The sequence below is a fragment of the Tyto alba genome, unplaced genomic scaffold, assembly GCF_018691265.1.
Source record: "Tyto alba isolate M040663 unplaced genomic scaffold, T.alba_DEE_v4.0 Super-Scaffold_41, whole genome shotgun sequence".
Classification (NCBI taxonomy): Eukaryota; Metazoa; Chordata; class Aves; order Strigiformes; family Tytonidae; genus Tyto; species Tyto alba.
Window position 1 is genome coordinate 3,550,954 of NW_024881317.1, and position 504,573 is coordinate 4,055,526.

The 504,573-nt window shown below is 46.2% G+C and overlaps 15 protein-coding genes across 29 annotated transcripts; 7 read left to right on the forward strand and 8 right to left on the reverse strand.

The window, feature by feature from the left end:
• Positions 1–806: 806 nt before the first annotated feature.
• SLC51B (solute carrier family 51 subunit beta) lies at positions 807–4,529 on the forward strand. The gene is made up of 4 exons (XM_032994193.2): positions 807–1,148; positions 1,490–1,633; positions 2,485–2,575; positions 3,357–4,529. The coding sequence occupies exons 1-4, from the start codon at positions 833–835 to the stop codon at positions 3,574–3,576; spliced, it is 771 nt and encodes a 256-aa protein (XP_032850084.2). The 5' UTR covers positions 807–832; the 3' UTR covers positions 3,577–4,529.
• Positions 3,961–9,013, reverse strand: RASL12 (RAS like family 12). Of its 3 annotated transcripts, none has more exons than XM_042804354.1 (6): positions 8,944–9,013; positions 8,005–8,121; positions 7,819–7,875; positions 6,556–6,629; positions 6,271–6,461; positions 3,961–5,392 (listed from the first exon to the last, which is right to left on the reverse strand). In XM_042804354.1, exons 2-6 carry the CDS (start codon positions 8,111–8,113, stop codon positions 5,008–5,010), a joined length of 816 nt encoding a protein of 271 aa, XP_042660288.1. In that variant the 5' UTR covers positions 8,114–8,121; positions 8,944–9,013; the 3' UTR covers positions 3,961–5,007. The 3 variants fall into 3 exon arrangements, with proteins under 3 accessions (XP_042660288.1, XP_042660289.1, XP_032850086.2); XM_042804355.1 differs by lacking the exon at positions 8,944–9,013 and adding an exon at positions 8,403–8,625; XM_032994195.2 differs by lacking the exon at positions 8,944–9,013 and having other exon boundaries at positions 8,005–8,396.
• Positions 9,014–10,448: 1,435 nt separating this feature from the next.
• Positions 10,449–12,488, forward strand: KBTBD13 (kelch repeat and BTB domain containing 13). Its single transcript, XM_032994202.2, has one exon. It carries the CDS (start codon positions 10,479–10,481, stop codon positions 11,859–11,861), a length of 1,383 nt encoding a protein of 460 aa, XP_032850093.1. The 5' UTR covers positions 10,449–10,478; the 3' UTR covers positions 11,862–12,488.
• Positions 12,489–14,813: 2,325 nt separating this feature from the next.
• Positions 14,814–29,189, reverse strand: UBAP1L (ubiquitin associated protein 1 like). 2 transcript variants are annotated; one of them, XM_032994295.2, is made up of 7 exons: positions 28,371–29,189; positions 25,784–25,985; positions 22,649–23,395; positions 22,376–22,456; positions 21,187–21,396; positions 16,966–17,067; positions 14,814–15,981 (listed from the first exon to the last, which is right to left on the reverse strand). In XM_032994295.2, the coding sequence occupies exons 2-7, from the start codon at positions 25,913–25,915 to the stop codon at positions 15,847–15,849; spliced, it is 1,407 nt and encodes a 468-aa protein (XP_032850186.2). In that variant the 5' UTR covers positions 25,916–25,985; positions 28,371–29,189; the 3' UTR covers positions 14,814–15,846. The 2 variants fall into 2 exon arrangements, with proteins under 2 accessions (XP_032850186.2, XP_032850187.2); XM_032994296.2 differs by lacking the exon at positions 22,376–22,456 and having other exon boundaries at positions 25,784–25,938.
• An 85-nt stretch (positions 29,190–29,274) lies between these two features.
• PDCD7 (programmed cell death 7) lies at positions 29,275–33,760 on the reverse strand. Its single transcript, XM_032994196.2, has 5 exons — positions 32,965–33,760; positions 31,888–32,026; positions 31,313–31,549; positions 30,617–30,704; positions 29,275–30,221 (listed from the first exon to the last, which is right to left on the reverse strand). Exons 1-5 carry the CDS (start codon positions 33,712–33,714, stop codon positions 30,104–30,106), a joined length of 1,332 nt encoding a protein of 443 aa, XP_032850087.2. The 5' UTR covers positions 33,715–33,760; the 3' UTR covers positions 29,275–30,103.
• Positions 33,761–33,918: 158 nt separating this feature from the next.
• CLPX (caseinolytic mitochondrial matrix peptidase chaperone subunit X) lies at positions 33,919–58,103 on the reverse strand. 2 transcript variants are annotated; one of them, XM_032994280.2, is made up of 14 exons: positions 57,928–58,103; positions 53,579–53,739; positions 51,951–52,068; positions 46,794–46,948; positions 43,882–44,041; positions 42,646–42,687; positions 41,368–41,544; positions 40,348–40,512; positions 39,914–40,002; positions 39,177–39,341; positions 37,868–38,167; positions 37,288–37,380; positions 36,935–37,041; positions 33,919–35,803 (listed from the first exon to the last, which is right to left on the reverse strand). In XM_032994280.2, the coding sequence occupies exons 1-14, from the start codon at positions 57,995–57,997 to the stop codon at positions 35,713–35,715; spliced, it is 1,893 nt and encodes a 630-aa protein (XP_032850171.2). In that variant the 5' UTR covers positions 57,998–58,103; the 3' UTR covers positions 33,919–35,712. The 2 variants fall into 2 exon arrangements, with proteins under 2 accessions (XP_032850171.2, XP_032850174.2); XM_032994283.2 differs by lacking the exon at positions 42,646–42,687 and having other exon boundaries at positions 57,928–58,095.
• Positions 58,104–59,241: 1,138 nt separating this feature from the next.
• Positions 59,242–71,288, forward strand: SPG21 (SPG21 abhydrolase domain containing, maspardin). Of its 2 annotated transcripts, none has more exons than XM_032994306.1 (9): positions 59,242–59,368; positions 62,723–62,816; positions 66,710–66,871; positions 67,710–67,790; positions 68,401–68,546; positions 69,080–69,188; positions 69,666–69,773; positions 70,176–70,316; positions 70,642–71,288. In XM_032994306.1, exons 2-9 carry the CDS (start codon positions 62,754–62,756, stop codon positions 70,762–70,764), a joined length of 933 nt encoding a protein of 310 aa, XP_032850197.1. In that variant the 5' UTR covers positions 59,242–59,368; positions 62,723–62,753; the 3' UTR covers positions 70,765–71,288. The 2 variants fall into 2 exon arrangements, with proteins under 2 accessions (XP_032850197.1, XP_042660063.1); XM_042804129.1 differs by lacking the exon at positions 59,242–59,368 and adding an exon at positions 60,089–60,184.
• Positions 71,289–71,396: 108 nt separating this feature from the next.
• On the reverse strand, positions 71,397–85,659 carry ANKDD1A (ankyrin repeat and death domain containing 1A). 5 transcript variants are annotated; one of them, XM_042804127.1, is made up of 16 exons: positions 85,452–85,658; positions 84,710–84,820; positions 82,978–83,081; positions 82,197–82,295; positions 81,486–81,584; positions 80,919–81,023; positions 79,961–80,059; positions 79,441–79,539; positions 78,195–78,293; positions 77,747–77,845; positions 77,413–77,511; positions 76,362–76,460; positions 74,900–74,995; positions 73,545–73,746; positions 72,617–72,748; positions 71,397–72,383 (listed from the first exon to the last, which is right to left on the reverse strand). In XM_042804127.1, exons 2-16 carry the CDS (start codon positions 84,714–84,716, stop codon positions 72,322–72,324), a joined length of 1,500 nt encoding a protein of 499 aa, XP_042660061.1. In that variant the 5' UTR covers positions 84,717–84,820; positions 85,452–85,658; the 3' UTR covers positions 71,397–72,321. The 5 variants fall into 5 exon arrangements, with proteins under 5 accessions (XP_042660061.1, XP_042660059.1, XP_042660058.1 ...); XM_042804125.1 differs by lacking the exon at positions 84,710–84,820 and having other exon boundaries at positions 77,747–77,842; positions 85,452–85,659; XM_042804124.1 differs by lacking the exon at positions 84,710–84,820 and having other exon boundaries at positions 85,452–85,657.
• Positions 85,660–99,754: 14,095 nt separating this feature from the next.
• Positions 99,755–128,928, reverse strand: PLEKHO2 (pleckstrin homology domain containing O2). Of its 2 annotated transcripts, XM_032994318.2 has the most exons (6): positions 128,646–128,928; positions 123,360–123,512; positions 116,563–116,679; positions 109,339–109,443; positions 106,987–107,085; positions 99,755–104,493 (listed from the first exon to the last, which is right to left on the reverse strand). In XM_032994318.2, the coding sequence occupies exons 1-6, from the start codon at positions 128,652–128,654 to the stop codon at positions 103,261–103,263; spliced, it is 1,716 nt and encodes a 571-aa protein (XP_032850209.2). In that variant the 5' UTR covers positions 128,655–128,928; the 3' UTR covers positions 99,755–103,260. The 2 variants fall into 2 exon arrangements, with proteins under 2 accessions (XP_032850209.2, XP_032850211.2); XM_032994320.2 differs by lacking the exon at positions 109,339–109,443.
• Positions 128,929–150,777: 21,849 nt separating this feature from the next.
• On the forward strand, positions 150,778–188,088 carry PCSK6 (proprotein convertase subtilisin/kexin type 6). The gene is made up of 21 exons (XM_042804263.1): positions 150,778–150,964; positions 157,864–157,968; positions 162,366–162,476; positions 163,124–163,267; positions 163,856–163,932; positions 164,636–164,724; positions 167,989–168,161; positions 172,077–172,289; positions 173,761–173,861; positions 175,445–175,548; positions 176,035–176,152; positions 177,222–177,410; positions 177,650–177,786; positions 179,802–179,981; positions 180,583–180,685; positions 181,260–181,456; positions 181,894–181,981; positions 183,296–183,387; positions 184,667–184,796; positions 185,834–185,946; positions 186,394–188,088. The coding sequence occupies exons 2-21, from the start codon at positions 157,957–157,959 to the stop codon at positions 186,489–186,491; spliced, it is 2,469 nt and encodes an 822-aa protein (XP_042660197.1). The 5' UTR covers positions 150,778–150,964; positions 157,864–157,956; the 3' UTR covers positions 186,492–188,088.
• Positions 188,089–193,361: 5,273 nt separating this feature from the next.
• Positions 193,362–199,231, forward strand: SNRPA1 (small nuclear ribonucleoprotein polypeptide A'). Its single transcript, XM_042804104.1, has 9 exons — positions 193,362–193,521; positions 194,078–194,225; positions 194,744–194,822; positions 195,199–195,245; positions 195,947–196,049; positions 196,584–196,663; positions 197,936–198,011; positions 198,419–198,512; positions 199,042–199,231. The coding sequence occupies exons 1-9, from the start codon at positions 193,440–193,442 to the stop codon at positions 199,098–199,100; spliced, it is 768 nt and encodes a 255-aa protein (XP_042660038.1). The 5' UTR covers positions 193,362–193,439; the 3' UTR covers positions 199,101–199,231.
• A 1-nt stretch (position 199,232) lies between these two features.
• Positions 199,233–206,034, forward strand: SELENOS (selenoprotein S). 2 transcript variants are annotated; one of them, XM_032994316.2, is made up of 6 exons: positions 199,233–199,392; positions 199,729–199,863; positions 201,444–201,550; positions 202,950–203,039; positions 203,143–203,221; positions 205,216–206,034. In XM_032994316.2, the coding sequence occupies exons 1-6, from the start codon at positions 199,341–199,343 to the stop codon at positions 205,293–205,295; spliced, it is 543 nt and encodes a 180-aa protein (XP_032850207.1). In that variant the 5' UTR covers positions 199,233–199,340; the 3' UTR covers positions 205,296–206,034. The 2 variants fall into 2 exon arrangements, with proteins under 2 accessions (XP_032850207.1, XP_042660039.1); XM_042804105.1 differs by lacking the exon at positions 199,233–199,392 and adding an exon at positions 199,442–199,580.
• A 9,425-nt stretch (positions 206,035–215,459) lies between these two features.
• Positions 215,460–298,036, forward strand: CHSY1 (chondroitin sulfate synthase 1). Its single transcript, XM_042804136.1, has 3 exons — positions 215,460–215,779; positions 225,383–225,878; positions 291,497–298,036. Exons 1-3 carry the CDS (start codon positions 215,499–215,501, stop codon positions 293,087–293,089), a joined length of 2,370 nt encoding a protein of 789 aa, XP_042660070.1. The 5' UTR covers positions 215,460–215,498; the 3' UTR covers positions 293,090–298,036.
• A 5,724-nt stretch (positions 298,037–303,760) lies between these two features.
• LRRK1 (leucine rich repeat kinase 1) lies at positions 303,761–386,097 on the reverse strand. Of its 4 annotated transcripts, XM_042804189.1 has the most exons (35): positions 385,848–386,097; positions 382,053–382,268; positions 362,970–363,133; positions 361,937–362,108; positions 359,446–359,625; positions 358,674–358,822; positions 349,991–350,217; positions 349,328–349,455; positions 349,009–349,063; positions 348,900–348,942; positions 348,057–348,194; positions 344,324–344,436; positions 343,116–343,192; positions 339,682–339,811; positions 339,034–339,146; positions 337,953–338,167; positions 335,731–335,895; positions 333,487–333,659; positions 331,363–331,483; positions 330,949–331,108; positions 330,017–330,293; positions 326,834–327,005; positions 325,234–325,397; positions 323,840–323,979; positions 322,026–322,275; positions 320,429–320,595; positions 319,119–319,316; positions 318,171–318,448; positions 317,785–317,979; positions 316,802–316,953; positions 315,039–315,156; positions 313,590–313,706; positions 307,743–308,578; positions 307,057–307,158; positions 303,761–305,186 (listed from the first exon to the last, which is right to left on the reverse strand). In XM_042804189.1, the coding sequence occupies exons 2-35, from the start codon at positions 382,117–382,119 to the stop codon at positions 305,009–305,011; spliced, it is 5,934 nt and encodes a 1,977-aa protein (XP_042660123.1). In that variant the 5' UTR covers positions 382,120–382,268; positions 385,848–386,097; the 3' UTR covers positions 303,761–305,008. The 4 variants fall into 4 exon arrangements, with proteins under 4 accessions (XP_042660123.1, XP_042660122.1, XP_032850190.2 ...); XM_042804188.1 differs by having other exon boundaries at positions 348,900–349,063; XM_032994299.2 differs by lacking the exons at positions 382,053–382,268; positions 385,848–386,097 and adding an exon at positions 381,081–381,192 and having other exon boundaries at positions 348,900–349,063.
• A 2,373-nt stretch (positions 386,098–388,470) lies between these two features.
• ALDH1A3 (aldehyde dehydrogenase 1 family member A3) lies at positions 388,471–425,639 on the reverse strand. The gene is made up of 13 exons (XM_032994341.2): positions 425,508–425,639; positions 421,839–421,943; positions 415,797–415,937; positions 413,378–413,507; positions 411,656–411,717; positions 408,796–408,924; positions 406,267–406,380; positions 403,088–403,190; positions 401,860–402,044; positions 396,281–396,445; positions 393,893–394,050; positions 392,647–392,721; positions 388,471–391,222 (listed from the first exon to the last, which is right to left on the reverse strand). The coding sequence occupies exons 1-13, from the start codon at positions 425,604–425,606 to the stop codon at positions 391,150–391,152; spliced, it is 1,539 nt and encodes a 512-aa protein (XP_032850232.2). The 5' UTR covers positions 425,607–425,639; the 3' UTR covers positions 388,471–391,149.
• Between the last annotated feature and the right edge of the window lie 78,934 nt (positions 425,640–504,573).

Here is a 504,573-nt window from a genome sequence, read left to right on the forward strand (position 1 = left end):
AGCTGCGCACTGAAGAAACGCCGGTGAAGGCGTGATCCATCCCAGCTGCACAGCCAAATATGAAGTTCTTCTGGATAATCCCATTTTTCCTGCTGCAAGGTAGAGCCTTGGCTTGGAGGATAGCGGTGTGGGTAAAGTAGGTCACACGTGCAGCGGCCGCGTCTCTTCACAGGCTCTCACCCACACCAGGCTCAGCAGGGGTTATAACAAGACATTTTCTGCAGGGCAGATTCACAGGGGCTGGATGTACATGTGCAAGAGTTTGTTGTATGATCTGACAAACGTCTCACTGGCTGTGGGCTAACACATACAGATAGTATTATGGCAAAGGCATGCATTAAATACCTTAACTTTCTGGAAATAGGCTTTCTTCCTCTCCATGGGCCCTTTTCCTTCAGTATTCACCAGCAGCAGCCCGGCTGAACCATGGAGGAAGTTGCATCCACAGCGCAGTTGTAATCTCTTTGACACCAAGGAAGACACTTGACTCACGGAGATAGGATTTTTTTTTAAACCCAGTATCAATGTCTGTCGGGACTTTCTGCACCTCTTCCGTGCAGAGGGATGTTCCAGCTGACACTTTAAGGTTAGACAGCCAAACTGGAAAGACCTGAGCCAGACTGGAGGTGGTTTGCCTCTTGGAATGCCTTTTGCCCTACACTGATTTCCCAGTTCCAGAATTGGGTGTCATTCCCACCTGCCCCGTCCACTCTGTGTGCGTATATGTCCTGCGCTTAGGGGACGACCACACTCACATACTGGTTTCTTTGCAGACACCGAAGCTTTTCTGATGAAAAATGCTAAAGTCAAGCTGTGTTTACAAGCCAGCCCGATGAATGGGAATTTATTGCTGGAGGACTGTGATCCAGAGTCAGATTTCCAGGACTGGTCTTGGCAAGGCGATTCTTTGATGAATCACGGCGCGCGGAGCTGCCTCTCCGCGGCGGGAGCTGACGGAGTGCAGACAAGTCTCTGTGGCAGCACGGGCTACACGAGCTGGGACTGCTCGAATTCGCTCCTCTCTCCTCTGGGCAGCAGCCAGGGCTACCTGGTGGCAAACAGGAAAGGAGTCGCTCTCAGTAACGTGAGAGGCCTCAAGGCCCTGTGGCAAGATGTTGCAGGCAGGAGCGTGTGTGAGGAGAAAGCCGGTAAGTGCTGCACTCCTGGGGACCAGTGGTACGGCCATACCTACGTACACACACACACACACACACACACACACACACACGCTGCTCGGGAACGTGGAAAGGCACAGTCAGCGCCCTGGGGTCTTTCCAACCCTGGGTCCCCCACTATAATGGGGGGTGCAGTGGGAACTAGAAACGCTCTCCACTTCTCAGTGCCTGAGGTAAGGCTCTGCCCTCACGGCTGTGTTCTACCTGCTTGGAGAGACTTGCTGGGCTGCCCTGGGAGCCCAGGGGAAGGCTGTTTCCAGCCTGAAGTGTTGTGGCAAGCGACTGTTGCATCTCTCTGCTCTTTTCCTCCACAGCCGAGGCAGAGCAAGATGGGTACTTCGCTGCAGCCCTTGCCAGCACACACGTGTATGACCACACAGCAGGCAACGCGACCCTTGCGCTGGGTATAAATCAAGAAGAGCTGGAGGAGCTGCTCTGGTTCTTCCGCAGAGAAGACCGTAAGTCCCATTGACGTTCCTGGGTTGAGAGTTGAAATAGAGATACACAGTCCTTGGCTGCTAACCCTCCTGCTGAGGGAATTACCCAAGGAGGTGATTTACTCCAGGTATACAGACCCTCAGTCTGACCTCCAGAAGAAGCAGGTTGTGGATAAAGACAGGCATGAGGCTTTGCTGAGATAGAGTGGAACTTCCCAGAGAGGGGTTCAGCCTCTTTCCAGGCACACGGCCTGCCAAGAGAGCAAAGGTCTGGGATGACCAGTGGTGTTGGTAGGGTGGAGGGAGCAGATTGATAGAAGCAGGTCAGTGCCCCGAGGATCAACTTCAAAGCCACAAAAATCAAGGACGGAGCATCTGCTGCCGTCGGCGCTGCACATCCCGGCCGGTGTTGGAAGGCAAAATCCACCTGCCTGAGTGTGGCAGTGGCGAGGAAGGCTGCAGGGCAGAGGGACACTGCTAGCAGTGCTCCTGCTGAGATGCTGCAGCTCTCAGCCCTGCTCCTGCCTCAGGCACAGCCTCTCCCAGCTCTCGGGCAAGGTTGAAAAGCCAGATGTGTGGCAGATGTGGTCAGCGTGAGAGAGACGGAGCCCGAGGCAGGGGGAGCTGGGAGCGGCAGAAAGCGGTTTTGTAAGTCTCTTGCCCAGGGAGGGAGAGTTGCCTGAGGTTATCCCCAAAAATGTAACCTGGGTGCTCTGTTCTGGGTGCTGAGCTGGACACCAGCACCTCTGCTCTCATCCTGCAGCCAAGCCATGGCACTCTGAGCCTGGGTATCCTCAGAAAACGCCTGGCTGGGCTCTGCGGGTCACACTGCTCTGTGCATGCTGACGCTGCCTCTCTGCGCTTTCCTCCAGAGTCAACGTGGAATTATTCCATCCTTGTGCTTTCCTTTGTGGCCATGATTTTGGGTCTTCTCCTTCTGGCCATTAATATTGTGCGAAACAGGTGAGACGACAGGAGAATTTGAGTATCTTGGTGTGTGTGAACCGTCCCCCCCAGGCAGACAGACATGGGTTTCAAGCCCTGAGTGATGGGACGAGCAAAGACAAACTCCCTTTGAACCATGCTTCCTTGTAAAACCTTGCCTGGCTCCCTGCTCTCCTCGTGTGTCCCTCGGAATGAGCCACTCCACTCCTCCAAGCCCTGGATCCTCCCTAATACGTCTGCAACAGCCCTGCCCAGTGCACAGGGCTGTTGGGAGGGAGGTGACGTGGAATCTGTGGTGTGAGGTGCTCTCCCATCAGTACAGGGGCTCTGCAGCAGGGCTCCCCAGCCTTTTCCCGCCTGCGTTCCCACAGGGTTCCTCGGGGCAGTACTGCTGCACAGCAACCCTGCAGCCGAGGAGCAACTCACTGGTTTCTACAGCAAAAAAAAACTTGCATCTGGGTCAGAGCTTTCATCCTAAAATGAGAGAAAAAGAGCTAATGTTACGAGTGTGCCGTGCTCGCAGTTTAAGGGTGGCTTGCTGGGTGTTACTGCCTCGCTTTGGGCCATGTGTGCTCTGCATTCTCCGAGGGGAACCCCGCAGCTGGGTGTACTCAAACACTTCAGACCACTTGGGTGACACGGTGCAGCTGCCGGGGTTTGCCCGTCAGCAGCTCGTGTGTTCCCAGGGCCAAGGTGTGAAGCGATGGATGTGACCAGCCCCAAAGGTAGCTGCTTGCCCCCAGATGCAGCCTGGGCTCTCTGCTTCACTCCACGGTTCCTTTTTACGCCTTCCCTGCAGGAAAAGGAAGATCCACATGTGCATAGAAGCCGTGCAAACCGCGCAGCAGGCTGAGCTGGAAGCCAAGCAAGCCCTGATGCCAGTGCAGGAACACAGCCCCGCCGAGCCGAGCAAGCAGGAGCTGGTGCCGCAGGATCAGAGATCAGGAGAAGTTGTGGTCCAGTGGAAGGACGGCACCGTCACGTCTCTGTACACAGAGAGCCCCGAGGATGCCATATAACAGCACCTGAAGTCAAACCGTTTAGGCCCTAAGGAATGTATCAGAATGTCTCAATTCATAGTGGTGGAAGTTTAAAAAATGCAGTTTAGCCTGCGGAAACAATTAAAAGGAAAAAAAAAAAAAAAACCACCAACCAAACAAAAAAGCAGCAGAGCTGCACCAGCAAAAGCAGCTCTGGACTTGCAAAGCCCTGCCTGCCCCGGTCGGTACCCACCGCGCTCAGCCGCCTCCAACCTCCTCGCCCGCCCCCGCTTTGCCCCTTCCCTCGGATGCCGCCGGCCCTCGCCGCAAACGGGGGGAGCCAAACGGGAGTGGGAGGCTGGAGGCTCTTCCTGCAGACCGTCACCTCCCGCCAGGAAAACAGCCACGCTGAAGCGGAGGCGCTTTTGTGCTTTTCAGAAATTGTCTTTATTAAAATACTTTCCAAAGTCGTTGATCAAAATCCCATATTGAATATCTCTCTCTCACAGTAAGGTCATATATATATATATATATATATATGTGTACAAATATACACATGGATATTTTACTCTGCAGAGTAACTGCAACTCCAAGGAGAAGCAAACCATTTAACCTGATCCAGCAAATGAAACTGAACGCGCGGCCCTTGGCCCTGGCTTGGGCACGGGTAGAGCCTGTTCTGCTTCAGGATTCACTGCACGCCCGTCACTGGGCACTTGTAGAAACCGTGAAATAATTTAAGAGATTTTTGGAAATACATCAGTCTTTTAAACAAAGGCTTTTCAGAGCGTGTCCTCGTCAGCGAAGCATCACTCCTCGCAAAGCCTTTGAAAAGGAACACTATAGTGTAAAAAGTTGATTAAAAAAACAGCTGTTTTGGTATGACTTAGTTCAATGCATGGGAATCGGTTTCAGGACACCTGAGGCCTTTAGTCAGCTGAAACAATATCTGCACCTTTCTTGTTCAGATTAAAAAAAAAAAAAATTAAAAATTCCTCTTACTTATTGCTTGGTCAGGGGACCCGTGAGACAAATGAGTCTTGATTAATGATTAATTCCCCCTTCCTGGGCTCCCCTCACGGTGCGCCAGGCGCCCAGCCCAGCTGGGGGGCCCTGGGGTGGTGCCAGCGGCTCCGGCTGCTCCGGGAACCACCCGGATCCGCAGGGAAAACCAGGCTGGGCCCTGGTGCCGGCGGCAGGCCGGGGCGCTCGGCTGGGGAGGGGGACAACAGCCGGGGTGGGGGGCGAGGCAGAGCGATGCCACAGCCGATTTCGGACTCTCGGCACCCCGTCCGCTCGCCAAACCGTCACCGCGGGCTTCGCCCCGGCATGGAGACCGGGGCCACCGTCCGCCAGCGCCCGCTGTGGTGTCCGTGAGTCCGTCACGGATGGTCCCAGCCCTCGCGGAGCCGGGAGAACGGGGGGTCTCCCGCCGCCCCCTCACCCCTCCACAGCCCTCGGGGCTGCATCCTAAAATATCTTGAAGCCTTTCAGCAAGGTGAGCGTAGGAGCTTTCCTCTTGCTCTGAGCCCGCGAGGACTTGACGGTGACCAGCTTGGCCTGGGCCACCGAGGGGATCTCCTTGTAGTTAACGGTGGAGAGGGTGTTGTAGGTGCAGCTGGCCAAGCCGTGGCGGGTGGGCAGGGTGACCGGCGTGGCCACCGGCGGGCAGGGACGCTCCTCGGTGATGAAGAGCGGCCGGACAGGGAGGCTCCGCTCCGCCTGGCGCCGCACCTCCCGCACGGCTTCGTGGAAGACGCGCTGCACCCCCGCGAAGTCCTGGCACGCCGACACCTCGTAGAAGAGGCACCCGAACCTGCTCGCCAGGGACATCCCTTCGGTGGCGGGCACCTGCCTGGCGAGAGCGGGAGGGGCCGGGTGCAGCATCCCTCAGGAGCGCTGCCACCACCCGAAAAGGGGAGCGAGGGGTGCAGGCGGGGAGCAACGGACCCCACACCCCGTGCCCGCTTCTCGGTGAGCACCAGGGCAGCACCCGCCCGTCCCCTGTCCTGGGACAAGCAGGGGACGTGGTTCCGAAAGGGTTTTTGCCTTTCCCGAAATCCCGGAGTAACCGGCTGCGTGAGTCCCTGGGGGATCATGCAACCCCCACCCGGGACGCCGGGGGCTGGATGCGATGGCATCACGCTGGGAAGTGGCTGGGGGAGACAGGGCAGGTCCTCACCATGGGGAGGGAGAAGCCTCCTGCCAGAATCCATGCTGGGAGCGTGGGCGGGGGGGGTTCAGGACTGCGTGGGAGGGAGGGGGGATGGTTCAGCAGTGGATGTGACTCAAGGACCCATGGGACCAAGGCTCAGCACAGCCTTAGAGCGGCACAAAAGGCCAGAAGAACACACCGGGGACATCCAGTCCTGGCAGCGGGGACGGGGCGAGGAAGGGCTCCAGGGAAAGGGCAGAGCCAGAGGGGGGCAAGGAGCTGGAGCGGGCTCGAGCCCTGCCCGGGGACAGTGACGCTGTCGTGCCACACAGCCAAAAAACATCCGGCTGAAAATACCAACAGGCTCAAAATAAGCACATCCCCCTGCCCGGGCAGGACAGCAGGAACCTCAGAAGTGTGGGAGGATGTGGCAAATACCAACGGAGGTGGAAATAACCACCAAAAAAAAAAAAAAAAAAAATCAGATTTGCGGTTCGCATCGCAGCTGGAGGGATGGGGAAGGGAATCTGTGAGCTCCCCCTCACCGGGAAAAGACAGCCTTGCCCCGCACCCAGTACCTGTACTGCTCCATGTCCAGCTTGTTGCCCAGCAGGAGCACGGGGCAGCGGCGCCGGCAGCCCCTCGCGTGCAGGGCGAGGACCTCCAGGTAACGCTGGCAGCCCTCGAAGCTCTTGGTGTCGTCGATGCTGTAGACGACGAGGAAGGCGCTGGCCCAGCACAGGTAGCGCTCGCAGTTCCCGGGGCCGTCCTGGGGGGCAAGAGGAGCGGCTGAGCCGTGGTCCAGCCGTGGTCCAGCCACGTCACGCCGGGCGTTTGGCACCAGCGGTGCCCCGGTGCCTCACCTGGTCGGCCGTGTCCATCACCTTCAGCAGCACAGGCTGCTGATCCACCAGCTCCTCCGAGGCGTAAGTGTCCTCTGCAAAGAGAAGGGTGGGGGGTGAGGATGAGTTGGGGTGTCCCGTCTTCTCCAAAGCCAAGCAGAGCCCTGGATGCTTGGGACACCGTGGAAAAATCTCAGCCCCTGATGAGGAGCATCCTCCACTGACGCCTCCCACCTCGCTCCTTCCTGAGACAACATGATTTGGGGGGGCTGACGGAGATGCTGCTGGGCAGGCTTGGCTGAGAGCAGTTATTTCTCCCTCTGTGCTGCAAGCGTGGGCTCCCGTGGGAGAAGAAGGGAGGGGAAGGCGCCCGGCGCAGCCATCGCTGCACCCAGGGCTCAGCCCTTATCTAAATGCCATGACCTGGCGAGATAAACCGAGCTAAGGGCTTGACAGCGGAGCTGTTTCCCAATAAATCAGGCAAAAGGAGCACCCCTTTCTTTTTGGAAGGAGGGCAGGCAGGGAGAACCATCGAGCCGTTCCCCTGGGAGAACGATGCCTTTTCCTGGCCGGGTCCTAACAGATGCATTTTGGAAAGATTTTGACGTGGGAAGATGAAACCACATTCCCAAAAAAGATCCGAGGAGGAAAGGATTTATCCTTCTTTCCTAAGAGTCGCTGAGTTATTAGGGGCTGGAGCTGGTTCCTGGACAAGGTCCATATCTCCCTAATGTCCCCGATAAATCATTTATGGTTCTTCCCCGCGCCCTGGAGTCAGGCCTAGGAAAATAGTTATTAATTACTCAAACGAGTGGAAAAAAAAGAAAATGCCCAGAACCGCTTGTTGCAAAGCGCAGCCCCCGGAGCCGCCTGCTCTGTGGCCCCCGCTCACTCCCCCAGCCCTTCCCCTGCCTGACACCCCCAGGAGCGAGCAGGAGACACAAGATGCTCCCCAAGGACCCCCAATAATTCCAAATTCAGTTTCGCTGGGGCGATGCGATGAGTGGATGTTCCCCCACGGGACATGCCCGCGGAGAGAGCGCTGCTTTCACCTCTGTTTTTACAGGCGGGTCTGGGTCAAATCCAGCCCTTCCGTTGTTTTTCATGTAATTTTGGGTGGTTTGGTTTTGTTTTGTTTTTGTTTTTTTGTTTTTTTTGTTTTTTTTTCTTAAATGCCATATTCGTGGGAAACGCGGGAGACGGGAAGGATGCTCCGTGGGAGCTTGTAGGGGGACAACTGGGGTTGGGGAGGGGGGGGAACCACCCAGGGTGAAAGTGTCTTACCCAAGTTCGGATCATATTCACTTATGAACCTCTTGGTTAGAAACTTCACGGTCAGAGCTGCAGGAGGTGAAAGAGGTGGGTGAGGCAGGCGTGTGTGTGTGTGTTCCCCCAGCCCCAAACCCCCCCACCCCCCCCCCACCTCCCCGATGCCCGGCCATCCCCGTGGTGGCGGGGCACCCCGCTCACCTGACTTGCCGGCCCCTCGGCACCCCAGGATGGCCACGTTGCACTCGGCGAGGGGGCTCTGGGGCGGCCGCTCGCCGCCGGCTCGGGGTTTGCCGAACATCGAGGACATCCTCGGTCCTGCGGGAGAGAGCGGGGGGGGACGTGGGGCACCCACTGCCATGCCGGGTGGGGACCTTCTCAACCGCCTGGCTCGTGGGGTGCCCCAGCCTTGGGGGGAAAAGGGGGCTCAGCGGCACCGGGGAGGGGGAATCCGCTCTCCTCCATCCTCACCCTGGAGCCAGGGTGGCCGGCATCACCACCCGAGCAAAGAGAGGGACCCCGCTACACGCACACACATTCCTTCATCCCTCCACCCACCCTTCGCACCCCAGAAAGAGAAGAGAAACGCAGCCTCCCACCTTAAAACCCGCCGCCGGAGGAGAAGTGGGGCTCGCCGGGGTGCGCGGGGGCCGATGCCGGGGTTGGGGGCCCCTGCACCGCCGGGGCTGCCGATGAATGAGGCAGGAGGAGGCGAGCGCGGCTCCCACCGCTCGGGTCCCAGCCAAACTCCTTGTAAGGAAAGCTGCCGCGCCGGCGCCGGGCTGGACACGCTGCCCCGGCCACCCCGAGGACGGTCCCCGCAGCGGGGCACACGCCAGGCCTCCCCCACACCCCCCCCCCCCACACCCCCAACCCCAAACTCCTGAGGCTTCAGGCTGTGACCCCCCCAGCCCCAAAACCCGCCATGCCTCCTCTCAGCGGCCACCTCGCCGTGTCCCCAGCAAGCAAAAAGCAGCTCCCGCTCCCCTGGCTGAGGCCGGTGCACTCATGACACCTCCCGCAGGCAGGAGCGGTGCTGCCTGTCCAGCCACCAAAAAAAAAAAAAAAAATAAAAGCGCCTTTTTCCACCCAAAAGGCATGATCCCGAGGGGGAAAGGGGAGCACGGAGAGAGTACTCACCACTGCCCGCACCAAGCCATCAGCCAGCACCCAGCGGGCTCCGAGCCCGAGTAGGTGGTGGAGGCTGAAGTCAGCGTTGTCATGGCGATCGCAGCCATTTGGGATGGGGCTCAGCGCCCGGGACCGGCAGGATACGGCCCCTGGGCCGGCCCCGAGGGGTTTCTAGGGGGGGGCCGTAGCCAGGGTTGGGGGGTGAAGGCTGCTCTGTGGCCACGCGGGGCTGCTGCGCCGTTGGGATTATTGCCCGTTAATGCAGGCAGGTTATTTTTAAACCCTCTCAAAATAGTCTGGGAGTGTGGAAGTCCCTGCAAGCCCCGGGGATGGGGAGGATGGGGATCGCTCCGCTGTGAGACCCAGAGCCCCTCTGGGGACCCCCGGCTCCCAGACCCCTTTGGACACAGGTCAAGGGTGCTTTAAAAACAATCAGAGCTAAATGTGGTATTTTAAGCTGGGTACCCAAAAGACCCAATGACAGTAACACAGCTCAAAGCTCTCGCCTTCTCCCCTAAACTCAGATTTTGGGGGGGAACCTGCTGGAGCCACGATCCTGGGGCAATGGCTTTGCTGTCACATGGTGCCCCCGGACCTCCCGGCTGCTGGGATGAGGGGCTAAGGAGGGAGGAAAAAACCATCCCTTCAGCAGGGTGGGCTGCTCACCTTAAATTACACATCAAAATGAAACACTGGCTTTTCTTCACCATCAACCACACCATGGGCTGCAGGGGGGTTGCCTCTGCCCGTAGCCGGGTGTTATGGGCAGTGGGCTGAGCCCTGGGGATAGAGGGGGCTTTTTTGGTGAGAAAGGGTTGCTGCAATTCATTTTCCTTGCTGCGGGATCCCAATGTGAAGCTGGTTTACGGCTCCTTGCACCCAGGATGGATGTTGCCCGGGTTGCTCAATGCCTCCTCCCTCGGGAGGGTTGCAGAGGAACCGGCCCCATAAAGGTCTCTCTCTGTCCGCGGCCACGCTCAGGGGGGAACAAGCCCCTTTCCCACAGCTGGGCTGGATGGCACTGTGATTTTATGACGCTGGTTACCTCCCTGTGGCCATAAACCCCACATTTTAAGGGAAAAAAAAAAAGAGAAATACAACAATATGCTCATCCCAGCCATGCCCCCCGCCCTGAGGTGGGGACCGTCCCTTTAGGGCATCGCAAGGACGATGCCTGAGAGTGGGGAGAGCAAAACCCAGTTCCCCCGGGGCGGCCGGGCACCCTCCGTGGGACGAGCCGTGATGGAGCCGGGCACCTCTGCCGTGACCCCACGCCGGCCGGTGATGCCGGGGCCCTGCCTGGGTTTCGGGTGGGCAGCTGAGCTCGGCGGATGCCTTTGAAAGGCCCCGGTCACGAGCTCGTCTATCTTTAGCTGAAGGTATTTATATTCCAAGGCAGCGGCGTGGAGGCCGCCGGGCAGAGCAGCAAAGGCATCAAAGGGTGGTGGAGGCAGGAGGGGGGCTGCGCCGGGGCACGGCACGGAGGAGCATCGGGCGCTGCCCTCCCCAACCCACCCTAAGAGCTGCTGAGCCCCTGGGCGAGGATGACCCCCGAGGAGGAAGGCTCCCAGGCAGAGCCCCTGGAACGGGTGTGTATCCGGGTGGAGGGGCAGTCGTTCTGGGTGGAGAAGACCTTGCTGGTGGAGAGCAGTGAGTACTTCCGTGCCCTGTTCCGCTCGGGCATGAGGGAGAGCACGCAGGAGGAGATCGGGCTGGGGGAGCTGCGGGCGGGCGGGTTCCTCGCCATGCTGCGGGTGCTGGCGGGCGAGAGGCCGGTCCTCAGCAGCGAGGAGACCTTCCAGGCGGTCGAGTGTGCCGCCTTCCTGCAGGTGAAGCCCTTGGCCAAGTACCTGATCCACTCCATCAACTCCGACAACTGCATCCTGCTGTACCAAGCCGCCGCCATATTCGGTCTCCTGGACCTCTTCCACTGCGCCGCGCTTTACATCAGGGACAGCTACGCCGAGCTGAAGGAGTACCTGGACTGCCTCTCCACCGACCTGCTGGCCTATGTGGAGACCCTCCTGCCCAGCACCTTCGTGGCAGTGGGAGCCCACACACCCACCTTCGAGTTCCTGGAGGACCTCTCCAGGACCATCTGCTACCTGGATGAGGAGACCAACACGTGGAGGACCCTCTCCTGCCTGCCGCTGGGCGCCAGCACGTTCCTAGCCGGCATGGCGACCATGGATAATAAGATCTACATTGTGGGCGGCGTCTACGGGGCCAGCAAGCAGGTAGTGGAGAGCAGCTTCTGCTACGACGCCGATGCCAACGCCTGGAGCGAGTTCCCCAGCCCCCATCAGCTGCGCTACGATGTCAGGCTGGTGGGCCACGAGGGCTACCTCTACGCCATCGGCGGGGAGTACGAGAAGATCTCGCTGAAGTCCGTGGAAAGGTACGACGTGGCCTCCGGCACCTGGACGTTTGTCTCCGACCTGCCGCAGCCGAGCGCGGCGGCACCCTGCACCCAAGCCATGGGGAAGATCTTCGTTTGCTTGTGGAAGCCACTGGACACCACCGTCATCTATGAGTACGAGACCCGGCGAGACGCGTGGCTTCCCGTCACTGAGCTCAAGAGGCACCAGAGCTACGGGCACTGCATGGTGGCCCACCGCGACAACCTCTACGTCATGCGCAACGGCCCCTCGGATGACTTCTTGCGTTGTGTCATTGACTGTTTCAACCTGACCTCACGGCAGTGGAGCGCCCTGCCCGGGCAGTTCCTCAACAGCAAAGGAGCCCTCTTCACCGCCGTCATCAAGGGTGACACCGTCTACACCGTCAACAAGATGCTGACGCTCCTCTACTCCGTGGAAGAGGAGACCTGGAGGTTCAAGAAGGAGCGGGCAGGTTTCCCGCGCAGTGGTTCCCTGCAGACCTTCCTCCTGCGGCTGCCGAGACGTGACCACGATGTTGCGACGTAGGTGGCCCCCCCCATCCCACGTCAGGCGGCTCTCCTCGCACGTGGCCTCGGTTCCGCACCCACCGCTCCTCTCCTCCCCCACGGAGCCGTGCTCAGGTCCAGGGACGTGTCACATTGGACCTTGGAGGTGACACTAGACCTGCCAGAGGGAAGGGGGGCTGCAGGCAGCTGCTGCCAGCGCCGCATGGGCTGTGCACCAAGTCCTACCAGACGCGGGCTCACGAGCCAACCGCGTGCGGGGCTTCGTGGCTTCTGCAGAGGCCAGATGCCAGAGAGATGCAGACACGGGTTTTATTTATTCTGACTGCACTCTGAAGGTGCGCAGCATCCCACCTCCTCTGCTCCAGTGGGAAATCATTCATTATATCCCAGAATTAAAAGGAAAGCTCTAACAAAATCTGTGGTTTTCATTACTCTTTGTTTTTTGGGGGGGGGAGGGTGTGTGGGGTGTGTCCCCCCTTCTGACAGAAAATACCTCCGAACGGGGATCCATGTCAAGGCTCACTCCTACCCACTGAATGCTTTTTCAGCTGCAGCTCTGTTTCAGAGCCGTATGTGGGAGCGCGGTTCCCACGCAGCCCTGCTCTCCCCAGGGAGATCTCCACGGCCGCTCCGGCCGCAGCGGGGTCCTGGGAGGAAGAGGGGAGCTGGGGGTGTGAAGGAAAGCATCTCCTGGGCACCGGGTACTTAATGCACCAAGGGGTTTCTGGGACCCATTTGACACCCTGCCCCGTGCCAGCTATCGTCTCCTCCAGGTTTGTCTGCCAAGCCCCAGCACAGACCTAACGGGGTGGCAAGTGCTGGCACTCGTCGGAGACTCATTTGAGCCAAGACCGGGTCTTTTGAGGACATGGCAAACCTTGGAAATACAGAGGGTGCAAAAAGAGAAGGAAGGGAGAGAGCACCACCACTGCATGGTGATGCCAGGCTTGCGGAGATCTTCTCCACTAGCAGAGCTCTGTAACCAGAGGAGCTGTTCTCATGAGATACCACCCCCTGGTATTGAAGGTTGAGAGCCCTCAACACCAGCTCTGGGGGTGGTTGGAGAAGGCAGAGCTGCCCTCCATGTCCGCAGCGCTGCTGGGAGACCCACGGGGACCAGGACAGCAGCAAACCCAGCCCGTGGCTCAGCTGGTTCCCGTCCATGGAGCTGGCTTTGGGCTGCCCGTGCCATCCAGGCCGAGGCAGAGCGGAAGGGAATACCAGCTGGGATGCTTCAAATATCTCCGTGGCTGACCCTCGCCAAGTTCCCAGCATTTTCAAAACACTTACCGCATTTGAGGGAAAAAAAAACAAAAAAAAAAAAAAAACAAAAAGAAAAAAAATAAAACAAAAAAATAAAACCCCAAATACCACACGACACAACCACAAAACAAAACAAACGAGAAAACCCCAGCTTGCATCCATGTCCAGATTGAAACCCGCTTGATGCGCCTTGTCCCCATTTGCCCTCTGCCATCGGGCCAGGCCACCATCCCGCTGTCACCCCCAGGATGGGGACCGCAGCTGGGGGATGTACAGGTCTGACGGTGGCTCGGGGGAGGCAGGGGACGCTGGTGGACGTCACCCAGCTCTACACCGTGCTGCAGCATTAGCTGAGCAGCACTACTGTCCTCGAGCGGATCGTTAGCAGCGAGGCCATCAAATCAAACCCTTGCTCCCTTCCTAGACGAAGCCAATTAACATTTCACATTGTCTTCTCCTAACCGAAAGCAGCACATGGAAGCAGGCTGCTTTAAAACTGCTCTAAGTTGAACAAACAGCTCAAACCCTCCATTAAAATAAAGTTAAAATAATTCTGTTACTAAAATATTTATGACGGGCTCCTGTGGCTAAGCCGGGACAGCTGAACTTGGCAGGCTCTCCCCTTCCCTCCAGCTGACACCACTCGGCGGTACAACCTCTCCCCCCACCTTCACACGATGTTTTTTTGACAGTTCAGGGTGTTACAAAGGTATTTGCCGACAAAATACAGAAGGTTTTAAGATTTTAAGTGCAGCACCTGTGGGAAAGAGCAGGTCTTAGTAGGCACTGTTGACTATGGCATGGATGATCCCAAGAGAGGAGCAATTTGTTGCATCCATCAATCCAGACCATTATATGGAAAATAACAAGATAATTTTAGGTGCACAGCGAGGAAAAAAGATACAGTTCTTACCTCGGCAAGCAGGGGGAAAAACTGATGAGCCAGGACTAAGCAAATCTCTAACGAGAGCAAGAGGCTGCTCAGCCTTTGCACAGTGAGTGGGCACGATGCTGCAAATGTGCTTCGCTCCACCAGAACCTAGCCCTCAGCGTTACTGGCACCAGCACAGCCCCGTTATCTTCCCCTTTCAATCTTCATGGTGTTTACTCCGCCAAAGATTACAGTGCGAGGCGAAGCGATCTATCTAATCACAGTTTAACCTTTTGCAAGTTTCTTTTTTAAGGCGACATCATCTTGGCAAGGATGAACGTAACGAAAAGCTGTCTGTAGAATGGACTTGCCTTATAAGGGCTGTATCAAAAATAAAAGCTTGTATAACCAAGGGAAAGCTGGAGGAAAAACAGGGCTGGGAGCTCCAAGAAGAGCCTGTGTGCTCCCCACAGATATCTCCCTTGGCCATAACAAGGTGCCACACTTTCCTTTTCAATGCCATTAAAGAGGAGCAGGTATAAAGCATCCTTGAGTATGGATGGGCCAAGTCCCCCCAAGCTTGGACACCAAGTGTCCTTGCTGCATCCAGGCGAGGATGAAGACCACCATGGAGGACTGTACACTCCTGATGCTGTTTGGAACCTACCTAGAGATCTGGGGAGAAGGGACACGGTGTTTTAACTCGATGGCAGTATGTTCGGATGGGAGATTGTTTGGAAGGATACAATGGAAAAATGGTGCTAATGCCACTAATTAAGGATTTTTCTCTGCTAGGTTGTGCCAGTTGGCATTTCCACAGGAAAAGACACAAATACATTTCAGAAGAACCTCTCCAACCATCTTTACTTTAAGAAATTACATCTGTATCTAATTCACAGGAAAAGAATATATTTTTATGTGAAAACACTGTCCGCTGTTCCAGTGCCAAGCCAAGAGACGCATCCCGTAAGGTGATCTGAATCTCCCATTCTCTGTCCTTCAGTTACATGCAAAAATTCCCCTGGGCATCCAGATTTTCCTGATCCTGACACTGATGCTTAGCTTCACTTGGAGCCACTGTCTCCACAGTTTAGGGAAGCATCCCCTGAATTTTCCTGATTTGGGCAGAACACAAGGACAGCCGAGCTGTTCCCTGTCTCCGTGTTGCAATTTCATTAAATTCCCTGAGCATAAACCCTTGCATAAGCCATTTGTCATTGCACTGGAAAAACTTCATATATTTCTAAAGCAAGGACAGCCTGTTTTCCTTCCTTACCCTCACTGAATTGTGTATTTTACTCAAGTTTCTGGTTTAAAAGGAGACACTAATGTGATCAGACTGAATTTCAATGACAATATTCAACCATGACTAAGTCAGCTGAGACTCTTCCCAAGCAAGGACCAACAAACGTTTCTGCAGGAGCCTTCAGTTTTTATGAAAACAACCTCTTCTGTTGATTTATATAATCTTTGAAGATGCCACACTTGATTGTAGTTGAAAACATGACACCCATCACCCCAGGTGGAGGGAGAAAACTGTGGTTTGGGTTTTGCAAAATCTAAGCTGAAGGCGGTTTGGATCTTACTGCATCTAGTCTAAACAGCTGATCAAGGGTGGAGATGTGTGGGTGAAGAGATAAATGCTCCTGCTATAAAGCCTTTGCCTTAGTGCGGTGACAAACATGCTTATGATGGATGGATCTCCATAAAATGAGACACCAAGCCAGTGCTTTGAAGGTCTGTGCCCGGTGAGCCGCGCTGCTCGGGGTGGGGATGGAGCGGCCGAAGGGTACGCGTGTGCCCACCCACCCGGGTCCTTCAGAGGTCTGGTCTGGAGAGGGGAAGCTGTGACTGGGGTCCAGGATGCTGGTCACTGGGCTTTCATCACGAGCTCTTCCAGCGCCTTCTCCCTCTGATTCCCACAAAGCAAAAGAACTTCTTTGATTTCATTTTGCTGAAAACCCATATCGTTAAACTGAGCTAACAAGTGCAAGAATTCAGCTGCCTGGAGGAAGAAGGAAGAGAAAGGACTGATGTTATCATGGGGTTTTAAGGACGGATTTATCGTAGCATTGCAGCAGAAGCAGTGTTGGGTGACGAGGCTGCAGCCAGATGACCTGGCCGGGTTGTATTACTGCTGAAGGGCACTCTGACAGCAGAGCAAGGACACTCATACCACTGTTAGCATTTAGAAGTGTGCCTTTACATCAACTTTTTAAATAAGAAATATTTATTTAAGTCAGCCTCTCGCTTCACTTATTCCTTATTAAGTTTACTATGAATTCCATGCAAGTGTTTGTCCGCGTTACAGAGACCAGGGAAAGGCAGTGAGTGCAAACTGGAATTAATTTGTCCTGCTTCCCCTCCTGCTCAGGCTGGGCCCCAGCACCACAACATCTCCTGGAGCCGTGTCCTCAGTAAATAACCCCCTGCCTGACACCGAGACCCAGGTGCCCTCCCGCTGCCACGGCCCAAACGAGCCGTGAGCCGGAATCCTACGTGCCATCAGCATCACGTCAAACACTCTCAGCCCAAATTTCAAGCAGTTCTACCCTCCCAGGCTCTTTGTTATCCCCAGGAGGAGACTGATGATGGAGACCAATGCCCAGCGTGCCATCATGGTTCTTTTCCCTGGGGGGGTGAATGCAAAGGGGGAGATGGGGGGGAGGTAGCGAGCGCGGGTGCTGGTGGGCTCGGGGTGGGGGATTCCCCGTGCAGTGGCTGAGCGAGCATCGTGCTTGCACGGCCCGGGGAGAGGATGGATGGAGAAAAGCCACGGAGTGGGTGTCCTTCCCCAGGGGGTCCTTATGGTGATGCTGCCCTGGGGGGTCTGCTGCGACTGCGGGGCGCGCTGGTGGCAGGGCAAAGGGTCTGACCTGCCGGGAGCTGCGCGAGGGGCGGCAGAGGAGGAGGGGAGCATGCAGCCCGCTGGAAACGCGAGCCCGGAGGATGCAGCACAAAGGGCTGGGCTGTGCCATCCTGCTCTGACCTTTTTCTCTGAGTACTGGAACATTTCCATGGCCTCCTCCACCTGCCCTTCCTCGTAGCCCTGCTTCAGCAGCCGGTCACAGGCACCCAGGTAGCTCAGGAACTGCAGAGGAAGACAATCAGGGTTAATCCAACCTCGCGGACGTGGGGAGCGAGTGCATTCAGGAGCCCACCTGGCCACCTCCCAGGGACACACTCATGGGCAGAACCTGGGCCACAACCATCCTGCCAGTTCCCATCTGATGCTCAGCCAGGGCGGTTCTGTCTGTCAGCAGGACTCTCACTGGGAGAAGACAACATCCCCGTCCCCCCAACTCTCCCAGGGCAGGAACAGGAACAAGGCGGGGGGAGGATGAGGAGCAAACCAAATATCTAAACCATCTGAGATACGAAGCGATGGCCTCCAGGCTGCGGGGTGAAGCAGAGCCTGTCCCGGTGAGATGTCCACCCTCGGGTGACCTAGCATCCCTTTGATGTGCCAGGGTTTGGGCCTTCGCTCCAGGGTCCAAGCACAAAAGCCACCCCAGGGGAGACCCGTGTGCTATCACTGCTGAAAGTAAACAGTTATTTTTGGCTTTCCTCATTGTTCTTGGAGTGCTGACAGCACTATTCCCAGCGGTATCTTTTAAATACCACGAGAATCATTCACTGTCCAAAAACATATGGGACAGACAATAATAAATGAGCTATACAATAGCAGGGGGAATAAAACCATCCCACAGGTCTCCCTGAAGCTGTGCCATCTTCATCCAAGGAGAAGCTGATTCATATCTCCCCAGATCCACCAGCATGCAGACCTCCACCCTCCCCAGCACCGCTGTAGCCAAGGAGAAGGATTGAGTAAAAAGCTATAGAACACGTGAAAAAGCTGAAAAAGTCCCTCAAATGTTGAGTTGATCTAGTTTGGCTCAGCAGCAGAGTAAGGATTTTAAGAAATGTCAGCTTTAAGGAGCAGCTTATTAACCCAAAAATGAGATAGTCACTCGTCATTGGCATTCGTAACTTGTTTTTATTTTCCTTGTTACTTTACTAACTAAAAACCCCAGATCGTTGCTGTATGTTCCTGCCCTGTTGCAGCAGGGACAGCTGCTCACGGCAGAACACAGACAGTCCTGGCAGCCTGTTCAAGCCCAGCATGAAACCGGTGCTGCTGTCAACTCAGTGATTTTTATCATTAAAAAAATAATATATATATATCCTCAAGACTAAACAAAAACAGGTTTTTAAATACTATGATCTGCTAACCTCCTGGGTCCAGAACCAGCCCCACTGCTCACTGAGGAGGAGGAGGAGGTGCCACTGCCTTCCTGAAACTCCTTTTCCCCTTGTAGCTCTCAAGGAGGCTCCTTATAACGCTCAGGCGTGAAGTTCCTCCAGCACAGGCACCTCTGTAGAGTTTGGCTTTACCCACTGCACGGCCAGCCCAATAACCTCATCACAGGCTGCTCATGTGGGAAGAGACCTCCAGGCTCTCGTAGATCAGTAACCTGCTGATCTGTCTCTTCCCTCATTTGCTGCTACTTGATGTTATGTGCAGCAATTCAGCTTTTCACATCAAAGATGAGCATGTGCAGTGATGTGCAGGAAATCACCCCTCCGGTGGGATTTTCCGTCTCCCCATACCACCCATCAGAACGGCCCATCCCCATGAGGTCCCTGCTTCAGGTGCTCCAACAACTGGCTGCTTAGGAAGAGCAAAGCCTTACCACCAACCGTTTCACCAACACACCTGGACCACAAACTACCTGCTGCCAGCACGGAAAAAACCATGATCAAACACCACCAAAGACCCCAGTGATGATTTAATCGTGGAGGAATGGGGTAAACATCCCCCCAGTCTTGCAGCAGGGTTCAAGCCGGGGATGCGGAAACTCAGTGGACACTACCCCTTGGGCACTGAGCTTCTAAGGACAGAGGCTTTCTGGGGGGACAGGGAGACCCCAGCCAGCACCACGGCGGACATCCCTGCTCAATTCACTGCTGCAAGCACCACCACCAAGGACACAACTTCTAAAAGCGTCAGAGAGCCTCGGGGAGCCACTGCCGGTGGAGATGGCTGATGCCAGGCTTGTAGGAAGCACTGAAGATGTAGGTCATTGCTTGGGGTGAGACAGCAGGTTCTTTTGGAGGGGGCAAAGGGCAGGAGCATGTTGTGGAAACACAGCTGAGCATGGATTTTGCTGTATTATGGACTTCTCAAGAGTCCAACAGTCCACAGGAAGAAGGTTCCCACCGGCGCAAGGCCAGGAGGTGGCTGGCACAGTGGGTTGTGTCCCGTGGTGAATGCCCTGCTCTGAACCCCGTGCTCACGGCTGTTTGGGGAGAGGGATGCTGATCAGCTGCAGCCATTTGTCACTTCTTGGCTCCGTGGATCAACGATGCATTTTTGATTGATCAACGATCATTAATCAAGATGCAACGATGCATTTTCAGTTTAGCCCCTGCCCATGACATCCTAGGTGATGAACCTCTGGCGCATTGGCGCAACTAACCCTGCTTGAGCCTTTTAGAGAGGTTCTTCCACCAAAATTAAGAAGGGATCACCTCTTTAAGGCAGTAGACTTGCCTTCTCCACCAGGGTGGGCCCCGTCAGTTTGACATGACACTGCAAAGAAATTGAGCAATTTTTGGCTACCATCTGGTACTACAATCAATCTTCACGGCTGAAGCTGTCATCGTCACACACTGAAACCCCACGTGACACCAACAAGCAATGAAGAGCGCCCACAGCTCTTGTTTTTAACTTGATTTGAAACATATTTTCCAGGAAGGTTTTGTCTAATGTGGTAGTTTAGTACTTGTAAGAGAGGCATGAAGGGCTATGCCTTACATGTTATCTTGGCTGTATTGCGCATAAATGGGAAAAATGGGAACTTCTGTTGAAGAAGGCACAGGACATAAGGCAGACCTTGTATTTGGGTGCATTAAGCACCTCTCCTAGAGGATGGGAGTCCCTGTGTCTACACAGAAGGGAGCAGACTGTACTCATTTCCATCCTTAATAAAATGCGCTGCTCCTTCATATTGAGACAGCAGTTGCTCCAAGACACCCTTGCACACAAAGAATCAGGGCTGGGCTCTGCCCATCTCCCTCTGCCGAGATGAAACCTTTATGAATTGAAGAAATAAAGCTTCCCTTCCCGTCTCAGCTTGCAGCGACAATTGCCTGAAACACCAGCGAGGGTCTGGGGAGGCTGGTCCAGCCAGGGCTGACTCAGGAGGGAGCCAGAAGCTGCGTGATGACTCAGCTGCAGAGCAGCCTCGTGCACTGACCAGATGGGTAAGAGCTGGCCCCCGCAGCACAGGCAGCTCCCTGGGAGCACGGGAAGGAGACTGGCAGCTGACCAGGGGGCTGCCTGCTCACACTTCTGCCCAGGGTCTGCTCTGGCACAATAGCCCAGTGGACATCCCTTTTGCTAAGCTGCGATCAAGCCTCTTCTCTCTCTGCAAGAGCTACTTGGATAATTCAGCCCTATTAAATCCTCTGCTGGGATGGGCAGGTCCAGCCCCAAGCTTGCCACGCCAGAGGGTCAGAGACAGCAGCATCCCTCATGGCACGGATGCTTGGAGCTCACCTGGACCCCCGAGGGTTCGTCTGGACAAGCAGAGACCTTGGGAATTGGGATAAAGGACAGCAAGCTGTGATGTACTCAGATACCAGGGGTAAAAAGAGCTTGTATGCTAATTACTTGAAATGAATTCCAGGTTATTATGGAGGGTTCGTCAGGAAAAGAGCTCTGAGACCCAGCAGCAATGCTTGCATAGAGTCCCTGGTTGCTCCAAGACAGGGAAGTTGTGTTTTGGAGAGAGCCCAGACAAATCTCCAAGGTATTCGTACAGTCCCGCTCTGACAGGATGAGCCATGGCAATACTCATATGAATCTAACAGCCAGGAAAAAATGATGTGCAAAAAGTTTCCATATACGGGGGCAAAATTTGTACTTCAAAAGGACACCATGCTCCATACAACAGATTGAACAGATAACGTTACCCAGCCGTTATTACTTGCTGAAAAGCTGAGGGCGACTCATTGCTATTTCATTACAGCAAAAGTGCAAACGTGTGATCTCATGCAAAACCCTGTCAACTGAGGTCTGATACCAAAGTGGGAAAGCCAAGGCCATCAGAAGTCCACCCCAAGCAAGACAGCCATCCCTTTCTCCATCAAAATCAAGTTTTTCTTTACCAAAAGCTTTTCGCGGTGCCGTGCCAGTTCCACCAACCTGACTTAAGCTTTGCCTTCCAGTCTTCTGGAGGGTGAGGATGGCTTTGTGGATGGGGTAGCCCAAGGCTATAACAGGCTCGATGAGGTCTCGCTCCTCTTGGCTCAGCGCCGAGAGCAGGTCAGCTGCCGAATCCGACTGGGATCTGTAGGAATCGAGAGGTTGCGCAGGCGTGGAGGCAGGGGGGAGGCAGGCGTAGGGGCTGAGGGACTGCAAGAGAAAAAAAAAAGCCGATGGTCTTCTCGCTCCAGCTCATGACATGACATAAAACCACCCAGGCTGAAGCAATGCTTTTAAACGCTCGCAGGTACTTTGCTCTCTCCAGAAGAGGAAAATTCCCATACATGCAACAAACCCCCTTGGGCATCAAAGGAGACTGGACTTAATTAAATCCAGGCTCAGCTATAGATACAGATCAGAGAAAACAGCACTCAGGAGGGTTCATGGGGCAAAGCGAGCAAAAGCAGCTTCCTTTCCCTGGGAATCCTGGTCATCCCTCCAGCAATAAATACCATGCTTGGCCCCAACCAGCCAAGCAAGAGGCAGCGCTGCCTTCGGACAGGTGATGCAGCAGCCTGGGCAGGAAGATGCTCCCCTGATGCCCTGTTTATGCCCGTGACATTTATCAGATATATTTAGGTTTCTGTTACAAAGCCATCTCCAGAAATGACCTTGCACATGCATGCTCTTGCCTGAGGTTGAGGCTTTAGCATTCAGCGTGACGCTCATGTAACAGCAGCTGAGCAGGGTGGGCGATGTACAAATACACACGGGCTTTTTACTCTTTCTTAATTAACCTACGTCTAATGCAACTACATATAAATAACCTGGCGTTTCATGTCTCTGATAGTGTTAGCTGTGGGTTTTCAGTAATTCATCTCCTAAATGCCTCAAGTAGCTAGATGAGATATAATTTCTTAAAAAACATGGTGCAATTCAGCTTTAAGGTGACAAAGCAATATTTACACCATCATTTCACATCACTGTCTCTATCACTAAATGATGTGTATTTCTAATAGGACTGTGAAGTCCAAAGTTTCCTAGGAAAGACATGATAGCTGTAAGGAGGCATTTCCCCATAAACCCCATTTATATCTGTTAGAGGGGGAAAAATGAAGAGGAAAGAGGGGAAAAAAACTTATTTCACTTTTTTTTTTTTAGTGTTTTAATTGAAAATCAAATAAGATACCTTGTTTGTTGGGAAAAACGAAGATGTTTTGGTTAGGACAGAGCAAGTAAATGTGCTCCCAGAAAGCTTGTCTTTATATCCCTGCAAAAAAACCCCCCTTCCTTCACTTCTTATGAAAACTCGCTAGCAATTTCTCATGGGTTCAGTGTTCCCAAAGCCCCATTTCGGTTCCATTTCGCTGGCCAGACCTCAGCAAACGGGACCAATTTGATTTCCTCCCCCTCCCTCCGGTCTCAGCAACAAGCAGAGGGCTACCAGAAGAAAACATCTCACCGGCACCGTAGGCTTGTGCCGCTTGATGGGGGGGATCGGCGCGGCCGGAGGAGCTGGCACTAAGGTCCCCAGGTGGGACACGTCCGGGGCTGGCCCGTACTTGACACTGCGGCTGGTGCGGAGGCGTGGGGGGAGCAGCCGTGGCACCGGGACCCCTCTCCTCTCCACGGTGGTTCTGTTCAAAGGATGCACCAAAGCAGCCAGCTTCCTCCTGGCCGCTTCCAGCTCGTTCTTCATGTTGTTAAATAACACCATGGATCTTCTCTGCTTGCTCAGGTTCGGGCTGGCTGTGTTGCGGCCACCATTATCTGGTGAGGGCTCCAGCAAGCCAGGCGATGTCTTTGGTCGGGCCTGGTAAAAGCCGGGACGCAGAGCCATACCTCTCACAGTGTTTCTCCTCCTGGAAACCTTTTCATCCCTCTCATTCTCTTCCCAGGAGGTCGAGGAATACTCATCATCCTCCGAGTAGTCGTCCTCCTCCGAGTGTCGGGTCTCGCTCTCGGTGTCGGACAAGGTGCCTCTGCCCCTGGGGTGCCCGTAGCTGCCGTCGGCAGCGCTCATGCTGATGCAGCGCCGCACCGTCCCGTCCCGCGGTCTCCCCCCGTAGCTGTCAGCAGGGTCCACCAGCAGCAGCCAGCACGGCGGAGCCGTGGGGATGACTTCGGAGGTGACCCAATGCCGGGAGGTTTGCTGCTGAGAGGCCACCTCGACCCAGTAAAGCACTCTTCTTTCCAGCGAGAAGTCGTGCTGTGGAAGAGGGAGAAGGAGCTGGTGAGGGCATCTGAAACCAGACCACGCGGCGCAGGGAAAACCACGCGCTTCAGGAGGGCACCTGGAGGGCTGTGTCCTTCCCATATTTGCTCCTATTTCCCCGAGCATCAGGGCTGGCTGTGGGCACTAGAGCTGTAGGATTGGGCAGTGCCAGCCCCATCCCTACAGGGAATCTCCAAATTTATAGCTGAAAAAAAAAAAAATCTGTCTACAAAGTTATTACTGCTTTGAGTTGTATTTACCGTTCTTCTGATAGGTGTTTTATGCTCGGAGATGGTTTTGTGTCAGTTTGGCTGCTGTGGAAGGGGACAGCACCCATCAGTGGCACCCATCAGAGCCACCTCAGGCACGGGGGCTTGGGAGCCACCGAGGGGGGAGGTGCCATCTTGGACAGAGGGAGGACTGGCTACGGCATCTCCAGTGGCACTGGGGGCTCTGCCAGTTCCAGAACAGAGTTGTCATTTCCACGTAGTCCAGCTTAAAATATAAGACTGAAATCCAAGGGTTTTCCTGGAACAAACAAGCCTTGCCCGTCCCAGAGCTCTCCAAACAAGGTCTCCTCCGGACGGGCAGGCAAGTACATTCACAGCCCAGGAATGCTGTTTTTACTGCTCCCTGCCACTTGTCAGCTGTGGACCCAAACCAGCCTCCCCGAGGAAAACACCACCACGTGCCTCGACAAAGAACAGCCCGGACCACCAGCGCAATCGCTTGGTCTCAGCGAGGAGCTCTGATGTGTCCCCAGTCAGGGAGAAACCTGGGGCTGGGGGTTTCCCGGGACAGGATGAGGTGATGGACCACCTCAGCTGGTCCACGGGGATGCAGACTATCACCTGCCTTTACACAGGTGGCAAAAAACGTGTGCATTAAAATTTCCTTCAAAGAGATTAATGAAAATGAACAACCCGGCGACTCTTCATGTTAACCACATCCTGTGGATTTGGGGTGTGTCATTTGGGGGGGATGGATAAGCAAAGCTGAGCTAGCCAAAAGCCAGATGTGGGGTTTGCTGCTGGTTCACCCATCACCAGGAGGGAGCAGAGGCTGTTTGGGATCGCCCAGATGGCCTTCCCCCATGAAGTGCACTGACCCCATCTACAGGTGAGACTACTTAAGGCTGAATGCGCAAAGTATTTCTGTAATCATCTTCAGCTGGAGCTGTGCTAGCACTGCCTGTAAACCCGGAGAGCCAACTCCATGCCTTCAGTGCCAACATATGAGGAAAGGCTTCCTACCCCCTTCCAGAGCACAGCCAGTTCCTTCAAATTCTTGTGCTGGGGTTTAAAACTGGGGACAAAGCTGTTATAGCAGTAGGTGTATATTCAAAACCAGTTAAGGACTGAGCAATGTGCAAGATCACAAAGTGCCACAGGATATTTTTAATATATATATACACATATTATATCTCTATCTGTTACCAGCTGTCCTGGTTTCAGCTGGGATAGTTAATTTTCTTCCTAGTAGCTGGTACAGTGCTGTGTTCTGGATTTAATGTGAGAATAATGCTGATAACACACTGATGGTTTAGTTGTTGCCCAGTAGCACTTATCCTAAATTAACGATTTTTTCCTGTGCTCTGCCAGCGAGCAGGTGCCCAAGGAGCTGGGAAGGAGCGTGGCCAGGAGAGCTGGCCCCAACTAGCCAAAGGGATATTCCATACCATAGAACATCATGCTCAGTACAGAAACTGGGGGAGTTGGCTAGGAAGGGGGGATCGCTGCTCAGGGCCTGGCTGGGCATTCATCAGTGGGTGGTGAGCAATTGCCTTGTGCATCACTTGTTTCTTCTTGGATTTTATTTCTCTCTCTCTTTTTGCCATATTAATTTTCATTATTATATTTTGGTTTAGTCGTTAAACTGTTCTTATCTCAACCTACAAGTTCTACCTTTTTTTTTTTTTTTTTTCCAGTTCTCCTCCCCATCCCACTGCGGGGGGAAGGAGTAAGTGAGCAGCTGAGTGGAACTTAATTGCCAGCTGGGGTTAAACCACAACATCAGCACAGGTAGTGTTGTCTGCTTACATCTCTCTTATTAATAAATATTATTAATAAATGAGACGGTGATGATTCCAGAGTATAAAACAATCCCAGAGCAGAGCCTGAAGCGTGTACTCCTATACAAGAAAGACCCAACCCTCCTGCTTGGACTGGATTAAAAAAATCCAACCCCAAACCAACCCCTTCCTTGCTCCCAACCCACCCACCACAAGTCGTCCTCACCTCCTCCCACTCCCGCAAACCAGCCAGTTAAGAGGATCAATTAGGAGGAGATGTTTCCCTTCCCTTCCTTCACAAGAAAAGGCAAACACCACTGACATCCCTTTGAGCATCCCCCCAGCAGCGAATCCGGGCGCAGACAGCTCACCATGGTGCTCATGAGGATGTCGGTGCAGTCGGGGAGCTCGATGGCTGGGGCGGTGATTAAAGTGTTTTCTCCCCCTGAGTCCCCATCGAGGCTCGTGGCTGTTCGGAAGGGAACTTCATCCAGGTAGCTCATTGCTGCTGCCGCCTGATTTCTTGCTGCCGGAGGAAGGGATGAAACAAAACCGTAAAAGGCACCTATTCAGCTGGAAGGAGAGAGAGATGAGCTATTTCAAGTGACACTGGTAAAAGGAACGCAGCCCTTAGAGATGCTGCCAGCCGAGTGAAAAACGCTCTGTGCAATGCCCAGATTTGCACACTCATAATTACCGATAGCGGGAAGATTTGTCTGAACTAACCTTTGCTATAACCTTGAGCCAACAGGACCTGACCGAGCTTACAGCTTCACTTGGCAGAGGTCCTGAGTGTTTTTCTCCCACTGCTGCTTTCCATCCCCTTCCCCGCCTCCCCCTCTCCCTCTGCTGCCCGTCACACGCTCCCTTTCCCAAGCTGGGGACACACCGAGCACTTTTCCCGGTCACAGAGGCAGCCAAGGCGGCCGCCTCACAGGTCTCCTCTCTCTGGGTGACCCGAGAGCACCCACGGAGCTCACGCATGTGGCCACGTGCTGCTAAGCTGTCACACAGAGCAGCCCGGGGGAGCCGGGGCGAGGGCATCCCCTCTAGTGCTGCAGCAGCTTACCAACAGCCAGACAAGGTGCATCAGGCAAGCTTCGGTGTTAGAGAGACGTTGAACAAGCCGTTTGAAGGCCAGATTAGCTTTTAAGAACCATCCATTCATTTTAAGTGCAGTGATGTTTTTAGATCAAGAACAGCAGGGGAGAGAAAAATCTCTGACGAACTGGGAGTGGTGGCATGGCAAATACTACTGCAATAGCATAGCCATCAGCTCTGAATAAACATCTCGATTTAATACAAAGCCACTACTTGCTGCATGAAGCCTCGAGTCCCCAGCTTCTTGTGTGCAAAATAATTTCCTTTATACGTTGTCAACTGGCAAGAGCCAATGGTCAGTCTTCCACCGAGTTCTGCAGCCTGGGCCCGTTCATCCCAAAGTCCTCAGCAGTCATCCTCAAGACAAGCAGTAACTGCTTGGTGTGACATCCCTAAGTGCTTTTACCAATTCTTTTTTTTTTTTTTTTTTTTTTCCTTTAAAAATAAATGGCTTCTATGACAATGAGGATAAACACTCCACAACAAGAAAATAAGCAGATGAATGTACACAGGGAAGAAAAAGCTGCCGGTTCGATGTAAAACTAAGGGTCGATAATGGGAAATGGCATTCAAGGTTGGTTGCTATGTTAGCAAAGGACTAATGAGCTGCCTCTAAACCACAAAGAAAGAGCGACACGCACAATCACTTGGTTCAGCTCAGTTGCTCTTCACAGAATTACAAGTTGTTGCTCGCCTGCTTACGCCAGGAGCCTTTAATACCCGGGGCTGTGGCGCAGGCAGAGCTTTGCGGCTCCGGCACATGTACTGCTGCTCACACGCGACACACGCAACGTGTGGGGAGCCTACACGGAGCCGGGCCATCTGCTCCCCGGCCTAAGAGAGGTCAGCCTAAGTTACAATTCACGTCAGCGCTGACAAAGACAACACGTGGAAACATCTGTAAGCGAAGCCACCTTCCCCCCAGCTTTCTCCAGCTCCTCCGCATGGCCGTGCAGCTTCTGCCTGCAAGAGGGACAGACCCTCCTTGCTGCTTACGCTGTAAATCGGCTCTTCCCGAAAGCTGCGAGCTACAAAGGTGCAAAGGAAAAAGAGCATCTCGTGGTCTGTCCCCTGGAACGGCTTTACTTGGGTTTAAATGCCTCTTTAAGGGATAGGTAGTGAGTATGTCTGAAGCCATGATGAAGAAAATACTGTATTACACTGCATGAATACTGAGGAAGGCTCCCACAAGTGTTAATTCCCAAAGCCACTATTTAGAAAAAAAGTACGTTGGGGTGAGGAGCGATGACAACAGAAATGCTACACAACAAGAATAAAAGAGGGTCAGCTGTAAACACCGACTTACACCAGAAAGCAAATTCTACAAGGGTTCTGACCTCATCTGCCTCAGGCCAGCCCTGCCGGCTTTCTCACCAGAGATACCGTCTGGCGAACGGACAAACTCCTATCAGGAAGAGGATGTCCCTGAAAAGCATGAGAAACCCAAACCACACTGGAAGCAGGGAAGGAATAGGATGCAAATGAGTCTTGGAAACTCAGAGCCAACCCCTCTTTTCTTCTGGGCTACGGTAACTTTTAAAAAGTTAAAAATATTAGGAAATACTATAGTTGCATAAATCTGAATCTTAAATCTGAATACACGAGGGTTTTTTTAAGAATTAATACACTGTCTCCATGTATTATATGAGTTAAGATTTTAAACATTCCTCTTCCATCTGTGGCTTTAACATCTTCCTCACTAAAAATATAAAACATTTTAATGCAGACGTCACTAGACAAGAGCAAATATGTAGAACAAACCACAGAATGCTTGAGGGATTGAGATATACCTAAATGTACATCATCTGCTGGCATTTTCAAGTCCTATTTTTATTAACAATATGAAGTTAGCCTTACCGTCAGAAAAAATCATGGAGCTCTTCCCACAGGGCAGGGAGAACAGGGTTGCTTCTACGCTGCCTGTTATCAGTTCTTTAAATTATTGCTGTGTCAGACAAGCATTTGACAGCTTTATTATCTTATCTTAAGCAGTTAGCCAGTCCCATCAGACGGGCTGATGGCATAAGGAGCCTAATGATTTAAGCAGAGCAACCTCCGGTCACTAAGCTCCCTGAACTGAAAGCGTTCTTTCTGCAATTGTTTTTACACTATTTGAACTTTTGCTTTTTCATCAGGTAAGACTCGCCAGGATCTGATCCAGCCATAGGTCTTGGAGCAACGAGATGGGATGGCATGTATGGACATGCAAATCGGAACCTCTCCCTCCAAAGGACTTCACAGTAATCTATATTTTGGGGTGAGCAAGAACTACAAACTTCTGCACCCAAATTAATTCTATCAAGAATTACTTGTTTGTATGTTCTTACAGAAATCAACACAAAGCTTTAACCAATAAACTACCAGCGTTACATACAGGGCCCAAGTGTTGAATTTAGGCAAATACGTGTTGCCTCCTCCATGAATTACATGATGTTGCCATACGAAGAGTTAAGGAATTAGAGAGATTAAATCCATTCCCACATCTGAGGGCTAAGCAAGAGTAATGACTGCAGTTCTGGGAAGATGCCTCAACAATCTGCGTAGACCAGCAAAGCCCCAATCCCATATGGCCCACGGCTGTTGCAAGCAAACTGTCCAGAACATGGAAGGCTTTGAAATCAGATGCCTCCTTGTAGGAGGGAGAAGTTCCTTCACATACACCTTTTGCCAGCAATTTTCTCCGCACTGGAGTCATCTCTGATGCCAAATACTAAACCAAATCTCTCTCTCGAAGTAAAAACACTTCAAACAAAAAAAAAAATTCAATTTTTCTCTATTTATTCTGTACGAAAAACAACTTACAAAATAGAGCTGCGTTTCTTAATCAGGTATTATATACATGATCTGTCCCTATACAAAAATAGTTAAATAGGTAAGAACAATTACAGTAGGTTAGACTTCAGATTTTACTGTATTTTTTCTAACAGGCTTACTCATCGAATTTATTATATATATTCGCATGGCTGTCTGAACTATTTCACCACAAGTGGGAATTTTTTCCATGTTGTGGTACCAGTTTTAGTCCACAAAAGTAAAATGTCAACAGCTGCTTTAATCAGCCTTGAAAAACCCTGTCTTGTTTGTACTCTGGCATTTGTTTAAACTTGTAATAGGTTCATTTCTACACACAAAAGTACAGGAACTATTTTGACAGTGATGCTTGACATGCTTCATTTCAGAAGAAAAACATGTTTACTAATGATGTCTTCTTTTTTTAAAAAACTTCTTTATTTCTGGAGATTTCATCATCTGGATTTAGGCTTATAAAGATAAAAGCCACTAAAAATAGGATGTTAATACTGGCACAAATACCCTTGTCAGCAATGTTTCTTTATTAAGATGGAGATTTCTTAACAAAAACTTGCAAAGGGATTGTAATTCCATACCACGAGAGGCCTAGCAGCTTTGGGCTTGCTCAGGTATTCCCCTGCAGAGTCAGACAGCAAAAACAGTCCTTACATTTTTCTTCAGGACATTCCAGTGCCTGGCTACCGAAACAGAGGATAAGACTTTCTCTTTGGACCTTCTCATATTTACACATGCAATTATAATGAAACATTCCTCCAACATTAAAATAATTTATGGCTAAATTATCTGACAGCAGTGGCCCAAGTGTCATTTGTGGGGAGACTCGGAAGAACCCATCCTGGAGGGATGCAGCTTCCTTCAGGGTGATCAGCTGGCACCAAGTACTGATCCCATTCATGCCTTTAACAGAGAAAGCACTGTCTGAGAGGAGAGCCGGGATGAGTTTGGTAATAAGATTTATTATATACCCACACAGGTATTTTTCCATACTGATCAATACACAAAACACTATAAATTGTACTCTGAAACTTGGTTTTCAAAACACAAATGTGCAAACTGCACGTATTATTCTATTAAATGGAATGGTTATGCATGGAAGTGCACTCTGCCTCACACAAGCATCTGTTATATACAACTCTATCAAGTGAGAAGCTTGATCCTTAGCGGGAAAAAAAAGCAGGACAATTCATTGCATAACCATGTTTGGAAGTCAGCGAACCAAAAGGGACCATAATTTTACAGTCTCAACAAACAACACTTATCATCTCTGATAATAAAAGACTGTTTGGTTTTACCTGATCTGGATTAGAGCTGCTACAGAATGCTCAGCTTGTAAGTAATACTCTCTGAAGGGCTGCAAGAGGTGGGCTAGAGGAAATTCATCTGTTAAAACACATAGATATCATTCAATAAACCAGAAAGACCTTTGATTCTAGTAACTCTCAGAAGTCTCAAATTTACCAACTTGTTTGCTGCTCCCCAGTTGTAATCTGAAACCACTTCCCTATGTAGGATATAAAGGACTATTTTGCACATCTCCTCATCCTTACCAGAGCTGTCAGAGGCAAGTCAAGATTAACAAAACTTTTCCTGCCTCCATCCTCTGAACAAGGGGAACATATGGACACTGAATCTTTACAGATTACCTGAGTCACACTTACCAAATCACCCGACTAAGGCATCTGTTGGGTGCTGGAAGTCTTCAATCTATTCTGTTTATTCTCACTTCAGCTTAATCTACAACCTCTTCTTGCAAAACATTATGAAATTGGCTTGAGATATACTACAGTCTACACTGAAGAGCTAAACAGTTCTTACATCACATGTGTTAATAGCACACTATATTTATCTCATCTTTTCCTCAGACCATAAATTACTCCAGCGGATGATTTCTTTCTCAACTATTTTTGAATTTGCATTTTAAACTCAGTGTCTATGAGAAGGGGGTGTGGTGTGGAAAAACACTGTGAAGTATGGCATGCAGAATTTACCTGGCTCCCCAAACAGCTTGGAATCAATTTCGAGTTTCTGCTGCAGTAGTTTTTCCCTTTCCTTTCTCTGTTTCTTTTCCATTTCTCTCTTCCTTTCTTCCTCTTGTTCTCCCTCCAACATAACTCTTAATGCTCTCTCCTCAGCTTCATACAGCTCTGTGCGATTTTTGAGCAATGTTTTGAGGCTCTCCACCTGATTCTCAAATGCTTCGTCTGCTGAGGGAGGTGGACAAACACCTGAACAGAAAGAGAATTAATCTTACATTTTCAAATTTAGAAGGGGCTCTGCTATCAGACTTGAGAGCGGAGCTGGCAAAATCTCACAGGAACATGAGTTTAACCTTTCTAACAACTATCTTACTGGAATAATTGTATCAGGAAAGAGCTTGAACATGTAGGAATGCAACCACTGTATTCAGCATTTAATAGCTATTATTGCATAACAATGTAAATAAAATCACCAACAAAGAAACCGCTTTTTCAAGATGTGCCTTGCTAGTCAGCACAGGGCACGCATATCACCTTATTTCCTGTGTGCACAATTTAAAAAGTTTAGTAAAAATCTTGTAATTAACCTTTCCTGCCAGCAGCCTCTTTTCTCAGTTTCCGAAGCTTTTCTAACGCGCGCAGGATGTCCACCATCCTCTTTGTGTCTGCTTGTTTTTTCCGTACTTCAGATAAGACACTGTCCGCAGCAGCCTTAAGTTCTCGTTCCTATAAAAGAAAGAAAAAGCCCGAGACGTTATGTGTGAAATATCCCACACAGACAAGAATGAAATGGTACTGTCAAAAAGATCAGTGAAGCTGCGGAGAGCAGAATAACTTCCTAGTAACACAGCCATATCAAGATAAGCCAACCATCCAACCATGCCTTTTTATGAAAAAGCCAAAACATGACAGACATCAGGAAACAAAAAAACCAGAATGCTGAGCAACTCAAACTTGGGCCAAACGGCTATAGAATTCACAACGCCTGATAATCTTTTAGGATAAACATTAACATCAAACACAAACCATTCCAATTCTAAAGCTCAGCAATTAAACACCATTAACGTGCCACAGTCTGAGCACAAACCCTTTCACAACAGTTGCTCTGTACCATCCCAGCAGCAGACCTAGCACCAGCAGAACGGCAGCTCTTTAGCCAACAGCCAACACAAAGGTGCCTCCAGCACTTCCCTGCAAGCCTAATTTGAGGGGGTTTGTTGCTTTGAAGCCATTTTATGTCCCAGTGAGACCAAAAAGTTTGCAAACAACAAGTTTTACAAGGACAAAACCAGCTTATAGTTACTGAAATGGCGCTGAGCACCACAGGGTAGCTGTGAGCAGCGTGGGGCAGGCTGACAGCTCAGGACTGAAGAGGAAGACCTCCCCACACAACTGAGAGTTCAGAAATCACTTCAACCCCAACTGTCAAGGCCAAGCAGAGATGCCCACGAAGGCTTTTAAGGGTGGAGCAAGGCTGCAGGCCTCCGACATGGCATGCCTCCAAGCAAGCCGAACCCGTGCAGCACCCAGGTGGCACCTGCTGACCTGCCGGGGCCAAAGCCAGGTGCTGGGCTGGGTCTCCCCCAGCTCCACACGCTGCCCTGAACCCCAGAGGAATGCACAGGAGCCCCCGGGAGCCTGCGGCAGACAGCCTCAGGCCGTACCCGGTTTTTCTCCTCCACCTCCTGGATGCACTTGGCCCTCCACTGGTCGATCTTCGCCTCCCGCTCGGCGGCCCGGGCAACCTCCTCCTCCTTGGCCGCTTTAGCTTCTTGCTTCCTCCGCTGCAGGCGCAGCCTCCTCTTCCTCACCCTCTCGGCCTTCCTCCGCAGCTCCTCCCGGTAGCCGGGCTCCCTCAGGGGCCGCACGACCTCTCGCAGCTCCCTTCGTGCTGCCTCGGCCTCCTCCCGCGCCTGGGCCCAACCCGCCTCGTCCCCCTCGGCCTCCTGCCGCCGCAGGGCCCGGCAGAGCTGGGTCAGCCGCGCCACCCGCCCCAGGGCCTCCACCGCCAGCTGCCGGGCGCTGCTGGGGCTGGCGGCGGGGCGAGGCGGCGGGGAGGGGGGAGCGGCCCGGCGGCGGCTCAGGAACTGCGAAAGCCAGAGCTCGTCCTGCTGCCGCTGCGCCGCCGCCGCCTCCTCCTCAGCCAAAGGCCGCGGCGGGAACGGCGGAGCCGCCGGGAAGTACGGGCCGCCGCCCGGCGGGAAGCGCGGCCCCGCCTCGCCCTCAGGTCCGGCCGGCGGCGGCGGTAACGGCGGTAGGAGGAAGGGCGGGGGAGCCGCGGCCGCGAAGGGCCCTGGGCGGGCGGCGGGCCCGGGGAAAGGGGTGGCGGGCGGCGGGAAGAGCCCCGCCGGCGGCGGGAAGGGCCGGAACGGCGGCGGCGGGAAGCGGCCGCTGAAGGGCGGCGGCCCCGCCATGTTGCCGGCCTGCGGACCGTCGCCCGCGCCGCACCGCCCCCTGGCGGCCGGGAGGAGCGGCCCCGCCCCTTCCCGCCTGAAGTGAATCACCTCACAGCCCCCCGGGAAAAACAAAACAACAACAACAACAACACCTCCAAAAGCTCCGAATACCTACAGAATTTAAAATTTCTAGGGGCGACATCAGGGATGACAACTCTCCGCTGCTTGAATATTCGCTTTGTTTTATTCAAACGCCAGAGGTGAAGTACAAACTGTAGTTACACAGCATTTTTGTGTGTCCTTAAAAACAGTTCTTGGTTACATAATTCCGAACAACTTTCAAAACTAAGTTGTTGAACAATTTCGCCTAAAATGTTGTGTTTTTTTTTTCAATGCATTTAAAAAAGGATTTGAATTAAAGGATTAAGAAGTAAAAGCAGTTATATTCTTTTTCACTCTACAAAAAGGAAAGTGAGGATGCAGTTACAGATAGTTCACCACAGATTCCGATTTCGAGGAGACTAAGATTCTCCCAGAAATATCCTCAACTCCCAGCGCAGCTTTTTCTGAACCGTTAGTGGGTCATTTAACCTGAAAAAAATGAAATCCTAAGGGAAGTATCTGTTGCATCTGGCTACAACTGTGTATCACACTGCTTCTATGTACGAACACAAGTATTACATAAAATTTATATGACAAAAATTAACAACAAAAAAAGGGTCAACACATCTGCAGTATCTTTTCCTGTCCTAACACACCCACTAGACTGAAACGAATTATGAATGTTTTATTTAAATAGCGTGAATTAAAATTTTAGGAAAAAGGGTCAGTAAAACTTAAGTCCACGTATCAGCGAGGGACAAAACAAAAGTTGTAAGCAACAATTTTAATTCCTGAAACAAACTAAAAACATACAGGTCCTTTAGTGTTTTTACAAAGACTTTCCTAAAGGATCAAATTAATTTTGGTGTAGAACAGAAGAGGGAGGATTGCTTTGCCATGAGACTAAAAATCAAAGACAAAAACCACAAGATGCAATACTAACATTTGAGCATATAACTTAAAAAGCACTGTGTCATGTGAACAATCACTACTGACAACATCAAAAATATTATACATTTACTTTTTTCGTCTCTTAACATTATAAGATAGGTTGGGCAAATACCTGGCACCAAAAAACTGATGCATGATAGTTCCAATACGTTAAACAAAATGTACTATATTAGAACATTAATATTTAAAAATTTATGTCGACTTCTCGTCCAAATTCAGATGGCTTACTGCTTCCCAGAAATCTTCTTTACCTCTCTGGAAAAATTAGCAAATTACTGACTTCATTTTCTTTCACAGTATTCAAGGTGACTGAAACTTACTCCTAATGGAGAGGTGAAGGAAAAGATATTATTTGATATTGCATTCAAAATTACTGTAACAAACTAGTGTCACATTTTTGCAAAATTTCCCAGCAGTGTCATAAAGTGTGTCCCAGTTGTTCCAAAATCCCATTGCAAGGTCTTCTTCCCCCCCAGTGTAACAAGTCACTCCAGCACCCACCAGGTTTCAAACACCAGCAGATATCTAACACTGACCTGAACATAACCCCTTGTGAGCCATATGAGGAGCTAATAGTTTATTCACCCCCTACTAATTATTAATCTTGATTTCCCATTTGTAGAGTAACATTATTGTAAAATCTAGCTATTGGCAGCACCCACATTGCCATTTTAGTTTCTAGAAAAAGCAGTCCAGGTGCTGCTATACTTCCTATACATTTTAATTGAACAAGTGTAATATACAATTCATATCTGAACATTATGCCATCCAAGTCCACACAATGTCCATCAAATATATCAACGTGATGTTGCAATAAAATACAAGATCTGATTTATCTAATAAAGTTCCTCATCACATATTGTATCCGAGAGAAATCCAATGCCTTTAGTACAGACTGAAGCCAGAGGCAATCACAAGGAAATAACCAAGTGCGCTTTATGCAGCCGTGCGTTCTGACAGTATTTAATGGTTTGCAGCATCTGCTTGTCGAGGCCAGCCTTCTTCCTCAACGCCAGAGTCATATTCTTCTTCAGATGAATCTTTAGTGGGAGCCCTATAATTAAAACGAACTGATCAGATACTTTAGAAATTGAGGAAAAGAATGGAGACAGTTTCCATAGCTTCTTGTAAACATGCTACCTGCAAAGTGCCCCAGTGGCAAATGTTCTGACAAGCACCCATCTGCTAAATGACCTGGTCTGAAAATAATGCTGTGCAGATTTACACCACTACCAGAATGCAGTCTCATTACTGAAAATCAAAAGGCTACTGAATTCAGTTATGTCGTTTGATTTAATCAGTAAACATAGTATTTCCAGCAAACATGAATGCTGGTGCTCCACAAAACCCCTTAAAGCAACCATCAGTGTAAGGATACTTTCCACTCCAACTACCCTCCTTAAGACACCAAGTGTGCTGAGCCAACCTTCAGCACAGACACAGGTGAATACAAAGCATGTACCTCAGTGGAGAAAGTCACTCAAAGAAGCTGTCAGGAGTAGAAACCAAGCCAGAGTTCCTAAATTTCAGACCTGTGTTTTTAACCTGACCCATTCCCTCCCAGCTCCATCCCTGCTTCACTAAATTTTTTTTTTTTTTTTAATCCAGATTTGTCCAGTGCTTTCAGTGTTCCACCATAGCATACAACCTTTACAACATTAAATTGATTATTTTAACAGGAGTTCAGCAAATCAACAGATGTGCCTTTGTGGCTCTCCCCTGTTGAAAGAGCAAAGGTAAACAAAACCGCAGCAGCCTGGAGCTTGCATTAAAAAAAAAAAAAAAACAAAACAAAAACACACACCTCCATGGTAGAAAGGAAGGAAGAAGTTCTGTTTCAGAAATTTCAGTGCAGTCACAATTAAATTTCAGATTTTTACTGTCAACTTACAATGCGTATAGTTTACTGCAATTTCTACAGGTATATAGACACACACAAAAGGCTTAAAGTAACTTCATATATAAGTTTATTTTTAAATTTCTATTTAAAAACTAAAGCAATACAAACCCAAAGTCTCTAGGACAGAATAGGCACTAATTCAGCTGTGTACAATATACAGAGAATTGGGTCCTTCCCAGGCTGTGTGCATGGTTTTGTGTTTATACACTTGTTTTTATAGCAAACATCAGAATACCTGTCTAGCTGTATTACTCATCTGTTCTGATACTTCCGTTATGGCTTTACCTAATGTATCCTGGCTCTTTTTTGCCTTCTACAACATCTTTGTCAACTTCCACACATACAATGTCAGAATTGGGCACTTCAAACATGGGCTCCAGCAACAGCTTCTCCTACAAGAAAACAGAGGGGAAAAAAATATTTCTGTATGCCCTCTTCTATGTAACAATATGGTTAGCAAGTGACTGCCAGAGCTAGATGGCTTTTTTGGAAGAAGCCTGAAACCCCATGGTTTTATATGGATACAGTAAGTCTAAGACCCAGAAATAAGTCAGGTTTTGACTGAAAATTGTCATGATTAGATCTGTACACACCAACGTAGGTAGATTCATTTACTCAATGAGACATAAATTACTCACCATTATAGATCGAAGACCTCTTGCACCAGTTTTTCTGTCCAGGGCCAGTCTGGCTATAGCCTTCAATGCATCTTCAGTTACATTTAATTCACACTACATAGAGAAAAATGGTAAGACTAGTTAATTATTTAAATTATAAATCAGTGTGTTGAGTGCAACAGTGCAAGTGTTACTGAAAATAACAGTAGCTATTTACTTGTTACAGACCAGAACATTTAATATTGAAGCTATATACATAAAGGTTCAGCTACACTATATATTTGACTAACATTACCAGTATTGACTATGTCCCTTTATGTGCAACTACAAGTACCTCTACAGTACATGAGGCGGCTGTCAATGTCTGTTAGGCAAGGTCACGGATTTTCATTTGAAGGTCAATGCGAAGAGCAGTTCAACTACTTCCAGATTATTTGCCCCACAAGGACAGTTATCCAATCTAAACCAGTCAAGTTTTAACAGGTTAAGTTACTTTTTTTGCAAAGCGGGGAGAAGTGGTTTCAATTGGTATTTTAGATCGCTTTAACACTGTATTTATACGCAAAAATAATGAAGAGTCATCAAAAAAAAATATTCCAACCTTATCCATGCTGAATAGTGCCTGGTATTGAGGAACCACAGCATTCCGTGGCTCAGTAAGAATCCGTACAAGGGTTTTCTCATCTAGGCTGTGCAGAGGAACCACAACGGGCAAACGTCCCACAAACTCAGGAATCATGCCAAACTCAATGAGATCTCTGGCTTCCACATGACGCAGCAAGCGATCCTTTTCTTCAATATCTTCGTGTGGATCAGACTCTCCACTTATATTTGCAAGATCAGCTGCTGCTGCAGCCCTTCTGCCTTTTCCCATATTAGATGGTGTCCCAAATCCTAGATACTGCAGAACAAAGATGTTATGCTTACAGAACTGTAATAGTTAAGTTTTCCTTATGTAACTAAATTATGTTCCATGCACATTAAAAAAAAAAAAAAAAAAAATCAAATGACTGATTGCATTATTACATATTAATTCAAGCTCAGGAAATTATTTATAGTAAAATTAGACCCCTTGCACACAGTTTCTTATAACATTTAATTCCCTCAGTAAAGTATCAATACATCATCCTAAGAGCAAGTTTTTCTTAAGATAAAAAAGTTAGCAACACATCCTGACAAGTTTACAAATACCAGTGACACTAAAAGGAGCTCCTCAAAAGTGAAGCAAATGCATACCAGAATGCTTGCATGAAAAGCTACATGAATTATTGTAAACAGTAATTTGAATTTCAGTCAATCCCCTGTTAGAATTAGGGTGCACATTTTTTCAGAAAGCTGCAGAACTCTGTCCCTAGACATTAATACACAAAACAGTAAATTGCATGACTAGGTATTTTAAGATGATGATAGCTTTTAGCACCATTTGCTCAAACTAAGTACCAACAGTAAACCTTTGGATATCAGTAGAAAAAACCCTTTTCCTCAGTTTCATACTTGGTACATTGCAACTGAAAGAAATGCTATTATAATTGCTAGAACTGTTTCACATATTGTTTTTAAGAAACATAGGACATGACAATAATGTAAAAAGTTTACAACTTAAGTATGGATAGCAAGTCCTCTACCAACTGCTTTCAACCTTTTTTCCCCCTCTCTTTCCTATTTGTATATGCTAAAAAGTTTTCTGTGGAAGCAGATAACCACTGCAAGCTACTTAAGCCTATTAACAATAGGCTTGTTCTTTGCTACCTTTCTTAGCCTTGACTTCAGGTTCCCAGATAACAGATCGAAAACCACTGCTCTACAAACAAACTTAGTGGGTTTATAAATACAGGAAGACCTTTACAAGTCAGTAGTGTGAAAAGTAATTAAGATAATTCTTCAGTTCCAATACAGCCCGATGCACTCACTTTTTCATTTTTCCTCCTGCTGATAATTCTGTCGAGACCATTAAAAGCACCAGAAGCTACAAAGAGGATGTTTGTTGTGTCAACCTGCACCGTTTCTCCACGTAGTTTACGAGAATTCTTTTCTGGAACGTTTACTATTGTGCCTTCTAGCAATTTTAACAAGCCCTAAGGATGAAAGAATAAGCAACATAAAATTCCACTGTGTAGCATCACACAAGGCAGCACACCATACTGTACTTACTTTGTACAGTATGTAATTTATTTGTAAATACAGATGTATTTACATTTTTTAATTCCTCATGCCTTTATAGTAAGTGTCTAAAGAAATCAGTTTTCCATACGAGACAATCCCCTTCAAAGATAGACAAAAATCTCCCTTTTATGTGACTCCCATGTACATTATGAGCTGCACTTAGTAACGAGTTGCTTTAACAGTTTTGTCAAAATGGAAAATGTTATCTATTCTTGGCTATGTCATGCAACTTGCCATCTGAATGCTGCAAAGACTTTTTCTAATTAAAATGTTTCTATGAAGCAGTCTCAAGATGCTTTTCAGATTTTTTTTTTTTGAATGAAGAAAGTAAAGAGGAAAGACGAGGGTTTCAAAGGTTAGTAATTAAGGAACTGAAGAACTATGACTCTCTGCACTCCCAAGCTACTTGACATATGATAGGAGGATAAATAGACCTGATGGGCTGTTTGCTTATGAAGTAAAATCACTCCGCAGAAGTACTCACTTGTTGAACACCTTCTCCTCCAACATCCCGTAACTGATGAATACCAGGAACGCTGCCAATCTTATCTACTTCATCCAGAAAAACAATTCCTGCAGTTACAGAAAACAGATGTAAGGAAGACCTTGCTTCTCTTAAAAAGCAGAAATTTAGACACATGGAAGATCGTAATTTAAGACAGCAGCAGCCTCTTCTACTTTCATACTGTAGATTGCAAACATGTATGCACCCTTGTCCAACTATGGACAAGAACAAAAACCGCAAGATATGCTTAGAGGTATTTTCAGGTTTCTTATTTCTGATTTAAAGTGTTAAAATTCAGGTACATGCCAGAGGAATATAAATTACAGAAATACTTATGGTCTCAAAGTTTAGAGCACCGAGGTGAAATTAACACAGTTTATGAATGAACTTCAAGAAACATTGTAAAAGTTTACCTTGCTGAGCTTTCTCTACATTGTAGTTGGCATCTTGCAGGAGTTTTGCAATGACAGATTCGATGTCCTCACCAACATAGCCAGCTTGAGTCAAGGTGGTACAATCACAGATAGCAAAAGGTACATCTAGGCATTTAGCTAGAGTCTGAGCCAGCAAGGTTTTACCTGATAAAATAAAAACTGTATAGCTTCCATACATTTCTTTAAAGCACACAAACCAAATATTTACCACAGGATCATCATTACCATCATTAGACATTCTGAATGATGCCAACATGTTTATTTATATAATAATATTTCCCAAGGAAGTCAGTTTTTATAAACAATGTTTATGTTGGCAAGCTATATTTCTGAGTTAAACTAATGCTACACATTTGAGGCAGCTTGAAATGCATATAGTATCAGAAATAAAATACCACACAGTGTAAGAACCAAAATACATGTACCTGCATAGATTAAAAATTAAATAAACCAGTAGTCCTTTGCAGACACTCAGGGTGCAGTGCAAAGTCTAATTGCTCCTGCTTTGAAGTTGGGGAAAAACAAAATTTAGTGAATGTTCTCCTAAACAGTCTGCAAAATGCATATCACTTCAGCACAAGACACTCCCACTCCTTATAAACACACAAATATAATTTCTCTTTTAAGCTTCCCTGTAACTGATCTGTCCCAGAGGTGAAACAACACTAACCACAGCACCTCAACTTGCCATCTAAAGCAGAGAAATGTTAAATTTGTCTTATTTCAGCTTATTGAAACTCGCATTTTTTAATCAGTTAGTAAATAATATAGGCATTACAAAAAAAAAAAAAAGAAAAAAAAGAAAACCACATGACCAGACCTCCCTTTTTTTCAAGGCCATTTAGTTCAGCTCTTTATCATGGCATGAAAGCCAATAACCCAGTTTGGAATTCACAGTTTAGTTTCTTCTACACCAAATTGGAATAATCACAAAAGAGGAAAATCACTTATCAATTCTAAGAAAAATCTGACAGCTATAAAAAACATGCAGCTGTATACCTGATCCAGTTGGTCCAAGCAGCAAAATATTACTTTTTTCAAGTTTTATGTCATCATTGGGTGAATCTAGTACTTCTCCTCCCCGTTTTTCCTGAGGTATCTGCTGGTTCATTTGTTGCTGCATTGATGCTCCTAAAGCATTACCGTGTGGGCTGATTCCAGCAATCTGCAGTAGTTCTGAACAGAACAAAAATAGTACTTTTTGAGCACTGACAAGGTCCACCATTACCTTAAATACACAGTAAAACCTTGATACTTCTGTTTTGTTCTGCAAACCTGTAATTCTATCTGTACAGAAGTTTACAGATAGGACTGCAACAGAAATATGGCACAATTATTACAAAAACGTGAGTTCCAATGGTATTTTTGCACAAGCACAATTTGTATAAAGGAAAAGAATTTCCAGTGGTACAGTGAATTATCTAAAAATATTCCTCTATATTAAAAACAAGGTAAATTTTCAGTCTTTACAGATTGACTCATTTTAACTGTATTTTTTTATTTTTAGCACCTGAGGAAAAATAAACCCAAACTGTTGATTTCTATGATGAGAAAGTACAAGAGCTAGTATACTACAACAATTACAAAAGCAACACACAGGTAATCTCAAGACTTAAAAAACGTGTCTTAGATCAGTTGTTACAGGTTTTGTCTCTACACACGGATATAGAGATTGAGCTGGATTTTAAGAAAACTGGTTTGAAGAGGTATAACTGAGATTACAAACTGACCTACACTAGACCATGGAAGAGGTTCAACAGACAGTGAGAGTTCCAGTGAACTGAAAACAAACATGACTGACCTCACTTAGATTAAGAGGAAGAAAAAAAATGGCATTCTGAGGTTCAAGGTGACCATGCCTTTTAAGAGTACAAATACCCTACGAAAACCAGTTGCCTAACTTCCCTTATTACCTACCCCCCATCGTATCTTGTGTGGCATTATTAATATAATCAGACCTCAGTTCTAAATTAAACATAAATCTCAATTTCCACTTGTTCTATAGAGGACAACTCTAAGGTGAGATAACTGTTTAACCAACTTCATAAAAGATATCTTTAAATTTTACTTGCTTTCCACCTAGAACTAGATGAAGAGTCAGATCCTTGTAACCTCTGTTAAAAATATGCTCAATGCCATCAATTAAATTTACTTACAGAAGAAAAGCAAACAGGATTTTACTCAGCATTTTAAACTAGTGGCCACTGAAGACTATTCTACATTAACATCAAAAGAGTAGATATTACAGAGGAGGACATGAGGAGAGAGTTCACTTACTTGTAAATCTGTACTCATCCTCCCGTCTTCTGATTTCTAATTCTAAGAGAGAGGATGAAAATAGTAATAAAAAGTAAGTTTATAAAAGCTTATAAATTCTCCACCTCTTGCCCTCTTCTGAATACATCTCATCACAGTGTATGAAAGTATTTCTAACAAGAAATGCCCATACAAATTACTTTTCATCACTGTTAAAATTAATCCAAAACCCAACTTGCATGCTTTTAAAATGACAGCAAGCTTTCCATTGCTTAAAACAGTAAGTCTATTACCTCTGATTAGATTTTAATTTTAAAGCCACTTATAACAGGGAAAAAAAGATGTTGTAACATAACTTTGTTTTGACAAGGCTTCCTTAAACTCTCACATTTATATCTACTATTTCAAAGTACTATCCATTATAAATGTTCAGTGCCAGTCCCTCTGGGTATGCACCATTTTATCTTCCCGTGGAGGGTCAGGAACTTCTCTGCGCCAGGTACACAAGTGCTCTCCTACCATTACCAAAAAAGTGCTACTAATGTTTCCCCCTCAGTTAAAATACTTCTTTACATAAATTCAACAAACAAAGAAGATTCTGTTTGCCTGGTGTACTATTTATTGCAAGGCAGAACAAAACACCTTAAAAAAAAAAAAAATCAAGGTACACTTTGAATCAGACAGTAACTTAATCCTACTTCTAAAAATACAGTAGATCAACATAGCTACACACTTACTCAGTAGCAAAAGTACTGCCAAGAGTAACTCCATCTACACCTACAACTCTTGCTAGATATGGAACAATACTATGGTGATCAACAAATGCTGCCAACAGCAGCCAGTGAGTCTAGAAAGCTAGCTATTCTTCAAATTTACTGTGCAAAATACTGTCGTCATGATCTGCATTGTTGCTTGCAGATTAAACAGCAGATTTACTGTTAAGCAGTAAATGAGTCTAGAAAGAGAAATTTAGGAGGCTCACTTTATAAAGTTAAATACCTAATAACACGTGTCTGTAAAAACTGCTAAGCATGTAATATAGCAGGCAATACCCATGACATCATAAGCCTTCTGGATCACTTTTAAATAAATCAGAAGTTTACATACAGTGAAAATTAAATTTAATAGCAATTCTTTTAGTTCATTCCAATTACAGAACTTCTGGTGTTGAGGTAAAACCTTTCTCAAATTTCTTAAGTTGAAGACCTGAAATGGTAAACTTTATTTGGCCAGAAAAATACTAAACATCATACAAACCTCTTGGTGTTAAAGAAGTCTGCTTTTCAACTTCTGCTTGCTGTCTCAGGTTAGCCGGGATATTATTGTAGATTCTCTTGTAATGATTGTACACAGCAACTGAAAGCACCTTCTTGGCAAAACACTGACCAACAACATATTTGTCGAGGTAGTTATAAATCTGAAAAATAACTCAATTTTAGTAACACTTCTAAACCACCGTGCAGTAAAAAAAAATTTTAAAAATAGCATATTGTGACAAAGATGGCCTGTGGTCTAAATCAAGCATTACAGAACTGAGAAACAGAAACCCAACATCTAAAATACAAAATATATACTTGTTGATAAGTTTACTTAAAAACGTGGCACTTACACAATCATACTGTGTCTGCAGTTCTCACCTACTACTATCTAAAGCCATTATAATTTTCACCCAAATCTGTAAAAGGAAGAGAAATTTCAAGAATACTTAATTTCTTAAGAGGCCTACTCAGGAGCCATGTGCAGTTTCAGAAACCATTACAGTCCAGCAGAACCTGAGAAACACAGTAAGCTCTCACTATTTGAGAGGGAAACCAAATGACTTAAGATGGGTCATGGCCACAAGCTAATCAGCCACAGTTCTTGCCCAGAAACTGTCCAAATAAAAGGTTCTGCAACTACAGAAGGAAGCTGCTAACATTAGGGTACAGAATATGAGGCCATAGCAGGAATTAAAAGATACTATGGTTGGTGGAGGTTGAGGTTAGCCTCAGGGTCACAAAGAGTAAATGAAGGTACTGGACTTCAGTCACAAGACAAAGGCAGAGGAAAACAAGCCCAACTACTTTTATTGTATTTACCTGGCCAAGCTCAAAGAAAAAGGAAGGGTGGAAGCAAGGACAGGTAGCCTGGGAGGAATACAGAGCAACTGTCTGAGCAGCCAGGGATCACGTTAGGAAGGCCAAAGCTCCAATAAAATTAATCTGGCCAGGTATGTCAAAGGCAACAAGAAAAGCTTCTATAGGCAAGTTGGTGATAAAAGGAAGACTAGGGAAACTGTGGTCCCTCTCCAGAAGGAAATAGGAGACCTGGTTACCCAGGTATGGAGAAGGCTGAGGTACTCAACGACTTTTTTGCCTCAGTCTTCACCTGCAAGTGCTCCAGCCATACCACCCACAGAGCATAAAGAAAAGTCAAAGACTGGAATAACGAAGAACTGCCCACTGTAGATCAGCTTCGAGACCGTCTAAAGAACCTGAAGGTGCACAAGTCCATGGGACCTGATGAGATTCATCTACCAGTCCTGAGGTAACTGGTGAATGAAGTGGCTAAGCCACTATCCACCATGTTTGTGAAGTCATGGCAGTCCAGTGAAGTTCCCGCTGACTGGAAAAGGGGAAACATAACCCTCACTTTTGAAAAAGGAAAAAAAGGAAGACCTGGGGAACTACAGGCCAGTCAGACTCACCTCTATGCCCAGCAAGATCATGGAGAAGATCCTCCTGGAAACTATGTGAGAGCACATGGTAAACAGAGGTGGTTGGTGACAGCCAACATGTATTCACTAAGGACAAATCATGCCTGACAAATCTGATGGCCTTCTATAACAGGGTTACAGCGTTGGTGGGTAAGGGAAGAGCAACTGACATCATCTACCTGAACTTGCGCAAAGCTTTAGACACTGTCTCACATGACATCCTTGTCTCTAAGTTGGAGAGATGCGGATTTGATGGATGGACCGTTCAGTGTATAGGGAATTGGTTCGATGGTCGCACTCAGAGTTGAGGTCAATGGCTTCATGTCCAAGTGAAGACCACTGATGAGTAGCATTCCTCAGGGGTTGGTATTGTGATGCTGGTGACATGGACAGTGGGATCGAGTGCACCCTCAGCAAGTTTGCAGATGACGCCAAGCTGTGTGTGTGGTGACATGCTGGAGGGAAGGGATGTCTGCCATCCAGAGGGACTGGGACAGGCTGGAGAGGTAGGCCCGTGTGAAGGCCATGAAGTTCAACAAGGCCAAGTGCAAGGTCCTGCCCATGGGTCAGGGCAATCCCAAACACAAATCCAGGCTGGGCGAGGAGTGTATGGAGATCAGCCCTGCAGAGAAGGACTTGGGGAGCTTGGTGAGTAGAAAACTGACTGTGAGCCAGCAATGTGCGCTCACAGCCCAGAAAGTCAACCGTGCCCTGGGCTGCACCAAGAGAAGTGTGGGCAGAAGGTCAAAGGAGAGGATTCTCCCCCTCTACTCTGCTCTGGTGAGATCCCCCTGCAGTGCTGGGTCCAGCTCGGGGGGCCCCCAACATCAGAAGGACATGCACCTGCTCAAGTGGGGCCAGAGGAGACCACAAAGATGATCAGGTGGTTGAAACACCTCCTCTGTGAGGCCAGGCTGAGAGTTGAGGTTGTTCAGCCTGGAGAAGGCTTCGGGGAGACCGCAGAGCAGCATTCCAGTGCTTAAAGTGGGGTAAGGATGGTGAGGGACTCTTTATCAGGGAGTGTAGTGATAGGACAAGGGGTAATGGTTTTAAACTGAAAAAGGGTAGATTTAGATTAGATATAATGAAGAAATTCTTCACTGTGAGGGTGGTGAGGCACTGGCACAGGGTGCCCAGAGAAGCTGTGGCTGCCCCCTCCCTAGAAGGGTTCAAGGCCAGGTTGGACAGGGCTGGGAGCACCCTGGGCTGGGGGAAGGGGACCCTGCCCAGGGCAGGGGGGTTGGAACTAGATGGTCTTTGAGGTCCCTTCCAACCCAAACCATTCTATGATTCTACTTGTCCCCTTTATCAGTTGTCTTCTGGGTCACATAGCTCTCAAAATCTTAATCTTGAGCTAATCTTGTTTGTTGCTCTGTCACAGTAGACTCATTACACACCTGATGCAGATTAAGAACTAAAGCATTTCACCATGCTGTAATACAAGGAAACACTGAGGTGAAATTAAGAACCATACCTTTTTTGGCGGAGGTGGTGGTTTCTGCTGGAATGCCAATTTCACAGCTTCTGCTGCTGACTCGGGCTCTTTAATGATGCTCTTTTTTGTGTCTGCCTCTGACAGTACAACAAAAAAATGGTGACACTTTTCACACTTCACAAAACGGGTAGAAGCTGCAGAAAAAGTAAAATAAAATGGTAAGAGGAATTGCTTAGATAGCATTCATTTAACTGCCTGCGTTCATCACACACAGGAGAAGCACCTGTAAGACAGCACAACCACCTCTGTGTTTACACAACACTTCCCCTTCGCTCACCTTAGAAGCTTTAAAAGCAATTATCAGACAATGAAATTTGACTGAAAGGGAATGTAATTTGCCCAAAAAGCCACAACGCAGAGCAAACAAGGGATTAAAAAGCAAAAATCTATTTCATACTTATTCAGTAGCACTACGCTCGGAAGAGGAAACTTGGCATCTCAGAGCAATGCAAAATTAATGAAGGCTTCTAACTAGGCAGAAATTGTTCCAAACTCTCAAACTAGCGGGCAAAAAAAACCAACCCAAATGTGGTTAGAGACAGACTATAAAGTGCAGGGAAGCAATCTCAAAGACAGCATGCAGCAGGCACAGGTAAGGAGAGCTGTGGCAGCTTCTGGTTTCTGCACCCCATTGGCAGTGGGACTCTACAGAGCATGCGCCAGTCACCTAAGCCCAGGACACAGAGCACAGTGGGGTCACACAAAGGGCTCATCCCAACAAGAGGCAGCTGTGGTATGCAACAGATGATCAGGACTTGGATGTTTTGCAAGATCTTTTGCTTATTTATTTTTCCTGTCAAGCGTAGAACAAATGTCTTTCAAATTCCAAAAGCCAAACCCTCCTACTGCTGACTTTGTAAACTGTCTCAAGAAATCATGTTATCTGCAAAGGCTGGTTTCAAAAGCCTGCAAACCAGAACTTGTATTACTTATTTTTCTTCTTTTGGAAAAGCAAAGTTGAAATAATCAAAATAGACAGTAGAGAAGAATAAACTTGTAATTCAAAATAGATCTTTTCTGGCCATATTACTATGCTACTAAACACCAATTATGTGCCACAGAACTGATTTAAAGTAAATATATTAGTAAATGTTTTACATTAAAAGCAAAGTAAATGTAACTAGACAACCACATGAAAAACTTAATTGTCAAAACTTCTGAAGTCATAAAAAGTTTGTAGAAAATGGTTTGAGTGCTGTGGTACCAGCTGATTTTAATAACAGCCTCTACCAATAAACAAGCTGCTTATTTATAACTTGTTGTTGCCTCCCCTAGAGCTGGCATCAGCAAAAGAGGAGCAGGTGGTTGTGGGGTTTTTTTAATATTAAACACACCTGGACTGAATAAGTAAAATCAACAGATTATTTTAAGAATGCAGCACATAATACTGTGACCATCACAGCTTTATTAACTCTACTCCAAAGAAAATTTGTGTAACAGCTGTGAAGTTCTCCTGGCAACCTTCCAAATTACTGTTTTCAGCCTAATGGGAACATGATGGAGAACCACTTGCATGCACCCACCCCTCTTACATAGCTATTAATTAGCAACAATATTGTAGGGAAAAAAACCCTAAACTTTCTCCCAACACTCACTCAAAACACCTCCAATATTCTTAATGACTACAGTGCCATGAGGCTGTTTGTCCTTCCTTATGCAATGCTAATAGCTTTATTAGGAATGGTTAAAAAAATAGAAAATAAAGAGCAGGCTATAAAAATAGTACTGTGCAACTTTAAAACATGATTCACTGAAAAAAATTATTGTGCAGAGTACACTTTTATCAATTACTCCAAGTAGCACAGAGGAAGGTTATTAGATATCTTCCTAATTTTCAGCAAGACCAACGGGGTCTGCAGTTACAGGGGAACTTTGTCATGTGGGGTGCCTTGGGGAAGAGACTCAGTTATCAAAACACAGCTGCAGAACTAGCCAGTTTATCGTCTACACAGCAATCTGGAAAAAAAAGTATCAATATTAGTTTTAACAGAACAAAAACATTTGAGAAGTTTGCTCTGAAATGGAAGAAAACCAAGTTTAAGTACAGCTATCTCCCTAAAACTGAGCATTCAAAATTACAAGAACTTTGCTATTCTTAAATACTGGCATGTTTTTATATGTTCTTTCAACAAACACATAAAATCACAGCAAAGAGTCTTCACGTCAAAATATCTCACTGTCATTAAGATGTCTGCAAATATTTACAGTGTAATAAAATGAAAGTCAAGTGTTGTTTTTGATTCAGGCAACATTACCACAGAGGCTGCACTTTGCAAAGAGATTTCTAAAGTCCATAGGAGCTGACCTTGCCAAAAAGGCTGGGTTTTTACAATACATACAGGAAGCCAAAACAATTGGAGGATTTATCTTAACAACACTTGTTCAGTTGAGATAATGGGCTACTATTAAACTGCTATAAGGTACAAAGACGGCAGGAGAAAGAGAGCAGGGAAGCTTCTTGCCTATTTAATACGTACAGTAGCAGGGAAGTCTTGCTTTGGAGGATGGGAGCCAACCTGATGGCATCAGGTGGAGAGAGGAAAAGCTGCACCTAGATAAGGCTTCGTATGTCAATCAGCTTCATAGCTATTGGATTTCACTCTACACCTGAGGCTTACATCTTACTTTGCTGATCAGAAAACTCTCCTTAGAGTCACACAACCCAAAACAATATAGGAACTGCTGAGAAAGTGTGTCAAAGGAAAGTTCCTTTTGGTTTGCATCATATTCTTCCTTAATTGTTAATTACTGGAAAACCATTGCCAAGCAAATCCTTGTGCAAGATTTCTGGATTCAAAGTAAAGTCCCATGAAAAACAAACTCCACTGGACAACCAGTCTGTCACACTGACACTCAATGGCAATCAATTTACAAATAAGTGTGGCTTTTATTCAGTATTTAGTTTCCCTACTTCTCTCAAAATGACTGAAAAATCTAATATTTAAAAACTGAAACAAATGCTAATTGCTTATTTTCCTTTGGCTTTAGATATTTACTTAAGGCTCTGCAGTTCAGCAACTCCAACCAGAATTGAACAAATTCATCACTTTTCCTGACTAAGCAACATCAAAGGCTTCTCTGAAAAAAGTTACAGTATGTATAATACAACCTGCAACTCATTCAATTTGGGCAGAACGAGACAGATAAAATTTTTTTATTAGTGTTTAGTTTATTTTTAAAAATTGTTTCTAAGATAATTAGAACTTAGCTCTTACATTTTCCAGCCACTTTATGTTCTACAGTTTGGCTGGGAAGCAGTGTGCTCCAATTAACAGACTAAACAAGAAAGACATGGGTCAGAAAAATCTTGACCATGACTCACAAGAATTTGAGAAATTAGAGCAATTAAAATTAAACCAAATATCGTAAGTTACCAATTAACAGAAAAGTGACAACTGCTGTTCTCAAGATGAACAAAAAAGTCTGCTCTACTCCATTGTCTGGTGATGGTGTGCCTAGTTTGAACTAGACTTCACTTAATGGCTATAAAATCCTAAAGGCTCAGAGTAAAATACACAAGGATGAGAAAAGTAGATACATCCAATTATTCACAAGCAAACTTTCTCATATTTTGACTTTCAAGCTTCTGACAAATGGACCAGCTGTAACACTGCTTTTGCAAGCACAAAGCGGGTTTCTAGTCCCAAGCTGTTTACAGTACCTGTGCCATTCTGATGTGGCAGTTCCAGGGCGGTATCACTACTTGTGACTCTAAGATTGCATGTACATTTTCTCCCATGATGTTAGTATGAACAAATCCTCTTCCTAAGAAAGTTTTCAAGCACACTTAAAGATTCCTAGCGACACTGACAATACACTAAATCACATCTCTGCTTTCCAGGGATATAGTGGTTGTTCTCCTCTGGGGCAATGCTTGCGTGACATTTCCAGATAAAAGGACAAACTTCAGTAACAAGAGGAGCCAAAACACCAGTGAAGCAAGAGTTTCAAAATGACCCTGTCTACTCATGAATCACGTGGTAAGAAGGTAAATGAGGTTAAAAATCCTTCCACTGTTTTCAACCACACCTAGTCTAGGTCAAAATACTGAACACCATGCAAGACTGTATTTCTAGTTCCATCAACTAGTGCCAGATTTTTAAAAAAACCTTGTTGCCTATAGTTTCAAACAAACAAAAAGATTATTATTTCTGGAAAAAAACCCAGTAGCTAAGGACTGATTGTTTTATCTAACATATATTGTTATTATAGAATTGTCTTGTGATTCGTGATATTTGATAATTTTTATTAAATATTATTTGTTGATACTCATATAAAATACTAGCACATCCACTCATTATTTTCACCAACTGCAATGTTAACAACTGTTGAACAGGTTTATGCTGACCTTGTCTTAAGCTTCTTAGTGCACAAGTCTGATTAGGACTTGATACTTCCTCCTTGAGCCCCATCAACTAACAAGGGGTATTTGCTTTCTGACAACTGTTTTTTAGGCTGGTCTCATTAGCACTGAAACATGGAGAAATGTCTTCAAGTCTGATAGAACCTAAAGCAGAACTGGCATTAGTTTGGACTGTACTTCAAAAAAAGAAGCTACTGCTGCTGTGTACCAGGCATCTGACACATTCTGAATTTTCTACTTGGACTTTCCAGCCTCCTATTTGGAACGTATTATGGCTCTGACTTTCCATAGAAGACCATTCTAGTAAGCCATCTGTCTTATACCAATTCCTCTGCTGGATAAGTACTTTGGTTATAGTACACACAGGATTAAAGTTTTATCATTTAGTAAACAAAGGGCAGACATTACAAACATACATATATAAGCATATAAATATATAATGGACAGAAAGAAGTATCAGTGGTTAAAATAGTATTGTTTATGTGAGCACCTCTTGCACTGTACAAAAGGTAACAAACTAGTTTAAAACTGTATATTCACAGTTGCGGCTTGAATTCCACTACCCTATTCTGCTCCACCACATTACAGGAAGTTACACAAATGTACCCACAGAGACAATACACACTTACACCAACATGGTCAAACTAAGCACAACAAAATTTTTGACATTCTACAATTAGGTAGGCTAAAATTTAGCTATCAGGGCCATTCTAGATCACAAATGTAGTGACATCTGTGTCTAATTAAAAAAGAAATTATTCATTAAAACTTACACACAAAAGTCTCCACGTGTGTGCACAAGTCACCACACTTCGGGCAGCGCAGCTGGTTCCCTCCTTTTCCAGAGCTTCCAGAGCTTGACTTTTTACCACCCCCCTCACCGACAGACTTCTAAAAAAGATTTCCAGACAATTAGCCCCAAACAATGGAGCTATTACACTAGACATTTAGCACTGTATTTATGGAATCCGGTAATGTGAATATTTCAATAGCAGAAAGACAGAATAAATATTGTCAGGATTTTTTAAAGGCTTTGGAAACTTAGAACAACACAAGTATTTTTAAATACACACACATCTACATTTCCCAGGTCTGCCAATTTTGGCATGTCCATGGAAGAGGCATCCCATATCTACATTAGAACTGCTTGACTGGCACTAGAGCAGTAGCAAGTCAAACTGTGTCCAGAATGTTTTAATGGTGTATTTCAATGTAATTTAGTCTAACCTCAGAAAAGAAAACAAATCATACTTATAGAGAGAGTAATTTCATTATTGCAACTGTGTTGATTCTAAGGGTTCCTGAAGCCACAACTCTTCTCACGTTCTTGACAGATGTAGCTATGCGGGCAGATGGCTGTAGGGTAGATATGGCCTATAAAACAAGCACCTCAGAAATTGCTTGGAAATACTTTACTTTTTACTTCTAAGGTAGAGCTCCCTGACAGAGACCTACCTGTCTTTATCCATGTTATCCCGCTTAGTAGTGTTCAAGGTTAATATTTTTTAAATCTGTATCCATTCTATGCCTTCATACTTTGATTAATAATAAAAACTATTATATTTTAGGAAACAGTGAAGATCTCTCTTCCCTTTCCTAAGGCGATGCCCCATTTTTTTTTAAATCTTGCTTGCCTACACAATTCTCCTCGCAACTCTTCTCAAAAAAAAAGAAAGACTATTAAAATTTTCTATCTTCCTTCTTTATTTTCTTAAAAAAGTTTAATCTGAACCTTCAGAACACACCTGTGTCATCTGGACAGTTCCTCAGATGTCACAAAACACCCTACTAAGACACAGTTATTGCCTGTGAACTCTCAAAATCTTAATTGCTGACTAAAGCGCAGTTTTATTCTCAGGTAATCATTTATCTGAAGAAGCTGTTTATTAACTATAATTACAGAGAAAGACTAGGATGAAAATAGATTACAATTTACTAACAAGAATAAAACTAGTCTCCTCAAAAACTTGTCTTCTTTAATACAACTACCAAAACCGTGCTAAAAACAAAAACATTTTTAAATGTACTTACTTTAAAAAGCCTACTAGGGAGTAGCAGGCTTTTGAAGGAGAATAGTTCTGATTAATACTCTTTCCTGAGATCCTGAAACCTGTTGAGGATTTATCACATTCTACAAAGTTTTCAAGTGTCCCTTTATGCTAGGTAAAAAGATGTAAAAAACTGGGAAAAGCACTGTGGGATGTTTATAAGGTTTGTCTGCTAACAAATTCACACTACAATTTGTTTTTTCTTCAATGTCAGTTGTAGCAACTTGAAGGAAATGTCAAGAGTTAGCAAAAATTTCAAGGAGATTCTAATTTTAAGTAAGGAAAACATCTACTAAAAACATTTAAGAAACATTTTTTATAAACTATTGAAAAACCTAATGGATGGAGATTACCTTGCTTCCATCTCCAGAACCATCCTTGCTTGCACCATCCTTTGAAGCAAAATACGCTGGTGTTTCTGAAAAGTTTCTAAGAGGAATTCGCCTTAAGGAACAAGTTTCAAAAGTCCCAAGTCTTCCTAAAACAGGGATGCGTGTACGACCACAAGTAATACCTAAAAAAAAAAAAAAAAACCAACATGATAATTAAGCATTAAAATAGTCTAGTTCTAATCCCAATGCTACCAAACCCAAGAATATATTTACATTAAATGGAGCTCAAAGGTTTCGGCAACAGAACTCAACTCTGAACATCCAAATTTCAGTTAACCAAAGTAAATTCTCTTCACCACCTTAATGTTCACGTCATTAAAAGCTGCCCGGATTGTCCAAGATGACCCAAAAGTAATTCCAGGCCCTCTAACATCAGAGAGTCCCACTGTGTGATGAAACAGGGAACATCCCAGTTATGAAACTGATCCTCAGAATGATAAATACAATCGACATCCAGCACTTACTGTGAAAGACTTCAACCCCTGAAGTAAGAGAGCTTTGTAGTGTCTCCTCATTATGCAAAAATTACCAAAGTGTCTCAGACTCACGACTGCATGTCTGGATTTGGCTTTTACTTGTGAACTCTACTAAAAACTAGTTTCCAGGAATCTGAGGTACCACTTGACAAAAAAAATTGTCCTAGTGAAAACTAAAAGGTAGTGTCATATTTGGCACGTGCTGGCAGACAGGCACAAGTAAATTCAGCGTAATCTTAATTCTGTTGTAATAGCTTATTGTCAACATGAAAAAAACCTCACTGAGAAACTAAGCAGCCTTTTCCTCCTCTTGCAACAGCAGATAGGATTACATTTCATGACTAGGTATGATGTGAATCAACATATGTCACACTTGTGATTTCAACATCTCTCAACATAAACAAGAGCCTGGAACCCATCTCATATCTCTCTCATCTGAAGTGGAAAATTTCTCACTTGCTCCCTGGATTTGATAAGAACTCTATGACTTACTGACAGAAGAGCTATATAGCAACTATGACAATCAAAAACTTGCTGATAATACATGGCTTTACTGCTAGACAGATGAGAGAATTCCATAGAAAATTCCAAAATCTCTTCTAAAAATTAATAAAAACAGTAAGAATTGCAAGAGGAGTATAGTTCATTTGCTCTGAAAGAGGTAACAATGACAACTAAGACCTGGGATCTTAGTTGAAAGGGGACATTTAAGAAAATCCACCCTGCTACTACAACAGGAAAGCAGAAAAAAAGAAAAAAAAAATAGCATTACAGACAAGCCTAAATTTACCAGGAAAACTGTCGCAGGTTTATACAAAGCCACAACCAAGAAGATGGTGTCAAATTAGATCTGAAGTCGCTTTATTAATTTAAATGCTGCTTAAGATTACTTAACTTGAAGATGACTTGCAGTTACTTTTAACATGACTAAAGATGTCATCTTTTTAAAAAATCTGTAATAGCAATACTTCTGTCTCTTAACATGAGGGAGGAATAATGAACAATGTGCTTTCCAATTTTAAATTCCTCTGCTGAATGCCACTGCAACACAGCAACATACTTTAGATTACATAGGATAAACTATGAAAATATCATAGTAAACTAAAAAATATTGGCTTATTTTCACACACAGTTGTGTTCCTTCATCTGAATCTGCAGAGAACTCTGAAGAGTACGTGTGCCAAGTTCACTGGTCAGGAGAGAATAAGCGTGGTCAGCGTTTATAGTGCAATAGCTGTTCTGCATTAATTCCCTATCTTGCTGGCTTATTCCTTTGCTGAGATTTGCTTTACCACTTTGAAAAGGCAAAGTAGAAAAGACCCCTTAACAAAATAAATAAACCAAACCACCTCAACTCCCCTGAACAAAACCCAAAGTTACACAACTTTCCTGTAATATAGGGAGATTTAGTCTGCATAGAAAGTATGAAGCACTAATACAGAAACTCAAATATTTCACCACTAAGCACTGCACTTGGACTAAAAATCGCTGTTTTTAATTCAGAGTGCCCCTGGGACACAGATAATGCACTGAAAATTGTATTGGCTGAACTGTGAAACTATACACAGTGTCAAGTACTGAGCTGGTAAGTGCTACGTTACTGACTGTGCCCATCTATGATCAGAAACACTGCGGCTGTGGGGCTTCACCTCCAGCATTTGACAGGACACAGACAGCAGATGAAGGTTGGCCAGCAGCACTACAGCCACACTATAACACTTCTGTTGCTGTTAAATCCACTCTCACAGAAGTCTCAGCTGGCCAGCCTTTTGGGACCATTAAACTCACCCTGCTACACGTGCTGATCTCTAGAGGGTGTAGATAGGCTAAGCCAGGAAAAATTAAAAAAAAAAAAAAAAAAAAAAAAAAAATCACACTGTTGCTACATTAGTTTGTGGTAAAACATGGAAAGCCTTGTCCCTGTGCTTAGCATGAGGTCCAAATGTTTTTTGTTTTTTTTTTGACAAAATATCATTGCACAATTAAAGAATGGAGCAGTAAGACAGTTACCACAACTACTTTCTTGAATATAAATAAGCCAAGAGGCAGATTTGGGGGAGAAATCAACATTGCAGCTCAATGCCTGGCAACTTCCACTGAATGATCCAGATACCAATAAATGTTCAAATATGCAACAGCTGGCTAGCGCAGCAGTGTTGGCTCACATATAACTGGCAGTCAGGGCATGGGTCGGTTTTTGAAACGGTAAATCTGAAGGACATGCACCTAACGTAAGAATGTTGGTAGCAGCTATGGCATCTATCCAAGGTGTTCAGGTTAGCGCATTATGAAAGAACGGGAGGCGCCTTTACACCTTATTAACCTTTAATTGATACTTGAGGAAAGAAATACTGACTTTTGAGCCAAGCTTCAAATATCTTGGCAGAACCTATTGCCCAAGGAAGTGACAGGGAGATTGTGACGAAAGAAGTCTCCTCTCTGTCCCACGTAACACCTGATTGACCTGACTGATCCATGCACTCCGAATACTCTTAAGTTTATACCTATTGGGAACAGCAAACAAAGTACCTGGCAGCAAATATAATCTCTTACAACAAAAATGCACCAAAATAATATAAAAGAACTTTCACGAAAAGCTGATGCATAATCTTATTACTCTGTAACTGTGTTTTAGTCTCATTTGCTCTTTTACATATCTATTTTTAATATTAGTTCAGACAAAAAAATACAAGTTTAAAACCAGATAATCCTGAAGTCAATTCAAAACGTTACTTGGTTTAAAGTTAATTGTTTCAGTGGGTTTGCATGAGGCCAGACAGGCTGGAATTGAAAGTACTGGTTTAAGCCTTTCAGCAAAAGTGACGTCAAAGATGTAAATGTAAAGTCAACTGAGTTAGTTAACTTCTCGAAGGTAATAAATCATCTCAGACTTGTCAGGCTATCGCTGAGGGTACCATCGTTCAAAACCCTGTTGCAAATGTGGCAGCAGTGGAGATTTTCAGCACCATTTGGGAGCGATCTGCCTTTCCCTAAAAGCAGCACATAGTATGTCAGCTCTCACTACCCACAAGAACACCATGAAAAAGGATAAAAGTAGTAAAAACCTAACAGCCACCCTCTGCTTAAACTTCCAGTAAGTGGCTTGCATTCTCACCCTTCTACCAAGCTGGAAAGAATTACTTTTTGCTAACTAAGCCCAAGTCTTTATGAGAAATATTTCAACTTTAGGCTGCAAAAAAAGGTAGGTTTTTAATTAGTCAGCTAATTAAACTCACGAGCACTGCTAGGTAACAAACACTGGATGGCTGCTGCTGAAAATCATTTGCCTTGAAATAAACTCTATTCTCGCATTACATTTCCCAAAAGATATTTCAATGTGGGCTCATTTTTCCAGAACTTCGCACCATGTAATACTGCCCTTAACCCTGACACGCCACCGGCCGTCCACTCACACCACCCAGGGTGACACTAGGAAAAGATTAATAGAATGAAGAAAAAAAAAAAAAAAAAAACAAAAAAAAAAAAACATAAAATAAGAGGGCGAAGCAGACAGCCGTTGCCCAAGCGAAGCCCTTATCGCCGCGCTGCAGCACGAACTCCCCCGGGCTTGCTGGTCTCCCGGCCACAGGCAACGCCTGGCAGAGCGGCTGCTCCCCGCTGACACGGCTCCGGCGGGGTCCCCGCGCCAGGGAGCCCTCAGCAGCGGCGGTGCTGTGGGGGTGCGGTGCGCTGACAGCCGGCGGGACCGGGGCTCCCCCTCAGGGAAGCGGAAGGGACCGCCGCACTCCGGCCCCGTGAGGGGGCTGAGGGCCAGGCCCAGCCCGTCCCCCCCCCTCCCCGTCAGGCCGGGCCGCAGCGAGGACGGCGGTTTACCTCTCCGCGCAGAGGGCAGCGTAGAGCCCAAGAGGCGGCCGGCGGCGGCACAGCTGTGGCAGGCGGACATGTTGCGGCGGCGGGCCCGGCCCGCTCCCTCCCCCCCCCCCCCGCCGCCGCCGCCGACTAGGCCTCGCTGCCGGCGGTGCTGCGCGCCCCACCCGCACCGTAAACACACCCCCCCACACACACACACCCTTCCTCTCCCGGCGCCGCCGCCTCAGTGACGCCGGCGCGCTAGCGTCACCGCGCACACCGCCGCGGACTACCGCTCCCAGGGGGCAGCGCGCGCGGCGCCCCGGCCGCCACAGCGCTAGGGAGCGTGCGTGGCCTCATGAGAGATGTAGTCCTGAAAGCTGGGGGGGGAAATGGAGGGCGAGGGTCCCCTCCCGCCGCGTTGCATCATGGGAAATGTAGTCCTGGCAGCGCGGCGCTTTGGGACTCCCTCCGCCTCCCCGGCATTTTTTCGGGCCATTCCTGCGTTTTAATCCCGCTTCCTAAATACGACACGATCCCTTGAATCCCGGGAACACTTTTTTTTTTTTTTTTTAAAAAAAAAAGCCTTTCGCGAAAAATCGAACCGCAGCTGAAACCTTTTACGCAAAAGGAAGCTCAGAGATTTGCCTGCAAATGTTTATGTACAAAAGGGACGCAGCACTATCACAACTGCTAATTTATAATACATAACTCAGTTTTCAGCATAGCCTTGAATTTAGCTTTTTTTTTAAAATAAACTTTGTTTGAATAGACCCAGCTGATTCAAAGATCCAGATTTCATATTGGAGGAGCAAGCCCTGCACAACACCCAGATCAAGGGAGCTGGACAAAACTTAATGTATTAAAAGTAAGACCCCGATTTGAACACATGCCGTTTCACTCACCAGTGCTTTCAATAAAATCACTCGGGATTTCTCACATATATCAAAAAAAAAAAAAACGCTCTCCCCCGCTGGATGGCAGTGGTAGGTCATAGTGATTCCTGCGCCAAGCCAAGCAGCGGCAGAAAGGGGGAAAAAAAAAAAAAAAAAACACCAGAGAGCTACCGTTTCTCTTTTTTTTTTTTTTTTTTTCTAGGTTAAAACCCAATTTCGCAGCAAAACCGCCTGTTACTCAGACGCTCCCGCCTGAGGGGAGCTAATGGCGGCCGCGGTCCCTCACAGCGCGGCCGGCCAATCACCGCCCCGCCGCGCGGCACGTGACCCGCGCCCCGGTAGCCATGGCGCCGACACCGCTCCTTCCCTCTTCCGCCTCGGCAGCCATGGCGGCCGAGCTGCCTTCTGCCCCGCCCGCGCGCCTCTCTGCCGTCACGTGGCCGGGCGCGGGCGCGCAGTACCCGGAAGTGAGCGGCTGGCGGCGGGTTCCCCCGCACCCCCAGGTTTTGGCTGCGCTGAGGGGAGCAGGAGAGCGGCGGCCCCGCCGTCCCCGGGGCTCTGCTGAGCCGGTGAGGGGGTCACCGCCTGTGGAGACAGGCCTGCGCTTTTTCTTCGGGCCGCGGAGGGGGCTCTGAGCATCGGGGTGGGCCCTGAGGGCCCGGGGAGAGGAGAGCGCTGAGGGGCCGGGTACCGCCTGAGGAGATAGAGGGGGGTGTCTCAAGTTCTGGGGCAGTATTACCCCTGAACGAGGCTGTGCTTCACGGGTCAGGGGGCTGCGAGGAGGCGGCGGGCCGGAGGGGGGGTATCCCGCCCCCTGAGGGGCCTCGGGCTGGGGGTGATGGGAGGTGGCTCGGGACTCGGCCCTGGAGGGAGCCCAAAGCCCAGCCCTACTCTGGGGGTTCATCCCCAAGCTGGGCTGTGAGGAGGAGAGCCTGGTCTGGGGGTGCTGAGTGGGGTTTTGCCCCCCCCCTTCTCCCTGTAAAGCCGGGGGAGCCTGTTGTGGTTGAGGAGGAGGCATGGATCAGGGACTGGGGTTGGTGGTGCTGGGGAAGGCGCCTGCTGCTCTGTCCCAGTTCCCTGTAACTTTTTCTCCATTGCCTGCATTCGGCGTTCATAAAGACTCCGTAGCCCTGGCATGTCTGCCCTGCATCTCTTGGCATTTGCCTGCAGCCCCCATCAGCTCTGGGTGCTGGCGGTGCTGGTTCAGGTGTCTTGGCCCGTGGGAGTGGGCACTACATGGCCGGCACGGTGGGAGAGCAGCTGCACAGTGGCCCTGGCTCGTGTAGATGCGGCACAGGGAGAGGAGCGAGTCACTGCTCGTCTGATCCGCTCTCCTCTGCCAGAGGTTTCTTATCTAGTGGCAGGATCAAAGTCATTCTAAATCGGTGTCGCTAGTGTAGCGGGGGGGGGGGGGGGGGGGGGGGGGGGGGGGGGGGGGAATAACTCACAAGGAGAATGTTATCAAGTGCTCCGAACACATCCCTAGGTGATTCTTCCTTTGGAGGAATTGTTTTCAAGTGGTTAGAGTCCTTCAGGTTGTTTGGTTTTACTGAAAATGAGACTCCGGTCTTTAGAGGCTGGGTCGTGAATGGCATAGGGTTCTTTGTTTGTGATTTGAGTTACCTTTGGTGCCTGCTTCCCTGTTTTGAGTTCATGGTTCAGCTTTTCTGTGTCTGGGAGAGCGCGTAGTTGTTGACATGAATATTTGTGTGTGCAAATTTAATGCTGCATTTCTGTGCCAAGGGAAAAAAAAACATCAGTAATAGGACATTGACTTCAGCAAAAACTTCTGTAATCAAAGAACAACTGTTTATTCTTGCTTTAAAAGAGGGACAGTCCTTAGGAGTGGTGGTCACAGATGCACCTTTGCAAGAAAGATGCTGGGGGAAATCAGCCCAGGTCTTGGTGGCCAACAGTTTGCTTCTACAAGTAGTATTAGGTGACTTTGTCTAGGTGAACTGAAAAGCTCAAAATTTAGTTTTCAGGGGGACTCTTAACTTGCTTTGGTGCAAGCTGAGACACTCTGACAGGACCAGGGTCATGTGCATCATACCCTTTCTTTACCTGGTCTAACAATAGACAGCTTTGTGCTCCCGAGTGACATGCCAGCCCACAAAAATTAGCTTAACGGTGCTTTAAGACTGAAGTGGCAGAAAAAGAGAGGTGATCACAGCAGGAAGAGATTCCTGACCCTCTGTGGCAACTGGAATTATTAGCAGAAAGTCTTTGTTTTCTGCACGTCTGTGTTTGTGCAGCGCCTAGCATAGTGAGGCCCTCACCATGACTTGTGTTTCTTGGCCCTGCTGTGATATAATACTCAAAACATGTTGTTTTGAGATATTTGATGTAATTTATTTCTGCCTTAATTTTGTCACACCACTGTTTGCTGAGTAGCTTTTTGCAAGCTAGTTGATGCGTGGTTATGGAAAGGAATTAGTAGTCTGAACTGCTGTTTCCTTTCTCTCATGAGCAGTTGTCCCCCGTAGTCCAGTAACGCATCTTTGTGCCTGCTGTGCTTTGCATGTTGTCAGAATAGATGTTTATCTCTGCTGCCAGACTATGATGAAGAGCAGAACAGTTGATGCAAGCACCAAAGCTAAGCTACACAAAATTGAAACAATGGCCACACAGCTGAATTTCCTACCCAAAATGCTTGTTGGACATGAGAGCTGTATCATGCTTTGTGGGAGATGTGTGTTGTCTTGCAATTTAGAAAGTATTTTCCCTTTTTAAATTCATGTTTTCTATATTTGGAAAATACCAAATGAAGAGTGAAAGATGAGGAAATTGTGATAACTGTTAATCCAGCTGTAACCCAATATGCTAGTTAAGCCTGCACACTGGCTGCTTTCTTGCAGGGAGAAATGGAGTGACTCACAGAACATACCAAGGTCTTATTTTATGAAGAATTAAGAAACAAAATCTATTGATTTATACTTGGCAACTGTTAAGTAACAAGAGCAAAAGTTGCTTTGTTTTATTATGCTCAGTGCTGTGTGTGAATGCATGAAAATAATCTCCTGAGGCAGTTGGCTTTCAGGTTAAAGCTATTGAGTCTGCAAGCTTCAAAACTGTTTGATACCATCTGTTGTATAAATGGGAGCTAATGGTCTCTCACTGCTTTAAAAAAAAAAAAATATATATATATATATATAAGTCTAGAAGTTACCTAAGTGTTTATTACTAATTAATGAAGTATTATAAGACACTCCTTATGTATCCTAGGACATTCTGACTTCGGAGTGAATTAATTGCCTTCCTGTGTGGACCCAGCTCTGAATCATATTGTTCTGTATTAATTGGTGTGCTTTGAAGAGATCTTTTGGTAATTCCTGACAAGAGTCAGCTTCTGTGGGGATCGAATTGAAACTTCAGGGCTCTTCTGTAAATTAAGCCTCAGATCAGCTGATTCCCAACGCGCTTTGGGACTCCTTTGGGTCAGTTATACTGAGATGGAAGAATGTGGTCTGAATACTTAGGCAGTAGGTTCATGAAGTAATGCAAGTTTATTGTCTGAACTGAAGAGTGAAATGTATGAATATTTATTAGATATAAATTTGGAGTGCTTTATAAATTAAAAACAAACCGAAAACGTGCTTTAGCTTTTTAAGCCACTTACAGCCTGCAACACTTTTGTCTTTCTCTACAACTGTTACACGGGAATGCTGTTACAAAAGCATCATCATATCCTAATCAGGCTGGTACTGTAAGGCAGTCAGGTGACTGCCTCTTGGAAGAATAATTAAATGGTTTGTGATGAAAACTGAGGATAAGTAAACTTGGCGTGAGTCAGAGGTGGTACAATCAACTGATAAGACCAAATTCGCCCTGTAAATGCTTTATGTACACGGCACAGCTTTTGAGTGTTGCCTGCGGTAAAGCTGTTGTATTGATTTCTAACTTTGTCTCTCTTGTTTTTTCAGGCTGGCCTAAACTGAGTTTTTTCTAAACATCATGGGAGAGATTAAAGTCTCTCCTGACTACAACTGGTTCAGAAGCACAGTTCCTCTTAAAAAGGTATGTACAGCTGTAATCAACTGGTGGGTGAAATGTCTCCTCTTGCTTTGTAGTCGGGAGACTAAGCTGTTTGGTTAACACAGAGCAGTCGTGGCTGCGCTAGTGACCTGGCTCATCTCCTGAATTGTTGTCCCACACGTCCCATGAATTCACGAAAGCACACTCTGAATTTTCACATGCTTCTCGGAGGTCCCTTCCACGTGTGGCAGTGGGGAGCAGAGGCTCGTGGTTGTGAGCCACACGGCAGCAGTGCCAGAGGAGGCCGTGCTGAGGAAATAGCATGTGCTGGGGACCACACGCACGGCCTCTCACGGAGCTGCCTGCGTGTGCTGCGCCGCACCAAGGCAGGGCAGCTGTCCCTGCTGTCAGAGCCACCTCGGCAGTTACTCCCCACTGTCCTCAGGCTGAAGCAGAGCATCTGAAGGCAACGTCTTGGCAGTCGGGCTGCACGCAGGGTTCTTGAGAGTGGGAAGACGCCTTAACCACAGTGGAAAAAAAACAAATGGTTTCTTCTGCTGCGTGCCCTTTAGATGTCTTTTGTTAATCACATCATCCAACCACTTTCCCCTCTGGCTTGGATTCCTCCACTTCCTTTCGCTGAACCCAAGGAGAGTGTTTGAGGTGTGCAGTGCTCCAGCTTTGCCTCTCTCTGTGCCGAGCTGCAGAGGGCATGGAGTGCAGTACTAATATGCCGCTTCTGACCTGGGCTAGCACTCCCGCCTACCCGTGCAGATCAGGCTTGCTGAGGCTGTGGCTACAGACTGACCTGCAGCAGCAGCCCAGACTCCTGCCAGGCTGAAGGACAGTCTTGCCTTTACACCTCAGCCTGCTGCTTCTGCACTCATGGTCACTCGTGTAACTGTACAAGCCGAGCAAAGTCAGTGACCTGTCTAGCTTGGGGGTGTATTATAGTTTGGTTTTGGGCTAAGCTGACTTCCAGCTGTTTCAGTTCTCTAATCTGGATGGCTGCGTGGGCTGCAGGAACACGGGGATGGTGCTGGCAGCAGAGGTTAGAGCAGCATTACTTCTTTCAACAGGAAATTGTCTGCAGTTGGGGCAATTGAAAGGGACTGTGTCCCCGAACCTAAGGAATGATGCTTAAATGTGCCTTGCATTATTTCCACTGAGTGGTGTCTAGCTTTCTCTAAGAAAGTACCATCACGGAAGGGCTGTAGGATTTTCTGTTCAGGGTTTCTCATTAATCTTTGCCAGTTTGTGTCCTCTGTAAGTAGGAAAGATCCATTGCTGTTGACTATGCATGCTTTGTTTAGGCTCTGGTTGTCCAGCTTTTAGTTTCTGGCCAGTACCAGATCTACTGGGTCTATTTGTGCTGTGCCGTTGCCTCCAGGCAATGCCTCACTGGGTCAGCAAAGCCGGGAGGCAGTATTACAGCAGAAAGACATGTGAGTGCTCCGAGGCGGTGCTTTATGGGATGCAGTGTGGTAAATGAAAGGAGGTGGAGGTTGTGGTTATGACGGAATGCACATTCCTGCTGCCGTGGGGACTGTGTGACGCTGCAGCTCGCTGCCAGGGGCCACTGCCTTCAGCTGCTGCTGACTGCTCAGGATTTCCTAAATGGGGACACATGTAAACTGAAGCTGCTGTTGACCTGATGACCTTCGGACTAGGGAATACCATACCCTCTTGAGTGATTCAGTCTATTAAAGTGATGCCACAGTGATGAACGTGGGGTATGAAGAAGACAGAAATAAACAAACCAGTCCTGACTTCTGGATGGAGAAGGAGGGGAAAAAAAGCACAATTTGAAGATGTAATTAATCTCCGAAGAAGTATTTAGGAATACATTTGCTTGGATTATCCCCCCAGAAGGATAGACAAAGCGTGTGCAGTACAGAGGAAGGAACGGCCAACCGTCAGTACTGCTGGGAAGCACACATTGCTGTTGTCAGATCGACCTAAGGAAACAGAACTAGAGCAATTTGTTTGAAAACAGGCTGAGCTGTTCCTCCTGATGGGAGCAGGAAATTCACAGCTCCATTGCCCTTCCTGCTGTAGGAAGTACAGCACAGGAAATAACGTTTTTAAACAGTCTTTAGCTTTGCCTGTGAGCCTCCATTTGCATACACCACTTGCTGTCTTAGATAAGTCCTTCCTAAAAGCCTTCAGCAGGGGACATCCTGGCTCTGCTAAACTCAGGGGGGAAGTTCTGCCCCTTGTTTCAGTGCAGCGTAAATTTTATCCTTTGTGTAAACTGTAGGTGATCTTGATGGATCAATCGCAACAAGAAGGTGGCTGGTGACCTGTCAAATCAGCAGTTAACCACGGTGCTGTCTGCCTACACAGCACTTTGCCTTGTTTGGGAGCTGGAGTTAGACTATCTGGTATGTGACTAGAAATCAAATAAAACAGTTGTCTAAACCCACTGATTCATTGTCTGGGCTTGAGGAAAGCAATGTTATCTCTCAGCCTCAGCTTTCTTGACATGAACCAACTTTAGTTTTGTGACTTCGCAGAGTATGGTTTGGTTTTGGAAATATTCCTAAAGGTAAATTTTGTAGTAGCCACTGACAGCAACCCTGAATGGATCCAAAATTTTCTGCTGTTATTCCATCAGTAACAGAAGCTTGGAGCTCTGGAGTTGTGTGCAAAGGGTTGTTTTGGGGGGAGTGCTGGGAGGGTTTTTGTACAAGGTTTATTTTTAAATGGTTTCAGTGGTCTGGAAGCTCTGGTATGCAATTTTTTTTTTTTTTTTTTTTTTTATGGAGACTTTACAAAACAACAGTATCACGTGATTTCTCACACGCTCCCACAGCCTGAAACACTGGCTTTATTACAAGCAGATTTGTTAGTCAAGCAAATCTGATTTGTGATACGCTGTTCTCTGATTCCCTGAGACACTTAACTGCTGTGATGGAAAAGCAAATTGTGCTTGTATATTGCTGTTCAAAAAGCTATAAAATCTTGATACAGAGGAGATGAATTCCCACTGTGTGACGCAGGCTTTCTCCAGAAGTTTGTCCTTGTTGACCTGGTATGAGCTGCATGCTTTTGCTGGGTTGTGGAGTGTTGAAAGAGCATCCTAAATATACAAAACAGTTTGCTGGTTGAACAGGCCCTGTAAAAATAAGTCAGGCTCCAGCACTGCTAGAAAAGACGTCCTTTATCTAATTCTTATACTTTTAAAGGTACTAATTGTGCTAGGACCTCTAGCTTCTGCCCCAAGATGGGCACTGTAGGAGGAACTGCAAGTTAAGGATAGCAGCTCATGTGTGAATAATCTGCTTTGGCCAGCCACGTGTCTCAGGTGCTCCTGAGATGCTGCCAGATGATAGAAGCATTTTTTTTTTTTTCCAGGTCAGCTTTGCAGTGCTGCTTTGGGAGTTGTGTGTGTCTCTTTTTCTGGCAGCTGGCTATAACTGTTTCAGATCAATGATTTGTGGTGGTAGCTGCTTAATTCAGTAGGCTTGCACACACCCAGACCTATAACATCTTTTGTCCAGTGAATGCAGATGTTGATGCTTGTTGAAAAAGCTGCCCCCAGGGGCAGAGCTGCCTCTTCCAGCCTACAGCTGGTACCTTGAACTGACTTCTGGGTCTCTCCTGGGCGGTGGCGTGGTGGCCCCTTTCCCAAGGTGCGGTGTTCATTATCCAGCTTATGTCAGGACACACAAAGCATTTGGTCTGACAGTGCATGGCCGCAGTTCTGCTCCAGCTGTATCCACACAAACACTGTAATTCCAGTTATTAAGCAGCCTTAGAAAAGAGAGCTATTGTGAAGAAGAGTCAAAGATGGTCTTATTATTCAAAGGGGTCTTGAGTATTATAATATTTACTAGATGACAGAAATTTTGTAGAAGCAGTCCTGGAAGCTGACTGAAGAACCTCATTTGTCTTGTGTGTTTCTTCTCCCTTCTGTGCCTCTCTTTTTCCAGATAATCGTAGACGATGACGACAGTAAGGTCTGGTCGCTGTATGATGCAGGCCCTAGGAGCATTCGGTGCCCACTCATATTTCTCCCTCCTGTAAGTGGAACTGCAGATGTGTTTTTCCAGCAAATTTTGGCACTGACTGGATGGGGCTACAGAGTTATTGCTGTGAGTATTCTCAGTCCTGTTAGCGGATGTGTGCTTGCTGCTTTAGTCAGAGGTTGGGTAATGAACTTCTTAGTTTTGACTAAGGGAATCCACCAAAAACCTGATGCTGAGTTGCACTCCAGGGTATGTAGCATGCAGATCCAGGCTGAAATCTGCTGGATGTTCACAGCAGCATTTACCCAAAGCCTTGTGTGTACATGTTGTTAACTTCTCGGTCAGTTTTTAACCTTGTGGTCCCTGGACACTGCATCTTTGCCTTTGGCTGGATCTTTGTTAGCCATTTGGGTTAGTTTGTGTTGTCCTTAGGGGGACGGTGGATAACCTGGTTCTTAGTCTGCCTGGCTGCAAGTGGAAAGTCACTCCTTAAAATCCTACTTGGTTTGTAGCTTCTCAGCTCCTGAGCTGAACTGAAATGACTGACTTCTACAACAATATTTCTGCTAAAGAGCATGGCTTTAGGAGTACTGCTGTTTTTCTAGCATCAGTTAATGATTTCTGTACCTGCCAACTGTACTTGCTCTGGAATCGCCAAAAAATCATTCCAGCCTCTCCTCCCCCTGATTACAGAATGAAGTAATGCTGCCCTTTCCCCAGCAAACTTGCTCTGCCTGCTTTCAGTTGTGTATTCTTGTGCAAGTGAGGGGGAGGTGTTCACACGCTCTGGCTGGAGGGACCTTGTTGAGGAGCGTGAGCCTAGTGGTACAGGAGAAGAAGGTTGCTGTCTTGAAACCTTTTAATGTGAGAATTAGTGTGACTTTCAAGCAGACAGCTGACAGGCACTGATCCGAAACCAGCTTTTTCTACCTTCATATATATATATTTTTTTTTTTTTTTTTAGTTGCAGTATCCAGTGTACTGGGATCACCTTGAGTTCTGTGATGGATTCCGAAAACTGTTAGACCACCTTCAGCTGGATAAAGTGAGTGCTCCGAGATGGGGAAATGGATATATAGTTGCAATGAAACCCTAATGTTTGAAAGAGTCTCATTTAAGAGCAAGTGTGTAAAATATGACACCAAACCGTAGCCTATAAATACGGACGCTATGTTGCAATTTTACTTTTGAAACAAGTTTATTTTTGAAGGTGAATACCCTTGAAAATTGTCATACTTGGTCTGAATTCAACTGCTGTTCTAGGCTTATTAAACTACAGTTTTTCAAGAGATTGTGTAAAAGTTATTCTTCCTAACTCATGTAGTATGGAATACCACAATAAAGTATCGTGGATTGGGATAGCTATTGAGGACAAAGTGAAATGTTTGATTTTTTTTTTAATTTTTTTTTTTTTTTTCCTCAATGAGCAAACAGAGATTTGAACCATGACCTGGGAACACTTTCTTTTTTAGTATTTATTGTGTTTCTATCACATACAAAACCAAAAGCTGAATAGGAGAGTGTGATTCTTTTGAAAAATGGGTTATGAGGACAGGGTAGAACTTGAATGACTTATTTTTGTAATGAAACATTGTGCTTAGAGGTCACTTGTGAAATAAGTGTACCATGATCTGGTTTTTTTTCCTTTGAATTAGGTTCACCTTTTTGGAGCTTCTCTGGGAGGCTTTCTGGCTCAAAAATTTGCTGAATACACACACAAATCTCCCAGAGTTCAATCTCTGATCCTATGTAATTCCTTTAGTGACACTTCTATCTTCAATCAGACGTGGACAGCAAACAGGTAAGGAAGACTGAGACAAGCAACCAGATTTATGGTGTTAATTTTTCTGCAATGAAATATCACACTGATCTGGTTGGATGTGTGTCTAACCTGTTTCCATCCTCAGTGAGGGAGGTGTGGGATAGGGTATTTGATTTTTTTATTTTTTTTTTTTTAAGCCACACCACAAGGAAAATGCAAATTTTCACAATTGGGAGTGTGGAATTTGACAGATGAGTTGTCCTGTGATCCTCTGTGGATGTGTGGTCAGATTTAAGAACTCTGCCTGCTTTCTAACAAAAGCCTTTAGAGTGAGAAAAGTGTTATTCACCATGTTTCAAATACACTCTTGCAATGTAAGACCAACAGCTTCCCAGAGCATTTCAAGCACCTAGCTGCAAGGTTCTCCATCTCTGTGCTCTTGAAGCTTCTTCAGGATTTCATTTGAAATTAAAGCACAAAGTCTGTGCAAGGAGAGGGAATGCTTACAACAAAGCATCTTAATGTTGGAGTCCTGGGTGCTTGAAGATTGTTACATCTTGTTTCTATTTTAGCTTTTGGCTGATGCCTGCTTTTATGCTGAAAAAAATTGTCCTTGGGAATTTTGCATCTGGTCCTCTAGATCCTGAAATGGCCGATGGGATTGATTTCATGGTGGACAGGGTAGGTAGCTGTGTGCTCTAACGGCTGTGATGTCAATCTCTGTAGCAGATTTATTTGCCAGGAAGTTGTAGATATTTCTGCTGCTTTCTTCATTTACTTACCCAGAAGGGAGGAGTAAGGAATGGATCCTCGGCAGGTGCCGACTGTCACAGCCCCAGCGATTTAACTGGTGCTGTGACTCTACCTCACAGTTCTATATATGCAGATCAGAAGAGAGGAAGCTCAGAAACTGAGGTGGAAGAGGAGAAAGTGCTGGGATATGTCTGTAGGCCACATGCTCTGGAGGCAGGAGCAGCTAATGGAACATGTTTTAAGCATTTGTCTCATGCAGAGAGATACTAAATTGGAACTATAATCTAGATTTGAAGTGCAGTCATGTTCCCCTTAAGGAGCTGACTTCTCTGGCTGTATTGTTAATATTGCATTAACTTCCTGCAGTGAAATATGTTGTTAATCAGTGTTTCTCTCTACTGAAAGCTGGAGAGTCTAGGCCAGAGTGAGCTCGCTTCAAGACTTACCCTCAACTGCCAGAACTCATATGTAGAACCTCATAAAATTCGAGACATCCCTGTAACCATTATGGATGTAAGTTAATCTCAACCTCATCCTTTTTTTTTTTTTTTTTTTTTTTTTTTAAGTTTCCTCCCCTTGGCACGTGGGGGCCTGGATATTCTGTTAGCAACTTAATAAATATTTGCAGCACTAACTTCATATTTTGCTAAGCCTTCTACTGACTGGGCAACACCGTGACTCTTCTGTGTTACATTATGAATTGGATATTCTGTGCAATAACTCAGCCATATGTTTACGTATCACAGCGTTAGCTTTCTAGCTGTCGATGCCCAACGCCTTTGCTTGTCTTCTGTTTCATTAACCCTGTTCCACAGAGAAGCTGAGAATTGCTTCTAGGAGCAGCATATATCCAGTCTGGTTTAATACACAAAATCTGGTTAGATTCAGAACTAACTGCTGTGACTTGTTATGTAGGTGTTTGACCAAAGTGCGCTTTCGACCGAAGCAAAAGAAGAAATGTATAAACTTTATCCCAATGCCAGAAGAGCTCATCTCAAAACAGGAGGCAACTTCCCATATCTCTGCAGGAGCGCTGAGGTCAACCTATATATTCAAGTGAGTCTTGGGATTCAAACCCAATCTACTAACACGTGCAGCCAGAACAGCAGTACAAAACTCTTTTTCTGTGCTTGTTTAACTTGCCTGAGCTCCGTTTGCTCTGGCTCCCAGATCGCCAGTACAGAAGGGCAAGGCTGGAAGCAGCTAGGCTCAGGGAGGGCTGGCTTTGGGGATTTGGCTGTATCCTCCGTCCTTTCTCTGAACTCTTGTACTCGAGTGCCATGATTTCATCCTCACAAAAATTACTCGGAAGGAATCCTTCTCTTTTACCAAAACCTCGTGCTTCTATACCTGTTTCAGTGTTATTTTCCGTGTCCAACAGATCCATTTACTGCAGTTCCACGGCACCCGGTATGCAGCCATCGATCCCTCCATGGTCAGTGCAGAAGAGCTGGAAGTCCAAAAGATCAGTCTTCACACCAGCCATGAGCAAGAAGAGCAGTAGGTTTTGGTGAGAATGAGCAATCAGTTGGTTTGGTGGTCTTCCTGTGTACAATCAACTGTTCCCACTCTGCCTTTTTCCCTGCGTTAGCCGATTATCACTGTGTGATTCCAACAGGATCAATAGTCAGTGAACTACCCGCGGACAGAAACCTCCAGCAGTGTAATGGGATAGATCTGTTTAATTTTTAGTCTTCGAATTCAAGGAAGCATCTTTGAAGACTACAGTTTTAAAAACAAAGACACTTTTGCTACCAAAGTCTTCACTATCATGTTCTTAAGCAGAACAGTATTTCTTTTTATATTTTTCACTCAGCTGTATATATTGCCACATGCAGATCATGTACTTATATGCTGACATATATTTTTGTTGAATATTTGGTTTAAAAGATGTTTAAGTGCCAATATTGCCATCACTTATTTGCTTCATACATTGTGTTGATAGTTTCTATTTGGAATAAAGCATTTGAATTTTTAACTTTGCTGCTGTTTAAAAATGGTTTTCAATAAAACTTCAATTTCTGCAAATGTTTCTTGTTTTGACTACATGAGACCAGCTGTGTAGCTTACCACAGTCCTGGTTTGCTTCTATAGTCAGCTCTTGAAATTTAAGAAAACCAGCACCTTCTACTTGAATTCACCTCAAGCATGGAACAGCTTTAATTACAAGGTTGCACTGGTGTAGCTCTAAGTAAGAATTATGTAGTATTTTTTTTAATAAAGAATGACTAAGACATAACTTGCAAATTTAAGGGTAAAATCTGGATATTGAAATACAGATGTTATGTTCCCCTTGAAACACCATAAAAAATGAATACAAAGTATTACATGATAAATGGGTATTTAAGAAAACTGTATGTCCTTGTCAGAAATGGAGATAACCAATGCCCCTTCTCATCTTATGCTTTTCAAGGTGTTACCTAGGGATTCAAGACATTACCTATTTGATTTATAAACAGCACCTGTATGTTAATGTACACTTATAAACAATCTCTGTGAACATTATTCTCTAAAACTTTTTGTAAAGACTTGAAACATTAAAGATCACAACCTTTAAAGTTCCAAAAGGACCAAGTGGTAGCCTTGACTTTCTTAAATTCCCACTCTAATAGGGAAGTTATAAATGCAGCTAAGACACATGTGATAGCCAACCCCCCCGAACAAGGTAAGTAACAAAGGCTTTCCCCTCAAAAACTTTAAAAACCAACAATTAAAAATTTATATACAAAAATGTGATGTAAACAAGTTACAGCAAAATAGTGTGGTATTTCCTGATCCTCACACTCTGAGAACTGAGGCTCGCTCACTGAACTCCTACTATAGTACCCAGACCAGATGCAGTAGCTGATAAAAATCTCCCTTCTGTGTAAAGAGGCATTTTAGACCGTTAGTGTTTGCTGATACCCTTGTCGTTTCAGGCCAGGAAGGAAGCAGCGGCGATATCAGCTGTTCAGGACAAGCCCTGAACTTGCAGCTGCCTTCTGATCCGTTTTTCTGGGCAGGTGTTTCTCCGGTAGCTCTAAGACAAGCTGAGGCTGTGGCAGCTGGTGCCCTCCCGGGGTTACATTGCTACGCACTTTCGTGGAGAGGCAGAGTCTGCGTTTGCTTTTTTCCGAATGCTTTCTGTAAAAGAGAGAACGTTCTGCTGCACAGAAAGTATAAAGCTGTGGCAGGATGTGTTCATTTATCAAAAGAAAAGGAAGAAATGACATGTAATGGTAGCAAAGGGGTGGTGAAGGGTGGCTTCCAGCTTGTGTGAATTGGCTTCACTGGAATTTTCCTCTGTGTGCATTGTGTAAACCGCAGGGTTCAAGTGGTGCTCCCTGTGCATTATTTGAAGGAAAACAAAGCGTTACCTGCTAAATCTCTTCTTCCGATTCCCACAAGGCCTTCGTACAATCCCTTGATTGGATTTTCTCCTGCCGTGATCACGCCATGGAGCCAGATAAGCAACATTCTGTGGCCGTGCTCCCTGTAGCTTTTAGTGCCTGGCAAGATCAAACCACAACTGAAATCCTGCACTTGTCAGGCCCGGCCCTGACCAGAGCGAATTTCTGAATTGGTGGGTTTGGACACCCGTCCCTCCTCTTTGGATTTTACTAGGATGCTCTAAAATAGTTTAGCTTAATTCTTGGTTGTGGTGTGATTGCTAGATTAACGTGAAACTTAATGGAGTGGGCCACGGATGAGCTTGGGCTTGTCGGACAACCTTTCATGGCAACACAGAATTTCTGCTTTCAGAGCGTGGCTTAGCCCCTTGCTGGCATCGTGCAGCCTACAGGAGCCCTTACAGTAACCAAACCAGCAGTGAGCTGTTCCTGAAACTCAGAACCTCCTAACATATCTCTTAAATTCTAAATGGGACTTCACTGCCTTCTTGGTTCAGCTCCTTAAAAGAAAAAACAAAAAAACAAAACAAAACAAACAAAAACAAAAAAAAAAACAACCAACCAACCAAACAAAAAAACAACCCAGTAAGTTTCTTCTGCCCTAAAGAACAAGAATTTTTGATTAAATTTCTGTAGCAAGGAGTAACGTGTCTGGCAGTACCTCAAAAGCAGTGAGGAATGGACCACTAACTCCCATGCTTGTGTGCTTTACTCCTAGAGAAATTCCAGCATGTAGATACCTCCACATTATTTAAATACAGGATTTTTAACCTCATTTTTTGGTTGTTTCAAATAAACCAGCTGATTTTCTTCATGCTTTGCTATTACTGCAGACTTATCTCCTAGAAACACAGTCCAAGTAAAGCAAGGAAAATACCTGGGCAGTGGTTTATACCTGTCCATTGCTGCTCAATGGCCCTAATGTGGGCATCAGTGAATTTCCAGTAGTGTGCCAGCTTCTTCCATTCACCAGGTTTGAGGTATTTCGTAGCTAATCTCCAAACCACTGAGCGAATATGCTGCGTTTCCAGCCTGTGATCTTGCTTAAAGGTCAAGTGCTTTGCCACCCAGGAGTCAGAGTCGCTGTTCAGATTGTCCTGCAAAGTCAAGGCAGGGGTTTCAGCTGGGATGCTGCAGATGCACCCGTCCTTCTGCAGCCTCCCACACCCTCAGCTCTGCAGGTGACTGTGAGTTCCTTCTAGCACAGCACATTTGTTTTTTTAAATTCTCGTTTCACTCTGTTCTAATCATGCATGTTAACTGTTAATAGCAGCTTTGCTGTGGAAGCCCATGATGATCACAATTTGCATTTCTACAGTGCCTTTTATCTGGGGCTTGTATGCAGAATCATTTAATTAAATCTCCTAGCTCTCCTGCAACATAGGCTCATGCTTGCCTCCTTTACATGCCAGAGTGCAAAAAGGCTAAATGACTTGCCCTAGGGCTGTGCAGGAAGCCCGTGCAAGGGCCTGATACACACAGCATTACTCCAGAAGCTGTGCCTGGCATGCCCTCCTCTCCTTCTGTTTCTTTCTCGGCTAAAGCACCGTCTTTCCTGGTATGGGAGGATGCCCAAAGTCTTATGAAGATGCAAGGGATGTGGGGTTTGGTTGTGCTTTCAGCACACCCTCTGCTCAGATCGGGGTAAGCAGGGTTTCAGATGGGGGACTGGGGCTGAGCCGCTGCGCCTTGCACAGAGGGGCATGGGAGGAGGGAGCGTGCTGGGCCACACTGGGAAACACAGGAGGAACAGCCCCAGCTGTGCAGTTTGAGAGAGGAGTTGGTTGTATGACTCCAACAAGAACTGATCACTCTGCTCACAAGACGTGTTTCCCTTCCCCTGTTGAAAAAATTCGCACGTCCCATTTGGTGACCTGGGGCCAAGCATTCTTCCTGCTCAGTGCTTCAGTTTCTCCTTCTGGGAAAAGGAACTAACGCTATCCCCGTCCCCTCTACAGGGCTTTGGGAACAGCTGCCAAAGGAACTTTGCAAACCCCTGTTCCCTTCCACGCAGCCTGGGGTTTTTAACAACAGAGGCTTTTTTAAATAAGGAAAGCCTAGCCTTAAGTAGATGATGTTGGCATGGTGAGGACTTTTGCTTTCCTTAAGCAAGGTGATGAAAGTAGAGGTGAGGCTGTCACAGGATGTCCTGTATTTCTTTTCCTTTTGACAGCTGGTAGAGTCTCAACGGAGAGCATAAAGCTACATGTGCCCTGGAAAGCGCAGGGGATGGTGGTGCAAGCTGCTCACCTTTTCCCATTTGTAAAACCGATCGGCTTTGATAATCATGTCTGCCAAGTTGACGTGATTGCCTCGGGCGGCGACATCCAGAGATGTTTTCCCTTGCTGAAATCAGAAGGGCAAAAATGAGCTGAAACACGCCTCGCACGCTTAGGAGAGACAATCTCCATGCCCACCCGGCGCTCTGTAGTACAGGCCTCCAGAGCAATGCACCCAGCCAGGATGAAGGACCCCGATTCTCCACCTGCAAACACCTCAGATGTGAGCCAGCTTTGGGCAACGGCGTGCAGGGCACCGGGAATCATTTTCTAGGCTCTGCAGCATCTCCTCTGTTGCCACAGTGGATCTGCCTGTTTGGCAGGAGCGGCTGGCAGAGCATCCCCTAAGCTGCAGTGCGATGGCTGGGTGCTGTCAGGCTCCCAGCACCACGGTCAAAGGACCAGCTCAGCACTACAATCCAAGGCATTTTATAGCCTTTTGCACAGCGGGTTTGCTGAGACACGATACTGAAGTGATTTATACAACCTCATTCATTTTATAGGCTCCACATACGCATGATTAGAAACAGTTTCCTAGGACAAACACAAGGCTGATGGGCCTATGAAACTGTAACTACGCTCCTTACACAAACACAATTTTGGATTGGGCAGGGAGGGGATTTGCATTCATATCTAAAAGCATACAGCAGAAAGGAGCAAGATTTTAAAGTTGCATGAAGGAAAGTGAGCCAGCCCAGCCATCAGGCACGCCAGCGAGAACGGTTCTAGCCTCAGATGTGAGCAGAAACCCAATTTCACACAGAAAAGTGTGAATGTGTTCCCTGCACGGAGTCTCACTGCGGTTCCACAGGCTGCTGGAAGGTGGCAAACATTACCTGCAGCTGCAGGCTGTTTCAGCCAGGTGGCTTTGAGTCTGTATGTGCTTTAACCCACTGCTAATGGCAGACACAATTTTAATCTCTGCCCAAGCCCACTTCAGCATTTTCTGGGCACATGCCACACTTTCAGGCTGCATGCAACTTACCTGATTCCTCCTGAACTCCTTTTGTTGATTTAACTAGAGGGCAAAAGCCCTGGACACTGGTGCCAGATCTATACCAACCAGATACTTTTAACCTATTAAAACATTTGTACTGTAATCCTTGAAGTGTATTATTTATCATTATTCAATAAGATCTTCGATATTAATGTGCATGATAGCACAAATAGAAGGAACTAGTACAACCTTGAGTAGAAAAAGTTTGCTCATTTTGTGAATTGTTTTTTACCTTCCTAAAGAACCAATCACTTCTTCCCTGAAAACACATAAAAATAACCTACTCAGCAGTGTTTCAAGGCCTTACCTCTGGAAATATCCAGATTTTAATATTATTACTAGGCTTCCTTGAAAATTATAAAAAACAGTGGCAAAGACCATCCATATTTTTCCTCCATACCCCCCTATAATCTCTTCAACCCATGGAGACATTTACCTTGTCTGTTAGCTTCAGATTAACTCCTGCAATGAGAATCATCTCAGCAATGTCCTGCCTGCCATGCTCTGCAGCGATGTGCAGTGACGTCTGCTGCCTCTGCAGAAGGAGGGTGAAAGGACTAAATTTCAGAAAGCAACAAGTGTGAGACTGGAAGGATAGGACAGAACAATACCAGGAGGAAGCGCTGTAAGAACAGTCAGCTGTGCCCTCCCCTCCCCTCCATCTCTTTTTAAACTGAGGGTCAAACACCCTCCTACCTCAAACTGGAGTTGGGTTCCTCAGGCTGAGCAGAACTGGTCTGCCCCTCTCCCAGCACCAGCACTAGGAAGCCTCCCTGACAACATATCAGCCTAAAGAAGGAACCTCTTCAGTTCCATAAAGCTGCCTAGGGTCACTTATAGAACTATATTATTTCCTGTTACTTCTATAACAATTTCTATAGGCAGATAGTTTGGCTAGGGAGGAAAGGACCCGTGCCAACTCTTCCCAGGACACAGGGCTGGGTTAATGTGTATGCATTGTAAACTGTATGCACCTTGAGACTGTTTAATAGAAACAACTAAAATCAAACACAAAATGTGGCAATTTTATGGCGTCATCAGGAAAGAACATCCTTACAAGAATGAACATTAACCAAAAAATTACAAACAAGCTACATAAAGCTCTTCATTCACAAAATTACAATTTGGTGAGACAACCAGCTACCTCCAGGTTTGCTTCCCATTCTCAGATTCACAAACATTTTGCAGAATATCTTCCAGCCTGAAATTTCTCCCAGATGCTTCCAGCAGGGAGGAGAGAGCCTGACTGTGCAATGTTGCCGTGCACAGGTCGCAGGGACATAGCACAGCCAACGTGTCGAATGCCATCAAGCAATTACCTCACTGCAACACTCAGAATCATTTCACAGGTTTCATATTTCCTAAACTGTGCTTCCAGGTTTTCCCCATTTTAAAGCACTCCTCTTTAATTCTGTCCCCAAGGTGATCAAATCCCCCATGAAACCGGTTCACATTTCAAAGACAAAGAACAGGAGCTGCAGTCTTACATTATCTGGAATGTCAAGGTCACACTCTGCGTCGATGAAGAGCTTCACCATGGCTGGGAAGTTCTGCAGTACCGCAATGTGTGTCGCTGATGCATTTTGCTGTGGAAAGAAGACCCTGCACTTAGGAAGAGCTTAGCTCACGGCACTGAAAGGACTATGCTGTGCCCAGCACATCTTATTCTAATACAGCTGCCAGCCTGGACTTGGGATACACTCCCATAAGCACAGACCCCACAGCACCACTGGTCCTTACAGAACTGCTCTGTGCTCTTGACCGGCTCCACAAACTGTCTTTGCCTTTTTGTGAGAGATGAGAGCATTGAGCAGGACTTACATGATTAACAGCATCTGTGTGGATTCCTGCGTCCATGAGGATCCTGGCTATCTCCTCATAGCCGTGCAGTGCTGCGTAATGAAGGCAGTTCATCTTCTTCTGAGAGGCACGTCAGAAGAGATGGGTATTAGTCAGGGTTTCTTCTCAGAGGCTGCAGTTGTTACAGACTGTCCACAGAGATCTCTCTGCTTCCCCCCTGCAAGAGTCCCACACCCCCATACTGACAAATTCAGAGGTTGTCTCCACAGCCAAACCGGTCCCAGGGAGCTTCACCCACCCCTTTTGTACAAAGCCACGTGCAGTTTCCTCTGGACGTCCTGCGCTATTTCTGAAGTGCTGAGCTCTACACAGCCTCACCCAGTAATGGGTGCCCTCCCTGGGAGGCAAAAATCTAGGCAAAAATCCACAAAGTAGTGACTGAAAATGGAATCACCTCCGTGGAACTCACCTGGGTTTGGGCGTTGACATCAGCGCCAGCTTCCACAAGCAGCTTCACACAGTCGCTGTGACCCCCCTCAGCAGCCAGGTGCAGAGCTGTAAGTCCTTCCTGGACAAGGCAAAAAAAGAGACAAGCAGCATTTCTGTAGACAAGGCCAAGACAGAGCAGTGGAATGAGCAAGCCTCTACCCCGTCTTCTGAATCCATGACATGTTAAAATCCTAGTTTAGAGGGCCAGGGATCATCCAATTGATGGTTAGGGAAATAAAGGACGCAATTATCTGCCACTGACATATCAAAGAACTGCTCTGTCCTTATACGACTGGAAACAGCTGACCATGGGCCACAAGACAGACATCGTGCTCACCACCTTTTCTGCCCTTCAGCCCATTAGCAAACAAAAAAGAATTTCACATGGACAATGATGACAAACCATTTTCCTGGAGTAGCCCAGAGACAGCCACAGGCAGAACTGGAAACCCATGGCCCTCAACCACTGATTCTCCCTTCCGAGGGCTGCAGCTCGTTTCTTTACAAGAAAACAGAAACAAGCAGAATTCCTAAGTGATTTAATCTGGTTTTATTATTGCTCTTTGCACAAAGGGCAGCTCATCTAGGGGAAGACAAATGCTACCAGTTACCACAGAAGGTGGTTTCCCCTTTCTTTCAGATCTTAATCACAATCAAATACACTTTTCAAAGACAGTAACCAAATAAGACTAAAAAAACTGCTGATAAACTTAATTGGGAGTGTGCCCTGGAATAAATAACAGCGTTACTAAGCCAATATTTGCTACCTAAATCATTAACTGTGTTCCAGCCACATGATTTTCCAAAGCAGGTCTGTCAAAGAGAGATCTCAAGCAGAAGGTCCATATGTTCAGTGACTAAATCGATACTATAAAGCACAGAGAGGTTTAGCTTAAAACACACTCAATAATCATTTAGGCACTTGAATGTAGAAGGGTCAGGGAGAAAAATGGAGACTAAATGGAGTGATAAGGTAGGTCAGCAGATACAGCAGGAAGAAAAGCCAATACTTTAGAACAGAATATTGGTCCAAGGATGTTGCCTTTCACTCATACTCTGCAAGCGTGACCTGCATTTACACACGTATGCTTTAGATAAAACCAGCTATCTTCTAGACCTCTCCTGTCAATACTGACTACTCAGCCTCATGACTGTGGCAGGGGAGTATTTCTAGGGAGGGAAAGGGCGAAACTGATGTGGTTTTTATTTCATTTAAATGTACTTACTAAATTCTTTTCATCAAGGTCCACTCCAACATCTATCATCTTCTGCAGCACAGAGAGGTGTCCATTTTTAGCAGCTAAATGCAGCGCTGTATTTCCTTCCTGAAAATAAACATCACATCATACATATATGTATCACAGGACTGAGCGTTCATACACCACAACCTTTCACAAAGTATATCCAGTGTGACTGAAAAGGAGGTTATAACTAGTAGCACGAGTCTGAAATAGTCTTCTAATAGGTGCAGCAGGGAGGGAAGAAACCCAGCTACCTTAAACCGGAGCATGGTCCACCAGGCTCGCTGCACGTCCTGTCTGAAAAGTCCTGGAGAGAAATCCAACATGGACTGAGGTACAAATGGCTTGCAAGTGGACAGGGAACAGAAGCCCTGAGATACCACAGCCATAGTTACAACTGCTGACAACTTGTCTGCATGAGCCTTATTTGGTACCCTGTTCCCTGACTTTCACATCCTCTAACCCTTGGACTTTACTTCCCTTGCGTGTGGTTTTATGCCCTTACCTTGTCTTTGGCACTGTGAGAACAACCCAGTCGAATTAGAAACTTCACCACCTCCAGCCACCCATACTCTGCAGCCAAGTGAAACGCTGTCCTGTCCATCTTTGAAAGGAAACAAAGAAATACAGTCCAAGACAGGCTCAGAAAGCACAAGATTAGATCATGTACTGCACGCAATGTAACAATGCCTTGGGTGATAACCCAGTCCACTGGGGGAAAAAGCACTGCACTTCAAAATCAGTTATCTTACGTATTTTGGTGTTAACATTTACTCTGCTTTACATTTGGGATGACCCTAACAAAACAAGGTGAACAGAACTACCCACTGGGGCTAACAACTGCAAGCACTTTGATCTCATCAAACACTGGAAAAGAGATCTTTTCAGTGTTTATTTCATATAAATAGAGGATAATAAATAGTTCACTAAAAGCAACTAAGGATAAAAAAAATGGAATTAATGTGTAAGACCCCAGTTATCAAGTGAGTCAGAACCCCTTTGGGGGAAAGGCAGGTCTCTTGTTGCTTCATGTAACTCCTAAGCACCAGAGTGGGGATCGCTCTTGAAACCCACGATGGCCATGGAGTGGACAAGAATGTGCACTGGCTCCTGTGTGTTCTTATGCTGCCTTGAGGAGCAGATCAGCCAATGCTGGAACGTGCTAGGAGAGGGTTACCCTTGGTTATTACTTACTTACAATATACTCTGGAGCATCAGCTGCAAGAAAGGAGGACACTGAAATTGCAGAATTTATTCTGCAAAAGGCTGCATTGGGAAGCCCTGGCTGCCAAAGCTTGACCAGAGCCAGAATCCCCATCATCCCTAAGCCCCACTCTGCAGGAGGACTTCTGGGAGCATCATCTGATTTGGAGTCTCTTCTCAAGACCAAGGGCAATATTCCTGCTAAACTCAACAGAGAAAGACCAAACCACATAAAACAAAGCAGTGAAGAGCCTTCCTACCTTGTCTGTCTTATCCACACACATGTCCTCCAGGTCCTCCATGATGAACTCCATCACCTGGATGTGTCCCCTCTGAGCCGCACAGTGGAGCAGGTTCCTGCCATTCTGGAGAGGAAGTAAAGGACTGTTCACTTAAAAAGTCCAAAACTGTGGGACAGTCTCTTTTAACAACCTGTTCCTGCTAGCAAAGACCCATTCCATGCCTCCCTGCACATCTCGGCTAAACCAGCTTGTGCTGCAGACAGCAAATTATCACTGAAATATTAATGCTCCTTTTCCCAACCAAGTTCTATTTTAAAATACACAGATTGTTGATTCACTAAACCCATTTCCCATTTCTGTGACACCTTCCACATCACTGCTGCTCAAACGTGAGCTGAGAAAGCTGTGTATATCTCTATGGCTACAATTATTATACCAGTTTTAGGAGTAAGGCAGAAGTGCAGATACCAGTCCCCATAGCATAGGCTGTCGCACACGATTACCTTAGCTCACAGGTAAACCCCTCACTCTCCCCCCTGTCACTGTTAACAGCCACGTGATGGACCCACGTAGGGAGACTCTCACCCTGTTGACACAGTTAATCTTGGCCCCAGCATTGACGAGGATCTGCAGGACATGGAGGTGGCCAAACCAGGCAGACAGGAGAAGCGCATTCATTCCAAACTGGGCAGAAGAGAAGAGAGACACTTACAGCTAAACTGCAGCCACCACTGTCCCCACCCTGCAGGGAAGTTGTCCCTCTAGCTTCATGAAGCTTCCCAAATACTTTTGTTTCTCTCTGGTTTTTTTTAGCCCCACTTTCTTCAACTGCCATTATTCCTGCCACAAACAGTCGCAGCAGCTGAGCAGAGACCTGACTCTTGACTGCCACCTCCTAGTCAATGGTGTGTATAAGCCCGGCTTTAGAGAGGAGAGAACTTGCTGGCTCTCACTGTCTTCCCACAAGCCCCAACAACATGATCAGAACAAGCCAAGCATCCCCATGCTATACAGAAAATCTCACAGATTCTACCAGCCTGCTTCCCAGTCACTGTGCATGCAAGGAAAAGGCGAAAAGACAGAGTGCATATACACTGGAAAACAAGGCTTGCTCTAGAAAGGCACAGCGCCTGCCTCAGCAGGAAGGCCACAGCTTCCCAAGCACTGCGATGCCTTGTGCCACCCAACCAGGACAAAGGTGCTGTCTCTAACTGCCAGCCCAGCACCCAGTCCCCGGCGGTCCCCCAACACAGAACACATCTGCAGGACATGCAAGAGAGAGATTTGCCTTCATACACTGTCTCTCTCATCCACTGGGACGTCGTGATCCAGGAGCAGTCGCACAGCATCCACATTCCCTGCTCCAGCGGCCCAGTGCAGGGCAGTGCGGCCTGTCTAGAAGGGAAGGAATGAGAGAGGGAAGGCCGATGTATGCAGAGGGCACGTGTATCCACCAGCCTTCCTGAAGGCCAAAATCTCCTTTGTCATCCATGGAGCCAGAATTTATCACACTGTGCAGGGTCTTCTTTGGCCTATATAGCCCTCTGTCTCTTTGCTCTTGTCAGACAGGCAGGTGCCAGTCACCTTCTACTCAGAAACTTCAGTTTAGTTTATAGTGGCTGGACAATAATGACAGCACAGGAATGAGAAACATCACTGACTATGGATGGACAGATTAAAATAGAGAGGGTGATGCAATCCTGTATCTCCAGGAACCTACTGGTCAACAAGAGACCTGCACCAGGAACTGAGTTAGTTCCACAGCCTTGGCATACAGATAGCGAAATCAAAGCCTTCCATTGCAGCTGTGTGTATCTGGCACACAGGTTCCAAGGGGAACCATAAATTATCACCCTCCCTCAGGACTTGCAACTTTCCAGTCTGGCCAGGATGGTAGTGTTGTGGGTTTCAGTGTGATGTGAAACTGCTCAGCTGTCACAGGTCCTATTTAGCACTGAGTGGTGTATTTTCAAGCTCTGACCAATTGAGCAGCTGATGAGAAGTGTTAAGGAGCTGCAGTTGTGAAACACACCCTCAGCACTTATTGTAGCTCAGAGGTGAAAAACTCAGGACTTACATTGGTTTTGGCTTTGATGTCAACCCCTCTCCTGATGAGCTCTTCCATCCTGGCTGTGTCATTACGCTTTGCTGCATTATGGAACTCCTTCTCTGAATGAAGCACTACAGCAGAGACAGAAAAATAGGCATTAAAACAGTACTGGCAAGGAGCAGCATGCCCCAACAAACCTCCCCCTTTATCTCACTGGCCCCGGTGGCTGCAAGGATGACTGCAGAAAGATTCTTCTGACAAGAATCCTGGCCCTACGGGGCATGTTTGCTAGATTCATCCTCTCCCACTATCTCCCCTTCCGTGAGTACCCCTGTGCCACATCAGTGCTCTTCCAGTCCTACCAGGTTCTTTTCCATTTCAGTGTCTTTCTCTGCATGGGATTACTCCAGCTGCAAAACCTTTTGCTCCATCAGGTCCATGTCCTCTGGGCACCCTTCAATGCCCAGAGCTGATGTGAGGGCTCAGGTAGATGACACAGATACTTTCTTCCATCCCTCCACTTACATCCCACTGCTCTACAAGGAGGCCTTCACACATGATCCTGCTGTGCCCCTTCGGGCAACCTGAATCAGCCAAGCAGCACAAAATTGCTAGCCAGGCCTGTGATTAGCGTTGCATCTCTTAATAGACCGTGGCAGTTCTGGGCATAATTTACCACAACTGTCAGTATTTGTCCTGCACAGTCAGGCACAGCTTAAGGGTGTTTACTTTCCATGCTGGGCCTTGCCCCAGCAATCTTCTCCTTGACAGAACAAACCTTCCTGCCAAGAAATGAGAGCAAGGCTGTGACTCTGGCCCAGCCGCAGCCCCACAGGGAGGCTCTCAAGGTTTTTGGCAAGGCTGGTGTCAGTTTTGGTTGCACTCAGTCTCTGCCCTAGTGCTTTTGGGAAATTCTTTCAAGAGGTGCTTGAGGCAGACCCTCAGCTTGTCACATCCCATTGGAGAGCTGGCTTAGAGGCTCTGCTCTCTTCTATGTTTCTGCAGATCTCGGGCAGCAGTTTGAGGGTAGCAGAGCCTCAATGCAACTTCAGTTTGCATCAACGTATCGACTAGATACTAACCGCATGCCATACAAGAGGCCTCAAAACATACCGTTGTTCCCATTCCACCACACTGAGAAGATAAACAGGAGATTGCTGTCTAAATAGCACTACCCCATTTCTCTCTGGAGGGCACAGAAGGCACCTCTACTGTGGACTCTTAGGGCAGCAGAGGTATAATCTCGTCGTCCAGTTTCTGTTCTTCTTAACTTCAAACAAAAATCTTTAGCTCAAGAAAAACATGAATAAGGTAAATTTTAATACCAGATAGGATCATTCAAGAGTGTTGGACTCACTGCTACAATGAAGACAGCAGGATCTGGACACTGATTTCTACAGGAACAGGATTTTCTGTACTCTATATTGAGAGCCTGTTCTCATCTGGTCAAGTGTGTTAATGGGACTGCATTTCCATACCACACGGACCCTCCATTTGAGAGGAAGTATCAGAAGAACTTGGGAAAAACCTGTGGAGTTCATGTTAATTTTTAACACATATTTCCTCCTTGCAAATGTTTATCTCCATTCAGTGGAGTAAATTCTATGTTTCAGTTAAGCAAATACTGCTGTCCCTGCTCTCCAGATGACAGAAATGTGTTCTTACATTTTATGATCGCACAAAGCATCATTTTCAAGATGCCAAACTGCCCCTTGACTTATTTATTCATTTCTCTACCCGTGAAGATGCAGTAACAAACCTTGCATTGCCAAGGCTGTAGAAGCCTCAATTTATCTATTTTCAGCAACACATGGGAAACAATTTGGCAGTCTGAGTTTCCTACTTGGTGTCCACACTGGTGAAGTTAGCCCTGTAAATGTAAATGCACCCCTCGTCATGGCATGCACCCATCCAACAGCAGCATTTCAGGAGATATTTAGCAGTTTTCTTTTGAGCTCAGGTTCTGGGCTATTTAATACCTTACGGTACTGAATATCAACTCATTTATCCCAAAGAGTGTGGGAAACAATTTAAACGATTTACAGTCAGTGCAATGCACCAGTTCACAGGCAGTTTATTATGCAAGAGGTTTTAAAACGCAGCAAAGGAGAAGAAAGGCGTGCACAGAAACGCGCTGAAACTGTCTGGGGGCTCTACCTGAGGCTGCAAGACACAAAGACAACCCAGTTGCGGCCGGGGACGGGTCGATAAAAGGGACCAAAACGCCGAAGTGGGGGGCAATGACGTTCTATGCAGCATCTTAGGGATACAGTGTGCTTAGGGGCAAAAGCAGTCTCGATTCCCGCGTAGGTTATACACCTACTCTGGTTTTTAAACGCCTTGTTATCCTTTAAAGCATCTCGGCCGTGCCCCTGAGCTCCCCACCCCGGGGCCGGGGGAGGCCAGCGCCGCGCCCGTCCTCTCCCGCCCCACAAATCCCCCCCTCACGGCGCGGCTCCCGCCGCCCCTCCGGGGCAGCCCCCGCCTCGCCCCCCACTCACGGGTGTCACCCTCCGGTGCCAGGTCGTCCCCCATTGCCGCCGGCCCCGCCGCCGCCGCCTCAGGGCGGGCTTCCAGGCGCGGCCCCGCCGCCTCAGGGCGGGAAGGCAGGCGCGGCCTCGCCGCCTCACGGGCGGGATGGTTGCTGCGGCCGCGCCGCCGCAGAGCGCCTCTTTAACTGTTATTTAAAGGAAAATAAAATAAAATAAATCCTCTTTCGGGCAAACACGGTGTTTTCGGGACGTTTTGGGATGACTCTTAGGGGGAAAATCCAGCTACCGCCATTGCAGTCAGGGGTCTGCAAGGCTGTTACTCAGGCTGGTGCCACCCTTTACCTCAGTGTGGCTCTGCTAAGTGCTGTTACTCAGAGGCTGTGGGGGGGTTAATTCTGTTTCTAAACCGATTTCGGAGGAGATGGATTTCTATTCTGTGGGAAATACAAGGTGAGTCGTTGTTGTTTTTTCCCTGAAAGCAGGGTTTGGGGTTTGGCATTTCCAGGGGATGAGGTGCTCTCATCTATCACACAGCTGGCCCAGGCATAGCAGCAGGTGCAGGATGGGTTGGAAGTGCTATTCACTCAGAGTTTTAGTTAATTCTCCAGTTTCAGCATCTGGGACTGGTTTTGTCTTTTATTTTCTTTTTCATTTTGATAGTATGAGGAGGAAGGAACCAGTCAGTGGCTGAGCTGAGGTTGGGGGGAGATTCATGTGTTTCAGGGAGGTCTGAGGTAGGCAGAAAAAAAAAAAAGGTCCAAAACAGCCAAAAAAATTACAAAACTGGGTGCTTGGTCCTGTCAGTGTTGTCTGTCTCTAGGCTTGAGAGGTGTTGCTACCTTTTCACAGGGGATTAGGTAGCAGCTCTCTTGGCAGCAAATCTTTCCTGGAGCTCCATGGAGACCCCTCTTTCTGCCACAGCCATTTCAGTTAAGCCTGTGCAAAGTCTCTGGTGAGGGTTCTGCCACCCCCCACCTCCCCAGCTTACTCCCCGTATTGAATCTGTCAGGATTAGCATGGTACACAACTATTCCCTACTTCTTGCATTTTCTCACCTTTCCTGTGTTTGCTTGCAGTCAGTCTTGCCATGGATATGGGGTGACATGTTGAGTAACACCTGGGGTTGATTGAGTAGATGTTGTTTGTCGGCCTTCAAATACATGGGAAGGTGATGGCAAGGAGAAAAGAACAACCTGTTCTGCAAACCCAGGATCAGAAGGACTGGGAAGCATGAGCTTAAATCTTTGTAGGTAGGACTTTGGTTTCTCCTGTGTCTGGCTTCCCAGTGGCCGAGACAGCAAAGGGGAATTGCCTGCAGTATGTGGGGGTTTATTTGCTGCTGGTCACAGGACAGAGGGGTGACCTTGCAAGAACCCTTCCAGCACCTCTACTCTGATTTCTCAACTTAGTCCTTGCAGCATCAGCTTTGCATTCTCTCCCTGTACCATGCTGGCCTACAGACCTGGGTCAGACTCGGTCCTTGTCATGGTCTCCTCTCTGCTCCTCAGCAGGACTGTCCCCCTGCCCTCTGGCCTTGCTGTACCATCGCTTTGGATGCGAGCACACTCTGATCCCGGCGACCACATGAGGGTGCCAGTGCTGTTCACCTGCCACGGTTTGCTGAAGTGAGCAGTGAACTCCAGGGTGTAGTCGGGACTGTTCCCTGGGCTCAGTTTTGAGGGACACCCCTGTTCCAGGGACCCTTGTGCGGGGTCTGTGCTGCACCCGCGAGAGAGAGTGGGGTGTGTGCGTCTGGTGGGAGATGAGGGGAGGCAGGCAGCATCCCGGGAGGATGTGGGGATGCAGAGACCCTCTGCTGCTTCAGAAACGTCCTCTCTGTCAGCACATCTACACCAGAGGTATCTTCAGCACAGGGAGCAGCAGAGCTGGGTGGTGGTTTCCATCTCATCGAAGCCAACTGCCGAGGGTCTCCGTAGCCAAGCGCTGATGCAGTTGACCTGGGGGCAGGCCTGCCTGGCTGTGAAATGGGGAGGTAGACCCTAAGCTCTTGAGCAACAACAGATTGTGTCGGGGTCTGCAGCTAGCTGCTGGTCTCAGAGCTTTGGATTTGTGTTTTGTTTTCCTTTTATTCAAATTGAATTTAAAAAAAGACACCCTCTCTGATAGGAAAAGCAAACATAAGGTCTGTCTGGATAAAGGGGAAGCCCTTCTTTTGTACAATAGCTCAGCGGGTAGAGCATCCTCCCCAAGGAAGGGGGAAAGCTAGGTTTGATCCTTGCTTCTGCTGGAGGGGAGATGCAAACCCTGGTCTCCACAAGACCCCAGAGAGTACTGTAAACAGCAGGCTGCAAGCAAGTCTGGTGCAGAGACTTTTTCTTGCTCTTTCCTGTTATTTTAAATAATTAATGATTTGATGGAGCAGGGAGTGGAGAAGGCAGGTGTCCCGTCTCCCTGGAGAGCAGTCTGTGCACCGGGCGAGACAGTCGTGCTCTCTCTCAATGAATATTTAAGTGTCTTTAGACAAATTGGAATGGAGCCAGCAGGAATGACTGAAAAGGACTGAGCCCTTCCCACTGGGTACCCTAGTGCCTGGGGGCTGTGGAAACAGTCCTCAATAGGGCAGAGAATAATCCCAGTTTGTCCAGACGTACCATGCACCGAAGCCTTGGGTGGGACCTCTGGCTCTTGATAGTCTTTTGTTATGCTGTAAGAGATCCTTGGACCAAGAGGTGTCCGGAATTAACCTGCCACTGTTAATGTCATTGTCTGCATCTCTTCCAGAGCTTGAATCAGCCAGGACTGACCACCTACGGCTCTTCTGCTGCTTAATGCTGACCTTGGAAGAGAAGTAGCGCAGATGCACTGCAAGTTCACATCTGTTTGTGGATCTGGGTGTTTCCAGCAGGCAGAAAAAAAAGCAATGCAGGCAGTTCCTTCTGTCCTTACTAAATAGGTATGTGTTCAGGGGTGGAAGAGACAAAGACTTTCTGCTGATACTAAGTACAAAATGCTTCAAGGATTTATTAACGACGCTGAACACTCACCTAGCAATCCATTTATTAGCTAACAGACCTAAAAGAGCTTTTGGATTTTTCCACTAATGTTGTAGCATAATGAATGACAGAGGGAGGTGGTAATTTGAGCTCTTTTTGCAATATATTGCATATATTGACCCCATCTGCAGAAAGGTGTTAAAGTCTTCGACTTTATTTCACTTGAAGAATAATTCTAGCTAAGCCAGCTACGTGCTTCTTCTCACTTAGAAGTGAAGCTCTCTGACATAGCATTTTGTGCTCTTACTTTGCATGCACAATTTTTATGTGTTAGTTTAGGATAATCATTATTTTCAATCTCCATTGAAAAATCATGAGTCAGGCTGCTTAAATCCATGCCATTTTAAAATGTGCCTCTTGTTTGCTCCCTGGTTTAGTTGTATACACTGATTTTAAAGTCAGTCAGATTTGCAGCTAGCCATGTAACACAGCCCACAAACCAGCATGTGTTTATGCAGAAACAGTTGCTTACTCAAAGGTTTAGCAAATTGGACTGTAATTTATAATCTTCCTTTGGAAGCAAAACTGGAAGGTGACTCCTCCTGCCTGCAGCTGCTTGTAGTCCAGGAAGCCAAGCACTGCTTCCCTGGAGCTGCCCACAGTGGGGGAACCTGGCTGGGGGAACAGTCCTCATCCCTGGAGGACTGTCTTCTCTGGCATATGCTGCCACAGTTAGGAAATTGAATATTGCGTAGGAGAGGGGATGACCACGTTCCTCTTTCAGTGCTGATGGACTCTTTTTACATGACCAGGTGTCAAACAGCACCATGTGCTGAGATAGCAACCATGGGCTCTGCGTGGCAGCACCTGAACTAGATCCTTTGGGCACTGTGGTACACGGCTGTCACTGATGCCGCATAGAATTGTATGTTTGTGTTGCTTTACGTCCCAGCTGTGGGTATGAAAGAGTTTAACCTTCCCAGCTCTGTGTCATGGTTTGCAAACTTCACTTTCAGATCTGTCCCATTAGAATGGAATACACGTTACAGCTCTGGCTACATAGCTTCATGTGTGGCTCCATCTTATTTATTTTTTGTCTGGGCTATGCTTTTAGTTGTCCTGTAGACTAGGTTATTTTTGGTGCTTCTTTGATAACTCTGTTGCTGTGACATGCTGCGGAGCCAAAACTCCTCTGGGAACATCCCAGCAATGCACACAAACATCAGTCCTGTAGCTTCTAACAGTCAACATATGAAGCTTTCAGAAAACCCTGGACACCTAACGGGACTCCACAAACCCCCTCTGGAAGCCTGAGAAGGGATCTAGCACTTTCCTCAAAGGCTGTATTCATCTCCTTGCAAGGCTTCCACAGAGGAACAGCTTGTTAGAGGGACCTGTGGAGCTTGGAAGCTTTGCCAATAATAATTCAGGCCCAATTCTGAAGTCAAATATTTAGTTAAACAGAGACTGTCTGATGACTGGATTAAACACAGACGGCATCTGAGTGAGCTCAACACTTCAGGTTTCTGTCAGTGTCCATTTCACGAGCCAGTAATTCCATTTTTCCTGTCTTTCTCCTGTCCAGACTCTGCTCATCCTGTGTAGTGTTTCAGACAATGCAGAATGAGATGTTTCAGCAGGGCTGTTGCTCCTAGATCAGGAAGCAGCCTGTATCACAAAGTGATGTTCTCTGTTTTAGGGTTAGGAGTAATCCAGTATTATGGGTTTGGGAGGAAATCACACTTCAGAGAAATCAAGTTGTGTTTGTTTGTTCTTAAGGAAGAGTCTCAAGGAAGCCAGGAAATGTCAGAGATGGTGGGTGAGTGAGTCTTGCCTGGAAAGATGCTGCTGCATGGGATTGACACAGATAGGTCAATTCATGTTAACAGCAAATGGAAGTTTCAGCTGGTAATTTTGAACTTCCCTATCCTGTCAGTCTCACTTCCCAAAGCCGGTAGGCCTTTAAATCCCTTGAAAAGATAAATGTAGCTTTGACAATGAAGCTTACACTCAGTTAGCACTGTGGCCGGGGATGTTCCTGACAATCAGGTCACTCCTATTGATCCCTGACCTTTGCATAGAGCTTGTTGACACAAGTTCATTACATCTTCCAACTCAGTATATTCTCCTTCCATCTATGAGGAACTGGGCTGACATCTATCCTGCAGGAATACATGAGAAGCAAAAATCCACCTGCTAAGTCACATTTGTATCTGAATTATCGTTTATCAAACTACAGAATGGCAGGGTGAAATCTGTTATTTCTGTGATGCTTTGCTGAAGGAGATCTATATGAGCCCATTGTGTTCCAACACTCTTAATGCACAAGTCCCAGATTTGACTAGTAGCTGGGAGATTACTGGTGTGACAGCCTCTATCTCACAGTGAAGATCAGGTCACGGTGGTCATCCTGGCCTTGCTCTGAACTGTACGACTTACTGGTGGCTGGTCTTTCAAAACCAGGAATATAGACTAGTATGCTCTTAAAACATCTTCTAAGTGAAGGAAAGCAAGTGTAGCAGGGAAGGATCAAAAGGGCAGAAAATCTTCCTTCTGGAATTTGAGAAGAGAAATGACATGATGGAGCTGAGGTCCTGACCCTCCATCGTTTGAACGCAATGGTTAGCTGAGCAAGTGTTTGGTTATGGGAGGTGGGAATGGCTGCATCTATAAACCAAACCATAATCGGGCACTGAATCCTAATCCCCTTGCTGACACGCCTGCAGGCAATGTTTTTATTCTCTCCTTCTAGCATGTGTAAAAAGAGGGAGGATCCTCTGCTTCCTGGGCCCCTGAGGACTGGTCTGGCTCCTGAAAGCAATCTCTTCCCTGCCATTTTCAGGACAAAAGGGCAGCTGAAATGTAGGATTTTATAACCGTAAACCTGAAGTACTGAAACCTACTGCCAGAGCAGCTCTGAGCTGCGTTTACTGTAGGACTCAATGCAAAATTTGAAGCAAAACAAAAAATCTTGGGTTTGAGCACTTAATAAAAGCAAAGTGGAAGCAAACTGTGATGCCACCAATCCCTTCTTCCCTGACTCCATGGTAAACCATGGTGTGCAACAGGAGCAGGAAAGCACACTTAGGAGGCAGCAGTGCAGCTTTGGAATCATTTCGTTTCTCTCTCTCAGCAATTTTCTTCCAGAGCCTGAACATCTGTCTGCCTTCAGCCACATGCAAGTGCACCAAAAGAGTTTTGTTCCAAGCCTAATGAGGAATTTCACGGTCTTGGAATTGGAGGCAGGGGGAGGGGGCTGGGCCAGCAGCCGGGCTCATGTGCTCTCCAAGGAGCTCTGCTGATGTCAAATCGCAGCCTGCTGACTTCTATTTTATTGCAGCCCACCAGGCTTCCCTTTAAAGTCTGCTGCTATCATTGCTGGTGATCAGTGCAGGAACAGCTTCTACATGAGCCGCTGCATTCCAGAGGCTTCCTCACTTCTGGGCACAACAAGCAACATGGAAAATAATGACATCAGTGGAGAGGAGGTGGGGGAGCTCAGCTGGGCATCAGCTCCACTTTGTGGAGAGAGCACACGTGAATGCAGAAAGCACTTTGCCAGTGCTGCTTCTGGCTCGTAGATGGAGGGATGAGGGGACAAGCAATCCCGGGCAGATGTGTAATCCCATTGCTTGAGTGCCTAGCTGCTGATGCCGAGATGTGGTGATGCACGTGGTCTGAGAACAGATATAGAATGAGCTGATTCAAATCATAGCTGGTCTCAGCAGCGTTTAAAAAGCACAACCCCCAGCTTTCTCTTTGAGAAAGACAGGGTTATCTGTAGAGAGACATAATTTGTACAGAGCACAGGAAACAGAAGGCAGATGCTGTCATATGTTTACCATGTTTCCACCACAGGGTCTTCCTTTGGGACAGGCTTGCAGATCCCAGGCCCCAGAGCAGGACTTGCACAGCTCCATGGATGCACTGTGCTGAGTTTATCTAGAGCAGAAGAATATACAGAGCTCTTCTTCCACCTGCCCAGGTTCTCCTAGTCTGAAGAGGAAGTTTATATTCACTCGCTGTGACTCAGCTATACAGCCTGACTCATTTTCATGCTGTTACTCATAGAAAGGGAAAGCCAAATGGCAACCAGTCTGTGCCTGTAGCCACCTGTAATTCTCCACCTTTCTGCTGTTAATCTCTGGATGAGTTTCTGTTTATCGGCACTAATGCACTTACCCTGCTGAAGCTTTTAATACTTCTCTCTACAGAGAAAGACTGATTAGAAAATAACGTTTTCTACCCCTAAAGCTAAGAGGAAGTGTACTGAATCTCCATGGCTGCTTGTGGAGTTCCTGAAATGGGACTATTTCAAGTAGACACTTCAGAGAGGTAGCAACAGGATGGGACCAGATGGAGCAACCACCAGGCAGAGCTGGGAATGGCTGCAGAGTTACTGCAGCTCCTGAGCTGACCTCTGTGGTCTGTAGGGAGTTGCTGGTGGTCTGTCTCTTAAAGGTTCTCAGTGCCAGGAGATCCTGCTTCCAGCAACGATGGCTTGTTGGTGACCAGAAATCTGTCTCACCAGCTCTCTGGGCTTCTGTCCCATGCCTTGACTCCCCACTGTAATATAAGACGTATAGCTGCATGGGGTTCAGGAGGCTGCTAGTCTTCAGAGAAAGGGATGCTGTTTTACTTTGTGTAAACCTGTGTTGCACTGCCAGCTCAGGAGTCTCTGCTCACTTGAGGCCTGGCTGTTGCTCGCTCGTGCATATTTTGTCCACTTATCAGGGTGCAGGGAAACACTGGGTCCTGGTTCCTCCTCTTGCAGCACGATGGGTGGGTTATTCTGTGTGAGAGACCGCAGGAGCATGAGTCAGATTTGAAAACCTCACCCAAGATCTGCATAGGGAGGCTTTAGCTGTGAGGTGGGAACTGGTGCCTGCCACTACGGCTGGGCCAAACCCAGCCTTTCCCATTTCAGCCTCATTCCTTGTAAAAACCACAGTGCAGGCCTTCCTGCACTGCACAGGAGGGCATAGTGCAAAGCTCCAGGTGGGTGGGCTGTCCAGAGGACAAGGAGGTATCTTGGGCCTGGAGCAGGGGCTGTGTTAGTTAGGCAGTTTCCTCTGTGTTATGGGAATCTGAGGTTCAAGTCACTCGTCTAAGTCTTCCAGAGGGGAGCTTGGCCATAAACCTGGCTTTCCCTTCTCAGCAGCCTGCTGCTGGGTGAGAGGCTACCCTAGGGTTCTGCTCTCTCATCATTCTCCTTGATTCCATCTAAAGAGCTTTGATCAGAATCGTTCCATAGACTCTTAAATGAAAAGCTGGGGTTTCAGTTATGTTCTGGTGGAAAAATATTTAATTGGAAAAATTCCTGCGTGGCCTTGGTATGCTTTCAGCTGGCATCCTGCCTGCCCCTCTCTGAAAATATTGCTGATGTTGAGTGCAAGTGCTTCTTGTGAGGCTGGTTGAAATCCCTCACTTTTAGGTTTCTTTCGGTAGAAGTTGGCCTCTTGTCACATGGCCCTGAAGTGACCTTCTGGAGCTGCCTGCGTGTCCTGCTGCCCTTCATGGCAGAGCATGGCTGAGAGAGGCCGGGGTTCCTGCAGCATCTAAGGAGCAGCCACTGCCCTGCTGCTCCTAGCTCTCTGCTGTTAAAACTCACCACCACCCCCAGCTCTGGCAGCGATGTTTGCAAAAAGCTCTGCGGGCAGTGGAAGCAAGCTGGTTTCATCATGACAATGTAGTTATCCTTTTAAGGGAAAATTCCCTCTGGGAGCCAACCCTCAATTACCTCCTGCTCCAGTGCCTTCTTGCTGGAGATGGCTTGTAACACAGCTGAGTTACAGTCACAGTGACTCAGTCGAGCACCTAGCTGCTCTAAAAAAAAAATAATAATTGCACTCTGTTGTCCTCCATTGTTTGCTGAATCTAGAAATTGGGGTCAAAAGGCTGGCTCCCCTCATTAGTGCATTTGGACAGAAACAACCTGTGGACATTGCATTTTCAAACCCAGATGCTATTCCCATGGTATTAATGGAGTTGTATGCAGATACCGTGTTCTCCCCTAAAGGAGCTTGTTGCAATATTTGGGAGCTCTGGGTAGTACAAAGCTGGTGATTATTAGCTGATGCAAGTGTCTGCTAAATGCCAGGAAACTGGGGTAGGCAGTGGCTGCATTTCAATTTGCTGTTATTCACTGTGTTGAATGGGAGGGATCCTCCAAGGGTCCTGATTTGGAGGCAGAAAAATTCATTTTATTCTACTGACATGTCTCATAGTCCACAGGGGTAATGTCTAACTGGGACGGGGCTGCTGTGGAGGTTGCCCTCTGCCTCAGTGAGCAGAGCAGGAGCATGCAGAGCTGTAGAGAACAGCCTGTGCTCTTTCTGTTCTATAGGAATGGTGGCTTTGGCTGCAGGCCCCCAAATTTACATCTCTTGTGTTTAACGCTGAAAATACTTTAATTCCAAACGAGCTGCTTACCAGAAGAACATGACACTCTGGTATGCAAACTTGTCACAGGAATGAGGCCAGACTCCTTAAAGAAGTTATAGGGACTGCTTCTTTTGACATCTGTAAGTTTACTGTGATTGAGATTTTCTCTCTGGGCAATGACAGATTTATTTAAAAAAACAACCCTATACCTATGCAGCTACTGTTGCCTTGAGCCAAAACAAATGGACCACAGTCCCTGGGCTGACTGGATCATCTGAGAATTCAACGATGCTCCTTGGAGGAGCAGAGGAGCCAGACTGGATCCCTGTGCCCCATTTTGAATTAAATGCACAGAAATCTGAATCTGGCCTCCTAAATTGGACTGAAAGAGCTTTCCCTTCTTCTCAGCTTTCCCAAGGGTTTAAATTCTCTTCCCCTATCTAGAGCAAGGAAAAACAATTGAAAAACTAAAACTTCTGCAAGCAGGCAGGAAGCAATCACAGGAGCTCCATCAAAATATGTAATATCATACTTTTAAAAACTCTTAGAGTAAATTACTTTAAAAATTGTAAATTAACTGAAGTGTTGAAATTGTGTTTTCATGCTGCAGAGCAAAACTGTCCCCTTTTGAAATGTCAACTTTTCTAAGCTTTTTTTGTACATTTTTTAAAACCAGGACACTTTTCCACATCTATAGTCCTCTGTTAACAGTTTTGGGTTGCTGTTTTGCCCTGAAAATGTTTTGCCAGAAAATGTCTCACCAGCAATTCCCGTGAAGACCTGATTCCACCCTTGGAGTGGGTGGTTTTGAACCCGCCTGGATAGAAAAGCAGAAGTGGCTGAGAGAAATCCTGTCATTTGAATACATAACTATTATTTGAACTGATGACCTTTCAGAAGTTCATTAGATCTTGGCAGTCGAAAACAAGTGGAATTTATTTGCCTTGCTCAGGAAATTTAACCCATGCTGTTGAAAATTCAGAATCGGTCCAGAGAAAGAGCTGATCAGTCTCTGTTGCTTGGACAGGAAGGTTATCCACGTGCTGGGGACTGGCAGTGGACAACGTAGGTTCAAATCTATATCTAGATCTCCTGTGATCTCCGATATGACATCTGACCATGTTTTTTCCTTTGAGCTTAATTTCCCCTTCACCAGTGCTTCTTGCAAAGATGTACAATACATGAAGAACTGGGCAGTGCTTTGCTGTCATGGTGATGTGGTCTAAACAAACCCAGAGTATTTTGCCAGTATTTCAAAATTGACTTCTTGTTGCGAATGAAATAGCCAAGGAACTTGCAGTTTTGTTTGCACAGATCCTCGCCCAGTTAGTCATGCTGGCTTGAATATCTGTTAGACTTTTAGAGATCTTCTAGTGTTTTATCCATTTCAGTGATAAGTGTCCCAGTGTGCAGTGATGTGCTAGATAACTTGCATCTAAAACTAATTATCATTTCTCCTTTAAGAAGCGTTTCTTTTTGTGCAAGGTAGGTTTCTCTGGAAGGAAAAAACAATTTTCCTCCAAAACTACTTGAGTTTTTTTGGGTGGGAGGGAAAAATATTAATATAGTTAAAAACTTTACCAAGCATCTGAAACTACTTAGAGACCAAGCAGGAATTAAATGTTTCAATAAGGGGTAAGGGAAAGCCAGTAACCAGCTTTCAAATATCGTAGTTTCTGGGTATGACCCTGCTGTGTAGTTCTGAGGGGAAGGAGAGTTTGGATCTGTTTGAATTGCATATATGCCACATCCTTACCCATGAACAGCAGATAGTACTTAGCACTGCCTCCCCTGGTTTTGCCCTCTTCCTACCTCTGACCTCTTCTCTTACAGTCTCTGCTCCAGATGGCTTTGTTTTTTTCCCCCAGAACATCTCCAAAATACTTCAAGTTCTTATTTAAATTAACAATATGGTAGATTTAACAGCTATCTGTAGTATTTGCACAGTATGTCTTATCCACTTATGGGCTAGGAGTAATAGTTCTTTAACTGTCCAAAGAAAGCAGGACTTGGAGGTCCATCCCTATCCCTGCTAAGGGTTAGAAAAGTCAACAAAGGACAAATTCTCAGAATTGGCTTTTTTTGCTTGTTTGTTTGCTGTTTTTAGGAGCACTTAATCTGGTCATCTAATGTTCAGGTCATCTAATGTTTGCTGCAAAATGTCACTACTGCATCAATTAAAAATAAAAGTATCTGCTGCAGAAGAATAGGTTTGGAGCACAACTATTCAATGCTCTGTGCCTTTGTCTTCATTCTGCAGGGTGAGAAGCTCCACTGTCTCTCCTGGATGCACTACAAGGCAGAATTCATTCATGGCCACAAAACACCATCAGGTCTTTGTACTGGAAGATGCCATAAAAGAACCACCAGTAGTGTTGTTAGTCAAAGAAATTGAGGTAGTTCTAGCTTGGGTTCCCAGCATTTTGATTGCGTTCATTCATTTATTTTGAGCAAATAATTTTAAAATTAATTTCCTGATTTTGAAAAATGCCTTCATTCCAGAGAGTGAACTTATCCCCCATGGGGATGTAGAAATTGGCTTGTGAATCCAACAGGGGTGAGGAATAAGGAGGTTTTCTTGGCAGTGGCACAACTAAAACTTATGGACAGCTTCTATCAACACAGCACCGAGCTTTCTACGAATCAGTTGTTCTGGCAAAGAAGGGGCATTTCCCAAAGAGGGGAAAGTGGGGAGAGATGAGAACTGAAATCTGGAGCAGAAGAGAAGGATGCTGGGGAGAGCAGGCCAGACCGAGGAGGTGTGATCAGGGTCTGCGGGGAGTTTCTAGGGCACCACGTTTATTATCCCACAGCTCCCTAGCGAGAGGGAAACAGAGTTAAAAACCTGAATAGACTGTGGAGTTTATTGGCCCTGAGTCTGGTTGTTGAGGCTTCTGCCATTATCCTGCTGAAACCATAAGGCTGGGAGGAACCCCAGGCAACAGTTTCATCCACCCTTCCGTACGGAAGAGGGTGAGAGGTACCCAACTTCCCTGCATATCTGCTCTTAAGAAATCCCAGTGATGGAGGACCCCCTGGGGATCCCATTCTAGAATACATCCACCCTGGGCCTGGAAGACTTTTCTAAATAGAAGTCTTCTATCTTTTTTTTGCTGCAAATTAAGCCAACTTTATTTTTTTTTCCCTTTACCTGGTCAATGTGATAAGCTGTTGACAGCCATCCCTCCTGTAATAACTTCTTACAAATGGCATTTTGCTGTATTCCAGTTTTCTTTTTTATTTTTTTTTTCCTACAGGTGTGAATACATGTGCTCCGCGTATCAGCTTTAGTAAAGATGCACTAAGGTAGGATTCCTTCACCATTTCCTCATCTGTTGTGTTATCCAACCTTTGAACTGACAAGCAGGATAGCTCAGGCAGAAGGGACTAAGGTTGCACGGCAGGAGCTGCAAAAGCTAAGCTTCCAGCTGCTCTCTGGAGTGAAGCTGGTGGGACTGGGTCTCTGATACTCAGGAGGAGATGGAAAATACATGTCTTAAAGTACCTCACATTGATCTCAGACAGAAGGATTGCTGCTGAGAATGAAATCGTTAATGCTTTGTAACATCACGTCAGCGGTTGTCACAAGAATATTGTGGGTTGCTTAGCCGTGAGGTAAGGCGCTAGAACACAGTGACTAAGTTTCCTGGAATAAATTAAGCATTGGCTTTCTGAAGTATGTGAACTTGCATAGCATAACAAAACAGGGATCTCCATTCTCTAAACACAGTGGATATCTTCTCTGCCTGCAAATTTTCTAACTCTTAAACTGGAAAGGGGAAATCTTGGAGAGCTTCACTGTTGATGACTCATATTTAAGATAAAACACACATTTTTTAATAGCAAGAATAATTAGTCATCAGAGTAGACTAGCCAATGATGTAGTAAATCTTTTGGCACTGTGGGACTGGAAGAGCTCTTTCTGCGCTTTTTCAGTTGCAAATTATTGAGTTCTGTGGGATCACTGGACAGAACCTAGGACCTGCATTTTCTATTTCAGATTACACTATAAGCCAGTCTCTTTGAACCCGTAACCCATGACTATCAATTGAAATAAAAGCAGTCAGACAAATGTTTCATATGCCAATCCTATGTATGTTTTCTTTTGCATTTTTTAAAATCTTGTTTCACATAGTGCTAGACACTTCCCTTCTTTACCAGCATCAATTTAAGGCCAAAATGTGATATGTTGTCTGTTTTCTTAGTGTAAGAGGAAGACAGTGCATTTCTCTACAGTGTATCTGTAGACATCAACCCTGTGTCTTGGAGATTCTTTTGAGGAGCCCCCTTCCCAGCAAGGGGTTAGAGGGTTTCCTAAGCACATTTTTTTACCCAGATAAAACCAAACTTGTGCAATAGGATGGCACATATGCTTGCGCTCTTTTCCCTCCTTCCTCATAAATTTTTGAACCTACTGATCTTTTTATACCCAGTTTTCACAGAAGGGAAGCAGTCACTACGATACCAGCTTCTTATCTTCCTGTAGCTTACTGGCATCTGGGCAGAGGAATGAGGCTCTGGTGTTGCTCACCACCAAGGGGACAACTGCTGAGTGAACTCAACATTTTGTAGACACCAGGGAATCCACATGAAGATGTTAAGGGCAGCCCAGGCAGCACTGCTGGAGACTGCACTTGGTGAGGTCTCCAGCAACGAGGATGCTTCCCACTTCTTTCCAGAAGGAGCAGGAGCAGATCCTGGCCTTGGCCGTGCTTTCTGGCCAGGGCAGCCAAGCTGGCAGGCAGGGATGGCTCTGGAACTGCACTGTGTGCAGCAGCAGCTCCAGCTCTGTGCCAGCCACAGCCCCCAACGCTTCTCCTTCCTCCGGGTTTGTGGTTAGCACAGCATCGAGCTCACCCCAGCCTGACCACACAGCCTGTGCAGTGAGCCCTCCTCCAGAGCAAAGCCTCCATGTGCTGTTCCCGGTGGCTCTTCTTTGCTCCTGTTTAGGACAAAGGGCTCTTAAACAGCTGATATTTAAAAGGAGATTTTATTGCCAAATCTCAAAGCTTTTTACAAGCAGGAGACAAAGTGCTGTCTTTCCATGGGCTGCAGTAGCTGCTTTTCAGATAGTCATCCACATTTGCTTGCTTGCAAACTCACTTCCTTCCTGTCACAGACATGTACGCTGGTGGCACAGCCCAAAACACAGACTCACACCCCAACACTCCATGCCCAGAGGGTTTTCAGGCACAAAAAATCCCAGCCTTAGTGCCGCCAGAAATTAGATGTAAGTTTAAATGTAAGTTTAAAGGAAGATTTAAAGAAAAGTGCATGGTGGCAGGATGTACACTGAAGATGAGAGTTGCTGTATGAGGTCAGAGCAGACCAGGATCCTGTCTCTGACTGGCCAACGCTGCCATTTTCAGCAGAGCATGTAAAAACACCCCAGAAGGCAGTTTCCAACCCTAGGCTGGGCCTGGCTCATGACCAGAATGAGAAGAACAAGTGGGAAAACTGAGGAAGGAACACGATGCGTTTTTTCCTGCAAAGTCCAGGTGAATTAGGCTTATGGCCGGGCTAGACGTTTTAGGATGAACTGCTAACCCTATTAGAAAAAATAGTTAAAACCAAAGAGTCTCTAACATAGCATTTTCAGCAGTAGAGTTACTGGTTGCTACAGTTATTCCACTTAAGTTATACCTATTTACAAGACATAATATAAATCTGGTAAGTTCTGTTAGTACAGCAAATACAGTAACTAGCTATAGCTTGTAAAATTATTTAACTTGCCCATTTCCTAACAGGATAGGGTTTTTTATCTGTTAAGATTCCTACTGATGGGTATTCAGTAAAATGTCAGACATTTATTTAGAATATTCGGTGTAATATAAAAATATACAGTAAATATAAGCACATCCTGTAGGTTTGGCTGTAACAGCTAGGGATGTCTGGATGTTTTCATCAGCACTTTGCCAGATAGGTATCCACAGAACACACTACCACAAGAAAACACCTATGAGAGCAAAAGCCTTTGTATATAAATTAGGGGACTGAGCTATCCCATCAACTGTTTTCATTCTCCTGGGTTTTCAGTTCCAGGCTTTGATTTGCCCATGCTGGAGTCTAAGACTGGCTTCAGCATTGAGACATGAACCTGTACCCAGGGTTTGCCCTGGTGTGTGTATATTCCTGTTAGTGTGAACTGTTTTTTTCCCCATTTAATTCATCTCCTGTTACAGAACTGCATCTTGCAAAAAGCCTTCCTGCTCTCTGAAGCTGATGTCCCTCGACTTCCAGTGCACACCAGGTTCTGACAGCTCACATTCATACCACACAGTGTTCGGTAAACAAAAGTGCACATGCAGAAAAATACATTTAGATAGCAGATAGGCACTGAATATTGTCTGTGTTATTAGCCCTTGTCCTAAGTACGTCTGGAAAGGCAAATAAGACCCAGGGTTCACATTGAATCTACAGCAGCAAATGACACAGATTCAGAGCGTGCTCCAGGCTGTGTGCCTGGGAGTGGGCTTAGGACGTAGGAAACTTTTTGTCTCAAAGCAAAGCTTTTTGGCACCTGAGCCCTGAGTGTTTGACTTTGTAGAACTTTCTACATGAGAGAATAACAAGTGAATTCCCATGCGATGTCTATGGCTGTCTTGGGAGTGGGACAGACCACTGAAACCAAGGCTGATTTAATCAAGAGGCAGAAGGATCAATTCTAGTCACTGTCTTGCTGGCCCTGGGTGGTGAAAACCAGGATATTTGTAAGCCCAAAGCTGATATTTCTGTGCTCAGACCTGAAGTGCCCACTGCCTAGCCTAAGAGGCTCAGATGAAGCTTTACTGGGCTGCTGCTATGGGGGGGGGGGGGGGTTGCAGCTCATTGGGAACCTAGGAAATTATAAAAGAAAGAACAGAAGAAAAATAAATGGGTGAGCTGAGATCAGTGCTGGCAAACAAGAAAGAACCTCTTAGGTGGCATGTCACTCCTTAAAGCCAGACTGGGAAACCAGATTGCCCTTTTCCATGCTTCCAGAGTCTGGCTCAAGCAAAGGAGAAGCCCTCTGGGCTGTCACACGATTCTCCTTAGAGCAACTATAGAGAATAGGGGAGGGGACCCAGCTCAGGTATGGGGCTATACAGCAGCGGTGCAAAGACATGATTTTATCACAGCCGTAATCACTAAAGACTGTGGGAACTGTGGTTGCTTTCAGTAGGTGGGCAGGGAAGCTGTGGGAATTGTGCCAGAGCATTCTGCAATGCCTTCCTCAGACCCTTCTGCAGCGATGCGTTTTTATTTTAATACACTTAAGCCACTGGGACCAGCCCCAAAGTTGTGCGTGCAAAATGCCTTTCCCTCCATGTACTCCAATTACAGACGTCTGTGCCAAACCATGGCTCTCAGGCTAGCCAGGACACAGCAGGTAGAGACATGTTAAATAGGAAGAGGGATCTCATCCAGACCCGCTGCCTGTGTGCATGCTCCTGTCAGTTAACATCCCAAGACAACACAGAGAGCGAGCCTACAGCTAAGGGAACACACATCCCTAAAACTTTTAGCAGCAGCTCTCCTAGGAAGCTCCAGGAGATCTCCTGGACACAAGTTGTCCAAAACACCTGGTTATTTATTCCCAACCGTGATGAGGGGATTCAGTGCTACCGGATAGGTATGGTCCTCAATAATAAACGTGTTGTGATGCTAGAAGACACTCCTTCAAAAGCCAAGTGTAATCTCTTTGCCTGAATTTCCCTGTTAATGAAACAGAAACAATTAATACTTGCCTGGCAATGATGCACCGAGACTTGCGTTCACTTACGCAGTGCTTAGCACACCTAAAGCTCTGCACAGCCAGACTCAGAAAAGTGCCTGCGTACAGCTGCTCCAGATCTGAGGACATTACTTGTAGTCAGGAGTTGGCCAGTTTTGTTGATCTCTGTGTGAGGTCACTTTTCAACCGTGGATATGGTTTTGTGAGTATCTTTGGAGAAGATTAAACCATTTATCTTTACATTCCTAGATGTCACTGGGCCAGGTGGTCTGGGAAACCTTGCCAGCAAGTGAACAAACACTGACTACATTTATCCTTAAATGATTTAACTGGGAAAACCAGATAGGTGCCAGTGCAATCTGGTATCTGCTTGTCTGTAAATACAGATAGAAGATAGACAGAGGCTTTTGCTAGCATAGCCATTCTGCTCCTTTCAGAAGTCTGGCTTGCTTTGATTACCAGTAATTTTTAAGGCCTGATCCATTGAAAGGACTTTGGACAGAGTCCTTACAGAGCATTCACATTTTTGAAACCGTTCAATGTCCTGTAACCTTCTGCTGTGCTAAGAGGATTAAGAACTGGACTGGTATGTACAGCATGAAGAAAGAGAGAAAGATGCTATAACTGAAAGCTCAATTCTGTCCCATAAATGTGGTGTGTGCACAGCAAAACACCACCTTTTAAACACTGGCCTAGCAATTGTACAAATCATAAATGGCAAATGTTTAGCTTTGATTTTGAGAAAGAAGTCTCTTTGAAGAGTATGTCAGGGAGCACTTCTCCTATAAAGAGTCACTAGATCCTTTTGCTTTTCTTTCTGTTTCTGTGTTGCTTCTTTTTTCAGTTCTCCAAGACCTTTAATTTCTTGCAGAACTTGTGTAGCTTGCCGAAGTTGTTCTACTGCCTCATTGAGCAATGTCTCTGCCATCACTGGGGGTCCATTCCCCTCCTGGGCCTGTTCCAACCCTTCACGTAAAACCTTTTGCAGAAGTTTTTCTGCCTTTTCCCTTTCATTAGCAACTTTCTCCTCCATTTTAGCTAAGCATTGATGGGAATCCTTCGAGAAACCTTGGCTTGGAAGTACTCTCTGTGTATTTTTGAAATCAGACAACAAGTCTCCCAGAGAAGAACTGCGAAGTTTGAGACCTGAAGTGCTTTCTACGGAATCTTTCTTCTCAGTAGTTGCTTTTACACTCTCATGGCCTGTTTCTGTAGCTAAGGAAGTCTCTTCTGCTGAAGTTTGCTCTTCCTTCTCAGCAGAGACTCTCCCATTTCCTTCTTCAGTTTCAACTGTTGGGGATGCGAGCTCTGCTACCTCGCTGGCTTCAATCCCGTTCACCGGGGGCTTGGAGCTGCCAGACTCCAGGTCTTCACAGCCCCCATCTTCCAGGTCACCGTGGCTGGAGTTCATTGTGGCTAGCATTTTTTCTGACAGAATCTTAGGAGGAACAGGAGGCTTTGTAACCTCTGCAGCAGCAATCTCAGGAAGGTTGTCTTTGCTACTATCTCCTGATGATTTCAAGTCTTCTGTGTTTTGAGGCTCATGGACTGGTTGGTCCCAAGATACTTTTAGCTTGTCTGACACACTCTTGGGAAGAGGAATTGGAGCTTTAGCTACGCCCTTGTTGCTGACCTCGGTGAGGTTCTCTCTGTTCTCCTCACTCGGTGCTTGGGATCCTTCCACATTCTCCTCTGGACTTACAGAGTCCTCTTCCTTGGCATTTACATTGTCCTTTGATGCTGTGCCTTCCTTAAGCTTCTTATCTGGAGGCAACGGAGGAGACAGAGGTTTTTTATGTTCCTGGTCAGGAACAGTGTTCTCTGCATCTTGGTTTTCTTTTGTGCCAGTGGGTTTTGTGGGTGGCATAGGTGGCTTTGGAGTTTCTTTCTGAGGTGGCGCATTGTCACTTCTGCTGATAGTGGAATCAAAGCTTGGTGGTCCGTTGTCTACTATATCCAGATCTAGTCGCAGGATACCATCTGATGTAGACTTGGCAGCCTGAAACACAAGAGAGGACTTTTTCAATATCTATTCCATCGTTAATCCTGTGCTCCATCCTTTAACTTCAAGTTAAAGTGCAAGACCCTGACAACCAGCATGGCAAGCAAGGGGTTGCTGCTTCACACATCCACCCCATTTATACTTAGATCTGTCAAAACTGCAAGGAGAATCTGAGTGATAACAAAAACGGTGCTCTTAAGAGCAGCTTTTTCTATAGCTCAAGAGCAATGTATGGAACGTGCGCTTGTTCTGTGCAGCATCACCCTGTGCTTGCTACCCTCTAACAGCAGTAGCCAGCTCTACCAGTGTTAAACTAATAAGTGAAATCCAATGTGATCTGCTATGCTGAAATTTAATGAACTGTGGTAACCACAAATACCAAACATTTCACCCAACAAAGAAGAAAGTCGTGTCAAATCACGGACACTGCAGCAAATCTTGACTGTACCGAGTGAAGCATTTCCATCCCCTTGAATAGCCCTGCTTTTTCCCCAGACCAACACGTTCTGTGAATGTCAAGAGTGTTTTGCTGCCAAGTTATTTTCTGCCTGATAGTTCAGCAACTTGCATGAGAATATCAAAGCCAATAACCATAAGCAGTCAAGAATTAGGACAAAAGTACATAACTTATTTTAATACTTCCTTTGAGAAGAACGTCTCAAAGCCTGTTCCACAATAACCTTATTTCTTGGTTTTCCTGTCAGTGCTAAGCAGTCAGCTCTGCCATATTTTAATTCTTTATCCTGTGGTAGCTGGGTCCCTCTACTCCCTTCATTTCCAACGTGCCTACCCAAAGCACACCTGCTTTCTGCTTTTGGGACTGTCATATTTTTACATGAACACATAAAACAAGTTGATCTTCAGATCACTTGGCCAGGGATACTATTGTAATACCGTTGCCTCCTGCTTGCTTCCCCCAACCTGATGTCAACCCTGTCTTACCGGGGCCAAGCCTCAACTGGTTAAACCTCCTTCAAACCACAGGCCGTGTGCAAATCACTCTAGTAGAGGGGGGGTTCCTAAAAAGTATAGACTTAGGAAAGACATTGCAGCGTGTAAGCTCAGTGCCCCAGAGGGACAAAAGTGGTGATAGTTCCTGTGTGAGGGAACCCAAAACCACACGAAGGTGTAGCTGCAGCCAGGGCCAGACTCCTGCAGTGAAGAGAATTTACTTAAGTCTCTCTTTGCCTTTCCAGCCCATCAGAGAGACAGAGGCAAGCTACATCCTGGCAGCTTGGCCCTGACCCGTCCTCACCTGGCCTGCTTTGACACTGAAAATCATTGTTCATCCCATTTCCTTCACGATACTGCAGCCAGCAGCCGTGATACACATCTTTCTGCAGGCTCTATCCCCTCCCTTTCCTCTCGTTCTTGCTTCTGAATTTGTAAGCTAGTTTCCCCTGAATTTGGCTGAAGGTGAGAGGCCTTACGGATATTAATGTTGGAGATATCTCATAAAAATAGTGATCTGAGTAGGGGAGAGAGATCTTTTTAGTGCCTAGGGAAGGACGTCCTACCTTACCAAACCCATATTAGGCAACAGAGAATCCACACTTCATCGCTGCTGTGACTTTTGTCATGTTTTCTTCTGTGGTTTTCTGGAGGAGTGGATGGGAATCTATGATTCATTTCCATGCGTTTCTCTGGAAGACACACTCTCCCTCCATTTCTATGCAAAGTAAAAAGTCTTGGGGCATCTCATTTTCTGCATGAGGGTCATCTGAGCGCTGTGCAGACACATAAGTCAAAGACTTGGAAGTTTGAAGAAAGAAGGTTTGATTTAAAAACCTTCCTTGGTTGAGATTAATGCTCTGCTAAAATATCAATCTGTCTGTGGAAACTTTTTCATAAATCACAGGAATCAAACATTAGTAAGAACCTCTCCCATGGAAACGAAATGCAGGTTTATTTTGTGATAGTTTTTCTTTCTTTCTTTCTTTCTTTTTTTTTTTTTTTTTTAAGTGACAGACCCAGAAAATCAGTTTAGACAGGCTAGTCCATAAAACTGCCTGGGAGAATAATGTATTCTGCTTCAGACCTAAGGAAGGGCTTGTAAGCTTGAAAGCCTGTCTGCTTTTTCCAGTTAGCTTAATAAAAAATACAGCTTCTTCCCCCAGCTCGTGCAGTTCTTCTACCTTTAGACCACTATGACTACAAAATCATCACTTCTCGGAAAATAAATATAGCAGCTTCAGTCTCTTCTGATTAAAGTGAAACTATAATGGCTCTCACCAGACATTGAAGAAGCTCCTGAGTTATGGAAAGCTAAATATACCATAACGTGTTGCAGCAGCTACAGATCTATGGGAACCTGGAGCTTCATCAGAGAGGTGCTGGTGCAGTTTCTCCTGGAGGAAGCTGTTGCCCTTGTCAGCTTTCTCTGGGCTGTCTATACTTGGGGTTTTCCCTGGGGTTTTGTACCTAAGTGGAGGGACCAGCTCTTGGTGATCCCAGCTGGGGAGGTGGGTCACCCCATGGGGGTGCACTCACCTCCTTTAGGTGACTTCTTGTGGGTGGCCTGCGTCCGTGGGTCATTTTCACTCTGTCCCGAGTTACATGGTCCAAGGAAAGGCTCTCGTCTACTTTCACCTTTAAAAGGGGGAAGAGGAGGGAAAGAAAAAAGGAAGAGGGTCATTAATTTCTCAAGATATGTCTGCAAAGTTCTCATTGTCACACATGAAGGGATGCAGCATTTGGATGACTATTTCACCACTACAGTCCTTGCCTCAGAGCCTGCCTGTAAAACCCTGCAAGTACATGATGGATATTTAAGGTATCAGTCCTATATAGAGCCATGTTTATCTAACAGACACTCCAAAGCAAAGCATCCAACCTTCAGAAGTCTGTGATGGCTAACCTCCCCTCTACCTAAGGGGCAGGGAGGGAAGGACACAAGGCATCTTTGTTGTCCTCGTTGCAGTCCGGTCTTGGACCGGCTCCTACATGTGGCAGAGCACAGCACCAGAATTGCTGTTGCCATCTTAGAGGTGAAAGCTCATTAATAACTGTGACCTGACTGTGAACTGTATCAGCAGCACTTCCTTACAGACCTTCCCTTCTACAGCTCCAATGACTGCAGGATGCTGAAGAGAAGGTGTGAGCAGTGACCTGGATTAATTGCAACTCTAGCTGAATTAACAAATTTATTTCCTGGAATCAGATGAGAAATCTGTTGCCTCCTGCACGTGGAGAGAGTGATCCCAGCCCCCTGGCAGGTATTTCTCTGTGCTGGCTCTGTGACCACCCACCCACCCACCCACGCTGCGATGGCTGAGGGCTGGAGTCTGCTTCACACAGAGGGGGTGCTGAAACGTCAGCATGTCCTTGGGTTGCTGGCCTTTGTACCACAAATTTGTACAATAAGAAAGCTGGCGAGAGTGAAATAGGGATTTAAAGGGAAAAATGGGTCCCAATCCTTGGCTGATATGGCAGAGTGGTTTTACAGCTCTTTCAGCGGAGAACAGCTAATCCAAGCCAGCTGAGGGCTTGACCCGTTAGCTTGTGCCTGGCTTGTGCGGAAACACTTTAAATCGGAGGTCTGATCCTTACTGGAATGAATGAGAATTAGAGGCTGGCTCCCTCTGAGAACCTGAATCCTTGTAAGGAGGATAACCCCAGGCCACAGGGCAGGGAGGTGACCTGAGATGCCACCTTGCTGTGCTGCCAAGGGGGTGTGCAGAGTTCACCGCCCACCGGTGAGCCACGTGCTGGGCCCCTCCAGGCAGGTACAGCATGAAGAGAGAAAGAAAGAAAGATCCAAGCAAAGCCCAAGCTCTCAGAATTTACATCTCTAGCACTGTATCTGCAGCACTTAGCCCTTTTCCCAAAACTTTTACTCCTTGCTTTGGTTTCTTTTGCTAAACAGATCTTGCCAATTGCTTTGTTCCCTTGTTACTCTGCCTACTTCTTGTGTCATTCACATGATGGTGGTTTTGTGCATTTCCTTTCCGTTACTGAAACAACTGCAGAATAGATGCTGCTCCTTTGCTTTTGTTCAGGGCCGATTTACCAACTAACAGGGATCAGGGCAAGGTTAGTCAGGCTCTAGGATGTGCAATTTTCATCCTTCACGCTGTGCAGCAGAATGGGAGGAGCATTTGAGAGTGCAGGTGTGCTGGGGCCAGCTGAGAGGCTGGCAGGTTTGGCCAGGGCCATGGAGTAACTTTCCACCAGACTTCTCTCCAGACTGCAGGCGGAATAGCTGATGGACTGAGTCACTTCAAATTTTTCCAGCCTTGAAGACTGGGCTATGTCCTAACCAAATACCTCCATTTCCAGGCTGCTTGGTGCTGAGGATCACAGCAGCATGGGGAAGACGAGTCTCCCAGGCTGCAGCCCCAGCTTTATACAGCTCAGCGTGGCAGCTGCTTCTCTGCATCGGGAGAGGGGAACACCCCTGCATTCACTGGTCCCAAACCCACTGAAGCCACCAGACCATCTCCCTCTGACTTTGGTGAGCTCTTGTGCCCCATGCACCTCTGGATGAGATGTTAGCAGCACAGACCATCCCTCCGGCACACCGCCTACTCAGCCAGCTGCCTTGCCTCCCTGCATCTAACCCCGGCCAGGAGAGAGGGAAAGGCAGCAAGACGTACGATGGTGCAAAGGGCTCTCTACATGTTCTGCCTTCTTGGGCTGGGAACTGAAGTGGCTAAAAACTCCCAGCCCACAGAGATGAGATCTGGTTTGCCTTGAATACCATCTTTCTCTTTCTTTTGACCAAGGCTGACATGCAGGAAGGACAGGGAGCACGGAGGCTCAGGCAAGTTCTGCTTTTAGTTAAAAAAGCAGTGGATGAGAACTAACACAGAAATACAGGAGTTTGAAAACTGTTTCTCTTACCTCATCAAATATTTTGTTTTTGCCTCTATTGATCCCTTCATTAAGAGCTTTTATCCATGATTCCTTTTCTTCCAAAGTTGGAGCTTGAAATTTGATATCATGAACCTGCAGGAGCAGAGAAACAATTTTGCCTAAGCATTCCTTGTCAGGACCAGAGGTAGCTCTCTGCTCGCTGTGTATCACTTCAGTTTCTGTATAACATCCAGTTCCAGCCTGTGTTTAAAGAACAGATTCCTTTGTGCTTTGTCAAATACTTCACTTCGTAGCTCCCATGAACAGGATTTTGTTATGCTGAACAGCTTGTTGCTCTAGTTTTATTTTTGCAACTAGTAACTAAAGTAGTAAGAAAGTAAGAGTTTCTTCCTTCTGCAAAACACTCAGAATAGCTCTTGGAGCAACAGTGAGTTGTACACCGATTGGTCACACTGTGTACAGTGGATGAGACTGAAAGTCTAAGACATTTTATTCTGGTTCAGATGCAATAAAGTACTTTATCTCCAACTTCCCCCAGTCTGAAAGCAATGGGAAGGCTGCGTGCAGCAGGCTCTGCCTGCTTCCCTGTTCCTGCGGCTCTGCAGAACAGAACTGAGATGGGAATCTGGGGCTCTGACCTTGGCTGCACTAACCCCAACTCAGCTGAGCATGGGCGTGATGAAGGATAAAGGCAAAATAAGGGAAAAAATTAGCCATATCTTTTTCTGCTTGCAAATGAAGAAATACCGCAGTGAATGCTACAGTCATACACTTTCTGGGGTTTGAACAGCTGTCCTAAGAAGAAGGGAAGAGCTGGCCATACAAGAGGGAGCTGTCAAGAAGCATGGCACAAATAAGGAGGGAGCAATGGGTGACTGTATGGCCTGCCCTCCCTTCGGCCAGCTCTCCCCTTCCTCCAGGGCAGTCCCATGACAGTGCTCAGTGTTCCCAGTCTCTTCTTGACTGCAGCAGGAACAGTAGGCAGGGTGTTACTTATTTCACTGCTCTGTTCTCTGAGGACCTCACCAGTATTATGTAGCTTTGCCCCAACGTACACTTCAGGTGAGAGTAAAATCTTCACCTTACAATGGCTGTATGGCAGTGGCTGCATGGCAGACCCGCTTGGATCCAAATCGCTCCATGCAGTGCCCTAATCCGCACTGCACAAGCACACAGAAATACTCTTGCGCTAAAAAATATCATCAAAGTTGCAAAATCAAACACTTAAAATTTAGACAATCCCAATGTTACCATGGCAGTCCTAACTCAGCCTGCTGTGCATGTTCCTCCTAGCACCGTCCCTAGTGACAGGGGCGGCACTCCTTACTGAGCTATCCCATGTGTGTTTTATCCTCGTGGGTCAATATGTCTTGTTGATTGCACTCTGCTCAGGCCCTGCCCTGAAAACAGATTTACTGATTCTTCCAACAATCTTTTCTTTGCTGCTTATCACTACAATACCTGGGGGCTTCACAAATTACTTTTCAGAGCTACTGAAATTTTCCACCTCTTACAGGTGAGGAAGTGAGCTACAGAGAGGCTCATTTAAAACACATGCTAGTGGGGTCTGGTTTGGAATAGCTTTTTTGGGTATTTAACATCTTATAGGTACTCTGAACCTTCCCATTGCCTTCAAGAGCAGTTGTAGTCCCAGCCTTTTTGTAAATGAGGCCCCACATGCTGAAATCACAGCAGTGTCTATATAAAACTGGGACTATCTAAAATGAGGGTGACAAAGCTAATGGTGACTGCCAGTCCAATGGTCTTAGCAGCTCCCTGGTTTGTTTATGGCACAACAAAGCAGCAATTGTTTTGGGTCTCAGCAACTTCTGAAGGTACCATCAGCAATTCTGCAGAACAAAAAGCCTGATCACTTTACAACCATTCCTCCTGTTTAGCTAGAAAAGGACTGCCCTTCCCTTCTGCATTTATTCCTCCCTTCAGTGCCATGGTTTTACATCTGCAGGTCACAACAACAAAGTGTGAGCCCCTCACAACCAGCATGGCAAACAGAGAGTTAAGAAGCAATTTGGGGAAAGATTATTTATTCGATTAGTTTGCACGTAAGGTGACAGAACCACATGTCTTCCTGAGAGCTCAGAGGAGAGGTTAGGGCCTGAACCACAGCCCTCTGGAAAAAGAGCCTTTTGTTTGGGGTGCAGAAGGGCCACACTAACCAGAGAACCTAAGGGAAGGCAAGACTCCAAAACAGAGTGACAGCCAGATCTTGTTTTAGTCCAAGCAGGCCTGTTTTTATGTGTTCTTAAAAACTTTTTTTGTTTGGAAACAATTTTGTCCCAAAGCTTTGTGATTATGAAAGCTTATGAGAAAGCTCTACTTGTGAGCAGCTGAGCTGCTGCACCGCCTGGCAAAGACCTGGCAGCCTGCACCAGGGTTTAGAAATCTCTGTACATGTTGTTCAAGGGAAGGATTCCTGCCTCACTTCAAGCTTCCTCTTCTAATACCACTTTCTGTGTCTCATTCTTGACAAAAGCCTCCGGCCTCCCAGAGCTGAGACTGTGACTAAGCACTGGTGTCAGCAACCCTGCGGCAGGGCAGAGCGGAGCCTCGGGGGGGATGGTTCATCATTAATGAGAAGCTGAGATGTCCCTCCGGCACGCAACCCTCTGCTGCAGGGTGTAACGCTGACCCAACGCAGACAGAACGGATGGCGAGGGAAAAAGAATTGTGGAAAGATGCTCCCAAGGCATCAGCAGAAAGAGCCCTCCAGTTTCCCAAAGGGCCGGGCGAGGGAGGACAAGCAGCACTCTGTGTGGGACCCTGCTGCGACGGGGCAGCGTGGGCAGTGCCAGACTCATGCTGCTGCAGCCCTGCTCCCTGCTTGCATGAGTCCCTGGGGCTGTGACACAGAGAGGCAGCCTCGAGGCTTGCAGCAGGTTCCTCCCAGTATGCCCAGTTATCTTTCTTTGAAAAGTTTTTTCTCCTTTTTAGAACAATACCCACAGATACCACGGAAGTGTCAGGCTGTTGGGGCTTTGAGGTGGTGCTTGGGATGCTGCCAGCCAGTCTTTTTGTTGCCTTGCAGTCTGTTGTCTGTCCGCATCCATCTGTGGCTTGTGTCCTTGGCCATGGCACTGGGGAGAGGAGGCTAACCCAAAGTGGGGTGGATGCTGTCTATAAAGCAGACGGCTGCAGAGAAGAGGCAGGAAGGAGCTGGAGGAGTTGGTCTCAGTCCTACCTGCCACTGGGGATTTGTACACTAGCCTGAGACCCCCCAGGTCCTCTACAAACAAGGAAAAAAGGAACTTATGTTGTCTGCATATTTCCTCATTTGAATATTCATGGATATCAGAGGATGCACCCTGAAGATGGATACTCCCCACAAAACATTAAGGAGGGTCGGTTTTCCAGCAGCAATTTAAAGTAGAGAGTCAGTGATGCCAATATAAGAGGGCAGCAGGCAGGGTAACACATTTGCTCTCCCTCTTGCTAAGCCAGCTGAGACTGAGTCATGCCATAAACAACAGGCTGGTGTGCCAGGAAAAGCTGTCGTGGCTAAACCCAATGTGATAGTGACCATTGTAAGCCATGAATACAGACTACGCAATTTACTGTCAGTTAACTGGGAGCACAGCAAGGCCAGTCAGCTCCTGCTGAATCACTGGCTAGATGTCTTGCAACAAGAGGCTCATACACGGGTCGCCGTCTGTGACAGCAGCGACCACAGTCTCCTCGATTGCTCCATGTCTTCTCAGAGACATCAGTCTCTGCAAGCAGTGACAGTCTTATGGCTATGCTGGCCCTGCTTTCCAGGAAAGAGAAGTGTTGCTGGGGTCAGTCTGTTGTACCTGCACTAAATGATTTAACAGACAAGCTCTGGAGAACTGTATAGCTGCAATTTAAGACCTTTGCCAACACTAGCTCTTTGCTGAGCAATTCTGCTAGCTGCTGCTGATCTGCAGAGGAGGTGGGTGACAGAAACCTGTGTTTGCTCCTCAGCTGTCTCTCTGCAAAGCCAAGTGTTGGCTTCAGTTCAGTGTGGCTGGGCTCAACTGGGCTGTGAACTGCTGGTGAACTGCTGGTTTAGACCTGGGAATGTGTTCGCTTCTTCTGACTTTTGGTATGGGGTGGTCACCTCCAGCAGAAGCCAGAGCAGAGCTGGGTCAGTAACATTTTAAACTAACAAGAGTGCGTCAGAGTCTATCTGCCAGATGTGAGGTCATCTCTTGCCTTCTTCTACATGACTTTGTCAGGTTAGATCATGGAGAGAAAAGTGGAAGCCAAGGGACTGTCAGTTAGGGGATTCTTGTGGTTTTCTGCAGCTGAACCAAGAGCTACCTCATCCCTGGGAATAAAGCAGCATCTCTGCCAAACTGGCAGACCCCAGGAACAGAGTCCTTCATGCACGGGACAAACGTTCCTCACTGCAATCTACTGCAGCTTCCAGGCTGGGCTCCTGGTGAAGGCAGCTGCAGGTACCTTCAAAGTTGACTAAGGGAAAAATAAGCAATGGAAGTTTCCATCCCTGACCACAGGTGCAGAGTTTGTGCCTGGCTGTGCTAGGAAATGTCGTGTGGGGAGCTGCGGTCCTTGCTCGTGGACTCTTTCCCTTACTGCCACCCTCTTTCTTCCCATTCTTAAAACTTCCCTGCAGCTGAAGGCTTTCAGACCCGCTGAATACCAGACTTGTACCAATCTCTGTAGTCTCTAGGCAGTTTACACCAAGCATCATTTCCACTGCTTTTTGCACCGTGAGTACATTTTAAAGTCTCCAGGCCAAGGCTGCTGCCCTTCCTTACAAACTCAGCTCTCTGCATCCAACAATTTTCATTTAATTGCTGCGGATGGAATGAAGTATTTGAGATTTCTAAGCAGAAGGGGTCTTTTGCACACTTCCAGCAGCACTTTGTTTCAGCTCCACAGCACTGCAGGCATGTGACATGCTCATATTGTCACAGCTTAACAAAAACGTCATCCTTGTGAACAGGGCAAGCAGAATCTGGGGTACATCCATCAAACAAACACCAGTGCTTAGCAAGGCAACTTATATATTTGGGTGCAACTCTAGCTGCAGGGTAGCTTTAACTGACTGATTCATGTCTTCTGCTCTTCACAAATATCCCAAACAAGATTTAAACCGGGATTCCCCTGCAGCTAAACTGGGCTCCCTGTTGAAAACAGGGAAACTCCTATTTGTGCACTGGAACAGAAATGGCCTTCCCTAGCTTGTTCATAATTCCCACAAACTCACTGGATTTCTGCATTCCTCAGCATTGTGCTCAGGAGAGGGGGCAAAAGAAAACCTAGCAAGATCTGGCAAGGTTTGGCAAGGCAGCTCACAGGGTGATTTTAAACTGTGGATGGCAGCAAGCCTCCCAAATGGAAAATGTTTAGCTGATATATATCGCCACAGCTGCGATTTCAAAACAGAAGAAGGACAGTTGTGTACATTGGCCTCCTAATTGAAGCCTGTTCTAACATCTGCCAAAGTATGTTGTGTGTCAACACCCTCACCAGATTCCCAGCCAAAAGGAGGGTGGGAGGGGAGCTACAAACAGGGAACTTTTCATTTATAAAAGCCCTTCCTTTCACCAAAAGAGCCTCATAAAAAATAGCCTCTATCTAGGTCGCCATTTAATCAGTGGCATGAAAAACAGGGGAGCTGTAAACTTGCCAGCATGCCAAAAGGATGAAGTTACCCTTTTGGGGCACAGTTTGGGCATATCTTTCTCTTAGCAAGAAATTAAAGGTTTAGGAACAGGTCTACACACCCTGTGTTGATTCATGCAGCAGTGCAGAGATATATGCAGCTATTACACGCTTCTCCCTACGTAATATACTTGCAGATAATAATTCCTACTGCGTCGCCCATCTCTGAGCACAAAGGCTTTTATTCACCTCCCTGGAATAGGTGTGCACTTGCAGTTATTGAGGCACCCTCTAGAAAACACACCAAGCCTGCCAGGGTTAGCCACTTTTGATCTAAAATTGACATTATTTCTGATTAATCAAGTTACAAAACAAATGCAAATTTCCAGGCTACCATCCAGGCAAACTTCCAGGCTGCCAGGGTGCAAATTTCCAGGCTACCATCACTTTGGTGCATGGTGCTTAATATCACTTTTCTCCCATACACAGACTGCGCCTACTTGCAAAATAAACACCATTCACCTTCTCTTTCCACCCCCACCCTGGTCCATGGGAGTGTTTTGGGGCAGGACAGTCCTTGTTTTGTTGTTTTGAATGAAGTTTAGCACAATGATGCTCTGAACTCAGCTGGGGTCTTATACGAATAAATACTAAGTGACTAGAGTGAAAGAATAAGCAACAATGACAACAAGGACTAAACAACCTCCATTTATTTAAACAAAACAGAGATGGGGGAATGCAGATAAGTTGGTATTTTTGCCTGTTCACATTCTTATGGAAATGAATATGTTTTGTCCCTGAAAACCTCTCAGATTTGCATGGGAAGATGTAGTAAGATCTTTTAGGCCAATAAATCACATTGAAATTAAAAGTAAGTCAAGGTGTGATGCCTCAAAACAACAACAGAAGCATCCTAGCCCATAAAGATGCTAAAATGGATAGTGCGTGAGTAGGAACTAAGGAGAACTTCCAAAGATGCGTGGTGATGATGGACCTATGTAGGAAGTAAGGCAAGAGTGTCTTTGCATACAGTCAGTGCTCATTTGGATGTATAGCTTCTTTGCAACACCAGCCTGGTTGTTAGGTTCTGGATCTAACCAGACACTGAGCAGGAAGCTAAAGATACTGAGTTTCACGAACTCTGCAAAATAAATCTTTTCTCCTAGGAACTGTCTGGCTGCAAGTAACTTTGCACTGGACTTTCTCAAATCAATGGTTCCAGCTCCAGGAACTGTCTCAGTACATGGATTGGGATCACTGATTTCACTGGAACTCGGGCAAAGCTGCAGCGTGTACAGCTGGGACAGGGACGCTTCCTGGCCCAGAGCACATGGGAAGAACCACAGGGGATGGTCATTCTCCACTGCTAAGGGAGTACTGGAAGAAAGAAAATGATAAGGCAGTAAAAATATCAAGAGGAAAGAGTTGTGTTGCAAGAAGACTCTTTCCTCATGACAAGAAGAAAGTCTCCAAGACAGCAGCGTTCCTCCCTACACACTGCAGGCCATTCACAGCTATAGGTCATTTCTCCCAGCTGCCAAAGAGCTAAATCTCAGAGCCTTTCATCTGCTCTGGGCATAGCTGCCTGAGAACTCATTTTGGAGTTAGCAGACTTGAGGGTGATGAGAAAGACCATCCTACCTTCTTACCCGGGGAGCGGATTAAAATGAAACGGTTTTTCTTTTTTAGTAGCGCACGCAGTTCCTGGCACTTGTCATAACTCTCCAGTTCCACTGTTTCTATGCACTTCTGTTCATCCTGCAGAGAGGGAATGAAACATTATTATGAATAGGAGGCACTGAAATCAATCATATACCATCAAACTCTGCATGTCTTCCCCTCGCATCTGTCTAAAAGCTCTTCTGCCTTAAAAATAACCTGCATGCAGACAGCAAGCCCCCATAAATCAGGCTGGCATCTCACTAAGAAAACACCCTAGTCTTTAAGCTACAGGCTGATTTGTGGCTAGTGGTCCACAGTGGCTGAGCAAATTACACGTTGTGGACGGTAACACCAGCTTCTGCCATCTCTGTTGGCCTCATCCAGGGATCTGCAACCAGAAGCGACACTACCTCCTCCCCACAGTGAACACAGGAGATGTTTTTCTGCTTTTTCACAGGGAAGACGACACAAGCACCACGATGGTTCAAGCAGCCCCCGCAGGAAGCCCGAGACAGAGTGGAGATAAGAGGGGAGCCCTGCTGCCGTGCTGAGCTGGGGCAGGCTGGTCCTCATGTCAAAAAGGTCAGCAGGAGCCACGTGCGAGTGGGACACATTCCTCTTGCTGCCACGCTCCGAGCTGTCAAAATGCTTAGGATTGGAAATATGGTCCCATACATCCAGCAAAACTGTCAGGGCCAGCATCTCAGCAGGGAATATTTATCTCTGGTGTATCTCCACTGATGACTGCCGGCCGCGATCTTGGCTCATTTCTCCCAGTAACATAACTAAAATTCCACACGTGGTGCGTGGCGCAGTTCAGCTGCGGAGCACCATCCCTAATAGGAATCACAGCGTAACGTTGGGCAGATAATATTCTTCATGTCTGAGTAGCCCAGAAGAGACCAAAGCTCCCTTTTGCTAGGCATTACACAAATAAGCAGTGAGAATCGCAGAGCAGTTCTTGCCGGTAAAGTGCTACAGTCAGCACGCCTCATGAACCTCTCTGTTACCACCCTGAATTAAAATCACTGGCCTTGACCACCCTCAGCTCAGGCTCCGCTCGCAAGGCAGCTCCTCGTACCCATATGAGTTTGTATTTAGCAATTCCTGTAGCAGAGAGGGGGTGTGGGATGAGGAAATGTGTCGTAGCCAGGAAGCTGCTGCGTGGCTGGAGGCAGGGAATGGAGAGTTCAGAGGGAAGTGGGCTGCGGGGAATTTCCTCCCTTTACCACTTGACATTTAAGTCACTGTGCAGAGCTGAGGCTGCGCTTAGGTTTTTTTAACGCTCCTATCTGGGGATGGGGGCCCGGCAGAGTCAATGCCGGTATGCAGAGCAAGTTCTGAGCCATTGAGGGATGTCTGGATCTAATTTAGGTTTATTATTTTAATGACATTACTGTTTATTTCATTTAACACTGAGTAGGTGAACATGACCAGAGAACTGGGAAAATGTATACTAGGAGGAGGAGGAGATTAATCCAGCCCAAACCTAAAACCTAGCAGATAAAATCCTGCTGACGTTACTGAGCCCTTTGAAGGCACAAGGCTCCTGCTGCAATCCTGGTATCGCAATGTCACTGCAAGAGGACAGGGATGGAAATAATAACCCCTCAGCGGCCAACAAATGACAGAGAAGGGTGAGGTCAGGAATACATGCCTCGGGGATGGGTGATCTCATCCTGGCCTTTGGTGGACGACCGCCCACATCACAGCACTGCCGCACGGTCGGCGCGGTTACCAACACCGACCTGAAAGTTTGCTGGGCTCAGGACGTAGGCGGCTTGGCAGCGCTCTGACCAGAGACCAGCATGAAGACTCCTGCTCACCCTCCCTGCTCTCAAGAGCAGCTCTGTCCCCAGCAGAGCCCAGTGGCTCCGTGTCACCCTCCTTGTCCACGTCATCCTCCTTGCCTCTTGGAGGGGAACCTTCCCTCTGATCCCATGCAAGCCGTTCTCCACGTCCTAAGAACAGTGGAGCACAGAGCTGGGGGACAAGAAGGACTTGGCAGGGCAGAGAGCTGTGATTTTGCTGTGAGATCACCTCTTGCCATCCCTCTGCCCCTCTCCTCCCTGGGGAGGCTCTGGGGACTCTGGCCTGGCCAGGGAACAAGGACAATGAGGACGGGGACATGCAGGACCCTGCCTCCCAGGGGCACTGGCTTGACTGTGCGAACTATGGCTCCTTCATCTCAAAGACCTGAATTTCTCAAGTAAGTTATCCTCTTCAGGGAAGGCGGGGAAGAAAGCAGCTGGAGAAATAGGAAAACTCCACATCTGAGAGTAAAGGAAAAGCATCTGAGTTCAGGGAGTGCCAGAATGGGCTTTTGTCTCTGCTTTACCCTTGGCAAGCAGCCATCCCCTCTCTGTGAGCCTACCTGGGTCACAAAGAGATCCTTTATGTTTGTCCTGCACCACTAAGATAAAGACCAAAAGACATGACCCTGCCGCAGGTCTCCAGGTCCCTTCAACCTCCTGGGACCTGGAGGATACTCAGCATCACACAGAGACAAGATCGCTTCCAAGTCCTGCCCTGACACACGGGTGTCAGGCACGTGTTCTGGACAACCTCCCACTCCGTTTGGTCTCTAGTGTCCTGAAGAAATTAGAGCAAGCCTTCTACATCCTCCTGAGACCCAAAGGTTGGGTCCTCACTCAGTGGTCGCAGCTCCCCACAGCACACAACTCGCAGGGTTGTCCCACGGTGCCACACTTGATCAAGGCAGGGAATTACCTTCAGGCCACCGTTCTCTTTTCCTCCACAGATTTTAGGGCTTGTTTTTTAAATTCCTTTTGTGCTTGCTGTAAGGGCCCATCGACAAGACACTTAAAATCCTGGTACAGAAACCCCTACATTCATGATTTAATGCAGAAAAACAATTCCACGGAGCAGATGTTGTGACTTAAACATGTATGTGTCTGTAAGCTTGGCCTGTAAGAAGAAAATTACTAAACACCTAAACATACTAATGCATGTGCTTAACCAAAGAATCACACTTGGCAAACAATTTCCTTAGTGAAAAGTTGGCAAAACGGGGAAAAAAGACCCACTGAAATCTTTATCTATTTGAAGGTATAATTTCCAGCAGAGACCTCTTCACTGACACACATCTATAGGCTGTGACTCTCCATTCAATGTACAATGTCTAGGCTGCCTGAAATAATGATTTACTTCTCTATCTGAGGATCTCAAAGCATTTTAATAAATCACTTTCAGGTATACATTGCTATCACTTTGCCCGGGGCAAAATGCAGATGTTAACTGCATGACTATTAAACACTAGAGTAGATCCTCTGGTCTCTAGAAGACTGTCTAGTAGGTTTTTTCCCTGTCAAAATAAACTTTAAAACCCCCTCAAAACAACAAAATAACAACTCTAACCACTAGGTGCACTGTTTAGGGGAAAAAACCCAAACCCAAGACTGATGCTCTCTAATCCATAGAGTGATGATACTGATCCGTGTAGTCTCTCTGCATGGGATTGCCTGTTCTTCAGATGCTCTCTGTAGTTTTGTAAGGCTTAATTTTTGTTCTGGCAAGAATACGCAGAGACAAGAAGACAAGAAACCTTGTTCGAAGACAACCTGCTTGGTTCTGCATGGGCCTGCACACAACCTGCTTTCCTTGAAATATCCAAGTAGTTTCTCAGGATCTGAGCACCCCAGAACTTATGTATTTGCATCGGTGCCTCCCTTCCTGACATTTGGGTATGTAATATCATACAAACATCTTGCTTAACTGAGTCTTCATTTATGTGAGGGTACAGATGTAGGGTGCTGTAGATGGAGGCGCAGCAGATAACAAGAAATCCATCTCCCTTCATTTCACATCCGCTGAAAGAAACCTGAAGCCCGGTGGGATGACTTTCACCCGGCATCTGCTCCAGGTAATACAATACCATTTGCAATTTGCCTTCAGGAGGTAGCTCTGCTTTAAACCAAACCAAAAGCCTGACTAACAGATGCAATATGGGAGACACAGTCCCAGGGCAGGTCAGGAGCACATTCCAGGAGGTTGCTATTGATAATGATAAATACAGTATTTGCATTCTGCTCGGACTGTGCTTTCCAGTGACATGGTACAACGTTATTGCCTGCATCTTGTGATGGCCATCCCCTCTGCTCTTGCTCTGGTTTTGCACATACAAACCTCAGCTACAAGTATATGCAATTGCATAAAGAAGCATGCCTGCATATGAAACAACTGCTAAAGGCAATATTAGCACCTCTTCATGAAGGGCTCAAACACATGAGGGACTGATAAAAGCAAAACCTTCCAAGTCACTAGCTCATTTCCTGGAAATCTGATGGGCTCAGACCAGTTGAAACAGCCTCTAAACCTGCCCTCCCACATGGAAGCTGACCTCGCTCCCATTTAACCCATGTAGGTCTAACTTAGGATATATACGGAAAGATGGTTGTATTTCTGTTACCTGAGGCTTTATCTCCTGTCTTTTTCAAGGGCCCGCGTTCCGCAAGCACCGAACAATCCCATTTTAAAATGTTTCAGCCTGAGGATGGTCTGGCATGCTGTGTCTGTCTCCAGGGTCACACAAAGCAGGGCAGGTACGTGGAGAAGCCCAGGTGGGGAAAATGGCAGCTGCAGCTCCAGAAATAAAAGCCACCATAGCAAGCTCTGCCACAGACTCTCCCTTGACACTGGGCAAGGCCCTTCTCATCTCAAAACCTCAGTTCCTCAACTGTAAGACGGAGACAGCAATACTGCCCTAACTCACTTTAAAGGAAGATAAATACAGTAATAAACATGAACTGTCTCAATTCTGTGGCAACAGGACCCCTCCTGAGTGCAGAAAATTGCCATTTCCTTTAGTTGCCCTGTAGTAAGTCTGCACAATAACATGCTATCCTATTGTGCTACCAGATAATTTTGTAGCAATTTCCTCTCCTAAGACATTCGACTTCACTGTAAGCCAGTTTAATAGCCTATAGATATTAACATGATCCCTTATTTACAATAATGGGACCTTGCAGCTACTGTAGCTTACAGATGCAATTTATTACAGGATGTTACCACAATCGGCAGGCTACCAGAAAACATTATGCCTGGTTGTTACAAATGCCATTTTCCTTGTTGAGATAATAAAATAACCCTTTAAATGATTGGGATTTTTCCTTCTTCTGAATGTCTGTGAAAATTAATCTTACTTTAAAAGCCTCCTTTTCCCTTGTGGTAATGAGAGCCTCCATATATTTTTTTTTTAAAAAGGCATGCCCTGTACAAAAACCTACGTCATGTTTATAGATTTTGAATCTGTGAGTTCCTGAAGCTTCAGCTGGAGTCAACAGGTATCTGGGGCACTGGGAAGCATTCTGGAGAGAGCCCACCATTTGCAGGACCAGGCTGCATCTCCCTGCGTAAGAGAAACCCCCACCTCTTTGCCTGACTTCCAAGCTGCTCATCACCTGACATTGACTTCTCATTTCATTATTCTTGTGCTCTTCATGACATTTCAAAACTAAGAACAAACGCCTCCAGAAAGCTTTGGGATTCAGGAAGAGCAGAAGCATATGGAAGGAGGTAATACCCTTTAATGTAAACTGTTTATAGCAAGTCTTCTTTATTAGGCAATAGTATGTTTTTTAAAAAAGAGAACCAAACTCATTTGTCAGTCCTGTTGTTCCTGAAACCATCGAAGCAATGCAGCTGCTGTAACATTTCCCCATTCTTCTTCCCTTGACACTGCACATGAAGCTTTATGTGGTTTTGGCTTTATATCATCCTGATGCCCACAAATAACCCAGACCCCCTGTCTCAGACACTGCACAGGCACGTGGTCCTTGTGCAGACCACGTGGTGAGAAATGCTCCTCCATCCTGATGCACACACAAACTTCTAGCCACCATATACCAGCAAGACTTAGACTTACCCACCCCCAATCTCAAACTTCCCATGGTTGTAGCTTGTGCTCTGCACTGTAATTTCTAACTTTTGGGGCAAACTCTGCTCTTGCAGAAGCCACTTTCAGACCAGGAACTAAGGGCCTGACTCAGGAAAGAGCCACCTTTGCAACCCAGCAAGACCAGCCCTGCACTTTTCATTCTTCTCACATGAAGATGCAGGACAGATTTGGCTTGGCTTTTATTTCTCATTTGACTGGAAACAGCTCTAAATGAGGCCATGAACTTAAGGCACGCAGTCTATCTGGGGAAGTCCAGGAGAAGGCTCCCTGGGGTCCTTCTCTCAGTACTGGCTCAAGTAAAAGAAAAAGATGAGCCAAATCCAGACTCTGTCCCTGCTCCCTGCTTAAGGAGGACAGCAAGCCCTCACAATCTCACCATGCGTCCATCAGTGGCTAAACGAAACCCTGAAGAGTCTGGCTAGCAACAATTTGAGCTGCTTGAGGGGTGCCAAACAGCTGCAGGGTTGCCTGCCATTCCCTCAAGCGGCAGGTGGGAAGTCAGCCTGCTACAATCCAGTTTTATCCTTTAAAACGCCAAAAAACCTCATAGCACATATCCTGCTTCCGCCAAAGCTTTGCACTGTTCACCTTCTCACAGGACGTCCTGCCCGCCCCCCCCCCCCCCCCTTTTTTTTTTGGCAATGGCACTGTCAAAATATTTGTTGGCTAAAATATTTATGATATATAATATACTCTAAAATGCAGCTGTCTCTTCTTTATAGCATTTACACTTCCTAGAGATACCTGGAGAAGCTCTTTTGAAAGGAATAGGCTGGAGGGAAGAATGAAAAATGCAGGAATGTGTATCACCAAGGGCCTGATCCTGCCCCTCATTCAAGGCCGTTGGCTGTGACCATACCTCATCCTCATAGACCACGAGCTGTGTTTTCCGTAGCTGGATGTAACGATCCTTCCACAATCCCAGGAGTCCCCCGCTGCTTTTCTTAATCCAGCCGTATTTCTCTGCAGTTGGAGCAGACTTTGGTTTCTCTGAGACCTCCTCCTTTGTATCCTGCGAGTAGAGAAGGGAGAAGGATTTACACCAAAAGCACTTTCCACCCATGTAATGAAGGTCACCAGAAGGCCTGCCCAGACAAGCACCCACCACACGTGGTCCCTCCCCACCACATCACAAGGGAAAAAACTGGCACCTTCCAGAGGAAAACTCAACCAGCTCCCACCCCAGAGCTGTCACAGGACTGAGGATTGGGCATGGACCCTGGCCCACCCTGGGGACACTGTTGGGATGACAGCAAGTCCACCTTGCTCCTCTGCTCCCCTCTCTGTGGAGGTACTCCCTGTGCACCAAGTGCTCCTTGAAAACGAGCACCCTCCTCTCTGCTTTGCTCTTCCAGCTCTCTGATGAATCCCAGCAGGACAGATCTTGCTGGCATCAGTAGCAACACTCATATTATAGCCCACGGCTACTTCTGCAAGCTTCTCCTCTAGGTCTCTACGTTTGGTCATTGCTCCCAAGCCAACTCCTGTGGGCAAATCCACAGCATGAGGACCAGAACTTCATCACATCTGCACTAAAATGTTCCCAACAGGCTCCTGTTTGGTTTGTAGCCAGAGGGAAGGACCAGCAGACAAGGCAGCACCAAAAGTGGTTGTTTTTTTTTTTTTTTTTGGTCCTGCCTTTAGCTCCTTGTTTGTCAGAACCTGCTCTCTCCCACCCACAGCAGCATGGGGAGCCCCAGCATCCTGCACTGGGAGGCTGCTGGTTTTCCAAGCCTGTTTTTTACCAGGTGATGCATAACTTCCCTGCTTTGCAAAAACCATCAGAAATATCCAATATCAGTATTCTCATCAAATGGAGACAGGAAACCTAAGAGGGGGACTGGGGGCAGTCCGGCTTATTAGCTGACTGCCTTCACCAGCAGGCTGGGTTACAGATGAGAGTTTTCCTCCTCTCCAGTGCACTGGAAGAGCCTTTGCAAAGGCAGGTTCCCTGTTCCCTCTCCCTTGGAACGCCCTGCTGTTCCAAACACCCCATGGACCCCTCAATAAGCTTCTTTTCCCAGAACAAGGTGAGGGGAATCCCTTACTGAGCCAAATCCCCTTACATAAACACCTTGCCAACCTTGTGACTTGTAAGGAGAGGCCAACCCCAAATCCTCCACCCTCCTCCTAGGAACCCCACTGTCCCCCCAGACTTGGTTTCCTCCATGTCCCCATGTGTAATAGCACCAACCCTACTGCAAAAAGGCACCGCGTTTGCACGAAAAGAGGATGCATGACAAAGGCAAAGCCCCAACCATCCCCAAATGGCCCTTGCTAGCTGCTGAATGAAACCTTTTCTCATTAGAAAAAAACCCCAAGCAAAACAAACCGGAGCGGCTGGAGCTCAGACATCATGTTTCATAACATGAGGAAATCCCACGTGCATGGACAAGAGTCAAGAGCTGGACACTCCCATGGCCGGGACAGAGTGAGTGTGTACAGAGGAGCTCTAAAAATTTGAAGGAGAGCCTTGCTAACAAATCTGCTTTCATTCACCAGAGCCCCAACAAACATGCCCTCAGACAGCAGCTTCAATCGGGGTAAGCTGTTACTCTAGAGGGAACTCACACCCATAAAAAGAGGAAAAAACAGATGAAATACCCCATGCACCCACAGTTATTCTGATCCCCGCTAAGGTCAGGAAGAGGCTTGGCTTTGCAGGTACACTTAGGTACAGACTGGGAACAAGAAACTCAAATAAATTTCAACTAAAAGAAAATCAAGCGGAAACCTGTAACATCCTTGGCGCCCTTTGTAGAAATTATTTCAATTGTACCAAGCCGCATTTGAAATGGCCACAATACAGGATGACAGAGCATGAAAAAGTTTTCCGGGAAACGAGGGGGGACTGCGTGGGGTTTTTTTTAAACTTGAATTTTTAAGTTACCAGGAAGTTGTATTCAGTTGTGATCTACGACTTCAGCGAACATCAATTGCTGCACAAATATAGACCTGCTGGTTTCCTGATCGAGCACCCTTTTGATGTCATTTTTAGATAATTAGGCACGGACTTCAACCTCCCTCATAGCAGTTTTGAATGGATGTAGCTGTAGGAAGAGTTTATTTGAGTGACTCCAGAACAACAGCTGCCAAAATGTTTTTACTCCTTAAGTTGGGTTTTGGTTTTGTTTGTGTTTTTTTTTTTTTGCTTTGCAGATGAATTTTTGCTGTTCTCTTTCCCTACCTAGCAGAAAGACTCTTTGCAATCGCACGGCAAATATGTCTATCCATGGCCTCTCCTAGTGCTCTGCAGAGTGAAAACTACCCTGTCACCTCTGGTTTTTATAGAAAAGTGCTGAGTCTTGACAGAGAGTACTTAATATCTCCCTCTGAAAAAACAACCTGCCCCAGTAACTGTTTTTGCTGGATTTGGGGCTCACGCCTGCACTTCTGCACAAGGCAGAGCTCGTCTGGCAGCCTGTGCTGCCCGCTCGGCTGCCTGCTCCCCGTGGGCTTGCCAGCTCTCCAGCCTTTCGGGGACGGTACTTCCCCTCCGGGGCATGGCAGGGTGGTCTTGCAGCTCACCCTCTCCCCAGACCACTCAGGAGCCCTGTAAGGAGCCACGCATGGGGTTCCCTTCACACCGGGTAGGACTTCGCGGCTGTGCCGGCAACCGGGAGCATCTGCAGAGAAGGTCCGTGACTCCGAGCCCCGAGCTGAGCGGGCCGGGAGAGGGAAGGCGAGATGAGATGGAGAGTGCTGGTCTCAGCAGATGACAGCAGCCACGAGCAAAGGGCTCTGCCCCCCGCACTGCACAGGAGTCACCTGAGCCCGGTGCTGCCTTCCCCTCGTTCCCGCTCCAAGACAGATGCAACGGGTACGATCCTGCGCTCTGTGGGTGCTGGGGGGGCGGCTGAGCTGCCCGGGCTCTGGGTCAGCAGCTCCCCCCTCGCACGCACACACAGCACATCGCAAGATGGGGGTGCAGTTGCTGTAATCCCTTGCCTGCAGGTTAAGGGTGTAAAAAAACCAGATGATGCAACTTGACCGTTTGCTCCTGCGAAAGGAAGAAGTCTCGGAGATGGTGCCTGACATTTTTGCGGATTATTTTTACACCATCCCTGCCCCGAATTGGTGAGGGGAGGAGGTTGGCCAGGGAAGGGCACTGAAAACGGGGCTTCGTGTCCGTCCTGCACTCGCTGCCTGCGATTTCACAGTTAACACTGGAGCATGGCATAAAGAGATGAGTTGCTGTTGTTAATTCAGCTTTATGTGGGTATTTCTTCTGCAAGAAATACTCAGATACCCTTTCCAGGATGTTCTTGAGCTGGATTCATCCCTAACGCTGATGTAAATCCATGAGAAACTCACTGGCATCAGCCAAGTAAACCAGCATAAATGAAGGAAGAACTGAGTTATCCCATCGCTGGCTCATGCCAAAGGCATCACTCCCAAAACCAATCCACACAAGTCATTTTTGCAATTTATATCATGGTAGCATTAGAAGTGAAACATGAGTTTCACTCTTCCAGCATGGTTTACACTCATGTTTTACAGCTCAGCAGAGATGCCAAATTAGGGGGACAGGATTGTTTTTTTATTTAACAGTGAGGCAGTTATTTCTCCCCTCCCCTGCCCCTGTATTTTAAGGGCTCACAAACATATATATTTTTCAGGTCTTCCAACAACAACAAAAAACAACCAACAGCTGAACTGCAATAGTGCTTTTACAAACTACATATAGTAGCACAGAAGTGTCTCTCCCAGTTACAGTAACTTCATTTAAAGCAAGCAGCTCATTTATCGCACACTTCTCTCTAGCAAGGCACAGATGACTGACTCCCAAGAGACAACCTGTGCCTCCAGACCTCCGCTCTTTTTCTCCCTTTCCATGTTATCTTCCAAGCCTGGCTGTCAGCACTTCCACTTCTCCCTGACCCACAAGAGCAAAAAACCATCTTACTGGAAATACACTGCTCAGATCCACATGAAACTTGGGGAACTGCATCTGACGCCCCCTCCCACAAGTGATTACTGGAGGATTCATTTACTGTTGATGAAGAGTGGCCGGTGAGCCGGGGGGTTGACACCAGAGTGGATGTGAAGCCCCTTTGGCTGGCGGCTGTCAGCTGGAAGCAGTTTTTCTGCTCTGGATTAATTTCATGGATGCCAGGGGATAATAACAACTCTGTCGCTACCAACCTGGGCTGCTTTGCCATCTCCCCGCTGTTTTAAAAAAGCTCTCATCCTTGCCACAAAATGTTGGGAGCTGAAATAAGGGGGATGGTGTGGGGGAGAGACAAGCCACAGCTACCAGCATCGCAAGTCCCCCGGCAGTCCACCCTACCAGGAGCTTTCTTTGTGCATGAGCTGCAAAACCTTATTTAAGGAAAGGAGGCAGGAATAATTGCGTGGCCAGATGAAGGGAGAGAGCGACCTGTTTAACTTGCTAACAAATTTGTGGCATCTTAATCAATCCACACAAGGATGGTTTATTGGGGTGTGATCCCATGGACGTGAAAACCTACATGTGAAGGGAAAGCACTGCTGCCTTTCTCTGAGTTAAACCCGTCCCAGGCAGAGACGGAGGAGGAGGACAGACTTGGGGAAGGCTGCTAGGTATGTGGACATGGCCAAGCTTGTGGTCTGACCGGGGCCCAGCTCCAGTACGGAAGTACAACACCCCAGCAAGAGTCAGCACAAGGTGGCCTGAGCAAGCGTGGCATTTGAACAAGCCCGACTCTGCCAGCACTCGTCCTCTGGCAGCGCCAACATTTGCCCATCAGCCTCACCCGAACGGGTAGAAAGTTTCAAACCCGAAGAGCTCTGGGGATGCTTTGTCCCAGCGACTGCCGGCAGCTCCAACCCGCCCGGGCGAGCGGGGAAAGCAACGGAGGGGGGGGGGATGCTTGGGAGGAGGGACCCCCATCCTCTGAGGTCTCCCCTTCTGCTCCCCGTCCTACCCCCCGCTGCCGGACCCGGGCGGAGCGGGGTCGGGAACATCCCAACGCCGGAGGAGACCCTCCCCCGAAAAAAGCTTAAAGTAGCCAGTGCAGTTCTCTGCCCCCCCTTCCCGGCCGGCAGCGGCAGCGAGGGGCTCCTGTCCCGCCGCGGGGGTCCCGTTCGGCCCCATCCCGGGGGGCTTCTCCCCTCCCCGCCCCCTCCCAACCCCCCCCCGCGGTTCGGTCCCGGTGGGACTCACTTGCTCCATGGCGGGCCGGGGCCGGTCGCTCCTCACCGCCCCGCTGCACCGCTCGGCTCCGGGCGGGCGGGCATGCCGAGCCGAGCCGAGCTTAACCGAGCCGAGCTTAACCGAGCCGAGCCGGGCTCCTCGGCTTTCGCCTCCGCACCAACTTCTCCGGGAGGAGCAGCAGCAGCGGCGGCGGCGGCGGCGGCAGCGCCGGGTTTCCGGCGGCTCCGGCGAAGCGAGCGAGGAGGCGGGGATGCCCCCGCCGCCGGCCCCGGTCCCGCCGCCGCCTGGCCCGGCCCCGCCGCCGCCTGGCCCGGCCCCCCCCCCCCCCCGCCTGGCCCGGCCCCGGCCCCGGCCCCTCCCGCCGCGGCCGTGGGGCTGGGAGCTCCCGGTGACGGGCTGGGGTTGGAGGGGAAGGGGGGGAGGGTGGGATTGAGCCCGAGGGAGGTGGGGGGGGGGGGGTGGTCTGTGGGATGAACGGGGTCCCTGGGGAACGGAGAGTTACCGCAGGGTGGGACAGGGACCGTGGGGCGGGACAAGGACCTTGGGGTGGGAGAGGTCCCCAGGCTCAGGCAGGGTCCCCTGGACCAGATCAGGGTCCCCGGGGCTCAGGCCATAGGACACTGTCCCTGGAATCGAAGGGTCCCCAGGGTCAGGCAGGGTCCTGTAGACCAAATAGGGTCCCCAGGGGTCAAGCCACAGGACAGTGTCCCTGGAATCGGAGGGTCCCCAGGGCCAAGCAGCATCCCTGGGGTCAGACAAAGTCCAGGGTGGGACAGTGTCCCCGGGACTGGGGTCAGGTAGGGCCCCAGGAGTAGCAGGACAGGGTGCAGAGTGGTGGGGGATGCTGTCTTGGCATTCTGGGCATCACGAAGCCCGTCTGGAGCAACGCCCGGGGCTCGGGTCCACGTGGCAGCGTGACTCCCTCGGCCACAGCCGTGGCTGCTGGCAGTGGGGTGGTCTCAGGACAGCGGGTTTTGGCAGAGGGGTGTTGCGGTTCATTAGCCCAAGGGAAACAGCTGGGGAATGGTCTTTGGTGGCAGAACTGGTTAATGCAACTAGTCACGCTCGGAGCTATTGTTCTCCACTGGTATTCAGCTTTGCAGACTTCTGCTTCTATTTCAGGCCTGCTGGAGGGCTCATGTACCCAACAGCCTGCCTGGTTTTTCTTCTAATTATTTCAGTCAGTCTAAAAAAAGATTACCTCCCTCTGCAAACCTTGCCTCCATTGTTCTCAGCAGAGAAGACAAGAAGGAAAGGAGAAGAAAAGTCTCAACACCCATTACCTCCAGGTTAAATGCTCTTCTGCATAGGCATGTCAAGTGCTGGGAGGAAAAACAAGCGAAAGCTTTCACTAACCAGAGGTGGAAGAGATACCGGGAGCATCCATCAGGGCTGGCTGCCCCCTGCCCGCAGGGCCAGGGGTTAATGGAGGAGCTGGGAATCACCCTGGGACACACCAGGATTCGAAATGAGAAATCCTGGTGCTGTCAAGGCGTGCTGACAGGGAAATGATTGCCATGTCAGCAGAAAGACATCCCGCACGGGGTGGGGGAGGAAGCCACTAATAGATGTGCTGTGATGAATCGGGGTTTTGACAAGAGGCCGAGGCGCCGAACGCACTCGAGAAGGCGAAGGGAGGACAGACGAGGTCTAACTGGCTGTTACTGGTGTGAGTGGGGAGAGGACAGCATGGGGAGGGGGGGATGTATCTATCACAGCCACCTCCACAAGGCATTGCCCAGGTGCTGCGCTCGCCCTCCCTCTCCTCTCGCCCGCAAGGTTTTGGGGCAGGACCCCCCTGTTTGTTCTACTTGCACAGGGCTGCAAGAGCAGCAGGGGCTGAGCCAGGACTGGAGCTCCTAAGAGCAACTACTACGTGAAAATAATTATTAGCAATAATTAGCAAAAACACACTGATGGCATCTCCTTCGTATCAGCTTAGCTCTGGGTTTGGCAAAGGCTCTGGTCTCACCGAGATGATCCGCTTGTTGTGTAAACACATTTTGTGGCTTCCCCTGCTCCTCCTCTGTGGCTGAGAGCCAAATTGGGCAAAGAAAAGGGTGCTACAAGTACTGGCAATGTCACAGAGGGGCCTGGCCAGTGGCCAGGGTGTTGTAAGCATTCTTCAGATTTCTCTTTTACCTGGCACAACAGGCACCTCTGGAAGATTTGACCAGAAAATCATGGCTGGCCATCACCATTCAGAGCTGTCGCCAAGCCAGGGTTAGCTCTCTGCTGCCTAACACCAGGTGGGAGCTGGTTTAAAAACATATTTTCTTTTTTAAATTTTCCAAGCCATCAAAATGGGGCTTTGGGTGGGGAGTGAGAGCATCCCAGCTCACCCACAGCCTTCTCCAGTGGGTGCGTGAGAACAAGACAGGGTGTGTGCCAAGCTCAGTTTCACGACGATGCCAGACATCACAAAATGAACTATTGAAAAAGGTGATATTTTAGCCAGGCTTTTAAAATGACCAAGAAAGCATCCAAAGTAGCAGAAATGTTGTTCATTAATCTCTGTTTTCCCAGCAGGGCTGGGGGAGTTGAGGGGAAACCTCTGCCTTTACAGATAAGGTGTGGGCTGTGGTTCCGACTCTCCTGGAAAATTTTAATGGGTGAAAGAGTGAAGAATATTTTTAGCATGCCATCAACACGCATGTGAGGATGTGTGTGCTGTGAGAGCATGCGATGTGGAGGCCGCATCCCTGTGATTTATTGGCTGTCCTCACCCTTACAGGCAGATCTGGAGAGACCCACCGTGATCCCGCCGGCAGGAACACAGGAGCAGCTGCTGCGGGGGGACCTGTTGTCTGCAAGAGGATGCTCATTGCACGAGAACATGGACACTGGTCCAAAAATGCTGCGGGGAGAGGTGTCAGGCACAAATCTGCAGCTGGTGTCGGGCTGCCCCTTTGGTGTGGGACGCGCTGCCAGACCGTTGTCTTCTTCGTTGATAAGCGGTGGTGCAACGCTGCTCCAGCAAAGTGAAACGGAATCACGAGTGACACTGAAGAGGTCGGACTGGTGAGTCACAAAACCAAGGAAGCTTGTTTGCAAGAGGACGCGTGAGTCCTCCTGCTCTGCAACTCAAAGGCCGTGTTTGGGGTCTTGCAAAACTTGGGGGGCAGGACGCAGAGGAGGACGGCAGTGCCAGGGGTTGGGAGCTCTGGCTGCAGAGACGTAGCTGCCCCGAAGCTCCTTGGGGCTGAGTTGAGAGTAGGATGGGTGGAGAGGAATCCCCCCTGCCCTTCCAGATGTGGGCAAACCTGTCTCTCCAGCCTGGAGAGCTCGGGGTCACCCTCATGTCTACCTGCCGTCCTTTCCCTGCTCCAGGAAGGAAACTCCAGCTCCTCTATCCAGCCCGAGTCAGCCACTCCACCTGCTCCCACCTTGGTTTCCCTCCACCTCAAATGGCAATAACCCATCTCTGGGGCACCGTGAAACCACGTTCATTAGCACCTGGCTTCGTTAAATGCTTTGAGCAGGGCTGGAAGAGCAGAGGCTCGTTGTTGTAATTGCCCTGTTATCTGCTGAGCAGCAGGGAGGAAGAGGAGCAGGACATACCGGTGAGGCTGGGAGCCAGTGCTGGGCTCAGGGTGGTTGCAGGGCTCCTGCCCTCACCTAGAGAAATCCTCAGCCCCTTCACATGCACTGCCAATAAACATGGATGTTCTTAATTTCATCTGTCCAGTTGGGGCTAAAATAGAGGCCCAGAGAAAGCGCTGGGTGTGACTGGATGTCCAAGGGTAGGGCTGAATTCCAGCTCTTAATGCTAAGTAGAGCCCATGGCACCTTCTCCTCATGGCTGCAGCATGTTTGTGGGGATAAACCACTTTCCAGGTGGAGTGCAGTCCTCTAAACTACCTGCGCTAGACAAGAAATGGGGACATGGCCCCATCCTCAGGTGATGCACAGGGAATTGGCAGCAGCAAAGGCTGGAGGTGGGAGACTGCAGTTGTGGGGCTGGCATGGAAGAAGGGTTCTCTTCACCTCCCCATCTGCTTGCTGGGCTTAAATCGTATGTTTTATGGACAAGCCACGTGAAAGGATGGTGTTTCCAGTCACATTCCTTGCTGCAGTGGAGCAGCCTGAGTTAGCATGCCTGGTTTGGGGTTTGGCCAGTAGCTCCTGACCTGCCGCGGTCCTGGTTTTACCTGTTTTCCTCTGGGCTGATACCAGTCCAAGCTTCTGCCCAAATCAAACCTGGGCTTTCCAGTCACTCATGCTCCATATTTTAGTTATATGCTTGAAAGAAAAGACCTAGCTATCTGCCAGAGCCATCAGCCTGTGAGCACTTGAAAGAGCTCATGTGCTCTCTTTGCTGATCTTGATTTTGTAAGGAAAAGAAGCCCTTGCTGCGGAGGACGTCTGGATGTGCCACCACAGGCCAGCAACCTCAGCCTGGGCTCATAGCAGGGACAAGCCGATCCAAAACTGTGGGTGAGGAGGTCACTCACTGGGGCAAAATGGGGGAGATGGATGGTTTAAATTATCTTAAAGCCAGCAGTGAGTTGGCATAACGTGGCCAAGCCCTGTGGCATGATGGCAAGTGGGCAATGAGCGATTCTGCTTTGTGTTTTCTTCATTTCTGTTTTAACTGGCTGTTGGCAGTAAGCTCTGCCAAAAGGCAGCGGATGTGGGCTGGAAGAGGTGCCTGGTGATGCTGGAACATCGCTGCCAGTGTCATCAGCTGATGGCCATGTCCGTGCGCGGGTGGGACGGGTGGGAAGGGGTGAAGCTCCTGGTGGGCAAGGGCTCAGGGCGGCTCTCCTGCTCCATTGCTTCATGGGGTGAAGGGGAGCAGCTGGAATAGGAGGTGGTTTGGAAAAGCTATCCCATTTCATGCTGCTTTTAATCCCCAGGTCTTTCAAAGTCAGGGATATGCCCCACATCCTGCAGACTAAACCCAATCTCTGTGTAAAGGGGCCTGAAGCAGCTTCCCATGCCCCTCACCACATCGCCCCATGCCTGGGGAAGTTGCCCCTGGGCTTTCCCAACAGCTCTGCACCATTCCTGACCTTCACCGATGCCTGCAGCTGTGACAAAAAAATGCCAAAAATAACCCCCCCTTTCACCGCTGCTCCGGCAGGAAGGTGGGTTATAAACACACTGACTGTTTGTTAGTGTTAGTGCTTGTCAGGCTCTCAAGCTGGGCTGAGTTTGGGGGGATTGCTTCCTGCGTCCCAGCCCTGATCTTCCGCTGGCTCCCTGCTCCATCTAGCCAGGGGAGTTCCCCAAAACACTTCTGCCCTGAGCACACTGCTTTGAGGTGGGAAGGCTACAGCCCTAGAGGTGCTGGGGGGATTTTTCTGGGTGAGCTTGAGGTAAGGCAGCATCTCTGGGTGCATCACAGCCACCAGCTTTGCACTGTGCAATACATGCAGCCAGCGGGGTCCTCCTGGAGGTGCTGGGAGATATATATATATATATATGTATATATATATGTGTGTGTGCCATAATACCTTCAGAACCTGGTTTTGTTTTGCTATGGCAAGAAACAAACCCTCAGATAGGTGTAATCTGGCACCAGCAGCACTGATGACCCCAGGTACTGTGATGCTGCGGGACACGCTATTAGTCGGGGCCATCCCTGGCCATCCCAACTCTGCCATCCCTACCTGCCACCCTGCCTGATTCCCGGGTCCAAATCCTGCTCCCAGTGGTGCTCAGCACCACCTCTGAGGTTGGCAGGTGCCCTCCGTGCACGCTGGCAGCAGAGCAGGCGGGGACACGCCACCCGTCCCTGAGCACGCAGGGACCCACAGGATTTGGGGACTGTATGAATTGCACGGCGATTGACCACAGAGGTTGTCTGAAACAATGTTCTTTGTCATTTGGACGAGCACGTGGGGAGCACAGGGAAGCAGCAGAAAGGGGTTAAATCAATACTTATGTTTAAATCAATATTCGGATTTATGCTCCTGTCCTAGAAATGCCGCCCTCCTTTGCCCCCAGTTTGAGGGCACAGACCTCAGTGCCTGAGTCTGAGTCACCATTTCTGTTGTGAATGTGGATTTAGGCTGGCGTGCTGCAGGATTTGGGCTGATTATTTTTTTGGGGGGGGGGGGGGGGGGAAGGAAAAATGAAGCAACAACCTGACCATGGCTGTGGCCCATTGGCTGGTGAGACCAGCTCCCTGAATTTGGGTGTAAAAGGGAATCTTGGCAGTTCCTCCTCACTGCTCACGTGATTTGGGGGTCACAAGATGCTCTTTTATGGCCTCCTCTCTCGCTCCTGCCTTTCCCAGCACTGCTTCAGCCCAAGTTTTAATCCTGGCTCCTTAGTTCCTGGCCTTGGATGTTCGGGTGCAGCCACGAGTGGCCAGTGACCAGCTCTGGGCCACCTCCCTGCCTTATCCCTTCTGTCAGGTCCTCTTCCCTCCATCCCTGGTCCCTGCCTCCATCCCTAGTCCCTGCTTCTTGCCCTCAACTCACCTTGGTCCTACCAGCTCCTCATGCCCAGGCAGGAGTCTCCAGCTGAACCCCCTCCTTCCCATCAGCTGCCATGGGGGTCCTAGTCCTCTGCCCCATGACAAGAAGAAAGCACAATGGTTGACCTCCCACTGCCACATTTTTTTTGGGGGGTGGGGTGGGTGGGTGGTGGTGGTGGTGTCCAAAATCACGTTTTCTGGTGAGCTGACTGCATGCTTCCAAAATCTCACCCAGGTTGAGCAGAGGTGGGTGTGTGGTGGGGCACGTCAAGGTGCCTGCGGTGACAGGGTGGCTTCACCCGAGCAGCATTGGTTGCTGGATGTGGCCCTGGCTGGTGCTTTCATCAGGTTTTGAGCTTCACAGGGCTGGGGCTGCTCAGCCCGGACAGCTCTGCATGGTTGTAGCTGCTGGTATGGTATTTTCTTAGATCCTCATGGAAGGAAAGTAAAATCCCTTCTGATGCATGTGGTTTGGGTGTGCAAGACCAAGGCTGGGAGCGAAGATGCTTGCTGGTATCTCAAGGGGGAAAGCACAGGAAAAGGGAAGAGTTATTTAAGCTGAAAGACAATGTTGACACCAGAACAAGACTAAAAGTGGACAAGAATAAATGGAGACTGGAGATTAGGAGAGCTCTAATCCTCTGCAGGTGCTGCCACGGCTTCTCAGGAAGCACAGTGGGGATGGAAAACGGTGAGCTTTGGGGAGTTTGATCCCAGATGCTGGGATGCACTGAGCTCACTGACCTGACGGGTCCGTGTTCCCTCCCTGGGGACACCCAGGCACAGGAGGGAGCTGGTGTCTCTGAGCTCTCTGCAGCAGGGTGGGGAGAGAGCAGAACTGCTGCCCCGGGGCTGGAGAGATGCTTTCAGCAGCTCATGTGAGGTTTTGGGGCTGGAGCTGGACTCTTGGGTCCAACCCCCGTTCAGTCTAAGGTTCACCCCTCACCTTTGGGGGGACTGTCTCACAAAGTGGGCAACTCTCCATCCCTGCAGCCCTCAGGCCTCTCTTACTCCTTCCTCAGGGAACTCTACATGGCCAATATTGGCCAAGAAACCTTCTCATCTCTAAAACCTCCCTGCCACAGAGGCATGCAGTGCTGCTGGCACATGCTTAACTGCAGTTTCCCGATGTACCCTTGCAGGTCACCCCTGTGCATGGGCTTCAGAATTGTCAAATGGATGGAACTGCTCTACTTGTGTAAATTTATGTTTGAAGATTGTTCTCACATAAGATAGATTTTGGGGTCACTTGAAAGGTGCATGGTCAAGCAGGGAGACCCCACCTTGTGCCACTCCATGTGGAGTCAGCTGAGGCCACCAATGCAAAAATCCTGCATGCTGGAAGCCTAATACAGAAACACAGAGGCCCTTCCACGGCTACCATCCAAATGCTGTTGTTTAAGCTGCTGTGTGTCAAGAAAAAACTCACGGGAAGTCTCTGTGGCAAAAAATATTTTCACACAAGCCACTCAAAGCCTCAATGGCCCTTGGCCTGCGCTGCCTTCAGTGCTCTTGCAAAAATACCAAAGGAAGTAAATGTTTCAATTTCGAAATGCAAATACTTTGTGGTCGTTGTATTTTTTTTTCTCATTCTACAGTTATATGCAATCCGAGCCACAGCTCTGGCTTTGGGTTGCTTAATTGTAGCTGGACCACTAAGTCAGTGTGTCGGTTCCAAGGGGAGAATGGGCTCAGGCACTGATGCCCCAGGTCTGAGAAATTTGCAGTAATAAATCAGGGCAAATGTATCTCAAAGGCAGTAGCAGATCCAAGGTGATGCTTGAGGATTGTCCGGCTGCTGCATCCTGCCCAGTTGATGGTGATGATGATGGTGCATGGATTTAGCTGGAAATTGATGCTGGTACATGAATTTGGCAGTGATGTGGTTGGTTTTGCATGGATGGATTTGCAGGGAGTGTCGTGGGACGCTCGTTTGGCTCAGGTTTGGTTTTGTCTTGTAGCTGAGTGCATGGAATGGCTTGGGAAGGCCGCGTGCTGCAGGATGAAAAAAGGGATTTTTCATTTTGTGGCGGATCTGGAAGATACAAGGGGGAGGGAAGGGGGAAAAAATCAATACAGATTAAACTGAAACAACTTGATTAAAAAAAAAAAAACAAACATGCTGGTTTTAGATCACTCCAGAATAGTCAGTTTGACAAGAAATGTAAAGTTTTTGATTGCAGATCAATTAGCTGCTTTCTATAACTTTTTAAAAAAACAAAAAAACAAAAAAACAAACGACCATTTCCAAAAAAAAAAAAAAAAAAAAAAAAAGAAAAAAGGTCAAACCTCATAATTCCTGAAAAAGCTTCAAGAACAGAGGCTGGGTATTTCTAAGGCGCTTTGTTTTCGGAACCCCAAAAGAAATGTTTTGACATTTCCACTCCAACTTCTTTTTTAGCCTCCAAATATTTTCCAAATTTGCCTGAAATCAGTAACTAGCTTTGAAAACTAGTGAGCGGGAAACCCACGTCTTGCTGCTGGGGAAAGGCTGTGGCAGGGGAGCCCAGCATCCCCAGTGAGTGCATGGAGAGGCAACCTGCAGGTTTATTATCCAGGGAAATGTGGGACGTGGGCGCCATCTGCCCCTCCGTGCCTTGTCAGAACCACCCCCGGGTTTCCCTGAGGATGCTGATGGCCAGGAGCATCTTCGGTCCCTACTGCCAGGGCTTGGGTCCCTGCAGGAGAGGGCTGGGAAAATCCTCTGGCTCCTGGATCCGGGCTTTGGGATGATGGTCTCCCTGAAGATGACGGACGCGAGCTGAGCCTTGGCGTGAGCAGGGAGGGCTGTGCTCTGATTTTGGTGATGACTCAGAGGGTAGGATTGGATCGAGTGGATTCTGGAGAGATTTACAGCAAGTGCAGATCTGCATTTCACATGAGGGACTTAGCCCGTTTGCTTGTTGTGTCCAAGACAGGTTTCCAAGGTATTGCCTGTGGCTGAGCAGCCAAGGCGAAGCGGGGAGTGTTTCACACTCCCCTGTGATGGGGTTTTCCTCCTGCCACATGTTCATCCCTCCTTAACCCCGTGGCAAGGCGGCACCAGGACCACGAGAGCTTTGCACCCCTCTCCCAGCGCTGCTGCCACCTCCCAGCCAGGCTGGGAGCTTGCCCACCAACTGCCCAGTTTGCAGCCACGCTGGCGTCCCACCTCAGCGATAATCCAGCGCAGACACATGGATGAAACAAGCTGTGGGACTGGGAGAAGGTCTGGCTGAGAAGCACCCGTGGGGAATATTTCCTTTCTGAAATTGCAAAATGTAATTAATGCTGGTAATAAACGTGGAAACTTGTTAGCTCTGCGGTGGGGCTGGGCTCTCCCCGGCTAACGGCAGCCTGGGTGCTGCAGTCTGTTCCGAATGAGGGCCGGTGGGGTGGGACAAGCCCAATGCCTGCCTTTGTTCCATGGTTTTGATGATGAGGAGGGTGGCACAGTGGTCAGGATCACCTCAGAGGGTCCTGTTACCACCAAATATAAAGCAAATCCCCTTCACCTCCCTCTGGGGAAGCACCTCGGTCCCAGGAGATACCAGTGAAGCGACACCAAAGGGCCCACGTTTGCCCCAGTCAGTCCCAAAATACCCACCAAGCCCACGGTGCAGGGAGCTGAAGAACAGGGCCCTCAGGCAGGATCAGGCCCATAGGAGCCATCAGCTGGCTCTGGCTGTTTCTCAGGGAAAAGTCTGCAATGTGCTTGTATACAACTCCTCCAAGTTGTAAACGTTGCATATTGCTTTCTGTTCTATGTAAAGTTGGGCTTTTTTAATTTTTTTTCTCCCTTTTTCAGGTGGTTTATGGGCATTGGCTGCCCTCCAAGGTACGGGCTCAGGCACACCAGCTTGGTAAGTCAAGTGGCATTTGCCAATGCCTTTCTGCAGCCTGGATGAGGCTCTCACTGCCCAGAAGAAAGGATTATTTTCCTTTTTTTATGGTGTTTCTCCCTGGGACCCCTTTGGGTGTATGAATCCCTCCCAATGCTGTTTGGGGCTGAGCTCTGCGTGGCACCGACCGACCCAAAACCTGGGCATCATTCCACTCTGGCAAGGCTCCTTGGGAGGGCAAATGATACCATTCAGCAGGACAAAACACCAAAATTTCCAATACTTTTTAACCCCCCCAGCTGCCTGCAGGACCTGGGTGCTGCAGCATTCATCAACGCTTGGCTGAGCCCAGCTGAGCACCTGGTGCTGGCCCCGCACTGGTCCTTGGCGGGGATGTGCTGGGGGTGCTTTTACCTGCAAGGGCAGGTTGGGGGGGCTCAGCACACCCCCCCTGGGTTGTGCCTGTGCTCTTCCTTGGCCTTGGAGTGGGTGTAGAGGGAAATTCTACCCTGGCTTGGGGCATTTATGTACAAGCCTGAGAGGGGCAAGGAGAGGGGCTCAGGCTTTCTGACAGCCACAGCCTTTGCAATAATGCCCATCTCATCAGTCTGGTGTGCTACTGGGTCACTTGCTGCCTCCAGCACGCCTTCCACTCTGCCTCCAGCATCCCTGCCACGCCGCTGCCCGCATCCCGAGCCTCGTCCCTCCCCGGCACCCTTCCCCTTCAGCCCCTTTCAGCCCAGCCCATCAGTCCTCTGCAGCCCTGAGACCCCACAGCTCCCCAGGGAGAGCTGCCTGCCGCAGCCCTGCCTGCAGCCTGCGCCCTGGCCTTCCTCCTGGCCTTCCTCCCCGGCGCAGCCCGGCTGTGTAATGCCATCCCCACCTAGTGCCGGCCCGGCGCACAGGCTGCCTCGGTGGGTGTCGGGGTGCAGGCAGGGCTGCAACCACACCCCCACCCCACCCCCCCTCCAGGGCTCCCCGGGATCAGGGTGCTGTCATACATCCTCGATCCCCTCGGCTGCACCCGGACACCCATGGCACAGCCCTGGGAGAGGGGGGAATTTTCCTGCGCTGGTCCCGAGGGATGCTCCGGGGTAAATGAACGGTGGGAGCAAATGTGCTGAGGCAGCCCCCACAATGCTCCTGAGGATGGGTACAGGCAGGGGCCACCACATCTCCTGGGGTTGTTTGCCTCTCCATGCCCCATCCCGCAGCTCTGGAAAAACGGATGCCCCCCTCTCCGGCACTGGAGCTGGGGACAAGGGACAGTGCCATGTCCCGTCCCTGCTCACCAAGCTCATCCCAGCACCGGAGCTGGACACCCTCGGGCACCCCTCTGGGGATGGTTCTGCACATTGCAGGTTTGGGGTCCATACCCTTGTGGCATTTCCCAAGGATATGTCCCCATGGACCCCACATGTCTCAGTCCCTGGAGAGCATCTCCTCCCTTGCCCCCCCTAGACTCAGTAAGCACCAGTTGTAGTTGTCTAGGGCACAGTATGAGGCCAGGAAAAGCCTTCAGTGATGCCCTCCCCATACAAAGTCTCCCCTTACCCGCCCTCCAGCCCATCAGGGACTCCAAGAGCTACAATGTCTTTTAATTTTTCTTCCTTTCCCTCCCCCTGTTGCTCCCCAGAGCCATGTGCAGCTTCGCGCCCGCCACGTGCGGCTGTGCCCAGGCGCTGTGTGAAGCCCACCCCACCCTGGGGCTGGCTGAGCCACCCAGAGCATCTGGAGGCACCCACTCCTCGCTTGGGACAAGGTGGTGAGCAACCATCCCCTGCTCACCCACTCCCTGGGCTCGCAACATCCTCCATCCAGAATAATTTCAGTTGAATGGAGCCTCTGCAGGTCCCTGCATCCAGTCCTCAGAGGGAAGTGGCTCTTTGCACTGAAATTTTCCCAAATTTGGCTCTTCCTTGTCCTTTTCTAGCTTTTCTCTGGCTCCACCACCCCCAGGCTATTGCATGGGCTCTTTCCTCAGCTCCCTCGGGTGCTGCGGAGGGATGTGGGGGCTCCTGGGGCTTCCCCATGGCACAGTGGGTGCTTGGTGGGGGATGTTCTACATGGGGGGTATGCTCCCCCTTGCCCACAGGCTGCTGAGGGCACCACGGCCAGCCGTGCCCCTCCGACCAGTGCTGGCCAGTACAATGTGATCTGCTGCTTCCAATGACAAACTGGGCTGGCAGCAGGTTGGTGGCCATGACTCGTGTCCCACTGGCCTTGAAAACCTCCTCCCTCTCATCCCGGCCGCAGCAGAAGTTTCAGAGCTTGTTGGAGACACCAGAACAAAAGCAACTGCAAGGAAAGACCCTTTGGATTAATGTTTCAAAGGGGGTTTTGAGGGTTTTATTTGTGTTGTTTAACTTCAGACACCAATTACCACTGTGGAGGAAGCTCATGTTGGGTAGAGACGGCAAAGTGCCCTCTCCGAATGGAGCTGGAAAGTTGCAAACTTGCTCAGAAATCTGTGAAAACCACAGGAAAGCATAGGAAATATGGACTGCAGCATGGGAGAGGAGGCAGAAAGAAAGGAAGATTAAGGGGCTATGTGGCCTCCTTCATATTTCCTGATGAAACAAGGAAAAAAGCCAACACTGCCCCTATTTTGTGTTGGAAAACCCCTTGCAGCTCAGCCCTGAAAGCGGGATTCAGCAGCTCGGCCTAACCCAAACGTTTCCTCTGCTGCCTGAAAGAAAATGTTGGAACAGAGCAAGCTTAAAGCCTGCTGAAGAGGCCCATTTATTTGGGAGCTGAAAGAAAATATTGGGATAATATTTGGAAAAGCCTGTGAATGGGCATGGCCCAGCATGTGCCGGGCAGCAGCAACCTGCCGAGCTGAGGGGGGAGAAGCCACCCTCTGTGTATGGCTAATTTTCCCCTTTTCCCTCATTTCCTTCCCATTTCCTTCCCAGCTCTGAAAGGTTTTGCCGAACCTGGGTAGGTCCTTGGGATGTGTTTCCCCCAGGAGAGTGGCAGTGATGAAAAAAAAGGGGATTTTTCATGGGCAGGGTGGGCAGAAACCCTGCCTGGTCCGGGCATCCCAGGAGGATGGCGGGCAGGAAAAGATTTTTTTCTTTCCCCTGGTTAACAACTGAGACTGATCTGCAGGATTTGCTTAATCAGATATCACTTAAAACCAGGTGATTTCTGCCTAATTGGTCAGTAATAAGCATTTAATTGGCAAAGCGGCAATGGAGCTGTAGCCCCCCTTCCTGAAGCCATTAGCAGCATCTATTTTAACACTTGGAGCCTGGCTGAGATTCAATAAATGTTTTTTGGTTTTTTTCCCCTCCATTTAAAAACATTAATGTGTGTTCAAAATTCAGCTGGACATCTCACTTGGGTTTGAAGCATAATTATGTTTGATGAGGACTAATAAGCAGCTTTCAAAATGAGATCAGGTTAGCGTCTCTCCTGCTGTCTCCTGCGGGGAAGCCGATATTCCCCACCAGTAGCTGAAGCTGATTTTTATGGGACTAATCCTGACACATCTGGGGCTCTGTAAAAATCCTGCTTTGCCTTTGACTGCTTTTTCTTAAGGGTCTTTTTTTCCACCTGGGATGGGTCTTTATTGCTGCAGAGTTCTGTTTCTTGAAGGTGTTGGGGTGCCTTTGCAGGATGCAAGTAGTGATTTGCTAAAAATAGGTGAGTTTGCCCCCAATTTTCCAGCCTTGTTGGGAAAGAAAAGAAACCGTGGGTTTTTTTAAACGTGCAAAAAGGAAACTTGGAATCTTCAGCCCCAAACTGACCCCAAGACTCAGGACCCGGGTGTTGGTTTGAAGCCCAGCTGCAGGTTGAAGCAGATGCTGCTGGCACGGTCCCCACCACAGATGGTGGTTGGTGGTTGATGGTTGATGGTTGAACTGGTGCTGAGGTCGGCTCTGCTTTAGCACCAGTGCCTGCCTAGGTGGAGCTGCTTCTCTTCAGCATCGCGTCCGGACAGAAAGCGCTGGATCTGGTCTCATCGCCCAAACAACCTCCTGGCTGCAGCTTCTGAGCAGAGCTCAGGCAAAAGAAAACCCACCCAAGCTGTGGGTTTGTGTTTGTTTTCCACTCTCCCCCTTTGAAATACCATGCCAAAGGTAAGCTCTCTTGGAGATTAGGCTTTGGCAAGGCTTGTTACGCTGCCGAAACCTCCAGGAACGCCCTCGGTGAGCCCTGAGCACTCCCTGCTGCTGGGATGGGAGGGTGATTGCTGGCCCCGGCTTGCTGAGGGATGCGGGGACACGGGTGGCACTAACCCACAGGACACCCCCTTCTCTGCCAAAAACTGTCCTTTCCCCAGGGAGAGGCAGCAGAGCCCCTCCGCAGCCCCGCAGGGTTGCTCCCGCCCATCGCTCCCGCAGCTGCTGCCCGCTGGGCTCTGAACCCCCCGAATTCCCAACTGGGGTCAAAATGCCCCCAAAAGTCAAGATGGTGAAGAAGAAAAACCCCTCCTGGTCCCCTCCTGTCCTGGCACTGCCAGACACGGCTCTGGGGTTTGGTGGGGAGGCTTAATGGCCACCAGATGAAATGGGGGCGGGAAACACCTCAAATTGGGAGTGCTTGGTGCTTGGGCAGCTCTTCTGCATTTATTTCCAAGGTATTTTGCAGCAATTAAAGAGCTTCAGGTAAATAGCCAAACCCCAGAGCCTGGCAAAGGTGCCAGCCACTCTGCAGCCAGGACAGACCCAGCCACTGACTCCGGGCTGACCATGTTACAGCCCTAAATAGCTGCTTTTTGGGGACAGGTGGGTCACAACAAACTTTATTTTTCTGGAAACAGCAAGCACATTGTGCAAGGCAGGCTTTCCAAGGATGCTCCCCACACCCTTTTCAGGAAATACCATGCAGCTCTCCTTCGTGCAATGCCAATTTTTTTTTTTAATTGGCATAAATGATAGCCTCAGCAAGGACACGCCATATTTTCCCTGGGCTGTCAGATTTTATTTTGAAATCGTTGCTGGTTTGATCTTTACATCTCTCCACCCCCAAGCTCGTCTCTCTCCCTGCATGTTCCTGCTCCTGGTGCTTGCTCCAGTGCAATGGGGTTTGCTGGGAAGTGAAAATACAGTGGGGGGGGTCTCATCTGTTCTGGTCACTGCTGGGTCCTTGGGAACATCACCCGACCTGGGGATGAAGTAAAAGAGTTGTATGTGATTTGATGAAGACGTCACAGTGAGCAGACAGCAGCCATCCCTGCTCAGTGACCCCGCAGCCCTCAGAGGAACCCAATTTTTGAGCCCAATTTCAGTCCTGGAGCTGCCATCCTAACAGTAACGGCCGAGCTTCCCTCGGGGGGGACCCAAAATATCCTCCCCCCGCCGTGATGACATGGCCCCAGCGTGGCACCAGTGTAACCGGCTTTTCCAAGACCTGTTATTCCAGGGGTGGGGTTGGGTTGGCCCGGGTTTATTTTATTACCAGCTCCCTCTTGGCTCCGATGCTTTTCCCGGTGCTCTCGGATGAAGCGGGATGGCAGCAGGGAGCAGGAGAGGAGGAAGGATTCCTGCCCCACGTGTGGGCAGTGTCACGCGGGATGGGTGTGACCAGGACGTACCCTCAGGGTCCCTTCCCTGCCCCAGCACCCTCTCCTTGGGGATAAGCCCTCCCGCACCCCAAGTATCCCAAAACACCGTGGGCGGGGAGGGGATTTGGAGCCACAACCGCCCCCAGTGCAGCTCCACAGGGATGCAGCCAGAGCTGGAGCATCTCCCCATCCCACCACCCCTTGCTTGGGCATTTCCTTCCTTGCCCTAATTTCTAAAATAACAGTAAACTCCAAAACTATTTGAGATGGGTGAAAAAGTCTGGTTTTGTTCCTTTTTAATTCAAGACTAAGCACACAGGCAATTTTTTTAACTTCTTGATTTTCCTCCCCCGCCGTGAATGTCTGTGCTGGGCCCAGCAGTTCCCAGAACTCCCTTTCACTGCTGAGCTTCAATTGTTTCTAAACTTCCAGATCCATCTTTTGGATATTTTTACAGGCCTGAGTCCATCATGGGCCCTTTCTTTTTATTTTTCATTACTAGTATTTTTACCACAATGACATTTTGACTAGTCTGGGAAATCTTCTTGCCCACTGCACTGGTCCCTGACAATCAAAATTTAATCTTTCCGGAGAGGAAGACTGTATCAGATAGGACAAAAAAAGAGAAAAAAAAAATCCAGATTTCTCTGAAATTGCAGAAAAGCAGAGCAGAAGGAGCCTGCGGGAAATCTCCAACCCAACCTGGAGCCGTGCAGCGACTGCGCAAGCCCTGACCATTGCCGGACAGATGTTGGTTTAATTACAGTGAAAACCTCCAGCGCTGGGGATGCTCTGCTCTCCGTACCCCGAATGCATCATCGCAGTCGGGCGGCCTCTCTAATCTCCGAATTTAAATCCCTTTTGCTGCTGGGAGAAATGCTGGATGGTAGAAAACCATTAGCACATCCCTCCTTGCTCATCCCCATGGTTTTGAACTCTTCCAGCCAGGCAAGAGCTCTTTTTTTCTTCATAATTCTCCCCATTTCTCATCAAGAAGTGCCAGGGATCAGAAATTGCTCGAATGAGTGTTTCAGGCACTTTGAAATGAGTTTCCCTGTGCCTGGGTTAGTGTGGCTGGGGCTGGGTGCTGGCACAGAGCTGCCGCTCGTCCCCCACCTCCGCGGACCTTCCTCCACCACATCCCCTCCTTCATCTCCATCACATCTGACGTCACCTCTTTGGTCTGAAAACAGCTTAATCCAGATTTAGGAAGGAAAGGAAAAAAAGGCAAGGGTAATATTTTTCGATCAAGCAGAAACGTCCCAGGAGTTCACCCTGGGGTTTCCCGGCTGCAAAGCCAGTGGCAGCGGTGGTGGCGTTGCCAGCGCCCATGTGCTGCCGTGACACGCCGGCCGTGGGGATTCCACTCTACAGCAGCTCCAAATCTTATTTTCCACAGGCAAGCTTCACGGGCAGCTCACTCGCATGAAGGATTTTACCATTAATACTACCAAAACCAAACCATCTGGTCACTAGCGAGTGTGGGGTTAACACCTAAAAGGACAAGCAGGGAGAAAAAAAAAAAAAAAAAGAGATTTTTGTGAAAGGTGTGAATATAAATGAAAAAACGCTGATTTCTCCTTCTGATTTACAAGTCCCTGGATGGGAGCAGTGGTGGCAGCCGGGAGCCCCGTGCTTTGCCATCACCACAGCCACTGCCGGGAGCAAGCCGGGGCCACTGCGGGAGGATGATGGAGGCACCAGACTGGTTTGAAGGCCGGTGTTAATGAACTGGTGTTAACGGGCTGGTGTTAATGGGCACCATGATGGTGAGGGATGGGATTAGGCGACGCTGGAGCTGCGCAGGGGTTGGAGCCGGAGTTGGCCGGGCGTTGTTCCGTGTGGGCTTTCACTGGAGAGTGAAGAGTCAAGCTGCAGAGTAACTCCCCCGTGCAGACAAGATTGTGAACCACGTCGTTTTAATTATGCCGGTGCGTATTTCACTCATTTGGTTAAGCCTGGGAGCTACAGAAAGAGCTATTTCCAGGTGTGCTTGTTTAATTACCATGTGCCCTTTATTAACCATCACACGCAGCCGTGTGGCTGGTGTTTGTCAGGCTCTGCAGCCGGGGCAGGTTTGCAGCCACCGGCATCGCGATGGCCCCGCTCACGCCTCTGCACGTCCCTGGGACACGCACATGGACTCCGCTCGGGTCAGATAAATGGGTTTTAACCTGATTTTTGCTGTAATCTCTGCATCGGCAGGCCCTCATCACGCAGATGATAAAACCCAGCTCCCGCAGCTGGGGCCCTGCGGGGTGTCACCAGGCAGCTCCTGCCGGCCACGCTGGGGGGCCAGCCGGCCCGTGCCCCTGAGCCAAGTGGCCACCCCATCCCGGCACCCCCCGGGCACCTCTGGGCCATGTGTGTTTGCAAAACAGCTTTTGTTTGCTTAACTTCTTGCACTCCAGCACGCAGAGGCACAGCTCCCGCTGCCCCGCTCCCTCTGCTTGCCCCGCGGCCGCAGGCAGGGACGGGGTGACGGTCCCTCTGCCCAGGGCGGGCAGCCCAGCACCAGCCCTGCCATCCCACCCCCGCAAAAAATAGCAGCTTTCGGGTGCTTTATTTGCACTTTCCTTTTCTGAACTTGCCTTAAAAAGACGCAGAAGGGCTCAGTTTTCAAAGAAACAGCATTTAAATGACGTTCTGCCCTGCTCGTCCGGCTCTTGGCTGTAGTCTCTGCTGTATGAAGCAACAAGCATGCATGGTACGTGGCGGGATTTTAACTGTAATTCATGGACAGATATAAAAATGCCAAATTTATTATAAATTTTATTTGGCAGGGTTTGAACGTTACTGGTTCAGCAGCGCCTCTTTCTGTGCTGCCTTTGCAGCAGCTTCTGTTCAACTGCTCGGCTCGCAAAATTTATTGCCGTTGTCCGTGACTTGCAGTAATTCTCCATGTTTTCAAATAATCCCAGGAAGAGTTAAAACAGAGCCTCTGCCTTAGTCTACATTCATTACAAAGCATGTGGGGGCAAAGTCTGTTTTTCCTGACACCCCTGGTAAATCCTGTGGGCTCGGCCAGGAAAATTGCCATCCAGGACATAAGGGGATACACTTTGAATTTCAAAATCATGCCAGCGAGAGTGGGGCAGGAGCGGTGTGGGGACTGGGGGCCACCAAAACATGGGTCCCAGTGTCACAGTCGGCGCTTGGGCAAGGCTCTTACCCCCCTCAGCTGCTATTTCAGGCTGAGCCAGGCACTGCCGGATCCATGACAGGGCACAAGGTCTTACTGGTACCGGTCACTATCCCCCTGGGCTGATACATCAGGAGTCACGTCAATAGTCTCGGGATGGAAGGTTTGGGATGCAGGATGCTGCTGGGTTTTGTTGCCCATGGGGCCATTGCAGTGGGATGCAGAGCACTCCCAGGCATGGATTTGGCCTGGCCCTGCTGGGATTTGCCCATTTTTCACCACCTAATGCAGAGGCAATAGGGTTTTGGGTGCCCCTCAGGCAACCCCTTTCCCATCTTCTCTCTCTTTACCATCAGAAAGCTTTTCCCATCATCAAACCCTAAGCTCTCCCTGCTGCTGCTGGAGCCTATTCCTCCTTATCTGATCCCTGCGGCAGTATCTCTTCCCTCCTTTGCAGTCCCTGCTGACAGCGGGCAGTCCCCCAGACCTCCCCCAGCCAAGCAGGGTGGATGTTGTGAGACCGAAGGGATGGGGTTTGTTTCATCTGTTCTCACCCTTCTTCTGGCTCTGCCCCGCTCTCTTGATGTGCATCCCACACGTAGCACCCACCAGCCCTGCTCATCCATCTCACACACCTTAACCAACGGGAAACTTGAGGAAAAGCCCATAAACCAGGTGGGAAACAAGGACCGGATTTGCAGAGTGCTTATACTAAGGGAAACCATCCTTCACTGGTTAATCAGAAAGAAATGGCCACGCACAAACCCATCGCTTCTGCCTGGGCAGCACGTTGGGGCAGCCCTGCAAGGATGCACGGGATGATGAGCCTTAACACGAGCATGTGGCTCCAGTGTCCCCACATGCCGTGACCAATATTTACAGTGATTTCCACAGTCAACAGCTTATGGTGGGCGCAGAGAGTCACCAAACTCCCCTCTGCCTGTGGCGGCAAATTGTCCCATCCCTGGTGCAAGCGCAACGCGCTCCGTTTGCACACAGAAACCCTCCCAATCCCCATTCTGATGATATTTCTCACTGCACGGGATGCGCCTGGCACAGGGGCTCGCCTCTGTCTGCCCCTCTCCATGTATTTGCTTCTTGCAAATGGGCCAGAGCCAGCCCAGCGCGGGAGCTGCCGGAGGATTTTGGCCCTGTCTGATGCAGAACAGACTCCCCGTAAATTTCCCTTGGTTTAATCTCGCCGCTGAGCTGGGGGTGGGGGCTTCCCTATGAACTCAGGTTGTTACTAACTCACCTGCCTGCTGGCAGGGCTGGTACAAACCGATGGTGATGAGACCGTGATTTTCGCTTCCAGCTCCGGTGGTGGAATGCAGGATGCACTCGGTGCCTCCCTCCATCCACCTAATGTACCCTCCCTGCTGCTGGAATAACTTTTCTGATGCCCCCTTCCACAGGGGCGGCTCCTAGGTGGGTTTTGCAAAGCTATTTGGGGCTTGGGAAAGCATTTGCATTCAGATGGGGCTGGGGGCAGGTGCAAGGACACCTTGTCAGCCCTTCGGTTGTGACAGCCGGGGCTTGTGCCCCAAATACCTCTCAAATCTCTTTAGGGCCTGGAAAATAGATGACACCCACTCCCGGAATCACAGTCGCCCCGAGGCCATCCCAGCCTGTGGTTGGAGCAGCAGTGCCTGGCAGAGCTCATCGGCTCATCGCTGGGGCCCTGCAAGCCCCCGGGGCTGCGCGGGGGCATTTCTGAAGCTCCCACGGGATGCAGGTGAAGCTCTGATGGGATGTGAGTGAAACACTGCTGGGTTTGGGGCAGTTGTCAGCTTTCTGCCTGCCTCTGCCTGCGCTGGCAGGGAGGGCTGTGGAACAGAGCATCATTGACCCGCTCTTGAGCCCATCCTTTGTATGCGCCGCTGCCTTCTCCCTAACAAAGCCTATTTTCTCGTGTCCCACAAGCTTTGTGCCGTCCCCCGAATGACGTCCGTGGGAGGCAAAGACAGTGCTCCAGACCTTCTGCCCATCCCCACGGCTCCCCGTGATTCTCCTCGTGCCCACCACGACCAGGATTGCCCGGAGACCCCTGCCCCAAAATCCTCACCATCATCCAGCCCCTCCTGGGCTTTCCCTTCAGACTCGACAACCCCCCCCCCCCCAGGAGCTCCTGCCCTGGCCTGGGGGTGCAAGAGGGATGCCCGGGGGTATGGGGGTGGTGGGGAGGGGGTGCAGGGGAGATGCCCAGGAGATATGGGGAGGGAGGGATGGGAAAGGGGGGAGGTGGAGTGGGATATGCCTGTGGGGGGTAGTGCAGAGGGATGGGGGGCATGCCTGAGGGAATGTAGGGGGAAATCGGGGGTATGGGGGGTGGGGGGTGGGGGTGGGGGGTGGTGGTATGCAGGCAGGATGCCCGAGGATCAGTGCCAGGGGGTTGCAGAGGTGGGGGAGGTTCAGGTTGGCTACCCAGGGGCGTGCAGGGGTCTACCTGGGAAGTGGAGTAGGGGGATGGCTGAGGGGATGTGGGGGATCTGTCTGGGGGGGTGCAGGGGGCTGCTGGGGAGCGGAGCTGGGAGAATGCATAGGAGGCTGCCTAGGGGGGTGCAGGGGGGGGGAATGCCCGTGGGGATGCGGGGCCACAAGGGACGATGCAGGGGGAAATCCAGAGGGCAGTGCTGGGGCATGCAGGGAGGATGCAGGGGGGTACAAGGGGGTGTCTGGGGACATGGAAGAGGATACGGTGGGGGGGGTGGTTCTGGGGAGCAGCACTGGGACATGCAGGGGGAATGCAGGGGGGTTTCTGGGGAGCTGCACCGCGGCATGTAGGGGGGGTACAGGAGGTTGTCCGGAGATGTGCGGGGGGGAGGGGGGGGGAATGCAGGGGGACGCAGGAGGTTGTCCAGGGACCTGCAAGGAGTTGTCTGGGGAGCTGCACGCAGGGAAGGGGGGGGGCTGCGGAGGTGTACAGGGAGGGGGGGGGGGCGTTCCAGGGAGCAGTATCGGGCACGCAGGGGGGGGCTGCAGGGGTCGCGGGGGATGCCCAGCAGCCTCCCCATCCCACCCCCCCCCCCCCCCCCCCCCGGGGCGCCCGTTTTCCCGGCCTGCCCTCACCCCCCCCCCCCCCCTCCACCTCCACCCCCCCTCTTCTCCTTTTTCCTCAGAGCATCCCCCCGCCCCCGCCGGGCTCCGGGGCCGCTTTAAAAGGCGCAGCTCCCCGCTCCGCCCAGCTCGGCACCGCGGAGCCGCACCATGCCCGCCGCAGCCGGCCCCGGCCCGGGGAGCGCGGCCGCCCCGCCGCCCCCCCCCCGCCCCTGCCTGCTGCTCCTGGCGCTGGTGCTGAGCGGGAGCGGGGCCGCCGCCGAGCCCCCCCGCACCGTCTATACCAACCACTGGGCCGTGAGGGTGCGGGGGGGGCCCGCCGAGGCCGCCCGCCTCGCTGCCGCCTACGGGTATATCAGCCTAGGGCAGGTAAGGGGCAGGGGGGTGGGCGGGGGGTGGGCGATCCTGGAGCCGTCGGGGGTCGTCGGAGTGGGGAGGTGAGGGGGGGGGGGTCCCCGGGAGTTGTTGGGGCTCCCGGGAGTGGGAGTTGCAGGGGGACTTGCAGCGGGAGTCTGCGGGGGGGGTCTGGGGTTGCAGAGGAGGTGGGGGGTCCCGGCACCGGGAGTGTGCGGGGGGGGGTCCTGGCATCGGAGAAGAGATGGGGGTCTCGGCACCGGGAGTGTGCGGGGGGGGGGGGTCCTGGCATCGGAGAAGAGATGGGGGTCTCGGCACCGGGAGTGTGCGGGGGGGGGTCCCGGCATCGGAGAAGAGATGGGGGGTCCCGGCACCGGGAGTGTGCGGCGGAGGTCCCGGCACCGGAGAAGAGATGGGGGGTCCCGGCACCGGGAGTGTGCGGGGGGGGGTCCTGGCACCGGAGAAGAGATGGGGGGTCCCGGCACCGGGAATGTGCGGGGGGGGGTGTCCCGGCACCGGAGAAGAGATGGGGGGTCCCGGCACCGGGAGTGTGCGGCGGGGGTCCTGGCACCGGAGAAGAGATGGGGGGTCCCGGCACCGGGAGTCTGCGGGGGGGTCCTGGCACCGGAGAGAAGCCAGGGGCTCCGGCACCGGGAGTGTGCGGGGTGGGGGGGAGGGTCCCGGCACTGGGAGTCTCGGCACCGGGAGGGAAGTTGCCGGGGGTCTCGTACTGAGGGTCCCCGCTTCGGGAAGCGGCCGGGGGGGGTCCCGCGGTGATGCCAGAGGTGCCAGGACGGGGTGATGGGCCCCTCCAGCCCCCCCCCCCCCGTAGCGGTCGGGCTGGGGACGATGCAGCTATGCTGGCGGGGGCAGCCCCGGCCCCGCTCCCCACCACCCCCTCCACCACCCCCCTCCCCCGGTTTTTTGGGGTGCCCTCGCCCCGCACAGCCCACTCCCACACCTCCTGGGGGATTGCACAAGTATCTCCCATCCCCGAAAGTTACATTTGTGGATTTAACAAACTTTGGACTCTCTGGCCCGGGTTTATCGGTGATTTTTGGGAACACGAAGAACTTTTGCTTTCAATCCCTCGCAGTACACCGATGGCTTAACGGCGACTTTCAGCATAGCAGCTCTTTTTCCTCTCAATTTCTTCATCCTCTCTGCAAACCCAGATGTGGGCTGATGTCCTCCGAGTTTCCTCCGGAGTTTATCTCCTCCCGTGCCGCCCGGCTGCTCAGAGCTTTTCTGGCTGGGTGGCACTTCAGGTTGTCTTCCTGCCCAAGGTGTCTCCTGGACTATAAATTATAACCTTGCTTTATATTGCAACCCTGCTTTTAAGTATAATTAAAGTCACGGGGTGCTGCATAAACAAATTGTTGGGGGGAGGGGGCTGAATCAGGTTCACTGTCTCCTGCACCGGTTTCTGTGACCTCCCGTGGGGGATAATCCGTCACGTCCCACGCTCTGTTTCCTACCTGCCGTGCTCAGCTCTTGTCCCACCAAGGGAAAAAATCACTTATATTATTCAAATGCCTCTATCACAGCGCTGGGTGACTGGAGTTGTGCAAACCAAAGGGCTTTTTGGTGTTTATCCCTGTTCAGCCAGAGAGTATCTTGATTGAGCTTCCCACCCTCCCAATTTGCATCAACCTAACGTCAGCTCCTGGTTTGGGGTTTTGCTGTGTCCTTTTCCTGCCGGAGCATCTGCTCCTGCTTTCCAGAGCTCATCTCGGTGACGCTGGAGGCATTTGGCCCATGGGCACAGTGTGGCCCTGCCGGAGCATCCATCCCTCCCCCCTGAGCCCTTTCCCCGGGGCTGCCGGGTGCAGGCTGGAGAGCAAGGGAAATATTTCTGTGGTTGCATCAGGGTGTTCCTGGCTCCCGCCTTTCCCGCGGATGCTGGGAGCTCACGCACCGCTGGGGCTTCCCCAGCTGCTCTCAGTGCTCTGCCTTCAGCTCTCCGCCTCCCCCGAGCCCCTCGGGCTTCTCCCATGGGAGCTTGTCCAGGGCTAAACCCCCAGGAACAGCTTTCTCTGCGTGTGGGTGACGTTTGCTGCGTTGTGCTTGGGGTTCGTGGTGTGCGGAGCGCCGTGAGGGCCCGGGTGGCCCCAGCTTCATCCTCTGCTTGAGGAGCTGCCGTGGGCTGTGCCCTCTGAGGGGGCCTGATCCTGCTCAAAACCTGCTGGAAAACCCTGTTAAGGGCATATTACCCAGCCCTGGGGAGACGTTCAGGTGGAGGCAAGTGGTGGACTCCAGCGTGGTGAAGGAGGAGGAAGGGTGACAGTCACGGAGTGACCCAGCTGGGTGCAAGGAAGGCTCAGCCCTGCGTTGGTGGCTGGTGACCTCTTTTCCTCTGAGATGCAATCCCGGGGGCTCCTGGCATTCTCCTGGCTGGGAAAGGCATCGCTGGGATTTGCACACACAGGTATCTGCCCCACATCCGAGCTTGTCCCCCTGTCTTCCCGTGCCCAACCCATTCACCAAGACACCCTTAAAACCCTTCTGGGTCACGGCAGAGCTATATTTCCCATGGGAAACCATTTGCGTCAACTTCTGTTTAAGGGAAGGAAACAATTAAACAAAAGGAAAAAGCTTTTACACCCCCAAACGCCTGCTCATTCCTCCCCGGCCAGCCTTTGTTCGGCGTGCTGTGCCGGGGCGAGCCGGGACAGGCCCTGGCCGAGGGCTGTGCGGTGCTGGTGCCCTGGGCAGCACCTCCGCCGCCGTCCCTGGGGTGGTGACAAGCCTGTTCCTATCCAGGCAACAGGATTTATATGATTTTTTTTTTTTTTTTTTTTTTTTCCTTGGTGTGGTGTCCCAACACTAAATTTTGGGAGGGCTTGCATGTCCTCAGCGGCCTCACTTGCAGTGCAGGAGGCAGACAGGACTTGTTTTGGGCTGGAATTGGAGCTTTCGTGCATTTCTGTCATCTGGGGGGATGCTGGAGTGATGGGTGTCCTCACATCCCCGGCCTCAGTGCTTACTGGGCTGAATCTGGCTGTGACCATCTGAGAATGACATTCCTGGAGGCAGGAACTCAGCAGCTGGAGCTGTTGTCCCCAGTGGGGACTGGTGGTGTCTCCAGGAGGGGAGCAGGCACGGCCTCCCCGGCCAGATCCATCCTCCTGGACCACACCAGCGCCGATGTAGCTGTGTTTTGCAGAAATGGGCTGGTTTGGGCAAGATACCGGAGGACTTCGCTGTGATGGGGAGGGAAGAAACAGGCTCAGCAGTGTCCCAACTGGCTCTAGCGCTGCTCTCAGTGGTGTCCAGCTCTCTAAAGCTCTCCTTTGCCCTGTCTCATTAGCTACAGGCGACCTTGAACCTGCTTGAAATACTAATGGCTGTTAATGAGGCAGGGCAGGCGCTGGGCTCGTCTCCACCTGGCAGTGCATCAGGAGAGCCGGGTGCTGCTGCAGGAGCATCTCCGGGGTGCCTCTCCCTGCCCTGGTGCTAACTTGTGGGGGGCTCACGGGTGGCACCAAGATTTGGGGGAGAAGGGGAAAGGGGGATAGAAAAGGAGATCAGGAGATGGCCAAACCCCTTGCAACCATGCCTCTTTTAAATGCTATTAAGGACCATATTTGTAGAGTAATTCATGTTGGCCAGGACCTCTGGAGGTGTCTGGTCCAACCCCCTAGTTAACTTTGAGGCTAAATCAGGCTGTGCAGAACCTTAGCTGGGTGAGATTCAAAGCTCTTCAAGGATGGAGATCCCACCACCTCCCCAGGCCCGTGTGTCACCACTCTACACAGAGAATTACTCTCTTTATACCCAATTAGGATTTCTCCTCTTGCAACTTGTTGCTTCTCATCCTTTTGCCGTGCATCTCCACATCTCTCTAACTGCCTGGTTCCTGTAGGGGCCATGAGTAGCTCCTTCAGCTTCAAATTCTTCCCTGTGTGGCTGGATGACATTGGCAGGTGTGTGTTTTTGGAAGCAGAGCCATTGACACCCTCAGCGTAGTGACGATAACGTTGCAGGATGCAAAACAGGTTCATGTTGCTTCTGGCTTGCTCCACCTACAGCCCAGGTGAGCCAGGCAGCACCAGCCAGGGGTTCCTCTGCCTCGATTAACAGGGGAGAATAAAACCACCTCATTTTTGTTGAGCTACAAATTCAAGTTACCTCAAAAAAAATCTTAAGTTTCCTCTGAGACTTCATCCCAAAACTGCAACTCAGTTGGGAAAATTAAAATCGACCCTTGTGGGATTGACCTGCCCTGCACGTTCTTGGCAGAAATTAGATGTTGAAAAAAATCAAGGCTGATAGTTGTAAACACGTTTGGGGAGGGAAGGAGCGTGTCTGGAGCTGCTTGGTGTGGACTCCTGGGCTTCGAGTGGGTGGGCTTTGTAACCACAGCTGGTGGCAACCTGGGCTATCTCCTCTGCAGTGGAACTGGGGCCTTTCTGCAGGGGCAGCTATCTTCTTCTGGCTGGTCAGGAGCTGATGGGTGTGATGGCTCGTCTAGGTAGCCAGGAAGGATCAGCCCTTGGTGAAGTCCTGCTACGTGACTCTTGGGTGCTCCCCTGGGTTTTCCAGCGTCCCCAACGCTGTGGCCACAGGGCTGTGGCATCGCTGGTGCTGTACACAGGAGAAAACCCAACTCTCTTGGGTGTCTCCAGTACTCCCATCCCCAGGGGTTGGATTGCAGAGCCCTCACTACCTGACTGATCTTAAGGAGGAGAACAAAGACTTTTCCATTAAAAAAAATGGCATTTTTGAATTTTTCAGAACAACTTAGGCAGGCAGGGGCCTCTGAAAGTCACTGGGTTCATCCTCTGCTCGGAGAAGAGCTGGCTTTCAATTTAGCCCCAACATGAGATAGTTTTTCTTATTCTTTCCTTCCCTAAATCCCAGGAGGACAAGGAACCTGGGACACAAGGTAGTTTTCCTGCTGCTCTGGCCACATATTCCCAGATCCTGGGATGGGGTCATCTCCTTCCTCATCCTCTTGCTGATTTGCATTGCGTGGTAATTTCACATTTATTTCTGAAAAGCTCTGTGCCCACTCTGGTTGAGAACAGAAGCGCTTCTTCAGCTGATGCTTGTTTATAGAGCGTGATCCTGTTACAATGAGTGCCGGAGGGACCGGAGATGAGAATAAACTGAATATTATAAACCTGCAAACTACAGGCTGAGCCGGCGGATGCGAAGCTGAACCACACGGGCTGTGGGATTGGCATTTCCAGGCAGAGTGAGCAAGAGGCAGGGTGGCCTCACGCAAGGTTTCCCTAAAATATGGGGAGGTTGGAGCATCCCCATTCCCTTTCCTAAGTACAAGTGGATTTGAGGAATGGGTTTTAAAAGCCAAATGCAGATTGCAATGAGCAACCGCTTTGCATATAGATGTTAAAGAAAATGCCCAGCTATGTGCTAATGCAAAGAAAAATGCAGTGGGGGGTGGAAGGGAGGATTTAAATGAACTTGAGTGGAAACAAATTACAGAAATCACACTAACGGCAGTAAAATCGGTGAAATGACATTCTGGCATAAAAGGCAGAGCAAAACTAATTAAATATTTAATGCTCGTAAGAGGCACTGGCACATCTCAAGGTATTAAGTGTGATAAAGATGGAAGTAGTTGTCATCATCTGCTTCAGCATCTGGTCCGGACAAACCTGTTTGTTCCTCACTGTCCCATTGCAGCCAGCTCTGGTCTGGCCTCGGGGATGTCACCCTGGCCCCTGGGTCATGCGTGGCCCTGGGGATGTCACACTGGGCTAGCAGCATGGCTTGCCATGGTCCTGTGAGCCAGGCCCGGGGACAGCCATGGGCTCCCTGCAGCATCCAGCTCCTGGCCATGGGACAGGGTTTTTTTGGGGAAAGAAAACTGACCGCAGGGAGAAGGGAATTTATAGCAGAGACCAAATTTGTTCCAAAATGGTGTGACCTGGGAGCGGCGTGCCAGTGAGTGCAGCTTTTGGGTCATTCCCGTCCCTACGGCTGTGAATCCCAGTGGGACACTTGCCACAGGGCGCCTGGCTGGGATTGCCCAGCTCATTGCATGGCCCTGGGATTTTATCTATGCTTTTGGGATGGAAAAAGGAGTCGTGGTGTCTCCAGCTGCTGGAATGAGAAGGCTAGAGGCAGTGCAGCCACCCTGGGGCTTGGCAGGGTGGTGTGGCTGGTTCATTTTTCCCACAAATGCAGGATATTTCAGCTCTGTGCAAGGAAAAAAAGGGCAAAAACTTGTAAAAGAGGAGCATGGGGCTTCCCCGAGGTGAAGGGAGTGAGTGGGGCTGCCTTTTCCAGCTTGCCTTTGCTCCCTGGCTGCACTTACTGCTGGGGAGGGACTGTAGTCTGGGGCATGTGTTCTACACCCTTTGGGAGGGGTGGTTGGTTTGCTTGGAGATCCTGGCTTTTTGACTCCTCCTGCTGCCGTCCCTGAGTCCAGGCGAAGCACATTTATATCCCACGCTTCCCGGGAGCATCTCAGGGCTAGCAGGGGTCGCATTCACCTCTCCTTATGGGGCTGTTCTTGCTGCCAGGGCGAAGCCGGAGCGTCGGGTGGGGAAAGGCAGCACGATGAGGCACAGCTCCCCCGGCTCCGCTGCAGCTGCTGAGCTCATTTTTAGGTCATTATTTCTGCTTGGGAGCTGATGGAAGACAGTTTGAAAAGATGCATTTAATGGGTGAAAATTCATAAAAATGTTTTCCGGGCTCTGTTGTGTCGGTGCAGCATCCGGCCACCAGTGCTGTTTGCCACGGCGGTGGCACTGGGGTTAGTGCCAGCATCCTGCATCCTTCCCCAAACCCCGGCTTTGCCAGGGAGCTTTGGGTTTGTGGTGGGATGCACAGCTGCACAGACGCACAAAGGGATGCAGCCAGCACCAAAATGGGGGGAAACCACGGGAAAACATATTTTTAATTTTTTTTTTTTTTTTTTTTTTTTAAATCTGTTTTTGCAGATTGGGAGCTTGGAAAACTACTACCACTTTCACCACAGCAAGACGTTTAAGCGCTCAACGCTCAGCAGCCGGGGACCACACAACTTCCTCCGCATGGACCCCAAGGTAGGGGGCCGGGCAGCCTGGGGTCCCCCAGCTTCTGCAGGGGCTGGTGGGATGGGGGTCCCTGCTTCCCTCAAAGGAGCCTGTTGGCTTGGTCTGGGTTAAGCGTGAACCCAAGCATCTTGCGATGACATGTTATCCTTGAACCGCAGCCCTGTGCATGCACGGGGTGACTCATTGGACATGAGTACGTAGATCGGTGATGAAAAATACTTAGAAGTGACTAAACGCTAACATCTGTCTGAAAGCCAGGAGGAAGAAAAGGGGGGAAAAAAAGCCTTCCAGGATAGAAAGGCTGTTGCATGCTTGGGGTGTTGATCCAGTTGCCACAACACTTTCTGCCTCAATGGTTGCTATGTGTGAAATCCTTGGCAATAGCTCTGCATTGCTTTTTCCTAGAGCAAGCATCCAAAGGGATTTTCGGCGCAGCTGAATTGACAAAAGTAATGGGGGGGGGGAGTGGGGGGGGTGGGAAGAAGGCGAAGAGGGACAGGCAGGACCTGGGTGAGCTGGGCTTGGGGTGGCAGAGAAGGGCTGTGGCTCTGCCCTGGCTTTCCTCTTCCCTCCGCTCCACCCAGCACCCAAGCCCTGGGAGATGCTACTTCTGCAGAGCAGGGGAAGGGTTAATGTGTGGGGAGGGTCTGTTTTGTGGGGAGAAATAAAGGCAGAAAAAGCCATTGCAGTGAAGGTACCCGTGCTGCAGGAAGCTGCTGGTGCTTGCACTGATGCCTGGCCACCCTCGGGATGCTCTTCCCCGAGACATTTCCAACCCACTTGGTACAAAACGGCCCATCTGCATCTCTCCAGACCCCCACAGCAACCCCACTTTTCCCAGCCAGCTGGCTTTCCAGGGAGATTTGCTGTTAAATGTTTGGACAGGGTCTGTAGCCCATTTCTGAGGAGGCACAGGGGTGGCTGCGTTGCTGGTGGGGGAAACCTCATCATGGAGGGGAGTGTGGGTGCCCTAGTAGTGTGCTGGACTCTAATTAAAGCTGTTTGCCCTTGGGGAAGTGTACAGGCATCCCAGCAAATGACAGATTCAGCTCTGCAATTGAAATACCTCCATTTAAATGAGTCTAGTTACAATGCAAACCAAATCAATTGGCTTTTAGTCTTATTAACATTTACCTTACCTTGTTCTATGGACTGCAAGCTACAGCAATTAGCTGCTGTTCTCTTAATCCTTCATTATCAGTCAGAGTTCAAGACCTCTTGGCAGTGTTGGCTCTCCCCATCTCTCATGCACGTTTGCAAATCGTTTTGGGAGTGTCCTGGCATTTGGATGGCACTGGTTTAACATGCGCAATGCAGGAAATGCTGGAATAGCAAAGATGGAAACAAATCTTGCAGAAATCCTGAAGAACCAGCAAGTCCAATCATTTGCAGATGTTGGGTGGTTTGTGCCTTCCAGGGGCTATTGTTCCAGTGCCATTATTTATGGGTTTGTTCTGCCTCAGGGGTTTGCTCTGCCGCAGGTCCCAGCAAGAGGACCATGGCCAAGGTCTCCATCCTGATGATGTGGGTGGCTGGGGAGGGGGAGACCAGGGTCCTGATCCCCACACAACCATGCTGCTGCTGAGCCCCCCTCTTGCCCCACAAGACACCCACAGCCTGTGTCTGCTCCGTTTGGGGCTGATATGAGCCAAGAGACATGGCTGGTGATGGAAAGGGAGGAGAGATGTAGCAAATCCAGCAATTTTGGGGACAGGTCGTGGTGGTGAGAGTAAGAGGCATAGAGGGGCAGTGGGATGCAGAGCAGGGTCACGCCGTGCTGTGCCACCCCTCTTAGGGGCTGCACTTGCAGCTCTCATCACCGTAAACTTTCCTGGCTCACTGAGATGCTCCTGTTGGTCCTCACAGTGCTTGAGCCTTCAGCCTCACTGCTCCAGTCTCTTAATCCTCATCGCAGGATGTCACAGCCTCAGCCCCTGTGCCTCTGGCTGCGCACCATAGCAAAATCAACCCCACCTAAATTATTTCTGCTGTGCTTTATGGCAAACACATGCTGGAGCCATCTTGATTGTCCTGGATATCTGCTTTAATTCCTGCACATCCACCGGAATAAGTCAAGCTATTGCTTTTCCGGAGTTGCATCCTTGCCTGTGCTGGTTGTTGTGTTTGGTGGAGCTGCCCTGGGTGGCTGGATCTGGGCATCACCCACTGAAAATCTCAAAGTAAGGGGGGAAATGAAAAGTTGTCCTTCTGTTTCCAGCAAGGGTGAAGGGTTTGGCTCAGTGATACCTGTCCCTCCTTGCAGGGTCCTTTGGTGCCACTCAGGGTCACCTCATTATTGCTACTTAGGGTTTGCAAGGATAGAGCTGGGACCCCCCAGACTCAGGACTGTGTTGTAACAGTTTTGGCAAAAGTAGCAGAAAGAGTTTTTTGTTGTTGTTTTTTTTTTTGTTTGTTTTTTTTGTTTTTTTTTTTTTTTTTTAATTTCCGAGAAGCTTTTCCCCCACCCCGGATGAGTGATGGAAGTTGATCCAAGTTTCACAAGTGGTGGGAGCCATTGCAGGGATGCCCCAGGCTCCTTCCTGCTTGCCCGTTGTCTTCCCACGCCAGCCGCATCGATTTAGCAAGCCCCCCTTGAAATCAATGCCATTAAACTGCTGATTTCTCTGTGTTCACACAAGACTTCTCCATCGACTCCCGGCTGGCAGTGCTGGGGTCGATCAGGAGCGTGTTTAAAGTGAAGATGTTCCCGTGAGGCACCGCAGCTCCTGGCAAAACCCCATGAAATCCCACATCTTCCCGTCATTCCTGTATCCAGCAAAGCCGCAGGGAAAGACGATAGCTGTGGCTCGGGCAGCAAGACCCATGGTAACGCTGCCAAGGAGTGCTGCTTCAAGGAGAACAGTTGGGTACTTGGGCCATATCCTCTATTTAATGCATTTATTTTTTTCTTAATTAGTCCATTAAGTTATATTTTTGCTTCCAACGCTTAAATCCATTGTTGTATAAGCAAAGCAGCATGCTGTTGTCAGCCAAGGCAGTGTGGAAACTCATTTTTTTTCTATGAAATATATATATTTTCTTCCTTTCAAGAGTTTTTTTCTTTAAAATATATATGTTTAAAAACCAACCTCTAGGCTGGAAACTTGTCAGGTTTCTGATATGCACAGTTCCCCATTCACCTCCATCCAAGTCAGAGAGCTATAAACCACACAAGAAAAGCTTGGTTCAGCTGACAGTTTCACATAAATGAGCCCAACAAAAACTTGCATTTTCGATTTTTATTCTTTTCATTACCAAACTTAGTCACAAGAATAGAGACATCCCCATGAGCCAGCTTTGCGGTTCCCCAAAGATTCCAAGCCTTTGGGAAGAAAGTGTCTGGTGAGGAGGGATGTGCTACTGAGCCCTCCCAGCTCCTCGGGTGGTGCCTCCCTTCTCCCCACAGCATGAGCATGTGTAAAGATTCAGTTTATAAATTATTTTTACAACCTATTTTCAATAAACCTGGGTTTCATCTCCATGCTGAAGGCAGGGGAGCCCTTTCTGCGGGCAATAAGGGGTCCTGGGGGGGGGGAAACGCTTGCCAGTGATGGGATGTGGCTGCTTCCAAACTGGCACCTTAGGCAGCTCCCGCTGCAGTGGTGTGGGCAAACACTGGCGTTTCCCAATCCCGGCCTTTTCCAGCTCATTTTCCGTTTGATCTCTTTGCATGTCATGCCCCGCTGAAAAGCAAACAAGTGTCAGAGCGGTCAGCCCTGAGGCCACCTCGCCTGCAGCCGGTAGCAAAAACACCTCTGTGGAGCCAGCCACGTCCCCTGAGACCCACCACGGCCGTGTGCGGTCATCCCGTGTTTTGGGGAAACTTGTGTTGTGCTTGGGTAAAACCCCAATTTTATTATTTTATCAGGAGCGGAGTAGCTTGAAGGATGAGGAGCTCTGGAGCCAGGTGATGAAGTCTCTGGGCTGAGCTGCCACTGCTGCCTCCCAGCTGGGGGGAAGAATCAGCCCCAAAATTAAGCCAAACACCTGAGTCTTCTCCAACACTTTGACTAAACACTGAAATATGTAGTTTGTCTCCAGTGAGACTTCAGCGCGTGCTTCAGTGCTTCGTTAAGCCAGGAGGGTTTAGGCATGCTCTTGGAGGCGACGTTATTTATGCTCTAGAGTTTTGCTGCATGGGGAGAGGAATCTCATCCCTGGCTCGGAGACCACAAAGAGCTGAGCTTGCCCTGTCTGTCTGTCCATCCTTCCTCTCTCCCCCAAAGTGGAGCTCCTCTCTCTGCAGCAGCTCTGGCCGAGCAGATGGGGGTTTGCCTGAGTGCGGGGTGATGCTGGGATGAGTCCAGGATGCGGTCTGCACCGTTTCTGCACCCTGCATCCCGTTTCAGGGGGTGACGCCGGGCTCTGTGCCCGCGGGTGATGCTGACCCACGGCTCTGCTTGCAGGTGGACTGGCTGCAGCAGCAGGAGGTGAAGCGACGGGTGAAGAGGCAGGTCCGAGGAGAACCACACGCCCTGCCCTTCAACGACCCAGTGTGGCCCAACATGTGGTACCTGGTGGGTATCTCCCCGCTGCCACCCCGCAGGGAGCCCGCTGCTTTACTGGAGGGGTTAATTTATTTTTAATCAAATGTGTCATCAATCTTTGCTCAGCACGGTCAGTAATGAAACACCTTAATATCAGCAAATGTGCTTGGCAGCAGGATCTTAAAATTGAAAATTAATACACGGGAGAGTCTAGTTTGAAGTGTTTCACCATCATTAGCAGCCCCTCCTTATGGTCTGCACAGCGAAAGCTTGGGAGCAGCACAGCTGCAGCGCTGATGCATTTTACCCATCCAAGAGCTGCAACCATCTATTTACAATATAATTTTTCTCCTGCCTGCCTCATTGATCTGTATTTGACAGGGAAATTCATTGAAAATTAAGCACAGAAAGGAAATGAGCCCTTCAAAACTGAAGAGCCCACAGTATTTGAAATGGAAGAGGAAAAGAATAATAGGGAGATAGCATTGCCTGGATTAACTGCTGCTGGATAGCTTTGATCAGTGGAGTAAAGTTATAACAAATCTAAGAGTTATATGGCAGGGAGTGGGATGTAAACATATTTTCTGGTTGATTAAATGGGCTCCCAGCCTGTCTGCTCACTTAGATGGGCTGAAATGGGCTTGCAGCCCTTTTGCAGCTGTGTTTCCCCCCCATAGCACTGCGGCGATAAAAGCAGTCGCTGCAGGTCAGAGATGAATATCCTGGCAGCCTGGCAGAGGGGCTACACCGGCAAAAACGTGGTGGTCACCATCCTCGATGACGGCATAGAGAGAAACCACCCCGACCTCCTGCAAAATTATGTGAGCTGGGGGATGGATGGGCTGGGGATGGATGGGCTGGGGCTGGTCCTCGTGGTGAATTGATTTATGGAGAATTTGAGCGTATAAACAGCTTAAGTCTGTGCATTGGCAGATTAGAAGAAAAAATTTTTTCTTTAAAAAGCTCAGGATGTTTGTAAGAAGGAAACAAGGTTTTTAGACAAGAGGGTTTGGGGGAAACTCCCTTTGCAGCTGCCTGGGAAGCAGCCGCCTCCCTCCAGCTCGCCAGGGCAGAGCCAAAAACCCGCATGGACCTGCTCAGCCCCAGCTCAAACCCCAAACAGCCACGGGGTGGGGTGGGGGGGACGGACCCAGCAGGATTTGGGATTCAGAGAAGCTGTCTCTGAAGTAGCAGGATCTTTCCCCTGGAGAACACGCGAGGCTGCTGCCCAAAGCTATTTATCCTGAGCAAATAGTCAGAAACTAAGGGGAAAATGGCATTTTCTGCCCGGCTCGGTTCTGTCGGCCGCTGCATCAGGGGCAGGTGAAGCAGGACCCCGCCACTGCCCAGGCTGCTTTGCCCCAGGCTGTGCTGGTAAGCCGAATCTAATGGTGGCAACATGTTTTCAGGACCCTCTTGCAAGCTACGACGTCAACGGGAACGACCATGACCCGACTCCACGCTATGATGCCAGCAATGAGAATAAGTACGTGATGCTAATTACCACAGGGGTGGGGGGGGTCCCCGGGGCTGGGGGCCCCTCCTGGGGTGTCTTCCAGGTCTGTGGCTTCTCCCCAGCACTGCAGAGGGTGCTGCGTTACAGGCTTTGGACGGAGTCGTTGCATTTAATGCCAACCTGGCCTGTGGCAACCACACTAATTGCTAACGAACCCTCAAGCCATTGAACAACACCGGGGAGGGGGAGTTCTTTCTTGTGGTCAGGGATTAAACCATGTGAGTCGGGCTGGGTGGTTTAAATGTCAAAACTCAGATGCTCTTTCTGGGCTTCAGTAGATGCGGGATGGGCACGTGGTGGCACGTGTGGGAAGGAAACGGGGATGCACAGAGCAGATTGCATGTAGGTGCGAAAAGCAAAGAGCAGGTTGTATTGAGGTGCAAGATGCAAAGAGCAAATTGCATCTAAGTGTGAGATGCAAAGAGCAAATTGCATCTAGGTGTAAGATGCAAAGAGCAAATTGCATCTAGGTGCAAAATGCAGACAGCAAATTGTTTTCTGCTTTAGCTTCCTACATCCCCCAGCCCTTGCTGTGAGTTTTGGATAAGGGCTCTCCAGCTCTTGGGGTGCTTTCTTCCACGGCTGCAGTCCCGGGGCTGGTTTCTGGGTGGAGAGTGGCTGGAGGGATCCTTTGCCGAGGGGCATCAGCTCACGGTGGGATTTCTCTTTGCAGGCACGGCACTCGCTGCGCGGGGGAAGTGGCGGCGGCGGCGAACAACTCGTACTGCATCGTGGGCATTGCCTACAACGCGCGCATCGGAGGTGAGGCTGGCAGCTCCCCTGCCCGTCACCGGCCCCCCGGGGGACCGCGGCCACCCTGGCCCTGCCAATGGGCTCCCGGGGCAGGTGGTGGGATGCTGTTCCCCCAAATATTGCCAGGAGAGAGTCTCCTTGGCGCCCCAGCTGCAGGGAGCCCTGGGGAGGCTTGGGGGGAGGATGGGTGACGTGGGGTGCAAGGGACTCCCTCTCCATATATTTTGGGGTGAAAGCCTTCTGCATGGGCTGCATCTTTGCTGTGAGGATGCATGTGGATTGAGGATGTGGCGGTTTCACCCCAAAAGTTCACAGCTGCTCTCGGGGGGGGTGGGGGGGTGGGCTGTCCTTCTTGGGGTGGCTGCATTTGCTATGGTCGGTGGCGCCAGTTTAGCTTCAGAGCTGAAATTGCTCGTTTGTGAGGTTAATGTCTGCAGATGAGCTGCTTGGGGGTGGACCTGGGAGGACCCCCAAAATACCTTTGTGGGGAAAGCACCAGGGAGGTGGGGGGCTGGGGCTGTGTGGGGTGGGAGGAGCTTTTCCTGGTCCCTCAAATAACATGGTGCGCGGGAAGCAAATGAATCTTTATCACTAAATGAGAGCCTGATGGTAATTAGCATCACAGAGCTCATGTGCATTAGCTGGAGGCTGGTTTGAGCTGGGGCTGGCCTGGCCAGCCCTGGCTAGTATGGCGACTGCTGGGGTGATGGGGGTGGGAGCGTGGTGTCCCGTCTGCGTGGCTGGTGAGATCATGTAGGGGAAAAATACCTGGAGCTGGGTCCTCACCCAGGTTTTTAGCTCCATCCCCGGCAGGGCTGGAATGGGAGAGGGGCTTTTGCTGCGACCCCTCCCACCACCCCATGCTGGGAGAAGGGAGAAGTCACCATCGGGATTATGGACCCAGGCACCCACGGGTGGATTCAGGGCTTAATTCCTTCTCTTGGCTTGTTCACCCTGCCGGTGCAAGGAGCAGCTTTTGTTAGGGTTGTGTCTGCATGGGAGTGGTGCCTGCAGGGAGACCTGCTCCTGGCCAGGGTCCCACATGCTGGGAAAATCCTCTGATGGAAGAAATAGCCCTGGGGAGGGCAAATGGAAGTGGTGACAGGGGCTGTAAAGGGTGTGGCACGTCCCCATGTCCCATCCTGTCCCATCCCCTCTGCCCCCCACATGAGGGATGCCTTCTTGCTTCTTAGAGGCTTCTTGCCTCTAAAAAACCCATCTCCAAGTATGAACCAAGCAGCAGCAGAGCAAGGCAAAGCTCCTGGTGGGCTTTAAGACAGTTTTGCACCCTGCAGGATCAGGCCATTGCCTTTATGTTCCTTTTCAAGCCCACTTCTCCACAGCAGCCATGGAGATGAGCTTACATGTTGACTTTATAACGACCGATGGGTCTCATTTTAATTTGCTTCCTTTAACGGGTGCCTTGCCTTGAGGGTGCCTGGGGGGGTGTTGAGCGAGACAAGGCACCTGGCAGAGGGCTGGGGGCCGTGGGCATCCCACAGCGTGAACAGGCAAAGGGGAAAAATAAAGTCTGTAGCCATATCAAGTTTGGGATCATGGAGGAAAATACGCTATAGCTGCAGTGAGAGTGATTTTAGATGGATTACGCAAATAAAGCAGCGATTAATGAGCATGAGTTGTTGGGGAAGCCTATTTGTCACACTCTGAGAGCTACCATCTAATTTTACTGGCTGCTCTTCAGCGCTCTTGCGTTGCTTTTCATTTGCTCCGGGCAAAATACATTGCTGCTCAAGAAACAGAAAGGGCTCCTGCCATTCCTCCTCCTCCTTTCCTCTCTCCTCGAATGCTCGCTTCGGAGGCCGGTGCTGCTCCCTTTAGAGCTCCCAGAGCTCATTTATTTTGCAGCATCCTTACCTGCTCCCTCCTTCCCCCATTTTTTTATCCAGGGGGTTCCTGCATCGTGGGTGGTTGTCTCTGTGGTGGCTTTGGGTTGAATTTGGTCTGACTCTGGGTTGGCTTTGGGCTGTTTTGGGCCAACTTCGGGCTGACTTTGAGCTAAATTTGGGTTGGCTTTGGGTTGACTTTGAGATGACTTTGAACTAACCTTGGGCTGACTTTGAGCTCACTGATGAACGTGCCCGCGTTTAGCAAGAGCAAAAAAACATCCCTTGGATGGTTTTGCTCGCTGTGCTGCAGCTGAGCGCAGCTTGGACACTAGGCTCAGCTTTTTGCCCCTTTTCCTTGTGTTTTCTTGTTAACATGATAAAGAGAGGAAGTTTTTGGGAACCGCTCTGCTCCCTCGTTTTATATTTCTAAGCTTGTTTTTGGCTGGTGTGGGACAGCATCGAAAGGAGATATTTGAGTTGACTGGTGTCCAGAGCACAGCTGCAGCTGTAAGGACATCTGCCTGCATTTGTTTGCTTTAAGAAAAAATACATGTGGAAGGGGAAATGCATTTTTATCAAACAGACTCTCTCTGGCTGGCAAAATACGCTGCTGAAATTTTCAGCATCTCTTTTCCTTCAAGGGCTGTTTTTGGGCAGCCCGGAGTAGGAAATCCGGCAGGGGAAGGGTGATGGGGAGTGGTGGGGGTTATAACCCTCATATTGCAGCAGTTTGAGGCTGGGGATGTGCAGCTTTCCTGGTGAGAGCTGGTGGGCTCTGTCTGCAAACCACTGTGGTCGGAGCCTGCCAGCATTCCCAGCTGGAAGAGAGCGAGGTTATCCCAGGCAGCGTCATCATCCCACCATGGGTTGGGGTCCTGGCTCTGATTTTGGCCATGCAAACCACAGCCTGGGGCTTCTCCCCATCCCGGGCACCGCTGGCATCAGTCGGGCAGCAACAGGGTTTGGGGACGGTTACGGTCGTCCCCACTCATGGGGAGAGGCTTCGTCCTACCAGTGTGCCTGAAGCTGGGGGGGTGTTGAGTGTTCAGGAAACACCAATATATTCCAGATGGAGAAATGAGTTAGCTAATTAATTAAAGGGGGGGGGGGGCAGAGAAAGGTTTTTAGTGGGGGGATTTTGCTAGCGGGAAACACAGCATCGCTCCCACTGCCCCATCTGCGCCGATGGAGGGGAAGCGAGTCTTAATCCCCCCCTTTCCATCTCTTGTCATGAAGCCGCAACACAGCAAACTTTCCAAAATAGCTCCCCAGCATCCCGCTGCCGGGCTCGTTAGCGCGCGGGGCCACGGGTTGAAGCTATTCCAGGCGCGCCTGAGCCGTGCCGTTAACAAAGCCCTTTGATTGCAATCCTCGCACTTTCATCCAAGCCATTAAGCCCTAATGTCTGATGTTTTTGTGCTTTTAGGCATTCGTATGTTAGATGGCGATGTAACAGATGTTGTTGAAGCGAAGTCGCTTGGCATCAGACCCGATTACATTGACATTTACAGCGCGAGCTGGGGGCCAGATGATGATGGGAAGACAGTTGATGGACCTGGTCTATTGGCCAAACAGGCTTTTGAGCATGGCATTAAAAAGGTGTGGATCCCCGCAGCACCCAGACGTGCTCGCCCTCCTCCTCCTGCCCCATGGGGAACGCGTGCCGGGGCCGTGGCCGGCCCGGGGTCTGGCGCGGGGACGGGCGGCTCGGCCCCCCGAGGCGATGCCAACGCTAGGGATGGGGTGGGGTGGTGAGGGGGGGGTGTGAATCACCTCTAATTTTTCCTAGTTTTCCCCGGCGTCCCTAAGAGCTCCGGTGGATTTTGCAGCTGCGGGAGGTGCCCGGCGATGGCGCGGCCCCGGTGGGACCCCTCGGCACAGCCGGCCCCGGTGGGAGCAGCCGGCAGCGCCGGCCGCCGGGCAGAGCTCCGGCAGAGCAGGCAGGCCCCAGGTTGAGTTGCGAAGCTCTGCCGGGCTGAGAAACCCAAAGCGGTTCTCGAGGGGGTGACTTTGCACCTCAAAATGTGCCCCCCACCCCCCAGGCGCTGGCGCGGAGGGAAGCGACCACCCCCCCCTCAGCATCTCCCTCCCCTCTCCTTCACCTTCCCCAGGCCCCCAGTATCCTGTCCTGGGGGTCTCCATCACATTAAGCATTTCCCTGGTTTTCCACCTGGAATGAGTGGCTGTGTTACGACTGCGGGGGGGGGGGGGGGGGGGGGAACACGTGGGTGCCGCCACAGGCTCCAGCCACGGAGGCACAGGAAAAATTCAGATTATTGTCCTTGAAGTCCTCCAACAAGAGGGTTCAGCCGGCATCATGCATGATTGACAGCTGTCAATCCCCACTGGGGACGCCCTTGGCCTTCTCGTGCCTCTTCTCTTTTTGGGCGCTTTTAAAAAATGCCCAATATTGGCTAAAAGCGTCGGGAAAAAGACCTTTCTTGGCAGCTCGGCGGGTGCCGCGGGTAAGTGTTGTGGCGGCTCGGGGCTCTGCACGGGTGTCCCCTGGGTGCTTTGGCCAATTTGGGGTTGGGGTTTTGCCGCCAGCAGCCCCAGGCTGGGCTTTGAAACCCCCCCAGCTTCGCTCCCTGCCTCCACTCCTGCCTCTGCTGCCTCTTCTCACAGCACGTTGGGGCTCGGGGCAGCCGCGGGCTGGGGCGACGCAGCCTGCCTGTTATCTAAAAATAGGGTGGAGTGTTTTTCCCACTATTTACTTGATTTCCTGCCGGGGCGGTGAGCCTGCCGAGGAATCCATTGAAGTGCCGGGGAGTTCACGCCGTGTAAATACAGGGGAACAAGCTGCTTTTTAGACCTTATTTTTCCACGCGGGAGCAAATGGGCAGCAGCAGGGTACTGGCCCAGCACAGCTCTGCTGTTTCGGGACGCTTGTTTCTGTCTCCCAGGGGACATCAGGCCCTGCCACCCCTGTACCTGTCCCCCCACTGCCACCCGTGTTTGCGACACATCCTATCCTGCAGGCACAGCTCTTAATTGCCAACCTCTTCTTAAATAATGAGGAAAGCTGCAAGCAGATATTTAGCCGCCACCTTTAGCCCAAGCAAACAGCTGTAACCGAGTTATAAATCCTTAAAATTGAGTTTTTAATGGAAACATTAAAATAACCTTTATCTATTAGCGATAGGACTGTGTTGGGGTAATTTATCATCTTGTTTCTCGCTCTTCCAGCCACACCTTATTAGTTCCCAAGCTAACGAGGGGATATTTATCCTGGGCTCTCAGGGAGTACTGCTGGGCAAACCCCCACCCGACCGATGCGCTGCTGGGGGGAGCGGGATCATCCCCAGCCTGGGCCAGGGAGGGAGTCCCTGGTTTAAATGATGCCCGCATCCAGGTTTTATAGAGGCCAGGAGCCCCTTGCCAGGATGGTGTTGGCTTAGGAGGATGGCAAATAAAGAAGTTGGGTGTGTTTGGGGTTTGCTCGTGAAAATCTTGGTAGTTGCTTGTTTCAGAGCAAAAAGGAAAGAGTGTTTTTTTTCCAATCTGAATGAGTTGCAATACGCGGTGAGCTCTCACTCCGCCGGGAAACGCTCTCAGGTGTTAGATGTGCGTTGCTGTAGTGTCATTTATGTGCCTGTTTGTGTCCTCGTGCAGCCGTGCTGGCTCCAAACCCACTTTCCTCCAGTGTAGCCGTGCCCAGGCATCCCAAGGAGGTGGGTTTGGACCAGGACCGAGCAGCCTTTCTCGGCACCTGCGGCTGCGGTGCTCAAGCTGTGGGATGCAGGGGAGGTCTGGGCTCCCCGTATACTGATCCCAGATGAAATCTCTGCTATGTCTCTGCACGCCTTCAGCAATCGGTGCCTGGTTTTGTTCCTCTGATTAGTGATTTAGGAAAGCCTGGGTTGCTTGCAGCAGGGCTGGTCCTTGGAGATGGGTGGACTTTTGTGTTGGAGAGCTAGACAGTCACTGCCTGTGCCGCGCACGTGGGCTGGGATGCTGCTGCCTTGGACATCCAGGAAACCCTGGAAAGTGGGACTGGAGGTGCCAGCAGCAGACTTACTGGGCTGGCGAGCTGGTTTGAGCTCTCCGTGACGTGAGGCAGGGCAGTAATTCCATTTGCAATTGCACTTTTTCTTGCAGAGGTCCAGACAGCTCTATTAAATCTTTGCTAGGGAAATACCCACCCAGTTTGGCTGGGAGGCAGCCTAGATAATGAAAACTTTCATAAAGTAAGGAAAGAGCCTGACTTAGCCTGTGTATCCAGAGGCAGGGTCAGCTCAGAGAGCCTCTGCCCCAGGAGGAGGGCGCGACAGGTAATAAACCATCCCTCTCCCCCCAGCACTTAGAACCCACAATAAATCCTAGTGAATTCCTCCAGAGCAAAGCTGTTTTATTATTATTATTATTATTATTATTATCATTATTTTTTGTGGAGGAAGCCGCCGCAGAGCAGTGGGAGGGAGGTAAACACCAGATCTGCCCAGGCGAGTGCCGAAATCTCTCCGTGGCAGGAGTAGCCGTGGGGAGGATGGGGCTGTTCCGCCGCCGCCGTGCGCTTCCATCGCCTGCCAAGCCCAGCAGCACGCCGCCCTCCCCGGAGAGCCCTGCCTTACGGGGCAGGGAAGTGAACCAGCCGCTTCATTTCCTGCCCCAAACCCCTCCTTGGGTCACCAAAAATCCTCCCCTGGGGACCGTGGCACCCTATTTGTGAAACCCCCAGGGGGTTTGGGTGGGGGGAGTGTGGGCACCCTGGGTGCCCTGGCAGCGGGTTGGATGGAGGATGGAGAGGTTCGCCCCCGCGCCGTCGGCTTTGTTAGGGGCCCCTCGTTGGCACCGCGGCCGCCGCTGCCGGGCGGGATTTTCCCCCAGCTCCGGGGAGGTCCGGGCAGCTGGCGCACCCCTCTCACCCCCCCTTCCCCCCCCCCCCCCAAATCCCAGTGGGCTCCCACAGCTGTACCCGGTGGAGACAGCTCCATCAGATGTTCCTGCCAAGCAATGGGGAGGGAAGAAAAGGCTGGGATTCAAAAATAAAAAGAAAAAAAACAAACAAAAGGAACCTGAAAGATAGGCCGGGGGAAGGTTTCTGGTGGTTTGAGTGGGCTCAGAAGGGGGTTTGCAGGCTCAGGGAGAAGGAGCCGTGGGTTTTGAGGGGTTCCCTGCCAGTCCCTCCTGCAGGGCCATCCTTGCACCCCAGGAAGCGCTGTGCCGGGTGTCACTGCCTGGTCCAGGGACTCTGAGCACCCCAGATATTTTCCCCCAGGAGAGCCCACAGAAGCGGCCAAAATCCTCATCGCTGGAGTCTCTCCATCCTCACAGGGAATCGCTGCCTGTAAAACTGGGGCTGGCTGAGCTGAGGGGCACGTTTGCAGGGGCTGATCCAGGCAGGACACGTCCCATCTTCCCACCCTAACCAAACCCTACGTCCAGACCCCAAAATCGAGCTTACCGACGGCATCCCAGCGCTGGGGATGAGCGGTCCCTTCCTCCCCGTGCCCAGATGGCCTCTCATCCCGGACAAACGGCTCCCCTCACCCCCTGTCCCCTCTCTGCCCGCAGGGCCGCAGGGGTTTGGGGTCCATTTTCGTCTGGGCATCAGGGAACGGCGGCAGAGAGGGCGACTACTGCTCCTGCGACGGCTACACCAACAGCATCTACACCATCTCCATCAGCAGCACCACTGAGAACGGCTACAAGCCCTGGTACCTGGAGGAGTGTGCCTCCACCCTCGCCACCACCTACAGCAGCGGGGCTTTTTATGAGCGGAAAATTGTAAGTTTCATCCCGATGTCAAGTGGGACAGCATCCCCTGGATGTTTCCTGCGCGGCTGGGCTGGATGCTGGCTTGGTTGTAAGAGCCGGGCGTTGCCCTTAGCCCTGCAGTGGGTTTTGCTCATGGCTTTTTGTGGTGGAGCCAAAATTGCTCTGGTCCTTGGGAAGAGCTCGGGGATGTGGTGTTTTCCCTGGTAAATGGGTGAAGGGGCTGGAGGTTTGCAAAAATACCTGTGCAAATATTTACCTGTCCCACAAAATGCCTGCTTGCTGTCCTGCTCTTATAAAAAGGGAATTTTGAGGATTTTTAGCATGAGACAGAGAAAAAAGAGGGAGGATGGAGGTGTTTGGCAGGGATGTGGCAACACCAAATGGAGAGCAGAGACTTTTTGGAGCCCAGGATTTGCCTGAAAGCATGTGCATGTGTGGATCAGTCTAGTTTTCCCTGCTGTGCAGGCTATATTTGCCCCCTCCCAACAACTTCTGTGGTCTCATCACAGCAAAGCATTTTGTTACCAACATCCCCGTGCATCATTGAAACGTTGGGCAGTAAAACGTAATTCACCAGCATGGTGCCTTACCTGAGCGGGGAGGGAGTTTTCCACCCAAATTATTTTTTAGACAAAAAATGTGAGTTTTTTACAAGTCTTTTTTTTTTATTATTTTATTTATTTATTTATTTAGGACTGATTTGTTTGGCCCCTAAAGGATTAATTTCCAGACAGAAAACAGAATCCAAGTGCCGTTTTCATGGCACTTGGGAATGTTTGCATGGCTGAGGCCAACACCAGTTCAGTGCTGCTGGAGCACTGCTGGGCAAAAAAGCAGCTTCCAGAGGCATATCAGGGAACAATTGGGTGGCACGTGTCCTTCCCACTAAAAATATGATCCGATCAACTCAAAATCCATGAGCCTTTTAAAAACGTAACTGACTGAGCATCTTTTTGCCTCTGAGCTTTTGCTACCCAAGCATTGTGCTCTGCCCTGAAATGAAGAAGCTGGAAATGGCTTCTTTTTCCCTTTTTGTTATTCCCCCCCTGCAAACGGGAATCCTTGCCTGATGCCAGGAGCTGGAGCTTTTAGAGAAAGTGTTTGATATGGCACAGCTCAACACGCACCCCTGGGTGCATACCTATGCCAGCCCTGCCCTGCTCGCACCAGTCCATCCGCGGCTTTTTCTCCAGCTGACCCACAGCAAAATTGACTCGTTTCCCCCTTTCAAATAATTTTTGCAGCTTTGAGCAAAGGAAAATGTAAGCAGGGGTGTTTTCTCATGTGCCAGAGGTATCTGCAGCCCATTTTGGGGGGCTTTGGCCACCCCGATTGCATGGGAGCCATGGCAGGGGTTGGGTACCCGTCGGCTCTGCTCCCCTCTGGCAGCATCCCAAGCAAACTTGGGGTGCTCGATGGGGTAGCACTCACACCGGGAGCATCTCTGGCTGCGTGGGGGCTGCAGCTCCTCTCTTCACAGGTCACCACGGACCTCCGGCACCGCTGCACGGACGGCCACACCGGCACCTCCGTGTCTGCCCCCATGGTCGCAGGCATCATCGCCTTGGCTTTGGAGGCAAAGTAAGTGTAACCTCACCACTGGCTAGCAGGGCAAATGTTTCCACATTTAGTACCTGGCGAGTAAAACCAGAAAGAAAAAAAGATGTTGTTTTTTTTTTCCTCTGGAGCAACTCAAAATGGGGTAAAGTTATTCTGAATTGCTCCTTTTTGGCAAGGTTTGATACAGCGTTGTTGTTTTGCATCTAATCTTCCTGCAGGTGTTTTATTGATCTAATTCTTCACTTGTTGCCATCTGTTGAAAAGTTGGGGTTGGTGAGATAAGTCAGGCTTTTCATTTGGTGCATTGAAACCGCTGACAGCCAGCTCCAACAGGAGTTTTATAAACACTTCCTGGAAAAATAATGTCAGAAAACATCACAGAAAATGGAAAATGTCTGTAGAAGTGATGGTTTTAAGCAAGTATTTAATTTCTGGGGGAAAAGGACTACTTTTGCATAATGTCAAAACCCACATGGCGTCACTGGCAGAGACACACTCCCCAGTTCAAACGAGCTGGTCTTTGCCTCTTGTCCCCATCCCAGTCCCATCACGGACGCCAGCCCAGGAGCAGTCCCACGTTGCACCATGAAGCATCTTCTCATGAGCTTCTCACTATTATCATTATTTTTATGGGGTGGAAATAAAAATAAGGCTGCAAATAAGCCGCAGGGCAGCGCTGCGCTCACATCCGGGGACAGCAATTGTGGTGTGTCAGCTCCAGCCCCTCTCCTCTGGTTTAATCCCAGCGCCTGGGTTGGGTGAGCATGTTTCCAGAGATGCCGTTTTCATTACAAATATATTAAGAGCTTTAGATGTAATTTTTGAATTGTTTAGCGGAGGCATAAAACGCAACATTAAGTACCAGAGCTTGGTGCTCAGGCACTCCATTATGACGAGAAGGAATAAATTGAATTTCTTTTCTTAAATGTTGCTTGAGAGCAATATAAATCCCAGCTTGAGATGCTGAAGAACTGGCTGTAAGAAAAGCGTGGAAAATTCTTCAGCAGTATCCCTGGGCTGGGGTCTTGGCAGGGGGGAGGCTCAAAAGCACACAGTGCTCAGTGTCCAGCACCCTCAACACACAAACCTCACACAGACCCAGCCTGGGGAACGTTTTGGAAACACTTTGGGTTTAATTTTTTCTGTTAAATGAGCAACACAGCTTTTTTTTTTCCCAGCAAGTTTTGGTGTTATTCCTATAAAGGGAAGGTTTGCTCAGCATTGTGTACCAGCGAGCTGCTGAGTCCGGTACCCTGCCTCAGGATGTGTTTTGTTCCTGGTCTCCTACAAGAAAATATGGAAAACCTTCCTGATTCGCTTCAGTTATAACCCAGAGCACGAGAGCGAAGTACCTTTGGCCAGGAATAAATCCTGCAATGCCCGTGGGCATGTGGCATCCCTCCCTGGAGCAACCCCCTCTGTTGGGTCACCCCAAGTGATGGCCAACCTCCAGGCAGGGCATCAGCATTTAATCATTGATTCATGCTGTTTTGGAGCAGGAAAGAGGTTTGGGTGGGGTCTTTTGTTAAGCAAAGGGATGTCCCTGCTGCTGCTGGGGAGACTGGGAGCAGCAGAGCTATCCCATGGGCCGCATGTTGTTGCAGCCCCCTGCTCACCTGGAGGGATGTCCAACATCTGCTGGTCAAAACCTCGCGGCCAGTGCACCTGCGAGCAGCCGACTGGAAGACCAACGGCGCGGGGCATAAAGGTGAGGGGCCGCAGGGGTGGAGGTGGTGTGGTGAAAATGGCCACAAAAGGGAAAACAAAGGTCCCCAGAACTTCGCTGGTTGAAACGTTCATCCTGGATGTCTGCTCTCTCAGCTGACTTGGGGTACTCCTACCATCAGGCTGTTGAGCAGAGGGAGGAGAGGGCAGTAATTTGTGGGGCAAGACGCTTGGAAATCTTGCTTGGTGGAGGTTTAGAAGTCTGGCTTGGTGGAGGCTCTCCTGAGATGCTGCATTGACTGCTCCTTTCGGTGGGCTGCTCCTGTCAGTGGGTTTTCCATGGTTCCAACGCAGATCCGGGGTGTAACTTGGGCAGGATGATGAGTTCCATGTCTTGGAGCACCTTGTGTCCAACAGGATCAACTCCGTGCCTTCCTTGATGGGTGGAGGATGCTCCATCAAGCTGCAAGGAGGAGCTGCTGGCCCTTGCCTGGAAGGCAGTGAGTTTCTGAGTCTTCTCTCTTTCCAGTTAGCCATCTATATGGCTTCGGTCTGGTGGATGCAGATGCTATCGTGGTGGAAGCCAAGAAGTGGAAGGCAGTCCCTCCCCAACACGTCTGTGTGGGAAGCCTGGACAGGGTGCCCAAGTGAGTTTCGTGGGGTGGGGGGGCTCTCCTGGGGGGCACAGCTCTATGGAAGGAGGTTTGATGGAACCAGCTCTTGCAGTGCAAAGGCTCAGCTGCTGTCCCAGTATTTGGAAAGGGAAATTAGGAGTTGGGGTGTCCAGGACAAGCCCATGTGCAGGTGAGGTGTTCATCCATTTTACGGTCAGAGCAACCCACTCCGTCACCCTGAGGTCTGTTTATTGACCCAAAAGTACCCACCCATGGTCTGTGCCTGCAGCTCAGCTCAAAGGGGGCCCTGTGGGGCCTCTCTGGAGTCAGATTTGACAGCAGGTGATTTATTTTTGCCCTTTCAGTGCCTTTGCTTCCCAGGCGGGTGATCAGCAGGGAATTTTTGAGGGTTGATGCTGAAAAGACCAAAACCAACCGGCCCACTGGGTCCTACATGAGCAGTGACTTGTTGGCCTCTCCTCCCTCTTCCACCAAACACCTTGTCTCGATGGAAGACACCAAAAACTGGTGCTTTGTTGCAAGAGTTCCCAAATTTCCAGTGCCTGGGGTCACTTTGAATTTGGCTTCAGGTTCAAACCAGTTTAGGTTCACATCTCATCCTTGGTGGGTTTGTCCCTGCTGGGTTAAAGGGTGGGATCAAGGATCTGACCAAATGGGCCCTCTTGGTTTACCATTGCCTGGGTGTAGAGCAAGTTGAGTTGTTCATCAGAAAAGCAGTCCCTTCAGAAAGACTTGCATATGCAAAGCAGGAATGAATTTGGAGCCAAGTGTGTTCATGAAACTATTTATCTGATACAGACACTAATTACAACCCAAAGAGGAGCGTTGTGCCGATAATTATAATAAAGCAGCACCCTTGCAGCCCATAAGGCATAGATCTTAGAGGCAGTTCAAACCCATCTCGTTACCATCAGGCAATTCAGCAAATTCCCATGCTAGGACACTGTGTTGCAATGGAGGATGAGATAATTTTTGCCGTGAAGCAGTAGGAGACCGGGTTCGACTCTAACTGGGTGCCTGTGCTGCTGGGAACCGGGGAGCGCTGCCGTCCCCAACGTGACGCTCTGCCCGTCCCCGGCAGGTACATCCGTGCGGACCACGTGCTGCGTGCCAGCACCCTCAGCAGCGCCTGCGCCGAGCACCGCGACCAGCACGTGCTCTACCTGGAGCACGTCGTGGTGCGGCTCAGCATCTCGCACCCGCGCCGGGGTGATCTCCAGATCAGCCTCGTCTCTCCGGCGGGGACCAGGTCGCAGCTCCTCGCCAGGCGGTAAGGGTGGCCTGAGCCAGCACATGCCTGGACCGGGCAGAAATCCTCATTTAGGGGGTTGCTGCAAGTTTGCTTGGGTTTTCTGGGGAGACCAGGGGCTTGGGTCTCAGCTGCAGGAGGGCTCCGTGCAAGGGTGCATGTGTGGAAGGATCCCTAAAATCCTTATTTACCTGCCTACTTTTCTGATTAAATAAGACATTCAAAGTCATGCTTCTTGACGCACGGCATTACCGTTGCAGGGTGTTCGACCACTCCAATGAGGGGTTCAAGGGCTGGGAGTTCATGACCGTCCACTGCTGGGGGGAGCGGGCGGCGGGGGAGTGGACCCTGGAGATCCACGACACGCCATCCCAAGTGCGCAACCCTGCGGTGCAAGGTAAGGGTCGCCCAGCAGCCCCGTCCCCCAGCGCCCGCCGGTCCCCCTCGCCCCCAAAGCTCTTTGCAGGCTGCTTCGCTCGGCTGTGACTTTTGCTGCAGGTTTTATGGTCTTCAACAAAAACTGTATTGCGCAAATTTTTCAAAAATGGGAATAAAACTTCAGCCCTGAGCGCAAGAAGCTGCCGGTCTGGGTGAGCCGGGAGCGGGTTTTCTCCCACCAGCAAACTCGTTGCAACCAAGAGCCAGGTTTCCAAAATTAAACCGTAATGAGTCCAAACGAGGAAACCCGAGAGCTGTAATTGTTGTTTGTTTGTTTTGCTTCGCTGCTGGGACATCTGGCGCGTGGGCTGGTTGTGCAACGGCGCAAGGGGACGATGCCCCTCGGGCTGCGGACGGATGGACATCCTCCCCGGGCTGCCACCATGCTGGCAGGGGGTGGCTGGGCTCAGCCTGGCCCCCTGTGTGTCCCCAACCCCGCTGGGTCCCCCCCTCTCCGGCTTGGCTGCCTGCTCCCTGACCCCTTCCCAGCAAAGGAGCCGGACTGGCGGGATGTGGGCCCCACTGGGAAGGGGGCAGCCGCCTCGCCGGCTGACGACAGCGGGGCATGAAGCACCCTGCCTGGGGCTGGCATGCGTTGCGGGGGTGTTAAAATCCACACGCTCATTGATAGGAAGCCAGGAGTATATTAAAAACCTCTCCCACGCGACTTTCTGGCGGGAGGCGCACGTGGGGGTTCATTGTGCAGAAAGTGTTTCTGTTTGCTGCCTTCGCCCGGAATCTTTTGAACTCGGAGAGCAGCAGCAAAGCGCCCACGGAGCTGCTTTCCCCCCCTGTATTTACAGTTTGCGGCGGGTGCTTCTGAGCCCCTCATGGGCGTCAGGGCTCGGCTTTACTCAGCTTTGCAAAACAAAGTGAAAACGAGTGCGTTAAGTCACCCCCCCCTCAAAGGGTCTGCACTGGGTTTGGAGCAGAAGGGGCAAAGCGGGTGGAAAAAGAGGGACGATGCTCTCAGCCCGTGGCAGAAACAGGTGTTAAATGTTAATTTAAGACCATTAAATTAAACCAATTAAATTGGTTAATTTAATACTAATTAAATAGTATGGGTGTCCTGTCACTGATACTGCTGCATCCCCAGCATCAGCCCCATGCAGCCCAAGCTTTCCTCACATGGGACATTTTAGATTGAAAGCAAATTTAATTCTTTCAGCGAAGGCGTGAGTCTGAGCTCTTCCCCGACTGATGCCACCCAAGCTCGCCCCTTCGCAGGCTCCACACCGGCGCTGCTCTCTTGCAGCAGGCAGGTCCTTTCAGCTCTTTTGGAGATCCAAGGGTTTTGGGTGTTGGAAATTTTAAGTCCTTCCTGGAAAAGCAGGCATTCGTAGTTAAAGCCAAGCATGCTGCAGGCGTGAAGCGACTTGCACTGATGGGGAATTGAAAGAAAAACAGCTCAGGAAAGAAGCAGGAGAGTTTTTTGGACCCCCTCCCCGTAGAAGCGTGGGTTGGGGAGGACCCTGGCGTGGGTGTAAGGCCATGGGGGGTCCCCAGCCCCCAGGTGCAGCACAGGCTCTGGTGGTCCCCGCAGTGTTTTGGGGGACACCGAGCTCAGACCTCTGACATGTCTGATAGGGGGACGGCTGGAACAACAGCAGCAAGAAATAATCCAGCATGTGCCAGGCAACTTATAGGCAGAAATAATCCTCTATTATGGAGCTTTTTAAAGTTAATGGTTCTCTCCGCACGTTGGGCATGAAGGCTATGATGATGCTATGGTTCATCAGACAAGTTATAGAATAAAAAATCCCTTGTAGGTGCCTTGAATGGCTGCATTTGTGCAGGCTGGGAGCTCAGGGGCTCATGAACATTTCTGGGTATTTGTTGTTTGCTTCTGCATTGCCATGCCAGTGGCGAAGCTCTGATGGTCCAGTCCATCCTCCTCCTGCTTCCCCCAAAGCTGGGTCCCCAGGGAGGAGCAGAACGGAGAATGGGATGGATGATGTTGTACCTGCCCCACAGGGAAACTGAAGGAGTGGAGCCTCCTCTTCTACGGGACAGCTGAGCACCCCTACACCACGCTGGGCAGCCCCCAGTCCCGCGGGAGGATGCTGGAGGTGCCGGCATCGGAGATGGAGCCGTCAAGAGCCGCCCTCTTGCAGAGCCAGGTGGAGGTGGCAGAGGAGGAGGAGGAGTACGCGGGTAAGTGCCAGCTGAGCCACCACCTTGTCCCCCCCAAAGTACCCAGGAAAATGCAAACCTGGATAAACTGGGGGAGCTATGAGGCCCAATCCTGCCCAGGGCCAAGGCGGGCTGGGAGGAGCAGTGCCTGTGGCCGGCGCGGGGCAGCAGGATGGTGAAATTAGAAGGTAGCAAAACGCCCCGTCCCAGTGCTCCCGCCACAAATTGGTGGTGCAGCTGTCTGAGGAGTAAAAAAAGCTCCTCTGCCCACCTTCCACCCCAGCGTGGGCACGGGTGGGTGTCCCTGCCTGTCCCTGAGGAGCGGGTCCAGCCCCTCTTTTGAAGCTGCTCCTGCACCGGGGTGTTCAGTCAGAGGATGGCTGGGTGGGATTCATGCCGGGGAGGATGAGCTGGAGGAGAGGCGAGCACCCGGAGCCATGCAGCTCCATAGGATAGATAGAATAAGATATATAAGATGGATATAGGATAAGATAGGCAGAGGGTCCCCAGCCCCTTCCCTGCATCTGTCAGTCCATGGAGGGTGCGCTCAGAGCATCCTGGCAGTGGGGTTTGGGGGAGGCTCAGCCTCTCCCCCCCGCTCAGCCGGCATCTCCCTCCTCAGGTCCGTGTCACCCCGAGTGCGGCGACCAGGGCTGTGACGGCCCCAACGCCGACCAGTGCTTGAACTGCATCCACTACAGCCTGGGCAGCATGAAAACCGGCAGGTGAGAGGTTGTGGGGTGTCCCCGCGGGGTCCCTGGGTGGTGGCAGCACCTTTCCATGGGGCTCCCACCACGGCATGGGTTATAGATGGAAGAAGCATGTAAGAGAGAAAATGGAGGGAGGAGGAAGCGTGGGGATCTCTGTCCTGGATTAGGGTACAAAGGCGTGGGGGGACACAGAGCTGGAGAGCCCTGAAGGACCTTGGCCATGTAATCATGCTGGGGAAGAAGCATTGCTTCACTGGCTGGGGTCACCCATGCCTGAGGAACAGCTGATTGAGGTGCAAAATCACTTCTAAAATTAAGGTTTCCACTCCTCAATCTCTTGGGCTGGCATGGGGAAAGTCTACCCATTGTTGGAATTGCTGGCCAAGAGACTCCCCAGCTCTTTATTACAGAGCCATGACATTCAGGACACCCTAAATCTTAAGAATAAGAAGGAAATGAGCCCAAATCACCATCAAGGCTGGGGGACACCCCGAATGCTGCGGGCCGGGGGACGGCGGCGGGTGCCTGACTGCTGGAAGGTGGCCGGCTGTTGGCACCAAATCCCGGGTGCTCTCGGTTCCTTCCCCAGGATGTGTGTGAGCTCCTGCCCCGCCGGGTTTTTCGGTGACAAAGGTGCCCGGAGGTGCCGCCGGTGCTACAAGGGCTGCGAGCGCTGCGTCGGGAGGGGACCGACCCAGTGCACGGCGTGCAAGCGGAGCCTCTACCATCACCAGGAGATGAGCACCTGCGTGGTGCTGTGTCCACCCGGGTTTTACGCCGAGGAACGTAAGGATGTTTATCACTCGCAAGCTGTAGCATGAGAATATGAAGGGGCTGCTTCTAGTTTAAGTGCTATGGGTGGAGAAAACACCTCAAATTTTGCGTATTAGCTTTGAATTTCCCCCTTCAATCTGCTTTGCGCAGTGAAGGGAAGAGGAAAACCTCTGGGTGTTCAGAAGGTGGTACAAAGCAGAGGCACTCAGCTCAGCTCTTAATTAGAAGATTAATTAATGATCTTAGCTGCTTACAAAGTGTATTTCTTCTCAGCAAGCAATGACAGATAAGGTCATTTGCAATAGCAGAGACCTTTTGGGGTGGGGGGGACGTGCCTCTCCTCCCTGGGGAGCTGGTGCTGGGGTGCAGTGGGGCTTTATGGCTCTGACTGCTGCTTGCAAATCACTGTCCAGATTTTATTGTCCCTGCCTTGCTTTGTTTTTTGAAAGGTCAGAAACGCTGTCTGAAATGTCATCAAAGCTGTAAAAAATGTGTCGGCGAAGCAGACAAATGTACTGCATGCAAAGATGGATTCAGGTAAAACACCAGCACAGCGGGAGTTTATACCTGCAGCATTAGTACCTGTGGTTTAAATTTGGGAAAACTGATGGGAAATTAGAGAGTGAATTAGTTAAAGACCCAAGATCCTGCTTCCATGGTACTACAGCTGTGGCATGGAGCTGGGAATTTAAAGGTGGTGCTTTGCGTCCCTTTCTTAGTTGAAAAGCATGATTTAAATTTAATTTCCTTTTCTCCAGCTCTTGCCAGTGTGGTGGGTAAGTGCTGTGCTGCGGGCTCAGAAGTGCTCGTCCGAATTTGGTGACCTGTGACCAGAGCAGCTCCCGGTGCCACAGAATCTCAAATGGGGTGGGGGGTGGGGGGGGGAAAAGCAATGAAAACATTTACCCTGCATGTTGCAAAGCCCATGTTTCCTCCCAAGTCTCAGAGAGCTCTGTCAGAGCTGTCCCAGCCAAATGGGGTGCTTGGTTTTGCTCAACTGGCAGAGCCAGTACCAGGGTGAGCTGCTTCAAGCAGACTGAAAATGCTCCCTGCAAGTGCAGGAACCCTTCCCTTGTCTTCATCCATGCAGAAAAGTTTTATCCGATGTACTTTTCGAGCGGGGCTCGTGTAGGATAGCGGTCTTCCAGCAGTGTGGGTGCAGGTGGGGCAGCCCCTTGCTGCTGGCCCCGGGGCTCCCGTGGGATGCAGAGCCCAGCCATGACAGCGAGCAGCTTCGGCACTGGGGACGAGAGGTTTTCCAGCCCCAAGCTCACATGGAAGTACAACCCCGTAGCGCTTTGCTTCGCTCAGGTGCTGTAAGCGGGCCAAAGCCACAGTGTCGCAGCGGGGCTTTCTCAGACAAGGAAACTGCTGCTGCCAAAAGATTATCTACTCCTTCAGAAAAGCAAAAGTGGAGGCACTTGTCAGACATAATCCGCACGGCGCTTGCTTTTTATTGTCCAATATCCTTTTAAGCTGGGACTTCAAATCATCCCTGCCATGGTGAAGCAGCACCGGCCCAGCCACGGCACTGAACCAATTTCCTTTTATTCTGGAAAGCCTCATGGTGCAAAAGGTCTTTGGGAGAGACTGGCTGGCTGCCCACAGGAAAAAAAAAAAAAAAACAATTTTATTTCCTCCTGGATGCTTAATTAAGGAACCTGCAGCCACCCTTTTGGTCCAGGCAGGACTTTAATTTCTCCTGAAGCTCTGGGTGGCTTTCCAACACCTCCTGCGCTGCGGGCTGAGGCTGCTGTAGGGCACTGGGGGATGCGGAGATGGGAACGGGCTGTGTTGAGTCCCCAGAGCCTGTAGCTTTTGGAGCAAACATCCTCTCTGCTTTCTCGGCAGCTTGGCAGGAGAGAGCTGTGTGCCGGAGTGCCAGCCCACCATGTACCTCAGCCGGGAGCCCCGGCGGTGCGAGACCTGCTCCGCCAGCACAGGTACGTCCTTCTCCCCACGGCATCCCCGTGCAAAACCCCAAAACCCTTGTGCATCAAGAGCCAATGCCCACCATACCCACCCTGAGCCAAGGCAGAGTGTGCCGGAGGGTGAAGCAATCCCAGCTCTCCAGCACATCCCGTGAGGTGCTGGGAATATGTTCATATTGGAAAGGATTTTAGGGAGTTTTTACATTTTTATTAGAGCCATTCTTTATTTCGTGATCCCTCTGAAGCCAGGTGCTTTGGTTTAATAAGGTTGCGGGGGAGGCCGTAAAACCCTCTCGGAGTGATGGAAGATGGCTTTGCAGCATATAAAAATGTCAGGCAGCCGAGGCACATTATCCTGGCCGCCCCGTGGGGCCGGGCTGGCCGCTGCTGGCTTCCCCCTGCTGCCTGAAGTTGCTCGACGTTCCCTTTAAATCCTGTTTTTTTCACTTCTTGAAAGTCCAATTATTTTCCATTGTTAATGTTTGCGTCTGCCCTCAAAATCATCATATATCTGGTGATAATATGATCTCTAGACAATTTGTGTTCAGTGGCATGAATCTCATCTATCATACATGGGCAATTTCCTAAGACTAAATCCAAAATATTTATTGATCTTGTTGGCAAGCGTGGAAGGGAACGGGCTCTTAATCCCTTAAGAAAATTACTTCCCTTCTAATTCTTATTCCAGTCAGTGTAAATGTACTTCACCACAATTATTTTTCAAGCCTTTTCTCGTCTCCTTTTCCTGCATAACCATTTCTCAAGCTTGGTGTGTGGAAGGCCTCTAATAATTCCACCCCCATCACTGAGGTTTGCTGTCCAGCCGCAGCGTGCCAGCGTCAGAATGGGGCCCTCTGCTTTCCCCGCTCCTCTCCCGAGCCCTTCCCTCCTCCAGCTCCTCCGCAGCCCAATTTATCATCTCTTTTTCCACACCTTACTCAGCATAGGGTGGGAAAGCCAAATTGGTGCATGCTTGGGAGCGGTAGCTGATGCCCTGAAGGGGATTTTGTTGTGCTGTCCCCCGCTGAACCCCTGTGGCCAGCTCTTGGCTCTGCAGAGAGGGAGGGTGCTGCATCCTGGCTGGATTTTTGGGGACGGAAGCTGGGTTTTTTGGGGTGGGAGCCAAGCAGCCACGCAGGACCGTGGTGGCACAACAAGCAGCTTGTTCACCCCCAGGCGTGAGTGGGGCAGAGCTGAGCCAGTGCCCCCCATCTGACACAGGGTTGCGGCCACGCTGGCACTGTCTCCGAAATCACCCACGTGCCATCTGCCCTCTCCCCTGTCCCCGCAGGGCCGGGCGAGGAGGACTGTGCACCCTGTGCCCCCGAGGCCCCCGCACCCCACTGGCGCTGCGTCCCCGCTTGCCGTGAGGGTTTCTACCCCGCTGACAGCCACGGGCTGCCCAACAAAGTCTGCAAGAGGTACGGTACCACCCCGATCGCGACCCGAGCAAAGCCGGGACCGATGGGGGAGCACTGGCAGCGATGATGAAAAAAATAATTATGCTGAAAACAGCTCACAGCTGGAGCTGTTTACTTGGGAAATTAAAACAGGGATGAGGGAGCCAGGGCAGCTGTGGGGCTGGACCCCACACGCCCCTGCCCTATAGATTTAAGAGCAGTGAAGCTGCACGCTCCTCTGCCAAGCCAGCCAGCCAAGATATCTTTGGGCTACGGTGGAAGGGGCTCAGCCCCAGCCCCAGGCTCTTTGGAGGAGGTGTGGGTGGAACAGTAATGTTTAGGCAAATATTCTTAGCTTTCAATCAAACCTGCTCCATTCGCCCCGTGGCCGTGTTGGAGGAGCGTCTGCCCCTCCTTGGCCCAGCACGGGGGCTGCGTGCAGGAGACACGGGGAGATGCCGGGAGGCAGCAATTTGCTCCCACTCTCCCGAACTCTGTGCTTTAAGTGGGGAGTGGGAGTGGATCCAGCCTCATTAAAGCGAACATGAAAGGGAAGGATTAAAGGTGACTTGGGAACACACAACACAGTCCCTGCCTACCGTGGGTTTCATTCACCCGTGCTGGCTTTCCAGCGGGGAGGAACAAGGGACCAGTGTTGCTCCCCAGGGATTTTGGTCTCCACAAGCCCCTGTCCTCGGGCAGGAGGCACAGCTGCTAGGCTCCTTTCCCTGAGCAAACTGATGGGAGCTGCACAGGTTCCCCCTCCCAACCCTTTTTCCAACTGGGATTGCTGGGAGGAGAGGTGTGTGTCCCTCTGAGCCTTTCCAGCAGGCGAGCGCTTTTGGGATGTCACTAGCTGTCACTGGGCATCAAGCTGGCACCACCGAGCCCATTTTTGTCCTGGGCTTTGATAACTTTTCAAGCTTCAGCTTCACCATTTCCCACATCCTCCGGTTGGGTCTGGATGTCGCAGTGCCAGCCGACATGTTTTCTGGCCAAAGCCCATCTTGGATGGCCGGGGTCGGGATGTCAGACCACGGCATGGTCTCTGCCCCCAGGTGCGATGACCACTGCTCAGCCTGCGAGGGCTCCAGTGGAAACTGCCTCAAGTGTAAAGAAGGTTTCAGCCTCCTCGGCGGTTCCTGTGTAACAAATGAAACCTGTACCAACGGTAAGTAGTTGTGGTAGAACCGCTGGCACCATAGTGCTTCTCCGGTAGCAAAAATGAGGGGGTTTGGGGGATTCCCTTCACAATGTAAAGCCGAAAGTGCTGGAGCTCCTGGGCTTGCTGGGGCACGGCTGCAGGGAGCTGGGCCCCGGCTGTGGTGGGCAAGCAGGTTACCTGGCAGAGCTGCTGGCCATCTGCCTGTTGCTCAAACACATCCAAGCATTTGTATTTTGTTACAGTTTAGTCTTGGGGCTAATTCTCCCACTCGCTGCAAAGCTGCTTTATCCCTTCATTAAAACCACGTGAAAGATGCCCTTAAAAAGTGACTCCTTTTCAATTCTCTCTCCTCCAACACTGGAGGGAATTGCACTGCCTGTTCCATGCAATGTTTGTTTATTTGAAATGTTAATCTGCTCTCATTTTCTCTTGTTCCTTGCCTCGGCCTCCCAGCTGACAAGACGTTCTGTGAGATGGTGAAATCAAACAAGCTCTGTGAAAAGAAGCTGTTTGTGCAGTTCTGCTGTCAGACGTGTCTTATGGCCGGGTAAAGTTCAGCGGCTGCATCCATCCAGGACTTCCACCAACTGCCAGCCCAGTTTTGCCAAATGTTTAGGACAAAAGTTTATTTTTTCAGCTTTGGGAGAGTTTACATGGTGCTGTCAAGCATTCGCTCGTAAGTTTGATAGCTTTAATATCACTGTCAGCACGTTTCTATAGCAATGTTAAGCAGAGATTGGATCATACCCTGAATGATCAAGTCCTAAAAGGCAGCAGACAAGCGGTGATATTAATACTCTCAAACACTCCTCGTGAGCAGGGACCGATGCATGATCCGTGTACGCACGCTTGGTTCTTCGCAGAAATCCTACTGATCTGCCCGCTCCAAGTGGCTGGCAGGAGCCCTCGCTGCAAGGGTGCAGGACTTCACATATCTGCGAAGAAAGAGCCGTTTCTGGCTCAATTTTTGGTACCCTTTTCTGCTAGGGGACAGCTGATATAAACCTGCATTGCAAACGGCCGGTGCCGTGCTCTGTACATACATGAAACGATGAATTAGGTGGTTCCCGGAGCGGTGCCCTGAAGCCCGCTCTGGCACTCCTGTTCAGATTTGGTCGGTAGTTGTTTTTTTTCTCTGGCCGTGGCAATAACTGGAGATTTGAGGACCAAAGCAAGAGCTGATCCACGTGGCTCTGCAGACGTGTCAGCCCAGCGAGGCTGGCAGGGCTTTGCCTGCAGGTAACTGCGGGCAGGCAAAACCCGTGTGCCTACAGGGAGTCTTGGGGACTCAGGGGGGGTTTGTCCACACGGACCAGCCTGTGGGGTCACAGCCTTACCACGAAATGTATTTCCCCCCTGGAACTACTAGTAAGTTGCTGATTAATTCAGTTGTGGAATGAGATCCTTCCTCTAAACGAGATGGTGTCCCAATTAATCTCTTCTGGCATTTTGCGTTACGATCCTTCCCCTGTTTCCCTGGGTATACCCTCTCACAAAATCCTCCTATTCACGGCAGTGATTTTTTCTTGGGCATCTGTTTCCAAAAGAGACATTCCAGGGATCCAGCCAGGAAACTCTTAATTCTACAAAACCCTTCCCTGAAACAAACCTTTTCATGCTCTCTCTTAATAGTAAGTCATGTGGTGTTTATATAATTGTGTTTAAAATATCCTTGGCTATGTTGTTTTACAGATTTTTAAAAAATAACTTATACAATCCTTGTTTTTTCTCTGTGGACTATTTTTTATATGGGAGCGGGGAATCTTTTTGTGTCTTACGTCCTTCTTCTTTTCTCCTCTCTGACCTTGCAGAGCCGCTCTTTGCACCAGACGTATGTAAACACCTTTTCCTACGCTGCATGTTCTGATTTTCATTGTTAATAGTTTTAACGAGTTAAACCTTTTGCCAATGAAATTCACAGTATGAATTGTCACCAGTTCCTGACAGAGCTGGGATAATCCCTGCTCAGTTTCGGTTGCAACGACACGTGCCCTGCCTGGGCTTGCCCGCTGGAGCTTACCTCAGCCAGGCGAAGAGGGGAGAGCCACACCGTCGCCGGTCCTCACCTGCCTGGACCAAACCCAAGGGAAGATGGAGCTTTGGTGAACTGACCTTTAAGTTAATAAACTATTGATCTCCCCCCCCCGAGAAATGAATCTGTGCTTTTTCCAAACTCATGCAGCTGCCAGCCCAATCAGAGGCAGGGCAGGGCAGCGATGCACCGCGGCGTCTTTATTTTGCTGGACAAAGCAGCTGTGCTGGCTGGAGTTCCTGATCAGCCCAGAGCACCTGCGGGAGAAACAGCTTAGGAACACGTGAGCTGCATCTGCTAAAACCTCTCTTTTGTTCTCATAAAGGTCTTTTGCCTTCTGAGGAAACTCATATCCTGAATACCTGCCCTGTGCCAGGCTGGGCTGGCATCCCTGGTGCGCCCGGGGCTCCCTGGCTGGGATTTGGGGCTGCGCTCAGGCAGGGCTGTGTGTATTCTCCGGTTGTGGGGGATCCCGGATGAGCTGGCAGGAGGGCTCGCTCCCCTTTCCCACTGGTACAAGGAGCATCCTGCAGCAGGCAGCAGCTGGGACCCGCAGGGCTGCCTTCCCCCTTTGGCTGGCCGGGGAAGGAGAGGAGCCGCTGGCGCGTTGGGGAGCGGAGGGAGCTGCGGAGCCTGTTGTTTGTCATGTTGGTTTTGCAGTGTTTAACCGTGGGCCACGTGCCCAGGGTAGTGCCTGGATATCTGGAACTGAGCTTTTTAAGTCTGAAAAAAGGAAAAGAACGGAGCCCTCCCATGAGGGAAGATTCTCAGAGCTGTGTTGCTGTGGGCTTCTGTGTCTTACAGGTCTTTATCATCTGATAAATGTGAATTAATCAGACAATTCATCACATACGGGGATTCCTTCTGTTGTTCCAGGATTCCCCTTTCAGTCTCGGGCCAAACCAGAGGTCAAGACTGGGGTGAAATGCTCCTGGCTTCTGCCCCTTCAGTTGTAAAATAACAAACTTTCATTTCTGTTGCTGTGTCACACAGTCAAAAACTGGGAGCTGCGAATCAGGAGTACTGCATCAGCTCTGCCTTTCAGTTCTCCCTTTCAGTTCTCTGGCTCACAGCGGCCTGCCTCTAAATACTGCTCACTGGTATATTTAGATGTACTGAAATGCTTAAAAAAAAAAAAAAAAAAATGTTTACCCTTACATCCTTGGCATAACTTAAAATACACACTGGGTGAAGCAATGCAATTTAAGATGACCAATCCCCAGCGGTCCCAGCTTTATCCTGCTTTCTGCTGCCCTCCAGCCTGCCAGGGAAAGAGAAACAAATTCTACACGTCAAGTTTGTGCAACAACATCAGCTTCCAGCATTTCCCAGGGCACTAACTCCCTCAGAAATCATTCTTGGAAAGTAATAAAATTCAGATTATTCATCCAAGCTATTGCAATGCTTGCTTGGAGCTATTAAAGTCTCTCTGACACTGGTATGCTCAGAGGATCAAAGTGGCGGTGTCTTCAAGATAAATGCATATTTAGGCAATTTATTAAAGCCTGCTTCTCTATTGTCTTTTGGCACCAAAGCCAAATCTATAATAGCTGTTTTCTGGAAAATCTTCTTAGTGCAGCCTGACTCCTCGTTTGCTGTTTGGCTGTGAGGTTGCATCCACGGCCATCTGCCATTTCGTAGTTGGCAGGTGGGGAACACACATCTTAAAAATTGTTGCTTTGACTTTCCATTACAAAGAAATGGCTTTTAAGAGCTTGTGTATAGCATCTGAGACCAAGAATCTGTCTGCTCTCAATTACAATTCTATTACGGCTGTAGAGCTGAGGCGTACAGCTGTATTGTGCTAAGGGAGAAAGGCCTGTGTTTTATTTGGCCTTGTCAGAGTCAGGACCTGCTTTCCAGGAGGCTGAAGAGGGTCTCCTTTTAACAACTGCCTGAAATGACTAAAGAGTCTGTTGTCTTTACCACCACATGATTCCTGAGTCACATACAACAGCGTTGCTAATTCTTCATTTTTGCTTATGACAGCTTGATCTCTTTTTCTTGCGCTCTCCTAGCTGCTTTTAAACAAATGCAGATGTTATAAAAACCTGACTACGTGCTTTCATATACAGCTTCGGTGAAGGTGTTTTTGAAGTAGGGAGCACAGGAGCTGCCTGACCCCAGCTGACGCCTCCACAGGGATCACCAGCCAGAACAGAGCCAGCTCTGACGCTGTAGTCCTGGGGAACGAGCCAGGCGTCACTCTCAGGGTGATGCTGCTAGATGCTCCCAAAAGAAAAGTATGAACCATCACTGTGTGGTGCCAAGCGTGGCTGCAGCATGTAACCTATTATCACATCCTCTGGGTTCACAGAAATGTCACAGCTCACAAAAAAATCCTTCCCTCGATAGCAGTGGACTCAGAAATCATTCCGCCTCATCTCGCTCAGGGGGACTTGAGGACTGGGGAAGTATTTCTCCAGGGCTGAATAAGCGGTGGCTTAGTGACATACAGCGGGATTGGGTATGTGGGGGCAGTTAACTGTTTCCCTTTGTGTGCCACCTTCAGGCCACGTCACCCGCACCGTGGCCCCCGGCCGAGCCCTGCCAGCGGGGACACCCACCTCGGCCGCAGCAGCCCAGCACCGACGCCGGGTAGCGCACCAGCCTCGGACCTAGTGACCTGCTTCACGTTGAAGTGGAGTTGCCCAGCCAGATACAGCCATCTCAGCTCCCTCAGAGCTTCCAAATTCCTAAAGCAGGTAAGAGGGGCTGTAGTGACACTTGGAAGTGCATTTTCACAGAATCGTAGAATCATAGAACAGTTTGGGTTGGAAGGGACCTCAAAGACCATCTAGTTCCAACCCCCCTGCCCCGGGCAGGGCCCTCTTCCCCCAGCCCAGGGTGCTCCCAGCCCCGTCCAACCTGGCCTTGAACCCTTCCAGGGAGGGGGCAGCCACAGCTTCTCTGGGCACCCTGGGCCAGCGCCTCACCACCTGCAGAGGGAAGAATTTCTTCCTTCTATCTAATCTAAATCTACCCTCCTTCAGTTTAAAGCCATTACCCCATATCCTATCACTACATGCCCTTGTAAATAGTCCCTATCCACCTTTCCTGTAGCCCCTTTTAAGCACTGGCAGGCCACTACAAGGTCTCCCTGGAGACTTCTCTTCTCCAGGCTGAACCCCCCCAACTCTCTCAGCCTGGCCTCCCAGGGGAGCTGCTCCAGCCCCCCAAGCATCTTCGTGGCCTCCTCTGGACTCACTCCAGAAGCTCCGTGTCCTTCTGCTGTTGGGGGCCCCTGAGCTGGACCCAGCACTGCAGGGGGGTCTCATGATAGTGGAGTAGAGCAGGAGAATCTCCTCCCTCGACCTGCTGCCCACACTTCTCTTAATGCAGCCCAGTTGGATTTCTGGGCTGCAAGTACACATTGCTGGGTCATATCGAGCTTCTCGTCAACCAGCACCCCCAAATCCTTCTCTGCGGGGCTGCCCTCAATCCATTCTCTGCCCATTTGTGCTTGGGATTGCCCTGACCCATGTGCAGGACCTTGCAGTTGGCCTTGTTGAACTCCATGAGGTTCGCACGGTCCTCCCTCTCCAGCCTGTCCAGGTCCCTCTGGATGGCATCCCTTCCCTCCAGCGTGTCAACACAGCTTGCTGGTGTAGCTCGCTGCAGCCCGTGGTGTGCCCTCAGCCCATCACAGCCTCTCTCAGACCAGGAACGCACATGGAAGTGCCAGAGCAACTGTCTCAAACTCTGCAGGAGGAAGGTGTTTATGGGTAACCCTATGTCAAGGAGCAAAGGCTGAGCTGCTGCTTGGAGAAAAAGTACCACGAGTGCTGTATTGGTTGCAGGAAGCTGTCCTGGCTGCATAGCAGGAAGGGAGCAGCAGCATGTGTTCAAACAAGCACAGTCCCACTGGCTAAGTGGACAAGAGTCCAAAGGAAAGCAGCCTGCTCGCTGCCTGAAGCGGGTTCCCAGCCTCCATTTCCGCAGGCTTTGTCTGCGCTTGGCAGCACCAGGAGCCGAGAGGGAACCTCTGGTGACATCTTTGTGCTGCTTTGGGGTACTGTTGACAGCAAAGCCAAGCCTCTGCGGAGTCTGTTGAGCCATGTGCTCAGGCACAGGGCTGGGTGCCAGCCCTGGGTGCTCCCTTCACCCGGCTGCAGGCAGGCCTCGGGTGGCCGAGGGCAGCGCATCACCCCTGTTACTGGAAAGTGGTAATTAATTCACTCTCTAAGACTCAGTTTTGGAGTTTTAGAAAGCAGGCATTCCTTAGTACAGCACCGGACACACAGGGGAGAGCTCCTCCTAATGTGTATGTGTGAAAATTAAATCAACCAGCATTTATACTACCGTAATCATACATATTAATTGCATTTTTATAATATTTTTATCATATTCATAACTTTTCCAGCAACTAATTAGCATATATTAATGTCTCTTGTGCATGTCTGTTGAAGTCTTCAGGTGGTTGTCGCGAGTCTTTAGATGAAGGCTCGTAGTCTTCTTCACTGTGTCCACCAATTGACCCTTATTTCTGTGCAAACTCAGTCCTGTGGTCACATAGATCTTGTCCTCCAAGGCTGGCCTGCTCTGGTTTTGTTGCTAATTTGCAGCTTCCTTATCTTTATGTTTCTTTGCACCTGCTACTACAAGGCCGACCCGTCTCAAGTAAGATTGTTTATGAGTTCCTTATCCTACAGTTATTCTAACTAATCCTCAAAAGATCAGGATTTGATCTGCGGCACAATGGTTAAAACAGCTTAAGTTGATCTTGGTGATTCTATTCCACAAATATCTAAATTTTAGTTCACAGGTACCACCCGGAGCAGGGGAGCGTGGAGGAACCTCACCTCAGCAGGGAGAGGTTTTGCGGGCAGCGAGCCCTCCAGGAGAGGTTTTGCTGCTCGCAGCCTCCCGGGAGGGCTCGCTGCCGTCCAGACCACCCGTTCTGGGGAAATTGGGGTGTCCGGGGAGCACCCCAGTCCCCCTTTTGCCGAGGGGAAGAGGCGTTGGCGGGGCAGCGGGTCCCTCTGCTGACGGGCGGCCGCAGCGCTGCCGGTGCCACGGCTGGAGGAGGGCGGGTGCCCGCGGCGCACGTCCTCGGCCCCGGCTCTCCCCGCAGCCGTCGGGTTTGGAACGGCCGCGGACAGAGGCTGTGAGGGGTGAGGTTGAGGAGGGGGCCGAGGATGGAGGAGAACGGCCCGCCTAAGGGAAGGGGGGTCGTGATGGTGATGGTGGTGGGGTGTGTGTGTAGGACTCACTCCTGCGCTCCCCGTCAGGGCGCAGCGGCCTCTGAGGGGGCACGTCCTGAGCTGGGCTGCCGCCGGAGCCCGGCGGGAGGGAACCGCGGCCACCGGTGCCGCCGCCATTTCGCTCCCACCCGCTCGGCGAGCGGAGAGGGCGGGGCTTCGGCGCTCGGCTGGTCTTGCCTGGCTCTGCGCTCGGCCGGTCGGCCTGGCGCGGCGCAGGCCCGGCGGCGCGGAGCGGCGCGGAGGGTTGCGCGGAGCTCGGCGGGATGGTGAAGCTGACGGCGGAGCTGATCGAGCAGGCGGCGCAGTACACCAACGCCGTCCGCGACCGCGAGCTCGACCTGCGTGGTGCGGCGGTCTACGGCGGGAGCATCTGCCGGGGGGGGGGGTGTGTGTGGTGTGTGTGAGGCCTGTGGGGCCTGTGATGGCGCCTGGAGCCCTCAGGGGCTGAGGCAGGGCGGGGGACGGTGCTGGAGGGGCCGGCAGCGGTCGGGAGGCTTGGAGAGAGGGGTTAAAGAGGCTCCGGCGGCAGGGGAACCTGTGGGGGGGGGAATGGAAAGGGAATTTGCGGGAAATGTTAGAAGAACCTGCAGTGGTGGGGGGCGGGACGCGCGAGGAATGTGCCAGGAAGGTGAATTTGGGCTGAGGGGGCACATACGGGGAGGGACTTGGGGTGTTTGCTGAGGGGAAGAGGGATGCTTTGAGAACATTGCGGGGGATGTTGGCTTTGAGGGGGAGAGTTTGGTCTGTGAGTGATGTGGAGGAGAGTCCTTCCACACGTGTTTTGACCGAGATTATCTGTGTTCTCACTCCATCCAGATGCATCTCCTACTCAATCTGTCTATTGCTTTCTTCTGCTTTCCCATGGGCACCATCTAATTCCTGTCTTGCACTCTCTCCCCAGGCTATAAAATCCCTGTTATTGAGAACTTGGGTGCCACTCTGGACCAATTCGATGCAATTGATTTCTCTGACAATGAGATCCGTAAGTTGGATGGATTCCCTCTGTTGCGAAGGCTGAAAACTCTTCTGATGAATAACAATAGGATTTGGTAAGCAGTTGTATCTTGGCCAGATGGGACCCTGGGGCAGAGGGAGATGCTCTCGGGAGAGAAGCATGTGTGTGTGCTTCTGTCTGTCTGTCTGTGTGTCTTTCAGTGCTGGGTATGTGTGAAAGTGTTTGTTTTATGGAAAAAAAAAATAAATGGGCACCAAGTACTGTGTAGGCTCAGTTAGTCTTCGTTTTTCAGAGAGGACAGTGAGATGCAGAATTTGGTATTTGTCTGGAACGTTGGATTTCAATAATCATCCCCCTAAAGACAAGAAAATAGGGATACCTGCAAGTGAACGAATGTAAATCTCATATTGTATGTAGTACTCTTTCAGTGATGGCTGGTATTTATTGCCAGCTCTATTAGAAAAAGTATTATAGTGAATTCTAACCCAGACTTCTGGCAGTGTCAGACTGGGTTGTTTTGCAGGGAAATCCTCTGTTACGGTATTTTTGTGGGTCTTTTTGCCATTGCTAATTTCTGGCCAAGTTAAACCTTTGGTTTTTGTTTTTCTTTAGTCGGATTGGTGAAAACCTTGAGCAGGCTCTGCCCAGCCTGACAGAGCTCATTCTTACCAACAACAACATTGCTGAATTGGTAAGCTGTCGATGCAGGATAAATCTCAACAAGCTTAAATTTTGTGTTTGTCATCTTTCTAATTAACGTTTTTCCTGAGAGTAGTGTCATATGCTTTTGGTAATAGTTGGTTATTTTTCTTCAGAGTAATATCATATGGTTTTGGTAGTAATTAATGGTGTATGTATTTTAATGAACATAATTTGCTGCATGCAGTGGAACAGCAGTCACTAAGTCTTAGTGGGTTTCCTGTTAAAATAATTGCAGTAATTCTGATTAGTACCAATTAGTGTTTCTAATTGGTCTCTAAAATAGATATGAGTTCAGTAACTTTGTTCAAATGTTTGATTTTTCACTAAATAGACTTATGATTTCTTACTGTGTTCCCATTATGCAGGGTGAACTGGATCCGTTATCTACTATTAAATCGTTGACTTACCTGAGGTACGTAATCTTGAAAAGAAAAGCTACTCTTCCTCTGCAGTTTGAACTCTGCTGCTGATCTGGCTCTTTGCTTTCTGGAGTGCTCTCCTTTTTGTGAGCTGTGACAGATTCTTTATGCCTAAAAATTGAATCGATAATCTATGCTTCAGAAATACCTGGTATCTGATGGGTGAGGCTTTATATTAGTGACAGGCTGTTGGACCAGTGAGATGTAACATAAACCAATAAGCAAGCATTGAGGTAACCCAAACCTTTAAAAACCTAAAACCTAAAGGCTTAAACCGTTGTTGCAAAATACTTTGAAATATATGTAAACAATGACTTTTCGGTAACATTACATTAGGTGTGAGAGGCAAAAAAAGGAAAAGCAATTTCTTCCATGATTTTTCAGTTGATCAGTGTCCAGGTAGGAAATGTGATGGCTTAGTTATTTGGTTGTTTTTTTTTAATATTTTGAGGTTGTTCTTTATGTTGTTCTTCATTAAAATATACTTAATTAACAAAATAAAGTGCAAGTTTTTACTATAGTTTTCATATTATCAAAGAACACTGTCATTAGACTTCTTTAATGGTGTTACTTGTTGTCTGTTATAGCAGAAGGTACATGAATGCATTTTAAGTATATCAATGTATTTCTATGTAATTGTGTATTAAAATATTTTATATTAACAACCTCTTTATAACCTTTATTTACTTTGTAGCATTTTAAGGAATCCTGTAACAAATAAGAAACATTACAGATTGTATGTAATCCACAAAGTTCCCCAGGTCAGAGTGCTGGATTTTCAGAAAGTGAAACTCAAAGTAAGTCTACTTTCTTTTGTTTCAGCACAAGATGAATACCTTTTTTTTTTTCTTGTTACATTCTTGAAGAATCATCAGTAACAGTAAACTTTTTGCCATAGTTGTAAACTGTATTGAAACTATGTATCATAAGTGTCTCTAAAACACACTCTGTTTTCTTTCATGGTTTGATTCTGTTAAGGATGTAGCCTGTTTAATTATGTTTAAGTTTTACTACCTTTGTTTAGTCTGATTCTTTTCTGGCCCTCTGGTGTTGGTAGAAAGACAGACCTCTAGAGAAAGAAATGAGCAATCGCAACAGAGCCCTCTGCTTTCAGTGGAGTGTAGGAAAGAGCTCTTACTCTTAAGAGCACTAGATCAATACATCTTGGGTCTGAGCGTTTGGGCAATGTTCGTGTGCTTGTTCTTACATCTGGTCTCCATGTGCCAATGTTCACTGATGAAGATGAGCCAAAGCATCTTTCTCTGCAAAGGCAGAAGCTTTGCAAAATGCAATGTTCTTAAATTAACTTTGTGTGTGTGGTATCGCTGTAGGAGCGACAGGAGGCAGAGAAAATGTTCAAGGGCAAACGGGGTGCACAGCTTGCAAAGGATATTGCCAGGAGAACAAAAACGTAAGATAAAAAAAAAACAAATTTACACTGGCATTCTCCTTCAGAAACACCACTTCCTTTGTGTGCAGTATGAGGCAGTAAACTGAAATACCAGCTACTGGCAGGATGCCTTAAAAGCTTTGGTAGCCAGAAGTGCCTTGTCCGAGCATCCTGATTTTTGGATGGTGGTGAATACGTCTCAGAAATATTTTTGAAAACTATACTTGGTCAGGGTGGATTGATTTAAGTCAACAAGCAGCAAACCTTAATTTGATTTTTTTTTCTTTTTGTTAACTGCAGAGGTGGCCACTGTTTATTTGTTCTTTTTTTTTTTTTCTCCCTAGATGATTGGTAACTAAATTTTTTGTTTTGCCAGGGAATTTAAACTGTAAAATCTGCTGTGGTTAGGAGGATAAATGCAAATGAAAATCTTTAGTTAAGCTATTACAAATATATGTGTATTTAGTTTAATTCTTAAGTGGTACATCATACATTTCGTTTAATATTTCATCAGCCTATTTGGAAATCAGAATTTGGATGATGTCTGGCAACAGCATCTCCAAATTAATGGTTAAATTAAAAAATATCTTGAACATGTTTAGCACTTAAAATGATAATAAAAGAACTCAAGCTCTAATTTATGAGTGGAAAGGAGTTCACGTCTGTGGTATTGTACAACAAATAGGTGATTGAACTAAATAGCTCAATAAACATATGAAGAGAATCTTTCAAAACTGCAAAAGAGGTTGCAGCACTGATGCTGGATCTGCATGTCAGGAAATTCTTTCCAGCTGATCAGTCTGTAACTAGAGATTTTTCTTTTATTTCTTAAAGCAGCAGCAGATAACCTTTTCCTTTTGAGTGTGAGGATTGCTAGACAAGATTACATCTTGTCTGGCTTAGGCTTTGATATAGGCTGCTGTAATATCTTTTATTAGACATAAAAGAACAGGAAATCCAATTTAATTTACTCTTTATCCACCTTGCTTTTGTAATGGTGACAAACCACTTGAGTATTCAACAACATCCAAATCGAATAGCTTTTGTGAACTGCTTAATTGATAAAGTTAAGGTCTGCCTCTCTTTACGAGCAGATGAAAAGGTGGGGGGGGAAATGGAACAGCAAGAACAAGTTGCTGGTGTTTCTGAAGGAGGTAATTCTTCACTGTATCAGTTTGTTAACAAAGATAAGATACTACACTTGATTGAATGAAATGCTTCCAAACCTAGTTTGGAAGTTGAGAAGCAAGTGCTCTTCCAAAGGTGTAATGGGTCTTTATTTTTCCTTTGAAGCTTCAATCCAGGTGCTGGTCTGCCAACTGACAAGAAGAAAGCTGGGCCCTCCCCAGGGGACGTTGAGGCAATTAAGGTAAATATGTCATGACAGCACATTTAGGCAAAAGTGGAGAAGAAAAACAGTAATGGAGCCAAACTGAACAAATGTTTCCTTCCTCCTGACAACCTCTGACTCTGTTCAGATGAATAGAGCAGTATATCCTAACTTTGTTAGGATAGTTTTTCTTCTGACATACCTGGTTTTTGAGAACTTAAATGTAACATAGGTCTGAGCTTGAGTTCTCCCAGGGTAGAGCAGCTTGTTTAATAACAGGGAAAGCACAGTTGTGCTTTGTCATTTGTAGAATTTTCTAGGACTAGAATTTTGTAGAACTTCTAGCATCACTTATCTGGAAAAAAATCTTGTTCTTATGTTTATTCTAAACAGACTGACATACTGAATGTGAAGATTCATCATGTTCTTTTCTCTGTTTTTTTTAGACTGCTATAGCAAATGCCACGACTTTGGCTGAAGTGGAACGGCTGAAAGGCTTACTGCAGGCTGGTCAGATTCCAGGCAGAGAACGAAAATCAGGTCGCTCTATACTTCTGTTACTTTTCCCAAACAGAATCTATGTCTCTTAATTGTTTCCTGGTATGCTCTCAGTAGGGAGTTATGTTGGAAGGGCCAATTGGGGAGTTGAAAAAACTGTTAAAAATGAGTAAAACTTTAATAGTCAGAGTGACTGTGGGCTACATCCATAATACACTCTAAATGACGTGTTATCTACCTGGCCTCTAGAGTGGGGTTGTGGGCTGTTACCTGGACTCCCTGGAGAGCAAGGTGCCAAACATCAGCCCTATGTGTTATTTAAAATAATTAAGTTAATTACAAAGTATATTTGGACTCTGTGTTAATGCCTCAGGTGGGGTACTCTGAGAGGACTCTGCAGACTGGCAATATCGCCTGGCTTCTCTGTATTAGCGCTTTGTAGATTTTACTTCCCTGTTGTGTTTTTTAAGAACTCATGTTACCACTGCCCCTCTTCAGCGCGGGAAAAACGTGCGGGAGAGAAAACTCCCATTTGCAATAATGGCCCTAAAACCCCGGCGTGTCCTTTCAGGCCCCTCGGAGGACGCTGAAGAAGAAATGGAAGAAGACACGGTTCCCAACGGATCGTAGTGCTCCCCTTCGCTTCTCCCCAGGAGCCCTTTTCTCCGTGCCGGGGGGCTCAGGCCGGCCCCGCCGCGGGCGCCCCCCGTACCCTGTCCTTGCGCATTTCGGGGTTCAATAAATCAACGTTTCCTTTTTTTCTCCCCGCGCTTCCTTCCGCGCCGGGGCGGGGCGGGGCGGTGCCTTTCCTCCACACCCTGATTGGCTCCCTTGCGCTCTCCCCCTCTTCCCTCATTGGCGGGCATAGCGATGATGTCAGCCCTTCCGCCCCCCGTTTCAGGCTTCCCATTGGCCCGCAAGGGTAAGCCTGGCTCGCTGGTTGGTTGCTTGGTTCTGAGGTGGTGCGGAGGGCGGTGATTGACGCGGAGGGGGCGGCTCCCGGCCGTGAGGCGGCGGCGATGGAGCTGGGGGACGGCGGGGCGGCGGCGGCGGCGGACCCCGGCCGGGCTGCGGTGGGGCGGGGGGGCTTCGAGTTCCTGCAGCACACGGGTGAGGGGCCGGGGGGGGCCGGCCCGGGTTGAGGGGAGCGGCGGGCGGGCGGGCGGGCCCCCAGCGGATTCCTCTCCCTGCTGAGGAGAGCAGCCGGGCCCTCCCGGGCGGCCTACCCCCCCTCACCTGCGGTTTGTTCCCCTCGCAGTGGGCTCCCTGCTCTCCAGCTATGGCTGGTACATCCTCTTGGCTGTCGTCGTCATCTATCTCCTCATCCAGAAGATATCCCAGACCCTGGCGGCCCGGCCGAGCGGGCCAGCAGGAGCAGCTGACGCAGCTGTGGGTGAGTAAATCCTTGCTGGCTCTCTAGAGCTGTGCAGGGTGGTGCTTGTGTCTCCTCTAGGTCCCTGCTAACGCTCCGCAGTCCTGAGGGGATGGCTGACAGCCGCTCAGGTCCACACACGCAGAATCGTTATTTAATAACGACCAAAAAGGACTTCTGAGGGAATTCAATAGCGAGCAATACTCAGGATAGCTATTTAGGCCCGTGAGAGTGTACAGATCGTGCCACTGAATAGATCGCTAGTTAGAGGTTGGTCTAAGAAAAGTTTTTAAAGGTTGTCAAGGAAGGATTGTGTCCCAAAGTAACGTGGCTGGGAGTGAAAGAGCAGGGCGAGGGAACAGCTGGTTGTTGTTAGTGTAGGAGCTGAGAGAATGCCAGTTAAAATTAGTTGTGGACAGTTACCAAATAAATTCTGGACTTGTTGAACAAAACCTCCAAATCTAAATACTGGGAAAAAATATTTTTATTAATATTTTTTATTAATATTCATCATCTCTCAGTTATTCCTGCATAGTTCCTACTCTGGCAGGACTGTGTACATTTGGGGTGTAACTGCCTCTTGTCTGTGTTGTCATCTCAGGTGTGGTGTAGGTTGTAAATCTTACCCAGTCATGATCCTGCCTCATTTGGAGGCTCACTGCCGTAAAGCACAGGCTGTGCCTATGTATCTGCCAAAACAACTGGCACCGATTCCTTTGGTATGTTGGCATGGCAGCACATGGGGCCCTAGAAAATACTACTTACGTGCCCTTATCCTACTGGTGTTCTTTTGTAATGCTAATTAAATCTTGATTTAATTGCCAAAACTGCTTATAAAATGAAATTACTGGAAGTACGGAAATTTCTTTTACATATTCATCACTGGGTGGTAGCAAAGCATATAAGGAGACGAACAAACATGGAGGTACTTACGCTACTGGAAGAAAAGAGCAATATTTGCCTTTGGTTGGGTATCGTTTTTCTTTTGACTTCTCCTAAAGGCTAATCATAAAGAGAAGTGGTGACTCAATGTAGATTTTTTTTTTCTTGAGGCTGCCACTTTTCTCTTGAGATATGTGTGATATTTGTAAGTGATTTCTCTGCTGATGGAGCATGCTAAATCTGCCCCTGCTTCACTGTCGTAATGAAACGAGCAGAACCAATTGCCAGAAGGAGGAGTAGGAGTGAATGTGGGCTGCTTGCCTCAAGCTTCTGTGTAAAAGAAGTTCTCTGGGTAAAAATGGAATCCCTGCGAAGCATGGGTGACATTTCTGAAATTACTTGCATCAGACAAATCCTTCAGAAATAGAAGCAAGTATCCTACAAGTGTGAATTTTAATTTTTTTATGGATTTGTTACAACAGTGTCTTTATTCATTAAAATCCCATTAAATTAATTGCTCTAAAAATATTAAAAGGTTATGAAATTTAAATCAGCATATAAATGACTATAAATGATTATCTGGAAACTGAACTCGAGCTGTGATTTTCTGTGAAACAGCTGCAGGTAGAGATGCGAGCCTTTCCTTATTACAATTATTTGAGGAGACCATCTAGAATTTTATTTTGAATAGCTTTGCAAACTCTTTCCCAATTTCCTAGAACCTGACGTGGTGGTAAGAAGGCAGGAAGCTTTGGCAGCAGCTCGCCTCAGGATGCAAGAGGAGTTGAATGCACAAGCAGAAAGATACAAAGAAAAACAAAGACAGGTAACCAGAGAGCCTTTCTTTAACTCATAAATTTGTCATCAAGTACTTTGCTACTGTTATAGAAAGGCTTATTCCGTGCTAGATACCGGAAGAATAGAAGACTTATGCTCTCCGCTGGAATGTGGGTGGTGGGTTTTCCCCTCTCCTTTACCTGGACCACTTTTGATAAGGTTTAATACATGGAGCTGTAACGAGCAGTGGGTATCACGACGAACCACCAGTGACACAAGCACAAATTTACATGCTGTGCTGACCTCCTGTCTTGATGCTCTTTGATGATTAGAACGATTGATACGTGTAGTATTCTGCTCCTTCCTGAAGCAATTGATCTCTGTGGCACTTGCTTCTCCGCAAGTAATTGTGTGCATGTGACACTGTGGGCCTGATCTTTACTATTTTTACAGGTAAATCTGTACCTACAGAAACTTTAGTTATATGCACAGTGGATGGCTTGAAACTTAGTTATATGCGCAATGGGATTACTGGCATTTAGATTGACTGTACTACTGCATACATGTATTTTCTGTTCTGAATGGCAAATACAGGTTCTTAGAAACATAGTTTAGCATTGCTGTAATTTAATGGTTTGAACTACAGCTTGAGATAATGAGGAATAGCTTTGTGGGGAAGTGTAGGAAAGTGGATGTGATCAGCATAGCAATAATATTGCTCACTAATCCCAGCTATTCTGTGTTTTCTTTTGCAGTCAGATACATTCAGACCTCATTTTATAGCTGATGCTTCAAGAGATATTGGCACTTAAAAATGAATGAAAAGTCATGTTATGGAAGAAAATAGCCACTATGTAGAAAATCTAGGTCTAGTGTACTTGGACTTGGAGAGCTTTGCTTTCTTTGACTGGATGGAGTAGCTACCTTATTTCTGTTTGTTGAGAAGAAGGCAGCCTGTCTTAACCATTAATTTATTTGGTTTTATGGAGAAATTGCTTTAGAAGAGAGCTAGGAGAACTGTTAATAATATATATTGGGATGTAAATATGTAGCTGGCTGTTTTGTTCATTTGAAAAACACTTTATTCTGTAGAACCCTACGTAGCATTAAATTGCTATTATATGTAATATTCTTTATTTAGTACTTTTTATAAACTCAGGATTTAAGCTTGCCACTTGGTTCCGGTTTACTTTCGAAAGTTGTATGGCATCAAGTGGTCAAAAGAAGCTGCAGACACAGTCTGTTATATATTGAGGAGGGGTGGTGGTTCTGTGGCTGGGAAGATGTGGGTGTTTAAAAAATGAATGCTTCCATAAGCTCAGAGATACTGCGTCAGATAAAGATAGATCCCTTGTTTTATGAGGAGTCTGTTGTAGCTGTTTCTGTAGCACTGGTGATTCTATTAGTTCTGAAATCTTAGTCTTGCATATCCTGGATTTGTTTCTTAGCTTGAAGAAGAGAAGCGGAGGCAGAAGATAGCAATGTGGGAAAGTATGCAAGAAGGAAAAAGCTATAAAGGAAACCTGAAACTGAATCAGGTAACATCTGTGTTAACTGGGCTACAATTATGTTTATGTGAAATTATTATTAGCTGAAATTCATGTTGGTTAAATTCTGAGTAACTTTTGCTTTTGTGAACAGCAAGAAGTAGAATCTGGTGCCTCCACCTCATCAGCAGTCCCAAAATCCAAACCAAACAAAAAGCCCTTGCGAGGAAGTGGTAAGTATTAAATCCTTGAGATATTCTGAGCTTGAAACAGCATTTATCCAGCTGCATGCATAGTCATTGTACATATTTTTTCTCCAAGGAGGAAATGAAATATGCCTTACAAAAGAGCTCTTTACCTCTGATCAGTGTGCCTGCTCTGTGCAAAACCTAGCAGGAAGATTCTGTGGTGCTTTTCCCCAGGGAAACAGTGCTTCAGATTTTTTGTAAATGCTTTTGCCATAATTTACTGAGATTTTTGTGACTCAAAATTATAGATTCTTACAATATTAATGGGATTCCTCCCCCATTGTTGTCAAAGTCCTGTGATTTAATATCTGGTCTGTCTTTCAAACACCTGTAGTGCTACCCTAAATGCAGGAAGAGGATATTTTACTTTGTATTATGTAGACTCAGGCAGATGAAAGACTTCATTACACAAAATGTGACCTTATTTATCAGATATCACAGTAATGACCTACTGAATATATAAACCCTGCAGATGTATAAACTCCTATCAGCTCTCACAAACCACCAGAGGGTCTTATCATTAAACTCACTGTCAACTGCTGAAATCATCTTGATGGATGAACTGCTTTCTGTGGCCTCACACAGCCCACATTAGGATTCCTGCCCTATATCTGCCATGCAGCTGGTCAGACAGCCTGTGCCATGCCTGCAAGCACTAATTTGGGTATAATATTTTAATTACAATTTTCCGTAGTGGAGAGGGTCATCTAGACAGCCTCAATCATATCAGACTAAGGGAAACCCACTTAAGGTGCAGCGCTAGTAAGTCCCTTGTTTAAATGTATGAAACCTGAAGAATCTTGATGAAACGTGTTAAACCTCAGTAATCGTTCTGAAACTTCTGCTTTGAATAGTTTTACTGAGCTGTTGACAACAGCTGAAGGAATTGATGGACTGATTCATCTTACATTGCTTAATAGGAGGGCAGTCTAACGTCTGATGCTGTCAAATATCTTTTATAGCTCTTGCACAGAATATTCACCACTATGGGGATGAGAAATGCGTGGGTAATAGCTGTGCTAAGAACCGGCATCAGGGCAGCTGGGTTGAGGCACCCTTCCAGTTGCTTCTACCTGTCCTAGTTTCATCCAAAGCAAAATCTTTGCTTAAGTAACATTATAAAATGAGAGGTGTCTGATCTCATGAGGTAGGTCAGCATGAAGTGAAAGAACCATCTGCACCGTTCAGCTGCTGAATTAAGCTAGAAAGCAGAACTTGGCTAGTCTGAGAAAAACAAACTTCAAAGATGGAGGTAATGCTTGAAGTTTCAGTGGAATAGGTTGTTTTGAAACCTGCTTGGTTAGCAGCACTACTAGGTTTTCAGTTGTCTTTCTCTTTGCCTTGTGCAAAACAAATTGAGGACATTTGCCAAGTTGTATCTTTCCGAGTACATACTCATAAAATGAAGTTGCCTGTAGTTACGGCATTGGGAGGTTCAATTAAAGTATCTGTCTGCCTTACCTTGTGTATGCTTGCCTTTTCAAATTCTTTTAAAAATAAAATCTTAGAGTAGTAATGAGCGGTTCTACCTTTTGAGCTTCAAAGTATTCCTTGCAAGACTGAAATAAAAGTTTATTTTAAGTCCCTGGCTATTAGGGCTTTTGGAGAGCAGATATGCTCTTCCAGAGTTTACTGTAAGAGTTACAGTTACTGCTCTGTTTACTCTGCCGAGCAACATTAAAGCTTTAGTGCACACTTAGAGAAATTAAATGGTAATTAATTTCAATTTAATTTAATCCAAATAGATCAAATTAAACCCTGACTGTTTGGCAATGGCTTCTACTGTTAGCACTACAAAAATAAGCCATCTCCAGTTTGGATATTTTCTCTGCTGTCGTTTTCCATACAGTGTTGCCTATGTAGTAAGCATGAACAAGGTGCAAATAATTGTGAGATTAATTTTCTGTGTTCCATGTGTGTTGGTGAAGGCCTCTTGAGGACGAATATTAATACGGTGGATTTCTCCTCTGTACTTCTAGGCTATAACCCCCTGTCTGGAGAAGGAGGTGGAACTTGTTCCTGGAGACCAGGCCGGAGAGGCCCGTCCGCAGGTGGATGAGGCTAACGTCCCTAGTGTCCCATGTCACTAGCAGGCTTGATCTTACCCACTGTCTAACTGCCTACAGTTTGCGTGTCACAGCGACTCCTTTGGGATTGGGTTTAGTGCAGGTATTAACTTGGAAACCGATTTACACCATTTCCAGTAGCACTAACGCAGAAAGTGATACTATACAAGAAAAATACCTGATCCTCTTTGAGAGGATGAAGAAAGAAACAATTTCAGAGTAATCAGTTAATTTTCACTCTTCTGTAGAGAGGAAGCGTAGTCCTCAGCCCAGGTGGATCCACCTGGATTGTGAGATCTGGGTTCTGTGGCTGGCTATGCAAAAGACTGGCCTCAGGCAAATTTAATTATCTACACTTGTTTTTTTTACTTCTGTACAATGAAGGTATTTACCATCCTCAGACATGTTACCAGATTTACTGTGTTTTGGCTGGAAGATACAGTAGAGGGGAAGAATATTATCACTGGCAGATACCTTGAGTTTTAGGCAGAAGAACTTTCAGAAAAAACGTGAACTGGCAAACATCGTGGATTTGCACCAAAGGTCAGTTACTGCGGAAGAGTCTCTGTGACAAGCTACCTGGAATGATGTTTTCCTTATAAATGGTAAACAAACCAGTGAGGATTACTGATGCTAGACAGCAGATGGGGGTTTCTTGCAATTCCTTTTTTTTTATTATTATTTCAACTGCTTTGTAAAAACAAAATACTATTAAATATAATTGCAAACAAATCATATATCTAAGATTTACAATCCTGTGGTTTTCTACAGCATCTTTTTATATAGAAGGCATATTGCATAGTGCAATAAATGTGTATAAAGCAAGATGAGAGATCAGATGAACTGTTCGGACGTGTCTCGGGGTGGGAGCCCGTGGCCTGGCTGCGTGGCTGCCCTGAGCAGCCCAGCTAGATACCGAGGTGTGTTCTTGCCCTGCTGCCAGCTTGTGCAGCATGAAAACTGAGGGGGGGGGGGTTGGGTTGAAAAGGGCTTCTGGCTGGAAAACTGTAAAATTTGCAAGTGAGGTGGAAGGAACTGAAGTGTGTGTTGCTTTCATCCTTCTGGTGTACATCCAGTGCTGTGGATACAAAATAAAGTTAGAGACGGTGATTGTAACTGAGCTTCCCAAACATCCCATCCTCTGATGTGCTCTCTAGCACAAAATACAACAGATGAGTGAAATCCAGGCTGTCCTTGATAGAGTGAAATAGTTCCTGTCAGTGTACGACAGGTGTCCCTGTGTCCGATTACTGTTACTGAGCTGGTATATAGGCATTAAAGAACATCTCAGTATTTCACTGACTTAGCTTAGAGCTGCTCGAACAATTGTTTCTAAATACACTTGGAATATTTGTGTTCATTGATCGGTAGGAGTGCCAACTTTGAATGCACTGTTCATATGTATATAGATACTGCTCTATACGTCGGGTGATCCGTGATTTTTTTCTTGACTATAAACGTAACAGTAGCACATTACTAGTAAGTTTTAAAGCTGCCAGCTAATGAAATGGAAAGGTGAAGAACCTTTTGCTTTAGACCCATGAATTGTGTGTCCAAGGGTGTGTAGAAGATGCAGTGAGAAGGCTATTGTTCCTATGGAAACTAGTTTTCATTTCCTGGCTTCTGTGCCTTTTGGTACGTAAACTTGAATTTCCATTGTTGTGACATAAACTGGTGTATGTAACTTCAGGTTTTGGTCTTTAATAAGGAAAAAAAAAATAGAGGTGGGGAAGGATATTTTCAAGATACGAAGATTCTTCATCAGTGAAGAGGACTAAGTTGTTATTTTACTCATGCCTTTGGGGAACATTTTCCCCTTGTGTTGGGGAAACAGGCAATGGACTGAGGTGTTGTCTTCAGAAGAACAACTGGGGGAGGTTGTTGTCTTAAGCAGAATTCCTTGTGTTGATAAAACAGTAAGGATGGGTTGATTTAATTCAGTAAAAACATTTTAAGAAATAAATAAGCAGGTCTGAACTGAGCATATGCTAATCTTTCTCTGTGTCTCAAGACTTGCTTTTGGCTGGGCCTGGGGATATGGATTTTTGCCTAATTCTAAGATTTATTAAGACACCCAGTGCAAATGATTTACACATTTCTAGAAACTTCAACCTTCTCTCTGCCATTTTTTTTATTATTATTATTTTAATCCTTTTCTTGATCAGACACTTCTAGGCTATTGAACAGGGTGGGAGGAAGAACCTCAGTTTATAGAAGGGCTTTGGCTCACAGCTTGCACAAGCAGAGGGAAGGGTTTTTCTTCTGACTTCAAATAGAAAGCTCTCCTTTGACCACAAACAAGTATGGAAAGGTGGTTGCTTGTTGCTTTATAGCTTAAGAGTGGAGCATGCAGAAGGCATTAGGTGAAAGAGTGAACTATTTAGTGACTACATTGTTCCTACTTTGGTATGAATTCCCAAGAACTTGAATGATGAAAGGTCATATTAAAAAGCCTTCAGGAGATTCCTCCCTCCCCACCCCCCTCACCTCCACTTAGAGTGGTTATGCAAGAAGCCTCTTGATCTACTGATGCAGATGTTCTGGAAATATCTTTATCTGGAAGAAACCAGCTAACAAAATTAGTTAATGCAATGTTATTAAACTGCTGTATAATGTTACTTAACCACTGAAGAGTAATCTGTTTTGGGTATTGAAAAAATCCTAACCCAAGCAAGTGTTCAGAGGCACAAAAAAAATCCTGAAAATGTTAGTTGTTTGAGAAATGCAGCTAAGTATTTTTCATTGCCTTTCAGATGATTTATATGCTGGAGGAACAAAGCCTTTGTTTTCTTTAAATTGTAGATGAGGTCTAGTTTATGCATAGTTCTCTTAACTGTTCATCAGGAGGTACTGAGCACTGGAACTAAAACTGAACAAAAAAACCCATGGTGTCACTCTCATAATATTTATTTGGCTTTATTTATGCCTTTCAAAAACATTGTGAAATGAGAGAAGGCTTTTAGGAGTGATAGTTCATACTTAGTTGTTTAAAAAGATATGTTTCTGATCCTGGAAATTTTTAATAATGAACAACAGAAACTGGACTCGGGGGAGTGAGGGCAAATGGAGAATCTGTCAGCAGAGCTGTTCCTGGAGTTCCAGAATTACCTGTGGGTTAATCGAAGGCCAGTGTGGATGAAAACGATAATTACACCCATATCTACAAGGAACTGCTCTCCTTGCAGAGACAGAATACAGGTGTGAAATGTTAACATGTTGTTGTTAACATAAAATGTTAACAAAGCTAATCTGCTGTGTTTTATTCAGTTCTGCACTATTTTGACTCAGAACTCAAGGCATTAGGCTGTTCTGCAGTCGCTCTATGCCCAGTCTGGTTTCTTTCGTAGATTGTGCTGATGCTCAGCTCAAGTATTTAGACTGGGGTGTCTTTTCTTGGGTTTTGTGTCTTATTTTTCTCCTTACTAACAAGAGTGTTGCCATTCAGAGCGCTCTGTGAATGAGGGTGGCATCCACTGTGACCGTCCCGGACGTGTTACCGCCGCGCTGCGGTTAAAGGCCACATCTGAACCATCCCGAGGCTGTCCGTCGTGCCTCCTGCACTCCACCAGGCAGTTCCCATCTCTGGCGGCGGCTGTGGTTTTTTCAAGCCTGGCTGCACATCAGCACACATCTCTACATCTGATCAGATCCACCCTTTGGGTCATATTTACCGTGGTACAGACTAAAAAGTGACACCTTTTCTAGGGATCAGGTTAGCCAAGGGCAGGGCAAAGCATCTTTCTGTCCACGCTGTCGCTGAATGCTGAAACTATATAATGCCCAACTGTAGAAGAAGCCAGTCTAGACTTGGATGGGCTAAGGACTTGGGTTTTGTGTTTTTTTTGTTTTTTTTTTTTTTTTTTTGAAAGCTTAGCTTTTGGAATGAAAGCTTAGCTTTTGGAACAGCTCTGCAACCACAAAGGAAAAGCATACGGCTGCTGGCTGGGTGGTGTCCTGGCTGGGTTGCACCCTTGTAGCTGATTTTGTGTGAGCTTCCAAGCCAGCTGTTCTAAGCCTGACACACACCCTGCCTATATTCCCAGCTCCAGAGCCAGCGACTTCAAAAACTTGCATCAGTTTTTATGAAGCAACCAATGGCTGCAATGGAATAGGTCTCAGCTCAGTTTTGGTGGTGAATGTACACATTTTCATTGCAGATTTCTGTTGCGAGGGGCTGGCAGGTATGCAGCTGCTGCTGTGATGTGTATTTTTTTCTGTGATCATCTGTTTTTTCATGTGCCTACCTGCTAAAAAGCACTTTCAGCATGGAGCAAGATCTCCACTGATAATTTAATAATTTAATTCCTCCCTTTGTGTGTACCAGTTTATGAATCAAGATTCTTTCTGTGTGCTGCTTACCAAGCTTGGCTTCAGAGCTGGTAACGTTAATGTAGGGATGGTGAGGAAAAGAACTTAGCAAATTCTATTTAAAGAGAATGGAAGGAAAATAGATATACTGAAATACCTGGCCTTTCAATCTAGCTCTAGTGCTCTGTTGCGTGCATTAAAAGAGAGGTTACTGTTGAGCGAGCCTACAAGATGCACTTTCAAGAAAAAAAAAAACAAAACCAACCCAAAGCTGGGTCATAAAGCTTTGCTTTATCACGTACTAGACAGGGTGATGTTCCCTGTAAATTCAACCTACTGCTTCTTAGGTAATGTAATTGCCACTTCACTAGCTGTTCTGCTTCTTAGGTCTATTGCATCTTGATGTTTGCTTTTTAAAGACGTGTACTAGACTTTTTTGATGGCTTTTTGTTGACTCCGGTCTGACTTAAAAACACAGCACCTTCCCCTCCGTGATGCCAAGCTCAAACGCCCCAGGGCACCGCAGCAGCGCTGCTACCGCCACGGGGCCGATGGGCACAGGAGCCTCGAGCTGGGGAGCTGTGTGGGGAGCTGTGTGGGGAGCTGTGTGGGGAGCTGTGTGGGGAGCTGTGTGGGGAGCAGAGGAGTTTCCATCCCCTCGCAGCCACCCAAAGCCCTAAATCAGGTTGCTCGTCTGGGAAGGAGAGAGGGGAGCCAGGGCTGCTGCACTGCGGGGCCGGGCCATAGGATGGCAATGTTGGTCTGGCTTTTCCAGCAAGGAGCAACCGGTGACATTTCAATTTTTTTTTTTTTTTTTTTTTTTTTTGTCCTTTGAACAGGCATCTTCTGAATGATTCAGCTGAGAGGGGAGGTTGGGACTGGTCCGTGGCAGGAGAAAAAGAAGATGGGGAGGAAAAAAAAAAAAGTGGGTGCTGGAGCTGGGGAAGGAGTTTTTGCATCATTTGGGAAAATGCAACGGTGCTGGAAATACTGTGAGAGACAAATGCTGCCGGTTGCCCAGCTAGATTTTTTCCACCGTGAGTCTGTTACCTTGAATATATGAAGTATGCTCATTTTCCAGTGCCTGGGTAGCTTCTAAAGTATCTGTTTAAGTACTGGAACATTCATAATTAAAGTTTCTGGAGCACTTGGGAAATAGTTCACTTCTTTAACTATTATTTTAAAATATGGTAAAGAATATATATTGTAGAAGGTACATCCTGTAAGTATTAGAATGAGCTTGTCACTGTGGAAGAATTAGAGATCAAAACTGATGGGAAAAAGAAGTGGTTACAATGCAAGATAGTCCCTTTTTCCTCTATAGGGTAGTCTCCTATGTGGAAGAAACTTTTTATTTTGGTATTAAGCTCTTTTATTCCAAAAGGATGACATCTATTCTGTACACGCACAGAACAGCTCGCTGCCTCAATGACTTGGCTTTTTCATCATTTGAAAATAGGAGTACTATTTTGTTAATCTGATTATGAATCTAAACTGTGTGGGCCTGTCAAGTGGGTTCTCGCCGGCTGGTCTGTGTGCTAATCTCACCGGAGTGAGTGGGATGGGAGCACGGAGACGGGGCACACGTGATGTCCATCCTCTTCAGGTTTTGGAGAGCCCTCAGAATATTTCCTCAAGGAATCTCACATAGAATAGAAAACACACTGCATAAAGATGTGTTTATGCTTGTGTAGTGTTATATGAGAAAAATGCCATGCCTTTTAATATATAGTAGCCATAAAATATAGTGTCAACTATTCATTGAGACTAAGAGCTGTGTTAATAGGGGAAGTCACAAATGTGATTATGCAATATGACCTTTCTCTGCCAACCAGATTAAAAACATTCTCTAGGCAGGTAATGGCAGGGTTATAATTCAGCGGGAAGAACTAAACCATGCTCTTCAAGTTTTTCCCTCAATCTGCCTTTTTTTTTTTTTTTTTTTTTCCTACAGTGGAAACAGCAGCTGCAGTAAAAGGGGCGTTTGCCCACCTAACACATTGGAATGTGAGTTTGGTGCAATACATGAAATAAAGCGAGGTGCTTTGAGGTGCTTAGGGAGGCTGTGTGAGCATCGCAGCGTTCCCAGGTGCTACCCCCACTTTACAGCTGGACGTCTCAGCCTTATAGCCTGTGGTGTGATCTTGTGCAGCAGCAGTGTGAACTCTGAATGTGCCTCCTCCCCACGTTAAATCCCGGCACCAAGAAAGCATCCCTTCCTTCTGCCCCTTCCCCAAGCGCTCCCTGCTCAGCCCCTGCACGTGGCGAGGTCTGGGACCACAACTGCTGCGGAGGTGTGGGGAGGTGGGAACGTGCCAAACAAGAACTCGGGGCAGAGGAGATCTAACACGGGAGTGTGCTGCTCCGCTTCATCGTTTCCATGTGTGCTGAAGTCGCACGAAGTTTTCAATTCTGATGACTAACTTCTTTTCTTTATGGGAAGAAGCCAACTGACGGCTCCTCAGCCCCAACCCTTCTCTTTTTTAATGCCTTTTAACCATGCTAGCTCTGCCTTTTCCTGTAATTCATAGGCCACAGTGGCTTTCCCTTGAATCAGGAGATTTTTACTGCTGATTTGGAGCATGCTGAGTGTAATCACGTTCCTGCTCATGGACTTGCCACATCTCCCTCTCTTGGAAAGGAGGGGCCTTTTTCTTTTAGCTTAAAAGTCTGTCAGTGTCCTGTATTTCAGGACCTGATGGATGGGCTTGTGGGGAGAGGGGAGAAGCAGAGTTTGATGAGGTCCCTTCTGAAGAAGCTTTTGAAAGTGGAGTAAAAGATCCACATGTTCAGAGTGGCACAGGCTGAGGATAACCCCAGACTTTGCAGAAAGGGATTGGGGCACCAGCAGTTAGAAATAATAGTGAAACATTGCAAATCCTGGGAATTAGAAAGGAATTACAGTAGTGGTTGTGGCGGGACTTCCCCAGATGGAAGGGATGAAAATGACAGTACAGGATAAAAGGTTTTCTTGGTATAAAAAGCGGTTTGGAGTTATTTCACTAGGGAAGAACTGAGGTGGATCGTGGGTCCCGTTTCCCGTTCCCCAGAGGAAGGTCCCAGAAAGACAACTTTGTGCTGGCTTTGTCAGAGCAAACGCGGGGCTTCCAGCCAGGCACAGCCCTGGGTCTGCCTGGTGCCTGTCTGCGGTGGGAAAACCTCCGCGCCTTGTGCATGGTCAACCTTCAAGAAGCCCTTCTGGGGATCTTCATCAGCCTCTTTGCCTGGTAGCACGTGTGAAGCTGTTGAGAAACTGTTAACATTCGCTGCACCCGAGCTAGTGGTGCATTTGCAACCCTTCCCCCGTGTTTTGCAGCTCTCGAAAGCATGAAGCCTTGGCCTCAGAAACTCTTCTCGCCTTCCAGATGGCTTTCGCCAAGCGATAATGTTCCTGTCCTTCTCTGGCTTTACCCACCTCCTGTTTTTTCCAGCTCAGACTCCTCTTCCTTTCCTTCTCCCTTGCCATTTAGTTCTTCTTTTCTTCTTCCCACAAACATACATCTTACTCAGTACGTCTGTGTTCTGCCCATTGGCAACCAAAAAGAGACCTCCTGCTCTTCTTTCCTGTTAACTGCTTGTATTTCTTCTCTAGTTTCTATTTAATTTGATTTTTGTTTAATACTATAAATCACAGTGGCACTTTCCATGTGTTACTTGTTGCTCCTGACATCATGAGGTTATTGGTGCTGACCTCTGTCTGAGGACTGGGCCATCACAAGAGCAATAAAACCCACACAAAAGCAATTTTTTCAAGACATGTCATCGAGTTTGTTAGATAAGCAGATTGTGATATTACCTGCTAGTTCCCAGAAGTGTGACAGTTACTAACTGTACAAGGATTGTAAAAATCTGTCATGTATGGGTCTTTGACTTATTAATGTACAGTATTCATTTGGTACAGTGTCCTCTTTTGCAGCGGTTCTTGCTCAAGAGCAGGCTGCCGTTATACCAAGATTTTCTTCTTAGCTCATTGTGGATGACGCCACAATATAAATAAAACTTTAAAATGGGAAAGACTGGCAATTGGAAATGCAAAAGTGGGTAGGAAATGGAAGAAACCACAATGATAAACAGGAGGTCAGTGGGTTGTACTAGGTATGTTGCTTCTGTAAAAACTGTTTTTTTTTTTTTTCCCCTGTAAAACGTCAGGGATTTGGGGCTGCAGTATTTGAAGCTGAAGCACTCTGTAGATGAAACGTACATGGAGAGTTAGTGTGGACCAAGAAAAAGGAACACTTCTCCTGGTACAGCTAAAGTCTTTACTCTGTTAAGCAGTCACTATAGCTTCCGGGTGGAAATAGCAAGGTGGGAAAAACAGGAGAGCTGCCTTTATTTTCGCTCCCCCTGCCACCAGAACATGGGCCGCGTGAATGCATCAGCACCAAGTGAAACCAGGGCTGGAGAGCTGCTCCTCGGGGCCGTGCCTCCCCTCTGGCTCTGCACGCACCAGGGGCTGAGACAGGGCAGGTCTGGGGCCCGGGGCAGCAGCGACTTGACTGTGCAGGGATGGAAACGGTGCATCTCCGGCTGTGCAGGCTCAGCGTGAACCGCGCTGGGTCTCTGCGGGGATGGGTGATGGACTTCTGCCACTGGGCATGGGTACCTGGTGCCTGTCCTGGCTTGGGGTACCAGTCTCCCAGAGCCTTCCCATCCTGGGAAGGGCCGGGCTGGAGTCCCAGTCCTGGCTCCTGAAGTCCTGTCCTGGGGTCTTGATGCAGGGTGCTGGGCTGGGATCCCTGTCCTGGGGTGATCTTTGTCCCAGGATCTGAGCATCCCTGCTCTTTCGGGCTCCTGTCTCGGGGTCTGAGCACCCCTGCTCTTTTGGGCTCCTGTCCCAGAATCTGAGCATCCCTGCTCTTTCGGGCTCCTGTCTCGGGGTCTGAGCACCCCTGCTCTTTTGGGCTCCTGTCCCAGAATCTGAGCATCCCTGCTCTTTCGGGCTCCTGTCTCGGGGTCTGAGCACCCCTGCTCTTTTGGGCTCCTGTCCCAGAATCTGAGCATCCCTGCTCTTTTGGGCTCCTGTCTCGGGGTCTGAGCACCCCTGCTCTTTTGGGCTCCTGTCCCAGGATCTGAGCATCCCTGCTCTTTCGGGCTCCTGTCTCGGGGTCTGAGCACCCCTGCTCTTTTGGGCTCCTGTCCCAGAATCTGAGCATCCCTGCTCTTTCGGGCTCCTGTCTCGGGGTCTGAGCACCCCTGCTCTTTTGGGCTCCTGTCCCAGAATCTGAGCATCCCTGCTCTTTCGGGCTCCTGTCTCGGGGTCTGAGCACCCCACGTCTCTTGGGCTCCTGTCCCAGCCTCTTGGTCTGGGGGGCAGGGCCGCGGTTCAGGGGTGCCAAGGTGGGATGCGCTGTCTCAGGGTGCCTGACCCTGGCGGCCCTGCCCTGCGGCGCCGGGTCGAGGTGCCGCTCCCCCTCTCCAGGTTGGTGCTCTGCGAGCCGTTCCCCGCCCCGGGGTCACAACCCCGCCTCTCGGTTCCCCCCCCCCCCCCCCTTGGGAAGGCCCCTATCGCCAGCTCGGGGAGGTGGGTGGGGGGGTGCCCAGCACCGCCTCTCCCCCCCACCCCACTCCCCCGCGGGGGCTGTTCGGCGGCGGCCCCTCCGCCGGGCCGGGCGGGGCAGCGGGCCGCACACAGCGCCTGTGCCGAGGGGCAGGGCCGGGGGAGGCGGGCGTCCCCCCCCCCCCCCCCCCCCCCCCCCTCACCTCCTCCTCCTCCTCCTCCTCCTCCTCCTCCGCCGCTTTTTCCCCTCCCTCCCCTCCGCTTCCCGTCCCTGCCCCTTCCCCCATGGCGGCGCTGGGCGACGCGGCGCGGCTGGCGGCGGCGGCGCAGCGCGGGGCGGCGGCGCTGTGAGGAGCCGCGCGGGGCCTGCGCGGCGCGGCGCCGGGCGGGCATGGCGGGCCGCGGCCGCCGCGCCTGGCTCAGCGTCCTGCTGGGGCTGGTGCTGGGCTTCGTGCTCGCCTCACGCCTCGTCCTGCCCCGCGCCTCCGAGCTGGCGGCGGCGGCGCGGCCCCGCCGAGCCCGCCCGCAGGCTTGCCGCCCGCCGCCCGCCGCCGCCGCTGCCGCCGCCGCCCCGCCGCCGCGCCGCCCCGGACCGCCGGCGCAGAGCTTCCTCTTCGTGGGGGTCATGACGGCGCAGAAGTACCTGAGGAGCCGCGCCGTGGCTGCCCACCGGTGAGCGGGGCGGGGCTCGGGCGGGTTCGGTTCGGCTCGGGCGGGTTCGGTTCGGCTCGGGCGGGTTCGGTTCGGCTCGGGCGGGTTCGGTTCGGCTCGGGCGGGTTCGGTTCGGCTCGGGCGGGTTCGGTTCGGCTCGGGCGGGTTCGGTTCGGCTCGGGCGGGTTCGCCCGGACTCGGTTCGGTTCGGGTGGGTTCGGCTGGGCTTGGCTCGGTTCGGCTCGGCTGGGCTGGGCTCAGTTCGGGTCGGTTCGGCTGAGCTTGACTCAATTCGGGTCGGTTCGGCTCGGGTGGGTTCGGCTGGGCTGGGCTCAGTTCGGGTCATTTCAGCTCGGGTGGGCTCGGGTTGGCTTGGCTCGGGTTGGCTTGGCTCAGTTAGGCTCGAGTGAGTTCGCCTGGACACAGCTCAGTTTGGCTCCGTTCACGTCAGCTGGGTTCGGCTCGGGTCGGTTCGGCTTGGGTGGGTTTGGCTGGGCTCGGTTTATCTTGGTTGGGCTCGGCTCGGGTCGGAAAGGCTCAGTTCGGCTCGGCTCTCGGCATAGCCGTTTCCCTTGAGGGGTGATGGAGGGAAGAGCCCCCGGGTGGGAGGTCTGCCCACGGCGGGGGGCTGTTGCAGCCGGGACCCCTCCTCAGCAGCCCCAGCACCGCTCGCCCTTCCCGGGGCAGGTGTGAGCCAGCGGAACGGGGCCCCTCGCCCGGCTCTCCCCGGGCACAGAGTGGGCAGCACGGGGGTGCTCACCGGGAAACCGGGCTGGGGCATCGGGTGAGGTGGAGAAAGGTACCCCGAACTCTTTCCTCCTGCCCGGACAGGTCGGAGGAGATGTGAGGGGTTGAGTCGAGTTGATGCTCTCACACACTCTGATTGAGCCAGGACCCGGCAGATGGACCCAGGGGTCTTGCCCGGTGGTCAGGCAGCCCCTCCGTAACGAGGGGGGCACCTGCTGCTGGTCACTGGGGGAGATGCGATGGTCAAAATGCTTCCCTCGGTGCTGCTACCTTGGGCATGGCAGTGTGACGCTGGTGCAGTCCTTGGCTGCTGCTTCTGAACAGAGCCAACAGCTTGATAATAATAATCATCATAAAGTTGGAGACTGCTGTAAGCTCCTGAAAAAAGAAAAAGACCACTGCGTCAAGCCGAGAGCATGTGCTTAGGTGTGAGATGCAGAAAACGCATCTGGGAACAAAGAGTAGAATCAACCTCCACTCGCCACAGCTGTCGCTAAGGCTGGACCAGGTAGCGAAACAGCTCGAATGGGGAAAGTCAGCTTGGATGAAATGCTCTTAGCTTCGGAGTGGTGAAGCTAGCGCAGGAACCGGGGTCTCTGAGCCGTGTGTTTATTACCCGAGCACACCTATTTTCGTAGCTGGGGTAATCTTTGTGCTCTGCACCGCGTGCCTCTCGCTGTAGCCCGTGGCGTGGTTTCCAGACATAACTGGGTATTGCTGCGAGCGCCGCGTGCTAATGGGACTTCTGTCCAAAGCCTTGGCAGCATCAGAATAATCATTTCTTCTGTGAGAGACGTGTCTGTGGCTTTGGAGAAACTCTCTGCTCTGCTGAAATATGCTTATTGCTCCGGCGTTCGCGCCAGCAGGCAGTGCTGGGAGGCTGCGCAAGAAGCCTGCTTAGGAAATCTGAAAGAGTTAAGAGCTAAAATGTCAGCTCGGGTATACCCCATCTCCGATTGAGTGCTGCACAGCTAGTGCTGTCAGAGTAGCAGCCAGGAGCTCTGGGGCAGATCGTTCTCTAATAAAACATCCCCTTTAGTCTTGTACTAGAACAAACCCTTCCCCATTTTCTGGCTGCCCAGGCTGAAAAGTAGTTGGCCCTATCGGCCAGTAAGAACAGGATGGCAAAACTGTGTATGAGGGACCCATCTCCTCCTCCTCCCCCTGCCCAGCTCTGGTTTCGAGAAAGGGTAGCTCTCTTTACATCAGCATCAAATGCAAGTGAAATTGCTTAATTTGGGCAATCTGAAGCATATTGTCCACCAGCAACGGTTTTAATGGAGACTTAATTATTTCTTTCAGCAGTAGACCTATAATTAAGTTACAGGGAGTGCATGATTGATGCTTTGAAATGAATGAAAGAATCTGTTTCTTCAGGGTTACATATTCTTCACCGTGTGGGATGGAGCATTTTGGATTGCAAATCTCACGAGCTGTGTAATTCACATTTACATACGGAAAAGCTGGAGTCATGTTGGGTCATCACGTAACAGGTTTTATGGCAGAATAGTTTGTCTAGCATCCATCAGATTTTGTGTCAAGGAGTCAAGAAGGGGAAATTTATCACATTATTGTCCAGAGATGGGTGTTAGTTGTGAAGCATTTAGCTTTGATGGTGTGGGAAGGGTTCTCATCCCTGGCTTTGCCCGTGCTTGCTGAACAGCCCCGTGCTGTGGGAGAGCTGGGTTTACAGAACCAGATCTGCAACATCTGCTCGCACAAAAAAATGTCTAAAGATGCAATTTAACAAATCCAGATAATGGAATCAGACTCCTTCAGCCCTCAGAAGGAGATCTGAGTATCATTTTTTACTGCATCTCTATTTTGGTTTAACCTCTAGAGATGATGTCTGCTCTCGGAGGGGACAAATAAAGCGACCTCTTAGCGTTGTGGTAGGGCTAAAGGCATTTTTCTCACCTCCGTTGGTAAAAGAATTGAGCTAATGTCTTGGGGGAAGGTGGGGAGGGAGGGGGGAAGAGGAAGACAAACCTGAAATCTTAAATGGCTTTTGATTGCCATGAAGTACTCGAGCAGACAATTGCTGGGATTACTACATTGACAAAGCATCCTGGTGAGCTGAATCGCTGGCACAGCGAGCGAAATGGGAAGCTGCTAGCAAGGCATTCCCGGGGTGGCAGCGTGTGCAGAGCCTTGATACCGGGCTAGCCAGAGCGCTGAAAGGAATTAGGGATTCAGAGGCTGAATACCTCCAAATTGCTGTGGCTCAAAGGCTATTTACAGACACAGCTAAAAGGGACTGGAGCGGAAAGCATTTGCTGATCCTTGCTGCTGTGAATCCAGATAGGGCCTAACAAGAGGGGAAGCAATCCACTTCCTGAACATCAATCGTGAGCGAAATGACCACTGCAAGGCAAAACGGGCCTGCTGGATTTTCAGGAGACGACGGCTCTTTGAAACAGTCATGCTTTTGTAGTCTGCGAGGCAGAGAATAAGCTTTAGATCTACAGGTTTTTGGAGGGCAGATTTGAAGCTTCAGCAGTTATTGCGTCTGACAGCCAGGTTAGCAGAGCTTCCCTTCCAGGAGGCCGGTGAAGTGCAGCAGCAGAAACTGCGGTGTCACATCAAAGGACAAGAAATAGTCAGGCAAAGAGCTGTACAGGAAAGAGTTAAGGTATGGCTGGGGTTCAGGGAAAGTGCAACAATATGTGCTAAGGGTTTTGCAGTTGAGGGGAGTTGTCTTAAAAGAGCTGCAGGAAGGAGAGGATGGGAATAAGCAGTCTCCCAGAAGATTTAAGTCTGCTGTCTCAGGAACAGAAATATCAGGCAGTTAAGCTTTTTTTTTTTTTGCATAGCAACTACATTTCCTGGGAAACGTGGCAGGAGACTAGTGTGAATGCAGTTAATGGCGAGATGTCAGAGGTTGGCCTTTGGCAGTATCTCTGCAGGAGCACAGCCTCAGTTCTGCTCGGTTTGGGCCAGTCCCCACGGCACCTCGGAGTGCCACGAGGCCACACGCACGAGGTGCCGTCCTGCAGTACGGGGCAGCGATGCCGGGGCTGGTGCTGAGCCGTCCCGCGGCAGAAGGGTGCCCTTCGGGAGGCTCCGTTTCAAACGTGCTGCCACACCGTTTGTGGTGGCTTATAGGAAACAGACTGCACTGGAATCTAAATACCTGAGTGCTTGGAAAAGCTTAAGTGAAAGGCAGCCAGGAGGATTTGGGCTCTAAAGGGGTTTGTATTATCTGTCTAAGCCTGCACTAGCTCCTGCAGAAGTGTAATACAAAACACATTTTTGTTCTTCTTTTAAATTCAGAGCCGAGGTTGAGGCTGTTGAGTGGTGGTCGGTTTTGGTCGCTTCTGGTTGCTATTGAGGTAATACAATGGATTGTGGAGCATACGCTCTTGCCTCTCCGGAGGAGGCCGTGTGAAGTGACTTTGAACATCGTGACAGCGCGATACATGTTTTGCTTAACATATCGATCATACCTCAGTATTGCAATAGTGAGAACTTGGAGTGTCCTGCTCGTGTATGCACTAGCATACAAGTATGACATACTTGGGCTTTTCGAGCGGTAAGCAGTTACCTAAAATCTGCAGTAATGCTTATGGAACAGTATGAAGCAAATACAGTGAGAGCAAGTGGCACTGATGCATGGGGGATAAGGAGAAACAAAGTCACCTACATACACTAAAATATCCATATGGCCCAAGTCTCTGGGACAATTGGGCTTTGGTCTTAGTTTAACCCCTTGACTATCAGTGTACATATGGATGATGGATCCTTTTCTGTCTCTGTTTCCACAAGGAAGGTGGATGGATATCCACGGACAGAAAACTGGCAACACTTTAAATTGGAGGAGTTTAATTCAAAGGACTCTAAGGAGCTGTGGAAGCTGCTTGGATACTCTGCTAAAGCTAGATGCCAAGCTGTCCTGCAAAAATTTGAAAGGAGGTCTCCCTCAAAATTGGAGTTCTGTAATGCAGATGTTGACTGACAAACTCTTTAAAGCCTATCTGGAAATTTTAAAAACCGGCTTGTTTTTCTGTCATTTTGGGATGGTTGTCTGCAGTACCATGTGCAAAAGCAGCATGCTGGTTTCTATGCTCAGTTCTCCTGACTAAGCTGTGGTTCGTTGCTTCCCCTGTAGCAAGTGTTGCTGGAAAGATGGGACCTTGAAGAACAGTTACACAAAACTGGCCCTAATTCAACAAGAAATTTAGCTGAACCATGTATTCAGGAAATCAGTCTTTTAGGTCTGTTATCTTGCTGAGATTTTCACAAATCATTATTTTCTTCAGCATAATTATATGAGATGACTATTTTTCAAAACTGTAAATGGTTTCTCTGATCTCCTCTAGGGGACTTTCCTAAACTGCAGACAAAAACCAAATACATTTTTTGTAATCGTCTCCAGTTTGAGTCTCTACAAAGGGAGCACTGTCTGCCTAACGCTGCTGACTATGCTTTTGCTGAGTCTGCAGAGCTGATAACAAAGCAAGGTAACACAAATAAATAATAAACACTGGAAACTGAAGATAAAACATTCCAGATCTGTGCTCCTCTTATTCCAAGCTATGCTTTTTAAACGAAGAAATGACTTACGACAGCATTAGGTGACTAGCAGTAGTGGTCACTTTTTAGAAAATACAGAGATTTTTTAGTACTCGCTTTGTGCGCACAGTTTTCTGTTTTGCATGAATGCTTTTATCAGCTATGACAAAATCTTTGCACCCAGTTTGCTTGTGACTTTCTCAGATTAGGGTACACATAGGATATTCAGTGTGCAAAACCAGTTAAGGAATGGTAAAATTGACTTGGTAGTCACCAATACCAGAGCAGTCCTAATGTCCTCTGGTAAGAGTCGTCTTCTGAGGAGCGTTACCTAATTTTTCTATGTTTGTGTTTGTTTAAATTGCACTTTGATTCCCTTGTCAACGCTAGCTTCTAGTTTCTTGCAGTTATGTGCCCTGTGAACCAAGAGAAACCAGGTCGCACGCCGTTGTGCATGTTTTCAGCGCTGTTCCTTGGGGAAGGTAACGGAGAGCCTTGCCGTCCTGATTCATGCACATCCTCCTGTTTAACCAAGCAGATTCAGATTACACAGAGGAGATAAGGTTGGGATCTGTCAGAGCAGTTCAGTTGCTGAGTTTTTAAATGACCCGTTCAGCACACGTATCAATTGCATTCAGAACCTGATACTTCTGTCTGTCCAGAGTCAAAATGGCCTTAAGCTGGCTGAGGCCACCAGCGATCACTGCAGTGGAGGTGGGCTGTGCAGGTATAGGTATAGGAGTCTGGTGGCAGAGATGTTGCAATTGCATTTCCTTTAAACAGCTGAGGGTAATGGGTAGTCCTTCTAGGGCGAAGGAAGTCATCGGGTTTCACTAAAAATATTTTCACTTGTTTTTATTATGAAACATACAGTTCATTTGCAGATACAATCTTGACCAGGAAAAATGTCAGCTGGTGGGACTGGATGCCGGTGGGGCCACAGCAGTAGGAGGGTGTTGAGACAGCAGCTCTGTGCCTAAGGAGCCGAAGGAGTCAGGTTGCTGCCCATAACCTGAGAGCAGACACGGTAAACTGGACGGGAGGTGGGAGGACAGGCAAGAAATGTAGCTGCTAACACACTGATCTGCAGAATCGCTTGTGATTGAGCCAGGTCTGATTCTTTGCAATGGCAGATAAAAAAGTTAAAAGTAGCTTTGATCAGAATTTATCCCTACATTTACCAGTCCTCAGTTCTGCTGATAGCTGGGGTCAGAAAAATGTACTTACAGTTCATCTTACAATCTGTGGTTTGGCTTCTTTGGCCGAGTGCAATGACATGTTTCCCGAGCAAACTGTTCTTTCTGTATTCTCTCCCCAAAAAAGGGCCGCAGCGGGCTGTGGCTTAGACATAAGGAGCAGCACATGGTGACTCCCATTGTTTCAGCCTCTGCCGAGCAGTGCTTGCGTTGATACAGACGCTTAGGCAATTTTTCGATGTGGGAGCATATTTCGTCTGTCTGAGTTCGAACAAATAGTCAAAGCCACAGTCACAAATAACACGGCGAGTTGTCTCATCCTAGAAAATGTGTTGTCGCAGGAAATGAGCACAGGCTTAGTCAAGCTGTGCTGGGGCATGGTTGATGTGAGATCCCAAGGCTGAAGTAACGTTGTGGTTCCGACCCAAGTCACACACTGATCCTTGGGTGGTTATTATTAGGGCATGGTCTTTCTGTGTGTGTCGTGTCACCCATGTATGCAGGAATATGTCTCTGGTTTACTCCTACTTTAGTATCAAACTTAAATATGGCACAGATCCATGTAAAGATGGGGTCAACTGGCTTTGAGCCGAGGGATTTATTGCAGTACAAGGACTGGGAATCAAACTACAGAATTTACGGATGTACATGCATTTTGTTCCCTCTCCATTGAATAGGAATTCTTCTCTTGACAATACTTTGGAGGATCCTGAGGTAAGGGAGCCTGGTTGGAGAGCAGGGAGTAAATTTAAACTGGGAACTGACAGTGGTAGTGGTGTTATGCAAAAAAAAAAAACAAACCCACCAAAAAACAACCAACCAAACAAAAAAACCCACCACCACCAAAAAAAACCTCTTCTGAGTTGAAGACTGTTCCTCAAGAGTCCAGAAAGCAGCTAAAGCTTGGAGTGATAGAAGACATCCTGCGTTGTCCATGGTTGGTAGTCATTACAAAGGCAGATCTTCCAGGATATCAAGAGCAAGTCTGAAAATTTGTTGTTTTGTTTTTGAATAAAAAAAGTCAATAAGCAGAAATTTTTGTAAGATTTTAGCTTATAACTTCACCTGGTGATGGTTTGGAAAGTGTCCTGGGTACACCTGAAGCTGCACTGGGAACTGATCGCAGTGGGTGAGATGAGCTGCCTTTCTCAGTAGCTTCTTCTGCCATTTCTTTTCATGAGACTAAAATTTGAATGCATCAAGTACCTTTAATGAAGAAGTCTTTTAAACTTAGATTGGGAGTTGATGTGGGAAGAGCAACTTACTATGTAGTCTTTTTTCATTCAAGACCAAATGATTTGTGTGTGGAGTGTGCCTGTCAGAAAATAAACAGTGGAACTTCCTTAATAGTTAGTGAAAGTTCAAGATACAAGCACGTCTCATTTTAAAACAGGCAGTTTTCAGTACTTTAACAGGATGTGACTTTATAACCAGTAGTACCGTGCATTAGTTTCATCACTCATGATTAAAGGCCTCATCACCTCTGTTGTGAAGTCAACAGGAACATTTCCACTGGCTTTACTTTCTGCTCTCCTGGGAAGCTAGGATCTAAACTTTTCCTGTGAAATGCTACCCGTGGCAGTAAGAAATCCAGAAGACAAAGCTTTTAAAGTAATTGGATGATATTTGTTACACAAAGCTGAATTAGTGTGTAACTTAAGTTGTTGATGTTTAGTTAGTACTAATTAAATACCTTTGTGTTTCCCAGTGGAACTTAAAAAATAATTCTTCTGAAATATTTTTACATTTCAGACTTTGTATGGTGGCTAATTCTGGAGATTTCAAATTTCAGGTGGTCTGTACTGTCCAAAATCTGTTCTGCTTTTGGCAAGAAACCTATGTTGAGAGGCATCTGGTAAAAGTGACAGTGATTCATTGAGGGAATAAATACTGTGTCCTTTACCTTGAGAGTGTTTTCACATTCAGCTTTGAATATAGGTTATATTCTGAGCATAGTTGCCAAACATAATTAGAAAATACTCTCCCCCTATACAAAAAGGGGCAAAACCTGTTGGTGTATCAATGAATAGGGGTTTGTGTGAGTTTCTGTGAAGGATGCGTGAACTCTGCTTTTTCCCAGGCAGAATTTGAGAAAATGGTACTGAAAGCTTAAAATTCATAATTTTTAGGGCAAGGCTGTAAGAGCTACATGATTGAAAATCCTCCCTGGAGGAGGTTAAGTGTTCTGCAGTCTGCCTTGAGGAATCATCCTACATCTCTTCCTGCAATGTAAGTGACCCAGTTTGCCCACGCAAATGGGTTGGATTTGGCAGAGAGGAGCACGGAAGGTGTGGAGCAGATGTCTGCTGCTTTGCACAGAAAAGGCTTCTCTTCTGTGATGTTCCTCTCTTAGTAAAATCTAAAGTGTGCGGAAAGCTGCTGGAGGTGCGGGTGTTGGTAACCCCAGGTTGTCTGTTGGGATTACCTGTTTTGCGTGCATCTCTCGGGTCTAGTTTTCTACTAGTCCTTTGCTGGTATGGCAGACCCTTTTGAGGTTACTGTTGCTACCATGCTCTCTGTTTCTCTGGCTGTCACAAACAGGCAGGAGCATTTTACTTCTGTCAAAGCACCACATGCTTCTCCGCGTAGCATCTGGAGAGGTTGCTGTTTGGTTGGTTTCCCACAGGATACTGATTCCTCATAAGTTCATGTGAAATTTGCATCTCTACCCTCTGGAAGCCAGTACTTCTGACCCCACGTTTGAGCTTTTGATGACCTTAAAGGGAATAGAAGGTGGATATGGTTCTGAATAACTTGCAGGGAAGCTTTGGAGGCATTAAATCCAGTTGTACATGAATTGTTTGTCCATCTTGGCTCCCTTTGGCTTCGCTCTGTATCTTGTGACCAATAGCTGTTAGACCAATACTGAGTGTGCTGAAGAAATCGTGCTTGCCGCTAGTGAACTACTGCTGTTACCTTTCTATCAGATAGAGATGCAAAAATGTTATTTAGATGCTTGTCGTATCAGAATTTTTTGTGTGTTATACCAATTGCTCTGTGTGCCATGTGAATGTCCTCATTTGCATGGAAAAAAATAACCCTTCAAGGCATTTAAAAAGAAAATTTGTAAAGCAGATGAGTTGTAGTTCCTTTTCGTGGTCTCTGGTAGCACTCTCTGCCTACCTTGGTTTGCATACTTAACTAGTTCTTACTGTTTTTTTCAATCTAGAACTTGGTCCAAAACCATTCCTGGCAAGGTTGAATTCTTCTCCAGCGAGGGTTCGGACACCTCTATTCCTATCCCCATCGTGCCACTTCCAGGTGTAGATGACTCTTACCCACCCCAGAAGAAATCTTTCATGATGCTCAAATACATGCATGACCACTACTTGGACAAATACGAATGGTTTATGAGAGCTGATGACGACGTTTACATCAAAGGGGACAAACTGGAGAACTTCCTCAGGAGTTTGAACAGCAGCGAGCCCCTCTTTCTTGGGCAGACTGGCCTCGGCACCACAGAGGAGATGGGGAAGCTGGCGCTGGAACCGGGCGAGAACTTCTGCATGGGGGGACCAGGAGTGATCATGAGCCGGGAAGTCCTGCGGAGAATGGTGCCCCACATTGGCGAGTGCCTGCGAGAGATGTACACCACCCACGAGGACGTGGAAGTGGGAAGATGCGTACGGAGGTTCGCGGGGGTGCAGTGTGTATGGTCCTATGAGGTAAGGACAGGGGCGTGGAGAATGAGGTGCGTGTTTTGGGGGGAGGTGGAGGAGAGGGTGGGAGCGGCGGACAGCAGGGGATTGCTGCTGTACGGCTGCACAGCCGTTCCTCCAGAGCTCACCTCCCTTTGCAACTTGACCATCCAACTGCACGGTTTCTACGCTCTTCACTTCCTACAAGTGTCACCCTGGGAAAGACCTACGCAAATATGGAAGTGCAACAGTAAGGAGGGAAGTGGAGCCCCGGCATAAGGCACATTGGGGTGGGGGGAGGAACATCCATCATTCAAAACGGATATGTTTATTTAGACAGAAAGGGAATAAGCTTAAATCAAAAAGGCCACAGGTCTCTGCAGTCTTAATTGTCCAAGCTTCTTTTATCTTCTTTAGCTGGGTATGTCACAGTGTCAGTGTGGAAAATAGATGATACAATTACTGTGTTTCTCACTACAGCTGAAATGCACAAGGCTGACAGATGTTTGCCCTGACAGTGACAGTTTTTTTTCCCAAACTACAGCCCCGGCAGAGATGTCTCATAGTGGCTGGTGCTGTCACCCTGGGTGCTGGGCTGCCTGCCAGCCTGCCCACAGCCCAGGTCCCTGCCGCTCAGGGGGCTCGCTGGCAGCCCCGTCCTGCAGCCCGGCAGCTCCTTGACGTCAGCAGAGAAGCCACCGCGCTTACGCCGAAACTCGGGGTCTGCCCACACTCATGTGGCTGCGAGTTTGCATCTTGGGGGAGGGCGGGGGGGGGAAAAAAACCAAGAGGGTTCCCAGCCTGCTTGTGGCGGAGTTTCCTGGTGCTGTTCCTGCTGGATGCAGCGGGCTGGCGGCTCCTCCTGGGGATCAGGGGGGTTTCTCCGACTGGGGTGCACTGGGATCTTTGAAGTGAGTCCTGGGTGTTTACAGACTGCCTGACTGAAAACACCTGCTGGGCTTGAGCTGCAGTTTCTCCTCTAGTACCAAGGAAAACCCTGGTGGGTCTGTCTTAAAAATAAAGGAGAAGTTGAGAGCAGAAGAGAGGGTGAACGCTTTATCTTTTTACACAATCATTTATGACTTCTACACAGCGACTATCGCTTTGTCCTTTTATGAGATGTGGTAAAGAGTGGGGGGGTTTCTGCCCACATGACAGAGGAGCTGTGGTCATGGATGACAACAGATCCTGCTGCTGACCTGCTCTTTTACTGGCAGAGACTTATGTGAAACTTTTGACACCGAGTTTCTGCCCCCAAAAGCTGTTGTTTCATTTCAGTTCACAGTTCAGTGATGGGAAAGCCTCTGAGGAAGGGGAAGGAGGTTTCCAGCTGCAGTAATTCATTCATATCTTTTATGCATAAAGACTTTCTGGACTAACAGTAGCTCTCCACATTCCCTGCTTACAGACCTGGAACTAGTTTATGTATTGCCAGCATCGTGGTTAGCTGTTCATAAAGAGTCAGTGACTTTTTCCACAGTTTTTAGCAGCGTAAAATTTTTACTCCAGACATTCCGAGTTGAAATAACTTGTGGTGTGAAGGCCTGTACCATGTGGCATTTGATAGCTTACCGAAGACCAGCAATTTGGTCCTACTGAAACTGGCAAAGACCTCCTCGATTCCATATGATCAAATTTTGGCTTGAAATAGCTAACAATAGCACACAACTGCATTAGGAATGCTATCTGGCAGAATTAGATTGGGCTTTTCTCAAAATTAGTTTTATTTGATCAACTTCTGCTAAATGATCTGTAGTACTGGATTCTCCCATGTGTCATGAATTACTTAAAATTGGTTGGTGTGAAGTGTATAAAGCGTAATATGTTCAGAAGAAACCCGGGAATGTGAGATGTTAAGGCTCAGCTATTTTGGAGAGAGGAAAGAGTTTCGGTGTTGAAAGCACGCTGCTTCTGCAAGGAATAGGTCCACTTTCATTTAGTTGACGCTTTTCAATTTAAAATTTGTTATTTTGATCTGGTCCTCTCCTTGCCCAGGCAACTAGATTAAATGTGCCTGGTATTTTGTTTAAGATAAAGCAATAGCTGTGTGAAATAACACAGCTGTCATAACAGCTGTGTTAGGAAAGTTTGGTGTAAAAGTGACATTTTCCATGTCTTACACGTTCATGAACATCAAGTAACAGGCCACTGTAAGTGAATTGCAAAGCATTGTATTTCAGTGAGCTTCTGATGGAGCAAAAAGTTATCTGTGCCTGCTCAGCTGGGGCACAGCCACCACATTCTTCACAATCCCTATCGAAAGGGAAACAGCGACAGCATGAGGCTCAGCAAACAAAATGGTATTGGCCTCAGAGAACCCAAACCTCAAACTTCGCTTCCTGCACTTCCTATTCTGGAGAGTCTCAAGTGGCAGCACAAACTCAGGTCTTTGCAGTCACCCCACCAGCTCTTTGATTTTCTTTCTTAGCATCTCAGACATGGAATGCCCTGCCAGACCTCAGTGTGGGTGGTTTTTTTCCCTGCACTGTTCTCATGGTGGGCTCTATGCCCAGAGTCGTTTTACTCATCTCCTTGACTGTCACTGCCCCCTTTCTCTGATTTTAGGATCCCACAATGTCTTTACTGTGCTGCTCATCTTCCCTGCCTCTGGCTCTGGTGGTGTGCCCAAATGCGTCTCCAGGCCTGGCCCTGTGGGTTTTTTTCTGCTTGCAGCAGTCTGTCTCAAAACCCCTTTCCTCCCCACAGCCCCCTTCCTGTGTTTCTGTCGCTTCACAGCTCTCTGGTATCTTTTAGACTACTTCATTAGTGGCCCCAGTTTTTGCCTGTTTGAAGACTTGTAAAGGTTTGTCCATGCTCTTCCTGCCGTCAGGAGCTTTTCAGCAAATAAAGTAAAAGAATTGACGCCATGATTCTTTGGACTTCCAGTTTCATCTCACCCCAAAAAAGAGGCAGTAACAGTATGTGCGTGCTTGAGGAGAACTGAAGCTCACTGGGCTCTGGGGAGCTTTGTCTGATGCACCCAGGCTGCTGCTTCAGGACAAGTTTGCAGCCCATCATGGAATTTAGGCTCCTGTGAACAGACTCATAGCTGTTGCCTTACTCGACACAGGTCAAGTGAGTCACAGATGAGACATGCCTCCTAAAACGTATGTTCTTTATGGCAAGGATTATCATCATTGTAAAAACAAAACCAAGACCGTTACTGCTATTTGACAAATAGCTGTAAAACTCAGCCTTCTATAGGGTGGAGCAGTCAAAGCTACAGATTTTTATGCAGCAAACTGGAATGGAAAAAAAAATAAAATAATGGAGCAGTGAAATCTCTGATGCGTACAGATCGGAGCTTGGCAGTTTACGAAGCAATACAGAGTTCAGTCCTTCCTCTTGAAGAGGTCAAAAAGCTTGTACTGAAAAGCTTGTACTGAACTTGCTAGGAAGTGATTCTGCATTTCTAGTGAACATTGGTATTTTGGACTTCTGGCACACTGCTGAGTGTTTTTCTCGGAAGACGTTTACATATTTAAGACTCCTTCCTCCTCTCGTTTCTTCCCACCAGTAGTTCTTCTAGTTCACCTTGCGTGGATCACAGACACATGCTAGTTTTGTTTCTTACGCGCTGCCGTGTGGTGCCATACTGGGTCTTGGCTAGTTAGCCTGAGAACAGGTTTCAGCTTTGATGACAAGCCATCTCATTTGTGATTTAAACGATCCCAACGTATTGTTGATCTCAGTTTTCGTTTTGAGTCTAATGTTTCCTTTAGATGCATCTGAATTACAAAGCCATCACTCTGTAGCTTAGTGTTGTTTCAGCCTTGTTTAGTAGCTGCTGCTGAGTATTCTTCTAATTTGTGTTTAATATCCTCACCTGAAGAGCACTGGTAACTTTAATAAAAGCTCTTTGTAGCTGCTAGAAATCAAGGCAGTGCTGATACATATCTCTTTAATTTCTTCAGTAATAAAACCCTTCTGACACACATCGCTTTCAGGTGATACTAACCACCACTTTGTGTCCTACAGCACAACAGAAACATCTGGATCCAACAGAACAGCTTATGCTACCTCTAACTGCTGGAGCAAATGCCCAGATGTTTTGTTTGTTTTTCTTTCTGTCCTGGTTGAGGTAGTGGGAGAAATTAGGTAAGAAGCAGCAAGTGTGTCTGTGTGGAGGGGGCAGTGCTTTCCTCCAAACTAGCAACAAGTACTCTTAAATGTCCTGGAGTGGGACAGGACTTTTTATAATACACATGGAAAAGCAGCTTTGACAAAGAAAGCGATCACATCAGGAAATATGAGCATCAAGGAAGAGCAGGTCCAAACTTTTTTGCCTTGGTGAAGGAGAAAGTAGGACAGTGGTGACTAGGGATAGCAGGGGGGCTTCTGGGAGAAGGGAGATTTGAATTAATGTTTGTGTGGTCTTTCATCTGGAGTAATTGAAGATAATTGCTACTCTGAAATTCACTGAAGTTAGGAAAGCCCTTAAAGTGCACATTATGTCTGCCAAGTACATTGGCAGTGCCAGAACATACCATTTCTGGAATGGACTCTCCCATGGGCAAAACTGAAGTTTATGGTTTTCTGTAAGATAGCTGTAAGTCAAAAAAAGATAAAAGTCCTGCGGTGATTGATCAGAACTGAAAGACTGGGGACAGATGCGACTATTAACCACTACCCTTCAGTTCCCTTGCTTTATCCTCTGAGAAAGAACCTTCCTTCCTTAATGAAAAAGGAGGTCCATCCTAGCTAACGTATGGCACACAGTAACTTCAGCAGCAAGGGCTGTACATCTCTGAGCAGGACAGGGTCTATGAGGGGGTGCTTTGGGCAGGCTGCTCTGAAGCACCTCAGTTCACTGCAGTCTGTGTGGGGCTGTGATGTTTGGTCGCTCTGTGAACCCTTGCCTTGGACTCCAGGCAGCAAATGTAAGACTGAACTTGTCTTTGTGGTGGCAGCATCCAGCAGCACTTCTGAAATCAGACATTCTAATACATATATATTGTCCCAGCTTCAAAGCTTGTATGTTTTTTTTGAAGTTGAAGCGTAGGAGTTTGGCAAACCCTGACAGCAACAGATACCTTATCTCACCGTGTGTGTAGCCCGTTGCATCTCTTCATTCAAGAAATGTGTGATACAAATTGCATGTGTGTGCAAGAGAGAGGATACAAGCACGCCCAGTGTTTTAGGGTGAATGTTTATAAATCATCCTTTCCTGAGCACTAAATTTTATCTTTGAAACACTTCAGAGATGTCTTTTTGGCTTCAGAGTAAGCTGGAAGTGGAATGGCCATCCATTCTGGGGATGGATGGAGATCAAGCTTCATGAAGGTAATGAGGAATGGCATTTTGTCAGCAGACAGACAGGTAAGACTAGAGAAGAGCATTATCTGGGCAGGGAAGGTGATGCATGGGGCTCAGTGTGAAACTAAAATAGGTGACTGATGTGACAGGGAGTCTGAGACGACAGTGGGGGAGGCAGTGTGGTGTGACCACTGTGGTCTAATTTTAGTAGCGATGTTTGCTGAGGAGGAGGGCGGAGAGGTCAAAGGGGAGAGTAAAGGCTGCAGTTTGGGTTTGTGAAACCAAGGTGTGGGTTAAGAGGGTTTGGAATAGGAGGCAGATCTCAGATCTGCACCCAAGTCCTGACCTAGGTCTATCACTTCAGAAAATAATTAAATATTTGAGAACCAAATATTTCAAAGAGAGAAAACTTGGCATCACTAGGTCATTTCTTAGTGACTTCAGAACTCAGGCTGGTCAAGGTTTCTTGTTTGTTGTAGAAATCAAGAACCACTTTGTATACAGCATTAAATGTTGTACCAAAGTTACTTGAGTTTGGATCTTGCTGACTTTCTGCTGGCCATCGTTTTAAAAGAGGAAGGCTGTGTGATCTGTCCTTACACAGGCATGCCTTTCCAGGCTATAGAGACTGAGACTGACTTAATTTTTGTGAGCACAAATTTAATCTGTCCCTAGTTAGCTGGGTGATTTGATCTAATGCCTAAGATGAGGGTTGCTGAAATGGGGACTTTGGTGGTGTTGTGCAGACTCTAAGGAAGTTTCAGCCATGAACCCAGCAAACAAAAGAATTGCTTTTTTTCCCTGTTATTGTCTTCTTGAAGTGCAGTGCTTCAGTTAGAAATTAGGATCTGTGCAGCCTGTTGAGTTTAGGGTGCCATCAGGATTAGTTGTTATCTGGGGTACAAGTCAGGAAAGGTAAATCCTTGATTGCACGGCAGGACAAAGAACTCTAATAAAACAGCTCACCACCCCAGTTTCTTAATCAAGGCACTCAGAAGATGCTTGAGGATTTGAGTTTGTTCTGTTGAGCAGCAGTGAGAATAGACAGAAGACTGAGACCAGAAGCTTCCTAGTGTATCTTTCTCTTCTGAACTGACAGGAAAGCCATCTTTCTTGCAGAGTAGATTCTTGCTTTACAGCTTGCTGGAGCTGTGAGACTCGGTGCTTGGAGGAAATGACATTTTGGTATGATCAGAGCTGTGCACTGCACTGCCTCTTGCAGGTGAATCCCACCTGACTGGAAACCTTGGAAGGACACAGTTAAATGCCAAACTTAATCAATATAAAACCCAGTAATACCTGTGTAGGCAGTTATCTCCCGTGAGTCAATTACGTCTGACCAAACTTTGAGTTGGCAGGTTTCCTCTTCCATTTTATTTAGTTCTTATCTCTGTGTATAAAAGATGAGGCTGGGAGAATAAACCACTTTATGGCTACCTCTGTATAAGCAGAATCTCTGTGAAATGTCCTGTGTGACCAGACAGTGGAAAAAAAAAAAACAAACCAAAACAAAAAAATTGTTTTTCTCAGCTGAAGTGGACATGAAGTGTCTTCAGCTGGGGCTCTCATTTTGGAAGTTTTTAGCTGATCTGTATGTCCAGGGTAACTGTGACCTGGATGTTGGGGGGGTGGTGGTGGTGTTGACTGTATAAAATTAGAGAGAACATTTGCTCTTCTCCCCTCAGTCTATTAGAGCCAAGTTCTGTGTGCGCATTAAAGCGCTAGCAGCACGGAGATGTCACAGCCTGTAAGCATTGGAGAGAAAAGCCAGACTTGTTTGGTGATGGGAAGTAGAAATGAAGTGCTGATGTGGGGAAGGGGCTTAATATAAACTAGTTGAGGTCACTGAAGGGGTGGTAGGAACACATTCAGCTCAAATGCTTTCAGTGCTAGCTGTATTATACTCAATATGGTGTTTTGAGAAATACTTAGATTTTTTTTTAAATAAAAATTAATGGAATTATTAAAAGAAACTAAAGGTAGTTCTCTTAAACGGATGGATATGATGGGGTCTGATATAATATCTATTTGTTACTTTTATAAAAACAATCTAGTGTAAAACATCATTCTCTTTTGAACTTTGAATGAACACAGATAATTATCCAGAGTTGCTCTAGACAGTGGCTACAGCCACCCATATAGGCATGTAGCACTGACCTGCTATGAAGGCTTTTCTTAATGATTTTGGATAAAATAGTACATAGCAGGCTAACTCTGCCTTGACACAGCACTGAGTGGCTGCTCTCTGAGCATCTTCCTGACTCTCTGGGCTGACAGTGTACTAGGACAGTCTCTGAGGACACATTTGTGATCTGTACGATTATATTTTGCCAGTTCATCATGTTTGCAGTCACTGGTCTGCTGCTGGTGCTGGGAGATTTATTGAAAAGAGCTGTTAACACCAGGTGACTCCTCACCCCAGCTCAGGAACAGCCAATTCCTCTTTTGCTTCCCAGTTTCCTACTCTTGAAGTCAGCTGTCCTTGATGGACTTTGTGGTCTCCCAGTGCTGACAAGGCAAAAGGTGTCGTTCAGTGTGCTGCTGTGTTTCTTTTCTTATAGCTTGTGGCTGCAGTTACTAACGAGAACTGCGTATCTTGAGTCTGCCCATGCATTGTACCCAAGTAGACTTAACGTATGCCAGTAAGGAGCTTGTTTTTGTAGGCTGTGGTGGGAGAGCCATTGGTTCATGGTTGAACAGGGAAGATGCAAGATGACAACCTGCAATGCCCAGTCCTAGCAGTTTAACTCGGTGCTCTGTGCTGTTGTGTGATGGCTCTGCGGATGGTGTGAGTATGTAATCTGACTGCACAGAGGATTAATTGTCCGGGATTTGCCTAACCTCATTTCCTGTACATACCTCCTGGCTGAAGAACTGCTTACTGCTGTGTTGTGTTCTAAACCCATCTGATTTGGAGCAGAGAATTTAGTTCTACTTTGCTGGACTGTTGCACCATCTTTAATTGATCCTTAAAATGCTCAAAACATTTTAGCACTAATTTCCTGTGTTAAAAGCTTATCTGGACTCCTGGTGATGTGAACCTTCATCGTTATCAGCTGGAGACCTCTTAAAACCTTGCCAGAAATCCTGATTGCCTGAAGGGTGGGGATTATCTTCCTGAATGCCTAGAGCAAAATGACCTTTATGTGTCACAAAGAAGTTTGGAACATAATTGGAAGAGTTTTGAGAAACTAACTGGTTTTGTTTTCTTAAATCCCGAAGTTTCAGCTGAAAGTGCATTTAGGGGTCCTTGCAGAACTGGAAATTGATTTCTGGTTATTTATGATTAGTTTCTTACATAAAAGTGAATTTCTTTTGGTGTCCTCAGTGAAAGCAAGTTAGCTATCAGTGGTTCTTTCAGATGTGTTTTGAGGAAGTTAAAAGTACTGTAACAATAACAAAGCAAAAGTAAAAGTTGTGACTGATTTTTATCGGGGATGCTTGAGAACCCCTTGAACTTCATGCAGTTACTTGCAGTTTGTGTGCAATGGTGACTTCAGTAAAAGAGTCAAAACCTGCATGTAATTTAAATTGCTGTTAGGGACCCAAAGTGGTTTTTAAGACTCTCTGAATAGGAAATGTCTGTTTATCCCTTTATACTTTGTCCACACTGCAGTGTTGTACCCTGATGTGAAGTATTGCTGATAAGAGGAAAGCTGCTACACCGAGCTCTCTTTTCGAAGTAAGCACCCCAGCAATTCTTCTGCTTCATGGCAAGCTTTGCAGTCTTCCTAATGCCATTTTACCAGTGTTGCTGGCAGTGACTTGCTCCCAGGGCTGCAATGTAGCTGAAGCTCCAGCATCAGATTCTGTGCACAGTGGTCTGATCATAGAATACCAGGTTGGAAGGGACCTCAAGGATCATCTGGTCCAGCCTTTCTGTCTAGACAAGGTGTCCCAGCACCCTGTTCTGCTGAATCTTTAAAGTGTCCAGTGTTGGGGAATCAACCACTTCCCTGGGGAGATTATTTCAGTGGCTGATTGTTCTCATTGTAGAAAAATTTTCCTCTTGTGTCCAGTTGGAATCTCCCCAGGAGTAACTTGTACACATTCCCCCTGGTCTTTTCCACGTGACTCCCTGTAAAAAGGGAGTCTCCATCTTCTTTGTAGCCACCCTTTAAATACTGGAACATGGTGATAAGGTCCCCTTGTAAGCCCTCTCTTCTCAAGCCTGAATAAACCCACTTCTCTCAGCCTTTCCTGAGGTGGCAGCTTCCTAGTACCTTGATCATCTTTGTGGCTCTTCTCTGGGCCCTCTCCAGCGTGTCCACATCTTTTTTTGTACAGGACACAGTATTCCAGGGGTGGCGTGACTAGCACTGAGTGGGATAATGACTTAATCTCTGCTGGTGATGCCCCTGTTGATGCAACTCAGCATCCCATCGGTTTTCTTTGTTGCTGCAGCTCCCTGTTCGCTCATATTGAGCTGGTTGACCACCAGGTCCCTTTCCACAGACCTGTTGTCCAGCCAGGTAGATCCCAGCCTGTGTTGTACTCTCAGATTATGTTTTCCCAGGTGCAAGATTTACACTTGTATTTGTTCCTAAGGTTAGCCCATTCTTCCAGCCTGTCTAGATCTTCCTGCAGAGTGGCTCCCTTCCAGAGTGTCCACTTCCCTGATGTCCTGGGAGCATTGCTAGGGTAGAGCAAACTGCATAGTTTAGTGTCTGTTCTGGTTCATAGCTGAGAGCACGAGTCAATACAGGATGGGAGCCCTAAATGTTTATGAAGAGCTGTGAGATGAGGCTCCTCGGGCCAGTGCTTTAGAGTCATTAGCTTAAAAAGAGGTTTAGGAAAATGCACAACATGCTCTTGTGTAATGAGGAGAGCACAGGTGGGGTTATGCCCACTGGATCTAAGCTCCATCCAAGTCTCTGGGTTTAATCCTTCCTGCTGAATAGCTTTAGGGAGCTCCAGCTGAGTGCAGTAATTTTGTTCTCAGAAGCAGTCTTCGGAAGCATCCAGTCGTCTTTGTGGATTAAGCACAGGTTCTTAGACTGAGGCTAGGATTAACAATGAAATAAATGGGAATACATAGTTTAGACTCAGCAGTTTATTAAAAAGCAGAAAAGGGTTGTAGAAAGTTGCTTGCAGTTCCAGAAGGGCTACTGTCACCTTCTTCCTGCTGCAATAAAGACATAAGCACCTTATCAGAAAACTCACCTACCTTCGACTTGCCCCAGCCTCTCTGAGTAAGCAGCCGTTGTCTGGTTGCTGCTTCCTTGCCCACTGTCCTCTTGGCCATGCTCAGACCTTGTGTTGGTGTGCTTCCAGAAAGGCAAGCACAAGTTTGTTCATGAAAACTTGTTGCCTGCTCTTGTTCATGGTTGCCACTAAAGATTGGTGCAACTGGTTAGAAAAGTGCTCTGAGAGTAGCAGCAGCGTATTAATGAAGGTTCCTCTGCTCATAGGCCTTCAATGGGTGTAATTACTTGGCAGTAACTTCTTTAAACCTTATTTGAATTAAAGCTACATGTTTTGGCTGGTTATGTCACCGCTGTATTAGTGAGGAATGCAGGAGAGTGCTAGTTTGCATTAACTGAGCTGCCTTAATCCTTTGTAACCATATTTTTTAATATGTGTTACTGTCTTACAGAAAAAACATTTGCCCAAGGGACAGCAGAGTTCACTCCTCAGCATCTCTGCATAAGGGCAATGCTCTTTGTCCTCAATATAAGGACTAAGGAGGTTCTTAGTAAGTGGGTGTTGAGAATTAATATTATGTGTAAATCTCCATAAATACTCAGTGGGGAACTGTCTGTGTCTTAGGTCTGAGTTTTCCATACCTTTTTCTTCCTATAGTCCCCCTCAATGTACAGGTGCAGAATGGGTTAAATGCCTGACCCAATCAGACCAGATGCTTCACTAAAAACAATCTTGTCCGACTAGAGTGACTCCAGAATGTAAACCTCTTGCATTCATTGTCCAGGTCAGCAAAAATATTGTTCCCTTGTATGTGTATCTTTGCAGTACTGACAAAAGAGAAATTTGTTTAATCTTATCACAGATGATTTGTCAAGAAACCTTACCCTTACCTTGCCTTACCTTGTTTGTTTAACTGTATCATAGATTACTTAACTGACATACTTGGTTTTATATCCTCCTATTGAAGACACTTCCTAATGTCTTTGGCCAAGGGGAGCGTTATTTAAAAAAACCCCAAACAACCGACAACTGAGAGACAATAGCAGATCTAATCTTCATAAAGCACCAAGGCTTTTGCTTCCTTAGGAATGTTTGAGCTCTGGCTTTTTCAGGTTTTGGACTAAGCAATTTTTCTTTGACTACTTCAAATAATCTTTTTTTTCCCCCTCTCTGACTCCTTAGAGTTGGAATGTGCACTGTGGTCACTGCAAGAGCCTTTTGCAGTTGCACTTTGTCTTGCTGTGTTTTACTGGGCCCAACTGGAAGGTACCTCTGATCCTATGAAATAATGTGTTTGGTGGATTTCTAAACAAGCACGTTGCTGCTGCATGTGCTTGTGCCCAGGAGAAACTGCCCATGTAGTTTCTTTCTTATCTTTTCTAGGCCCAAAATAACACCGTAGCTGCTGCAACTTTAAAGAATTAGCCTGATTTCAGAACTGGAAACTAGGGTGAAGATGGAAAGAATATTTCAAAATATGTAAAATAAGAGCTGGGTGCCTAAGCATTAGGATGAAGAGCCTTTTTCTGGAGCTCTGAATGGTGAATCAGAAGAATTTGTGATGATCTTTTGCACGGACTCTACCGCAGGGGCAAGCCTCTTCTGTATTGCAGGTCTGCTCAAATTTAAATCAAGTGGCGCAGTTCTGATACGGGCACTGCAAGCAAGGAAGATGGAAGGCGAGGGCAATGTCATCTTCTTTCTGGTTGTAACGTGGCTCCTTCGCATCCTTGGCGTGGCTCCGCAGAAGCGAACGAGTCATTTCTCCAGCCCACGGCGTCTGCTTTGTGCCATCTGCCCTCGCGGTTCCTGGTGCAGAGGAAGTGTGAAATGTGTAACCCCGTTTATTCTGCTAGGTGGTCAAGGCCGTCTCCCTTACAGAAAATGCCTTGTTTCTGTTCAGCCAGCACAAAGGCTCTTTTATAGCTGCTTGGCTATACATCTGTTGAGGTGCCTCAGACTGTTAGCACTGGTTACTGTTTGAGGTATGCAGGCTCTGAGGCTGTGATGTACAGTGATATGTTGTTTATATGTTGCCTCCCTTTCCTTTTGAGGATAGGGAGCTGTGCTGTGTCCTGCCCTGAACAAAGCTGGTGTTAGTTATGTGATGGAGCGGTAGGCTGCAGATTTTCTCTTTAAAAGCGGGACTGGAATCCTTCTGTTTCACACTTTGAGTTAAATGTCTGAATTTGGCAGTGTGACTGCAGGACAATGGAACTTTCTCTGGGGAAAAGTGTGTTGAATTTCTGTTCCAGAGACAGACCTGACTTGAAAGACAGTGTGTGCACCAGTGCAGAGGGACGCCTGTCCACCACAGGGCACTTAACAACTGGAAAAAAACCCTGACTTCCTAAAGTTTTTGAACTATATTGCAGCCTCTGGATTAATTTCTCCATCTTCTCCCCACCTCCCCTGATATTTTTTTATTATTTTTTTCCCCTGCACGTGTCCTCTTGCCCATTTCACAAAGAGACTTTGCTGAAGCCAGTCCTGCCCAGAAATGCACACTCATCTTTTGAAATTTAAGGGAGGGAGTGAGAGGAGGCTCTGTAAGTGGACAAAGTCCTGGTAAGTTCTGAATCTTGGATGTTTGTCTCCTTTGGTTTTCAGACATCTTAAGGTTTGCCGTCTCCTGACTCCTGGGTTTGGTTTTCTACATGGTTTTCTTTTTTTAACCCCACAAAGTTATCTGACAGCTCTTCAGTTCCGTTCCCAAATAGCATTCTGATGCTGTCACTGCTGGCTTCTTGACTCAAAGTAGAGCTTGGGTGGAAAAACAACTTTTCATCAAATTACCATGAGATAGGTCACATGGGATGAAGAGCGCGCGAGGGATGTGCCTTGTTTCATGTTAAGCTCTTTTGCTTTGATGTTGACATTCTCTTCTGCTCCATTAGTGTGGATAAATACTGAAATCTGGTAGCACGGTGTGGCAAAAGGTGACTTGGGGCAAATCCATGGTATGTTCCACCACCGAGACCCTGTCCCTCGAGAGCAGCAGCTCTGCCCTGCCCAGGCCCTGGCATCAGCGTCCAGCTCTGGCTTGTGAACATGTGCCTGTACTTGCTCTCCTCTCTGGGGAGTATTTCTTGTTGAAGATCTGTTTAGGCTTTGAAGATGCATTTAGGCTTTTTGTGGCCTCTTTCACAAGAGGGTGAGAAGTTACTTTTCAGCTTAATTTTAGACTGGCTGTCATTCTCGAGCAAGCTTGAAAAAGTGTGGTTTTGACCTTGCTCGCAGGGAAACTTGGAGGAACCTGATTTCCCAGTACATTGAGGGAACTGTTACCTTGGGTCTAGAATTTTGTGCTTCAGCATCAAAGCGTTTTGCAAACCTTTCCCATGCTCCTTCCACTCTCTGGAACGACAGCGTTCCCCCGCATGGCATGGGGTTATCCCCAGGGCACAGGAGGAGGTACCGTCAGGGCAAGGTGTAGAGTGTAAGAGGTCCTGACTCTGTGTCCTGCAGCCAAACCACACCTTCCCCTCCCCTCTTTCACCAGTCACTTCAATTAAAATTCCACTGTCAGGGCTGAAGCGAGGTGAGGCAGGAGCAGACTTGTTTTCAGGAGAAAGAACCAAATTTTCTGCCGGCGTGGACCTTTTCCCAGAGCGGGTTCAGGAAATGTCCCCTCCTCACCAGTTAGGTGCAGAAAAGTCAAAGGTAGAAATTGGAAAAATAATCAGCATTGTCCCCTTCAGATCCCAGAGGGCATCACAGAGTGAGCGATTTGAGCTGGAAACACAGAGCTCTGCAGAGACAAACCTGCAGTTCTCCATCAGCCTTTCTGAACCATGGCCCAGAGCACTCACTGAAGATGATTTCTTAATAAAGCCGGGGGGAGATGAGCTAGCAGGGGTGCAGATGAGACTCTTTGCTGGCACCAGGGAGCAAAGTGGAGGAATGGGGGGAAGAACCTCCTGGAGGTGAAAGGTGGTGGAAGCAAGAGAGCCAGAGTGAGACCCGTGGGGGTCTTAGTACTGTGGTGGAGTCCAAGTAATTTCAAATATTCTAAACAGAGGTCCCATGAGTAGAGATACAAGGGAACCAGATTCCTTTGGCATTTGCAATATCAGGCTGGCTAAAGAAACTGCTCTTGTGCAATCCTCTGCTGAGTGGTTATTGAGCAGATGTTGCTCCTTTTGTAACTGCTGTTCAAAGTGAACCAGTTTCTCGCCATGAGGCAGAGTCTGGCTGCCTGTGTAAATCCGGGAGCTGTTTTACAGGTGCTCGCCTTTGCAGAGGGTCAATGCAGTGATAAATGTTGAGGTTGGAAGCGCTGAGTGGAGGAGAAGCAGTCACTTATTGTTGCTGAAGAAACTGTCTCCTTGAGTGCGAGGACAGTGTGAACCTTAAACATGCTTAACTAATTTCAGTGAGTTTCTCTAATGAGAGTATGGGAGCTGGAGGTGTGGTGGGGGTAGGCAGAGAAGGGCTGAGGTGTGCTTTCAGAAAAGAAATTGGTATAAAATAAGTACAAGTAAACAGTAAAATATTACAAGGTGCAACCTAAGGAACAACCTGCTGTTTTCCCTGGCTTTCACTGTGACACAGCTCTAATCTTTAAAGCCGGAAATCATATCTGATGGACTACAATAATCTTATTTTTTCTAGATATAGAACTCACCTATGTCTGTCTCCCCTAGGCAAGGAGGAATACCTGCCAAGAAGGCAATGCACTTTGAGACTCAGCTGCTTTGGCATGCCAGCAAAACCATCCGCTCAAGTGACAAGCGTGATACTGATGGGACATGTTCTGGCATGGCATTCAGGTTAAATCTAAGTGGGAGCACTCATGCACCTGACTGATGGCTAACATAGAAAAAACACTGAGCAGCCTGCATTGTAGCTGGTATAATTTCATGCCTAGTTACCATGCAAAACAGTCAACTATTTATCCAAAACCAAGGTTTGAAAGTGACTTCTTAGAGTATGTTTTCTTCCTGTCCAAGTACAGAGGGTGCCATGAAGAAGAGTGGCTTGGATTTTGTTTTCTTTGGTAGCCAGTATAACGTCACTGGTTGTCTTTGTGTCTGCCTCTCTTTGTGTGGTTAGACAAAAAAAGCTGTGTCCAGTTTGCGGTTGGTGCCAGTTTTATCAATATGATGATTATATGTAGAAGAAGGGAGCTGCAATGGTCCTTGTGGTGCCTCAGTGGTAAATAATAGTAAAATATGGCTATCTCTTAATATTCTGGTTAGACTCCCCCAATTGCCACATGTTGAAAGGCAGCCCTTTTCATGTAACTGTGCATGCTCATGCACTGTGAGGTTAGCTAAAGTAAATGTCGACATCCTTGTATGTGCTGGAATATAACAGAATCACTGTAAAATATTCCAGACCCTGTTCCTGAGCATTGTTGCTTGGATGATGCTATTGCAGGTTCGGCTTTTTTAATTTTTAAATCCTCAGGTGTTTTGTAGAGTTGCTGCAGTCCTTTCTACATCAGCCTTTGGGAATAAAACCATAGCTATAACTTTGAAACTTCGGAAATACCCGTACAGACTGTCCCGCATCTCTCACCAGACAATAATGAGCAGTGAAAGCTAAACTGAGCCCATTGATATGTTGATGATCAGTACTTTTTTCCTTCTGATTAACATTCAACCTGTGTCTTCTATAACGTTTCAAACAAACCATGGGATTGTCCATTCTTCTTAGATCCAGTTGCCCGGTGGATTTGAGCCCGTCCTGCCAGAGAAGTTGCTGGCGCTTTATCCCGTTAGGGCAGTATCCATGTTGGCCCGTGGTGCTGTGGTTATATGTATGATCCAGTTTGGGTTGTTTTTCATTCCCTGAGGGTGGTCCTGGAGTTACTTCTGTGTTTGATCTGTTGCAACGTGGAGTCGGTAATCCCATAAGGATTTCTGCATCCCTGCTGGGATTCTGTGTGTTGTGCAGAGGGTTGTGTGTTGCAGCCTTTGCCTTGGAAAGCTCATGTGCCAAGAGATTTGAGAGGCGCAGTAAATGGCAGGACACCACACAGTACTGTGGGCATCATTAAGCGAGCAAGAATAGGTGCAGATATTTTTAATGATGTTTTATGTTGAACAGAGTTCAATTTAGACAAACAACTTGGTAAAGAGAGAACTTACCTGTGCTTTAGGAGACCTTCTTGGCTGTCCTCTTGGTCAAGCTGGTTGCTTTGGGTCCCCCTTAGCTCCCATCTGCCTTGTCACCTCCCACGTGTGCTGCTGTGGAGTGGCCACTTTAGTTCTTCTATGGGTTCAATAGTGGGTTCCGTGGAGGAGCTCTACTGGGGTGAGCCTGGGATCACTGGAAACCCCAGCCACAAAAGGAGGCAGGCCAGTGGGCCATCAGGCTCCAGAGGTTGGGGGTAAGCTATCCTGTGGCTCTTGGATGTAAGATATTTGAAGGAGACATGTAGAATTGGGAAGGCTGGCACTGCCCCTCCCATGTCTTTGCTGTAAGTTGCCAGCTTTTGGCAGTTGTCCTTTAGTCTTTGAGATTGGGGACTCAAAGGTACTGGTTAACCAGGCTGGGATGGCAAACCTCCCGGGTGTAAGGTATGGCAAATGTCACAAAGGTCTCCTGAAAGGGCAATCTGTGTCAGGTGGCCAAACACATCTTCTCTTCTGCCCCTTGGCACTTCGGTTGAAGGTCAAGGCTAAGAGGACTGCTTTTCATGCCAGGATAGCCTGGGAAACTCATTGCCATGTAATATCAGCGGAAATAGAAAATCTGTAAGATCTGAAGGGGAATTAAAATATAAGGGCATACAGAGAGCGTCGGGGCACGCTCATCTGTGGACTGTACGTTTCAAACCAGAGCTACTACTGCAGAGGGCCTTATCTGGTGTGTAGAGTCCTGCTTGCCCAAACCACAGCAAATTTAACAGAGTAGTTTGGAGTTTTTGGATCACACTGTTTTTCTGTCTTCTGTTTGTGGGGAGATGCTGGTACAATTAGAGATTTGCACATATGCATGATATATATATATATATATATATATATATATATATATTGATATATCTATATACACAGAGAGAGACAGCTGCACCCCTGCTCCCTGAAGGGAGAAGGTGCACTGTTGTTGGTGATGGGGAGATGCTCTCCCAGCAGTTCTGCTACATCCTCTCTCTGGGAGCTTACAGGAACTGCAGCTGTTGGGGGGAGTGGGGAAACAAGGAGGGTGAGGGACAAAATAACATGTGAAGCTCATCCAGGCTTTATTTCTCACTCTGCAGTAAAGATGACCTTGTTGGCTTGATTGATTTAGGTTTGCTGCAAATCTCATCCACTCAGCGAGCTGCTGGAGGAAACTGCTGGCAGTGTGTGCAGGTAACAGTAATAAGACCACAACTGGTTATAATATTATTTCATTTATAACTGAATGAAATACATAGGGGATGGCTGCAACGGAGTGTTTCTGTGAAAGGGTAGGCAGGCAGCTCTCTGCTTTGTGTGTGGGAAGAGCGAAGCGAAGGCTGGGGAGTGGCTCAGGCTTTCCAGCACTCACCATCAGCAGAGCTCAGGATGTGAGCTTTTTTCTTTTTTTTCTTAGAAAAAAAAAAAAAGAAAAAAAGATTTCTAGGAAATGTAAGATGAAGTGGTCTTTGTTTGGACTGGCTACACAATCCCCTCATGAGCAAGCACTTTATCATGCCAGTTAGACTATGATGGGTGATGTATTACAGTAGCAGGCTTGTTACTCAGTGTAACTGCTGCTGCCTTTATAGCCAGAGAAAACCAGGCGGTGAGCTTGCTTGAAGCAGTTTAGTGCTCAATTTGCTGTTAAAGCCCTTTCAGGGGAAATCCTTGTGCAGAAGGGTTTCACGTTTATTAATTGGTCTAATTTCTCTACCTTGTGAAAGACGTCTTAAATCATTCCAAAAGTAAAAAATCAGGTCCAGGTAAATTTATATTTAATGAGATAACATTATAACAAAAGAGAACATTGTGGCTATACAGAAATGTCTTAGAAATGATTTTGCAGTCATAAAATGGAGTGACGATTTTTTTCCATCCTGAGTTTTCTCCCTCTTCCCCCCCCCCCCCAAGAAAACATTGCTGAACATGTCTGGACAATGAATGTACTTTTGTAGGGATGAACATACAATCTCAGAGGTTAAACTTGCTCTGTAAGGTGTTTGCACTCAGATAAAATTCTTCTATACATGACATTTCCTGCATTATAGTAACTAGTTTAAAAAAAAAAAGCGTTTAAGGAAGACTTAACTTCACATAAGCAAGGCTGTACTTAGCTTGAGCTTCCTTTTTAAAATGTCAGTGTGACTTAATGAAGACTCAATGCCTTCCTGCCAGTCCCTTCCCAGACCTGGTGTGTGGGGTATCTCTGAGCTCGGTGGGTGCAAGCAGGCAATTCTTGCTGTTGAGAATTTGGGGACTGCCTGTCATACCTGTGATAAAGGTGTATCTTTATGTACTCCCCAAGCTGTGCATTGAACCCCTTTGCTACAACAAAGGCCTCCAGTTTGTAACTCACTGATGAAGCCTTTCAGTTGAGGAGAACTTCATCCGAGTAGAAACTCAACACAAGGCTTTTCTAAGCATGTGTCTCCCAGGATGAGCCTATGCATATTGGGTTTTGTTTGTTTGTTTTTGTTTGTTTGTTTGTTTTGTTGTTGTTGTTGTTTGTTTTGTTTTGTTTTTAAATTCCTCTTACCCATTCAGGAGTATCATGGTTAGGACTTTACCTGCAATGCATGGAGTAGACAGAGCACAGTGGCACTCCCTTTTCTTAACATGAGCAGCTTGCGTGTCCACTTACTGGCTCAAGTCACTCCTCTCCATGCATTTAGTTGCTTTTTTCCTCCTTTTTCCCCCTCTTTTTTTTTCTTTTACAGATAGGTTTTGGCCACTGCTTTTAAAATTGTTCAAATTTCCATCTTAACTAGATGAGACTAACCACTGAAGCTGTCCTGCTTTTAATGCTATTCAGGATGTGTCTTTTTTCTTTTTTTTTAATCTTTTTTTTTTTTTTTTTTGCTTTCCTTCTTCAGTCAAGTCTACAAAGAATACTCTGTTTTATGTGCTTTATATGTATGATTTCTTCTTAAAGGACGACTCATTTCCTCTACTTTAGAGGTATTTTCTTAAATCTGTCACTTCCTGTCTCTCTCGCCTGTCTGATTTGCCAGTTTTTACATTTTTTGGTAACTGTTCTGCTCATTAACTTCTCAAATCCTTTGGGAATTGCGTTTTGCCCAGGCGAGGTGAAACTCTGTTTTTATTCTCTGGCAAGAAATATTTGACGATTAATTTAATAGCTAAATTGGCTTCTAAGCAGAAGCAGGCTTGGAAAACTGAAGGGGAATTAATCATGCCCGCCTAACAGAAGGGACTTGAAAACATGGAGGCTGAACTAAAGACGTCAGTGAAAACTGAGGTGCACAGTAGCTAACAAGCTTTTAGTATTTTATTATATTCCTTTTGATTTCTTGATGGCTTTCACTGCTTTTTGCCTCCTTGAAGAAAAGACCATTCCCTCCCAGGAAGAGAGCAAAGTCTTCTCATCTCTGGAGAGCACTAACTGGCTCTAAGAGTAAAGCCACTGTGCTTTTGAGTGAACACCTGAAAATTCATGTACCAGCACAAAATACACAGGGATACCGTGGATAGAGGCATGCAGGTCCTCGTGCTGCTTTTCGTAAACTTAAAAATGTGGTCCTCAGCCTCTCTGTAGGTTTGGAGAGTGAAGAAGTATCCATGAGCTAGTACACGAATAAGCAGGAGGAAAAGCTGTGATCCACTTTTTGTAGCCTTGGTGCTCGTGGGCTGTGCTGAGGCCTTTGTCCTTCACCTGTGCTGCAGCAAAAGGGCTGGTTTTGCACTCTGGTTCCTTGTGCAGAAATAGCCTCATACTTAGAAATGTTTCTCTTGAACTTTCTACAGACATGTTTCAATCAATTTGGATTGAACTGTCTTTAATGTATACACAATAGGAAATTAATTCTGGTATAATAAAGAGCTCAGTTCAAAACAACAAGTGCTGTATCAGGTAACATTTAAGATTTTTATTTTTTAAAAAAATATATTTATACTAAAAGTGAAATACAGATGAGTTACAAGAGCTACTTCTAAATAAGACCTGGCATGAGGTTGAATTTTCCTCTGATGTAAATGGGTGTAACTTGATCAGGTAGCAAGGTAATGCTGATTTACATCAGCTAAAGATTAGTCTTAGAAATCTTGTGTGTGACTACATACAGGTACCACAAGACAGCAGTAAGGTCTGAAGGATGTTTTTGTTCAGTATTTTATTAAAACAAATTGAATCCCTTTTGAAAAAGCTTCTGCCTGCAAGACTACATGTCTTAGAGTGACCTCAACTTCATGAGACTCCAAAGGCATTATTATAACTTCTGTAATTACCCAAAATAGCTGCTCTGTACATAAGATTGGCATGACATTAAAGCTCAATGCCCTCGTCTTTTGCAGGACTGAGCTCCAGTAATGACTCTTCCATTATCTAGCTGGGAATCTCCCTTTGAAATGCATAAAGTGCTTTATAAATAAGGGGGGTGGGGTGTCAAGTTGTAAAATGTCTGATTTTTATTAACCATATAAGATCTGCTGTTGGTAGGAGATGTCAATAAGGTCTTGCATATACTGTGGCTTGGGAAGAAATGGGAATTTAGGGAGCAAATTTTGTGTTTGGAGAGGTAGGAGCAGCAGTTTTATTGCAGGTTATCATCTGTTTTGCCTGCTGTCTCCACTGTCAGAAGGAGAGATTAGCACTGTCATTGCAGTATTAGGATATTAGATTTGATGTTTGGAGGTTAAATTAAGTGGGGGAAAGAAATGGGAAATTACGGATGTGAAAAATATTCTTACATAGCTAAAATCACTGAAGTTATTCTATGCATTTCTTACAAAATGCACATTAACATTAAAGTCTCCAAGATGACTCTAACTTGAAGAAATACTTCCCTACAACCCCCTAGATAAAGACATTGAGGTTTTCTGCATCACTTGCCATGTGTTAATTCAGACATGCAAATAATGACTGAAGAACCTTATTTCCATAGTGTGGGAAGTATTTTTCTGAAGAACAAGCAATGCTGATTGGTATCAGCATTGTACTGAACATGGGCCTATCCTTTGAAAATCCTTTCTTCAAGGGTTTGAAAAATCCTGGTTAAATTGGCTCTGACCTCAAATCTTCTAGCTCTACTAAATTTTAATTATTTTTGCATTTGTTTTTCAGTAAATGTTAATAGTCTGAGAACTGTAGTGTTGATCATTTTTCCATTATTTATATAGCAGTTGAGCAGAGTCAATAGAAATCTAATTGGTTTTGAGCATTGTCATTTTTTAAGTGTATCAGATGTTATAAAGCAGGTGTAAATGAAAACACAGCTGTGGTTCATGCGGTCATTCTGTACAACTGACTAGTTGGTACTTTACACAACTGAAGAAATGAACAGTTATCTTGTGCACGTTGTCATGTAACTTGAGATCTAAAATGCCAGAGTTGTAAATATGCATTGATTGTATGCACAGATTTCTGAAGTACCATCCTGCTGAAGTGTTGGTAAAGCATTGGGCGTCTGGTGTGGGCTTTGACCTACACATGGGAAAAGTAACAGGAAAAAATAATTACGCAGTAAAATTGAAATTTCCTAAATGGAATGGGGCAGGGTGTTTTTGTAATAGAAAAGAGTAATGGGACTTGAGATGATGCCTGTAAACTTTGTCTTTCCTCTCCCTTGAAACCTCAGGGAGATTCCAAGACTTCTTCCTTGCTGGTCCTGTAAGTGCCATGTTCTAGACATTTATATGCATCTCAATCACTTTTTCTGTGACTTTTCATTAATGGCTTGGCAGATCTGTTTTTTCCCTTTAAGTTCTAACCAAGTAATTTCTTGTTTTAGGATCAGAGTACCTTATTTATGCAGTGAACTGGTCCCTTCATATTTAGATTCATTGCTTTACAAATATTTATAAACATCCTAGTAGATCATACCTTGGATTCTTCCAAACTAATGACTTTACTCATTCCTTTGTTCATCTGTCCACATTCTGCATTGGGTTTTTCCCTAACTCTTTTAGTTTTGCAAGCCAGCTTTCTGGAAGGAACATCTTCAGAAGGTGCAGTATTGGAGTAAATGTGTGATATTTTTTTTTTTTGGGGGGTTTTTTTTTTTTTTTTTTTTTTTGGCTCCCCAGCCCTGGACATGGGAATACCATTAATACAGCCCAAAGCAATAGCCTCTTTTTTTTTTCTTTTGTATTGGTAATTAAATTGCTTTCTAGCTCACAATATAAGATGTAAAACCACTAAGGCTCTCCTTTTGTGGGAAAGTCTGTCAAGGGCTATTAAACATAATGGTCCAAATGCAATCTCCAGCTCAGGAAACTCTTCGACTGCTGCCTGTTGCAAGCTGGAAAGCAGCACAAGGGCAAGGACCATCCTGTATCGGCATTGAGGCTTGGATGCTTCCCAGAGGAACTCCCAACTGCCCACTGTCAGACAAGATGTTAGCCGGGTGGGCCTTTAATCCGGCGCAGCATGGCTGCTAGATGTTTATATTCTTAAGTTCTTACTGGTGCCGCCTCTGTCTTACTGAGTTGTCCAAATTGTTCGCCAGCTGGCTTGTAAACTCTGGATGCATGTCATCTGGTTTCACTGCGTCAACGGGATGAAACAGGATGAAATACATTAACTGTTCTTCTGACCCTTTTTTTCCAGCACTTTGAGCTTCTCCATTTCATGAGAAATGTGAGTGAAGGCTTTTACCGGCTCGGTGTCACCTTTTGGTTTCTTACTCTAAGTGATGGGACCCTCTCCAGAGCTTTCCCTCCCCTGGATGGGTTTGTGTCACTACTACTGTTTAAACTGTTTGTGATGTCGGTGTCTTAAAGAGCATTGCTCTTTAAAAATTGTACTGCTACGCTGCATCCTGGGGTTATCTTCTCCCATGTACCCGTATCTCCACAGGTTTTAATTTCTGGTGCTCTTGAACCTTTCCCTTCAACCAAATGGCTTGTGTGCCGTTTTCTTTTTTGGTTGTAGTGGATCTGCACTGCTTCACCTCCATGCTTTGCAGTGAGAAGTGGCATTCAGTTTACTTCAACCCATTTTCCTCCTCTTATTGCCACCTGGAAGATCTTGTGAGCTCATTTAAGAACCATCAACCTCTACTCTCTACCTGTTAATATTTTTCTTTGGATTCCTACCATCCTCCGGAGCATTTCCTCTTACTAATTGAGAGCTAATGCTAAGTAGGGCAAACATTGTAATGGGCAGCTTTTCCATGAAGAGCGTCTTTAATTGTTGGTGGGAGAGGGTTATATATGTATTGTTTCCTTTCCCTTTGCTTTAATGCAGGTTCAAGTATTGCCTTTCCTGCTGGTGTGTGAAAATACTTTAATAAAGGTTAGTGCTTTGTATTTGAAGGTAGTGATTAATGGAGCTTCATGGTATAGGATTATTTTTGGTATTAGGAAAACAAATGGTTGCCCGAATGTGTGTATTCCAGTAATATCAGTCTTAAGCTTACTCAAACACTTCTGAGATGTTGGCAATTGTCCTCCATGTCTCCTAAAGCAAAAGATTACTTTGGAGACAATAGACCAAAGGGACCCTCCTATATTAGGAAGTACTAAGAAATGCTGAATCGGTGGCTTCAGTTCTTACCTGCTCACTGGACTTTGTCAGATTTTGCAAGCACTATTCTGCATGATTGCCCAAGCCCGGTACCAAGGTGTTTGAGTGTGTGCTGTCTCCTGGTTTTCACCAGCTGACCTTGCACTTTTCTCCTCCTCCTCTCTGTCCTGGTAATGTGAAGCGTTTGGTGGAAAACTTCCTTGACCAGACTGCGATGCTAAATCTTGTTGTCAGTGGAACTTTCAATTTATAGATGGGGCTGGGTTGCTTTTAATTAGGGCACCTTGTCTTGTTTCTCTCCTATTCCCACTCTTTAAATCTGCCCTGTCCTTTACAGCACACCAAAGGGCACTGCGGCAGAAGGGGAACACCTGAACAATGCAATGTGAAGCCAAGAGCTTTTTAAATTTGAGTTGATATCCTTTCTTAAAGAAATCTGGCCTGGGGCTAGAAGTGTGCAGGTGGGAAAGACTGCAAGACACATCTGCTTTTTCTACTGATGTCTAATAGTTTAAGAACAGTGCCTGGGTTCTTCGTTTTCCTGGTGATCAGTAATAGTGATGAATCAGGGTTTCTGGCTCTTAGAGTTTTTGTCAGATTTGTGTTTCTTCTCCCTCCTGTAGGATACCTTTCCGTGTTCTGAATAGTCCTACATAATGTCCTGGGTTTTGACCCCTGCGGTTAGTGGGCAGACCCCAGCTGGTGTCAGCACGGGCAAGGTGGGTGCAAGAGGACACTTCCCACTCGCTGGCCTGGCCCTGCCAGGGGAACAGCCACCTTCTCGTTCCCATCACCTCTTGGAAACCCTCTTGAGCACAAACTGGCCTCCCTTTTTTGTAAGGCTGATGTTAGACAGCAGATTAAGGCAATTATGCAAAGAGTGCAACAAATATCTAGTGTCTCCAAGAAAATGCTTGGTTGTTATCACACCAAGTGATTATTTTTCAGCCAGATCAGCTCTTTGTGCTGGCGGGTCCCACAGCTTCATGTGCCAGTGCTAGGAGAAGGAAGATGGGCCCCTTCCAGCAGCATCAGCTGCGTCTTAAATAGGCTCAAGCTGCTCCTGGACCCATCCGAGTGGCCTCTCCCTGCAGCTGCACTTACCCCAAAGCAGCGATGGACCCGACCTGCTGAACCAATCTGTCTTGAAATGGTGGTTTATTACAAACTAGAGACACCTTAAGCGCTGGCATGGCCAGGAAAGGAGGGCACTTTCATCCTGGCTCCCCGAACTTCTCGTTTGTTCAGAAAGCGATTTCTTTGGCATGAATCTGCATCAGTATTTAGTTTTAAACCAACAGCTTAAATTTAATTAGGTTTTTGACAGAGGCAAATGCTATTGTGATTTGAGCACTTCTGTAACAGTTAATCAATTTTCCCAGAATTTTGTAGCCACTTGGATATCACTTATTTGAGAAGGTAAGGAGTGTGTTTGTGGAGTCCTTTCTACCTCTGATATTATTCAAATCATCTTATCTTGGCTTTAAAGCTGTAGACATTTCTGAGGAAGTTGGGGTGGTGTTCATTCCAGCCGTGCGCTGCTCATTCTGTTTGTGCTGTGGGCTTTTTTCTGTTTCTCATATGGAATAAGGGCAGGATTTGGTTGGTAGTCCATCATATCTGTTAAATTGGTGTCACAGAAGTGAATACTTAAATTGAAGGCTTTTTTGGGTAAAAAACAGTTTTGAAAAGTGAACAGCTTAAGAGATTTTTCCTAAAAATTTGCTGTCAGTAATGATTTTTGTAGTTGACCATGATATTTTTATAGTATTGACTTGATAATGTTTTTCCATTGCCTGCAACCTTTAAAATAAATAATATTACTTTGTCTTATGAAAAGGTAAATAGTAAAAAAAAAACCAAACAAACAAACAAAAAACCAACAACCCAAATTTTACTAATATGTGCGATCTCATAAACTTTTCAAAATGCTGGAGTTTTAAGGACAGAGTGAAGTTATTTCTCATTCTTAATCCTTTTTTCTATTTAGGATTATAGCTCCCACAACAGAATCAGACATGAAAAAGGGATTTTTGCAGCAGTGCTTTACCTTTTCTATATCTTAAGCTCAAAGATAAACATGTTTATGCTTGAACATGAGACACTGTGGAAAGTAATTGTTGATCTGATTAGCTCTATTGAGACGGGGCTTGCCTTCCTGTGCTTTATGGGTGTTCATCTGCCTGGGGCAGCGAAGGCTGTGCTACTAGAGCTTCTGCCTTATTTCCATTCTGTAGCTACTCAGAGGATCGAACAAGTTTGGACGGCAGACAAAAGGCAGGCCTGCAATAGTCCTTTCTGCAAAGTCAGACTTTGACAAGTTTGTGTGTTTGAGGAAGCTGGAAGTAATAAAGGCTGAGCAGAAGAGACTCCTCATTATCTTTAGGAATACCCGTATGCTTTTTTTGATGTTGCTTGATTATTTTGTTGTTGTTATCTTGGCTGATTTTTTTTTTTCTTTTTTTTTTCTTCACAAAAAAATAGATTTTTATTTTCACCTCTTTTTCTTTTAATCCAGGCATTCAGGAAACCTGAAATTGAAATTGGCTTGTATTGATGGCTAGATAGAGCTGAGAAGCAGACAACTGGAATTTCTCTCTCAGAAAGCAAGTATTCAGTTAAATCAGTAAATCCCCCTATGACAGTTTAATCCTAAACTGGAGCACAAAGTCTTATGCAATGAAACAAATGTCCACAATGTTAGGGAGGACTCTCAGAAGCCTCATTTAACTGCTGGAAATAAAGACATACTAACATGCTGTTCATTCCATAAATATTTCCCAGTTGTAAGCCATAATGGGCAAATACATTACCTTTCACCACAGTTGTGATTAAAAATGGTAGTATTGCTGAACTGTCAGCATACAAAACTCTCTAAGAATGTGCACCCACACAGGTGAGGTGGTGTCTTTCCTCTGTCCTTAATTTTTGCCACAGCTGAAACACAAAGCTTGGGGCAGTAACGTGTGGTACTGTGTCTCTGTAGGGTCCCAAGGTTTGGAAAATCACTTGTTCTTTACCTGGACTCCATATTTGCGAACAGCAGTGTTGTGTATTGGGTGTGTGCTTAACATATTCAGTCTGCAAGAGCACCACATTAAAGGATAAAGTATGATGGGGGGATCTGTATTTCCTTGATTAGGTTTCATCTGTTTATTATCAATCTGTAGCCCCACTTCCTCTATATGTCCTTTCCAGATGTATGCGTTTGGTTTATTGACACACTGCCTTCTGATGCTGAGGTATTACCTCACCTTTTGCCATGTGCTCTCTGCTCTGCCTGTACTTGCCTGTTGTGTGTCACCTTATTTCTGTTAAGTTTGGAGGTCAGAGAGAAGTTGGGTGTTTTGTTGGGTTTGTATTTGTGTTTTCTTTCTTTTTTTTTTTTTTTTTTTTTTTTTTCCCCTTACTGTTACCAAGCCTGATGGGTTCTCATCTGGGCTGAGAGTAAGCCTTTGGCCATCCCAGGGCTATAAATTATAAACAGAATTGTCTTTAGCTTGCAGATTTTGAGCAAATCTTCCTTGGAGTAGCATTGGAGGTGGTGATTAGAGCCGAGGTTGGTTGTCTGATGAGTTGTGAAGTTCTCGCAGCTGTCTGGCAGAGCTGTCTGCTTCCTGCAAACCCTTGTTGTACAGTTGGCTCAGAATCCATGGTGATAAAGTATCTTTTGACAAGTTCTTTTTCTTTCCTTTTTAAATTTACTTTTTTTTTTATTTCACCCTTCTCTGACTCCAGCACATGATCTAAGGTCCTGTCTACACAACAATAAAATAGGCCCTTTTCTTTCTGACAGTGGGCATTTCTGACTGCACCCCAAATCTCCTGCTCTCCCACGGGCAGGGAGAGCATGCCTGGTTAGGGACAGCTCTGCCCAATTTGTAATACCTTAGACAGTCATTCATCTGGCTTATTAGATGCATGGGAGAGCAGTTTCTTATACCTGTCCAATTTCCATTTCCAATTTCCATTATATGGAATGGACATTTCCAAAAAGTCATACAGGAATTTTACAACAAAACCTTGCCTAGAACCTGTTTTAGACAATGGACCTTGTCTTTTAGTTGTCTTCTTTGTAAGGGATTTTAGATAAAATTCTGGAGATGCTCATTTAAATTCATCCCAGAAGCTTTGCATGCTGCAGAAATTTCAGATTATTCCAGACACTTATCAGGAAAAAAGTTTGGAAATAGAAATGTATGTAATTGGATACACCCGCAGAGATCCCTGCAGGGTGTGTATTTCAAAGACTCTTGTCTTTGTTCTTAATAACAGCCCAAAAGACCTCAGGCGTCTATTTAAGGCTTTTTTACTAAGGGATACAGCAAAAAATATGCATAATATAATATTAGAACACTAGTCAAGTGCAAAATTGACCTCTCATTTACGGTACTAGATTAGCTGCTAGGTCCTCGTTTTGGACTTGGTTTTGGTTCATATTTTTTAAGGGAGGAGTGGGGGAAGCTGGTGTTTAAAATATCTCTGTTTCTTTTACTCACAGTTGTCTTCCAAGCATTTAAGAGTGGTAAGCCTTACTGCAGATTGCCTTTACCTGGCACGGATTTCCAGTGTCACTAGCTCTCTTCAGGCCTTCCTGAAGGGTGCATGTGGATATACTGGTAAGGACCCTCAGAGGTGTTTCGTAGTCACGCCTGCCGCAGCCTTGCCTTTCTGCAAGGACGGGAGTGCTGCGGTCCTCCTTGCAGCCAGGCTGAGTGCCGACCCGTCCGCGGAACGCTGGGCAGCCTCTCCGTGTCCGGGCTTGGAAGCAGAAGCAAATGCTTGGCAGAGAGATCAAACTCTCTTCTGAGGACTGCATGGGTGTGAGACCAGACACAAGGATGGATGCAGTTCTGGGTTTCCTTCTCTGTCCCTGAGCCGTAGCTTGCTGTGGTCTCTGCTCCTTCATCTGAGAAATTGCAGAAGCCAGTTGTCACAGTGCTGATGTTGTTTTCTCTTCTTGCTGCTTGAGCTCTCTCAACCATGCCTAATTATTGGAGAGGATCTCCTGACAGGACTGTAATTTTGCTTTCCTTGGGTAAGGTGACCAAATTTTTGGAGTAATTGGCCAGGAGGGTGTATCTGTATTCCTGCAAGTAGAGCATGTCTTTGGTGGTGGTGGTCATAATGTGAAACCCTTCCAAAACATATCAAACCATTAAGAAGTGACCTTTGGTGAAGATCCTTGTGAGCTTCTCATATCTAGCAATATCCTTAGTACAGCCCGTGAAACAGCCACTAGCTTGTCCTTGGTGGTGATTAGGTTCCAGCAAATCAAATGTCTCCAGTGATTAGACAGCTATCTCCTTTAAAAGGCTGCGCAATGTATACAGAATGGCTCATTCAGAAAGCCACATGGCCAGTGCCTTGAGCACACCTGCAGCATTTGCTATGGTAAGGGCATGTGGCCGGCATCTGCTCCTGCATGCTGCAGTCCCCAGGTGCAGCAAGGAAATTCCAGGCTCAGGGTATGTTACACTGAGGTTGTGTTTTTCCCAGCGCAACTCCAAAATGACTTCTTGTGCATTCCCTCTTTCATCTTTTCTGGGGATAATGGCATGTCACAGTACATCATGCACGCAGTAACAAGCTTTTGTGAGTGCTGCTTCCCCCCTAACCCAGCCTAGCAATAAGGCGACAAGAAAAAGGGCTCTTTCTGTGAAGCTTTCAAAGAGAAAGTCTGGAGGAACATGCATCTTCTTGGTGATCAGTGGCCACTTAACCGAGCAGCGGTTGGCAGTCCTGCACATCAACAGCTTGAGGCTTGGGACACATCTAGTCAAATATGTGCTGGTGAAGGACATTAGGGCTGACATGTGGGACAGGGAAGCAAAGCTTGGTGAGAGATAACACTGTACACTTTCCATACGTGGATGTAAGTTTTCTTACTGTATAAAGAAAGGATTTGCAAACCTTTTGTTGTATTCAAATACGCTGTCCAAAGGTGTATTCATCATTTAACAAAGTAATGTTGAAGCCTTGACAGTTTAAGGATACAAATGAAGTGAGGTTTAGAGGAGGAGCCAAGTTTTCTAATTTTTTTTGTTTATATTATTTAGTCTGAGCAGAAAGGTTTTCAGGCCAAGGCACTTCAGACTGGAAAAGACTTAGATGCTGAAAGCTTGTCAGTCTCTTTGCCCTCCCAGCCCCCCAGGCTCCTTGTTTGTGTCTGTTGGTCTAATAAAAGGTATTACATCTCCTGAAAAATGTTTCCTCACTAAACATTTAAACACACTGGTTTGGATTTGTCAAAACTGTCTAGGCAAATTAGGCAGGTTTCCATAACACTCCTGAACAGCCTTTAAATCACGAAGATGGATTTGGAAATGCTATCCAACCTTTTTAAAGTGGGTGGTAAAGTAGTATAGACAATACAGGGGTCTTTAATGTTGCAGTTATTTAAAAAATTCTATCATTTTGAGGTCTAGGCAACGTCTGAACACTAGGCCTGCAGCAGATACTTGCTTTGCTTTTCTCCCCTTTAATGCAGCTGGGCTTTTCAGTTACTGGAGCTTTTGCTGCATCATCATCTAGTGTTACCTGCATTTCTGCATAATAAAAGCTGCTTTGTTTAGTGCTTTGTTTAGTGCTGTTATCCACCAAACTCCCCAAACTCTTTCTTTTCCACTAGATAGCTGCACGTTCCCGTCTTTTGGAAGCACTGAAATATAGCCTTAGCCAGCAGCTCCTAATGTAATATAGCACCAGTTACTCGCCTGCTTTATGAGGTGGTGTGCCCTGATTAGCATTTGCTGCCAGCAGACTTGATAATCCCTCCAGAACAGACACGTCAATAAAATAGCTCCCCAAATACTGTGGACATGGTGCAAGGGATGTGAGTCCAGCCTCCACCAAGCCTGGGGCTGCTCTGTCTCTGTTGCTGGTGGAGGGACGGGCTGTGCCAAGGTGTGCTGGGGAGGAGGTCCTCTCCTTCCAAACACATGGATACTGTGAAATGTTCAGGTTCTTGGCTATCGGGTTTTTAGTATTAGCTGAGAAATCATACTCTTGACTGCTGTTTCTCGGATACTTTCTGCAGGTGATCCTAGAAGTGCCACTTTAAGGATTGTGAAGCCATTAACATTCTCGTGGCAAATTCTGACCTTTAAAACAACATGTATTTGGTCATATTCAGAAAGTGCAGGGAAGGAAGAATGTGGAAAGGTTAGCACAGCTCTAGGTTTGTTCCCTTTCATAAATGCATTGCAGGAGAATTAAACATCCTGCAAGGAGCTGGTTGTTGCTCTTGCTGCACTGCTTTTTTTATATTAACAAGCAATCAAAAAGTGACAGTGTACCAGAGTCTGTGGTGTATGAGACAGCTCAACTGATCTTTTTTTAAAATTATCTTTCCTTAACCTGCTGAATGAAGGCAAGTATTAGCTGGATCTGGCTACCTGGCATTTGTAAAGATCTGTCTTTCAAGCATGCAGTGGTCTGCTTTTCAGTAGCATTACTGTCTTTGAAAATCATGTTGATACTTTGGCAGCCCATTGACAGATTTTGAATTTTTTATTTTTTTTTTTTTTTCCCAAAACGTGGGTAGTTACAGCCTCACAAATAATGGCTCCTGTGGGTGCATCTGTAGTGCGGGCTGTAGGACAATGTAAAAATAGGGGCCTGAGTAGGAAGGTACGAGAAACAAGGGCTGTGGCAGTTGCATACATTTGCAATAAGCTCTCCTCCCTGAGCTAAGGCATTTCAAGTCAATCTAGGTGTTGCTGTGCGAGGCTGTAAATACCCTTACTTGTTCTGCGTGGTTTAGGCTTGTATCCCACCATCAGGGAAAAACACGACTGCACAGCAAATTGCAATATAAAAGGGTTTGTATTTGAAGAAGCTGGAGGCATCTGATTTTTCTCATGTTACTTTACAGGCCTCTATTGAGTGCTGCTGTTTTCCAGCAGTAGGTTTGGCCTCAAAAAGGTGTTTGCTAGAATTGGGTTTAGTTGTACTTCTCCTGTACTTTGCTTTAAGTGTGCTTCTTTAGGGTTTGGAGACTGAACAAAACAATTATCACAGGCACTTCCATTGCTTGGCTTCTGTGTCCCATTGACTTCCAGTTCCACACAAGCTTGCAAGTTAAATATAAAGGGTTTTGTAAACTTTATCCAATGTCTGAGAAAAACAGAAAGCTAGTAGATGGAATTCAGTGGTGCTGAATATCTGTTTGAAGGGAGAAAATAACAGATTTCCAAGAGGGTGCTCCTTCCTCTTAGGCATCTAGACAGAGTAGGGAGATTTTTCGTGGGAATTTGAGAGCAGGGTCCTTCAGACTGTGAGGTCTTTCTGGTGAAATATTTTTTTGGTGAGGACAGAGGGCTTAGTATTCAGTTTCTGAACCTCTTGACCCAGAGGAATTTGTCCTCTTCCACTGCCGGCAGTGGTCAGTCATGATCCCATCAGACTTGGAAGACTCCACAGGAGGTGGGTAAGACTGTTACTGCTCTCCCTTCTGCTGCAGAGGCAGTTTCTCTTTCTGCTAGGATGGCTTTTTTTTTTCTTTTTTGAGTCCCCAAACTTCTCAGGAAGAAGTGACTGTAGGAGTTCAGTGGAAATGGCAAATTTAATGGTTTCTAAAACAAGCAAGCATCTTATTTCTTCACATCCTACCCTCTGTGGAGGTTTCCTGCTGGTACTGTTGATGACATTTATAGCTGTTGCTAACAGGGAAAGGGCAAAAAAAAAAAAAAAAAAAAAAAAAAGGCTTGTTATTTTTGCTGTCATAGCAGTACTCAGGATATCAGCTTTAGGAAATTGGAAGTAGAGAGCTCTCTTATTAGCTATTAGTCTTCCTGTCCTTTCCATGCATGCTCCCCCAAACTTCTTTAAGTATTCTGTAATATGAGGTTTTGAAGCATTTGATTATTCACTTTAACCACAGTAAGTGATTTAAATGCGCTTACTTCCATAAGAGCTAAAAATCTTACTTCTTTCCTTAAGCAGGCTGTTTTCACATCTCAAAGCCACCTACAGGCTCCAGAATTCAGATTGTTCAAAGATGCTAAGGAAAATGAAACATTCACCTTCTGTTGTGAGTTGAAGGGAAGAGGTGTTCTGCTCCCTGGCCTGTTATTTAATATCCAAATGGCTGCTTAAAGGTTTTTTCCACTTCGGAGCTTCTCTGTGAAGGGATCAGGAGCTCTGTGCTCTTCCCCCACATGGGAGGTATTCCAAATGTTTAAAATGGTTTGAGAATGAATCTAGAAGAAGCCTTATAACAGGGAATAAATGTGCAGTGTTTAGAAATGCAGCATTTAGTATACAGTTTTATTTAAAAAAAAAAACAAAAACAAAACCAAAAACAAACAACCCAAAACAAACAAAAAACCCCCACAAAAGACTGAGGAAAATTGGCAGGGAAATGAGGGAAATGGAGACTGAAGATCACAGTTCCTGTATAGAGTGGTGTTGAAATCTGCAAGCTCTCTTGAAATAATGGGTTTTAAAAGGAGACTTACTCTAGACCCCCCACCTTTTTGGCAGTTGTGCGTCTTGCATGACCTGTGTTTCTAGTACACTTGCCATGTCACAGCATTTACGTAGGATTTTGTTCTGCTGAGAGCAGTCAGGTTCACATAACACCGCTACAATTGAAACCTCTTGCTTGCTTTTTCCTGCCTCTTGGTTTAAAAGCGAGCTAAGTGGAATAGAGAGCTGACTAAAACCATGTGCAGGCAGCCCTCTGCAGCAGTGGTACAGCTCTTTCTGCACGCACGCTCGGCCGTGTTTTGTCATCCTTGCTGCAGGAGAAACAGTGTCCCTTTAAGGTCTGGCTTCTGTGACTGTTTGAGGTTTACCCAACTTCATTTTAGAAGGTACTGTTCAGACTTGCTATGAAGCAATGATCCGAAGGGGATGTCTGCTATTTCTAATCTTTTTAAGATACAGTTTAAAATTTGGTCTGACATGTTCTTGCTTTTTTAGCACTTGGTATGGTGCCAAACTTTGTCTTTACTCATAACAACCCTGTAAGAATTTGGAAAGGAACTCTTTTCTTCGCATCTCATTGCCTTGTAATTTATATGGTTTGCTTAAGAGTGCTCTGTGTTGTTGGCATGTATTTCCAAAAAGCTGTATAGAAGGGACTGCAGTTCTGGAGACTTGTAAAAAGTCTAGGTAGGCTTTGCTACTCACTTGAGAAGATGTCTAGGGGAGGAAAGTGGTTCTGGCTTTGTGCTTGCCCCGTCATCCAGACAGCACAATTTCCTTAGAGGTCTCAATCTTCATTTTTTCTTTTTTTTAAGTTACAGCTAGTGTGTTGCAGTGGCAAACTGCTAGCACTTTTTTTCCCCATCATTTCTTCTAGAGTCCTTGCTTTGTTCATACTTTAAATATTAATATCAGGATTAATTCCTATGGTAACACCATGAAAGTCTGTCTTGGTAATTATTAAAGGTACCACTCCTAGTTTTCTCACTGTGGTGCTTCTGAACCTCTCCCTAATTTCCTTTGACTGAAACTGAAGGTTGCTACCAAGACCCTATCAGGATGAAAAGGTGGGGTGAAGTAGTGATTCAGCTTTAAAATGTCATTCTTGCCGGTTTTCAGCCTAAATCCTTCCAGCGCAACAAAGGAAGAATCATCTTTTTTGCTGTGCGGGCACAGAAGAATAAAATTCTGTGTTTGAGCCTTAAATGGATTTGCTGGCATGCGCTTACAAGATGTTAAGCCTTTGACAGAGGGAGCTTTTATTGAAAGGAAAAGGAAAGATGTGGTAGTTTGTTTGGCTTCCTTTCCCAATTAGGTTTTGATAAAATTGACTTGATTTCCCCCTTCCCCTTTTAATTTTGTTACATGTGCAGCTAGAAATCAAATAATGGTTGCGTGCAATACAATTTCACCTCTGGGAGAGCTGCTTCTGGTTTTCCTATATTGGTCAGCGTGGTGCTCTGCACTCCGGGTGAAGGAGCTGAGCATACCTTAAGTCGTAGCAGTTTATGACTTTAACTCTTTTTTGTCCAGAAGCTATCTCCAGGAAGAAATGCTGCTGTGCTGTTCTCTAGGTTTCCAGCACCTTTGTAGCAGTGGCCAGCACAGTGCCATACCACGTGTGTCCTACTTGTGCAACAGAAGGATCTGAATTTTTAATCACAATAATATAATTTGTCTTGTTTGCAGAGATCAGAAGGCTGTAATCGTCTTCTCAGGGAGGGAGAATGCAAATTCAAAGTGAGACAATTTTAAGGTTGTTTGAGGGGTTTTTTTAATGTGCTGTTTCAAGCTTTGATTTGACTGGTCCACTCTTTGTTACCTTGCTGTTTCCTTTTAAGTCTGAAAGCAGTAATTGCTGTGCTAACACTGTCATTATGTGTTGTTTTACAGTGTTACTTCCTCATGTGCTCTTCCTTCAATGCTTCAAAGCCTATTTAATTACACTGATTACAACGTTAGGCTGATTTTTCTGATCCACATCTAATCTGAGCTTTGTATTCTCCTCACACCAAGAAAAGGACCTTTCAGGTGTCTGCGCTGGTGGCCTTTTCTAACAACTCGATGCAATGGGTGAGGTTTCTGGGCAGATTTGGGGTTTTGCCATGTGCGTTTAGTGAGTCAGCTGTTTGCGTTTGGGTTTTCTGGCTACAGGAGCGCAAATAAAGATTGGGCAGGGAGACAGGGAGGCTGATCTGGAAGAGGTCTAGTTGCCTACTGAGTTTATACAGGTAGTAGTTTGGGGACTGGCTGACTGGCAAGCAGCATTGCAGACAAGGGACGTTGGGGTGTTGGTGGGCAGCGAGTTGCATGTGAGGCATCAGTGTGCTCCTTTGGGGAGAATGGTAGGACTGGACAATTTCTAGAGGTCCCTCCCTGCCTCATTCATTCTGTTACAGTTACTGAAGCTTCTTAAATGGCCTTTGGACTGGAGTTTACCATTTATTGAACCACTGGAAAATGCAACCCATTTGCAGTTGGCAGTTGCCTGTTGGATGTGCAAATGCAACTCCAATTGAATGTGCGGACATGTATCGAAGAGGAGGAGTCCAAGTTGCTTGCTCATAAAACATTTGAGACTTGGGGCTATTGGTTGCAAATTGGGCAATGCATTCAAATTTGTATTGCATGCGGTAAACCTCTATCTGTGTAATACAAGGGCAGGGAACCTTTTCATTGCTAATGGCCCAGTAAATGTTTTCAGCACATTTGACGGGCCACATCTTGACACACACTTGTTACTGTGTGTATTGTGCTATGCATAATAAACTAAAACAAATAATATGGCAGCGAGCCATATGTTCCCTGTCCTTGGCTTACTGCGGCAGAGATTTTCAGAAGAGATTGAAACCTTCGGCTTCCTTGTATGTGTCGTCTTGCTCAGTCATCCCTGTTTGTGCCAAGTAAAATTGCACTTGTTCTTGGGGCTTGTGGTCTTGAGATAGAGGCTGAAGCGTTAAAAGTTACAGGTCTGTCACTCTTCTAGCACCATTGCACACAGAATTTTTCCCCATCAGGCTGGGTGTTTGTACATTCTGCACCGAGAAGTGTCACGCGTGTCTGTTAAAGCTGATAGTCAGCACATGGGCATTGTGCGTTTACAAGGGGGAAATCCAAAACCTGCCTTCATTAATTTTAAATGTTGCCTCAAAAGCATTCATACGCAACTAGAACAGTACCGGAGGAGTCTGTCTTACCATCCAGGCAAAATTACAGCCTGTGGTAAATAGGACTGATTGTGGGAACTGCCTTTCCTGTAAAGACACATCAGGATAACAAGCAGCTTGATGGGTGACTTTCCTTTTCGGCCTCCTGCAGTGTTTTGAAAGCCTGGGTGGTCACTTGCAATGTCAGCATCTTCTTTTCTTTTCTCCCCTTTTTTTTTTAAAAAAAAATCTTTTAAACATCCGTCAGTCCAAGAGGCCATAAATGAGAACAAAGAACTCGCAGTGAGACGTGGACCTGGTGCATGGGAGCCCTCCGAGGTGATGTCTTGAGGGCACAGCCGTGAGCTTTGAGTCAAAACACGGCCCTTTGGGGCGCGCACCCGGCACCACGTGTACTGCACTATATGGAGAGGTGTTCCTGCGCTGGGGCTGGTGGTGCAGGGCTGGCACGGGGATTTGGCCTTCTGTGGCTTGAGCCTCCCCAGCCTGGTGTCTGTCCCCTCCCTAGAAGGCAGGATGTATGCCAGGGCAACAGGGCTACAGACCTCAAGTGCCACCAGCTTCCAGCCTGCAGCTCCCAGCACAGTCTGTACGACTCAGAAATGAGCCTGCTTTGAAGAGCGTAGGAGAAGCTGCAGAGAACAATATCCAGACATATCTGCATGGTGGAGGAGGGAAAAAGATGCATTCTCCCCACCTCCATCCCTGCTTTAATCTTTCCTCTGCAACTGTGGGCTCTCCTGGTTTTGGGGGGAGCTGATCCACATGCACATCGGGGCTCTTGTCCTCTTCTCGACAGCCCTTTGTAGGGCTTCAGCTGAAAGTGGGAAGCTGAAAACACAGGATGTGGGGTATGATTGCAGTTGTGTGGTGGGGGGCAGAGGCAGCTCACAACCTTCCCTGGTTTAGTTTTGGGGGTTTGTCCCTCCTTTCTCAGCAGATAAAGTAGCCCATGAGAGCAAAAGGGCTGAGGTGTGACCCACGTACTGGCTGTGCTGCTGAGTGCAAAGCCCTCCAGCAACTGTACAAAAGAGGGGGTGATATGGAACACCAGCTCTTTACATCCCCCTTAAGGTGATTAGTTGTTCTCAAAAGAAGTCCAGTGCTTCTTTCTTTCCTCTCTTTTCCTTAAAGTAATAAAGAACGTAAGGAAGACCAGGGCTACACTTGCCAAATTTGATCATTTAAGTGGTTTTCCAGGATGCCGTGTTTTGTCTTCTGTTGATTAAATGCCTATTTACAGGGGAGAAAAACATTATGGATTAAACTGCCCTGTTTCTTCTCTGGTTACATAAAGGCTGATTTGTATATAGTCTAAAAGTAAAAACGTTCTAAATTGATTTATAACCCTTATGCCAAAACCAGCACAATGCTTTAAATATATTTAATACCTTTATAGTTTGACTTAAGCAGGAAACAACACAGGCTCAGGGGATGGCACACATGTTAATATTATTATGTTACTTTTGCATCTCTAAGGGCTGCCTACCAATATACTTAACATTACCTACACCTTCAAGGCAGGGAAGTGCTGTGTTACCCAGATTTTTATGCATGTATCTGTGCGTGTGTATTTATCTCTTTAAATGGGGAACATGGATAACAGAGGAGAAGCGCTTCAATCTGGTTTCATGGGATATCTTTAGTGGATGCAGTGTGTGGAGTGATCCTCCCAGGCCAAGGACGGATAGAGGGGGGATCGTACAAATAACATTTTGAAGCCAACTTCTCATTTTACTTAGAGATTGTGTAGGGACTTCAGTCAGCTCAAGGCTGGGCTGACAGAAATGTTGTGGGGTTTAGGAGGAGAAAACGTACAGTTCTGCACGTGGAGTGGAATGATGCCTGTGTCAGTAGTGGCTGAAAAGGACCTAGGGATCATGATGGGCACCAGGTTGAGTACAAGCCCAGAGTGCAGTTGTCACAAATAAAGCAAAGTGTTTATTATCTGCGTTAGAAGCCTGGCCAGCAGGACGAGGGAAGTTTTTACCCTCTCTGCTTGACACTGGTGAGATAAATCTAAAATACTGTCCTCTCAGCTCAAAAGGGTCATGGAGAAATTGCAAAGGGTTTAGCAGAAGGACACCAAGATGGCCAGAGACCAATGAGTCACAGATGTCCTCCAAGGAGATGCTAAGGGAACTGGACTTGTTTCCTCTGATAAAGAAGCTAAGGAGTCATCCAACAGTCACCTACAGCTATTTGAAGGGCAGATGTGAAGATGATGAAACCAAACCCTTCGGTGGTGCCTGATGGTACAAGAATCAGTGGCCATATAATGAAGCTCATGAGGTTCAAAGCTGTGCCAGTAGTCCCACTTCAAGCAGGAGGTTGGGCTAGAGTCATTCAGAAGTCCTCCATAATCAAAGCTTCTGTAATCTTGTGAAGAGCTCACTCAGACTTTAGGGTAAAATGTTCAACAGCTGTCTTCCACTGTGGTCTTGAAGCAAACAAAACCCGGTCTGGCGAGCTTGAATGTGGCTTTGTTCTGATGTCTTCTGAGTGACTAATTCCATGAGGAGGTGGGAGGGGGGGGCATGGACAGGGAACATCTGGGTTGTCACTGCATGGCCAAATCGCCTACAACTTTGGCTTTCTGTTTGGCCACTTGCACCTATTTAATGAGACTCTGGTTGCAGTGGGTTTAATGTTGCATTTTATTAAAATCTAAATTGTGGCTAAGCCTTCTGGAGGTAGCTGGGAAGATTTTTAAATCCTCATCTGAAAATGTGAGACAGGAACTGGTACATGAGGGATTGCAGAGAGATATATTCACTGGTCTTGACTGCAATGGGGACAGCTTTTGGTTATCTGGGTTGAATTTTTAGGCAGGAGGTGGCAAGGAAGTGAAACAGATCTTGTTTTCAGATGTGACGTAGATACTCCACTGCAGTCCTGGAAAAAATTCCTGGCTCGTGAACGATATTTAATTTGACCCTCTCTACTAGGCAGAAACTCTTGTGTGTGTCAGGTTTAACACCTAACAGGTTTTTAGATTAAGACCCGTGCACATTTCTCAGCATGCCAGCAATGCATGTCATAAAGAAAATGTCTGCTGAGCATGTGTTTTTGCCCTGTCATAATATTGCTTTGGGCAAAATAGTTTCATTTAGGGTTTATCAGCTGATGTCAGGATATATGGGGTCTGGCTTCTTTCCTGGGTCAGCTGCACCTTGTCAGGGCAGACCGACAGCTACTTCTCCCCTTTTGGCTCATGAGTTAAATTCTTCCCTCGCAGGATATGACAAATTTTCATTGACTTCAGCACGAGTTTCTCATACCCTGTCGGAAGAAGCAGGCCCAGAACAGATACTGTTCCTCTTGAGATTTTCCAGCAAGGACGTGTAAATCTATTTTATAGCATTTCCACTGTTTGCTGTGGCCCTAGCCATGCCATCGTGTGGCTGAAAAGCCTGATTCCCTTATGTAGGAAGTCTGAGTTCAGCTGCATCTTGGTCTCTTGGCTTTGTCTTGGGTTTTCAATATGAAACCGATAAGCTGACCTTCGGGCTGAATATTTTTGGGGAGGGAAGAGGATGCAGAAATTATTGTGAAGTTGGTACATCTTGTATTAATTAAAGGTGAAGCAGTGCTTGAAAATACACTATTAAAAGGCAGTAAGGAGAAAATGGCTGTGGGAAGACAAAGCTTGGAGGCTCGCCTTCCTGCTTCACTGAGCAGTGTTGGTGAATGTCCACACGCTGCCCAGTTTGGTACTGATGGCTTAATTTAAGGCTCTAAAAATGCTTGTAAGACCTTCCCGAATGTGAAATGACACAGTGGAGCAACGTTGGCAGTCCTGTTCTGCTCTGGCTTTATTTTTGACTGGTTGGCTTAAACTGTTCTATCTACTGTCATGGCTTTTTGTGATTCATTTTTAGAAAGTGCAAACACGGAAAGCTGTCTGTCTGGCTTACTTTACCGATTATGTCCAAGATTTTCAGTAGCTTAGATATGACCACGGTCTTACTTCCTTCTGTCTGAAGGATGGCCGCCAGATTGAGAAGTAGCATGCATCATACCACTGACGCACATCGAGGGAAATCCAGGAGCTGTCTGCTGGAACAGCTGCTTGCCCTTTTTTTTGAAGGAAACCAGAAAAAAAAAAAAAAAAAAAAACCAAACCAAAACCAGGACAAAATTGAGCAACAGTGTGCAATACTTGAGCCACCAGTGTGTAGACTGGTTGTCTCCACCGCCTTCTTAATCAGACATTTGATAAGCAAGTTAGAGCAGCACTTGGGAATTTTGAATATAGTTGAGATGTCCTAGTTTGTGAGGAGTTTCAGGGATGTGCCTGTGGGTGAATTATTCAGAATAATGATCATTCAGAATTTGAAACTCCCAAATCAGGAAGGAAAGGAAGCATACCCAGGTGCTGGTTTTTTTTTTTTATTATTATTATTTTTAAGTGGAAAAATAGTCAGTGTGCTTTTAATTGCAAGTGATGCATTTTAATGTGCTTCCTTCAGCTCATGTTGATGAAGAGAATTATGTCCGATACAGAGAATCTTCTTTATCTCACCTATTTGGAAGAAAGGGTTCGGTAGCTGATTTAGCTCATGTTAAAATCCCTTTGCTCTCTTTCTGGGGAGCAGGCAGACAACAGAAAGCACAGAACGATGAGAGAGCAGCAGCGAGATCCTTTGCAGTGCCGAGGTGAGGGATGCTCAGTGCTGCAGGAAAGCCAGTACGTGAAAGGAGTAATGAAGTCCAGCCACTGTCAGCCCCTCTGACAGCCTGTCCAGCGCGGTGTTGTAATACAAGTCATTTATGTCGAGGTGGCAGAACAGAGTGTCCCTGTTGCACTGAATTGGAGAGGTGTGGAAGCAGATCCTCTTACGTAGCACTGGCTAAAGCAAGCTAATGAAATGTGCCCTCAGCATTAAAGCTGAGAGGGACAACAAAGCCTGATTTCTCCAGGGTTTCTTTTCCCCTGCTGCATGTTTTTGCTGGACAGTTGTGAAAATAGCAGCTCATGACTATGAACACTGGCACTGGACTTGCTTACAAAGACAAAAAAAAAAAAAAAATCACTCTCTTCTGATTAACCTCTTACTTCTGTCTTCTGCATCATCATTGCTTAACTTCCCTGATAATCATTAGCAGTAATTAAAGGAGAGGCATTCATAGAGTCTGTAATGAAATCTGCAGTTGGACAATAGGGGAATAAAATCTCTAATTATCCAGGGTGGGAATTTAACTGTGGTAGTATGGCTAAGCATTCAGCAGTGATTATATGTAAAATTACGTGTCCTCTTGGACAGATCTTCAGCTTAGCTGGCTCTGTGGGAGGCGTCTGGGATCAAGCTAGAATCCCAGAGTATGTTGAGTGATTAATTCATGCTAGGGATTGTGCATACAAACTCTAACTATTTTAAAGGGGCATTTTCTGAAGCATTTGGTGGATGGAAGTGTTTGAATTGGTGGTCAGCAAGGAAATGGCATAGCAGGGAATTTCACTAGGGTTGATGCTACAGACACACTTATATAAAATGTTGTAAGTGTATAAAATATAGCCGGTATATGTGTTCTAGCACATGTGCTTTGAAAGCCTTACGGTCCTGGAAGCTGCATTGCAGCTTCCTGAGAGTATACATTTTCAGCACTATTTCTTCCAGTAAAAATCAGGTGAGTAGTCTAGACAGAGGTGACGGAAGATTTCCCTCTGAACAGGAACCCGGTAGAAGCTAGAAACTGGAGTGAATCTAATGGGAGAGGACAGGGCTTGGGCCTCTTCTTTTCTTCTTTCTTTCTTTGTTTTTATACTGTAGTTAGCTGGCAGTCCATCCAAAACCAGTTGGCTGTATTAATTCTTCCTAAGTGAAAGCTTCACATGGGTGTAACTCCTTCTTTTCTTTGGCAGCCAAAACATTTTTATTTCCAAAGGCAGAAAAGTCTGTGTTGGTTTGGGTTTTTTTTTTTTTTTTTTCTTTTCTTTTGGTGCCATTTCTAGGTAACGGAGCTTCAGCTAACCCAACATTTACAGACATTTTAAATGAAATAAATAAATAAAAAAACCCCAAAACTAGAGGAAAAGAGACACAAGTGCAAACTGGGAAAGTGGGACAAGGGCAGTGCTGCAGCTGGCTGCTCGGCCGGACAGCAGGGAAAGGGCACAGTGGGAGGTGTCATCATAATGTTTGAGAAGAAACACGTTTTAAAACTTCCGAGGGCATGCTTTTTATGTAGCACCCATTAACCCCTAAACCTTGTTGCTGCAACATGCTGATCTGCCAGAGTCCTCTGTGGGATTAGGAAGGATTATGGCTAGATAACAGTATTAGCCTCGGCAGCCATGCTACAACAAAAAAATGTGCATCCGTTGTGAGCTTCCTGTGCCAGGGAGTAAGTTAATAAGTGGGTTTAAGAGTGATTCTTTCAGCATAGGGATGATGTTGAATGGAAGTGCCCATTTCTGGGAATCCCAGACCCAGGGAGATCTGGACCTGACCTCTGCTCGATGCTCCAGCTGGAGCTTGAAGAGGCTCGGGGAAGGGAAATGCTGCTGATCCTAGTGTCTGTCGAGAGCTGGAAAACAAGTTAAGTAGGTGGGGGGGGAAAAGGAGCAGCACAGGAGATGCTGGTTCAGTCAGAACTCCTGATCAATGCAGAGACCCTGCAGAAAGCAGCTGCATTCCTCACCCAGCTCAGCCCTGGAATGGGCAGGTACTGGTGTCCCGTCACTGCCTGCACGGCAGCCGCGCCCTGGGGAAATTGTTTGCATGGGCTCCTCCTGTCTCTTTTTTTTCCCCCACATAATTTTTCTCCAAGAGCTCTCTTGGGACAAGAGAGTCTTTGATATTAAATCATTTCTTCAGATCATGTTTTTCTCCTTGCCAGGGTGGCTAGCAAGGGATTTTGTCTCCTTTCAGTCACGTTGCTGAGGCTCCTGCATTGAATCTTTCCTGGCACCTTCCTCACAGTGTAGCTGGGGACATTGTGCAGGTCTGTGGATCCTTACCCAGATTTCCAGAAACTGGCAGTCTCCTCAGCTGTGAGATAGAAAAGCCTGGAGTTCCAAGGCAATGCCAAAACAGCAGATCTCTTCTTAGCAGACTTCTGCATCCCAGAGGGGACAGGTTGATTTGGTCTGGTTAAAAATAAGGTCATGCCAGCTCTGTGGGGAGTGAAACGTCTGGATGTGCAACCTCTCACATGGAACAGCTCATATAAAATGTGCTTTTTAAGCTTCAGTGTCCTGTATTTCTCCTGTCCCCCAAACTAAAAACATCCTATGGGCTCAGCAGGATGCTTCCTTGTAAAAAAGGACTGAGCGTTTGAATAGGGCTTCACACTTACGAGGAGGGAGGTGCTGCAGCTTTTGTGTGTTCAGTGTGGAAATCCTGTGGTTCTTTTTTTTTTTTTTTTAATACCTAGAGGTATTTTTAATGCAGGGACTGTTTCCCCCTCCTTGATGTCCTTGTGAGCTGCAATGGTTTTCTGCAAGGGCGCAGCCTGTCCATTGCCTCTGAAGGGTTTTGGTGCCCTTTCTGCAAGGGTTATTGTGTGTGGTTGGCATGTCTGAGATGTGAGAGCTGAAGGAAGTAAAGTGTGTTTGCGAGTTGAAATACTTGAGGAGAAATAATTGACCATAATCTGACAGCAGATCTAGCTATGCAGAGGACAGCTCATCACCAACGGAAATGGAGCTGATGGATGTTTTCTAATTATTCCCTTGTGTTGCAAATGTTAGAGAGCCAGCTTGAAATGTCTGCCCAGAATTCAGAGCCTTAATTTGTTTGACCTTTCTACTGCTGCAGACACAAGGCTGTATGAATTGCAGTAATCTCCATTAATTTCTCTATTGTTCTGTGGATGTAAATGAGTGTGTTCTTCTGCAAGTACTGTATGGAAGATGACGTGATACAGTTTGGTGTTAGGCAGTACTTTGCAGTGTGTTGGAGGGGGATGCTGAGCCATGCCTTACTGCAGGGTTCATCTTCCAGGCAGGTTGAGGGACATCCTGGCTGACTGGAGCTGGAGTTTTGTTTAAATACACTGATACTGGAGGGGTTTCTCTCCCTTTCCATGTCTATCTTAGAAATAACGGGCTATTCTGGCAGATGAATTTCTCATAGAAATGCCTTGATTTTTGCTTTTGGGCAGATCTATTTTGACAAAGAATGGTACATTTCAGATAACATATCTCAAGGATGTATAATGTATCATCCTCTTGCCTTGAAAACATTATTCCAACTAATCAGCCTAAATCCCTTTTGAAAGTGCGTGTGCATTTTCCACTAGTTTATCAGAAAGACTTTTTAGACTGGCTTGCTTTCATGTTTTAATGAAGGAAAGATATAGCTGCCAGGCATCTGCTAGTTCAGATGGATGTCCTGGTACCATGCATGTGTGTTGCTCTCGGTCTGTGAATCACCAGTGGGTGCAGCAGTAATTTTTGGTAACTAGGAGGCAGATGAAATTGGTGGTTATGATTTGATGTCTTGCCCACAGCAGAGCAAGCAAAAGGGATGAATTAGAGACAGGAATAGTAGCACAGCCTTTTTTTCTTTTTGTGTGCAGGAAACCTCAAAGCATATAATAAACTATTGCCATTTTGATTACAAAAGAAAAAAAAAAAACCCAAAACCCAAAACCAACCCACCCCAAAAAACTGAATGCAAAGATAAAATAAGAAAACCTCAGGCTTAGTGGTTTTGCCAGTAATAAAAATACATCACAGAACAAAAGTCTGCAGAGGTTTTTTTTGTATCTTGTATTCAGTACACTGGATTGAAAAGACATTGGCTAAAGTATATTTTTAAAGTCCCCACCTCGCTTATTGTTTCTCATTTTTGCCTGGGAAGAGTGCCTTCGTGGCTGACCAACTCAGCAGCCAGCAAGAATGGTAACAAGTGTGGGAAAAGACATAATTAGGATAGCATTAATTGCTCTTATCAAAATATTAAAACAGCCTTTTAATTCAAGCTGCCCCACCAGTTCAGTGCACTCTCCAGCGATGCCTGTTTTAGTCCTGGAAGTCGTGCAGGGCCTGACCAGGGACTCGCTGAAACCCACCACTGCTTTTTGACTTCAGTGAACAAAGAACCATTAAATTACGTGAATGCAAAGCTCCTTCGGGCTGTTCTGCACCAGTGGGACTTGTTTGAATCCTTATAAATACATTGAACTGACGTTGGCACTTTACTTAAAGCTTTTCATCTCCTTCCTATATAATGAGTATATCCTTGGCCACAGCCAGTAATCTGCTTCCTTCTCTCATCCTTTCCCTTCCCCCCTGTTCTGAACCTGCTGCTTCTCATTTTTTGAGGCTCATCCCGCTGTCTGCCGAGCTTCCCCACATCACGCTGCAGCTGAGGCATCATGCGCTGCTGGCAGGTCTTGCGAGCGGGGAAAAAAATTGTAGAGAATGCTGTTTTTCTCCGGATGCAAATCAGGCTGCATTTTAATGACAGTTCACTAAATTTTGGTGCATTGCATTGATACAAATTCTCACTGAGTCTCTTCTGTCTGTTGGAAGAGCCCAAATAATTATTTTTAAATTATCCTCTTGCTTTGGGTTTGGGAACACAGCATGTTTCTAGCACAACTGGGATGTAGTGGGGCGTGGAGATGGGGAAAGCTAAAATCCTGAGTCAGCATTCCCTATCCACTGCTCTCTTAAAATCAAACTAGGATTTTTTTGGTCTGCAGCACTGACAAAACTGGGAAGGATACGGCTGTATTGCTCAGCGTAGTGCCTTTCAGGGATATCTGGACCAGCTGCTGTGCTCCACCCAGGGTAATAGTCTAAGCAAAGCAAAATGCTACTTAATCCCAAGTCACTTTTTGTGCCCACAGTTTAACTTGGAGTTCCTGCTCTCAAATACTTATCCTTTGGGGCTGAGGCTTGGATCACTTCAAACCGGTGTCATTACCAAAGCAGCATAAAATGTGCGACTGGACTTGCTGGTGTCTGGAGGAATATTGTGTCCTTGCAGGTTCATGGGAGTCGCCCGTCCACGTTGATGGGGAGACTGCAACTGCTTTCAGCTGATTCTTGGCAGCGTTCAACTAACTGGCTTTGCACAGTGTTTGACAATGGTTTTTCCACGAGTTGCGGCATACGGCGGTGCCCGGAGCTGGCTGCTGCCGTGCCGTTACTCGTTATGAAATTGGATGCTTGTGGTTGGCACCACCGTGCCCTGCTCCCCACGGCGGGGAGGGAGGCAAAGCAATGTTGCGGCTGATACAGATCCACCACGCTGCAGCCTTGGAGCCACAGCTCTGAATCCACGTTTTCTGCACGGAGCATAAGCAATTGGAAAAGCAGGCGGTGCTTGCACTTAGAGACATAGCTTGTAGAGCACTTAGCTACGTCCCCTCCTGGACTTTGCTCATTTGATCTTGCATGCATCACAGGCTGTTAAGTTTCACCCAGGTATCTTTGTATTAACTCGAGAATTTGAGCCTAATCCAATTTTGCTTGGGAGAGACGAGGGAGAGGTTAATTCCTGATCTTCTCCACAGACAAATGATTGATTAGGTGAGTGGTACTTAAGTGGTCCTAAGAGAGGGGCATATCCCACGTTGCAGTAGGAGAACACTCTGGGGGAAGGATTTACTCTCCCATCTGTCCTGTGATAGGAATTACTCCTGACACCAGCTCTGGTGACCAGCAGTGACCTTCAGCATGGCTAACTAGCCAGACATGTTAGAAAAAAGGACTGTATCTTACATCAGACTTGGTCTGGTGTGAGATGCTCAGCAGCTTCCCAGAGTAAAGCACCCGTGCCCCTCTGATCTCCTCCACTGATATATTTTTGTTGCCACAAATACATTTAAATCTTCCCTGATCCTGGCAGACAACTGCTGAAGCTCCAAAATACTAGATCCTAGTAATAAAGGTTTATTAACACAGGGCTTTGGGTGATAGGAACAAGATAAAGGCAATTGCATAAAGTAATGAGCTATATGGAGTATTTGTTGGTTCCGGTCTGGACAAGATGGACACATCTAAGCAGCTGGGATGCTCTGTGCACAGAGGCTGTGCAACAGCTCCCAGAAACTTTATTTAAAGTATATTTAAAAAACCCGATGTTTTTAATCTAATGTCGAAGTCTGAGTAGTTGGGCAATAGTGTATTATCTTACTCACTTTCTCCATTTTGGTGAAGCAGTTCAAAAGTTTAGCCACTTTGACAGTGTGGTGGCCCTGTTTTCAGCTCTTGGATCTCATTACACCTTTAAATCAATAATGAAACCCCATTTCCATATTGTTAGAGAGTAGCTACCCGTGTATAGTGTTCAAATTGTGACTTGGCCTTTGTAAGTGCCTTTTCTTCTTAAGCTAATGCCCGTTCAATTAAAGAAAATGAAGCAAATCCCAGCAGTCTTGTTTGCAACCCTCTTTCCCATTCCTGTGCTTTTTAAGAACATCCAACCCCGTTACTCCTGCTTCATCATAAACCATCCTACAATGGGCAGTACATGTGGTGACAATTCTTTTGTGCGCCAGGCGCTGGAGTAATGTTGGTCTGTCAAAGCGTGCCTTTTGAATTTGCTGTGCACAAGAGAAGTAGGTGTCAACAGCTTCTATTTTAGTTTCTTGTCGTTAGAGTTTTTGTATCGACTAGTTTGTCATCTGTACAGTCTCTTGGGTACTGGAGTCTAATTCTGCCCTCCAGGACTGTTTTGAGGTGGAAAAAGTGGCGTGTTCCTAATGCTGATTCAACGAAACAGTGACACACAGTAGCACTGCTCTGCTTTGTTGTCCAAAGAGCAGTTGAAATTGAATAAATCTTGCAACCCTGTTAAAACTGTGCCAAAACATTTTTCAGACTGTGTAAATATTAATAGCAGGCTGACATGAGTTTCTTGCAGGCTGTCATCCACCTTGGGCAGGAGGGCCTGTGGGGCTATCTGGCCAAAATCTGTGAGGTTCCTTTCCTCCTTAGAGGGAGAAGGAGCCGATGGTCAGATTTCTAAGACTATGTTTAATACGGTCCCTGTTTAAGCCACCGATGCAGGAGCAGAAAGTCTGCATTCCCAGATCTTTCAGAAAAGTCACTCTTACAGGACGGAGTTGCCAAGTCTTTGAAGACTTTAATTATCACACTGTAATTCCATCTGCGACCTTAATAAAGATGATGTCTTGAGGGGGTGATCTGCTTTCATCCTCCTTTTTCATACTGTGGGCTGATACACGAATGTTTGCATTTTTGGTATTCTTGATTTTTAGGTTTTTCTCTTAAAACGAGAAGAGAGGCTGTATGAAAGTGAAAGGAAGTACAGTCAGTCGTCAGTGCAGTCAGGGTAAAATTTGCACAGCTGCCAAAATGAGGTTCAGATATTTTACTGGGTGATACAAAATAAATGTTTAATTCATAGTGCATAACACTTTAAATAAATATCACTTGGCCACCCTCTAATGAGGATATGCTTGACCGTTGACACCTCATATTCTGGATGTAGTCTCTCTGGCTAGTTTTTCTGGCAGACTGCACATTTTTAGAAAAATAACATTCAAAATACAATTCATTCAATCTTGCCTAAAATGAGTCTTCAGTTTTGTAGTATCACATTTGAAACCCTACCTGTAAATTGCTGCTTGAAGACAGCCTTCAGGATTAAACTGGCTTTTACAGAGCAGTAAACTGCAATGTTATATACTAGATGGTAGCAACATATAGCTCCAGTGTAGTTTTAACTCAAGACCCTGATGTTTCTCCTCCATTTTCCTTTCTTGAGAGATGTTTGCTTACTCCCTGCATCCCATCCCATGCTGGATCCACCTGCATGCAGGTTCCCTAGAGGTTTACTCTGTGCTTGAGGAAGGGAGTAGTTACTTAATTTTTGAGCCTGGCTGCACAAAGGAAACAGAAGTTTGTTTAGTGATTATTCTTTCTGTCAACAGAGACTAAAGCCTGTCTCCCTGCTTTTTGTCTGATAACTAGATCCATTTCTTGAACTAACCAGCCAGAGAATGAAGAGGAAGGGAAAAGTAGCTGTGAATAACAGAGCGGCTGCAGGAGAGCTCCTGCTGCTTCTTGTTGTAACAGGTGGGAGGGCAAAGAGGGAAAACGGAACTGAAGCCATTGTAAATATGGATTTCCTAGGTAAATAGGGATTTGTGCAGTGCAAATCTCATCCACTCAAGTGTGTTATTTGTTGCAGGTGTAGGGAGTCCCTTCTGTTATATCCACAGTTGCTGTTTCTAGTTGTGCTTTTTACCTTTCCCTAAGTGTAAAATCTCTCTGATCTTGGGCAACCTGAGGCTTGCCTGCATATTTGGGCATGGCAACTTATTAAGACATTATCACATTAATACTGTTCCCTCGCTTTCTGGGAAGGTAGGGGAAGAAATTAGGATTAAATGAAGGAAGATAGAGCAAGGCAGTTCTCGACCGCTGGCACGTGTGGGCTCCTGCAGGCCCTCCGACAGCTTTTCGTATCGGCTCCCCCCAGTTTTGTGTCTGCAGCAGGACCCACACAACGCCGATAACTGTTGGGCTGTTTCAGTTTGGGTGAGGAGGGGGTAGCAAGCGATCACGCACCTCTCCCAGCCTGCATTTACAAAGGGGCTGTAGCTCTTCCACGTAGTTCTTGGATGGAAAGCGTTGCCCGTTCTGCCAAGGAAACCTGCTCCAGAAGCTCACTAGCACCACTCCCCCATCTTCAGGCACAGTTGTTTCTTCTGCTCGTGTCAATGCCAGGGCTTAAACATCAGGGAAACCAGAATGTTTGCACTGTGAGCTAATCTACTCTTTAAAGATGTTAGATAATGTAATAAAATAGCTCAGTGGTGCATTGCAATTACCTTTCACATTTCGTCATGCTTCTAAAATTTTTGTCTTCTGAAACTAGGACTATATTTTTAGTACAGTGCAATCAAAAATGTCTGGCCAACAACCTGATATAGTACCTAGGAAAATGGAAATATTCCTTTAGATGTCTTCCAGAGCTGTGGTTTCCTCTGAGTATTAAACTCCGTTTGTTATGCCCTGATTACATACTTTGGTCTGGATTATACATGGCTTGGATTTATAATTCCATATATATGGACAGTTTGATCTCTTCCTTGTATTTTTAATAACAGAAAGCACAGCCTAGACCTTTATTTTAGCATGATGTAAGCATAATTATTTAGTGGGCAAAAGAATCAAGATTGCATTCTTTTGTTTGCCACAGAGGCTTACAGATTTATATTTTTTTTTACTTCTTGGTTATGACCAAAAGATTCATTCTGTTTAAACACTAACCATTATGTTAGGGTAATGTAATGGTTTCTGTAACGTGCAAGTGAAGAAAGAAACCTAATACAGAGCCAGCTAACCCAGCAGTGGAGTGGATTTGACATCATTCATCAATGACATGAATTGGTGCATCTCTTACAAACCTGCATCTTGGTGAGTTCACATAGTTCACTCTTTCTGGCATTTTGCAGCACTCAGGGCATAAATTATGAGCAGTAGTCCCAACTACTCTCATAAATTGTGACACCCCCACTGTCTTCTGCTCTTTTCAAGTCTTCAGTATATCTCTCATCCTGTAAGGAAATTCTCAGGCTACATTTATCACACAACTTCCTATCTAACATGGTATTTGTGCAGAGCTGCTGTTTGATCTCCTGCAGCTCATAAAGCTCTGACTTTCACCTTGAGCAAGTCACCGGCTATTGTTACTGCACACTTTCTCATGCCCGTGAACCATCTGATGCCTGTCTAGTTGCTCTCCGATGGAATGTAAAGCAAAACCAGAGCAGAGCAGACAGCTCAGGTAATTGTCCTGTCAGGACAGTTTCCAGTCTCAGTACTGAGTGGGAGTTGTCTGAAGGGTGAAGATGAGAAGGATGTTTTGGATAGGGTGGCTTTTTGATGTTGTGGGGAGTTATTTTACTTTCCCAATGTATTTTAGCCCTCTGAAAAAATGGAGAAGCTGACATTTAATGAGTCAGGTGGTTTCTTTCTCATTCAAAATGGCTAGGAGGGCTACACCACAGAAAAAAAAAAAAAAAAAAAAAAAAAACAACAAAACCACAAACAAACAAACAAAAAACCAACCACAAACAAAAGCAATAAAAACAAACAAACAAAAAAAACCCCAAACAAACAAACAAAAACCAAACAACCTACAAGGAGCCCAGGAAGCTGGGCTTTAGGGGCCAGAAAGACTTGCTTTGACCTACTTCTTGGCTCCTTGCAGATAACATGCTACATCTGCTAAGATAACTCTGTAACTCTGCTAGGGGGTCACAAAACCTGGGCACTCATCCTTGCTGCCAGAGGGGACAGTGCTTTGCCTAAGGGGAAGGCAGCAGCAGGCAGGTGCTGAGTGTGGCACGTCTTCAGGTTCAGGCCATGTCACTTCAGTTCTAGCTGTAAAACCTTTTTCTTAAGAATCCTGCAAGTGTGGAATCCCAGACCTCAAGAACAGGCAGTACTTTTCTTGAAAATCAGCATAAAGCAATGAGCAGTACAACATGTTGTGTAATTCATGCGTGTCTGTCTTGTCACCCGTCCTGAGTAAGGCAAAGAAGTATCCTTTCCGAGTTGATGGATTTACTGGGGTTTGTATGTGATTTCTTTTAATGTGCTTCAAATTAGTCACGGTGCTTTATTTCCTAGGCTTCATTAAGCTTGTGGTCTGACCATATTGTGATAGTCACTCCCAGCAGTTTACTGAATACTAGTTTTAATATCCGGATATAGATTTCTTCAATATCCTGCAATGCATTTTTCAGTGCTTTTCTGGATAATGCTAATACTAAACAGTCTGTGATGCACCAGGCCCCCAAGCTACATTTTAAGGTTAGCATAATGCTTTCCATCTTTCATCTTTGCGCAACACAGAATGCTGTTATGTTTTGGGTTGGTTTTTTTTTTTTGGGACATAAAGTACCCAAAAGAAACATCTTGCTTAAAAAGTACTTTAAGAGGACACAGTGGTACTGCAAGCTTGCCTCTTCTGGTCTGCTGTTGTGCCTTCTCCCTTCCACTCTCCCTCTCTCCTTGCTCATCCTTTGCTCTTCTCTTTTTTTATCTGTGGGAAATAGCATAACAGTGCACTGTTTCCATGGAGAACAAAATGCCCAGGAGATCATCTCTGTATTCTTATGGCTTAAAGACCTGTAGCAACAAATGTCATTCCAGAGGGGAAAATAAAAGTTCTCTTTTGGCAGTTTGCTGAATAAAAAGATGGCACACAATAGATCGGGCTTGGTTTGTCACCTGTGTTCTTGTGTCGCTACTGCATTAGCTGTTAAAATTTCTGTGAAGATAGAAAACAGCTATTTTACAAGTCAAGAGGTCAAACTTCCCTCAGAGACAGAGGATTGTTATTCACTGGTGTGTATTGAAGCAGCTCTGGACCAGGTGTAGATTTGCCTTCTCCAAACAGAAAAAAGCCTTTGAACATATTACCATTGCCTTAAAAATAAAAAAGAAAACTATCTCCTCGGGCGTTTGACAGGAGGCCAGACCTCAGAGGGCAGCTGAAGCGAGACAGACAGGTTTCTAACATCTGTTTCGGGTGGGTGGATTGTATTTGACTTTGGCGTTCACATCAAGGCGAGGCAGAGGCACGGCTCGATAAAAAGCATGGTCCAGCACCCTGCACGCTGCCCCGCTGGCTCTTTGATTCGAAAGAAACCAGAGAGGGGCAAAACAGCCGTGAAGTGCGGGGTGAGGATCCTGGGGTGCATGCATAGCTCTTTCTCTAGGCTTTAGAGATTAATACTGGTAATACTGGATTTGGCATCCCAAGTCAGGTTGTTGCTATAGAGGATGTCCTTAACAGATGTCCTTGAGCGGAGTGAGCGCCTTCCTCCCTCCCTGAGCTCTCTGGGTGCCTCCAGGCCCTGCCAGAGGATCTGTGTTGAACGGTACTGCTATTTTAAGATACAAATAGTGTGTCAGTGCCCACCTTGCCTCCTGACACAAAGTGCTACCCCCAGGGCTGAGTCAGCAGTGCCGCCAGCTGAGCCCGTTTGCAAAATCCTGCTCTCAGTAGCGGTTTTAAAGCCGACCGTCGGCTGTGAGTTGGGAGCGCACCTATTTGCTCATTGGGTTCACGTCAGAGCCCTTATTAGCTCCAGCTCAAAACCGCACTGAACTCGGGAACAACCTGCAGTTCAGATGATACAAGTATATCTCAGAAGAGTACTAAGGAAAGTGCAGCAGAAAGTAGTCCTGTGTGTCCCTCTGAAAGCCCCATTGAAGGGCTCTGGCTCCCTCGTGGACGTGCCTTCGTGGGACAGCAGAAGAACACAGTGCCCATCCATGCACCCTGCCCTCCCGGGCCAGTGGCCCGCCTGCGTCTGAACCGCGGCGATTTATAACGCCCCGAGGAAACGAGGACCCGTTTCAAAGCAGCTTTAAGCTGTCAGGCTGTAAATTGTCTTGGTTCAGGAGCTACTTCAAAGCAGCCCTGCCTTCCTGCAGCAAGGAGAAGGCTTTTTGGCAAACCCAGTGTAAGTCATTTGCTATTCATGAGTCAAATCCCTGAAATGTCCTCGATCAACAACTAAAAATGGGTCATAAGAAGACAAGGCATCGCTGTCTGGTGGACGAAGCTGCTAACTCCACCAGCCTTCTCCATCTGTTGGCTAAAGCTGCTTCTGCTTTCTCAACAGTGGCTTTTCCTCCCTCCCTGCCTTCCTCCGTTGTGCTCAGCAGCACTGAGCACCCACCAGGTTTCCTGAAGCAATTTGACCCAGTGGGCAAACCCACCCAGAAGATCTCCATGTTTCCTTGCTCCGTTCCCATTGCCTCCGTCTCCCAAAGGAGTGAAAAGTCTTGATGGGGTAAGGGAAAGCCACTAATGAAAATGTTAAAATTCCTCCGAGCTGCCTGGTCTCCAATCTAGGAGGGCTGCAGTGTTCAAGGGAGAGGGAAGGAGAACCCTAGGTCGGTGCAAGTGGAGGCTTGCAGGTTGGCTGCCGGAGGGATGGAGGGACCAAGCAGCGGGGGCTGCAGGTAACAGGCACAAGTTTTGGAGCGGGGTCCGCTCTCCTAAAACTGCACCTGTGGCAGCTTGGTCGCAACCAGGAGAACAAAATGTCCTCCAGATCAGAAGCAGAGGAACAAAGAAAACCCCACGAAGGGATCCAAACACTCTCCATGTGTGTAGGGCTAATGTTCAAAAGAGAGTTCAGTGTCGTGTGAATAGCAAATCCTTCACCAAGCTTGGGAATGTTTGAGGCAGTGCTTAATTTATTTTTTTTTCCCTTTCTGTTTTTAATGGTGGCTAATGCATTTATATTCAGCATAACTGCATTTATCAGTGTCCACAAATCCTGCTTTAATTAAGGGCATTACAAAGGCAGCAGTCGAATATTCTTTTTGTCAAAGCCAAATGATGGATCATGTACATCAGTGAAGCTTAAACACACCCGCTCAGAATTGAGCCCCTTGGTTTGACAGACCATGTGTAATGCAAGAGGCACTTGGTTACAGAGTGCTGCAGAGTAACGCTGCTTGTTACTTTTCCAAACTGTGCCAGAGAGCAAACTTCCAGAAAACCTCAGACCATATACAGTTAGCCAGCAACACTACGTGAAATCTTTAACCATATTTGAACGAACGGGCTAACTTGGACACCGTGAGGAGGGAAATGCCAGTCTGCCTGACAGCTCGTTTTAATAATGAGAAAGTTGTTCCACTGACAGGAGGACAATGAAAGCTGTGGCTGCGTAGAAAGATGTTGCCTTTCTTCTAGTTCAGAGCACAGATGGAACTGCAGAGGAATGGGCTGATCCCAAACCTGTGCACATGCAACTGTGCTTTTTCCTTCTTCCTCTGCTTTTATCTTCTTTCACCACTTTTCTTTCCGAGGTGTTGAATCTGCACCCACCCTGTGAACTGTATCCAAATGAGGCTTCAGTTTGCATTAGTAAATCGCTAGTTTCTTCTAAAACGTGCCTTATTTTAAATATATTATTCCTTGTGCTTCGGCGAAGCAAGTAATAAAAATAGGTGACCTTTGTAGTTAGAGCTATTAATGCGCAATTTGTGGGGCTTTTGACGTACAGGTCATGAAAGTCAAATTCTTGAGAGATTGTCAGCCCTCTGAACGGGCAAGCTTCCTCTGCTAATCCCCCCGTTGATGAAGGAGCTGTATCTTTTATAACCAAACTACTGTGTATTGCACACGTTTTAGATGGCAGAACTCTTTGAGGCAGAGACCTTGTCATTGTATGGTTTTGACAGTGCCACGTCTACGCTGGACGGTGTACATATGTTTTCCAGCGATGAGACAAAGGACAGATTTTACTTTTAAACTCAGCACAGAATAGTGGGCAGGCTTTAAGCCCTGCGTGGTAATGATACAAGCGCAAGAAAAACACTTTCGCAATCATGTCATCTCGCTGTGGAAATTCTGTGTGCAGCAGCAGCGTTACCGCACGATGCTCTTTACCACTGCAGCCTTCTAAAGCTGCGTTATCCCAGGGCCAGGGCTCAGCTGTAGGATCCTCATGGGCTGACTGAAACATGTGGTTTCTCCACATAAAACAAGAGTTTGTGGCTTTATTTCCCTCCCCTCCTCTGAGCAATTATTAAACAATTCTTTTGGCAAAAAAAAAAAAAAACCAACCCAAAAAAACTGTGCATGCGTTTAAAACGCACACTTCAGAACAATGCTGTTCGGCTTTAGTGAACCCTGGAAGCTGTCATCCTGCGCTGCTCCCCGTGTGAAACAAGCTGGTGATTGAGTCCAGGCCCTTGTAGACAGTCTTCAAACTGGCTCCAGGAATGGTGGCTCTGGCTGAAAAAAAATAGATCAAAGATGAAGAACTGATCTGAGCTCGCAGGCTGGTGAAAGAAGAGCAGTGAAACCATCCGCCCGTGTCACAAATGTTCTGTCCGCCTGGACCGGGCACTGGTTCTGTGGGATTTTGTAAGGAACCCCATAGCTTGTTCTTATTTTCCACCAACAGGAATAAAAGGAGGTGTTCTTTTAAATCCAGCTTGATTTTAGCAGAAGCAGCCAGATGGTCGTGGAGCAAGGTCCTGCTCTGTTGCTGGATGCCTTGGAGGGGCGTCCTGCTGACACTGGTCCAGGCAGGAAACCCAGCGCTGCCTCGTGCTGCCGGCTTGGAGCAGGTCACCCTTCAGCAGCAGCCAGCAAAGGCGAGCAGCCTCGCTGTGCAAGCAGAGGGAGATCATGGTCCTCGCTGGAAGGCTTTCTGCTTTTGGGGGGGGCTGTTACATAGTGAATCGCAGGCCCCGGTGCCTTGTGCTCAGCCACGGTGGCTCTTCCTAAGCTTGCGGAGCTGGAGGGGTAGCGGGGACACCTGAGATGGCCCGTGGCCTTCAAACTGTGCTGAATTACTTAACAGGGCTGGCTGTCAGGTGGAGGGGATTTTTCCGCTGGAAGAAGTCAGCTGAATTCCCATGGAGCGCCCCGTCATCTGCAAGCTCAGAGCTGCTTTTGTTGAAGGGCGGTGGGTACTGAATCACCTGGAGTATTGGGTATCTTCAACATGACTCTGGAAAAAGCAGTTAGCGAGCACCATGTTGGAGCGCTCGTTAAAATCCAGGCCCAGAGGAGAGGTGGCAGTGCCATCCGGTTAACCCAACAGCGATTCAGCCATCACGTTGTCGTTTGTGGTGTTGGAAACCAGGCACCACCGGTGAGACACGAGCGGAGCCGAGCGTTGATCCAGTGAGACCACGTGGATGGAGTGAGCCCACGCCGGGAGTTTGTTCAAAAGCTGGCTTGCTCTGTGTTTCAGACGTCCCCACCAGCATGAGGGGGTGTGCAGCTGCCACCACCTGGGGACAAATCACCACCGGTTCGGAGGGGGCCAAGGTTCCAAGAGTGTGTCCTGGACAATGTCCCTTTTTCCGGCTGCTCGCCTGGCAGGAGCACAGCGCAGAAACACCCACAAGAACGGCTGTTGTGGCAGCTGGGAGGAGGGCTCGCTAGCAGAGAAATCAGAAATCTAATATATTCCCAGTTTTCTGTCAAATTTCATTAGCCACTACCAACGCTGCTGGCAGAGAAGTGGTTTTACCATCGGTTATTAGGAAAGCATAAACCAGACGGATTTCTAAATGCGGTTATGAAAGATGCTCTGTCACTTTGAGGCTGTTACTGGCACTGCAGGTTCAAAGGGTTGCAGCTTTGACACAGGCAGTTCAGCAGTTGGCCTTGTCTTGGGGATTTTACTCAGCATTCCCAGCTCCCCTCTCACCCTTTTCCAAAAGATACATTCCTGCCATGAGCCTTCTCAAGGGATCAGAAACAGCAAGCATAGCCTGTTGCCATAAAAAAGGGAGCTGTGTCTCTCCTTGTCTAAAACAGTGCTGCTGAAGCTGGAAGTGCCAAAAGTCTTGAAAATTAATCTGTTTTTTAAAATACACCCCCACCTTTTTACACTGAGGGAAGAACTGCAGCAGTAGCTATTGTGAGGCCAAATCTTTGCTTAATTAAATTCACAGTAATCTCCTGTGAAGGCTCAGATTGATTTAGAGCTTTGTGCTGATGTGACTGCTTCAGTACTGTCCTTCAGCCTGGAGCTGTTACTGTGACGTTGTCTCTGTGTAGGGCACCGTGTACCTGCTCAGGGTGGTTCCTGAAACATCTTGCATCTAAAGAAACCTGTGCTGGTGTGGGCAAGGCTGAAGGGGCCGGATCCTGCAGCCAGATCCACTGGGGCTGATCCTTCCCCGAAGGGTTCTTGCAGGATCTGGTTTTGGCAGAGAGTTGGAGACCTGGTCTGGGGTGTGCTACAAAATCGCTGCTGTCCCCAGCCAGTCTGGCAGAGAGGCTGCATTGCTCCAGCTTGCTTTCTTTTGTTGGATAGATGTTGATATGATTCGTGGATGCCGAGGTTGTAGCTGAAGTATCTCCAAGCAGGGGGTTTCTTTTCCACCCCGCTGTAAGCAGCAGCTTGTGGCAGTCTTGCCAAGTGTTTTGGGGCCAAAAGGGCTCATCATCCATCATGGCTCACAGCTCCTACAAAACCACTGGATGTGGAAAGTAGCTCCCAAGTAGGAATCTTTGAATTCCATGGACAAAAGTATTTCTAAATGATTACATTACTGCCTCTTGAAAACACATGGTGGAAAATCATGCAGCAGTCCAGAAGAGGTCTTCTCTTCTGTAGTCTCTGCTCAGAGGATACTGCATCCCTCTAACTCTATTTCCAGGATCCAAAAAGTTATTTGCCGGGGTGTCAGCTTTCTGCTCATCATCTCCAAGAAACTACCCTCCAAGGGTCATGTGCTGCTCCTCTGAAATCTTAACACTGTGCATGAGAAAGAGCAGATACAGATTTCCAAGGCTGCAGCACTTTCTTTCATGGGGCTGTTGAAATTTATAATGAAAACCAAGTTTTTCTTGTGCCCTGCCTGTACTGCAGAGTCTAAAAGTGTGGAGTTGACGAGAAGGAAGAGAAATCCCAAGGTGCAGTATAGTCAGTGGGCAAGTAATTTGGCGTCATCCCCACGTCTGGCCTTTAAATGAACAAATCAGCAGCAAGTCACTGTATTCCTGTCTTGGTTTGGATCCAGGACAGAGGCAGTCCCTCTCTACTGGAGAGGGAGAGCTGAATCATTTGCCCCTTGGGTCAAAGCCTTAACTAGAGCAAGGTTGAGCCATGTGCAGAACAGCACTTTGCATGAAGATTCGTAATTTGGAAATTATGCCAGAAACAAATGGTGAGCACATTTTCTCAAGCAATAGCAATAATAATTAGTCTTTAGCACCTATGATGCTCTGCTTCTTTAATAACTATAGCATAGAACATTTGTTAATATTTAGTGGTGGTTTATTTGGTTTTGTTTCTGTTAGATCCGAACCTTTTGGAAGAAAACCCTGCAACTGCATCCAGCTCTCCTAAGGTTTGCACAGTTAAATCTAAATATCCTTAAATGGCACATTGTGTTTTATCTGGTTATTCCTAAGGTACAAAATGCTTTCAGGTTATATTCTGGTTTATGCTTTAAAAACATAAATCTGTGTCTCTAGAGAAGCAGTTCCAGGCTTTATGGCGTGCACAGTGGCACCTGTGTAGTTTATGTGTCACATATACCCAAGGGGGAGGGATGTTTTACTAAATGGGCAAGTATCTTCCTTTGAGAGCGTTACGTGATTGTACTAGTCTTTCTTTTCTTCACACACCACCTGTGAGTCAGCTTGTCCCCCTTATCCAAAATAGGGGAGACCTGAGAAAGGAATCCTCGCTTAATGGCTAAGAGGAGACCAGGATCCTGTATCCTCGTTTAGACTAAGAGGGTAAAGCTCCATTTAATGCAGGGCCAGGAGGAGGGAAGCCCTCCTCTTCTTCGTAGCTGGAGGATCTCCATTCCCAAGTGCCGTGGATTGCTCCCAAATGTAGATTTTGTGTAATGAGATCGTCAAGCTCAAGGTCAGAGGTGAAGTACTAGATGCCAGTTTTAAAGACACATTCATTTTTGCTGGTTTTCTTCTTTCTGTTGCCAAGCTGGGAATACTTTAAAGGCTACTTGGTTTGAGAAACTGTAAATGAATAAGTAATCTTCAAGCTCTTCTACTTACTTAAGCAGGAAAGGGTTGGGAGAAGGACAGTTGTTTAATTAAACAGCTACTTGGTATTGTTAACAAAAGATTGAACTCCAGCAGTAACTCTCCTAATTCACAGATTCCTTGGGAATTCAGTGACCTTGAGTTTGCTGTGCTTGAAACTTGCCTTAGATACTTGGCTTCCTTTCTCAAATACTTTGGAGAGGAGAGTGGTGCAGAAGGCGCTGCGAGGCTCTTGAGTGAGACAGGCACTGTTTTGCTTAGTATCATATAAGAAGAGGCAATTGTATTGTACAAAATAAACTTCCTGCTCCCGAGCATGCCTGGTGTTACTGCACTCAGAGGTCACAGTATATCACAGCTGGGTCTGCCTCTGCTCTCTAGCAGTCTGCTATGGAAATTTTGAGTACTGGCTGTTCGGGACGTCCAGTTGATTTTCTTGCCCCTCTTTAATTTATGAAACAAAGCAAACGCGGACCAGTGGTACGTGATGAAATTTGTGTAAGAATTAACTTATCTGAGGAATCACATCATTTAATCATGCTCCAGAGCTCGGGGCTTCACTTGCCAGCTGAGAGGGAAGGCATCTCCCAGCGCCGAGGGGTGTTTCCTGCATCCTTTCCTGTAGAGGCAGCTGGGGAGGTTGCAGGGATGAACGAGTGACCAAGTTCACTGGAAATGAGTGTTTATGCATTACCTCCCAGTGTTTGTCTCCACCATAATAACTCTGCCCAGGAGTGTCTTCAGTCACGTCAGTGGTTAGCTGAGAGATCGCACATAAGGCATTGGGATTTAAAATGGAAATACCAAATATCATTGTTAATAAGAACCCTGAATACACAGAGTTGTATCCATGGAGGTGACTACGGTCTCCTCTTCCACCATAGGCAAGTCAGCAGTAAACAAAGACCCACTGCTCCTTTCCCTTGGGTCTACATGCAAAATATTTTCTCAATTTAGCTATAACGGCGATTTTAAAAACCAGAAAACTAGCGATCTGTTTTGGTTAATCACTCCAAAGTGGCAAAGCCGTGCGAGTGCAGCTACCGTTATTTCATACAGTTACTTGGGATGCGGGTGCAAAACGTCTTTCATTTCTCTTCAGCCGTCCGAGAGGAGCTGCCGCCCTTGCACCGCTGCGGCTGCCTCTCTGGGAGGAGGAGATGGGGGTGAGCATCCTGCGCAGTTGTGGCAGCAGAGCTGGGCACCAGGATCAGCTCTGCACCGGCCGCACGGAGTGGACCTGCATGCTCATCTCCCAGCGGAGGTGCTCCCGCGCTAGGTGACATTAGCTGTCTTTCGAGCTTTTGATGAGTTTGGCTTTGTATTTAAAGCACATCTTGGGCATTTTGAGGCCCGCCATACGACATGTCTTGTCCATGATTGCATTTCATGAGACTTGTGGGGCTGCGTTTTCTGAGCTGTGGTAGTACAATCTGGAGCTGTGAGAGAAAGCCCTCGGGGGCTAATCCGTGGCTGCGGGCCAGTTTCTGCATAAACTGGTCTTATTTTTAAAGTCCATTTTCTCCAGTACACTTTTTTTGGCCTGCAAAAGACTTCTTCATTTAAAACGAAGAACATAACACTCTCTCCTTTCAGTTGGTCTTTTGGACACGAGCCAGTAGTGCCCACAACAGCTGTACCACAATTTAAACATTCAGTCTCTAATGGTTTGGGGAACATTAGGGTTTTTAAGGCTTCAACAGGTCTAGAGTAAATAGTGGTCAATAAAGAGTAGCTCTTCTTTGTATCCCTACGCTCTCAGTGCTCTGCACTAGAATAAAGCATGCTTAGAATATAATCAGTGCAGAATTAATATCCATGAAAGGTTCTTTTTTTGAAAAGAATCATAGAGAACCTGTTTCACTGAAAGAAGAGTTTGCAAGAGTTCAACTCGCAACAGTCTGGTAACAGGCATGGGGAAGTTTGCACGTAACGTCTGTTAGAGACGTGCGTGTTCTGGGCTTGTGTTGCTCCCCATGTGTGTTTAATGGCTGCTACATAGGAGGAACAAATAAATTACAGGCATTATTTTCTCTGTCGTCTTCTCCCACCCACCTATTAACGATGTACACAAGAGGTAATTATGATTTTTTTGTCTTCCTTATGGCTTTCCATTATTGCGTGGAGTCGAAAGCCCATGTGTGTTAATAGGTAATATTTAGCATAGTGTTTTGGACGCAAATGAGGTAGAAACTCCATTAGCAGTGGTGGGCGAGCCGGGCATTGACCTAGTTAGTGATTGAACGCAGTGCCAAGGACTAGCGCTGCCTTCGTGATTTAACAAATTAATGTTGGTGCAGCTGTCAAACTGTATGAAGGCAAGTGCTCATTTCTTTCAAGTTTTGTAGATGTGGGTGAAGAAACGCGATCCACGGGGGGCTCCTGATCACGAAGGAAAGCCGACAGGCACAGCAGCGCGTCTGCAGGTGCCACGGCCCAGGAAGGGTTAAATTGCTCTGTTGGCTGCTGGCCACTTCTACAGCACTTCATCCCACTGTGCAAAAATAGTTTGTAAGTCCTCATGCTCTCTGTGGGGAATTGATTAACCCCTTCCCATACCCTTCCGTGTGTGTTTCCTATGGGTGTGGGGTGTGCCTGGGTTCTCTGGCTGGGGGGTCAGGGCTGCGGGATGCTGGAGTAGGAGATGGAGGGGACTTCAAAGGAAAAACAGTGAAAGTGCCAGCCTTGCAAGGCATTCTTCTGAAAAAAATAGGGTTATATAAAAGCCTGGCTGCTGTGGTGCTTCTCATTAGTTGCACTGCAAGGTTGGCTGGAGCGCAGGGTTTGTTACAGTTGTCACCTTTTTGGCTGGAGCAAGGTGACCGTTAATAGATGTTTCAGTTGTAAATTGTTTTGCATTGAAGCACCAGTGGTGTCTTGCTGACATACGTTTTATTTTCAGTTCAGTTTTTGAAGTTAGCTGGTTTTTGGAAGAGGCAAATTGTAGTATTAAAAGTTCAGAAGTTAACCAGCTTAGCTAAGAGCTTACCCCTGCATGGCAAGCCAGAGCTTTAAAATACGCTTGTTAATTTTATTTAGGGCCATTTGGTAGGGGTTCATATCTTTACTTCCACTGGGAAGTTTCATAACATTTTCCTACCCATCGGTATTCTATTAAAACTTTGTTGTGTAATCTAAAAGCCTTTCTGCTGTTCATGGTTTCCTCTTGGAATCTAATTCAGAATGCCCTAGATGGCAGTTTTGGAATAAATGCATTCGGGCTGCATGGTCTTGATTTTGTTTTCTTATAAATTCAAAACAAGGTTTGAAATTAAATCCTATTGTCAATTTTCCTTTAAATAATAGTTGCTGAATGACAAGATTGAAGAATTTTTATCTGATGTCACAATACTCCTGGGAAAGCCTATGCCTATAGTTGTGTTATAGTGAAAATGTTAGTGAAATCTGTTATCATACTTTTCTGATACTTCTAGTCCCACATATATATATATATGTGTATTGTTGGAGAGGATAGATCAGTGGAGTTAGTAGAAAGACACGTGTGGGTCCTGCAGTGTTGGACTGGTCTTGTTCTTGCTACGTGAGCTCTCCATTGTAATAAACTGTGCTTACAGGACTGACTGTAAGTAGGTGTGATTTGAGGTCTCCTAGAGCCCTTAACAGAAGCAGCGAGGTTCAAAGTGGACGAAAAATAAAATGTTATTAGTAGAGGAAACAATATAGGGGTACAAATGAAGAACAGTCTTCGGGTGAGTGGAAAAACATGCTTCTTGGGAAAGCATGAGATTCATTCAATTTGAATAACTCTCAGCTGAACGTAGGATTAAACCAACTAACTTCTGCCTATAGAACTCTTTTAAATCTTGCATGACTTCTAAAGGGATATCCATCTTGACAGGCAGCTCATCTGTGGCTTGCCAAGAGGCCACTGCCAAGATGTTCTTTCTCCTTTGGCTGTGTTGCTGTATGGGATCTATCTAATAAGAGGCAGCCTCTGGCCTGAATTGCTCACAGACAGCATGAAAGCAGCAGGAATCACTTAGGGGAGAGCGGGCAAGAAGGTGAACTTGAGCAGGAAAGGAGAAGAGGTGGGGGATTGGTGATGACCCATGAAAAAAATATCCTTTCTTTCTCAGTCCGGCTGAAGTTCCTCCTTCCCTCCTCTGAAATGAATTACATTTGTTCAGATTAAAATCCACACGAGCTGCTTCAAGCAGACACAGCTTGCTCCTGTGCTGTCCGCAGTGATATGCTGAATTTCAGGTTTCCGTATGCGCACATCTGGTTTGTTGAGATAGCGGCAATTAAATCCAGGTGTAAGTTTATCCCTTAGATTCAATGTCTGTCCACAATAATGGGAAAAATGCAACTGCAGGCCTAATAAAACAGGACTTTTGCTGGGTCTGAACAGCTGGTAGAAGCATCACTTGCACTGTTTGTTAAAGGGAGGCTTTCTGTGCTGTGATTTTCCTTTTGGTGCTCTGTTTAATTGCCATCGTATTTGAGTCATTCTCTCTTCTGTTCGTCTTTTGGAATTTAGCTCTTTGCTAATCCTTATGGCCTTTTTACATGTGCTTTATTGACTATTACCTGTAGCAAATTCTGCTGCCAATAACATAGATCGGATCCTACATCAAATGAAGTTGTCATGTCAGGTCCTCTGGCAGGTTGATGACGTTTGTTTTGTGACATAGAAACAGCCCATGATCTTTTTAATTGTCCATTGTCTAGGCTGGTATATAACCGCAAGGGTTTTTTTTTTTTTCTCTTGGGTTGTTTTGTTTTTTTTTTTTTTTTCAGTTTATTTTCCACATATCATCCTGGACTACGCATGCCTTTCCTTATATCAGCTATTGCCTGAAAATTGCAAAGCTGGTTTGTCTGCTTTTCTTGCTTTCCATCAGCCTTGTGAATCTAATCTTAGCTCACTATCTTCTTGTTCTGAAATAGCAATTTTCACTTCAAGGATGCTTTTATTCTAGTGTACATATGCATCCTGTATTACTTGCCTTCTGGAACTGCTGCTGGGAATCTCAGGTGCATTTTACGTTCTGTTGACATTTTAAAGTGACAGGGGAACTGTAACTTTGCATTGCAGTACTTGAGATAACGTATTTGGCATCTTGACTAAAACGTTCAGCAAGCTGGATTTTTAATACCTAAAGAGCATTTGGGTGTAACGGAAAAGGTGTCGTCATACTTGCTTACTACGTACATGGCATCCTTTTTTATTGTTCTCTTATTACTATTATTAAAGCCCGTGGGAAGCAGACAAATAGTAAGAGTTTTGTAGTGAACACTTCATGTTTTTTTTTCCTGGTGATGGTGTGTTGTTGTGAAAAAATGAGCTTACAATCTACTTACTGCTCAGTTGTTTGGCCGACGGTGATATCTCTAGAATGGGCTGCAGTAATCCCAAATCCATGGTGGATGTTTCTTTCACCAGTTTACAATGAATAATCCTCTTAATTTCCTTGAATAGCAGCTGGTATTGCTACAACCTGTGCCTAAAACCAAGAACAGCTTATTCAGAAAGCCTCCTGGCCCAAGCAAGGAGTTTTCTCCCAGCGGGGGGTTGCGTGGGCTAACTTTCACAAGGACAGCACTGCCAAGACGCTAACTTCTTTCTCTCTTCTAGATGCAGCAGCTGTTTTATGAAAATTATGAGCAGAACAAAAAAGGTTATATCCGAGACCTTAGGAACAGCAAAATACACAGAGCTATAACGCTGCACCCCAATAAGAACCCCCCGTACCAGTACCGACTTCACAGCTACATGTTGAGCCGCAAGATCGCAGAGCTGCGCCACAGGACTGTACAGCTGCACCGCGAAATTGTCCTGATGAGCAAATACAGCAACACAGAAATCCACAAAGATGACCTGCAGCTGGGGATGCCGCCCTCCTTCATGCGATTCCAGCCCCGCCGCCGGGAGGAAATCTTGGAGTGGGAGTTTCTTACAGGAAAGTATTTGTATTCGGGTGCCGACGGGCAGCCTCCTCGGCGAGGAATGGACTCTTCTCAGCGTGAAGCCTTGGATGACATTGTTATGCAGGTCATGGAAATGATCAACGCCAACGCTAAGACCCGGGGGAGGATCATAGATTTCAAGGAAATACAGTATGGCTATCGCAGAGTAAATCCGATGTACGGAGCAGAGTACGTCCTCGACTTGTTGCTTCTGTACAAAAAGCATAAGGGGAAGAAGATGACCGTCCCCGTCAGGAGGCACGCGTACTTGCAGCAGACGTTCAGCAAGATCCAGTTCATGGAGCACGAAGAGATGGACGCCAAAGAGCTGGCCAGCAAAATCAACCAGGATTCTGGATCCTTGTCCTTCCTCTCCAACTCGCTGAAGATGTTTGTTCCCTTCCAGCTCAGCAGATCAAAAGTCGAAAGGAAGGAACTCAAAGACAAGAAGATCAACATCCTGATTCCCCTGTCTGGACGTTTTGACATGTTTGCAAGGTTCATGGGGAATTTTGAAAAGACGTGCCTCATTCCAAACCAGAACGTCAAGCTGGTTGTCCTGCTTTTCAATTCCAACTCCAACCCTGACAAAGCGAAGCAAATCGAGCTGATGAGAGATTACCGCTCCAAATACCCCAAGGCTGACATGCAGGTTTTACCGGTGTCAGGGGAGTTCTCGAGGGCGCTGGCTCTGGAAGTCGGATCTTCTCAGTTCCAGAACGAGTCTTTACTTTTCTTCTGTGATGTTGACTTAGTGTTTACCACAGAATTCCTCCAGCGATGTAGAGCCAATACGGTTTTGGGTCAACAAGTATACTTTCCCATCATTTTTAGCCAGTATGATCCAAAGATTGTTTATAGTGGAAAAGTTCCTAGTGACAATCATTTTGCCTTCACCCAGAAAACAGGTTTCTGGAGGAACTATGGCTTTGGTATTACCTGCATTTACAAAGGTGATCTTCTCCGAGCAGGTGGCTTTGATGTCTCCATCCAAGGTTGGGGCCTGGAAGACGTAGACCTATTTAACAAAGTCATTCAAGCTGGCTTAAAAACTTTCCGAAGCCAAGAAATTGGAGTAGTCCATGTGCATCACCCTGTTTTTTGTGACCCTAATCTTGATCCAAAACAATATAAAATGTGCTTGGGGTCCAAAGCCTCAACGTATGGGTCCACACAACAGCTGGCTGAAATATGGTTTGAAAAAAATGACCCAAATTTTGGGAAAAGCAGCAATACTAATGGCTCAGTGAGGACAGCCTAATGTCCAGCTATGCTGGAAAAGACTTTTTTTTTAATTATCTAATTTATTTTTGGGAAAATGTTTTTTGATAATTCACTTTTAAAAGACCACACAGGATATATTTTAGAAATCATCATTGTTTTCTTACAAAGCGCTCGTTTTGAGAAGAACAAGGCCATTGTTTTTTTTTGTTGTTGTGTTTTTGGTTTTGAACAAAACTGTGATCAATATTTGCCTTCAAACAAAAAAAATTGTTTAAGAGTTACCTGACCAATCAGCGGATATCTGACTTGAATTAGAATTTCCTTATGAACAAAAGATTGTTTCCTACCTTTTCCGTTGCTGTCTTCATTGCTGGGATTCTGTAAATTGGGACCTGAGCGTGCAAGCCAAGTGACAAAACGGTGTACCTAAATGTTTTGTTGTGACGGCTACCGTGCAAAGATTCTGCTTCTTTTGTTAAGGATAGCCATTATTTTTTAAATTGCGTTAGAACAAAACAAATCAGTGTGGTGATGATAAGGGTACTAATTGCAGGAGATTTTTCTTCCAAATGGCTGATTATTTCAGTTTAAAAATACACTTCCACTTACTATGGCCAGGTGGCTTCAAGAGAGGGAAGAAAGTAAGCACAACCTGCTATCCGATTAGTCCCTGTAGAAATTTTTGTCTTTTATATTTGGTCCATATATGGACGTAATGTTTTAAGAATCCATGGTGGGTTCTGTGTATTATCCTCAACCGCTGTCCTGTCTAGAGCTGGGATGATGTGATCAAGAAATGCCGAAGCATAACGAGGGAGGGGAAGAGGATGGGGAATGCGAATCTCTTGCAGCAAAGCAACAGTACACAATGAACAATTAGAGATCCCTAACGAGAACTTTTAAAAATCTTCTGTACCGAGTGTGCTGCACCTGAATGCATTGATTTTGTTCAGTCGGTTACGTGATGTTAATGGGAACAATTATTACATTTGATTACTAGTTTTGTTTTGGGATTATTTTTTTCTGTATCTGATAGACTGTTAATTTATTTAATATCCATTGTTTTAGGTTCTTGACCTTTCCTTGAATATCTGTTAGTCATTTTAATATTTTATATATATATATATGTGTGTGTAAATATATATATATATATTAGGAATGTATTGCATCTTCTCACTGATAAGGTAGTGTACATCATACTTGCAGTAAATGACCTCCAAAGATTACTTTCTAAAATATTTTTTCATGAATCTTTTTTCCCAAATTTATTTCACATTTTTGGAATGACTTCAGTAAGCTTAAGAATTTTTTTGGTATTCTAAGAGGAACTGGGGATGGGGAGGCGGAATACAAGGAGCGTGTGATCCCTATGAATTGACACCTAGCAAGGTAAGAGAAAATTATACAAAATAAAGTGCCTTAAAGCCAGAAGGGGAGCCCTTTACACTGGGACTTAGTGGATGGACATTGTCATTGAAGCAGATGATCTGTTGGGACCTACCTACCTGTAAATATCTTGCTCAGCAGAAATTAAAAATAAAAACCAGCGAACAATATATTTTTCTATCGTATCCCCCAGCACCATTTCGTCTCATTGCTCTCAGTTCCACTTTGCCTACTCTTTGGGAAGTGGAGACTAGCGAAGGAACAGAGGAAAACTGATGCTTAGGTTGTTGCCATGTTTGAAGGGATCTTATGGAGTAATTGCTATTCCAGTAGAAGAAATAACCATTGTTTACACGTGTATGGAATATGAACTGCAACTAGTGTAGAGTCAATGTCTTATAATGTTCATCGTTTTTTGGTGACAGTCCCAAGGATGTAGGTACTTGGATGGATTCAGTGCATGAAAAATCTCTCTCTCTTTTTTTTTTTTTTTTTTTTTTTTTTTAAAGACTTGCTTCTGAGATGCAATAAAGATTTTTTTATTTGCAATTGGAGTTTCTCATGTCATCTGCCTCAGTCCGTATCTTTTCAAACAGCATAGGCACAGCCACAAAGGTGAAGCAGTTTTGGGAAGTAAGTCCAGGTAAAAGGATCTCCCTCTTACAAAGGGTTCTGACCTCAGTGTTGTGTTTTGGCCTGGAATAAACCTAATGCCACATACCTGGGCTCTGGGGAAAGGGAAAACAAATCCGTTCGTCAGACTCTGGTGTACGCTGCCGTCGCTGCCCGCGCTGATGGGCTGTGCGATTTTCTGGGGCAGCTGGTCGTCTCTAAAGGAGGTGTTTGAGTTTTTCCTCCTGAAAAGATTAAAAGTGTTTTTGCTGTCTGAAAACATCCATAACTATACATTTAAAACGCATATGATGACAAGGCTGAATAATTTTGTCATGTTTTGTGTATTCAAAGCACAGTAAAAATAATTATTGTGTCAAGCACTTATTTTTAATAGCTCTGCCAGTCTTATCAGCCATTTAATATTGGTGTGAGGCTTTTTTATGAAAAAATTAAGTCCCAAAGAATCTTATGGATTAAGGAATTGTTTCTTCACACAAGGGAAAGAAAAAAAAATAAAAGCAACTAGTATTTGTGGCTGCAGAAAGGAGCTTGAAGAATATGAACCCAAAAGAACAGTACCAAAAGACGGGGGAGAAAAAAGCCCTGTACTTATACTGTCTTTATTAACATTTATGATTATGTAGGACTTTTTTTAGCTCATAACAGCCGGTAAAAGCAGAATGCATGTAAATGGAAAAAGCCATTTAATGCAAAGCACCCATCTGGTACTGAGGTTTTTTTCTCTCAGTTGCCGCAATTCTGATTCAGTTACCAAATCTGTCCAAGCAGCATTAAAAACAAGTTTTACAACAAGCTTGCAGGCAACTCTTGAGGCCCCACATCTTAATTGACCACATATTTTATGGACTCGCAGCTTTAGAGTAATCCATTTTAAAGTTAAATTTCAAATTATAATCATCTATGATAAAGTCTAACCTTATAAAACCCATTTTATATTAAAAAAAGTGGTATTAGCTGCCCAGGGTGTAAGGAGCTTATTCAGGTGGAAGTCATCGGCTGGCAAGCGCTAGCCCAGCCTCTGACAAAAATCCCTTCTGGGGCTGGAACGTTTCATTTGCAGTTTACTCTGGTTGTTCGGTTCAGAGAGAAGTTTACTTCATGCTGAGAAGCCAGCTGGTGTTGGAGGATCCAGGAGGGTTTGCCTCCAGTCCATTTTGAAAAAAAAAAGGTATGAAAAAATGAGATGGTGTCAACCTGAAATGGAAGAACGTGGTGACCAAGAGTCATGTGCTGAGGTTTGCTATATATTGAGATGCTTCTCCTCTTCGTTACAACAAATTAAAATGTGAGATGCTTCTTTCCCTCGTTCTTCTAGTGCACGTAACCCCTGCCAGATGCCGTGCCGGTCGTGGGTGCGCTCGCAGCAATGCAACTCCCGCCCAAGCAGAGCTTTGCAGCCCTTCAACGCTTGGGTTTAAACTCTTCCACCTTTTCTGGGCATCCCCGGGTGCCGTTCCCCTTGGCCACGTTGGCTCCGCTCGCCCTGGCCCGTGTCTCAGGGTTGGCAGGCTGGTGGCCCTGGAGGGCTTTGGGGGCCCCTTGTGTCTGCGGAGCTGCAGGAGCGGCCACCTCCCACCAGTGACTGGCGGGGGACCGTGTTTTGAAGGGTTGACCCGTCACCATCCTCACCCTTCAGGTATCTTTGCTCCCCGGCCCCGTGTTGCTTGTTGGAGAGCCTGGTTATCCCGTGGCTGGCTGCAGGAACGGCCGAAATTCACTGTGAGCCTCGAGCTGGGGCGTCCCGGGGCCACGCTTGGCTCTTTGTTCATGAACATTCACCAGTCACTGGAGTTAAATGGCACGTGAAACTCCAGGCAGAGGCAGCGCCGGGGGGGAAGCTGGATTTATTACCAGTTTTCTAAAAGCAGTTCCCTCCCAGCAGCTCGTTTCTTTGCTGAAGGATCAACGATGGCGAAAAGAGGCAAAAGGGATGGGGAAAGCAAGGGGCCGGGTCCTTTCGGTGACCATCGTGCTCGATGTGACTATTTACAGGTTAAATATTTATATGTAACTTTGCAGAGTCATGGTCCATGGAAGGATTTCAAGTTTTGGTCCTTTAGGCACAGTGGGGTTTTATTGCTCTGAAAAATCAGTGACCAGCTCCAGGCTCCACGCAGCTTCCCTGGACCTGGCTGTACGGTTCCTTTCAGCAAAATCAGCAAGAAAGTCCTGCTGACCCCAAATCTGCTTAGTCTGAGTTTTTGTTGAAGCTCTAACTTTACATTGCAAATTATTAGCCTAAGTCGTTTCGCATGAATACTTGCTAAAAATACTCTGCTTCCACAGCCAGCCTCACTCGAAAGCTTTTTGGAAAGAAAATCTTTCAGAGTTATTAAAAATGGAGCAGGTTAGTGCCTTGCCTGGGGCAGATGCATCCAGGTCCCCGTGGGTTGTTCCTCCTCTGCTCTGGGACGTGGTGGCGGGGCTGGTGGGTCACTGTCCACCTTAGGACCTATTTTAAACAAATGTTTTTGTACCCAGGCCTGCACTCTATCAACGGGAGTTATTGCGCTGACTGGAGGGAATTCAGGTTGTTTTGGCCTCAGTTGGAGCTCAAAGGCCACCTCCTCCGCGGGCATGGGCAGCCTTGGCGACATCCTAGGCTCCCCAGCCAAGGCATGTTGAGCTGCAGTGCAGCCGCATCCCAGGAGGTTTCTTTCCCCGACTCTTTTACTGGATTTCACCCGGCTGCTGTTGCCAGAAGCACTTTTATTCCTCACGTCCAAACTGCTGCCGACGCTTTCCCAGGTGCAAGAAACCCATCCACCTCCTTTCCGAGCTCCAAAACCCATCTCCCGGCTCTCCTCCAGCCCAGGAATCTCTACCACCTTTTAAATCACATTTATGAGCCGGGTGAAAAAAATTGCATTAACATCAAAAAAATAACAGACCGAATACTGGGCTGGCTGTATTTACTTTCACACTTTAATTCAATAAAAACCTCAACTTTAATTGACCTGAATCGGCTCCAACATTTCCAGCGTGCTGGGCTCGAGTGTCTTGGAAACTGGGGGTCCCCACCGCGCAGCTGGGGATGCTGGGAGGACTTTGCCTGGGTCCTGCTATACCCCTTGCTGACTGTTTTAGAAAAGAAAGACAAAAAAAAAAATAACAACACCTTTGTGCTTTATTGACTTTTCAATAAGTGGGCTCATATTAAGGGCACAGTGTAAAGTAATTCCGTGATAACGCACACTTCCAAAGCAAACGCGCAGCGACACGGGGCAGATAAGGGCTGTTTGCTTTGCTGGCGTTGGCTCTGCGGGCGGCGGTTCAGGCGGTTCAGAAATGAAAGGTGAAGCCAGAGTGGTTCGGGGCAGGACCCCGATGGCTCTGGGGAACCCCAGTTGCCGCAGACGTGCAGCCTCGCAGGGCAGGTATGTGCCCTGGCCAGCTGCCCACCATCAAAAATCACACTTCTCCGGTTCCCCAGGTGACCTCCCCATCCCTGGCCCCATCCTCATCCCCAACCCCATTCCTGGCCTCATCCTCATCTTCATCTCGATCCCCATCCTCATCCCCCCTCCCCTGGCTCTCATCCAGGCTGCAGCCTCCCCACCACCCCGAAGGTAATTAATGTCCAAATGCAAAATGGTGGTTGGAAACGTGAGCCTCGGTGGGAAGGACTTCTTTTTAAAAAAAAAATTAGATTTTTTTAAATTGCTTTTTCTCTGAGCAGCTGTGAGCCACGTCAGGAGCCTGTCGAGGAGCTGCCCCAGCCTCTGGTGCAGTGGAACCTTTGGGGTTAGGGTTCCCTCTGGGTTTATTTTGGGGGGCAGGAGGGTACCAGGGATGGCTATGTGCTGCCTTTGCGTGTGGTAGCGGGGGCGGCAGAGCTGCTCGGGCACCTCCAGGGCCTGGCCCTGCTCCCTGCCACGGCTCTCCCGAGGGATTTCTGTGCTCCTGGGTTCACGTGACGCTCTCTCTGTTTTGGGACAAAGCTGAGTGATTGTTTTCCACCAGCCCGTGGGCCGTGGTGTGTGTGTGTGGAGCTGACTGATGGCTGCTGCTGCCTCCTAAGGCACCAGAAGCTGGCTAGCGACAAGGAGCTGGGCAGTGTTTGCACAAGACCGGGCAGATTTATTTATTTGGAAAAATTTAGCACAATTTTAAAACTCCTATTTTTTAATGGGGCCCTGCTCGCTGCAGCCATAAGGGGTAGAAATCAAAGGGAAACCCCCTTTCCCAGCGATCACACCAACAAGTCCCCGGAGGAAGGTTTATTAGGGCCAGAAGATCCTGCCGAAGCGTTTAACAGCGCGGAAGACGGCCCAAATCACTGCTGGTGCTATAACCAGATGCCGGGGTGATGGTGCGCAGCGTTGGGACCCTCATCCTGCCCCTGGGGTGGGGGGATCAGCCCCAGTGCCACAGCCCCGGAGCCAGGACCCCCCCAGCCAGACCCCACAGCACCCACCGGCGGCTGGCGGGGCGGCTTTGTGCCCAGGAAAACGCCTTCCTCGGCTGTGCTGTGTGAAAGACCCTGTTCTTGTAAAATATAGGGGGAAAAACCAAACAAAAACCAAAACCCAAACCAGGACTAAATTGTATGGAGGAGCCTTCAACGGCTAGTATTTTTCACAGGGAGTGGGGCCCCGTGGCAGGATGCGGCTGCCTTAAAGCTCCTCTCAGTCAGTGCATCCCCATGAAGTGCTGGTGTCAGGCCCTTGGGGTGAACTGGGACCTGCAGCCGCACTGGGAGGGCTGGGGACAGCGGGTTCGGCTGGGAACGACAGCAGCTCTGTCTGTCCCCGCTCTGTTTTCTCTCCCTCCGTCGCTCCAAACCTCCAAGCCTCCTTCCATCCAGCCCCCCGGTGCCGCAGGGGAAGGGTCAGCCCCCCGGGCCGGTGGCACCGAACGAGCCGGCTCCGCGCTGGGGCTCTGCCGGAGCTGGCAGGGGAGGGAGCAGGAGGGTCACAGCCTGGCACAGAGGAGAAATTATCAGGCCCCGCAGCTTGGAAGAGCTTGATGAGGCGCTGCTGTAAACACACAAGCAGAAAAAAAGGATGGGGAATTAAAAAAAAAAAAATAAAATCAGGGAAGAGTTGAGCATGGGCAGAGAGAAATATCTTCCTGCGGTCCACCAGCACTGAGCTGGGAGGGAAAGGGACTGGGCTGTGTACACCCAGCTGAATTCTTTGGGAAAAGGTCTTTCTTAGGGGTTTTGTATTTTTTTTTTCCCCCCCTCACCCATTTTTGGTGTAATTATTTTTAGGTGCTGGTGATGAGGAGCCACCCGCCCTGGCAGAGCGGCAGGCTTCTCCTGATAAACCCAAGCCAGGGCCAGGGTGCCGGTGAAGCCACCAAAGCCCGCGGGTGCTGCCCGTCCCACCGCCACGGTCCCGGGGTGAGCTGGGGACAGGCTGGCAGCCCCTATTTCCTGTCCTTTAAAGTTTGCTTAAAGAAAACTAATTTCCTCTGTCCTTTCAGTAGCAGAATACAAAGCAGCAAGCACTGCCCCTTTCCCCACATCCCTTAAAAAAACAACAACAAAAAAAAAAAAAACCAAACCACCTTATATTTTCCTTATTCTGAAGCCAAGGTCCCTTGGTGCAGTGTGGGATGAGGGGAGCATCCAGCTGGTGTATAAATGGCCACATGTCCCCTACATGTGTAACTGGAGCGTGAGAGGTGGCTTTTGTTCTAATACATTAATTTTTTTTTTTTTTTTTGTGTGTTGAAGATAGAGAGAAGGGAAAAAAAACCCATTTGAGTCACTCAGCTCTCAGAAAAACATAGCTGAAAATTGAGTTTTTAAGGCTGAAAAGCACAAAGAGCTGCCCGGGCTGTTGGGCAGGGGTGAGCACAGGGTGGGTTAATGCTGATGCTGGTTTTTGGTGGCACCACGGTGTTACGGCCAGCGTGAAGAGGAGCAGGAGCCAGCCCGGGCAGCAGCCCCCACGCCTTCGCTCAAGCTCTGCCCACGCTGCTGGACACCGGCCGGGGCAGCCGCTGCAGAGGAGCTGCAGAAGAGCCAGGTCCATTCAAGGCACGGGGAAATAAAGTCCCGCTTTAAGTTAGAAAATCTGATTGGATTTGCTGTCCTTTCTATCCCGCTGCCCGATGCCCAGGCGCTGCTCCCGGTCCCCGCAGCATCCCGCAGAACCGCCGCGGTTGGGTACTGCTGGGGCAGCACCTATTTTCAGCCAAGGTTATTTTATCTGGCCAGGACTGGAGAAATTTTTAATACCATTATATTGCCCTTTCTGGGGTTTTCCTCGTAGGCAACACCTGGATCAGCTGGAGGAATGTGCTTGGTGAAGAGACCTACAGGGTGCAATCCCATCAGCTGAGTCTTCGAGGACTGGGGTACTGGGCTGCTCTGGGAGCTGTCACAGGCATTTGGGCCCAATCCTGCACCACTGCCCAGGGCAGTGTGAGCAATGGGGCAAAGAACTGACCCTTCTTTTATTTTCTAGCAGAATTAGCTAGAATATTGCCCCGGTTTCCTGCACGCAGAGGAGCTGGTTGGTTTTAGACAGCCCCGGGATGCCGGGGTCGGTGCTCTTGCAGCGCTGGGGAACTGTGCTGGGGCCCCAAAATGTCTTGGGTGAGCACCAGGACTTGGAGATGGGGGGGACAACAAGCAGTTGGCAGCCACATCACGCCTGCCCCCTGCCCCCCCCCCCAGCAAAAAAAATATTCAGGCTGTGCCCTGAGCCCCACCGGGCCCTGGCTACGGGGCACTGCAGTCATTGTCCAGCTCAGGGCCTGACCCTGCGCCCGGCTCAGCGCCCCAACGCCAGCAAAGAACCAGCCAAAAATCAGGATTTAGCAATCGGTGTCCAGATGGCAATTGTCTTCATCTCTTTTAAAGCAGGTAGAGGACAGCTGAGCACTTCAGGGAAGAACCCCCGGGGTGCAGCGTGTGGCTCCCTGCTTGCAGGAGGGGGTCAAAGCCGGGGGGGTTTGGGCAGCTGTGGCTGAGCGGGGGCTCCGGCTCAATTAATCCCGGTCGTGGAGGGTCCTGTGTGTCTCTGCTTCCTCGGCCAGTAATTAACAGCCCGGCCCCTGCATCCCTCCCACTGCTGGTGCTGGGGTGGGGGTTAAACTCATCATCTGAGAGCATCCCCCTCCCAGTGCTGAGCCCTTTCCATGTGCTCCCCGCTGCTCCCAGAGGGGCTGGGGGGGGGGAAACCTGACGCTGACAAAATAAAACTAACGTGGTTTCTCAGCTCTTCTCCATCAGCTGAAGGAATAACAAATACCCCCCCCCCCCCAGCCCCCAGGCCCCTGCTCAGGCTTATTTTTAGAAGCTGAAGTAAAACCCAGGCCTGCGCTATACGCAGCATTCCCAGGCCAAGCGGCAGTAACAGGGACTTTTAGTACCAGTTATGGGCTCAGGCAGCCCCTTGCTCCAGGGATTTTGGGGCTTTTCCTGCTTTTGACCTCGACCCTGTCCCTTTCCCCCGGGGTAGAGGCCGCCCTGCGCCGGTACCTGCCCTCAGCCTGGCCGGGAGCAGCCCAGGCTTTACTGGTGGGAGGGCTGGGAACGAGCGCTGAAATCTCATTTACACTGTTTGAACTGGTGGTGGGTTTGTTTTGTTTTTTTTTTTAATTTTATTTATAATTTCTGTTTATTTTTGCCCCTGGGGACTTATTCCCGCAGCACGTGCGTTGCTCATTTAATGAAGCCTTGTGCTAACGAAGTTTCAGGTTTGCTGAGGAGCTGGAGATTTTGTCCCAATTCCAGGGTAGTGGCATTGAGGCTCTCGGTCACTTTCAGGAACCGACCCCCCCCCCCCCCCCCCCGCCTTGTCCCCAGGGTTTTGGGGGGGACACTCACCCCTGTCCCTGTGGCAGGGACCTCCCCTGTCACCGTGCAGCAACGTTTGCTGGTGAGGGCGGCTGCAGGGTTTCGGCACAGGGCCGTTCCGGTGTGTCTGGGGGAGGGTACGTGCAATAACAGCTCCGGCGCGTGCGGCGGCGAGCAGAACAAAGCCCCTTTTGTGTTGGGGCCCGGGCCGGTGCCCACCGAAGGTTTGGGAGAGGCTCTGGCTGACCCCCGTGGGCGCTGGGGAGCCCGTGGGGGGGGGGCACGGCCCCACGCCGGCGTTGGAAGCAGCACACCATCATGGTGTTCTGCTCCAGAAGGAATACCGGTGTGGCTCTTGGAGCTCGTGCTTTCCCAAGGAAAACCTGCAAGGTTGAATTAACGTCCAAATGGTTTTGTAGCCCCTGTTGGGGCTCCGAGGATGGCGAAGTGGTTACGTGTCACTGCGAGCTGGTTAAACCCCGGCGACGGGGACGGGGACGCACGGCCGGCACCTGCGGGCCCGGGAGGTAGGTGACACAGTTTCAGGGAAATGCGGTTAATTAGCCCTGACACAGATACAGGAATTCTGCAGCTAAACCTGGGGCAGGATAAGCTCGGGGGGGTGTGTGGGGTGGTGGTGGTGGGGGGCAGTGTGACAGTGACTGTGACAGTGCCTGTCAAACCGCAGCGGCAGCGACGGGCTGAGCCATCTCCTCCCCGGCTCTTGAGGGAGGGCAGGAGAACTCGTCCTGGCGAGGGCGAGCAGAGCACGGGCTGCCGGAGGAGCCGGGGGGACAGGGATGTCCACCCGATTCAGGCTGTGCTCATCAGGGGGGGACACGTGTTTCAATCAGCTGCCGCAAACCCCAAACGCCCTGCGGCCGATGCAGGCGTGGGTGGCCAGTAAAAAGTGCCGCCGACGCCGGGTCGTTGTGGGGAAGAAATCTGTTTATTTTAAGATACGCTCCGTTTCTGAAGAAGGATATTGTAGCAGCCTGCAACAGAAATGTGAACCAGAGGGTTAACCTGCCCATTCGGCCTTGGCCAGCCTTGCCGATGCTCACACAAGTTTCTCGGGATGAAAAAAACAAACAAAAAAAAAAAAGGTCCAAAATTCAAACTGTACACCTTTTTACAGGGTGCTTAGCCAGGCTCACTTTTTACACGGCTGTACATGCTTGGGATAACTAAGTAAGTGCAATCGTATGCAGAGCCAATGCATCATCCCAGGCCACTAATGAAGATAAAATAAATGCTGTGGTGAGCGGAAGCTGCACAGATACACAGGCAAATTAAGCTTATTGTGTTCTGATACTCCAGAGTGCATTTAGGAAGAGAAAGAGGAGTGCAGCAAAGAGAGTTTATAAACCTTCCCAGTCACAGGGCTCCCTTCTCTTACACCAGCAAGGATCTGTCAAACCGAATGGCTTTGCTTTCTATCAGCTCTATTTACAATCGATTTCGCAACAGTGCAATTAAATAGCTCACTCACTCACTGAGATTGTGCAGTATTATTGGCAGATTATTTTAGGCTCTCTCACAGTACCACCACCACAACAGCTTTTAGGAACCAGAAACGCAGTGGCCAGCCAAAGCTTATTGCTGGTTCTTACACCAGGACGTCTCGACACAGCAGTCACAACTGGGGTTACACCTGAAGTAGCCTCAAACCAACCTGCAGGGATGTGGGGCTCCCAGCAGAGGCGTTTCCCCGGGGAGTAGGGTGAATTAGCCCCCTCGGGAGCCGCACTGCTGGCTGGAACGCGCTCAGGCTCCCAGGACAGAGCCCGCCGAGGCTAGCGGTGCTCTCCTGGCTGACAATACACACTCTAAAAGCAGCAGCCAGGGCATGCTGAAGGTGAGGAAGGGATTTAAAATGGGGAAGGAGAAAGTGGAAATAGAGGCAGGAGCAGAACCGCAGCCGCCTCCACCTTCCGCTCTCCACTAGTGAGGAGCAAGAGAGCGGCGAGATGGCCCAGCTGCCGGGCTCGCACCGGTTTCTTCCATCCCCGAAAGCCCCGGCGAGGCTCCAGCCGCCCCACAGTGCTCGTTAGCAGCAAACCAGGAGCATGCTCCCCCCCCCCGTGCAGCCCCGTCCCCTCCTTCTCGGAGTCCAGGCACGCTCAGAGCAGGACGCTTCCGTCTTCCGTCGAGCCTCAGCTCCCAGCGCCACAAGCACTACCTTCTCTTTCGCATGCAGGTTTCCAGCCTTCCCAGCTCTTCGTAGGCCTGGTAGAAAACGTCAAAGTCTCTGGCACTCCAGCCCCTCCAGACAGCCAGGCACCACTCCGTGTTTTCGTTCTCAAAGCAGCACACAACCGTGTCCTTTGCTATGAGAGCAGCGTCCACCAGCACCCTGGGAAAGGAAGAAGAGCAGAGAAAGGCGTTCCAGCGGAGAGCGGCTCGCCTGCCGCAGCACACCACTGCTCAGCTGGGAGGCACTGACTCACAAGCTTCCCTTTCCAGCTACCGAATCTCTTTTTATAAGCTGCAAATCCTTGACAAAAGAGAACGCAACAAAGAGAGGGATCAGAAACCGTGTCACAGCAAAACCAAGCGGCTCAGTGACACGGGAAAAGGTTTTTAAAGGGATTCAGGTGCCTAAACGTGAAGGCAGGTGCTTAAGTCTGCCGTGACGTTTTGAAGTTGCTGTTAATCTCCCTGATTTGCTACAGCACAGAATCTTTTGCCTGCTGCCAGTTGGGCCTTTTGAAAGCAGCTCCACCATGCCCCAGCTACCAGGCTGCCAAGAGCTCCTGCAGCCTGAAGTACGGCGGGGAGGCGGGACGGAGCCCAGCTCGGCCAGTTCAGGGTATGAGCCCCTAGTCCAGACCAGCAGGCACGGCTACGGCATCAGCCCCGGGGTCTGCAAGGTTTGTGCAGGAGGAGCCCTGCCTGCCAGCACCACGGTGCTGAGCTTCCCTTCGCAGTCTCCAAGCATGTGACCTGATCAACAACAGCGCCCGAAGCTGGCCCTGCAGATACCCCCCAGGGAGGTGGCCAGGCAGATGACACTTTTGTCCTTGTAGGGTTCAAGGGACAGAGTCCAGCCCTTGCTGGGCTCTTTCTCCTGCTCTGCTAGCAGATGGGAGAAGGCTGGCCCCAAACCACTTCCCCAGAAAGGCCCCTAGATGGGGGAGCACTGGGCTGTCCTGGGCAGTTGGTTTTTATCACAAACTGCCCCTACAAAACCACATCCCTTCACTCAGCTGCCCACCCTGCTCTGCACTTGGAGGAGGCAGGCACTACCGCTCCGTCTTTATCCTGCTGGTGAAACAGGGCGAGTCAACGGCCACCCTGCCCGAGCCAGCCAAGGCTGAAAGACAGCAAAGCAGGACAGGTCATGGCCGTGTCACTTCACCTTAACTCCACTGCTTCATTTGGGCAAAGCAAAATCAGCCTAAGACTACCTGTGAACAGCCACTCCCAACTAACTGATAAAGACACTCAATTAGCAAGCAGAGGGGGAATGGCAGGAGCATTTTGACCTCTTCTTGTGCTTGCCCAGTGGTAATAAATGATCATTTATAATCCTTAGCACTCCTTAACCTCCATTTGTTTGGACATAAATAGTACAATCCCAGACTGGTATTTAAGTGATCAGCAGGAACACCCTGATCTCTCTAGCAACTCTTTATTTACTCGGACTCTCGTTCGCTGTATGAAACATTTTAAATTAATGTATGTAACTGCTCTCCCCTGTGCTCCAGGAGCCTTGCCCCGGCCCGTCACTGCCGACAGCACAAAGGTGCTCATTTAGAACCAGGACGTCAACCTGATCCACGTAAATGCAGCCACAGACAAGCACTGCGCTCTGCATAAATACACCTCTTGTTCTTAACGCAGGGCCTGAGTCTGCCAAGCTCCAGCCATCTTCTGCCAGGTGCCCTCAGAGCACCGGGAGTCAGCACCAGGCAGGATCCGACCAACGTTTATCGCATTGTGCAGGACGGTCTTGCCTGCCTCATCACGGGGGTGCTCGGTCTCTGTGGCTTTTGGAGACCAGACTGTGGTCGCGGTGCCTTCCCCTCACCATCTGTCATGCTGCAAGAGCATGCACACACCACGATGTGCGACCAGCAGCCGCGTCTCCTCCGGCTGGGACCTTCTGAGATGCTGCTGGAAGCCAAGAGGAAGCTCCTAAGAGCCCCCGGAGCCTGCAGAACCACCCAGTCCCCTTCTGCCCTCAGAAACTGGTGTGATGGGCACTGCCCAGTTAGCCTCACCCGTAGGGAGCCAGTTCCCCAGCCTTCAGCACAGCGATCACTCTGCCCCGCTGGGTGCCAGATTCCTTCTCCAGTCCGATAACGATGATGTCCCCTCCTCTCCTAGAAGAGAAACGCGGGAGATGTCACATGTACTCAGCCATGGGGACTGCTGACAGCTGAGGAAGAGCCACGCTGGATATCCATCCTCTGCTGCAATCCCTCCTGCAGTTACACGACCTTTTGCAGGGAAGGGGGCACTGCGATGCCACTGAGGGGCATCCTGAACCCACCACGGTGCGAGCCCCCGTGACAGGCAAAATCAGATTCCCAGTGGTTTCCATCAGCTCAACAGGAGGCAACAGGACTTGCCAGGGTTGCGTCTGAGCAAGGAAGGTGCCTGCTGTTGTTTCCTCAGGAGGTGGGGAAACAGGGCTTTGGGTCTTACCACCCACCTTCTCATTCTGCTGAAATCAATCTTGCTTGCCCTTAGATGTGGCCATTCTGCTCAACACCAGATATCTTTAAAAAGTGGTAGTAAATCAATGTATCACTGTACTGGGAACAAAATTTCTTAATGGTAACTTGACTTCCTGGTCAGGTGAATCATGCTGGGAATGCAAAAGCTCCTGAATTAGCCTGAGCTAATCTCATATTCAGCCCAGGAGGGATTATGACGAAGTTGCTTCGATAAATGACCCACTTACCTGGGGATCCATATGAGGTCTTTTACTGGAAGAATCTTGACAGCTTGGAGATGCTGCGTGTTGTCCCCCGCAGGCATAGCATCGTGATCCAGGGAAGGCTTCAGTGCATGAAATTTGTCCGACTCCTCAAAATCTGCAGAGAACGGCGCACTGGAGGAGCTCATGGGCGAGCTGGGTAGGCTGGAGGGGCACCGGGTTACCCTGTTCGGAGGCGAGGAGGAGTAGGAAGACACAGAGCAATAATCTGTGAGCGAGTCCTGGTGGTTTAGTATCTGGGTGCCAACCTCTGGGCTGTACATAATGCTCATGTCCACCAGCGGGTTACTCTCCACCGCTTTGTGGTTTATAGGTGCTGTAGCTGGGATGGCTGCCGAAGGCTGCTGGATTGTAAACATGTCTCTGAGGGGGCTGCAGTCTCCGCAGAAGTAGCGCGCACAGAGCTGGTAGGTGGTAACGTGATACATCACCAGGAAGTTGCTCTTATCGTCCAGACACCACACCACCTCCTCCCCGTGACACTCGGAGTTGCAGGCGATGGATGTGATCACCGACGGCGGGCTGAAGGGCTCCAGCCTTCTGCTGATCTCCATCGTGGCACAGTCTATGATGAGGAGGCCGGGGCCGTTGCTGTACCAGACCTCCGCCCCGCTGTTGGTGATCTCCATGGCCTTCACAGGGTACGGGTTCTGCCGGGGGTCGTCATCAGAAATGTTGAATTTGGACCTGTTTGCCGTGTGGGAGCACAGGTAGGAGCAGCTGTCCCCTGGGATGCCCTGGGACACTGAAAACACTGCTACAAGTCCATCCGATAAACCGGCCAGCACCACATACGAGTTCTGCAAGAAAGACAGCAGATTCGCTATCCAGATTCTTTACTTCTCTGCAATACAAGAGCTTTCAATCCCAGAGGCGCTGGCTGCCTCTCGCAATCCTGCAAGTACACTAGTAATTTACCCCAAATCACTCAGTGATAACAGCAACATAAAAAGAAGTCATTACATAGAAGCTGCTGCAGAGCGTACTCCTCTCACCCAGTATTACCTCTCTCTTTATTGGCAAGGGAGGACAGACGGACCTGGCAGCCTGCCCCGAAGGTTAACAAATTCAAGCTGGAGTATGTTCAGAGACAGCCATCACGATCCTAGGAATCCAGCTGTAGAAACCCGGCTCACTTCCAAAAGGGAGTAAAGCTATTGCTATCAGTGTAGGTAGGAGAGGAGTGGAAGAAATGCAGTAAAAACAGAAAGAGAGAGAGACGATCCTCTCAAAAACAAGAGGATACTGTGATCGCTCCGCATCCAATGTCTGCTCCTTTGACAGAACCGCTCCTTCCCGGGACGTGCTCTGGGTCTGGGATCCCCGGCCGCTCACAGACACCCCGGTGAAGGGCACAGAAGCAGCAGCAGTTCAGCAACGCGGCTGCCAAGTGCCATGAACAATCCTGCAGGTAGTTAAAAACCTGCCCCTAAACGTACAGATGTGTCGGCTGCGGGACCCGCGGCCGGTGTCGAGCTGCGGTGCGGTGCTGTGGCAGACACCGTGGCCACGAGCCGGTGAGAAGGCCATGGCTCGCTGGGTCTTCGACTCCTCCAGCTCACCACAGCGGTGCAAAATGCTGCTGAACAGACTGGGAAATGGATCTCTCGGGAATAAAACTCCCCATGACCTTGGGTCTGTACCAGAAACTCTCCCATCTGTGAAGCAGATAAAACAATACCTACCTCAAAGGCCTTTCTACTTCCTCCCAGTGGAGCAATAAATTCTAAAAAAAGACCCTTTGCCCAGGGCTTTTTTGCTGTTGTTACAATCTGGCTGGACGAAGCAAAGCAAAATGAACAGAACCAGACAAAGGACCACCAGCTGAACCGACACCACCTCACCCCTGCACAGCCTGGCCTCTGTGACGTGGGACGGGGACTCGGCATCCCCCCTTGCTGCTCGTAAATTAAGGGAAAGCCTGTGCCCTTCCAGGGATCTTGGCCGTGGCAGCCCTGGAAGACAGCTCCCAGGCTGCTTAGGTCCATAGAGGCCAAAATCAGTACCCCGAATATCTCTGAGATATCAAGGGGCAGATAGCAGAGGGGTAAGTATTAGTTTAATCGACAGCGCTGTTTGCAAGGCTTATTAAGAGTCTTGGACAAAAAGACATTATCTGCATACAAAGTATGAGTAAAACCCATGAGTGTGCTGAGTTCGTATGACTAATCCAAATCACGGCAGAATTTTACTGTAATGGGAAAAACTAGGGAAGCAAGTGGAAAGTTGTGAAATGGGACTTGGACTCCAACTCAGTGCAGTCCCAATTCTCTAACCACTAATTAAAAGAAACCCAAATGGCCTGCAGTGTTCAGTGCCATGTCCCTGCTGCCATGTGGATCTGGTGCAAAGGCTCCTGGATATGGGTTTGCCAGGGAGTTGCATCAATAGGTTGGAAGATGGCATGACACTTTGTACAAGCTGAGTTTTGGGTTACTTTTTCTTTGGAAAGGAGTTCCAACTATTTAAAAGAGAATAAAACAAATCAGAACAGCCCACATTTCTCTGGTGAAAATGGTCCAACTTTTTCAGTTCAAAGGACCCCGCACAACAGGTATTGCTTACTAAAAATGGAAAATTGAAATAGGAACATCTGAAATTAGCCATAACGTGGGTATGTCAACCTGAACTGCTCCTAGCGTGACACAGAAAGTCTTCAGAGACCTCTATAATTTTGTCTCATTTGATTTGAAAATGCTGAATTATCCAAGCATAGTCTTCATAAAAAATACTTTGACTTCTCTAATTAGTGTCATCTACTGTAGAACAGAATCCAGATTCCCTTTTGGGTTCCACAGGCCAAATTTCCCCAGCACTGAGCAATCAGCACCACAACCGGGCAGAGCTGCGTCAGTGATCCCCACCCAACTCTACCGGTAACACCGACTCTGCCAAATTCTAAGCCTGTCTGGAATAGCACAATGGTGGAAGCAAATCTGGAAGATATTTTATGCTTTGGGGCACTTATTACTCACTGCCTTGGCTATCGGGACCTGTTTCTATCCAGCCACTGCTGTTATCTCTCTGTTTAAGAAACAAGCAGTAGGAACTCGAAGGCTGAGAAATACCCTCACCCTGCCATCCCTCGCCTGACTGAGGTGAGGGAGTGACCCGTTTCACAGAAGAACACAGTAAAGGCCACCCACCCACGGGTGCCACCGGTTCACCACACTTTATTAGGTGCCGGTGCAGCCAGGCAGCCAGGCAAAATTCTCCAAATCAGGGTATTATAGCAGTGACCAAAGGCAGGCAGGGCAGCAGCCTCCAGAAACCTTAAGTAACTTTCTCAGAATTCATTTTCAACATTTGGGCTCCACAAAGAGCCAACAAAAACACACAGCAACAAAACTGCATTTGAAGTCTCCGTCCTGCCAGGAGTCCTGCTGTGCCAGGGAGGAAGGCCTCTGAGCGGGGCTGTGACGGTATGTGATGTGCAGGAGATGAGCTGGCTCCAGACGTCCTGTCCTCGCAGCTAAGGACAGCGCAAGGCTCGGAGCTGCTGGGAGCAGGTTAAAAAAAAGCATAAAAATACAGCCCCCGACACCACGGCCTTGGTCACCTCCTCCTCTCTTCCCCACAGGGTCTGGCACTGCTGGCACTGAACGCTGCGGCAGGCTGCAGCCTTTAAATGCAGTTTTTGTTTTCGTGCGTTCTAGGTTTTTGCGAGAGGCCAGAGTCTTGCACCTATTCAGATTTCTCTCTCCCTCAACATCTCTCTATAAGAATGCTGCAAACCAATTCAGAAAGAATCTTGTTTTGCTCTTTTTAACCTGTTTGTTTGCTTATTTGGTTTTTTTTTTTTTTTTTTTCCTGAAAGGAAATTTACTGAAAATTTTATTGTTTGCCAGAAACAATGATACTGGTGACAGAAAGCATGCAACAAAAAAGCTAAAATTGTACAAGATTTTTCCTTGGCGGGCAAGTTTTGGATTCTGGGCCCCTCTCTGCTGCTCTTAAATTTCCATGATGCTTCTTTTGGATGAGAAATCAAGTTTTGGAAACTATTTCTTTTGGATCAGTCTTCCCAAGGCAGTCGTAAAGAATTCCCCTTCCCAGCAACGTCCCTCGGCAACTCTCTGACTGCAAGTTACCTCACATCTCATCAGTTGAAGGCTTTCTTCCCAGGGAAATGCGAGCAATTCTCTTCTCTGCTGGACAATAATGACTGTGTGATAACTCTGATGCAGCTCGCTGTGCCGTACAGTGAGTTTGACAAGTGCAAGCTTTCCACTTAGCTTTGTTGGAAGAACTGGCTGTTTCAAAAAATGGTTTAGTTCCTTGCCAACCTGGTCTGCACATCCTTATGGCTGCTGCTCTGGCTATTTCACTGCCAAACTCATTCATAGAAAGGAGAGAGGAAAAAGTAAGTCCAATAAACTAAGAAGGACTGCGCCGAAGGGATGTGGATTTCTGGAAGGTTGGGTAGGGTTGGGGGAGGAAGGGAGGTGTCTAGACTCAATATTACTATTGTAGGGCCTGGCATTATTTATGACATTTTCTAGGCAAGCCACAAACTGAAAATAGAAACCAGGAGACATAAAGCCACTCGTAACCCCTGAGGAATGGCTTTGCAAGCTGTATGACAGTGGAAAAGCTGAAAGTGAAAGACTCGTTCGACTGTCCTGGACAAAACCTCAGGCACCATGAAAAAGAAATTTGCCCTACACATCAGAAATGAAACTCCACAGCGGAGAAACGCTGCAGGTCTGGGAGCCAAAGAAAGCCGACAGATGCAGCCTCCCGGCGGGTGAAATTTATTCTTGTGCCAACTTTAGATCTACGCCCTACTTCAGTCCTATTTACACCATGTTTGGAAGTGAAGTGGTACACCTTACACTAGCCATCTGCCTCAGACTCCGTTTGCAGCGATGCAGCAGTTTGAGCAAACGAGCCAGAAATGGACAATAACGCAGAATGGGCGTGTGGTATAAAACAGCTCCACTGTTGCTGAGAGCTGCTCCATATCGAGCTTTTAGACACATACCAGTCTGCTGGCATTTGCAAAAACTACACAGCTACCCATAATGTTGGAACATAATTACATGTTTTTACTTGAGGTGGCTGTAAGCAAACCGGAGGTAATTTAGCCCGAAAACAGTTTTTATACATCTCCCAAGACTTGCCCGCAATAGGCAGTCATGTCAGATTTCTCTTGCCAGTAAGTGGCTGTTAGCAGTTCCAGAACTAGACAGATAGCATATAACTTCTGTTATTACCCTTAAGAGTAATTATCCATATTACCCATAAGAGTATTACTCATAAGAGCTGTAGCACCCATACGAGCTGTATTATCCAAGTGTTCTCATTCAAAACCAAAAAAGAAGTGTGGCTGAGCCTACATGATATTTAAAGATGACTGTGCACACAAATGACAGCATGCACACACACCAGGAAAAGAGTGGGTACAAGAGCTAGGATATACCCTAGTCCTGCATTAGCAGTTAACAACTTCTCTATTCTCATTATTGTTTCATGTCCTCTCTACTTTGCTTCATCAGCCTAAACCTTGTTTTCCAGTGATGTGGAAACACAGACGGAAAACTTCCTTGAAGAGGAATTTGATCTATTTTGACTATTTTTCCAAAAGCTTGGAAGTGCCAGCTTTGGCCCCCTAACTCAGGTCCTTGCCCACACCTCTGTCTTCTGGCAGAGGCACAGAGATCTGGAAACCTTCTCACACTGCCAAAATGTTCCTGGGCATTGCAAAGTCCTACACTAGCTAGTGACAAGCCACACGAACTCTGGCAGCTTGGCCCGGCAGCAGATGGCTTAGTCTCACGAACTCCCCTTTTCCTCTGGGCTCCTCCTTACCTTTTTGACAACAGGCATTACTAGAAAGCAGCTCACAGTAGCAGGAGTGTCTAAACCCTTCTGTGGAGTCTTCAGAGGACACATGCCCTGCAACCCGTACACAGAAATCTTCTGGTCCTGTGAAAGAGCACGTAAGATTCCATAAATTTCAATCATCTCCCATGCTTTTCATATTTTGCTTCCAAAACCAATTTTTACTTGTGTTTTTTGATATCCAAAGCCTGGATTTCTGTTTGTTTTCCCTGGAGAGCATCTGCCCCGTCTGTGTGTAGAAACCAGGTCCTGCCTCCCGCAGAATGAGCTCTGGGCAATACAGGCACTATCCAAAAGCCACCAAAATCACCACTATAGGTGTTTTATCACCACTATAGGCGTTTTATCACTGTATCTAAAAGTAGCATTTGACAACCCTGACTGCACAAATCCCAAATGTGTCAGGACAACTGAAACATGTTGTATGTTATTTTGCATTAATCTGTCAATTCAATGAAAGCTAGTGCTACATTGTATGTGGAATTACCCCGGCTCTACACCTCAGAAATCTACGAAACACAGAGCATCCAGATCCGGGAATAGCAACACTTTGCTTTTTGATAAAAAAGGTGGAAATACAATGCTTTAAGATTTTTTAATTTTAATTTTTCTATACTTCTTGTTATGAAAAAAACAGGACTATTTGAAGTTTACTTCTATTTGGGAACAGAAAAAGTGAAATATTTTATTTTCCTATGGGGAAAAAAAGATCTGTATTCTCACTCAGTTACAGCATCCATGCTAGGGTGGGATGAATTAACTACCAAATCATTTATTCAGCAAGCGTGGCCTTTTTTCCCCACTCTGAAACACCGAACTTCAGGAACATTTCCGTTTGTTTCAGCTATTTTTTGCTTATTTTGTGTCAAATGATTGAGTCAGAACTAGCTGCCACTTAACACAGCCCTTTTTGATGGGTGGACAGGGGCTCTGCGGGATAAATCAGCCATGCTCTCTCACTCTTACCTTTTTAGCTGCAGTTTTCCACAGAGAACACAAACCTTGGGTATCCATTTCCCACCAACTTTCAAATCCCTTGAGCCTCTTTCAAAACCCCACCCTTACACGCATGGTTTCTTTCACTGATTCCCTTTATCGCTTACAGATAAGGACACTTCCCAGATGAAACCCAGGGTACAGATACGCTACGATCTGGAAAGTTTTGCCTCAGAAAGCTGAGGTTCCCACGATCGCTTTGAACACCAGGAGGCACGATTTTGATCTAGGTGTCAGCTAAGTAACAGGCAGAAACAATACACCCAGAGACAGCAGATGCAAAGTCACGCTGCTCATCTGAGACACCCATTGTCTCAAACACTCTTAGCTTTACTAATTTAATAGGCTCTTTCTCTTCATTTGTGTCTCTTCTAACGAGGCTTCCCTTGAGCAGGGCACTGAAGTGCAGGCAACGCTCACCTCCGTGGCAGCCCAGAGGGCATTCTGAAATTTTAGTTGGCAGCATAGCTTCATTCCTGGGCAGCTCATCCTCTCCACTTCTATGACTCCTTTCTCTGGATTCACCACCGTGTAGTTTCTGAAAGGAGCAAATAACAATTTCCTATAGCCGACATTCAGCCTGCACACTGCTACAGGACAGTACTTGGCACTTTTCGCCAAGCCGTAGCACAACTGTCCAGATGTGGACAATGCTGCAAGGCTCTCCACCCCTCCAAATGGTCTTCATAAAGGAAAAGAAATGCAGATGTGCCACGGTTCTTCCTCAGGGAGCAGATATGCAATTGCTTCTGTGAAGATTTAAACTCAGCTATCCGACTTTGTGCGGAAACAGATTAGGAGAATTTACGTGGTCTGTTACTATAATTCAGCTGTGAGACAAACAGCTCCAGCTGAATAGCAGTAATTAATAGCTGGGAGGTCTTAGCCCATCTTGCCCATTAGGTTCTCAAGAGAATATGTGCTTGTTCTCCAAGTTCACTGCCTCGCTATTATCTGGCTTCACTACTTATTCTAGTACATAAACAGAAGAGCACGATTCTTCCAAGTAAGAGCAAAGATCTGTAACCTGATAAAATAATTTATAAATATGACTAATTAATATTTTTGTAACTAAATGGATTTTGTTTATTTGGGGCCTGGGGAAGTTTATTGGGTTTGGGTGTTTGAACAATAACTGGATATTCACAATAACTTGTTTGTTCACAACAAATGTTTGAACAATAACTGGATATTCACACCTGCAAGCCCCAGATGTTTTACCAACTGTGGCACAAGCAATTACGCATCCTGAAATCTGTCACATATAAGTAATTTGTTACTCAGTAGTCCAGCAAGTGGATTGTCCAGTCAGGAAGCAGCTTCACTGAGACATATTGCTGTGAATATTTGGACAATGTCTATGTATTCAAAATACATCTGTGAGTCCCATGTGTTTCACCAGTCTTAGGAGGAATAGTTATACTGTCTGCACTGAGCGACTGACCAGGCACCACAAATAGCAAAGCAAATTGTTCATGAACAAATCACGTATCTTTCCCATTAGGTTAATGGTTACAAATAATGGACACATTAATATAAAATTCAGATCAGTTTGTGGATGTCTCCAAATAAGGTCAAGGCTATAAAAATTAGTAACATCCATAAAAATAAACCTAACTAGCCACGGGTCACATGTGGCTGAGCAAAATACCATCATCTCAGTCACAATTTAATGACATTTAAAGCACATGCCTATGCAGTATAGGACACATTTTACTGGCAGTATACACTTGGATGCACACACAGCTTCAGGCATGTGGTTAACTCTCGATGATTTCAACAGAATTTAAGCATGTGCTTAATTGCTTTGCAGAACCGAGATGGAACTGCAGTCTCAATTAGGAAAGGTTTAGTGTTAAATGGCCTCATTAGGAAAGGCAGAACACATCTGTTCTCATGTGCAAATGCTTCATCCTCTGTGTGTGAATCATTACACTGCCCTAATCTTCTCCTCATACTAACTGAAGCAGAGTTAAGCTCATTAAATATCCTTTATAAAGCAACCACTGTTCCCAATTAAAAGAGTTTGGGAAAACAGTGTTCACCATATACTTGGCATTCACCCAAATTCACGTTCACCTTCTTTACCTCCCTCCCAGAGACATACGTGAAGACGCTGAAGGATTTTTATGTAAAAAGAGAAAAGAACAGAAGAAATAGATTACTAATACGAGCTGTCTCACCTGGTATCTTCCTTCCCATCCCAGAACACCACAGTGTACTCCTGTCCTTGGGAGCAGAAGAAAGACGACTGTTTCCCACAGGACAGCAGGTACATAAATGTTGCAAAGGTAGGATCCTTCATCTGTCCTACCACAGAAATGGCAAGTGGGCGCTGTGGGGAAAGGAAAAGAGAAAGACATATGTCACTTAAGACAGCTGGAGGTCCACATGAAATAAAAGAATCGTAATAATCGTTATTTATTAAAGCTAGAGAGCCAAGAAGTAGGCCTTTTTAAATAAATCCTTCTGCTACTTTCTCAAATCTGCATCAAATTCTCCTTATAAATCCCACCTCATTGGTTCTTAGCATCCTCCATAGCCAAGACACTGAAGCCAAATCTCCTCTGTACTTCCATGGTTTGGTCTGCAATTTTCTTACACATTTTATTGATGAATTTCTTCAGGTTTACAGATTTTGGAAGCTGACACACTGTCATGACAGAGTCTAGCTGTTTGAGAGTCAAGCTCACCTTTTTCTGAAGGACAGCAGCTCTGAAACACCAATTTGCAATCAGTGAAAAAACTATAATGCAGCATAATCCTTTTCTCATACTTTGAACCCTTTTCTTCCTCATACTTCCTTTTATAATCCTTGGGTTTTTGAAGTCTTTGTAGTTACACTCACAGAATGCTACTGTAGCTGTTTCTAGAAATTATGGGTAATGCCTTATCCTGGTGAAATCAATAGCCTAACTGCCATTGATGTCAAGGGACCTTCATGTCACCGCAGATATCCAAGGCTGCCAATCTGCCACCATTTCACTCATAAAATTCTCATTTTAAGTCAACAGAAGTTCTGGGGCATCTCAGCAGGAGGGGTAAATGGGCAACTGAGGTGTTCTGCTGTACCAAAAGCAAGCTCAGCTCTCCAGCACAAAGAAGGCTTCCAGATCCCCTGCAGCTACCAGATCAGAAAACACTGGTCATGAGGGTTGTCTTGTACCTTTTCTGGCTTAGTGTCCCAACACTCCATCATGAGTGCCTGCATCCTGTATAGCTGCACCTCTTCTGGCTGCCCAAGAACAGGACGGATCCCTTTAGACAGCTTCTTTGCAATCTGGAGCTGGTGTTGTCCTAGCACAGGCCGCTGTCCAGACAGCAGCTCATACAGGACCATCCCATATGAGAACATGTCGACCTAGAGCCAGAAACAGAGAGAAAAAAACAGGTCAAACCTCCCTTGGTGGGTGGAGAGGAGAGCAAGGAAGGCCACAGTGGGAAAGCTAGTGCTGGACCCCACGCACGTATAAGGGAATTCAGCCCCATGCATGAAGCCAGCCACCCACTGCTGCAATGCAGGGGCTGGGCCCACGGATACGCCACAGTCACCTTCTCATCGTAGACTATTCGAGGCCTGATCTCAGGAGCTTGGTAGCCCGGTGTGCCTTCCACGCCAAGCGCGCCTTCGTGGAAGGACTGCCGGGAGATTCCATAGTCAGAGAGTTTGATGTTGATGTGCTCTTTGACGTCCAGGGACCACACTAAAATATTGTCCGACTTCAGGTCGCAGAAGATGATGTTCTTCTTATGCAGGTAGGCAAGGCCTGTTACAATCTGATACGCTATTTTGTGTGTCAGCATGTGTCCCAGCGGCACAAAGGAAGACCCTGGCACAAAGGAACAGCCTGTCTTCAATTCTTGTAATTGCAGTAACAGCTTTTTTTTTTTTCCCTTTCTCTTTCTTTTTTTAAACTCCAGAGCACTAACAACCTTTTAAAACATCACTCAATGCCACGACTTGAAATGACACTGTTTGTGTTACTTTACATGTCTGACAGTCCTATTAGATTCTTTTTTTAAACCCTCTCACTTCTAGACCCCTAAATCTTCTGGTAAAAAATAGTGTTTGACTGAAAGCTGACACAAAGCCAAGGTGCCAAGAGGGTCAGATGGCCTCAACCTATCTAGGAATTAGTGTCGTTTATTTGACAGCGACAGAAATACAGATAATTATGAGAGAGTTCAGAGTGCCAGACACCCATCTGCAGGCAGAAGAACACAGCATTGCCCGTGCAGCACTGAAGGGAGATGTACTTCTTACTAATTTGCAGAGAAATTGAAAATCCAGGTCTTCAAAGTAGTTTTGAAAATCCTGAGCATCAATTTTCACTAGGTTCCCAAAGGCACTGCTGAAGAGCAATTCCATCCCTCCCACCTCCCCTGGCCTTGAAAAAAATCCCTTTCAGTAAATGAAGCATTAATTTAAACGTTGCTGACCATCTGTCACTACCATGACTTGGAGAGTGAGCTGTCCCAGGCGGGAGACCCTGTTTTTACCTTTGGAGTTTTCAGACAATACAGTGGTGAGGCTGCCCAGAGGGGCCAGCTCTAGGGCAAAGCAGAGAGGATGGATGCTGATGCCAATGAGGGAGACGATGCAAGGGTGTTGCAGTGAGTGCAGCATGCTGGCCTCCTGGCGAAACTCAGAGAAGTTCTTCATGGCGTCCATGGCTCTCAGGTGTTTCAGCATGGTATCTGGCGAGACACACAACCCCCTTCTAACTCCCCAGCTGGAACCAAGCCAGAAACTCTTTGGAAGGTGTTAATCACCAAGCAAATGCTGCAGGAGGAAGGCAGCTTTTGGGGTTATGCCAACAGCGAGGCTTTAAGTTGCATCCTCATATTGATGCACGAGTCACTAACAGACTTTGGCTATAAGCAGGATATATATGGCTGCCTCAGGAAGCAAGTGCTCCCTTGGTCCTTTAACACCAGCCTCAAGTGTGTCTGGCACACATTGTTCTCATATATCACTTGCATGATTTTGGAACACTCATGCTGTGCTTTTTAAAGCAGGGACTCTCTGGGTGTGAATGTCACACTGCAGACCCTTTGATGGATGGAGTCTTCCCTACTCTTTTCCAGTTGCCGTGCCAGAAGAGAGACCCTTCACAGCAATTGTCTTTCTGCCATGGCACATCACCGGCTGCTTTGGTAGGTCTGGTCTTTCCAAAAGTTATTTGTCACAGGGACAGCATCTGGCCTCCTCCACAGCTCAGGGGTTCACTGCATCCTTCCCTGACAAAAATGAGGAAAGCCAGGCACTTTTCCCCCTTTCCTCTGTCCATGGACTGAGGCTCTGCTGGAAACCTGGACTCGACAGACAGCCTGTGCAGTAAGAGAGCCTGTCCCTGAGTGGAGGAGCTGGCAGGCTGAGAAGGATTTCCAATTTGCTTTCTGTAGCTGCTGGCACAGATGGAGTAAAAGACTTGTGGAGACCCACAAGTCCTGAGTGCAAACCCAGGCAAATCCACAGCTCTCATTGCCAAATAGCTTGGGAACTGGAGATGAAACCATGACTCCCACCCCAGTCAAGGGCTCTGCCTTGGCACCCTATGAGTCCACCCATGGACCTGCAGGAGAGAAGCTTCCTGCAGTGCCAGTGACCTTCACTGCTACAAGTGTTTTCATGATGGAGTCTAAGATGTATCCTCCTCCTCCATGGAAACACATCAATTTTGCTATATATTTCAAAGCTGTATTTAAACAGGTGCTGCCAGCACTTCGGAGAGCGAAAGCTCTTTGGTCTTAGCTTGGGATCGCAGACTGCAAGAGCTGATTCCCGGCACCGATTCTGTGTACTGTACCTGCAGCTGAAGTGGGAGAACCCTTGCATTTTTTAATCTGAAACCTCTTCACAGCCACCGGTTTTCCTTGGTATCGTGCCCGATATATAACGGTCCCACTTCCACCCTGGCCAAGAACGTTGCTTTCATTTTCACTGCATTCCAGTTTGCTATTTTCCAGGAAAAGTCTGCCAAAAAGAAATGAGGGCTTTTTAATTAAAGTTTCAAAGACACCGTATATTCATGTTTCTAATGTGATTTCCATTTTCACAGATCCCTAATAGGTCATTGTCTTACCTACTGAGAGGACAGAACCACCTAAACTACCTTGGTCATCTCAGTGTACTCTGTGCTGGCCCGTGTTGTACAAGATTTCTCACAGAAAAAAGTAACTTGGGAAATAAGCAAGAAAGGCTTTATGCTGCAGCAATTTATCCTGCAAGAATCCAATAGATCTGGAAAGCACATAAGCTCCTTTTCCAAGAAGATGACACAAGTACAGATACTTGTACCATTTATCTGTATTAACGATTTTTTTTGCTTCATTTACCTCTTGTTCCTCTTTTCTCCACTGAGGCAGGACAGGATGTTTATGAATAGTCCCACACTCTGAAACCTGATTATTCAAATCAGCTTACTGTTCCCAGGCTGCAATTCATCATTTCCCCACTCTTCCAGAGACTACTTTTACAGCTGTTCACACTTCAAACATCTCCACTCGTCTTGCACCCGTCAAACAAATCTCTAGGAGATAGCACTGCTAGGAGGGCTGTCGTGATGAGCTGATGGGTTGTTTGCCCAGTAAAATGACCCCAAGAAAGGAACAGGGGCCAGTGGGAGCACAGAAAGCTCTGACAGCAGCCATGAGGACACAGTTTGGTCTAGAGGTCTCATGGCTCTGCATTGGGCACAAAAAGGTCTGAGAGAGTATGAACCAAAAGAGACTTTGGTCTCCTGTCCTGCCTGCTGTCAGGAGGTCTCTTTCTCTACACACTAAGTAATAAGGGCTATAAGACTGAACGCATCTGGGAATGCAGTTAAACAGCTTAAAGACTTCGGAGTGCTGCTATGGGTAGGGAAGAGCTGTTTCAGCTGTTCAGGACTGCTACAACACATCCAACAGCCCTCGGCCAAGCAGGAGCCTCAACTCAATGTGAATTCTCTACTGGTGTCTATATAAATTTGCCCACTTAGAGGCTCTACAAAACTAAAGGTGATTTCAGTGCCAATCTTGTGACACATCAGCACTTTCTTTTGGTTTTGACATATTGAAGTCTCCTTTCTGGGACCCCAGAAAGTCTCCAACTACAGAAAGGTCTGTACAGAGTACTGGGCAATGGAGGACAGCCACAGCTTTAAAAATGGACTTTCACATTATACCACAGTGATCATAGGAATCTTGAAGTGATGACTCCAATCAGCACACAATTTTCCAAGCAAGTGTGCTGAGCACCAGGAGTGCAGTTTAGGATGAACTGCCAGAGCAGGGATTGAGAGCAGATGAATTTGTTTCCTGTGGTCAGTTATGTTCCTCTAGCAGAGCTGAATTAGGGAAAAAAATCCAACTGAATTACATAGGTACACTGAAACTTAACCAAAGGCTATCAAATATCATTACCTGGCAGGAAAATCAGTCATGAAAAGCTCTGGGACCAGCTCTTGGAGAGAAACAGGGATGTCGGGGTGGTTAGGACATGTGATGTAGTCCAGTTCAATGGCAGTCAGGACACAGTCCTCCATGTTAAAGTACTGCGCGTCCTCCGCCTTCTCAACACATTCATTCTCCTCCATCTTGGAAGCTGCACAGATGTGGCAGGGCACATACTGCTCCATCAGCAATGTGCCATCACTCTCAGTGGCTGTGAGTGCTTCAAAGCAAGGAAGCAAAGAGAGAACAACATAACCCACACAAACTGAGAAGGAACAACAGCTCCTAGTGCATTCAAATGTCTACAGTCACTACCCGGATCCACTGGCTGCAAATGGCCACACTCATGAAAGCAGCAGTTTACTGCAGTGTGTTGACTGGAATAAGAAAACAGCTTTTTGCAAAGTATACACAAATAGCAGGGACAGTACTGAAGAGGGAGGACTATCGACATAACAGCTACTCTGCTTTGGTCACAGGTAACGCACAGGCTCGTGAAGAAAACATATTCAGGACCAGTAGAAATTAGAAATGTACGAATAAAGCAGTGGAGACAACCTCCTACTTGCTGGGTGTCTCTGTGTGAACTGCATACAGGGATCACTGTGCCTGCTAAAGAGCATGACCGTGCAGCAGGAAGGTGGCAGCTGTGAGGCTGCCCAGGAGCCCCGGCCATGTCTGTTGTGCAGCCTGGAGTGCCTGATGGCCTCGAGCGGGGAGCAGGCATGGAACGGGACTGGGAGGGGACTGGGAGGCATGGCAGTCTGCACTTCAGCTGCAGACTGGGAGCCAGCACTCACCTGCAGCACCCAAGACAGGAACATGGTCACTGTGGGCTCCCTCACAGGCAAGGTTTTCAGCCCCTCCAAGGGAAACGTGAATTCTACCAAGACTAAACCTTTAGGAGGTTCACACCTCTCCCACTGACTACAGAGGGATTTTGTGGTGACAGGCTCCATTAAATGCCTACAATTAGGCAGAGTGAATACAGGCCGTAGCCTTTGAAGTCATGACTCGTCTCAAGCCCCAGTGATTAATGTTATCATTATTTTAATCCAAAGACAAATAAAATCTTCCTTTTATCTTCATAACATGCAGAACATGAATATGTGAGAGTGCAGAACTGTTTCCTCCAGAGAGCCTCCAATTAAGAGATTTTGGCACTGCTTTCTAGACCAGTGTGGGACAACAAAGAACACTTCAGATTTTGTTTTGGTTTTAAACAAAGTGTATTGGGATTGCAAACAGCCCGCTGGGTAACAGCGGGGTCTGAGCTGATCAGAGGAAAAACAACTGCTGGAGTCAAGGAAGTTACCTTGGCACAGAGTCCTTGGTATCATATTCACTCATGTCTCTCACATCACAATTTTATAAATTATAGGGTGTTAGAAATGGTGGGCAAATGCTGATTCAAGCTGATGTCAAAACGAGTTCTGCCATCAAGGGGCAGTGCCAAGTAGTTTGGGACAAATCCTGTCCCTGCTATGAGCACTGGAAGAGCCTCCTGAACTCCTACAGAAGCAGGTCCCACTCAAATTGTAATGTTTCACCTGTGCTTACTGTGCCTGATGGACTAAAACACACAATGTCTAGACCAAGGTGTGCTGGCAAATAATTTTGATCTGTCTGCAGGCTATCAGCTCTTCTCAAACTTTATTGGCCTGAGACTGTCAGAGCCTGAGGGGTCTTCAGTTAACACACAATATTGCCTGGAGAGCTCTGTCAAAGAACCTTCTGTTAAAAAGACATTAATACTGCAAAGAAAATTACAGTAGTTCTCTTACCAGGAAACCACTGGTCTATCAAGGAGTTGACATGATCTGTGATGAATGCCATTGCTGAAAAGTCTCTCACTTCTGACTGGCAAATGATTTTAATTCCACCACTTTTTTTCTTTTTCCAGTTCACATCGGAAGACTCGACACTGTGTAAGAAAGCCGAAAGACAGCCACAAGAAGCTTTTGTGTAATATCAGTGTCAACAAACTTTTCTTGCAGGAAAGCTGAGTTACATAGTAACATGTAGTTCAAAAGTAATCAAAATAAAAAGCAATCTAGCTTGGAGGATGATTTTCAATTCAGTCTTTTCTGCAAATGACTTTCAGGAGAGAATTTTTGCACGGAAATGCTGGTTGCTCACAATGGGTAAATGCTACAGAAAGTCAGACCCAGAGAAAACTCTGGCCTAACTGAACTAAGTATGATGGAGAGTTTGACAGAAATTCCCCAGACAGAATGATGGAGGGTTAAGAGTTTTAAAAATTGGTAAAAAAATTCCAGTGGCCTACTTCAAAAAACTGTTCAAAAAAGTTTATGGACATAACAATTTTTGTGCAATTCCCACCAAAAAAACCCAAACCCCAACAACCAACCAATGAAAAAACTTCAATACAAAGAGCTCAGCTCTGTAACTGCCTGAATCACATGGGGAAGTAAGAGTATGACCACCACCATGGTCCAGAATTAAGGATTCCAGCCTGTGATTTGCAATGTCTACTCAGCTGCAGACTGCCTAGATGAGCTCAGGAAAGTCACTGTGCCCTTCTGGTCTCCAAACATGCAACAGCACCAATGGTTCCTCCCTATCTTGCAAGGGACTGGAAGAGTAAATGCATCTGCAGATACTACAGAGATGAAAGTCTTTAAGTGGCTGCCTATTCTCTGCATCTGTGAAAGAACATGGACAGCAGGTTTCCTCCAGGCTTGCAGCCAGCAGACACTCTGCCTTGGCCAACTTAAACTGGTTGTCCACAGTCCTTGTTGGACGCAGTCTGATAGAACAGAAGCACCTCCACTGATCTGGATTACTGCCACACCGTGGTGAAGTTTTAGGATTCAGTGGAAAACTCATTGATGCAAGGAAATCTTTGCACGTGAAAATGCATGATTTTACACTGGCAAAGAGTTCTGCTCTGAATATTGCTTTCTGTTTTCAGGCCTCTCTAAATTTGTGGCTGCAATAACAAATAAAGGTGATATATTCAGAACTGCCAATCAGTTATTCATCATTTTTGTCACCAGTTGTTACCAGATGAGTTATGTCTATTAGAAGAGTCTTCCCTTCTACTGATGAGTGAGCATACAGCATGAGTCAGGCCCGTTCATCTCCATTCAGATGATGTGTTTCATACACTCTATTAGTCCACTGTCACGCACGCTGCATTATGAACACAAATTACCTAAGATAGCCTCCATCAAAGGTAACGAACAGACCTTCCTGCCAGTAAACAGTGTGAGTCCTTTTGACTCGGAACGTGCTGCAGCGGTTCCTTTGGGTGCCTGTGAAGCTGTAGATGGTCACCTTTTTGTTTCTCGTCTTGGTGTTCTTCTTGTTTTCAAAAAGCTGAAATAAGCAGAAAAACATGAATATCATTAAAATATGGAAATTTCTCATAAGGATGTTATTTTAGTTGAGCAACAAGGTAACTTCTTTTTTTTTGGCTTTCACAGGTGCCATTATACCTTGTTCATTAAAGAGCAACTTGTGCTCATAAAAAAATTTTGCAATGGAATGAAAATACATGAGTAAAAGCTGGTTTTGCAGCAATGGAAGTATTTTTCATGCCACTCAAAAAGGAACAATTTCATATCAGTGAAGAAAGTTCATTCTACAACTGTGACATCTGCTATATGAATTCCGCATTTGCAAAAGTCTTACAAACCTAAAGAAGAGCTAAATCTTCTAGTGAATGATTAAGTCTGCCCTCAATGCAGAGAGTTAACTTTTCCACCTGTTTCAGTGGGAGAAAGATGGCTTTTCTCCAAGACGCTTCAAACCAGAACTTAAAGCAAAATATTTTTCTGTTTTAAAACCAAAGACTTAATCTGTAGAACTCCACTGTACTCATTGCTCTAATGCTTATTTGTCTGCAGACGGGTCTGACGCCTGGGATCCTTCCCATTCACTTCCATGAGCACTGGATGAGGTCCCTAGCAAAGGTGCTCTAGGGTTATGTAGTGCCCATGAGGATGTAAGCAAGGGCTTGCCAAGACAGCCCATTAAAACAGGTAAAGTTATTGCATGGTTTGAGAAGCCTGGAAAACAGAGGACCTTCCAAAAATAGGTATCATGCTTTTCACGTTCTGTACATCAGTGACAGAACACAGTTTAAATGGATAGCTGTTAAGAAGATACCACAGTAGTACTAAAAATATTTCGCACGTCTTTATTACGGTTTACAGGAGGGCTGTATTTTCAGAGAGAAGCTGCCGCAAAAATATGTAACAACATCAAAATTCACTTTCAGAACCTTACAAACACTACTTTAATGATTTGCATACCACTTGCACTAATAGGGTGTCTGCTTGCACTCATTATCCCATTAAGGCAACAGTCCTGTAATTTTCTTCTCATTTAAACCCATATAGATTCAGATAGCTGACTTTGGTGGAGCTGTTCCAGATCTCCACTGGCAAACGACGTGAACAGAGTCTGGCCCAGTGGAATGGTCACGGACAAGAGCCGCAGGCAGAACTCCAATTACTCGTAATTGGAAGATGCTGAAGGCAGTGAGACCTTCCAGGGGATCATATTATAAAGAGGCTGTGGAGAACGCAGGCTTTCTTCCCCAGTGCCAATTTGTTGTTCTAAATGACACCTACTGTGAAAACAGAATCAGATTTTGATTGCAGAGTCTCATCTCTCCCTATTTACTCAAATAATGTTATTGAAGTCTGTGACAGAAGCAAGCTGGATTTGAAGAGACACTCACACTTAGACTGAACAACAACTTTGCAAGCACAAGACGACAGCTAGAGTGATACGATACAGTAACCTACCTGAAGGTCCATCTCTGCCAGGCTAATTAACATTCTGGCTATGAATCTTTGCCAAAAGCCAACTGGGACAAAACTCATCTTGAAGACCCTTTGGACTGTGTTTGTGGTCTGGTGGCAGAGCCCGTGGATATCTAATGCTGGCTTGGTAGGAAGCAGATGAGGGAGGAGGTAGCTGAAACACATCAAATTCAACAGCTCAGATTTTAGCTACAGCTTATAACAGTGACTACATTGTTGCTGGATAATAAGGCAATTCAGTCTCCAAAGAGATTTTTAATGGCACAGCCTACTGCATATAAAAAAGCTTTTAGTCTAAAGGCACTTCACCAATACATGGAGAAATTAATTTACACTATGGAAGCAAGCAGAGGCAAAACAGACATTACATAATTCAGCCAGGGCTATTGGACAGGGCTAAAATTAATGTAATGAGCAGGACATTTGTGTAATCACAAATTAAATACATTAAAACATAAGAGTCATTAGAACAGCTGTGATGTTGGGACTCATTTTTTGGTATCTTTACTACTCTGCCCTGGTAGCAAGCAGAGAATTACAGCTGTGCTCCTGTGTGGAACAGAAGATAAATGCTGAAAACAACCCACAGCAGCTCAGCTTCAGTAAGCCCAGAAGGTGGAGAGAGGAAGCGTCATGGGAGGTGGCAGTGGGGCAGTTACAGGCTGCAGGGGCTGGGCTGCTCAGGCTCTTACCCCAGTCCCAGAATGAGCATCTTATGGGTCAATATGACAGGGTTTCCTGCTGTACCATACTGCAGCTGATGGACTCCCTGTCACATCCCTGACAAACTCCTAGGGCAAGAGCTCACTTTGCCAGACTGATGACGGCAGAGATATCACTTGTCTTGCTCAGTGTCCTGCAATCAAGTTGTTAGGTTCTTTGCCCAAGTGTGGAGGAGACTCAGTGTTATCCAAGTCTGACCCGTCAGAAGTAACAAAGCTACACTGGTGTAGAGGACCACAAAGTTTTCAAATTCTTTTCAGATCTCCCAGTAAGCACAGATTATTCATTTGTCCTGATCTTCAGTATTAGGGAAGCTAAAACTTTTTGGAAGAATAGTACTGTTTTGAAAACTATGAGCTTATGGTTTTCAATACCTGCCAATAAATCTCTTGACAATGATACTCTTCTGTACCAAATACATGCCAAGATGCCTATACGATCAAAAGTCTTATTTGCTTATAAGCAGAAACACTGCTGTTTTATCAGCACTGAGCCTGAGAAAATGTGTCAGCATCTGGGACTCATCATTGATGGGCATAATGACAGCAATGAGGCAAATGGCCAAGGGACTTGACCAAAATAACAGTGTCAGGGACTAGATGCACAACTAGAACTAATGTTGGGTCCAAATCCAATGCTTTAAGCCTATCACGTTTTCTCTCTAGCAGCTGGAGTATTCTGTAAAACCTGAAATATCAGCTCAGAAAAAACAGCCATCACTAGACAACAGCTCTCTCCATATGTCACAGTCCATAACATCTGATGACATTTTATGTGATCAAATTAGCCATTCCATGAAACATTTTTGGAATGTAGAACTGATAAAACTTTCTCTTCACTTATAAATTACAAGAAGAACTGCCATACTTTCAACCCTATTTTAACAAGCAGAACAAAGCTAAATTACATGCACCTTAGGCAGAAAAGTGGAGTGCATCAAACTAAAAGTTCGTGCTCTATAAAGGTAGTGGATGCATTGTATGACAGCCAATAAATTTTCCTCAGCACATCCAAGAAACAGTTTAGGAGTGTAAGAAGGCCAGTGAGGCCCTTCTGCACCACAACTATATAGTGGATTATAATACAGATGGTGATTCAATGCTCTTGAACAACAGCCAATGCAAATTTTGAAAATATGTGAAACATGCCCCCATCCACCCTTTCAGAACAGAAACTGGCAGCTGCTTTCTCTACTGACTGCACAGAAACTCTATCTGGCAATCTAGACAATAATTGCAGAAGCACAGTAACAAATAACTGCTCTGTGTCTGGCTAGTACATTAAATTAATCCAACCTGCTATAGCTACAGTCCATCAGTGGGAAGAATATTCTGCTAATGTGGCTTGGATCGCTCTAAAAAAGATTGGGCAGGCCATGAAAAAGCAGTTTCCTTGTTCCCGAGGCACAGACAATGTAATTGCCTTGGAGAAAAAATGGCAGATAGTGACAAGGAGTCCAAAAGGCATTTTGGACTAAGCAGAAACATTGCTGCTTTATCTGTGTTAAGCCTGAGAAAATTTGTTGGCATCCGGGACTGGATAAGTGACAGGCATAATGACAGCACAGAGAATGCTGCACTTGTGCTGGCATTCAGAGCTCCCGAGAGGCTCAGGGCGATGCAGCCGTGCTGTCCTGGAAGGGCAAGGAAGTGAAATGCAAATGCCACATCAAAAGTGCAATACAACTATGGTTTCACCGTGAACGCAACAACAGGCTGTCGCCAAGCAGATGGGAGAGAGAAAAATAGCAGGGAACTCTGCCCAGAGGAAAAGAGATCGGGGGACAGAGGGGGGGAGGACTCATTAACATTTAAAGAGAATGAGGTTTCCTAGACCATTTCTAGGAAAACTATTGATCAACACCTACTGAGGCTAAAAATTAAGAAAATCACACTGCTACTGAAGCTACGCTTTCCTGATTTCACTAGAATTAAAATACTACTACTTTCAGGGCTGACATTATTATTGATGGCCCAAAGTTTTCTGTCATACTCTGGAGTGAGGATCTTTCACTGGAAACAGATGATTCCAGCCCATCTATATTTCAGGCCCGGCAGCCACGAGCCTCACATCCTCTCTCAGCTGCAGCTGTGCTGGCTGAGCACTTACAGCTTCCACCTGCTCATCGCCACATCCCCGGCCGTGTCACCGTCCCTCCATGGCGGTGGCTGAGCCTCTCACCAGCCTCAATGCACCGAGTGTACAAAGACCTGCTTTGGAAAGTTTTCAAACTAGCTTGTTTGGACCAAAGGGTGCTCATGCCAGGAAATACAGCCCAAATGGATGGGTGCCTTCCATTACACTGTTTAACACACTCAAATATTTTCTTATACCAAGATCTCTGTCAAGACAACCGCTTATAGTGACAAAGCCTGTTAATATCCGCTAATTAAGTGGCCATTTTTCTCCAGCCTGGCTAAGCCTCTCTAATTATCAACATACCTGTTATTGGCCACAGGCAGTGCAATTTCAAACTTGGCCAAGAACTGGAAGTACTGCTCTTCGGTTTGCTCAGTGAAGCCTGTCCCAACCAGCAGCATCCTGAGATCTTCTGTTCTGATGACTCCATTCTTGGCTACAGACTTGGAGCTCTTGATGTTGAAAATCCTCTGTAGACACTCCGAGAGCCAGACGGGGTCAAGGAAGTAGAGGTTCCTCAGGCCATGGCTTGTGTCTGGGAAGTGCAGTAGTGTACCTGTTTCTATGAGAAAATTAATTGCTGCAAAAAAGAAAGAATTGTAGATTAGCAGTAGACCAGCATTATGAAACCACAGTGCAAATGAGTAAGATGATGAGGCAGTCTGTGCACATTTATACACACCAGATATAGTCAGCATGTAGTCAAGCCAAGAGAACAACATTAATCTGAGGAGTGCTGCTATCTGGTACTCACTCCACTTGTAAAACCCACATCTTACTGCTTTAGTTAGTATTTCTGTCCCCATCACACCTCCTCTTTACCCTCTTCCTGCCATCCTCACAGGGAAGGGCTCTCCCTGGCTCCTGCAGGGCAAGGCCTCCGTGAAGATCACAGGACTGGAGTCCCACAGAGAAGAAAACCTTGAAATATGTAGCAACCCTCATTGTTCACAGAGCAGAAATAAAATCAGACAAAGCTTGTTTTAAAAATATGTAAATAAATTAATAGCCTCAAACCATCCTAGAAACTTCTCAGCCCTCTCCCCAAAGCCCCATTAACTAATCTTACCCATTTCCAAAGTGACCTCTACACAGGTGTAGAGCACTCTAACTGGATTTTTTTTCACAGCAATAATCTAGCGGTCTTTCCCCGCCCTCCATTTTTATTGTTCATGAATATTTCAATTGGTCACACATATTGATTTCCAAGAAATCCCTGGTCTGCTTTGACCTACCAGTTTGCAAGTCTTCATAGTCTTTGATATCATTTCCAGGTGTTTGCTCAATGATCAGTTCTATTTGTCTGTCTGTTAAATACTGTACATCATCACTCTGATTTCTTCGATGCTGTTCTGCAAGGACAGCTTCTTGAAGACTAAGGTAACTCCTTGGTATCTGCAAGCCACATGAGAAAAATAGCAGGATCAATATCAGACAGCAACCACTTTGCTGGAGATGAACTGCTAAATCATCTTCCCTTTACAGGTATCTTTTAGTGCTATCTTCTCCCAAAGCCAGATAGCCATCTTACATATTTCACATGCCTTCTGCATCAACAGTAACTCCTAAAGTTCACCTGGCAATCCAAAACCAAGCCCAACAAAAGCCCCCTTTTGGTAAGGATCACCACTAGAAAGCACAGTTCTCACCAATCTCCCTGCAAGTTTCTGTGAGCAAATTGAGCTGCCAACGTCCTTCATGTTGCAGGTGACATGAAAAATCAGCTGTCGGAGTCCATCGAGGCCTTCCAGAGTCTTACATGAGAGCTCACTGCAAAAGTCATGCAAGGGTGAAGATTATCAAACCTTATCAGCACACTGGCTTCCCTTCCCAGCTCACTTTCTCTTATCAGTGACTTTAAACTTCCTGTGTCAGACAAATGGGAAGAAAGCTGTCAGTGAGCATTTTTAGCTCTGGAGAAAAATACGAAGCAGCCTGGAAAAGCTGTATTAGGCCAAGTGCTGCTCTGCTTGATTCATTCATTCATTGTGCACTGCTCTTCTGTTCCCTATGCACCGTGACCTCTGGGGACTTCCCTGGCACACCGACCAAAGTTATCACCCTTTTTCCCTTCAGTGCTGCACACATCCTGAAAGGGACTGCAGGAAGGAGGAAAAACACTGCGCTCCGGCAATCACTGGAGACAAGTCCAGTTCTCCCTGCCTCAGATCAAAGAGGCATGATGATGACTACCAGACACCTTTTCCCACCCTTATTCTGGCCCTTGCTCAGCTGGATCCTGTGATCTGGGAATTGATGCTTAGATCCTAAAAGCTGGCTTTCATCATCTCTTTAACAGCTAAAAAAACCTGCTCTCTCCAGCTCCTACTATTTTTGGCCTTTTTGTGTGGTGATTAAGAATGGTTCTTTTCCACTTTCCCCAACAAAGGGTCTTTCTAACTGATCCTACACATGTTCCTGTGGCAGACAGAAGATCCTTTTCTAAAGTAATATGCTTTATCTTAAACCTCAGCCATCAGTGGCACTGGGAAGCGTGCACTCACTGGGATGCTGGAGGACCAGTGCTCGTAAAGCACTCTGGGCTCACCCACACCAGGCTTTCACAACACACACACCTCACACTCCTCCGGCTGCCCGGAGTGCTGCTCAGAGGAGCCCCATCCAGGTGGATGATGTGGTGTGAAGGAGAGGCACAGGAGGGAGGAGGTACGAAATCAGACACAACTCCAACTGGGAGGAAATGCAGGGGAAAAGGAAGGTGGAAAAGGGGAACGTGCGGGATGTGTGGCAAGGTGAAAGAAAGTCCCCCTGAGAAAGAATGATTGCGATCATGTTAGGATGCTCCATGGTGATGGGAAAAGAGGTTTGAGGAGACTGAAGCACAAAGCTTTCTCTTTCTTTGAGTGTCTGTGCCTCACACTGGGTCCCTGGTACTCCCAACAGGGAAGAGCCAGCTGGGATGCCCAACGTAGCACTTGCGTCTGCTGAACAGAGCGTGGGAGGTCTCCTGATGACTGTGCCAGGCAGCAGATGCAGAGCGCTGGGGGCATTGCAGCACCCTTCTTTACTTGCCAGCCGCCACCTGCTCTTGCCCCAGGCGTTGGCAATTTCACACTGCTTGGTGCCAGCCTGCTGCAGCCACACTCCCCCCATGCTGCACGCTCCCTTGGCTGACAGACCCGCTGCTTTCCCAGCCAAAGAAGCCTGCTCTTCCCCAGGGGTATCCTCCGCCAGCCTCCATGGCCTGCCTGACACGGATCTCCCAGCCAACACCACACCACCCTCCTTTATCGCACCTGGAGAACTCGGATGGCAGAGATTTGGACTGCCAGGGGCTCAGGGGGCTGACCCTCTCCTCACCCTGCCAACCCTGCCATGTGAGCTGTGTTCTCACGTCAGGTAACAAGAGGTTCCCACACAGCCTCCCCTTAACAAACCCTGCAGCACCCAACATGTAACAGTCATGCTCTCAAGCTCTGTGGCATTAATTACTCAATCTGTACCTTCTCTCCTTGTAGTTAATAAACTGTACCATCATTTAATGGTGAGAAACCCGAGTGGAGCAGGAGCACTAAAACAGGCTGGCCGAGGTCATGGCTTCGAAGCTTCCAGCTCTCAGACCCATGGTCAGAGCCCTGAGCAACACTGAACTTCTCTCTGACTATACTACATTATCTCAATCAAAAATAGATTAAATGCAATGCTGATGAGTCTTTAAATCAGTTCTGTTGCCAAGGAGATCAAGTATTACAAAATTGTTTAAAGTGACATAAAATAGAGTGACTGAGCTTCATAAAGACATGGGTACTTACTGGAGGTGCTTGAATGTGATATCTGGGAAGCCAGTTGCTCTGGATCCAGAGGGAGACCGACAGAGAGCCAAGACGTATGCCCTCAGAGTTGCTATCCTCTCAACACGGAATTTAGTTTCAATTAAATCAAGGTGTGTTCCTACCACTAACACCACTGAATTTGGAGCTTTGGCCTGCAAGAGAAATCACTGACAATGATCTCACCCAGATTATGTCGTGGTAAATTCAGTGAGGACACGTGTAAAGTATAATATTTAGGAGGAGGTAGTCATATACATTAATAAAATGAAATATATATATAAAATAGAAGCAACCTGTCATAGCAGCTTGACAACAGCAACAAGTGATCTGGGTATTAACAGAAGTTCTCCTGCAGAATATGGCTTAATCATCTGCGGCTACTGCAGAGCAGGAAACTGTCAGTTTGGGTTTATTACATCAGGGCTTAACATAAAGGGAGTTGCCATGTGGTATTAAGTTGCTACAAGTCAGCTAAAGGATGGGAACTATGTCTGCCCAGACAAAGGAAAAGAAATTAGTTTAACTTGTAGCCAGATCTAACTCTGATATCCTGAAAAAGGCTAGTTACACTCTGGAATGGATACCAGGGGAAATTTTACAAACTTATTCAGTGGAGGTATACAGAGAGGTGAGATAAACTGCTAGAAAAGTCTAAATCTACTTAATCCTGAATCAGTGCAAAGGAATGGTTTAGATGATCTCGTGGTTTCTTCCAACCCTTCCATGATTTTTACAGCACTGGAATGTATCCAGATTTCAGGGAACATGCTGCCAAATACAATGGGATTGCACAGATTTAAACAGGGATCATCCGGCCAATCCAAATGACTTTGACCACAGAAGAATATTCAGATGCAGAAATATATGCTTACTTGCACTCAATCCATTTCTCTTATGATACCCACTGAAATCTCCTAATCTGAATGACACCAAGCTAAACCAAAAAATGCAGACACAGGAGTGATGGCTGTATCAGGTCAGACCAAAGAGCCCACTTGACCCAATATTCTACCTGGAGGCTAATGAAGAGTATAGGCACAGGGTAAGCATGTAGAGATTTTCCCTGGTCTGTTCCCCTGGTCTCCAGCAGCCTGTAGCTCACCAACCTCCTGAGCATGAGACAGTATCTCTGAATTACTAGCACTTGATGGATTTTTCTTCCACTAGTCTGTTTTTTCAACTTCTGACACCCACAGCACATTGTAGGTCCAATAAATTCCACAGGTTAGCTATACGTTGCATTTTGGATACTTCCTATTGTTTGTTTCAAAGCTACCATCCCATGATTTCATTTGATCTCTCCTAATTCTTCTATTGTAAAAGACCATGAACAAAGACTCCCTTGTGGTTTTCTCCTTACCCCGGTAAGTCTACATGCAGCCCTCCTCATTTGCCTCTTTCCCAAGCTGAAGAGGTCTGATCTATTTAATGACTCTGCACTCGGAAACTTTTCCATACTTTTAACCATTATGTTCATCTTTCTCTGCATCTTTTGTGATATTTCTGTGTGCTTGCTGGGATGTATTAAGGACACAGGCACATCATATATTTTTGAAATATCATAATTATGCTTTTGGCTTTGTTCCTTAGTTTGGGTTTTTGATTGCTGCTGACCATTAAACTAGTATTTTTGTAATGTCCAGATGTTTCTTTTTTGAAAGGCACTAGCTTAGAGCCCATTTGTATATATGTAATGTTAAGACAGATATCAAATAATAAACATTTACAAAAAATTATGAACATGGTATTATAAAAATCAACCACCACCAATGAATACACTGCAGCTCTGAGTCCCAGCTGAGAGCTGCCTGGGAGATGCTCTTCAGCTTACCTGAATCTAAAGTGCTAAAAATATAACCTCAAGACTTGTGTGTCTAACCCACACAAGAAAGAAAATGCTTCAAACCCTCCTCAGAGCACAGTGTGGTCAAACACTACTTCCAAAATAAGTATGTTCAGCCTTACTTAGCAAGGGTTTATAAATCAGCTTTTGTTTTATTCTCTGATGTGTGTGAGGGAGAACAAAGCCAATGATAAATTTAAACCATTAAATATAGCGATACGCCTACAGTATAATGGAAAATTAATTCCAAAAGCTATGCAAAATTCATAGCTTGCAGAGTTTTTAAAAGCAGACCAAAAAGAATCTGTAATATCACATATCTGTGTGCTGAGCTACTACTTGATAAATAGATACCCCAGAGTCCACCAGTGACTTCTTACCTCAATGTTCAGCAACCAGAACTGTAAGTTTGCCACAGCTTCTTCCCCCAGTGCCAAGTTCCATACCACTATGTACAATGCTTTGTCTGTGAAGAAACACTGATTGACTGTAGACATACTTGCTGGGCCTCCAATATCCCAGACATTGAACTCCACTGAATCAACCTACTTAGACAAAGAGAAGTGTTCAAATCAAACGGTTGCAGTAAATCATGGGGAGATAATAGCTGAAGTATAAACCTACGCCTGCATAATGTATGACACAAGAAGGGTTTCAATGTCCTAATTGTGCCTCCAGGAAAGAAAAATCAACAAGCAATTGTTAAGCATGGCTACCACTTCCCCACAGGAAATCAAGACTAATTACTTGCTGCTAAAATGATAGAGGTGCCCTTGATGCTGGTAAATCTCCAGTTAATGCTGTGGATTCTCCAGTACAAACAAGGGTCTCATTCTGAGCCCTGTATTTCACTGCATCTGGAATAGAAACTGTTTCATCCTTGTCTGTGCCATGCTTGACAGGACCGTTGAAGCTACTTATCTGCCACTGCTATGGGGAACAGGAAACCCCCTGCTGAAATCACTTCCACTGAGCTCAGCTCTGACTGAGCCAAACAGAATATAGATGCTCAGGAGATGGGAAACTTCTCAAGCCTTTCATAAACACCCCCTGCACATTGCTCAGAGGCTTCTGACATGTGTGTTAGACCAGAGATGGGCCAGAATTACAGCTACTGCAGATGAGACTCACAGATTTGGCGGGGCAATGTGTAAATGGAGCCTCTCAAGCTCTGTCTCACTTCCAAGCATCTCAGCATCCATTTCCCTGTGCAGGCCCACAACAGCACTAAGAGGGAGCATGGCTCTCTGTTTAAATGGTATTCAGGCTCCCAGTTGCAGTAGGAAGCACCTACATACCTTGGAGGCTCTGTCCCTAAATCACTTGGCCTTGGGGAAGCAAGAAGCCTGTGACTGAGCAGAAAACCAAATGATGCGCCAGCCACCATCCTCAGAGCATCATGTAACACCGAGTGGGCTCCATTTACTGGTCCAGATCCAAGTACTGACTGATCCCACATGACAAGTTTCCCTATGAGATTTCAGCAAGGAGCTAAGTATCACAGCAGGGCTCTGATTTCCTAGCACAGTCCCAGTTTGAAATCTTCCATAAACAGCTGAAAGAACTTCCATATTGTTTAAACCAAGCCCTAACTAACACCAGAACTGTTTTGTTCATCCAAAAGACCTTCAGCTGTGAGTGCTTGTATGGAGAGATAGAGACTCAGAGGTAGGGACAAAAGCCTGTTCAGCATCTTGATCTCACTCCAAGTGTCAGATGCAGTCTAGTTTTTTTTTATTCAGTTGCTCTTCAACACAAGATGCACAAAGCCCTTCTCCCACCAAAGTCTTCTCTTTAAAGAGCCAGGCTGTGGCTTGATCTTTTTCTTTCTGTCTCTGGCCTGGCACCCTTCACTGTAGAATAGCTGAACTCAGCAGGCTTCTCCACCCCTTCCAAAACAGTCTGGTGGTCATGGCTCTCATCCGCGAAGGGAGAACCACATGTTTGCACACCCTCAGCTCTGACAAGACTTCAGGACCAATTCCGTATGCTCTGATCCCTGCGTTGCTACACAGGCGGTGGACAGGGCCACCTACAAATGCTTGAATTAATTCAGTGCTGTCCAAATGAGTTCAGTATGGGTTGACACATTCCCTGAATGAGCCATGTGAGATTTGGGTGTTTAAGGTGTGCCTTAGACATCCCTGGATCACACCAGAGGTCAGACATCCTACCTCCCACCCACCTTCCCCACCTAGGACAGTTCTGTTATCAAGGGAGTCCAGCTTTAGGTACTAATGTCCCATTTTCTGGCACCAAATGAAAGGAGAATCTACTTTATAGAAGCTGATTTAAAACATTCTCTCAGAATCAGTGTCCAAAAACCACCAGAGCTGGGAGAGGCAGTATGTAGGCAGTCTACACATGGCACTCTCTCTCTAGGGTACAAAGTTGAGTGCTCAGGAAAACACAACTGTCCTCTACTATCAACTGGAAATGAAACAAAGGAATTGTGATGGGTCTAAAAACACATCACTTGCAAGGTCTGGCTCACAGGTGATGGAAACTCTTCTTTGTAAAAGGGCAGGTGATTTCAGTCCAAAAGGGACCCTGTGGGGCTCAAACATCCCACTGGGACTAAGGAACTTTGATTGTTTTTCACCTTTGCCTTGTGTCCCACTGGCTTGGGGAGCTCCCATTTTGTTGTACGTATGGTGGCATCGCTGTGCATCATCTGAGGGACTTTTCCTGTCTGTAGGATCTCAATCAGCGTTGACTTTCCCTGTCGTGGAGGACCGATGATGATCATCTTCATTAGCTTACACTTTTCTGCTTTGCGCAGCTGTGCTCGTAAGTATGCCAGCACTGTTTTAGGGCCTACGGGGGGGAAGTGAACAGGCTTTATCTGTGGTTAGCAGTTACAAATGTACATATGTATAGCAGGACTGGAAGAAACCTACTGCTGCAGACACATCAGCTGAATTAATATTTTCCCTGCAGTTTCACTGTGGGCTGAGAGAACCCAGAGAATAAACAAAGAAACCTCTAGTGGACAAACCTGAGACAGAGACCCCAGAAAAAGGTCACTGCTCTGAGAACTCTACAATGGAGCACTGTAAGAAGAAACAAATGCTGTGGGTCGTATGCTTCAGAAGCTCAAAGGAAACATAAAATACTAATTTAGTATTGGAAAATACTCAGTTTTTCCTTCTACTTTTATGTTTCCAGTTAAAATTAGATTTAGGCTTCAACAGTATGCTGGAGAAAGAATAATTCCTAATAACTTTGTTCCCACAGGATTTTCTTATTAAAACACACAAAAAAGAAGACAGTATTGTAATAGATCCAAAAACCTAACAGCTTACAATAAAGTTACTTCAATGGGACTGTGACTGCTGATCCTAAACACTTCAGTCTCTAGAAAGACTGTCTAAATACCCTAAAATATACACATTCAGGAAGCAAGAGATGGAATTTATCCACCACGCATACTGCAAATGAAATATAGCATTTATAAGTCATCATTTTAACATGAGATCTATCTTAAATTGATCATATAGCCAGAGCTTAGCACTGATTATCAAATTTGCAAATATGCGTAGGAGGTTTCCCTATGCAATTCCAGTTAACCACAACAAGGGTTTGGGCACACACTGCCTGTTCCTGTTCAGGACCATTAAAAAGAAGCGATTTTCATTATATGTTCACCCAATTTAATAAAGAACACACAGGATCAGCCTTACCCTCTTTTCTGATCTCTGCAGGAACGTTACTGATATTTAGTTCCTCGATATCCAGCTGCCAGAGATTAGCCAGCTGTCCAAGTTCTGGAGGAAGCTCTCGGATACCAGGGTTACTGTACAAAAACAAATAAATCTACCAACAACCAGGCTTTGTGTGTAAGTAGCTGCTCTCACGGACTCTCAGATTACACTATTCTCTCCTTGCAGAAATCTTCCATTAACATTTTAATAAGACTACTCAGCACTTTAATAGTCATTTCCATCCTAAAAGTGATGTATAACCTCAGTTTACCCTCTGAGGCAGACAAATGTAATCATCTTTACTGGATAGCTGAGGAAATAAAGGCAAAAATGATGAGTTATTGACTCTAATGCTATAGAAGCTGACAGCAAAAAGCCAGAAAGAACTAGAGGCACATTAGATTCCCAGGCCTGTGTTCAAAGCATTAGATCATCTTCTCTAATTCAAAAGGCCGACCTCCTCCTTATCTAAAGCAAATGATGGGCACAGTTCTAATAAGGGGCTGACTATTTCCAGCTTTTTGACTTCAAAAAGCTCTAGACATCTGGGGTGGGGCTCCACAGAAGACTGGTCACTAAAACAACATGGAAATAATGCTGCATAGCTTTTCCAGGACACGGACTTACTTTCCTAAATAAAGTTCTGTTAAACCTTTCAGAAGGCAAACGGACTGTGGGACAGAGTCCAGCTGATTGTCGTTCAGATAAAGGACTTCCAGAGAATCACTCAGAAATGCTGGAAACTCCAAAAAAGGACCTGGAACAAGACAGGAAACAAATTGCACCTTTAAAACATAACAGGCTCAAAGGCTCTGAACCAAGAGCCTTCACCTTAACTTTGCAGGCAGGACATGAGGTCATGTTCCTTGGCAGGAAGCACCACAAAGCAACAGCAGAAAAGCAAATGGCCTTCAATGGCAATCAAACATCAACGCCCACATCTCAATTTTTTAAAATCATGGTGATGCATGTGTTTGAACGGGACAGTCTCCAGGACTTCTGGGGTGCTGAGGGAGGAACCCTAGGCCTGCCAAGACAACTATACATCAGAGGACGAGTGGCATTGTATTTCTTCCTGTGGAATAGCTGGTAATATCTTGTGAACTGTCCCTATTCCAGCCTAAAAGCTGGCAGTAAAAGGGCATATCAAGGGTGGTTCTCAACATGTTTTTTCCATGTTGCCTGAGAAAAGCCAGAAGCTGGTCAGAATTTATGTCCAGGCCCCCATGTTGTATCCTGGAGCAATTTATGATGGATTAAAGTCAGTAACAACAGAGAAGAAACCCAAACTGCAGCAGACAGACTTCTAAATGCTGCTGGCATTTGCCCCTCTGTTCTGTTTTAGACTGCAAGGTCTCAGGGCACTTCAGACTTCCTACATGTCTGAGCAGCAACCAGTGTATTTGGGGAGCAACCCAAGCAATAACAGCAACAACTGCATGGCTGAGTTGCTGCTGCTGGAGAGGTTCAAACAAAGGGAAATTCAGCTGGTTCCAAAGAGCATCATTTCACTCCACAAATTACTCCAGGACTAGCAGCATGAAAAGCTGCCACAAATTGTGTTGCTGTCTTAACAGTCTCACATGTATCTACCAAGAAGCATCCTGAAGTCAAGGAAAACTAGGCCACACAGGGACAAGCAGATTCTGAGTCTCTGATTAGGAAAGTACAACCAGCACCATCTGCTGCCTCCATGGTCAATAAAAGCAACTGCCTGAGACACGAGACACACCCCTCCTCAAGGATAGGACAGTTGCACTTCCAACAAGATCTTCTTCCCTGACAGAGGAGACTTGAGGAACTGTAACTAGACTTAGGAAAAAAAATTTAAAAAAAAGTGGTTTTCTCAGGAGAAAATTCCCCAGTTCTAATATTAACAGCATTTCTAGCCTGAGCTATGATCAGAAAAGGAGCAAGATAGAGTCCCACTGTCTGCAGGGGTGTTTTATATACGTGACAGGGCTGTCTGGTGTGGGCAGGGTGTCACAGTCCACCTTTGAGTTTTCAAATAAAAAATCATCTTTGGGATTATTTTAGGAGAACAGCAAGCTTATTCATGGATTCAATTCACTTCCTTTCTGGCTCATCACTGGACTTAAACTTTTCATTGTTCCTCTTCAGCACGCACCTAGGCATAGACAGATTTAGTCCCTCTTGGACACGTAGGAGCAAACACCTAAAATAGTAGCAATACTCTCAATTCACCAAAGAGTCCCAGGTGGAAAGGAGTGTACTATATTGGAAGCAAGCTTGAGGTGTTTATGAATTGTAATTATTTATTCATGAGTTATTTATGATTTCTCTGGCTTGAGCTCAAATTTTCTTTTAAAGAACTGTAGAAAACTTAAAACAAATCCCATCTTGAAAATATATTTTTGGATAAGTAAAAGCCACCAACACCACATGCATGTGCAAGAAGTTATTCTGAGATTTATCAATCAAGTATAGTGAGCATCCATAAATTATTCTCTTTAAATAATCTAGACTTAAGTAAATAGCTTTGTTGGTAAAATCGTATGAAAACCTGCCCCCCACCTCGCTAGGAGACTTCTGTGAGCAGCTGATGTACTCCAGCTTCTGTTTTCTCTTGATGTTCTTTAAATTCTTGGCCACATCCTCTAGTCTCACCAAGCTATACTTGGCAGAGGAACAGAGAGAAAAAGATGAGCTGGTTTTGCTCTGTCTCTGTGGCTATTCAACTGTGGCACCAGCCAGGTGGGCTACTCTGCGCCCTCCTGCAACCTGAGGCAACCTCAGGCAGCTCGAAGTTGCACCAGAGTATTATGTGCCAAGGCTTTTCAAATGGTACTAATGCAGAGTCTATCCTCTCCTCCTTTATGTAGAGGGGTTACGCTGGGTTTGCAGCATGTAGAAATTTCCATTAGGACAGCAATTCCCTTTTATAGCTGGTTTTAGCTGTCTTTGCCCATTGCTCCTGCCCTTCTCTCCCCATCGGGAAACGCTGCTGTAGCACTTCACTGAGAAGCTCTGAGGATGTGTCAGACTCAACGGATTCACAAGATTCTGACTCCTTTTCCAATTCTTCTGTGTTCAGGATTTCACCAATGTCACAGCATTTCTATCTCCATTTCCTACTTGCTAAACAATGCAGACCAATCCTTTCTCCTCCTTAGGGTGCACATATAGGACTTGCTGCACAGCAGCCTCCTGCTTCCGCAGACAGAAAAATTAGGTAGGATTAGCCTTTCCTGGAGGACCAGGTAGAGCCTCTGTCTCCCAGATGAGCAAGATGGAGAGACTATAGCTATAGCTGTACTTGATGCTTTTTCCGATTTTACCTATTCACATTGACCTGAGATCATGTACAGTTTTCAGGGGGACTGAGGAAAGCATTTGCTGCAGGATGGCCTCCCCCTCCTGCGAGCAGCTGAGGGCTGCTCGGATGTGCGTCATGAAGACGCCAGCTCTATTCCAGTCTGCGATTTGCAAAGAATGCTTTAGAGCAAGCCATTCTCCAGGCAGCCGAGAATGAGAAAGCTCTCCAAGTGCTTTTAAAATAAAACAAACAAGCAAAAAGAAATGCTGATGAATCCCACAGAGAGCAGGAAGCAGTGCAAATATCTTCAGATATCCCTTTGTTCTCTCTGGGATTTCATGTGCACTAATCCACATCATCTCTTCTGCTCTGCCCCAAACCGCGGGTGCAAATCACAGAGACAGGGGAAAACATGCAATTTGCAAATTCAGCAACAAAAACAATCCTAAAACTAGTAAGACTGTTATGGGTTAATTTCCCTTCAACATACCAGTTAGTACGCCGGCTTAAAAAGAATAACCTTCATGTAAAAAATGAAAGCTCAATGAAAGAAACAGGTTTCACTCATTCTTCATCTTTCTATATTGATGATACCAACCAGCTGCACCATTTCTTTAGAAACACTTTATCTAAACATATTTCCTGTTAATTTAAATGCTGTTGCACTTAAAATTGCAAATTAATTTACACTGATTTCCCTCCAGCCAAACCCCACTTATTCCTGCTGCTTCACCTGGCATTCTCATCACTTCCTTCCCCATGTTTGCACTGCCATGTACCTTACCTGCCTCTGGGCCACAGCGCACCCTGCTCTTCATGGTGAAAAAGGGAATCCGCTTTGTTTTAAATCCCTCGTCACTCCTGCAGGCCAAACAAAATGGTGACATGTGGAGAAGAAAGAGCTTGGATGCAGCAGTTGAGAACTGTGCTGGAGCTGTGTGCCAGGACACTACATGGTGCAGAGTCTGGCCCCACTCAAGGCTGTGGGATTCACAGCACAGTTCTTAAGGGTTCCTGCCTGCTTTTGAGAGATGGGATTGAAACCCACCGTGCAATCACAGAGCTAGACTCCACCAACACTTGTCCAGGCCCAAGGGTTTTCTTCTGGCAAATTAACAGAGCTCTGCAAGGCAACTCTTTCAGCTCCCACGGTGAGAGCACTTGACCCCCGGCTTTATGGGTGTCAAGGTTAAGTAGGCTGTCAAACAGCAAATCGAACAAGCTTCATGAGAAGCTGTGGAGAACCAACCTGCTGCCATTCCCTGCTCTCACCAGCGAGTCTCTGACAAGATGACCCAACAACATGACTCTGAAAATGCACTGAGACATTCAAAGAACAATAATTTGTCTTTTGCAACTGACACAGCAACTCATAAGGACTCCAGAAAATTTGCTGGACAGGCACCCAAATGAGAAAATATAAGTATGTACAATTCAGTGCAGTTCTGGAGAAGATAAGGGATCTTTAACTCTCTATGTTAGACATCCCTATTGTAATTTCTAAATAGAAGAACATCACTCTTTTATTGGATGACCTTATTAACATCAGTCTTCTCTATGAACTTGCAGCTGGTTACACTTCCATTTAAAAACCAAAGATTTTTCATTTTTTCCAAAACAACACTCCCACGCTAACTACAAACTGCAGTCCAGCCAGATGGTTTATGGCTAAGATATGCTCCCCACAAAGTAGTATTTGTAGTGATGAACCACACACACTGGGTTAAAGAAATTTCTACATGCTCTGAAATTAAACTGCCATTATCAGTAATCTATCCACTTAATAAATGATACAGTGTGCTAATCAGTAAAGGATAATTCATCACTGTCACAGACACACAATATACTTAGAGACATGGTATGTGGATATCAATGCCTTCTATGCAGGTAATTAATTCACTTCTGACACCCTTTGTATTACAGGAGGGATTGGGTTTGCTATTATTTCTTTAGCTTTTGTTTTCTCGGACAAAATTTGAAAGAAATACTTACTTCCCAAGTTGGTTTTTTGAAAGATCCAGTGATTTAAGTTGTTTGCAATTCCACTTATCTTGTGAAGGCAATGTAACTAACTGATTTCCCAGCAGCTTCAGGGACACCAAAGCCTAAAAGAGGAATAGCCTAGAGTTAGAAGACAGAGTCCATCAAACACACAGAAAACAGGTTTTTTAGCATGGCTATTAAATAACAGTAACATGCAGAAAGTACATCTTATTCATCAGAACATCCTGTCCGTGCTGCCTAGCATGCAAACATTTCCTTCTTGTCTCCAGCAAGTATATTTTCTGCACGAAGCAACACCACTATTAGTTCTGGGAGATTATTAGTCTACTTGCTGACAGATGCAATTGGAAACAACCCATATAAGAGAACATTTTACTTTCAGTGAGCCTTTCCAAATGGAAAAGAACAGTATGATTTACCTACACAGTATGCCACATACAGATGAGAAGTTTTATACGTGTGTGCAAACTAGTATCAGAATAGGCTTACACCTGTTGTGCACAATAAAATCAATGTGCAAATTGTGAACCATTTCACCCAAGGAAAATTTTTGTGTTACCTGTCTACTTTTTTCTTCCCTCACACCAGAGACAGAAATTTTAAAAACAAGAAGTGAAGGTGATTAACACCATGCAGATAGGATTCAGCTGTAAATACTATGAATAAGGTTAAACAGTATCTCTCCTTTTAATTTAACTGAAATATAAAAGAAAAAAATGCAGTTTCCATTCAGATTTGTAACATTTATGCTCTTCCATCTGCCCTTGAAAATAATGTCAAGGCTCAAATGATCATTTTCATTTGTTTGAAAATCCATTTTTCCACTGAAAAACAGTCTCCTATTTAGTTTCCAACCAGGTTTATTCTGCAAGTCCCCACCATGAAAACTGAGATAAGCAGAATGTCAGCTGAATTATCTTGACCCACAAGTACAGCAATATTAATGAATTACACCTCATGGAAATCATGTTTTACCAGCAGATTTCAGCTTCAAGTGTGTTAAATGTTTTACCCACTCCACATAATATAAAAGGTTTATGTCCCTTTTCATCAAGCAGGATTAACAATGTCTCACAAAGCCAGTCTGTTGGCCTTCCTCCCCTTTTCTCAGATTGGAAAAATATGAGGTATCCATGTGACATAAGCAACGGACAACCAGCAGTTGCTGGAATGGCAATTATCGTGCACAACACTCCCTCTAGTGATAAGTGAGGGGCAACACTGGGCCTCAGTGGGGCTCAGGGAAGATGAAGTAAAATATAAAACTGCAGATACGCAGGGTGAACCGCTAGAGGAAAGGGTTGGGGAACTGTGCAAACTGTAAACCCCTCCCTGCCACTCGAGTCTTGACAGCCAATGCTTTTATCATCATTAGTCTTCCACTGGCTCAAACCTCCCGTTGGAAGGAAGACCCAGTCCTCCCTTGGCGCCTGGTGTCAAGCTCTCTCCAAGTATCAGCATGGGGCTGTTCAATGACAATGCTTCTAACTTCTCCCCCGAAATATCCCTGGGCAGCAGGCGGGAGGAAAGGGAGGCTACACGTTCCAGAATTAGCACAAACTTTGTTCTGTGTGGTCTAGCTGGGGTGCGTAATTTTCAGTCAACTGTATCCATGTTACATGTCCCCCACAAACGCTGACAAAGGCCACTCTCCAGGAGAGCTGAGAGCCTGGTGAGATTATATGCAATGCTTATGTGTCTGCTCCATAGGGGGAAAATTAGTGACTTTCAACTGGCTGTGGCTCTTCGTGGCTGTAATTCTGGAGATCACTAGTCCTTGTTTTGCAATTGCCTCTTCTCTCTCATCTCTAACTTCTCTATTTTTGCTGCCTTTCAGGAAGAGAATGGGTGCCTCCAGAAGTGAGACAATGGCGGCAGCAACTTCCTTCAAACCCATTGCGGCAGCATGCAAAAAGGGCCCTGGTGCATTAGATTATACCAGAGGGAAGGAACTGCAGCATCCAGATTAGGTTGCTTCATTCAGCTCATGATATGGAAAAGCTGACCACAGTCTTACCTGAATACTTCCACCCAGAGAGGACGAGGTCTCTCACAGAGAAGAAAACTAGTCTAGAGAAGTAAGACATGGCTTAGAGCATGTATGGTTGGTTCCTTTAGAAGGCAACAGACAGGAAAGCTGAGAAGGCCTCTGCTTCCCTTAACACCACACTTCTAGTACATATACCAAATCAGTGACTATGAGCTGGTCCTAGTCATAAGACCCCTCCACAAACCAAGACAAGGCCAGTGATAAACTAGACGTCCCACCAGGCTAGGTCAGAGACATGCTTTCAAGTCACAGGCCTCCTCTGCTTTCATCTTTTCCCAGGGAGAAAACAGTTCACTGCTGTTCCTACATAATAACGTTGGAACATATAATGTAAGTTATAGGTTGGAACACGTTACTGCCCACTTCTTCCTCTTCCCACATCTACTTCAGGAGCGGGCTGGAGCGTGAGTGCAGCACTATTCACCAACAGAAACTCTATAACCAAGGAGTAGCCCAAGCCAGGGCTGATCTAGGCATAGGCTTTCACCTTCTATTTGCTCACCACACTCTAGCCCTTGGGACTGAAAATACTTGCTATTTATTTATTTTATAAAGGTAAGGCTGAAGAGATATGAATAAGAACTGGCACTACTTAAGGCAGCCAAAACTTGCTAACTTTGAAGACAGACCATCAGCAAAGATTGCACTAAAGTCTTCTTTGATGCCTTCACATCCCTCTGCAGCTTCTGAGCAGCAGCACCCAAAGAAATGTGCCCTTGAAGCACCATCTAGTGTTTAATATCTGTCATGGTAACTCCCACCCACTGGGCTTATTTTTATTGCATTCAGAAAAAACAAGTTTTGGAGACAATAGTCCATAGGATTCATTCTATTTCAGGAGAAATGCCAATTGAAAACAAATGGTTACCAGAAAGCAAAGCCAAATCTGCAGGGATCATTAAAAACAACTGAGGGATCAAACGACCCTCAGCACTCTTCTTCCAGGAAGTTGCAAGAGGAAAGTTTGCAGCAGACTCCTGAGATCCAGATTGGACATGGATATGAACCATCACTTCTGCATCCTTCCCGCAGAGGCCAGCAGTGAAAATCATGAAACCTCTGCACAAAGATTCACCTCTGTTTCTATTTCCATGACCCTGAGTTTCACAATGTGGAAGGGAAGCTTGGAGGAAACCCCCAAGGCCTGTTTGTTTTCTTGTCAAAACTATGTGAAGCCACAAATTCTGAGGAATTTTTAAGTAAAATTTGGATCTCTGATGTCCACTGACAAGAATGATTTAATCTACAAGCTTAAAGAGAGATGCCACCTAGCATTGTTTAGGGCATTCAAACATGCTGTTTTCAGCACAGAAAGACTAATTCTTAATTACATAACACTGGTGTGCCAGATTAAGAAAAAACATAACTATTTGTGAGCACATTTGAGTACATCTGTATTTCAATGGTTGGAGCTTACAGCTACAATGCAGTGGTTGTCTTCCAAACTGCGTTCCCAAAATCTGAAAACCACAGTCATCCAAAGAGTCCTCAGACTTGTGTCAAAAGCTAGATACCATATCACAGTGGACAAGGGCCTGAATGTTGTCATTCAGGGAGTTACAGGCTGCTCAGAGGATCTGGGAAATTGCTGTGTTCACCAACTCAAAGCAGCAGGTAGTCTTCTACCTTAACCAGGCAGCCACTGCTATGACTCTGAGGTATGACACTTACTTCAAGCTGGAAGAGTCCCTGTGGAACTTCTTTTAGTGAGTTATCAGAAAAATCCACTTCTCTGAGATGATTCTTCCAGAAAATAGTTAATGCATCAGGTAAGAATTCCAGTGAGTTTCTAGATGCTTTACAACATTTCTAGAAAACATAAAAGAAAAAACACCCACAGAGTAGTAATCGTGTCCTTAAATAATGAGGTAGGTCAGCTGTCACATGTTTAAGGCATTAATAAATCGATTCTAGGTGGTGTTTTTAGACAACGTAATCTAGATAAAGTATTGTGCATGCAGGCACATAGGATTTGCTGAGGAGATGCATTCACTGAATTGACAAGCAAATTATTTGGTGGGCAAAAAGTATTTCAGAAGTTCTTTTGAAAATTATCCCCATTTGCTTTTCAACCATAACCAAACACTTCACAAAAGTATACTGTTCTGCTATCCTTGTAATAATGAGGAATAAAGTCACAGTGATGGGTGGCTATAGATGCCCTAGTTAGCCATGGGCTTGGGCAAATTTAACTTTGAATGAAGGCTGAGTCTTCTGTAAAATGATCCTAATGATACTTCTGCTCATATGAACTACAGAGAAGATGAATATATCCATAGAAGACATGTTTCTAGAAGCTTTTCACTAATGCCATCAACATGGTGAGAACAGGGTAAACCTCAGAAAGACTTGATCTGAGACCCATAAACCGAATCAGGCCGGGGCACTTCTACAGAAACAGAAAAGCCTTTTAGCCTAAGCTGTCTGACAGCTTTTTAAGCATCACAGTATATTTTTTTGCATTGTTTCAAGAGCTTTTTCAGCCTCTGACTCTGTCAGAGCAGTTTGACTTACCAAGGGGCAGGCCCAGGGATCTGGAAATACTTTCAGCTGATTTCTGGAAACATTCAGTATGTTTAGGGACTTGAAGCAGTATAGAAAAACCGTTGGAAGTTCCACCAACCTGTTGTCAGAGACGTCAAACTCCTGCAGCTTCCTTAAACCAATCCAATTAGTTGCTAGAAAACACAAATCATTGTGGACTTGGTGTAAACATGATAGCAGTCTAATCCAGCAACATGCTGCATACTTGCTAGGTAAGAGCCAAAGGATTTAATGAGCACTAAAAAACACCCAGGCCTTTTCACATACTGTGGACAAAGGATTGAGAGATGCTAAGCATCTCTAGCCAATACTCTCTTTGAGTCATTACTATAAGAGTTTGGGGTTCTCCCTTACAGATCAGACCTTGAAATGTAAGCGTAACACTGGACTGTACGTACTGTTTTCCTCGTCAAATAACTTCTCCATATAGTTTTTGGAAGCGATGAGCTTCTTAAGGTTTTTAAGGTGTAAGAATCCAGTAGGGAGAGCAGTGAGCCTGTTGCTGGATACATCAACCTCGAGTAACCTGTGAGTACAGAAGATACTCAAGTCAGGCATCAACAAAATCCTAGCAAAGACCCCTGTTGTCATAGACATCTATTTTACCAGGACAGCTTCAGATCTGAATGAAAGCAGCTGGAATGCACCCTTGAAAAGAAAAGCAAAAAACCCTATTTAGAAAATTAACCCTTTCAGGGAGCAGACAAAAGTGGTCTGGATAGACAGCAGATCAGGTAATTGATACCAGTCAGCAAATGTCAATCTGAGTCAGCTCAGGGCTTAGACTTAAGAGCAGTGGGTCTCACAAGAACTGGAGAGAAGCAGAAGCAACATGAGATAATACAGGAATAAAAGTCTCTACTATTGTCCTGACAACTAATTTGGAAACACTGAGAATGCCAAAGGGCAAACCTTAAGTTAGACCTTGCAGCAAACAAAAAATAAACCAGGAAGCTTCTGCATATGCTCTTCACTTACACAGTTTCACACAAGCACAACTGACTCATTTGCACCTCCTTTCTGTTCGGGTTCAGTTTGCTGTAGGCATCTAGCACACACACCTTGTACATATAATTTCATCGGATGACTGTATGCTGGGTAATTCTGTCAGCTGGTTGTCAGCCAGGCTGAGCTTCCTGAGGTTTATCAGGCCCCATGGGATCACGGATGGAAGGGAGACCAGGCAGTTAGCAGAGAGATCAAGCTCAGTTATCTGACAGGAGATATCAATCAGCCAGTCCAGATCCACCCAGGGCAGTTTGAGGTTTGACCAGTTCACACACAAGGCCTGCAAATGTCAAAGAAAGAAGAGACAACCACATTAGTAAAATCCCAATTGCTGTCGGCCTGTGTTACACCGCTGGGAATCTGGCAGATCAGAGCACAGACCATAAACATTCTGCTCACTTTCCAATCTGCTTCTAGGAATTAAACTGACTCAGAGATGAAATCATGCCTGGATATCAGCAGCCTCCACCATAACTGCTCCATGATCTCACTCCAAAGACCATGAGCAAGCACAAGCAGGGGACCTGGACTTCTTCACCAGTCCATACACCGCTCCAGTGTGCTTCGCAGAGGGTGAGCTGCCCTCGCCTGAAACCAGCACTCTCATCTGAGAGCTGGGCAGACTCTAATGGTTTATTCATCCAACAACATGCAGTGAGTTTTCATTGGGCTGGGCTCCCCGCCCCGCAAGATACATTCACACCCTACGTTAGCAGCATGATATGGACAGATCATGGAAACCATCTTAAATCCCAACTCTGCAGCCCAAACCCTACTCTGTCTCCTGGACATGGTCTGCATTGCTGCTCAGATCTCCAGGGGACTCTGAACATCAACAGGGGCCAGGCAGGACCAGAGGAATCACCGTAGAGCAGTCAGCCTCTGAAACACAGATCATCGCTTGTGCATCCGTAGAGAGGACAGGGACATATCTGCTGAGTGTGGTAATGACTTCTTAGGAGGAGGTCAGTTGCTGGAACAATTAATATATGCCCAGGCACTGCTCTTCCATCTTAAACCTTCCCACAACAAGCAGCCAAACTGTTCTGGGGAAAGTTTAGGTTTTGCAAAGGAACATCTGGGAAAGGCAAGGAAAGGCAAACACCCTTTTGTAAAGCATTTCTACATGCTAGAAATTTGCTCAGTATCATTTAGGAAGATATTTTAGTTTCTGAGAGATGTGATTTTTGACAGTTGTCTCCTTTCTAGATAATGTTCTGATGCTTTTGACAGTAAGACGAGGAAGTTGTTTTATCCTCTTTTGGGAAAAAAAATAGAAGCTGTTGTGAAAGGTAGAACTACTTCTTTCAGGCTCCGGCTTGGACAGAAGAAAATGTGAACACATATAGTCAGTCATCAATGCAAGTAAACAACCCAAGGCTTCATTTTCAAGATCACCTCATTGCATTCCAATGAGATCTATGTTCCAAAATACACATTTTTAAAATATTAGTCCCAAAACGTTTTCATAAACTCAGTTTTGACATAACTTATCCCAAAGACTGTCTCAGTGAAATGATCTTTAATTCTCCACCAGGAGGCAGCAAGGACCCAACAGCAAATTTACTTTTTCAAATTCCCAGTATTTAACACTTAAGATTTTTAACCAAAAATTTAAAATTAACAGGAATATATTTTGGGAAGGAAGAGAAAGACAGGGGAAACAAAGGTCTATCTCAAATGCTTATTTGAGACTCAGAACTCCAAGTAATGATGATCACACAGTTCAAATGTCTAGAATGGATTAAAGGGTAAGCACAAACAGTTGCACTTTCTAGAATGGACAGTAGTTGTACTTAGTATAGACATAATGCTTTCCAAATGTTCACTGGTGAAGCCTCAGGACAGCCCTGCAAATATGAATGGAAATATTATGCCCATTGTATCACTGGGGAAACCAAGGTAGAGAGCCCAAGATGCTTGTCTGAAGCTACATTCACTGCCATGCCATGAGGCATCCATATAAAACACAGAAAGCCAGTAGCAACAAGAAATCAAATTAAGCGAAGTATCCACTGATACTGCAAAATATACAGTACCTAATGGGAGTTACACTGCAAAGCTTTCACATGGGCACAAAACATATTCTGTTTTACTGTTAGATTTCCCAAGTCTGTATATTTAACAGCTTCCTGCCTACAAACTCATGTTTTAAATTCTGAATGTAATTTTCTCTTCACCTGTAACAGCCCAAGGCTGAGCTTCTTTACACCACTGGACAGCACTCAGTTGTGATTTATGGTAATAGAGACTATAAACACATAGGTCAGATGCCCTTTTCCATTCCTAGCCACCCCACAATTCAGAAGGGAGGTAGAGATGTGGTACTGATGCTAAGGGACTGGAAGATCTTCCCAGCAAGAGGAGACCTCACTGGGGAAGAGCACATTTGTGCTGAGACACTTGACTATTTTTTTCTGGTTCATTGAATTGCTCCAAGAGCTCACAACAGGCGCCACATCCCTAAATACAGGTAATGCAGGAAACCAGCTCTATCCTACAAACAAATTCCTCAAGTAGTATTGATATCTATCTGGCTTACATACACGTTCAGGGCCTTACCCTGTCTTATAATATTATTACTCTTTATCTTAGCAAGAGAATTGTCAGCTGGTTTAGCTTCCAGATGAGGTCACCAAAAACCAACTTACAATTGTACTGATGCAAGAGGAGGGAGGAGTGCATGGCTGGGCAAAGGAGGAGGGCAGCATCACTGTAGTTCCATCCTAGATCAGCTAAATATGTCCCTGATAGAAATACAGCTTAATCAGCAATGGAATTTTCTTACTGATGTTGATTATACCACATTGTAGTGTATAGTGATGTCAGCAAAACCCTTTTTATGCCAGGACAATTAAATATATACCAAAACTTCTGCTCATACAGAAATAAAACCATCACCCTCCTACTTAACGGTGCTGGATAAAATCACATGCTCTGCATTAGCAAAATCACATATCACAAACCCTCTGGTTTAGGAAATAGTTAAGAAAAAGCCTGATCCCCAAATACACGTGCTTCATGTAGATTTTTAATAGCACTGGCTCTTAATAGAAGACAAAGGTGTAACGAAGATCCAGCTGCTGAAAGTAGAATACAAGCTGTCTGCCTAGATATGTGAAAACCATTTTAACAGGGAATTAGCCATTTTAACAACTAACCTTGGCTGGCAATGCATACTCTGTCCTCCTCTTCTATTTCCCGGAATGCCAAATTTTTTCAAAAGCTATGTGGAGACTCAGACAAAATCGGGCTGGAGGGGTTAGACCAGAATGAATAGGGGAAAATCCAAGCTTTTGGGCAGCAGTTCCAGACAGCATGTCTATGGTCTTAAAAATTAACCGTTAGTAAGGAATGGGCTTCCTGTTTACCCGTATTGTTGTCAAGACATGGGGTATGGAACTGCTAACACAGCACTGAGGGTTACAGAAAGGTGGATTCGTCCCAGCCTGTTTATCAGGCCCATCAATTATCTCCTGTAGTCATCACAAAGACCTTGCTCAGAGGGAGTCTAAACCTCAAAAATGAAGCCGTGGAGATCAACCATACCCTTTCCCCTATTTCACTTTCCAGCTTTCTATCTGTCAGAAGGGAAGAACAGCACCCTTCATGGAGATCTCGGACAGTGGCTGAAGCAGCCTTTTAGTGACTCAGTGCGGCTGGAGCAAGTGGCAGATCAATACTTGATGAAGATCTGGCCATGAGACTAAAGCTACTTTTCACCCTGCAACAAGGAAAACAGTGAAATTACATTCAAAGGTGGCCTCAGCACTGATATCGCAAGCTGCTAATTATTATCCCATGTGCATTAGCATCACCAAAGACTAGCACTGCATTGGGCAGGACACATAGCAAAGATGACAGCCAGAGGAGATTTACCCTGGAAGTTCAAGACAACTTTCAACAGCATGCTGAGATGGAAATGTTGGCATCCTGACACTTTCTCCTTTGGCAATGGTATCGCCACAATGGCTGTGGATGCATAGGATCCACACCATGGCCCGAGAAGGAAACAGGGAAGGAAAATTTTCCCAGCTTTTAACATCTTTTAGCATCTGATCTAAAGTGGGATGCTCTGTAGCACCTTTCCTAAGAGAAGCATCCATGACTAGAGTATCCAACCCCTTGAACTATTCACATATTTTACCTAAACAAACAGAAGCAAGAAAATTGATAATTACAGTCAAAAACCTGGGCAAATATTCCATGAAAAAGGCTATCCACAGGTCCTTCAGTCATGTAAGAGGATGCATATAACCATACAGGACTTTGAAATTCTGGCAGTAATGGGAACAAAAGCCTGGAGAGTTGGTTTGCTCATTTGATTTCCTCCACACAGGAGAAAGTAGGCTCTGTGAGATTCTGAATTCAGACTCCAGAGCCTCAGATTTCTTGTGACACCAGTCACCGTCTCAGGCTACCCAGACTGTTTGCCAATCCATATAATGGGACAGTAACATTTCCCCTTCTTCCAGGGGAGCCAGGAGTAAAAATGCACTACAGACTCCAACTCTCTCTTTTCTCTTCCTGCTTAATTAAACTTCTCCCAACAAAGCTGCAATTAAAAAAAAAAAAATCAGAAAAAAAAGAACTGATGGTGCTTAACCCCTCTTTCAGTTCCTACTCTGTTTCAGGACCATGCTCTTTACAGTGGGCCCAGGCTCTTGTTCCAGTACAAAAAAAGTACTTGTCCTTGAGTATACTGACCAATGCAGTAATAGTAAGCTCTACAGTCCGCTTTTAGGGGGTGCAAGAAGGACCATGTCTCTGCTGCTTCTCATTTCAGACTGATACTCATCTCCATTTTGCATTTAGATTGCTGTGTATCATTTATCTCAAAAATGTAGAGCCATGGCCTCAGGGTATTTAATGTGATAGAAAGATACCTGCAGAATTCAGATAGTAACTTCTAAAACCACGGAGCAGATTGTGAAATCAAAACCTGCTATGAATGCTGCAGGGTAGGTGTCCCCATCTGCTAGGCAGCTTTCTGAACCTCCTTGTACTCAGTCCTCCCCCTCAACCAGAGCACAGGATTGACAGTGCCTCTTCTACCTGAGTGCTGCAAACTGGAGGATCAGACAAACCCCTTTATCTGACTTAGGGACAGTGGATCAAATTCACCTTGATGTTAGTAACTTGATGTCAGTGGAGTTACCTTAGGGATTTACTTGGCTCAGCACTCTGTGGTGAAAAATTTAATTAAGTGAAAGAAAGCCTGACAGCAATGCCACAAAGACAGGGGATTTCCTCCCCAACTCATACTTAATAATCTCCACTATCTTTCCAGAGAAGCCTGTTTCTTTGATGCCAAAGGTCTGTGTTGCTGAATTCACAGAGCCAGTGATCAGCTCAACTCTTCTCCATTTGGCACGAGCTGGTGAGCTCTATGCTCAAATGAGAAGGACGATGTTCAGAGGCTGTTAGCTCCTGGGCACAGCCTGACTCTGGGCGGCTTATTGCTCTTCAGAAGGGCAAGGAAAACCTCTGCAGACTCCCCTCTCCTGCCAAGGAAAGAATTTCTCAATATGAGTCCTGAAAACTAAATGGAAATCTTTTTCTGCAGTGATGTCAGGGGATGCACTGAGGAAGGCAAGGGACTGGAAATTGTGCAGAAGCAAGAAACCCCACTGTTCTTGGGCAAACGATGAACTATAAATACAAAAAACATTTACTTAGATTTGAGACTGTTTGGTAAGGTGATTAAAAAAGGCTGTTGTTCATTTCTCCTAAATGGCGTGACATGCCCCAACAGAACTTCGCTCTTGCCATAGACAGGATATTCTGAGGGCAGTGATCTAATTTCTCCATCAATAATGCTGAATCTTGAGTGGAACTGCTGCGGATTTCTTTACTGATGATGATGTATCTGAGATTAGCCAGGCAGTGGATAAAGAAATCAGAGGAGGATCACACAAACACACATACATTTGCATGCTTGTGCATAAAATTCTTGGCAAAATATTTCCTAGGGAAAATGCAGCAGTTTAAGCTCTTTTCTGGTCTGTAGTAGGAAAAATAAATATATCTCACACTGCACACACTGGAAAGTTACATGTGTCTCCATGATGACTACACCTACCAAAGTCTGGAATCTGTGCCCAGTCGCTTTACCACAGGGGGTCTTTTGCCATTTGTTACTTGTTCCTGTAAAAACAGAGCACTTCCTCTCTTTAGCAAGACAGTGGTTTGCTATGGGGATAAATTTATGCCAGAAAAAAAAAAAAAAAAAAAAAGGAGAAACTGATATTAGAAAAATGAGATGTAACTCCTCTTGTCTCAAAAAGGGCAGCACTGAACAGTGCAACAGCTGCCTGGAATAGCATTCACTGCTGTGAAATCAACTGGAGGTCAACTGCACGGTGTTTTCACTCAGAGATAACACAGATGGGACAAACCCTTTTGAAGTTCTGGGCTCATTCTGAAACGATGGGTTCTCAGTCTGCCCTGTCCAAAAGGAGAGACTTTTTCATATCCAGGTAGCTGCCATACATATCACAGTCTCTGCACAATCCTTTTCTGTTTCCTCCCAGTGCAAAATGCATCACAGCACTTACACAAGAAGATTTACATTCATGAATCTTATAAGATATGAAGAAAGCACTGAGGCAGCTTGTTTGCAGTTGCCATGAAGTTGTGTTTTAAAAAATTATCAGAGTGTGTGAGTATCACTTCCCAGACACCTGAGCTCTGCAGACAAACTAGGACAAATCTCCTGAATTTGGCCCAGTCTGCCAAAATTAATTCAAAGAGAAAACATTAAATAAGCAAACATATTAAAAATAAACAGCTACTAGAAGAATCAAGGTCAAGTTTCTGGGTCTGTTTTTTTTTGGTTTTATTCTTTTTCTTTTTTTTTAAACCAGGCTCTTCTGGCAATTAGCTGGTGTTTTAAGACTGCTCTCTTCTTCGCTTAGGGTGTGACAACAGCAAAGCTGAGTCATTTTTACAGCAGCTAAGTTAAATATTGCCAGCAAGTTCACATGGAAAACAGACCTCTTCCCTGTGATTCAAACATTTATTCCAAGTTTATTCAAGCTGAATTATCCAGTTAGTTGGATGTTTTTTCTTCCAACCGGCATGTAGTTTTATCAACTCTTATCCAGAAGTATCTAGGATTTAGCTTTCTTTTCTTTACTGGTCAACAAAACTAAGAATCCCACAGGGAGGGCTCTAAATCTGCTGATTGAACCTAATGAAGTCAAACTCACGTATGTGGACTGTAGTCCCTAGCACTGACAGTATCATTGGGAATCCAGTGAGACAGAGTTTTGGCAGGAAAACAGAGAATGGAGAAGTTCGTAGACTATGAAAACCTCTCTGCTTATTTTTACTTAACACCAAAGCAGAATCACCATCCTGCAGTGTTACGAGCTGAGCAAACAGATACTCAACTGGCAATGGGATTCACGCAGAAAGAGCCTCGATTGAAAATTTTCCCTCACAATTTTTTACTGCAAAACTTTTATGACCTGATGAAAATTGTAACAACCTAAAGCTCAAGGCTCTGATGCTCCTATTCAGTGTTAGTTAATCTACATACTGAAGAGAAAAATGAAAAATGCCAGATAACTAAATTGCTGGATAACAGTATAAATAATACCAAATACTATGTGCTTCCCTATAGAGCAGTAACAGTGTGTGCCGTGAAACTTTTTCAGTTCTGAATAAAAGAGACTTGGATAATAAAGATTAAGAGACCAAAGAATATAGCCTAGTTATACAAAGATAAGTGCTAATCATGAAATGTAATAATACCCTGCATGAAAACAATGCCACTCATCTGTAGATCTCAAAGCATCATCATGATGTATTAAGCCTTCCAACAGCTGTGAGATGTGAGGAGTTTAAATCTCTCCATTTTACAGTGGAAGAAATAGAGGTACAAATGAATTACCAAAATTGTCAAAAGTTTCTAAGTGGCTAAGTAGTGAACAGAGATCTTGACAACCTAAAAATGCTTCAATTGCTTTTTGCTGGCCTCTGTGTCCTATCAAAAACTATTTCTGTGGGACAAGTTGAGCTCAACTGACGTGATCTGATCACACACGATACTCTCCATACTGCTCCAGAAAGCCAGATCCATACTGAGCAAGTGACAGTAAAGGCTACCAGCCGTACTTCACTCATGAGGACCTGAAGTAGGGATGCTATTTTGAGCAGACGTGAGCTTGCTCTACTCATGCTCTGTGTTAACAAAAAGCCACATGAGCCTACTTATACATGCTGCATCTGAGCTATCAGCCATGGAGGAAAGGAAGGGTTTACATGCCCAGCTCTGCACCATGCTAACGCTCCAGAACAGTACAGAGCTTGTGGCATTAACTTGCAACCAGAATGCACAATAGAAACCTAAATGAAGTGGTTATCCTGGGGTCACAGGGGAAACCTGGGGTAGTGCTTATTTTTCTGGAAGATTTTGAGCACAAAGTCAATGTTTCCTTTCCACAGCATATGCTTGGTTCACACGCTGATCTTAAAATTGCCAAGCGGAAGCTGCCACACTCAGCGTCTTGCACAATGATGCCATTTAAAGGCCCAGTGTTTTACACCTTGCAATTCAGCACTAGCAGGAAAGCCACTTTCACAGCTTGTTCTCTAAATGGATAGCAAACCACAAAGCTCTTGGCCGAGAAGAAGAATCACCAGCCACATGGTACGCAAAGACAAATATAAATTATTAACATGATGCTCCTTTAAAATAATATCTCTTCAGACAGATAAATAGCTACTTACTGGTTTTGCTGGAGCACTACCTGGTAGTGGGCTCGTCTCAATAAAATACTTCCTCAGAAGGTGTTTGCTGGATTCAGGACTGTCCATCAGGATGTAGGAACAAAAGAAAGCTCCATTCCGTAATAAAAACACAGCTACATCTTCATTCCCTTTAGAGAAAAGCAGATTGTCTGTTCTCTTCTTTTCATGTAAATGAAACAACACAGAGTTGAACAGAAATCCTGGGAAATAACCACTTCTGAAAATAACCATGGGGGTATGCAGAAAAGAAACTGAACTGTATAAAGGCTGTTTCCTCCAGTGGTAGAATTTAGTTTGGACAAACTCAGACAACAAAGACACTATGTAAAAGCACTGGCCCGGGCTCTTTCTTCTTTCTCTTTTCAACCTGTCTTACTAAACTATACACGAAGCTGTTCTTTGAAGTGCAAATTATTCAGCCTAAATCAAGTATGCGTGCCAGAGTGTCCATAACAATAATGCTTTTACTTGCAAGGTTTTTATTTTTGAAGGGTCTTTTCCCTGGGAGTTTATAGAGGAAAGTTCAGCCTCTCAGTATTTAGAGTAATCTAACTTAAGAAGGCCCTGACTTAAATTTGGCTAAGTCAAAAGATTCAGAGCCAATCTTATTTTAATTTATCCCATTGGAAATCCAGGACAATTCCAGGCAAGCCAGTCCATACTGATACCTTCCCAGATGTGAACAACTCAGCTCATTCTTTAAAAGATATTGCAGAAAAGGAGCAAAGGTTTAAAACATGCAAATACATACCTGCCTTTATAGCAGCATACAGGGGCAGCCGTATAAGAACTGGAAACTCATTCCTCCTGACTGCACAGCTCTCTGGGTCAGCACTGTATGCACGAATTAGGAGTTTTACTATGTCCAAATGGCCCTGCTGACAGGCTATGGCTAGCATCCAGTTCAGGAGTTGTTGGCAAGTCCTAGGACCTACCGAAAAGATACAGCACTTGACTTGGTTGATGCCACCGGGCAGTGATGTGCAAGAGTCATCCACAAATAATGGCTATGCAAAGGGTGGAGGCCCTGAGGACAAAGGAGCAGCCTGCAGTGCAAGGCACAAAGTTTCCAGCTTTGCTCAACTGTTCTTCATTACCTACCCAGCTAACGGGCAAACTTTTTTGACTTTCCCTGATCTAAGCATGCATAAGCTAGCAATGGTGGAAGGTTCTGAGGATGCCTGCTAAATTACCAGCAGAAAAATCAAACATCTAATCCCAAACAGAGGTAGCAAAGGATGACCAGGCCTGTCTTTGCATCCAGAGACAACAGGCCTGATACAACAGACATTAGATTCAAACATCCAAGGTAGGCCACTTCTTCCAAGTTCATGAGAGAGGATACAAAGGATGGAGAAAACCAGCTTACATTTCATGCTACTGGATGAATAAAACAAAAATAAATGCTTCAGACAACACAAAATAATTTAGTTTGTTTCCACTGCAGCCTAAAGTCTCCCACAAAAAATTCTTCTCCACTTGAAACATTTCATTTTGGGTGAATTCTTTACTATCAATTGATAGTAAAGTTAGACAAATGTCATTTAAGGCTCAAAACTAAAATACCATGTCCTGATCTCTGCATGAATTTGCTAATGTTTTAGTCATCCTCAAACAGCTTTTTCTGCTGAATTAATGTTTTGCCTGTAGAACACTGCTTTCCTCTAGGTGTGCATAATTCTGTGCATGTAACTAAATGCCGATGACAGGATTATTTCTGCTAACAGTAAGCAGTACTCAAATCTTCCCCAATTCACTGTATCACCTCTATTTACTCTACAAATTCACATCCCCTTACAGAAACGTCCACAAGCCCAAGTTTATGTGTAGCCTTTTTTTTTTTTTTTCCCTCCATGTGGAAATTACACTGCTCTTTGCATTCTTAACAACTTGACTAAATCACTCACTCTCATGCTTCAAAAAATGGGCTCCACTTCAGCTGTAAGCCACAAGAAGTTCACACTGAGCCAGAGAGAATTACTGCAGTGCATTAGCCAAATTGCAAATTCATGCAATTTATTCCTAAGCCCTGTGATTGGTTTCTGTGTAACTTCCCAGGGAAATAAATGGAAAGTCCTGCATAAAAACTTCTGAAGGCTGCTATTGGTATAAAGCACCTCCCCTGACCCACCGAAGCAAGGGTTTAAGGGAATTTGGTCAGTTCTAAACTGAGCTAAGTTTCCAGAAACTACTTGTCACTTTTCATTACTGAGACTATTATATTAATGTAATTTAACTATTGCTACTAGGTTACAAAACCAGCATTGTCAGACTCCTTTCTGGCTGAAGGAAATATTACATTTAATTGCATCCCCCAAAGTGGAACGTTTCTTATGCTTATTAGTGCTCTAACAGTTTAAGAACATCAAATAAACAGGTTTTCCAACAGGTTATTCCTGTTCTCATTGAGGTCCTGGCAAGTATATAGCTCCAGTGAGGAGCCAGAGCTATATTCAGGTCACATATTGCAGAGGCCTAGCTTAGCTGATGTGGTTACTGCAGTGTCTGAGGTCAAGACAGCGATTCACCCTGGCTGCTGTGCAGGACCGCCGGACCCCGAATCCACAGAGGGTCCAGGTGAGAAGCAGCTGCCATGCCCACAGTACACTGAGAGAGCAACAGGGAACCCAGACACAGTTCCTGGTCCTGACTCAGAGTAATGCTCTTCCCCTCGCCCCCACAGCTGCCTTAAGAACTGTGTCTGGATCTAAAAATGTTTCTGTTCTGCTATAAAGTATTTTTTAAAATAAAATGTAACTAAAACATAATGATGATTCTAAAGAAGGAATTCCCCTGAAAGTCTCAACAAGAGAGCATACAGCATGTTGCCAGCTGTGCACTCAACTATTGCTCTACAGACAGTCATGCTGCACCCTCACTCCCAGCACCACTGTCTGCTGGATCAGCAGAGCGGAATGATGCTGCTTCCTGAACATCCCCTAATTTCTCTGTAGGGTCTGGGATGTTACCCAGCTGTGAGGGCTGATGAGAATGAATTATCTAAATGGCATCTTCCTCCACTTCCAACTTGCAAACATGGAATATTTTTATGCATGTGTTTTTCCCCCCAAGGGGGAAGTTTTCTTCAAACACAGCAGAGATCAGGCCCCTCCACGCACTTTCCCATGACTAAGTCCCTCCCCTTTCAAGGAATGTTAAAAAAAAAAAAAAGCTTGCTTGAAGCTATAGCACACAGCTATCAAAAAGCTTAAGGAAAGGCAGAGGCAACCCAACAGGCTTACCATGCAAGGAATCCAGCAGCTCTTTCACAATGTCCTTATGTCCAAAATATGCAGCCACCACAGCTGCATTGTCATCATTAGGTTCTGTTGGTAACACCACTAATGCTTCCTTCAGTAAATACCTCACCGCCTGCAGATCTCCATATGCTGCTGCAATACCTAAAAGCTGACACTAGTAAAGAAAATACAGCAAAACAAACTCTCTGTAAAGGTAGCAGGCAGAGAAAGAGAGCATTTCTAGAGCTATGTATTTATTTGTGCCCATGCAAATGCATACCCACTGTCACTGTGGTTAACTAAGAATGTCATAAACACTTGTAGCCGTTATAATCATTGGTATTCATATATTAATTATATCAATTTCTTGGGGATTTGCCTAATAGGTTTTTGTATGGCTTTATCACAAAGAGCCCAAGGCACAGAATGGTAAGTGTAAATCCATTTTTCATGGACCAACAGAGTAATTTGCACAACTCTGCTACAAGGTGTAGTACTTCCTATTTTGGACATGGCCAATATACCTGGACTTGACGCACCGGTACTCTCCCAAAACACTAAGATAAGCTCTGTGCAAAGAGCAGGCTCAAAATTAGGGCTCTGAAGGCAGAGCAGTGCAGAAGCCGGTGCAGAGAATCGAGTTCCAAACACAAGTGGCAAAATCTTCCCAGGGGGCCATTAACCATCTTTGTACTGATGGGGGAATACATTTTTTCCTATGTCTATAAACTGCTTCCTTTTTATGAGGAAAAATATATTTCCCTGCACCTCTCCTTGCACAGCCTCCTCTTCCTACATATGCTGTTGCCTGTGGTCTGTCTCATCTTTCTAATGAGGGCTTCCAAGGGCAAATATTGTCCCTGAGTGTATGTTTCTGAACTGCCCCACACAATCAACCATGTCTGGGACTCTGCAGCACCAGTATAACATATGTAACTAAATGGATTTTCTGCATGAGAAATGACAGAAAACAGCAGCTTGACATTTTGGTTTCTTTCCCAGTAAAACTGCAGATAGAGTAGTAACCTAACCCTACCTTTTCCACTTGTAGTGCAGTCTCCTCACACGACAACTTAATCAACTCTTGGGCCTTACTGGTGTCTCCAGCTTTGTAAGCATCCTGAATGCTTTCTGTCACAGGTGTCTGAATTATGGAGACTTCGCCAACTGTGGACTGTTTGCCACCCATGTCCACAGTTCCTGCAGTAAAAATAGAAAGGAGGGGTCAGGAAAAAGTACCTTTTCATTACTCATGCACAGCTGCAACGCCAGTGCATCCTGGGAACAAAAAAAAAAAAAAAAAAAAAAAAAAAGGGTGAATTATTTTCAGTGGAATATTTAATGCACACAATTAAAAAAAGAGGGAGAAACCTCAACACTCAGTTGCCTGATAAAAGAAAGCGATAATATGTTAAAGTACTTTCCAATAGGGACATGAAACTAAAAGGGACAGTGAGTTCCCCAATTGGTCCCAGAGGTGGTTTCCAAAGGATGGTGTGAAAGCTGACACGCACAGACATGTATGTTCTGTGGCATCCTGCCACACTCAACTGCAGGAACCAGGGGAGAGGAGGGCTTAGATGAGACTGGTATCTGCGGTGCTTCTGAAAAAACAAGGAGTCTGTAGGACCTGAAAAGCAATTCTGGTATTATTAGCCTTGCCTCGGTCACACTTCATTCACCTCCTGACAACAGCCTAATAAAACCCCACCGTACTTCTCCAGCACTTTCAACCAGAGCTTTATACACCTCAGTGAACATGAAAGAAAAGAAATTTGGAATATTTTTACTCTGGGAAAACAGAGTAAAAGGAGATTGTGCAAGACTCCTAGTGTCACCCTGATCACCACTGTTTGCAGCGGGTGGCTAACAAAGAGGCAGCCATGAAGTCTCACAACCACCCACCCCGCCAGCTCCCAGGACAAGAAAATCTGCAGGAAAATCACTGAGTTACAAGTAAAATGTTCAGGTGTGGACCTAAACAACATGCAAGACAGAGAAAAGAAGCACTTGTCACCTGAAAAGAGAGAGTTTCATACTTATTTTTTCCTGCTAAAACATTATTATTGCTTATTTGCAACTGGTGAAGCCCTTAAACCCACAGATTTTCACATCTGTTAACAAGGATTTTTTTTTTAAATAGACACATATGTCACGCAGGGCCTAGTTTAATGCAGCCTGGAAAAAGAAGTAAATTTGGACTAATCTATAACTGTCAGTAAATATATTTGAATAATGCAGTCTGAATCACCAATAGATTCTGACTAACACTTCTCATCAATTATTTAAATGAAGCTCAAATCACTCAGACATTGGAGACGACTCCAGAGATTTGTGCCATTAAAAATGTGCCCACATCAATAACCTTTCTCAGATGATGCAGAACGTGTGAAGGACAAGCAGCAGAAATCAAGGCAGATGAATGTGGTGTTAAATTACAGCATAATAAACAGTATCTCAGAGTTCATGTTAATAGATGCAGTGCCTTTGTAATTCTGTAGTTTTAGCGGGTACATGGGAAAAGAAATTAATCCAGCATTTGGTCCAGTCTTTTAGAACAGACCACACACCTGTAAGGGATCTTTAAGAATACTGTATATGATTTAATTCTCTTTTTAATGGAGACCAATGGTAGGAAATGCAAACAATTCTTCGGCAAGTAACTGTTTAAAAGATGACAGAAGAGAGAACTTTACAGCAAAATCATTCTCCAGTCTAAATAACTCAAAACTCAACTAAGTAAAACCAAGAAGCACAGATCCAAGCAAACACTGCAGTTACTGGAACACGCAGCCTCCCTGCGCTCGGCGCCCTGTGATGAAATCCTGAACCTACAGAGAAGCACTGGAATTCCCCTTGGAGGAAAAAATGCCTCACATCGCAGATACAAAACAGCTGGAAAGCTGAGCGGGAAGCCCTGCAAATTGGGCCTGACAGAGCACAGTAACTTCAATCTGGTTCCTAAAATAATGCTGAAAGGAGGGACAAATTTTACATCCTTGCAGCCTCAATCCTGATTTTGGGGACTATCACTCAAGACCCACATCTGCAGCCATTCCATACGTAAATGCATATCCTTTCTGTCAAAGAATTGAGCAGGGCCATCTTTCTTTCTTTTTAAATCCTGGCCAGGGAACGTGCAGGTATGAGTATCTCATGGTCAGAGATTCATTCAGGACCTGGGAGAACCTGGTGTCACTTCCTCATTTATTAGAGGTCTCCAGCCAACCTCTCACACACCCTGCACACCAGAGCTCTTCTTACAGCAGGATTTTCCACCTCTCCTATTGGAACTGCCCCAGGGAGGACTACCAAAACAGTTCTCCAAGGAGCACAAGAAGGACCACAGTGTTGTAGCTGAGGGAAGGAGGAACTCCACAAGCTAGACCCTAATCCAAAGACCACTTCTGTGTTTTACCAAACGACTACTTCACAGAACTACTTGGCTAATGCATCATGCTTCCGCTTACATTTTTGGCCTCCTCAAAATTTCTGAAGTCCTTCGTAGTGTAATGGATTAGTTACAACCACTGCTACCATCACCACTGTTTGGAGAACATGGGCTGGCCATCAACCATCAGTCTGCCCATGTGCATCAGGTGTAGACTTCTGGGCATGAACAGGAAGGTCACAGGCAGCTGGCTTCACGGAGTTTATGTGCTCCCAGAGTTAGCTGGCAGTTTAATCAGAGTCTTTGGGATATTAATTTTAATCCTTAAATTCATTTTTAGTCTTGTCTCAGGCAAATTTTTATCGATCTAACCAAAAGTGCCCAGTTTTGAACATCTGAATATCCATCAAGTAGAAGTCAATAAAAGTTTAATTGAATGTAAGAAATCTGGGCAAGTCTACTGTTTGAAACCAATATATTTATATTTAAATATTCTTGGCAGAAAGATAATGCTGCTCATCATTCCAGTTTCTTATGTAACTGTCATAAAAGCTTCCTTCTATGTCTGCATTCTGTGGAGTAAATTGATCTCCTGCCTAAGACCTGAGGAAAAAAAGCTGTCAAAGGTCTTCAGCAAAAAAAGACCTTGCAATTGAACTAATTACAAACCTGAAAAGAGCAAAACTGGTGAGATACAGTGATAAAAAAGCTTGCCAGAGTTAACTTCAGCCTGATTGATTCTGCCGAAGTTAACTTCAGCTTTCAAAGGTTAAGCGAGAGAAGGTGGGCCATCCATTCCTAAATTCCCAAAAAGCAAGAAGCCATCCATTGCAAAGCTAAGCATCTCACCAACCAAATTACCCAATTCACAGATGACTTCCTGGTGACTTAAGAAATGATATATTGACTTCTGAAATACAAATGGAAAACAAGAAGCAGCAAGTTTTATAAGCTTAATTTATACTCACCAGAAGGGGAAAAAAAAAAAAAATTAAAATTACATTCTACTGACTAAAGACTGTTTTATTTCTACAAAACGCATGACTGAACTATCATCAGTACCGTCATTCATGTAGGCTGGGAATAAAGTTTTGCCAATACATGCATCAGCCATTTTTAGCAAAAATCTGGGCCAAAGTCCAAAGAAATTCTGCCTATGGTTTCAACCCTACAAATCTCATGCTCTTTACTTGAGCTCTTTGTGGCTTTCAAAACAGGGTCACCTCACTTGCATATAGCCTTGAAGAAGATGATATCACAGCAATACTGAAGCTGAATATTGAAACATTAATTTTGGACTTGATCATGCAACATGCTGAGCATTTAAACCTGGATGTAACTAAGTGCTTTTAATTGCTAGATTGCATGTCTTCTGCACTTTGCACAGTAGGGTCTACATTACTGTTTGACAATGCATATTGCTATATGCAATACATCAGAGGAAGTTATGATATTCTACCAGTATTTCTTGGATATTCCTGTAATAAAATGTTACTAGAAGCTCCAGAAGCTCTTACACGCCCATTGTGATTTCCTTTAGTTTTGGCTATATCGCACACAGATCTGGGACAGAGGTCCTGTATTGGCACAGGTTCCTCTAAAACCACCACCCCAAATCAGCACCCCTCTTCTGAGCTTGCAGCAGGACACAAGATAAATGAAGCCTATTTGAACTGAGGTGTTATTGTGTGGGTTCATTCCTCTAACACGTTTGACTGTCAATGAAATTAAGGCCATGAGCTTAATTCCTATCATTCAGTCCCTATCTCTGCATCATATTTGACTTCACAGATCCATGGCTTCTTTTCTTTGTTTGATTTCTAATGACTGCAAGCAAACCAAGTGCTGTTTGTAAGGGGAAAACAGAACGTATTTGACGATGTTAAAAACGCATCCTTCATCTATTCCTCACACAGCCTAATAGCCTGTATCAAAGTAACTAACTTTGGAAATATTTCTCACTTTCGATTTCAATCTTTTATACTTTGGAAGTAGACTTTAAGCTTGGTTTTGCAGTAACAGCCTTTTACAAAAGCTAAGGGCAAGACTAATTTTCTTTTAAAAAATATTCCAGTGGAAACAGCCGTTATCAATTTAAAAGCAATGTTATTTTATTGCCATTCAAAGGTGACAAGAGTATAAATTTTAAAGTGCAACAGACTGCTGTCCTAGTTTAGAGAAACAAAACAAAAATAAGACTCATTAATAATAAAGGATACCATAAGAATTTCAGAGATATATGTATAGCTCTGTCTGAGGCCTTGTTATTATAGCAGGTGAAACAAAAAAATCTAAAACTTCTAAATTGACAGCGTGGCATTATTAGCAAAAAGCTGAGGGTTTGCAGATCAATGCTGTGAATCAGCAAACGGCTGCATAACAAAAGAGCAGACTGTATAGATGATTATTACCTTTATACACCAAATCACTGCATTTCTGTCTCTGACACATAACCTCACAGAGTTTGTAAGTGCTACATTAGTCCCTTTGATAAGGCAGGAGTTCTTTGGCAACTAATTAGGATACTTTTATTTAGCAGAGAAAGATATAAATGAGATGCTTAACACCAGATAAAATAGGGCAGGAAGGTAACTTACTCCAAAATAGAATTACAATAACAATAAAACTTCTAAATTGCTACTGACCTTGTCATAATGTGTGCAGGTATTTCCAGAGACAGGAGCAAATCAAGATGATGACTTTAACACAGCATCCCATTCAGCAATGCTCAGTTAAGCTATTAATTCCTGGGACTGTTAGCCACCCACCTCTGCTTCAGCACAAGCAGCTCTTACAGCAGTCACTGGATGCAATGTCTTTTGGCTTGCTGGCTGCTTCTTTGCCTGAATTAACTACTATATTTTAGCCTTGACACAGTTATTTTCATCTCCATGTCCCATTACAGCGAAATCCAAGCCTCTGGTTCAGAGAGAATCTGAGGATGGGGGTGGGCAGGGAGGCCGCCTCTCTGGGCTGAGCTCAGACATTAATTCCTCAACAGCACCAGATGGCTACAGCTAACCTTTACCAGCTTAATCTTTTGCCATTTTGACTTCTGAGTGCTGCCACAGAGCAAACAAAAAATGGGACAGAAATGAGGTTTAAAATATGCCGAATACTTAAAGCCAAACCCCCCAAACACTTAAAAATTCATGAGTGCTGCTGAACGTTTTTCAATACTATTCGACGGAAGCTTTGGCAGGCTGGTTTGCAAAATTAACAGAAAGCCATGTTATTTCTGACTCTCCGTAACAGACTTGTGTATCTTCTGTTGCTTTGAAAAACTTCAGATTAATAAATCAAACAACAGCCAACGGGAAGCCTCCTGTGATTTCAAAGGATGATGACTGTCCTATATTGCGCTTTCCACTTGGATGGGTAAGAAAAAATTTTCAACCATATAGAAATCTTTGAGATACTGAAAAATAATTCCCATCCCAAACCAGGAGAGGAAACCACAGCCCTGGGTTCTTTAATAATAAATAAATAAATAAATAAATTTAAATTAGCCCAAGTCAGTCAAAATGTTTCATGAAACAATGATACCTTTTGTGTTCCTCCTCTAATTAGCTGACACTTCAAAACAAGGTTTCATTTGTTGTTTAAAAAGGTTGAAAGATTTCATTCATTCATTTCATGAATTCATTTGTTAAAAGATACAGTCACAGACCAAGATCTGTCCCCAGGAGGGAAGTTGTTCCCCCCCACCTGCCCAGATGCCCTCAATCCATACAGCCCATAGCCAGGACCTGGCTCAGGACCACTCAAAGGAGGGTCCTGAAGCAAGAAGCCAAAAATCTATTTCACCTTGTTCTCAGATTCAGGCAAAATACATATGGCTTAACCAATTCTGCTATAAAATATCCCCAGCAGGATTCAAAAATGGTCAAAACCACCTACAAACCCCTGCTGTGAGAAGACAAGGAGAGAAAGATATGGTAAATCCAACCGAGAATAACAGGATGGTTTATCTGGGAAATTCCCACTGGAGAGACCACGGCCAGAATTGGGCCGTGTCCCTCTGACCCCGATTAATGCATCTCTCCACAATGAGTGAGACATGCCAGCTTCTCAGGACAGTAGGAACCCTTCACACGCTTTTTCTGCCTAGTTTTTGTGGTTCCATTTCACCCAAACATCCATTATTTCAGCTAATTAAAGGAGTGGCTCTACACTAAGATCTGCCTGCCAAGGCAGTGGAAAAGATGATGTATTGAGTACAAAAGCCACCCGCACCAACACAGCTTATAATCAATGCTCTCTGCCCCAAAAGGAAACTTACAACCTTACAAAAGACCAGATCTGAAACACAGAAGAACGCTTCAAAGAGAAAAATCCAGTACTGAAGGGATCTTTTTCACTATTATTGCATAATCTGGAATTATTTTTAAATTGTTTACATGCCAGTACCACGCACATAAAGTGCTGATCTGCAGTAAATGTTTTCCAGCAAGCATACAGGATCTTGTAAAGGGGCGTGCTGAAAATTTTGGGTACAGCCATGAAAAGTGACCAATTATCACCAGAGCCATTGGAAATTTTTGATTTAGAAACACTCTTAACCTGCAAGGAAAAAAAACATTTGCTAATGTAAACCTGAAAGGAAAATATTAAGTCTTGGATGGAAAACTGCTCTGGACTCCTGCCTTTTTAAGGGGCTCCAGAACTGAATTACAAAAACCAGACGCCTCCAGAGGCTTTAGCTCCACACTTATACAATTGTTTCTCCATCATCCAGGATAATGGGGGAAGAGAGGACAGAGAAGCTTCAAATACTAGTGACACTGAGACTCAGCAGCCTTTAGTGGGCAGTATCAGAAGGTGCCTGAATGGCTGTGTGAAGCTGTCTGTCTGTCTGTCTCTGTCATAGCACTGAGCCAGGGTTGAAAAGTTCTACCAGATCTGAGCAGGCTCCTGCATTTGTGCCTGCGCCTCCCAGACCCCTAGGACTCTGGAAATTATTTGCCTTGCCCAAGGAATTCAAATGAAACTTGAAATTGAGCTGGCTATTCCTATTTTGCCGAAGTACAAATGAGGCTACACACAGCCATTACAAGGCGATGAGGTTAGAGAGAGCACCAAGAAATACACACTGGAATATGACTGGTCAGAGCAAACCCATCGTGTCAGCGTGCAAATCACGTTGGAAAGCCCAAGACAGCTGATGGCTTTGGAGTCACTAATGATACTTGCAGCTATCCAGGGAAAAGGAATAAGGGCTACGACATGTGATGGCTTAGGACATGCCTCTTGTGCTCTGCAAGAGGACAGGTCTACCTTAGACATGACGGTCCCCACTGGTTGTTTTTTAAGTGCCTGCACTGCTTCCACTGCCCTGGGCTATATTTGATGGAAGAGGGGCAGCAGGACTGTGACCCTCACCGCAGAGTCAGACTAGAGGCAGCTCATCAGCACTGTGACCGGGCACCCTTTCCTCCCAGCTCAGCCCCAGGGGCTGCAGCCAGCCCCTGGTGTACTGACTAATCCTACACAAAGCCCCGTTGGGCTGTGCATACCAGCACACAAGGCTCCCATTGCTCCACACCCCACCTTTAATTTCACCTTCTCTGTTTATCCAGCTTCCTTAGCTGCAATAGGGAACACCGAGACAACATCCACATTCCAAACAAATGGTAGCAGCTGACAGCAAACACAGGGCTGCTGCCTCCTCTTCCTCCTCCTCCTCTCTCTTCTCCTTCTGACTTTTCACCAAGAGGCTGGGTACCAAACACAAGCAGGCAGCCCTTCGCTAACCCTGCCATCCCCAGCTTACCAACGTGACGAACTGGGCCATTTGTTGATGACAGTGATGGTTTTACTCTCTCCCCTGAGTACAAGTGTCAGGCCCTAGCAGCTTCACGTGCACATGTTCATCCCTTTCGATCTGGAGGAGTGTTCAGAGCATCAGCGGCCACAAAACATTTCTTAGTGGTCAGATTGTCTCATGAAGGCTCCATCATCCCTGGTAGACACACTACTAGCCTTCCGGCTGGGAAGGAATGGGATGGGCACAACCTCCAGCAAACAGAGGGTAAAGGCTGGCTCTTGCAGTGAAGAACGATGTCCCATATCCCTCCCGTACTGCCCTCTTTGGGGTGAAAAGACCACAGAGAACACTGATGATGTTAACTTCCACCCCCAAGGGAAAGAGACTGAGGGAACCAAGAGAGCTCCAAATAGCCAGAGAGCCAACTGCTGTGTTGAAAACACAAATGACTCAGCTCTAAGTGAAAGTTTCTATTTTTGTCTTTTGGCCTCAGTGATTTGGTTCCAATCCTACAGCTTGAATCATTCAGAAATATGTTTTTGCATGCAAGGCCAGCTATGCCACTCTGCTTTCCAAATTTTAAATTGAAATATATACATTAAGCATGCAGAAGTACGACTACGCTTTTGAATTTTCCTCATGTTCGTTTCCAGGCATGGCTGGAAAAAGAGGATTATTAAATGATGAAAGGTGTCTTTAGTGAGACAATTTCTGTCCAACTGAATCAAATATTATAGCCATGAAACCAAATCAAGATTGGATTTCGCCTGAAACTTTGCAAAATAAAATTTCATGGCTAACTTTGGTTTCTTTTGAAACTTTTCCTTTTCCCTAATGTTCAAGCTTGCATCAGAAGGGAAAAAATTGCATGCATCAATGTTTCCTTTCAAAGAAACAATTTGCACAAGATTCTCCTGAAAAAAATAGTGATTAATTATTCACACTGGGGAAGCACCAAGTTATGGCCAGCCCCCTTCTGTTACATCTGCCTTAGACATATATTTAAAACTAGCTTTAGAAAAAAGCAAATGGTTTCAGCCTCAGCTGTGAGAGGCTACGACTGGAAGAGTTCAGGGAGGGACTCCCTGTGTATGTGTGAGGGGAGGATAGGCCCAGGGTCTCTGCTCAGGTCTCTTCTGAGTCCCAAGTGCTCTACTGGCTCCACCAAAGACACACCTAGCAATTCCACAGCTTGTCTGAGTTCAGAAAGGCAGCTCCTAAGCTTATGTTTCACTTTATAATAACACATGTAAACACTCTCCCAAACGGAAAAGCCATTTACAACACCCCAATCCAAGTGCTGGTCAAAAATAATAGCACAGAAGCAGCCAACATCTGTCTCTCCAGCCCCATGAAACTCCACAGATGCTACCAGGAAAGACAAGCCCCAGTAGGGCTTTTAGAGAAAGCTGATGAAAATGGTAAGATGAAGTTCATAGATGCTCCATCAGATCCCCTTGGGCTACAGCAGCAAGTCCAGTTCTCCATCCCTCCATCACACGGCAGGGGTCCTAGGTATCTGCTGTCATCTGCAGGCCCACCAGTGTCCCTTCTCCCTTCCCCGAGGAACACAGCAGGTATCTTACAGAACCTGGACATACGAAGCTTTGGGAAAGGCTGGCCAGAGAAGGGGGGAAAAAAGGAAAAGCAACATTAAATAGATATGCAAAATACCTTGCACGACTCTAGTTTATCGTGTTCAAGGAAGATTAAGTCAATCTGGAAGAGGTGGAGAAGATGAATTGAAGAAATGGACAGTCTAATTACAAGGCTGCAGATGAAAAGAGCTTGGCTTGTTGAGCCTGGAAAAATGAAGGCTGGATGTGGATGGGTATACAGTCTATAAATACATCCAGAGGGAGACACCAGGGAAGGAGAAGAGCTATTTATGCAGAGGGTATGAATACATTTTGGCTGCCCATTAGAAGAAAGTTTAAAATGTTTGAGAAATGAGGCTTTGGAACAGTCTTCTAGAAAAAGAAGAAGCAACAAACAAGTCAACTCACTTAAAACAGGCCTTGCATAAGGTTTAGGTGTGACACCAAGACACTGACTCATGCATTCCTTCCAGTCCTACAGCCTGTGCTCCCACATTCTGCATGTGCAGAAGTTAACCCAGCTACCAAGCACTAACAGTTGTAACACAAGACAATAACAGCTTCTCAAGCTACTTGGAGGGAAGTTTATAGAAAGAGAGTATATCTTTTATCAAACAAGCAGATAGATCTAGGAAAAAGCAGACACATCTAAGGGAAGCCTTTCAAGAGATTTGAGAGGTAAACACCTAACACAGCAAAATCCAAGCTCAGTACATGTTAGACACAGCTCGGCGTGCTTCTTTAACTGTGTTTGCCAGTCTACTAAAATGCCTTACTCTTTGCTATCCTCACTTCTCATTTATTACCAAGATAACAACAACTTTAGTTTAGGTAAAAACGTTGCATGCAGAGCAAAAGAAAACGCAATCAAGATAATGGACATGGTTGGCATCAAGACAGTTGAACGGGCAATTTGGCAACAGCAGAGCTAAGGGAAGTGCAGAGCTGCAAAGAGCAGCAGAGAAAAGAGATGATAGTCTGGAAAAGAAAAAAAAAAACAAAAAAAACCAAAAACAAAACAGTGTATAAAGTGAGACTCCATTCCAGCTTCTACTGAACTCAGTGTGAACACTTCCACCAGCTTCCATGCGAGTAGGAGCAGATCCTCCAAGATGCCAGTTTCCGGGACAGAGTATCTCAGAGGGAAGATTACCTTAACAGCTGTGTCTGGAGCAGAAGAGAAAGCCTGATGAAAAGACCTCTGCTGTTGGCCAGGACACTGCCGGTCCTGAATTAGGCTGTGTAGCAATGTGCTGCCAAAGCTCTAATGGGGGCTACCAAAAAAACAAACAAACAAAAAAAAAACCTCCCCTCACTTGTGACAAAACCTACAAGTGGCAGAAGTGCCTGCATTTGCAGAGGGGGAATGGGGAGATATTTCCCTTTTGTCTTCCTGATGTCTGGGAATATCAGCATTCATTTCAGTGGAGGGAAGACGAGGACTCTGCCTGGGAGGATGCTATGTTCAAATGAAGGTACACGCTGTGAACACACTGCAGCCCACAGCATTTTTAGATGGCTGCTCCAAAGTAGAGATGGAAAAATTAGTCAAAGCTTGTTTCATCCCCCTCTCACCAACCTATGCTGAACTCTGATCTACTGCATCTGAGTACCTGGTCCAATCCATGCAAATGACTGATTTGATAGCTTTCATTCCCACTCTGCCATCATGTGAAAGGTCCAAGGTGTAAAACATCGGGGAATTGTGACCATGATTACAAGCCCACTTAAGAAGCCAGACTTTTTTGTTTTTCAAGCTCCATTTGAGATCTGAAAAGGGATCTTGTCCATTAGTGCTACAAAAAAACAAACAAAAAAAAAAGAATGTTCCTGCTTGATGCAAAAATAAAAGCATTTTCAAAGGCTCTTTGATGTGCAAGACAGAAAGACATGCAGGCAGATTCTGGAGGAGGTCTTGTCTTCAGCAATTACCGGCACTCTTTCTGAATTTTACTCCTCAGACAGAATTTTTATGTGAAGTAGATAATCACACTGCAGAATGTATCAGCTCTAAACCTTGTGGCTTTTCAATTAAGCAGCAATAACCTCTAGTCAAAATACTCCTTAACCAAGATGGGAATAAAACAAATAACCTCAAAATCAACTAACTGCAGGTGAAGCAATTCCAAGGACATACATGCTTTCAGAAGATTTCATTTTGAGCTCTTCTCAGGTAGCCATGCCAGTTTTCCAAGCGATATTCTGATCATTAAAACAAGCAATGATGTAATTTCCACAGCGACCACAAACATACCAAGAATATTTGAGCTAAATTTATCCAGACTTCTTGTTTGAATCACTGCTTTGGTTCGTTATTTTTCCATGATTTTCAACTATGCACAGAAAAGAAGTTGTGGACAGCCTGGGACTGAGCTTTCCCCAGCAGTATCCGAAATGTCAACCTTTATGCTTTGGAGCTGTATATTAGAAAATATTAGAAAAGAAATTAAGCTGCTCCTTCAGCTCCCAACCCCAGGTCCCTGCTCCTTTCACCCTTTGCCTTCCTCCCGCTCTTCCTGTATCAGACTGACCCTTTCTCTCACCCTTGGGTGACACAGCATGGGGCTTGTCTTTGTGGCTGAGAAGTTCCTGAAGCTCACCACAGATCCGCCGCCTTCCCCAACCGGAGAGGCTGAGCCAAAAAAGTGAGGACTTGCACCAGATTTCTCATTGCACAGCTCATTCTCAGAGCTGTGCGGCTCCGTGGCAGACCCCAAGTCCTGCCTGCCTGTCCGGAGCAACACATCCTGCCACCATAAGTACCCATCCCTCCAAAAAATACATAACCTACAAAGACATCACTGGGTTTCACTCTCTCTTCCAACATGCACAGGGTGGCTAATTATCATACTGATAGGGATTGAGTATTTGCAAAAACTGCAGCATAACCCTTGAGATTTCACTACATCAACTTTGCTATTGTTCAACGGGAATCTTTTTTAACTGTCATATTTTAACATGGTCTGAATATGTCCTTGCTGACTCCATTTCAGATTCATGAGCAGACTCACCGAGTTTGCCTGCATGTAGCTGTACATGTTTTAAGGGCAGTTTGTAATTTCTGAAAGCACACTTTTTTTAAAAAAGAAACCAGAATCTGTCAACCTCCCAGAGCCCCTCTGACTGCAGGAAGGCTTTCTGAAGGTTGAGGGTCTTCCCTAATACGTAAGGACTTCTCTTATAAGTCCTCCCTGTAAGTAAGAACATGGCACAAATTCAAAGCATGGACACACTTTTATTGTGAAACTATCAGCAGCTTACATAAAAGGGCTGCTACTGTGGTGATACATAATCATGCAAATAAGCAATTGCTGACCCACTAATGAGCACAAAGACTTGGATTAAGGAAAGGAATTAAGTATCATCCTAACTTCATGTAAAATCTGAAACAGAACCTATTAAGAGACAGATTTCACCTATACAGCAGACCGGGAGCTAAATGGTATAAAAATCCATTCTCCACACCCTCATCTGCAGTGCAAACATTTCCTCCCAGTTAGCTGCCTTCTGCCAAGCAGAGCCCTGGCAGCCCCTTTATTGATCAGAGGAATGAAAAACAAACAAACCACAGACTTAATGCTGTAAAGATCCCTGAAGATCTGATCCCAAGCCTGTTATGTCAGTGCAAAGACTTTAATGGGTTTTGGATAAGGCCTCCATAGGCTTTGGAGAGGATAAAAAGAAAATAAATTTCTAGCACTTTCTTAATGCAAGTATAAAATTGCCTGCAACATCACTGACAAAACAATAAATCAATTACAGGCCTGGTAAAGACTGAATTGCTGTGAACACTATCAATTGCTTTTCCCCACTGAAACGGAGGACAATAGTTCTACGACCACAGTGTCAGCCCTCACCTGAGAGGTACCTTAGTGGTAACTAGTAAAGTCATTAAGGAGTCCCTGTGTAAAGGTTCTAAGGGCAAAGGATTTTCTTTACTACCTTATCACCTTATCTTTTTTTTTTCTAGGCTTCTTGATAGAGTTGTCATAAATTACATTTTAATGTAAAACACCACAAATACATTTTAACTGAAGAGTGGAAAAATAAAGTTGTATAGCAGCAGACAATGCCAGATACTGCTTAGATAAAGATCAAATTTTTTTACTACTGTCTGTAAATCAAACTGGCTTTCAGATTGGACTCTGCTCAGTTAGTTTCCCAAGGTCTGCACTGCATCACTGGCACTCCCAGCAGCTCCGCCCTCCTTGCTACAGCCCTCAAATTCAAGAGCAAGCTGGCTTTGATGGTATTTATCAGGAAAAAGCTGGTCCTGCCACTACTAAGACCTAAGTGCTCCTTTGTATCTCCTTGACTCCAGAGGGATGCAGCACCCACAAGCCAAACACCCACTTTCCACATGCACATGAACATGTTTTCAAAGGCAGATGGTTCTTCCATCTGCCTCTGTTTCAAAATACAAGGGTCATCTTCTAAGGGTATGTCTGAAGAACAGTGCTTAGTATCCAGACTCCGAAAATCAGTTAAGAGTGTCTTAAATTAGGCACCTAATTGTAAATGCCCCAGGATTTATTGCCCCTTTTTGAAATCCAGGCTCAGTTTGGCAAGATGGTGCAATATGTGGCTCTGCTACAGCCTGCATGGGAGAGCAGGCTTAACCACATGCATCTTCTGCTGCAGTGCAGCCTTCCGCATCAGCTTTCGGCTCCATGTGAGATTGCACCACTTCTGTATGAAGTGTGTATTTAAATATGTTTAAAAATACAAGCCTATTACTGCTTTACTAGTGTACTTCCTATTCCTGCCTAGCATTTCCTACTTCTCCTTCTGCAGGGCACTATGCATTAAGACTAACTCACATAAGATGCCTGTTTTATTTTTTGCTTTTTTTTTTTTTTTTGCCTGTATGAATACTTTCAATTTGCTGTTTGGAGTCAAACTAGCTTGCAGTTTAATGAGCAGGAAGAAAACCAGAAAACCTTCAAGTCTCATTTAGTCTGATTATACAGCACTTCAAGCAACCAACACACTTTGCAGGTCTCTAGTGCTCTGTGCACTCAAATCAACTCCCAGATGCTCTCCTTGTCCTTCTCACCGCCACACTGTCACAGCAGACTCAGGGTAATGTTACTACAGGGTAATGTGCAGATGGAGAAAGCAGGACAGAGGGTGCATGTACTTTTTCCCTGTTACACAGGACAACGTGCCACCGACAGGGCTAAGTCAACATGCCCCAAGACCTAGCTGCTGGCTCTAGCCCCATGCACACAGCTGATGTAAAGATTTTAAGGTTTACATGATGATTTCAGGAGGAACAAAGTGATATCAGTGGTGCTGCCAGCACTGATTTTCCCTTCCTCCTATATTCAGCAGGAAAGATTCATAAGCAAAGATATTCACACTACGAAATGCAAGTTTCTGCCCTTCACATTTAAGGCAAGAAAATCAACTGTGCAGAACTATGAGAAAATAGCAGCAAAGATCTCATCTGGAGGCCATGTACACACACATCCAGGAGTGGGAGAGCTCTGCCTGATTTTATTGCTATGAAGAAGTCAGGTTCTTCCTGTAGACTTTTAATTCTTAAGTGGATTTCATACTGCCAGACTGGCAGGCTAGAAGGCTCGGGCTATCCAGCGAGTACAAAACAGAGAGCAAAGGCAGAGTCTGCAAAAGTTTCTGGCCCTCCACCTACAGTCCTGTCACCCCCTCAAACTGCCGCCCTACGATGAAGGCCTCGGCCACATTTGCAAATGCCCTGCCCTCATGCAAACAGGGGAGCGACGCTGGATGCACAAAGCGAGGTCCCAGGAGAATAAGCCGTTTCATTTGCCATGAGCTAACTTCAAGCTGTCACCATTCAATCCGTTGTGAAACTTTCCATATAAAATTGCACTAGCTCCTGAGCAGTCCCTCTTGTTAAACTGACTCTTTAACTCTTCCAGTTAAGCTGTTCTTACTTGCACTGGAGACTTTTCTGTGATTCAGGAAGCAGCGGTGCAGGCAGCAGCTTTCCCTCTGAGTCAGTACTGAGCTGAGCCACGGCCCAGATGAGGTTGCAAAGGTCATTGCCATCATAAGTAGCTTCTTTCTGATAAAACATAAAGCCCTGTGAGCTGCAGGGTCACCATGGCACTTCTGAAGCACAGCTTCAAGAGCCTCTGGTCCACTCCAACTGCCAACGCATTATACTCTGGTTACTTGTTTGCTCCCTCATTTTACTATTTAGGCCTCTTTTCCAGGCATACTGCACATGTCTATCTGTGCTTCCCTGGACAGTTGAAAGTCATCAGCTTACAATAGATTTGCTTCAAAAGAAGTTGTGGATGTTCATTTAGTTAATACCTATAAAGCTACTACAAAATTTCAAACAATCACCATTGGCATCATTGTCCCTAATTATGTAATTATAAATATTACAGGATAACACCCCTTTTCAAGGCTTATTTCTAGATTTAGCAGGAGAGAAGAGACACCCTCTGGCACATCTGAAATATAATCCAGTTCCACTTCTGAGACACTCACAAGTGGCATAGGAACGCTCTGAGACTTTGAGTAAAATTCTCAGTAAAAGAGCAATAAGCTCTTTAACAAAAGTACCTTTACATTTCAGAAGATGATGACTGCTTTTCTACATCTCTGATGAACTGTCTCATAGAAACGCATATGAGAATTAAATCTTAGCTGTAAAATTTCCTAAGATTCAAAGAAACCAACCAGCCCATAGAAAGGAGATTAATCTCTCTTCTGTTCTAGGCATTCATACAATAGTATCTTTGGGCTTCCATTGTATTTCCTATAAGATTCATATTATGTCACCTCCATTATATTACGTAGAGCTCTTTAACCAAGTTTAAAAAAACCCCAGAACCCGTGCTTCATGAGAGACTGCAGCCACCCCCGTATCTCTGCTCGCTTTCTTTCTTTTAATTAGGACAAGACGAACAAATCTAGGAGAGAAGCAGAATTTGAGGAGGCAAGGGAGATGCTGACTGCACCCGAAATGGAGCATTATTCTGCACTCCAGTGATGAATCTCCTCTGTGGACCAGCGGGTGCTCACCGGCATCACCGAGTCAAGGCCAGCACCACCTCCAGAGGGTACACAGGGTCCAGTTCTGAAACAGAGCTCGCCCACTCTCAGGGCAAGCAGGCATCCTCTCAGGATACAGGCGTGATCACTGCTGCAGTCAAGAGGAATAGCAGAGGAGACACGAGCAGTAAGGTGAGCCCTTGCATCATATATTACATTTGCTAACTAGAGTCAATGGTGCTGAGAACCTAATCTCCACATGAAGACCTGGCCAAATGTATAGCTGTCAGGAAGAAAAAAGCAAACTAAAAATCTTCAGGCTTTCAAATGATCAAGGCACCAGGTGCACGTGGTACCCGCTGGAAGGTGCCCTGAGCTCTGTGCCGGCCGTAACGCTGCTCTGAGCCAGCTGACCCGTCACAGAGCCGCAAGCACCACAGTGCTGTTTGGTAAACCCCTCACATCCACACGCCTGTCCTTCCTGACCGAAAAAAGGGACTCCAACCTTTGCGAGCACTAATGAGGTTGTCAGCTTTAAAGAAATTATCTGTGATCTCACTCCCACTTCCCAGTGGTTCCCATTGAATGGAAGCAGGAGGTTGCATCTAGATTGTTAATAAATGTGCGTAAACAATAGGTTCAAATGTGGAGGCTGAGTGAGTCACCACGTTTCTGTGTTCAAGCTGTGTAATAGGATCCAAATGCAGAACAAGGACCAGCTAACTTAGGGAGTGGACCAGCTAGCTAATGACAATTATTCTTGGCAGGACTCAAACAATCATGAAATAAAAATGAGTTTAAATATGTACGGTATGCTTATAAAGAGCAAATCCACCAGGGCAGTACTGGATCTTAAGCTTTCCTGGGATCCCTTTGCCTGTCTTCCAACACTGTTTATCAAATAAAATAACCCAGACATGTAAATACAGAAGAGTTATACCAGTAAGATTTGTATGCTTCCAGTTAACCAGTTTAACTGAATATATTTACATAACAGAAACAGATAATAAAGTTCTCAGAAGAAAAACTGAACTCATATTGTAAAAATATACCTTTTTCACTTTTCACTTCATTATTCACTCATAAACTGATTTGTTTCTTTACTGTATCTTTAAGCAGTGAGAAAAAATTGTCAAATCACTATTGCAGAACAAAAATTTAACAATTCTTAACAGTTGTGAATCATCAGCACAGATTAAAATTCTTCTCATGGTTTATAGCTTAGTATTCAAGTGGAGATAATTTCTTCCAGAGAGAAACTAAGAAGACAGAGTTTAAGAATTTTAAGAATATTCAATAACCAAGTACTCCTGATTATTATAGAAAGACACAGTGCTAATTAACAAAAGCAAAAAACAAACAGAAAAATCAGTATCACAGAATAAGCAGAATACATACAGAGAAAGGAAAGAGTTCCCAGACCTCCCTGTGACGCTGGTGAGAAACGTCTTCAAAGAAGATAATGCGGCCTCTGAATAAACTAACGGGTTTTGCTTCATAGTTGCTGATAAACTCCAAAATAAAGCTGCAAAAACATTAGCTTCTGCTGAAGCCTGCTTACTCACTACAAAGCGTCAAACACACCTTCATCCCACACTTAAAACGCAGATGCTGCCTCCTAATGAACTGCTTGTTGCGAGAGGGGAATACCATTATACAATAACCAGAAGGCTATTTTTTTGATGCAGAAACATAACTGGGTTTTGATTCAGAGAAATGCAGCAGTACCTAGAAGCTGAGGGTTTCAGCAATAAAAGTCATCCAAAAATAATTTGGCTGTTCAGAAAAAAAATGAACAGGAAGCAACCTGAAGAATATGTTCCTTCTGAAAGAGAAATTTCCACCTATGGATTTATTACATTACATAAACACAGACCTTCTAGCATAGTCCAACAATAAATCACTGCAAGCCACTGAACCAAAGCTGATAGCAAAACTGGAGCAGGTTAATATCTGTTCAGCCTGAGAAACGATGCTCTGATTTTAGCAGCTTTCATACCCTGACTACACACTGCACCAGTGGCTGGGAACATATTTGCATTCACATGCTGAAGAAGCACAGATCTTGTAAAACATATTTAGGAACTGGTGAGACATGATACATATATTGACTAATTTTGTAGGCTTTTGGAAAAAAATTGGTCTTCAGAGGAATACTATTCTTATCACTTGAGTAGTTCAACATCATTCTCCTTAGGAGTAAAATTCCTTGTTCTATACTGTAAATTTTCAAAGATTAGGGCTTAAATCACTCAAAGATCTTTCCTATATTTAAATTTAATCAAAATTCAGTGGCAGCTGACTACTGAGTTCTCTTAAAACCTTTTTCTCTCTATCTGAACAGGAAAGAAAATAAATCCTCCTATTTACCATTTTGTGGATCCATGTTGCTCTCTCTGCAAATAGCGGATTCCTCAGTTCCCACGCACCAGTACATTCTGGGTCGCAGTTGTGAAGATCCAACAGACAAACTTTCTGCAGCACTTAAAATTGAATAGTGTTGTCAAAGCTGAATGATCTCCGTCAAGGAAATGCAGAAGCAGAACGACTGCTAGTAAGCACCATCCTGAAGAAACATCATTTACTCTGTTTAAAAATAAACAGCAAAACAAATTAATCATTCTAGTATAGAAATTACAAGATGCTTATTCCTCCGCACTCGATAACATAGTTGTCTAAATATTACTTTGCAGAAATGCACTTACCCTATAAGTACAATTCTTTTCATAATAGCTTTGTTAAGAGCATAATATGAATTAACAGAGGAGACTAACAATGTCTCCGCTCTAGAAAGATAATGTTCCCAATTTTTCTCCACCAAAACTGCTCAGTCTTTGGGCAGTGGGTGTGGGGGAGTGGGCAGGGGTCACAGCTGCAGTTTCAGATTCTCCACAAGCTAGTGTAAACACAGAGCATTGAAACCATGCAGTGCAGCTGGAAAAATCCTAAATGAAACCTCAAAACCTTTCCCATCCACAAAGAGGACCGTGGCTCTTGCAAGACTCCTCTGTGAGAAACTGAAAAATACTGATGTGGTTACTGAGACAACCCTCTGTAAAAACAAAAAGAGGGCTAAGAGAAACACACCAGCTCCTTTCCCCCTTGCAGAGTCCTTTTAGAAAACTCTACCATCCTAGTAGTGTCAGGCTTCTTCAAACGTTCAGGGAGGCAAATCAGGCCCTTAAGAGCTTGTTGGCTTCCTCTGAACCATCTTGCAGAACAGCCAGCAGAAAACTGCACAGCACAGTCTCCCAAGGCATTTCCAACTCCTTACGTCCTCAAAGCTGAGCACACCTGTAATTTTCTCTCTTTTAATGCATCTTCCACAGAGGTTAAAACTATGGGTGAATTTGCAGTGTGTGCCCAACCAGCACCAGCGTTCCCTCGTTTTCTGCTTTCAGCTTCAGTCAGTAAACACCTCTCAGGTGTAAGACGATGCCCCTCACCTTTGATTCTCGCTGGTTTTTCTCATGTCTGGTGCATGATGTTGAAGTTTTGATTGGAGGCTCTAATTCAGCAAAGAATGTAACCCACCTTGCACTTTGGCCAGAAAGACCCAAGAACATCCCTAACTCTCCCTGAGCAGTGTTGGGATCAAAGGCCAAGGAGAATATAAAAATACACTGATCCATCACCACTCTCCAGGAATCTTTACGCTCCTTCCTCATTACATAGGGTTTTAACCACCAGCCAACAATGTTAAAAATCACTGCATGTTACATCAGTTGTTTCTAGGCAAATATTTGAATTTTAGGTGCACTTACAGCAAAACTCAGATTCTGATGACCCCTACTTTGTGGTGCCTGGCAGCAGGAACCAAAACACACTCCAAGTGCCGTACACGTACCTGCACCCTGCAATCCAGGCGCTGGGTGCTGCCAGACTGTGGTTTGGTTCTTTGGTGCTTTTCAGAGGTGGGAAAAATAGTCTGGGTGCCACATGGCAAATAATGATGTGGACTGAGAAACCTGGGCTACATGTGCAAACACTTTCACCCACAGGTGCCACAGCTAAACACCTCCTTCGCAGCATCATGGCTACAACTCCAGAGAGATTCAGATGCCTGAGCTGCCGACCATTCAGCCCTCCCTCCACATCACAGACTGCAGCGGCAGCTCATCTCCCAGGTCAGGCCCTGGCAGCTCTCGCACCCTGGTGCGGCAGCAGCTGGACACATGTAAGAGGCTGAACTTGGAAGCTTTCACTCACACAAGGAGGGGAGGATGTGGGCTGCTGCAGGAAGCTGAAATGGAAGTGGTCCCTAAGCTCAGACCCAGCCCACGAACTGGTGAACCGGGCCATGGTGGCGGAGGGCCAGATTCTGCCCCGGAATGTGCCAAGTTCCCATTGAAGTCAGCTTAGGTCCTGGGCTGAGCTTTGCTCGGCCACGCTGGCAGGCACGGCTGCTGCGCTGGGACTCCACATCTCTGGCATGTTGTGGGTGCGATACCGCAGGCAGAGGTGTCAGGGAGGCTCTCACACCAAGAGAGTTGTTAACTCTGAAAATGGAGGGGATGAGATGCTTCCAGCAGTCACCTGCCCCGCACCCTTGCTATAAATGCACTAGGCAGCTACAGGAAGAATAAATGCTTCCCCATGCAAAGACCAACAGACCAGCTCTTTTTAGCAAATGCTGGTTACTGAGGCATTTCCTTGCTGTACAATGGGGGCACACCATGTGCACTCACAGCAACTGTACACAAAACATGGGGGGCAGTGTGGACCACAGAAGCTTGAAAATTATCCCACTCCTGATTTTCAGCTTTCTATTCAGCCTATTCTCCAGGCTGAAACTTTCCTCATGTATCATGAAAGGAAAAAACTTTCAGGAAAAACAATAGTGTGGGTTTGATCATCAGTTCCCTTTAACTGCAAGTAGGACACTAAATGCTGTAGCCATGTGTATTATTGCCACACAGTACCTGTGTAAGCAGTATTTCCATATTTCAGGACCTTTGTATATATAATAAAAAAAAACCCTACAGTGCTTTTACCTTAAGCAAGATACACTCAACTATAACATGTGCAAACACCATGTTTTAACTTGATTTAGGGATAGCAATTCTATGGGCTCTGCAGAATCTCCTTCGGGAGAAGGAGGACCACACAGAATACACCCAAATGCTGATTTACATCCCATTTCACACATTCGCAGTTTCTCTCTTGAGACCTGCTACCGCCAGCTGTCAGATAGTTCCCAGCACATCCCTGCCTGCCTGTACCATCCCCAGCAGCTCCTCTCTGGATTGCCAGCCTGCCCGGTCTCACTGCATGCATCGTGCTTAAAGTGCAGCAAGGCACCCAGAAACACCGTGGTTTGCCCAAGATCTCTTCCCATTTCACAAGAAACCTGCCAAAACTTCAATTATTGGGTCAAACTACCCGCTGTTTCTGCAAAGCCCATCTGGGGCCAGGCGCTGGGACGGGTACCACCACAGATCTAAGGACGCCCACGACACCACGAGGATGGAAGCCAGCTGTGGGTTTATCTGAGTGCCATCGCACAAGGCAGGGTGAAGCCAGACCTGGAATTGAAGCGGCACCCCTGCTCGGCAGGTCGAGCATCCTTCGTCCTTCGGTGAGCTCTGCGCAGAAAGCAAGCAAACCAGCCCCCTTCTCCCTACACCACAGCCGCTGGCTGGGGAGAAATAAGGCCTGACGCCCCGATTCGGGGTGTCTCCTACGCCTTTCTAGTCACTTTTAGGTTGCCGACTGTCTGTCTGCTCTGCCAAGGAGGCTGAGGGCCGCGCTCGGGGCCCCTCCAGGGCCGGGGCACCCACCCCCAGCCAGGGTCGGGGTGGGGGAAGACGGCGGGAACCGCTCCCAGCCCAGCCCGCGGCCCCGCTTACATAAAACCGATTTTTTCCCCAGGGCGAGTCTCGAGTGTTTCCTCTCCCCGCCGGGCCGGGACAACCGCTCTCCCGCCTGCCCGCGCCTGGGAGAACAGCGCCCGCTGCCACCCAAACTTCCCTCCAAACTTTTATTTAAAAAAAAAAAAAACCAACAAAACCAAAAACAACATTCCCCCCCCCGCTCCACCCCTCTTTCTCCACACGAAAAGCCCCGGCGTGCCCTAGCAGCCCCCCCCCCCCCCGCCGCCTCCCCTCACGGCGGGGCAGGTGCCCGCGGGGCGGCCAGGCCGAAGCGGCAGCGGAGCGACGGTACCTCCAGCGTCCCGGGGCTGGCGGGGTCCCCGCGGCCGCGCCGCCGCCGCCTCCTCCTCCTCCTCCGGCGCCGGCCGCCTCACTCTGCGGCGCGGGAGGCGGAGGGAGGGAGGAAGGAAAAGGAGCGGGGCAGCGGCGCGGCGCCTCCTCCGCCACCGGGCCCGCTGAGGGCCCGCCCGGCTCGTCCCGGGGCCTGGCGCAAGGTGAGGGGCTGCGCCTGGCCGGGGGTGGCCGAGAGTGAGGGTCCGCGGGCCGCAGGCCTCGCACGGCCCCTCGGCTTCATCCCGAGGGCAGAAGCCTCCCGGCACGTTGGGCACGGAGCCCAACCCGCTGCGGGGGACGTGGAGGGAGAGCGGGAGGAAGCGCCCCGGAGCAGCCCCTCTCTTGGGCTTCTCCCCAGCGAGGACCCACTCCTCCATCAGTGGTTGGTGTCCGCCTGCTCCCCAAGCTGCCCCTACGCGGGTGTATGCTTTTCGGCTTTTTTTTTTTTTTTTTTTTTAAGGAAAAACCAGGCAGTGGGAGTTGCAGAGGCTGAAGCGGGACCCTCTCAGCTACAGCAGATTGTCTGGATGGCCTGCCTCCCTTGCAACCAGCTGCCATGCTGGCACAGGCACCAGGCTGGCATGGGTGGATGCAGCAGGGCTTACCCATCCCTCAGCATCGCTCCTCGACACAGGCCTGACCTTACCGATAACAGTCAATCTGAGACTTCTTTCTCTGAAAGTTGCTCCTTCCCCAGATCGTGGCAGGAGTTTTCTCATTTCTGGAAAAGCAAAGCAAGATTGCGCTCTTTCTTCCGAAGGTTAGACGTGCCACGCTCCAGCTGACATGTTGGTGTCGGGTACATCTTTTCCCCATCACAAATCCCTTCATCTCCAGGTACCAGAAACCTCTCACAAGTCTGGTACTGCTTTACTTTCCCCACCCATTTGACTTAGTAAATAAAGACCATTTCTGCATGTCTTTTGCTTTCTTATTCATAATAATAAATTACATACAGAGGGCTTTTTTTCTTCCCTGGTTTGTACCAAGAAATGGGTCTGTGATCATGATCTGAGGATGGAAAAACCCATAGCTGTTCACTGAATGGCTGGTGCAGTCTGAGGCTTGCATGCAGTAATTCTTTGATGTGATTATGGAGACATAAGAAAGGTCTTCACTGGTGCTTTTACCTGTGTGCAGGTCCCCATTAATCTCCAGCCAGAGTAGTGTTACCTGGTTTTCATACCATTTCCACCCCTTACCCTGCCTGCCGTCTTTTATGCCTCGCAGCCTGGCTCTTACCCAGACCTTTCTTACAGCTTTTTTAGCACAATTGTTTGAAAACCCACTAAAATAACTTTTTTTTTCCTTTATTTCAATAGAGACTTTAACTTCCCCTAGCAAGAATTTCTCCGCACATTCAAGCTAGTGGTCTTTTTTTTTTTTTTTTTTTCCCCCACAAATCTCATCCCACTCTTCTTGGCATATGTCTCCACTATGTCACTTACAGTAATTCCTTTGTATCTCCAGCCTCCCTTCTTCCAAAGTCTTAAACCTGAGGGATGCTGTTAGCAAGAGAAAAATTAAAGGAATTTAGCTTGGCCTGTGTGGGGAGATGACAGGTATGTCTCACGTGTATTGGATGGGAAGAGAGTTAAAAGACAGTGGTATGGGTATGTTCTTGCTCTCTATCTACACTGTAGATGAGGGAAATAAGACAGGAATGGGGACACATTTAGCAGAGTCATACTGGAGATGGAAGTGTCTCAAAGGGTTTTAGGAAGCAGCCAGACAAAGGCAGGAAGCCCCATCTGGCAGTGCAGTCCATGGTCCCTTCAAATTCTCCATTTTGAGGTTCACCTCAGAAGGCAAGAAAGATCCATCCTACTTTGAACTGCAAGCAGCTGTGCTGGTCCCTGCCAGCTGCAGCTCTGCTCTCCTTCCCCCTCCGCTTACTGTAAATGGCACAACTTATAAAAGTGACTGCTTAAAGGATAAGCTATCAGACACACGCTCTGGCTTTTACATATAGAGCACTGACCACATTCGGCACTTTACTTTTTTAAAACAGGCCAATTCTTCACAAATCGCAGAAATGAATCCAAATTCAGGTTCCTTCACGATCCCCCCATGAGATACTGAATCCCCAGATAGATGCATGTAAGCATGCACTCCCTGTTCAGTTTTGCCAGGTAGAAAAAATACCTTGAAATTATGTTGTCTCTTGTGAGCCCAGTGTATATTTCTGCTTGTGGAATACTGCTGGGTCACTGAATCAAGGGGAACAGATACAATGCTGTTCAAGGAAGAGCCTCCGGTAACTACAGCAGTACAGGCCCATTTTGTTTTAGAAGCATGAAACTGTAACCCCTTCCAGTGTTTACTTTTATTGACACAATGGGCCAAATTCAGAGTGAAATAAAAAACACTGACAGGAGGATTGAGTTGATTGGGAGTTGCTTGCTGATGGAAGGGGTCTTAACACATGCATTGGAGAGGTCAGAATTATCTTAAAGCACTAATCAGTGTAAATAAAAAAGCATTCAAGTTACTCCTCTGTTAAAATTAGCAAAGTCAATAGAAGTTTCCTGCTCCCCCACCTTCCTTTCTGAGTAATATCAATATGTAGCATTTAGAAACCATTTCACAAAGTTAAACATTTATTAGGAACAAGAACTATTACAAAAAGATACCCATAGTCTAAATATATACATGAGGTTTAAACATAGCATTTTCATGTACCCTTAGCTATAAAAATACATTAGATTAACTGTATCCTAATTTATAAATATAGTTCTTTTTTTTTTTTAAAAAAAAAAAAAGTAGTATTTCATATGAAAGCCTTACTGTGCAATGAAAGAATATATACCCTCTAAGGGGTTACTTTAAAGTTAGTGTCTAGTGTTATATAACTTAGAAAATTCAGTGTGTAGAGTCAAACCCTGATTTATACAATAAGAGATACATTGACTTTTTTAAAACTTGATAAGGGAAAAAAAAAAAAAAGAGGTGAAATATATATCATACATATAAAGCCAGAATAGTAGGATTTTAAGAATTTCAGATTATTTCAGTTTCACCACTGTTTATGAAAAATTAATACGGAGATACATCAAGATAACCAGCCTTTTACTGTTTGCCTTACCTCGCAACTGTCTGACTGCAGCCCTAAAAAACCATCAAGTAGGCAAAAGTAAAATGTTTGTCTGAGAAGATGTTTGCACTCTACGTGTTTTATAAAAATAGAAACTTATTTACAATGTTCCCATTTGGCCTTTCATGGGGAAGGGAGGACATTTTCTTCACTGGATGGGGAGATTTACCTGTCTCACATACCCAAGGAGGACAGGCACCTAGTTATACACAACTGTTGGAGGTATGTCATTTAAGAAGTTAAGCAGTGTTGAAGTGCAATTTCAACATTCACTAACTAATAAGGAAGTTTAGGCTCATGCAAACTTTTTCCTTACTTATCGCCACCCACCTTCCTTCCTCCTCCAAAAAAAGCCCACTCATGCAACAGAACTTGTTGCAGACTGGGTGTGTATCTGAGCAAAGGAAGGTACCGGTTAAATCCTTGCTTGTATCAGAGAATAGAGGTTAGACCTGAATTTCTGCTTTAAGCCCTGACATCCTGAAAACTGCAGGCAGCAATCTCTACCCGTGCTCCATGGAGATCTGTTGATATGCCACAAGGAACCTCTATCAGTTTGCTCTCAGAGGACAATCCCAGCAAGATCAGGTAAACTTCCTAACAAGCTGACACCACTAACTCCTGCATACTTACAGCTCCTGCGGACATGGAACTTCCCATACGTTTGCCAGTGGTTCTCCAGTACAGAATCAGGAGGAGGAGGCAGAGGGAAAGTAGTGAACTCAGGAACTGAAGACAGCATGTGGCTTGTCGTTAATCTCATAGTATCGTCTGGGCGTGCAAAGAAGTTACTGCAGGAGGTACTAAGCCATGAACCTGGTGTGACAGCCACTGCATGGATCCTATTCACGTATGTGCATGCTTATATAGCTGTAAGCAAGAGATCATTCACGACAGTTTATTCCTCAGTGAAGGATCAGCTACTCTGTGCTTGCCACAAGATGACAGCACTCACGAGGACAATTACTGCAAAGCTGCTGACACATTTATGTCCAGCCATAGCTTATTCCATGGTAACTGGTTTGTACACCCACATCTTTAGCACTCAGTGTGTGCTTGGGAGCACCTGCCTTTTCATACTGTACTTCCAGAAATTTATTTTAAGCTACATTCATATGGGATAAAGAAGCAGTGAGAGCTTATAAGTTTTTACTCTCACAATAATAGCTCTGGCTCAAAAAATGAAGAGATGTTCACAAAGCCTGAAAGTTACAGAGAAGGAGAGAGCAGGACAGCTTCTTGTAGCTCTTCTGCTCCCTCCGCCAGATCAGAAGGACTGGCGTGGGATGTTTTCTGTGGGATATCTACCATGCTACATGCTTAGCATTCAACTCGGTGTCATCACGGTAAGTACAGTGCAAAATCCTCTTGCAAAAAGTGCTATAGTGAAGGTTTGAGATACAGTTGTGACTCATTTGGAGCCAAAAGGGTTAGCAAGTCAGTAACTTGCATTTGCAGCATGTGGAATGTGCGCACACCAAAACATCAGGTTCCAAGGACACTTAAAAATCTAGCTCTGTTGGGTGAAATACTGGCCCCAAAGGAGTCCTCTGAGAAACTCCCACAGATCTCATTCAGGGCTAGAATATCACCAATATGGAGAATGCATGTATCTTTAGAGAGACCAAGATAGCTCTTTCAAAGAGAATTTCTTTACAGAGCCTTCCATGAAAGCTTGCACTCCCATTCCAAACTCCAACTGCAATCTTCACACAAACTCCGCCAACTTCAGTCAAGTTGTATTAACCCTACCACTCAAGTCCATTTATGCCAAGTGAAACCCATATGCCTCTGAAGGTGTTTAACAGTCCATGCTACGGTACCAGCAGTCCCTCTAACATGCCATTGATGTCCACGTCCTTCATGGGTACAGTTTGAAAGCAGATGTCCTGCAAACACTGTGACTGGCCAGCATTTTAGTCACAGGTAGCAGACAGATGTACAGCCAGGGACTTGTACAGCACAAGTGTGTGCTATGCTGCCAGTAGGGCCACTTAAATCAGTTTTTGAAGAGCCACTTGACAAAATGGAGTCCAGTAGATTCAGTGTTTCTAGAGGAATAAAGTTAGGTGTTTTCATTTTCCTTCCTACCCCTCCCCTCCCCCTTGCTCTGAACACATCCCCCATGTGTCACATTCAGAGTGTCAGCATTTTAGGCCTTCTGTTTTCATGGACTCTTCTGGGAGAGTTTAATGGTGACTGTTTTCACTTCAGTATATTCTGCCAAAGCATATTCACCACTGGAAAAGAGAGAAGAGGGAAAGGGACAAACAACTGTTAATGTGTACTTCCCTGAGATAAGGGATTTCTACACAAGTGCATTTTAGCCTCTGATCAACAGCTGCTGTAGATGACATCAGGCCATTAAAACCAGATCTGAAGTAACTTACACCAGCAATGAATTTGGCCCGCCACCTCTAATAATCGCTAAGTACATGCATGTAAGTACACACAACTACACCCTGTTGTAAAAGAAACATGGAATGCTTCTTGTCACAGTAACCCCCAAGATGACACCTTGTGACTCTGCCTAGTGAAAACCAAGTACTATTGTGAGAACACATAGAAGCATTCACGTAATAGTTATCAGTGCTTAGACAGCAATTAAAGTTACTTTTTCAGTGAAAGCAAGCTTCTATGCTTCTATCTACAAGATAACGTATAACCAAGAGGGCACAGTCGCTCCAGAAACGCATACTGATGACAGCCCCCACCACTGCATTATGTGTTGGTTGGTGGAAACTGGCTCTATTCCCATGCCTGGCCCAAGGCATAAACCCCTGACATCCTTTAATTAGCCAGGCAGTCAGGCAAAGTAAACCATAAGGTCTCAATATATATGTCCCATTTGAGGATTCATTCATTTGCTGTGCTGAGCCAGTGAGGCATCTGAATGTCTCAGAGCAGCAGATGCTCCAGAACAACTATTGGAAATGGTTAGTGGAGATAAATCTGGCTTATGAAAGAAAAGGTGTATTAGATTCCTCTGGAGTCTTCTGAATGGTGTAATAAAGCTTGCCTCTTTCCTATACAAGATTTAAGTCAATTTCTCAGCTCTACCTCTCACTTATAGGGTGACCTTGGTTTCAGAATTTCTGCATTAGTAACTAATTAGAGCTGGAATATCTGGTGGCCATGCTGCAACAGGTCAGGCTGGGGAAGAGGGACAGAGGGTCCTTCTGTAGTTTAGCACCAAGCTTGGAAGGTGGGTGGTAGAATGATTCTGGAGATCATTTCTTGTTGTTCTAGCACCAACATCAGAAAGTCAGAGGTGCAGACAGGTCCAACTAGGAGCAATGATATAGCAGTCGAGGGAGGCCCAGGTACCACCAAATAAAGATGGAAGAGGTTTGGGGTGGATACCAGTGTCCCCAGCCAAGGTGCCATACCTATCTCTTGATCTAAAAATCTAATTAGTGAGGAAAAATGCTTGCAAGCAGAATTGACTGAACTGGAGTTATTTAGAGCTTATAAAGTGGATGAAGACACCACTCATATTCTCACATCTGTGCTTTACGATCGACGCTATACTGGCTTGGCACCTCCCTGTGCAGCATACTGCAGGTCTGGTAGTTTAAAAGCAAATTCAACATTATTTTCACTGAATCACAATTGCTATTGCATTCACCGTCCACATATAAACAAGATATTGAGCAAAACTTACAGTTCTCTGCCATTGCCTGACATTTTAAAGCCACCAAAAGGAGCCTGTGCATAGAGCGCATTGTAACAGTTGATCCTACAATAAAAACATCAATTGTAAAAAGACAATTCAATACCAAGAAGACGATGACAACAACAATACAAAAAAGGCTGAAATCTGTCAGTTTTCTCTTTATGCAATTCACTCACTTGAGAAATCAGATTTTAGCAATAAAATCTTAATTTTGCTACAGACACAGAAAATATTTGAGTGGTACTCAGTTTGATCTACATATCACTTCATAGTCTCTAATGGCTAAGACATTCATGCCTGAGCTAGAATTCATGCTGTGGTTCAGAGCCATGCTTAATATAAGTACTCCAACCTATTCCCTAGTTTAATGAAGCACATTCTGAAACAAACATATTTTCTCAGAAAACTGTCTAATCACTCACAAGCAGGCCCCACCATCCACTTCCAAGTATCGAAAAAAGCTGGACTGCATTAGGCAATTGTGTCTCAGTAAAATGAAAGCGTTAGCCCATTTCTATAGACACTAGGTAGAAAAAGTTAATGCAGATACTTCATCAGCATCTCAGTAAGATCAAATGACTGAAGAGAGACAGGAATGGCTTGGTGGTGTAGGTACCGCACGTGTATCCTCCAAAGCCCAACATCCCATTTTTATGTAAATGTTACTCAGAGGCTGATTCTTCTGGTGCCAACTCCTGAAATCAATCCTCTGTATGCATCTAAATCAGACTTCAGATCAAATTCCTATCTTGAGTGGGAAACCAATCAGGATTCCATCTTTAAAATAATTCTAATAGGAGAAAAGAAATTTTGTAAGCAAAAATAGCTCCTTATTCTGACAGTGGTGTGATGCCATCTACTGTTCATCCTGATTTGTGCATCTAAGACCCCATCTGATGCTAACTAAAGATCATAAGAATTGCTTTTTTTCTACATACAGGATTTTTGAAAGGCATCATGTCTGGTGGAACTTACACAGCCCCTTCATTTTCAGAGTTTTCCAGATGAAGAACTACATCGATTGAATAAGCAAACAGTCCATTTCTTGCCAGACTGTCTGGTCCTCCCCACCTTATTTTGATGAATGGATGTTGCGTCCAAGCAGAATATCAAGAATTAAGCAGACTACTAATACATCTTACCTTCAGCACTTACACATGATTCCAAACCATACATCCCTTTCCCCTCCCAGGAAGCAAAATCCCAGCCCATGCTCTGGTCCCACACTGCTTACCAGACAGTTCCCGATTGCAATGCAGAAGCTAGCGTTAATGCTCTGTCCAGATTCTTCGTGAACACTGCAGCTGTAAGCCCATACTCAGTACTGTTGGCTCTTCTTATGACCTCTTCTATACTCTTGAACTTCATTATTGGCTGAACTGGCCCAAAAATCTGCACATATCAAACATTAGTACAGGAAAGCCTTTGCTAATCATTGTAATTTTGAAGTAATCAGAATCAGATGCTTTGTTTGGATACTATATTTAAAATGTTATACACTAGCCTTCTAGAAGTCACTGATAGAGTCTCTTTAAAAAGTACTCATTAAACTGACTTCAAAGGAAGTACAGTGATGTGCTGTAGTAGTTAATGTATGCTAAGATCCAACAACTAAAGGATCATATATAACAATCAAAATAAGCAGAGTTAGATCTGGACAAGTTTCAAATGATTCATCCTTAGTCCATTTACAACTCTCCTTTTGAACTCAGAAGTTGAGTATAGTCAAGAAGTAATTAATGTATTTCAAAGACTGCAAGTTTTCTTCCTTGGTTTTAACTCCGATTGTCGTATGTGGTTTATTTGCATGCAGTGCATTTACCACGTATGGGTTTGACCACAGACTTAGCTTCCCAGGTTGCTGGTATAAAGGCAGCCGGCCTACACAATACCTCCCAACTTCTGGGATGGAGTCTCTCAGCAAGTACAGTACCAAAGGTGGGGCCCTTTTCTGGCCTGCATGGTCCTGTACTACAATAAACCCCCACCAAAGGTGAGATACAGTCTCACTTGTGTCACCTTGAGGGCCTGGCTAAGCAGTCTGCCCAGCCTTTAGGCTCATACAAGTGTTTCTAAATGTCTTTGTTTTGGGAGATCCAGGTACTTAACTGGAGCCTTGAACCCAGGCAAGGGATGAACGTGCGTTTGCAACAAAACTACAAATGAATGAAACTGGATAAGCTTCATGAATCATGACTTGGGATTTGGAGTCAGTTCATTAAAGAAAGGTCTGTCATGGGATTTTCAGCTCTTTTTCCCTCTATTTTTAGACTGCAACTCATGCCCAGGCTGACTGATATCTTTCCCAGGTTCCTTAGAGATTCTGTGGCAGATCTGAGACATCTAAACATTTTGCCAGGAGTGAACAGTAAGCAGGCCCGTAAAAAGCACTAGGCTAAACTATAAAATACAAGTGCCAGTTGGGCTCTGGCAACTACTTATTTTCCATTGGGGAACATGATGAAAAGTAGATTAACTTGTATTTCAAAGGAATATCACAGGATCTAATCACATGCAGCTTGTTCAATTTTTCTGCATATAAATAATGAAAGCCAGAGTATTAGATCTGCACTTTGCTGGCTTTGACCGTGTTTTCATATAGGAAAAAAATAGTCAGCCTCAGGGGATTTCACCATGAGAACAGAATCTGAGATTATTTCAGATACTAAGGCTACTTGAGAAAAATTCTTCAGTTACAGTACAGTAGGGCCATTCCTTCCCTCCTCACCAGCTTCAGGTCCTAGAGTTCTTGTCGCACCTTTCTGCAATAAAGCAACTCCTTTTTTACGAAGTAATGGGGTAAGAACACGCATCATACCGTGCTCTGTCACTTTGGATCATCATCTACCACAGCTGAGCAATTTCAAGTCCACTTAGTAGGGGCTGCATAAGAGCACACAGCATGTACAACCATCCATCTGCATAGAGTGGGAGACCTTAACTCTGTCTTCAGAAAACATTTGAACTTCAGGGCAAAGAATACGTAGAATTGCTCCAGCCTGCTACAGTTTCAGTTATTTTTATTCAGTTATTTATATTTAAAATCAAGGATTCAGACAAACTCCTCCATCACCACTATTTCTTATTCAGAAGCAGCATTTATAGAAGCTGTATGTAAGTAAGGCATGGGCTTATATTTTGCATGATATCAAGTTCTCCCGAAATGAGACCCAAAAGCTGTAGGGTAGTATTATCACTATGTTTTTATCCGTGCTTGTTAGTGTCCAGTGAGTACACTCACAAGGCTACTTCCCTTTTGAAAAATCAAACAAAATGGGGGAAAGCATCAGGGCATTAGAAAGGACTGGCAAACAGACACCTATTAATTGAACAAAAATTGCTACTAAAACATTCTGACAGTTTTTTTGCCTGTTCTGCTCTCCCCCTTCTCCTCTCACAATTCCCCCCACACGTGCACATACACTCAAAATTGAAGCTCACCTTACAAATACTTCATTAGTAAAATGGATTTAATTTCAGCATTAGGCAGCTGTTAAAACACTGAAATAAGTGAAATTTCTATTCTCCTCTCAGATTTTCACTTCAAACCTTAACCATACCTCTTTTCTTTCCAATTTACAGTAGTAAAAGCAAATAAAGGTTCACGTGACTCGTACTGTACCTCCTCTTTGGCGATACGCATGTTGTCAGTGACCTCTGAAAACACCGTGGGTTTTATAAACAGGCCTCTGTCTTCAATGGCAAGACCCCCACACTCCAGCTTAGCCCCTTCTTTCTTCCCACTTTCTATCAGCTCCAGGATTTTATCAAACTGTTTTTGGTCAATCTGTCCGACACAAAAGGAAAAGAAACAGACAGCAGTGCCTTTATTATCACTGTTCCAGAGACTAGAATCATGGTATTTCGCCCAGGGGCACACTTGCAGGGCACTGTCAAACCAAGTAAGTTTACATCTCATTCTATGATACAGCAGTCAGGCAATAAGCTTGCTGACAGACAGGACGTGGGCATAGCCTTAAGCCACAGAAAACAGAAGGTGAAGTTACATGTGATAGTTTAATCTGATCTAATAGTTTGCTGCCACATGGAAGGGGTCTCCCCATTTTTCCTTCCTTCGCATCCTGGACATGCACTCCCACGGCTTGCCTCACTCAAGGGACTTACTGACTTTCTCCACGCATTGATTTAGCTCAGGAACACCATGAGAACAGCCTGACATGGGTTTTGCTGGGCCAGCAATCTCAGTCAGCTCAGCAAGGGATCTGACCAGCAACAGAATCAGTGCAAGGCAGAGAGAATCAGGTTATATAAACTATTCAGTTGACTTTGCTGTAATGTGCAGCTTCACCCACAGCTTTGTCCCCAGCTGGAAGAACCCAGTGAGCTCTGCCTCCATCTCTTTCCACACACGCACCCTCTATGAACAGCCTCAAAGATAAGCCCTATTACTGGGGTGACTTCAGAACAACTACTGCACTGAAGCCATACTTTTAAAATCAGAATCACCTTTCACAGATATTGCAGACTAGTACCATCCCAGCATTTTCTAGTTCTCTGAACTAGGAGCGATATCTTCATTTTTAACTACCAACCTTGTCTACCTCCTCCCCACCCACACCTAAATATCCAATAACCTCAAACAGCAAGCACTGCTGTGCTACTAGCCTTTAAACTAAGGGTTTCCATAGAAGTGGGGAAAGGCCAGTCCAGTTACAGGACACTGAAGTCAGACAGTTGTACAGCCCTGCACCGGGACTCGGAGGAGACACCACGTACTCCATAAACACAGTGGGTCATGTGCTGGGAGGAGGCGCAAAAGCCCACAGCACTTCTGATCAGTATTGATCCTTCTTTTGTTCTCTGCATGCAGCTGTGTACTGCAGGTACTGTCAGGTTCCAAACAAATGGATGTGGCTATTTGCCTGATGCATAATTAAGTGATGAAACACCTCATCACAGCATGCTGCAGATGGTAAAAGACTTATGGAGATGTTTAAAAAAAGTAAAATCAACAAAAACCTCGACAAATTCATCAAGGTGATTAAATAAAAGAGCCCACCCACTGGTTCAAGGTGCCCTGGCAGCCTGGGAGGTTAGTCTGAACACCAGGTATCTCCAGATGCTTGCACTGGTTCAATACCCCTCCCTAGGCATCTGTTTTTATTTCAGTAGGGCCAGTTGCCAGTTGGGACTATTTACATGGAGTGTTCCACACCAACTCCTCCAGATTACAGACTATATCCTGTCCCTAGTTAATCCTGGCCACACGCAATCCAAGTTTTCATGCTTTTAGACAAGTATCAAAGCTTCAGGAGGGTGTCCTTGGGGTACTTCTGGTACACAGTGAAAACAGAGAACAGCACATCTCCTGCCACACAGATGTGCATATCACATGCACTGTGAACAGCTTGTACTAAGTGCTCATGTTCTCTCATGTGTTAAGATGCTACCCAAGAAAACACTTGATACATGCTACTGAACGAGGAAATGTATGCCCTCATGTAGGATACAGTGTCACATAGCAAGTTTGGCAGGTGTCATACATATTGTCCATTTGTCTGGTTGCTTAGTTGCCAAATGTAAATAATTTGGAAATATCTGCAAGTGCTTTCCATCCTAGCATGTCTGTGATCCAGACCAATCCAGTTCATCCACTTCACATCACAGAAAACAAAACAAGGATATTTATACAGCTGTAACTTGTTGCAAGGCAAACTATAGTTAGATGAAAAGACACTGGGGAAAGAAAACATTTGTAAAAATGACATGCAAGGGTGGAACTGTTTGTCGTTGTAACTGGAGCTTGCAAGGCTTGTTTAAATTCTGTCCCCTACTCCACTATTATTTATGGTTCAAGCATTGACTTCTATTAAAAACACATGATCTGGTAAAGCAAATTCTACTATTTGTTCATCTAAATCAAAAGAGAAGGCGGCTTCTAACGATCACTGCAATGCTGAAAATCTGAGACCCCCCAAATCTTCGTATCTTGCTTCATTTAAGTCAAGACTGCAAGGAGCAGTTTTTCCTTTTCCAAACCTAGCATTTGTAATCCTACAGAATAACTGCACAACTGTGTCCAACAGACTGTTGAACACAGACTCTTTCTACTTACATATTTTACTTTCACACTTTAATCCTAAAGTACACAAATGCCTACAGTCTAAGGAAAACATTCACCATCTTAAAAAATCAAACAATAGGTTTTGGGCTGAATAACTATTGGCTAGCAAATGCCATAAAGCAGCCTTAGTTGTTCTTCTATCCCTGTAAACCGGGTCTTATACTCCATAAATCCCAGTATTTTGTGTTCTACAATAACAAAACTACTCTAGTCTTGTTCTAATCTAATCCCTGTTCTAGTCCACCAGGACATAAGTCTCATCTAATGAAGTCTGCTGTTCACAATTGTATAATGCACTCGTTAACCAGTTTGCCATCTGTGCAGATTTACTTTATTACTTCCTGTGATACAGCTCACAGGAATCCAAAGTTAAAAAATGCCCTTGGTCTGCATTTGAGGTTGGCACCCTACTCATAGTCCTGATCACCCCTCAGGTTTCTTGTGGTGTCTTTTAAGTTCCAGCCAGCCAGCACAGTCAGACACATGTGAGTGTTGGAGAAGTCTCATCACAAGTATGCCTCATTTCTGTTTCAATTTCATACTGTTTAAATTTTACATAATTTTGATCAGAGCAGTGTAGTTTCTATCAGCATAACCCAATACTGCATCTGGTACGGTCTTTTTCCCACACTCACGCCACGAGCATCCATGCCAGTGCACAGTAATCCACACCAGGGAACTGACCTGTGTAAAACCTTTCTTTCTCGCTTCCAAAAAGGCTGGATTAGTCCTGAATCAGCTAGTTCCCCAATCTAGTCATAAGTGCAGTGCAATAGAGGAACAAACAGCTGCATACAGGACCACTTTACGTTAACTTTGTAAGTTTCTGTGGAACAGCATTCTCTGTCACCCCATGCTGTCCTGCACCAGGTTGTCTCAGCAGCTACTTAGAGCACTACACTCAGCCATGGTGCAGCTTGGTTTCATGGAGCACTACCTCAAAGTCTGGACTGCAGAGGCTCTCCTATTTTACACCTTCTGAACTCACTAGAAGTTGCATGACCTGTTGTCTGGCTACAAGCACTTGGAACTGATGTAGGACCAAAAAGATCATGGGCTACAACCACCGTCAGCCTAAAGGTTGGCTCCACAGCTCCTTCCCACTGTTGGCTTCTAAGCCAGTGATCATCCCAGAACAGGGTCTGCACAACAGCATGTGGCCATTTTTATAACGCTGTTGTGTATGTTCACACTGACCCACACAGAAGGAGAATGAAAGCAACAACCTGGATCTGAGGCAACTGAGGCTTGACAGGGAGAGATGAAAGAGAAGAGGAAGATAGATTGTTTTTCCTGGTGACTCTTCCATTATCCATCAGTTCAAAATAAAAAAAAAAAACCCTCATAACAGAGCAGGTTACTTCAGGAACAGAGGAAAAACTTGACCTGGAAGCTTCACATCTGAACAGTAACTTGTAGGCAGGTGTGAATCTTTGCTACTTTTGGAGGTATTTTAAATCCTTGTGACACCACATCATTTCTCTCTTCTGCTTGAATTTCTGTGTGTTGCATCTTATAGCATAGGCTTCAGAGAGCGAGTACCCATAACTGCAGAGGAAGCGGTTATTCCTTTGCACTGGCAGCCACATAAAAGCTTTGGGATTAACAGTTTCCTCCTACTCTCTCAACACCTTCCCATCTTGGGCTTGACAGTTGCATGCACAGAAGTTCAGGTGTGTGTGTGGGTGTGCTATCTCTCCTAGCTACAAGTATAACAGGTAAGCCAGAACAGGGAAAGAGGACAGATGGGCCACATTTTAAATCTGACCAGACACTGCTATGCTGACTTACTGTCACCCTTAATTATAGCTCTGTATGTTAAGAGTGTCCCTTAAGCCACAGCAGTGATACCAGAGGATGATGCTCTGCCATAGTGCTCACTGGAAAGCGTTCTGACAGCTTGGCAAGAGCTGGGAGCATGGATGAACTGAAATAAGCAGCCCAGTTCTACATGTTCTGCTCACTGCAGAGTGTCTCACCTTTTAAAACCTCACAAATACTCCCTATGATTTCAGAGGCTGTTCTCATTAAATCAATGGTCTCTGTTAGAGTAGCCAGGTGAACACAGTCCTGATGGGACAAACTATAAATGCAGCTCACTTTCCACTACTGCTAGATAAGCTGACAGCCCTTAACAGAAGGTAAGAGCAGACCTTGAAACAGCTTGAGAGTCATCTTCTCTCTTCTGAATCAAGTTCCAGCATGAGATTATTGTCATAAGACTGCTGAGCATTTTGAAATCTCTTTCTAGGCAAGTTACAGGGATAGATGTAGCCCAAGCATGAACAGAGGATGTACATCATCATATTCCCCATGCATGAGAACACGTAATGAGGTTTTGCCATGGATGAATCATGTAAATGGGCCTAGATCCAGATAAGGAGAGGCAGATGTCATCCCAGCCATCCCTTCTCTGAGGGGTCCTATCATCAAGAAAAACCTCACGGTGCAATACTGAGAACAGAAGGCCTAGGATATAGATTTCTGGGATTCCCCCTTTATTTCTGGTAGCAAACAGTGGCCCTGTTAGAAGACTTGACTCAAGGATCATCTTCCTCCAGAGCTCTCCACCACAGTTAAGATTGCTTCAGAAGGAAAAAATAAGAGGAAGACTCTGGAAGCATTGACGAGGCTGGTCATGACAGCAGCTTGGCATGGTTCTTCCTCATAATTCAGCTGAAACTTCTCCAAAGGATCAGAAAAGGAGCAGAGGAAGAGAGGGAAAGTAGGGACTTAGGAGTCCCTGGGCTCTAACTACTTGTCATCACTGACACAGCCAAGTAGCTGAATGGCCATTTCCGCAGCTGTACTCTTCTGGGCATTGCTATTGCTCACTGCAACATGCTTTGTATTACTGTACAAGGGAGACAGCCTTTTCCATAAAGCTGGATAAGAAGTGAATTAAATACATTTGTGTTTTAAAAAATTACAACGTAACATTTCAACAGTCGTGATTAATTGATATTTAAAATAGAGAGAAAAATAAAGCCGTGATACATTACTCACCCCTCGGCACTTCTGCTGGGACCACATTCGTAAGGAAAATATTTACACAAGGAAAATTAAATAAAAACACAACCAAAACCCAAACAACAACTCTTCTCAGGCACAGTTACCTGGGGCCCTTGTTCAGTTCTGGCATCAAAGGGGTCTCCAACGAGTCGCTTCTTGGCATACTCCACACTGCGCTTGACAAACTCTGGATATATCTGCTCCTCCACAAACACTCGCGAGGCAGCCGTGCAGCACTGCCCTTGGTTGAAGAACACGCCTTGATGGGCACATTCCACTGCCAAGTCCACTGCAACATGGCCCAGGAGGGAAAAGGGTTACCACATGCACAGTTTCAACCTTCCAGTGTTTCTAGACTTGTTTTTTCCTTTCTCTTTTGAAAGCCTCCTTAAAAAATGCTGACAATGGTCCACACCCATTGAAGGCACTCACAAGGCCTCATACTGCCCCCAAACCAACATCTCTTATTATTTCCACCCCCTCTTCTTGCCTTTCGCCTCAAGGTCTAGTTTGCCACAGCTCCTGATATTTTTTTCCACAAGGACTCAGTGAGGTCAGTAACCAGTTTTTCTTGCTGTGGAAACTCAGATGTGGATTCCTAGATACCGTGCATTGGTTCCTGAAGACTGGTTTCAGTAGGGATTGTTTAGACAGCAGTGTGCCCTTCTGTTGTACAGCCAGCTTGGACCAGGTCCTCGCAACACTCACTATTAGCAGGTGATACAAATACCTCTGGCTTTCAACCTCTGCTGTGCATGAGAGTGGAGAGTATTTTCCCCAAGCCAAATAGGATTTTCCAGCCACTTTGGTGGTCACAGGTTACACGTGCCTCCTAGCCCTACTCACTAATGCAATAAAGTCCCAACAGAACATGTGAAATGAGTCCTGCAGACCCCCAGGATAGAAGTGAAGGCTGGATTAGATCAGGTCCTACGAAACTCTCCAGTCATAGGAATGCCTGCAGAGGGGCTGCGTTTTAGAAAATTGCTTTCCCCACTGCTTGGGTCAGGCTCTGCAGTACTGCCAACCAAAAAGGAAGCACTGCAACTGCAGAAATAAACAAATGCAAGATTTATCTGCAACCGCAGCCATTCCCAGGGAAGGCAAAAGTATATTGCTCCACTCATTTGCCATGGGAATGGTCCCTGTGCTGGGCAAGAGCTCCAGTGAAGCAAAACTGCATTCTGTTTCTGGACAGAGGTTTCCTCTAGCCTTTGGGGTGGATGCAGTGGCAAACACCAGCTCTGCTAGCTGCCAAAGGACAGCAGAGACACACAAGAAGCACCACGCTCAGACTCTTAACAGCAAATAAACACAACAGCCAATACTTACAGTCTGCATCTGCACACACAATGCAGGGGTTTTTCCCTCCAAGCTCTAATGTCACCCTTTTGAGGTTGCTTTTAGAAGCAGCTTCCTTGATCAGTTTTCCAACCTGTAGCATAGAGACACAAAGAAGTCAGGAGCTGTTTTCCCTGAAAATCTTAACTCAGTGTGTCAAGTGTGATGTTAGCAAAGGTAGAATAATCTGGTGGGTGGCTGAAGCAGGTAGAAGTCAGGGATAGCGCTCTCAAACGGTTTGAGCTTCCTGCTGTTGGGATGAGTTGGGTCAAAACCAGCCCCAAAATTAACGTTTGGTTTAGGCAGACCTGAAAGGGCAGACTATGTGGGAGAGCTACAGGAACTGTATCCTGAAGTTATCTGCTACCAGAGCTGCAGAACAAGGCATTTTCCACCCAGTGTAAACTAGTGAGCAACACTGGCAATCAAGATTTACAAATTTCACTTTTTAAAGTTGGGAATTCAACTTCTTAAAGTAGATCTTGCCAAGGCAATGGCAAGAACTCACTGTTCTGTTACCACTCCCATAACAGAAAGCCATGTAGATACTTTGACATTTAGGTGAAAGCTATTTCTTTCTGACAGTTTAGGCTGAGCTTCTCTACACACAAGAGTAGCTGAGACATGTTCCTTCCAAGGCCATACCTGAGGATGTCAACAGACAAACTCTGGCTAGCTCTGCTGTGACACCTTCTGCCCAAGAACATGCTCTGATCATCTGGTAGAATTTATCTGGCCACCCTTTCCTGAAGGGAAGGATTTACTCTGCTTCCAGAGTTTAATCAAAGTAATGTTAAACTAAGGGTTTTTTTTTTTTTTCCCCCACAGAAAAATTGTTTCATAATAAATGTTTTCCCCAAATTCTGACTGATTGTGTTAATTCTTTTCTATACTGGTAACATCAAAACAGCAATTTCTTTCAGTTTTAAAAATGGCATGCCTCGGAAGAACATAAATCAAGCATCAGAATCATTTGGTAATCTGATTTTGTTAGAAACAGTATGAGCTAAAACTATTTGGAAACTTCCATTGTTAGGCAGGTTATTTTTTAAGCGTGACCTTAGATTTTAAATTCCTCAGTTTACACCTGGTTTTCTTGTATTTTACCTTTGCATGTGGCAATTTTAACTTAATTTCTGCCTAAAAATACTGTTGCCCTGGAGTGGAGCTATGAGCAAGTAAAGCATGGGGCAGCTGGCTGGCAGTTATGGGTCTGTTCTTCTCCTAGGTTTGCCTTTGTAACTTGAGCAAGACTGAACCTAGCAGTACAGATCATCTCTAGCCACCCGGCAGCCTAGTGCTAGAAACAGCAGAAACAAGTGATGCATGCTGCTGCAGATACACATAGCTTCACAACAGGTATTACTACAAGCTAGCCAGCCAAAGAAGAGTAAGTTAATAAACTAAGGGAAAGGAAGAAATTTAGATGGGAAAATTCTTGTGAAGTTTAAGATCAGTATTTCCAAGCTGGCACTGAGCCCAAGCTGGGGCTTAAAAACTAAGTCAAAATGTATTTTGAATTAGCTTGACTTCCTGGCTCAGAAACAGTAGCATTATGCTGCAAATACTGCAGAGATGCAGCTGAACTCACAGATGGGTGGAGGGGGAAGAAAGCCCTTCTAAATTACACATGCATTAGCAAAGAATCTGTCTCCCTCGGTGTTTCCTGCACACCCATGGATTAGGAAGACAAGCACAATATCTATAGGAGTTTTGCCTACAGGCTCCAGCAGCTGAGATTTTCCTTCTGCCCCTAATCCACTGGATACTTCTTTTTCATTAAAAACCCAAACAGATCCATGTGGGCTGGATGAGTCTATAAGCTCTATTGTTTCCACACAGCCAGTGTCTCATCTGGGCTAAAGGTTTCTGATCTAGGATTTAGTGAGAAGCGTGTAACTGGGTAAACTCCTAGATTAGACCAACTATCAAGAGAGTAAAAGCTCATTGTGAACTTTTACTTTATTACGTTTGTGTTTGTTCCTATGATCCCTGAACAGAAACCAAGGCTTAACACACGTTCTCCTATGGGATAAGTGAAGCAGTTAGCAGAGACACAAAGCCACTAGATGGTACTGTTGCTAAATGCAGCAACTTTTGAGTGTTGAGTGAGTTACCTTTACCAAACAAGAATACTATTCAAGGTAATTTGTCATCACTATACATTTAGATTACACTCTGAAATTACGAGGATAAACATTAGAATGGATGAATTTGGCAAATGCTCAGCAAGAATAATGTTACTCAAAGAAATAAAAGAGACTATATTTGCCTCAACTGCACCCATTGGCGTCAGCATTTCCATTCTTAGGACACTACCTCTCTTCAGGGGGTGCATGTATATTGCAAGAAAAATCTAGAGCAGTGAGTGGAAAAACATTCACATTTCTAAGCAACGTTTAGTTTGAGAAATTTCAGCAGTGATTACTGGAGACAGGTATGTTTGCATGTCATAGCTGTGCTCAGTTCCACAGACTGGGCCAAGCCATGCGCTCCTTTCTCGCGTGCAGGTACAGAAGAGGATGGCTGTAGGTGTCTCAATAGTGCAGGGGTCTTGCTTCCACCCCTCCTGTAAGCAAGGCATCCATAGCTATTAACAGGAAAACACTGAATAGAAGGTGCTTTACTGTGCACATCTCAAAAGAAGTTCAACTGTTAATCCCATTCACGTCAGCAGAGGAAGCCTCGGGCACAGGGCCATGTTTTTATTGAAGTCCTAGTTCCTCAGAGGTAACTGAAGCTGAGGAAGAATTGTTCAAGGCTCTGAGTGACATGTTTTCCAGTTGCACACGGTCGCAGGGCAGGACTGGCAGGCAAACTTGCCCAGAAGCTCCATCAGGTCAGTGATGCGACATTAAGTCACTGCCAGCCTCTCCTGTAGACTGTCTTACCTTCTGTCAGAGCATCTATTACTTACAGTTCTTACAGAAACGTGGCAGTTTGGCAAAACCTAGCTTGCAGAGATGTGACATTATCACAAGCATGAGGAGCTGAATTAGACAAATCCCAATCACTTCTGAGAAATCCTGTCACATGGAATGTGATGGACTGTGGTGTTGGCAACACAGAAATCATCAACATTTCATTGGTCCGGTCTTAACGCAGATGACAGTCTTAGAAGATAATGCAAAGAGGAACAGGAGGTGTTTTATGAGAAATCTATTACCCACCTTTGTTGATCCAGTAAAAGCAATTTTATCAATGCTGTGATGGGTAGAAATAGCAGCTCCAGCTGTGGGGCCGTAGCCTGGCACAATGTTCACCACACCTGGAGGGAAACCCACCTAAAACAGAGGTTAAATACAGCTCTGTAGAGAGATTTTGAGCACTCTGGGGCTGATCTGCACTCATGAGAATGCAGTTCAGCTCTCAGCTTCAGTTAGTTGCACTATATTCCTTGCAATTGAGAACTGCAAGTTGCAGACGAGCAGCCCGTACCAGATACACCACTGTTTTCCAGACTTTCCAGTAACATGGCTGTGTGCTACCAGCTGGAGTAGACATGGGTGAAAGTAACAGCCATGCTTAGGAAGTGCCAAGTTTCAGTAAGAATTCTTGGAGGAGTCCCAGTTTCAAGTCAAAAGAGAGTGAGTCTTCTGGCCAAACTAGAGTCTACTGCTGTGCAGCTGGAGCCAAGGGGTAAATGAATGAAAGTTTGTTTTGAACAAAGGTTGACATTTGTGGTTCTTCATGGGCCAGAGGGATTAAGAAGTCAGTGAAACCTCACTAGATGATGGGGCTAGTAAAACAGGAATACAAGAGCAGATGGTAACAGACTTATGCCAGTTTCCACCACATTTACAACCTAGATTAGCCAACTAGTAATTTTGCCAAAAGAGACAAATGGCAAAACTTTAGGTGAAATTCTACTGCAAGGAGAAGTGTGGGACTTACTGGTCTGTTTTTATTTCCTGAAACAAGAGTTTCAAGGATTATGGTCTTCTAGGCTAGCCCTCCCCTACTACTGATTGCACAGGGTTATTTTCCTTGCATTTTCTAACAATGGAATTGCAGGATATTAAACATTCACATCATTTCTTGTCTCTTTTTAATATAAAATCTCAATAAATGCAGTTGCTCCTTCCTAATACAGAAAAAAATGGAAGTAATTGCTTATGTACAATCTTGCAAAAAAATTATCTTCATAAATTTTTTTTTTCTTCTACTTTTTGTAAATTGGAAGGGCAATCTGATTTCTCCTATGGGTGTGACAATGATAAAAGTGAGTTTAATAGAGTCTGCATCTTGGCTAATGAGTTTTCCAGAAAATACTGCATGTCAAACTGTGCAAGTAATGGTGTTTGGAGTCAGCAGCAAAGCCACAAGGAAGCAAAAAATTGGTTCAGGTCACCCTGAGCCAAAAAGCTTTTTTTTTTGTTTTTCAGCAAAAATGAAAGCCAAAATATTTTGGTTGACTCAAAATTATTTCATTGAACCTAACAACACATAGCTTTGCTTGTGTGTTAATATCTTCTACATAATTTTAAAGATTAAAGAAACAACAACAACAACAACAAAAAACCAAACAAAAGTTTAACTTACTCTTCTGAAAAACTGCAATGAATTTAGCTAATTTTGGGTGGAGAAAGGAACATCTTCAAATAAAATTATTCTGCTCTATTTACACTTCTGCCTTGGAGGACAACTGTGAGGAGCAGGCAACTTAGAATTTCAGCTCAAAAAATGACTTTCACTAGAACTGAATGTTTTAGAGGGGAATGCTATGCCTGTGTTTGGGGAGCTGTATGTCAGAGTGAAAAAACCAGTGGTGCGGCAGGGCTAACTAGAAGTCATGACAACTGCACCCTATGTTCATTCATCTTGGGTAATTTTATTAAGTCAATTAATTGCAGGAGATACATAACTGGTAGTATTTTTGCACTGCCTTTCCTGATGGAGGAGCCCTAAGTGTCAATTGTTAGCATATCCTATTTTCTCCCACACTATGCCAAGAACATACAAAATTATCATTAGACCGAGCCTAACATACACATTGTTCCAGCTGAGAGGCAAAAATCTGTCTGCAACCCTTTTAGTTTTCCTCACGATTAGTCACATACATAGGTTTTGGAAGCTGATGTACTGACTAGTCCTGGAAGGTACTGTGAACCTCCCACCACCTCTGTATAATTAATAGATCTGAGGGCACCTGAAATCCTACCTGACAAGCCCTAAACCAACATTCTGAAATCCCAGCCTATGATCTTCCTTTTACGTCAGTATCAAGTTGGCTTTAAAGGCCAGGCACAGCTGAATTGTTCTATAAACTGCAGAAATGATAAAGAATTGTTTCCCATGACACTGTCTTGGTTGAATTATCCCACTTAAAAATGGTAGACAGCAGTGTTGTGTTTATAATCACACTCTTTGTCCCATTGTCTAATAAAACTGAGCTGTAGTCTTTCCCTCATTTGGGAGAGGGGAAGACAAGACAGAGGAATAAAAGCACCATTTTTTCCTCTCTGCAGCTTCCTGGGAAAGAAGAACCTACACATTTTGTGAATTTTGCTACCTCCCAGTCAGCCACTGACAGTCCTAAAGGCCTTTGTAAGAAAAGACTGAAGACAGAGGTTGTTCTCACTTTCCTCTGTGAGGCTTTAACATCTTTAAAACCTAAAAACCTACACAGCCAATTCAAAATAGTCTTGCTTACAACCTTAAAAGAACAGTACCTAGATGAGATGTTCAGATGTCCTTACCTCCTTGATCAGCGAGCCAATGTACAGCGACGTGAGAGGAGTTTGTTCCGCTGGCTTAATAACCAAAGTGTTTCCACAGCACAGTGCTGGTGCCATCTTCCAAACCAGCATTAGCAATGGGAAGTTCCACTGCAAGAATACAAGGCTGGTCAGATCAGCCCAGCAGTGTCACCTACTCACTTCCAAACAGCATTTTCCCCACCTTCTCAGAGCTCAGGGAGAAAGAAGCAACTGGGAGGACAGCCATAAAAAGAAGCGTCTGCTTACAATATTGTGTTTGCTTGGACTACAGAGTACAACTTCCTTTATTCCCCCCTGAGATCCCAAATATTGCTGGCAGTCCTCAAGCTAATCCTGTAAATTGGACAAACCTCTGCATGATGTGACCTCATTCTTTGCAGGAGTCTGATCACACTTTGTATAGGATTTTGACTGTTCACAGAAACTATGTTGGAGGCAGTGTCCCAATGCATCAGTTTTGTACAGCGTCCTTGTGTGGGAGAATTACAGGGTGCAACTGCTTATTGAAAAAAGCTCATTTTTCTGTGTTAGGTATTGGCTGAGTAGTTAGATGTTATACAATATCATTCAATTCCAGGTTTATAACTATGAAACTGCACTGGGTTGTTCAGTCATTGAAATCCAGGGGAGCTCTTATACTCCCTTCAAGTTGTAAATTGTGCCTTTCCAATTAGTTTTCTTATTTGGAATTAGGAATCAGTCCACATCAGTTTCCTCTGTGCTAATCTCTTTCATGGTCATGTGTATTTGTAGATCTTGGAGCCTAAGCAAGAAGTGGAAAAATCTAGCTCTCACTGAATTTCAGAAAGGTCATTTGGCAGTAGAAAGGATTTCTTCATTAAAAATAATTAATGCTGTTTTAAGGATGATGGAAGCAAGCCAACAGTAAGGAGACTTCTTGTCAAGGCTTAAGCCAAGGGCCTTCAGCTATCAACAAAGAAGCCAAATATGTTCGGAATCCACAAATTCACACTTACAAATATATTAGCAGTGTAGCTTTTAAGAGATGAGTTCTGTTCTAACCCAGCAGCCCAGAGACAAAGCAGAATTTAGTCTAATGTGCTATTCTTCAACTTGCCTCTCTCTTTTTCCCAGACCTGTTTCATTTCAGTGATCTTCTCCAATGGCCACATCCTACGATTTGCCCATTGGTCTTTTTCTCCTAAGCCTTCTTGAAGGCCTGACTTTGCAGCTTGAGCCATCCACACCTACATTACTTTTCTACAATTTCAGAGCATGACATAACTCCATTAGGAACTTTCACCAGCCATTCCGCAACAGAAAGCAACAGTAAAGGACTCCAGGGCTGCCTCATGACATCACCTTGGGATAAAGTTCAGTCATGCTGCACTTTCTAAGAACCTCCCTTGCTAAGAAAGTTGGTTTAAATATAGTCAAGCCACAGGAAAAAGGAAAGATTGTTAATTGATTTAGGAAGACATACGTAGAATAGTGACAGAATCTCTTTAAAGCAAATAGGAATATACAAGCCCACAGACTGCTGGAGTTCAAACTGAAAAATAAATTGAAGGGGATTTGTTCTAGGTAAACTGAAGACAGATACTGTTTTGTTGATCCCAGTCATCCTTTTTACAAACACAGTGTTGAACCCGAGTCAAATTTAGTTCTGTACTTTGTACTGTATTTACTGTTGATGTAGAGTCAACCTGAAATATTAGAAGTGACACTACGTCCCCTTATAGTGACCCTCCAAAGCATCCTACATGTAGGCTTTTAAAGGGATAGTTTCCAAAAGCATTGCTGAGTGCCAAAGGTGGCTGACGTGTGACCAGGAGACACCTTTTAATTGGTGATCAACATGAGGATCTGATGTTTTGATCTTAAGTCACAAATTCTCATTTCTCACAAGCAGTCACATTGCTTATTCAGCCAGAAAAGCTGTGCAGACATCAAGCCAAACGTCTGATAACTAGTACTAACCACCTCCACTTTGCATCACCCTGACATTGCTATAGACTATACCATCTTATTGCCAGGGATAGAAGATCAGTCCTGCTGAAGGAAAGAGCAACATTTCCCCAGATAACTTTGGGAACTGGTCCAGACCTGGTATTCCCACAGTCCAGCAAATCCAGTACCCCACATGCACTTCTTTCAGTCTCTCCTATAACCTTATCCCAAAGGTCAAAATCTTCCATGGACTCTTATTAATCTGAGTATCCAAACAGAGAATTTTGGCATACCACCATTTGCCTTATGGCCTGTAGGATACCACGTTCAAAGCACTTTACAACCAGACAGGATCAAACTATGCCTTCCATGTAGCTGTAAAGTCTTCCTGGCTGTCTGTTTAAACAGAGCAAGCAACACACACTAAAACTAGAATTCCAAGAACCAGACACACTGTCCCCTCAGCAGTGAATGAGACCTCAAGGGAAAGAAAATTCGATTCAGTGCGATTTAATCACAGAAAGCTCAGAGAACCACCAGGGGTTATTAATAATGGATAAAATTTAAAACTCAAAACTATGCATCAACACTATGCAGCAAAAAGCTAGCACATGTAATGACAAGATGGTTGTCCCGGCAGTGCAAGAGTCAGAGAGCTCTGACTGGTCTCTGGTGACTGGTGTCAGCCTTACAGAGGAACAGAGCATCTGATTAGGAGACCCACCCTTCCATTGCAGAGGACTTTGTGTTGCCAAGAGCAATTGGCATGGGGGTAAAACAAGAAACTACATCAGGCAACTGTGATGGGAGTTCCCTGCAGAACAGCTGCACTTAACTAGGAAGCAAATGGCTGCAGCATAAGATGGGGGGTGCACATGTACTTCTTCCAGTTCTAAAGGAGATATAGGGCACCATCACTGCTACTTACTGGAGTTATAGCTCCACAGACACCCATCGGTTCATGCCTGGTGAAACAGACAAAATTTTCATCTACAAGACAAAAGAATAAAGGAAGACAAAACAGTGAAAATCCTTGCTTCTACAGAAAGAGTGTAAGACAACTGCACACTAACAGGTTGGGGACAGAACTAGAACCATATTATATAAACAACCCTCTATCTGTTCATCTTAACTCATGCCTCTCTGACACCCCAGGCAGATAAAGATCTATTTGAGAATAGGTCTTTTAGAGCAAAAGCTCACTGCTCATAGTCACGGTCACAGAGGAGCCTTTTCAAAGCAAGGGTTCAAGCCCTTCTGCAAACTCCCTGTGTTGAGGTTAAAGGGAAGATAACTCCCTACCACACTGAAGAGCGAGCACAAATTTCATTCAGGTTGTGTCCCACTGAAAGAAGCAAAGTACTTGTCTCCCAGAAGGGTAGAGTTTTTAAACCTATTTTGTACAGGAATCATATTCAGTGTAACAGAAATTGCATTTCTGGTAAGAAATCACAAGGAGATGAAACACTGGGACTAAAATAATGCCATTCATCTTAAAATACTGCTATTACTCTTTCAAAGAGAAAGCAGGAAAGGCATTTTCCTTACAAATTCATTCTTGCTGAAAACCTAGTTTAATTGAGAAGATCTGACAAAACACAAACATTTCTCATTACAGTTTTTCGAAATGATCTCAAATCAGGACAAACAAGCAGTGTCCAGGCAAGCAAAGCTGCATGTTTGAATGAAGGTGACAGATCTCAGTTTATATGACTGACACTGCTCCCTTTGCTGCCTGCACAGGCTGAACTAGTTCAGCCCTTCAGAGCCCTTCCTCTGGTGACTAATTTTTGTCTGCGGTGCCTGTCCTTCATACAGCCTCAGTGATTACCCACATGCAGGGACAAAACAGGCTGATTTTGAAAATATATCATATTGTTCATTGTGCCACGTGGACATCCACTGTCTGAAGTTGTTCTCTCTGAGACTATATTTAAGCTTCTATAGCTGAGCCAAAATGTCCTCTCTGTCCCTGACACAACAGGGCAGTGTCACTGGGAAACATTTTGAAAAACCTCTCTCAAGTGTCAGACAACTTGACAAGGTCCCTCCCAAGAGGTCAGTGCTTTGGCTCCTGAGATGAGTCAGCATCTTGGACCTTCTTTTTAATAAATGTTAAGAAAAAGCACTACACAATCTCTCTAAACATCTGTGAGCCAGCACTGTGAGGGATGCAGGAACACCAGTGAGGGGGGAGATAGTGGCAGATTCTACATCAACCATCTGTCACATTCCTGTGGCATCTAGGACAGCACAAGCTCTGCTGCCTTCATACAGTTCTCCCTAGAAACTTCTGTCCTTACGCTGTCTTGCACCTTAATTCATTACAATGTTACCAGATAAACTCCCCAATAATGTGTAGGGCTTTTTCTTTAAGAATTAGTCTGAATTTAAAATCAAAAATCTTTCTCTTTTGTTGCTATTTTAAGAGAACCCATCCATTATTTTCCAGAGATTTATCCATCCATTCACATTTTTCTCCCATTAGTTTAAATCTTGAAACACATCTACTTAAAATGCATCCTGAGATAGAAAGGAAAAGCAGGTTATTTTTGCAGATTTTCAGGAGCCAGCCTTTCCATGCATCTCCCTCTCACCCCCTCAAGCCTGATCCCATTCCAGCAATGAAACTGGGTCTGAAGGAACTCACCCACTGGGATAGTTCTGCCCTGAATTTTATCAGCCCATCCAGCATAGTATCGGAGTGTTTTAATACAACCTTCCAGGTCAATGAAATAAGCCTGCAGAAAAGGCTTTCCTGTGTCCATCGTTTCTAGAGTCTGAAAAAAAAAAAAAAAAAAAAAAAAGTATGCACTGTCAGACAAGTCAGTGTGTTTTTCTTTTTTAAAGCTTTTAGAGAAATTCCTCAATTTTATTTTGCCTTGTGCCACAGACATGGGCTTTCCTTCCCTCCCCTTATATTTAAGGAACAAGCTTGTTAATACAAATAAGGTAGAAGGGAGACTAGACCAAATAACCGTGACCCGTACAGAAGTTGCTTTGTTCAGTGATTGCAATGAAAGCACATCTTCCCAAAGCCCCCAGAAGGTGGCTGTGGGTGGGATACTGGGCTGTGGTCTGGGGCACTGGTCGGAAACCATGTGAGAGTCATGACTTCACCATATCTGACCCCCCGATGCAGATGTTCTGGATTCCAGATGGTGTCAGTGAAATCAGTCAGACTCACTTTCCTTTTACTTGGAAATCTATTTTTTTTTCTAATTCACTGCCCTAAGACCAACCTCTGAGAAGCCTCTTTTGTCCACAGGATGATAGAAAACACATTTTTTACAGGGTTCTGATAAAGTAACCTTTGGGCTCAGATCTGTGCTGACACTAAAGCAAGTGAAAAGTTGCTTCACTAAAGCTCCACTGATGCTGCGCAGCTCTAAATGAAGTCCAGTCTCAGCCTGTGTCCTTCTCACTGTTCTGGACATTAGCTCAGTGAATGCTTTGTTCTGTACTCAGGTCATTAAATGGGATATTGGTGCAAATAGCCAGCACATCCATAAAGGAAGTACTATCCCTTGGTAGAATGAAACATCTTTGTTTACATATGAAGTCATACCCCGTCATCTTCCACAGACATTAGGGTCCAAACAGCACTCGAACAGACATTCCCCTTGGAATGACCAGGATTGTTATCCACTCTGAATGTCTGTTAAAACAACTGATTTTTTATAAGTCATTACTTAGCACGCAGCCAAGACAGCTACGGCTGGTTTTCTGCAGTGAAAATAACAATGCCAAACAAGCCCTCCCAGATCAGAAGGACAGAAGAAAGCTTGAAATGTGTCCTGGTTTATGGAAAAAGAGGGCCCTCTGAAGTCACATAAAGTGAGCAGAAAATGAACAGATGCACACATACACATATATATGTGTGTGTATATATATATATATGTATGTATATATATATATTCCCCTTCCTACCCCCTTTTATTTGCTGGCCAGAATTCCCTTCAGACCTGGATTTTTTGGTTTTGTCTTGCTGAAACTGGAGGCTGTCATGTGGTTGAGACACTGTGTTGGAGAAAGAGACCTGGCTCAAAATAGTCATGCAAGCAGGGGCTCCTAAGCACATCCCACGTATGTTAAGTCCTACTGAACTCTGTGGGACATCAGCTCAGGAACTTAAACACATCTAAAAGCACTGAATGTCATAAATGCCACTCTCCTGAAGACAAGCAGAGCCAAAGTGCAGCACTGAACTTGTGAGTGCTTAGGTGCAAGATCTTAGCTATGGACTGACAGCAGCTCTAAGCTGAGAGATGCTAGGGTCTGTGGGCACAATTGGGAAAGATGTCCAAGGCCCATAGAGTCTAAAGACTTCTTACCAGCTGCAGCACATTTTAGCTTAGGTCCTACTCCCCTTGTTCTGCACCAGAAGGACTCCTTCAGGATAGGATGGGGAATCATTAGCAATAGTTCTCCAGTGCAGAAGTCCAAGTTAACACAGCTTCATGACTATAAAGAGATTTTCCTGAGCCAGTACACTCAGTAAGGAAAGAAACAGTTCTCACTTACACATATTTTAAACTTTGGATGACATCCAGCAAGAGAAAGATTCTCTTTCCAGCCCCCCATTTTAGGGAAAGCAATTTGCAAAGAAATCAAACTGGCCTTGCATTTTTGCAAGGACCAAGTCAGTTGTGGTGGTTTGTGGTGGTTTTGGCGTTTTTTGTTTGGCTTTTTTTTTGTTGTTTGTTTTGGTGTTGGTTTTGTTTTTTAAGATAAAAACCAGAAGACAGCTATGGACATTGATGTCTGCTAAACTAAAAGAATATGCTTATATCTTTGAAAATTTAAGTATTGATATATGTAATCACTTCAATAACTAGCTAAAGTTTTGAAGTAGTCAACTATATAGAAGAATTAGCAGCCTTCTTCCAAGACACTTAAAAATCATTCTGCAGAATGAAGAAGATAAGCTACGATTCCTGCATGGTCTCTTCTCCTTCATAACAGGAGAGAAAAGAAATACAGTAAGTAGATATGGATGCAACAAAATCAGAGGGTTGAATCTGAGTTGAGCCAACTGTTGCTGGTTTATCACTGCTCATGGTACTTACTGCCAGGATGACTCTGTCTCGCTCCAGAAGATCAGCCAGTTTGTGCAGGAGTCGTCCTCTGCTTAGGGCATCCATCTGTCTCCACGGAGACCCCCTCTGGAATGCTGCCTTTGCTGCTTCTACGGCATTATCCACATCAGGCTAGAGTAGCCACATACACAAGAAAACCTTCGGTTACAAGGAAGGAGCTGGACAATGGCACAGAAACCCCCATCAGGCTACTTCCTAAATGATGCTGTGGTAACTAAAACCAAGTTGTCTGACAAAACCATTCCCATTTTACTCCTGGATTTGGACCCAAGCCTGCAATAAGTTCTGGGTTTGGCCTGGTCTCATAAACAACCTTGGGGTCAGAGTACCAACAGTGTCTTTCAAGGGTAATTTTATGCAACTGTCTTGTTTATACAATAATCTAGAATCATGTTCCTGCTGATACAGGATGTAAGTGTAAGGGGGAGGATGGAGAAACAAGATCCCAATTCTGTTCCCATTACAGCTTTCCTAAGCTTAACAGTCCATTGGCCTGAATGAATCATCCTCCTCTGAACAAGTGTGGGAAGGAAAGTCCCCCACAAGAGAGATCATGGTTTTATCCAGGGGAGTAATCACAGCTCAGATACCACCATTCAGTCCCACTGGAACCTATGCCGGTAACAGTTAACACACTGAAAAAGCTCCCTTAGGTCCTAGATCACACTTCCAGAACACTTCTACCAACTGGGAAGGGCTTTGTTGTTCAGTGCTATGACAAAGGTATTTCACTTACACAGACTTAGTGCCACTCTCCCTTCATCTCCCAACTGCATTACCATACTCTGGACCAAATTTAACCCTGTTACTACTCAGGCTAGCAGAAAATTCCCTCTCTCCCCACCTCACCAGCCCCAGAGAAGCTTCATGCATTTGCTCTCGCCACAATATGCCCTGGACTCCTCCCTTCTTCCCAAATACATTGATTGAAAAAAGTAAAGCTAAGGGCAACCTGCCGACCCAATGAAGTCAATGGGAACACTGCCATCAGCATCCACGAGGCCAAGACTGTGCCCCAAGCATACATAAAGCATACTTCACCCTGGCTTTGGACAGAATCCTGCTCTATGTAACGTCTGGCACAGCCCGTGCCTCACTTCAGCTGATGGAGAGCTTGCACCTCGCTGCAATATGTGGCTCAAGGGGGTAGGAAAGGAGGGAGGGATTCAGACCTTGATCATTCCTCATAGCACTTCACCAGTTGCTCTCATTTAGGTCTTATCTCAAGTCTTGTCTGAATACAGTTACAAAGTAAGCCTCTGTGCTGATCCAACAAGGTCTGGCCATTCTCCCATGGGGAAATGTGTGGTGCTCAACCAAGAAAAATGTTATGGGGAGACTTACGTTGCCTTCTTACAGCAAAAGTTCATGGAGAAAACAGCAAGTCATCACCCACTGAAATGGCACCTTACACTAAATTTGGCTCCTTTTCTTTACAAGAAGATTACACAGCTTTAAAACACTCTGACCTATACTGCCAAGAAAAGAACCCCACCCTTTTGGAAGGGTAGTGATGGGGAAACCATTGGAGGAAACTTGTGCTGTTACAAGGGGTTAAGAACGGCTCTGGTCAAACAAGGGTGCTGGTGAGGCAGAGGTAGCAAGCAGCTGCTGTGCACAGGCAAGCACCTCCTGCCTGGTCGTCACCACCCACAGGCAGAACAGGCCTTTGGAATAGTTGCTTCACTTGAACTGATCTGGATTCAAACTGGCACATCACAATATCCAGAAAGCACCACCAGGCACTGTACACTTATGTACTCCCCATCCCTCCTGCTGGAATGAAGACTCAAGCTGAAAGAAGGCAATATTTTATGTGACAAAGCAGACAAAGAAACATGAGAAGTATCCTGTTTAAACAAGTCTTCTCTTAGCAGCAATTAATTAGCTTCTGTGACCAGGCTGGGAACACTGATTTGCAGAGCATTGGTTCTGCAGTGGCACAAGCCACAGCTCAGCATGCCCTCGGTACTGAGGGACTTCCCACCACCCTGGCACTCACAGAACTGGGATGAGATGGCTGTGGGGACAGAGGACTTCAGTGTATGCCCAGACCTTCTCCATCCTCTAAACATGGGAGCACCTGAGCCCCGCTGCAGCTCCTGCAAAAACTGGTCGTCTCCATTCTTGTCTCTTTTCTCAGGACATGCTGGGTACACATAGCGCCTTTGAGACTGCAGTCACTACCACACAAGCAAAAAAGGCTTTCTCAAAACACCCTCGGGGGTAGCACCACCAAGTGAGATCTTGGGAGCCTGCACAGCCTCAATAGGCCTGAGAGACCAGCAAAACCAACGAAATTCTTCAGGAAGGATGAAATGCCATTCTTAATCCATCCTGTTATGACTAGGCATTAGGGGAGTCTGAATGGCATGTTCATTGCAGGCATGTTGCAATAGGTAGGCACAATGCGTGACAAAGAGACTCGTAACTGTCAAGGTGCCAGGGACACACTGTGGTGTACAAAACCACAAAGAGGAGGAGGTCTGTGCATCCTGTTGCTCAGTTCTAATCTATACAGATTTACTGAGTATTACATAAAAAGCTCCACTAAGAGAATATTAAGATTGCAAAGTCAAGCATTGCAGCATTGGGAAATGCCTGCAAACCTTCATACCCACCTTGGATGTTTGCCTTATGATACAAGCCCCAGTTACACAACCACATACCATTTTCCCCTGAACAAACTCACACTATTCTTTGTTCTAAGCTACCTCCTCTACCTTCCTCAAGTCCTGCTCATCGCTGCTCCATTTCTATACTAACCCTTTTCCTCTCTCCTGCCTCAGCAGCAGGCTGCAGTGCACAGTGGAGACCATCGACCCACTGGCTCCGTGAGCAGGGAAAATACCTGCAAAAAGCCCTGCTCTGCTTCAGGCTCCGTATACACAACACTGCTTCAGTTTGGCCAGTATGGAGACATGCCAGGGATGGAGCACACCCATGGAGACTGCCTTTCTCAATCCAATTACTAACTTCTTGAAAAAGTGTCCACTATGAACATCTTTGGAAAGGCACTTTTCTGACATAAGGCATGAACATGTCACAGTCTCTCAATTAGAAGAGGTTTTTCTGACCTGTTTCCCTACAAACAGTCTACACACTGCATTGCTTTAACTTTTGAACTCAAGTTTAAACCAGCTACAAACAACATCTTAACAGCCCAAAGTGCCCAAAACCATTGAGGGCATTGCAAGTCGGTTGTAGGGAACAATATTCCTGCAGCCTCTTACCACTGCAATCTGAGATGGGCAGGGTGACTGTGAACAAAACCCTCTTACAACCCTTCAGAGATTGACATGGGATAGTGAACTGCTTAGAAATGATCATGACAGACACTCCACAGCATCAAGTCTGCTCGACAGTCACAGCTGTGGACCTGCTGCCCACTCTGCAGCAGCCAGCTGAGCTGGGCACTCCTGTGGGGAAGAAGCACCTTTCCTCCTGTCCTCACTGCATGTTAGCAAGCTGCTAGAAGAAAAAAAAAGCCTGTCTTCAAGTGTTATCACCGACACCAGAGAAATGACAATGACAAGTATTTTTGCCTTCCCATGGTAACACTGAGACAGGTTGGAAGTTCTGAGGCTGCACGATTCACTGAGGGCAGAAGTTTAATGAAGAAAGTTATTCCTTCTTTGTTATCAACGTGGCAAACAATTGGACACTAAACTGTTATTTAGGAGACAGAAAGTCTCCAAGTAGCCAGTGGGAAGTATTTGCCATTTTATTTTCAGTGCTTCTTTTTCCACACAAGACTCCCTTTATCCCCCCAACTATCCCATCAAGGGCAATTCTGTGTTAAAGTCTGCAACTAAAGAACAAACAACAAAACCTTTGCTCCTAGCCTCATAAAGCATTGGCCAAGTTTCAGCACCAGACCAAACTGTCATCGCTGAGATATCAGCTGCCAAATTCCCACCCCTCACGTGCAGGCTAAGCAAAACACGCTCTGCACAGCCAGGGAGGGGCAGGTTTCTGTTCAGGGCTAGGGAAGTAGAGTCCTGCTCCCAGCCTGCTGTGAAGGCAGAGCCAGTACCAGGAAGTGCCACAGACAAGTACAGTGGCACGAGGGGACAAGACACTGGAAAGCACCAAACACAACTCACCTCTTTCTGTGGTAACTCCAAAACTGGATGGGATGTTCAACCAAGGCAAAGGAAGTCTCAGGGGACTCAGTCTGCCAGAGGACAGTGGGACAGTCAAGTGTCACCAGTAGCCAAACAGCTAGTTTGGGATGCTTCTCACTCATGACTGTTTTCCAACTAATCCAGATCTATGCCTAACCCTACTCAGTCCCTTGCAATTAAAAAAAAAAAAAATCTACTTAGAGAAAAAATATATATATATTTTTTTTTTTTAAGTGTGATGTGAAAAGGTAGCAGAAGAAGCTTTCAACACCCAAGGTGCAGCTAACTTGCATTCTTGCCTGTAATTATTCTATGCACTGAGGAGACAGCCACCTATCCTGAGTATTCATGGGCAGAGGGCTCTGAGGCTGGCCCCAAGGAAAGGTTTACAGTGACTCTCCTGCAAGCTAGATGCTGAAAGTTATCCTTGAATTCAGGCAGGGACATGTCTCAAGGAGGCAAGCTGCAAAATTGGCCTTTTAGCTCTGCATAACAATTTTCTTTAACCAAGCCATTAAGAAGCAGGTTTGAAATACTCATGTAATGCTCTGTAACTGCTTGAGGAGACACTTAGCTCAGGTAATAATAACAACGTCACGGATTCTGCCTAGAAAAATACAGTTGCATCAGCGTTAACTTCAACTCCACTGTTTACATGTCACTGCAATTAAACACAGTTGCGTCCTACCCAGTTTGTATAAATAAATTATACATAATGTTTGCTTCTACCTCAAACTGTGATTATCCAATGGCTGCACAGATCACCCATGGCAAGAGGTCTCAGACTGCTTTAGTGCCAACCAAGAAGGGCTACCTTACACACCATTTGCATGCAGGAGACTTGTATTGCCAAGCCAGTTTGATCCTATCTCTACACAGTATAACACCAGGAAACACACCGCGCCTGCTCAGCTAGTATCACTCCTGCTAAGAAAGGATCCCCAAGGCAGCTACCTGGCTGGAAACCAGGCACAGGGTCTCACGAGTGTTGGTCAAGCTTAGATATCAAGAAAAAGAGATACCACAGTACAGGCAGAAATGCCCACACTGCCTGTCACTTACTGACCACAGCAATGAGCAGCCAAAGCCCTGGTACAGCAGAGAAGCTATGAATCACCTTCCCATGACATGCTGCAAAAAGCCAGCTCTTGAGCCAGCTCTTTCCCATAGATCAGGCCAGATGGCCTATACATGATGAGCTGTTTTGGACAGAGTGTCACATCTGATTGTTCCTCACCTCAGACTGTTACTAAACTCAAGCAGTTATGTCCCAGGCTAATCTAGGGCTAGGGACTACTAAAGTTAAGATATACTGGTTTGGTTTTAACTGAGTTGCCACATTTGTGCAGGAGCCTAGAACTCATGATACCGATTGGAAAAGTAGCACCACATCTCTAGCAGAAAGTGGGCAGTGTTTGCATGACTGAGCTTAAATTCCCCCATGCACTCAGGTTATTTGTTAATTGTGTTTTAAAAAGGGTGAGTTTCAGTTCAGTGTCTCTGACAGACTGCCATACAGCTTGTCTATAAACCACTCCCAACACAAGGCCCAGGTCCTGCCAAGGATGTGCATACACCATCACTGCTATTTCCTCAGAGCGGCTGCTTCCTTCCAGTCTATAACACAAGAAGGATGCTGAATGTCATTTCTCTGACAATGTTTGGCAGACAGTTCCTACCAGGGAAAGCGACTCGGCCAATTTGGATGGGATTGATCCCACCCACCCCGTGTAATTCTCAAGCAGCCCATCTAGTGTCCCAGACCTCCACTTAGTCTAGCCAGATGTATGCGGTTGTTAAAAGCCAGCTTTTCCTCTATGTGCTTCCCTACAAAAGGAATTCCTTTGGAAATTGTCTTTAGCACTGTCTTCCCAACAACACTTACCTTGTCTCCTTCCTCAATGTCACAAATTTTCTCCAGCGTTGAAGGGTTGTAGGTGGGGAACTTCTTTCCACTTGTAGACTCATGCCATTCATTGTTAATAAATATCTGAAGAGAGAGCAAGGGGAGTGGGATGGGGAGGAGGGGAAAAAAAAAAAAACAATCCTGATGTAGACAATTCAAAAAACCACGAGTACTCCTCAAAGGTCCTGAGGCTCTTCAATTTCCATTGATGGCAGAATCAAGCATGTTCAGTCTCTCTCCCAGGGAGACTGTTTGCGATACAAACAGCATTTATCCAAACTAGAACCTGAGTCAGAGAACAGATGAAAAAGCCTTCATGCACCCAGTTAGTTTTGAGTAGAGGATGGGGCCCACACAGTGTAACACCATAATTTGGCAATGAAAAACAGACAGTCTTTGAAATACATCTCCATGGGAACAGCAAGCACACACCAAGAGAAACTCATATGGTTCGGGCAAAAGCAGCCCCTTGTTACATGCTACAACTGGAAGGTCAATGTACAATATTACTTGGTTGTTCGTGTCCTGCCCTGGACTACTTCCATGACTTTCCCCCATAGCACTGTCCAGAGGAGGATAAGGACTGGCTCAGTTCTACCCCACTATGCCCTGTTACAGGCTAGATCAAGCCTCCTACGTCACTTGGAGTCGTCTGTGACAAGATTTAAGTGTTTCAAAATATTGCATTTTCAGAGCAAGAACAAACAGTCCTAGTGTTGCGTAACTCAAAATGCATTAAATACTAGAGTGTTGTTACTCACTGTAAACAGAACATTAATACCTATATACAATTAATTGATTCAACATGCATCTTATCCACACTGTGATCTAACTTGGCAGTGTTATATTTTATAAATATACTTTAAGATTAGATGAAGTAATCTTTATTAGTAGCCTGTTCACGGCTGTAAGCTAGTACTTTTACTTGGAAGTCATCCACATTTGCAGTCTTGTTTATGAGTCTCTACACACCACCAGGAGATTAATGTTGCATCCCTTACATTCGGAATTCCCACTGCTTTGGGTCATAGCTTTCTTTCCTTGTGCAGCTTTTTTCCTGAAAAGAGTTTCTCCTGACTATTTCTGCAAAGAGCACCTGAGATGTAACTGGCATAGAAGCTGCACTTTAAGACCCACCTGTTTCAGACAGGCAGGAAGAAAATTTTGGCAAAAAAGTTGCCAAGTGAAGTCACAAGAAAAGATATAATGTTAGAAATATTAACTAACTTGACACTGATGCTCCCAAACTATCTCTATTATCCAAGGGCTGCATTTTAACATTTACATTTTAAATTCAGTTTTCCTTTGTTTCACTAACAAATAAAGTCATATTATAAATGTGGGAGATATGATAGGAAATGTAAAATTACAGCATCAGGTATATGCTCACACACTAAGGATTAGGAAAGGATGCTGACTTTCCTCCTCATTCAACACTGCATTCCCCTTCCAACCCTTTCACATAGAATTAATGTTCCTAGAATAAGTAGTAAAACTCCAGAGTGACAGGACCAGGCTGTTTTAAATGTAACATATATGCTGGCATCATTCTGGGAATCACACCACACAGCCAGAGTCTTTGGTGCCAGGACTTGAAATCAAACAGAATAGCATATCAGCTGTTCATGCTCCATACCCAGGCTTTGGGACACAGGATTGTGGACAGATCACTTCCATCACACATTCGTGACAAGCATTAAGCTGCTCTATAAGTAAGATCTTTGTTGAAAATTTTTCCTCTCCCCCAGACCCATAACTGGTAGAACTGAAAATAAAAATCTCCGCTAAGCGGAGGAAAGTGTGCCGTCAGCTGTAAACATCTGGTGAAACTCAGAGCTTGTAGAAAACCCCTCGCAGTTTTATGAAAACTGACTGTGGCTCATTATTTTCTCAGATGCACCGGGAGCATCAGATCAAATGTCAAATTCACACTTTTAATTAACATTGGTTTCCACTTTTAAGAGACTACCTTGATACATTTAGTACACAGAGTCTCTGGCAAAACTCCGGAGAATAAAAACCGCGTGTTTTAAAACATACATGGCTGCAGGATCAGATCCCTAAGGAGTATTTAAGAGTGTTCACAACAATAAAAATAACAAAAAACAGAACATCTGGATGTTTAAGAAGAACCCTAATGGCTGTGTCCATTTTGGATGCAGGAAAGAGCTGCTTGTGCAGCATTACGCCATTCTGCAACCAGCAGCTGCAGATCCAATTTGCTGCTAAATGACAAGTTTATCTTACAAAGAAAAAGTAGATAAATTTAGGATGTTAAAAATTAATCTAATCCAGTGATTACCACTAATTGTTAATGTGTTTCAGTCCTTTGGATGCATAATTCAAATCAACACCTCACCGGATAAGCTATCACCGTTTACTACTTCTCACCGCAAGAGAACGAACTTCAAGTTCTGCTTTTTTTTTTTTTTTTTAAATCCTTGATACAGAAATGTAACAGTAATTAATATACTCTTTCAGCTCCTCCAGCACTTTTAGTCCAGCCACATAGTTCAAATTATGGCAGTCAAGGCTGCCTAGCAGCATAACCAGCCAGGGTATTTTCCCTACTGCGCAAGACAGCGGGTCAGGCTGCTGTGGAACAAAAAGCGGCTCGGCTATCACAGAGTTACGGCTGTGTTAGGGAGCAGATATTTCTGCAGCAGTGCTCAGCTCCACACAAACACCAGCCTTGCCTCTGAGGGACAGAGCTGTCAAGCTCAGGAGCCTTTGGTTAAATCCGAAAGGTGAGAAGCAACTGTTTAGTGGTCATTTAAAGGGGAGCTCGATGGAGAGCGGTATGGGCTTGCTGCCTGACTCCTCATCCTGCAGGGAGACCATGGATGAGCTCTGTTGGGACAGTGAGCCACCAACAAGACACACGTGAACACCGCTCCTCTTCGGGAGCTCCAGTCCCAACACAGAGCCCTTTGACAAGGCTCAGTCCTGTAGGACACTGGCCCTTCTCCACGTTCCCTGCGCTCACCAGGGCCCAGGCCCAGCCCAGCCCTGAACCCCCTCCCAGCTGAGCCTCATCCCACCAGGTCAAGGACGGCTGAACACAACCCAGGCAAGCAGCTTCCTCACAGATAAAGCCTTTCTCCCCTCTGCCTGGGCTGGCCCCATTTAAATCCGATTTCACCAAATGCTAACATGATGCTAAAAGCATTTGCTGAGTGGGTTTGGGAGAACTGCGTGGGGTGGTTGGGAAGATGGCCGTCAGGGTGACCGGGAGGGGACAGGCCAGCGTGGCGCAGCAGGCCTGCTGCTAATCGGCACCCAGGCCTGCCACGCTGCCAGGGAGAGGGGCCCACGGGCATGTGGGGCAGCACCTCAAGTTTGGTGTTTGGGTTTTTTCCCCCTAAAAAAAAAGTTGGTTTGTTGGGCTTTAGGGATTGAGGCAACAGCAGCTCCCTTAGAAATACCAGTCACCTGCTTGCTCCAGTCACTCAGCCACACTTACACCCCCATAAACCGACTGTCTAAGGCAGCAGGAGGAATAATAATAAAAAAAAAAAAAAATGAGAAAAATGACAGCGAGGGAGGAAAAACTTTATATTGAAAAAACACCTCACCTGCCTGACACCACCGAGCGCACCAGCAACGGCACGACAAAGACCACCACCCACCATCCCCTCGACAGCTCACCTTGGTGAACTTCACCTCCAGGCTCCGCAGGGGCCGCGGTAGCGGCGGCACCTTCCTGTCAGGCTGCCCGTTCTCCACGGCGCCGTTGAGGGCGGCCATGGCCGCGCCGTCGAGCCCTCGCCGCCCTCTGCCGCTGACAGCCCGCGGCGCCGCCTTAAGAGCGCCGCGCGCCGGGCGCCACCGCCCGCCCCCCCGCTCATTGGCCACCGCCCCGCCCCGCCCCACGCCCCGCCCCCGCCCGCGCCCCGCCCCGCCGCGCGGCCGCGGCCCCTCAGGTAACGGGCGGCGCCGCCCCGCCGAGGCACAGCGGCCGCCGGAGGGTCGGGGGGCGCCAGCGGGCTGCGCCGGCCGCCGCGGGACTCCCCGCAGGGCTCCCACAGGGCTCCCTCAGCGCTCCCCTCAGGGCTCCCTCACAGTTCCCTTCAGGGCTCCCTCACAGTTCCCTTCAGGGCTCCCCTCAGAGCTCCCCTCAGGGCTCCCTCACAGTTCCCTTCAGGGCTCCCTCACAGCTCCCCTCAGAGCTCCCCTCAGGGCTCCCTCACAGTTCCCTCAGGGCTCCCTCAGAGCTCCCCTCAGAGCTCCCCTCAGGGCTCCCTCACAGTTCCCTTCAGGGCTCCCCTCAGGGCTCCCTCACAGTTCCCTCAGGGCTCCCCTCAGAGCTCCCCTCAGGGCTCCCTCAGAGCTCCCCTCAGGGCTCCCTCACAGCTCCCCTCAGGGCTCCCTCACAGCTCCCCTCAGGGCTCCCCTCAGTGATCACACAGCTCCCTCAGGACTCCCTCAGGGCTCCCCTCAGAGCTCCTTCACACCTCCCTCAGGGCTCCCTCAGAGCTCCCCTCAGGCCAGTGGCAAGGAGAAGACCACGGGACCACAGACCCCTCTGCTCAGAAGTGGCCATTGCTCAGGGCCTCTCCCCACGCAAGGGTGGTCAAGGAGGGGGCCTTGTCGCAACCATCCAGGGTGGCACCAAGGTGGGTGTGGGAGGACATGCCCTCTGCTGCCTTCTGCCTCCGCGTCCCACCAAAACCTACCCAGAAGTCAATCACAAGAGGACATTTGCAAAGGTTTCCACAGGAACACCTCCACGTTCCTCAGGCATGGTGCTGGGAAGTGGACTGCCTGGAAGGCTTCCCCCTCATTTGTCATGTTACACTCTCTACAAGGGCCTTTCTCTGCTATTCCTGGTGCCCTGATTTCCTTACTCCAACCTGCTACCTATTCTACTTCACTCCGTGCCTCTACAGAGCTTTCCAGGGCTGATCGAGTTGAGAAGAAAGAAGCATTACATGAAATGTCTGATGTGCAGCTGACAGCAACTCCTCCACATCCTGGGTACATGCATGAGTCTGGGACCGGTGTGACCACCCCAGTTTGACTATCCCAGTCAAAGGACTCCAGCCTATGGGGACAGAACCAGGCCCTTCAGCTGAAACTTCCTACAATGATAACCATTATATTTGTGTCCCACACAGCCAACCTCCAGCACGGTGTTCATAGTAGCATACTCTGAACATCGAGAAAGATGCTGTCTTTCAAGAAGTCCTAAAGGATATGGAACATGTCTAAAGTGACAGATCTAGGCTCTGCGCCTGAACAAGTTAATTATGTATTGCTTAACTTCATTCTGAATAAAATATGTGTAAGTCTTTGCAGGCTGGGGGCCAGGACACTAGGAGCACCCTTACACCCACACACACATGGAAGATAATACAACATATTTTCCATATAACAAGTGGCAAGATGCCAGAAGTTATCTTACAAAATGTTTTACAGAATCTGTAATCCCCAGCAATAGTCAGCACTTTGCTGTTAGAATGCTTAAAAATACTCAGCGCTTCCAAAGGCAGATAGGCTGTGATATCATAGCGGCATTAAGAGTTCGTGCTGATTCAGAAGGGAAAGTACCACCGATGAATCAAACCCCACTTCCCGCAGCTTGCAGGATACTTACGGAGGGCCTCTGCCCAGGTGAAAACCTCTCTGATGGTGCTTGGTTCCTGAGAGCCGCCAATAACACAAAGGAAGATTTCCCCCGCCGCCCCTGTTTACGTATTTTTACCAGATAAATCACTGAATCAATTTCTATTGAACAGTCAGTACTAAAGGACTCATCCTGCCTAGCAGTTGCAACTTGAAATTTTATCTTCTGATGGGAAAGTGCTTCAGTTATAACTAATTTGTCAGAATATTTTTGTATGCAATGGCAGAGTCAAATATGCGTTCTCAGAAAATAAAGAAGAGGTGCATTACAACAGCAGAAACATTTATTTCTAAGCTGTCCATTTTTAACTGTCCAGTTGCTATTTCCTACAAAAGTTACAAAAGCATCAAAGCAGAAGAATCTCTTAACCAAATCCCAGTTTATTCCCAGTCCAAATAAAGAGGTGTTGGGATCCAAGCTCTCCTTAGATGTCATCAACAAAACTAAGAGGTGACTGATAGGATGCGCAAGTGGAAGTCTGAGACGAAATACATTTCTGTCCATTTTAGGGCCAGTAGCATGGTCTGGCAATAGAACATTTTTGGGCCTCTCATATTTTGGCATTTCTGGTTTTACTAGAATGTATCACAACACCAGAGGCAATAATTTGGTAGCTCTAATATCAGGAAGCGAGGAGGAAATTGTTACAGAGGTGACACAATATGGATAGAATTTATCCTTTTCGGTCTGTATTTTGCCCACAGAGATGCTCAGCTGAAGTGGGAAGTACTCTTGTCTTTAGAGGATAAAATATCTTGGTGAGGAGAATGATGACTAGGAAGTTCCAGGACAAACAGTGTCTAAAGAGTCATTCCAGTGGGTTGTCTCGTGTGGGAATAACCTTGTCTCTTATCTCTCATGAGGAAGATTTTTCACAAGACATTCCTGGGAAAATTATTTTAGGCATAATTTCTTCTTCGAGTTATTATTGGTGCAGTGTGAAATATATCTAAGGCAGAAGTTCCATGTGGAAGGCTTGGGGATGTGTAAGATTTTGAAAAGTCTGCACGAAGTGAATGAATTGTGAGTCAGTGACATATGAATGAGCTGAAATAATAAACTTTAACGGATATACATAGCTGTATGAAATGTTTCCCCTAGAAGCGTCACAAGAAGAGTAAGAAAACATTCCACTATCAAGGAATTTTGCAGACACTGACTGGTCCCTTGTTGGGCAAATTCAGTCCTACCTTAAACAGGAACAACTCCACCAGCCTCGGGAGATGTGTCCTCTCTCGCTGGTGCTTCTAGCAGATCCACAGAGGTGGAAACACTCGCTCCTCCAGACCGCTGAATGGTGAGCGCGGCGGGAGGTGTCCTAAAAGCAACCGCAGAGCCCTGATCAGAACAAGAGCGCGCCGTTTTATATTCATTCCATGCTCCGGGAGGGCCACGCCACCATTCAGATAGTGGCACTGAAAAGACGGGTTTTACCTACGTTTGTAACAGTTGATAAATGTGTCAGAAACAGACGCAAGCGGGAAAGTGTCTGTTAATGAAAGGTCACATCACTATTGAGTCACCCCGTTATGTTCTACTGTTGCAGCCGCGTTTGCAGAGATGCCTGCAATATGTATCCTTAACCTGCTGCACTGCCTGCGATAGCTGTGAATTCCCTGGTGCTGTGCTTCTCTGCAGAGCCGTATCTCACAGAAAGTTTCTAGACTGTGAGTACACCAGCTCTTCTCTGCCAGCCAGCACCAAGATTGCCTTTCCTCTCTTGGGTCAGGCATGTACTCTCTTAAATCTGCCACCATGAATTAGACCTGGTCACACTTTTCTGTGCCAGTCTGTCTGTGCCAAGCGCAGTCACAGGACGTGTTCGTGCTGTGATGTAGCTGTCTCCCTACCTGCTATGGATGCCAAGGGTCTCTGCAGGAACTGATTTCTCTGACTTTCCCACCTCATTTAGCCGTAACAAATGGAATACTGCTGGTAGGAACTCCTCCTCCAAATACACTCTGCTCCTGCATACATGTGTCTTACATCCTGGCTCCCCACCAGAGGTTCGGGGGGGTGTATCCCGAGGATCAGTGAAGATGTCTCCAGATGACCTGAGAGCATGATGGCTCTGGACGATTTTGGCATCCTGTCCCACGGGTGCAGACAGATTTGGCAGTGGGGCACGTATGCACCTACAGCACGGCAGTTGGCCCAGTCAGCAGTGGCAGAGCTGCTATCCAAGCTGATATTTCAATGACATTTTGCATCGAGACCTCAGCCTGTGCTTCGAGCTGGCCAGAAGTCCCGTTAGCTGTGTGGAGTAGTTAATGTGGCACAGAGCCAAAGCTTATTCTGCTTATTTTACATATACCCCGAAGCACATACACACACAAATACGTGTGTGAAACAATAGATGCTAAAAGGCCACTGAGGCTGTACGCTCCAGCATTCAACAGCTAGGAGCGATCTGAATTTGCCTGGTTTTGTGCATCCTGATGAGCTGTAATTGAGTTATCCCTGCCCTTTTCCTCCGGGCATCCCCCTTACTCCACATTGGCAATGGTTGCTGCTCCTGAGAGAGCAGCTCCCCTCATGATTTATTCTCCTCTTGTTTCATGTGCAGTGACAGGGTTTTTTACTGCCTGTTATTCAAACTGTGCTTTGAGCACAAAATTATTCACTTCCGTATGGTTTTTCCATGGTGCTCATGACAGCAGTGTCTGAGTGTTTCACACGCAGCATTTCCTTTTCCAATAATTTTGAGAGGATGCTGACCCTGTATTATCAGTGAGGAGAGAAGGCAGACGGCAATGAATTAAAAAAAAGGTCTTAATAATCTTGGATTCCCGCTGTGAGTCACCTACAGTCTGAGTACTTTATGTGATAGGCATTCGGAGCTCAGCTCCCACTGGGCTCAGCTATAGCAGTAATTGTGCAATAAGCTGGATTTGAAGATCTCCCACCTCAGCACTTGATAAGGCAGAACACGCAGCTGATTGGGCATTGCTCCCCGGTGACTTTAATCTGGGAATTTTCTTATTTCTCTGTGCCATATTCTATAAATTTACTATTCCTGTAACTTCATTTTCTCTGTGTAGTTTTCTAGGGTTTGTGTTCCTTTTTCTAAGCAAACTTAAAAATCATTAATTTCATCGCTCTTGATCAAATTCACCACGATATGGGTTAGCAGCAGGACGGATTGTTCTGAACTACAATATGATTGGCATTTTACAGGCTCCCTGGTAGCAGGAGTGGCCTGTTTAATTGATCTGGGCTGGCCATTTGAGGGAAGCGAGGCAGTGCTTTGCCAGTGGGTTTGGTTTTGGTTTGTTTTTCCAAATATTTTCTGGCTGAAAAATCCCAAGATCCATTCCAGACCCCAGAAACAAACGGGGTTTAGTGAGCTCCCTCAACCTGGTCCTCTCTTACCAGGCTGGTTTCTTTATTCCAGATAGAGAGGACACATATTCTTTATTCCAATACAAAGGTGGAGAAACAGCCCCTTAGCTACCCATTGGAAAAAGCTATTTAGTAACCAAAGTACATATTTGCTTATTTATCTGTCTAAATAATTATGTAGCTATCTAATGGTAATTACTGCTGCTTAAAAGTTTGGCTTTTACACAGGTTTTTGCTGAGATCATTGAAGACAAACTTGATCAGCTGCCATATAAAACAAGTAGGAAAATGGTGATAACTGAAATACTGCCTTCAGGTGTGAAAGACATTGTAAATGATACAAAATTCATTAAAAAGTCTGCCATTTTATACCAGGACAGGTTCTACTCAGTTTATCAAAGTATTCACATGCAATTCCAGAAGGATTGGAATCCAGAGAGATGCCTTCTTAAAAAACAACAACAACAAAAAAGTCAGACTGTCATGAATATCCTTTGGAAATTGTATGTATTAAGTGGGGGTTTTAAGTTAAAACAACCTTACTTGGGCTGTGCTGAATATTAGTGGAGAGGGGTTGTATGTGCTGGGTGTATCTAGGAGTTTGAAGTGGCCTTACCCCACAAACTCACCACTCTCCCACTATTTCTGTCACCCTTCTCATGCTCTGTATGTCCATGCTTCCATCTGACACACCTGGGGCTGAAAGAGAGGGCTTTTTTCCCATCCCTCTCCACCTCCACAAAATCTGTCAGTAGAGGTGAAGAGAAGCGGTGCGAGATTTTGTGAGATGGTATTTGGGTAAGCTATTTGTAATCCCAAATACGGCCTCATGATGCAAACCAGGACTGTGGTGGCTCAAGAGAAAACACAACCTTCTTATACTTTGCACTGTAATTACTTCATGAAGTAATTACTTCATGAAGTAAAATCCTCAGGCAAATTAATTTTCTTCGTGCATATCATAGGTATTAAACTGTGAGTGAGCCCAAGGACTGGCCACCCCTTTAGTTCATCTGGCTCCAAAAGTAAATTGGAAAAGTTAGTGGCAAGGAAATAACAAACTGCTGAATATTTTGAAGCCTTTCCTATTAAAACAACTTATATTTCCTCTTGCCTTCACTTCTGCCTGCCAGGCCTAACATTGGAAGATGAGGAGAGTGGGAGCAGGAACAGAAGCAAGTGCGTGATAACCTACTAAGATAGTGTCTGTGCTGTGAAGGAGTTCAAGGACCTGTTTCATTACAAACCATTCAGTGTCTGGCACCGTGGAGCCGATGGGAACCACTCCCTGCATTGATCTAGCGATGCAGACCTGAGGATTATTTGCCTACAAACAGCTATTGTTTGCAGGATTGGCAAATGAAAAAACAAATATGTTTGTTTTCTCCACAGATCATGTTGCTTCCTACTTTTTCTTGATAACAGGCTTTTGGGGCCAGTGCCCAGGCTTTGGAAGCGGTGGTTGCCTGGTTAGGAATTGAGGAGGCTAAAATGTGCTTTCTTCTTCTGCTCCTTCCTCCCTGTCTCTTCACTCTCACTCATCGTCACATCTGTTCTGGGCCCAATGCCCAACAATTCTGCATTAACGCCTCAGTACACACAGGCTTGCGCAGCTGAACAGTTTGCAATGCAACGTACCCCATGCCGTAATGTCTTCCCGAATCAAGCTCCTGCACACAATTTTTGTTGATGGGAAGGATCGTTTGGCTTCCCGATGCTCCTTGTGAGCTGCGCCCAGCTGAGGCTAGCCACTTCAGGTCTTCCCAAAGAAATGGTTTTGCAGGGCACAGTCACGGATCTAGAAAATACAGAACAGAGCAGGTAAACAAATATCCTTAAAGAAGATCCCGTCTGGGGCCTTGATCCTGCAAACTCGCACGGGCTTAATGTTAAGCACATGAGCAGTCCCAGATGACTTCAGCAGAGCTGCTCACATGCTTACGGTGCACAGCGTTTGCCAGATCAGAGCCTTTATGTCTAATTGCAAAATAAAAGGCAAGTCTCCCAGCTCTATCAACTGTAATGAATTGTTATTAACAGCACATTTTAAAATAGCCGTGGGGCAGATCCCAGGCAGACCCACTGGGGATAAAGTGATGTGGGCTTGTTGCAACAGAACCTGGAAATACTTTTTCTTGGACAACGCGCCGTGCCAGTCATATGAAGCTGGTGAGGTTGTTTTTATAGGCTTTGACCTGTGCAAGGCTTTTCTTTTTTTGCATTTAGTCTTTGCACACTCCCTCTCTTTCGCACCTTTTGGGTTGACTCCTGCTGTTGGAACGAGGAGTTGGAAAACTGCTCTCCCCTTAACCTCGGGGGGGACTTTCTACAAGGATTTTCTGATTTCACAACATCCCGACACACCTCGCTGGGCCCGGGAGGAACAAACCCAGTAACGGCACCGGTCCGCCCGGGCTTTCCCCATCCACGCCCCCGGGCCGAGGGCTCCCACCCGTGTCCCCTCGGGTGAGCAGCACAATGGGCGACATTGTGTCCGTCCTTCCACTAACGGCGAGGCGGGGGGACAGACGAACCTGGGGGCACACACACACACAAAAAAAAAAAAAAAAAAAAAAAAAGAGGGCGAACTCCCCGCCCCCCCCCAGGTTTGCACAGTGGCATCACAGGGCTGTTAATGAAGAACCGACCCTCATTAAGAGGCCCCCGCCCGCTGCCCGTTCGCAGCCCCGCCAGTCCCGGCGCTTTTGGGGGGCAGAGCCGCGGTGCTACCGCCGCGCTCAGCGGGCGCGGAAGGTGACGCGGCCTCTCCGGGCTGGCGTTTGCACCTGGGGCTGCCGGGGTTTAATGGACTTTAACACATGCAAACAAGAGCTTTTGTTGGCGGGCACAAAAGCTGCCCCCGGCGCGGGGCTCTCCCCAACACTGCCCGCATTGTTTCCCCTCCGCTGCTTCTTGTCACCCTCCTTGTCAGAGTTTAATGAGGACAACGAGATTTCGCAGGCTCATTTCGCACTTCAGCAACTTTCTAACACTTTCCTAACGAGGGAGAAGGGGCAGCAGAGATCGGGGGGCGCAGGGGAGGAGCCGCCCCGGCCCGGCTCCGTCCCCCCGGGCAGAGATCCGCATCCCCGGGGCCGGGGCTGAGCGGGGCTGACCCCACCGGCCCGGGGGGGGGGGGGGGGGGGGGGGGGTGCTCAGCCCCTTCCAGCCCAGCACCTCGATGGCGCTCGATGAAAAAAGAAAATAAAAAAAAAAAAAAAAAACCAAAACCAAACCAACTCGCTTAATCTCGCCGGGTTCCCACTCGGCGGGGGGTTGTGGGGAGGGGTACCCGGGGTGCCCGGAGGGGCAGCGCGGCTGCGGGCGCTGGGACCGAGGCGCATCCCCGGAGCAGGTAGCTTTCCTCGGGCACCGGCTCCGCGTTTTCTGGGCCGGAGATCCGCAGTTTTCTCACCTCCCCGCGGAAGCCGAGCGTCTCTCCTGAAGGAGAGAAGTAGAGTGGGGAGGGGAGGGGGATGCTCGGCTCCTCTCTCACCCCCCGTCCCCGGGCTGGGCACCGTCGCGGCATCCCCGAGCAGGGCCGGTATCGGCGCGTTTCGGTGCTCCGAGGGCAAAACGGGGCTTCGCGGTGCCGAGCGACGGCGGGGACCGGCGGGCGGGGGGGGATGCCGAGCCGGAGCCGCTCAAACTTCCCAAATTCCGGATTTGCACAATTAAAAGCGAACCCGCCGCTTTCCCGATGGGCCGCCCCCAGGCCCTGGACTTCGCGGTGGTTTAAGGGCTTTTGGTTTTCGGGGAGCAACCCCTTCGCGGACATCCCCTTCGGGCTGGTTTTATTTCTCCCTCTCTACATAACCACCGGTCCCAGGCAGGTCGTTCCTGCGGTTTTCGGTGTTTTAGATGGAGATTTCGGGGAGGATTTGCCTTTAGCTTTTGCAAATCCCCGTCTCTGACTCCTGTTCCCACGACTGAAAGCTCCCCTCTGCTTTTTTTCTTACTTCCCTCATCTGTGCGTGTGAGAAATTTGGAAAACTCGAGAAGTCGTTTAATGCAAAGGGATTTTAAAACACAAAAGTATGCGGTGAAAGAAAAAAAAAAAAAAACACCCCAACCGCCTAATTAGATATTTACCGAAGGAGCCATTACAGCCTGCTGGGTATAACACAGAGTTTATAAGTTCTCTGGCCACAAAGAAATTCAGTAATTACTTTTTTTCTCCCTTACAATGGGATGGGTTAAGGACGGAGTGTGATAAACTTAACTCCGTTCCTGGGCTTTTTGCAGATTAGCCTTTGGCATTCGTTGGTAAATACGAAGTGAATAGAGACTGTGTGACCACAGTCCCTTGAATTAGGGACAAACATTTCCTCTGTGCATTTTAAATAATGCTACTGCCAAATATTTTGTTACCAGAGATCATTATCCTTTGAATGAAAACTTGAGGAGTAAAGGCATTGGTTTTGTCTTTGCTGGTGTGGAACAGACTATATGATATCTAGAACAGCAACAAGCTTTCACAAATTGCTATATGATTTCTACTGCCAGGTTCTGTGATATTGGATACGACATAAAAATAAAAAAGCCGGGCAGATAGACACAGAAACTCACAGAAACCACCTGTATATTTTGTTTCAAAGGAAAATCTCAGCTATTGTCTTACTGGCTCTGGTTCTGTTAGGCCTTGGATCTGCTTAATCTTTAAAGCTATTCAAACAAATTGAATGATACAAGGCAAGTCTCCTATAATTAATCCGGATTCTTGAATTTTGATACAAACTTTTATGTAACCGATAAGTTTCTCCCTCTTCCTTGCAAAGACACTAAATAGACACTAAGTCCTTCTGTCAAGAGTGCTACCACAAACAAAGTTAAAAGGAACAAACCTGGAAATTTTCCCTTCGTGAGGAAGAAAGGGAGGAATACTAGAAAGAGATGTGAACAAAAGTCATGGGAGAGCTGGTACTGGTGTCCGGACAGAGACCAAGGTTTAAAGAGGCCCATATGTTACAAACTGCTCAAACACAGCCACAGAAATTGTGGTTTGTCCCAGGTAAAGCTTCTGCAGGATTTTGTCAGTTTATCTCAACCTCTCAGGGACACAGCACTGGCACTCAAAGGTCTCATTTGAACCTTTTGAAATGTTTGTTCTTTCACTGCTACAGTCCAAAGAAAATGGAAACGATGCCATCAGGTATGGAACAATTCATGATGTTAATGCTGAACTGCCACTGCAGATGATAAAGCTTCAGCTGCTATCTGCCCCTTCTCACATTATGCAATTTGCTCTTGGTATTTGGCAAAACTACTGCAGGATGAATATTTTGCAGAGCTGTGCATCCTGTGATGAAGCATTGCTGAAATCCCCCAATGTACATCTCTCTTTTATGAGACAGTATTTTATCTGGATTATGAGGAAAGGAAGAACGATGTATTTTGTTAGGTTTGTTTTAGTTTGGTTTTGTTTTGTCTTGTTTGTTTGTTTTTTTTTTGTTTTTTTTTGTTTTTTTTTATGTGAGCTGTCTGGCCTGTGACTTTAGTGGAAAATCAATATGCAGAAAAGGGCCTGTAGGCCTGTCCCTGTTAAATAACTCATAGGTTGCAGATACAATTTCCACTGAGGCCGCTGCTAATATCCTCACAGACTCAGTTAGTATAGGCAACCCTCCAGGTTACCCCAGGCAGATCTACACCTGACAGCCCCTGCTTTCTGACTCTCCAGCTTTCCTCCCCCGATGCGGATTTTTCTTTTAATCATGTAAAAAGCAGCAGAAGAATTAAAAACTTTTGGTTTTTGAAGCTGATGTGCCTGGCAGTGATGGTTTATACAGTGCAGTTCTACAGACAGGTGTATGGAGAAGGATCCTCTGCCCTTGGGGAATTACCTGCTGGTTTGAATGAGTTGGGTTTCCTTGCGTTTCGGAGCAGACATGGGTCTGACTGTCTTTTCACGGACACAAACACAGTGGTGCTGACTGTATGGACAGAGCAGAAAGCTGTGCCCGGGGCCAACCGGGCGTGCAGTCTTGTCCTGGGTGACATCAGGCCATTCCCTCTCTGGTGGATGCCCTACCCCTCACGCCAGTCAACAGTTCCACCTTGTACTCCGGGAGGTGCAGTTTCAAACCATGTGCCCAGGATGCCGGTGCTCTGTGTCAGCCCTTCACCACTCACATTACCAGTTTCCCCAGAAAGGCACGGTAATGCCCAAGGCTTGTTCTCCGTTCTCTACAGAGGTGTCACCTCCTCGAGGTTGTCTAAAGACCATTTGGAGTGAGCCTGTTCATTTTAGGATGGAAAAACAGAAAAAAAAAACCCAGGTCAGGCTAGTTTCCCTGGTCCCCATGGAAGAGGGGGACAACCTGAAGTTGCCCATGCAATGGCCCAAGTGGGACGGTTTTCGGTTGCCAGCAGCTCCCAGGTGCTGCTGCCAGTGCCAATGCCACTGGGTCTTGCTGCAGCAGCTCAGCACGCTGGCCCGGAGAGGCCACTGCTGACAACACTCTCCAGGTGTTCAGCCCGAGAACAAAGGGCCTTTTCAGTGGCTGCTGAGAAGGAAGAAGCCTCCTTGCTGGTTGCAAAATGGCTTTCCTGGATGGCAATATTTGGTTACAGTAAGATCTGTTATTTCAGAAGAAGCCCCACATAAGGGAGGGTAATTTGACTCAGGCATGTAAAAAACCGTTGTGGGGACTCTTGTCTCCCTCCTTCTTCTCCCCAAAGTACTGAAACAACGTTGGGTTGTAATGTTTCATCTGAGCAAAGTAAAACTGGAGTCTGGGACCAGAACGTGTCTCATCTCGTTATGTCCACTTACACCAGAGCGAGCTAGTTCATCATCCTGAAGATCCAGGGCTTCCCTGCATAGTCTCAGTTGCTTACCTGGCTAGTTACACACAAATCAGTGTCTTCTGAGCACAAATACGAGCTGAGAAAAGCTGTGTGCTGGCATGAGCACAGTCCAGGGGAGCCTTGCCCTCAACCTGTGGACCTGAATTTCAGTGCTTGCACTGGAATATCTTAATCAAATTGCTTCACAGCAAAACCTGCACTGTTTTCACAGGGAAACCTGAAAGATAACTTGACCCTGTGGATGAGGGTAAGGAGGTGTTTTTGCTATGTTTCCCAATTAGATTAGTCTTGATCCGTGTCCTGTGTGTGCTTTGGCACCGAGGGGTTTCTGAAGAAGAAGGTACTTGTGCAGGCGACCACCGGTCGCAGCCGTCTAGAGGTGGCGCATTCTTCCTTTCCCACAGAGCCAGCTGCCAAGGGAAGGAGCACCCCCTGTGTAAGCACCGCCGTTGTGTTGTCCATGTATTTGCAGAACCTGTGCTCCTAGCACCAGCTGAAAGCTTTCTGTGTTCTCCTACACCCCTCACCGTGGTTATTGTCTCCATGAGATACTCGCAGCATGTGCCTTTACTGTGGCTGTTCAGTCTGCCCCTACGCTTTCCCTATACCCCATAAACTGTTCTTCTCCATATCGCGGGGAGGTGGTGCCCTCTGATATGTAGGAGGTGACATTTAAAATTATTTTCCCCACTTCCTTCAGGTGGAAGTGAGAAGGACAATCCAAGGAAACTTCCCACACTGAGGAGGCGTTTCCCATCTATGAAAGAAAAACAGAGGGACGCTGTGTTCACCCCAAATGCGCAAGCTTAGGGGGAGAACAAGGACATGTAACTTTTTTTCTTAATATCTGCCAAGCTCACCATGGCAATTCACACATATATAAAGCTGAACTTCTCATTTTAAGTGAGTAGAACAACACTAGCTTAGAAATTGTGCTTTTCAATCAAGCAGTAGCATTTCCTATTAGAGACGAGGCTATCCTAATTCTTCAAATGCACCAGCTAACATCTATACAAATAATGGGATTTGGCTGAGTACAGTTAAATATATTTGATTACTTCCCTTTTATCTAGTTCTAGGTTTACTGTACTTTTCCTTGGATGGCAAATAAGAAGCCCTTTTCTTCTAAGTGACAGCAGGGAAAAGAATCAGGTTGCTAATTTACCTGAGACCCAGGAGTATGTAATGATAGATGTGTGCTGGAAAGTACAGAGTGGGCTTTCTAATTCTGGGGGGAGGAGAGAGGGAAGGCGTGAGATTCATTAATCTTCCAAATTGATTGCACTTTTGCTGATGGACTTTCATGGTCATAATTACATGCACAGCAGGAAACATGTGCAGTGAGGAGATCAACTGGCAGGAAGCTGGGACCTAACGAAATGTGTCATACAGGAAGCAATTAAATGGAAAAGTCACCGTTCTCCAGACAAACAAGGACACATCATGCTCGCGAGTACTTACAGCAGCTCTCTTAAAGCAAAGGTTAAACTTACTTGTAGTGTGGTAAGAAGTAAGCTCTTCAGAAGTAAGCACGCACATGGTCCAGGACAAGTTTGGTTAAATAAGCATAAATCTTTGTGCGGATGGATGTTCAGCGTTGGTCTTCACAGGTGAGCAGCGTGGGTTGAGGAATCCGAGACCACCCTGGGGAGCCACAGCCTGCAAAGCGGCTCTATGCTTCTGCCGCCACCAGGTCTGCATGTCTTCAGGGCTTCCAAGAGCACATGGTACTTTGGTTCTTTGCACGTTAGTAAATGGAGCCTCTCCAACAAAGTCTTCTTGGAGAGAGGTGAGGGAAAGAGGGAGGTGGGGAGGGAGATGGGAGCATGGATTGCAGGCGGGCACTGACGGATCACGCCTATGGCTGGTTGCAAAATGGGTGTGTTACCTGCCCAAGGAAAAGCAAAAACCCAGCACACGTCCACATTTCCATGACGGGCAGCTAAAATGGGCCAAAAGCACAAGCAGCTTTGGGTGAAGAGTCATTCATTAGATAGGAAACGGGTGTAGCAAACTCGAATCTGAGCCTGTTAGGTTTGTAGTGTGGATGTGCTGGTGGTCTGATTTAGGAAGAGCTTAGCTCCTTCTATCGCTTCCTTAGCTCTCTTCTGGGATCGTTTGTGGGCAGGCCAAATGCAAGCCAGGCTTTCACCAGGAGAGGTGTGTTCCCACCAGCCAAGAGAAAAGGAGTGCTGGAGGGTGAGATGAAGCAATTTATCCAAGTCATGCAACACTGCTGGAAACAGTTCAGGTGATCTGATGCAAAATTATCTATTTTTTAAAAAAGATTTTAATATTGCCTAGTAAAGGATACCTTCTTTTTGTTCCTTAGAAGATTCAACATACTAGCTCTTCCCTTGGCTTTTTTTTTTTTTTTTTTAGCTAGTTCAGAGCTAACACTGGTTATACAGAAATGCACAAAGATACCATAATTTCCTGTAGGGTTGTTTGTGTGTATTCCAGCAGACCCTGTTTCCCTAAAACATCTATAAGATCACCAAAGCACGCAAGCAGCTCTTGTCTGTTGTTTCACAGAAAGAAATCATATCATGACTTTCAAGTAGAAAAAAAAAATTAGAGAAATAATAACATGACCCAACTACGAAAATATTTTTTTTCATGAACTATACCAATGAATTGGAAATGCAAGTAGTAAAATGAATTGCCAAAAGTATCAAATATATGTGTTTTCAATAACTTTTTTTTTTGTTACCTAGTAAAATATTTTCCTGGAGAAGGGTTGTTAAACCCCTCTGTGCAATATAAAGGTGCAGTGATGTATTGTCTCAGAAGTGGTTTAATGGAGTTTTGGGGTCCCATTTTTGTACATATTTTCAGCACACGCAGTGCATGATCAATTTGGATTTATAAAATGCTATATATTTCTTTCTAAGCAATGATCTTAACTTTTAAAGAATGTTGCTTAGTTAGGAGTACATGTGTGTGTTTGCATTTTGGCAAGGCAGCAAATAACATACAATATTTATGTCATTTGAGAAAAGTATTTTGTACATTTGCCAAAACCAGTCCTTTCTAAGAACCTAAAGGTATTTGATCTGTTCTAAAACATAGTCCTGGGAGGAGGATTAGGTGTGCGGGAGTAGTGGGCAGAGGGAAGGCCTGACCGGTCTTTGCAGCGTGAAAGGGCAGGATTTTAAATGAACAAGCCAGATCTCATTTCAGCTCAATCTCTTTGACTCTGTTTCAGTGAAAATCCATTTCAGACTTAACCTGTGGCTTTACTGCCAAACTCCTGGGCTCATGCAGTCAGATTACTAATCCAGGTTGGGCTGCATTGGGTGAGAGTCCGATCCCAGCTCTCCTGGCACTGCTACTGCGAACAACCCAGGGAGGACCCCCCCGCAGGGAGCCTTATCGCTAAATGTACAGAGCAAAGATGGCAAAAAGATGGTGTCTTGTGTTACACCAGCATTTCCCCCTCGGTAGCTGACCCACTTTGTTTTACTGGGAAAAAACAACGAGAGTACGGAGATGGAGGAAGATATGGGGGTTGTGTGATCATGGTTTGGCCGTATCCTGATCTCTGTTACTCCCACTTCCTTTATCCACTGGTGTGATGAAGATCAGGATCTGTCCTTGGCCGCCTGGTATCAGCTGCTGCTTATTCGTTTCAAAAGGCGAAAGCCCCGTGCCTTGCTCACATCCCAGCTAGCCATATAGACCCGTTGCTCTGAAATCTTTGTGCCAAATCCAATGATATAATGTTTCATTCAGAGAATTTCTCCATTTCCACCCCCTTGTCTTCTCTTTTTGCTTTATCTCTTCCTTCTATCTTCAGCCTGTCAGGACTTTCACATACCTGCAGCTGACAGCTAAGAGATCAGGAACTTTGATGTTGTAAGGGATATTTTATCTCAGGTAATTCTCACCAATTCCTACCTTATTGTGTAGGATATCCAAGGACTCGGAGAGTGAGCAACGCCTTTGTCTAGTAAGATCAGAGCAATTTGCAAGCTTTTCTGGGAACAAGGTCCAATAAAGGGACTTTAGAGATATAATCTGTCAACCCCATTGAGCATCCCAGTGACAGCAGCCTTATGATTATTGACAGTTTAAGCATCGCCCAGGACAGAACAAGGCTGGGGGTATGCAGTTATTTGTAGCAAGACATTGTTTGCTGAGAAAGCAAAGGAAACCATTTATATCCAAATTCACCACGTTTTCACCAATTTTCGTCCTCACACAAACAACTGGCCCGACTGGGAGCTGCTTTTATTTTTTTTTGCCAGGAGTTTGGGAAAAATATCCCCCCCTTGGAGGTGCAACCTCTAATTCACAGGGGTGACCTCATTTTGTGGCCCTCGCTTCAAAGGGTCGACCCAGTGCAGCCAGTCCCGAGCCTGCAGCCGCTGGGCAGAGGGTGGGCTGCCACCCCAGCGCCCCAGACTCTCTGGTGAGTTTGTCCCCTGTGCCGGGTGGCTTTGGCATCACGGGCAGATGCAGGTGTGAGGACACACAAAGCCTTTTTTCCTGCTACCAGTCCTACGGTGAGTACCGTGGGGGGCAGGAGCAACGAGGGGGCTGCCAAGCCCCACGCCTTGTGTTTGAAATCCTCTTCTTCACCGTGTACCTCGCTCTGTTCCTTGGAATCACCTCATTCCTGGTGAATCATGCTGAGGTGGCGGAGGTTCTACCTGGGATCAGCCATCCATCATCCCTGCAAGCAGCCACGGCGTGGGGTGCCCTAGAAAATGACTCGCCAGAGAAGCTCAGCGGGTCTGTCCTCTGTTGTCTTCACTACCCACCGGCTGGCTCCCTTCACTAGGGTTTCACTGTCTTCACCATATTTGATTTTTGAGGGTTTCCACATTATTCAATGTATTTCTGAATTATTTTTTCTCCCTCCCTCGGCAAACATTTACTTATTTTATTTCAAAGCCATCAATATCTTCTTTTTCAGTAAACACCCAGGCCTCACATGTTTATAAACATATTGACAAAGGCCCCAGCTCATCTTCACTGGCAACAACTTGATTTCCCACAGCAGTTATTTCAGGATAAAACCTTTCTGCTAAGGCAAGTAACGGGCCTGTATCCATCCACCCCTGATCTGTATCCATGCCCTTGTTTTCTTAGTCATCAAGCTGATGTTGATATGTGCTCCTGGTAGATGTTTAAACTTCCTGAATAATTGGCCTCTGCTTACTGATGATCAGATAGGCATGTCATGCCAACATACAATCAAGCCTTGGATTGTTCCCCAAGCTCCTTTTCTCTTGCCGCTCTCTCAAACCTTCAGCCACCCTTTGCACCACATTCTCTATCCCCATCAAGGATGCTGCTGTCCTCACCCAGCATTTTGAAGCCAACACTTTGTGATCTTGGCGTAGAAATCCTCCTGTGGCTCAGTGGTGGCTTCGCAGAACGAGGCATAGCCCAAATGCTGATAATACCAGCCCTTCAGTTTTATTGGGCTTCCAAGTGCTGAACGCACCACAAAACAGCTGGCAGTTTGCAGGTAACCCCTTTCCAGCCTCTCTACTATACCTGCTGAAAATGCTTTTCCTGATAACAGGAGAGATTCACCCTGCAAAGAGCCGTGCAAAGTTGTGCCCCCCTGGCAGAGGCACCAGCAGCAATGGATAGTGAGCAGGGCGGGCAAATATCTAGCCGTGTCACTGGCAGAGGTTGAGGCTTCGCCCCAGGATTGCACGGATAGAAATTTTGTGATTTCGGCGTCTCTGCTTGCCCTGGGGTTTGTTTATTCCTGGAGCGGGTGTCTTGCGGAAAGCAGCTGGCGGGAGGCAGGCAGAAAGCAGCCGTGGGTGGTATAAGAGGAGAATCCTGCCAGCCCACGGTGGGCAAGGATCTCGGCTCCTGCCACCGAGGGCAGAGCCGCTCCTGGCCCCGGGAGCCAGGCGCTGGCTGTGCCTCCGAGCACCTACCCGACAGGAGGCTCTTGCAACAGCTCCAACGCGTTTCCTCGGTAATGAATTCTGACTTGTTTTCCCAAATCACCTCATAATGACTCAGTTTGAATCTAATGATGCAATCCTGAAGGGAATCATTAGCTCCCCAGCTAGGAGGGCCGGCCACTCTCCAGCTCCAGCCCACGTGGCTGCTGATTGCAGCGCTGTTTCGTGCAGCTCTATGTACCCCGGCTCCGTGCATGCCAGCTCTTGGGTGTTTATTCTTTCTAGGGATACCTCACCCCATCCCATTCATGGTTCATACCAGCACTTCCCTCCCAGTCTTCAGGTGCGGGACAGAAAGGGCCAATCCATTTTTGATTGGGTGAGAACACATGTGGTGGTGTTACCACGCTGCTGAGCTGGTGGGATTTTGCAGTTCAGTCACTCTCAGCAATCCCTGATATGGTCCCTTCCTTGCTGCAGCTCGAGGACCAGAGGGAGAAGGGACTCAGGGAGAGTTTTGCAGAGCAAATGCCTCTTCTGCTGCCTGCTACTCATGCAGGCAGAAAATCTGACCAAATGCACACAAGAAAAAAAAAAAAAAAAAAGAATATTCAAGCCATCACTGGCATCGTCTCTACATTGGGAGACATACAAGAGGTTCATCACCACGTGAGATCCAGCTCCAAATTAAAATATCTCTCCCAGCGACAGCCTTTCCCACAATAGTCTGAAGCAAATTGTGTGGGGGCTGCTGAAATGACACTAATTTGCACCTTCCAATTCATTACGCACTCCAGACTTCATGATCCTATTGAGGTAGAAGCCTGGCAGTGACAACTTTACTGAGAGTTACACACTGATGTCATTTGTGCATTTGTTCACTGAAGTTTGATTTTCCAGATTGTGCTGCAACTTCAGCACAGGGTGTTAAATGATTTACTGCAGAGACACGGTGGCAGGGCCAAGAATAAAACCCAGGTATTATTAGTCCCGAGATACTATGACAACCAACTAGTGTTAGAAAACACTCCCTGCCACTGCCTCACACTTTTATTTACCAACAAAAGCAGGTTTATTTTGTTTTTTGAAACAGGACACCGTTTCACTGGAGACCACTTAAAATCAAATTTATCTTCCTTGGAATAACTACAGATTCTTGCAGTTGTAATTCATTCCCCTCCCATTCCTAATCTCATTTCTATTGAATGTATTGTTTTTCTTTCCATTATTTATAAAATGAGATCATTAAAATGAATATTGGAACTTGACAGGTTTGGGGCAGGAAGAAACTTCACTGCAGATGCATCCCAAATATAATACCTTGGATCGCTGCAGAGCCTTTCTCAGCTAAATGGCAGAAAAGAGCTATTTCTTATGCTGTTTATTCATGTTTCTGTTTTGACTTTTTGGGGATAAGAGGAAAAAAGAAATTCTGACTCCTGGCATCTACGGCACTGTCTGCAAGAGGTGACCCTGCTAACGCGGCAGCGTTTACCTCTGAGTGCTGCAGAGGATGGGGCTGCTGGGCCAGACTCTCCTGCTTACACCGGTGCAAATAAGGGGGAACCTCCCAGCCGATGCATCTGACCTGCTGCCTTCAGTGCTGTGCCTTGGGCTGCAGCAGAACCCCGACTCCTGCCAGGCTTGCAAGGTTGGGGTCTGTAGCTCCACTGACTCAGCTAAACCCAGAGAGTAATAACATTTTGCCTAAAAATAAACCAACAGTCACTCCCTCCCGTCCCTCAGCTGTTATTTCAGTGTTTTTCTTTCGTCTCTCCATGGGTCCAAACCTTCCCTGCCCTGATAAAACCCCACAGAGCATGAGGTGGGGTTTGGGAGGGATTTGTGGGTGTGAGCCCCCAGTTTGCTCAGCACTGGCATGAGCTGGGAGGGTCCCCGCTCTGCTCCCAACACAAGAAGCAACAAACCTCTTTCTACTCCTTGAACAGCCGCTGCTTTTCATCCTGAGTGGGCTGGATATCAGGGATGGGTGAAGTGACTCCTGATGGAAAGAATCCAAGGGTCCTCGAGGATGCTCTATTAATGCAGGTTATTGCCTGACCCTTGGTAATACAGCAAGAAGTTCCAGATGCAAAGAAGAGATCTGGGGAGAAAGGTGCTGGGGAACTTCTTTTCTTCATTAAACTTCTATTTAAAAGAAAAAAAAATTAAAAAAGAGCAAATTCTGATCTACCAAAGCTTAAATCTAGAGTAAATCCATTGCAAGCTACAGCTTTACTCTGGATTAATAATGGTGTAAATTAGAATAAGATTTGGCTGCAAATCCCAACTCTCTCCTCATTTCTGAAAGACATGAACGTTAAGGTCTAAGCATCGACAGTTATGTATTGCATAAAATATTTCCTGGCTAGGCAAATCTCATGGGACAATGATCAGGAACAAGATGGTGCAAATAATTAGTTTAATTGAAAGTAAAGGCACAGTACTAAAAATAAAGAGATGAAAGCGGTTTTTCCTTTGCCAGTTTTAATACATGCAATATTAGTAGCAGCTGCATTTCAACCCGTTTTGCAGATAACTGTAAGAGGGGCATTCTGAAACCTAAACAGTTTAATTGCATAGGCTACCCTTTAATTTAGGGTGGTGAGAATGATATGAAGGACTCATTAAATTGGGGCATTAACCATGGCAGAAAATAAAGTAGTTTCTTTGTTGCAGAAGATCTCGCTGCCCTACAATCACTACAGTAAATTGTTCATGGGAACCACGGCAGGGTAGGATGGGTAGATAGAGACACGTTGAGATAGAGGGAAGCAAATGAAAAATAATTGGTACAGTGCTCTGCAGATTGTATGTCACTGCAGACAGTTATTTAATAACTCTCCAATTATTGCTGCCAGCTGGGGCACATTAAGGCACTGCGAGAAGTCAGGCCAAAATCCCCAGGGCACGGCTGCTAACCCGGCCCCGTGCTTCCTCCCCTGGGAGGAGGAGGGGGCACACCGGGGGCAGCCCGCGGCGCGCCGGGCAGCCCGGGAGGGAGTGCTCTGCTTCTCCCGAGGGATTACGGTGCTTCCCCCCAGCCCTCCTGCCCGTAGCTTAAAATACGAGGTGCTACAAAGCCATTGGGGGCTCTCCTTCCCCTGGGACACAGGGCGACTCTTGGCAAGCGTTTCCTTCAGTTTAAATGTCATTCAGTGCAGCGTGACGGGCACTTCGTCCAGCGGCAGCGCTGGTTTAAGCAAACAGCCTCTCCCCGCTGCCCTGGGAGCTGATTCAGCTCTTGCAGCTCTAGGCTTATATTTACAAAGTCTGTGTGAGGTGCATCTGCGAGGGCTGGGAGACTGGAGCTCTCTAAACCATCTCACCTTGCTTCTCCTCTCAGCAGTTGACTTGGTGCTCTGGATATTTTGCTTTCTTGGATTTTACTGCCCCTTCCTCTGATCTGCTGTGAGAGCTCTACACCACCCGATGCACCAGTTTATTGGGAGATACGGAGTCCAGGAGTTCACGCACTAATCACGGGTGACTAGCAGACTAGGCTCTATGGCTGGTGGCCAATGGCTGCTAATATCAGAGTGGACCAAAAGAAAGGGCTAGGGACACTTGAAGCTTGGGGCAGGAGTCCACTGGTCACCGTTATGTGTTGAAGCATCTGGAGGGACACCAGCGCACCTCAGGCAGCTGCCAGATATTTCTGCAGCGAGCCTCGCATCCTTAGAGGCTGTCATTTAATCTCTAGAGACCAGAGTCCTGCAATTACACGGCCTTCTTGGTTTTTTTAAGCATAACCTCAAACCCAGCAACAACCACCAGCCCTCTCAGAACTGCAGAAGAAAACTCGCCATCGTGAACCTCAAGGGCTCAAAAGCCCAGCTGGAAACCGAGAGCCCCAAATACATCGTCAGAGACCCACCACCGTTGGGTGTCACCACCACCACGGCTTCACGCAAGGCAGGTAACTCCAGCCCCATGGGGACAACTGGTGGGCTAGTCTAGACTGGAAGTGACTGCTCCCCAAGTCCATGGATCCCAGTCCCAAGGTGGGTGTGAAGATGGAGTAATCTTGCCCTTATTCCCCAACAAAACAAAGCCTTTTTAACGACTCCTTCCCCAAGCTCAGGATTGGGTCCATAAAACAGAAACTGTACTTCAATATCAAATGAAAAACATTACTCACAGACTGTAATTCCTTTCTGCAAATACCGGAGGAGAATATTTCATTTGGCAAACAATTGAGCCTTACAGTTTAGAGCTCTTAATGTGATTAGGGACAGGTTCTGCAACACATTTGTAACTCCAGGTGATTTTGCTATATCTTTTTGGACGGTGACCAGACATAAAAATGCCCTTTTGCCAGATTTGGATCCAACTAAAATTGAGGAGAATCAGATGTCGGTAAGTCCTTTCCAGTTTGATCTTTACTCAGGGGTATCACAACATGCTTCAGCTATGGGCTGCACTGAGCATCTTTGCAATCTCAGGCTCTTTTTTGCATTAAGCACGTATCTCCTCTGACGAGTGGTAATTCTTCTGTAGCACATATTCTGTAAATGAGCACGCGCTACTCCTCTGAATTACTGTGATGTACTTATGGGGTGGGAGAGAGTGCAAATATGTTCACTGGCTCTAAGGACACAACTTAATTTCCTTTTAATCTTCTTAAATTGCTTCAGAAGATGCCAATCTTGCTTAAAACAGCCTGAGACCAGGTGCCCCCATCATTTACAAGAGCCCATCTTTCAATCCCAAAAGCAAAAGCCCCAGCATTTTACAGGATCAGACTGCTTCCAGGAAACTTTCTGGTCTCACACGCTGTCTCTGTGTCTTTCTGCCTCGGCTACCAGTGGTGGTGCTGCAAACAAATTAAATGAAGAGCAAAATCTACAGAGGAAGGAGGTGGAAGGACAACACCGCAGAGAAAAACTGAACTGTTTTGTGAGTGCAGCTGAGAAACAAAAACAAGCTTGACCTTTAAACTGTTGATAAGAAGAAAATCCCTAGTTTCTTGTTCATAAGGACTTGCATGCTGGCTTCACTGGGCATAAGTGATCAGGCTGTCCATCACCTTCCCGGGAACTTCTTGGGGAAATAATGTCCATTGCTCAACCCGAAACTGGATCAACCCCTCAGCCTCAACCAGCATCATTGTAAGATGATACTATGGAATATTTATGGCAAGCTACAAGGCAATAAATAAAAAAAAAGCAGAGAGAAAAAAATAAATCACATTCTAACGGATTTATCACTTTCTGAGAGGAAGAAAATTGAACTAAGGACAAAACCACATCATTCTACCAAGCAGGTAGGTCAAAGAAGAGTCAGCAATGGGAAAACCAGACCAGGGAGGGCTGTGCACATTAAAGCCTTGCTTCCACTAAATGGCCATCACAGCCAAGACACAACACAAAGGAATACGCTTGAAGTGTTTTACGATGTCGTTGATCTTTTTGACCCCCATAGCTCTGCTTTAGTAACACCGAGGGGAAGAGAGCTGGTTTAGGACACCTGAGGTGCGCGCTTCGTTGGGTGGTGGTGGCAGCCTGGATATCTGATAACCTGGGGCTCTTCACCTCCCTCAGGAGCAGGCAGGAGAAGGTCTAATGGCAGGAATTCGAAGTCAGCAGCATTCAAATCGGAGAGGAGACATCTGGTTTTGAACGAGGGCAGCCAACCGCTGGAACACGTCAGGAAGGAATGTGGCAGATGCCTCAGCCCTTGCTGTCTTCAAAGCAAAGAGTGAATTTCTTTTCTGGAGAGATGTGATCCAGTGCAGCTACGGGTTACCGAGGCCGGTGGGGGAAGTGGCTTGGTCAGCTACTCCGAGCCCACGGGGCTGCTGGCCGTCAGAGCAAGTGATTGAAATCTGTAAGTGTCCAGTGTGTGCTGTGGGAGTACTGGATGCTGTAAAGTTTCACTGAACAGGTCATATATGTGACTAATTACACACACGTGTGTAATGCATGTGCAAAGCTGGGGGAGGGTTACAGAAGCCCCGGCACTGGCGGCAGGCAGAGACAAGCCCAGCAGCACTTCAGTAAATATAAATAAATCGCCTACCTCAGGACTTTGTTCTTCTGTGATTTTCCAGAATTCTGGGGCTTTTTAAAATGCCGTGGGACAAACGTGAAATGGCCAAAACAACATACCTGCCCTTTACTGCACGGCAGAGCGGGGCTGTCCAGGGGTGCGGTGCCACGGCTGCTGTGACCCCAAGGGCCGGGCTGGATCCTCCCCCAGCACCGTCCCACGGCACCGCCGCCAGACCAGCCTCGCTGCGACCCGCTTCGTCCCGCTAAACCTGCAGAACCCCCTTCCCTTCCATCCACAGGGCAGGATTCCTGATCCTTCAAGGTCCCTGAGCCACTTCCCCCTGGGGTCAGACGAGTGACGGACCCTTCAGCAGAGCCGCTGCTCCACTGGATTTTAGGGATCACCAAACCCCAGCTACGGCGGCTGCGACGGCGCCCAGGAGCAAGGCTAGGCACGAGCTGTCGCTGCGGGGCTCTCCCAGCCCCATCCCTTGATCTTTATCCCTGCCACCTTCCTCCTGCCAGCACCCAGACTTGGCCAGCCATACAGTAAGCTGAAAACCCCTGGGTTTTTTGTGCGTAGGATTATCTTTCAGCTGGATTTGAAGTTTCCCAAGGTGGCTTGCCACCTGGGCACTGGGAGCTGTCACACGGGGAGGATTTTCTAGCACACAGGTACAGGATCAGTTTCAGATAAAATGTCTTTTTTTTTTTTTTTCATTCCTAGCCCCCTGCCTTTTTTTTTTTTTGTAAAAAAAAATAAGGAAAAAAGAAAAAAGAAAGCATTCGTGTTAGCTTTCTGTACCATACACAGGCATCAGAGCACTCAGCTGGGATGTAAGAGATGTAGCCCCAGGGTGTTTCTTTCAGCTTCTGTCAAAATTATATCTAAGTGCAACAGGCAAAGACAAAAAAAAAGTTTTTTTAAAAAATCACAATTCCACAGGTCAGAAAGCGATGCAAATAAGCCAGATCCTGTGACCCTACAGTCATCCCCAGGAAGCAATAACCAGAAAAAGCTTGAAGCAGCTGCAGTGGCTGGGTTCCCCCCATCACTGGGGTTGAATTCCCTCAGATCCCTTCAATTCGCTCCGGGAGCCTTCGGGCTGCTCCCCGCAGCGCCCGGCTCCAGCTGCCTGTGTCCTGGGGGAGACCCGCTAAGGTCTGATGGTTAAAAATAGCAATGGAGTGAATCCGGGCATAGTCTTCAACAAGAATATGAATATCTCAGAAGGAAAACAAAAGTTCTTCTTCTGGTTCATGCTTTCAACGGTTTCTGGAAACTTTGTGACGAATTCTTTACTGGTGTAAATCACATAAGCTCTACATAAGCCAAGAAATCGGCAACTATAATTCAGGATGCTGAACCAGTTCTAATGAGAAAAGTATCTTCTGTTCCTTCAGTACCATAAAAATAGTTATATAAACCCCGCAAATGATCTGCTTTAACATTTGTTCAATAGTTTTTAACTGTAGTGGGCAAGAAGCTGGGTTATTTTACTGCCAAGAATGAAAAAATTTCAACTTTTTCAAATATTTGCAAAACCAGATGCCCCAGTAAAAATTTTCAGTCCATTTAAAAAAACCTTATTTCTTAAAAATGCATTTTGCATAGAAAACATACCAGATGTAACAAATATTTGAGGCACTGCATAAGGACCACACGCTCCCAAGCTTAGCCCCCTGGCAGGACACCCAGCACTGCAGGGACGGACACGGTTCAGATCGAAATGAATACGAAGCTCAGAGAGATGTGCTGAATTTGACCCGAACCCTCCCGGGTGCTCAACACCCTCAGCTGCCTCAGGCATCGACCGTGGGGAACGCTGGAGACTGATAATGAATATTAGGAGAGTCTGGCCCAGTGAAAGCAAGGAAAATCTGAAGGACTTGACTGCACTGAGATATACGCAGCAGCTGTCACATCTTTAATCACCCCTGACATTTTTTATTGCCCTGGCAATTGAAAGGTTATTTGCTGAGAGCCTGTGGAGGAAGATAAAAATGACACAGCATCAGAGCACTGTCCCACCCATGGCCCTCTGCTTTGAACCATTCTTGATGTCTTTCGAAGGGATTTGCTTCCTAAGGACAAAACCACAGAAGATAAACATTGTAGATGAAGGAACCAAATAACCCTAAAGCCGGAGGCCCATGTCTCTGTGTCAAAACACTGTAACAGAACCGATTGACTCCCAGCGCAAGTACTTTGCAATCAGCAAATACTTTGCAATCAGTAAAGTCATTACATTTGCTCTGTGTGTGTGTGTGTATACACACACATGGCTGGGAGGGAGAGTGGAGGAAGGCAGGGGTAGCTCTCCTTGCACTAAGCTAAGCAATTCTCATTTTAATTAATGAAAGGTGTAGCTAAAAGAGGAGGTCAGAACAACAGGCTAATCACGTAGACAGCAGTCTCCTTTTATTGGCTTCAGAGTGCTACTTCACTTCTCAGTGGCTTGTAAGTGGGAGAAATAATTATCATCCCCACTGACCTTGCAAAATCTAAATACAGAGGAAGAGCTGTTTGCTTCCTACCAGCACAGGGGTGCTTACGGGGAAAGCATTTCTGTAGCTGCAGCTTCCCCCTGTACGAGCCATCTGATGGACAGTGAGGATGGGGGTTACACACAGCCTCTTGCAAGAAACAGGCTCCAAGGAGGTGTTTTAGGAGCTTTTTCCGTTGAGCCAACGCAAGGGAAGAGCTCAGGACACCACCTCCCATCGCTGAGCAAACCCGAGCTGGCCATGACGGCCGCCCGGCGGGATGTCCCCAGCTGGGCAGCCACCAGAAGAGAACCAGCTCCTGGAGCACCATGACCCTCGTTTCAGCCCAGCATCTTCACTCCAAGACACCTTCAGCCAAACCTGCCTTGTCCAGGTCATCTTAGCAGTGCACGCATGGGCACTTCCTTGGCATTAACACAGATTTTAGCTCAAGCTAAATGCATCGGTGGGGAAAAGCCTTCACAGAAATTAAATACTGGCGTCCCCCAGCACAACAGAGCCGAATTTTTAAGGGCACCTCAGTAGAAGGTCAGTGCTTAAAATCTGGACCCTGGCTTAGAGCAATTGGGCACTTATTTCCCAGTGCTGTAGGGCTGGTTCATGCTTACCCCGTGGTGCAAACCAGGTTGCGGTGCCGTCCCCTTTGCACAGCCAGAGCTGCGGGTTCCTTGGCTTGACAGAAGCAGGCTGCAGGTATTTTCTCTAGGGCGTTTGGGTAGACGGGTTTAGATCAGCCTGATCATCTGAAAACTGGCAAAGCAGCTCAGCAGAAGGGAAAATAAACTAGAAAATAAACTAGATCACAGCCTGAGTTATTAATGTCTATTGTGTTGTTTTGTTTTGTTTTGTTTTTTTTCCCCCCAAGAACAAACGACTACCTTCATCTCCTGGTGACAGAAGCAAAGCAGAGAGTGTGGAAGCTCAAAGCAACTGGAGACGAAGCCCATGCTCTGCAGCCAAAGCTTTCAGTACATTTTGGTAGCCCTGGGCTTGAATATTTGCTCCTGGAGGCCACGACACGGAGCCTGGGCTTTGCCCGCAGTTGTCTTCACTGCTTCGCAGCCCCGTCCTGGGGCACCTACCTGGTCCCAAGCAATTTCTAACTCCTTGCTAGCAGGAACAGGGTACAGTCTGTGTTCTTCCCCCCCACCCACCCCCCATCACAGTACTATAAGCATAATTCTTTTCGTTTTGCTGGATCTTAATTTTCAGTCTATGACTCCAAACTTACACTTCTGGGATTGGATTTCAAACCCATTTCCATATTGGAAACCACTAATTTTCATAGTACCATTTTCAGTGTGGTAGAACTCCACTTTTAAAAGTCTTGGGCACATGAAAACTGCTTATTTCCACTATTTTAATAAAAAAATTCAAGAACAATGCAAGAGATTTCATCCCTAGTGGCTCTCAACCCCAGATCTAGTTTCTATTCAAGTAAAACCCTAAAACTTGACCCTCTATTCAGCCTCAAATCCCAAACCTTTCCATGGGCTCTGGGTGGAAAGTTACTGACCCAGTATCTGAGCCAATTTTCAAAAACACAAATAACTTGCCTGATGAAATTTTTGTAGGAAAAAAAAATAAATATATATATACGTGCACACATGCATACATACACACACGCCATATATACCAGAAGGGATTAAATCCTCATGTTGCAAGAATTTAATTTAAAAAAGCTAAGACATTGTAGGAATGCAAAAATATCACCTCAGCCTGGTAACCTTTGGCTTAGGCGTGCACTTCCACAGCTAACAAACGGGAATGTTTCCTTTCCAGCGCTGGGAGGACCGGTGCCACTCAGGAATGCCTGGCTTCAGCCCAGTTAGAAAAGGAAACCAGCAACCCTTTACTAGTGGGGCCTCTGCGGGCTCCTGGAGTCAGCCTCTCATCCCACGGGCTTGCTATAATTCTCACTTTCTTTGTCATGCTCCGAGTGCCCCATTTCCAAAGGTGCTGCTAGGGAGGACCAAAGAAGGCTCTTTGCAAAATAACACTATGTATTTTCCCGCTGCAAATCCAGATTTTTTTTTTTTTTTTTTTTTTTTTTTTTTAACTCGGAAGGTAACGCATGATTTGCATCCATACACAGAGCTCCAGGGCATTAACAGGGAAACTGTGCCCACTGCTGTCATCTCACTGGTGTGAATGCCATTGGGAAGAACAAATCAGTGTCTCCAGACAAGTCCATTCAAACTGGAGAGAAATGGTCCTCAGGAAGTATGTGGTACCTGCACAGGGGCAGGAATAAGTTCATTTCACACCAAGGTTAAGCGTTTAATAGGACCCTGTGTATTAGCAGAATTCCTGGCACGTCCGAGCCTTGTTTAAAAGGTGGACGGGAAACTCTCTGCCTTTTGGTCTGATCTCAAGTTAATCATGACAACCAAGGGACTGACCTACAGGAAACAATCCTCTAGGTACTGACGTTACCCAAATAAAGCTAGCAGTTTCTGTAGTTTATTGGCTGTGTTTTCCCCCCCAGCAGGCTTAATTTATGATAATTACTAGGAACTATGGATTAAATTAATAAAAAGGAAATTATTAAGGTTTCCTGACCCAGAGGCCAAAGGTAAGTAAAGAGAAGCAAACTGCTCTAGGTGGGAACGCTTCCCTGCTGCTTTCGGGGCCAGTGGAGAAGGTCTTTCAGGGCAGCAATAGAGAGGGGTGGGTTTTGGGAAGGAGGTGCCTCACCTCGATGCCAGGGAGGACCGTCACATCCACCAGCCTCGGGAGCCCTGAACCATCGCGGCACGACTATGCCCTGGCACAGGAGCGGGCTGCTGCCTTCCTCTGCTCTGAGCTATGTACAGCGTACGCAACACAGAGTCATACGCTTTATGTTAGCAAAGAAATAGAGATCTCTGTCGGACGGGAAGAGACTATAAAAATAATAAAATGCAGAAATCCAGCTTAATTCATACTACACCAAAGTCCAGAGTCCTGTTCTAAATCCAGCTCTGCCAGCTGATCAGAAGAAGTAATTCTCTCCTGCCTGGGTTGGAACACGTTTATTACTGCTTATAATTCTTATATATGTCTCATACTTTAAATTAGCATTTTGAATGCTCTGATGCTGTTGCAAAGTCAGACTGTTGGTATTTGCCAGACCTGGCCTTGCAATCTCTGCTGGCCTGGGTATAGATATGAATCACGTTCAGCAAAGGCAGAGGGGATGGCTCCAGCCCTGCTTTCCCTGCAAGATCACTGCAGAAACGAAGACACCAAGTTTTGCTCTCAGTAACAACCCCTGAGCTCATCACACCTCTTCCTTGCCGAGGCCCGCTGTGTGTTCACCGTTTCGGCAATGAGCGCTTTCAACTTCGTTAGCTCTGTTACCTGTTCTGTATCTGGCGTAAAGTCTATCAATGGCACAGCCTGAAATTCATCCCACGCTCCGCAGCCAGCTTTGGGCTCTGCAAACAGCCCCATCCAACGCAGCCCGCGCCCCATCAAGAAGTTTCACAATTTTTAATCCCACACGTATCTATCTTAGAGGAATAAAAAAAAAAAAAAAAAAAAAGTCTGGGTAGGCTTTTGATATGAGGTTCAAAAGAATATCTGAAATCACTTCCCTCCTTGTATAGATTAAGTAAGCACAGCACACACCTGAACTTGTATTTAAATACACCCAAACTATATTTAAGAAAGAACGGCTACAAGCTTGAATCCTGAGAAAGGCAACAAAAAGCTCCTGGAAGCAGCTCTGGCAGGGCAGGCACGAAGAAGCGTAACCAACATTTACAGTGGCCAATTGTTATAGTGAAAACAAGTCTGCCAGATTATATGTCACTGGGGAGGGATATCAGCGTCTGATCTAGGTAAGGACGGGACACGGGGGTACCTGGAGCCTTGTCAAACTCAGTGCTCTTATGTAGTAGGTTGAATAACAGAACAATGTTTACATTTCCCCTTGTGCCCTAAGTAGTCTGAAAGCTGGACACCTGAAAAGCATGAATGATTTTTAAAGCAGTGCCAGTGTCAGCTCTTGATCACCAAAGCCTTGACTGTTCCTTACCAGCATTGAAACAAATAAAAAAGAAAACTAAAACCCCTCCCCCCCCCCAAAAAAAAAAAACAAAAAACAAACCAACCCCAAGTTATTGCTGCTTCTGAACCTGGACATCCAGTAAAGACAATATAAATGATGGAAAATTCAGACACTAGCTCATACTGTGGGTATGAGCCACACGGCGCAGTGAATATAGCAACTTGAAATGCAACCATTCTGCTGAGAACCTGATCAATTCCAGCCAAGAAAGAGTTTTTTCTAGTTTCTTCTCTATTAACGCATTGAAACCTAGTATTGAAAGTTCTCTAAACATGCAAACAAAATGATATCCATAGCTAATGGCAAAAAAACATAAATTGAAGTATGTAGGAAACATCCTGCATGCACTGGAAAGCAATAAACGTTGTTCCAGGAAGCTATGCAACAAATGCACCAGAAATACTGGGTGGAGGCAGTAAAACCTTTAGGGCTTTAATCAAGAGGATGAGAGGTCATGATTGGGTTTGTTCCTCAGTGCAATGACAGATGGAAGGACTTGTTTGATACATTTATCATTCCTCCTTACTGCTGCCCTCTACACAAAGCATGCCACCTTCTTCCATTCTCTTAAGACTCTTAAGCTCCCAGCGAGCTCCGATCCTCACAAAGCAGACACCCAGGATGCACACAGCCTTGTGTCAAGAGCAATGCCCTGAGTCACATTAGTCCCTACAAAATTGCCACGGTGTATAAGAAAAAAAAAGCAAAACACAGACAAAAAACCCCACCCAAACAATGAGGTTTCCCTAAGCAGAATCCACTGAGCTCAAGGCAGAAAGATTTTATTCTTCTAGGAACTGATTCACACCTCCTGCAGTCACCTGAGATGTCAGAGCCCTGAACGTACCCCACAGCACCATCGAGGTGAGCTCTCCACGTGCTGCACCTCCAAGATTATTTGATGCAATCTAAGGTCTCTCCAGCCTTGGTCACCACAAAATTCGTTCAGTTCTTCACCCTGATTACCAACACAGCTCTGCTAAAGGTGGTGACAAATGCTGTAACAGGGATGCTTCAGGCGCTCCAACAGCTATTGAACAACCATCATTTTCCATCATTGTTAAATCAGGGTCATCATTTTGTGGTGTAAGACTCTATTTTACTATTGCCAGTCTGGATCTCAACACACTTCAAAAGCCAAACTGGTAGTTTCAAAATTCAGCTTCATCAGTCTTTTCTAAACTCATGTGCTCTCCAGAACAGTGAGTCCTAATCCGGCTTGAATTGGACCATTTCATCTCATCCCAGGCTCAAATGATTGTCAGTCCATCAAACGCTTCTTTGAAAACTGATTTCTTGCAGATGACCACGATTTCTATAAAACAGTATTTAAAAACATTTTAATATTTGAAAAGAACTTTGCTTTCCTCTTACATCAACCACATGTTTGAGAAAGGGCCTGGGGTTTACCACTGCTTGGTGAGAAAAACAGCAAAAAAGGAGAAAGGATAATGGGGTGATAATGACTGGTAATGTATGGGTTGAATTTGGGACCTATTTAAATACAAGAAGACAGTTTGCGACTCGGTGGTATATGCACACACAGAGAAATGTTTGTGGCTCAAGTGTGCATTTGAATATAGAAAAATGTTTTGCGGCACACTATTTTTCTTTTAGCGCAGACAAACTCTGACCAAGTTGCCAGCTGCTCAAGTTGTGGTACCCACCCCAGTCCAAGCAGATGGGCTGTGTCTGCTCCGGAGTTTCTCAGGAGACTTCCTATTTCGGCATTAACCACCGTAGGATGGTTATGGTTTGCAGCCACTGTGCTGACCCCCATCACATTGCAGACCACAGCCAGGAACAAAACTCCTCCCTCTGTTTGACCTATTCCTAGGTGACGTCTTAACGTAGTAGTAATTAGCAAAAGAGCCAAACATGAAGCTACACTTCAAGAAGGGGTTTCACTACGATGGAATAATTTTAATTGTTGGACTAGATGATCATTGTAGGTCCCTTCCGACTGAAAATACTCTATTCTATTCTATCCTATCCTAGCGAAAGAAAACATAGAGGAACCAGATCTGGTCCCACTTCACTTGGGTTAGCAGTGTCTCGTTTTCCTTGGAAGGCTCAGGGGTTTCTGCTGGTTTTACGGTGCTGCATTATAAGCAGTTTGGTGACAACCCTTAAACCTCAGGTGTAGTCACTGCCAGGCTTCCATGAATGAGATTACTTTGATAAATGGTTCGGCGCTTGCTCCACTGGAAGCAGGGAAGTCAGGCTGAATTTTGTCGTTAAAGATTACAAAATGTTTTATAAAATAAAATTGCCCAAAAGTGAATTGTGACTTCAGGGCTGCTGATTTGTGATCCCTTACAAGAAATCTCATTTTAAAGAGGATTCACTTTGAGTAGGGCCTCATTAAGGACTGAACTTGTAAATCTCCATGAAAACTGAGGCAAATTAAAACAAAAATAAAAACAGGAAAAAAAAAATGGTGTCAGAAGAGCACATAAAGATGTAGAAGACATACACAGAGCCCCTACACAAGATCTTGATGGCTCTCACAATCAGTCATAGATTCACTTGTTCTTTTTCAATTTGGTGTGTCCCATCTTTCCAAAAAAAGATGCAGAGCAGGAAACAGGCCAAGCACAAGAGTACAGAGGGGCTTATAAAAACATTCTTCCCTATTAAGCAACTGGGCTGATTTTCACTGTATAAAAGATGAAGTAGATTGAACAAACTGCTTACCTATACATCTCCATTTCTGATAGAAACCCTAGATTGCCTTTGTCACTTTAGCACATGAGCACGAGGCCAAATGAAACACATGTTTACAACTATAATGAGGATTAGCTTTGCACTAAAAAAGTTGAACTACAGTCAAAATTAGATGGTGACATGGGTATTTGCCAACAGCATTAAATGAGAAATAACAGAGTATGAGGTTTCTGGAATGAATAGAAAATGTATTGTTTAGAGACCTTTTTGGCCAAGTATCAACATATGCCAATACTTAAGACTTCTTGTTCTTATTTACTTACCCTGACAATAAAACAATTGTTGTTTTGCGCCAACAGCTTGACAGACTGGTCCTGTACCTTAAGAAATATAGATTGGATATTATTTCTCTCATATCTGCTTCAACCTACTTTTCCCAAAAAAAAAGAGATGCAAAGTAATTGAGTCCAGAGGAGAGGAAATAAGTGAAGGAGGTAATCGATTTTAATAACATACAGCATCAACACACATTAACAAAACACATAAAACAGAGAAAAAAGCGCTTTCCCATCTCGGAAGACCAGGCAGTGTTTGTAGCTTCATCCAGCCCCGGGCAGAGGTTATCAGTGAAGCCTCAACAACAGCAATGATTGATCTTCCCCCAGCACCCGCTGTCAGCATGAGCCCAGAACGGTGAGGTAACCACCATCGTTCCCATTACAAAAACAAGCAAACTGATGAATTAAAAACCTAGGAAATATTCTCAAAACCAGAGAACTTGAACCGTCTCTGCAGTTGAAATGCTCAGACCCTCTCCTGGTCCAATCACTTCTCTCCATGGTATCGCACGCTGCCAGGCCACCCTTGTGTTCAAAATGAACTCACTCCTTGCAGTATTTCACACCTAGGAGCGTGCCTCTGTCCTCATGCCATAATGCTACAGCTGGAATAGATAGAGGCCCAAGCCAGAGCTCACTCAATTGAAAAACAGATATTGCTAGTAAAGACATCAGGAAAGCCTTCAAATTTTGGAATGATTTTCCCCAACCCGCTTTTACTACACCCAGTTCAAGACAGACTTGCTCAGCTGGCCTTCAGGTGGCCTTTGCACAGGGGTGATATGATGTGGGGCTGGATGGGGGCTGACCTCGTACGTGGCACAGAGGGATCCTGAAAAGGTTCAGCTCTAATAACAGTTAGAGGAAAATGGACAAAACTCCTGAGGTTTGTTGTGTTGTGTCCAGTCTAGTGCTCTGAAAAACTGCTTAAGTTATTGAAAAAAAAAAAAAAGAAAAAAGAAAAAAAGACATATTTCTCTAACTTGCAGAGATGGAATAAAGCTGAACTCATTCATGTTTTCAATCAAACCACCAGCAACGGGTCCTGTGGGAATGCATGTAGAAAGAGCATCATTAATTATTAGTTAACCTACTCTTAAGATCAGCTTGCAAAGTCTCTGGTGGAACACTTCTGGCAGAAAACAATTTGTCAATGATCAAACTGCTCCATGAAAATGTCAATATGGACAACAGTCCAAGGGAAAACAGGCAGTGTCCCAGTAGAGCCCAACCTGCCACACTGATCTGAGGCCTGCCTCCTGTCCCACCAGACCATCTCCTAGACAGTCTGATAGGGAGGATGGGAAGAAAAAGAGGCTGTGAGTCCCAGATCCACAGTTCACAACTTACACTAGAGTACCCGGCCTTGGTCTGAATGGGAAAGCAAACTGTGGGCCTGATACAATGAGCACTTAGGACCTTCCCTCTCCATGGAAGATAACGTCAGCACTACATGTCCTGCAAATCAAATCATCACAACACCTGTAAGTCCTGGATCTTTGTGGTCAACTCTTCTGTTGGCCTTATGAATTAAGGAAATCCTATCTGATGTCAGGAAGATCAACTCTGTAACTTGCAACACCTGGATCCTGAAGGCAGGGAGGATATATGAGGTCCTAAAACAGTATCTCGGAGCCTTGCCAGTTATCTCATCCGTATTTAGACTGTAGTCTCATAGCCCACTTCACCGTCCTCTGAAAGGGGATGATCTCACACCTGCAGCCCCCTCACCTCCACCTCAGAAGACACAGCAAGGCAGGAAATAGGGTTTTGTCTCTATTTGATCACTTACAGGAACAGAAAAGATGTAAAGTTCTTGTTCCGTCACAAAACCACCAAAGCACACTGCCAGTGAAATCTGCAAGATACACAAGTAATCGCCAGTCAAATATTTGAGATTAAGGAAAGAAAGATTTATCTCTGAGAATATGCATCCCTAAAGAAAAAATATACATTCTGTGCAGATCTGTAAAGAAAGATGTCGTGTCTGGGTATCTTCATCATTGTAGTATGTGGTTAGTTGCCTACAACAGCCTGTACCTTTTGGGCTACATAGTCTGAGAGCTCATTCCAGGAGTCAGTCCCTTACCCCAAAAGTCTGCATCAACAAGGAGAAGAAAGTACTTTCAGCGTCTTATAAACTGGGAGCTGTGACACTGGTACATGATTTGTGCCATTTAGCCAGGATCTCCTAAATCGAATTAATTAGTCACGAGGGCACTCACATTGCTGCTCTAATTGTCACATCATTCTCCATGGCCATGGGGACATCACCATGATTCAAAGAGGAGCCCCTGCAGTGCCTTCCACTGGCAGCCCCCATCGCACACATCCTCTCACCCCTTTAGCACCAAGCCACCACGCTTGGTGTGGACACTTTTTGCTGAACAAAACCTCGCAGTAGGGAGAGGGCAGATGTAGAAACCCAGCCCCGGGCTCCTGGGGTGCTTGGGAGGACCTCTGCACGGGGGGCCTGGGCGCACCCCCAGCCCAGCTCCTCAATGCCTGTGGCAGGTAGAAGAAGCACAAGCAGAGCAGAACGCATCTTTCTGTTGGTGACTTGCTAAGAGGATGATTTAGCTTTAGAGATCCTGGTACCTGGGTACAGACCCTTAAAATCTATGTAATACAATACCTACAGTATCCACACATGAATATAATGTGTCTATAGGGGTTCTATACATTCACCTCCTCCCAACATGAGCTGTTCTGCCATCCTTTAAAAATAAATAAATAAAGGTATTGATCGCTTACCACCTGCACTCTGGACTACTATCCTGCAAATGTTTTTGCTCTGGGAACATGAGGCAACATATGTTAGCATTAACTTTTTTGCCTTTTTTTTTTATATAGCTATAAACAGATCCATTGACTTCCCCCCCTCCTTTTTAATTTTGCAAAAATAAATGCTTTCCTGGACAGTCAGAGTTCATTACGGAGACAGAGCACAGCTCCCCTTCTCCTGCCCACAAGAATCATAGAATCATTTAGGTTGGAAAAGACCTTTAAGATCATCAAGTCTAACCGTTAACCCAGCACTGCCAAGCCCACCCCTAAACCATGTCCCTAAGCACCACATCTACACATCTTTTAAATGCCTCCAGGGATGGTGACTCAACCACTTCCCTGGGCAGCCTGTTCCAGTGCTTGACAACCCTTTTGGTAAAGAAATTTTTCCTAATGTCCAATCTAAATCTCCCCTGGCGCAAGTTGATGCCATTTTCTCTTGTCCTATCGCTTGTTACTTGGGAGAAGAGACTAACCCCCACCCCTCCACAGCCTCCTCTCAGGTAGTTGTCAAGAGTGATAAGGTCTCCCCTGAGCCTCCTTTTCTCCAGGTTAAAAACCCCCAGTTCCCTCAGCCGCTCCTCGTAGGGCTTGTGCTCCAGACCCTTCACCAGTTTCGTTGCCCTTCTCTGGACACGCTCCAGCACCTCAATGTCTTTCTGGGTAACGCAGAATTAAATGAGAGGTGAGTTCAGGTAAAGAAACACAGTGCCTGAAGGGGCCAGATGAAGCGACCACAGCACCGCAGCATCTCATTCAAACAGCCCCAGATTCATTTAAAAGGGGGCTCCACGGACTTGCACGCAGTATTTGCATTCTGCAGGTCCCCGCGCAACTGTGAAAGCAGCAGCGAGAGGCAACAAAGGGAGGCACCCAGGGTGAGGGGGTTTTGGGTGTGGGTTGGGGTTTTTTGGGAGGGAGGGGTTTTTTAACTTATTTTCTTCAGAATCTTCACAAAAGTGGCAAATCTTCAGCTACAACAGTGAAAGGAAGGCAGAGTGCTGCTCACACCAAGACCCCTCCCGGGTAGGAACCAGCCCTGGGAGACTTGACCCTGAAAGAAGCTACTTTGTCCTCCAAGAGCCGCTCTCCTCCCACACGCTTGCATCCTCCAATTGGCTTTTGCCTTGGCAGCCTCCAGAAGACCCCAACTAATCTCGTTTCATTCACATTGGGTCAGAGCACAAGCTTCCCAAAAACGTAATTGCCTGGAAAACCCAATATTCCTGCAGCTGGGTCTCCAGGAGGGGTTTTCACACACCCTCTGGTTTTGCAGCAGGGGACGAGGACATGGGACTGGAGGAGGCGGTTATGCAGCATCTCTTCCTACTCAATTAACTCAGTAAGCCTGGAGGAAAGCTCACCATCTGCACAGCCCGTGAGTCACCTTGGGACTCGGGCAGTTTACTGTATATATTAGTCAACAGAAACAAACAACACAAATCCCCAGACATTAAAAGCCTTTTAAATTTATTTTTTTTCCTCCCTCCTCAAAAATTTGGCTACAGATCTCTAATTATAATTTTTTGGAATTTTAAAAAATATTTAATTGTGGTTTCTATAAACATGAAGATAAATTACTACATTTAAATATTGGTTCTCAACAGTTACTAATGCCTCTCAGGGGGCTGCTTTTATTTTACTAAGACAGAAAAAATAAGTTGTAAAAGATTTTCTTTGTCCCTCTCGCTCACCATAGAGGGGAGTGGGGTTTGAAAAGATTTCTTGTAATCACCACTGAATACTTTCTAGCTGATGACTTTTGACAGCATTATTAAGTAAAGGGGAAGACTGATTTCCAAGATGATACATTGTAAAGTCATGAGAAATAAAAGCTTAAGCTTTTACTTCAGAAAATGAAGAGGCAGTAAATGCGATGAAGACACGAAGACAGACACTGTACCACCCACCAGTTCCCCTTTTAAAGCTTCCAAGCTGACTGGCAGACAGAGCCATAATGAGAAAATTTTAAAAGTTTTGGGGCTTGGGTTTGGATGAGCAACACAATGTGTGTGAGCATCCCTGAGGCTTATCCGGACTGGACAAGCTTCTTGGATCTAACTCACGGGTTGCAAGATTTACAAGGACATGCCGAGGTATCACATATTCACAACTTCTCATTGGGTTAAAAAATGTCCTAAGAGCATTGTCTGTTCCAATATTGGACTGTTAGGGCTGTGGATTATCAGTCTGCAGGTATGGATGAGTGAGAAAATGGAAAGCAACAGGAGAACAGACCTGACCAAACCTCTAAACCAAAGCAGCAGCACGGGGTGGTACCAGCTGCAGTTACACCTTACAGAGTTTGACCTCTCAATGTCAAAAAAAAGAAAGTCCCTAAAAAGGGCAAATCAGGAACTGAGGATGTTATCAGGAACTGAAAATACTGTGATTGTATCATCACAGCTGAAATACTGCTGCCAATCCTGTGACTCCTCCAACACAACTGTCGGGGGAAAGAGTTTCTGTGCCATGCGTGGTTTGTAGCTGGTCCCCTGAGGCCACGTCATGGGTGGGAGCTCAGCTGAGATGTGGGTGCAAGGCATCCCCTCCCCGAGCACCCCTCTCCTCTTGGTGCACAGCATTCCTCCACCCCACCAACACAGCTCTGTGCCTGGCCACACTCTGAACCAGCCTGAAGAATTGCTCTCGCTTCAAAATAAGCCTGAAAAAACATCCCTATTTATGAATAACTTCCAAGGTTTTGTTTTTTAACGCCAGAGCAGCTCCCTGGTTGTGGCCACAATGCTGTGAACAACTGAGGAACAGAGGCTGCACCTCGGGAGCTGGAGCAGACAGAGAGAGGAGGTGGAGGCATCAGCATGGCAAGCTGAAACTACCACCAAATTGGACAAGAAATAGCCAGCCAAGACAGAGAGGGACCTGGAGCAGAAGTCCCACACCCTGGGATCTTTAGATGATTGATCAAACCGAAACCTTCACAAGTAGGGAAAAAAAATAGATGATCTGGGCGTGCAAGCTGAGCTGCCACATCAGGGCACGGAGGCTGCTCGCCCACAGAAACGCATCCGTAGAGCACTAATGCTGTTATCTCCTCTTCCATGAAGCAGGTCAGGGAAAGAGATTTATTTTTTAAATTTTTTTTATAAAGCAGTGTCATTTTGCATTTGGCTCCCATGCAAAGGCTACAGCTTAGCTGTCTTGTAATGAGTTTGCTTGGCCCAAAGAAACCACCGCCCTTGCTGAGACAGAAAAACGTACGCAGAGAGGCGGAACTCAGTGATGGAGCTGACAGTAAAGCTCCTTTTGCCCGATCACAAGCAAAGCTGCAGCCCTGAGCTACCCTGCCTCTTCCACCAGCCCATGGTGTGCCAAGCACTCTCCAAACAGACACCAGGAGATGTGGTTCCCACCCAGAACAACTTCCAGGCTCCAGCTGGGCAGGACACAAGGAAAGCACAAACCACGTATACAGCTATATTAACCATGCATTCGTAGACACATACTAATAATAGAGCCCAGAAACTGCTCCCAGGTTACTCATCTTGCATGTCAAGCCAGTCCTCATGGTTTCCATAGGCATAGGGGAGAGGTGGGTGTCTTTCCTGGTTTCATAACAGTGCTGCACGCTGATGTGTAATAAATAAAGATGAAATGGAAATAATCCAACCCATTCCTCTTTGAGCAGAGTTCAAGGAAAATATTGCAGCTAGAGACTATAAGCAGACCCAATAAATTTGTTCCCCCCGCCTCATTCCCCTTTTGTTATTAGGGTGTGACTAAGACTTTGCAGCATCAACTTTAGGTCTTAATTAGAGATTCTAGCTGTGAGCTCAAGGGATATTTTAAAATCATGTTAAAAATATCATAGGAAGTTGCAGCATGCATGCAGACACGATGCAAACCTGTGAATCGGGCTGGCTGAAACACGCAGTCATGGTCCCAGGATTTTTCCTTTATCTTAAGCCTCGGATTGTTCTGGTGTTGTACTATCTCCTGTGGATATTGTACCGAGAAGGCAGAGGGGGTTTAATAGACTGCATCCAGCTGCCCTCAAATATTTATATCCAAAGGACTGCTTGACTTTGGGTCAAAAATGGAGAAAGAGTGGCTGTATTATAAAGGGAAAGCTTATTGCCCGGGCTGCTGCTTAAGACATTGTTGTCTGACTGTGCTTTCTACCCAGCACCCGCTTCAGCCGACTGAACTTGACCTATCCACCCATCATAAATTAAATTCTTTGATCTCATCTGTAACAACACGGCGCCCTAATAACAATAGATCAAACCACAGCAGGGACAATATGCTTATTCTTTACCAACTAAATTTTAATTAGTAAACAGCGCAGGGGAAGAATCCACCTTTGCTGAACAAAAAGGGAAAGAAAAAGCATTTAGTACTTGAAAGAAATCGCTGATAAAGAGCAGAGCCATCTTTCAGAGCTCTACATCCTTGTCCTGTTCATCTGAAAAACCACATCATCCCCAAACCATTAAAACCAGGATGAATTTCACATTGTAAGAAGTCGCCATGAAAGCAAACATCAAAAGGACCCGGGGAGGAGGAAGCAGATCAGGTGGGAGAGAAATAGCACGATGCCTTTTATCAACTGTTCACACAGAAACATCTCGATGATTATCTCCCTGTACCCTTGTTTGGGCTTTGCTGGTCCCTGAGGTTTGTACAGTAAGCCCGGCTGTGTCTGAGTCAGGCTCCCATACCTCAGAGGGGTGTTTAATGTTTGCAAAGCAGCTAGGAAAAACCGCAGGGCTCCCATTGTCCTGTTTGCACAGGGTGGGTTTATTATTGCAGAAATCTTCATGGGTTCCTCTTTACACTAAATAGCTTCAGTTGGCTCATAATTTCCAGGTGAGCTTATATCTGCTGCTTAGCAGCGTGGCTTCTTCCAGGCAAATATAAACACTTAAATGAAGTTCTATCAAAAGTAGCACTTGTCAAGGCAGGGATTTTCTATGGCTGTGCATCTTGGGTCACTTTATGCCAACGCAGGAGCAAATTCTAAGTAAAGCTTCTGCTTCTGGAGCACCCACGATGTCTCCCTCCCCGCTTGCTCCCTGGCATTTCACAACAGGGGTGCAGCGACAGCTCGAATGATCCCTTGGTGGGATGCCAGCATGCGCCTCTCGCCTCTCCCTAGCCCACTGCTTGCACAAAACCGGCAGGTATTTTTCAGGCCATAAGGTGCAGAAAGTATCAGTGGGGAAAGGGAACATAAACTGATGTAGATGGTGTGCTCACGTCAGGCTCGTTTCCTTAGGAAAGCAGGCTAAACCCCTAACGCGGCTTATTAAAACCTGCCCGACACAGGAAGAAGACAAGCCAAAACCAACCCAAAACTTTTATGTGGTGTTACCATGTCCCAAGCAAACAAACCCAGCCTGCCGCAGACCGCGAGCAGGAAGGAAGCCCATGGACAGGAATACTTCACTGAACTTCTCCGAGCATTAAACTCCCTCACTTTAACCTCTGCAATCGCCCGTTGTGCCAGCAATGCCCTCACCAGGGCTTAGAAAATGGCACGACACTCCAAATATTCTCAGCCAGGTTTGCTATTAAACCAAATACCTGCTGAGCCAAGGTACTGGGATTTCCATTGGCTATACATGCCTGTTGTAAACAGCCAGCTACTACCTTAAAAAAATAGTTACAATCCCATTTTTAAACAATAATTCAATTAAAAAAATAAATTTGCAAGCAGTGAACAAGCCAACTGCAAACCCTTTTCTCCAGCTGGATGTCAGTGTACTTTAGCTATTTTATACTAACTGGTTGTACCAAAACCCCCCACATTTAGTTTACCACTGAAATGCAGCCCCTCTACAGTACAAAGCTGCAGGAAAAGCAAAGAAAAAATCTGGGTTCCAGCTGAAGTTATGGGATGAGTTTCAGGCAGGAAAAATTCTTAATAAACAAACTGGAATTCAGTCTGGATGTTGGGGCAAACACTGCGGCTTTTATCAAATGTCAGGTGATCCTTAATGACCACAAGCATGCAAGCTGGCCTAATTTTTATCTGTCAGTTGCTGATTTCCAGGACAGAAGACATGAAGTGAGATACCCTGCAGGTCCTCCCTTTGCTACATGTGCTCTGAGATGGGAACCAATGCCCGGGCAGGCTGCAGGTACAGTTCCCAAAACAGAAATATTTAGATTTCCTTTCTATGCTTTAAATGTCCACTCTTGAAATATTTCATTTTTACAAGACAGATCATACCCAGACCAATAACAGATTTCATTAAGAGGGCAAAGACGACTGAGAATACGACCATGGCTATTGCTTTAGATGAGTTTTTAGTTGTTCTCTTAGAAGTTAAAAAATAAACAAATATGGTAAAGCTCTTCCACTGAAGCCTCTGTGAGCACTGACACAGGATGAAATCCTGCCCACACTGAATCAAATAACTGGCAAACAAGTCAAAGTTTGTGTGGCACACATACATACATGTAAGCCTTAGGACACAGAAAAAGCACAAGCCCCTTCATGAATTGTGCAGCCACAACACACAAGAATAAGACGAAACTAAAACCAGCAGAACCCACCCAGAGCACTGGCAGGACCCAGCCTTCAGTTTGCTCACAACTGGAAGGATGAAAAGGGGAAATCCACCACCTCATAGATTTTAAAACCATGGTCACAACTTGCCTCCGTTAATTACCAATGCAGCCACAGCTGCCGGGCAGTTTTGAGAACCAGAGGTAGACATCTGGAAGGAGAGAGACTCGCTTATCCTTCCGTCACCACCATGGATGGTGCCAAGGCCACGCAGCAGAAGTCCATTTTGTTCTTCAGTGGAATAACAGACGGGTTTGCCACCTACCACTACTCGCCGCCTTGTCAAAGCCTTGTATATTGTGTGTGGTCCGGAGTTGGGTCATGCAACCAGCCAAAGCCCTCTAACTCCATTTCCAGTTCACATCACTCTAATAGGCCGTCAGCTGGCCCGAGAAATTCCCAAACATCTCTTTCTACAAACAAGGAATTGGGTTTCTTTTGTCTTGCAATCAGGGGAGACAAATTCTCTCCTTAACCACAGTTTAATTTATTCCTTTTGGTTGTTATTGCCTCCACCTAGTGCAGCTGTCTAGACTGGGGTGGTGGTATTTTTTTTTTTTTTCTTTTTCTTTTTAGTTCGGGATTTTTGGAAGCTGCCTTTGCTTCTTTCCGAAACAAGTTTATTTTTAGTGTCACTTTTTCCATTGGCAAGATATGATGGCTGAGAGAGCTGCTCTCAGAGGAACGGCTCTGCTTCCAGTATGAAAATGAAAAAAATCTGCCTGGTTGGAGGGCAGGCACAACAGAAGGCAGCCGAGGTAACAGCGGGATGGCCCAAGCGAACAGGGTCCCGCACACGTCAGTGAAGGTTGGCTGCCGGCACTGCTGGCAGCGCGCGCTGCCAGCGGGAAGAGCGCAAGTTCCTTTCAAACCCAAACCTGCTGAACCCAGGAGGGCTACGGCATCTTCTGACATCCTCTGGGACTGATCTCCTCCTTGGACGGAGCTCCACGCGGGAGGATGCTGACAGGACCTGCACCTGCCCAAGCCACAGCACTCTCAACTCTTCTCCTGTTGGCTTCCAAGAACAAGTAAACACTCGTCAGCTTTAAATCCTGGGTAACCTTGCCACATCAGCCTTCAACCAGCACTACACAGTTCTCAGGTGATTTCTCAGGAAAGGGGGTCACAGTCACACCTTGATTTTTTTTTTTTTTTTTTTGGCTTCGCTGTTTACCACCCTACAATCTCCTGGTTGCCTTCTTGCTGTGCTGACGTTGCTTGCTCCTGCTCTTTCAGATCAGTATTTATTCCACTCTTTCTCCAAATTATGGAGCCCCTCTGATCTTCCCGCGATTTTGCTGGTGTGTGTTTTCAGAAGGTTTCAGTTGAGAAAGGGACAGCAGAGTTCAGCCCTAAGCGAGTCCCCATCTCAACTGCAGAGTTTAATCTCACTGCAATGGTCATCCACTTACTTACCACTGGTTTATTACCTTGCAAAGAGTAAGGGCACAAAAATCCAACATTACTTTTGTAAATTAAGAGGTGGACTTGAAATAATTGGATAAAAATAAGAAGGGTCTCTTATTTTTTCAGCACCATTTTTCAGCATTCACACCCCCCAGAGTAAAGGTTTCCCAGGTCCTGACATCAGCCCAGCTTCACTATTGAGCGTGACACAGCCCAAATGCAGCAACACCAAGAGAGGAGAAGGAAAGAAAGTAATATATTTTAAAGCAAATCCTGCAGGCTTTGAGATTGGAAGTGAAGAGGCGGGGGGGAGGGCATTAAAACACACACGCATACAAAATCCCAGAATTAAGCAAGCGAGACCATTCCAGTTGAGCTGTTTCAGCCATTGTCTTACAACAACTTTAAACCCAATTGCTTCTTTTTAATGAGGTATTTTCTTCCTCCTAACCACCCAAATCTAATCCATGATGTTAGTCCAACTCAGAGAACTTAAAATCAGAACATTGGGGCCTTGCTTAATCCTCTTAACTTGCCAAAGGTTTTCTGATCACACACCTCTTCCTTCCTACTTAAGACTGCTTTTTTTTTTCCACCATCCTTTGTCTTCTGTTTACAGCTGTGAAAAATTAGGATCCAAGCAGTAAAATCTCTACGTAACAAATGAGCATTTAGAGATGGCTTGCATGTTTTATTGAAGGAAACCAGGCATATTTTCTTAATTATTTCATCAAATCATATCTAACAGTTCCCTGGGCTCAGATACTTGGGATTTCTTGAGGGACATTCTTTAATCCACAGTCTTTGGTTCTACTGAATAATTACCTTCAAAAGATAAACCCTGTCGCATGTTATGGTCACTTTGCACCTCTCACATGATGTGGTAGGTCAATAAAACTATTGTGGTGGGACAGGATCTCATGTGAAATGCAGGAATCTTCATCCTACACCTCTTACAGGCCCTCCTGCCTCCTGAAGCTCAGCATCTCAGGAGAGGACGGAGGGTTTGATCACTGCTATGGTCTGATCATTCCAGGGTGCTGTCAGGGTTAACTGGACTTCTCATATGAAGAAGTCAGAAAAGCTCTGACCCAGCACTGATTGATTTCAGGGCTCACAACCAGAGGCATATAAATATATATGAGATCTACTGTCCCCCTAAACTTGGATCTTCCTCAGCTCATGGCTAGACTAGCACAGAAGAATGCCACTATTGGATATCTAAAGGACACCCTGCTATGAAGACAAGGGAGCCATACTGGAGTGAAAATTGCACATCAAGCTCTCTAAGAGGAACCCACTGTCCTTCACGAAATTTAATGACCAGAGAGGGCAGCAGGTGACCTCAAGTGATTTTCCAAGCCTAGCCACTTCCACAGTTCCCTTAAAACTTGTGAAATGTTAGAGCTGCTGGCTGAGCACTGGCTCTTGGAGTCATTTCTTGTTGTTAGAGTGCATTGAAAATACCAGGCATACGTTAGAAACCTTTCCTATCACATCAGCAACACATGCTCACGGCATCAGCTGCTGTTGAGAGGAACTGCGTGATAGAGAATAGGAAGGGTGCTGAGCAATGCAAGAGCCACGAGTAAGCAATTGTCCAAGGGACAATCCCCATCACATCCTGGTCCAAATTATGTTTAAGAACAAAAACAATGAGAGACTTACTTCCTGCCCCTCGCTGCATCAATGATCTTGGTGGTACAGATTTTACCGAGTGGGCCACCGAGTTGAGATGATCTAGGAGCCAAGCAAAGGGCTTGAACCAGAACATGACCTGGCACCTAGCCCAAGTTCCTTTCAAGTTTGGTTAACATTCCACACCCATAATTTTTCATGTGCATGTGCCACTTCACTTCCTGGTTCTGATTTGCCTGCTATTTGCCCCACGGGTAGGGTGTTACCCATCAAGAGTCAAAAACCAGCAAGTAACCCCTCCTCCCCCCTCCTCATAAACCCCACACCCATCTCTGAGGGATCCAAGCATCCCTAGCAGGAAGGAGTCCAAGAATTCTTTATGCACATAAGAATGTCCCCTTGCCACATCATAATCCTGTTTGCTACCAGTGCCACACACTGATGGTCTAGGTCAAACTCCAGATGTTAATAAACCTCAGTAACAACTGCTCGGAGAAAATGCAGATAATTGGTCTCATACCTACTATTAGAAGAAACAAACCCAACAGAATACAAGACAAAAGAAAATGTGCAATAGAAAAAAATACATCTTGGTTGCTTCTAACATTCTTTTCTAAAAGCTAATTTTAGTTCTACAGCTGGAGCTTAAAGGCACATCTGGTGTAATCTGCCAACTTCCATGGGTCTGGCCCATTCTTTTCTCCTTTGCTGAAAGTAGCCATCTCGAACAGCTTGGGACAAGAAAATGTAGAGGGTTAATTAATGGGGATTCAAGATCTTTCCTTGTGCTCTTTCAGCTTTAGGCAAACTTGGATGACTATGGCCTCACTGTGGTCAGGTGCTGACTGTAAAACAGCTTCCTTCTGTTCCCCCCAGCATTCAGAAAGTGCTTGAATTTCTCTGTTATAAAAGCATTAATATTTGGCTTGTTGTCACCATTTGTTTCACCGCCTTTGCTCCTACTGTGAGTTACATAAATGTGCTATACTCAGAACAATCCGTGAGCAACAGGCAGAAGATAGTGGTCTGGGATGCCAGTCGTGATATCTGTAGGTGCATTTCTTCGGCCTTTGAATTATCATTATTACCATATATGCCCGTCAAAAATAGTTCCTAGGCAGATGTTTATATTTTGTCATTGGATTGGCTGGGGTTCTGAGAGGATCAGATATGGTCAAATTCTACTGCTAGTGCAGATAATGCAAATCCCCAAAAGATAAGTGAGGTCAATTATCTGCAATAAGCCACAGGAATTACATGCCAAGCAGAGAGTTTTGCATTAAGTCAGGAATCAGAGTTGTATGGGCTAAACTCCCCATTAAGCCTAGCAATTGGCAACGTTATTGATCAGTGTTATTTCCCAGGGTATTTCAGTCTTTGCTCACTTCCAGACACGAGTGGTTCACATTACTGGTTTGCAGGAATGTGTTGCTTATCAAACTTGCTGCTTCATTGCACATACTACATTAACACGCAGCATCAGCAGCCCGCTAGCTGCTCCAGCAATGATATGGGCTGCAGAACACAAGTTAACAATTTTGTACACGTGTTCCTATGTGGGAATCATCACATTCAAATACCTGAAACACATCATCCACTGCACTACAGCTCTTGATTTTCATGGTGTGCAGAATAATTCTGCCCAGGGAGCCTCTTCTGTGCAGTGGGAGCTTCATTGGGCACCTGAAGGCAAAGCGAGCAGGTCACAGCATCACCAGCTTTGGTGATCTTTCACAGTGTATCCACACAGGGATCCAGAATCGCCATGAACTTTTGTGAAGATATTTTTAAAGCTCTTCAGGACAGACAGTGGGGCTCTGGAGAAGTGCTTCTGCAAGTTTGTTAGCCACGTCCCTCCAGGGAAGGCAGGTAAGACTGAATGGGTGAAGCTTCATAAACACCCTGATCTCTGAGCACGACATTCAGCCAGGCCTTCCCTCCCTGCCACCATCTCATTCACTGAGCCTGCATCCCAAAAGCTGTAAGCCACACAGATATACACAATGAGCACCCAGCAGGCCACACCGTGGCCAACGGTGCCCTGTTCTGACACTCGGGCTTTTGCCTGAATTCCCCTACAACAAAAAACATTCATAGATGTCCACCTTGTGCCCTTGAATCCATCCTGCCAAACTTTCTCATTACGTGTTGGGTTTTAACTGACAAAGCTGTGAGCGGCACTTATTTATCACGCTATTTACGGGGAGGAAATTTATAAAACATGTTAAAAACTTTACAAGGAGAGCAAGTTTTTCCAAAAAACTCAGGAGCACAAACAGTTTTGCCAGAATTTGGTTGTTTCATGCAAGAAACATGGTCTCTGAAGGGCTTTGTACCAACAAGAAAGGAACAACTTGAAGATGAGGAGTGGTACTTGTCCCTAGTGCACACATTTTGGCAATTAGGACTTTCTCCAAGCTTTATTTTTAAATTTAGTGTCTGTGCATTGCCTGTTTAGGTGAAACAGGCTTACCCTAAAGAGGACAGTCAGATGCTGGAGTCTGCAATAACTTCACTTACAAGGAAAAAGGAGGCAGCTGGAGAAGAGGGGGAGAGGATGTGTGAAACCCTGAATCAGGCAGTTATTACCCCAGCATTCTTCAAGAAATTGCCGTGGTCTGTATAATGTGGGTAGTTTGGAGCAGTTGTGCAGTAAATATTTTTCCCCAAGTATTTTTCATGCTCGAGTTTTAGGTTTTCAGAGGGATTTTTTATTCAAAAAAAAAAAAAAAAAAAAAAAGGTCTTTTTGAAGGAAGATCAGCAACTTAATGAAAAAAGTCTGAGATGCAAGAGCAAGGCTATCGCTTCAAGAGTGCTTCCAGATTTACATAAATAACATTCCTGCTGCATAAACATCTTGGCAAAGGCAGAGCATCTAACCCCCTCCTACTCTATTGGCCTCCACTAAATTCTGCAGAATATTAAAACCCCTTGATGGTAACATGTTCTCGGCCAGAAACAAATCATTAGTTTGGATGAGGGCATCAAACTGCATCTGCTCTGTTCCCTGAAGTTCCAAGTGCAAGAGATTTAGTAGGGAGGGGAGAGGATTTCTTTGATAGAGGGATTTAGAAAAACGGCAATTGATATAATTTTAAAGCAGATACAGATATGAGGGGATGTGTCTTTTACAGACAAAGACACATGGGAATGGTCTGGTATAATTAAAAGTGGAGATGGGCTCAAGCTGTGGAGTTTGGAGGTGGATCTGAACGCTCAAGATTTTTGGGTCAGAGCTTTTGTTCTGCCTGCTACACACAGCTAAGATGGTCCATAGATCAATTTTATCAAGAGTCAGGAAGGGGTAAAATCCAGGCTCATCTCCAAGCAAGCAGAAGAAAAAAAACATAAGAGGGATGCTATGAAATACTGCAGGGGACCCTACTTGGCTGGGAGAAAGCTGCAGTAAGGGAGCTGCCCTCCATGCTGCGGGGCCAGTTCAGCCCTTGGCATCGAGCTAACAGAATTTCGAGAGCGCTCCAACACGCAGCAATGAGGGCTCTCACGGACCTGGGTGCTCCTGTCAGTGCCAAAACTCCCTGCGAGAAGGCTGCGAAGAGGAACGGCACAGATGAAGCCGTTGCCAGCTTTTAATTCACCTCTAGGTTTTCTTGCACCGAAGGAATTACTGTGGGGTCAGTTCTACTCTTTCAAGAAAGCACCGCATGGCCAAAGCCACCAAAAGCAACTCCTACCCACTAGGGCAGTAAGTGATTGATCCTACCAGAGGAGGAAATCTCTTTTGCCAGGAACATTAATGAAATTAGGGACAGTTGAGGGTCTTTTTTCTTTTCAATCCAGTCTGTGTCTCAGGTTTTCTCCCCTCCAGAAACAGCTAGCTTTCTTCTTCCTCAGAGGTTCCTCTCTAAGCCCACAAGAACATCCTGCGTGGATCTGCAGGGACAAGATTTCTCGAAACATACTGGTCTTAATCAAACCTAATCTTTCATGACAGGACAGAGCAGCCTGGACAGCTATTAGATTTAGCACAGCTACTCTGAGCAGCACTGTTATGTCAAAATTATGCAACCTAGGCTTTGATAGGCTTTGGGGATTTTCTCAATGGTTCCTTATGAGCCTGTTGGTGCCCCTCACATTTCAATGACCACAATACGAACATTAAATGTATTTCCTTTCCCACAGCTGGATACTGTCCCATCTGTTCGGAGACAGCCAAAGTGTCAAGTAAGCCAGAGAAGGCAGACAATTTTTCATGCAAATCTGTTGACTTTAGGATTTTAAAATATATGTCTTTTTAATAACCCACAGATTATCTCACAAAAAAACAGGTCACTTGTAAGAGTTCCTCCAGCAGTCGTTGGCATCGTTAGCTAGCATTGCAATGTATATATATTATTCTCAGAAGAAAACCTGGCAAAAGGACAGAAAGAAATGCCATGTATAGTCAAAGTAATGGTATAGCCTCGGATGTTGTATCTGACAGCGCTCATTCCGGTAGCTTGAGAGGGATGCACGTCACCCCCTAAACAACTGCACCCTCGAACCACTCTCCAGCTGTGCAGCGCAGGTGGAAAGGAGAAAATGATTGGAAGCATTGCACCAGCCCCAGGCAGGGTGCTCAGGGTCTTGTCACAGACATGGGCTCATTCTCTGGCACCATCAGCATCTCTGTGCCCTCCTGTGCTAGGGTAGGAAACTCAAGACAACTCTTCAGATGACACCACATGGCATGGGAAGCAATAGCACCCACAGAATCAGGTCTCAAAACGATTTACACAAAGCCAATGAAATAACCTGTTAAATCAACCAATATTACAGATAGCCATCTCACTATAAATTGAGAGCTCACAATTAATTTCATTCCAAAAAGCAGTCAATCTCACAGCCTCTGCACAGCACACACTTACTCATTTACTCATCAAATCTCTTGATGCAAGGTATGGGTTTGAACAAATGAAGTGTCCTGTGAATATGAAACACTGCACCACAATGACACAGAAGAGCCTCTCTCAACTCTTGGGTTTCAAACCACCATTTGAATCCCCTTGCTTTTTAACGAGATGCTCCACAATAAAACAGACTGGAAGAAGCAGCTGGCAAAGCATCCTGTGATGAAAGCCAAAGATGTTAATTGACTTCCTGCCATACTTGATACGATAAATTTGCCATCAGTTAGGAATGCAAGACCCCCACCTGGCAGGAGAGGATGCTACCAGAAGTAGGTTGTCCACAGTAACTTCCAGCCAGCTTCCAGCCTCTGAATTTCATGCCCCTTTCCTGGGAGAGCCTGCTCTGGTTGGCACCCAGAGCACACTTGGTCTTATCTGGGGTCTGGAGAGGACCAAACTGAGGAGAAACAAAGACCTACCTCAGACAAACACGTATCTCTCATTCCTTTAAAATGTATGCAGACATTTGGTTAATCCATTTCTCCGTATTTGAGGGCTGATTTAACGGGGCCCAGAATAATGATGGGAAACTCATGCAGCTGGGGCAGCAGGAGCTTCCACCCTCTGCAATAACAGGAGGAAAAGGGAACTGGCTGCCCTGAAGTCCTCTAACTCTTGCTAGCAGCTAATCAAGGGGCAGCTCTGCAATCACAGAGAAGGTGCCTGCCCTTCTAGCACCAAAATTGCCACAAAAGCAGCAGTCATGGGCTATACGTGAAGTAAGCAAGCATCACGTAGACCCAAGGTACTGTCTTATAAAGCAGGCCATTCGCCTTCTCCTAACACACATTCTTCCTAGGAATGGAGAGACCATAGGTCCCTGGATATATTGGGAACTTCGCCACTTCCCCCAGTTCCCTCCTTTAAAAAAAAAAAAAAAGAAAAAAAAAGCCAACAACAGCTTATTTTCTGAAACTCTGCTTACTCTGCTTTAAAGAGCAGAGTTTCTAAACCCAAATGTGTGATGCAGAACAGCTGACTTTATGTAAAACTTGTTATTAGAAACAGTTCATTGCTGAACTGCGCTCTCATGAGATGCACCTCGTTCAGAGCACAGGCACCACGTACGTACATACATGCACAACAGCCTGGCTAAGAACTGAGGAGTTTGCTGCCTTTAAGTGCCTGGGGCAGATCCTGACTCAGAGATTCCTCCACGTTATTTTCCATGGGAGGAAGCAAGAGTTATTTTGCAGAGGGTCTGAACAGACTAGATGCCAGCTTCTTGCTGGTAAATACCACTTCCAACCTCACTCGCAATCTCCAACAGATGTTTCTGCTTTTCAGAGTAATGGAAATTTTATGGACCTTTTTCTCCTCCTTCTCCTGTTCCCTAGGAGAGAGCAGCAGACCCAAAATGCCCTTAGAAACACCGTGGCCTCCTCCTAAAATGCACTTCAGAGCAGTGTCTCCAGCAGATCAGGGAGACAAAGTCAAACCACTACTCAGTTGTGGATTAGGTTCATCTGAAGAACCAGTCTTCATCTGCAACCAGACAGCTGTGTAAAGGTTTCACTTGTCCAAGATTTTTCACTGGAGAAGCTCAAAATGTCTCCTGAAGGGTGAGCTAGTGGCTCCCAAGCTGGGTAGTAAGCCCAGAGGTATGCACAAAAGCGTGTTAAAAAGATTTGGGAGCTGCAGCATTTTTTTTATGCCCTTGTTTTCAGTTGGCATGCATTACAGTTGGAGAAACTGAGGCACGTGAAGTCATTTGCTGGAGGATGCACTGAATCAGAGCAGAGCTGGGACTGAATCCACACGTATGAGGTACTGGTGTGCTCATCATGAGGCAGCACTTCCTCAGCAAGAGGAGCCAAAACACAAACAGTGTGATGGGACAGAGAGGGAAAACCTTTGCCAATGTAGACAAAGAATGGAATAAAAGGGTCTGATGTGCATCCTGAGAATCCACATTTTCCCTCACCAGGCTCTCATGTCTGTGGGCTCACCCAACTGCGTGCAAACATCGGCATCTCCCCAGACCGCTCAACTAAACCGTGCATGTTGTAATGCTCCTTAAGCAAAAACCAAACAAAAGTTGGGGAATCCCACTGACTCACACCTGTTTTAATTATTATTTTTTTAAGGGCCCAGGACTTAGAGAATGAGAATATTATCCCATGGGGATTGAGAACACAATGGAAACAGGAAACTTTTAAAAAGCATTTCTGTGGAGATACTATCTCACTGCTGTAGGACACAAGATTTACTTAATTGCAGCCAAGGAAGTTTTAGATTACACTTTGCAATGTCTGCACGAAAGTCTCAGCTATCATGGGGAAGGCTCCTTGCATGGCTATTACTTTTAAGATATGTGCCTTCCCCTGAACATGTTAACTGGAGGGGATTTGGTGATAATGCAAGTAGGTTCAGAATACTTCAAAGCCTTAAATTAGATTCAGGGCATCACAACCCATGATAAAGAATATAAAATTGCTTTTTTAGCAGATGACATCCTGCTTTCTTTCAGTGAAACACAAGCCTCTATTCAATGCCTTGGAGAAGTTTGAGAGGCTAACAATCCTGTTTCTGGTTCTTTTTGTGTGCATAAATATGACCAAGACAGAGTCAATGCCTCCAGGCACCTCCCCAGCAAAATCCCTCTTAATTTTCTATGCCAATAGTCCCTAGAAGGATTCAAATCCATAAGAAGGCAAATCTCTCTTCACTTAAATAAACTTATAACAGTAAGTCTCCAATCCTTTTATGTGACACACACCATGATTTTCAAAGATGGTCTAACTCCCCATTATCTATGCTTGATTAAGTCCACTTACTGAAAATGGCTATCCTTCTGAGTACTTAATTTTCTGCAGGGTTCCCCAGTACTTGAACCTTTAACAGTACTTGAACCCAATCCCACTTCCCATCCCCCCAAGCGATCACAAAAAGGGGAAGAAAATAAGTAGAATACTCAGAAGTTTTATACAGACCTAGATGGGACCAATTTCATCATAAGTGGCAACTAAGAATCCAAGTTCCCCACGCTGCCGGAATGATGGAAACTGATTCATGGCAGGTTTGTGTCCTGTGTCCCCAATTTTTTCTCCTTATACCTCATAGTCCTACTCCTGTTGCCTCTGGTGTTCTTGGACGGCATGGTTGGGTCACCGTGGCTTTCTCAGAGCTGTGTGCAAACCAATCATCTCTGGCAGCCCCAGCTGATCGGCACTTGATGGTTGAGGCAATCACCTGTGACCACTTGAGCTCCTCCAACCTCCTCTGTGATGGAAACACTACAGCTGGGTCCTCATTATTCACTCATCTACTCTACTGCAACCTGCTAAGGATGTAGTACCTTTAGGACCTCCATCCCCTTCTTACATTATTGAACTGGGTTAGTGGGTCCAAACATACTAGGAAGAACTGATGGATATAAACAAGCCCATTTGCAACTGGTTTCATTTAAGAGGAAACTCAGATCATCCCCTCAGTTCTGCATGGGAACAGCAATATGCTGTTTTCTGGTTTAGCCCAATTTCTTGCTACTACCATGCAACAGGGTCATTCTGCAAGTATCCTGGCAAGTGACTGTGGCAAAAGGGCAACAATGAACAAAAAAAACAGGTCTCTGCATACCAGGGTCTTCTGCAGTGAGCCAGGGAGATACCAGTCATACCTTCAGAGAAGCTCTGCTGAGAGGTGTTCAAAGTAATCGTCAAAGCCATACATTAACTTGACAGAACAGAATTAATTCTAACACCGCAAGATACCAACTCTAGCCTTTGGAAGCAAGGCCCATTGTTAACTGAACAATCTCAAATTAAGCAACCCAACTTCCTTGGATTTCTGTTCATTTAGGAAGGATACAAGGTTACCAAAGCAGCAAGATGACGAGTTCAACAGCACAAACCCTACGCACACATAGGTTGCGTATTACTACATTCTATATACAATGGGTCAACAGATCACAAGCATAAGCTCCCAAAATCTTCAGGTTATGCACAAGGAATAATTCCATACCTCTAAACACAAGGATTTAGAATTCAGAACTTAAAAAAAAAAAAAAACAAACAGTAAGTTGCAAGAGGGAAAGTGAAGAGATGTTTGTGTTTACTTTGTTTTGAAGAAGAAAGCAAAGCTTAGCATTTGTATCCACTGAGAGCTTCTGGATCTATTATTATTACATCTGTTCTACCAGATTTCCCTGCAACAGTTCCTCTTATTTCCCCAGAACAATAAAAACCATGAACTGCATGCCAAGTGGCGAGTGTCCCATGACCTTTTCCAGCTACTAAGTTTGAAACTACTGAGAGGTTTCAACAACTACTATGAAATGATGCAACCAATTATTTCCATGTGCTAACTTTCAAGGTATCAAAAGAAGAACCGTCTTTCAAGTAACATAAGAAGAGTAAATAAGGATTAATTTTTCAGCTTCATTACTTCTTTCCTCATGCCGGAATAGCAAGCTAAAGACTTTCTACAGCTTCTTCTGTAAGCCTCTGTGCCTTTGAAGGTACCCTCACACCACAGTGAGGCTTTGATACTCCCACACAGGTCACAGACACCTTAAAGCATTGCCAGGGTTATCTACCAGCGGTTATCTAGAGCACTGCAGTGGCTATCCACACATTCAGCTGTGTCCAAAAATGCACCCTTCTGAGGAGCTGGAGCTCTGAGCTTCCTTTCAAAAGGTGGCAACACCAGACCTCCGCACTGGTGGTTCTGCTACTGAAGAGCCCTTTAAATAAATCTCTGAACAGCCGGAGAAGAGTTTCACTTTTCTTTTTTTCTAGGACACATTCCAGTACATTGGCTGTTGCTGAAGTTGACTTTCATTGGCACTACAACTAGAGTCCCACATTCATTTTAAGCTTGTCCAAGTGCTGCCTGCTGACAACTCAGGCCGATCTATCACCTCCTGGCCTCACATCCTCCCTCTTTCTCTCCCTCCAGCCAGCACCAGCTCTTGCACAGTTAGTCAAAAAAAAAAATCAAGCCTAGCGCATACCAGCCTTCTGGTGACCACGTGGGTGTATGGGTTTTAGTGCTGGCATGAGAGAGCGGGTGAAAATCCATGACTGGGATGAAGAGGGGGAGTAAAACCTTGCATTTTGGCAGCATCCTGCCTTTTTATCGGCTTGAACTGCTCACAAAATAGCACCTGAGAGACTGAAGTCACTGGCTGCTTTTTGCAAACTCAACCTTCTGCAAAGTTATGCAAACAAGAAAGGAGTTTGAATGGAGCTGTAAGAAGCAATTTCATTTTTCCAAGCCTCAAAATAAACAAGAATTTGTTTATTTTTCTTCACACTCCAACATTCAAAAAGGATCCTCCTTCATCCAGTTAATCCATTCTTCTTGCTAATATGACGAGATATGTCCTACGGGAAAGGCTGCCCTCAACCGGCACACACAGCCATATTAATATAATTGTGGGGTTTTTTGGTTTGTTTTTTTTTTTTTGTTTGTTTGTTAAATCAGAAATACCTGGGCATTCCTGTGGTCACCTAAGAAGTTCTGCTGCCCTGGCTCATTGTTGCACAGCTTCCATCAAAATTCCCAGTGGCTTTAGACCAGAAAGATGACAAAAAGACATTCCCCTCTCACAGCTGACTACCCCTGACCAAAAGTTACCAGCTTATCTAGCAACTAGAAAACCAATTCTCATCATTTCAGTGGATAACAATGCTTTTCAGTTCCTGCATCAACATCATATAAGTTTGCTCTTAAAAACAAAGGACTTTCTAGAATACTGATCACTGAAATATCTCAACACTTCAGCATACAGTATCAGATCTATTAACATAACCTTAATTTAGAGCTAGTCAGAAATAGTAACGAAAGTGTATCATAGTAGTAGTTTGTCTGCAAATCATATATATTCTTCCAAAATAAATGAAACGTATTCTACTTTCTCCCTCTCTCAGTTTTCCCTGCCACAACCCCCACAACCAACCTCAAGCAAGGAAGAACAAGCCATAATGCAGAACAAAACCAAAATAAAATTGAAACCTGATAAGGCCACATTCTCAGGGAGAAGCCATGTGTGAGATATTTTTGCTTAATTATTTCAAGAAATGTATGGCCCCTTGGCTGTCACCAAGGTTGGCCTTGTCAGGCTAATATCATGAACTATTGTGCAGACAATCGCTAGATACTTCAAGTATTTGAGACTCAGCTAATTGGCTCATATTTCATATTATTTTTCCAACTTCTACACAGAAATAGAGCCCTGACTTTTTGGTATCAAGCCCTTTTTCTGCTCTTATCAGCATTAGAGAGATGTCCAGTTGCAAAGATGTGAGACTTTGTCGGTTTGCATGCACGTGATCACATTGCTACTGTCACTGGTTCAAAAGCAAATTCTCCTAATGTTTTCAGTCTCACCAGACCTATAGAAAATGCAGTATGGAGTCTGACTGCAGATAAACAGTGCTTGTAGATCATGGCTAAAGAAATAACTCAGCAGGAGGGCATTCCAGTGCCTGGGTTTCAGCCCGTCATGCCTCAGTGCCTTGTACATCTGGTTGAGAAGACAGGTGCTTTCAGCCCTAAATTATACAGGATATTGAAAAAGCACCCACTGATGATATTAAAAAGGGAGCTGTTTGCTTTCCAAATAGATCATCTTTGACCTGAACTAGGTTTTAATATCTAGAGGGAATAATGACATGATTTTTCCCTCTGTTGCACGGTGGAGTACATAATAGATATTGTTTAAGTAACCTGCTGTATGATTTAACCCTGCTTCCATGGTAGCTTCAGCACTCTTCCTATGGAGAAGGCAAAGGAAAGCCTAGCTCAAACATGCCATAACACCTTGCTGTATTGATAGTCTCCAACTAACTTTATAAGTGCAATAGCAATAACGAAAACAACCAAAACCTCATCCCAAGTGGGAGCTCATTAATGAGCTTTAATGTTTTTAAGTGAAGCAAATTAGAGGAGTAAGGGGTAGAGGCAATCATGACGTTACTGAACAAAACAGCAAAAGAGACTTTATCATTGAGTCTTTGCCATTCACGCACCTGCATTAAGAGCAAAGAGCATTTATCTCTTGGTGAGTCTGGCAAACGGCATTGCTGAGCTGACCCTTGAAATCTGATGCTTGGGATTCAAAAGTCAAGTTAAATCATGGCTTTAGAGTTCAAAAATCCATTCAGGAACACGCTTGCTTTGCAGAGGATCAAAAATTCTGCAGTAGAACAAGAAGGTGACAGCTGGGAATGACGGCTGAAAGTCAATCTAACAAAACGAAAAATGCCTTAAAACAAAAAGTTTGGTTTCCAGTCACTGACCCACTATGTAGCTGCACAAATGGCCAAAGGAAGGTAGCTGGGGCAGAGCCCCCTCCGACCACACCAGCACACACATAAATTACAGCATACAGATTTCATCTGCAGGAGCGAAGGGGTGTTACCACATACAGTAGTAACAGCACAGAGATGCCAGCACAGCTCTTCCTTCAGTACAAACCTTCCAGGGACCTGGGTGTGCACTGTTGCTCGCTCACCCTAAATAGCACTGGTTAGAAGAGACTTGTCCATAAGTGCGTAGCCATATTTATTCTGGTAACAGAGAGTGTTATGTGACACTTTCTGATTTTTATTTTCTTGGCTCTCACGGCGTCACTGTCATAACTGTCCAAATTTCTCAGTGGAGAAGCCAGATAAAACCTAGTTTCTAGTATATACAGAAACAGGATAAGCAAAGGCACGCTCAGCTCTTTTCATAAATAGGCAAAAACCACCATAATAAATACTCGTTTAAACTTTATCCCGTGACAAGAAGTAATTGCTAGGTGACAACTTAAGTTAGGGAAAATATGCATGAAAGCTAGGAATATGTCATCTACTAAGCTGACAAACAGCCATTTTGGGGCAGAAATCTGAGTTTAATTAAGAGAATAAAAGCAGCAGCTTGGATATTTTCCCACTCTTACAATCACTATAGACTTTATTATCACTTCATACTTTAGAGGTAACTGTTTGCAGGGACATCAGAGTAGCATTGTTCATGAAACTGCCTTAAGAAGCTGAAGCTCAACAGAAAGATAGCAACAATATGCCTTTACTGCTGCATCTTTTTCATGATAAGTGATAACTATATACTTACATTTCTAAGAAAGGTATGACAAAGCAAGCTATATCACAAAACCCACTTCTATTACAACAATAAAAGCACACAATCGGTGCATTGTCAGAAGCAAAGCCCTAACTCCCTGATGTATTGCTATGCTAAGGTTGGTATTAGTCCTGAGCAGTGCAATACAGGAACAAATGACTTTATAGCAAATAAGGAGAAGCTGCAGAGGGTGACAGGAAGGATTAAATCCCACAAGTGAAAACAGAGAAACTTCAGGCGAGACCAGAAATCTGACAGCACTTTCAGATGGAGAAATATAAAAGCAGAATGAAGCTGCAGATGGCACAAAGATCCATCATAAGGAAAATTAAAAGAAACCCAGAGTGGTGCTTTCTGCAAAAGCTTATTTCAGACAGTCCATTTTGGGGAGGGAACATGCCTTGGCGAAGGGAAGTGGGGAAGTCTGCAGTGTTTACAAACAGTATGTGAAGAGGTAGTTGTAACCGGAGTGGTGCGGAATGTCCCTTGAGGAAAGGGGGGGCGGATTGGGGAATGAAGAAATTTGGTAATTTAGCTTCCTGGAATAATGCTTTTTAAATCTCTCTTAACAAGGCATAGATTATGTCTTGTAAAATGTGAAAATAATGCCTCTGACAGTAAAAGGAATATGAATGCCCAACTCACTTCTTCCTACGAAGCGTTCACTATGGCAGTGATGTAGCAGCTGCCTGTATAGCTGCACGCACTTGAAAACAAAGCCAAACACAGCTGCCCTGGGTAAAAACTGCATCCTGTGTTGTATTTGCAAACCAAACATTTAAAGAGGTTGCAATTTTGTGGATGTATTTAATTTCCTTTACACCACAGTAGCAATACTGGCATTCCCAACTGATACAAACAAGAAATCAGTATGGTATTTGTGTTTTGTGAAAACAGTGTCCCTGGTTTAATGTAGGGGTGGGCTATATTGCTCATCCTACATGATTATAAAAAGATAATAAATGGATCTTGTAGTTAACCAAGGAGCAAAAGCATCTATCAACTCACAAGACCAAAGCTTAGCAACTTGGGTAACCAGTTCAGAAAGCTGAAGCTGCTCACTTGGCTCTGCCTCTATAAGAGCATCCCCCCTGCAGTCACAAAGTAAAACCTCGCAAGCTCACGTGCAAAAGGAACATCCTCCATTATATACTGGAAAATTCAAGATAACTAATACTCAGTTTGTTTCCTTTCCAGTATAAAGTCTAAAATTATGACTTTATCCCTTGACTAGGGACTCTCATACTTCTTAAATCACACAAATATTCTCATCAAAATGTTTATCTGAGATAAAGATAGATCTGTTGCTTCTTTACTTTGTTTTTAAGGTTTCTTTACACTACATACATTCTTGTCTACCACTATGCTATCAGCTCAAGTGGCCATGCAGAAAAGACTGGACATCCAGGCACTTACATTCCAAGCTTCACTCCTCATTACATGTACGCGTACTTTTCTTGTTTATATCTCAAAAGAAAAATTTCCATCCCAATGTACATTTAGTTTGTTTATGAGAAACTGCTTCAGTCTACATGAATTTCCTTGTAGAAGAGGTCCTGCCCTCCTACATAGCCTGCTGAACTGCGAGGAGTTAGAGATGAAATTACTCGAACCCTTCCAATTAAACTTTAACTGAATCAAAACAAAACACCCCACTGGAACAGAGGCAATAGTGCTTGAAGGAGCAGATGGAGCCACTGGATTCCAGAAAATATCTTAACCTAGCAACTTTAGTGGCTGACTATGTCTGATGGAGGAAAAACCAAACACAAAGAGCCAGGCATATTCATCATCAGAGACCGTCCCCAGTAGCTGCTCATGGACACACGGAAAACGCCTGTTTCTTCTGTACTTTCCATCCAAGCACATTGTTCATTACTGACTTGAATGGCAGCCAGCTCCCAAAATAGCCATTAAAGCCACCTCCAGTGAGCCCTGCTTCTGCCCCTTGCCCGAGACATGTGCCACTTGTTTCTGGCTGAAAGCGCCTCCTCTGTCCCACAGCTTGTCCAGAGGCTGGAAGTCCCTGCTCCACTCTGGGTGCTGTGAATTTGGCAGCCCGTGCCTTCAGTACTGATGTGCTCTTACCAAACTGTGGGAAAAGCTCAACTCTTGGCCTTTCCCATTCTCAGTCATTGATGAGACATTGTAAACGGTCCACATTCATAACTGGCTCGTAAAAGTGAACACAAAGGCAATTAATTTTATTGAGAGTGCAAAATCCTTTAGGGTATATTCAAAACTAGAACCCATGGTGAAAGTGTTGCAAAATGATACCGTGAATTTCATCTGCCTTTGTACCACAATGGTAATACAAAGTAATGTACATGGAGAAAACCACTACTGATGCCATCCAGGTAGCGGTGGTCATAGCATTAGCTGTTGCGCTAAGAAAAGAAGCCTTGCCATTATCAATAGCAATACTTTAAAAACATCCACGAAGTGTTTATCAGCTGTCACAACTGCAGGGAGAACAGAGAATCCAGCAAAATAAGTGATGCTGTTCTGCTTAAATCCACAGCTCGACCATGTCCTGATCGTGTCATTCAGCTCTAGAATTGCCCTCTCCTACATCTCAGGAGTTTGTAGTAAAACCAGAAAAGTGATAAAAACCAGGCTGTGTGCAAAGAGAATGTGTGCAATGACAACTGGAACTGGAGGTGAAGCATGAAGGCAGCTTGCCACTTGAATTGAATGGAAAAGTGAAGAAGAAACAATTCACTTTTTTATCGTAACATGAAAAAATTAGGGGAAACCCAATGAAATAGTCAGAAGAGGAAAGTATGTTTTCCTGCACAACAGTCATTCGATTGTGGAGCTCATTGTTATGGGATGTTTCAGTTGTTATAATGGGATTTGAAAAGAGTGGAGGAAGGAATGGCAGATGTAGTCAGGGCTGTTAAAGCGTGGGGATGGAGATGCAACAAATCAGCAAGAGCCACGAGAAGGGATCAGAGAGGCTGATGCATGCTCTCTTCTGGATGGAACCAGCTGGAACCAAATGGAATGAGAACATCCCATCATTTAATATTTCTGGGTTTTAGTAAAGGAAAACAACATAGTCTAAGATCCTACATGACAATACAACTAATTTAGTGATAATGAAGATGTCACACATGAGGAAGGAGAGGGCCAGGAGGTACCATCTGCCAGGCAACTACTCAGACTGACAAACAGCTGCTGGTTCAAAAATGAAACTTTGAAAGTTTTAGAAGGATCCATTTTCTTTATGCCTGCAACACCCAGACAATCCCATACAATACCAGAAGCAGAGCTCGTTGCACATACCAGCCATCCCCAGACAAGCTAGGATCCCACTAAATACACCACTGGGATTCTCCACTGTGCAGATCCCCATCCTTTGGGACTGATTTCCTCTGACATTTAAAAGACTCCAATGCACAATATGGATGGGCTTCACTTTCACAAAAGTATTAACTTCTCAGTAAACAGAATATGACTTGTACTTAGTCCCAACCACCTCTCTATCCTCCCTGACCCCATCCAATCCCACTCAATGTCTCCTCATAGGAGACAACCTGCAAACACTAAGTCAAACCAGTCAACGTCAAGATCATTAGATACTCACTGTTGGCCAACAGATCTTACAAAAATGAGAAAAGATTGGCTCACATTTTCCAGATACACTAAGCACAGAATACTGGTAGGATGAGACATTTCACTGGAGGGGGTGGGGCATGTGTTTATCTTTTAAAGATCCTCCTAAGCACAATTACCTATTAGCAGCCCAGACAGGTGGGTTCTATCTTAACATACCAGCACACTGATTTCAGCAGCTGGATGAAACATGTACAGCCCTGGTTTATTTTTATGGTTTTGAGGATTGTGAGGGAAAGGTGCTGGATGTGCTACTAAGGCTCACCTGTAGGTCACTTCATTGATGTTGACACTGTGTATTCTTTTTGCCCCTATAATCCTAATGTTTCTCCTAATTTCTTTCAGTAGAGGAGCTCAAAATAGCTTGCCCTTATGGGAGTATCTGCTTCAGCACAAGTGATGCAGGTGCTCGTGAGAATCCTTATCCCAGAGGAACTGCCCTAGCACTATTCTCCCACCCCAAGGTACCAAAACTTGTGCACTGTCTGTACATTTATAACCAGTGAAGTAGATGTACAAATTCCCCATCTGTTTTTTGCTTCGTTTTAAGTTTGAAATCAAGCAACTAGCAAGTAAAAATCCCTCTTGGTCTTTCGAGTTGCCTAAAATATCCAGAAAGTCTCTTACTACTTTCCAACACTGATGCTGGGCCTCTCTCATATGGACTCTGTCCGTGTGTTATGACTCAGCGTAGACATCAAACTCATCAGAAGGTAACTGAAATGAGTAACTAGAAATCATCTTCCCCGCTATGTAAAATGCAGGAGTCGTCCTTCCCAAAAGCTCAGCAATGCAGTCTTCTTCCAAACCATCTATAGGACATACAAATTGTCTGCTGCTTCCTAATCCTCCTCTCCATTATGGCATTTTTGGGTGTTTCAATTCAGGAGTCATCCTATAGAGGGGGGAAAAAAAAAAAAAAAATCTAAACCTAAACATTCTCGGTTTTGACGGTAGCATAGCTCAGGCAATGCTCTCCACTCCCAAAGTGACAAAGGTTAAACCACTTAGTGATCCTATGTTAAATTCTTCCCACATCTTGACCACAGCTCTCAGTCCCCTTCTCTTTCATTACCTGTAATTCTTATTGTTGCCTACGATATGATTACCAGAAATCTTGATCTTGAGTCATATCTTGCTGTTACTCATCTTTAATCATGTTACACCTAGACTACTGAAATATCTCTTTAAAATATTCCAGGAACTCTGCAGCTCACTTAAGCACTCAGGGTCTGGAATGCTTTGGCCAGAAACATCTAATTTTCCAGGAAATGGATGATATCACCCCATTATCTGTCAGCTGTGCTGCACTGCCCATCATCCCAAGCTTCACAGCTCTCTGCTGATTTACTCGCTCATCCACCCACTTGACTCCAACATGAACAGATGCAAGAAGTTATAACAGTTCAGATAAAATTCTGCCTTTTTCAAGTATTTAGCTGAAGCCATCAAAATGCACCTCTTACAGATTATCTTTGCTTTCCTTGGAGCAGAGGACAGGCAAGCATTGACCTCCTTCAGGACACTGGAAAGGTGGTGGTCCCCTGACATATGTGATTGAGCAAATCTCTCCACATTAGAATTTCAATAGATTAATTGCAACACAAGCTTATTGCACGAACAGCTGCTAGTCATAGTCACAGTTCTGCTGAGCTAACTTTAGGCAAGGTTGAGGAGAAAAGTAGTAATTTGGGGACCGTATCTTTCCCTCAAAACTATTTAAGACAAACTAATTAGAGGAATCTCTTTCCCTACAAATCTTGCCTTGCCTAAATGCTCAGGTCATGACTGTGACCGTACTGCACCAAACATGGTTCAGTGCTTCTACAGCAAGAGACCTGGGAGATGCAATGAAAAGCCTGTAGTGCACTTAGCAGACCTCTCTTTGTGACCGTGCATCTTGCAAAGCTCACTTTTTTACCCCACCATGGCCTGGACAGTGAGTAGCTGATACAAATCGCAGACATTTTCCAGTATGCAAATTCTCTGCAGGGCTGATGCATCTGAGAAGTTCCTGCCAAGAAGGGCTTTGCAAAGACACAACTCACTTCTGAAAATCCAGTTGTGAGAAAGGCAAGGACATGGAAATAGATCAACAAGAGCAGGAAATGGGTTTCTAACTTCATATCTCATAGGGTTATGTTTTTTGGGGAATAACTAAGTAGAGTTTCTGCATACTAAACTTAGGACAACTAAAACGCAGTATTATTCACAAGCCAAATGTTCCGGGCTTTCCTTTCCTAGTAATAGCAGCAGCATCTGCATTCTTGCAAACACACAAAATGACAGGGAATAGTGGGGAAGCCTGTAAAATTTATTCCCCCCACCCCAGAAATGTGTGTAGAGAAAGGCATGCCCTTTGATTAGGACAAGAAAGCGCTGCATGCTCAGGCAACAGAAGAGATCCTGAACTCTGGTTTTAGCAGGTTTACAAATTAAAAAACAGCAAAATATTACTGGAGCCATAATAGAAACTGAACTATCACCAGGCCACCAAATTGTGTCAGCAGGGTTGCTGCACATGCTTCCAGAGAGGCTACACTGGACAGGAGGAAAGTCTTGGGAAAGCCTCAGGGAAGGACCAGAATGGCATAATTCATTCAAAACCATATGCTGCCAGCACACAGTGATCAAATGTACCCAGTTACATCAGTCACTAATGCAGCCCCCGACAGCTAACCACATGGATCAGAAACATCTCCAGCACACAGCTACACATGGCAATGTGATTACAAGAGTGTTTCCTTAAATGTCCTGTTTAAGTTGACTGCACAACCCCTATTAACAAATAGCAGACCATCACCATATTTCACACCACACCTAAGGCTCACATCAGGACAATCTACCCAGCAGCTGCTTTAAGGACAGCTTGTTTAAATAATTAGTTATGGGTGTATTGCATCCTTCAGTTTTTTGTTTCACCCTTTTGGAACAAATTCCTTATTTATGCTCCTACTGTCCACAGCTTATCTGGAAAGCTCCCCTGCCACTTGAAGCCAGCTGGTGTGACTGTGAGCAAAACATAATGACTCCTATTCTGGATCAGCTTTTACAGTCCCACCCTAGAGGTCTTTCTCCTTTATCTCCAACTCTTCCTTACTTCTTTTCAACATCTGGGTAGCTCTCCTGAGACCCCAGAAATAAGCACACACTATACATCCTGTTTTTCCACCCCCCATGACATATTGTAATGAATACAGAAAACACATGCTTGAGTATAATTTGTTATCTCATGCAGAGCCATTAGCATCAGCTTCCTTCCCTAGATGGAGTCAAGTCAACCTCATAGACAAATTTTCCAGGTTGCACATGCCACATGTCTCCTTGTTCCTTCTCTCCCTCTCCTCCCATCAGGGACTATCCTTCCTGCTTATCAAGCTCAAGGAAAAAGAGCCAAATTTAGGAGATCTCCTGAGATACTGATCTGCCTATCCTATAATGCAAAGCAGCTTATTAGAGCTATTTGAACAACTCAAAAGCCATATAAAACCAACACAGATTTCACTTATTCCCCTCAGCACTACAGCACCTTGCAATTCCTAGGTAATAAAAAGGTAACGGCACTGATGGGACAGTTTGGAAGCTCTTCAGCTGTCTCAGCTGAGGAATGGAGGGATTACCCAGGACTCCCATAGTTTACACCAGACACTGCAGGCATAAGGGATGAGGGAGAAGGGTGGAAATCACCAACTCAGCAAACACAAGGGATAGCTTCATTGTGAACCCAACAGATTCATATACTCTACGCAAGGAAACTGAGCTTTGACACACTAGTCAACATGCTTCCTGTCCTCTTTTTTTGCCAGAAGCTACAAAAACTATTAATCTCTTCCAGTTCCAGCTAGAGTGGTTGGCTCTTTCATGTAGGCAGTACAGACTCAATGTTTTCAGCTCTTGAGGTCACTAGATCAAAACAGTGGCTGATGCAGATGACAATGCAAGTTTCCAAAGCTGGGCTGTTCTCTGGCTCCTGTGAGTTGGTTTTATTCATAACACAGAAAAAGTCTTCCTAATACAGGGAAGCTCATGGTGAAATCAAGTGGTTGGCAACATCTTGCTTCTCTCCTGTCTCAGGCCCAAGTCAGAAGCCCACCAGTAGCAGCAGGAAGACCCACTGTCTTCTCCAGGCTTTGGCATGAAGCCTCACAGTACAGAGAAGTGATGGGGATGAAGTTTTGGGAGCCTGGAGGTATCCGACAGATCCCAGAACATGACAAAGCACTTACAGCATTTGCATAGAAATGCCATTTGCTTGCTTATTGCTCCATTTGCTGCTCCTAAGTCTTTTTAACACACCCTTTAATTCTGTTATTACAAAAAGAGTGGATGCAAATAACTGCTGGAAGCGAACTCAAGCAGAGAGCAATCCATTAACCACTGTGCCTATATTAAAAAAAAAAAAAAAAAAAGTGTTGGAAACCCTCAGTAAGAAATGGTGGTTTGAGGGGAAAACCCTCAGGATTTAAGCAACTGTTGTAAATACACAGCCCTGAGTTACAGGAGCCAGAAGGCAGAATTCAGAATGAAAACATTCAAATTAAAATGGACTGTTAATTAAGAGCAGGCTTCATTATAGAGATTATACAACTTTAAAGACTCTTACTATGCATGCGCATTTTCATCCCCATGCACAAACTAGAAAGCTACAGTAAAGCACTCGCAGTCTGAACCCAGTCATTTCATGTCCTTCCTGACCCCAATGTCCATTAGACATTTCTTCTGTTTAGTCTGGAAAATTCAGGGTCAGACTTTGGGGGGGAGCCATGAGACTGGAGCAGCCGTGGCAGGGCCAAATGACACCGTGCCCCGTCCCCGTCCCGGGCGAGGACCGCGCGAGCGGAGCGGCTGCCAGCAGCAGGCCAGCACCGATTCCCAGGCCTCCTCGCGCTACGAGAGCTGCAAAAACAACTCACTCCAAAAATGCCAAAAGTGACCTTGTCTAAGCATTATCTGCAAAGTCTCCCCCACTCCTTGTATTTTTAATGAAAAAAGTATTTTCAATAGTAGAAATGTCAGGGTTTTGGCCAGATAAACAAGGTACAGAGACTGAGTGCTGAGTTTCACGGATGCAGACTAGTATATAATTAGGGACAAGTACAGAAGTGACTTGTCAGATTTTAACCCTTGAGAAATAAACGCAAATGTTGATGTAAGTAAAAAGTATTTCTCAAGTCATGGCCTCATATTACTCTAATTATTTGCCTTCCTATTGCCACCTGTTATTTTGAGAACTGTTTAAATACAAGAAACACGTAACCAAGTGTTATATAAAGCAGATCTATCATATATGACATTATTTCTCTACTACTAAAAATGTCTTTTAAAAACATAGTTAGTCCAGTGTACAGAAACTTGATTTACTAAAATAACTTGACAGCCTGGACTCAGAGATATTTTCCTGAACTTCGGAGAACTACCTTGCTGTTGAACACTGTGTCTCAGACCTCTATAACTCATGTCCAAAACCAGGTAGACAATTTTTATAGCCACATTAGGATGGTATTTAAAGCTTCCCTTTCAAGACAAGATAATCAATCAAAAGGGAGAAAATAAAGACTTTTCACATCATCCTGAGCTGTATTACCTGAAAAAAAACCCTGTTGATATCAGCTATAGTTCAGCTGGATGAGTTAGGGAGAACAAAGTTTGAATAACCTGTGCAATCCATAAAGAGTTGGGCAGCCCATCCTTTGTGACAGCACTTAAATAAGCAGTTCAGTACCACAGTTAACCAGGGAAGTTATTTAAAAATTATGTCTTGCCCAACTAAAACAACATGCCAATTCTTTTCTGCACTAAATCAGTCCTCCAAGAGTAAGCACAGCCTGAGCCTACTCCTAATCTCATCTCCACTTTAATTATTGCTTAAGTAGCAGGAGTCCATTTGAGGCACCAGTATGTTTTTAACCATCTAGAGGCTTCCAACTACCCTACAGAAGATGAAAAATGCAGAAACAGCTTTTCATTTCTAGCCTTCAAGAGGAAGTGTTTGCTTCTGGATGGGAAGGGTGAAGAAGAAAGCAAGGATCAAATGCTTGTCAGGCTGTGCACATGCAAACCCTACACCATGAAAAGGCTTCTCTCTGCACACACTGATGGGTGCTTTTCGTGTATTTTACTGAGTGACTGGGGGGGTGGGGGTGGGGAGAAAAAAAGAAAATCTGGTTGGATTTAAAGCCTTACGTTAAAAAAAAAACCCACCACCAACCAACCTACCTTTTTTTTTTTTTTTTTCAGCTGAAGGAACCAGTTTGTTTTCTCTACAAGTTCTCTTTGCTTGCACAGTAAGGAAAAGTTCTGATACATGAGTGTAGATCATGTTGCCTCTCTGGAGCAAGACCACATATTTACCGCAGATTCACACTGAATTCAGAACAATGCTTGCAAATCTGATGGCAATTTAAATGTTAGCTTTTGACAAGGGCAACCATAGCTTCTCTTGGCATAAATAGCCCAGTGACACAATCAATGACAATTTTATTCATGCCGATGCACCTATTCTATATTCTTAATATAGCTAGGAAACTGCTCCTCTTTTTTTCAGCACCATGCACCTTTTTCACATCACGCTGAGAACAGAGAACAACCATTTTGCTCCTGAAACGCAGCATAGGACTGAGGACAGACACATTTTCATCTGTGTATATGTTGGAGACTTTTGTTCTTCTGAGTTACACTGTCTCAAAGGAGGTTATAAAAAAAAAAAAGTCTTTCTTCTGCATACGTATGATCACCATTCAACATACTATCAAAAATGAAGGCTGAATGTACAAATTCTTACTTAGAAGAACATCAGAAATTTTGTAAAGGCACAGGGAAATAAGTCATCACATTCAGCCAGTTCCTCCTTCTCTCACCTCCAAACTGAGTAAAGCAGATTTCTGCAGTGTTTTTTTTTTTTTTTCTTCAATTAGCTAAAAGTAATTTTTCCTTGTATGGCAGAGATTCTTACTATTACAGCTATTGAGGACTCGGATTACACAGCATACCACCAAAAATGAGTAATGGTCTCATTTTCCATCTGCGATACAGTGCAAGAGCCAAGGGCAAGCCACTGACACTGGAGTACTTGGACCAGGAGTTTCAGTTTTGCCTTCTGCTCTTGTCAACGGTCCACTGTTGAAAGCCTCCAAATAGGACTTTATAAAAGCAGCTTTTCAAGGTTCAGTAGAAATTCAAATTAACTTACTTCTTTTGTGATGGATTTCTGAGTCATCTTTTCCAAGGGAGGGGAGAGGAAATATAATCAGAAAAGGGGGTTATTCCTATTCTAAAAGAGGGAGCAGATCTACACTAGTCATCCTTTATCCTGTCATCTTCCTGACCACAGTATTGTGAAAAGCCCACAAGCAGAAAGAGCAACAAAATCAGTGAAATACTGTGTTCTTTATATCATTAAGTCCTCCTGCAATGAGGAGGAAGGGAAATCATAGTATCTTTCAACCCTGCCTTTGTTACTCACACCACACCTTCTGGAAGGGACAGTACACAAAACCTTATGCAAAACCAAGTAATTCTTGGTAGCTTTGGGAGAAGTATTCATTATAAGGCGGAAAACTGACATTTCAGTGTGTCCTTGTTGACTGAGCTGACAAAACCTGAAAGAATCTGCCCCGAGACCACAGCTGTCCTATGGTGGGATGAACATTACATGGGGCATGAAACAGCCCTCTTCCACCCCCCCTCACCCCATAAACTTCTTCATGGGGGTACAGTGTAGCTCCCAAGACCAGAAAGTTGGACGCAGGGGGAGATGGGTGGTGGGACTGAGGGGAGGTTGTACCTAGTCCTGAGTTACACCAAAGTGCCATCAGCGTGCAGCTCGGGGTAAGTTGCAACCTCCAAAACTCGCTGGTGCCCCTCTGCAACAGGTGATGCTGCTGCTCTGCACTGAAATAGGGGTTAATCTTCACTGCTTTTAAACTCTTTCCTCTAAGAAACATTTTCTGGGAATCTGCCCATCTGGGAGCTGGCTATCATCACACCAGATACTGGAAAAGTATCATGCTTTCTTGTGAAAGTTTAAAAAAATACCTAAAAACCAAAAAAACCCTTTTTTCAGTAACTGAAAGGAAGACTGATTTGAATTTCTAGTCTGCATATTTCCTTTGCTTTCCATTTTAAAGAAAGAGTATTTAGATGCAAGGGTGTCAAGCAATATGAATCATCTTTAAAGTATTCAGTTTAATTAGACAAGGATAAAGAGGTTTAAACAATGTCACTGAAATCTAATTCTCCGTATTAACCTCTGTCATAAAGGAGAAGAGTGAAATCAGTAAAAGTGAAGAAGTGATGGTTTAGCTAAGCTTATTTGTTACAGCCACTGCTCTTGAACAAAGTGATTTTTATGGCCATGAACCTCCGTAAGAGCAGAAGTCAAGGTCACAATAGCAATACATCATTCTGGGGGAAGAACTATACTGTAACCTCACATCTGTGCACTGCAGGACTAAAAGGCAGCTGTGACTAACTATTTTGAGAATAAATGCTATTTAAAAAACATGACGTATCTATGCTGCAGTATGTTCTGGTACAACAGATGAGTCAAGGGAACTTCACTGAGTGTCAGCTCATCTAATGCCTTTACAGAAGATCACGCTACACGGAGATCAATAGCAAGCTGTGGAGCTGTATCCGGACTTCATTTACACTATAATAGAACCTAAGTTTCTTAACAGTATATAAAATAGATATTTAAGATTTCAATTGAAAGTAGATTTTTTTTGTTGCAAAATAGTTGACTTTGCTGATGCTATAACATATTTGGGAAAAAAAGATGGGAGAGGACATGGATGAGGACAAGAAACGAGAGATAAGGCTTCAGAAATGAGCTGTGCATTTTCCTCTGCAGGGACAGAAAATGATAGCACTTAAAAGCTAACTCAATTCAAGATCATTACAGCTTTATGCTTCATCGAGAGTGTTTCTTCCAGCACCACCTCTGACTATGGCTCTTATGCAAGGAAAGACCTTATGCAACCTGTAAGGTTTCTGCCTACAGAGACACTTTTGCCTGGAGCATTTGATGTTCTCTTGACCTAGCAGATAGGCTGGAGGGGAAAAAAACCCCAAACACCCAAACCCAAAGTCCATACATTTTTAATGTTCTTCTCTAGGCAACCAAATGATATTGCTTCTTCATTACTTCACAAACAAGAGAATCCTCCAAAGAAGGTTTGGTTCTATAGTGCCTCATCAGAATCAAACAGCCTCTGTAAAGAGCTGGTGGATCTATACCATGCAAATGTTTGATGAAGAGCACATCATAAGAAATGACAGCAACAAAAACAATGTGGGGGGTGAGAGACACAGACTCCAAGTCTGATTTTAAAGACGAAGTCTGAATAGTAATCATTTACTACCCCCATGATTATAAAAAATGATATCCACAGCAAGATGGAAGACTATACAGAGAGACAGAAACATTCATTATTTCCCAGCTGAAATCAAAAAGTCTCAACCTGGAAACAAAAGCTTCAGCTCCTCTGCAGTAGGGTAATTAAACACAGAAGTGGCTGAACAGTAAAGACTTTTGATTTGCCATCATACGGACCGTAAAAGTGCATTCAAGCTTCCTTCCTGAAGACAAACTTTGAACCAGTTACCAGGATAGATTCTTTGGCTCAAGTAGATGGAAGTCTGGATTTCCGTTCTGGTCTCCCATGACCCACTGAAAAATGAGACCTGTCCACATGGAGGTCAACATTCCCATAATACTTTTGGCTGTCTATTAAGAAGTCAAGGTCATACCACCCTTGGAGCTTCAGAGCAGCATTCTTGTCTGTACAACAGCTCTGTCCACAGCAGAAAGGCCTGGGGAGGTTAAGCATGGCACTTTTGCTAGAGGAAAGAGCTATTCCTACTTGCTGCCAAGGTATGGTTTCCAACTCCAAGCCACGGGTCAAGAGTCTTTGTTGTGCAAAGTACAAAGTATTATACAGTCCAGATGTAGTTCATAACAATGACAACCAAATTCTCACTGGAGGGATACAGTTTTGCATGGCATAATTCACTACAAATGAAAACTATGCACGCCAAGAGAAAGATATAATCTAATTATTTCTGGTTTCTCAGGACTGAAGGTGAGAGGGAAATTTAAAATCAAACAATGCCATGTTGCTCAATATGGAATGCTGCAATATAAAGAAGTGAAAATTAAAGCACTGCAAAAAACATGTCAATTTTCAATAGATATGGCACTAACATATATTAATATTTCTGACAAGCCAAGAATGTCAGATTTCTAAGCACAATATGAATCACATTAGAATTAAGAACAGCTGAGCCTGCACAACAGATTATATAAGTATTTATGAAGCACAGGAAATAGTCAAAGTCAGCAAGTTCAGCTGTATACACGAATATAACTAATAACTGTTATACTACATGTATCTGATAAAAAGCCAATTATTGACAAGATAACTACAAATTAACAAAGTACTAGATAAGACATTGAACATCTGGGCAAAGTGTAGGGGCCATTAAAAATGCCCTTTAAAACAAGGGGTCTGCTCTCATTAAAAGCTGCTCTCTTACCAAGAGAGGAGGAAGGCCAACGAATTGTGAAATCAATTCAAGTTCACCAAAGTTTCTTTGCTCAAAATGGTAGATGTCAAAAATTTTGGCAAAATGTCTTGAAGGGAAAAATCATCAGTGTTGTACCCAGGCTTGGGAAGAAAACACAAAACACAATTCAACTAGCAGCAAAGGTTATCTGAAGCTATTTACCACATAAGACTGAAATTGCCCATATCTGGATCATCTTTCAAAGAAGTCTTATTTGGAATAAAGTGTTTTCTAATATTGGCTGGTAACAACTGACGAAATTCTTAAAGAAAGCCACTTAATTTGATTTACTTGGACATGAATAAATTAAAAGCAGTTACAGGATATAATACTAATCATGCAGATATGTCACTACAAGATTCTGTTGTGCCCTTAGTTTGATCCATTAAAATAGTAACTGGCTGTGATGAGAAAGAAGTTTGCTAAGTGTTTTTGAGTCTTGAAACATCACCACAAGCTAAATCAGTGATTTGGGATGAAACACTGGAACTGAAGTAAATGAAAATGCAGGGTAAAATATTTTGGTTTTATAAAAAAGAAAAAACTATTAATTCTTTAGCCAAGAAAGCAGATTAAAATAAAACCAAAGCACATAGGAGTCCTGAGCAGTATCACAAAAACTAGCACCCCATTAGATTTTTCACTTTGATTAACAATAGATCAATAGCACACTCTGCATACAAAAGTGTGATCTTTCAACCCAACCACCACTCGAGGCACACATTACAATCATCACTGCCACCTGAATTATCATCCCCAGCCTCCTCTTCCTCACCACCTTTCCTTTTCAGGCTACTTTGCCTTCGTACAATGAGGAAATGGTGAAGAAGAGTCTGACACAGTAGGAAGCTAATGTCACTGAGACAGGCAAAGGACGGAGGGGATGGCATTAAGACTGACACGCTACATCCACAATATCCCAAAGCTGTGGTGATGGCACGTTCCTCTGATGGAAAAGCAGGAGGTGTAAGCTGCCAGATATTTTGACACGACTGTAAATATTTCAGACAATACCCTACCTCCCCTTCTCAATCATGCTCTACACATCTCATTTAACATTTGTTTTTATCTGCTTTCACAGCATCCCGTTTTTCTAACCATAAATCTTAGGTCCACGCTCCTGGATGCCAGCTCAGCTGCCTGCCCTACTTCCACACTCAACTTAAACAAACATGCATTCATCCTTTTTGGACTTAGCCTAAATAGCCTTCCATATGCTTCACCCAGACTCCTCGCCCTCTTTCAGATGCCTGCAGAGGAATCTATCCGTTCCTTGGTGGTTCTGAGCACTGCCAAGTCGTAGCTTTGGGAATGGCAAATGTCACTGCTACATGACACCTAAAATCCCTCCATTCAATCCACCTGCTAGGGCAGCCTCCTTCAGCATGAGGAAGGTGTCATCCCCTGCCCTCCTCAGTGACCTGGTGCGGAGAACAGGTTGTGAAGAGGAAGAGAAAGTCAGCACTGATCTCAAAGACTAGAGCTGGAAGCAGGTGGGTGTCCATAAATACAAACACCACTGGAGCTCAAGGTAAGGGGCTCCGGGAACCAGAAGACATCCCAGTTATTTTTTTCCAGGTAGATTACAGATAAATAGGGACAAAAAAACTCCACAAGCACCAGTTGTTTGTTCATATGTGCAAGAGACGTAAGGGTGAACTCCAGCTGGGTACCTGCTTTGAATGATTTTTCAGGGTCAATCTCAGAGATTGTGTAACATTTTTTTTATGCTCTCTCTGTGGCACAATTTCATAAAACTGTAATCACAGCACTAAAAGGTGGGAATGCAAGTGCAAATCCCCATCCTTAATTGCTTTGCCTGGTTCAGAGTGGGAACTTTAATTCAAATCTTCCACTCATCAGGAGGGTGCCTGAACCATCAGCAAACACAGTGATTTCTTTCCGGCTCACTAACCATTAAATAGTTCACACAAAGTATAAAAGGAACAGACTCAAATACTCATGCAGATTATTTTATATTAAGGACATTCAAACTTCTGAGCCCAAGAACCCACATACCAAACATTTCTGTAAGATCAAAAGCCACATTTTCTGCTCTCTCTCTCACACAATCCACATCTCAACTTCATCCTCCTACCAAACATCCCAGTCACTTCATTTTCAGACTGACTGCTCTTTAAAAATTATTTGGTTTTGCTTCCTAACAGCTATATTAAAACCCATTACTAGTTAAGCAATATCCAGATAGGGGATGGATCTCAAGTTGAGCTGCTTGAGGCATGCATATCTTGGAAATCACATTTCTATAACCCATGTCCAGCAGCTGGGCACTCTGTGAGGTTTAAAAACCAAACACTAGATGAAGCTGAATCTAAATCTCTATTACCCCATGCAAATGCTATAGTCAGGTAGTAACAGATGAGAACCTAAACATCACACAGAATTGGCTTGTAGCTGAACAGGACAGACATGGCCTAACTTTAGGCTTGGGCATATCAGTGACAAGGGCAGCTCTAACTGTTTCAGCCAACAAGATGCTACTCAAATTTGCAGCCTAGTATTTTTTAAACACATTGTGAACGCAGACCGCTGGCTACAAGCAAGCATCCATTCAGCAAAGAACAGAAGAACCTGCTGTTACACTGAAGTATATAAAATTTAATCATAATGGCTTTAAAATTAATTAAGTCTTTAAAATAAATTGGGTTTACATTTCATTGCAGATCCATTTTAACTAATCTGCTGTATTAGAGAATAAGCAGATACGTTAAGTTTCTCAAGATACAAAACAGACAATCAAACTGAAATGTCTCTCACCACCTCAGGACTAGGCATCAAGGCATTTAAGCAACTCTATCAAAACAGGCCATGTTTTTAGGGGAAAAAAAAAGTTATTGTCTACTGTTGGATTATAAATTTGGCCCCAACTACTGAATCTCTCTTAGCGCTTTTTCACCAAGTGTTTTGCAAATAGTTTCCAAAAATACTCTCCTCATTAGGCCATAAAGCATGGAGCAGGACTGCAAGCTGGCCATCCAAATCAATTATTTGCTCTTTCACACTAGATTAAATGTTGGGTAATCACCACCTTCAGTGGTGTTACAATGGTATAAGTCAGAAATGAGGACAGAATTTAGTATACTGCTTCTATTAACCCTTAGTTACTTGTGACAGAACAGGAGGAGATGATCTTCTGATATATTTGGAGAGTACGGAGATGGCAAATAAACTATTTTTGCACGACAGAACAGAGGAGTTATGGCCAATTTTGTGGACCTTAAAGAACAGATGCTCTTTGCTGTACATCAGCTGTTTACACAATTACATTTTCCCTTAAAGGCATTTACTCTTGTATAACCTACTGTCTACAAGCTTGACTTTCAGTCACCTTTCCCAGACCTCTTATGAATATTTCCTGGATGCTGAGGGGTCTGCAAAACATTGAAACAGATCAAGCCAAAGTCTGGGAAATACTTGCTCTCTGTAGCACCCCTTGCTCTCAAACGCACTTGCTATAAGACTGCACAAATTCCACTACACAGAAAAACCTGGCAAGTTCAGAGAAGGCACAGAAATGTTTGGAGACGTTTTACAAGCACCCTCTGTAGTTGTATCGAACACGCTTCTTGTAAACATGAAGGCAAGCTTTAACAGCATTCAAAACTTACCTGGGACCTCACAAACAACAGTCAGCAGCACTAGAGATCCCAGATGTGGAGGAAACAGCTGGAGTTCCAAATTCTTCACTAGACAGCTGGAGATTTCCCAATGAAAGTCAACGCAGCTTTCGATCCCAACTTTTTGCTGTTCCAGCTGCACACTGTTGATCCTTGGGGAATGCACTGGCTGAAGGATTCCTGGTAGCATGGTTTCATAAAGCAATGTATAGATCTGGTTTGTTTCTTATTGTCATGGGATTAAATCACATGTTGAGCTTTACTTTGGCTAATAACATAAGTCAACAAATAGAATCATACAGAAGAGATTCAATATGCCAGTGATATAGGAAAAGAACAAATTTTAGCCTTTCAATACTATTCCAGTTTCAAAGAACAGTATAAAACCTCTGAGGTGGTGGTAGCCCCAACCAAAGCAGAAGGGAGAGACTAGAGCAAAGAAAATTTAAATGCTTTGGTCCAGGCTGTTTGCCAAAAAACATGGCAGAGCCTGTTCTTTGCTCATTTTCATCAGCTTCATTACTTTTGCTTTCAAAGGTACAAAAGTTTTGTTACACGCTATGGTTAAAAAAGTGTTTTGCCATATAAAATAAGTATGCTTCCTTATCGCACACTTGGATCAATATATAGAAAGTTTGTATATTCTAAACATGTCATTTGTCAACAGCTTGCAAATCAGGTTTTTTTAAGTAGTAACATTAGTCATTAAGTGTTGTAAACTTAACAAGTGAACAGTCAAACAGGAAATATGACACATAAAGAGGAACAAAGTGTTTAACACAGCATTTGGTGAATACACCAGTCAAAGTCTGGCCAGTCTGTAACTATCATCAACAGTTCTAAACACAACTCTTGGTTGTACAGCATACATACTCCCAGTGATGTTTGTATAGTTTGCTACTAAGCAATTGAAAACATTTTTTTTCCCCTACTACCCCTCAGCAGTAATGTCTTTAAATCTAGTCTCCTTCCTCTCCAAATTTTTAGGGTCCGAAACCTTAATGCAACTTTTAGTTGCACATTACTCTCATGACTGAAACCAAATGCTTCCAGTTCCCATTTGTGTGCCAGGAATATTCATATAAATCCCCCTTATTCAGCTTCTATTAGTAGTAAATGGACACCAAACAGATTCAACTGGAAAATATGACCTCTATTTGGTCCATTTTTGTATCTTACTCAGTACATGAACTTGAGGAAGAAAGGTGAACCTTTCAGAAAACCCTGAAGTGGCTGCTCTGGAATCTGAGCAGGGGAAACCCAACTACTCATAGCTAAAGACCAGTTTGTTCCCTCTTCTGAAGTCCAGGTCTAGGACAAGTTTTATGTTCATATTTACTGGTAGAAATCTCATTACAATTCATGAGACATCTGAATTCCTATTTGCGGGGGAAAATTTGAGTACCAAACACATTACCAGAATCATGTGCACTGGAGAAGGGAAAAGAAGTAGAACTGATAGACAAACATTGAGAGAAAATGTGTAAAGTGGTATTATATTATTAAAACATTACATTAGAAATAAACAGAACATAAACCAAAAAAAAAGCTTTTAACCAGGTTTAACTTTTTTTCTCTTTTAAAATTCGAATTGACCCAAAGCAAAAGCTTACATTGCAAAGGAAGAACAAAATACATTATGATATCGGTAACACAGTGTTGCATGGAAGCTAAACTTGTGGGCAGGTTGCAAGTCGCTCTTGTCTCAATGTCATTGGGGGCTCTGGACAGATTTAACTGAGAAAGTTAGGATCCAATTTTTTCGCTTAGCCCAGTTCCACCCTGGTAAACACACTATATATTCTCTTTTGCCTCTGGGTATTTATCTGATGAGTTTGTCCAGATGTGTTCTCCTACAATTGCAAACTAGAGCCAAACAACTGATTTTTCCACACTATCCTGAGGAAGCCAGAGTTATTCCAAGTACGAGTGATAATGAATTTTAAAAAACAAAAACAAACCCAAAACAAAACAAAAACACTCAAGAGCTTTTCAAACTAACAAGTATTGTCTATAATGTAAATAGTTTAGAAATATGGTAATTAAATAATCTAAAAAACACTCTTACTCTGCTGTACATTTATAAACATAAATATTTACAAAAACTTTCTGCTTTGTTTTAAAGGATGAGGTTTGCAGTTTGTTAATGATCAGAGTCTTGTACTCATATTGATTCTTTGGTGTACTTGCCAATTTTTTAAGGTTTATTAAAAGTGTTCAACTGTGAATTTCAAAGTAATGGAACTAGGCTACATAGGAAGTTTATATTATGCACTTCTCCTTCCACATTCTAGTCCGAATGAAAAACAAAGTTCAGTTTGTTCTTC

Bases quoted from the DNA above. Each gene is read 5' to 3' on its own strand.
- SLC51B (XM_032994193.2), top strand. From the start codon at position 833: ATGAATGGGAATTTATTGCTGGAGGACTGTGATCCAGAGTCAGATTTC. The intron at 1,634-2,484 runs GTAAGTCCCATT...GCTTTCCTCCAG, and splicing joins GTTCTTCCGCAGAGAAGACC to AGTCAACGTGGAATTATTCC. The intron at 2,576-3,356 runs GTGAGACGACAG...CCTTCCCTGCAG, and splicing joins ATTAATATTGTGCGAAACAG to GAAAAGGAAGATCCACATGT.
- RASL12 (XM_032994195.2), bottom strand. From the start codon at position 8,164: ATGGCAGTGGGTGCCCCACGTCCCCCCCCGCTCTCTCCCGCAGGACCG. The intron at 7,876-8,004 runs GTGAGCGGGGTG...CACCTCCTGCAG, and splicing joins CCGAGGGGCCGGCAAGTCAG to CTCTGACCGTGAAGTTTCTA. The intron at 6,462-6,555 runs GTGAGGCACCGG...CTTGCCCCCCAG, and splicing joins TGATGGACACGGCCGACCAG to GACGGCCCCGGGAACTGCGA.
- KBTBD13 (XM_032994202.2), top strand. From the start codon at position 10,479: ATGACCCCCGAGGAGGAAGGCTCCCAGGCAGAGCCCCTGGAACGGGTG.
- UBAP1L (XM_032994295.2), bottom strand. From the start codon at position 25,915: ATGAGCTACCTGGATGAAGTTCCCTTCCGAACAGCCACGAGCCTCGAT. The intron at 23,396-25,783 runs GTGAGCTGTCTG...CCTCTTCCACAG, and splicing joins ACATCCTCATGAGCACCATG to CACGACTTCTCGCTGGAAAG. The intron at 22,457-22,648 runs GTGAGATGTTTT...GTTTTTTTGCAG, and splicing joins GGCACAAGCCTACGGTGCCG to GGATATAAAGACAAGCTTTC.
- PDCD7 (XM_032994196.2), bottom strand. From the start codon at position 33,714: ATGGCGGGGCCGCCGCCCTTCAGCGGCCGCTTCCCGCCGCCGCCGTTC. The intron at 30,705-31,312 runs GTAAATTCTGCA...GTGTTTTAACAG, and splicing joins CAAGCTGTTTGGGGAGCCAG to ATGAATTTCCTCTAGCCCAC. The intron at 30,222-30,616 runs GTAAAACCAAAC...TCTCTGTTAAAG, and splicing joins GCAGCTCTAATCCAGATCAG to GCATGAATGGGATCAGTACT.
- CLPX (XM_032994280.2), bottom strand. From the start codon at position 57,997: ATGTCCGCCTGCCACAGCTGTGCCGCCGCCGGCCGCCTCTTGGGCTCT. The intron at 41,545-42,645 runs GTAAGTGAACTC...TGTTCTGTTCAG, and splicing joins GGATGAGTACAGATTTACAA to AACTACTGCAGATTGCTGGA. The intron at 37,042-37,287 runs GTGAGTAATTTA...GTTTTCTTGTAG, and splicing joins GAGGTCTTCGATCTATAATG to GAGAAGCTGTTGCTGGAGCC.
- SPG21 (XM_032994306.1), top strand. From the start codon at position 62,754: ATGGGAGAGATTAAAGTCTCTCCTGACTACAACTGGTTCAGAAGCACA. The intron at 66,872-67,709 runs GTGAGTATTCTC...TTTTTTTTTTAG, and splicing joins GGGGCTACAGAGTTATTGCT to TTGCAGTATCCAGTGTACTG. The intron at 69,774-70,175 runs GTAAGTTAATCT...CTTGTTATGTAG, and splicing joins TCCCTGTAACCATTATGGAT to GTGTTTGACCAAAGTGCGCT.
- ANKDD1A (XM_042804124.1), bottom strand. From the start codon at position 85,485: ATGGGGGACGACCTGGCACCGGAGGGTGACACCC. The intron at 83,082-85,451 runs GTGAGTGGGGGG...TCTCTGCTGTAG, and splicing joins GGCACCGGAGGGTGACACCC to TGCTTCATTCAGAGAAGGAG. The intron at 77,512-77,746 runs GTAAGTCCTGCT...TTCTTTCCACAG, and splicing joins ACACAGATGCTGTTAATCAT to CAAAATGCATCAGCGACACA.
- PLEKHO2 (XM_032994318.2), bottom strand. The intron at 116,680-123,359 runs GTATGGTCACAG...CCCTCTCTGCAG, and splicing joins TCGTGGTCTATGAGGATGAG to GATGAACAGAAGTGCATAGA. The intron at 109,444-116,562 runs GTAGGATGGTCT...CTGCTCCTGCAG, and splicing joins TCCGCTCCCCGGGTAAGAAG to GTTCATGATATCAAATTTCA.
- PCSK6 (XM_042804263.1), top strand. The intron at 162,477-163,123 runs GTGGGTATCTCC...TCCCCCCCATAG, and splicing joins GGCCCAACATGTGGTACCTG to CACTGCGGCGATAAAAGCAG. The intron at 180,686-181,259 runs GTGAGAGGTTGT...TTCCTTCCCCAG, and splicing joins GGCAGCATGAAAACCGGCAG to GATGTGTGTGAGCTCCTGCC.
- SNRPA1 (XM_042804104.1), top strand. From the start codon at position 193,440: ATGGTGAAGCTGACGGCGGAGCTGATCGAGCAGGCGGCGCAGTACACC. The intron at 194,226-194,743 runs GTAAGCAGTTGT...GTTTTTCTTTAG, and splicing joins ATGAATAACAATAGGATTTG to TCGGATTGGTGAAAACCTTG. The intron at 196,664-197,935 runs GTAAGATAAAAA...TTTCCTTTGAAG, and splicing joins ATTGCCAGGAGAACAAAAAC to CTTCAATCCAGGTGCTGGTC.
- SELENOS (XM_042804105.1), top strand. From the start codon at position 199,490: ATGGAGCTGGGGGACGGCGGGGCGGCGGCGGCGGCGGACCCCGGCCGG. The intron at 199,864-201,443 runs GTGAGTAAATCC...CCAATTTCCTAG, and splicing joins AGCAGCTGACGCAGCTGTGG to AACCTGACGTGGTGGTAAGA. The intron at 203,222-205,215 runs GTAAGTATTAAA...CTGTACTTCTAG, and splicing joins AAAGCCCTTGCGAGGAAGTG to GCTATAACCCCCTGTCTGGA.
- CHSY1 (XM_042804136.1), top strand. From the start codon at position 215,499: ATGGCGGGCCGCGGCCGCCGCGCCTGGCTCAGCGTCCTGCTGGGGCTG. The intron at 215,780-225,382 runs GTGAGCGGGGCG...TTTTCAATCTAG, and splicing joins CGCGCCGTGGCTGCCCACCG to AACTTGGTCCAAAACCATTC. The intron at 225,879-291,496 runs GTAAGGACAGGG...TCTCTCTTCTAG, and splicing joins AGTGTGTATGGTCCTATGAG to ATGCAGCAGCTGTTTTATGA.
- LRRK1 (XM_042804188.1), bottom strand. From the start codon at position 382,119: ATGTACTGGTGCGTGGGAACTGAGGAATCCGCTATTTGCAGAGAGAGC. The intron at 320,596-322,025 runs GTAATGATATTT...TCTTTTTGGCAG, and splicing joins ATGACTGATTTTCCTGCCAG to ACTTTTCCTGGAAAATAGCA. The intron at 313,707-315,038 runs GTGAGCGTTGCC...GCTCTTTCACAG, and splicing joins CCCTCTGGGCTGCCACGGAG to GACCAGAAGATTTCTGTGTA.
- ALDH1A3 (XM_032994341.2), bottom strand. From the start codon at position 425,606: ATGGCCGCCCTCAACGGCGCCGTGGAGAACGGGCAGCCTGACAGGAAG. The intron at 415,938-421,838 runs GTAAGTGTTGTT...TGGCTACTCTAG, and splicing joins ACATTGAGGAAGGAGACAAG to CCTGATGTGGATAATGCCGT. The intron at 396,446-401,859 runs GTAACTGTGCCT...TGTGTCGGACAG, and splicing joins GAACTGAACAAGGGCCCCAG to ATTGACCAAAAACAGTTTGA.